This window comes from Osmerus eperlanus, chromosome 12, assembly GCF_963692335.1.
Source record: "Osmerus eperlanus chromosome 12, fOsmEpe2.1, whole genome shotgun sequence".
Classification (NCBI taxonomy): domain Eukaryota; kingdom Metazoa; phylum Chordata; class Actinopteri; order Osmeriformes; family Osmeridae; genus Osmerus; species Osmerus eperlanus.
In genome coordinates, this window is record NC_085029.1 from 318,739 (window position 1) to 866,830 (window position 548,092).

General features: G+C 41.6%; 8 protein-coding genes, 3 long non-coding RNA genes and 1 pseudogene across 17 annotated transcripts; 6 read left to right on the forward strand and 6 right to left on the reverse strand.

Annotated features, from left to right (window-relative positions):
- Positions 1-8,066: 8,066 nt before the first annotated feature.
- On the reverse strand, positions 8,067-8,798 carry LOC134031897 (uncharacterized). Its single transcript, XR_009931961.1, has 3 exons — positions 8,501-8,798; positions 8,305-8,407; positions 8,067-8,117 (listed from the first exon to the last, which is right to left on the reverse strand). It is a non-coding gene; the product is annotated as an uncharacterized LOC134031897 (long non-coding RNA).
- A 3,946-nt stretch (positions 8,799-12,744) lies between these two features.
- Positions 12,745-13,428, reverse strand: LOC134030911 (uncharacterized). Its single transcript, XR_009931772.1, has 3 exons — positions 13,328-13,428; positions 13,062-13,163; positions 12,745-12,971 (listed from the first exon to the last, which is right to left on the reverse strand). It is a non-coding gene; the product is annotated as an uncharacterized LOC134030911 (long non-coding RNA).
- Positions 13,429-45,687: 32,259 nt separating this feature from the next.
- plcd3b (phospholipase C, delta 3b) lies at positions 45,688-126,328 on the forward strand. The gene is made up of 15 exons (XM_062475128.1): positions 45,688-45,948; positions 56,989-57,156; positions 76,418-76,646; positions 77,331-77,460; positions 84,353-84,578; positions 84,730-84,931; positions 87,604-87,748; positions 92,237-92,389; positions 93,296-93,442; positions 93,634-93,781; positions 95,752-95,868; positions 104,065-104,243; positions 104,877-105,012; positions 122,976-123,125; positions 123,269-126,328. Exons 1-15 carry the CDS (start codon positions 45,882-45,884, stop codon positions 123,421-123,423), a joined length of 2,352 nt encoding a protein of 783 aa, XP_062331112.1. The 5' UTR covers positions 45,688-45,881; the 3' UTR covers positions 123,424-126,328.
- Positions 106,095-169,705, reverse strand: LOC134031502 (sperm axonemal maintenance protein CFAP97D1-like). 4 transcript variants are annotated; one of them, XM_062475152.1, is made up of 6 exons: positions 169,248-169,705; positions 168,706-168,776; positions 168,479-168,600; positions 160,384-160,507; positions 160,202-160,270; positions 106,095-106,421 (listed from the first exon to the last, which is right to left on the reverse strand). In XM_062475152.1, the coding sequence occupies exons 1-6, from the start codon at positions 169,366-169,368 to the stop codon at positions 106,413-106,415; spliced, it is 516 nt and encodes a 171-aa protein (XP_062331136.1). In that variant the 5' UTR covers positions 169,369-169,705; the 3' UTR covers positions 106,095-106,412. The 4 variants fall into 4 exon arrangements, with proteins under 4 accessions (XP_062331136.1, XP_062331135.1, XP_062331133.1 ...); XM_062475151.1 differs by lacking the exon at positions 106,095-106,421 and adding an exon at positions 152,982-153,521; XM_062475149.1 differs by lacking the exon at positions 106,095-106,421 and adding an exon at positions 157,567-159,240.
- LOC134031495 (glycylpeptide N-tetradecanoyltransferase 1-like) lies at positions 134,549-151,442 on the forward strand. Of its 3 annotated transcripts, XM_062475139.1 has the most exons (12): positions 134,549-134,601; positions 134,724-134,832; positions 136,229-136,373; positions 136,542-136,660; positions 144,028-144,119; positions 144,220-144,336; positions 147,912-148,082; positions 148,230-148,338; positions 148,742-148,912; positions 150,675-150,842; positions 150,996-151,133; positions 151,273-151,442. In XM_062475139.1, exons 1-12 carry the CDS (start codon positions 134,573-134,575, stop codon positions 151,291-151,293), a joined length of 1,389 nt encoding a protein of 462 aa, XP_062331123.1. In that variant the 5' UTR covers positions 134,549-134,572; the 3' UTR covers positions 151,294-151,442. The 3 variants fall into 3 exon arrangements, with proteins under 3 accessions (XP_062331123.1, XP_062331122.1, XP_062331124.1); XM_062475138.1 differs by lacking the exon at positions 151,273-151,442 and having other exon boundaries at positions 150,996-151,178; XM_062475140.1 differs by lacking the exons at positions 148,742-148,912; positions 151,273-151,442 and having other exon boundaries at positions 150,996-151,178.
- Positions 155,476-156,641, forward strand: LOC134031505 (uncharacterized). Its single transcript, XR_009931924.1, has 2 exons — positions 155,476-156,022; positions 156,278-156,641. It is a non-coding gene; the product is annotated as an uncharacterized LOC134031505 (long non-coding RNA).
- Positions 169,706-191,308: 21,603 nt separating the features above from the next.
- Positions 191,309-339,233, forward strand: svild (supervillin d). The gene is made up of 29 exons (XM_062475125.1): positions 191,309-191,694; positions 240,781-241,304; positions 243,362-243,396; positions 244,361-244,422; positions 250,895-251,007; positions 260,652-260,778; positions 262,001-262,392; positions 262,561-262,702; positions 281,035-281,182; positions 281,476-281,559; positions 281,679-281,765; positions 291,118-291,301; positions 292,821-292,993; positions 293,463-293,618; positions 294,264-294,400; positions 294,555-294,702; positions 295,308-295,453; positions 295,559-295,734; positions 297,231-297,363; positions 297,548-297,848; positions 298,099-298,253; positions 305,902-306,004; positions 314,051-314,258; positions 314,373-314,506; positions 314,820-314,975; positions 320,974-321,117; positions 324,110-324,216; positions 326,699-326,857; positions 338,824-339,233. The coding sequence occupies exons 2-29, from the start codon at positions 240,931-240,933 to the stop codon at positions 338,908-338,910; spliced, it is 4,371 nt and encodes a 1,456-aa protein (XP_062331109.1). The 5' UTR covers positions 191,309-191,694; positions 240,781-240,930; the 3' UTR covers positions 338,911-339,233.
- LOC134031520 (uncharacterized) lies at positions 229,273-232,568 on the reverse strand. The gene is made up of 4 exons (XM_062475194.1): positions 231,504-232,568; positions 231,223-231,378; positions 230,636-230,728; positions 229,273-230,527 (listed from the first exon to the last, which is right to left on the reverse strand). Exons 1-4 carry the CDS (start codon positions 231,603-231,605, stop codon positions 230,231-230,233), a joined length of 648 nt encoding a protein of 215 aa, XP_062331178.1. The 5' UTR covers positions 231,606-232,568; the 3' UTR covers positions 229,273-230,230.
- A 51,541-nt stretch (positions 339,234-390,774) lies between the features above and the next one.
- On the forward strand, positions 390,775-391,918 carry LOC134031609 (uncharacterized). The gene is made up of 3 exons (XM_062475316.1): positions 390,775-390,873; positions 390,950-391,656; positions 391,740-391,918. The coding sequence occupies exons 2-3, from the start codon at positions 391,191-391,193 to the stop codon at positions 391,916-391,918; spliced, it is 645 nt and encodes a 214-aa protein (XP_062331300.1). The 5' UTR covers positions 390,775-390,873; positions 390,950-391,190.
- A 2,079-nt stretch (positions 391,919-393,997) lies between these two features.
- Positions 393,998-420,965, reverse strand: LOC134031492 (G protein-activated inward rectifier potassium channel 1-like). Its single transcript, XM_062475135.1, has 3 exons — positions 420,115-420,965; positions 394,907-395,123; positions 393,998-394,708 (listed from the first exon to the last, which is right to left on the reverse strand). Exons 1-3 carry the CDS (start codon positions 420,772-420,774, stop codon positions 394,080-394,082), a joined length of 1,506 nt encoding a protein of 501 aa, XP_062331119.1. The 5' UTR covers positions 420,775-420,965; the 3' UTR covers positions 393,998-394,079.
- Positions 420,966-423,350: 2,385 nt separating this feature from the next.
- Positions 423,351-457,276, forward strand: znf281b (zinc finger protein 281b). Of its 2 annotated transcripts, none has more exons than XM_062475126.1 (7): positions 423,351-423,559; positions 429,940-430,397; positions 430,648-430,755; positions 431,478-431,600; positions 431,793-431,886; positions 445,100-445,218; positions 453,437-457,276. In XM_062475126.1, exons 2-7 carry the CDS (start codon positions 429,996-429,998, stop codon positions 455,081-455,083), a joined length of 2,493 nt encoding a protein of 830 aa, XP_062331110.1. In that variant the 5' UTR covers positions 423,351-423,559; positions 429,940-429,995; the 3' UTR covers positions 455,084-457,276. The 2 variants fall into 2 exon arrangements, with proteins under 2 accessions (XP_062331110.1, XP_062331111.1); XM_062475127.1 differs by having other exon boundaries at positions 423,352-423,559; positions 431,478-431,601; positions 431,803-431,886.
- Positions 457,277-481,667: 24,391 nt separating this feature from the next.
- Positions 481,668-492,175, reverse strand: LOC134031615 (uncharacterized; annotated as a pseudogene).
- Positions 492,176-548,092: the final 55,917 nt, after the last annotated feature.

Below are 548,092 nucleotides of genomic sequence, written 5' to 3' on the forward strand. Positions count from 1 at the left end.
GAAGGGTGGAGAAGGTAGAAAAAAGTTTGTGGGGGTTTGAAGCAGAGTTAATTTTGTTCAGAAAGTAGAGGGTTTTAGCACCAGTTATGTGAGAAGAGAAGGATTTGAGGAGGGAGTGATACTTATCAAGGTCCAGACCGCCTTTGGACTTGCGCCATCTCCTCTCAGCTGCCCGAAGGGTGGACCGTTCTTCACGAATAACATCCGTAAGCCACGGGCAGGAGGGAGAAGATCGTGCAGGCCTGGTTGACAGGGGACAGAGAGAGTCAAATTATGCAGTTAAAGTGGTTAACAAGGTGTCGGTGGCAGTGTTAGTGGGGTGGGATGAGAACTCGTCAATGGGGGGGAGGGAGGATGTTACAATAGAGGAGAAATGGGAGGGGGATAGGGAGCGGAGGTTGCGCCGGAAAGTTACAAGGGGAGGGGAGGTAGAAGGAGTTGGAGGGAGAGAGATAGAGAATTTGATAAAGTAGTGATCAGAAATATGCAGTGGGGTTACAGAGGTTAAGTCAGTGATACAGTTACGTGTCAGGATGAGGTCTAGCTGTTTGCCTGCCTTGTGGGTCGCCGGTGTGCTCAGCAGCGTCAGGTCGAAGGAGGTCAGGAGAGACAAGAAGTCGACGGCCTGCGTTCCTTGGAGATGGATGCTACTGCTATTACTATCCCAACTATAATTTCAGCTGTTAAAACGATAATATTCTTGTTACGACTAGCTAGCCTACTTCTTCTTCTGTTTAACAGTTCAGCTTTCAGTTTCTCCCGCATTGTAGGCTATTTTAGCTCTTAGCTTTGTTAGATGATGCAGTTCAGCTTCCACACTGCCTCTTTTGTGTGACTCGCACATTTTTTAAATTCATTTCAGCTTGCGGGTATTTTCTCATTTCTCACTTTTATACTTTTTAAAATATTAAGGTTGTTGTGCAAATTATTCTCCCTTTAAAAGTAATGGTAAATCCTTTCAAATCATTGTTGGAATGCTGCTCCAGCCCCTTTCAAAAATACCTTTCGGTTGCTTTGAAGCTTCAGCTTATAACTTTCTACTAAATTGTCACTATTTTCAGCTTTTTTAGCATGGTCAGCTATCCCCATTCAGGTTTTCAGCATTCTCACTGCTGTTTCGCAGGAACAGCCTTTTCTAGTTATTTATTATATTTCAGTCTGGTCAAATCAAAGGGGATGCACTGCACCCAGGGTCGAGACATCGACCAGCCTGACCCCCGCACCCAGGGTCAAGACATCGACCAGCCTGACCCCCGCACCCAGGGTCGAGACGTCGACCAGCCTGACCCCCGCACCCAGGGTCAAGACGTCTGCCAGCCTGACCCCCCCCCCCCCCCCACCCAGGGTCGAGACATCGACCAGCCTGAGCCCCGCACCCAGGGTCGAGACATCGACCAGCCTGACCCCCGCACCAACACAACAAAAGAAAGGTAGATTGACTGTACATTACATACTGTATAATCATATAGAGGGCAGTGACAGAGCATACCTGTATCTCTACATTTGCTTCATAGTTTCTGAGTAGACACTCACACACTAAATTCTAAAGCAAGCATTCATTTTCAGTGATAATTATTACCAACAACGTGTCTACTTTACAAAATATTTGAACATATGTCTTTATATTTTCAAAGTGCATGTATCACACAAGCCTGAAGGTTTTCCCCATCAGGAGTGTGATCAGGGAGAGAGTCAGAAAGGTTGTATAGGCAAAAGAAAGACAAGGATATGAGGATTAGAAAAGCTGTATACAAAACTAGAAAGTGCATTTCCTGCAGAAAATGCGTTGGAATGCTGAAAGATGAATTATTTGTTTTTAAATTGCTGAAAATAGGCTACAGAATTAGAAAATACCCGCAAGCTGAAATGAATTTCAAAAATGTGTGAGTCACACAAAAGAGGCAGTGTGGAAGCTAAACTGCATCAAATAACAAAGCTAAGTGCTTAAATACAATGCGGGAGAATAAGTTTGAACGTTGTGAAGCAATCGAAGAAATAGTAGAATTTCAAGAGGCAGTGTGGAAGCTGAACTGCATCATCTAACAAAGCTAAGAGCTTAAATAGCCTACAATGCGGGAGAAGCTGAAAGCTGAACTGTTAAACTGTAGAAGTAGTATATTCGTTTTAGTAGCTGAAATTATAGTGCTCTTAGTCTTTTAATGAGACAAGTTGACTGAATAGCTCTGTCTTGTGACTCCACTAATCAGCTAATACCAATCACCTGTGTGAGAGACTGAGTGGTCTGTCGTTGCCACGGTGATGGTGCAGCTATGATTGCTAACGCGCTGAGGGCAGAGAATAAGAGAAATGTAGCTAGAATCCACACCTCAAACATGATAACCTAGACGCAAAACTGTACGTCCAATCCAAAATCTAAGGATATTTTCCGAGACCCAAGACTCTGCCGAAACCAGAGATATTCTTTATATGTCTGTGCAGTCAGAAATACGACTCTACCTGCAGTTTCGAAAACGTGTTCCTTTTGCTTTCCTGGTGCGTGTTTGTTTGGTTGCCACGGTGATGGCGCAGCTGTGACGGCTAACGAGCTAGGCAGAGAGAAAAACGAACATTTACCTAGCATCCACACCTCAAACAAGTTGACCTAGACGCTAAACTATACGTCCAATCCAAAAAATAAGGATATTTTCCGAGACCAAAGACTCTGCCGAAACCAGAGATGTCCTTTATATTTCTGTGCGGTAAGAAATACGACTCTACCGGCAGTTTCAAAATCTTGTTCTTTTTGCTTTCTCTGACGATTTTGTCACCAGATTTGCATTGGTCTCTATGGGGCGAGAGTTGGACTTTGTCTCGCTTTCGTGGGGCTCTGAACAAATGTGTACGTCTGTTGGATTCAACAGACAACTGTCTACGACCAGCACAAAATTAGCTATCTATTGATCCAAAAACGAAGCATGAAGAGCGAAAATTGTGGCAATGCTGGCAAACTAGAAATATTTTTTCAACGACATCCGAAGCTGCCCTCCACTCTAAGCGTTTCAGTCTGCACTCTAGGGTTTCACGTAAACACCCATGTAAATCTCAGAAACGGCTTGAAAAAGTCATGAAACATAATCAGTGATATTGAAAAAAGTTGAATAGATATCAAAAAGCTGAATTATTTAAAAATAGTTTTGGGTTTTGTCAACATTTTAAAGTTTAAATGGTGGCTCTAGCTGAAAGATTGAGGAAGAAGAAGGATTTGGAAGTTGAAGAAGTTTAAATAAGTTTGAGAGGATTTGAAAGAAAACTCAATTGGAAACCCATGTTAAAAATATTATGAATATTGATTTATATTAATTCAAGCATAAGAGGTACAAAGCTGAAAAGTCATAGCACCCATGGCCTGATATCAAATCAAATTTATTTGTATAGCCCTTTTTACACGCAAGCATGTCACAGAGGGCTTCACATATGCCCATAGAACTGGCTTCACAAATGCCCATAGAACTGCCCCTCAACCAACCTAAACCCTCAAGGAAGACAAGGAAAAACTCCCCAAAAACTCAACAGGAGAAAAAAAAATGGAAGAAACCTTGGGAGGAGCAATTCAGAGAGGGATCCCCTCCTCCAGAGACGGTTGGTGGGAGAGAGGAGCAGAACACAGGCTAAACATAGTCATACAGTGTCGATGGGTTTTTAAAACACCAAAATCCATTATTCAACTTTATAGATGTAGGACAGGACCGGGAGACTCGCGACCAGGTCCAGCGTTGGCTGACCGACGACCAGGCAGGTGCTGACAACTCAAACCCCCCACACCACAAGGGATGTGTGTGGGGGGGGACAGAGAGAGGAGAGCAGGGATTAGAGAATGCCAGGAGCAGCTAACAGTTACAGTCATAATAGAATGAGATCCCCACCGGTCAAGTGTGGACTGGTGCAGCAATTTAACAGAGCAAAAAAGGGGAATTTGATGCAACCCCACACACCAAGACAGCGACAGCCCCCCTCATTTGGAACATGAAATCTGTTCCAGGGGAAGAGAACTCTAAAATAAGTTATACTTAAAGAATAAGGATGGAAACAAACCGTCCCCCGTTGCCTCCAACTAGTAACATACTTACCTTTAACAGTCGTAGAATTGACTAAACAATAACGTTTTTAACCTAATTTTAAACGTCGAAACAGTATCAGACTCCCTAATTGAGAAGGGTAGTTTATTCCAGAGAAGAGGCGCTCTATATGAGAACGCCCTACCTCCAGCTGTTTTTTTCTTAATTTTGGGAACCACCAGATAGCCGGCATCTTGAGATCTAAGTGTCCTTGCGGGGCAATAGGGTGCAAGGAGACCGGAGAGGTACAGTGGTGCCAATCCATGCAGAGATTTGTAGGTTAGTAGTAGAACTTTGAAGTCAGCTCTGGCTTGGATAGGGAGCCAGTGTAGAGAGACAAGAGTAGATGTTATGTGATCAAACTTTCTTGTTCTGGTCAATAGTCTAGCAGCAGAATTTTGCACCCGCTGTAAATTTTTTAGGTGGGTAATTGGGAGGCCAGAGAACAACACATTGCAATAGTCCAATCGGGACGTAACAAATGCACGTATTAGTTTTTCGGCATCATCCTTTGAGAGAAATTTTCGTATTTTGGCAATATTACGTAGATGGAAAAATGCAGTTCTAGTAATTTGCTTAATATGGTACTCAAACGAAAGGTCTGGGTCCATTGTGACTCCTAAATTTTTTACTAGCTGGCTTTGAGAGACTTTGACGGCGTCTAGGTCTAAGGTCAGATTGGAAAAATTATTTCTATATTTTTAGGACCGAAAATTTGAAACTGCTGAATTTTTTGATAGCTGAACGGTTTTAATAGCTGAAGATTTGAAGGCGCTGAAAGGTGTCTTGGAAGAAATAGAAGAAGAAGAGGCTTGAACTAGAAAGGCATTTCCTGCTGAAAATGCGTTGGAATGCTGAAAGATGAAATAATTTTTCTTAAATTGCAGAAAATACAGAAATGAGAAAATACCCGCAAGCTGAAATGAATGTCAAGACATGTGTGAGTCACACAAAAGAGGCAGTGTGGAAACTGAACTGCATCATCTAACAACGCTAAGAGCTGAAATACAATGCGGGAGAAGCTGAAAGCTGAACTGTTAAACAGAAGAAGAAGTAGGCCTAGGCTAGCTAGTCATAAAAATAATATTATAGTCTTATCAGCTGAAATTATAGTTGGGATAGTAATAGCAGTAGCAGATGTGTGCATTGAGTGCGTTTACTCGGCTTTCTTAGTAGGATTCAATGTGTTGATGGAATGAAACATACAGCAGTAGGGCCGATACAGGAAGACACGGCGACACTTTGTTGCAGAAGGATGATGGTGCAAGTTTTGTCCGTGGAGCATACAACGATTAATAAAAAAGAATCACGTAGACCTTCTGAGCAGTGAACGGGACTGCACCCGTCTACATCAAGTCTCTCCTGCAGCCTTACACCCCCACCCGTCACCTACGGTCTTCTTCAGACAACCGCCTGGTGGTCCCACCGCTCAAGACCGCCCGGTCCCAACACAAGCTCTTCTCCTGTCTGGTCCCCCAGTGGTGGAATCAACTCCCCACCTCCATCAGAGACACTGACTGTCTCTCCACCTTCAAGAAAAGGCTCAAGACGCACTTGTTCCGGAAGTACAACGGTACTTAGGAATGGTTCGCTTGACCCGATGTTAGTTTCCTCAAGGATCACAATGACTCTTGCTTAGAGACTTGTTGCTCTTGTGGTTAGTGGTAACTGACTTAAATTTTTGTACTCGCTGTGATATATTGTTTTTATTATTGTTGCTTGCTTTTTCCACAGGTACACTTGCACTTATAGCAGTTCATGTTGTTTAATTGTAACTTGTTTAACTACATGCTCTTATGGTTCTTCCCTTTGGCACTTATTTTTGGTTGTTCACAATGTGTGCTTCATGTTTTGGCTACTCGCAATGTTTTGTGGCTATCTCGTTGTTATGATCAGTGACCTATGCACTTTGTAAAGCTGTCTCTTGGAAGTCGCTTTGGATAAAAGCGTCTTCTAAATGAATACATGTAAATGTAGACACGTTTATTGAGTAATCGCATAACTAATTACACATGTACACGGAGTAATCGTATTATTGGCATAAACCGACAATTGCTAGTAATCGGGTTTCTCATGGTCAAGTAAACCTACCAATCACCTCTGTGAGAGACTGAGTGGCGCGTGTCTGTCGTTACGGTGATGGTGCAGCTATGATTGCTAACGCGCTGTGGGCAGAGAATAAGAGAAAGGTAGCTAGAATCCACACCTCAAACAAGATAAGCTAGACGCAAAACTGTACGTCCAATCCAAAATCTAAGGATATTTTCCGAGACCAAAGACTCTGCCGAAACCAGAGATATTCTTTATATGTCTGTGCAGTCAGAAATACGACTCTACCTGCAGTTTCGAAAAACGTGTCCCTTTTGTTTTCCTGGTGCGTGTTTGTTTGGTTGTCACGGTGATGGCGCAGCTGTGACGGCTAACGAGCTAGGCAGAGAGAAAAACGAACATTTACCTAGCATCCACACCTCAAACAAGTTGACCTAGACGCAAAACTATACGTCCAATCCAAAAAATAAGGATATTTTCCGAGACCCAAGACTCTGCCGAAACCAGAGATGTCCTTTATATTTCTGTGCTGAATTGTTGGCATGCTGAAGCAGCATGCCAACAATAAGTTGAATAAAGATTCAAAGAACAATACTTGGAATGCTGAAGCAACATTCCAACAATAAAGATTCAAAGAACAATACTTGGAATGCTGAAGCAGCATTCCAACAATAAAGAGAAACAGGAAAACAATAGTGAGAATGCTTAACAGCATTCTCACAATAACTAGAAAAAGCTGTTCCTGCGAAACAGCAGTGAGAATGCTGAAAACCTGAATGGGGATAGCTGACCATGCTAAAAAAGCTGAAAATAGTGACAATTTAGTAGAAAGTTATAAGCTGAAGCTTCAAAGCGCCCGAAAGGTATTTTTGAAAGGGGCAGGAGCTGGACGAAGGCATAAAACTACAGAAAAGAGAAGAACAATGCAAAAAGAGAAATAATTCAGAAGAATTTGAAAATTTAGTAGAAAGTCATTTGCTCAGGTTTCAAAAGGTCTGAAATGTATTTTAGAGAGGACCTGGAGCTAACTGATTAAAATGCTGCTGCAAAAAAAGTTGAACTATTGTGGGTAGTAAATAAGATCATGCTACATCTAACCAGCGGATCATCTTGCAAGTGTGTCAAATAATGCGTGAATAATGCATGCATCGTGATTGTCTTCCATCTGTAGCCGAAGCTAAGCTAGAGAGAGGATGCAATGGGAGACTTTCTACAGTAAGCCATATCTACTGCTTCAAATTGAAAACGGAGACCATCTTTTGATTAAAGACAAGTTCCTTAACCTCTGTTGTCAATATCGCCAATAAAAAGTAAATACTCTTCAGTTACGAAGCATTTGTTTGTAGCTAGGTAACGAATATTATGTCTGGAAAAACGTAGTGTGACCTGTGACCTGGTTTCGCCGTATGATGACAGTCGTAGTGTCACTAGAATGGCCATAACAAAAGATCATATTTCAAATCTGTCTCCCAGCTAACACAGTTACGTTGCCTTTACGTTGCCGCAACGTCACTCGATGACCAAACATACGTTGCCGCTCATCTGTGGGACGCCAGAACGTAACCGCAACGTAATCTTGTGACGTTGCCAGTCCGTAACCGCGACGTCGTGGCAACGTTATTTTCCGACGTTGCCAGTCTGTAACCGCGACCTCCTAGCAACGTCATTTTCCGACGTTGCCAGTCCGTAACCGCGACCTCCTAGCAACGTAATTTTGTGACGTTGCCAGTCCGTAACTGCAACGTTAACTAAGTAACCTATATTTCTCAATTCTACTGCTTATATTGGGGCGGTTCATATGCAGACCTCATTTGCCCAAAAATGCTACTTGTTCTTGTATAATAGGCTACATGGTAGCCAACTTTAGGAGGACTATGTTTGTGTGATATGTAGCCTAACTCCAGCTAATCATAAACAAGGCAGCATTTCCATGTAACATTGTCATTTTATTTCAAACAAAACTGTGAATTAAAATCTTCTGCCAGTCCCCGCTACAGGTCCTGTCTGTTGGCCCTGACAATGAAGCACAAAATAAGTTAGTGTTCTATCAACATAATTGCACGTGTAAAAAGGCGCTATACAAGTCATTAAAAAAATCACATCTAAAATAATATACATCAAAAAAATATGTGATTCTAGATTTTTGTCACATAGCCATGTGAAAGGTTGGATATGGAAGCTGCAATCATGATTCATTCACCTGGCTTGTTTTGAATGGGCTGCCGGGGTGTGTTTGAGTGTCTCCTCTATGAGGAGCTCCACAGCTTTCTCTCCCAGTCCCGTCTTCCACTTCATCACAGCGTCTGGAATTAGAAGTCATGAACTTATTGTCAGCACCAATGTGAACGTTGAACGCTGCGTGTAAGCCATAGTTCATGGCATCTCCAAACACTTACCACTCTCTTTCGCAACTCCAGCACCTTAAGGCGCTCCTCAAGGTCTTGGAGTTCAGCCTGTGTTTGGGCCACCTGTAGGTCCATCACCGGCACCTCTTCAGTGTGTCTGCCCTGTAGTCGCCTGAATAGGAGAGCCTCTCGCTGGTTCTCCTCCAATGTCTCCATCTTCCGGAGCATAACCTGTAATGTGTCTGTCATTAAAGACAAGTAAAACAAGTTTACAAGAGTTAGCATGATTGGCATACACTGTGGTTCTTCTAGATTAGCTGTAACATTGATGTAAATAACAAATGTTACCTTGAATGGTTGTATACAAAGCATATATTTTTTTGAGTGTCTTATATTTGCACTTGCCTGGCTACCAGCTGTTTTCCTGGGCCCCCAATTGGTTCACCTCCACCAGACCAGAGTTGACATCTAGGGGTATGGAATCTGGTGATGCAAAAGTTTTAAGTCATGCTTTTGCTTCAAAACATAGCCTTTAGGTTGCCATGGCTCATACAATTATTGTCACTGTTTTAAACGGTCATTCATTACTTTACCATCATTTCCCAGGGACACAGTGCTAGGCCATGTGACGGTGGTAGGATAATCTGTACAGAAATGAAAATTGAATGTAGTTTATGTACATAGTTATAGCATATTGATATTAAAGGAGTAGCATTGCACATATGTGATCGCAGGGCCCCACATCGTAGCGTCGCACATGTGTGATTCTGAACATTCCAACCGACTGGTTTCCGATAGACAAAAACTATATGACAAACGCTATAGTATGGCTTCAAAATTTACAATTAGTAGGCTAACAAGTAACACTAGCAGGTAGTAGCATTGCTACGAGTATTATGCTAGGTTGCTAGGTAACGGAAGCTAATTAAAGCTACCTAGCTGCCGTTTTGGAAAAATAACTGGTGGAAGCGTCGGAAATATTTAGAACTCACGCATCTTAAGGTTAAAACGAATAAACTTATCCAAAAACAGATGTCATGTACAAATTGGAAAAATTAGTGACATGATACTTTTATAGACGCCATTGCTGTGCATGCCATGACCGACTGTGATTAAAACGTGATCAGCCACGCTAGCTCCACAGTCTTTGAAAATTCCGGGCTAAATAAACTATTTTGGGACAAGGTTTTTTAACAGTTCTGAACGTTTATTTTCACTGATTCTTTTGTGGGTGATTTGTGAGACGCTAAACTTTGATAACACGTAGGCCTATGCATTTTCAGTATTTCAACATAACTTTCTGGAGGGGTTTAACCTCTACTGTACTGTAGCTAGCGAAATCCTAACGTAAACAATGTGAATCTGATAGGACATAAACAGGCTAAATGGCCTAAATTTCAAACATATACGTATTAACATGCCCCATCCAATTTCTGAAAATATGTTTATATATTTAAACTATTTCTGTAAAGAAACTCACCTTTGAAGTAGCTAATTTCCAGTTGAAATCCAATGCGTACAAGACGGTGTTGAACCCCTGCAAAATCTCTTCTAAAACCCCAGTTTCAGCGATGCGTTGAAATAGGCATGCGCAAAGTTGTTGCTCAGGGGCAGACTGAGGGGCAGGTTTGCTAAGGAAGAATTGTAATATTCTGTGATGACTTGTCTTTGGAAATTAAACTCTTAAGAGTCGCTTACCTTTTGGTCACATTTAACAATTTTGTATCACAAACATTATTGGAGCACAAATTTGCATTGTGTGTCATACAGCTTTGGTGTGCTATATATACAAAGAATGTTTGCTTAATCATGTTAAACATCACACATTGATTGCTTTTGTACATGTTTATAGTAAAGAATGAAAGACTAAATTATATTCCAAATTCAGTCTTTTATTTATTAAAGCTATGTTTCTGCATATGAGAAAATTGATGACCAATGACATGCTGGGGCTGAGCTGCACATGAATTACATGCATTGTCAACATTTAATATTGTGTGTGATTGAAATTCATGTAGACTATGGCTACATTGCAAAAGTGTCAGAACTGAGAGCAGTCCAGTGTGATCTCTCCATCTCTGGATAAACCACTATATTGCACTCGAGATCCGTTGTCCTGCGACCAAAGAGCGACTTAACCGCAACTTAACCCATGGTACCAAAATTAATGTATCCAGCCGACCAAGGTACAACGTCACGGCAACGTTGTCCACAGGACCAAAAAATAACGTAACCAGCCGACCAAGGTACGACGTCGCGGCAACGTTGTCCACGGGTCTAAAAACAAGGTAACCAGCCGACCAAGGTACAACGTCGCGGCAACGTTGTCCATGGGACCAAAAAATAACGTAACCAGCCGACCAAGGTACAGCGTCGCGGCAACGTTGCCCACGGGTCTAAAAATAACGTAACCAGCCGACCAAGGTACAACATCGCGGCAATGTTGTCCAGGGGACCAAAAAATAGTGACCAAGGTACGACGTCGTGGCAACGTTGTCCATGGGACCAACTGGCAACATTCCCTTTATAACGTTGCTACGACGTTGCCAGAAGGTAACGTCGCGGGTTACCAACTGAGCACTTACTGGCAACGTTGCCGCAACGTCATGTGTTAGTTGGGCTGCTGTTATGATATATATTTATCAACTCTAACATGGCCTGTATCTTGTATCGAAAGTGCTCGAAAATTAGCTTGTCTAATGTATGGTGGACTGAGAACATATTTGTTAGTCAAAGCAGAGCGAGCGGATGTCGTGGGAGAATTCCTACTGTGTTAGATTTACTGCTTCAAATTGAAAACGGAGAAGATATTTAGAGTAAAGACAATTTACTTAACATCTGTGTTCAATATCGTCAATTAAAAGTAAAAACTTTCCAGTTACGAAGCGTTTGTTCGTAGGATTAACGCCAGCTGCAAACACTTACCCCAGCCCCGGTTTGGCTGTTCGGTCAGCTATGACAGTCTTGAGCCTCGATTTTTGCCGATTTCTGTGAAACTTGCTCAAATAAAAACGATCTAGCTAGATTATGTACACTTTAACGCAAATGTATACGTCCAATCCAAAAAATAAGGATATTTTCCGAGACCCAAACTCTGCCGAAACCATAGATATCCTTTATATGAGTGTGCGGTCAGAAATACGACTCTTGGCAGTTTCGAAAACGTGTACCCAATTCTGCTTTCATGGTGCGTGTCTGTTTGGTTGCCACGGTGATGGCGCAGCTGTGATCGCTAACGAGCTGGGCAGAGGGAATAACAAACATTTACCTAGCAGCCACACCTCAAACAAATTAACCTAGACGCAAAATTATACGTCCAATCCAAATAATAAGGATATTTTCCGAGACCCAAGACTCTGCCGAAACCAGAGATGTCCTTTATATGTCTGTGTGGTCAGAAATACGACTTTACTGGCAGTTTAAAAAACGTCTACTTTCGAATTTCTCTGACGAATTTTACCCACCTCTCCATTGAAGTTAGTGAGAGAATTTGAAAGGCTGCTCTCGCTTCAAGGCTCATAGCTGAAAATCTGTAAATGTGAGCTCTTTAGTAGTTACATTGGCTGAAAGAGGACAATTTTTCCTACATTTTAACTTGTTTCTGTAAGTTAAACTATATGAACGTTAGAGGAATTTGTTTGACAATTTAGTTGAATATCAGAAAAAGAGCAGGCAGCAGAGTGTGCCACTCTGCTTGCTGCTCATTCATAAAAATCAAGAAGGAGCAAACATTTTAATGTATTTCAAACTGTCATAATTCAAAATTGGCTGAATATTTGAAAAAGCTGAATCATTTGGGAATAGCTGAATGTCTTGTGAACATTTTAAAGGTTGAATGGTGTCTCTAGCTGAAAGTATGCTGAAGTAGTTACGTTTGAAAGAGGAGGAAGCTTTTTAATGATTTGAAAGGATTTACCATTACTTTTAATGGGAGAATAATTTGCACAAAAACCTTAATGTCTTAAAAAGTATAAAAGTGAGACATACCAAAAGTCATAGGCAACATCTGCTGAAGGAGCTGAACGTTTTGATACAAAAATTTTAGGAATCGGTGAAAGTATGCAGGACTAGTTAAAGGCCAAAAAACGGCGGAAGAACTAAGAAGTTGGAAAAACAATAGTGAGAATGCTGAACAGCATTCTCACACACAATAAGTTGAATATAGATTCAAAGAACAATACTTGGAATGCTTAACAGCATTCTCACAAATAAAATTACAGCAATTCACAACAAGAGAATACAAAAAACATACATAAAATGGCTGATATGCTTTTCTCTTTTACACTTACTCTTCCAGCACGCTGTGTGCGATGTTCAAGCAATTTTGTGAAGGCCTGCCTGGACAAGCCTGGAGAGATCCCCTTCAGCTCCTGGAATGAACTTAGGAGGTCAAGAGAGTATAGGGTCTGTGAAAGTGTTGTAGCTGGCCAATAACCACTTTTGATCAGGTCCCTGACTTCTGGGGTCCACTTTTGCATGCAGACATTGCACAAATACACAGGTTTGTGCAACTCATAATGTCCTGATGAAAAATTAGTAAATGTCAACAATCTATACTTTGTGTACATACACTAACTAAATAATGTTAAATGAGGGGAATTTCTTGCTTTACCATTCATGGTAATCAGGATTACTGCTTTTCCAGCCAACACAGTGACGTTGGCGACCTCACAGGATCACAATTTAGGAGCACGCACTGTGGGTAAAATGCAAGCTGCAAAAAAATATGTTATAAACACGTATATTCAACTAATCATGCAGACGGAACACAGAAACATACTGTACCAGGACAAGTGAAGTTCACGTTTGCTCTTCAACTCATAATTAAAAATAACCCATTCAAAATCTTAGTATTATAACAGGGTAAAAGAAGCGTACCTTGCTCTTGGGTGGTGTACTGCCCAGCTTCACCAATAGCTAGATAGGTGGATGGAGGAATGGCTCTGAAGAATCCATCTACCACACTGTCTCTGTTGTGGCTATGTAGCCTATTTCACCTACCTCTTAAAAAAAATACGGCAAGTTATTTTATGAACTTGTTTTTTATCGCTTAAAAATCGAAAACATTTCCCCATTGTGTTGCTCCATTGAAATGAATTGGTTAATTAAAACGTGCCGAGGTCACGGAATATTCTCTCCATTGAAATGCACTGGTTGAAGAAACGTGGCATAGTCACGAAAAAAGTGCCAATTACGTGAACGTATCACGAAATATTAGATTATTTTTCGTGACTGTTTCACGAAATTATGATACTGGGTTGCATTACAGTAGGGCTGCCCGGCCCAGCTATCGGTAGCCTATCTGAGAAAACGTTTTGGAAAAGACGGGCTATGGACCCAACCAACCGTATTTGGAAGGGGAGAACTCCCTCACATGGTACAACCCATGCAGAGGCTGCAGTGTCAGAATGCGGAACGTGTGTAGCCTACTTTAAGAGAGGACAGACTAAAGTGACAAATGTCAACAATAAAAAAATCCTCGACTGACCCAAAAGTGAAGCGGCCCACCAGGAATTTTCGCGATTACGCACCCCGGCCCTGCTGTAGACACTACGCGAATGAAGGCTACTATCAGGGGTTGTCTCGAGGCAATAGCCATATTTGCCACAAAATCACAGCCCCTTATGACACCACATATTGCTAATTAATATTTAGAATTTTGTAACCAACATAGTTTTACATATATAACAAGCTGTGGTTGAGCTGATAGGAGAGGTGGGAGGGGCCCATGATGCCTTCGTGCCCAGGGGCCCAGAATTTTTAAATCCGGCCCTGCCCCTCAGCACCTGCATTAAAAATTCTCTGGCGCTGCCCCTGCCTGTGAGCATCCTCATATGGAACCTGGAGTGGAACTGCAACCAGTTCAGAAGCCGTAAGTTTCCAGAGAGTGGCAGTTCTCCCCTTATTAGACATTCTCTGATGTTATGCTTCTGCAAACAGAATTTACGGAGCCTGCCTACTCCTATGGAAGGTCTAGTGGGCAAATATTAACCCTTGTGTTATCTTCGGGTCATTCTGACCCATCAGTCATTGTGACCCACCATCGTATTGCGACAAATTTACCTCATACAAAAACAAAGTGAAGCATTTTCTTTTAACTGTCGGGCTGTCTCAGACCCCCCACATTGGAATGGTTAAAAGAAAATTATTTGTTTTTGTATTGGGTAAAATTGGGTAAACACAACGATGGTTCGTTATGAACCTTTGGGTCATGTGACCCGAAGGCAGCACGAGGGTTAAGACACATGTGTAGACCACACAAAATTACCGCCAACTTTGCATGCTATCTCGCCGTATTTTTTGCCTTGAATTGAACCGTGTCCCGTGACACGTTGTCATTTATAAACGTAAATGTCCTCTAAATTTTTAAGACGTGTACAGTAAACCACACAAAATTAACGCGTGGTTTGGCTCAATCAGCGTCTGGTTTCCAAAATTAAAGTCTTGCTTGAATCTCGGATGCGAAATTATGACAACAATTGTAACAACTAGTAAAGTAGCTCTAGCCTAAGGATGCTTGTGCTAATGCTAGCTACTATCAAATACAATGTTGGTTAGTGTTACGTACGCGACCCCAGAGGATGGGGACCGACAGCCCGCTGCTCAATGAAAACCAGTGGACAGTGAAAAGGGCATGGAGTCGTGGGTGCGAGCAAGGACACAGAGGCTAAATGTAAAGTGTAATCAAAGGGCTTTATTTACCCTGTGGTCAATGCTGGACGGAACCAAATCAAAGAACTCAAAAGAAGACGCTCCTGACCGCCTACCCACACTAAGCTAGCGCACGATCAAGGCGCCCTGTCCAAAACACAGAGGGCGTTAGCCAAGATCTTGCCTAACGATAGTTGTCCTACGGGAGGTGTACACCTCGCACTCTACAGGTAAAAGAGAACAGGGGTAGTTACACAAAAACACAGGACTGTCCTGACACATGTTCGACCCACCAAAACCAAGAGAGAGCCCGAACCGAATACTGATGGCTTTATATATCGTCCAAACCAGCCACAGCTGGTAGCGCGCTGATGAGGGGGTGGAGCCTAGATGAGCACCAGACCAGAGACCCGGGCTGGAAACGAGGCGTCCTCGCCGACCCGAATGGTTCTTTCTGTTGGGCAAACTCGGGTAGAACACAAACATACCAACATAAAACAGTAACAGGCCTTCAGACAACCGGGGGACGTAACAGTTAGCTAGCTAGTTATTACAGTTTTTCTCAATTGTTTACACACAAATACTGGCACTTGAGACACAATTACCACAACATGTAACTCATGCACCAACCCCCTGAACCAATTCTGCTAAACTACAAGCACAATTCCTGCTTTACACTCAAATTGCAGTTCTAAAACACACTTTTTTCAAAACACTACACACAATTCTCTGCATTTGGCACAATTTTCATGAAGAAAATCTTTTGTTTTCACAAGGAACACACTGCCATTCAAATATGCACACTGACTCATCACATGGGCAAACACCTGTCACACAGTTTTACAATTAGAAATCAGAGCTTTAGCATAAAAGGGCAACAGATGACCTCTTCTGTTTTGGAGCAATGGATGCCAACATTGAAAACAGAGGCAGAGCCAGAGGAGTGAGAGTAAGAGGAGGAGGCCGGGGAGGACGAGGATGAGGAAGGCCAAGGACAGTAATCTCTGATGAGATCCGAGACACTTTGGTTGACCATGTGGTCAACCATGGTCTAACAATGAGGGAGGCTGGGCAAAGAGTACAGCCAAATTTGAGCAGGTACACTCTAGCATCCATCATCCGGATTTACCGAAATGAGAATAGGTAAGAATTCTACTCTCACTACGAAATTGCAGTAGGCCTACTGCATATCAATACTGTACTCAATGAATACAGTAGTACAGTATTGCCTGTGGACTGTTCTGTAGGACTGTAAAAATAAAGTATGTTTCAAGTATTTGGAAAATGTATTCCTACTTTGTATTCCTACACAATATTTACAGTATTTTACTATTTGTTTGGCAGAACTTAAAGATTACCAACACAAGGTGGTCAGGAACTTCTTCTGTCTCCTGAACAGGAAACTGAAATCATGAACATGGTCCTAGAAAATAACGCCATAACATTACGGCAAATACAAAGAAAAATAATAACTAGAGAGGGTACAATTTCTGGGGAAATTGTAGGGTGTGCTTGCTTGCATCGGTTGCACAGGGGTCCGTATTTCTGTATATTTTATATAAAAATGCATACTTATTATTTATAAAGATTACATAGATTTAAAAGCATATATTTGTTGCTGCTCATTTACAACTCAAAATACGAGTGAAGTGTAGAATGAAATAGATGTCTTCTCATTTCCCCTGCAAGAGGCAGCCTCATAGCTGAATCAAAACGAATAAATTTGGCAGAGCGGTGTAAAAATTGACCTAATCTCTATGATTTAAACGTCCTTTTAAGTTTTCCCTTCTCGTGATATTTTCAGGCATTTAGCCTACTCATTGCATTCATTCATTAATAAAGAACCCCCTTTGAAGATTATTCTACAACGTTACCGGCAGTAGAAGATGGAATCGCGATTCAAACAGTACCATCTGCTAACTGAAAATATGCCCCCAAAAACGTAAATAAGCTTGACATTTATTTAGTGGAAAATCGCTCATTGATAAAAAGCTCACTGGTAGCGATCATTGTCAGTAACAACGCAAAATGCGATATAGCCCTGTGTGGAGAAGCTGCCCCGGTAAATTCTACTACGGTACAGTACTAGACTACTGCTGTGTTCGTCTTGGTACTGTAGCGATTGCGTTGGTTGAATTGGATGTAACGTTCCGTTGTACGGTTTAGGCTGAAATTAATTATTTTCATTAACAGATTGACAACGTTTAGGCTGTGGCAATGAAGTTCAGGTTAGTAGTTAGATAGACTTTTGATTTAAGTAAGGGGAGTGCCGAACATGTTCTGTCGTTGTTTGACTTCCTAAACAGCTGTGTAAGTTAGATGTTTTTGTCGTGTGTCTCGCGTAAGCTACAGCGTTGCAGTGAGCTACACTGGTTTGAAACCACAGGTAATGGTAATTTCACCAACAAATCGTTTACTAATGTCAGAATAAATCCTACAACGAAAATGTATATGTGAGGAATGTTTATTTTAACGATTGAAAACAGATAACGCTACATCATAGACCACTGTAGTATGTGTTGCCCGGGCAACACAGGCTAATGTCATGATGCTAATACTTCAGTGAAATAGTAGACTACTGTTTCCGAAAGTAGATGTACTTCCTTAATAATATCAGCTTATACTGTACATTACACATCACAATTGTGTGTCATATCACAAAGTAAAATGGGTAAATAGTTATCACCCTGGCCTCTTTGTTTGTGGCGTTTCTGCAGCTGCCTTGCAGTAAAGCTATAGTTAGCCTAGCTATCCCCCAAGTTAACAGATGCGAAACGAATGTTCTGCCAAAGGTAGTCACGCGTGTTTTCGTGACGTTAGTGACGTAGTGACGTTAGTAACGTCAGTGACTGTGGCTAGCAAATTAGCCACCGTTAGCTTCACTTTTCGCCACAAAAACTTAACTTCAGCCTAAACCATGCAACGGAACGTAAATTCCAATAGAAGCAACTCAATCGCTACCAAGACGAAACTTTTGACACCTACGTTGTCTATGTAGGCCAAATATTGACTGAGTTTTAGGGGGGCAAAAAGAAATAAAAATAATAATAATATATATGTGAGAGAAGAAAGGTTGTGCTCTCGCCAAAGGCTTGAGCACACCCAATAATGTAACTGTATACAGTATACAGTAAATAATTTTGTTGTTTTGTATGTAGACCACTGTATGTGCAATTTTGTGTTGGTTGGGATGTACACTGTGTACATTGTTTTTGTGGGAAAAATAAAATATATTTGTTACCGTGTATTTGTGTGTTCTGAGTATAAAAACAATATTCTCACACTTATGTATGTACTGTCTGTGGTACAGTAAGTGTAACACTGAACAAAAAGGCTAAATCACTATGATGAATGAAGAAGTGTTTTCCATTCATCATAGTGTTTTACATTGAGTACATCAGTGTTCAAATGATTCTTATGTCTATTCATATGATTGTTTGTGTGTGTCATTTGAAAACAAAATACAATTTTGAGATTAAATAACCTTTTTTTTTAGTGTAAAGTTTAATTTTGCAGGAGAAGTGAGGGGTTTTGCCCATTGTGTGTGTGTTTTTTGATTTGTGTGAGAGTATGAGGTATGCTTTCAGAAAATGTGTGTAACCAATCGAGAAAAACTGTAGTATGAAGTTGGTGGTCACAATTGAAATACTGTATGATATAAAAAGGTGGGGAAGGGTTTACAGCCACATCTGTTTGTTTAATTTGACTTAAGCTCAAGCTGTGTGAGGTTTGTATGCTTTAGCCGTAGCCTATTTAGTTGGTTACAGACATCATTTTTGACCAGGGGTGCAAATACATAAATAAATGTTGTAATATCAGGCTGGCTGGCTTGGAGCTTTGTGAACTTCCCTTGCACTGCGATTGCGTTGGCTCAGTATTGTGCGCAATTCGGTTTCACTGCCAACATTCCTAAATGTAAGAGGCAATTCGCAAACTCAGTTGGTGGCAATATACAAATATTGTTTCAATTACATATGGTTGTACATAATAAAAATGAAACAGCGTTTCCCCAAGACCATGATGCCAAATTTTAAGGTGCCAGCGCAAACGTATATGTAGCCTACAGTGACAGGTGTGGAAGAAATTGGGATTTCCTGTGTGCTTACATTATTCACTAATCAATAGAACTAGTCATTGGATGCTAGTTAATACGTTCTCATGTAAGCTTGCTATTAATAAGAGTATATTGTGTCTATGTGTCAGGTTAATAGATGTTCGGGGTCAGGAGAAATTACTGGCTAAACGTTCCTTGTCATGACTACAAGGAGAGCTCCAACTATGAACTCTCTAGTCTGAGAGTTGTCATGTGTTGGGAGCAGTGAATCTCTTTCTCTGAGACTGTTGTAACGTCATTCCTGCCTGACTGTCACAATCTACATTCTTGTGCCCTATAAAAGATGGTCCTCCGGCTTTCAGAGCTGTGAGAGACCTGGTTGAGACCTAAGCTTGGTGTTGTGTTGTCATTTATGGTCAGAAGACTGGTTTTCTCTCCCAATCTGCAGATTGATAATACTTATTAAAATCCAGAACTCAACTGAACTTAGTCACTCCGTTTATGAAAAGACGGACTAAACACTTTCTTCATCACAGGACAGTATGTACAGTGACAGGACAATATGTACAGTAATTGGAGGTAGCAGTTATGAAGTGATTGGTTCTTGTGCCAATATATTGTGATGCCGACTTGTTGAGCAGTCATCTTCCTTGTACAGACCTAGAAAAGTGAAATGCATAGGACAGTTACGAGGTCTCAGTTACGAGGTAGTGAAACAAACAGTTTTACGTGCTTATGAGCTGGTTCCTGAAGCGTACAGGCAGCGCTACAATGGCCACAAAAAACACCAACCTTTACAACCAGAACATTTATTGAATTTGCACGGGACAAGGAGTCTCTATTTGATAAATGGTGCCTTGCTAGTAAGGCCAACACCCTAGCAGACTTTAGGGAACTAATCCTTCTGGAGGACTTTAAAAAACATTTACCAGACCGCATTGTGGTTCCTTTAAATGAACAGAAAGTGGCGTCCATAGCGCAAGCAGCCATCTTGGCAGACAAGTACGCCTTAACACATAAAACCGTGTTTTCTGGATTTCGTTCTAAGGGCAGGCCTGCAGTAGCCTGGTCCTAACCAGACCCGTACATTTCATTTGTACAGAGGGTCTGGGATCGCTCCATTGACAATAGTTAACTTCCTTGAAGGCGGGTACTCTGTTGAAGTTTAAAACTATTGGATCTGCCTAGAGCCACTCTGATCTGCCACAACCAAACTTTTCCCGAACCCCGTGGGGAGGAGGGCCACAACATCATGACCACCAACAAAACTTAGCAAAGATTGCTCTTGCTCCGGCTTTAACTTTTGGATATTCGACAGCGTTGCCACAAAGGACCGAATGAATGGCTTCGCTCGCATCTTTCTCCGCTGCCATTACTGAACTACAACTCAAACTAGCACACAACATCAACGTCATCGTTCTCAGCCACTCCCTCTGTTCGCTGACAAAAAATTGATTTGAGAAAACCGACTTATGTGCCGAATTCCCAGAACTAGTACAGAAGCTAAATCAAAATTGAGCGGAAGTACGTAGGAGGGCAGAGCCAGGCTTGCAGCATCACCACACAGCAATCGTCCTCTACCCGGGGAAACAACTCGTAAGGTAGACAACAGGGAATATTTTTACTGTCACCGTGTAGGGCATTTCATTGCTGACTGACCTACACTTAAAACCAAACCAAAGTCACCTCCCCGAAGACCTAAGGACCTGGGGTTGGTACAATCGGTGAATCTATTGACTGAACCCGCCTTAGTTCCGGATCCAACCTATAAGCCATTTGTGTCTGTTGGGTGGGTGTCTTTGACAGATGACAAATCGAGCAGGAGGCCTGTGGACATTTTGAGGGACACAGGGACTGCTCAGTCACTGATTCTCGCAAGCGTGCTGCCTTGGTCTGACAGCACAGCCGCAGGTTCACAGGTGCTACTGCGAGGGATAGAGAAACAAAACCCGTACCGTTACATTGGGTACGGTTGGAGTCTAACCTTGTAGCTGGGTGTTTTCGTGTCGGGTTTGTAGACAACTTACCTGTTGAGGGTGTATCCCTGCTTCTTGGCAACAACATTGCAGGAGGTACTGTTACACCTGTGTTTTCCGGGGTTGAAGAAGGACGTGGTAAGTTATTGTAGCACGTGTCATATGTGTCAAATAGTTGGGAAACCTAATAAGACTATTCCCCGCACTCCACTCAGTCCGATACCGGTGGTGGGGGAGCAGTTTGATAGGGTAATCGTTGACTGTGTGGGTCCGTTACCAGGGATGTAGTGGAGGCTAAACGCACGTAAATGCCGTTTATGCACCTCCCAAAATTCGGAAATAGCGTTTATCCACCTACAAAGTGCGTTTATCCACCTCGAAATTCGTAAATCCACCTCTAAATAGCGTTTATGCGCGCTTACGCACCTCTAAGTTTCCTGCGCCTTGTATTCTGCCGTTGGAAGAATCCCCCAAAAATGTTGTGTCATTTTAAAACGCCAAAGCATAAATGTCATATTGTTGAACATATAAACTCTGTAGTCTGAATCATTTCATCTGCGCTGTATATGGTCTGTGACCTTCCAATCAATGAGTTGCGGCTACGGCAGCAACACCAATCAGGATCCACGAAGTATGTAAACACATACACGTTGTGGATTAGCCTGCCTACCTGTTCGGAATGGATAAATTATCCATGGATATCAAGCGATTTTTTAAAAGACCATCGAGTGCTCCCACTCCCACAGATGCCCGCAAAAGGACTGAAGTACAGAGTAAGATAAATTCACGTTTGTAAACGTTGTTTCGGTTCGCACAACATCGCATTAAGACAGACCTAAAACCATACCAAGAAATGTGTGTGACTGTGCAGCGGATGCGTAACCGGGAACAGGGTGGCCAGGCAAGGGCACAGCCTCAGAGCAGGGTGGCCATCAACCACATATCGAGACTCAAGTTCACATTTTTTTATCTACCCTTTTTGTTGTAGGTATATATAACTACGTGTTATATCTCAATAAACTAAGCATTTTCTATTAACATTTTCCTGCTGTGTGTAGTTGTTAGTAAATGGTCACATCCTTAATCTAAATTGAGCATCCCGCATATGGGATTTCCCTATTGCAAATTATAATTTATTCTAATGTATTCATAATAATTTTCAACAGTCTAGAAATTAGTCTACAGTTTCTTCGATGGATTCCGTAAATTCTACCAGTCATACATGTCAGAAACATTCCAACTGCAAACTTGAAATGACAGATGTATTATCTGTAGGCCTACTCATACATTTAGAACCATTTATTCAGTCATTTTACCATTATTTATAGATTCCTAGAGTAATAACAAACAATATAACTGATAACCTTTACTGTATGACGTACTTATTAAATCTTACTGATGTTCAGAGGACATACCTTGATGAGCAGACACTGCATCAGGCACTGTTGGGGGCTCATTGCTGCCTGTGTCAGAGTCATTTCTTTGTTCTTCAGAAAGTTCACATTATTCAATAATATTATGTTCACCTCACGTCAGCCCTATGTAGAATTCCAAAGATTTTTTCTTTTGTATTGTATGTGGAAGTAGGCCAGACATTATTAAAATAATCTGGTATATATTTGAAATTTTTTGACACAATTTTGAAAAAGTTATTAAGATTTGTGAGGATTAAGCTATTTTCAGATAGTGATTTTCTATCATTTTGTTTGAAACTTAATTGAAAAAGTAAAGGCTGAGGAAGTACACCAAACATTGTTAGAATACTCTGGTGTCCGTTTGAGGTTTTATATTCATAAAAATATTATAAGTCATCATTTTTCAAAATATGTTATGTATGAGTAGTTTTTACCCGGTCCCTAACGCGACGCTGCAAAGTAAAGTCTTCCGAATGTGAGACAAATGTCGAAATATGAAACTAACTTCACCTCGGTCATCTTTTGACTGAAGTAATCCAGGATTATGATTTCCATTTAATATAGTAAACTTGTCAGAATAACAATACAATGCATTGCGTTACTTTTGTTAACTACTCTACAAACCAATCATCATGTGAAACACAGACAAATGGCATGGGTATTTAACATCTTATAAATAAAATGTCTCACATATCGTGAATGCTTGCTAGCTAGCATGCTATTTAGCAAAGCAAGCTACAGACTGTAGAGACTTTACATCAGGCTATTTTTCGAATACGAACTGTATTCCATACACCGAAAGTAAGCGGGCTGCATGGTGTTAAATAACATCATACAAATTTCTAGCTCATGTTTAGCTTCTGAATGTTTCCTTACGAATATCTCCCAGCACACATGGAAAAATCGACGTTAGTATCATCAGTCTTCTCTCATGCTTCTCCTGTGTGGTTGTTGAACATGCCGCTCAGCCTGAACTCCCGCCCCTCATATTTGAGATGTTTTTTCATTGGCCAGTATTCATGCATATGGACAAGACTGTCAGCCAATAGCCGATCGCATGGTAGAGGTGGCATCAGTGGTGGCCAATCACTTTTCAGTGGTGGCCAGCGCCACCCCTGGCCACTCCCTGGACACGCCCCTGGTAACCGGCTGCATGATGCGTGTGAATTAGCTCATAAGTCTCTCTTATCAGCTCAGGCAAAAATGAAACATTGGTATGACAACTGCTAAAAGCCGTGAGTTCAAAAAAGGTGACCAGGTGTTGGTTTTGTTGCCGGTACAGGGCTTGTCCCTGTCTGCCCGCTATTCGGGTCCCCATCTGGTAGAAAAGAAAGTGACACAAATTATGTTGTGAAGACTCCAGAGCAGAGGCGCTCATCTCGGCTGTGCCATGTCAATATGTTAAAGCGCTACAAGGTGCGTGAGTCTTCTCTTGGCTCAGACATCCAAGTTTACCCCGGTTGTGTCCAGTGTGGCCGCCCTGGTGCAGCGCTCTGACGCGGCCCTAGAAAACAACCAAGAGGATGGGTTGGGGTTGAGGGTTACGCACGCGCAATGCGAAAGGTTGTGTAACTCGAAGTTGTTGGAGTCGTTGCCGTCCATAATGCCACATTTATCTTCTGGTAAACAAGAAAACCTTGTTACGTTGATTCGTGAGTTTCCTAGTATCTTCCAGGATGTTCCAAGTTGTACCACCGTTCTGGAGCATGACGTGGATGTTGGAGGCGCTGCACCGGTTCAATAACATCTGTATCAGGTAAACGCCCATAAGCGAGAGCTAATGAAAAGGGACGCAAGGTATTTACTAGAGAATGAAATGGCGAAACCCAGTAATAGCCCCTGGAGTTCCCTGTGCATATTGGTGCCTAAACCTGATGGTTCGGCTAGGTTGTGCACAGACTACTGGCGGGTCAACACGGTCACCGTGCCCGACTCATTCCCTATTCGTCACGCATAGACGACTGTGTTGACATGATTGGGTCTTCCAAGTATGTGCGCAAGCTGGACATGCTAAAGGGATATTGGCAAGTTCCTTTGACGGAATGTGCATCAAATATTTCGGCATTCATGACACCCGATCAGTTTCTACAATATACAGCAGGGGTGGCTAACCAGTCCAGCATAAAGAGCCCAACAAAAAAAAAACGCACCATAGCAAAGAGCCACACATGCACGCCTGCACTACAACAGCGGCTTACAGATCTAATGACAGTCATAATACAAAGCATAACAGTTTTTATACGACCGCACAGGGCCTTGCGCCACCGGGGGCCTCGCGCCTGCATGGTTTGCAATCCAAGTTTGCAATTGCAATTTTTTTTTTACTTTCAATATTTTTGTATTCCTCTTCTTGACTCGATGTGCTCTAAAATGAAATACCCATTTGTCAAAAAATCTCATGTATTTTTTCGTTCATTATTTACGTTACACCACAGGGCGTTAGTGCACGCCCTGTGAGAGTGCGAGGAGGAAGGAGACGGCCGGGAGAAACAAACGTCACCTACAGGAGAGCAAGACCGATTTTGCAAACATGAGTCGGCGCTGAGAAAAGGAATAAAACTAAAAAGAAGCAAGAATTTCACAAGTCGATTTGAGGATCGCTGGATAAATTTGTCAGCACGTCTTGCAGAAATGGTGTGGCTCCGCGCACGCGCAGGATAATAGCTGTCGGAATTATGGACAGTCCCCGTGCGGGTTGAAAGTGATTCTTGCGCGTGCATCACGTGTATGTCAATAAGCAGGGCCTCGCATGTTAAGTTCGCTCAGGGCCACCCCTGCGACAGCTCTGTGCGGTTTGTTTAAGTCTTAAACAATGATGTGATACGCGACACAAAATGCGAAAGGGTCCATATATATATATGCCACAGTATATATTTTTTGTATTCCTTTTATTCCCCCAGCCGCTCAGTAAGAGCCTCACAGGAGCAGGGCAAAGAGCTTGCGAGCCCTGGCTCGCAGGTTCGCCACCCCTGGTATACAGTGATGGCTTTTGGTATGCGCAATGTGCCCGCTACCTTCCAGCGGTTGGTGAATAAGGTGCTGGCTGGTGTAGAAAACTGCACAGCTTACCTAGACGACTTGGTCATTCACTCCTCCAGCTGGACAGAACACATGAGGTGTTGTTTGAGCGGTTGCAGGCTGCATCGTTAACTTTAAACCTAGCCCAGTGTGAATTCGGGAAGGCTATGGTAACCTATCGAAAGGAGGTAGAACGGGGTCAGGTGCGCCCCATAAGAAAAAAAGATAGAGGCCATCACGACCTACCTGGTGCCCACTACCCGCCGACAGCTTAGTCTTTTCCTAGGCATGATGGGATACTAAAGGACGTTTTATAGGATTTTTTCTACCGTGTCGGCTCCTCTTACTGCTTTTATCAGCCCGACCATAATCCTCTGGTTTTCTTAAACCGCATGTACAATCAAAACCGCTGCCTTATGCGGTGGGCTTTGATTGTACAGAGCTACAACCTCAGTATCCACCATATTAAGGGTTCTAAGAACATGGTGTGGGGCCGTTGGTTTGATGTTGCTGGTGAAAACAAATCCTTGAGGTTTTGTTTTTCTTGGTAGGGGTGTGTTACGTCCCCCATTATCAGTGTCTGTTTCTTTTATGCCTTGGTCTGTGTTAGTGTTCTCTGTGTTGTGTTCCTCTGTGTGAGTGTGTGTTCTGTTCAGTGTGTCTATTCCCACAGGTGGTGCTGGTTCGCTCCTAATTGGCACTCATCAATGCCTCCTCCCCTTCCGTGATTCTGTTCACCTGGTTCCAATCAACAATCATCCCATTGTTTCTGTGTGCTTGCTCACACACATTTATGGGTTCTTGGGCTATGGGGTGTCGGGTCCCCCTCCTACGGGAGGTAGATTGTAACAGTCGCAGCCCTGGAGATCTTTTATGTGAAATACGTCAAGGACGTCAATCCGCAGCGGATTATGCACTGGCGTTCCGGACCCTAGCCGCTGGCAGAAGATGGAGCGATGCAGCCTTGCTTAACATATATCCAAGGGGACTTCATAGAGAGCTCCAGGCCGAGCTGGCATGCAGAGGCGATCAAACGGATTTTGGACAGTATATCAGGATGTCCATTGCTATTGACAATCTTCTAGCAGACAAGAGAAGGACTGGTGCAGTAATGACGACTGTTTTGGCTTCTAGATCTACTCCTTCTACGCCAGTGAGCCTATGCAGCTAGGTCGCTCTCCCCTCTCTCCCGCAGAGAGATCACGCCGCAGGCAGCTGGATCTCTGTCTGTACTGTGGATAACCTGAGCATCAATTGAGGAACTGTCCCTTGAGACCTCCACGACCGGGTAACTCTTGTCCTGCCACTTCGGCCCAGGTAGGCGTGTTTCATCGGTGTTACGGTCGTCGGAGGCGGTACTGGACCAGCCTTGCCTGTCTCGCTCATCCCACAACTCCTCCAACTCCAGCGAGCTTATCAGGAGTTTAGCCAGAGCCGGTTTCAGGGTACCTTTCGGCACCTCTAACTCTTGCTCTGCCATCAACTGTAACGTGAGCTTTCGTAAGCTGTCGGAGATCTCAGCGGAAGGGCAACGCCATCCTCCCCACTAGATCATCTCCCTCCCCGTCATTCAACATGATAGTACTGTAAACACAAAAACCGGGAGAAAACAACATTCAACTAGGACAGAGAACTGCGCCACAAAAAAGGCTTCTCCCAAAACAACGCAAACGCGGAAACAAACTCCACCTGTACCACCTGGGCGGAAATTTGTACCGGGGAATAAGGAGACCACTAAGCTCCGCCGGCACCAGCAAACCTGCGCCAACCACGTTACACTGTAACTTACGCACAATAGCCAGGCAGCAACAAGACCAATTCGCACAGTCACAGATTGTCAACACAAAACTGGATACCTTACCACCTCCAATTCGAAGTGCACAGCAACTGCCGTCAAAAATACTCAAACTCAATCACCTTACCGGCTACTAACACTCGTCTAACATGACTAGCTCCTAACTTCACAACCTAGTTCCGCTACCCAGCAACAAGCTCGACAAAACAAACGGAGCTCTAGCTACACTGCGGTACTAGTCTGGTCTAAACAGTCATATTAAATACCCTACCTGTTAGCTAATATGATTACACAAACAGTTTGATATTCCGATCTCGGACGAGCTCCCCAATTGTCGACGACCGTGGTCTAGGGAGACATTAGTAGACTGTCACCGATGCTAGGGCTAACAGCGGCGGACCCCGTCAGGTGAAAACTGGGAAGGAGAAGCAGGAACACTCACCCCAGCTAGGTAGACTCCCACCCCGGTCTCTGGGACAGGTCAAGCCGCCGTTCCATTTGGCGAACAGCTCGTTCGTGGTTGGTATATTCGATCAGTTTGATATTTGCATTAAGCACGGCGTCACACAAAAGAAAAGGTGGACAGGCTGCAGTGGAGAAACAACGCAGAGGGGAAACAGAAACCTAGGAGACAACCGGTCGGCATTGATGGTTACGTCCACTGACAACAAACTCTGAGGTTCCCCCCCCCCCATCTTTCCGCCATAAAGGAGTTCAAAAAGGCTAAACCCCTCCCCATGATTACCTGGGCCCCAATCAGGACACAGGGCGTAGTCCCACTCCCCTTTCCAATCACCACCATGTGCAAGGCCGCCACGCCACTAAAGTGTTATAAATAAAAGTTACTCCCGAGGAAGGAATATGAACCTCCCTCTAACCCCCGGAGAATCAGAATCAGAATTTGGTTTATTCGCCATGTATGTTATACAAACACTGAATTTACTGTGACAGGGAGGTGCAAACACTAAACATATACAAACTAACACCCTGCCACCAGGCGTGCACGTAACAATCGGTTAAATATCACCAAAAAAAAAACAGTTCTACCTACCTGCATGTTTAACTGTTATGGAGGTCACAATACAATTAGCTGACACCGTATCAGATTCAAGACCCTGGTACAGACCTTCCGAGCAGTGAACAGGACTGCACCCGACTACATCAAGTCTCTCCTGCAGCCTTACACCCCCACCCGTCACCTACGGTCTTCTTCAGACAACCGCCTGGTGGTCCCACCGCTCAAGACCGCCCGGTCCTAACACAAGCTCTTCTCCTGTCTGGCCCCCCAGTGGTGGAATCAAATCCCCACCTCCATCAGAGACACTGACTGTCTCTCCACCTTCAAGAAAAGGCTCAAGACGCACTTGTTCCGGGAGTACAACGGTACCTAGGAATGGTTCGCTTGACCCGATGTTAGTTTCCTCAAGGATCACAATGACTCTTGCTTAGAGACTTGTTGCTCTTGTGGTTAGTGGTAACTGATTTTTAAAAAATTACTCGCTGTGATATATTGTTTTTATTATTGTTGCTTGTTTTTGAACAGGTACACATCAAATCAAATGTATTTGTATAGCCCTTTTAACACGCAAGCATGTGAAGGATTCATAAATCTATGTGTCTATTCCAATATGTAATGATGGTATTCAATGACACAAATCTGTGTTCTAGAAAGAGTGGTCTGGAGTCGCAGAGGTCCGATAATATCAGCTTTAATGCAGCAGTTGGAAATCAACAAGTACAGAGCTCTGGGGTTGTCTACGTTTCCCTACCAGCAACAGAGTTTGGGCTGGTTCACGAAGTCCAACTGGCTATCTGTCCCTCCCCAGCATATATTTATACAGTGCAATTGAAACACAAGTATCAAAAAAGGGTTGAGCTTGTTCTCTCGTGCATCAGGGAGTTGTTCTTGCCTACGCGTCCCACCTGCTCGGGTGCCGTCTCCACCCGGTTTCAAGGTTGTTTCTGAAAAGGAAGAGATAGAGACACAAAGAACAGCCTGCTTCCCACACCCAGTGTGAGACCCAATGTTTAAGCCTGAGCACACTTCTAAGTTCATAACTTTAATAAGCACAATGCATAACTTTAATAAGCACAATATATTCTTTAATCCCTCTTTTGATCTCTGAAAACACCAGAGATCAATCAACATAGCCCGGACCAACCACCGCCTCCTCGTCCTGGTCAGCCAGCCCCAGCAATGGCATTTGGAACCCCTTCGTCGGGTTCTCCTCAGCCGAGACAATGATCCTGTTACACAGGGACCTGATACATGGGATACAGCAACAATCATGTTGATATTGATATAGCACACTCTTAAGTAAAATAGCGGAAACCTTCTTAGTCCAGTACAATTCTAGTGTGGTCAAGCAGTATCACTCTTGACCTAGTCGTAACCCTCTTTTCCGGACTCTCACATTCGTAGCAATAGCAAAAGGTTCACTGGCCCTTCTCCACCAACTCCTGCAACGTACGACTGGATTCTAGAGCAGCAAAACACATGCTCCAGTGGTACCACGTACTTCCTTTCCCCAGCACCCTTAGGGCGTGCAAGGTTCTCTCGATGACCTTGAATGGTCCTGTCCATAAATGTACAACAGGCTTCCCCGAACATCGGATGATGTATTGGGGCAGGTGGGGCAGGGTCTTCAAGGGGAAGGGGGGGGGGGGGGGCAGACCACTCCTAGGTCTGATGAGGCATAGGGGAAGATGGGGCAGGGTCTCCAAGGGGAAGGGGTAGATCATCCAATGAGAAGGGGGGGGACAGGGTCTCCAGGGGAATGGATATTTAAAGTGGATATTTTTAAAGTTCAAATAAATCCCTCCTTTCACACCCTTTTAGGGTGTGACAACAAACACAAATTTAAAAATATCCCATTACTGATTACACAATGTTGGCATACAAATAAACAATAATGATGAGACTATGCAGCGTTATGGCCAAGTGGTGAGGACACACTGGCCACAGTGGGAAAACCCTAATGATGTTATAGGGGAAAACCCACCGTCACTCCACAGAGTGGACATTCGACATCCATGTATCCACGGCAGACCTGGACATACTCACAGGCCCCCTTCACCACATACATACAACTTTAGCCAAGCTTTTAGAATTGTAATAAAATAAACTAAATTCGAAACAAATAGAAAAACCAGAAATTAGACAGGATATTTTAAAGTTTTCATAAGATCCCTCCTTTCATTGATAACTTTAATCAATACCCAATCTCCTCGTTTGACTCCTCCACTCTTTGGTTTACTGCTTCACCTGGAACAGAATTTAGCAGAAGACATCTCTTTTCTCGTGAGCATTAGGTTGAAGTTGTGGAATTATGATCTTCCATAATTCAATTCAAATGTTGTTAATGCATCTGGTACAGGACTGGGACATATTTCAATTCACTGTAAACATATCTATAATTACCAGGCAGTATTGACCCTTCAGTTTTCTTATTGTTGAGCAAACACATGTAACAGCATCTAATAAGACAATACATCATCATTTGATATTCAACTCCTATTAGTCATGCTTAGAAATGACAATCTGTTTCTTTGTTCCCTTCTTTAGAAAATCAACTGTTAGTCTAATTTCTTTCACTCCAAAAAACCTTTCTGTCTTTTAAAACAGTTAAGTTTAAGACCAATATTGTTTTAGATTCTCTATTTTACCAAATCACAGCTTTTTTTATCAAAGATATGATAAAAGCAATTTTCATTATGCCAAACCAGAATCTGTATGCTTCTTAAATGAAATATAGACCAAATAATGTTCTTAATGTAGCTATTAACCAAACATTTTTCCCAAATATATTTTCTATAAAGGTCAGATAGGTATAACTTCATAACTCGTTTTGCTGCAGTTCAAAACGAGCCAATTAGCTCAAACCATCATAACCACAATTTATCAGACTTGATGAGTCTTCCCAAATTATTTCAGAACTGAATGTTATAATAACCCTCTTCATAATACAACATTATCACAGCCTAACTGTTTATCCCAAACAGTATGCCAGGCTCTGATAAAACTCTCAAATAAAACTTAAAACCAAATTACAATTAAACTCCAAATAAAAGTACATTTAGTTATTTTCTCTTTCTCATTTTTAACCATATTATATCTAATACCTTTATCAAAACTCTTAAAAACCCTAGATTTTACTATTTTGACTTAAAATGTTATCCCATATACCTTCAAAGCATATTCATAGTTTCCTCTTCAAAACATTCTTGTTTTATTTCATAACCTTCCATGATCCTCTCTAAACCAATCCTTTATGTAACTTTCCAATTGCTTCCTCATAATTTTTCACATACATTTCCTCAAACCATTCTTTGACCAACACAGCTGTTTAGCGTTTACCGTCTATTCACTTAATTTTGCTCTAACTCTTCCAATTGTATTAGAACCAATTTATAAACCAGGGGTATACCCTCTGGGATCACCTTTGTAAGATCTCAACGTAACTGGACTCTTTTAGCCCCCACCTTTCTCCATCTCTCCTCGGGATTTCTGTAACTTCTTGGTCAAAGAAAAAAACCACACCACACTCCTCTCTATTTTTATTCAACACAAAACAAGTTCAGGGACTCTAACCCTTTTTAGGAATTTAGAGGACACTTAACCTCAGGGACTCTAACCCTTTACACAAAACAAGTTCAGGGACTCTAACCCTTGGAGTGGATTTAACCCTCTCCTTTTTTATAAACACAAAACACGTAGGCCTACAGGGACTCACCCTTTTTGAAGAGGACTCTAACCTCTCCTTGACAAAGACAAACCACGTGTTAGGACTCTCACCCTTTTGAAGAGGACTCTAACCTCTCCTTGACAAAGACAAAACACGTGTAGGGACTTCCACCCTTTTGGAGAGGACTCTAACCTCTCCTTGACAAAGACAAACATGTAGGGACTCTCACCCTTTTGAAGAGGACTCTAACCTCTCCTTGACAAAGACAAGCCACGTGTTAGGACTCTCACCCTTTTGAAGAGGACTCTAACCTCCCCTTGACAAAGACAAACGTGTAGGGACTTCCACCCTTTTGGAGAGGACTCTAACCTCCCCTTGACAAAGACAAAACACAAAAACGGTTGATTTCCTACCACTGTTGGTTTGACTAGGTACGATGAAACATAGTAATCGTCTAAATTTGGTTCTCAGTTCCGAATAGCAGTACACTGAATTAACAGGTGTCTGCTTACCTTTTTTTTATGTTGAGGCGCCTCTGACGATTACGTCTGCCTCCTCGTACCGGTGTATGGGTCTTTCTCCCGATCTGTCGGTCGGGCCGGAACCCTCTGGACTCCCTCTTTTCAGCGTCGGGGTCACCATTTGAAGGATTTAAATATTGTGTGTCTATTCCAATATGTAATGATAGTATTCAATGACACAAATCTGTGTTCTAGAAAGAGTGGTCTGGAGTCACAGAGGTCCCATAATATCAGCTTTAATGCAGCAGTTGGAAATCAACAAGTACAGAGCTCTGGGGTTGTCTAAGTTTCCCTACCCGCAACAGAGTTTGGGCTGGTTCACGAAGTCCAACTGGCTATCTTTCCCTGCCCCAGCATATAATATACAGTGTAATTAAAACACAAAGATGAAAAAAGGGTTGGGCTTGTTCTCTCGTGCATCAGGGAGTTGTTCTTGCCTACGCGTCCCACCTGCTCGGGTGCCATCTTCACCCAGTTTCAAGGTTGTTTCTGAAAATGAAGAGATAGAGACACAAAGAACAGCCTGCTTCCCACACTCAGTGTGAGACCCAATGTTTAAGCCTGAGCACACTTCTAAGTTCATGAGACATAACTTTAATAAGCACAATACATAACTTTACTAAGCACAATATATTCTTTACATGTCACAGAGGGCTTCACATACGCCCATAGAACTGCCCCTCAACCAACCTAAACCCTCAAGGAAGACAAGGAAAAACTCTCAACAGGAGAAAAAATGGAAGAAACCTTGGGAGGAGCAATTCAGAGAGGGATCCCCTCCTCCAGAGACGGTTGGTGAGAGAGAGGAGCAGAACACAGGCTAAACATAGTCATACAGTGTCGATGGGTTTTGAAACACCAAAATCCATTGTTCAACACTTGCACTTATAGCGGTTCATGTTGTTTAATTGTAACTTGTTTAACTACTTGCTCTTATGGTTCTTCCCTTTGGCACTTATTTTAGTTGTTCACAATATGTGCTTCATGTTTTGGCTACTCGCAATGTTTTTGGGGCTATCTTTTTGTTATTATCAGTGACCTATGCACTTTGTAAAGCTCTCTCTTGGAAGTCGCTTTGGATAAAAGCGTCTGCTAAATGAATAAATGTAAATGTAAATTAGAGGGGTTGACCTCTCTGCAAATTGGGGTCGTTCACACAGAATTTATTCAGTTTCTCGTACTGTCTTCTCCTCAAGAACCATTAGTGTTGGGACATCCCTGGTTGGTTTGTCACGATCCAGTTATCTCCTGGCGTGAAGGAGAACTCCTGTCTTGGAGTGAAGGATGTAATAACCACTGTCTCACTGTACCCTGCAAGGCCACTTCAGTGGAGGAAGCTGACACCATCACCTCTGTGACGATTCCCTCGGACGATGACCAGTATCACCAGGTTTTCAGCAAGGAAAAAGGCTCCAGTTTACCTCCACACCGACCCTGAGACTGCAATTGAACTTCTTCCTGAAGCTCCACTCCCCAAAGGTCGTGTATATCCTCTTTCAGTACCCGAAACCAAGGCTATGAATACATACATTGATGAGTCTCAAGCACAAAAATACATTCTCCCATCTACTTCCCCTGTCGCATCTCGTTTTTTCTTTGTAAAAAAGAAAGACAGTGTCTTACGTCCAGTGTGCGAATTACGGGGGGGTTTGGGGGGGTCTGACCCCCCCAATTAAGGCTCGGACCCCCCCAAAAGAGGTAAAAACCACAGGTCGGGGGGGTCGATACATTTATATATCGTTCTTACCTGTAATTGGGTGTGCTTTGCCTTCGGCAAGGGCACAACCTTTGTTCTCTCACATATATATTATTATTATTATTATTCTTTTTGCCCCCCTAAAACTCAGTCAATATTTAGCCTACATAGACAAAGTAGGTGTCAAAAGTTTCGTCTTGGTAGCGATTGAGTTGCTTCTATTGGAATTTACGTTCCGTTGCATGGTTTAGGCTGAAGTTAGGTTTTTGTGGCGAAAAGTGAAGCTAACGGTGGCTAATTTGCTAGCCACAGTCACTGACGTTACTAACGTCACTACGTCACTAACGTCACGAAAACACGCGTGACTACCTTTGGCAGAACATTCGTTTCGCATCTGTTAACTTGGGGGATAGCTAGGCTAACTATAGCTTTACTGCAAGGCAGCTGCAGAAACGCCACAAGCAAAGAGGCCAGGGTGATAACTATTTACTAATTTTACTTTGTGATATGACACACAATTGTCATGTGTAATGTACAGTATAAGCTGATATTATTAAGGAAGTACATCTACTTTCGGAAACAGTAGTCTACTATTTCACTGAAGTATTAGCATCATGACATTAGCCTGTGTTGCCCGGGCAACACATACTACAGTGGTCTATGATGTAGCGTTATCTGTTTTCAATCGTTAAAATAAACATTCCTCACATATACATTTTCGTTGTAGGGTTTATTCTGACATTAGTAAACGATTTGTTGGTGAAATTACCATTACCTGTGGTTTCAAACCAGTGTAGCTCACTGCAACGCTGTAGCTTACGTGAGACACACTACAAAAACATCTACACTACACAGCTGTTTAGGAAGACAAACGGCGACAGAACATGTTCGGCACTCCCCTTACTTAAATCAAAAGTCTATCTAACTACTAACCTGAACTTCATTGCCACAGCCTAAACGTTGTCAATCTGTTCATGAAAATAATTAATTTCAGATTAAACCGTACAACGGAACGTTAAATCCAATTCAACCAACGCAATCGCTACCAAGACGAACACAGCAGTAGTCTAGTACTGTACCGTAGTAGTACAATTTACCGGGGCAGCTTCTCCACACGGCTATATCGCATTTTGCGTTGTTACTGACAATGATCGCTACCAGTGAGCTTTTTATGAATGAGCGATTTTCCACTAAATAAATGTCAAGCTTATTTACGTTTTGGGGGGCATATTTTCCGTTAGCAGATGGTACTGTTTGAATCGCGATTCCATCTTCTACTGCCGGGCAACGTCGTAGAATAATCTTCAAAGGGGGTTCTTTATTAATGAATGAATGCAATGAGTAGGCTAAATGCCTGAAAATATCATGAGAAGGGAAAAACTTAAAATGACGTTTAAGTCATAGAGATTAGGTCAATTTTTACACCGGTCTGCCCAATTTATTCGTTTTGTTTCAACGATGAGGCTGCCTCTTGCAGGGGAAATGAGAAGACATCTATTTCATTCTACACTTCACTCGTATTTTCAGTTGTAAATGAGCAGCAAAAAAAAAATGCTTTTAAATCTATGTCATCTTTATAAATAATAAGTATGCATTTTTATATAAAATATACAGAAATATCAGTTGTAAAAATGTCATTCAAAAACGGACCCCTGTGCAACCGACGCAAGCAAGCACACCCTACAATTTCCCCAGAAATTGTACCCTCTCTAGTTGTAAATATCACAATATAGTTACCATATTCATTCAATAACAGGTTGGCGATACACAGAAATGTTGACTTTATGGCAGGGAATATCACACACTATTACACTGACTGCCATTGTCAGTTCACTCAATAAACACATCGCGCGAGTGACCAGGCAGTGTGCAATACAGAAGCTTGTTGAATCACCTCAGTGTAGCAGTGCGTTCTGCGTTGTGAGAAAGTGCAAGAAAGGCAAGTTTGCTATCTCATACCCCAAAAATCTGTCACAAATGTGTTTGTAATGACAATTAGCTGTAGAATATTCACAAGAATTTTAATGATAGAAACATGGTTAACCACCAATTTAAAAGATAGCTATCGCTAGCTCTATATCAAGCAAGATAGCTTCATTTGTCTGTCTCATTGCTTGTCAGAATCTGGAGAGATTTCCAACAACCTTATTTTGTGATGAACAGTCAGATATATTCCTCTGGTAGTTTCGTAAAGATCAACTTTTTTATTTCAGAAAGAAATGACTACAAACAATAGTGTTTGTAGTTTTAGTAGTGCGTTCGTGTGTGCCATTGTCGTGCCGTTTACTTGGTTGGGGCGGCGGCAGGGGTGAACTTCGTCCCGGAGGGGGGGGGACTGAGTTGACCCCCCCCCCGATTGTCATTGTCAAGGAAATGTGAGGGCTTTTTGAACCTTCCGTGTATGTATACCAATGCTGCCGTGCTGCATAAACCACCAAGCCATCTTGACTTTTGAAAGATATTCTGTCTCAGACTCTATTTTTGATAATCCTTTTGGAAGACGTCTAGTTCTTAAACACTAACTATTATTGGTGTTTTATATGCAATTTTAGTTCCATCGCTGCACCTTTGTCTGCTCTCACCAGCCTGAAGAACCTTAAGATACAATGGACCGCAGCATCCCAATCTGCTTTGCGTTTACTTGGCACCCATTTTGAGCCAACTTAACCCTTAGTTACCCTTTGTTGCCAAAGTGGATGCGTCAGCAGATGGAGCTGTCTTGTCCCAGCGGTAAGGAGACCCCTCTAAACTACATCCTTGTGCCTTTTATTCCAGACTGTTGCCCCCTGCTGAACGAAACTATGACATGGGAGATTGTGAGTTACTGGCAATCAAACAGGCACTGGAGGAATGGAGACACTGGCTGGAGGGGGCTCGGCACCCATTTCTCGTTCTGACAGACCACCGTAACTTAGAATACATCAAGTCAGCTAAGACACTCAACTCTCGCCAGGCCCACTGGTCTTTGTTCTTTAATCGTTTAAATTTTTCTATCTCCTATATACCATGAAAAAAGAATGTCAAAGCTGATTCTTTGTCCCGCCAGTTGGAGCACCCAGCTTGTGTTCCTTCCTTGGGTCCCATTTTACCGTCCTCCTGTCGCGTTGGACCCGTCCAGTGGGAGATCCAGATCCAGGAGGCTCTACTTCGCGATCCTGCACCTGCTGAAACGCCACCTGGAAGAACTTATGTACCGGTTCCTATCCGCCCGCAGTTAATTCAGTGGTGCCATACCTCTCTGGGGACAGGTCATCCAGGGATTTCAAGAACCATTAAACTTGTGGCCCAGCGGTAGTGGCTCTCCCTGGTAGAGGACGTAAGGGATTACGTGTTGTCCTGCCCTGTCTGTGCCCAATCCAAGAGCCCTCGGGAGCTACCTGCCGGCAAGTTGTTGCCTCTACCCACACCACACAGGCCATGGTCACACATCCCTGTGGATTTCATCACAGACCTTCCTGATTTCAACAGGTTTACCACCACCCTAGTAGTGGTAGACAGGTTTTCCCTGCCTACTGCCATGGAATTGACTTTCTACACATTTATCGCTAGTTTGGTATACCGGAAGACATCTTCTCTGACGAGGACCCCAGTTCATCTCCAGAGTATGGAGGGCTTATTGTGATGGGCTTATTGGGGTGTCCATCAGTCTCTCGTCGGGGTACCATCCTCAATCTAATGGGCAGATGGAGCGGCTCAACCAGGACGTCGGGAAATACCTCCTTCAACAATGTTCCCAACAACCACATGACTGGAACCGTTACCTACCATATGCAATATGCTCAAAACTCACTCATTCACTCATCGTTATGTCTCACTCCTTTCCAATGTGTCCTGGATTATCAGCCCCCGCTGTTTCCGTGGGACATAGAACCTGGGACTGTACCCACCATCGACAATTGGTTCCGGCGCAGTGCTCAAGTGTGGGAATCTGCTCGCCAGCACCTCCGCCTGGCCTCTCTTGTTCAGAAGCACAAGGCTGACCGGCGCCTTCGTCCTACGCCACTCTATCACCCTGGGCAACGAGTATGGCTGTTGACCCGGGACATTCGACTACGTCTGCCTTGTTGGAAGCTCTGCCCAAGGTATATTGGGCCCTTCAAAGTGTCTCATCGGATCAACCCGGTCACATACCGTCTTCAGCTGCCCCGCCAGTACCGACTTCTCTCTTCATTCCATGTGTCTTTGCTCAAGCCTGTCCATTACAGCCCGCTGCATCCTCCCATCACTGCGGCTCAGGCTCTCAATGTCGGGGGTGAACTAGCTTACTCCATCAAGGGGATTCTGGACTCCCGCCGAGTGGGACGTCCTTGATCCGTAGCTCATTCAGGCCTTCCATCGGGACTGTTCTGATCGCCCTGATCCCAGGCCTCGTGGTTGTCCTCCTGTGCGGCGCCCTCGTACGTCGGGAGCCGCCCGTGGAGAGGGGGGTTCTGTTAGGTCTTCCCTCAATCATCCTCCAGCTCAATCAAGCCCTCTACCTGCAGTTCCTTTTCAAACACACACACAACCCGCCTCATGAACACAACTCTACTCTTAGATCACAGTCACCTGAGTACTAGCACCTTTTACCTATTTGCACTCCCTATTTAGTACTCCCATTTGCCCTTAGTGCTTTGTGAGGTATTGTTTTTTTGTAGCATTCATTACCAAGCCGTTTAGATTTACTCTTTGTTCCCTGTCTTTAGATTTTCGTGTATGACTCCTGGACCATTGTTTATCTGACTACCGTTTGTGTCTTATCCTGTTCTGCTCTTTGTATTTGCCACCCCCCATTGTGATTGTCCAAACTAAGTACCTTTGTCCCCTCTCCTTCATGCGCCGGTACCTGCTATACCGCCCCCGGGCGACACCTGATGAGCCCCTGTTTACCAGGGACGCAGCCGGCAAGGCCACAACCAGATTGTGGCTCACGTAACACCACCGAGTTCTGTGCGAGCGCTGTGACCTGTCCCCGGAGCTGTATACGGCACATTCCTTCCAGATCGGGGCGGCCACCTCTGCTTCTGGTGTCCACGTCTGCGCTGGACGTTGTAGAAGTGCAGTACTCATGAGCGTTTGTGAACAGAGACTGTGTCGGGCAATGTTTGCAGCTGGTACACAATAGAGGCTTGCATTGGATAACGCTCAGCGACTGTCTCTACTCTAGGCATAGAGCTCAAGCTGAGCAAGCGCTCAAGCCGAGCGGGTCTGAGACATGTGGTCCGCATGTATCCTGTGGCTGGGTGACTTTGTACATTGCTAATGCTATTATGTCTCTTTGGATCTCCATGTAGCCGTGGTGGTCCGCAGACGTGATCTGATGCGCTAAGCTAGCCATCAGAATCCACAGTGTCTATGTAACGGATTAAGATTTAGTTTTACATTAAACAGACACCCCCTTCTATTTTTTTTAAGTTTTCATTGTAGCGTGTTCATACACAGCCATGTCTGTAGATGGCACCAGGGCTCTCAAGTGTCACGTATTGAGCGTGACAGTCACTCATTTCGGTCTTTTGTCACGCACTCCCGCCACACATTGTATTTCTCACGCTGAAAAACTATTTATAATATATGTAATATGCCGCAGCGCCCAACCAAAATTCCTCTGGCCGCGCCGCTCTCCCTATGGAACCGGCAGGAATCAAGCGCTTCCCCCCTGGAGTTCTTAGTCGAGCCTGCCACTTATCAGCCAATCAAAAAAAAAGAAAATAGCACTATTGTATCTGAGTAAGATTTAACACAACAACCAATGAAAAAAAAGCATATCCTGGAATTGTTCATGTGATTCTGCTACAACATCTTCCGAAAGTTTCGTTCACCCACAGAGGAAACCACTGGAGCTCGAGCACTTTGAGCACAGAGTAAGTAATGATCTCCTGTTTTAATGTTACAACAAATTCACAACTTGTTTGACACAAACAATGACAACTTGACTGCTGTTAGAAAATGTTTCCCAGATAATTAACATCAGTTTTTCATGAGTGTCTGTAACTTAACCAACAGTTTTACTGCCTGTTCACTGACAACACCTGCTCAGAACAAGTAATCTCATCCTAGTCATATTTTCATTATCACACGATGACTGACGTATTGTCACATTATAAACATCTCTCTCCAAATAGGCTTAATAATTGTATTAGCACTAAATAAATGTAAGTGTATTGCATAGTCGATGTTATAGGTCATTATATCCTGGCCATGGATGCATTAATCATAGCATCTGTCTTTCAAAGATGTCAGGTAAAAAGCAATTAAGCATCCTCTCATTTGCCCTCAGAGGAAAGCCCCCTAAAAAGGCTAGGTTAGAGGATGCTGGCCCAGAGAAGTTGGCGGAAAGGGAAGGCCCACATAACATGACTTGCTCATTATTACGATGAAAGGAAAACATTTGAGTAATAGAGGCCCCAGTCACGGCCACAGCCATGCCCCCGTTTTGGTGCCCTATTGTCTTCACCTGTGTCTCGTTCAGTGGTTTCAGTCTTGTTAGTTTCATTGTGTCCACTTGTGTCTTGTTTGGTTCTGTGTGTTTAGGTTTCTGTTTTGTGTCCAGTCTTTGTCTTGTCATTACCCCTGTCGGTGTGAGTACCCTGTCTGTTCCTGTTTTGAGTAATAATCCCTTTGTGTTGACGCCATGTTTGCCGACTCTCCTGCATTTGGGTCCTACCTCCTCCCCACCTCTTGCCGTGACAGTACCTCTCGCCCTGACAGCCCCTGGTTCTTTTTTTCAAAGGTGACTGTCTTGAACCAATTTGGGAGGCTATCAAAGATCACAGCCTTGGTTTTAGTGCTTCCACATTCTAATGCTGATGCCAAGAGGGTATCTTCGATGGTCGGTTTGAACAAAACCTCAACACGAAACAGCTTGTCTCTGGATGGGACATTGTCCTCAATCATGACCCTGAAAATGGCTGGGCTTGAGCCGAACTGTTTCAAATGGGAGCCAACACCACATATGATAAAGGAGTCCAAAAAGGCAACAAACACTTAGAATAAACAACACAATATTTTCTTCTGCAAGTCAGAGCAATTATTCATAACAACAACAAAAACACGAATAATATTATTATTAAACACCCCCATTCCTGCGACCCGTACAATCCGCCCCCCCTTTGACCCGCTGATGGGGGGGGGGGGGATGTCACTCTTGCCTGTCTTCAAAACTTGAGAACCCTGTGGCGCTTTAGCGCATATGTGAATCGCACGGGAGACCATAGCTTCCTCCGAGCCTGTTACACAGTATTAAACTGGCGTGGGCCTGAGCAAGACGCTAACTCTTGTGTGTCTCTGTGTTTTCACAGGTACAATAAAATAATATTATAAATTAGTTTATGGGTATTCAAATATGAATATTATGTAAATGAGATCTTCAATAGTGTGTTGGTAGCGTTGTAAGTTGTGTAGATGTTTAAGAAACGGATTGTCTAACATTGTTGAGGATCGCCATTGACTAGCTAATAGTATGCTAGCTAACCCGTTCCAATGCAAATTGTAAACTAAGTTTAACCGTAAGTACAGTACTGAAATGTTGGTAACTTGCTGTATTGAAAAGTACCAAATGTTAAACGGATCAACAGTATTCTGAGTTATAATTAGCAGATGCTTTTCTGCACTGTTTTGTTTGAGGTTGTGTCTGCCCTGCGTTTTTATGTATTTTACCTAGTGGTTGTAAAGACACTAGTGGTTGTTAAGTCCTTGGTTCATTTGTGGAAATGCATTGATGATAAATTATTTTGGATATTTATATGTTTTACTTTTGGATGAATGATGAATGTGTATTGATATGCATGTATAGGTATCTACATGTAAATATAAAGATGCAGTATATCATGTGGCATGTCTTGTACTATACTATACTATTACATATTCAAGTGTATTTTATTGTTTGCATTTTCTCAAGATAATGTGTATAATGTGATGTATTGGTTTTATATCGCATTGCAAGATTAGGTTACGCAGTATTAAACTGGCGTGGGCCTGAGCAAGAAGCTAACTCTTGTGTGTCTCCGTGTTTTCACAGCCTTCACTGTTTAATCACAGATACACAGTGCTGTCCAGCCTGTGTGTCATTTCCTGCCGGTCCAGATATCCCCTAGGTCTGGAGCCGGTAACATCTACATGGGGATATCCGTTAAGATGCCCTGGACTCCCAGGGAACAGCGGAAGCTCCACATTTCTTACATCCTCATGTTGTTACATGTCCCATGTCTGCGCACACAGGCACCTTTGCGTACATCCTTTGGGTTGTCGACGGGCGATACAGGGCGGGTCTCTAGAAGTAGCATAAATCTGCCCTGTATAGATGAGAAGCGCATGCATGCGCATGCACTATAGCAATCTTTCTGGAGGTATCTCAGGAGATACCCTGGATATAGGCCAGGGAACAGCATGCTGCTGACACACACACCTTGTTTCCTTCCCACTAGATAACATATCCCCGTGTTCCAGCATAGCGTCTTTATGCTGCCTTTGTGTACATCCTGGGCGCAATGACGATGGGCCGCTAGAGTGTCAGCTCTGCTCTAGAGGTAGCATCTGCCCGCCGTTGGATGAGAAGGGTACCGGAGAGATGATCGATGTTTGGGGCTGGTTGCGGGCGCACGTCTCGTCGAGCACTGGGTCTGGACGGGACGTGCGCGTGGGACGGTTCCGTAGACTGCGCATCAGATGGTATGAAACTTGACGGATGTGCACACATAGCCTTAGTCATCATTAATGATAGCATGGCCTGGGCATCCAGAAAAAAAACTAGTTTTTTGTCACTAGTACATAGTGGGATGTCATGTGGTCCTCCTGTGGCTCAGGAGGAGCGACACACGGAGCGCTGGTATTTTGGGATTTAACTCGTTGCTCTCTGCCTCATGTCATGCATGCTGCAGTGAAGGCAGGGAGCGCTTCCCCATGTACATCCATTCTGCCAATGTTAAACCTATTCTCATGTATATGAATAAATGGTGAACTCAATCACGTGAGTGTCTTGACTGAAATGAGCAAAGCAAGTTCAGGCATGGCACTCGGGCATCGCGCGTCATATCACCCATCGCTGTGTTCTTAGCTCATAGGCTTAGCTAGATAGGCGGCGCTATAAAGTTGCACACATGCACACACACGCGTCCTCTATTACCTTAGTGTCCTGCGCTGCTGCCACCCACCACCGTCCCCTTCTCCCCCATGTGGTCTGTCTGTACTCCCCGTGGGGGATTTAACTCGTTGCTCCCTGCCCCACGTTATGCATGCTGTAGTGAAGGCAGGGAGCGCTTCCCCATGTACATCCATTCTGCCAATGTTAAACCTATTCTCATGTATATGAATAAATGGTGAAATCAATCACGTGAGTGTCTTGACTGAAATGGAAATAAAATCCATAGAGCTAAACCTCTGTCAGTTTGTGTGGCCTAGCCTACAGAGCACTAACTGTTATTTTGCTCATTTGACTCTGTCTACGTGGAGTCCTTAGCTTGTGTAACCGGTGTGAATCGGTGAAACTCACTCCTCAGGTATGTAAGAGGCCACCCACGTCAACGAAGAGCTAGCTTTTCTTTGGCGTAGTTGGTAGCGGTTGCGCTTGGCAGTCCATAGGTGCCAGTCTCGACTTCCGATGGCAGCGAACGACGGCCCTGGCGGAGCAAGACCACGTCTCTTACACCCCCGTTACACTTGAGACAATCTTTTGAAGAGTTATTTTGTTGCCTGCCTGTGCTTAAGGCTATTGGACTGTTTGATTTTAAAGATCCTGTTAAGTGGACCTGGAAACGTGTTTTAAGTTCGCCACATCACAGAATAATGTGTTATTAACTACCCATCCAAATTCGAATGAACAAATAACACCGACAAGTATGTTAAATTAGGCTTTGAAATCGTGAAAAAATCAGCAGTCTTCTCTCCTTGAGACTGGGGGGGCGTGTCGCCTGAAGGCGCTGAAGCTACGCCCCTCGCTGCCTAGTGCCTACCTCCGACCCAGATAATGGACGCTATGTCAAGCCGAACAAAACCGTATAGAATTAGTATTTATTTGTTCAATGAGTGAAACATACAGATGCATATAAATGAAATGTTCCCCTGAGCTGTAACAGTAAAAATGGACACCAGAGACAGCAGACAGTGAGCTCTCCAACTAGGCTACCATTTCACCAAAATACCATCATTCTACACCGAGTAGCCTAATATCAATTTAGCGGTTTGCACTAACTCATAGCAGAGATACCTCTGGAAAAGTTATCTAGTATAATTATAACAAGCACACAGAACTGAGTGATGAACTTCTGGCGGCGGTGGATGGTCCAGGTGCGACCGGAGGATGAACGGCCGGAGGGGCGATGCTCGGTACGGCTCCGCTTCAAGAGAAGCCGTGTGTTGGTGAACCCCGTCTGTCTCTGGTCCATGTTAAAACTGTCCGCTGTGAAATGGTCAGTGCAGAGGCGGCTGTTGGAGTTTATCCGAAGCTTTCCATGAGCGTGTCTCTTCACAAAATCTATCCACCTATTTTTCCTTTCATTAGCAATAGTGAACTTAAATGGCGTTGCAGCGCAGCTGTAGTTCTTGCATCCAGGGAAGATGCAGTTGCGGGTGGTGGGAGACATCCTGAAGCTAGCTAGCTAGCTGATGTAGGCTACAATAACAGTACAGTAGGAGGAGCCATTCAGTGATCTGACGTAGATAGGGCATTTTTTGGCTCCGCCCATTAAAACCTGATCTGAAAACGGAAGAGAAACTGTTCTTCGGTTTAACTCCACATTTCAGTGTGACAAAGTTTTAGCGCTTTGCACATGCTTTCAGGAACTCATTTCACACGTATATAATGTACTTAGAAGCAAAACATGGAATTTACTTTACAGGATCTTTAAAGAACACTAAACCACTCATCCGAGCAATAGCTTAATCAAACTGTGAAAAGGTTTTACCCGTTAGGCTAAGTCGATGTGAACTCTGTCCCGTCTCCAGTCAGCTGTCTGACATTCCGCACAAAAGATGAGTCGCGTGGACGTGGTGACAAATACTGTCGCTGGATCTTACTAGGCCCTATAACTCAGTAACACCATTCTCCACTGCCAATCATCCAGAATTATTAAACATTACACAACATTGACAGGAGATGGCGTTGTACCCACTAATGCAGGAATTTAATTTATAGGTTACCGTCACATTAACACTGAATCAACTAACAGACATCTCATTCACCGTCTGCATTACGGATCTGGGTATCACTGCACTAGTAGCCTATGCTTAATTTAAGTTGAAAGGTCATTACATGGGACATGGCTGAATTAGTTAAAGTATATATATATATTAAAATATATAGATTTTTAAACGGTCACTGCCATTGTGTTTAAAGGCTATTATTTGATGATGAGTTGCCATAAATGTTGCATGGCTATGGAGCATACCGCATCTCAAGATAATCTGTTTATGTATGATACGTTAGTGTGCGCTCGCCCATACTCACGACGTCATCAAATCTCTGTCTCGCCTTTTCTCCAAGGGAACATGATCATGTGTCGCTTCAGACTGAATCTTGAAGATATGCAACACACTTCCCACATTTTCTAGCAAACACTTCATCTTAAAACCTCTGCGCTTGCTGTTGTAACACAGCGGTCATACAGGAAAAAAAGGATATAAAAAGAGCGAGCGCACTTCCTATTATCATGTTGGGTAGCGGTAAGAAAGCTGGGACGTCAGAATCAAAGACACACGACCCTCTGAAGGATTTGGGTAAGCGTTTGTTGTTTACCTTTTACTTGTATTATTAATGTACACTATTCTGTTAAAATGTACGATTAGTGGACTAAATGGCATATAGGCGGTAATAATAACGTAAAATATCCCACTGCATCTGTGCTGCAAGGATTTACTGTAGCCTATAAAGCCCATGCTTAAAGGCTAGGCTACCGCCGTAGACACATTAGGCAGGCTACGGCTTTTGCTGCATAAGCCACCAATTAACCCTTGTGTTATCTTCGGGTCGTTCTGACCCATCAGTCATTGTGACCCACCGTCGTATTGCAACAACTTTACCGCATACAAAAACAAAGTGAAGCATTTTCTTTTAACCGTTGGGCTGTCTCAGACCCCCCACAATGCGAAGGTTAAAAGAAAATTATTTTTATTTGTTTTTGTATTGGGTAAAATTGGGTAAACACAACGATGGTTCGTTATGAACCTTTGGGTCATGTGACCCGAAGGCAGCACGAGGGTTAAAGATGTGGGCTAGTTGTATGCGTAATATGGTAGGTTTGATTATACATTATGTATTCATTTATTATACATCTCCCAACTTTTTTATTAAGCAAATTATATTAAACGGCCGCATCCTCTGTTATAAAAAAATATAGCTAATTATAGAAAAAGGCTGTCCCACCGACATTTGAAAACAAACTCATATATATTCTCCTACAATTTTATATAGCATAGGCACATAGCTCAAGTGTAATTTCAATGTATTTGTATCAGTATGTTCATAGACAATTCCTAAGCTTTTTGAGACAGTTTCAGACCTTGTAAGACCTCATAGCTTACACCAGGCATTGCATTATTTTCTTACTTGGACACATTCTCGAATAAAGACTAAAATGGCAAAAAAGTTATCACAACATTTTATTGTCATTTATGGTAATTACTGAGATTTAAAAACTATATGATTCAATTATTATATTTCCATGCTCCAACCTTTCCCGTTAATGTTGTGTATGTGCCTTTACTCCAGACTGCTTTGACAGCCCATAGACCAAGTCAAAGCCCTATACACAGTGAACCTACAGTTTTGGTTGTTGATACTGGCCTAGCCAACTTTTCTGCAAATATAAATGAAAGGTAATGTTTGGTGTCTAGTGTAGCTAGTTTGGAGGCTTCCCACACCCCTATAAGCACAGTTGCTTACTCTGGCATTTTAAACAGCTCAAGGTCAACACTGGTTTCACCATTTCCAACGCACACAGAAAACACCTCAGAAGATACTTTCTTTTTTAATTGAACATATAGACCTATTCAATTTGGTCCTCGCAATGTGACTGGAAATGTACAGTGTATAATATGACTTCAATATGCTGTTGAAGATCTCCTTGTGTCTTGAGCATGGTCCTGCTGCATTCTGGTGTTACTGATTCAACTTCCAAACCCACGGTGGATAATCCTATTACCACTGCTATTAACACTAGTTCACTGTAACAGTCTTAACAGTCTCAGATGCCAAACCATAACTTACCTTCTAGAGTCTTTATGAAGCTTACAAAGTAGATTGAACTTCCTGTGTATTTATGTCATATGTTTTGAGTCTATGTTATTCGAAAATCAGTATTCCCCATGTTACAACAGCTCTATTAAAACATGCAAGATAAGGAAGAATGATGAATAGTTTAGAACTCTGATGAATAAATACATCTAAAACCACGACAGCAATTAGCTGTCATTACCTCAACATCTTATTACCAAGACAGCATGACACATAATCACAAGACCTTATTGACATTTTTTAAATTCATTTTTGTATCACCACCCTTCTAATGCACAACATGGGTCTAAAATGACCCATATTCATTTCCTATAATATTTAATGTATGGCTGAGTATATCTTTTGAAATCAATTCATTTAATAATTTTAGTAATTCATTACAAATTAATTAGTATTTCTTAAATATCTTGTTTTTGATTGCCGCAAATACTTACTTTTCATACTTTATAAACAACTGTTTTTGTGTTACTACCTTAAGTTTACAAACATGCAGGGCTTGACATTAACATTTGTGCTCACCAGCCACTGTGGCTATTGGTTTTCCAAAGTTACTAGCCACTCAGCAATTTCATTAGCCACAATTTTCTTTGTCTCCTCTTCATTTTCAGTTTTCTCTTTTGTGTTTTCTCTCTTGCGTGTGTCTGCCCTCCAGGTTTTCCTACACCTGTTATGTGCCGCCACATCCTTGCCTTGCAATGAGTTTATTATTTTAGACAGGGTCCTCAAGTTTGATCAAAAGCTTGGAGTGAGATTTAATGTAGGCCTATGTTTTTGGGAGTCAGGTGGCTGAGTGGTTAGGGAACCGGGCTAGTAATCAGAAGGTTTCCGGTACGATTCCCGGCCGTGCAAAATGATGTTGTGTCCTTGGGCAAAGCACTTCACCCTACTTGCCTTGGGGGAACCCGGCTGCAGCCGGCTGTCGGCGCCGCCGGCACTGCATGAAGTTGAACGCACCTTATGTTGCTTACCTAGTAACAAACGTACGGTGACCGAGACTGTTCCATGTGTTCGCACATCTATGTTGCCTAGTAACGAACGCACGGTGACCGAGACTGTTTAACACCCTAACCCTAACTTCACTCTGTGTGCCTGCGCCTAGTCCATTAATGTATACAACGTTAGCAGGACAACTTGGTTGGCGTCGCCTTCTCAGCGTGAGAAATACAAGCAGGTTTTCCCTGTGTCAAAATGGGTCTTCGGTGCTCCAAAAAAAAAAACTGTGTTACCGTGTCATCTTATTAGCAGACATCTATGTATTTTTTATTTTTTTTACCATTTCATAAATAATGGAGGCTGTGCTGGAGGAAATCATTTTGCTTCCACTTTAGATTAAAATAGATAGGCTAATAGATTGACAATAGTCCAAGCCCCATGGTGCTATCATGTATGGTTCAAAGATTGTCAAGGTTTACCTCTTTACATATGCAAACTGTTTATCTAACTATCTAACCGCCAACTGATGATGTCAGGGTTATGCGGAGTGCGAACCGGAAACTAACCGGAAAACAGATGTAATCATTTCCGCTGCTGTGCTAACCAAACGGCAAACCCAGCTAGTTCACACAATCAATAACATTATTATCATTATGAGCATTTTGGGCGTTTAAATTATTTCACTTTGAAGACCATGTATTTATCCAAACCGTTTAAGTACCAGATGCGGGAAAATCCGAACAGTGAATTTTACTGCGTATCTCAGTGTGAAATGTCCGGATGACCTGATGTCGTACCGCCTGGCTAAATGCAGAATTCCCATATATCTTGTAAGCTGCCCTCCTCAACCTTTTTGGTGTAAAATTGACCGACATGTAAAATGATTTACTTTGTGACATGACGCGAACGAGACGTGGCTGCCGCCTACAGTAGCCTAACTGTACGTTCACACTGCAGCGTTTTTTAACGCTCTGCACCGCTCGCCTTCCCACAGTGCCCCATGCTCGGGGGCGTGTTAGACAAGTTAATACAGAGTTGTAGTTCTCTAAGGTCACTGTTGTAGTCATGGCCAAGCGTGCAAATTTGGATTCATGTACTCACAATATTGATCAAAATACCACTTTTACACAACATTTATGTATAAATACCGAATTTTTACTAGTGCAAGATTACAGTAGAATACATGTTACGCCACCGGTCACTCAACCAGTCGTTTGTAGGCTGGGCTAGCGAGCTAGAAGTGGCACAGAACAGTCACGTAATGTGACGAGACTGAATTTAAAAGTAGGCTATAAAAACACACTAGGAACACTGACGACATCGGCAACCATGCACCATGCATTATTAGTTTAATGTAATCTTTACATTCAGGCTCGTCACACTTTGTTCTGAACAGAACTGGGTGTGCAGACACATACGAAAAGTTTCTCCTCCATCTTGAAATTGTGAAACCTAGAAATGTTTATCATGACCAACGGTTGCTACGTTACAAGAAACAAGAAACCAATCCGATTGGCCAACGCTAGTGTTTTCACACTCCTCATTTACATAAAGTTGAGAAAATCCAACGTGCAACACTCCGCTCGCCTTCCCACAATGCCCTACGCGAGCGTCAACGCCTGGTTTCATTGAAAATGAATTGGAAGCCGATGCCCCGCGCCGCCCGCTCCGCTGCAGTGTGAACGCACTGTAACGCCTGGGACACACTGCCTTCGATCGGCTGCGATCTGCTGCGACGCGCCTGGAAGCGCCTCCTTTTTTCTTTCGGTGCCCATGTTATGAAATGGGACTGACCACACTGGCTGCGAAGCGCCATGATCGCCTGCGATCGTTTCGGCAGCTGGTCTAATTTTTTCGCGAGATGCTTGCGAAATCGGGTGCAGGATGATGAAATACACCATATTAGTTGATATATTTGAATAAAAAAACATGTTATTAAGATTTTACTCCATTAATTCTAGACTACGGTAAACATTTGTAAAGTTGTAGACTTTATAATTACACAATGTTGGTAACGAACGTACTTTACATGTGGTTACCCTGATGAAAACGAATGAAAATAAATGGATTGATCCGTTGAGCTAGCATGCCCGTAGTTGTTTTGTTTGTTTGAGAGAAACGAGTTGTCATGTGTTGCACACAACACACACGCGTGCAGACATAGCCTACCGAGAGAGAACCCCTAAGTCGATTTCTAAAATCAGCATAAAATGAATTCTCAAAGTTGAAAAGCACAGGGAGTTGTTGTATGACCCCCAGCAACAATTTTACAAGGACAACGTAGATGATCAATGCTGGGATATAGCCAATGCCATGTTTATGTACCATGTCAGCAAAGAGTAGCTGAAAGGCTTGGTGACCGGCGCGGAGAAATGCGCGTCTGGTGTGAACAGCTTTTGCTCAGTCGTAGCCGATCGTGGCGCTGCGCGGCCCGTCCAGGCGCTTCGCAGCCAGCTGTTCACACCAGACGCGCATTTCTCCGCGCCGGTCACCAAGCCTTTCAGCTACTCTGAGCTTTCCTTTACGCTGACATGGTACATAAACATGGCATTGGCTATATCCCAGCATTGATTCTTATCTACGTTGTCCTTGTAAAATTGTTGCTGACATACAACAACTCCCTGTGCTTTTCAACTTCGAGAATTCATTTGATGCTGATTTTAGAAATCGACTTGGGGGTTCTCTCTCAGTAGGCTATGTCTGCCTGTGTGTTGTGTGCAACGCGTGACAACTCGTTTCTCTCAAACAAACAAAACAACTACGGGCATGCTAGCTCAACGGATCAAACTGTTTATTTTCATTCGTTTTCATCAGGGTAACCACATGTAAAGGACGTTCGTTACCAACATTGTGTAATTATAAAGTCTAGAACTTTACAAATGTTCACCGTAGTCTACAATTAATGGAGTAAAATCTTAATAACATGTTTTTTTATTCAAATATATCAACTAATATGGTGTATTTCATCATCCTGCAGCCGATTTCGCAAGCGTCTCGCGAAAAAATTCGTCCAGCTGCCGAAACGGTCGCTGCAGATCGCTTCGCAGCCAGTGTGGTCGGTCCCATTTGATAACATGGGCGGCGAAAGAAAAAAGGAGGCGCTTCCAGGCGCGTCGCAGCAGATCGCAGCCGATCGCAGGCAGTGTGTCCCAGGCGTAACAGGCAAGCCGTTCTCACTCAAATATTGCTAAGAAGCAAGCTATTGTTCGCGCACATCACAGTTGCGTCTTGATCAGACAAGAAGAAGACACACTCGATCTTTCTATCAACGCGATTACTATTGATAAAAACAGAACGAGAGTTCGGCTGTACCTACTATTAAACATATTCGCGGACATGAACTGCACGAGTGATTAATTGCGATGACGGCTCCAATAGAAGTTATAGCGAGCACATAGAACTTTATATATATTTTCTAATCAATGTATTTATTCCCAGGTGTTTTGCATTTCCTTTTATTTTCTTCGTGCCTACACTATATATTATCATTCCAGGTTAAGAATAGCCTACCAATGGAGGCTGCGTTGGAAATCGTTAATCAAACTGTTGTCAGCATTTTGAGTGGAAATTTCATTTGCATTTGTGCACGTCGGACTGGCCCTTGCAGCGGAACAACAGTTTTCTGGCTGCTCTGTCCATTTGCGCACCTCACAGTTGCGTATTGATCAGACAAGACACGCTTATCAACTCGATTACTATTGATCAAAACAGAACAAGGGTTTGGCTGTAACCTACTTGAAACATACTATTGAGAACATATTCGCTGACATGCATTGCACGTGTGATGAACACAGCTTCACAGCTTCTTTTTTTTTTTTATCGCAGACTTTTTTATTGCCTTACAGTGCGTTCACACTGCAGCGACGCGATGCGAGCGGCAAAATGTTTTCCATTCATTTTCTATGGAGCCAGGCGAATCGCTTGCGTGATGCATTGTGGGTAGCGACGCGACCGAGTTGAGATTTTCTCAACTTTATGTAAATGAAGAGCGATTTTCGCTAGCGATGGCCAATCGTAGTGTTTTCTTGTTTCTCGTAACATAGCAACCATGGTAAACATTTCTAGCTTTCTAGGTTTCAAGGTGGAGGAGAAACTAATCGTTTGTGTGGCTGCTTACCCAGTCCTGTACGATACATAGCTGTATTGGTACAGATGTTAATTTTTTTTAAATGATGCATGGCGCAAGGTTGCCGAAGTTGTTGGTGCTTGTACTTTCAAATTCAGTCTAGTCACATTACGTAACTTCGTCCTGTGGTAACTAGCTAGCTAGCCTAGCTGGAACTCCCTACTGTATCGTATCGACAGATTAGCAGAGACTTTATTAGTAATATAATAAAACGTTTTTTACACATGTCAACGTGTATGTCTATTAAACAGTTTTGTATTTTGTATATAAGTTGTATTTTGATCGATGTTGCGAGTACGTAAACCCAAGTCTGCACACTTGGCCATGACAACTACAACAGTGACTTTAGAGAACTACATTCTACATTAATCTGTTTGAAACGCCCCCGAGCGTGGTGAACTGTGGGAAGGCGAGCGATGGCAAGCGATTCGCGTTGCTGCAGTGTGAACGCACTGTTAGGCGTTTGGGATTTGTCATAGGCGCTCGGGAAAACGGCTTGGGGGCGCGCCTAAATTTTCTCTATGCAAAAAAACCCTGACAAGGTGTGGTGTGTGAGCGTGTGAACTGGTTAAAATGCGTGTGTCTCACGGTCAATGCGCGTGAGGCTTGAGAACCCTGTTTTAGATGTGTTTTGAGAAGACTACAATACAAACTATATAGAGACAGATATATAGAATTCCACCTGCCAAAGTGGCTAGTAAGAGTGACTGCTTTACCCGCCACAGCCGAATTCTACCCACATTTGGCGGTTGGGCGGGTGTTAATGTCAAGCCCTGCACACATGGGTCAAAAATTACCCGTAATCACTATGGAATTTGGTAGAAACTTCAGATATTTGTAAATGTCTTTCACCTGCCACACATTTCACAACTCAACACTGCTGCTCAGGGGCAGGCGCGTCGCACCCGTGGGGGATGTGGGTGTTTTAACACCCACACTTTTCCCGGTGAGAGGGTTCAACACCCACACTTTTTCTGCAGTTTTGCCACAGTTTTGCACAAACGCCTTGCGTCGAACTGCCGCCGTAGCTACGTCGTAGGCTGTGTGTAGCGATTATATTGCCTGAGTGAACAGAACTGCGTCCATAGCAACGCTCTGTTTTTCATGGCAACGGTGTGTTATACTTCGCAGCGGTCTTAACAAACCGCATTCTACACTGGAATTCAACCAATAGTCCAGTACTTTTAAGAAATGTAATGCAAGTATCTTTAGTGTTTGCCGTACACGTGTTATCACCGTTAATGTGTTAAATCAATGTAAAGCTTAACTCTTTAATACTGGTACAAATTGCTATCGTAATTAGGTAGATACAACCTGAGCTAACGTTAGCTAACTGAACCTATCATTTAACATTAGGCTGTTAGCTAGCTAATATATTTTGTTTGTATATTTGTAGTTTGTAACAAAAATAATTTACTTTAATAATCCCCCTGGGATTATTAAAGTATTTCTGATTCTTTAGCAAGTCTACTGTTGTGTATTTTCACCAGAGTTTTGACTTATTTTTCATGTGTTCCGAGTGTGTTTTTATACTTTTCTAGTATCACTCATTTAAATGGGATGCTTTTTATATCTTGTATGTTATACATGTTGTACACCTCTGTCATTGTATCCATCGTTTCTATTGTTAATAAACAAATCACATCCATCCCCCACACTTTTGAAAAGCTTGCTACGCCCCTGCTCAGGGGGGCAACTACCCAGTGTCAGAGGGGTATGCAGCAGTGTAATGGTTGAACATACAATAGTAATCAGTAACCAACATTGTAAAAATGTAACAAATATATTAAGTGCAAAGTCCTGCAAACAGGAATTCAAAATAAAACATAGCAGCTGAAATTGAGAATAAACTAATAAAACGTTGGTTAAACAACAACTTGGTCACACATACAAATAATAACCAAACATTGTAAACATGTAGTGCAGTGTCACACCACTCATGACCTGTGATTACTCACTTAATCAGCAATGGCAAATTCTTTCTCATGAAGACAAGCATTTCTGCTCTCTCTGCTGTAAGTCTATTTCTCTTTTCATCCACAATGTTGGAAACTGCTAAACACTCTCGATTTCTACACTAGTGCAGGGGGCACAGAGGTATTTTGTGGCAGTGGCAGCAAGACAAGGTAATCAGTATTTGTTGAGTCCCCAGTACTGGTATGGGTTGTCTGAGGCAGCGATGGTTTTCTCTGCAAGATATCCATGCAGTTGGACTGCAGGACTCTAGCTGCTTGCTGCACTGGGATCTTCACACTCCTCCACGATTTGGTCAAACTCTTGCATAAAGCTGCTCTTAATTGGTGCTGCTGCTTCTTCCACCCGAGGGGCCTTTTCTTGTGGCTCTGCAGCCTCTGATGCTCCAGCTGTGCTGCTCCTCAAGTCTTCCTCTAGTTCCCCTGTCAGTGCATCTTTTGCACGCTTTGCAGATTGTGCACTTGTAAAGTATCTGAAACAGAAATAAAACATGGGTTAGGCTAAATATGAAAAACTTTATGACACAACTTGAGGCTGATTAAAGTAATATACAAATGTTCATTTGTATAAACTATATAAAGAACGTAGGCCTTATATAATTTATGTTCTACATGTTTAAAAAATGTACAGCATGGCATCTCATCAATTACAGTAGTAGTGTTACTGTGGAGAGTAAAACAATCTATAATATAGACCTAATGTAATTAGTTTAAAATCTTACCTGTCTTTATATCTCGGGTCCAGCAGGGTGGCAAGTGCATATAGGGGTTCATCTTCCACAATGTCGAAGCGTTTGTTGACAGCTTGAAGCAGGGTTTTTTTCATTGTTTTGATTCCAGTATCTGCATCGCCTTCTTTAGCCAGGATGCGTTTGAGGACGGTGACAGCTGGAATGACGTCGGCGGTGGAGGCAGTCGATGAGCTTACTTTCCTTGTTAGCTCTTCAAATGGTTCTATAACAATGCTCGTTTTTTCTAGCAAAGCCCACTGGTTAGCGGTCAGTGTACTGGGCAGGACATGGTCAGCAATGTAAGCACAGAGGACTCGCTTCTGTTCCAGAAGACTCTGTATCATGAAGTAGGTACTATATCATGAAGTAGGTACTATTCCACCTTGTTTTGACGTCTTGTTGCAGGCGTTTAGGTTGCATTTGTATCTGGATATCTTGCAGCCGTGAATATGCAAATGGAGAATCTTTAAAATGTCCCACAATGTGTCTACCGATTTCAATGGCATCGCTCATGCTCCGTTGTGACAGTAGTCCCTCGTTGACTACAAGCTGCAATATGTGAACAAAGCAGCCTAAGCTCCGCACCCCCATGTTATCCATGGCCTTTTTCATGTTACTTGTATGACAAGTTAGAGTATGACATGCACTTTATTCAAAGGAATGTGAAACTGGTCAAGCATCTCCTTCATTGCAGCCGAAATGGTATAGCTGGTGTGTGAACCATGGAAGTTCTTCGCTTGAAGCATAGCACTGTGCGGTGTACAGCTTGTGTCCAACCAGTGGACAGTTAAAAATAAAAGCGACATTGGACACACAGCAGAGCTCCATATATCTGTAGTGAAACTCATTGCCTTTACGTCTTTAATCTCTTTTGAGATGTGTTCGCACACTTTTTTGTACTGTTTTGGCAGTGCGGTCTCAGAAAAATACTTGCGCGATGGAAGAGAGTACCTTGGCTCTAAGTGTTCCAGTAGGCGACGGAAGCCCTCGTCTTCAACAACTGACATTGGTTGAGCATCTAAAACAATTAATTCAAAAACTTTCTGTGTTATTGCCAATGCTTTCAAGCTTGCCGTTGGAAACTTTTCGCGTTGTTGAAATGCATCTGCCAAAGTTAGTTGCTGGGCTGTATCGTCTCCTGCTCCTTTGGTTTTATTGAGCTGCAGGAATTCGGCATGCTCCTTAGCATGGTGCTTTTGGAGGTTTCGATTAAATTTGTAGTGTTGTACTTCGTAGTACTACCACCACCCCTCGAAACATTTTGTTTGCAAATGTGACATTGCAAACAGCCAACAAACTAGTTGGCGTAGCAAGTGTGAAATATTTCCACACAGCCGACCCTTTGGCTCGCTCCATGTTGCTAATGGTTAACTCAAGTCTTCCAGCATGCAACACACGTGCTGCTGACGAATGACGTAGGATGTGCTGGATCGGTTAATTTTTCCGATCCCCGATCCAGCTTTTTTGTCAAGATCGGGGCCGATATCCGATCTTAATATCGGATCGGTGCACCCCTAATTAATATGAGGCAAAAGTATAGAACAGCAACTTTTATTTCTGTCTGTTCCAATACATACACTAAACACCTCAGCCCATGTGGGACTTTATCCCTGAGGCACTGGGGTGCCCCGCTTATACACACATGATACTCTGAACATGAACAATGCATGCATATAACACATCCTCTATGCTCTCTATCTCTCCTGATCCACACTACTGGAGCTAAACGCCTTGTCTGTGTTCTTCCCTCTCTACCTCCAGGTGTTGAGAATGATGAAGATGTGAAGCGGATGCTGAAGGGTTCCAGCATGGTGAAGGTTCGATCACCTCGCTGGCAGAAAAGACGTACTCTCAAGCTCCTCGATGATGGGGTGACTATCTGGTGCCAGTCCAACAAGACCTCCAGCAGGGCCAAGGAACTACAGTCCTGTGAGTGTGCAGTGTCCTGTCACTCACCTACACACCCACAACCCCCCCCACACACACATATACACCCACATACACACAACCACAACCCCCCTCCCCCCACACACACACACACACACTCTCACACAACCACAACCACCCCCACACATATACACCTACACACACATACTCACCTACACCCCCACACACCCATAACCCCACACACAAATACATCTACACACACACACCAACCCACACATCTACACACACACACACCCACAACCACCCCCACACATATACACCTACACACACACATACTCACCTACACCCCCACACCCCCTAACCCCACACACACACATACATCTACACACACACACACACACACACACCTTCACACACCAACCAACACATCTACACCCACTCATCTACACACACACACCCAGGGGTGCTGCCAGGAATTTCGGGCCCCATGGCAAAAATTCAAAGTGCAAAATTGGACATATGACGTGTCGCGGTTGGCGCCCTCTGCTGGTAGTGCGGGAGGGTTAATTAATGGATTGCTTCTTGGAGTTCGCTAGTAATGGGGAGACTGGGGTGCTGCTGACTCATCTGTTGTTAAGTTTGTTAAAAGGGGCAGGGAGTCGGGACAATGATTTAATCTGAATATCTTGCTAAATGTTTCCCTGCACTGATTAAATGTTGAAATGTTGAAATGTAGGCTAACACTGTACCCAGCTAACAAAATGACGTCCCCAGGACGTCACTTGTTAGCTGGGTAGCTAGATAGCTTATATGGACATTTAACCAACAGGTTAATACCACTCACAGATTGGCTACCCACCTTTCTTGGTAAAAAACTGGGTTACTGATTGAAACCCTCTCTTTTGTCTATCCTCTCTTTCTTTTTTCTCTGATCTTTTCTGAAACCCTGATTTGTGTTTACGGCCCGACATTCTAGCGACTAGTGCATCTACTGACTGCAACTAAACACCGTCACCGATAAGTGCGCTAAGGCAGGATCAAACCATTTCATGCAGATACAGGGGGATGGTTGGTCAATATGGATGTTTACTTTTTGGTCAATAGTGATATTTAACCTTTATTGCCAAACACAAGTAAAAACAAAGAGATCATTCATTGTATTATTAGCTTGAGTTCAAATACATTATTTAATATGACATTACGTAGGCCTACTGTACATGCAAGTCTTAAATAACTATTTAGCTGGTCGGCTCCGTGACGCCGAGTAAATTGGGCTTGTGAGACTGCTCACCAAAAGAACCCCCCCCACTATAATACCCACCTATAAAGTAGCCTCAACTTTCCTAGACTTTCAGCTACATGCTGAGGGCTCGCGACCAAAAGACTAAATTGAGTAACGCGTTACTTTTTTGAACAAGGAACTAGTAACGGATTCATTCAATTAAATAAGGAACGCGTTAAGTTACTCGTTACTTAACAAAAGTAGTCTGACTACTGTAACGCGTAAAGGCCGAATTATACTTCTCCGACTCCGTTACGGACAGACGGACGGACGGAGTCGGACGGATTGATTGAATTTATAGTACTCCGAAGGCTGTGGGTGCTGAAAACAATTCACCGCCAGAAGAGTAGGTGGCGCAACGTTTTTTTGTAAGTCGTCATCGAGTGTTTATTTACCTAGGTTATCGAGAACTCGGAGCAAATGTACAAATTAGCCGTTTCATCAATAAAATACGCACATTTTCAGCAACAACACTGACCATTTCTCGTCACATTTTAATTCAGATGCTGATTTACATGTACTGTTTAGCTGAAATATGAATTGTAAAAACTTACAGCAATGGCGGTCTAAGGATTCTGTTTGTCCTGTTTATCACGGCAACCCCGCCCCTGACGCAAGCGGTTCTTAATACGGACCAATCACAGCCAAGGGGTATCCGTAAAATGATGGACGGACAGACGGATAGTCAGGAAAATCAGGAGGTGCACGTAGAGCTCTCCGAGGGGCTCGGAGAGGGAATTCCTCGTCGGAGAGGGCGTTCCCTGTGTCCGTCTCCGTAAAAACGGAGAAGTATAAATCGGCCTTAACACTGTAGAGCACACACACACAAGAAGTATCCAAAAGACAAATTCCTTCTCTGCCTATATCCAATTCCTCCCAGGGCTGGTAGGAGCAGTGGCCAGCCACGTCAGCAGCACCTGGGGGCCTAGTCCAAGTGCTCAACCATTGTCCTGACCAGGGACATGTGCAGGAGAGCAATCCGTTCTACATGTTTTAATTAGGGTTCTTTGCAGAGGACACAGAGCTTGGATAGTACATGCAAATCCCAAATCAAAAAGGCCCAAGAGATAGGCCCCGTCATTTCCCAGGTGGGTTAAGTGGGAATCAAACCCAAGACTGCACCACACGGCTCTCTTCAGTTCAGTACACATTAAACATAGGAAACCTTAAGTATACACAAGGTTTAAGAGTTTACATTTACAGTCATGGCCGAAATTGTTGGCACCCCAGACATTTTTTTTTAGTATTTCTCACAGAAAAGTATTGCAGTAACACATGGCTGGTCAAAATTATTGGCACTCTTAACTTAATATTTGGTTGCACACCCTTTGGAAAAAATAACTGAAATCAGTCGCTTCCTGGATGGATGGCTTTGTTGCCATCCATTTCTGGGTGCTTTTTGATGTATGTTTGGGGTCATTGTCCTGCTGGAAGACCCAAGATCTCGGACGCAAATCCAAATTGCTTTCTGACACTGGGCTGTACAGTGAAACCCAGAATCCTTTGGTAATCCTCAGATTTCATGATGCCTTGCACACATTCAAGGCACCCAGTGCCAGAGGCAGCAAAACAACCCAAAACATAATTGAACCTCCACCATATTTCACTGTAGGTACTGTGTCCTTTTCTTTGTAGGCCTCATTCCATTTTCGGTAAACAGTAAAATGATGTGCTTTACCAAAAAGCTCTATCTTAGTCTCATCTGTCCACAATACGTTCTCCCAGAAGGATTTTGGCTTACTCAGGTACATTTTGGTAAACTGTAGTCTTGCTTTTATGTGTCTCTGTGTCAGCAGTGGGGTCCTCCTGTGTCTCCTGCCCAAGCGTTTGATTTCATTTAAATGTCGACGGATAGTTCGCACTGACACTGATGCTCCCTGAGCCTGCAGGACAGCTTGAATTTCTTTGGAACTTGTTTGGGGCTGCTTATCCACCATCCGGACTATCCTGCATTGCAACCTTTCATAAATTTTTCTCTTACGTCCACGCCCAGAGAGATTAGCTACAGTGCCATGGGTTGCAAACTTCTTGATAATGTTACGCACTGTGGACAAAGGAAAACCTAGATCTCAGGAGATGGACTTGTAACCTTGAGATTGTTGATATTTTTGGTTCTCAAGTCCTCAGACAGTTCTCTTCTACTCTTTCTGTTGTCCATGCTTAGTGTGGCACACACAATGCAAAGCCTAGGTGAACTTCTCTCATTTTTATCTGCTTTCAGGTGTGATTTTTATATTGTCCACACCTGTTACTTGCCCCAGGTGAGTTTAAAGGAGCATCACATGCTTGAAACAATCTTATTTATCCACAATTTTGAAAGGGTGCCAAGAATTTTGACCAGCCCATTTTTTGAATTTTGTGTGACATTATGTCCAATTTGCTTTTTTTTACTCCCTTTTTTTGTTTTGTTCCAATACACACAAAGGGAATAAACACGTGTATAGCAAAACATGTGTTACTGCAATACTTTTCTGTGAGAAATACTTGATTTTCTGGAAACATTTCTGGGGTGCCAACAATTTCGGCCATGACTGTATGTAACTGTTAGATTGGTCGGTTGTTTCAAAACATTTTTGCACTTAAATAGTAAAGACTATCTTCGTAAGTGTGCCTTAATGTGAGGATAAATGTAATGTATTGCTGTATAGAGACAGGTTCTATAATTGAACTGTGGGGTGGATGTTTTCAGTGTTTCTTTATTGGCATCAACTCAAATTTCAACCATTACCACTTATTCTGTATGCACCCATTTATCCAGTCCAACAACTGATAAGAGTAGCCCAGGCCTTGAAATTAACTTTTTTACTTGTTGGCACTGGTGCTCCCAACTTTGAAAAGTTAGGAGCACCAGCAAAAATGTAGGAGCACCCATCTAAAATTAAGGAGCACCACAACTACAGTGTTTATGTTATAGATTTACAGGGTTTTCAAGTTCTATCTAAAGTTTGTCATGAGATGACCATACCTGTCAACGTTTGGGGGGGTTGTTGTTTATGATTGGCTGTATAACTTCAGACAATCTCAACTCGGCAGAAAAATTACCTCTGTATGCCTGCGCCTCGTCCATTACTTACAGGGCTCTCGTCGTGTGACGCGCACATTTCAGCCATTTGTCACGCTCTCACGCAACACCTTATATTTCTCACGTATTTCAACCATTTCTCATGCTGAGAAATAAGGGATAACTTCCCGCTATATGGCTATCTGTCCCTCCCCAGCATATATTTATACAGTGCAATTGAAACACAAGTATCAAAAAAGGGTTGAGCTTGTTCTCTCGTGCATCAGGGAGTGACACAAAGAACAGCCTGCTTCCCACACTCAGTGTAAGACCCAATGTTTAAGCCTGGGCACACTTCTAAGTTCATAACTTTAATAAGCACAATGCATAACTTTAATAAGCACAATATATTCTTTAGTATTCTTCTCCGCCTTTGAGAAAATGAAAGCTCAAATGCTCTGATCTGAAAAACTTTACCTCCCTAAAGGTTAACTCCCCTTTCTCTGCTTTGCCGGCACAGAGAATTTGGCCCACCAATGAGAAAATGAGACCGTGCGAGCGCGATAGTTTTTTCCTCAAGAGACATCATGGCTTGCAAACGACCGAAGCATGGCAGTTAGCCCCGCCTCTCTCCTCCTCATAGCATTTAAAGCTACAGACACTGAAATGGCACGTCCTTCAGAAAGCTCATTGTGGGAATGCTCGTAGTGGCTGTAATTCTGCACCAAGGCTTAATTTAGGGAAAGAGACTTCAGATACAGTATTAGGGAACCACTAAGGCCTATATAAAAGCATCCAAAAACAGCATGCCATGTCATCTTTTGGCAAGCAGTTTTCAAGTTATGTTTGCAAAAAACTAAAACATTTATATAGTCTAAAGCAGGTTAGTAGGCTACACCACCATGACTGTGTTGTACTGTATTCAATATTGAGCATACTGAAATTTTTTAAGTATCTGTCTATCTTATTTGCATTGAGCACTCTTTGCACCTACTTGAGTTTACTGTCTTCTAACATCTATATGTTATTTGTCCAAACATAGATTTGTTTGGAGATAATCACTTGTAGATCTAGTATGGTACATTTGGTGTTCATATATTCAATGCTGAATGAGTAGATTTAACCCCAGCACGGATTAAACTGATGAAACGGTCAAAATAAATCAAATCTTTTTACAAGCAATGTCACAGGGGGCTTCACATATACCCATAGAACTACCGTATTTTACAGAAAATAAGCCGCGGCTTGTACTCCGATTTTACAGTTTTATTGTGCTTGTGCGGCTTATATTTCGAAGCGGTTTATAGTCCGGTTTTAGAACAAAAAAGTGGCTTCTCTCAAGATCTGACCGTGCAGCTAATTTTATGCTCAACACTTGAAGGGGGGCTTATTACTTGAAAGAGTAATTGGGTGTGCTCAAGCCTTCGGCAAGAGCACAACCTTTGTTCTCTCACATATATATTTATTGGGTGTGCTTTGCCTTCGGCAAGGGCACAACCTTTGTTCTCTCACATATATATTTATTTATTGTTTATTTTCGTCCCCCTAAGCCTCAGTCAATATTTGGACTACATAGACAACCTAGGTGTCAAAAGTTTCGTCTTGGTAGCGATTGAGTTGCTTGTATTTTTATTTACACTCCGTTGCACAGTTTAGGAGGTTACAAAGTTTTTGTGGCAAAAAGTGTCTTCTGTCAACTAAGGGTACCAGTGCTAGCCTATGTCACTACGTCAGCACACGTTAGCAACGATGCATGGATACAACGTGATAGAGACGTTCTAGCACGCAAATTGGAGCTTTTTATGAGTGAAAAATGCCAACCACCAAAATTACCAACCATTGGGTTTTGTTGAGTAAGCAATTTTGAGTGGAACTGCCATCTCTGATTTTTTATTTAGGTCGTGAAAGTCTTTGTAATTTGAGCGAGTGGGCGTCGCCCGTGAGACTGCCTAGGCGGCAGCCATGCAAGCGTCATAGTAGTTTAGTATTTTCGTAATTTTATAGTTCGGTCAATTCTACACCAAAAAACAGAAGGAGGGCAATGTTATGACGATATGACTATTGTGAAGACAGCCAGGTGGTGAGATTTTAATGTAGGTTGCTGTAAAAACTTTGGTTTGCTATGTGAGAGCCCCGTCAGCCTCCGTTGACGATTGCATCAACTGTTGTTGATCTCTGATGAGTATTTTCTTAATTTCGTACCAGGGTCAATTCTACATCAAAAATCAGAAGGAGGGCAGTGTTTTAAAGATATGGCGATTGCGAAGATAGCCAGCGGGTCAGCATATTTTTGTGATTTGTGTAAAACTTGGAATTTGAGTGACACCGCAGCTTGTTTTGACATTAGCCTCAGTCAGACTTGGCTCTCCCACTGGCAGTGTGTCGTACTGTTCAAAGCCACAAATCAAATCAAATTTATTTGTATAGCCCTTTTTACACGCAAGCATGTCACAGAGGGCTTCACATATGCCCATAGAACTGCCCCTCAACCAACCTAAACCCTCAAGGAAGACAAGGAAAAACTCCCAAAAAACTCAACAGGAGAAAAAAAATGGAAGAAACCTTGGGAGGAGCAATTCAGAGAGGGATCCCCTCCTCCAGAGACGGTTGGTGAGAGAGAGGAGCAGAACACAGGCTAAACATAGTCATACAGTGTCGATGGGTTTTTAAAACACCAAAATCCATTGTTCAACTTTATAGATGTAGGACAGGACCGGGAGACTCGCGACCAGGTCCAGCGTTGGCTGACCGACGACCAGGCAGGTGCTGACAACTCAAACCCCCCACACCACAAGGGATGTGTGTGGGGGGGGGGGACAGAGAGAGGAGAGCAGGGATTAGAGAATGCCAGGAGCAGCTAACAGTTACAGTCATAATAGAATGAGATCCCCACCGGTCAAGTGTGGACTGGTGCAGCAATTTAACAGAGCAAAAAAGGGGAATTTGATGCAACCCCACACACCAAGACAGCGACAGCTAAACTTTATGTCAAAAGAAACGTTCTCATTTCCGGTGCTTTCAAACAATCAGTGAAATGTGGAGCAACAGCAGCTAGCTTGCCTCTAGCGAACTTATTTTGAATTAGCCATTTCCCCCTACATTAATGTCAAACTTATTTACGTTTTGGGGGGCATATTTTCAGTTAGCAGACGGTTTTGTTTGAATCCCGATTCCACACTGCCAGTGACAACGTTGTTACAGTAGCTTGTTTCAAAGGTGGTTCGCAGCTGTTTCAAAGGGTGTTCTTAATGAAATATGCAATATGCAATATGAGTAGGCTAAATGCTTGAAAATATCACTAGAAGGGAAAAACTTAGAGGACGGACCCACCTGCAACCGACGCAAGCAAGCACACCCTACAATTTCCCCAGAAATTGTACCCTCTCTAGTTGGGTGTGCTTTGCCTTCGGCAAGGGCACAACCTTTGTTCTCTCACATATATCTTATTATTGGGTGTGCTTTGCCTTCGGCAAGGGCACAACCTTTGTTCTCTCACATATATATTTATTATTTATTTTTGCCCCCCTAAATCTTCGTCAATATTTGGCCTACATAGACAACCTAGGTGTCAAAGGTTTCGTCTTGGTAGCGATTGAGTTGCTTGTATTGGAATTTACGTTCCGTTGCATGGTTTAGGCTCAAGTTAAGTTTTTGTGGCGAAAAGTGAAGCTAACGGTGGCTAATTTGCTAGCCACTGACGTTACTAACGTCACTACGTCACGAAAACACGCGTGACTACCTGTAGCAGAACATTCGTTTCGCATCTGTTAACTTGGGGGATAGCTAGGCTAACTATAGCTTTACTGCAAGGCAGATAATTACTAGCCACAGTCACTGACGTTACTAACGTCACGAAAACACGCGTGACTATCTTTGGCAGAACATTCGTTTCGCATCTGTTAACTTGGGGGATAGCTAGGCTAACTATAGCTTTACTGCAAGGCAGCTGCAGAAACGCCACAAGCAAAGAGGCCAGGGTGATAACTATTTACTCATTTTACTTTGTGATATGACACACAATTGTGATGTGTAATGTACAATATAAGCTGATATTATTAAGGAAGTACATCTACTTTCGGAAACAGTAGTCTACTATTTCACTGAAGTATTAGCATCATGACATTAGCCTCTGTTGCCCGGGCAACACATACTACAGTGGTCTATGATGCATCTGTTTTCAATCTTTAAAATAAACATTCCTCACAAATACATTTTCGTTGTAGGATTTATTATGACATTAGATTACAAGTAAACGATTTGTGGGTGAAATTATCATTACCTGTGGTTTCAATCCAGTGTATCACTGCAACGCTGTAGCCTACGCGAGACACTACAAAAACATCTACACAGCTGTTTAGGAAGTCAAACGGCGACAGAACAATAGCACTCCCCTTACTTAAATCAAAAGTCTATCTAACTACTAACCTTAACTTCATTGCCACAGCCTAAACTGTGTCAGTCTGTTCATGAAAATAATTAATTTCAGCCTAAACCGTACAACGGAACGTTAAATCCAATTCAACCAACGCAATCGCTACCAAGACGAACACAGCAGTAGTCTAGTACTGTACCGTAGTAGTACAATTTACCGAGGCAGCTCTCCACACAGGGCTATATCGCACTTGGCGTTGTTACTGACAATGATCGCTACCAGTGAGCTTTTTATGAATGAGCGATTTTCCACTGAATAAATGTCAAGCTTATTTACGTTTTGGGGGGCATGTTTTCAGTTAGCAGATGGTACTGTTTGAATCGCGATTCCATCTTCTACCTGCCGGTAACGTCGTAGAATAATCTTCAAAGGGGGTTCTTTGTTAATGACTGAATGCAACGAGTAGGCTAAATGCTTGAAAATATCACGAGAAGGGAAAAACTTAAAAGGACGTTTAAGTCATAGAGATTAGGTACATTTTTACACCGGTCTGCCAAATTTATTTGTTTTGATTCAACGATGAGGCTGCCTCTTGCAGGGGAAATGAGAAGACATCTATTTCATTCTACACTTCACTCGTATATTCAGTTGTAAATGAGCAGCAAAAAAAATATGCTTTTAAATCTATGTAATCTTTATAAATAATAAGTATGCATTTTTATATAACATATACAGAAATATCAGTTGTAAAAATGTCATTCAAAAACTGACCCCTGTGCAACCGACGCAAGCAAGCACACCCTACAATTTCCCCAGAAATTGTAGAAATTGTACCCTCTCTAGTTATTATTATTTTCCCACCCCTAAGAATCAGTCAATATTTGGACTACATAAAAAACGGCGGTGTCAAAATGTTCGTCTTGGTCTCGATTGCGTTGCTTCTATTGGGATTTACGTTCCGTTGCTCGGTTTAGGCTGAACTGAAGTTTTTGTGGCAAAAAGTGCCTTGTCAACAAAGGGTATCAGTGCTAGCCTACGTCACAGCGTCAGCACACGTTAGCAACGACGCATGGATACAACGTGCATAGATGTTGCACAATACAGCGAGTATCGTGCCGTGGTGTACTAACAACATCATACATGTACATAGAAGCAAATAAAGACTTGCATGTACAGTAATTAATGTAACATTAAATAATGTATTAAACTCAAGCTTGTGTGGTGCGTCGCTGGCTTCAGTGCCACAGCCTAAACTTAATGTCAAAAGAAACGTTCTCATTTCCGGCGCTTTCAAACAATCCCCTCACAGTTTACAGTAAACTAGCTTGCTCGTAGCAAACCTCTTTTGAAATAGCCAATTCTCCCTAAATAGATGTCAAGCTTATTTACGTTTTTGGGGGCATATTTTCAGTAGGCGGATGGTACTGTTTGAATCGCGATTCCATCTGAAATACTGCTGGTGACAGCGTTGTTACAGTCGTTTGTTTCAAAGTTTTTTTTTTATGAATTACCCAATATGAGTAGGCTAAATGCTTGAAAAATTTCACTAGAAGAGAAAAACTTAAAGGGACGGACCCACCTGCAACCGACGCAAGCAAGCACACCCTACAATTTCCCCAGAAATTGTACCCTCTCTAGTTATTTACTGTTTTCTCAGTTACACTGTCAGGGCTTGGAAATACAGTGACTTGCTCAAGTAGGCAAATGGATAGTAGAACATAACATTTCATAATAATTTCAGTTAATCAAACAGCTGCAAACCCAGTGAAATGTTATAGGCTAGCTAGCAAAATAACGCTAGCATCGCTAACAACATTACTAATTGTTGGAATGCTGCTTCAGCATTCCAAGTATTGTTGAATCTTGAATCTTTATTCAACTTCTTCTATTTCTTCCAAGACACCTTTCAGCGCCTTCAAATCTTCAGCTATTAAAACCGTTCAGCTATCAAAAAATTCAGCTGTTTCAGGCCATGGGTGCTATGACTTTTCAGCTTTGTACCTCTTATGCTTGAATTAATATAAATCAATATTCATAATATTTTTAACATGGGTTTCCAATGGAGTTTTCTTTCAAATCCTTCTTTAAACTTCTTCAACTTCCAAATCCTTATTCTTCCTCAATCTTTCAGCTAGAGCCACTAGCCAGACCATTTTGTGCTGGTCGTAGACAGTTGTCTGTTGAATCCAACAGACGTACACATTTGTTCAGAGCCCCACGAAAGCGAGACAGAGTCCAACTCTCGCCCCATAGAGAGCAATGCAAATCTGGTGACAAAATCGTCAGAGAAAGCAAAAAGAACAAGATTTTGAAACTGCCGGTAGAGTCGTATTTCTGACCGCACAGAAATATAAAGGACATCTCTGGTTTCGGCAGAGTCTTGGGTCTCGGAAAATATCCTTATTTTTTGGATTGGACGTATAGTTTTGCGTCTAGGTTAACTTGTTTGAGGTGTGGATTCTAGCTACATTTCTGTTATTCTCTCCCCTCAGTGCGTTAGCAATCACAGCTGCACCATCACTGTGGCAACGACAGACACGCACCACTCAGTCTCACGCAGGTGATTGGTATTAGCTGATTAGTGGAGTCACAAGACAGAGTTTGATAGTATTTCAACCTAATACCATGTACAAGAGGTGACTCTGCAGGTGCTGCTAATATCTCCTTTACTACTATTGCTAATGGAACTGTTTTATTCTACTACGCCACTGAGTGCGTTTACTTGACCATGAGAAACCCGATTACTAGCAATTGTCGGTTTATGCCATACGATTACTCCGTTTACATGTGTAATTAGTTATGCGATTACTCAATAAGCGCATCTACATGATTCTTTTTATTAATCGTTGTATGCTCCACAGACAAAACTTGCACCATCATCCTTCTGCAACAAAGTGTCGCCGTGTCTTCCTGTATCAGCCATACTGCTGTATGTTTCATTCAATCAACACATTGAATCCTACTATGAAAGCCGAGTAAACGCACTCAATGCACACATCTGCTATTACTATCCCAACTATAATTTCAGCTGTTGACTATAATATTCTTTTTATGACTAGCTAGCCTAGGCCTACTTCTTCTTCTGTTTAACAGTTCAGCTTTCAGCTTCTCCCGCATTGTATTTCAGCTCTTAGCGTTGTTAGATGATGCAGTTCAGTTTACACACTGCCTCTTTTGTGTGACTCACACATTTTTGACATTCATTTCAGCTTGCGGGTATTTTCTAATTTCTGTATTTTCTGCAATTTAAGAAAAATAATTTCATCTTTCAGCATTCCAACGCATTTTCAGCAGGAAATGCCTTTCTAGTTCAACTTCTTATTCTTCTTATTCTATTTCTTCCGTGGCACGTTTCAGCGCCTTCAAATCTTCAGCTATTAAAACCGTTCAGCTATCAAAAAATTCAGCAGTTTCAGGCCATTCCTGCTATGACTTTTCAGCTTTGTACCTCTTATGCTTGAATTAATATAAATCAATATTCATAATATTTTTAACATGTTTTTCTAATGGAGTTTACTTTCAAATCCTCTCAAACTTCTTAAAACTTCTTCAACTTCCAAATCCTTCTTTTTCCTCAATCTTTCAGCTAGAGCCACCATTTAAACTTTAAAATGTTGACAAAACCCTAAACTATTTTTAAATAATTCTGCTTTTTTATATCTATTCAACTTTTTTCAATATCACTGATTGTTTCATGACTTTTTCAAGCCGTTTCTGAGATTTACCTGGGTGTGTACGTGAAAGCCTAGAGTGCAGACTGAAACGCTTAGAGTGGAGGCCTGAGCTTCGGATGTCGTTGAAAAAATATTTCTAGTTTGCCAGCATTGCCACAATTTTCGCTCTTCATGCTTCATTTTTGGATCAATAGATAGCTAATTTTGTGCTGGTCGTAGACAGTTGTCTGTTGAATCCAACAGACGTACACATTTGTTCAGAGCCCCACGAAGGCGAGACAAAGTCCAACTCTCGCCCCATAGAGACCAATGCAAATCTGGTGACAAAATCGTCAGAGAAAGCAAAAAGAACAAGATTTTGAAACTGCCGGTAGAGTCGTATTTCTGACCGGACACACATAAAGGACATCTCTGGTTTCGACAGAGTCTTGGGTCTCGGAAAATATCCTTATTTTTTGGATTGGACGTATAGTGTTGCGTCTAGGTTAACTTGTTTGAGGTGTGGATTCTAGCTATATTTCTGTTATTCTCTGCCCTCGACAGACACGCACCACTCAGTCTCACGCAGGTGATTGGTATTAGCTGATTAGTGGAGTCACAAGACATAGTTTGATAGTATTTCAACCTAATACAATACGATTACTCTGTTTACATGTGTAATTAGGTATGCGATTACTCAATAAGCGCGTCTACATGATTCTTTTTATTAATCGTTGTATGCTCCACGGACAGAACTTGCACCATCATCCTTCTGCAACAAAGTGTCGCCGTGTCTTCCTGTATCAAATCAAATCAAACGTATTTGTATAGCCCTTTTTACACGCAAGCATGTCACAGAGGGCTTCACATATGCCCATAGAACTGCCCCTCAACCAACCTAAACCCTCAAGGAAGACAAGGAAAAACTCCCAAAAACTCTCAACAGGAGAAAAAAATGGAAGAAACCTTGGGAGGAGCAATTCAGAGAGGGATCCCCTCCTCCAGAGACGGTTGGTGAGAGAGAGGAGCAGAACACAGGCTAAACATAGTCATACAGTGTCGATGGGTTTTTAAAACACCAAAATCCATTGTTCAACTTTATAGATATAGGACAGGACCGGGAGACTCGCGACCAGGTCCAGCATTGGCTGACCGACGACCAGGCAGGTGCTGACAACTCAAACCCCCCACCCCACAAGGGATGTGTGTGGGGGGGGACAGAGAGAGGAGAGCAGGGATTAGAGAATGCCAGGAGCAGCTAACAGTTACAGTCATAATAGAATGAGATCCCCACCGGTCAAGTGTGGACTGGTGCAGCAATTTAACAGAGCAAAAAAGGGGAATTTGATGCAACCCCACACACCAAGACAGCGACAGCCCCCCTCATTTGGAACATGAAATCTGTTCCAGGGGAAGAGAACTCTAAAATAAGTTATACTTATAGAATAAGGATGGAAACAACCCGTCCCCCGTTGCCTCCAACTAGTAACATACTTACCTTTAACAGTCGTAGAATTGACTAAACAGTAACGTTTTTAACCTAATTTTAAATGTCGAAACAGTATCAGACTCCTTAATTGAGACGGGTAATTTGTTCCAGAGAAGAGGTGCTCTATATGAGAACGCCCTACCTCCAGCTGTTTTTTTCTTAATTTTGGGAACCACCAGATAGCCGGCATCTTGAGATCTAAGTGTCCTTGCGGGGCAATAGGGTGCAAGGAGACCGGAGAGGTACAGTGGTGCCAATCCATGCAGAGATTTGTAGGTTAGTAGTAGAACTTTGAAGTCAGCTCTGGCTTGGATAGGGAGCCAGTGTAGAGAGACAAGAGTAGATGTTATGTGATCAAACTTTCTTGTTCTGGTCAATAGTCTAGCAGCAGCATTTTGCACCCGCTGTAAAAGAAATTTACAAAAAAATAGGCCCTACTGCTGTATGTTTTATTCAATCAACACATTGAATCCTACTAAGAAAGCCGAGTAAACACACTCAATGATAGGCTACATCTGCTAGCTATTACTATCCCAACTATAATTTCAGCTGTTAAGCCTATAATATTCTTTTTATGACTAGCTAGCCTAGGCCTACTTCTTCTTCTGTTTAACAGTTCAGCTTTAAGCTTCTCCCGCATTGTATTTCAGCTCTTAGCATTGTTAGATGATGCAGTTCAGTTTCCACACTGCCTCTTTTGTGTGACTCACACATTTTTTAAATTAATTTCAGCTTGCGGGTATTTTCTGCAATTTAAAAAAAATAATTTAATCTTTCAGCATTCCAACGCATTTTCTGCAGGAAATGCCTCTCTAGTTCAACTTTGGTAGTCTAACCGAGCTCTTTGTAAGTTCATTTTAGATATAATTGTATATGATAGTGTGGACAATAAGACACGAATGCGGTCTCTTTTCATAACTTGTATTTTACCACTGCTTTTCTTGACATTGCCATTCAAACAGCCCTCACTGATTTCACGTAATGCTTTCAGCATCAAGCCTACGGCAACTCCCGAGGGACAAATCACCCTTGTCCGTTGTCACCATAGATACATATAAACACTAGATGTCTCGTCCGCGTTGCCGGACAACAGAGTCGAACGTCCACACATGGCGGCCATCTTGCTACAGTCAACTCGCTCACCCATAACATTGTGTTGAATCTACATGTACTTTTTAAATGACCATAACTTGCTCAATTTTCAACCGATTTTGAAACGGTTTGGTTTGTTATCAACGTCAGATATGTCGGTATGCCACTGCATACATGCAGTGGCATACATGTGACAATGTTATGGGTGAGCGAGTTGACTGTAGCAAGATGGCCGCCATGTGCGGACGTTCTAGACTCCGCCGAAAGACATCTAGTGTTTATATATATCTATGGTTGTCACATAGAAAGGTCTGCTACAGTAGGCTATCGTCAGGATTTGCAAGCTAGCTAAACTTATAATATATCTAAAAAAGTTTTTTGACATAACAATGGATTCTGCCACTAAATGAGTGACTTGGATTTATTTCTGGACATACTATCCACAAACGAAGTGTGTTACACAATGCTGTAAGATCGCCTTGGTACCCAGAATGCCCTGCGGCAAGCTGAAAAGCTACTAAGTTAAGGGCATTAGCTTAGTTAAATAAGCATTGTTTGGAGTTCTATTGTTGTGTTCATTCTGTTTTGATATGTGTAATGCTATGGTCTATAGTTGAGATAATTTGAGTGTTCACCTTGATTTGGAATGTTGTCTAGTTAGATCGCTATCCAAGCTGTCCGTAGCCATAGCAAGTTCGTGCAAGTGATAATTTGACAGCATTGGTCCACGCAACGGTAACATTGTTTGCTGATAAAGTGCGGCTTGTATTCCTGTGCTGCTTATTCACCTTATTCCGGAAGACACGATGGGCGTGGCGATCCGCGTATTCTTATTTCCGGATTAGATACTTTCCGCTTTATAACGGTACTAAAAGAGAATCTCCTAAACAGGCTCTGGTACTAATTTAAGGCTAATAGAGATGCCCAGCGTCAACTGCAGTTCGTGGCTGCCATAACAGCTGGAGAAAACTTCAGCGTCCCTGGCTGAAGGCGCTGAATTTAAAAGACCCACCGAAGTTTCCTTTTGTCTGCTCGTATCACTTGCAACATCAAGTGTGTAATAAGAGATAAACTAGCTCGGTTATATTTTAGTATGTTTTAGTATTCTCGATGTATAATATTAGTAGATACAAGATTATAACCAAATGTATGGGCATGGCTGTGAGCAAAACAACTGCTGCAGTGCATCTAAATGTAATGTAAAGCTTTTGAAACAACGCAGCATTAAAATTATTTAATAGTCTTTCTAATTCATTTTGACGTAACGTTTCCATTTTAACCGGCACATCTTTTTGTTCCAACTAAATGTGGTTTCTATCTTACTTGTCCAATACAAAGGTCCAATCAGGAGCTTTAATAACTGTAATCACCATGACAACTCACTCACTGAAAGTTGGTTGCAACCTCTGTGGGTCAGGTTGTGTGTGTCATTCGCAAACAACGCAGGCTAATCGATTTGCTAACAGTACTTGTTTCTTCCTTAGCGAAAAACATGGCATGCTCTAAACCCGGCGAAAAGTTGATTCCAAAAATACCTAATTTTAGACAAGTATGCATTTGTGCTGCCGGTGGGGCGCACAAAACCGATGTGTTTAATGAGACGGTTGCCCTTGTCAATATTGGTAGCTAATGTGAAACGTCACTATCATGGCCGTGGGAACTAGGAGTGCTGTAGCACCCCCTGACAGCACGAGAATTTCCAATGATATGACTTGAAAATTCACCACCGCGGCACAGCCCAGCCCCGCAGTAGCGGACTGGCCATCGGGAGCACCGGGAGAAGAATAACAATGGGAAACCAGGCTAAGAAACGTAAGGGTGGGGCAGAAAAATTAAGAGACAAAAAGACATCACCTTCACTAGACAAGGTTTTACCAATTGAAAAACGGCTATGTTCATTTTACATAAAGCTCAAAAAATTATTTTGTGCTCAAATAAAGGCAAAAAAAAAGATCTTGCGTGCTACGTGCGCTCGCATTAAGTATCCTAGCGTTCTCACGAACTAGCATCACATCAAACAGAATGTGCATGACCTATTTTTACTCCCAGTCCATCCCTACCACCCCGCAACATTAAGAACCCCCCCCCCAGCAGCACCCCCCTGATAAAATATCCTATGTTCCCACGGCTATGGTCACTATGACACAAAGCATGGACACTTTGAACAAAATTACCCCCAGAACTCTGAGGTAAGGGCCAGAAAAATAAACCATAATTGTTCCGGACCCTGGACTGAATGGAAATTTGGTTAGTGGACCTTTTGGGTTTCTAATTGAGTACCCCTGCCCTATATCATGTAAGTTTTAACACATTGCATAAAGCTTGTACCAAAGACCCTCTATGAAAAAGTTGTTACTATTTATTATTACAGCATAATTTGTGTAATTTGTCACACAGAGACCTGATGTAAAAACTAGAGCCTCAAGTATATAAACAAGAAGCTAATGTTCTACTGCTAACAATGTTAGCTGGTCGGTTTTGCGGGGGAATCTCAAATACATGTACTGACTGTAAAATTAATCAAACGACTGAATTCTAGAGGACCTAAGCTTTCAAACAAAGTATAGCAAATGCATATGCCCTGCAGTGAAATCGTTAGAACATCTTGTGGCTAATGTAACTTATCGCAGCACAGCAGAGCGCAGGGCAGCGATCTGACCGGCAAACAAATTATATAAACACTTAAAAGTCGTTTTCAAGCCATCCAGTGAAAGGGTGTATTGCTGACTTGTTGTAGCACACGAACATAGCACATCTGGCACAAATTGACCTAATTATTTAATATTTTAGCAGCGGGACTTCTCGGCAGTTCTCTATTGAATTGAATGATATCCCCGGTAAACAGGAAGTGCCAATACAACGGAAGTGCAAAAAGATGAAAAAAGTGGGCGGGGCGGAATAAGGTCAATACTCTGATATACAAACACAAAGTGCTCATTCTGGGGGGGTGCGGCTTGTACACGATGCGGCTTATTTACCGTAAAATACGGTAGTTCTAAACCAACATGCATCTGTGGTTTGGTTTGTCCTATATCGTTAGGACTACAATCATTGGTTCAGACAAGACAATCACGTATTAGATTTGAGCATTTATTGTTACATGACATTGACATGTAGATTTGACTTTGGCGGAGTGGATGATCTAAGGGAAGCACTCCCTGCCTCCTCGATGCAACACATACATACACAACAAATGGAACAATGGGAGCAATAGAGGTATAATCCCCCTGTTGGAGAGAACATACAGACAGCATGGGGGAGAAGGGGATGGTGGAGGGCGGCAGCAGTACTGATCATACAACAACCGGGGTGAGTGTGTGCGTATCCGTCTTTTAAAGATGCTGTAGGAGCCATTATTGTGCACTTATGGGGTTAATGGGGCTTGTTTCATTTGGGTGTGGTTTGTGGTGGCTGGGTTATATAGGGCCACAGGCACCATTTGACGGGAGGCCAGGGTGACGGGAGGTCATACTGTTTTTACCGCTTTTATATTTAATAAATGGGAACACCCCAAACGAACGCAATTCCGTCTGGACATGCGTTCTGGTTCTGTACACAGTGCGTCATGAACTGGATCCCCCGCACCCAGAAGCGACTACAGAACTGGATGGTCGCTACAGACGCCTTATCGGACATGGCCCAATGAATATGCGCTGCTAACATGGGTGTAGTAGTGGGCGGAGGAAAGGAAGGTGGAGTAAGACGCCTTACGTCCCCGATAAATGGATGATACGCGCTGCCCGATTGCCCTGCCTGAACTAGCTGCGCTTATTTTTGTGCAGTCCCTTACTTAAGTGAACTGTTGTAGCTGCAGTATGGTTTTGTAAATAAACAGGTAGAGGCGATGAAAAACAACACGGTTTGAGTTATGTGGTATCATGTACAGTATGCAGAACGATAGGCTTGTGTATGAAATAATGTACAGTGATCTGAGACATGTTCTTGGTTCTAAAGGAGCTGTGTTCTTGTGTTCCTCTTTCAGTCTTCTGATTTTCTTGATGTAGTTCTTAGAACTTACTCAGAAATATTTAATTATTAATTTGGTGAGTATAGTTTGAGAGGCATGTATAAATTGGCAGCAGTACAGAACATGCAACTGTGTCTATATCATGTACACTTAAGATAAGTGAGATAAGTAATGGAGGCCTGTGATAAAATACCCTTCAAGAATTACTGGAAGCATCTGTGTATGTGTGCGTGTCCATCTATGAGAGATGTATGTTTATTGCATAATAGAATACAATATTACCATAAAAGTACTGAGAGTTATTTTCAGAGCTTTCACTGATAACACAGCTTCTTCACTGTCCACCATGTCCACTGTTCTTTCCAATGTTCTGTCCAGTGTTTTGTTCAGTATTCTGTCCACTGTTCTGTCTAGTGTCTCTCCTGCTCATGTCCCCCTGTTCTTCAGTCTCAGTAACAGATGTGGAGTGTGTGCGTGAGGGCTGCCAGTCGGAGACCTTACGACGTGCAGCAGACTCGGTCCCAGAGGGCCAGTGTCTGACAGTGGTCTTCAAGGGCGGCAGGAAGAGCCTAGATTTGCGTTGCCAGAGCGATGAAGAAGCAAGGCAGTGGGTCCGTGGCATTCGCACCCTCCAGGAACGTGCAGAAAACATGACCCAGAAGGAAAAGCTTGACCAATATCTTTAAAAGTGTGGAAAAATCAAAATGTGGAAAAATATTTTAAATTATGTTTTACTCTTAGAGTGATAAGGTTAAGCAACTAACTTAGGCTGGCTCAACTTGTATAGCATTCTGTCCCTCATCTTGTGCAGGAATGAGTTTGATAACTTGTCATTTGAAGCATTTAAATCACACAATCTGGTAAGTTGTATAATAGTGATTTGTCCTTACAGTCGAATAACATTATGCGGTATTTGGCTGATTGCATCAACATTTTCCTTGTGAGGGTTTGCCATTACTCACTAGTTCAAGAAAAGACATGCCTGATGATCCTATAGTTTAGAGCTGGATTTGATTAATCTGACTTCGCTCTATTGTTGTTCTATCTGTGGTCCATTGTGAACGTTCAATATTATTTTGTGACATGGCTGCTGTGAAATGTTGTGTTTATTGATAACACACATTTAAAGGATCTCTGAGGTTATTTCTTGAAAGGACAAATTGTGTGATTAGGCATTTTAGTTTGTCATGAGTGCTTGTGTAGTGGTGTGAACTGAACTGACAGATGAGACCAAAGACCAAATAAATAGGCATCTTTACCCTGGTAGGTCCGATCTACCTAGCACCCCACTTTAATAACTTAGGCTGTACAGTAACACTCATACATTGTGTCGCGTTATTGTCCTTGACTGTGTTGTCACTTGGATTCATGGTTACCTGAGACGGGCCGACCAGAACCACGATGGGAAGATGAGCTACGAGGAGGTTCAGACCTTGCTGCAGATGATCAACATTGACCTCAGTGAACAGTATGCATCCACCCTGTTCAAGGTTGGTACAAAGGGATTAGTATTGTTTTTATGGGCCCCCTTTACCATCCAGGGGCCCGTTCTCCGTACGTCGCTTATTACATCCGAGATCAAATGACATATCCAAGATTACATCATCTTGCTTATCATGATCTGGCTAATTCGGTTCTTCGAACACCCATGTTATTTATAATTAGTATAGCTGGATTGAGTTATGCGTTGGTCTGAAAGGGGGTATGTATCGATAGTAGAAACCTTGATCAGCAACGCTGCTATTGGCTGCTCACATAAGTCTATGGCTGCTCACCATGGCCAAAAAGGGCTGGCAAAAAGTAGCAGACCAAATTAAATGTATAGTAGTGACCACGTTAGATGTTTTATCACTTATTACAGTAAGCTAGGCCTATGTTTTTTTTATTTTCATACTTTGTTTATCATCTTTAATGTCATATAATGTGGTTTCAACACATTTATGATGTAAATGACACCCTCACAAAAAAAGATAGGCTAGGCCTATCTCTCAAAAAGTATAGGCTAGTAGCATATCGCGCCGTGCTTAAGGATAGGCTATCTATCACGCAATGAGCAATTAATTTGGTTTCATGTTAAATTCTGCAAATTATTCTTGCACCGTCCGCAACAGGTTGTTGTCGTAAAAACGGACAAGACATGTCTGTGACGGAGTTCCTGTATCACCTCTGCTTATATAGTATATATTATAATGTTTAGGAGCCCCTCAAACGCCTTAGATTATAAGTAACTTAGCGAGAATAGGGGCCCTTGCAAAGTTACACTGCAGTTTCTTAGCTGAAAGAAGCTATTGACTGCAAGCATTGAAGTTATAAGAATCCAGCTCTTCTTATGAAAAGTAACAGTAATTTAACTCATGGTTACAATGGTTAACCACCACAACAATGACCCACGCAACAAAACACTATATTCTAAGCAGACACATTTAAAAAACGAAATTCATGAAGTTACATTTGTATTTCGAACAAACGGCAAACTTATCAGCAAATTTTAACACCATTTACCGCCTTGCATCATGGGAATAGACCAGCCAATGATCCACGCTATCTTCATTTTTTCACGTCGTTATTTCGTTCTTCAGTCAGTTTGACAGTATAACCTTCAAATGCATAATGCAACCCTTCTGTCTGCTTCTTTCTCAAGTAGCTTTTTCTTTTTTTCCATTAATACTCCAATTGATAATTATTAGTATAAGATTATAGGGCTTCAGAATGTTTTGGCAGTAATTAAGGTTACAGCTTCAGTACCAAAAAAGATTCAATGTGCAATGCATAATAGATTTTCATAGACATGAATAATTAGAATGAGATGGATCTAAAAAATGTAACCTGTAATGTACTTTAAAATTATTTTGACTGTTTTTGCTGTATAATAATAGGAAACGTACATCCTACTCCAGAAGAAATGTATACCATATTCAGTTTCTAAGCATACTTCTTAAAAGTATATCAAAAGTTAACTATTTTCAAAGCATTCTTGAAAGTACATCAAAAGTGAACTATTCTCTAAGTATACTTCTTACAAAAGTGAACTATTTTTAAAGCATACTTAAAAGTATATCAAAAGTGAACTATTTTCTAAGTATACTCCTTAAAAGTATATCAAAAGTGAACTAAAAGTGTACTATCCATATTTTAGTATACTTTTATATACTTCTTTTTTGTAAGGGAAGTCTCACTTGGGTAAACGTAAACTTAGACTTAAGCCTCAAGCCGTTCCACTAATGTTCCGTTCCACTAACAGGCAACGCTAATTCAAGCTAGACCTCAATAAGCTTAGACTGTGCTGCCCAGATCTGGCAATCGTCGAAAAGAGGAGTTATGTCGCAAAAAGCAAAGCGTAAACCAGCCGAGTGGTGTTGTTTTAGCAGCGTAAATTGATTTTTTTTTGTTTTTTTGGAGTTGTCCCCAAAAAGGGCAAATTAGTTACCAAATCTACTTAACATATAGCCTATATATTTAGGCCTACTGATAATTAGCGTAATTTGATGAGCTGTCTGAAACCGTTCTGACAGTAGGCTAGCCTATGGCCGATATTGAGAATAATAGGAGATTGAGAATAATAGCCCAAAAAAGAACGTGGCAGCAATTGAAAATTGTAGGATAAAATTCAAAACACTGAAGAAGGCCATGGTTAATTGCACTTGATGTGGAGTAATAAGGTTTTTGTCTTCACATCTTGAACAAAATTAATAAATTACTTCAAAATAACTTTGCCACTTACGCATTTATTAACTGATAGGCTAAATGCTGAGCTTTAAGATAAAAGGGAAAGATAACCATGACTAAAATGGGGATTCACTGAAATAAGGGAGTCAGGTGGCTGAGCGGTGAGGGAGTCGGGCTAGTAATTTGAAGGTTGCAAGGCACATCACCCTACTTGCCTTGGGGGAAAGTCCCTGTACTTACTGTAAGTTGCTCTGAATAAGAGCGTCTGCTAAATGACAATGTAAATAACTAGTATTGCACAGATCCAGCACCGACTTCAGATCAGAAGGTGACCAAAACTGTAGTACACTTTGCTTGGCAGAACAGTCATTTAAAATGCTCAGCATGACTAAGAATATATCATTATTATATTACATGTGCATATTTAATCCAAATCCAATTATTACTATTTTGGCTGACAGTGTATGGACAGCTGCCCCATCAAATCAAATCAAATTTATTTGTATAGCCCTTTTTACACGCAAGCATGTCACAGAGGGCTTCACATTTGCCCATAGAACTGCCCCTCAACCAACCTAAACCCTCAAGGAAGACAAGGAAAAACTCCCAAAAAACTCTCAACAGGAGAAAAAAAATGGAAGAAACCTTGGGAGGAGGAATTCAGAGAGAGATCCCCTCCTCCAGAGACGGTTGGTGGGAGAGAGGAGCAGAACACAGGCTAAACATAGTCATACAGTGTCGATGGGTTTTTAAAACACCCAAATCCATTATTCAACTTTATAGATGTAGGACAGGACCGGGAGACTCGCGACCAGGTCCAGCGTTGGCTGACCGACGACCAGGCAGGTGCTGACAACTCAAACCCCCCACACCACAAGGGATGTGTGTGGGGGGCCCCATATTTCCAATTAACATAGTCTGCCTCCACAGATCCAGAGGGGGCTTGGACAGTGACAGACTGTGGCTGTGCCAAGGGTTGTCACAGCCTCACTTTGGGAAAGCATTCCCTAGTGGGAACATTAGGGGAGACTGTTGGGCACAGCATCTAATCGTCTTCTTTGGAAAGGGCAACATTTGGGACACTGTCATGTAGGGGCAGCATAAAGGGCACTTCATAACAGCACCCTTTTCCATTGGAAGTAAGGGCATGGGAACAGTCCAATTTAGACCATTGTAAGGGCAAATTATAGGGTACTGCATTACATTTTCTCTACTATAAAGGAACTCATGATGACATTTATTACATTTATAGAGGGCACACTGTCATTTATTGCATGGGGCATTCTGTGCACTCAAGCATATTTCACAATGTGAATGGCAGACAGTAGGGCACTTGGTCTAATTTTTGCCACTCTAGAGGGCATTTTAGAAACACTTTTTCAACCATGGGGGCACCAGACAGTCATCCCCTGAGTCTTCCAGTGGGCCTAGATACACCCATGGGGACAGTATATTGCACCTATAATATTGGGGAAGCCAGAAGGACAGGTAATATAGAGGCTTGTCAACATATAGGCTACTTTAAACAATGAAAATACTTTATGCAATTGAATAAAAAGTCTCCTTGATTCTTTGTGTTTCAAGATGACCTGAAAAACTGATGATAATATTCAGGTACTGCTTTGTAGCAAGGTATACCCTTCATATTTCCTGGCATAGTTGCCCATTCAAGAATGTCCCACATGAAAAGACACACAGAGATGCAGACAGACTGAACAGTGTCAAGGCTTGGCTACAGTGAGTTTGCTTCCTTGTGTGTGATTCCAGCAGACTACATAGTCTAGGCCTACCTACATAGACTGCAGTCTACTACCCTCCTTTCTACTATTATAGTCTACTACTCTCCTTTCTATTACTTTCTACAAAGGATGGTAGGCTGCTCTTATGTGTTCATCGCCATCCTTAAGAGTTGCTATTTCATATATATATATATATATTTATGTTTTGTTTTTTTTAAGAATTACATCACATTTAAATCTATCTAGATAAACTATGCTGGGCCTGCTGAACCTATACTTCTTCCACAGATACTGGTCAGGGAAGCATTACTTCTGTCTCTGAAGACCCTTGGGGCTGGTGGGATAAACACTCTTTGTATAATCAGAGCACCTTCATCCACCACAGAGTTGTCAAAGAACGGATACGCCATAATTGATTGTAACCGTCTAGACGCTCTGCTTAGTTTCTAAGGCCTTATGTCAATAACCAATGGCTTTTGAAAACAGTTAAAGTGACATTATTTCTTAACTTGTTTATTTAAATTAATATATTTTTTGGAGATGAAGTAAACATGTAAATCATTCATGTCTGCACTTCGTCTGAATTTACGTTTCCGAACACGAACTAAAGTGCTTTGCGCGCAGGAATTTACTCGACGGAACTGTCTTTTGAGATTCTGTTTCCGCCTGTTTGAAATTATTTGCAACACATTTTAGTTTAGCTTGACTTTTAGCGTGACACGGATCAGGCTAGTTCCGAAGTATAAGTTACCTTGGTTACGTAGCTAGAACTAAAATAAGCCACCTTAATGGAACGGAACTCTCGCTAAAGTAAGTGAGACTTGGCGAAATAAGTCTTGCTTTTCCTTAATCGACGTTGATGGAACACCCCTCAGAGGCCTGTTCCATAAAGGCCGCTCAAAAAAGTTGGACTGAAAGTCCCAAACCTGACTTGAATTAGTTTAATTAGTCAAGCGGGGCTAAAGCGGTTCCATAAAGGCCAATTTCAGCTCACGCACTGCTACTAATTCAAGTCAGATTTAAGTAATCAAGCTAATTGCGCGTGCACCCTATTATTAAACAGCCCGAGAGGTAAAACATGCATCATACAATCCACCACGGCAAAAGCAATGCACACGGCCACGTGACTTCTTCCAGAAAGAACGTTCCCTTTAAGCCGTGTACTATGACAGCTCTTATCCACCGCTTCATCAAAATAAAATGACACGCCATGATTGACGTGAACTATAGGCTATGTTGTTCGAGGTCCTTTTTTTAGACCTTTACTTCGTTGATTAAAAACAGACACCCTCTAAACACATCTTAATTTACTATTTTTACATTGTTTAATATAAATAGCCTACTATTAATCAATACATTATCCAGTAGCCTAACTTTTTAACATGGTTTTTGTGTCAGGAAAATGGAGGATAGATGTCCTATGGATTTAGTTTTGTTTTGCAATAGGCTACTGTTAACAATTATATAGCTATGATAATTATACTAATTTAGATTGAGATATTGGCCTACGCCTGATGCCTAAACATTTGAAATCACAAACTACCATAGCCATTTAACGGCTATGGTGTGTATCAAATCATTGTTCATCATTGTTTAATGCATTAGTCTAAATGTTGTAGCCTATGTAGGCTATTTAAGTTGATTTTCTATAAATGTATCCTACATATTGAACTGATGAGAATAAGAAAATGAGAATGTCTGTGGTAAATCATCGTTTTCCCGTTGGGTCAGTGTTACAGGAACGTCTGGTTAAGCAAGAACACGGTCTAAGCCTGACAATTAGCCTGACCCGGACCAGGCTAGTTTCGAAGCATAAGTTACCATAGTAACTGAGTTCGAACTACATTGAGCTAGCTTTATGGAACCGAATGAACTAGAAACTAGTCCGACTAACTGACATAAGTCTGGCTTATTCGGTAAACTTGCTTTATGGAACAGGCCTCAGGTGTTGGGTTCATTAACAAGTCTTGTTGTCATTGCCATCAGACACAACAATATTAGTTCAATTTGGACAAAGGCACAGTTGCTCATTATGACAAGTTCAGTTAGCTAGCAACTACAGTACTAACTAGTTTCCTCTTGAAGGATTCATATATCTATGTGTCTATTCCAATATGTAATGATAGTATTCAATGACACAAATCTGTGTTCTAGAAAGAGTGGTCTGGAGTCGCAGAGGTCCGATAATATCAGCTTTAATGCAGCAGTTGGAAATCAACTAAGTACAGAGCTCTGGAGTTCCCCAAGTTTCCCTACCCGCAACAGAGTTTGGGCTGGTTCACAAAGTCCAACTGGCTATCTGTCCCTCCCCAGCATATATTTATACAGTGCAATTGAAACACAAGTATCAAAAAAGGGTTCAGCTTGTTCTCTCGTGCGTCAGGGAGTTGTTCTTGCCTACGCGCGTCCCACCTGCTCGGGTGCCGTCTCCACCCGGTTTCAAGGTTGTTTCTGAAAATGAAGAGATAGAGACACAAAGAACAGCCTGCTTCCCACACCCAGTGTGAGACCCAATGTTTAAGCCTGAGCACACTTCTAAGTTCATAACTTTAATAAGCACAATGCATAACTTTAATAAGCACAATATATTCTTTACTCTTCATATTTCAAATCAGAACAGAATAAAAACCGAAATTAACACAGTATTTTGTAGCCTAATTGAGAATTTTTTAGGAAATCCCCCAAAATAAGTTAGGCTGTGTTACTTCAGTTTAGTCTGTCTTGGTACTCACCTCCAGGTCCGGGCATGACACTATCTTGACTAAATGTAGGTATCTATTTCATATTTCTTTGTTGTGCTGTTTGACCTATGTTGTGCTGTTTGACATATTTGTTAGACCGTTGTGATTTTAGAGCGGTCAGACAAAGGTTAAGTGAAGAAGCACCTTCCTGGATGTACCTACACCCAAACCCCAGACAGGACTTTACCAGGCTTCTTCCAGGTGAGACAGTGTCTCTTCCTCTTTTGCTTTCATAGAAGTGTGATCGCTCCCTGGACAACCGCCTGGACCACAATGAGATAGAAATGTTCTGCCGGGAGATGCTACGACGACCTGAACTAGATGCAGTGTTCCAGGGCTACTCATCTAACGGATGTGTTCTCTCTACCGTGGACCTGAGAGGATTCCTGAAGGACCAAGGAGAGGATGCCTCTGTAGCCCATGCTCAGAGTCTAATCCTCACCTATGAGCTCAACGAGTGGGGTACGCTAACTGTCAACTGCAGTGCTAATTGCTGCAAAGTGGTCCAGTATTATACTCTAAGATTTCTATTACAGTAACCATTTAAATCATTCAAAAGTAGACAGTTTTATTTTCTGCCTTTTGTAATGTTTTTGTATTTTGCCCAGTACAGCTCAAAAGAACCACTTCATGACACCTAATGGTTTCACCATGTACATGCTGTCCCACGAGAATGCTGTGTTTAACCCTGATCATGCAAGGATCTACCAGGATATGACCCGGACCTTGGCCCATTACTTCATTTCCTCCTCGCATAACACCTACCTCACTAAAGACCAGCTGACCGGGGACAGCAGCACAGAGCCTTATATCAGGTACACAACACATCATAACAACGACCTGTACACAGACAGGGTATGCATAAAAACCCACAGACATGAACACAACAGTGCATTAGTTTGTGTTAGGGGTGTAACAATATATCGTGGAACAATATATCGCAATACAAAAAATGTACAATATGTATCGTAGAGTTATGGCAATATTTTTACAATATGACGTCCATTTGATGCTATTGGTTGAGCTACCAGCACGCAAACTACTCAGCACCTGCGTCATGTGTGCATTCATTGCATTCACAGAAATCGCTTGAACTGAGTTAACTAAATTGTATGTACAATAAAGAAAATGATTTTAAATGTTTTGGAAATTGAAGGACTTTAATTGTTGTGTCTATTCCAATATGTAATGATAGTATTCAATGACACAAATCTGTGTTCTAGAAAGAGTGGTCTGGAGTCGCAGAGGTCCCATAATATCAGCTTTAATGCATCAGTTGGAAATCAACAAGTACAGAGCTCTGGGGTTGTCTACGTTTCCCTACCTGCAACAGAGTTTGGGCTGGTTCACGAAGTCCAACTGGCTATCTGTCCCTCCCCAGCATATATTTATACAGTGCAATTAAAACAGAAAGATGAAAAGAGGGTTGAGCTTGTTCTCTCGTGCATCAGGGAGTTGTTCTTGCCTACGCGTCCCACCTGCTCGGGTGCCGTCTCCACCCGGTTTCAAGGTTGTTTCTGAAAATTAAGAGATAGAGACACAAAGAACAGCCTGCTTCCCACATCCTGTGTGAGACACCATGTTTAAGCCTGAGCACACTTCTCAGATCATAAGACAGAACTTTAATAAGCACAATGCATAACTTTACTAAGCACAATATATTCTTTAAATTAAATCTGTTAATTGAATTTGTTTAATAAAAAATGCTGTTCAAAATATTGTGATACGTATTGTATCGTACACCCAGTATCGTAATACATATCGAATCGTGAGCTGAGTGTATCGTTACATCCCTAGTTGGGTGTGCTTTGCCTTCGGCAAGGGCACAACCTTTGTTCTCTCACATATATATTATTATTATTCTTTTTGCCCCCCTAAAACTCAGTCAATATTTGGCCTACATAGACAACCTAGGTGTCAAAAGTTTCGTCTTGGTAGCGATTGAGTTGCTTCTATTGGGATTTACGTTCCGTTGCACGGTTTAAGTAGAAATTAAGTTTTTGTGTCGAAAATTGAAGCTAACGGTGGCTAACTTGCTAGCCACAGTCAATGACGCTACTTACGTCACTAACGTCACGAAAACTTGCGTGACTACCTCTAGCAGAACATTAGTTTAGCAGCTCGTTAACTTCTGGGAGATAGCTAAGCTAACTGCTTTACTGCAAGGCAGCTGCAGAAACGCCACAAGCAAAGAGGCCAGGGTGATAACTATTTACTAATTTTACTTTGTGATATGACAATTGTGATGTGTAATGTACAATATAAGCTGATATTATTAAGGAAGTACATCTACTTTCGGAAACGGTAGTCTACTATTTCACTGAAGCATTAGCATCATGACATTAGCCTTTGTTGCCCGGGCAACACATACTACAGTGGTCTACATTTACATTTAGTCATTTAGCAGACGCTCTTATCCCGAGCGACTTCTATGATGCATCTGTTTTCAATCGTTAAAATAAACATTCCTCACAAATACATTTTCGTTGTAGGATTTATTATGACATTACATTACAAGTAAACGATTTGTGGGTGAAATTATCATTACCTGTGGTTTCAAACCAGTGTAGCTCACTGCAACGCTGTAGCCTACGCGAGACACACTACAAAAACATCTCCACAGCTGTTTAGGAAGTCAAACGGCGACAGAACATGTTCGGCACTCCCCTTACTTAAATCAAAAGTCTATCTAACTACTAACCTGAACTTCATTGCCACAGCCTAAACTTTGTCAATCTGTTCATGAAAATAATTAATTTCAGCCTAAACCGTACAACGGAACGTTAAATCGAATTCAACCAACGCAATCGCCAAGACGAACACAGCAGTAGTCTAGTACTGTACTGTAGTAGTACAATTTACCGGGGCAGCTTCTCCACACAGGGCTATATCGCATTTTGCGTTGTTACTGACAATGATCGCTACCAGTGAGCTTTTTATGAATGAGCGATTTTCCACTAAATAAATGTCAAGCTTATTTACGTTTTTGGGGGCATATTTTCAGTTAGCAGATGGTACTGTTTGAATCGCGATTCCATCTTCTACTGCCGGTAACGTCGTAGAATAATCTTCAAAGGGGGTTCTTTATTAATGAATGAATGCAATGAGTAGGCTAAATGCCTGAAAATATCACGAGAAGGGAAAAACTTAAAAGGACGTTTAGGTCATAGAGATTAGGTCAATTTTAACACCGGTCTGCCAAATTTATTCGTTTTGATTCAACGATGAGGCTGCCTCTTGCAGGGGAAATGAGAAGAAATCTATTTCATTCTACACTTCACTCGTATTTTCAATTGTAAATGAGCAGCAAAAATCTATGTAATCTTTATAAATAATAAGTATGCATTTTTATATAAAATAAACTGAAGTATCAGTTGTAAAAATGTCATTCAAAAACGGACCCCTGTGCAACCGACGCAAGCAAGCACACCCTACAATTTCCCCAGAAATTGTTCCCTCTCTAGTTTGTCTGTGTTCTTACTTTCAGGGCCCTGAACCATGGCTGTCGTTGTGTAGAGCTAGACTGTTGGGATGGTGATAAAGGAGAACCAGTTATCTTCCATGGTCACACACTAACCTCCAAAGTGTTGTTCACAGATGTCATTGAGACTATAGCAGAGTACGCCTTTAAGGTGAGCTATTCGCAATATTCAATACCAATGACACTCAATGGGCCTCATTCACCAAACGTTTTTAAGAACAAATTTGTTCTTAAACCCCACTTACGCAGTTTTCACGAAGATTCTGGCATTCACCAATGTTTTCTTATTTGGGATTTGTTCTTAGGTAAGAACAGAATTTACGCACACCCAAGAGCACTCTTACACACAATTGAGAGCTGACATGTTTGCGCAAAATAAGTAGGTATACAGTTTTCGTGCACTCTAATTTAAAATTGAATATTTCTCTCCTTTATCATTTTGCAACTAATATTTTTCATTATTTTACACATAATTATATGTTTGTTTGTTTGTTTTAATAAATACACACTACACTTACACTTCTGCTAATGTAATGTAATGTAAAGCACTTTGAATTGCCATTGTGTATGAATTGTGCTAGGCCTATATAAATAAACTAGCCTTGCTTTGCCTTCAATTCACATCAATTATGTTAACGGGGAACCTTGCCATCCAATAATAAGTGACTTATCACAGTATTTATAGGCCCAAAGTAAGCCTATTCCGCACACTAGGACTATGTCAGAAATATTAATCTATCAAGCATTGCACAGTCAGTCGGTGAACAAGTTTAACCCTTGTGTTATCTTCGGGTCATTCTGACCCATCAGTCATTGTGACCCACCGTCGTATTGCGACAGATTTACCGCATACAAAGACAAAGTGAAGCATTTTCTTTTAACAGCTAGGCTGTCTCAGACCCCCCACATTGCAAAGGTTAAAAGAAAATTATTTTAATTTGTTTTTGTATTGGGTAAAATTGGGTAAACACAACGATGGTTCGTTATGAACCTTTGGGTCATGTGACCCGAAGGCAGCACGAGGGTTAAGAAAGCTTTATTGCTTGCGGCCGGCCCACAAGGAGACAAAAACATCACACGCCATTGTGCTACAAAGTTTGTCTGCTAGCATGTTGTGCTAGCTACCTATTTAAACAGAACCGCTCTTGACAGTCATTGGTTAAAATAAAGGCATGCAAATGTCCCATGGCTCTTCTTCATTGGCTCCCTTGCATAGACCTGGCGCGCCTGTGTGCGTGCGTGTGTGCGCTCTCTGACCCCTCTAAGCTTGACCAACTCTTTTATGGCCTCTCCAGTAAGATAGTGATCAAGCCCAGGTCCCCTTGTTTACGTAAGCCTAGTGTTACCCAGAGTTCAGGGGCCTGTTCCATAAAGGCCGCTCAAATAAGTTGGACTTAAAGTCCCAAACCAGAATTGAATTAGCTTAACAAGTCAAGTGGGGCTAAAGCGGTTCCATAAAGGCCAATTTCAGCTCACACAGTCCTACTAATTCAAGTCAGATTTAAGTAGTCAAGCTAATTGCGCGTGCACCCTATTCTTAAGCAGCCAGAGAGGTAAAACATGGATCATACAATCCACCACGGCAAAAGCAATGCACACGGCCATGTGACTTCTTCCAGAAAGAACGTTCCCTTTAAGCCTTGTATTATGACAGTTCTCTCATCCACCGCTTCATCAAAATGAAACGACACGCCATGATTGACGTGAACGATAGGCTAAGTAGGTCGAGGTCCTTTTTTAGACCTTTAGTTACTTCGTTGATTAAAAAACAGACACCCTCTAAACACATGTAAATTTACTTTTTTGACATTGTTTTAAATAAATAGCCTACTATTAATCAATACATTACCCAGTAGCCTAACTTTTTAAAATGGTTGTGTCGGGAAAATGGAGGATATAGATGTAGCCTATGGATTTAGGTTTGTTTTGCAATTGTTTACTACTGTTAACAACTATACAGCTATGCTAATTATACTCAGATAATTTAGATTGAGATAGGCCTATGCCTGATGCCTAAACATTTGAAATCACAAACTAGGCAAGCCATAGGCTACGTTTAACGTGGCGTGTATCAAATCATTGTTCATCATCGTTTAATGCATTAGGCTAAATGTTGTAGCCTATGTAGGCTATTTAAGTTGATTTTCTATTAATGTTGAACATATCGAACTGATGAGAATAAGAAAATGAGAATATACGTGGTAAATCATCGTTTTCCCGTTGGGTCAGTGTTACAGGAAGGTATGGTTAAGCACCAAGTCACGCTAAGCCTGACAGTTAGCCTGCCCCAGACCAGACTAGTTTCGCAGCCTAAGTTGCCATAGTAACCGAGTTCAAACTACGTTGAGCTAGCTTTATGGAACCGAATGAACTAGAAATGAGTCAGACTAACTGACATAAGTCTGGCTTATTTGGTAAACTCGCTTTATGGAACAGGCCTCTGATTTGGGGGTAGGCCTCTGCACACAAGGAATACTGAACACAGAATCATTCTTATACAGGATAACAGTTACATCTTAAAATTTTTCCAACAGACTACACCACACAATGGCGTATTTATTGCTGCTAGAAAATGTTGCAGATCGTGCCCTGAGAAGGGAACACATCTTCCGTTACCATACCGATTTATTTGCAGAGAGTAGTACCTGTCGGGACGCTTTAGGCTACCAAGAGCAGTCCTCATGGATATTTGTAACAGTCATCTGTCTTCTATGTTTTCAAACTTCATCAGTTCTGCGTCCTTCTCCAGATACAGCGTTCTCTGCATGAGTAATTGCATTCCATGCATCGGTTTTATTTATTGCTATGTATCCACCGCTGACAAAACAAAAAATGATGTGTCGTTTGTCGCTAACTTGTTGCAGCAGTACCTCCACTTCAGAATTACTAAAGTTTGTATTTTTTGGGAGTCGAGGCCTCCACTGATTTACCCCGTCTTTTTGAAATTTCTCTGAGGGCCTCATGTACGTACATTTGCAAACGTAGTGTTATTAGCGCCATGGCCAACCCGCAGATTGCGCATGCTGTGATACTTCAGTTTACGTCGTATTTACAAAACCTGCAGGTCATCGGTTAATCAGCGCCTTTCTCCGCCCACTATACCGTACATTGCGAGCATTTAAACGCGCAATTGAATGGGCCTCCTTCTCTCTTTCTATCATGGATCAGCCACCAAAGTCAAAACAGCGATGACTGTTTAAATGATCCTGATGCCAATATTTGTAATGTAGCGAGGAGTTTAACAACTGCTGGAATGGAATATGAACGCTGAGTCGGAGATTCTATGTAATCTTTGATTTCTTCCAGTAACTGTAATATTGCATGGCTGCTTAATCTGTAATGCGTAATGATTTCGTGTTCACTCAACTAAAAAAGTGTGATCCTTGTAGCAAAAATCCTTTGGCCTATGTCTTCATCTTGCTCGGGTTATGGCTGCCATTTCACCAGGAGGCATATGCGCATCCCCGTTGTTTGACTGCTTTTAACAGGCGGAGAATTTTCACAGCAAAATATAGGTGCGCTTTCACAGGCAGTTTTTGTACATACCGCGGAATACATTATTAGGCGCACTTTACGCATCCCCTTCCATTGCTTTATGGGAAACTCCCACTTTCCCCTTGACCCTCCCGTGAATGCATATGCAAGACACGGAAAAGCGCAATTTGCTATTTTCGGTTCCCGCGACATGTCTGCGCTTTTACCTCAGTGCGGCATGTTTGTACATACTCGCAATGCTTTTACGCGCAAATTGCGAAACAAATACGCCTGAAGAGGGCGCAAAAGCGTTAGTACATGAGGCCCTGAGTGTGCACACGGCCCTGCCATCTCATGCTCTTTTATGGGAATTAACGGGGCGTTTACTAGGGGTGCAACAAGTCAACAAGCCCACGGTTCCGTACGGTTTTATGGGTCACGGTTTAGGGGGAAGAAAAAAACATTACCTCTGTTCTCTCTGTTATTTCGGTGTATTTTCTGTATATCCGGCATAGATGCCCCATCATGTTAGATGTATTACATTTAGCACAGGGCTGCCAACTTTTTTTTTTTTTCGGTTCGGTTTTGCACCCCTACTGTTTACCTATGCTAAATAGGAGCAACAAGATTTCAATTTACGACATATTGGGTATCTTCATTCTACGACATATTGGGATTCATCATTCTAAGACCAATTCTGCAGTTTAGGGACACATCATGAATCACACATACACTTTTCTTAGGAACTTGCTTAAGAACAAATGTAAGAAATTACTTAGGAAGATATTAGTGAATGAGGCCCAATGTTCTATGGTATTTTTCGTACAAGTGTCTGTGTGTATATCCTACAACAACTAGCATCTCCCAAAACATCACTGTTTGAGTCTTAATATACAGTTTATACAATTAGCAGCTTTTCGACTGTATTTAGAAAATGTTGTTAATCATTATGTAAATCAGTCAGGTGGCTGAGCAGTTAAGGAATCGGGCTAGTAATCAGAAGGTTGCCGGTTCGATTCCCGGTCATGCGAATGATGTTGTGTTCTTGGGCAAGGCACTTCACCTTACTTGCCTCGGGGGAATGTCCCTGTACTTACTGTAAGTCGCTCTGGCTAAGAGCGTCTGCTAAATAATTACTAAATGTAAATGACCCATTTGACTCCAGAGCTCTCCCTATCCTCTGATCCTTTCCCTGGAGAACCACTGCTCAGTGGAGCAGCAGACAGTGATGGCCCGACATCTGCGCTCCATCCTTGGAGACCGGCTGCTCACCAAGCCCCTCAACGAAGAGCAGCTCCAGACTTTACCCTCACCAGAGGTGAGTGAACTGCTGGGACAGTTCCTTTACTGTAGATGTGTTCATTGGTTTATGACAAGTTCTGTGGGTGGTTGCTGTGTTTGTAGATGTCTTTATTTTATTCACTCCTCTATTTCTTTTATGCCTCTCCCTCTCTTACTTTCTTTGTATCTGTATCTTTTTAAGCTTCCCTCTCTCTCACTTGAATTCTTAGACATGCTAAAAAAAAATATTCTTAGTCTCTCCTTACTCATCCATGACCAAGTAGACAATCTTGTCATATCCCTGCTCTCTGCACTTCTTGTGGAATTTGGGTTCACCAGAAGGTTTTCATGTCTTAAAATTCAGTTCAGACTCTTAAGATCCATTTTGCATTCTTCTTCTGGCACAGTTTCCTATAACTATTGTGAGGGTTCAGGTGGAATGCAGGGACCGTGGGCACCCTCTCCTGGGAGGTAGGCCTAAGGACACCTAAATTACCTGATTAAATAACCAGGTGAAATGCATGAACTTGATTGTGTTTTCTTTAAAAGGACCCGATTAGGTGAACACGGGGGACAAATGTGAAGGAGAATACTCATTCTAACGGGTTTCTTTGTTTTGTGTTATGATTTTGCTTTGACATAAAGTGTTTATTTTACCTTTTGATCTCCTAGTACAGCAGTGTGCCTACTAGGTTCTGGCTTCCCTGAAAACGAAATACAACCAAAGCGTTACCGTCAATTTACCATCTCAGCGTCTAATTTTTTCTGTCCTGCACCCTAATGGGATTTTAGGTGTCAGCTCCAGTATGACCAACCAGTGAACTGCCACACTATTTTAGACAATAGTGATTTTTAATTGCTGCTGAATAAACTTGCTTGGAAAATAAACACTTCCCCATATATATCATATTCCCCATGTATTATTTTATCACATTCTGTTTAGGCTCTTAAGGGAAAGATTCTAGTGAAAGGGAAGAAGAAAAGTGTGACGGAGCTGCAGAGTTCTTCCAGTTCCTCAGACGTCAGTTCCTCAGAAGAAGAGAGCTCCCGGGCAGACAGGAAACACAAGAGGAGCGCAGAGGAGAAGAAGGTGAGAAAGCTGCGAGGAAACTACTGAGTGGACTGGATGTGTTTAGTTTTTTGTGGTGGGAAGTGTGTTTCACAGTTTTCTCCTCAGTGTGGGACTGTTTGTCCCTGCAACAAAAGTGCCACATCTATATATCTATTAATGTCCATACTGTTTGATGTAGATCTGCTTTTTGTGTGTACGTTCCTCCCTAGCCACGTGTCTCAAAGCTGAGTGCAGAACTGTCAGAGCTGGTGGTATATACTCGCAGTGTTTCCTTTAAAGGTTTTGAGGTCAAGAAACTACCAACTGAGATGTCCTCCTTCTCAGAGAGTGAGGCCCTCAAACATATCAAAGACTCAGGTATTGTCTGTCTGTCTGTGTGTGAGAATGTCTGTTGGTCTTCTGTGGAGGAATAAATTGTTTTTGCATGTTAAGCAACACCTACTCAAAAAAGGTTACTGTTGTCTTATTTTAATAAATCACCTTGTCTCATTCAGCAAATACATGCCAGCAGGTAATGTGTCAGATGTGTTGTATATTTGAAAAAGTGTCTTAGTTTAATTTACTAGCGGTTTGTTGAGTCAGTGAAAGTTGAGGTAAAATTAAGATCTTTCCAGCGTACTAGATAGTCCTTATATGAGCACCGTACAGCCTCTATTCCCAATCATGCTCAACAATCCACACAAACCTCTTGCAAAAGTAAAGAGACAAATACCACAGGCATTAAAGGGTGGTTCTTTATTTAACTCCATTCAGTAAAAAATATTTCACTAGGTTAGGTAACAACTTTTTAGTTTTTTTGTTAATTGAATGTAATGTTATATGTATCTAATATAATATATTATCCTCACTCAATTCACTGTGATATTTACTTGAATTAATCTGAGTACATCTCTCTAATAATGCCAGGAATCTATGTGTACTAATTAGAATGGGTTTAGTTTCCCACAATAAGCTCAAGAACTGGGCACTCTGCAAAATTCATATTCTGTGAGTGTCCTCTTTATAATCCAACGGAGTTCAGTGCCGTGATTGACGTTGTTTGGCATTTCGACTTCAAATAATGAAACATAATGAATATTAAGGAAAATAAGGAAATTCTGTTTTGTTATTTAGGAGCGAATTCGCTTTTACAACCGATATTCAGCTGCTTTCAAAGGGGCTGGCTAGCTAACAGAACGACAATATAAAAATATGGATATACTTTCAGTATCGATCAGTCAATTTTGTTACATAAATGAATGTGTTTACAAATCTGCCTAAGTAGCCTTGCGATTAACAAAGGCATTTGCAATGAAAATAGGGAAAATCTGCTTCGTTATTTAGAATTCGTTATTTAGTCATTTTCTACATTTGACATTTTCCACATTTTATATTTAAAACTCCTATATGTTTACCGTATGCACCTTCCTGCCATAGAAAATTTATTTAGGCTTTTACAACCGAAAATCAGCTGCTTTCATAGGGGCTGGCTAGCTAACAGGACGACAATATAAAATGGTATACTATCAGTATAGATCAGTGAGTTTTGTTACCTAAATTAATGTGTTTACAGATGTCAAAACTGCCTACACATTGTAAATGTACAAGCGATGTATGGTGAATTAGGCCTACAATTATGACAACTGGCTCAACCATTGTGCACGTTATGACTTCTGTTATAAACTAAATGTTTAGATGTTTGTGGTGATAAGACAATTTAACATAGAACCAATATAGAACATTTTGATCAACATAACATAAGCAATTTATAACGTAGGAAACAGAAGACCAATGAAGGCTACATAGTCATTTGCATGAATGTTGGCTACCACAGCATTGGCAATTTGACTAGAATAGATACAGGTTGTACTTCAGAGATGACAGATAATTTAAATTGTGATCTGAGAAATATAGGTACCAAAACTACTGAGAAGAACTGTCATCACCAGCTGCATCACGGGCACTGCCCTATCTATCTACAATTACAGAAATCTGTCTTAGTCACCAACATCATCGTGGGCACTGTGCCCTATCTATAATTCCAGGAATCTGTGTGTGTATGCCACCAGTTTTATCATGGGCACTATGCACTATCTATAGTTCAAGGAATCTGTATTTGTGTGTTTCACTGACAATCACTGACTGCATCACGGGCCCTGTGCACTAGTATTATTAAATCAAGTTTCTTTTAAATTACTCAACACAGCTGCATGAACGCTTTTATGCCTGGTGTCTGGAAGCCCTTGATGAAATGGCGTTCAGCACAAATGTATGTGAGGTTATGCATAAGTCTTATGTGTTGTGTGTCTCAACATCCCTTAACCTCTCTGTTGCTCTCATTCCTACAGGGAAGTATTTTGTACGTCACAACAGTCATCAGCTGAGTCGGATCTACCCCTCAGGCCAGCGCCTCCAGTCTTCCAACTATGACCCACAAGAAATGTGGAATGGAGGTTGCCAGATTGGTAGGTACACAGTCACCTTGATCTGGAATTAGCAGAATTGTTAGTGTATAATATGTGACACGCTCTGGTGAAAAGGGGCCATTGTCGGCCAAGGATCATTTCTCAGTTTTTTACAGATTGTGAAAGTGCAGATTGTAAGATTTCAAATGATGTGTCAGACATTGAAATCAGAAAGTAGTTGAAGATTTGCATATCTGAATGTTAATAAACCTGGAATGCTCTAGTACAGAAATCCCCCTTTAAAGATTCTTGACCTTTTCACGCCTTCAGACAGTGTGATTGATTTGTGTTAATCATCAGAAGTGATGAGCGCCGGTCATTTCACCGCAGTGAAAAGAAAAATAATTATATCTTCACACTCGATCAAATTCCAGGATCCTGCTTTTCTTGACTTATCCTAGATATGTGTGTTTTATCACCCAGTATTATTTAGAAAATCACACCAGGAAAAGCTAGTTCAAAGCTATTTTCCTCCTGTTTATGTAAAATTGTTACCAGCTGCACATTCAGCCATTTCTTTCCTGTCTTTCAAAGCTGTGATTCGCTTTTCTATCAGCAGATGTCGCAAGGACTTACTTGCACAAATATGTTATTAAGATGGTTATATCGTAAATAAGATTTACAGATACAAATGTATAGTCTATGCAAAATGATTGTTTCAACAATTGTATTAAATTCACTACATAGCCATATAGACACGTACTCACAATTAGTTTGTTATGACATTAGCGGCAACAATAATTGTAGCCTATGTTTTGTAAATCGGATACACATAACAAATAAATTAATCTCTGAAATTTCAAGAGGTATAAATGAGTCAAGTGAGTTACAATAAATAAATAAATGTCTACAACATCTTAGAAAGCTAAAGGAAATGTGGGCCTATTCTTGAGGTGGTGAAAAAGCTGTGTAAGCATGGGAATGCTTGGAATGTTGACGGTGTCTTGACTTGAGTAGACTATACGTTGAAGGGAACTTGAGGGACAGATTGACCAAGGCCACTTCAGTTTCCAACCTTGCCTTGATTGCTTGCAAGAAGCTCCATCTACCGATCAATAGGGGACCATTGACCCCCTATTTGCGCTAAAAGTAGCCTCGGGAAAACCGGCTGCACAATGATGGAAATTGCATCACGTAACAGCAGCTTCAGGGGACTGTAGCAGGGTGTGGTTGTTTAAGAATAGATATACTTGATCTATAATCAAGTATTTAGTCATCGGGGCACCACCTCGATATTGGTTTACGGCAGTGGCGGATCTAGAACATTTTACATGGGGTGGCAAAGGCGTGGCAAGAGGTCTTGGCAGGGTGGCATGGGTAAACGGTACGTGGGAATCACTATATGTGAATGGCTTTAACAAAACAAACACAAAAAACTATGGTAGTTATTGTTTAATCATGCCCTTACACACTACAAGCGTTTTTAATTCACAACAGGAATAAGCCCAGTCAGGGCCGGAGTGGGACCCATTTTTCAGCAGTGTAATGGCCAAAACCAGCCCATCCCCACCAGGGGCCGAGCCATACGTTGAACATTCGGGGCTTAACCCAAACCTAGGACCTAGTCAAGGTTTTTATGTGAGGTGAAATCAGAACTTCACATTAATGCGAGCGCGCTAAGCGCAAGCGAGATTTTTTGCATTAATTTCAGTGCAACATTTTTTTGGGAGCTTTATGTAATATAAACATTACGTTGGACTCATATTGTTAAATCTTTTGCGGAAATTATAACCCAAATTTTTACCTGAACGATTTGAAAAAACATATTTTTCCCACTGTTGCAGGAACATAGATTTATGAAGTGACATATCTTATTTTTTTTTACCTGACTTTTTCAGTTCCTCCTGGCATCTTTTTCCAATCCATTTTATTATTTTCACATCAGCTTAATCTTGCTAACTCCCTCCACAACAATAAATTATGGTTTAGGGTTGTCTCCATGGCAACAACCTTGGTACACGCACTTGTTTGAGAAAGAGATCATGCGCGACAACTGAAAACTGCACTTTTTAATGCACAGTCTGATCATGCGCTTATTTAGATTAAAACCTAGTGTAGCCTATTAGCTTACTTATCATACACACACTAACTTAACAAACTTAACACATATGGTTTTATTCGGTGTGTGAAAAAACTAAGAGAAAGCAGGCAATCTGCTGGCCCAATTTATGAGCAGGCAGAGTGGCCCAACGTGAATTCTCCCGATTATTCCGATGGCCACTCCGGGCCTGAGCCCAGTGTTCAAACAAAACAAAACTGCATCTTTAAAAAAATAAAAGTATAAAAAGCAAAATGAAAATTCAAAGTACAATAATTTTGTCCTAGATGCAGTGGACTACAAGTATAAAACAGCAGACAATAGGCCTACTCAAGTAGCCTATTATAATAAAAAATGATAATTACAGTCCACAAAGGAAACATGATCACCCATCTTTTTTAGGAAACCTTAAGGTGACGGTCGCTCCAGTCCAGGCACCAAAGTTAGGGGGGCAACTGCCCCTCTAGGCCCCCCTGTAGATCCGCCCATGGTTTACCCATGGGCGGATCTTCGTAAACCCAAACCCATGCACAATGATTTATTGAAGTAAATGTAAATATAATGAACGGTCCTGGAAATGTTATTCTTTTAGTATTAGAGTTGGATAACAAATTGAACAATGGAAAGGTGAAAAGAGCGGGAAGAGGGGAAAATAATTTGACCTTGTCTAAGAACAGGAATGGTCTAGTGCAGGGGTACTCAATTAGAAATTCAAAAGGTTCACTCACCAAATTAACATTCAGTCCAGGGTGATGGTTTATTTTTCTGGCCCTTACCTCAGAGTTCTGGGGGTAATTTTGTTCGAAGTGTCTCTGCTTTGTGTCATAGTGACGTTTCACGTTAGCTCTACCACTTTTGACAAGGGCAACCGTCTCATTGTAGATTAAACACATCGGTTTTGTGCTCCCCACCGGGAACACAAATGCATAATTGCCAGTCCATTCTGTCTGAAATTTGAGATTTTCGGAATCAACTTTTCGCTTTTTGCTGGGTTTTGTCATGGCATGATTTTTGCTAAGGAAGAAACAGGTAGGCTACCGTTAGCAAATTGATTAGCATGCATTGTTGCGAATGACACACACAACCTGCGTGACCCACAGAGGTTGCGGCCAACGTTGAGTGAGTGAGTTGTCAAGGTGATTACTATTACAGCTCCTGATTAGATATTTGGATTGGACACAGAAGAAACCACATCTAGTAGGAAACAAAGCCATATAAAAAGTGAGTTGCGACACGCTTTGGTCTTGCCGACACGTGATCATGTGGTTCAAGTAGCTCGCTGTAGTTCCAAAAAAAACACTGCTGTCAACCTGTTTGAATGGTTTTCGAATAGGCTGGATAACGGAAGTCGCTTTCTCAGGCAAATGACGAATGAAACAAGAAATCCGAGATTGGTATCTTCTTGCTATCTTCAGCAGGCTCGTATCTACAAAAAGCAGTCCTCCCTGACGTTTTTGGTGTAGAATGGAGTGAAATGCCACATTGTGAACACACTCACTGCCAGTGAGTGACCCGAGTCTGACTGAGGCTAACGTCAAAACTGTGTAACAGGGGACCAAGACATGGCTGCCACCTAAGACTATGCGGGCGACGCATTCTCACTCAAATTTCAAGACTTTCGTGACCCAAATAAAAATTCCGATGAATCAAAATTTGGATGCGACAGATCAATGGGGAATCGCTTTCTCTCAAAGGCTGTCCTCCTCGACCTTTTCGGTGCAGAATTCACCAAGACGAAATGATCAACTTCACCGAAACACAGAGTAAAAAAGATAGCTACTTTAAAATAGGTTAAATATACATAATGAGTGGCACATAACGTTAAGTAACATGGCATTTTATTTTGTTTGAGGTTTAACTTGTCCAGTGGGACAAGTACATTTCTCTTCCACTTGCCCTACAAAAAAATCCAGTTGTCGCGGACAAGCCTTAATGTCGAGCCCTGAAATGGGACATTTTAAACACGTTTTTGTATTCATAAACCCACTTACAATTGACTATGTTAACAACATTTATATTTGTAGTACTTGATGCAAGTTGAATCTAATCTAGATAGCAATCACACCAGCAACTGCTCAATTTAAGACAATGGGCCTCATTCACCAAATGTTCTTAAGAACAAATTTGCTCTTAAACCCCACTTACGCATTTTTCACGAAAATTCTGGCATTCACCAATGTTTTCTTATTTGGGATTTGTTCTTAGGTAAGAACAGAATGTACGCACACCCAAGAGCACTCTTACGCACAATTGAGAGTTGACATGTTTGCGCAAAATAAGTAGTTATACTGTTTTCGTCCGTTCTAATTTAAAATGGAATATTTTGTCTCCTTTTATAATCTTGCAACTAATATTTTTTATTATTTTACACATAATTAAATTTTGTTTGTTTTAATAAATACACACTACACTTACACTTCTGCTCATTTGTAAAGCACTTTGAATTGCCATGGTTTATGAATTGTGCTAGGCCTATTTAAATTAACTAGCCTTGCTTTGCCTTCAATTCACATCAATTATGTTAACGGGGAACCTAGCCATCCAATAATAAGTGACTTATCACGGTATTTATAGGCCCAAAGTAGTCTTATTCCGCACACTAAGACAACATCACACAATGGCGTGTTTATTGTGGGGGGTTACAGGGGGGTCAGATGGCTGAGCGGTTAGGGAATCGGGCTAGTAATCAGAAGGTTTCCGGTTCGACTCCCGGACGTGCAACACAACGTTGTGTCCTTGGGCAAGGCACTTCACCCTACTTGCCTCGGGGGGAATGTCCCTGTACTTAATGTAAGTCGCTCTGGATAAGAGCGTCTGCTAAATGACTAAATGTAAATGCTGCAAAATTTTGCAGATCGTCCCCTGAGGAGGGAACGCATCTTCCGTGACCATACCGATTTATTTGCAGAGAGTGACGAGTACCTGTTGGGACGCTTTAGGCTACCAAGAGCAGTCCTCATGGATATTTTGTAACAGTCAACTGTCTTCTAGGCTATGTTTTGAAATATGTTTTTTTGCTTCAGAATTCAGTTAAACCATTTCATTTCACTTCATCAGTTCTGCGCACTTCTTCAGATACAGCGTTCACTGCATGAGTAATTGCATTCCATGCATCAGGTTTTATTTACTGCTTTGTATCCACAGCTGACGCTATTAAATATGATGTGTTGTTTGTCGCTAACTTCTTGCAGCTGTACCTCCACTTCAGAATTATTAAAGTTTTTCTGTCTTTTGTCGAGGCCTCCACCGTCTTTACCACGTCATTTTGACATTTCTCTGAGTGTGCACACGGCCCTGCCATATCATGCCCTTTTATGGGAATTAACAGGGCGTTTACCTATGCTAAGTAGGAGCAATGGGGCACGAGCTTTCAACTTACGAAATATTGGGATTCATCATTCTAAGAACACACCTGCGAACAATTCTGCTGTTTAAGAGCACGTCATGAATCACACGTAGATTTCTCTTAGGAACTTTCTTAAGAACAAATTTAAGAAATAACTTAGGAAGATATTGGTGAATGAGGCCCAATGAGTTTTGTAAATAGAACAGAATATACAAGGCAATCAATTGCATTCAATAAAACATTTTATTATACAATATGTCCAGTGAGAGGATCAAGTTTGTTTTTAGTGAGTGGACCTGTGAGTGGACCATGTACTAACTATGCTAATACGTGAAGATTACCTTTGTATGCCAACGAACACCAATAACTAGAACTAATTTGACAGACTATAAACCACCTGACTTCTGGTTATGATACGGGTCAATCCTGATAACCGGTGTATCTTCTGAAAACAAAAGTATTTATTTTCCCTGTTTTTAACATTCAATCAGGAAAGGGATATGTTAAACTGAAAACATATTGGCCAAGCTCATGCACTTAAATCCTAATAATTATGGACATTTGGTTCAGACATGGACAGTGACATTATTCCACCTTGTTAGGACATATGAATAACAATCACAAAGCTTAAAAAATGTAAAGGCATAACAGTATTTACTTTTTCTTGTCCATTATATGTCCCTTGTTCGTTTTGATTTGTTTATTGTCCAAAAATGATTACCAAATAATTTTGTATGAGTTCATTGTGTTCAGCTAACAGGGTGGAATGGAGCATAACAGGGTGGAATGTAACATAACATGGGTGAAATTACCACCAACAATAAACATAAAATCAACAACTCATTGGCCTAAATCACAAAACATTGACGCCCTTCTTTAACCTCATAACCTCAATACAACTTAATAAAGCAGTTTTAGTTAGTTTTTCTAACAATATTAACACCCTGACACCTAACGGGGGAACCTAACAGGGGGGAATTGTGTTAACTATGTTAGCCCTAGCTCTGTGAGTGATCATGATCTAGCTAGCATGAGACCCTACATGTGAACAGCATTTTATTTCTTATATAAACCATATTTGAAATTATAAAATTGTATTTATTTTCTTAAAGTAGCCTAACAGGGTGGAAATTTAAGGTTGTGATTTTTCAGTTGGCCAAGTTGAAATTATGTAATTTCATGAACTTTGTGTCATGGGAAGTGTAGGCTATTTTCTTAAGAGGGAAAAACTACAAACTAACAGGGTGGAACTTTTTTGGGGACAAACACAGTAAATCCCCCCAAAAATGGTTTACATTATTAAATCATCATCATTATATAAGTAGAAAGATTTTAACTTGATCTAAAACATAATGAGCAAATAATTTGAGTATTTTATTATTTAATGACTAATATTTATTGTAAAAGTTGATAATTTGTGCTGGGGACATGGCAAAACGAACATGTGTACAAAATCCCAAAGTGGTTAAAATACAAAAGAATTGTCTTAAAGACACTTTTTGGTTATTTATATGATAAGGAAGACCTAAACCTATAATCAAAGCCTTTTAGAATAACATTTTGTAACATTTTATAGCAATTATGAAGTAGGATTTCCTGGGGACATTAAAAGGCACCGGTTAACAGTATTGACCCATACACGTGCTCTCTAGCTAGCTTCAGTAAAAGTGTTGCTTACGTTAGATACTAGACCTACAGTCTAGCTCTAACTGCATTTAGAATCTAACAAGCTATAATCTTACGATAAACTTTATCTAAAGCTGGCTGTATAAAATACTACTAATAACAATTGATATGTGGTGGTAGAAATATGAAAAAATGCAGGATTTTCATCAATTTACCAGCTAACTTGCTTCGGAGACACTGAAAATGAATGGGGTTGAGCGGTGGAAAATACAATGTTTGGAACTATAGGTCGCATGTGACACGTTTTACTTCCGCATTCTTCGATAACCATGGGAGTGTCGCAACTCTCTTTTTATATGGCTCTGGTAGGAAAACAATATGGGCGTGAAATCATGCACCAATGAAAACTCGCTTGGATCATGACTAAATTAGAATGTTGATTTTGAAAAATTGTATTGTGTCTGTGTCCGGATCCGGACCGTGCCCACCTATTGAGTAGTCTACCCCCGGTCTAGTGGTAAACTAACGAGAGTTAGTTTTACATGTAGTCTAATGAAACACACACAATATAAATTACTTCATGCCAATGTCACAAGTAAGAAATATAGCTATTTGCATTTACTTTTGCCGGTGTGTTGTAGTTGTGGGTTGAAGCAGAGTCCATTTAAGTCTTGGCAGTAGTTAAACAAATCCATATAACCTTTCACAAAAGGTTCTTTTGTTAAAGGCTTCCTTTTAATCCACAGTGAGACTGAGTTTGGTTATCTCAATGTCGCAATTAGAATTGTGTTTGGTTACTTCAGCAGAATTGTCCAGAAAGTGTTGCAATCACTAATGTTGACTCTCAGGAGCTTGCCTTGCGAGATCCTTTTTGAATGCCTATCCGGTTTCTGGACTTGCGGTACAAATGGATGTTTTGAAGGTTATTTTATGTGTGCGTGCCGTTATAACCTAACCCCAATTAACATAAGAATTAGGAACCTGGACCTGGTCATTAAGCAATTTACTGACAAATATTCTTTATATTTTAGCGCACATTATTAGACTATTAAATACCACAATTCAATGTAAAAGAAACTAAAATACATAAGTAGGCCATCAGGTTTAATATTCATTATATATTTGTATGGACCTTTATTTTGAAGCTCAAAAAAGATATACTGTATGTATCCCTTTATTCTTCCAGTGGCATTAAACTTCCAGACTCCAGGTGAACAGATGGACTTGAACCAGGGGAGATTCACACCCAACGGCCTTTGTGGCTATGTCCTCAAACCGTCCTTCATGTGCCAGCCTGACTGTAACTTCAACCCATACAATACTGGGGGTGGGCCTGGCCACAACCCCATCCATCTCACCATACAGGTAAATGGGAATTATACATACACACACTTATAGTTTATTCATTCAGCAGTTGCTTTTCTCCACAGCAAAGAAGCAGAGGTACAGAAGTGCACAGGATATCAGTGGCTAATGTCAAAGTATGGTCCTACTTTTGCCAGTACAACAATAGCATCATCTCAACTACAACATTACATAACTCTGACTATAGGACAGTACAGCAATAACATCTCAAATGAAAACATGTTAAAACATTTGTAGGTAGAATCTGTGTTCACAAGTGCTGCAACAGGATCTCAAATACAACATGCAGGTCAGTCTACAAACAGTTTATCAGGTACCACAACAACAAACACAATCTAGGTAGAGAAAGTGATCTTTATCAAATTGTCTTTCTTTTGGTCTATTCAAAAGTCATTCTGGGATAGCTGTTTGACTGCAAATATTGAACGTTGATTACATGTAAATAAAGATTCTATCTGAACTTGATAGAAACAGAATTTTGAATATACATACAGATAGAATTTAGTAAATCAAAATCTTTGATTGCAGTCTTGTGTTGGTCGCCAGACATAATCATTGAGATTATTTGAGCATTACATGAAACAACATAATTGTTTAACAGTAACCCAAAATCCCTGTCCCACTCCCTTCAAGGTTATCTCGGCCCAGCAGCTTCCTAAACCAGAGTGGGACAAGCCCAGCTCGATAGTGGACCCTTGGGTGTGGGTGGAAACACATGGTGTCCCTATAGACAACAACAAGGAGAAGACCCATCGCATTGATAACAACGGTAAACACAGGCCAAATGTACGAAGGCGCATACGCATGAAAATGGGCGCAGAAACGTGTACGGGTGTTTCTTCACAGAATTTCAGATTTATGAAAGAACGTGGCGAGAGAATCTGCGTTCCTTCTGCGCACTTTAGAACCTATGGGTACGCTATGTTTTTAGCTGTTATACGGCGACACAGAGTGACAAAAAGACAGAGAGAAAGTGCGTGCATGCTTAACAAAAATGACAGTTTTACTTGATTTACTGGGAGTAAATTGTATAGGTTATCTACAAATTATGCCAATGATATCGCTTTAGCCTATTTAGCCAGAAAGAAATTGTGTGAATTTGGGCCACAAGTGAGTTATGCCAAATGTGATATATATTTGTCATATACTATCGGTGGTTTAATGCTTTAGTTCTTTTGGAGCATATTGCCAATGGGAGATTAAGGCAAGCGGGAGTTCAGGGATTGTGCTGATTTATTGGCCCACAATGATGACTGGTTGATAAATCATTTTACATATCTGAAAAGCCCTTCTTTTGGATCTCTGTACTGAGTGAGCGTGGTCCGGTGTTGGAATGCCCAACAAAAGTCAAGGAAAAGTCAAGCACATCAACTGTAAAAGTTCTCTGCAACTGGGATTTTCAGCGGGAGCTGGCAGACAGGTGAGGGAAAGACAATCCACCCTCGGTCATGTGATGCCTGAGGTGTGTGATGACATGATCCGCCTGTCCCCAAGGTACATTAGATTCCCTTTCACTGCGGTTAACGAGGCCGACATTAAAGTGTAATTTACAGCGAAAACAGTTTTCCCAAATGTAATCAATGCCATCGACTGCACACATTACAATAAGGGTATAATCAGAATCAGAATTTGTTTTTATTGCCATGTAAGTTTTGTAAGAATTTACAGTGGCAGGAAGGTGCATACAATAAACATATGTGGATCTTTACAACAACAACAAAAAGTAGAAAATGTTGAATGTATAAATACGATTTTTGGTCTAATACTAAGCTAAACAGTGTACTAAAGAGCTAAACAATGAGATATATTCTATTTTATAAGTACAAGATACAAAATGATATGAATCGGGCAGCATAGTGCAAAATTACTTGTGCAAAATAGGTGGTGGATGGACTTATAAATATAGATAAAGTGTTATATCAGTGCGAGTCCTTGGCCTTGTTGAAGAGGCCAGCAGCGGATGGGAAGAAACTGTTCTTATGGCGTGAGGTTTTGGTCCTGATGGACCGCAGCATTCTGCCGGAGGGGAGTGGCTGAAACAGAGTGTGTCCAGGGTGGGAGGAGTCGGACCCTGAGGTGAGCGAGGGAGATTGTGGCACAGGATCATAGCCTGCCAAGAGCTTGATTATAGCAAGGAAATTCCCACTGTTTGGCTGCCCCAATACCTCCCTATGGCCCCTGAAAGAAATGTTACAACAAGCCAGAGTCAGCATTACATTTACAATACACTCCAGCACCTGTCACCAAAAGAGTGCTGCATTACGAACATCCATCCCTCATCTATGGTGCCATTAAGTTTCCATTGCTCAAAGACAACACATGCTGTGACATGAGATTGAGAGGATTCATGCCGTTCTATTTTTTCTGCTAAATGCCTCCAGTCTCTAACCCCCTTCACCCACGTGTTGTTATAATGAGGTGAACTGCGATCCCCAAATAGCCAGCACGGTTCACAGTAAACACAATCCAATTTTGGTGAGTAGCAAAGCCAACCACAGGGCAGTTTGATACCGGCCGTTGTTGTGATGTGATAAAATGACTGAAAAGGGTTGAATTGATTGAATTGATTCCTAGCGCAGTGGTTCTCAATCCTGGTCCTCGGGCCCCCCTGCCCTGCATGTTTTAGATATGTCCCTGCTCCAACACACCTGATTCCTTAAATGGGTATTATTTGATACCCATTTGGTACTATTATCAAGCTCAACAGAAGCCTATTCATTTCAATCAGGTGTGTTGGAGCAGGGACACGTCTCAAACAGGGGTACTCAATTAGAAACCCAAAAGGTCCACTAACCAAATTTCCATTCAGTCCAGGGTCCGGAACAATTATGGTTTATTTTTCTGGCCCTTACCTCAGAGTTCTGGGGGTAATTTTGTTCAAAGTGTCCATGCTTTGTGTCATAGTGACCATAGCCGTGGGAACATAGGATATTTTATCAAGGGGGTGCTGCTGGGGAGGGGGGTGCTTAATGTTGCGGGGCGGTAGGGACGGACTGGGAGTAAAAATAGGGCATGCACATTCTATGTTTGATGTGATGCTAGTTCGTGAGAACGCTAGGATACTTAATGCGAGACAATTTGCCTTTATTTGAGCACAAAATAGTTTTTGGAGCTTTATGTAAAATGAACATAGCCGTTTTTCAATGGTAAAACCTTGTCTAGTGAAGGTAATGTATTTTTGTCTCTTAATTTTTCAGCCCCACCCTTACGTTTCTTAGCCTGGTTTTCCATTGTTATTCTTCTCCCGGTGCTCCCGATGGCCAGTCCGCTACTGCGGGGCTGGGCTGTGCCGCGGTGGTGAATTTTCAAGTCATATCATTGGAAATTCTCGTGCTGTCAGGGGGTGCTACAGCACTACTAGTTCCCACGGCCATGATAGTGATGTTTCACATTAGCTACCACTATTGACAAGGGCAACCGTCTCATTAAACACATCGGTTTTGTGCTCCCCACCGGCAGCACAAATGCATACTTGTCTGAAATTAGGTATTTTTGGAATCAAATTTTTGCCGGGTTTAGAGCACGCCATGTTTTTCACTAAGGAAGAAACAGGTACTGTTAGCAAATCGATTAGCCTGCGTTGTTGCGAATGACACACACGACCTGACCCACAGAGGTTGCGGCCAACTTTCAGTGAGTGAGATGTCATGGTGATTACAGTTATTAAAGCTCCTGATTGGACCTTTGTATTGGACAAGTAAGATAGAAACCACATTTAGTTGGAACAAAAAGATGTGCCGGTTAAAATGGAAACGTTCCGTCAAAAGGAATTAATTACATAATAATATGTCGGTTATAGGTCCGAGTCCAGATAAGGAACCGCCTGGGTCCGGACCCGGACAGCGGTCCGCCAATTAGTGACCCCTGGTCTAAAACATGCAGGGCAGGGGGCCCGAGGACCAGGATTGGGAATCACTGTCCTAGCGAAAGGACCTTTAGGTTTGCAAGAGCCAGTAGTAAGTATATATCTTTTTAATGAAGCGTCCAAGATATTTTCATCAAAACTCCCCCTGTCTGTGGGGTAACAAGACAGTCGTCCTGCTCTTGCTTTGGTCTGATCCTGTTCTGCACTGACTGGCATCTCCTCAACATGGTCCTCCTGATCACTGTCAACTCCTGCTTCGGTTTGACGATCACTGACCACAACTGACTCACTGCAATCCTCTCTGTCCAACTCATTAGGCCTGCAACAGGAAATTGCTCGTGAAATACTATAGTCTAAAAAAAATACTGTCACTTTAATGGTGAATGTTTGATTTTATTTTCGTAAGATATGCTATCTTAACGTTTAGCCTATCTAGATTTTCCGACTACATCCTGCGCAGTTTACAATGTCTAACCTGGCTGCTGCCTTAGCCTATAGGCCTATACATGCATTTTATGACGTTTAATAGCCATGTCTAAATGCATTCAATTAGGCTATACCAGACAGTAAACGTTGTGTTTATCCTACACTGGTGGCTGAGTTTCACACTCATTGCTGTTGGGCTTGGGGTCAGACGTAGCGTCCTCTTGAACACTCTTCACCTCAAATCCAAATGAAGATAATTTTGCCAGCTTTGTCACCCTTTCATCCTGCTCTTTGCGTTCGTGCTGCTTCCTGCAGCCACTTTTGTGTTTGAAGGGCATGGGGTAGCTTACTTATCGCTTACTCAACACGAAACGCAATGCACACAACACAACAGGATGGGAAACAATCGCAACATGTGTGGGTGGGATATAGAATCTTTGACAACAATATTACCCAGACATCCTTGCTATTTTTTTATGGCAAAATTACCTAATAAAAACGAGACTTGTTTCATTCAGCAAAAGGCAAATGAGGCAAAATGAATTATTTGCTGTTGTTAAGACTGACTATTGTTAAAATGTTTATTGGGCAGGTGATAGCTCATAATTATGAATAACTGACACCATAATTGAGAAATGTTTGCGAATTGATGGGACTGGATCATATGAATTTCTTTCGGTGTTTTGAGCGGAGCGAGGGGCCCGGTCAGTTCTTCAATGTGAAAGCAGATGGTTTGGCCGGTAAGATTGTCTCACTTCTACGATGAGATTGAGGACGGGCCCCCTTTCGCCACGGGCACTAGTGCAGCTGCACTAGTTACACCACTGGCTTTCAAACAGAAAGCTGTGCAGAAAGCACTCACCAGCAGCAACAGATCTGTAGCACGCAAACTTGGGGTTGATGAAAGGCAAATTTGCGAGTGGTGAAGTCAGCTACCTCGCTATATTGTAGGCCTACGTCATGTAATTGTCGCAATTACATTATAACAATGTATAATTTGTTTTCAACCAATGTCATAATTTAGAATTATATAATTGCATTCAGTATTATTAAGTGACTTTATTTGGTAAGAGTAAAATGCCTTTATTTTGAAGGCCTTTTGGGACGCTCATGAGTGAGATTCGACAAGCTAACAGCGAGCGAAGCACGGACAATTAAATTCTCCGATAAGTTTAAGGTTGTTATAGCGGATGTTAGCAATCGAAGGAAACCTCTATTCCCTTGTGTAGCCTACAGCATGCAGCCAACGAGGTATGTTGTTTTTTGTCTGTATTTTACTTTGGTGAACGTTATTTACATGCTGCGCATGTCATTGTATGTTCATATTAAGCTAATGTGGTCTTTATTTTCTCGTTACACTGTGGGTTTAGTTTTCACGGTGGATTTGGAGAAAAAGCTTCAAATAAACCTGTAGCAAGAAAGCCACTTATGTCTGCCAGTGCTTTGAGGGAATTAAAGTAGCCTACACTTGTGATTTACTTGTGTAATAAATACAGTTTTAATTCAACCAATTAAATAACCGTTTTCTGATTTTTTTGGTGCGGCGTTTAATCGAGGGCGGCGTTTATAACAATGTTCATTTTTGGTGCAGCGTTTATTCGAGGGCGGCGTTGATTTGAGGGCAGCGTTTAATCAAAGAAATACGGTATATAATTTTATTTTATCGTATTTTATATTATATTGTATAGCTCTGCCAGGCTTCACCGCGCAAACCGAAATTGAAAATTAGAAAAAACATGTGATAACTTTTGTGAGGCTTGGTCTGAATATAATAGGTGTGTTCGACTTCATGCAGCGCCATCGGCACCGACAGCCGGCTGACTTGAAGCAGCCAATGGCATTCACTGCTTCAAGTCAGCCAGGTGCAGCTGTCTGTCGGCGTCGCCGGCGCTGCATGAAGTCAAAAACACCTATTCTCTGCCAAATTTGGTGAAGATTGGACACACTTTGTAGGAGGAGTAGAGAAAACACTTTTTTTCATTCATTCAAAATGGCGGCCGTATCAATTCGGCTGGTATCACACGTTATCATGTGTTAGACACAGGATCTCCCAAGATATCACGAGACAAAGGAATCAATTAATAAAGGCAAACAAATCAACAGTTATTGGCCAAAACGCATTTTTGCTTCCTGCGGCCACTCCCAGTGGTCACATGACACAAAAAAAATTGACATCCTCAGAAGGGTTCCGAGTCGAGATACCAAGTTTGGTGTTGATGTGTCAAAGAGTTACTGAGATATGACCCAACTTCCTGTTTGGTTGCTTTGCTGCCGATTTTCTTGATTGGCTGTACCGGACAAACAGTTTTGAAAATCAAAAATCCTTTGATAATTTGAGTGAGGGTTTCTCTGATGATGATATGCGCTAGATTGGACAAGAATTGTAGGAGGAGTCATGCGCGCAGATGGCACTGGGGACAGATTCCTAGTGACCCCGATCCGTCCCCACCACTCTCCCTACGTAAGGCCACAAGCATCGGTTAATAACTGCACAGCTGATTAGGCAATGTTAGCGAAGTATTCGCGTGTGTAACGTTGTTAGCGTGTATTAGCGTGTGTAACGTTGTTAGCGTGTATTAGCAGGTAGAGACACTAGTAAGGTTGCTGATGGTGGTGCCCATATCATCTGCGGAGGCAGAGCGCAGTTTCAGTGCGTTATGCAGATTGAAAACATGGTTGCGATCAACCATGACACAAAAAAGGCTCAATGGAATTGCTGTGTGCCATATTCACCAAGACATAGCCTACTTGACAAACTGGACAAGATATTGCCCAGTAATATTTTCAGGGAAATGAAAGGAGGAGAGATGTTTTAGGGACCTATTGAGTCTGCTTCTAGAGGGTAAATTTGTGGAGTTCCGGTCGTCGTGAACATGGAGTAGACACGTTTACTTCACGCTCCCACCTACTTTATAAATGTAGTGAATTTAGCCCCTTTTTTCCTACCCTACGAATATTCATTTACAACTATTAACCCCTAATAATCGATCCTGTGAGAAGATGGCCACGAAAAACTGCAGAAGTACAAGAAAGGACGACACTACTGCCAAGGATAGCGTGGCTGCTGGCCGTTCTGATATGGACGCCATGTTAGAAGAACATAGGGCGGCCCTTTCGACTGAATTCAGATCCGCTTTCTCAACCCTCGAGTCAAAACTTGATATGATGCAATCCAAAGTAGATGGCCATGACAGCCATTTGCTATCCCTTGAGGCTAATGCCAATGCGGTCAGCGATAGCATTAGGGAATTGGAAACTAACTGCTCAGCCCTAGCCAACGACAATGCTAAGCTACAGGCAAAGGTGATGGATTTGGAGGGACGTAGCAGAAGGAATAACATACGCATCATTGGCCTACCAGTCAGTCGAGGGCTCACGTCTCACCAAATTTTTTGCTGGACTACTGGTGGAGGTGTTGGGTGAAAATGTCCTTCCTTCAACACCAGATTTAGACCGTGCTCATCGTGCCCTCACCGCTAGGCCAAAATCGTAGGATAAACCTCGATCAGTTGGAATTTGGTCACTCATGTCACTCATTTTGGTCGGAGTCTACATGGCGCCGGGTCCACAGGTTAAAGAGGCCCAACGCATGCTCGCCGACCAGATTCTGAGTGTGGAGCGAGCAAACCCGGATTCCCTTGTTATCGTACTCGGCGACTTTAACAAAGGTAATCTCAGCCACGAACTCCCTAAATACAGACAATTCATCAAATGCCCAACCAGAGAAGAGAACACTCTGGATCACTGCTACACTACAGTCAGTAGAGCCTACCACGCCGTCCCTCGTGCAGCACTGGGTCACTCTGACCATGCCATGGTCCATCTGATTCCTGCATACAGGCAGAAATTAAAGCTCTGTAAACCTGTTGTGAGGACATCGAAACAGTGGACCAGTGAGGCTATGGAGGATCTGCGGGCGTGCTTGGACTGTACTGACAGGAATATGTTCACGACTGCTACCAATAGTCTGGATGAACTCACAGAGGCTGGGACATCATACATCAGCTTCTGTGAGGACTGCTGTATTCCAACACGCACCAGGGTGAACTTCAACAACGACAAGCCCTGGTTCTCAGCAGAGCTCAGAAGGTTGAGGTCAGAGAAGGAGGAAGCATTTAGGAGTGGGGATAGAGACAGATTCAAGGAGTCGAAGAACAGGTTTAGCAAGGCGGTGATCTGGTAATCAGATTACCAACTACAAGCCCAGAGCCCCCCACTCCACTAACGACTCTCGCCTGGCCAACGACCTGAACGAGTTCTACTGTAGATTTGAATGACAATTGGACTGTCCTGTCCTGTCCCATCTACCCCCTCCCACCCAAGAGGCCTCCCCCCTCCCCCCCTCTACAGTGACGACTCTCTCCATTCAGGAGAGTGAAGTTAACAGACTTTTCAAAAGGCAGAACCCCCGCAAAGCAGCTGGGCTGGACTCTGTCTCTCCTGCCACCCTCAAGCACTGCGATGACCAGCTGTCTCCGGTGTTTACCAACATCTTTAACACCTCCCTAGAGACATGCCATGTGCCAGCCTGTCTCAAGTCCTCCACCATCATCCCTGTGCCCAAAAAGCCAAGGCCAACATGACATAATGACTACAGACCCGTCACCCTGACCTCTGTGGTTATGAAGTCTTTTGAGCGCCTTGTGCTGGCACACCTCAAATCCATCACCGACCCTTTCCTGGACCCACTGCAGTTTGCCTACAGAGCCAACAGGTCGGTGGATGACGCCGGTAACATGGCCCTCCACTTCACCCTACAGCACCTGGACTCCCCAGCATCCTACGCCAGGATCCTGTTTGTGGATTTCAGCTCTGCCTTCAACACCATCATCCCTGCCCTGCTTCAGGACAAGCTCTCCCAGCTGAACGTGCCCGACTCCACCTGCAGGTGGATCGCAGACTTCCTGTCTGACAGGAAGCAGTGCGTTAAGCTGGGAACACAAGTCTCTGACTCCTGGTCCATCAGCACCGGATCTCCTCAGGGCTGCGTCCTTTCCCCTCTGCTCTTCTCCCTGTACACCAACAGTTGCACCTCCAGTCATCCGTCTGTCAAACTTCTGAAGTTTGCGGACGACACCACCCTCATTGGGCTCATCTCTGACGGGGACGAGTCTGATTATAGGTGGGAAGCTGACAACCTGGTGACCTGGTGCAGCCAGAACAACTTAGAGCTCTATGCTCTTAAGACAGTGGAGATGGTTGTGGACTTCAGGAAGAATACAGCCCCACTCACCCCCATCACCCTGTGCGACTCCCCAGTCAACACTGTGGAGTCCTTCCGCTTACTGGGCACCATTCTCTCCCAGGACCTCAAGTGGGAACTGAACATCAGCTCCCTCACCAAGAAAGCACAACAGAGGATGTACTTCCTACGGCAGCTGAAGAAATTCAACCTGCCAAAGACAATGATGGTGCACTTCTACACAGCCATCATTGAGTCCATCCTCACCTCTTCCATCACCATCTGGTACGCTGCTGCCACTGCCAAGGACAAGAGCAGACTGCAGCGTATCATCCGCACTGCTGAGAAGGTGATCGGCTGCAATCTGCCTACCCTCGAGGACCTGCACACCTCGAGGACCCTGAGGCGAGCGAGGAAGATTGTGGCCGACCCCTCCCACCCTGGCCACTCCCTGTTCCAGCTACTCCCATCCGGCAGAAGGCTGCAGTCCATCAGGACCAAAACCTCACGCCATAAGAACAGTTTCTTTCCATCTGCTACTGGCCTCTTCAACAAGGCCAAGGACTCCCATTGACATTCATTCATTATTTAACCCAGTATCTGATTGCGCTATGTTGACCACTTATGCTGCTCATTCTTATTCTTTTTCTTATTTTTATATATATTTTATTTTATATTCAATTGTTTTATTCTAAGATTGTTTAGTTCTTAGGAATAGTTAAACTTCTGTACCTTTACTTAATTTAAGATTCGTATATGTTTAGTGTTTGCACCTCCCTGCCACAGTAAATTCCGTGTTTGTATAACATACATGGCGAATAAACAGAATTCTGATTCTGATTTGCTTCCACAAGTTCCAAGTTCGCGATCGGGTGATACGTGAAGCCCGCAAAATTAGAGGGTAAACTCCAGTATCGTGGCGATCCAATTCACATTTTTGAAGATTACAGTCCGGATGTTTTGAATCAGCGAGCTGAGTACCGAGATGTCATGAAGGCCCTCTACAACCTTGGCCTCGAACCTACTCTGCACTACCCAGCTAAGCTGTTCGTCACACAAGAAACAGCTATTCTCTCCCCAAGAGGCTCAAGAGCTTGTGTCTTCGTTTAGCCATCCACACCCGAACGAGTAGATGGATCATACTACGCTGACAAGGGGCAGCATGCAGAGATTTCAACAGCCATATCACCACAGTCTTTAGGCGACGAGATTCAACGTGAACTGTCAACCATACGACCTGTGAGTTTTTGACTAGACGTGAGTTGAAGAGGACAGCAGTTTTTTTAGTTTTTTTGATAGGTTGCTTGCTATGCTAACTGTCTATAAGCTTAACGTCATGTGCCTTTGGCTGCTTACATTTTCCTTTCTGATGTTATCGCTAGTGGTTCTTTAGAAGTGATTGTTATTATGGCGAACGATTTATTTTGTGGTTATAGCCATCGGCATATATGTTGTCACGTAAAAACCTAGGCTAACCCTCTTCTACCTACTATTTTTAGCCTACTGAGGCATTGCCTTCTAGCCTGGTCCTAACCAGACTCTCGTACATTGCATTTGTACAGAGAGTCTGGCCTCGCTCCATTGACAAGCGTTGACTTCCTTGTAGGCGGGTACTCTGTTGAAGTTTAAAACTATTGGATCTGCCCAGAGCCACTCTGATCTGCCATAACCAATCGCTAGCGTTCGCCTTAGCCAATTCCTTCACCACTACTGTAACAGAGTTAGCTGCCGTAGCTGGAAAATCTAACTTTTCCCGAACCCCGTGGGGAGGAGGGCCACAACATCATGGCCACCAACAAAACTCAGCAAAACTTGTTCTTGCTCCGGCTTTAGCTGTTGGATATTCGGCAGCGTTGCCACAACGGACCGAATGGCTTTGTTCACACCTTTCTCCGCCGCCATTACGGAACTACAACACAAACTAGCGCACGACATCAACGTCATCGTTCTCAGCCACTCCCTCTGTTCGCTGATTCGCCGGTAGAAAATCAACCTGAAAAATCTGACTTACGTACCTCATGGCCAGACCTATGTACAGAAGCAAAAATAACATTGAGCGGAAGTACGTAGGAGGGCAGAGCCAGGCTAATTGCCTTCGGCTTTGCCGTAACTTTGTCTGGAGGGGTAGCGTCTACATTGTGCTGTGTGTTAACAAGCTGTTTATTGTAACATTACTGTTTCGTTGTTACCATTATCAAATAGGAAGGGGCAGTCTTATAGCCTGGTGGGTTGCGAGTTCGAGACATGAGAACCCAAGAGATGCCGTGCAGCAGCGGGAGCTACCTCTGTTGTAGTCTCCAGGCTTTGGGGGGGAATAGGGTGGTGGATTGGTTATGGGTTTCATTTTCTTTGCCAGCTGATATATATATCTTTAGATGTTCTCTTGACAATGTATACTTACTTTGCATTACAAAGCTAGATGATAACACATGACGCTTCTACAACTCAAGTGCATGGAAGTGGCTATAAGTTTGTCAGTTGGAATGTGAGGGGTCTTGGTCATGTTATGAAACGTGCTAAAGTATTTGCATATCTGAAATCCTTGTCTGCTGATATAATGTTTCTGCAGGAAACACACATTAAACATACCGCCAAAGCTAAACTTAAGGTCAGTTGGGTAGACCAACAGTATGAAGTGAATTTCACTACTAAAGCTAGGGGGTTGGCAATCCTAACTAGAAAGAATGTCCCTTTCATCAAATCCTCTACAATTAATGATCCCAATGGTAGGTTTCTAGTAGTGACTGGAACCCTAAACTCTGTTCCAGTAACATTTGTCAACCTTTATGCACCTAATTTTGACAACCCAGACTTCTTTCAGAAGGTTTTTAATTTGATTCCAGACATTTCCAGTACTAATATTATACTAGGGGGCGACTTTAACTGCGTGCTAGACCCTCTTCTGGATAAACAGTTTTCCAAATCCCTTCAAAAATCAACTCCTGTGTTCGCCTAAACACTTTAGCTGACAACCTCAACCTAGTTGATATATGGAGGCTTAAACATCCAACAGTGATGGACAATTCCTTCTTCTCTCCGGTGCATAAGTCATACTCCCGTATTGATTATTTTTTACTGGACTCAAAACTGTTATCAACTGTCGAAACTGTAACAAACTGTAGGGGGTTAAATATTGTACAAACAACCAAAACGAATTCCCCTATAGTTTAAAGGAAGATTTAGCTAATACCTAGAACATTTACCACCAACTCTATAAAACACACAAAGGTACATACTGATTCACAATACCCAATACTCATCCACACAAACCAACATAAGAACTCATGGATGGACAAACCATATGCACTATGCATATGCAGCTAAAGGAACTGGAGCAGCAACAAATAAACTGTCCCCAACGAATCTTTGAACTACAACAAAGACTAAACACAGGGGTAATACAGTAGGAATGAAGCAATATCACAATTTGGACCTGAATTAAGTAAATGTAAAAGATAGTTGGAATTGCATGTAATCACGTTAAAAAGTTTAAGGTTTGTTTGTCTTGATAAAGGCTCAGCTTATGCTGCATGAAAAATGGGGGAGGCCTACCCTTTCCCAGATCCCAACATTTGGACTCAGTGTGACCACTTCTTAGACAAGCATGACAAAATCTAACTTTGTTGTTAGCATAAAACAAGCGTGTGGGTGGAATAGGCATATTTCTACCAAGATCCCAACATCGCATTTCGGTGTGTCCTTGTCTTTTACAGAAGTTACACTGTATATGAGGGGGCTGCTGGGGCTTGGGTTTTACCTCTGTCGCCATTTTTATGGCAGCAATGCGTGGCGGATCAGGAGCACGACGGTTCTTTGTAGAACGCGGTTAGGGAATTTGCGCACCAATTCCACTATCTGTGTCTGAACACTCAGTAGTAGAATGTGAGCCAGCATGGTTGGTCTCTTCACTGCTGTTGTTAGCGGTGTGTTGCCTTGTGGCACAAAAAGGGGTCACTGCTTTGTGGACAGAGTTGAGAAGACATTTGCCAATTAAATGTACACTAATCTTCAATGTTTGTTTCTTTTCTGCTTTCTTTTTATGGACTCCTACAGTTCGCCAATGTTCAATTATTTCAGCTAGCGTAAAATCAGTTTTAAGACCGTTCTTGTCTTTCTCGCTCAATTCAGATAACGTTTGGTTAACGCTAACTTCTTCCCACAGGTTAAGTAATTTGTTAACTTCAGTTTCCCATTCCATTTTTTGTTCTTTTCATGCAGGAGCTAATATCAGAAACTGGTAATAGGCTTCTACCAACAGAACCAGGCGGAACACAATTAATGTACATTTGTAAATGCTTACTCACCGCACCATGGTTTGAAACACCGGTATACCAAACTGTAACTGAATTGCTTGAAACATATCACGTAGTCGGGGTCACCAAAACTGTAGGGGGTTAAATATTGTCCAAACAACCAAAACAAATTCCCCTATGGTATAAAGGAAGATGGGAAACTGAACAGTGTATTAGCATGAACCAAATAATGCCAATACAAATATAATTCTAGTTATTTGACTATATGGGTTAAATCAGAGCAAGAATGGTCAACGTATGGTTAAATGAAATACGCATTTAATAACATTGCAAATGAGTGAAATCAATTACAAGGCAAACATGTTACAAAATGAAAGCTTTAAATCTTACCTACTCTACCATGATCATTGTAAATCAGAGAGAGAGAAAGAGGTGAGCAAGGAGTAGGACAGTAGGACAAGGGAAAACTGAGGCGAAGGTCTCAGGAGATGAAGAATCCACAGAACAATGCATTACAATTCCCTTTATACACAAGGACAACCAATCAGACCACATCTTGAATGGGGTGTGAGGGCCATCAAGTTGAGACCGTCCAGAAACCTCAGACTTTAGCATATGGGAGGTGGGGGCAGGTTTGACACCCAGCCTTACAATACCAACCTATTGTTATATCAGATAATGCGCCATTGTCCATGATACTTAAAATAGGGGTAGATAGAGCTGGACGCAGTCAGTGGCGCTTTGACCCCACACTTCTAGCAGATGAACAGTTTTCTAACCACCTTCAAGAACCTATTTCTCACTTTATCACTGAGAATGACACTGGTGATGTCAACGACTCTATCCTGTGGGAAACACTAAAGGCTGTCATCAGGGGCCATATCATAGCTTATGTCTCCAGTAAAAGGAAAAGTGAAGACGGTAGACTAAAAGCTATAGAACGGGACCTATCTCTTCAAGAAAATTCATATAAGAATAATCCCAATGATGCCACTCTTGAGATGATCACCAACTTAAAATACGAACATAATACTATACATTCGCAAAGAGTTGGCTCAAAACACAACAAAAATATTTTGAATTGGGTGACAAGCCCCACAGACTTCTTGCAAGACAGCTGCGACATTCACAGGCTACACGCGCCATTCACAAAATAAAAGACAAACAGGGTAACCTCACAACAGATCCAGTTGAGATAAACAAGGCCTTTGCATCGTTTTATGAGGACCAGGGGGGTATTCGTCGTAGCTCGCTAAGCGGTTTAGCGAGCTAATTTTCAGGCTAAGATAAAAAACGCCCCTCTTTTTGGTTCGTGGAAGCAACTTTCGATAAATCACCATAGTAACATATCAATTAGCACTAACCTGCTCCAGAGCAGGCTAACGTAAGTGTAGCTGGATAAGCTTGCCACACCCCCGTAAAATAACATGGCAGCTCCCTTTTTGAGAGACCCAGTTGACCAAGGAGCTATATTTTAGTTCGATTAGCTTTCCATACCAATAGAGTTCTTCGCGATTGCCAAGATCCTTTATTTCACACGGATGAGTTCTTGTTTGAGCAATATCGATTCAGCCGACAAGGACTCATTTATTTGCAAGATCTTCTCGGGCCGTACATTGCAAATATCACACGCTGCAGCAAGCTTTATACTTTATTATGAGCTTATGCTGCTGTATGTGAATATGTAACGCAATGTTTTAGGAAATGTCTTGTCTTATCTGTTGTGCCTGTGCTTTTTATATGTTTCAAGGTGGGAGAGTGGGAAACGTCATATCAATTCCTTTTAATGTCTTGACATGTGAAGAAATTGACAATAAAGCTACTTGAAACTTTAACTGTGCTTCAGACTCTGCATAGCCTTGAGGTTTTTTGCGTCAGGTATAGGCTACATTTTTATATAGTATAGGCAATGCAGAAAACATTGGCAAAGCCGCAGCATGCGTTGCTGTAAGAAAAGTGTACTTGGCGCTTAACCAGCTGATGAATCAATTCATCATATTCCCTGGCCATGTCCCAGTCAATGAAATCAAAGAGGGATTTACACATAGGCCTACATGCATATACACATATATAGTACATGATATAAGCGCAGTAGCCTACATATATCCTCATAAGTGTCTATGAATTCGTATCAATTAGATACTCTTTGGCATTGTTTTTATCTAGCCTACTTATTCTGAAAGAGTTGAGATCATTATTTTCGCTAGCAAGATCTCATTCGATTATTAATTTCCATTAAGCCTACTGCCAGCAGGCACATTTAAAGAAATGTGATCTGATTGATTGGGGTAATGAGGCACTTAAGATGAGCCTATACATTTCCCCAAAACATTCGCATTTAGCTTATCGGCAATTTTTTGCCAAGCTGCTTGTCTTGCTCTGGCAGCGGTGGCGGTGTTTGACTTAGCCATGTGCTTATTGTCTTCGTAGAGACTCATTATAATAGTTTGCTCGGATGGCGAGAATAGCCTATCACTGCTCTCTCTTTCGTCTTTTCCGCCATCATACCGTTAGAAAATCACGGTTTTGGTGATCGACCTTTCCTGCCTTTTGAAGTAGGACGTGCACGTGCAATTTCCCTGATAAGTTTAGTAGTGATGGGAAGTTCGGATCATTTTACTGATTCGGTTCTTTGAATCTCGTTTAGTAAAATGAACGAATCTTTTTTCAAGTCATTCGTTCATTTCAACGGGGGGGGGGGGGGGGCTATCCGTCCACTGCAAACACGTATCATATTCTCATGTAGGTTAGTGCATGACGTGCACCAGCAGATATTATTTTAAGTTTGTATGATTTGGTCATTTATTATCACACTAGCATTTAATTATCACGGCAAACAATTACACTGCACTAAAGTGTAAATGTAAAGTGAAAATAACAAAACCAGTCAGTATGATGACTGGAGCGAATATCATTCACGTCTTACTAAAACAGTGGCAACGCGAAAGGGAATGAGGAAACTGTTTCCTCTACTAAAAAATACAATGCGGGTCACGTGAAAAAAGGATCCAAAGACTCGTAGAAAGACCGAGTCGGGAAATGAACGAATCGTTCGTTTCCTCCAGCTACCACTACAGAGCCTATGCAGGTCACATGAAAAATGATCCAAAGACTCGTAGAAAGACCGAGTCGGGAAATGAACAAATCATTCATTTCCTCTAGCTACCACTACAGAGCCTATGCAGGTCACGTGAAAAATGATCCAAAGACTCGTAGAAAGACCGAGTCGGGAAATGAACGAATCATTTATATTTACTTGGACGAGCCTATGCAACAGTCCCGATGCGCGGCCACGAGAAAATGAACGAATCACTCTTTGAGAGGACTCGTTACTCCCGAGTCCTTGTAAGGATTCGTTCAAAATGAACTAATCGTTCACGAATGACACATCACTAAAGTTTAGCCTGATTGAAATTAACCACGTGATTTGGATGCGGATCAGCCGTTGACGAACCGATATTTGCTGTTCTCACTCATCTCGCTAATGTTAACGGGCTAAAGGGACAATTGATTAACTTAGCTTCAACCCTTACGACGAACGGGGCCCTGTACCAGTCTAAAGTCAAATCCATGGATCCACAGATAATGAGAATATGCTGGCTATTTTAGAGAATAGCCAGCTCCCTTCACTAGACGAAGCAGCTAAGGCAATGGATGCCGTTATAACGTTGGAGGAGATCCTAACAGCTATTTCTCAATTCCCTAACAACAAAGCCCCTGGCCCAGATGGGTTCACCATAGAATTTTTTAAGAGATACTCACCTAGTTTATTTTTTTAACATCAATTTAGTTTATTATTGGAAAAAATTTACAATGAAAAGTCATACTTGCAGAGGGAATTCCGAATATTTAATTTAAAGTGTACATTTCATTTCACATTTCATGCTATGTAGGCTATACTTATTTTTATTTATGTAAATCTGTGTTTATACTTCCGTTTTCATACACATTGTTATATTTGTAATCATTTACATCCTGCTGAGATCAGCAAATGTTTAAATAAAACATTAGCAGGGCATGAAGTTTTGGTGCATGATTGACATACTAATGTTTATTGCAGCTTCAGTATATATACATATATATTACACAAAATAACTAATTGAGTTGGAATCATTTGCTGACAGCTTGGCCCCCCCCAGTTCAAAAATTCCATCTGCACCCCTGGGAGGAGTAGCGGAAAAAAGTTTTTCCTTCAAATTCAAAATGGCGGAAAATCAATATAATCGGAAATAGAAGTCAGTGTGTGTTGAACTCATCTTGATATAGGGAATCCAACGGTACTTCATTTTTGAAAATCTGCCGTACGGTTCAAAAGTTACTCGTGTCCAACTTTGACCCGTTGGTGGCGCTAGGGTGCTCCAATGGGAGACATGAAACTTGGTTAAAATAAAGAGGGGACTGTCCTTAATGAGTGTGCCAAATTTCTAGGGGCTGCCATAGACTCCCATACACTCCAATGGCGGAAGAAGATGCGTAATAATAATAAGAAAAGGTAGAAACACTTAAGTGGCTCCGCAGCTTCGCTGTTTGGCCACCAATAATACTATTAATAAAAACAATTGGTGCCTTCGCAGCTTTGCTGCTTTGTCCGCAATAATAAGAAAAGGTAGAAACACAATACGTGGCTTTGCTGCTTGGCCCCCAAATATATCACATTTGGCAATACTCATTTGTGGCCCAAGTGCACAGATTCTCAAACCACATTTTCATAAATCTGAAACTCCCGTACACATGTTTCTGCACCCATTTTCATGCACACGCGCCTTTGTACATTTGGCCCCAGGTTTTTCTTCTGATCTATTAAAGAAAAATAAATATTCTGCATTAATAGCACATCTTTAATTTCTATATGGGTTGTTGTGAATCCCTTGAATAACAAAACAATAATTTTTCATCCCTGCAATTTTATTACACAAAGTTTGCTAAAGATACTTTTCATAGTGGTACAATATGGAAGGAACACAGTGCTGTTGAAAAGAAAAGAAAAAAAAATCTCTGTGTTGCAGGGTTTAACCCTCGGTGGGACTGTACTTTCAACTTCACTCTTCACGTGCCTGAACTCACATTGGTACGCTTTCTGGTAGAAGACCATGACTACACTTCCAGAAACGACTTCCTGGGGCAGTTTAGCCTGCCCTTTTCCAGCATGCGCACAGGTGTGTATGTACAATCTGTGGACATTGTAGTGGTCACATTTAATTTATTTCTTGTGTTATGCAATATGCAAACCTAGTTAACATATTTTGTTCATCAACCTTGTAGAGGAATGTTAAAGAGCTGTCCTTCCCTGCACTCCCAGGTTACCGACATGTTCCCCTGAGGAAGGTTGATGGCTCCAGCCTGTCCCCCAGCTCTCTCTTCATTCACATCAAGGTCACTCCCTGCCACAGCAGCCCCACCAAGAGCCCCACTGCTGAGAAGTCACCATCTAAATTACCAGCCAAAAATACTTAATGTGTACACCCTGATTGTGTCAGACTGTTGTGAGAAATTCCGAATTTTACTAATATGTGACACACTGGTGAAAAGGGGCCATTGTCAGCCAAGGTCATTTCTCAGTTTTTTATAGATTGTTAAAGTGCAAATTGTAAGACTTCGAATTATGTGTCAGACATTGAAATCAGAAAATAGTTGAAGATTTGCGTATCTGAATGTTAATAAACCTGGAATGTTCTAGTAGAGAAATCCCCCCCAAAAGCGCCGGTCATTTCACTGCATTGAAAAGAAAAAAATTATATCTTCACACTCGATCAAATTCCAGGGTCCTGCTTTCTTAACTTACACTAGATATGTTTTATCACCCAGTGGTTTTTTATTTTCAAAATCACATCAGGAATAGGTAGTTTAAAGCTATTTTCCTCCTGTTTCTTTTCAATTGCTGCTGGCAATTTTCAAGGCTGCGATTCGCTTTTCTATGTTGCAAGGACTCCCTTGCACAAATATGTAATTCAGACGGTTATAACCTAAATAAGATTTATATTTATAACTAAATATGTATAGACTATGCAAAAGGATTTTTTCAACAATTTTATTGAATTCTATGAAGTTCACTACATAGCCATTTGTGTGTAGACAGGTAAGTGCAATTCGTATGTTATGACATTGGCGGCAACAATAATTGTAATGGTAAAACGAAGTAGCCTATGTTTTGTTAATTGCATACACATAACAAACATTTACCTTGACCTGTACGATGGCCTCAGGCTCGACAGAACCTGACACTTTGCCAATTTTGACTTTAAAAAAGATGCTGCGCAGTGTCAAGTATTGTGCAAAACCTGCCTGGCTAACGTTGCTACCTCACCGGGCAACGCCACCAACCTAATTTGGTCTTAAAAAACAACACAAAGCCATGTAAGATGCATTGCTAAAATGCTGAACACCAGTGTGTCAAATAAGCCTAATAACCCCCGACAGGATCACTGATCAAAATGTTTCAAAGCCTAACTCCATATTCATGTATGAAATTACTCAAGCAATAACAGCGTTAATCACAAAATATATGATGCCCCTCGGTGATACACATACAGTAGGATCACTATGGCTGTCAGTGCCATTATGTTTCTGTTAAGCTACTGACTGGACCAGAAATGTTCAGACAGTGTTTCATTTTCTTTTAAGATTTAACCTTTAGATGCGTGAGTTCTAAATATTTCTGACGGTCCCCAGAGCGCAACCCACATGTTATTACGTTTAGCTTTGATTTACCAACATATTTTTGATGAGGTAGGCTACAGGCGGTATGTTTTCCTTAATTTTTCTGAACTTTGTGTGTTATGTTGCAGACCGGAGATCAGTAGTAGGCAATATAGCCTATCTATATTTATGAATAATAAATCATGTAATAATCGCATATTAAATCGCAATTGCAATATTAGTCAAAATAATCGCAATTTGCTTATTTTCCGAAATCGTTCAGCCCTAGTATAAATGAGTCAAGTGAGTTACAATAAATGAGTGAATGAGTATTCTACAACATATTAGAAAGCTAAAGGAAATGTAGGCCTATTATTGATGTGGTGAAAGAACTGTGTAAGCATTGGAATGCTTGGAATGTTGACGGTATCTTGACTTGAGTAGACTATACGTTGAAGGGAACTTGAGGGACAGATTGACCAAGGCCACTTCAGTTTCCGACCTTGCCTTGGTTGCGTGCAAGAAGCTATGATCTACCGATCATTAAGGGACCATTGACCCCCTATTTGCGCTAAAAGTAGCCTAGGGAAAACCGTCTGCACTGTGATACAAATCAAAGCTACATCATGCATGATGCGCCCAGACCTCAACTGGAAGCTTAAGTAAACAAGAACAAATTATGAGTATTTAGTGATCCTAAACATGTTGTTTATTATGTTGAGTGATTTACAACTGAACCGAACATTAAACTTTTGTAATATGCAAGAAAAGTGAAACCGTAAAAAAACAAAACGGAATGCTGACAACGGCACCTTTTTCACCAGAGCAAGTCACATATGGTTGCCTGATTCTTCATGATTTTTTTTCTCCTAAATTCTAGGAAAGTTACGTTCCAGGATTCATATATCCCATTAAAGTAGGGATAGTTTGATTCAAACAAATTTTGACACCTCAGAATAGATCTTAGAGAGCATGATTGTGGCTCATTTTAGCACTTACCTATGTACTGTATCTAGTGTTCTTTATGCAATAATTTGAAGTATTAATACTGTCCTTGTGTCAGACTGCTTGACTGATTTTCTTGAAGTCTTGAAACCAAACCATTCTCCTAAAAGTATCCTGGGTGAATGGGCCTGTTGCATGTGCACCTCATCTATCCCAGTATGCATTTCATGTTACCATGCATGTAAAAAGATGTCTGGTTTGTCAATATGAAGAATGCTTTTTGCTCGTAATACAAACTTTCAAAAGAAATTTTATCTGATGATATTACAATAGGACTAAGGACTATTTTAATGATACTCTGTTATACAAGTTACAGGTCAATCAACAATGATCAAACATCAGGTTCTTGAAAGATTGCTATCTGTTATTCACTGAGTGTAAACTATCCATATTTATATACATTTTTGAGTTGTTAAGGCTACATATGCACTACATTATGTTTAGGTAATGGCAGTAATAGTTACCAATAGAAACCAGGGTTCAAGCTTTTTTATTATATATAAACAGAATTATATAATTACTTAATATACACTACAATATGTCCTATGCTGTGCTGAAGTTAGTAAAGTTATGTGAGCCCAGGGTTTTTTGTCTATTTTTAAGATTGAAAATTAAGTTTATAATTTGATTAGAAGCTATATTTTTTGTTACAGTAAAAATGTTGGTGTTAGCTTACTTTTGTAAAATAACCTAGTACATACAAAGTTTTTGTACTGTGGTAGAATTGTCAGTTTTTTGTTGTTTTGTTTAATTTTGTCGGTAGACTAGTTTCATGTAACCTGACTTATCAGATGGTTTTTTTATGCAAATCCATTTTGAAATTTGTCATCGGAAACGGTTTGGAAAAAGGCAGGCACTTTCAAAAAATACTGTGAAGGTGATGCACCACCTCTCGGTCACCATTTATCACAGGCAAATCTCAACCATGCCCCGTGCTGCCAGTAGTTGGAGGGAGTCAGGTGGCTGAGTGGTGAGGGAATCGGGCTAGTAATCCGAAGGTTGCCAGTTCGATTCCCGGTCATGCCAACTGACGTTGTGTCCTTGGGCAAGGTACTTCACCCTACTTGCCTCGGGGGAATGTCCCTGTACTTACTGTAAGTCGCTCTGGATAAGAGCGTCTGCTAAATGACTAAATGTAAATGTAAATGTAGTTCTTCATAGTTTTAGTTTTCTTCACAGCAAAGCACTTCGGAGCCAAGAACCAGACTGAAAATCTCAATTGATCTCTTCTCAATCATTTTCATATTGTGAACCATATCTGAATGGAGACCTGTTGAAAAGGATGATGGTGGCTCATGGTGCACCTCAGCTATTTTAATCAATTTCAGATTCAAGAAACATGTCTCTGCTTCTGCTGAATATGACTTTACACTTGTACAGTTGGGTTCTTTCTAATTGAGAAAGAAGCCCCTGACACAATCTCCAGCATTATGGCTGGTGGATTTGGATAGCTGGTGGATATGGCCCTAAATCCTAAATCTTTCTACCATTTAATTCTGTTCAAATGTGTTTGAGGGCACTCCATTATTTGTACAATAACACAATTTTAGTCACATGGTGGAAAGCAAAAGACATTCAGTCAATCAGACCTCCTTGTGTGACAGCACAGACACGCTCGGAAGATCGAAACAAAGACAAATCTACCTTGTGCAACATATAGTATTGCGATGAACTATCTCAATACAGGAGACAGGATTACTTTGTAATGGTATATAGAGTATACACATTTAGAATAGATGCCACATTGTTTGATTGTAATACTGTCATTTTCACCAAATGCAGTATTTTCTGTTTTCATCTGTTTGGATTTTCTGTTTTCTAGCCCTAACCCATCCAAACAAGATTATTAAATAAACAATTATGATAATGCTCATTTAAATGGCCTTTTCAGTAATCCAAACTATAGACTTTAGTACTGATATGTTAAGATTAGTTAATTACTACTATATTTAAGAAATTGTGTTAGGGTTAGACCTTTTTTGTTTAATTTTTTCCCCAAACAAGTCCACCATCATTCAGATTTTCTTTCTCCAAAGTATATATTGTGGGGTTAGAGTTATTCTTCATTACATTTGAAGACAAAAATCCTGTATCTACAGTATATACGCCGGTACAGTTGTATCTGTTCCATGGGCTTCTATACTCCCTTCCTGACGTATTCCAGTTAACTTTTAAGGCATGTACTTCTAAACTTTTCAAGCATTTATGTCCAAATAATTTTTTACTAATTTTTTTTTTTATTAACACATGCCAGCATTGCATGTCAAGTTAACCTGGCTGTGCTGTTAACAAGATGTGTTACAGTTATGTTTGATCTATTTTACAGATGTATTCCTCGTGCCTAGGAATAGCAACTAACCACAGTGCAACAAAACATCTCAAACACGATGCAACTACAACTCTGAATGAAATTACGATATTAGTACAATACCACAAGCACAGCATTATATATTAAACAGTGCCTCTAAAAGGTACTGATTGAATTTATTCAAATGTTTTTTACCACTATGGATTAAGAGTCAGGATTTTTCCACCTAAAAATACAAAACTAGAGATGGTACAATTTCTGGGGAAATTGTAGGGTGTGCTTGCTTGCGTCGGTTGCAGATGGGTCCGTTTATTAACTGTAATTTTTACAACTGATATTTCTGTATATTTTATATAAAAATGCCTAGTTATTATTTATGAAGATTAAACGTCACCTTAAGTTTTTCCCTTCTAGTGATATTTTCAAGCATTTAGCCTACTCATTCATTAAGAACCCCCTTTGAAACAAGTTGAACCCCTTAAAACAAGCTATTCTAACCAGGCTCAACAATAACGTTGACTTGATATAGGGAATCCAACAGTACTTCATTTTTGAAAATCTGCCATACGGTTCAAACGGTACGCGTGTAAACACATATCCAACTTTGACCCATTGGTGGCGCTAGGGTAGCCTGGCTAGCCAGACTCTCGTACATTTCATTTGTACAGAGAGTCTGGCCTCGCTCTATTGACAAGCGTTGACTTCCTTGTAGGCGGGTACTTTGTTGAAGTCTAAAACTATTGGATCTGCCCAGAGCCACTCTGATCTGCCATAACCAATCGCTAGCGTTCGCCTTAGCCAATTCCTTCACCACTACTGTAACATAGCTGCCGTAGCTTGAAAATCAAACTTTTCCCGAACCCCGTGGGGAGGAGAGCCACAACATCATGGCCACCAACAAAACTCAGCAAAACTTGTTCTTGCTCCGGCTTTAGTTTATAGATATTCGGCAGTGTTGCCACAACGGACCGAATGGCTTCGCTCGCATCTTTCTCCGCCGCCATTACGGAACTACAACACAAACTGGCGCACGACATCAATGTCATCGGTCTTAGCCACTCCCTCTCTTCGCTGATTGGACGGTTGAAAATCAACCTGAAAAATCTGACTTGCGTACCGAATGGCCAGACCTAGTACAGAAGCAAAATCAAAATTGAGCGGAAGTACGTAGGAGGGCAGAGCCAGGCTAGCGCTAGGGTGCTCCAATGGGAGACATGAAACTTGGTGAAAATAAAGAGGGGACTGTCCTTAATGTGTGCCAAATTTCTAGGGGCTTCCATAGACTCCCATAGACTCCAATGGTGGAAGAAGATGCGTAATAAGAAAAGGTAGAAACACTTAAGTGTACGATCGGTGTACTGGCCCCGTACACTTAAAGATCCTGTAAAGTGGAATTGAAAACGAGTTCACCACACCACAGAATAATGTGTTATTAACTACCCATCCAAATTCGAATGGAAAAAACACAGACAAGTATGTTAAATTAGGCTTTGAAATCGTGAAAATCAGCAATCTTCTCTGCTTGAGACTGGGGGGGCGTGTCGCCTGAAGGAGCGGAAGCTCCGCCCCTTGCTGCCTACCTACGACCCAGATAATGGACGCTACGTCAAGCCGAAAAAAACCGTATAGAATTAGAATTTATTTGTTCAATGAGTGAAACATACAGATGCATAGAAATGAAATGTTCCCCTGAGCTGTAACAGTAAAAATTGACACCAGAGACAGCAGACAGTGAGCTCTCCAACTAGGCTACTTCTAGCACATTAGCTACCATTTCACCAAAATACCATAATTCTACACCGAGTAGCCTAATATCAAGTTAGCGGTTTGCACTAACTCATAACAGAGATACCTCTGGAAAGTTATCTAGTATAATTATAACAAGCACACAGAACTGAGTGATGAACTGCTGGCGGCGGTGGATGGTCCAGGTGCTACCGGAGGAGGAACGGCCGGGAGGGCGATGCTCGGTACGGCTCCGCGCTGCAAGAGAAGCCGTGCGTTGCAGCGCAGCTGAAGTTTTTGCATCCAGGGAAGATGCAGTTGCGGGTGGAGGGAGACATCCTGAAGCTGGCTAGCTAGCTGATGTAGGCTACAATAACAGTACAGCAGGAGGAGCCATTCAGTGATCTGACGTAGATGGGTCGAAATGACGTAGATGGGTAACTTTTTGGCCCCACCCATCAAAACCTGATCTGAAAACGGAAGAGAAACTGTTCTACGGTCTAACTCCACATTTCAGTGCGACAAAGTTTTAGCGCTTTGCACATGCTTTCAGGAACTCATTTCACACGTATATAATGTACTGAGAAGCAAACCATGAAATTTACTTTACAGGATCTTTAAATGTACGATCGGTGTACTGGCCCGGGGCCAGTAAAAAGTAACGTTGGGACAGTTAAACTAGCAACTCACTATCCCGATCGGGCCACTGCAAATTATTGATTGAAAAAAAAATTGCATTGTAAAAGTTTACATCCTTCATATGTTTTGCTATCTGCTAAATGCATAAATAACTTTGCGGCTCGTGGGGCGCACAGTTGGCAAATCAAAAGTTGAGTAGTGAGTGACGAGTGGTTGTCATATTGTAATTCTCTAATCTCGATACATTTTTTAACAACTGGCGTGAGACAATAAAGTGAAGATGGCAGCAAAGGAGAGCTACGAGCTCAAACGGAAGCAACTTTTTTATGGAACTAAGATGCACTGTCGTCTGTCGTATGTTCCCGTCTAAAGCAGACAGAAGTGGATCTTTTTACACAGGCACCGAAAACAATCCCTGACCAGCAATGCTAATAGCAGACAGCACCTGCTTTGCGTGACAGCTAAGCGGCTGGATGACAATCCATCTTCCGGGCCGTTGACAATGCTGGTCAGGAATTTAAATGCAGTTGCCCATCGTGTTATTGCACGACTTATAACAACGTCATATCACGTCATTAGGACGGACCAACCGTTCGCCTCGTTCCCCCGGGCTATTGAACTGCAGCAGAAGAATGGTGTCGACTTGGGTACTCAGTATCGTACTGATGAAATGCTATGGAAGCTTTTATATATTAGCATTGAGGGACCAGAGGTTTCACAGTTTCAGCCAGACAGAGTTGTGCAGAGATGGCTGTCAGCAGGGAGAGAGCAAGTCATGTTTGAGGTTAAAAAGTAAATTGTTTTGCTGACTATTACCTTTTTATTTTTTATTACTAGAAATGTGATTTCATTTCATTTTTATTTTATCCAGGATGTGTTTAATAAATGGTTGAACAAGTTTACAGAATAGCATAACTTATAAGTCTTTGGTTTTGTTGACTCGGTTGTCAGAAGAACGAAACATTGATCCGAAGACACGGTTGGGAGGTGAACGATTCGTTCATCTGCCGGGTACGAGTCTTTGGATCATTTGTCACGTGACCTGCATAGGCTCAGAAGAGGAAACGGAAAGGATTTGTTTACCTCGTTCACTTTTGCGTGACTATAGGTTTAGTAAGACGTGAATGATATTCGTCCACAAGTAATAATTACAGGTTTTGTTATTTAAACTTTTTTGTACTTTACTTACAGTTAAGTGCAGTGTAATTGTTTGCCGCGATAATTAAATTAAATGACCATTTCAAATCATACAAACTGTCTTCATGCATTATTTTAATGCAGGAATTTCTTTTAAAATAGTATCTGCTGGTTGACATGCACTAACTTATAGGCCTTTACTGAACAAGATTCAAAGAACCGAGTCAGTAAAATGATCCGAACTTCCCATCACTACCGTGCAACAGTGCAGGGGTGTCAAACATACGGCCCGCGGGCCGGATCCGGCACGCCAGGGTGTCCAGCTCGGCCATCAGATGTTTTTGCTAAGTTTGAAAATTACAGAAAGACATAAATTGCATTTCTATAAAAGTGACTGCTATTCCGAATCCAAATGTCTTTTAAGACTATGGAGGTTTATGAGTACAAACGTTTTTTATTTTTTTTAATCGATCCAGTAATTGCTTCAAAAATAGCGTAAATGCGCTATTCTTCCCTTGCTTTGTGATGCGTCACAAAGCAAGGGAATCAGCAGAGGAGAGCCCAGGCAGATACACAGTGGGCTGATGTCTGAGTTTTCGGTCTTTATGTTTCTAGTTTATTGTAGAAAGACCTTAAAATAGGGTTTATCATTAAAAAACCTTCACCAATGATTTAAACATCGAGAAATATTGTTGTTATGTATGTGTTATTATGTGATGATTTTACTGGTCTGGCCCACTTGAGATCAAAGTGGGCAGTATGTGGCCCCTTAAATGAGTTTGACACCCAGTACCGGTCCCAGCACATTTGGCATCCTAGGCAAGATTTATCAACAGCCCCCCCCCGCGGAAGTCCATTCATTTCAATAGAAAGCAATCCGCACCGCTGCGTCTAATCTACCGTACTCGGACAGATTTGGTTGCGATACGGCAAGTGTGCCGTATGAGTTGAAATTTTCCAACTTGCGCAGTGCTTTTCCGTACGGTATCAGAAACGGAAGTTGATGTACCACCGACGAAGTGCTAATATGTAGCTTTCAGCTATGTGTTTATGGGATCGCCAAAATAGATTTGACAGCTCATTAAATATTTGTAGTAGGCCTAGCCTACCAGATCAAAGTTTGGCTAAATATTCGAGCGGGACATATCCTAGATCCGATTGGTTAAGAAATATTAAGTTAATATTAAATTAACTCTACAAACCTGGCATCTTTGCTTGCATGGCTACGCTTTTCCACGCCGCATTTTTTACATTTAGTTCTCGGTAAACGTCCGAGGTAGTGTCATATAAACAAGGGTGGCTAGACACTAGCAAAACGAGGATCTCCTCCATCTTTGCAATACTGGTTATGAAGATGCGGAAGATTGATTGCGTTTTTTGCCCATATTGATTGCGATGTTTGCGTTAAATTACCGTACGGTAATTTTATGTCAGTGTTTGGTGTGACCGAGGCTTTACTAGCACATCTCTGCACGTCGTATCTATGCGTCATTGCTGACGTTGTGACGTTGTAACGTTAAACTAGCACTGAGGTCCCTTTGTGCACACAAGGCAGTCTTTGCCACAAAAACGTTGTAAGCTCCTAAAACCGTGCAACGGAACGTAAATCCCAATACAAGCAACGCAATCGCTAACAAGACAAACCTTTATATATATGAGAGAGAACAATGGTTGTGCTCGCCGAAGGCTTGAGCACACCCAATAATGCTTTGGCAAAGATTTGTCAGAATCCAGACTAGGATTAATTCATTTAACCATGCGTGAGAATTAAAACTAGGGATTATGACTTAAAACAAGGTTTAAATTATCATAAACAAGGCAACCCTGTTTAATGAACTTTCATTAACCATCAGATAATTTATAACAATACATATAGTAAAAACATTGTAGGTCCATAGCAATTTCTTTTTTTAGGAGGAATAATATGGGGGAAGAGGGGATGGGTGTAAGGGGTAAATAGATGTTGTAAAGAGGCAGTTGAAGGTTGTGTCAATAAAACTACATCAATGTTATCACCACTTACCCCTGAAAGCCCAAGCTTCTCCATACCAAGTTTCAGTTGAGTAATAACTTAAGAACGGCTAAACTCTACTGAAGTGTAACTACATGGTAGTTAATGTAACCTTAATGTCAAATGTTGCCGTAAACATCTTTGTAGGTGCAGTCTGTTTATGGATCTTTTTCTGCATGTTGTATGAGATCCTGTTTTGCAACAGACTTCACCCACAAAATTGTTTATGATGTTGCACTAGATATGATGCTGCTGTTAACTCTGTACTATTTAATATTTTGGGGATATTTTACTGTTCCACTGTGGTTGAGTTGTTGCACTGTGCCTGGTAAATACAGACCATTCCTAGACTCTAACCACCGAAATACTGTTAGAGCCACGCACTTCTGATCATTGATCTTCTGCTGTACTTTCTATATGCACTATTTGTATGCGCTATTTGTATGTCACTTTGCATACAGCATCAGCTTAATTAATCAAATGTAATGTACTGTATTATCCAGAACAATTGTGGGTCCCAGTGTAAAGTGTTATGAATATCAATCGGAGGAGAATTTGCAGATTGGGAGATTGGTGACTGAGTAAATGATTAGATAAGTAAAATTGAATATTTAACCTCTGTAATTGTATGCTTTCTTGTGTAAGAATCCAAACCTATAACTTTAGTGTGAATTACACTAACCCTTTGAATTAAGACTAAAAAGGACAAAAAGAAATATTATGACACCAACTAACAAATGCAAATATGTTATATTTAGCTATCACATCATTACAAAACGATGACACAGCCTGGTAAGCTTGCACAGCCTAATACTGTAATGTCAAATGGTTTGTGATAGGTAACTTCTGATTAAGATTATCATGTCATGAAGATTAGTGCATACTACAAATAAGTAAACAGTTAAAAACAATGTTTATGAAGGACCAAAAGCACACCAAAAAAACAGAACAGAAAAAAAAAAAACATAAAATGAATGGACCTCAGATCAGCATTTCCCCATTACAGAGCCAGTTGAAGTAAGTAGTAAGCATTGTTTTCCGTTATGAGTGGGGAGTGGTAGGTTCGGGTGTGTAGGTGCAAAGGCGGCTCCTCGCCTCCTTTCACTGCAAGATAAAGACCCCCACAAATAATCACAAGTGTCATGCAGAAGACAGTTGGAGTTTTTCTTTAGTAAGTCTCTGCTTACCATGGCTGACTCAAACATTCTGTATGTTTTCTCTATCCTTACTTGTTTATTTATACCAATATATTCTATAGAAATGTTTGTCATCTTGTTGATTGTTTTCACATAGTGAGAAGCGTGGCGAGGACAAGGACATCAAGACTTCTAGAAAAAAGAAACCGAAGAATGTTAAAGAGGACCCCTGGAGACCTGATGGAGACAGAGACCCTTTTGCTATGGTGTGTAGAAGGCCAGTTTACAGTGAGTCTGTAATCTACAGTCTGTGTGCTGTAAAAATCTGCTTAGATGCTTTGAGGATACATATATTTTAAGAATAATGGGCCTCATTCACCAAATGTTCTTAAGAACAAATCTGTTCTTAAACCCCACTTACGCAGTTTTAACGAAGTATCTGGCATTCACCAATGTTTTTTAATTTGGGATTTGTTCTTAGGTAAGAACAGAATTTACGCACACCCAAGAGCACTCTTACACACAATTGAGAGCTGACATGTTTGCGCAAAATAAGTAATTATATCGTTTTCGCCCGTTCTAATTTAAAATAGAATATTTCTCTCCTTTATAATTTTGCAACTAATAATTTTAATTACTTTACACATAATTAATTACTTAATTTTTGTTTTTTTTAATAAATAAACACTACACTTACACTTCTGCTCATTTGTAAAGCACTTTAAATTGCCATTGTGTATGCATTGTGCTAGGCCTATATAAATAAACTAGCCTTGCTTTGCCTTCAATTCACATCAATTATGTTAACGGGGAACCTTGCCATCCAATAATAAGTGACTTATCACGGTATTTATAGGCCCAAAGTAGGCCTATTCCGCACACTAGGACTACGCCACACAATGGTGTATTTTTTGCTGCTGCAAAATTTTACTGATCGTGCCCTGAGGAGGGAACACATCTTCCGTGACCATACCGATTTATTTGCAGAGTGACGAGTACCTGTTGGGATGCTTTAGGCTACCAAGAGCAGTCCTCATGGATATTTGTAACAGTCATCTGTCTTCTATTTTTTGAAATATGTTTTTTTTCCCTCAGATTTCAGATCAAACCATTTATTTTTCACTTCATAAGTTCTGCGCCCTTCTCCAGATACAGCGTTCACTGCATAAGTAATTGCATTCCATGCATCTGTTTTATTTATATCCACCGCTGACGCTAAATATGATGTGTCGTTTGTCGCTAACTTCTTGCAGCAGTACCTCCACTTCAGAATTACTAAAGTTTTTCTTTCTTTTGGAATCGAGGCTTCCACCATCTTTACGACGTCTTTTCGACATTTCTCTGAGTTTGCACACGGCCATGCCATCTCATGCCCTTTTATGGGAATTAACTGGGCGTTTACCTATGCTAAATAGGAGCAATGGGGCACGAGCTTTCAATTTACGACATATTGGGATTCATCATTCTAAGACCACACCTGCGAACAATTCTGATGTTTAGGAACACGTCATGAATAACACGTAGACTTTTCTTAGGAACTTTCTTAAGAACAAATTTAAGAAATAACTGTTCCTACAACACAACACTCCCTCAATGTATATGGAGCCTGTTCCAGTGGTTGTGTGGGTCATCAGCGTCTTGTCTCTCTCCCACCTCCTGCAGCTAGATGCTCTCCCAGAGGAGAAGCAACAGGAGATCCAGAGGGCCCTGCACCTCTTCTCCCTGGGTGGGGGACTCCCTAAGACACTGGAGGAGGCCAGCAAACACACATATCTATTCTGGGACACACAGCCTGTCCCAAAACTAAGTATGGAACAAACCTAATCCACAATACGTGTTTAGGGCTGTGGAGTGCTAAATAGGATGTTGAGACAGAGATAAAAGGGTGAAAACATCTCTCTCCTACTCTTTGTCTGCCTTCCTTTACTTTCATCACTCCTGCCGCTCACTTTTCTCGGTTGTTTTCTCTCCCCAGGCGAGGATGTGACCTCCCATGGTCCTATAGAGGAAGATAAGACTATCTTTCGTGAGGAGCCTTATTCTTTACCAAAGGGTTTCCTCTGGGATTCCCTGGCTCTGTCTCGCCCTGCAGTGGTAAGTGACACTGCTCTCCTCCTGGGTAGAATGTTTATTGGGTGTGCTTTGCCTTCGGCAAGGGCACAACCTTTGTCCTCTCACATATATATTTATTATTATTGTGAGAATGCTGTTAAGCATTCTCACTATTGTTTTCCTGTTTCTCTTTATTGTTGGAATGCTGCTTCAGAATTCCAAGTATTTTTCTTTGAATCTTTAATCAACTTATTTTTCTTCTATTTCTTCCGTGGCACCTTTCAGCGCCTTCAAATCTTCAGCTATTAAAACCGTTCAGCTATCAAACAATTCAGAAGTTTCAGGCCATGGGTGCTATGACTTTTCAGCTTTGTACCTCTTATGCTTGAATTAATATAAATCAATATTCATAATATTTTTTACATGGGTTTCCAATGGAGTTTTCTTTCAAATCCTCTCAAACTTCTTCAACTTCCAAATCCTTCTTCTTCCTCAATCTTTCAACTAGAGCCACCATTTAAACTTTAAAATGTTGACAAAACCCTAAACTATTTTTAAATAATTCAGCTTTTTGATATCTATTCAACTTTTTTCAATATCACTGATTATGTTTCATTACTTTTTCAAACCGTTTCTGAGATTTACATGGGTGTGTTCGTGAAAGCCTAGAGTGCAGACTGAAACGCTTAGAGTGGAGTGGAGCTTCGGATGTCGTTGAAAAAATATTTCTAGTTTGCCAGCATTGCCACAATTTTCGCTCTTCATGCTTCGTTTTTGGATCAATAGATAGCTAATTTTGTGCTGGTCGTAGACAGTTGTCTGTTGAATCCAACAGACGTACACATTTGTTCAGAGCCCCACGAAAGCGAGACAAAGTCCAACTCTCGCCCCATAGAGACCAATTCAAATCTGGTGACAAAATCGTGAGAGAAAGCAGAAGGAACACGTTTTTGAAACTGCAGGTAGAGTCGTATTTCTGACTGCACAGACATATAAAGAATATCTCTGGTTTCAGCAGTCTTGGGTCTCGGAAAATATCCTTATTTTTTGGATTGGACGTACAGTTTTGCGTCTAGGTTAACTTGTTTGAGGTGTGGATTCTAGCTACATTTCTGTTATTCTCTAACCTCAGTGCGTTAGCAATCATAGCTGCACCATCACCGTGGCAACGACAGACACGCACCACTCAGTCTCTCACACAGGTGATTGGTGCGTTTACTTGACCATGAGAAACCCGATTACTAGCAATTGTCGGTTTATGCCAATAATACGATTACTCCGTTTACATGTGTAATTGGGTGTGCTTTGCCTTCGGCAAGGGCACAACCTTTGTTCTCTCACATATATATTATTATTATTATTTCTTTTTGCCCCCCTAAAACTCAGTCAATATTTGGCCTACATAGGCAACATAGGTGTCAAAAGTTTCGTCTTGGTAGCGATTGAGTTGCTTCTATTGGAATTTACGTTCCGTTGCATGGTTTAGGCTCAAGTTAAGTTTTTGTGGCGAAAAGTGAAGCTAACGGTGGCTAATTTGCTAGCCACAGTCACTGACGTTACTAACGTCACTACGTCACTAACGTCACGAAAACACGCGTGACTACCTTTGGCAGAACATTCATTTCGCATCTGTTAACTTGGGGGATAGCTAGGCTAACTATAGCTTTACTCCGAAACGCCACAAGCAAAGAGGCCAGGGTGATAACTATTTACTCATTTTACTTTGTGATATGACACACAATTGTGATGTGTAATGTACAATATAAGCTGATATTATTAAGGAAGTACATCTACTTTCGGAAACAGTAGTCTACTATTTCACTGAAGTATTAGCATCATGACATTAGCCTGTGTTGCCCGGGCAACACATACTACAGTGGTCTATGATGTATCTGTTTTCAATCGTTAAAATAAACATTCCTCACATATACATTTTTGTTGTAGGATTTATTCTGACATTAGTAAACGATTTGTTGGTGAAATTACCATTACCTGTGGTTTCAAACCAGTGTAGCTCACTGCAACGCTGTAGCTACGCGAGACACACTACAAAAACATCTACAGTACACAGCTGTTTAGGAAGTCAAACGGCGACAGAACATGTTCGGCACTCCCCTTACTTAAATCAAAAGTCTATCTAACTACTAATCTGAACTTCATTGCCACAGCCTAAACGTTGTCAATCTGTTCATGAAAATAATTAATTTCAGCCTAAACCGTACAACGGAACGTTAAATCCAATTCAACCAACGCAATCGCTACCAAGACGAACACAGCAGTAGTCTACTGTACTGTACTGTAGTAGTACAATTTACCGGGGCAGCTTCTCCACACAGGGCTATATCGCATTTTGCGTTGTTACTGACAATGATCGCTACCAGTGAGCTTTTTATGAATGAGCGATTTTCCAATAAATAAATGTCAAGCTTATTTACGTTTTGGGGGGCATATTTTCAGTTAGCAGATGGTACTGTTTGAATCGCGATTCCATCTTCTACTGCCGGGTAACGTCGTAGAATAATCTTCAAAGGGGGTTCTTTATTAATGAATGAATGCAATGAGTACGCTAAATGCCTGAAAATATCATGAGAAGGGAAAAACTTAAAATGACGTTTAAGTCATAGAGATTAGGTCAATTTTTACACCGGTCTGCCAAATGTATTCGTTTTGATTCAACGATGAGGCTGCCTCTTGCAGGGGAAATGAGAAGACATCTATTTCATTCTACACTTCACTCGTATTTTCAGTTGTAAATGAGCAGCAAAAAAAAGCTTTTAAATCTATGTAATCTTTATAAATAATAAGTATGCATTTTTATATAAAATATACAGAAATATCAGTTGTAAAAATGTCATTCAAAAACGGACCCCTGTGCAACCGACGAAAGCAAGCACACCCTACAATTTCCCCAGAAATTGTACCCTCTCTAGTTAGTTATGCGATTACTCAATAAACGCGTCTACATGATTCTTTTTTATTAATCGTTGTATGCTCTGTAATGTTTCAATAAATCTCAGGCACGGTAAAATTGCTTTTATATACTTTAGTAAATATATGTCTCGGTTACAATAGTTTGCGTCTCATGCTAACACCGCCATATCTATTTTCCTCTCCCGCTGCTTCTGCAGTCTCAACACCACAAACCAAACTAAAACGCCCTCTTGTGGACGAAATAAAACAATGTCTCCTTACAAACTGAGACACATCACATGTGGAGATATTCTAACAATTCTAACATCACATGTTATAAATCATGAACATTACATGCTCCACGGACAAAACTTGCACCATCATCCTTCTGCAACAAAGTGTCGCCGTGTCTTCCTGTATCGGCCCTACTGCTATATGTTTCATTCCATCAACACATTGAATCCTACTAAGAAAGCCGAGTAAACGCACTCAATGGTAGGCTACATCTGCTACTGCTATTACTATCCCAACTATAATTTCAGCTGTTAAAACGATAATATTCTTGTTACGACTAGCTAGCCTACTTCTTCTGTTAACAGTTCAGCTTTCAGCTTCTCCCGCATTGTAGGCTATTTTAGCTCTTTGTTAGATGATGCAGTTCAGCTTCCACACTGCCTCTTTTGTGTGACTCACACATTTTTGAAATTCATTTCAGCTTTCAGCTTGCGGGTATTTTCTCATTTCTCACTTTTATACTTTTTAAAATATTAAGGTTTTTGTGCAAATTATTCTCCCTTTAAAAGTAATGGTAAATCCTTTCAAATCATTGTTGGAATGCTGCTCCAGCCCCTTTCAAAAATACCTTTCGGTTGCTTTGAAGCTTCAGCTTATAACTTTCTACTAAATGTTCACTATTTTCAGCTTTTTTAGCATGGTCAGCTATCCCCATTCAGGTTTTCAGCATTCTCACTGCTGTTTCGCAGGAACAGCCTTTTTTAGTTATTGTTTATTTTCGCGCCCCTAAAACTCAGTCAATATTTGGCCTACATAGACAACCTAGGTGCCAAAAGTTTCGTCTTGGTAGCGATTGAGTTGCTTCTATTGGGATTTACGTTCCGTTGCACGGTTTAAGTAGAAATTAAGTTTTTGTGGCGAAAAGTGAAGCTAACGGTGGCTAACTTGCTAGCCACAGTCAATGACGCTCCTTACGTCACTAACGTCACGAAAACTTGCGTGACTACCTCTAGCAGAACATTAGTTTAGCAGCTCGTTAACTTCTGGGAGATAGCTAAGCTAACTGCTTTACTGCAAGGCAGCTGCAGAAACGCCACAAGCAAAGAGGCCAGGGTGATAACTATTTACTAATTTTACTTTGTGATATGACACACAATTGTGATGTGTAATGTACAATATAAGCTGATATTATTAAGGAAGTACATCTACTTTCGGAAACAGTAGTCTACTATTTCACTGAAGTATTAGCATCATGACATTAGCCTCTGTTGTCCGGGCAACACATACTACAGTGGTCTATGATGCATTTGTTTTCAATCGTTAAAATAAACATTCCTCACAAATACATTTTCGTTGTAGGATTTATTATGACATTAGATTACAAGTAAACGATTTGTGGGTGAAATTATCATTACCTGTGGTTTCAAACCAGTGTAGCTCACTGCAACGCTGTAGCCTACGCGAGACACTACAAAAACATCTAACTACTGTACACAGCTGTCTTTTAAGGAGTGAGTTCTAAATATTACCGACGCTTCCACCAGAGTGAGTTATTTTTCCAAAACGGATAGCGTTTTTCATATAGTTTTTGTCTATCGGAAAATAGTCGGTTGGAATGTTCAGAATCACACGTGTGACGGTACTCTGTGGGGCCCGCTTTCGAACGATCACATATGTGTGACGCTACTCCTTAACGGGTTAAGAAGTCAAACGGCGACAGAACATGTTCGGCACTCCCCTTACTTAAATCAAAAGTCTATCTAACTACTAACCTGAACTTCATTGCCACAGCCTAAACTTTGTCAATCTGTTCATGAAAATAATTAATTTCAGCCTAAACCGTACAACGGAACGTTAAATCCAATCCAACCAACGCAATCGCTACCAAGACGAACACAGCAGTACAGTAGTGTACAGTACAGTACACTAGTACTGTACCGTAGTAGTACAATTTACCGGGGCAGCTTCTCCACACAGGGCTATATCGCATTTTGCGTTGTTACTGACAATGATCGCTACCAGTGAGCTTTTTATGAATGAGCGATTTTCCACTAAATAAATGTCAAGCTTATTTACGTTTCGGGGGGCATATTTTCAGTTAGCAGATGGTACTGTTTGAATCGCGATTCCATCTTCTACTTCCGGTAACGTCTTAGAATAATCTTCAAAGGGGGTTCTTTATTATGAATGAATGCAATGAGTAGGCTAAATGCCTGAAAATATCACGATAAGGGAAAAACTTAAAAGGACGTTTAAGTCATAGAGATTAGGTCAATTTACACAGGTCTGCCAAATGTATTCGTTGATTCAGCTATGAGGCTGCCTCTTGCAGGGGAAATGAGAAGACATCTATTTTATTCTACACTTCACTCGTATTTTGAGTTGTAAATGAGCAGCAAAAAAAAATCTTTAAAGTCTATGTAATCTTTATAAATAATAAGTAGGCATTTTTATATAAAATATACAGAAATATCAGTTGTAAAAATGTCGACATGAACGACGAGCTCTCCCTCACGGCCCACATTGCTGCGGTCTCCCGGTCGTGTAGATTCACCCTCTACAACATCCGGAAGATCAGGAGATACCTGTCTGAGCACTCCACCCAGCTGCTAGTCCAAGCACTTGTCCTCTCCAAGTTGGACTATTGCAACTCGCTGCTCGCTGGTCTCCCAGCATGTGCAACCCGCCCTCTTCAGAGGATTCAGAACGCAGCGGCCCGCCTGGTCTACAATCTACCCAGACGCTCCCATGTTACCCCGCTCCTCATCTCTCTCCACTGGCTACCTATCATGGCCCGTATCAGATTCAAGACCCTGGTATTGACCTTCCGAGCAGTGAACGGGACTGCACCCGTCTACATCAAGTCTCTCCTGCAGCCCTACACCCCCACCCGTCACCTACGGTCTTCTTCAGACAACCGCCTGGTGGTCCCACCGTTCAAGACCGCCCGGTCCCAACACAAGCTCTTCTCCTGTCTGGCCCCCCAGTGGTGGAATCAACTCCCCACTTCCATCAGAGACACCGACTGTCTCTCCACCTTCAAGAAAAGGCTCAAGACGCACTTGTTCCGGGAGTACAACGGTACTTAGGAATGGTTCGCTTGACCCGATGTTAGTTTCCTCAAGGATCACAATGACTCTTGCTTAGAGACTTGTTGCTCTTGTGGTTAGTGGTAACTGACTTAAATTTTTGTACTCGCTGTGATATATTGTTTTATTATTGTTGCTTGCTTTTTTTTCCACAGGTACACTTGCACTTATAGCAGCTCATGTTGTTTAATTGTAACTTGTTTAACTACATGCTCTTATGGTTCTTCCCTTTGGCACTTATTTTGGTTGTTCACAATGTGTGCTTCATGTTTTGGCTACTCGCAATGTTTTGTGGCTATCTCGTTGTTATGATCAGTGACCTATGCACTTTGTAAAGCTCTCTCTTGGAAGTCGCTTTGGATAAAAGCGTCTGCAAAATGAATAAATGTAAATGTAACAAAGGCATATGGGAAATAGGGAAATTCTGTTTCGTTATTTAAAAGCGAATTTGCTTTTACAACCGATATTCTGCTGCTTTCAAAAGTGCTGGCTAGCTAACAGAACGACAATATAAAGTGGATACACTTTCAGTGTAGATCAGTGAATTTTGTTACATAAATTAACATGTTTCCTGATGTCAAAACTGCCTAAATAGCCTACCACAATTGAACTAATGCGATTAACAAATGCCTTTGCAATGAAACAAAGCGCAGTAAGGGAAATTCTGTTTCGTCATTTAGAAGTAAGACAATTTAACAGAAGTAAGACAATTTAACAGGGAACCAATATAATGCATTTTGATCAACATAACATAAGCAATTGATAATGTAACAAGACAAAAGAAGACTACATTATCATTTGCATGAAGGTACTAACTAGAGCATTGGCAATTTGTTTAAAATAATGCAAAATTGCTTTTATGATGTGCATAAGTGACTAGAATAGATGAGGTTGAAGTACTTCAGAGATGACAGAGTATTTCAATTTCTTATCTGAGAAATAAAGGTACCAAAGCCACTGAGAAGAACTGTATCTGTATTTGTGTGTTTCACTGACATCTTAAGCACCAACTGCATCACGGGCACTGTGCACTAGTAAGATACATTATAATGTGTCATTCGTATGGAGTTGTTTTTACTGTTTGAGCAAAGCATCAATTAGACATTCTGCAAAAAATGTATGTATCTTTCACTCTGTCCATTTCTTTCTCTCTTCCCATTTAATTCTCTGTGAAAGATGAATGAGCTGTGCAAGTTCCTTAATTCAAACTATATGGAGAACGATGACAATACCCTCAGTTGTGACTTCTCTCCTGAATACCTTTCATGGTAAGTAGTCAAGTGTAGAATGTAACACTTTGTAGGTTTTAATGACTAAAGTTTTTGAGCAGATCTGACTCTTTCCCTTCCTTCACTGTCTGTGCCACAGGGCCCTGTGTCCTCCTGGCTGGCAGCCCCAATGGCACTGTGGAGTGAGAGGGAACACCAATCAGAAGCTAGTTGGCTTTGTTGCTGCGGTCCCTTCTAATATTAGGACGTATGATACGTAAGTTATGTGACACTTTTTATGAATAATTTGACAGTAAACACAGCTAATGGGATTGTTTGGTAATAGTGTATGAAATAACAGTAAACAGCAAATGTTTACTCCTCGACAGGTCTGCAAAAGTCTTTGTAAACCGAGATTTGTTAAAACGTTTGTTAACCGAGACCATAGGTCGAGGTTTACAAACAAATCGTTTTAACAAATCGAGGCGACAAAGCGTTTGCTGACCTGTCGAGGAGTAAACATTTGGTTTCTTATATACTACAACAATACGTGGGAAGATCCCAAATCAAACACGTCGAATCTGGAGCAGACGCCATGTTGTCAGAGCAATAGTGATGGGTCGTTCGCGAACGATCCGGCTCTAAGAGCCGGCTCTTGAAGGTGAATGTCGGGAGCTGGCTTGCATATCTGAAGAGCCGACTCTATTTTTAATAGATTAATACAGCCTATAAAAACTAAATGATTATGAAATAATGAATTTTAATTGTATTTAAAATAATTGACTAATTCAAAGAACAAAAAAATACTTGTAGGCTTAAAGGCGCACACGATCATCCTCACATTCTGTTCCTGTCAATCCTGCATGAGGGAGGGCCGAGCCAACTCACACACAGTCAGAGAGTAGTCAAAACTCGGAGGAGAGCCATGACAAATCAATGCATTTTTAAAGATATGTGGTTACGGTCGAGTATGATTTCATTTCATAATTTAATTCAAATTGTTTTCACACCTATCATAGTCAAATTCATAGTTAAAACATGTATTTTTTAAAGAGCCGTTCGGGAGCCAAAAGAGCCGTCTCTTTTTAGTGAGCTGAGCCATACGAGCCGGCTCACGAAAAAGAGCCGGAATGCCCTAGCCTGGCTGCCAGCCCAACTTCGTCCCGCCCACAAAAAAATGTTGTTGGGAAGTTGGGTCTGGAGGGTCTCGTATTGGGGACAACTACAGAAAACCAGAATCTGGGCGGACCAATGAAATTGCCAGGGCGGGCTTTATACGATGATGGACAGATGATCAACAGTAACGTAATCACCCACGTCACAAAAGAGCGCTTAACCCTTGTGCTGCCTTCGGGTCACATGACCCAAAGGTTCATAACGAACCATCGTTGTGTTTACCCAATTTTACCCAATACAAAAACAAATAAAAATCATTTTCTTTTAACCTTCGCAATGTGGAGGGTCTGAGACAGCCTGACGGTTAAAAGAAAATGCTTCACTTTGTTTTTGTATGCGGTAAAGTTGTCACAATACGACGGTGGGTAACAATGACTGATGGGTCAGAATGACCCGAAGAGAACACAAGGGTTAAGTTGAATTCGTTTTGAACAAACATGGCTACCGCTGGAGATCTGGGATGTTATGATTCTGCCATCGAGTCTGTTTTAGAAGACATCGACAGCGCATTAATTTTGAAAGAGGAACAGAGAAACGCAATCAAGGCATTTGTCGATGGAAAATATGTTTTTGCCGTCCTTCCTACGGGATTCGGTAAAAGTTAACATACTACGTTGCTCTGATTGGTTGTAGATCTATCCAATTGAGCGAAGAGGCATTTGTTTTCCAGGTTCGTTTGAAACACGCCCCATAGTCACAGCCCAACGGAGAGTTCTCAGACTCATATTCTGACTAGAATTATGAGTATGACAACGTCAGGCTAGGAATGCCCATCACTACAGAGCAATCAGCTGCACTTGCACTGGTGACGTCACTACATCTCCAAGGCAACATATCAACAACATCAATTCGTCTTCTGTCTGCTTCAGATACTTCTTTAAAACGGGAAGCGATTGCGGCGTTTGCGTATAGACAAGTTTACTCGCCAGGGGGCCGCCATAACTCCGCCATAACTCTACACAAATGCATTTCATTTCCGCCGGAAGTGGTTTGCAAAGCGTCTGCCGGTGTAAACACAGCGATGTTGATGCTAGCTTGGGATCACGGTTCTACTACTTTGACATACTTGTCGTTTGACATTTACTACTGGATAAGTTGCCAACGTCGTCGCCATACTTTTAAGTACATTTTAGAGTAGATTTATAGTTATAAAGCTTTTGCCAGTCCATCATTTTGTAGCTTTTAACATGGAGCAAAGGCAATGTCAGAAGATGACTTTAGTCGGTGATTCATTAGAACATTTGTTGTCTAGCTCTTCAATCCCTCAGCAAAATGTAGGCTAATTATTTGGCTAAAGGATGCCACACGTATCAGACAGAAGTTGTTCTATAAATTCGTAGCCCGACAATAAAAACATTTATAGTCGGTTGACTGATCGCGTTGTTGTACCCAGTCAAAGGAATAAACATACAGGAACATCATGAACATTCAATGGTCTTGCCAGTTATCCTGGCAAAACATGTAGCATAATGTTCTTTATTTATTGCCAGGACACGGTCCAAGTAGCCTAGGTATACATAACATTGAAAGCTAGCGTTAATTCGTTTGGAATTTCTAGGCTATTGATGTTACATGTTGATGTTCAGCCTATTCAATTTAACAACTTCAGAAGGACAAGACAGGCAGTACACTGTTATCCTTATTTAAGTGGCTTGTCACTGCCTGAAGTGCCTACTTATCTATCTATTCTTCCTATGAACCCGGTTATGACTGCTTTAAACAAGCGGTTGGCTACACACCTCATGCCGGGCTTTTACAGATGTGTGTATTGGCACTTTGAAAGGTTTGAATTATTATATCCACATATCAATGTATAATTATTAAATCCACTGCAACAATAGGACAAAGGAACACCAACAAAATGTGAATAGCCTACAAACAATAAGCGTACTACTGTAGTATAACTGTAACAGGCTAGAGGCGATTCTAGGTTTTAAAACTGGTGGTCGTAGCACTCTATCTAACCACTCGTTCAGGTGCTTTCTCGAGTGTTTGCAACCAACTACCGCACACGTCGTTCCCGAACCACTTTTCTTCATGTTGTAAATTGTATATCCTCTTTGTCACTGCGATATCAGTGCTTTGTCGGCACAACGGAGCTAGCTAGCAAAACAAACCCAGCCCGCCAGAACGGAAGTTAATTGCATCGAAGGGAGGAGTTTAGGAAGTAGAGCGGAAACGGCTCATAAACTTGTCTATATGGCGCAACCATATTTGGTTGTTTTAGTTTTTTTTTAGGCAATTTAGGTTACTTTGTTGCCGAGCAGATGCCACGTTGTTAAGGTCAATGGCTACATCTCCAAGGCAACCGCTTGTTGCTAGGTCCGTAAAAACGTTTATTTACCTCTGCGAACTTTCAGTAGGTAACTTCTCAAAAGTTAATAAATCCGTTTATATATATATATATAAACGGATTTATTAACTTTTGAGAACGTCTTCTGGACCAATAGGAACAGCGTATTGGTCCAATTATTACACTAGTATATAAGAAACCTTTTTGAAGCCTTGTACAGTCAAAGGTCCGACACTACAGAAATTTCTCAGAAAATATTAATTCTGATGTTGTAGTCCACCAGATCTGAAGGATATCATCATGGATGTTTACAGTGGTTGTAAAAACATCTGTCTCTCAAATTACATCCAAAGGTAGTCGTTAAGAATTTATGTATTTTCTAGGGAGAAGAAGATGGTGCAGGTGAACTTCCTCTGTGTTCATAAGAAATTGCGTGCCAAACGGATGTCCCCAGTTCTGATCAGAGAGATCACCAGGCGGGTCCACCAGCAGGGCATCTACCAGGCAGTTTACACAACCAGTGTGGTGCTGCCCAAGCCTGTAGTGACTTGCAGGTGAGGTATAAACATATGCACGACCACATATGCATATTTAAAACAGCTGGTTAAACTAGTAGGAACATTGACCACCTGCTTCATTAACCAACACCCACACACACTAAGTACAACATCTGTACTAGATTGTGTTTTTTACTCTGTTAGATACTGGCATCGCTCTCTTAACCCTCGAAAGCTGACGGATTTGGATCTCTCAAGTCAGGGAAGGAATATGACACTCCAGCGCTCCCTGAAGCTCCACCGCCTGCCTGAGGTTAGTGCATGGTGACACCTATAGGTTAGATATAGAAAAATATCCCAATCTTTGTATTTAACCCTCGTGCTGCCTTCGGGTCACATGACCCAAAGGTTCATAACGAACCATCGTTGTGTTTACCCAATTTTACCCAATACAAAAACAAATTAAAATAATTTTCTTTTAACCTTTGCAATGTGGGGGGTCTGAGACAGCCTAGCTGTTAAAAGAAAATGCTTCACTTTGTCTTTGTATGCGGTAAATCTGTCGCAATACGACGGTGGGTCACAATGACTGATGGGTCAGAATGACCCGAAGATAACACAAGGGTTAAGCAGGTTTTATTTTACACAATTCTTGACATCTATTGTATTAATTAATCTGTCTATATTATTGTTCTCTATTCATCATTTAATCTTAGGCTACAAAAACTTTAGGTTTGCGGCCTATGATGAGACATGACATAGCAGGGGTACACACCATGCTCCAGAAGCACCTCACCCAGCCCCACCTCGCCCCCATCTTGTCCCTGGAGGAAGTAGAGCACTGGCTTATGCCAAGGGAGACTGTGATTGACACATATGTGGTAGAGGTCAGAATTTGTATCCTTCTCTGTGCCACATTATTATAAGCAAGGTCATACTGTTCAACAGTAGGCTATTTCTCAGTAATGGGGCATGACTGCCTGGTGGAGGTGAGGAGAAACTGCAGTGGGGATGGAGAAATAAGGATGCTGCTGTCAGAGTACCTGATATAATGGGACAGGGGTCTGAAATGTTTTTACGTTGTTAGAAGAACCTGACATTAAACATTTGACATGCATTGCTGTAGAATGATACATCAATAATTGCAGCAATTATTATTTTTAGCAATTTGCTAGTAATAGTAAGTTATAGTAATCTATAATTACATTATACTGTACATATATTGGTTGTGAAACCCAGTCTCAATAGCCCCCTTTAGCTCTGCTTGTTTACACTGAACCAAAACACAGACGGAATAATGCCGCCATTGCATTCCAGCGTTCTGGAATCAAAGGCGTGACTTCAGCGTTGTTGCTATAGTGTGTATTCCCGCCATGCTGGCTCTCCCTTTCACACAGACATGATTGAGCTCTGTGACAACCCCTGCCTTAATGCCAGGGCAATAACGACCCCCCCGTTCTGTGTTCGTACTGTTTATAAAGAACTGCGAGGTGGCATAAAGGTGCAACATCGCTTTGAACAGGCTGTGTATATCAGAATCAGAATAAAGTTTATTGCCAAGTAGTTTACACAACAAGGAATTTACTTTGGTGGACAGGTGCATACAGTAAACAATCTTAAAAAGTGGTTCTTAAATATATACAAAAGTAAGAAATTTACAACAAAATACTAACAATACTGTACAATATAAAATAAAATATGAAGTAAAAGAGTGCAGTAAGGCTGTGTGCCAGAGGAGCGTTAATGTAACGCTCAGTAATTTATAAGTGAGTTAGTGTCAGTTGGGGGACCTGGGCCTTGTTGATGAGACCAGCTGCAGATGGAAAGAAACGGTTCTTGTGGCGTGAGGTTTTGGTCCTGTTGGACCGGAGCCTCCTACCGGAGGGGAGTGGCTGGAACATTGTGTGTCCAGGGTGGGAGGAGTTGGCAACAATCTTCCTTGCTCGCCGCAAGGTCCTAGAGGCGTGCAGGTCCTCGAGGGTAGGCAGATTGCAGCCGATCACCTTCTCAGCAGTGCGGATGATACGCTGCTTGGCAGTGGCAGCAGCGTACCAGATGGTGATGGAGGAGGTGAGGATGGACTCAATGCTGTGTAGACGTGCACCATCATTGTTTTTGGCAGGTTGAACTTCTTCAGTTGCCGCAGGAAGTACATCCTCTGTTGTGCTTTCTTGGTGCGACAGCTGATGTTCAGTTCCCACTTGAGGTCCTGGGAGAGGATAGTACCCAGGAAGCGGAAGGACTCCACAGTGTTGACTGGGGAGTCGCACAGGGTGATGGGGCTGAGTGGGGATGGGTTTTTCCAGAGTCCAGAACCATCTCCACTGTCTTTAGAGTGTTTAGCTCCAAGTTGTTCTGGCTGCACCAGGTCACCAGGTTGTCAGCTTCCCACCTGTAGTCAGACTCATCCCCACCAGAGATGAGCCCAATGAGGGTGGTGTCATCCGCAAACTTAAGGAGTTTGTTAAATTAAATAAATACAAATTAATACTGGCCAAGAATTACTACTGTTCATATTTGGTATTGCCTCGTATATGTAATTACAAAATAATACCTTTGAAACTAAGCAACTGATAATGATGTCAATGGTAATCATGATTATTTCTTTGTTGTTCATTGTTGTGACTATAAACTGTATTCTGCCTCCAGGGTTCTGATGGAGCACTGACAGACTTGGTGAGTTTCTACACAGTCACCTCCAAGGTGATGAACCATCCTGTGCACAGTTTCCTGAGGGTAGCCCACTGCTTTTACTGTGTCAGCACAAACACTGTCCTGCCTGAACTTATAGAGGACACACTGGTTCTGGCCAAAACTGTAAGTGTTTTTTCTGTTTACAAGGGTGTTTTGTTAAAGCATTTTGTGTGAATGTTGTATCAGTGCGTTTAGGTTTTAAACCCGTAAATTATAGAAATAAAATAATAAATGCAAATATGCTTAGCTATAATTACCTCTATCTTCTTCTTGAAGAAAGAGTTTGACCTCTTTACTACTTTAGACGTGATGGACAACAGCTCTTTCTTGGAGAAGCTCAAGTTTCACAGAGGAGACAGAAACCTCCATTATTACTTGTACAACTGGAAATGCCCTAGTACTTACCCACATAAGGTAACATACTATTACATTATCATGGTGTTTATAGTTTTCATTTAATTTTCAGTGCTGTATGATACAAACCACAATGTATAATATGTAGATTAAATACAGTTTGTCTGGTCTACTGTTAGTAATGTTTTTCTTTTAACAGATGGGTTTGGTGATAACCTGAGTCAAGCCTGATTGCTCAACGTGAAAGACGGTCCAATTAAAACTTAATTGACAAGAACTAACTCAAACTAAACAATTAAATCTGCACTGCAACTGAAAAAAATAGCAGACTGACATATCAAAGACAGCAAGATCATGTAAAATTCTACACATACAGTCAGGTCCATAAATATTTGGACATTGACACAATTTTCATCATTTTGGCTCTGTATACCACCACAATGGATTTGAAATGAAACAACCAAGATGTGCTTTAAGTGCAGACTTTCAGCTTTAATTTCAGGGTATTTACATCCAAATCAGGTGAACGGTGTAGGAATTACAACACATTTGATATGTGCCCCCCCCCCTTTTTTAAGGGACCAAAAGTAATTGGACAATTGGCTGCTCAGCTGTTCCATGGCCAGGTGTATGTTATTCCCTCATAAAGGGAGTTCGTTATTTCATTGACAAGGAGCAGATAAAAGGTCTAGAGTTCATTTCAAGTATGGTATTTGTGTTTGGAATCTGTTGCTGTCAACTCTCAATATGAAGTCCAAAGAGCTGTCACCATCAGTGAAGCAAGCCATCGTTAGGCTGAAAAATCAAAACAAACCAATCAGAGAGATAGCAAAAACATTAGGTGTGGCCAAATCAACTGTACATTCTTAAATTCTTAAAAAGAAAGAACGCACTGGTGAGCTCAGTAACACCAAAAGACCCGGAAGACCACGGAAAACAACTGTGGTGGATGACAGAAGAATTCTTTCCCTGGTGAAGAAAAACCCCTTCACAACAGTTGGCCAGATCAAGAACACTCTCCAGGAGGTAGGCGTATCTGTGTCAAAGTCAACAATTAAGAGAAGACTTCACCAGAGTAAATACAGAGGGTTCACCACAAGATGTAAACCATTGGTGAGTCTCAAAAACAGGAAGACCAGATTAGAGTTTGCCAAAAAACATCTAAAAGAGCCTGTACAGTTCTGGAACAACATCCTATGGACAGATGAGACCAAGATCAACTTGTACCAGAATGATGGGAAGAGAAGAGTATGGAGAAGGGAAGGAACTGCTCATGATCCAAAGCATACCACCTCATCAGTGAAGCATGGTGGAGGTAGTGTTATGGCGTGGGCATGTATGGCTGCCAATGGAACTGGTTCCCTTGTATTTATCGATGATGTGACTGCTGACAAAAGCAGTAGGATGAATTCTGAAGTGTTTCGGGCAATATTATCTGCTCAGATTCAACCAAATGCTTCAGAACTCATAGGACGGCGCTTCACAGTGCAGATGGACAATGACCCGAAGCATACTGCGAAAGCAACCAAAGAGTTTTTTTAAGGCAAAGAAGTGGAATGTTCTGCAATGGCCAAGTCAATCACCTGACCTAAATCCAATTGAGCATGCATTTCACTTGCTAAAGACAAAACTGAAGGGAAAATGCCCCAAGAACAAGCAGGAACTGAAGACGGTTGCAGTAGAGGCCTGGCAGAGCATCACCAGGGACGAAACCCAGCGTCTGGTGATGTCTATGGGTTCCAGACTTCAGGCTGTCATTGACTGCAAAGGATTTGCAACCAAGTATTAAAAGTGACAATTAGATTTATGATTATGTTAGTTTGTCCAATTATTTTTGGTCCCTTAAAAAGGGGGGGGCCACATATAAAATGTGTTGTAATTCCTACACCGTTCACCTGATTTGGATGTAAATACCCTGAAATTAAAGATGAAAGTCTGCACTTAACCCTTGTGTTATCTTCGGGTCATTCTGACCCATCAGTCATTGTGACCCACCGTCGTATTGCGACAGATTTACCTCCTACAAAAACAAAGTGAAGCATTTTCTTTTAACTGTCGGGCTGTCTCAGACCCCTCACATTGCAATGGTTAAAAGAAAATAATTTTTATTTGTTTTTGTATTGGGTAAAATTGGGTAAACACAACGGTGGTTCGTTATGAACCTTTGGGTCATGTGACCCGAAGGCAGCACAAGGGTTAAAGCACATCTTGATTGTTTCATTTCAAATCCATTGTGGTGGTATACAGAGCCAAAATGATGAAAATTGTGTCAATGTCCAAATATTTATGGACCTGACTGTACATGTCCTAAAAAATTATGGAACAGAAAAAATGAATAAAACATTCTTGAACAAAACGTATTTTACTGAATTTAAATCAGTGTCTGACAATTTGAAGTCAGTGTTTGGCAAAGTTTCACCGATCCAAGTGCTACACCAAGTTTAGTCCCTGGGGAGAAAAGACAATGTTACAAATTAAATGCTTAAATAATATAGTCAATGACACATTTCATCTGGTACAAGGCTGTTGCAGTTAGAACAATGGATTCACTGTTCTTGTGTTACTAGTCCTAATTCTCCTATAATGTATCTTTGATGGTCAAGTTCAGAATAACATGTTGCAAGGGTGAGAGTTGCTTAACCCTTGTGTTATCTTCGGGTCATTCTGACCCATCAGTCGTTGTGACCCACCGTCGTATTGCGACAACTTTACCGCATACAAAAACAAAGTAAAGCATTTTCTTTTAACCGTTGGGCTGTCTCAGAGCCCCCACATTGCAAAGGTAAAAAGAAAAAAATATTTTTATTTGTTTTTGTATTGGGTAAAATTGGGTAAACACAACGATGGTTCGTTATGAACCTTTGGGTCATGTGACCCGAAGGCAGCACAAGGGTTCATAATATTTTGTGTTTTTGCAAGATCGCTTTATATAAATGATTGGATGGCTGGGAGTTCAAGTTTCAAGTGTTTTCAGCAAAGTCACAGTTTCTGAGCAGTAAACATGAACATACAATTGGCTAAAATAATATTCCATAAAGCTCCTAAAAACCACACAATAACTGACATTTTTGTTTTGTTTTGAGTTGCTTTATGGTACATGCTTTGTCTCACATTGCATTTAAAAAGACAATGCCACTAAACCTAAACATCTGCAGTGGTCGGAAGAGAAATGACAACACTTGCTCTACAGTCATTGTTCCTTTTTATGGAAGTTTATTAGACTCTTTATTCAAATGGAAATGCATTTTTCAAATGGCAATTCAGTGTGCAAAGTGGCAATGCAATCCACAATTCAAATGGCAAAGCAGTTGTCAAATGACAATTCAATGTGCAAATGACAATGCAATTCGCAATTCAGTTTGTATTATTTAGAATACAATTTTATGAACGCTTATTGCATTGCAAATTGACAAGGTTTTTTCGACTCTTTATTCAAATGGCAATGCATTTTTCAAATGGCAATTCTATCAAGCTAAATCAGGGACAAATGTTTTGTTAATTAAAAAAAAAATAGAGTTGAAAAACTAAAGCATGAAATTGAAAATTTAAGTTTTCGTCTAAAACTTGAAAAATAAAACCATGTATTCAAACTAAAAATAAGTCTACCAATTTTTCTTTCAGTTTGAATACAATTTAGGTTAAATTCTGGAATAATTTTGAATACATTATTAATTAAAAATTTTCACTTTTAAATTAGTTTTCAGTTCCACATTTCATGTTTTCAGATTCAAAACGTATTTCTTTTACGGCTTCAAATCTTTTTTTATCAGTTTCAGATCTGTTGGTAATGGTAAAGGAAATGGTGTGCTGGCGCCAGCGTGTTGCCTTGCCCGAGAGGACGCCATGCTGACTGCCGAGTGAATACTGTGGTGCATACATTCAAAGTTGTACGTGAAAGTGGGGAGAAGTCATTGTTCCTGCTGATCTGCACAATCTGGCACAGTTTATTGCTCTTATAGTGTTACTTCCTATTAGAAGTCTTCGTTCATCTGACCAGGCTATGTTAGTGGTCCCTCGTGTACGGCTCAAGCGTAGAGGAGAGCGTGCCTTTTCTGTGGCAGGTCCTAGACTTTGGAACTCCCTGCCATTGGAGACTAGGATGGCACCCTCCATCTCTAGTTTTAAGTCCAGGCTAAAGACCCACCTATTTTCTCTAGCCTTTTTATGATTGCTCTGGGGTTTATGTCTGTTTATATTACTTTCTTTTTTAATAATTCCTATTTTAGCTCTTTGAACTCTATTTGATGGTGTATGTGTAATTGTCAAACGCTCTGTGAAGCACTTTGGCCAGCCGTGTGGCTGTTTGTAAATGTGCTATATAAATAAAGTTGAACTTGAACTTATTGGTACCACATGTTGTCCAAAACAGTTTTTTAAACTTTTGAAACGTTGTCACTGGCATCAGTTTGTTTCGTTAAAATGTATTTGCTGGATAGAAAGCATTCAGTCATAGTTCTCGCAGTAACACCATTTCCCGTATGGCCATGGCTCGTATCAGATTCAAGACCCTGGTACTGACCTTCCGAGCGGTGAACGGGACTGCACCCGACTACATCAAGTCTCTCCTCCAGCCTTACACCCCCACCTACGGTCTTCTTCTGACAACCGTTTGGTGGTCCCACTTCTCAAGAGCGCCTGGTCCCAACACAAGCTCTTCTCCTGTCTGGCCCCCCAATGGTGGAATCACCTCCCCACCTCCATCAGAGACACTGACTGTCTCCCCACTTTCAAGAAAAGGCTCAAGACGCACTTGTTCCGGGAGTATAACGGTACTTAGGAATGATTTGCTGGACCTGATGTTAGTTTCCTCCACAATGACTCTTATTGAGGGACTTGTTGCTCTTGTTGGTTAGTTGTAACTGATTTAACTTCTTGTACTCGCTGTGAATTATATTATTGTTGCTTGCTTTTTCTACAGGTACACTCTTGCACTTTTTGAGGTTCATGTTGTTTAACCCTTATGAACCTTTGGGTCATGTGACCCGAAGGCAGCACAACGAACCACCGTTGTGTTTACCCAATTTTACCCAATACAAAAACAAATAAAAATAATTTTCTTTTAACCTTTGCAATGTGGGGGGTCTGAGACAGCCCAACGGTTAAAAGAAAATGCTTCACTTTGTTTTTGTATGCGGTAAAGTTGTCGCAATACGACGGTGGGTCACAATGACTGATGGGTCAGAATGACCCAAAGATAACACAAGGTTTAATTGTAACTTGTTTAACTACATGCTCTTATGGTTCTTCTCATTGGCACTTATTTGCTTTTCACAATGTATGCTTCATGTTTTGGCTACCCGCAATGTTTTGGGGCTATCTCGTTGTTATGATCAGTGACCTATGCACTTTTGTAAATCTCTCTCTTGGAAGTTGCTTGGGATAAAAGCGTCTGCTAAATGAATTAATGTAAATGTAATTTCCTGAAGGCAACATGACTGAGAAGAGTCTTCTGCCTTCTTTGTTAGGCTGTCACTCATAATTCCACACCCCTCTGAGTTGAAGCTACGCCCCCTACGCAAAATCGGGGCCAAAAGTCTGAAATTGAAAAAAAAAAAAACTGATCTGAAACTGAAAAAAAAGATTTGAAGCCGTAAAAAAAATATGTTTTGAATCTGAAAACATGAAATGTGGAACTGAAAACAAATATAAAAGTGAAAAATGAAAATTAAGTCATTCAAAATAATTCCAGAATTTAATCTACATTTTATTCAAACTGAAAGAAAAATTGGTACACTTATTTTTAGTTTGAATACATGGTTTTATTTTTCAAGTTTCAGACCAACACTTAAATTTTCAATTTCAAGCTTTAGTTTTTATATTATACTATATTACTACTATATATTTTTTTTTTTCAAATTAACAAAACATTTGGCCCTGATTTAGCTCCATACAATTCAATGTGCAAAGTGGCAATGCAATCCGCAATTCAAATAGAAAGCAGTTGTTCCAGGAGTACAACGGTACTTAGGAATGGTTCGCTTGACCCGATGTTAGTTTCCTCAAGGATCACAATGACTCTTGCTCAGAGACTTGTTGCTCTTGTGGTTAGTGGTAACTGTTTTAAATCTTTTGTACTCGCTGTGATATATTGTTTTTATTATTGTTGCTTGTTTTTTCCACAGGTACACTTGCACGTATAGCGGTTCATGTTGTTTAACTGTAACTTGTTTAACTACATGCTCGTATGGTTCTTCCCTTTGGCACTTACTTTGGTTGTTCACAATGTGTGCTTCATGTTTTGGCTACTCGCAATGTTTTGTGGCTATCTTGTTGTTATGATCAGTGACCTATGCACTTTGTAAAGCTCTCTCTTGGAAGTCGCTTTGGATAAAAGCGTCTGCTAAATGAATACATGTAAATGTAGTTGTCAAATGGCAATTCAATATGCAAATTACAATGTAATCCGCAAATCAGTGTGTATTATTTTGAATAACATTTTGAATGAACGCTTATTACATTGCATATTTACATTTACATGTATTCATTTAGCAGACGCTCTTATCCAGAGCGACTTACAGTAAGTACAGGGACATTCCGCCGAGGCAAGCAGGGTGAAGTGCCTTGCCCAAGGACACAACGTCATTTGGCACAGCCGGGAATCGAACTGGCAACCTTCTGATTACTAGCCCGATTCCCTAACCGCTCAGCCACCTGATTCCCAATTCCCAATATGATATTGCATATCATATTGACAAGGTTTTTTCAACTCTTTATTCAAATGGAAATGCATTTTTCAAATGGCGATTCAATGTGGGGCAGCAAAACAGTGCCCCCAGTCAATTGCATTAACATATGTGTCACCACGCTCTTTTTGGTGCAAAATTCAAATGGAAATGCAATCTGTCAGTTGATCGTCAAGGCGGGTCTTCAGTTTGGACGTCACTTCCTCGTTCAGGGACTCATTCTATAGGCACTAATGCAGCCCCATACCATCAGAAATGCAGGCTTTTGAACTGAGCACTAATAAAAAGCTGGTTGGTGCTTCTCTTTAATCCGGAGGATGCAGCTTCCAAGGTTTTCAAAAATAATTTCAATTTGTCTGACCACAGAACAGTTTTCCCACTTTGCCTCAGTCCATTTTCAATGAGTTTTAGCCCAGAGAAGATGGCGGTGTTTCTGGATCATGTTTACATGTGCGTTCTTCTTTGCATGATAGAGCGTTAACCTGCATTTGTGGATGCACGGCAAACTGTGTTCACAGACAATGAGTTCTGTAGATGTTTCTGAGCCCATGCAATGATTTCCATTAGAGAATCATGCCTGTTTTTTTATGCAGTGCCCGCCTGAGTGCCTTAAGATCACAGGCATGAACATGTTATTTTCCCCCTTGTCCCTTACACAAAGAGATTTCTCCAGATTCTCAGATTAATTATATTATGTACTGTAGATGATGATATATTCAAAGTCTTCGCAATTTTACGTTGAGGAACTTTATTCTGAAATGGTTCCACAATGTGTAGATTTTCGCAGATTGGTGAACCTCTGCTCATCTTTACTTCTGAGAGACTGTCTCCCTAAGATACTCTTTTTATACCCAATCATGTTACTGACATGTTTGCAATTAACTTACTTAGTTGCAAAATGTTCCTCCGGCTGTTTATTTTTTTGTAACACTTTTTCCAGCCTTTTATTGTCCCCGTCCCAACTTTTTTTGATTGGTGTTGCGGCTATCATATTCCAAATTACCATATTTGTTCCTTAAAATTTTACATTTCCTAAGTTTAAACATTTGTTATGTTTTCAATTATCTATTGTGAAAGACATGCAATTATGAGATTTGCAAATCATTGCCTTCTGTTTTTATTTACATCTTACATAACGTCCCAACCTTTTGGGAATTGGGGTTGTACATCATAATAAATAAAGCCTGAAGGAAATTACGCATTTCGAAGCACCTTAAGTTTTACTCATTGCGCAGTAGAGACATAAGCGTTTTCAGACTTTTCAGCGTGAACGATTAACTTTTATAAAACCATAGTGTGGACAGACAGAATTTCAAAACAAAAACGCAGTTTTCAATTATGCGGATTAATGTAGACGTAGCATAAAACATGCAAGGCTGACACATTTAAAACATGCACTGTGAAGACACATGGCTGAATGAAAGTATCAGTCTGGTAATCACTACGCCCATCCCTAGGGAAAACTGCAAGCAATTGCCACCCATCTGAAGAATGTGCATTAACTCTTTAAAACATTTCTGGTGTTTTTCCTGAAAGGCAGTCTGAGTTACAGTAATCATCAGAATCAGAATTCGGTTTATTCGCCATGTATGTTACACAAACACGGAATTTAGTGTGCAGTGTTTCCGCTATGTTGATTTTTCCGTGGCGGCCCGCCACGGCTAAATTTCTGCCGCCACGGTATCAGAAATAGGGCTGTACAACATTTTAGGCCATCTATCAGCAGTGATTGTTTGAAAGCGTATCGGAGGATTGCACGGACACGCGCTTCACAGCGCAGTTGAGATTGCGTGTGTGCGTCCTTGAGAACTGTAGAGCTAAGTCGTATAACTTATGTTGTCAGTTAATTTAAGGCAGTTATTGTATTAGTCTATAGTTTTTGCTAATTTAAATTAAGTTAACTGGTGATTTTCTTTGTTTGTAGGCTCTTCCCTGCTAGCGAAATTGCACATGTCGATTCGATAGCGATTGCTGCCCTTGCTCAGGTTTGTATTTTAGGTGCATTATTATGCTGAAGTAGTTTTAATTAATAAATAGTGGGTATATTGTTATTATTAGCTACAGAATGCTTAGCCTATCAAGATCAAATGAAGCAGAGGGCGTACATGCTTCCGAGTGGCCCCTTAATCGATAGGCTAGGCTACTGACCATTTACAAGTTACGTCAATTATTAATTGGCAGCATTTATGCCATTTAGAACCTACTTTATGACTGTACGGTGTCATTAAGTAGCCTAACTTTATTTCTTTAGGGGAAATAGGACAAAAATATGTGAAATATTACTTTAGCTATTTGGGGGGGGGGTCGGACAGACCTGCCCCCACTGCAAAAAAAAATCCTAAAGGAAACACTGGTGTGGCAGGAAGGTGCAGACAATACACATATACGGATCTTAAGTTAAGTACAAAAGTACAATAGTCATCTAAGAGGAGCGGTGCTACTAACCCTGTGCTTCTTGGTTGGCATGGGAGGCTCTGGATACTTCATTAGCCGGTTCAAATAGCCTCTGGTAGCCTAAAGCCAACCATGTAATCAGTTCATTGGTAGTTTTCTTACTGTGATGCTCACACACACACAAACACACATACAATTAAGGATAAAAAAGAGAGTGAGGGAGAAGGTCTTACCTTGAAGTCATTTAACCATTTTCTGTGGTCGTAAACAGACTTGGTCATGTCGATTTTCTTCAGAATAGCCTGGTTTTCCAGAGAGACCTTCACCAGCTCACGGTTCCTCAGGTCTGCATTCACACTGAGCACATAATAGGAAGAAAATATAGTGCCATCATCATAATATTAATAACAATGCATTTTATGTCAACCCAGTGGACTTCAAGTTTACAAAAAAACAAGCAGTAAATACATTGAAATAGATACATAAAAACATACAATCATACATATTTAAGTGCAATATATTATGTGTCATCTGAAAGATTTTTTTTTTTTAACTGGCTTTAGAAATCTCTATTGACTGGGGTGCTGTTAGTTGTTCAGGTGGAGAGTTCCATAGTGAAGGGTGGCAGAGGTCTGGTCCCCCATCCACCCCAGGATTGATCTGGGGGTGGGCAGGGTTGTTCTGGGGGTGGGCAGCATTGATCTGGGGGTGGGCTGGTTTTTCTGGAAGCAACTTTCTGACAACATTTTTGATTCCTTTTGTACTTTGGAATGCGCCTTGGTCGACGCGCTTAAACCAGACTCAGAACTCCACTGTTTTCCTTTTGGTTTCACATTTATTTTCCTTTATCATTCAAACTTCAATTTGATACGTTTTCGTCTTTTCCACAAAATAATGAGTCTGAAAACTGATTGTCTAAAGGCTGTGACGATATGCCACGCTTCAAGATCGATTAACACAAATTGTCAGTTTACCATATGTCTAGTTCACTGTAAATATCACTGCATTAAAGCACAATTCATCAAGGTAAAAGGTTAACATAGAAATCATAATTTTGGCTCCAACATTCCGGACTCTATAACTTTATATAACTATTACAACAAATATAAACGGAGCCAATACACATGAAAGTATTGTTGTTCATAACAATGATAGCATAAAGCATACAGTATATCAATGTCCTTATTCCTCTTGTCCCTCTTTTTTTCCTTGTTAACTCGTGAGTATACAGTCCACGGTGTGTATTGGTGTGCTTGTGTGAAGTGAAAGGGGGCGTAGAGTTACAGTAAGTTTTGGGCCTCAACCAGCAGGACCAGCTTAGTGATGGTTCTTCGGAGCGTGCTAGTTTTTGTCCGCACTTGCACTTGCCGTATGAAACCTTTTGAATATGGCAAGACTTGAATGATTTGTCCCATGATCCACAAGCCTCTTGGAGCAGTGTCGTCGATGATGAGGACAATGTCTCCTGTGACATCATTTCAAAGTTTCATGGCCCATTTTTGTTGTACTTGAAGTTCGGGTAAGTACTCTTTTGTCCATCGCTTCCAAAACAAGTTGGCCAAGTATTGCACTTGGCACCATATTCTTTTTCCATAACAGTCACTTGGATTGAACACGCCAGGTGGTAGGGCTCGGACCTCAGTAGCAACAGATGGTTAGGTGTAAACGGCTCCAAATCCCCAGCGTCATTCGAAACTGTGGTGATAGGCCTGTCATTTATGATGGCTTCCACTTCACAGAAAAGCATGGTGAGCCCTTCTTCATCCAGTATTTGTTGGTGTACTAGGGCACCCAGAATGCGACGGATAGTTCTTATTTGTCTTTCCCAGATTCCTCCATGGTGTGATCCTGTTGGTGGGTTAAATATCCAATGTATTTCCTTGTTCAGAAGATTGTTTTGAATTTGAGTGTGGTTTAAACCTTGTATTGCTTCTTTTAGTTCACGCTCGGCTCTAACCAGATTGGTTCCGTTGTTGGATCTCATGACCTTGACAGTGCCTCTTCTTGCAATGAACCTCCTGATAGCGTTAATGCATGAGTGAGTGTTGAGACTGTGTGCGAGTTCCAGGTGAACTGCTCTGATGTTTAAACAGTAAAAAATCACACCATGTCGCTTAACTGTGCTTCTTTTCTGTTTCATCTGAAATGGGCCAAAAACGTCCACTCCCACATTTGTGAATGGTGGATCATCAGGGGTGACCCTTTGTCATATCTTGTCTCCATTTTATTTTGACCTGCATTTGTGCGAGCCTTCAGCAAGGTTTTGACGCGTAGAATCCATGCAACAGCTCTTTTGAGGTGATGCCACTGGGAGTAGCACCTGAACAACCTGTTGACTGGGTCAGTGCAATCTTCCTTGGTGGTAACACTTACTGCAAGTACTTTCACATCAGGATCACTGACTGTGAGGCACAAATCTGGAGTTTTAGGCCATTGAGGCTCAGGGAGACAGAGGAACTCTGGCCCTGACAACCAAACTTCATCTCTCATGAAGCGACTAGTGTTGAGGCCCCTTTATACACAATCGGCTGGATTTATGTAACCATTCACGTGCCTCCACTGGGAAGCCTCTGAAGCAGATCGATTACTGCGACACTGTTGGTGACAAAGGTCGTGAATCTTGATGTTTCCTTGTTTACATATATTTCAGAACTGATGTGCTGTCAGTCCAAAACACAGATGGTTCAAGTGAGAGTTCAATTTCTTCCTGCATCATCCGGTCTATCCATACAGCTACAGTGGCAGCTGTAAGTTCCATTCTTGGGATGGTCACAGGTTTGAGTGGAGCCACTCTGGCCTTACCCATGATGAAAGAACAACAAACTTTGTTGGTTTTGTTCACCATTCGCAGGTAGGAGACCGTATCGTAACCACTTTCGCTTGCATCTCCAAAGTGGTGAAGTCGTGCTGACACTGGTTGCCCAAAGTTATGCAGCTTGATGCATCTCTTAACCTTGTAGTCCCTTAACAGATGCAAGTCGTATAACCAGCTGGACCATTTTTCAAGGTATTCTTCGGGAATTCTTTCATCCCATCCGAGTCTCATTCCAGTTAGTGTTTGTAAGAGTTGCTTTGCAGGGAGGACGACAGGAGCCAGCATACCCAGTGGGTTGTAAATGGAGCTAACAGTAGACAAAATACTTCTCAGGATAAGTGGTGCACCATTGTACACCCAGAGCTCTTTGGATAGGCAGGATGTCCTGATCAAAATCCAGATCCTTGATTTCCTTTGATCTACTTTCTTCTGGTATTGAAAGGAGTAGGGTTCTGTTGTTGCTGACCCATTAGTTTAACGTAAAACCACCCTTACTGCACAGACCAATGAGTTCATGAGCGATTTCAAGTGCTTCCTCTTCATCCTAGACTGACTTAAGGCAGTTATCCACATATAAATTCCTTAGCCAGGAAGAGATTGCTTTGGTGCTAGCTCCATCCAAACTATCTCTTGCACACTGTTGCAGAGCAATGTTTGCACAGCTAAGTGAGGATGTTGCACCGAAAATGTGCACAACCATCCTCCTCTAGCTCACTGCTAAGATATCCGTCAGGCCACCATAAGAATCTGAGAAGATCCGTATCCTCTTCTGGCACCTTGACCTGATGGAACATGGCCTTTATTTTCTGCCATAAATGCAGTAGGTTTCTGTCGGAATCTTGTAAGCACGCCAATAAGACTATTTGTTAAGTCTGGGCATTGAAGAAGTCGAGCATTCAGAGATGTTCCTTGGTAATCTGCTCCACAGTCAAACGCTACCCTCAGTTTCATATTTTTAGGGTTGATCTGGGGGTGGGCAGGAGGAAACTGTTGCTTGACCTGAGGTGGTGGGAGGAGTTACTGGGTGAGGAGTTCTCTGAGGTTGGTGGGCGCTGTTCCATGGACGCAGATAAAGGTTAGCAGAAGGGTTTTGAATTTAATTTGGTAGGAGACGGAGTAGATTCAAAAAGGAGTGGAGGCAGTGTTTCCCCTACCATTATATTAGGGGGGCACCCCGCCCCTCCAACGGCCCCTCCCGCCCCCCCTGGAAGGTCAAGTAAAAAACGTTTTTTTATTTTTATTATATTGCGCCAGATCACAAAATAAGTCATTTAAGGTTACCTTTCCTATAAAACAGGTGTATAGCTTGCTCTTTTATTAAACAAACTAAATGGCCTTATGTTACGTATCTTATTTACACAACGGCATGTCATTTCTGTGTCCCCCCCCCCCCCCAAAGCTGTAAACCTAGGGGAAACACTGGGAGGGATACAAAGATGGGGTTATGTAGTGGTGCTTCCTCAATCTCATCATTCTGGCACTGCTGTTTTGACTGTACCGTTTTTTTAGGCTACAGTCAGGGATCCTGATGAGAAGTGGTCAAAGCATTAGGATGTAGATGTAAAATCTGCCTAAAAGCACCTTTACTTCTTGAGGAGACTCATGACATGTCTGCCAAAACGCTCACCAACTTCTACATGTGCACTATTAAGAGCATTCTCACTGGCTGCATCACTGCCTGGTATGGCAGCTGCTCCGCTGCTGATCGCAAAACCCTCCAGAGGGAGGTGAGGACAGAGGAGCGCATTATCGGCTGCCATCTCCCCTCTGTAGAAGGCATCTACTACACACTCGCTGTTTATCAATCCGAAGCTAAAAACTTGCGTTCTTGAGAAGAACGTTCTTGGCAAGCGTCCTTGCTAGAACAGTCTTGCAAGACCGCAAGGACGGAGAATGAATTGAGATGCGGGTTTTCTTGGCTATTGCGCAATACCCTGGACTTGCTAGCTAGGTTATCGAAAAGTCGGAGCAAATTTACAAATTAGCCATTCCATCAATAAAATAAACACATTTTCAGCGACTACACTGCCCATTTGTCGTTACATTTTAATTCAGATGCTGATTTTCACGTACCGTTTAGCTGAAATGTGAAAGTTATGAAGTTTGTCTCCTGACATCTTGCAATGACTTCTGGGAAATCATATGCGTTCTCGCTGGCCAAGTCACCATCCGATGCATCCTCGATAAAAGGGGCGGATCAAGAACATTTCCGGGTATTTTTGACGTTCTTGGTGACTTGTGCTCTTTGGATTGGAACCGTACTTGGGCAATGAAAGATGACGTCAAACGAGTTTGCAAGAACGGAGAAAAACGTGGATTGATAAACAGCCACTATGCGTTAGGAAAGCACAGAGAAAGACTACACCCACCTATGGACTGCCGTCTGATAGATGTTACCAGAGCGTGAGACTATCAGACTCACTAAGTTTCTTCCCCCACGCTATCAGGCTTCTTAACCAGCAACATTAACCTATTTAATGTACTTATCTATTGGCACTTATGTTTTAACACTGGATCAGTTTTCCAGAGATGGATTAAGCCTAGTCCTAAAGTGAAAGTAAAATGTAATGAATATCTCCATTGAAAACTTATTTAGTCTAGGACTAGGCTTAGTCCATGTAGGGGAAACTGGACCATTAGGTTCATAATATTTAATTCCCTGTTATAACTGTCTATATATACACTCACTGGCCACTTTATTAGGTACACCTTGCTAGTACCGGGTTGGACCCCCTTTTGCCTTCAGAACTGCCTTAATTCTACGTGGCATACTTTCAACAAGGTGTTGGAAACATTCCTCAGAGATTCTGGTCCATATTGACTTGATAGCATCACGCAGTTGCTGCAGATTTGTTGGCTGCACATCCTTGATGCAAATCTCCCGTTCCACCACATCCCAAAGGTGCTTGATTGGATTGAGATCTGGTGACTGTGGAGGCCAATGGAGCACAGTGAACTCATTGTCATGTTCAAGAAACCAGTTTGAGATGATTTGAGCTTTGTGACATGGTACATTATCCTGCTGGAAGTAGCCATCAGAAGATGCGTACACTGTGGTCATAAAGGGATAGACATGGTCAGCAACAATACTCAGGTAGGCTGTTGCGTTTAAACGATGCTCAATTGGTACTAAGAAGCCCCAAAGTGTGCCAAGAAAATATCCCCCACACCATAACACCACCACCACCAGCCAGAACCATTGATACAAGACAGGATGCTTTCATGTTGTTTACGTCAAATTCTGACCCTACCATTTGAATGTCGCAGCTGAAATCGAGACTCATCAGACCGTTTTTCCAATCTTCTATTGTCCCATTTTGTTGAGCCTGTGTGAATTGTAGCCTCAGTTTCCTGTTCTTAGCTGACAGGAGTGGCATCTGGTGTGGTCTTCTGCTGTTGTAGCCCATCTGCTTCAAGCTTCGACGTGTTGTGCTTTCCGAGATGGTATTCTGCATACCTTGGTTGTTACGAGTGGTTATTTGAGTTACTGTTGCCTTTCTATCATCTCGAACCAGTCTGACCATTCTCCTCTGACATCAACAAGGCATTTTCGTCCACACATCTGCCGCTCACTGGATATTTTCTCTTTTTTGGACCATTTTCTGTAAACCCTAGAGATGCTTGTGCGTGAAAATCTCATTAGATCAGCAGTTTCTGAAATACTCAGACCAGTCCATCTTGCACCAACAACCGTGCCATGTTCAAAGTCACTTAAATCCACTTTCTTCCCCATTCTGATGCTTGGTTTGAACTTCAGCAAGTTGTCTTGACCACGTATACATGCCTAAATGCATGAGTTAGTGGCATCTGATTTGCTGATTAGCTATTTGTGTTAACAAGCAATTGAACGGGTACACCTAATAAAGTGTCCGGTGAACTGCTTGTGTTTTTGCAATTATTATTGCCAGTTTTATTGTTGCTATTGTACTTTTGTAACTTTTTATTACTGGTACTACTTGTATTGCTGTTTCGGCTTTCTGCCAGTAGCTTTATTCAACAGTTTCATTTTGCTTTTTTGTATTTTGATGCCTTGCATTGTAGTTAGAATGTCATTATCCAAAATGACCTGTGTTATGAACGGTTTGAATGAGTTCTTTAGAATCTGACAGTGAAAGAGAAGGTCAGAAATTGGGACTGATTTTGAGATGGTAGAAGGAGGTTCTGCATAGGTGTTTGAAGCGGCCGCTGTATGTGAGGGAGGGCTCCAGTTTTATGACAAGGTTGGACACTGGCGAGGAGAGACCGACGACCTCTCTGTCAAAGGTGAGGTGAATTATGGGTGAGTGCAGGATTTATTTTGGGGGGGGGGGTACCAACAAGGAGAGCCTTGGGTTTGTGCTATTTAGCTGGAGGTAGTTGACCTTCCAGGCCGGCAACTGAGGGAGGGGGGGTTGGTTTGATGTACAGCTAAGTGTTGTCAGCATAACAGCGGAAGCAGACATCATTATAAATGTAAAATGTATATTAACATAAAATGCTAAATTAATAGATAATATAAGAAAATTAAAACATGTCATCGGAAGTACATGGGTTCTCTGTCTCACGCATGCAACTGACCACCTCTCATAATTAGTCAACAAAGTCCAAATGTATTTGTCTTATTTAACTTATTTAAAAAATGTTTTGACTTTACAGAACATGTCAATATCTGTGATCGGATGTTTGCACAGGCTATTACGAAGGTTAAAACTGCAGTCTGAGAGGGCAATGCAAAATATTGGTTTTCTGATCCGTGAGCCATTTTGGATTTTATTTTGATGTATACCTGTTCATTGTCTTGTTGAAGAGTCTAAATCTCAACCTTCTGGCAGAGGCCACCACGTTTTGAAGCAAACCCCTGAAACTTAGTGGAATTGTTTATGCCATCAATCTTAACAAGATCTGAACAACTACCAGCAAAACAATCCCAAAGCATCATTGATCTACCACCATATTTGCTGTTTCACATGCTTTTCCTTGTATGCAGTTCCCATTTTTTGGCAAATAAAAAGAGACTACATGATGCGCATCAAGAAAGTTAAATATTGCTCTCATCTGAATATTGAACACAGCGCTAAATACATTGTCAGGTTCCGACTATGCGAAAACCACACCATTGTCTTTACAGACAATTTGCATGGGTGGTCCTCTTGGCAAATTTTCAACTGTTCCAGCCTACTGAACATGTATAATTCTTTCCCTTATTACCCATGGTGATTAATTAAAAAAGAGACTGAAAGTAATTCATTATTCAATGGAAATGAAAACATTGATATTGACCCAAATTATAGTTTGCACCAAAAGAAAATGATTATTTTGCACAGCTAGTAATCTTTTAAAGCATGGTTAGCTATATTGGTCTACAATACTACATCATATATCACCTTGCTTGTGCATCGTTCGAGTTAAGGTTGTGGTGGTCATTAGAATTTTTTTTTAACTTTTTTTAGTTTAAATTCAGTGTAAATGTATCAGCTCACTGTTTTTTATAAGAATGTGTCTTCCTCTTCCTGCTAAAACATGCTGACACATACCTGTGTTTAGTTTGATAAGTGTTCCAGTTTTCCAGGCCTCCCTTGGTGCCCATAGTGCGGGCGATCCTGGACACCAGCAGACGGTTGTCCCTCTCCAGCTCCATCAGGCGCTCCTGCTCCATCTACATACACCACGTGGGATAAAGGGCCAGTAGAAGGTGTGTGTATGTGTGAGCATGTGTGTTTAATTGGAGGGTCAATCAAGTTAATTGGATGCATAACTTTACCTGAATTTTCTTCAGTTTTAGATGACAGTGCAAGTATGTCCTGGGAGCTTTGTTGTCCACCATTGGTTTAGCTTCAAATAAAGGTCAAGGCTTTGTTAAATATTAAATACTCTTACAGTATATTTTACATTGTATTCATTTAGCAGATGCTTTCATCCAAAGCGACAAACAAATAGTTAATACAAGACACAGACACAGTGGAAAGTAACCAATATCAGCTACCAAGCTACAGTGAAGCAATAATATATCTGTGCAAAGTAAAGCATTGCATATTACAGTGCAGCAAAAACCACTTCATGCCTGAAGTGCAACATTAAACTATGTAATGGTTGCAGTCTCTTATGAGAAAGTGGTAGCCTACTATAAGGCCTTGAACAGGATCTCAAACATGCTTTCAGTGCCCTTACATTTCATGGTCAAGTTAATCTCAACGAGTGGTAGTCCTACGTTTGCCTATTGTAGCCTATTAGTCACTGCATAGGTGCTAAATAGGCTAATTTAAATATTGGAATTTGCTTGGGCCCTTACATTGTCAAACTCACTTTTTCCCATCCTGTCAACATGGTATTTGTAGTGCTGACCGTCCCACATTTTTCTCATGTTATTGTACTGTCCCGTCGTCCCAACTATTGCGGGAAAAGCCAAATAATCAGCTTTGTTCATGGTTATCGGTAGGCTAATTCGCCTGAATGTGCAAACAAATTGTCAGCAAGAGATCTAATAACAAATGCATTTGTAAATTTCGTAGCGCATCGTGTTTTATCACGTTCCTATGACGACTCCTCCATTGTGACTCGATTGTTCATTTCCGCATTTATTTCGCTGTTGATTGATTTGGTCAGTTCAAAATCCCCCAAACGATTGCTAATGTCTCTGTGCTGTATCAAGACTGCAAACTTTTAGGCATTTCAACTCACAACGCCCCCAGGCTAAATACAGTATCTGTTGGGCAGTTTTCAAGTTACGCTGATGTTTTAGAAGATACTCTGTCTTTACCCCTACCCCTACCCCTTACAGTGCGTTCACACTGCAGCGTTTTTTAACGCTCTGCATCGCTTGCCTTCCCACAGTACACCACGCTCGGGGGCGTGTTAGACAAGTTAATACAGAGTTGTAGTTCTCTAAGGTCACTGTTGTAGTCATGGCCAAGCGTGCAGATTTGGGTTAATGTACTCACAATATCGATCAAAATACCACTTTTACACAACATTTATGTAAGTGCAAGATTTTACTAGTGCAAGATTACAGTAGAATACATGTTACGCCACCGGTCACTCAACCAGTCGTTTGTAGGCTGGGCTAGCAGTGGCACAGAACAGTCACGTAATGTGACGAGACTGAATTTAAAAGTAGGCTATAAATAGGCTCGTCACATTAGTAAATTTGTTCTGAACAGAACTGGGTGTGCAGACACATACGAAAAGTTTCTCCTCCATCTTGAAATTGTGAAACCTAGAAATGTTTATCATGACCAAAGGTTGCTACGTTACAAGAAACAAGAAAACAATCCGATTGGCCAACGCTAGCGTTTTCACGCTCCTCATTTACATAAAGTTGAGAAAATCCAACTTGCAACGCTCCGCTCCGCTCCGCTCGCCTTCCCACAATGCCCTACGCGAGCGTCAACGCCTGGTTTCATTGAAAATGAATTGGAAGCCGACGCCACGCGCCGCCCGCTCCGCTGCAGTGTGAACGCACTGTTAGGCTCAGGGCCGCGTTTGTGCAATGGGCAGGAGGGGCTGCTGCCCCGTGCCCCAGCCACTAGGGGGCCCCGGCACGGGAGATAATAATAATAAAAAATAAAATAATAATACATATTTTTGATGCATTTACCCACCCGTAGTGAAGTCCACGTTCTCTTAGCATCACGTGTCGTTGCCGGTATCAAAGCATGCAAGACAACAATGGCTTCGCATGAAGGTGATGTCAAACGAGTTTGACCTGCTTCGCCAAATTGACTTCAACGATTTGATTCGTGACTTTGCCTTCAAAAAAGTAGACGAGTGGACTTAAACTAGTCCCACGCCTATGTTCTTTTCAGTAGGCGGCCACAGCCTGATAATTAAATTGTTCAATCGAGTTGTTTGTATAAAGTGCAGGGCTCTCAAGTGTCACGCATTGAGCGTGACAGTCACTCATTTCGGTCTTTTGTCACGCCCTCCCGCCACACATTGTATTTCTCACGCAGAAAAAAAATATTTATAATATATTTAATATGCCGCAGCACCCAACCAAAATTCCTCTGGCCGCGCCACTCTCACTATGGAACCAGCAGGAATCAAGCGCGTCTCCCCTGGAGTTCTTAGTCGAGCCTGCCACTTATCAGCCAATCCAAAAAAAGAAAGGGTCTGTACAATAGCCAATCGGAAAATAGCACCATTGTATCTGGGTAAGATTTAATGCAACAACCAATGGAAAAAAAGCATATCCTGTAATTTTTCACGTGATTCTGCTACAACATCTTCCAAAAGTTTCGTTCACCTACAGAGCAAACCACTGGAGCTTGAGCATCACTTTGAGCACAGTCATGATCTCCTGTTTTAATGTTACAACAAATTCACAACTTGTTTGACACAAACAATGACAACTTGACTGCTGTTACAAAATGTTTCCCAGATAATTAGCATCAGTTTTTCATGTGTCTTAACCAACTGTTTTACAGCCTGTTCACTGACAACACCTGCTCAGAACAAGTAGTTCATAGATGTAGCCGGTGTGTATCGGTGAAACTCATTCCTCAGGTATGTAACAGGCCACCCGCGTCGAAGGTAAGCTAGCTTTTCGTTGGTAGCTTTAGTTGGTAATGGTGGCGCTTGGGATGTCAGAGGTGGCAGGTTCGAACCAAATGCGGCACGAACATATGCCCGATACCTTTGACGGAGCTTGCAATATTTTGTCTGATACATATAATAGGCCTAGTCATATTTTCGTTATCACACGATGACTGACATATTGTCACATTATAAACATCTCTTTCCAAATACGCGTAATAATTTTATTAGCACTAAATACATTTAAGTGTTTTGTATAGTCGATGTTATAGGTCACTTTTAAAATAATGTCATATTTTACAATTATATCCTGGCCATGGATGCATTAATCATTGCTGCCTTTCAAAGATGTTAGGTAAAAAGCAATTAATTAATTAATTTTGACCCCCTGGGGGGGGGTATGGGGGGGAATGTCACTCTTGCCTGTCTTCAAAACTTGAGAGCCCTGTATGTGTTCGCTGGGCTGTGTGTGTGCACGCTAGACTGCATGTTCCAATTTATTTGACATTGTGGCTGGCTAGGGGTGCGTGTTACAATGTATTACAATCAGTGGCGATTTCTTTAAGACTGTGAAGGACTGAAATTCGTTTGTGTCTATTCCAATATGTAAATATAGCTGCAAGAAGCAATGGCGGATTCCTCCTAACATTGCGAACCATTGAAAAATGTATATTCTTCACAAATTGTCACTGTATAGAAAAATCCATGCTGTAGACTTACCAATGGGATACAAAATCTGAAATGCATGACCATCAAGATCCACAAGGGCTTTTATTTCAAGCCATGGAGTGAAGGGAGGGGGCTTGGTGAGCCTACCCATTCCAGAAAGCCTTGTATCTTTGTGTATGAGGGCGTTGCCTGTAGCGTCAAATGGCCCAATATCACATAGGTGATATTGGGCCATTTGTGGTGTGGTAGTTACTCTTGGCCTATACTATCAATGTTTCAGGATTTTGAGAACTTTTTACCATTGCACACAAAATCAGAAATGCAATACCATCAAGATCCACATGGGCCTTTGCTAAAGACCAAGCAATGAGTGGGGGCTTGGTCAGCCCACACTCTCCTGAAATGTTGTGTGTGTGTCTCGCCAAGCTTGCACGTGTGTCAAGGGAAAGGCTGAGTGTGTGAGAATGTGGAGCGTGCGCGCGCTGAGGAGCAGGGGAGACATTTCATTGGAAATTTCCCTAGCAATTAGCCAAGCATTCATGTTTCAAATATTCACCAAAAATCTACTTTTCATCTTACAGTCAACTTTTTCTCAGATTTGTGTACTAAACATTCTTAAGAGTCTTCATATGAACTTTTGATTGAATCAGAGTGTCAGTTTCTGACCGGCGGATGTGTAAAGCATTATTTTAGCGTTAGCAATAAATTTGATTTGCTTTATATCATTTTTGGAGATATGAAGATTGCACATGGGAACATGTTGTAGTGTCTTCCACGTGACATACCAAGTTTGGTGTTGATATCTTAAAGATTTGCTGAGATTTGACCCAACTTCCTGTTTGGTTGCTTTGTTGCCAAATTTGATTGGCTGTACCAGACAAACGGTTGTGAAAATCAAAAATCTGTTGTATACCTGAGTGAGGGTTGCTCTGACGATGATGCGGGCCAATTCTGGGAAAGTTTGGACCAGAATTGAATGAGGAGTAGCAAAAAAACGTGTTTTCTTAATCTTTATTATACATAAAAATCCAATATGGCAGCCGTTATAGGTTCTTGAGGCTTTTTTGTTCCTCATGAGAAATAAGGCATATCTAATGAATTTCAGAATTTTGGGACAAATGGGATGCAACTGGCATCACTTTGAAAATGGGCAAATTGGGGTGTGGCTGTAGAGGTTTAAAAGGCTACCTCTGCCTAGACTGACATGCACCAACTCAGAGCATTGAGTTTCACATCCTCCTTATTGCACTCACTCTTATTCCCATAGCTATTGTGGTCTCAAACAAGCATAACTACATGTGGCCTACACATCAAACCACATTTTTAGTCAATTGGAGTCATGGTTCATACGAAGATATTTGTAAATTTTCTAAATGTTCACCGTACATGGTGGACTGTATGGGTCACCACTGTATAATTTCCCATGATAAATTAGGCATGTATAGTTTCGGACATTTTAGAATGATGAGGTGGAAATGCCATCACTTTGAAAATGGACAATTGGGGCGTGGCTGTAGCTCTTCCTATGGGTAATGGTGGGTCATTTGTGGTGTGGTAGTTACTCATGGCCTATACTATCAATGTTTCAGGATTTTGAGAACTTTTTCTAAAATGCATTACCATCAAGATCCACAAGGGCCTTCACTTCAAGCCAAGGAATGAGTGGGGGCTTGATCAGCCCACAATTGCCTGAAATGTTGTGTATGCGTCTCGCGAAGCTTGCGCGTGTGTCAAGGGAAAGGCTGAGTGTGTGAGGATGTGGAGCGCGCGCGCTGAGGAGCAGAGGGAGACATTACATTGGAAATTTCCTTAGCAATTAGCCAAGCATGCATGTTTCAAATATTCACCAAAAATCGACTTTTCATGTTATAGTCAACTTTTCCTCAGATTTGTGTACTAAACATTCTCAAGAGTCTTCATATGAACTTGTGATTGAATCAAAGTATCGGTTTTTGACCGTCGGATGTGTAAAGCATTATTTTAGCGTTAGCGATAAATTCAATTTGCTTTTTAATGCAGCAGTTGGAAATCAACAAGTACAGAGCTCTGGGGTTGTCTACGTTTCCCTACCCGCAACAGAGTTTGGGCTGGTTCACGAAGTCCAACTGGCTATCTTTCCCTTCCCAGCATATATTATACAGTGCAATTAAAACACAAAGATGAAAAGAGGGTTGAGCTTGTTCTCTCGTGCATCAGGGAGTTGTTCTTGCCTACGTGTCCCACCTGCTCGGGTGCCATCTCCACCCGGTTTCAAGGTTGTTTCTGAAATGGAGAGATTAAGACACAAAGAACAGCCTGCTTCCCACACCCTGTGTGAGACACCATGTTTAAGCCTGAGCACACTTCTAAGTTTCATAAGACATAACTTTAATAAGCACAATATATTCTTTAACTGCAAGGGACTCAGCGTCCCCTAAAATTTCAAAAAATTAATGGTCAAATATTTACTATTGTGTTAACATTTTAAATGCGTTAGAACATGTTCATATCGAAGACGAGTTCTTTCAGAATCAGCTACATATATTAGCAGGTCGACTGACTGATTTCCTTTGCATACATTCCCGTAGCGTCACAGTGCATTTCCCTGTTGAAGCTCAGCTTCCATGGACTTCAATGGGGCTGCTTTTAACAGTTTTTTTCAGTGCTTCGAAACTATACGGTCATTGGATGAATGCTGAGATTATGTCCCGCCTCGGACGCTCAGCGTCTCTGGCGGTGAATGGAGGAGTGGGCTGGCCTGGACGCTGGGCTTCCGCGTGATGATTGGAGGGTCTGTCGAAAGACTGCATCTCCTTTTGATTGACATTAATTTTGTACTACAAAAAGTCACCGAAGCTATTCAAGCTCAGTCCCATCGCGGATTTTGCAACTGTAGTTGAAAGACAAACTGCAGCAACCTATTTCTTGGTATTTGCTTGGCGAAATTTCTAACCAATTTTCATCATACATTTCATACAATTATACACCACGTTCCTTGTTTCAGTTTAACCTAATTTCCACATTTCCTCATTTTTAGGATGTCGGCCGAAAATGAGCTTCCCCTCTTTTGAAAGACCAGCAGCCCCCATTGATTACAATGTATCACACACTGATATTTTTTTGTCTGTCATAATTTAATTACCAATCCCTCTCTCTCTCTCTAATATATATTGATAAAAATCATAGTGATAATAATATATATATATATATAAAAAAATATTTTGTGGGGGGGGGGGGCTCGGGGAGGCTTCTGCCCTGGGCCCCAGATGACCTTAACCTGGCCCTGCTTGCTATGGAGACATCAATATACGTAACTGTAACCAAGTGGTGTCTCATTTCATAGGGCTAGTCCTACCCTCAGTTTCGAGACACAAGGGCTAGGGGTAAATAAGGGCTACGGGTAAGGGGTAGGGGTAAGACAGAGTATAGACCAATTATCACCCTACGTCACACGACTGTCAAGCATGCTCAACTGTGCATGTCGGATGCAAAAGATGAACTGTAAAAAACTGTAAAATTATGAACTTTGACATGACGTGAAGATGGCTGCCGCCTAAGACTATGCGGTCTACCGGGCGACATTCTCACTCAAATTTCAAGACTTTCCTAACCCAGATCAAAATTCTGATGTGACAGATCAATGGGGAATCGCTTTTTCTCATAAAGGCTGTCCTCGACCTTTTTGGTCTTTTTAAATCGAACTATTTGTATAATCCGTCTACTTCTCTAGCCATTATAAAGGCTATCCTTTCCTTGGACTAATATAGCCTATAAAAAGAATGAATCGGCTAGCTAGGCAACAAGCAACATTCAGCTACATCGTTAATGCGGAAGTAGATTGGTGGCTCGCAGTTTAAAAAAAATTAACACACACACACCAAAAAACAACAACATTAACATTTTACAGTAACAAAGTGGATTCCACAAAAAAGTTTGTGCATACAGATACAATAAACCCCTCACTTCACACTGTCCTTATGTCCTGAGTTTAGGAGTTTCACTGATAGAGGGTTGAAAAGTATTTTATACCTATCTTTTTCTAATCTTCCCCCCATTACTGTGCCCCTGAATACAGAACAGGGGAGGGGTCAGCAATAATTTTCCTAGCCTGTTTGACTATAGTCTCCTCAAAGAGCATTTGGAGGGAAGGGTGCTCCCTCAACCCTATCACTCAAATTCCCCCCCCCCCATCTCCCCGTTAAGTAGAAGAAGAAGCGGCATTCATTGGTCATGCAGTGTGACACATTGTAGGGTGGCATGGAGGCGTGGAGGGCAGGCCCCGAGTGGCCATCAGGAGAATCGGGAGAATTCCCGGTGGGCCGCTCTGCCCGCCCATAAATAGGGCCGGCAGATTGCCTGCTTTCGCTTTGTTTTTTCACACACCGTATAAAATTATATATGTTAAGTTACTGTGTGACTGATAAGTAAGCTTATAGGCTACACTAGGTTTTAATTTAAATAAGCGAATTATCAGACCGTGCCATTAAGTGCTGTTTTCAGTTGTCAGAGCATGCATGCATGCTCTCTTTCTCAAACACGAGCGTGTGTACCAAGGTTGTTGCCATGGAGACAACTCTAAACCATCATTTAATGTTGTGAAGGGAGTTAGCAAGATTAAGCTGATGCGAAAAGAATAAAATGGATGGGAAAAAGATGCCAGGAGAAACTGAAAAAGCCAGCTAAAAAAAGATCTGTCACTTCATAAATCTAGGTTCCTGAAAAACATGTTTTCTCAAAAGCCCCGAATCTTTCAGGTAAAAATTTGGGTTGTAATTTCTGGCAAATATAACAATGAGTCCAACATAATGTTTATATTACATGAAGCTCCAAAAGCTATTTTGCACTGAAATTAATGCAAAAAATCTACATGCGCTCGCATTCCTGTAAAGTTCCGATTTCAGCTCACATCAAAACCATGACTAGGTCCTAGGTTCGGGCTAAACCCCGAATGTTTACAACGTATGGCTTAGCCCCTGGTGGGGATGGACTGGTTTTGGCCATTACACTCTCTGGCTGAAAATGGGTCGCACTCCGGCCCTGGTGGTGGGACAGTTACTCCTTTTCCACCGACGCATTTTGGGTGCTGGTTTGAAGCCGGTGCTTAATCGCGAACCAGTTCTTTGTCTTTCGACAGACTGAGAACAGGAAAAGTGGTTAGTACGTGGTTCGTACGTGGTTCGCAAATAGCCCCACTTCGGAGCTGGTCTAGATTGTGAACCAAATAAGAACCACTTGGGACGGGGTTACCGTGACCAACTAGACGAATAGAATCCTTTGACCCCCATTGCTCTAAGTTTTTACAATTCATATTTCAGCTAAACGGTACTTGTAAATCAGCATTTGAATTAAAATGTAACGAGAAGTGGGCAGTGTAGTTGCTGAAAATGTGCTTATTTTATTGATGAAACTGCTCATTTGTAAATTTGCTCCGCCTATATTTAAAGGTGACATGACATGCTGTTTTTGGATGCTTTTATCTAGGCCTTAGTGGTCCCCTAATACTGTATCAGAAGTCTCTTTCCCGAAATTCAGCCTTGGTGCAGAATTACAGCCACTACTAGCAGTCCCACAAGGAGCTTTCCTCAGAACGCGCTGTTTTGATGTCTGTAGCTTTAAATGCTAATGAGGAGCGGAGGGGCGGCACCATGCGCTAATGTTTACAATGGATGTATCGCAATGGCTGTAGCCCTGTTGCTGTAAGATGCCTCGAATTTGCCCATTCTCATCTGATAACCCTGGTTTGCAGAGGTACACACTGTCATTTCAATGAGGGGAAAGGCGGATATCGCGCGCGCCATAACACCAACAGCAGAACGGTTATCCAAATAACAAAGAAGTGTACAACACTCACGTTACAGCATGTGTATTCACACACATACTTGATGCTATCTACCTTTCCATTAGCGACAGTAACTCAGCTGTTAGCTGCAGAGCTAATGTTACAGCCACATTCTAAGGGTAGCAAGCTAGGTAACCATATACAGTAAAGCTACAAAATGATATAGCGTTAGTTAACTTACTTGTCCGAGGTTAGTAGCTGGACGAAGGAGTGTTAGTACTGATCCAGAATTTAATTTCAGCAAGGCCAGTTTTGTATTAGCTCAAGTTGAGGAAACAGTCGTGGCTGAAGTGTTTGGCGCAGACATACAAAACAAATGCGCCTTCAACAGAAGTTGTGTAGGCGCATTTCCAGAGAAAATAAAATTAAGACACTGGGTCTTCAGAGGCTCAGATGAAGGAACTGTAAAAAGATTTTTGTTTTCCTTTGTACATCCAAACTGAGCAAATGTAATGCTTCGTTCGTTTGCAAGCCATGATGTCTCTCGAGGATAAAAACACTTGCACGGTCGTAGCTCAGTTTCTTATGGGCGGGCCAGATTCTCTGGGAGGGCAAAGCAGAGAGAGGGAAGGTAACCTTCCTCCTTGTGACGTCACAAGGAGGAGATTTTCAAACAGAGCAATTGAGCCTTCATTTTCTCAAAAGCGGAGAAGAACACCCAGGGCTTGGTTTACACCTATCGAAAATTCTAGCCACTTGGGGACCAAAGGCAGGCTAGGGGAACTCATATTAATGTTAAATAACCTCCTAAAGTGAAGTTTTCATGTCATGTCACCTTTAACACAAATGTAATACACAAGCACTATACAGCAAAAGTTAATAAAATGTTGCGCTGATAATGCCAGTGTTGTCATACTGCTGCGAGTCCAGGGTATTGCGCAATAGCCAAGAAAACACGCATCTCAACCTCGCGTTCTTCGGATTGATAAACAGCCTTTACAGTGCGTTCACACTGCAGCGGAGCGGGCGGCACGCGGCGTCGGCTTCCAATTCATTTTCAATGAAACCAGGCGTTGACGCTCGCGTAGGGCATTGTGGGAAGGCGAGCGGAGCGTTGCAAGTTGGATTTTCTCAACTTTATGTAAATGAGGAGCATGAAAACGCTAGAGTTGGCCAATCGGATTGGTTTCTTGTTTCTTGTAACGTAGCAACCGTTGGTCATGATAAACATTTCTAGGTTTCACAATTTCAAGATGGAGGAGAAACTTTTCGTATGTGTCTGCACACCCAGTTCTGTTCAGAACAAAGTTACTAATTTGACGAGCCTGAATTTAAAGATTACATTAAACTAATAATGCATGGTGCATGGTTGCCGATGTCGTCATTGTTCCTACTGTGTTTTTATAGCCTACTTTTAAATTCAGTCTCGTCACATTACGTGACTGTTCTGTGCCACCGCTAGCTCGCTAGCCCAGCCTACAAACGACTGGTTGAGTGACCGGTGGCGTAACATGTATTCTACTGTAATCTTGCACTAGTAAAATCTTGCACTTACATAAATGTTGTGTAAAAGTGGTATTTTGATCGATATTGTGAGTACATGAACCCAAATCTGCACGCTTGGCCATGACTACAACAGTGACCTTAGAGAACTACAACTCTGTATTAACTTGTCTAACACGCCCCCGAGCGTGGTGTACTGTGGGAAGGCAAGCGATGCAGAGCGTTAAAAAGCGTTATCTCAACCTTGTGTTCTTAGCGTTCTTCGGATTGATAAACAGCCTTAACGGTGTGTGTTCACTGCAGCGACGCGATGCGAGCGACAACATGTTTTCCATTCATTTTCAATGGAGCCAGGCGAATCAATGGCGTGGTGCATTGTGGGTAACGACGCGATTCGAGTTGAAATTTTCTCAACTTTATGCAAATGAGGAGCGATTTTCGCTAGCGATGGCCAATCGGATTATTTTCTCGTAACGTAGCAACCATGGTAAACATTTCTAGCTTTCAGTTTCAGAATGGAGGAGAAAGTAATCGTTTGTGTAGCTGCTTACCCAGTGCTGTACGACACATCTCTGTATTCGTATAGAGATGTTAATATAAAAAAAAGATGCTTGGCGCAAGGTTGCCTGGTGGGTATTTTGTACTTTCAAATTCAGTCTAGTCACATTACGTAACTTCGTTTTGTGGTAACTAGAGCTAGCTAGTTAGCCCGGCTGGGACTCCTAGTTGTATCGACAGATTAGCAGAGACTTCAAGTAATATAATACAACGTTTTTACACACGTCAACGTGTATGTCTATTAAACAGTTTTCAAATATTTTATTTCTAGCTGAGGTTTGCAAAAAAAAGTGGAAGAATTTGAAGGACAGCTTCAAAAGGGAGAAGAACAGGGAGAAAGAGTTGGGCAGGAGTGGAGCAGGCCTTTCAAATCACAAACCTTGGAAGTATGCTGCTGTGATGGGGTTCCTGGCTCCATTTATGGAGTACAGGGACTCCAGCAGCAACTTCCAGAGGCCTGCCACCACATCCCCAGTCAGCCAGGCCAGTGAGGATGAAGTAGAGCAGACAGCAGCCACACAACCAGACAGTAAGCCAGAAACCCCTGCCAGTGAGGCCAGAGCTTCCCCTGCTAGTCAGGCAGCAACCACTAGCCAGCCCCCAGCATCCTCTGGCCGAAAGAGGGTGCGCAAAGAGAGGCTGACCGAATTTGAAGAGAGGATGCTTGGTGCTATGGAGCAGGCACAGACACCTGCTCCTCTTCCACCACCTCAAGCAGAGGACGAGGATGAGCTTTTTTTTTAAAAGCTTTCTCCCTGCCCTGAAAAGACTGCCACCAGCTAAGCGGTCCGAATTAAAATTCAATATTCACCGCATGTTTTTTGAAGCAGAGATGCAGGCCACACAGTGACATGTAATAAAAAGAATATGTCACTGACAGAACTTTGTGTTCCTTTTATTGAATGGGCTGTTAGGTATTTACTATGAATTGTTGAAAATTAATAATGATAAGAAAAACAATGATTTAAGCTCATATTTTATGAAAAGAACATTCTGAAACTGTTTGCTTTTTTTGTGATTAATGTGGGTGGCTCTTAAAAGAGCCTTTGTTTCTTGATGACATGGGCTATACGACTGATTGCTGCCAGGGCACTGCACCTTCTGCATTGAAATATGCAGTGAATGCATCCCTCACGCGAATTGCTGCACGTGCAGCGTTGTTGCTGCCCACTCGTGGAACCTCCTGGAGACCTGCTAACCCCTTCTGGCCAGGACAGGCTGCTGGAGATCCCCTGGCACCTCTCCTGGACCTCCGGATGTAGTTGTGGAGGATGCAGGTGGCCTTCACACACGCCTCCGCTTTTGCCGGGTTGACACCAATGACACGACGATACATTCTCCACTGGGTGGAGAGTATGCCAAAGGAACACTCAACTGTCAACCTGGCACGGCTGAGGCGGTAATTGAACAGCCTCTTCTCCCTGGCGAGGTTTGTCCCAGGGAAGGGGTGCATGAGGTTGCTCCGCAGAGGAAAGGCCTCATCACCCACAAAGACATGTGGCAGTGGTCCACGTGGCTCTGCTCCAGGGAGGACACCGTTCTCTGGGAGGTCCAGGGTCCCATACTTCAGTGCCTCACCAAACGCAGAGTTCCCCAGGGTCCCGCCGTCACTGTTCCGTCCATAGTCACCGACATTGATGACCCGGAACATGCAGTCTGCGTCCACAACCGGAGGGCGGGCGCTGCTCATGTGGCGACCAGTAGCAGGTTTTGTGCGTCTGAGCGTCTTCTTGTTTTTGTGCTTATTGTATTAATTTGGGATTTTTAAACTCCTAAAACGTTAACTGTTTTAACTGTTTGATACGGATGATTGTTGTGCAAGGTCACTAATTATGGAGGTCCTTTTTATGTTGGCAATTATTCTCACTCTAAATTTCGCTTTGGGCCTCCACCATTCCCAAACAAACAGAATTCAGTTTTCTTGGGAGTTTCTCTTGGGGCTTCAATGGAACAGACAAACGCCGGATTACTTTAAAGACAAAATGTCATTCAGTGTATTGGAACCAGATGCGATGCCCCATGATAGGATGTATATACAAGGATACAAGCCTGGGAAAGTTAATATTAGGAAACGTGGAAGAAGAGGTGGTGTTCGGAGGCGGATTAGTAAACAACTACGGAATAATCGCATCCCTCTGCCTCTATGATACTATCTAATGCGCAGTCTCTAAGAAGTAAAATCGACGAGTTGCAAGCGAATGTCAATCATCTGTGGGAATTTCGAGAAGCCTGTATTATGGCGGTGACGGAAACTTGGCTCACACACGTGGAGACGGATTCTTCACTGGAAATTTATGGTTTCGGGACTCCTATTCGACTTGATCGTGACTGAGGTAACGGGGAAGGCTAAAGGAGGGGGCGTTTGTTTGTATATAAACTGCAGATGGTGTAGCAACTTTACGGTAAGAAAACGGGTCTGTCTAGCTGACATAGAGTTACTCTCTGTGTCGCTTAGGCCCGGCTACCTTCCGAGGGAATTCCCTCAATTGTTTGTTACGGTGGTCTATATACATCTTAAAGCAGACGCCAAAGCAGCAGCTGAATTAATATTTATAGTGACACAAGAACTTCAATCTATATCTCCAGATTCCCCCAATTTTATTATGGGAGATTTTAACCATTGTAAACTAAAGGGCACATTATCGGGGTTTTATCAGTATGTCTCATGCCCTACTCATCACAGTAAAACCCTTGACTTGTGTTATGGCTCTATCAAGGGAGGTTATAAATCTGTGGGTGGACCCCCGCTTGGATCTTCAGATCACAATGTAGTACACCTTTTTCCAACCTACAAGACTGTGCTTCAGCGTGAGCAGGTTGTGAAGCGAATGGATAAGGTTTGGACTGAGGAGAGTTCCCTTGCACTTCAGGGCTGTTTCGAGTGTACTGACTGGTCAGTGTTCCTGGACTCCTCTGATGACATAAATGAACTTACTGATGTGGTGTGTAGCTTGTTACATTCTGTATGGACTCTGTGATCCCTACCAAGGAAGTTAGAATATTCCCAAATAATAAACCCTGGGTTTCAAAAGACTTGAAGAGTCTTTTAAGTCAAAGGAGAGCAGCATTTAATAGAGGAGATATAGCCAAGATGAGAGAGTTCAGGAAAGAGGTAAGGGCTGAAATTAAGAAAGCAAAGTTTAACTACAGGGACAAAATAGAGACAGAATTCAAAAGTAATAATCTAAGAACTGCTTGGAATGGCACGAAAAAGATGACTGGATGTCATGTAAGGGGTAATAAGGCAGTCAGTCTGGAGGGTTTTAATTCTGATAGCCAATTGGCTGATGGTTTGAATGATTTTTATCTAAGGTTTGATAAACAAGATTTTAATGAACAGATAGACAAGATGAGGTGCAAGACTAAGTCGAGTCAAACATTGACCATTGATATTGACTTTGTTGCAAAACTGTTTAGGCACACCAACAGTAGGAAGAGCCCCGGCCCTGATAAGATCTGTGGCAAAGTACTAAAGACTTGTGCTGATCAGCTCTGCAATGTTTTTCAGGTTATTTTTATGAAATCTCTGGAGTTACAAAAGATTCCAGAAATCTGGAAACATTCAATTATTGTCCCTGTCGCTAAGTGTACAAAACCAAAGTCCTATGATTTTAGACTGGTAGCACTTACATCTTTACTTATGAAGGTTTTAGAGAAAGTGGTGGGATGGGCTGTAGCAGATCCAGGGTTCTCTGGATCCTCTGCAGTTTGCTTAGAGAGCTGGTAGGGGTGTTGAAGATGCCTCTCTGACGCTGCTGAACAGCTTGTATCATCACCTTGAGGGCCCACTAACTAATGCCAGACTTCTGTTCATTGATTTTTCTTCTGCTTTTAACACTATTCAACCACACTTTCTAGTAGAGAAACTTCTTTCTGATTTCAATCTTGATATGAATATTATTGGATGGATCTTAGACTTTATGACAGAAAGATCACAGTGTGTGAGAGTTAATGGCGTCCTTTCAGACAAGCTCCATTCATCCACTGGCTCACCCCAAGGTTGTGTACTCTCTCCTCTTCTTTATATTCCGTACACAAATAGTTGCCAGAGTAAGTTTGAGAATAGACACATCATAAAGTTTGCAGATGACACGGTCATAGTCAGCTTGCTGAAGGAAGGAGATATGGATCATGGGCTGGTTGTCAATTACTTTGTGTCATGGTGTAAGGAGTTTCACCTTGAACTGAATTTGTCAAAGACCAAAGATATGATTATCGACTTCAGGAGGTTGGTGCCCATTCCCCGATTCACAACTATTGAGGGGATTGAGATTGATTTGGTTGAGAATTATAAATATCTGGGTACTGTGTTTGATAACAGGCTGTGCTTTCAGAACAACACAGATGCCATTTCAAAAAAGGTACAGCAACGTCTCTATTTCTTGAGAAAAATGAACTCTTTTAAGGTGTGCACCAAAATGATGACGCTGTTTTATAGAACTTTTATTGAGTCAGTGCTGACATTTTGTGTGGTGGTATGGTTTGGGAATCTGAATCTAGCTAATAAGAATAGGCTTGATCGGCTGGTCAGAGTGGCCAGTAAAGTCATTGGGGTAAACCAAGTCCAGCTCTCTAAGCTTTATGTTCGGCAGGTCGCAAGGAAGACCCAGTCCATATTGGCTTGTACTGACCATCCCCTGAAGGGGGAGTTTGAGCTCTTGCCTTCAGGAAGAAGGTATAGAGCTCCCACCCACAGAACAAAACGATTTGGGGACTCTTGTTTGTTTTGCTATTGGGAGGCTAAATGTGCATAAATGAATGGCATGAAGTATTTATGGACGGAACTTATTCTGGGTTTTCAATATTAAGTGATCCTTGTACTGTATTGTAATGTATTGTGTGTTGTCTTGTGTGGTGTCAGGTATGCTGGTTATGTAGTATTTTATGATGGATTGAATGTGTTTTAATACCTGTCTACAAACAAATTTCCTCTAGTGGGATCAATAAAATTGACTTGACTTGGCAAGGAGAACAATGGAGAATGTCCCCTTGTAGTTGTGGTAAAGTGACCCTGAGTTGTGAGGGGCCTGGATGACTACATGCTTGCCATCAAAGGAACCCAAGCAGTTTGGGAAGTTCCACCTCTGAAGGAAGCCTTCAGCAATGTCCCTCCAGTCCTGGTTGGTCGGCACAGGCATGAACTCCTCCACCAGGCAGTCCCAAATGGCTTTAGACACAGCCCCAATAATACGTGCCACAGTGCATGAGCCCACACGATAGTTGAAGCTGATTGTCATGAACGAATCCCCCGTGGCAAGGTATCTACAAAGACAGAAAATAATGCATAGAAAATATACACTACAGTATATTTTTGTCTGAGAACACTGAAATATTAACTGTTTACTATAAATGCTATTAAAGCTTACCGTAGACAAATAGCGAGGCGGAACGAGGTGTTTAGCCTCTCTATCTGGGGTCCCACTCTGGTCAGCAGGTCATCGAACTCGGCCCGGTTCAGCCTGAAGTACCGCTGGAATAAGTTGTCGTCCAGTCGCAGCTCCTGAACCAGCCGGTGATAAGTTCCGTTGTTTGTCCGCAAACGGCGAATGGGACGAACCCAGAAGAGTCGGCGGCGTCTTCTCCGGCAGTACAGCAGGGCGATTAGAGCAATCCTCTGAACGTTATTCATGATGAATGATAGAGTATCGGACTATATTTACCAATGTATTCCCTCCAAAAATATATAAAAGAGCGGGAGGTAATGTAATTTGTTGGTTCTGAATACAGGGTGTGGTTGTCTATCAAAATACAGCTAGGCCTATGCATACAATTATTTACAATCTTACTGGAAAGAAATTATAACGGTATTGTGTGCAGTAGATAAAATCATGCTACATCTAGCCAGTGTATCTTATTTTTGCTTAACGTGTGTAAAAGTTGTATTTTGATCGATATTGCGAGTACGTAAACCCAAGTCTGCACACTTTGCCATGATGTTATACGAACTACAACAGTGACTCTAGAGAACTACAACTTTATATTCATCTATCTGACACGCCCCCGAGTGTGGTGCACTGTGGGAAGGCAAGCGATGGCAAGCGATTCGCGTCGCTGCAGTGGACACGCACTGTTTGACGGACTCTGCTTTGTGTTTGGTGCTGCCGCGCTAGCGTTGCTGGGAAAGATGAGACGTATACAGTGACGTAATGACGTGGCTCTGTGGTGGCTCTCTAGCCCGTGGAAAAGCAAACCGGTTCTTAGAAGCCTCGCAAATTGAACCAGCTCCAAACCGGCTCTAGCACCAGCTCCGAACTAGCTCCCGGTTCACTTTGGTGGAAAGGGGCTAAGTATGACCCGATGCCACCATAAATAATTTTAACATTGTAGTTTAAATAATGCCAATTATAATAATAATATTAATATTATTGAATGAAATGCAGTGTTCTATGATTTTTTTTTAGCAGTGGGGGCACCCCCCCCCCCCCCCCCCCCCGCCGAAACAAAGTTCTAACCCTATATTTCGTAACAGGTTAATGTAATAGTCTATTAGCTAATGTAATATTGCACATATTTTCGTCCTATTTCCCCTAAAGCAATAAGGTTAGGCTACTTAAAGACACCTTCCACTCATAAAGTATGTGCTGCCAATTAATAATTGATGTAACAACTTATTGTAAATGGTCAGTAGCCTAGCCTATCGATTAAGGTACTCGAAAGCATGTACACTGTCTGCTTCATTTGATCTTGATAGGCTAAGCATTCTTAGCGTCAGGGGCGGGGGTCAGGGGCCCCTGACCCCCTGGGGGTTATTTAACACAAGTTAAATAACACACAGTTAGTGAAACCTGACACTTAAGGAGCAAAACAACAGCCTAGATCTGCACATTTATAAGCACATTCTGAAGACTGATATATGCTTCTGCGTTTTTCGAAAAACGGACACATGGGAATGCCCTCCTCTACGGGGAGGAGAGCCCCGGAGAGCTCGACGTGCACCTCCTGAATTTTCTAACTATCCGTCGTAATTTCGGAGAGCTACGGAGAGCTACGGAGACCCCCTTGGCTGTGATTGGTCAGTATTAAGAACCGCTTGCGTCAGGGGCGGGGTTGCCGTGATAAACAGGACGAACAGAATCCTGTGACCACCATTGCTGTAAGTTTTTAGAATTCATATTTCAGCTAAACAGTACATGTAAATCAGCAGCTGAATTAAAATGTGACGAGAAATGGGCAGTGTAGGTGCTGAAAATGTGCGTATTTTATTGATGAAACGGCTAATTTGTAAATTTGCTCCGACTTCTCGATAACCTAGGTAAATAAATATACCAATCAGGTGTAAGCACTATAAAAAGGCAACAGGTCAGTGTTCCTGTCCTCGTAAAAAATGGAAGGCAATGTTGCAGGAAGAGGAAGAGTGAGGATGAGAGGGGGAGCACGTGGAGGAAGAGTTGGAGGTAGAGGTAGAGGTAAACCTGGGGGCCGTGGAAGAATAGGGCCAAATTTACAGTATCTAATGAAATTCGAACAACATTGGTTGACCATGTTGTGAACCATGGGGCAACATTGAGAGGCTGGACAAAGAGTTCAGCCCAACTTCAGCAGATATACTGTTGCAACAGTAATTTGGACTTTGGACAGTACAGTAAAATGTAGCCTACTATATGCACTACATCATTACTTTTTTTTTGTTCCCATTCCCTGCAGTCCATGATTGAAACAATGTTCTGTATTTAATATGGGGTCAGATGGCTGAGCGGTTAGGGAATCGGGCTATTAATGCAAAATGTGTGCAAAATTAGTGCAAAATGACGTTTTGTCCTTGGGCACTTCATCCTACTTGCCTCGGGGAGAATGTCCCTGTAAGGCCCTGATAAGAGCGTCTGCTAAATGATTAAATGTAAATTTACTGAATACTTTCATTCGTCTCCACAAATGCATTTGTTGTGTTTACAGTATGTATAGCCTACTATACAGTATTCAATTTGAAATATGTTCAGATTTTCTGCACAAAATGCAACCTTTACGTAGACAATGTGATGAAATACAGTAAATATTTTCATCAGTGTGCAGTACTGATCTTGTGTTGTTGTATTTGGTCAACATATTCATGTACTTTACCCACTCAACTGTAACAATATATCTGACAAAATCAGGCAGGTTACATCATTAGAAAAGAATAGTTACTGTAAACGTGTTTTAAATTGAAGATTGATTCAAACAGAGTCAAATTGTATGAACCATGTGTGTGGCATACGGTGACAGAATAGTTTTTTTCTAAATGATTGTATAGTTTGAACGAAGTGTTTCATTTAGCAAAAGATTGGAGGTGTTCTGCTACTTGTGTGTCTGGTTGTGTGAATCGTGTGCTGTGATTTGACAAAGTGAGTTGTTTTCAAAATTGTGCTTAACCCTTGTGTTATCTTCGGGTCGTTCTGACCCATCAGTCATTGTGACCCACCGTCGTATTGCGACAACTTTACCGCATACAAAAACAAAGTGAAGCATTTTCTTTTAACCGTTGGGCTGTCTCAGACCCCCCACATTGCGAAGGTTAAAAGAAAATTATTTTTATTTGTTTTTGTATTGGGTAAAATTGGGTAAACACAACGATGGTTCGTTATGAACCTTTGGGTCATGTGACCCGAAGGCAGCACGAGGGTTAAGAAATCTGAAAAACTGTAGGGGTTGTAGGACTGAGAGATGAAAGTGTGACCTTTGAACCCTAACACCATTTCATATAATACTCATCTAATAAAAGTAAGACCAGATTCTGAGGGGTGGATCTTCCTAAATATGTTTCAGTATATATTTTTTGAGTTCTTTATTGAGAGGGACAATGCACATTAATCAACATGAGCACAGAGTTGAACATGTAAATGTGCCAGATTTAGCCATACAGGCTAATTTTCATCTGCAGTCCCTAGCAGGTTAATGGCTTAAAACAATAGATAAGTTACGACAATAACAACAACATAAAACAAGAAACACATAGGCATAGACAAGTAAAATGACACAGCCACTATTCCAGGTCATGACAGGTGGCCAGTTAATGGCATGAGAAAAACATAAAAAGGAGCATATATAGTAGACACAGGTAAAAGTGGATAGACACACATTAGAACACAGAAGAAAATCATAGCATTAATGTATAACTTTGAGGCCTCTGTGGTTAAATTATTCCTAATGTGTCTGAAATTCACCAAATTAAATTTGATTCTGTTTACAACCTTTTTGACCTGTGTTTTAAATGTAAGTTGTGAATTGTCGTGAAAAATATTCTGTTTTCAACCAATATCCAAAGTTTGAAACAGCACTGAAACTCAACTAAGTTTGAAGCAAAGTGTTTATTAGAATTCAGAGTGACAGAGATTCCAACAAACGTGAGCAAGATCCCATGATGAGACAAAAATATTTCTCCGGACATTCATCTTATATATCAAAACCTTATCATATTCAGTAATTTTGCTATTGGTACAATAGTTTGTCACAGATGCATTATGCATTTCTCATACTATTGGTCTCTTACCCTCGGGGCTTCAGATTACTACTAAATTAACTTAAATATATTTATTCTATTTTTTAGGCCTGCTCTGACCTTGAAGGCCAGCTGCACTGGGCACAGGGTCGTAAAATGACCTCATGATAGCTGGACTTTGTAGTTTTCTAATGGAAAAAGCCTACACACATAGCCTTCTCTCGCACCCAGCCCCTAATTATCCAGATTTGCACTTTGGGCTATACATATTAGTGGCAATACTAATAAGTCAACAGCTTTGCATTTGTTTTTCAGTAATATAGCATATAAAATGGTAAATGGACTGCATTTATATAGCGCTTTTCTACCTTAACGGCACTCAAAGCGCTTTACAATGTTTGCCTCTCATTCACCCATTCATACTCTCACTCACACATACCGACGGCAGCGAGCTACCATGCAAGGCGCCGGCCTGCCAATCGGGAGCAACTTGGGGTTCAGAATCTTGCTCAAGGATACTTCGGCACATGACCTAGGAGGAGTCGGGGATCGAACTGCCAACCTTGCGATTAACAGACAACCCTCTCTACCCCCTGAGCCACAGCCGCCCCACATATAAAAGTAAAAAGGTGATTAAGAGGTCCATTTTCAATCATATAATCCATAATCATTCTCCATCTTCATAATTACAACAGTGTGATGTTTTTTCTGAAACAGAATCTATTATTATTCCCAGATATTTGAACTCTCGGACCACTGAAAGTCTTTTCCCTGCTACTGTAACATCTGGATCTGAATCTCTATTTGCAGATTTAGAAAAAAACATACATGTTGTTTTATCAGCATTAAGGTGGAGACACGAGTTTGCTAACCAATTGGAAATATTAATCATTGTAGCTGATAGCTCTTCTGCAGCTTGCATCTTGTTTGAAGCATGTAGATAATAACAGTGTCATCAGCATACATCTGACAGGTGACAGTAGGTGGACAGACCTCAGGTAGATAATTTATATATAAACTAAATAACAGGGGACCCAATATGGAACCTTGGGGTACACCCACATGAATATCAGTTATTTCGGAAATGTTATTATCTATACGAACACATTGTTTTCTGTCTGTAAGGTATGATTTGATCCATTTAATGACATCAGGGGAAAATGTTTACGGTACTTTGATAACTTCTTAATTAAAACTTCATGATTAACCAAATCCAAAGCTTTCTTTAAATCAAGAAAAACAGCTCTGACCACTCCACCCTTATCCAGTTTAGCCTTTAGATTTTCCAACAGAAAACCATTAGCCGTTTCCATAGAATGGTGTTTTCTAAATCCAAATTGCATAGGATGTAATGGGAAGGCGCTTGCATTTAAATACATGTTGTAATCTGTTCAGATATCCATTTTTCTGCAATTTTGGAAACTGCATGAAGAATGCTAATCAGTCGATAGTTGCTGATGACACTTTGATTAAAATATTGTAAAAAGATATGATCACCAATACAGATGATGTAGTGACCCCAGCACCACCATTCTGAAAGATGCTTATTTTGACAAATGTGAGACGAAAGGGGATATGGAAACAAATCAGTGACAATGTTTTGAAAAAAAAAAAAGAAAGCTTCTGCTGAGAAATTCAAGTACAACAAAATAGCTAATAGACTGAGAGAAATGAGCTGTGCATAATGATCTGGTCTTTAAAAATATATATATTTCCATATCCTTGTGGGATCATTTGTTCAATAAAACATTGTTCCAATGTGAAGAGACAACGACGCTGAAATTCGTCTTGTGGACGCCAGTATTTAATCATTGCATCGTGACCTTTATTTTGAAGGTTTATTTAGGGTTGCTCATTGTCGCTGCCTTCACCATATGGGGCGGGATCTATAGTTTTGAAAGGATAGTGAAGTATTCTGCCTTTTAGGTCAAAATCTTTTAGGGGGTGGTCTGGAAAGGAGTTCCCGATTTGAGGTCTCTCTAGCTAATACTAGTACAGAAAGCAAATATTAATTAGATAATCTCTACTTAAGGAACTTCACAACCGATCTAGCTAGCTAATATTGTAGAATATGTCCTGGATGTCAGAGTTACGATATTCGTCTTAATTTTGTCTCGCCGTTAAGGCAAAACAAAGACATTTGCATTACAGTTTGAAAAAAACATTATTATAAATCTCTCTTAAAATTTGTTTGTCGACTATTAAGTTTTTAATAGTTGCTTTTTTGTATGCGAAAAATATCTGACTGGTAACAGGTACAACCAACTGTATAAAGAGGAATATACTCGGACAATATTGACACTGCTGAAAATAAGGTAGGCTATGGTTTGTTATTAATTAAACTTGGATTTAACGATTTTAATTTCCTTTAGGACATTTGTCCACCTGTGTATGTTTAAAGCCTATTTTCATTAGCCAAGGCTTTTGGTAAGACATTTATTATAATCAATATTAAAGAATATAAGAATACTTATAAAGGGTTCTCTGTTGTAAAGAGTACTTTGTACGGTAGGCCTACGTGCTGGGCTGTGGTATTATGCGTTGTGCTCACTGCATTAGTTTAAGAGTACAGTAGATCCACATTGATAGCAGTCACTATGTGACACTACACCTAAATAATTGAAACATACTGAATATGATGACACATTCACCATGTTATATTATTAGTAGTATATGCCATAAATGATTTACTTCCTTTACCTTGTTATATGTGTTCAGTGATGGGCTCTCATATTAAGTGACAACCCATCCTGTTAAGCTGTAATGTATGTGAATGTGGCTGTCTTATTCATGCCTTGTGTGCTTCTGAATGGAAGGCATATTCTGTATGATGCCATGAAGACAACTTTTAGTCTTGTAATTTCTCTTGGGCTGTCTGAGTTTGTAGACTGCCCAGAAGCCTACGTGTTTTGAATGATAGACCATTGCTGGCCAAAGTTCTCCCTCAATTGAGTGAGCAAGACTGAAACGTTTCTGAAAATGGAGAGTGAGCAGTTGTGGATGTGTTATTGAAGGCACCTGTGAAAAGGAAAGAGTCGAAAGTGGTAGAATGTCTAGGGGAACAGAACAAGCACAATGGTGTAAAGGTTTGGGGACTTAATGAACAACCTAAGCCTGTAATTTTTCCACAGAAATTAGAGAAAGTATCTGTCGTTTTGTAATCAAAACATCTGCTTGCAAATGCATGCAAACAGCTTGAAGGTGTGTACACTTGTTTGTGAAAGTAGTGAATGTGGATATAGGCCAAAATGTTTTTTGTTGTGTACTTAGCTTCAGGACACCTTATGCCTGAGCTTGTTCTTTATATGTTATATAGTTTGTAATGGAATTTCAAGTATCATTGATGACTTGCAATAGAGAAGTCTGTCAAAATAAGCAACAAGTCCTCCTCATATCACACACCACCATCGGTTGGAGTTGTGCAAGAATGGTGAAGAATGTTGATGTCTGTCTCAGATGTCGCTCAGTCTCTCTCTCTCCCTCTCTTTCTCTCTCTCTCTCTCTCACACACACACACACACACACACACACACACACACACACACACACACACACACACACACAAACGCACACACACACACACACAAACTCATGAAGATAGTGCCCCAAAGCAAATATGCAGGCTTGTGGATAATAGCTCTGGCAGAAAAACAAGTCCTAGCAGGCAGTAACTTTGTTGCTCCTAAATGCCTTTTTCATGGTCAGAACAAAGTCATAGATGAATTCAAGAATGTATTAGAGCAGGGGTGTCAAACTCATTTTAGTTCAGGGGCCACATACTGCCCACTTTGATCTCAAGTGGGCCAGACCAGTAAAATCATAGTATAATAACGCATATGTAGGAGCCATTTCGGGTCATGTTTTAATGTTGTTTGGGACACTAGATGGCGCTCCACCTTAATTGGGCTTACACAATAAAGGTGTGAACATTCTTGCAGGTGTCAGGTGTTGCTTGACGGAGGGAGAGCGCATATAGCTTTTTGACCGCTTCATTTGTATAACAAAGGTCTGTTACATGTAAATTAGATGCGAGTTTGGATGTATGGACATGTTTATGGATTGGATTTTACCGTGAGTAATAAAGTTTGCCTAACCAAGAACGCAAGGTTGGAACGTTATTTTACATCTAACAAGCGCGTCAATTAAGTGCTCAGTCAACAACCCCTCTGGGCTTTAAGTGTAGACTTAGCCCATACACAAGTCAAAAAGCTTTCCGCTCAACGTTACCGATGCAGTAGATTAGGCTACAGTCGCGTTTGAACCGAGCCAAAAACGTTGCATGGAATCGTGGATTGTAGAGGAAGGAACATCACGGTTTGTTCAGCCAGCCGTGGACAGCGCGAGGACGGCGTTCGTATTGGAATCAACATTGCTTCACGTCTCTGCGAATCTAAAGGATATCATCAACACCAGCACAGAAATTAACACTTCGTTTCGAAAGACAACTGGAAATTCATTAGACGCATGACGCCCAACGCGAGGTATATGTAGCGCTACTAAATGAATGGCCATTCAAGTTTTGTGCACACACACTGTGGGGCTAAAAATCCAACGCATTGGTGATCCGATGCATTGGTGACAGTCGGGTTGGGGAGGATCACTAAACTTGACTATACTGTGTTGCGAACTTGTTGCTAACATTTGAACTGAAATGTATGAAATCTCGGACAAGCCCACTGGGCCAGCAGCTGATTCGAACAATGTTGCAAATGGCACTGATGCACAAGGGGACAAAGAAAAACGTATTGTAACATTGACTGCTAAAGCGTTTGTTGAAAAAATTGAACGATTGCAAAAGGATAGGAGGGCTAAGCTTAACAAAGCAAGCCGCTTAAAAGGAAAGATAAAAGAGTTTATACAAAAGGGAATGAAATCACAGGTCCAGCGTGCTTTTAATGAGCTGCTTAAAGTATGTGATGAAGCAAAGGGTGTTCATGATTCTGTGATGAGTATGTTGCCTGAGGTTGAACAAGAGAAACATGATGTGTGGTTTAAAGCTCAAATGTTGAACATAACTGAACGTATCACACAGGTGCAATTATGGGTCTCAAGTGTTGAACAAAATGTCCTCAATGATGGTGAACAAAATGTATCAAAGAATGATGATGGCATCAACCCGAGGACAGTATCTCAAATGTAGGCAGCCAACACTCAAGCAGGAAGAGTGCATGTAGCAGTGGATCAAGCACTACTTCCTCCGCAAGAGTTATAATGGAAGCAGACAAGGCAGCGCTGTTTGTCCGTATGGTGGCGTTAAAGGAAAAACATGCTTTGGAGGAGCAGGAACAGCAAATAAGGAGGAAAAAGGAACAACAGGAACTGGAAACCATGCTTGCTGAGTCTGCAGCTAAACTCGCTGTGCTACAGGCCTCTGATAGCTGGTCAAAGGTATCCAATGCAATGAATTCTTACCTGGAGAGGGAAACTAGAAACATGGAACCTGTAAACAGATTAGACCCATTGGCAAAGGAATTCAATCTTATACCCCCAAGCAGACCCCAGCGGACTCAGCAGTTGTCGTTGCCAGCAGCCAACAACCCATTAACAGCCACAAGGGTGCCTCAGAGTGCTAGCCAACACCTTGCAACTCGACCGAAGGAGTGGACTAATTCAAACAGCCATCATACACTGGAAAGGGAAACATTGATGTAGACTCTGGAACGTTCCCATCCCAACACTCAACCAACAGATCAAAGTCACTCTGGGGACCTTCTCATAGTAATGCAAAGGCAAAATGAAATAACATCAGCACTCGTCCAACAACAACGCCTATCATCATTGCCAGCAAGAGACATCCCCTTGTTCGATGGAGATCCACTGCAATATATTTCCTTCATGAGAGCATTTGAACAAGGAGTGGAGGAGAAGGCCAGCAAGGGTGACTGCCTCTACTACCTTGAACAGTTCACTAGGGGTCAGCCAAGGGAGCTGATCCGTAGCTGTCTTCACATGACACCTGAGTATGGCTATGCTAAAGCAAAGCAGCTGCTGTGAACATTTCGGCAGTAAATACAAGATTGCTGTGGCATATATAGAAAGGGCTCTGTCCTGGCCCATAATAAAGACAGAAGATGTAAGCGCATTGCAGGCTTACTCTCTTTTTCTACGCAGCTGTTGTAATGTAATGGAGGAATTACAGTACATGCAAGAGTTGGATATGCCAATTAATATGAAGGCAATCATGTCTAAACTGCCATTCAAGCTCAGAGAGAGATGGAGAACCATTGCATTTGACATATTGGAGAAAACCGAACACAGAGCCCTGTTCAAAGACCTGGTGAAATTCCTAGAAAGACATGTCAGAATAATATCAGACCCTCTGTATGGTGACATAAGTGACTCGGCATCCGGAATGATTGCATCTATGGTTGCTAATAGGCAGAGGCCCCATCAGGGAAATAGGATCAAGGGAAACAGCTTTGCCACAACCATTGCACCTATGGAATCAATGGAGAATAACGGAGAGTGGAGAGATGCATCGCAAGGACATGACTCTGCAGTGGTGCTAGGCTGTGCGTGTTGCACTCAAGGTCACTCATTGCAGCAGTGTCAACAGTTCACACAGATGAAACACAGGGACAAGCTGAGCTTCCTTAAGGAGAAAGATCTTTGCTTTGGCTGCCTGTGTGCTGGGCACAGGAGTCGGAACTGCGAGAGGCGGTTGACCTGTAGGTCCTGTGGAAAATGGCATCCTACTGTGCTTCACATCGACTGGAGAGAGACAGCCAATGCACCTACAGAACCCGCCAGGGAGTCAGGTGTCCAAGCGCTGACAGCATCCCCGAAAACTTGTGGTCAAACGGGGGCCGGAGGGGATCGCTGCCTGCTCCCCATCCTGCCAGTCCAAGTCAAGTCCATTAAGGGAGACCAAATCATTCAAACGTATGCCTTCTCAGATCCTGGAAGCTCCGCAACATTTTTCTCAGAGCAGCTCATGCGAAGACTCACCATTGCTGGAAGACAAACTCATCTTCTCCTACAAACCATGGGACAGGAAAGAGTGGTGCCAGCATACTCGGTCTCAGGCCTGGAGGTGTCCGGAATCAATGACAACCTTTTTTATAAACTTCCAGAAACACAGAAGAAAATGCTGGCAAACTCAGATAACCTATTGAACGAAGGAGATTTGGCAAAGTGGCCCTACCTGGCAAAGATTAAAATCCCCAGCATAATGGCGAATGTTGATCTGTTGATCGGAAGCAACGCACCCAAAATGTTGGAGCCCTGGGAGGTTGTCAACAGTAAAGGCGATGGCCCATACGCTTTGAGAACAGCCTTAGGCTGGGTTATTAATGGTCCTCTGCATGGAAACAACAGCAGTTCCGGAGCAGAGTGTCAGAGTACATCAGCCATGGTTAATAGGATTTCTGTGTGCAAGTTAGAAGAAATGTTGGACAATCAATACAATCATGACTTCAATGAGAGGGCTACAGAAGAGAAAGGGTTGTCAAGAGAAGACATCAAATTCATGGAAATTGTGAAAAGGTCTGCAACCCTTGAGCATAATCACTACTGCCTGAAATTGCCTTTTAGGAAGGAAGAATTGTGTCTGCCCAACAACTTCCCTGTGGCAAAACAAAGGGTTCTCTGCTTGAAAAGGAAGTTCCAGAAAAATGAGCTATTTTTCAAGGAGTACAGTTCATACATCAAGGAGATGATTGATAAAGGATACGCAGAGGAAGTACCTACCCAGCAGCTGAGTAGCAGCCACAGCAATGTGTGGTATATCCCCCACCACGGAGTATATCATCCAAGGAAGAAAACTCTACGAGTGGTGTTTGACTGCGCTGCGACATTTAAGGGAACCTCTCTGAACCGAGAGCTCTTGCAAGGTCCCAACCTCAACAGTACACTGCTGGGAGTTCTCCTGCGATTTAGGCAAGAACCAGTGGCAATCATGGGAGACGTGCAAGCGATGTTTCATCAAGTTCAAGTCCCGGAAAAGGATAGAGACCTCCTGCGGTTTCTGTGGTGGCCGGAGGGAGATCTGACCAAGCATGTGGCTGAGTTCCGTATGACTGTCCATTTGTTTGGTGCTGTATCCTCCCCGAGTTGTGCCATATATGCTCTGAGGAAAACAGCCGACGATAATCAGGCCGACTTTCCAACAGAGGTGATCCAAACAGTCAAAGAGAACTTTTATGTGGACGATTGCCTGAAGAGTATAGCATCTGAGGAGGAGGCCATCCTTATGGTTGAGCATCTGACTGCTCTCTGTCACAGAGGAGGGTTTGCCCTAACAAAATGGAGCAGCAACAACCGCACTGTATTGCAAACCCTGTCTGAGGAGCATAGAGCAAAAGATCTCAAGGAGCTAAACTTAGACATGGATAAACTTCCTGTCGAGAGAGCCCTGGGCTTGCAATGGTGCGCTGAAACGGATTCATTCAACTTCAAGATGGAAATCCATCAAGCATCTCCCACCAGACGTGGAATGTTGTCAGTGTCTAGTTCAGTGTATGATCCACTTGGATTTCTTGCACCTGTCCTCCTGCCGGCTAAGATCATGTTGCAGGAGCTTTGCCGGAGAAACTTTGGATGGGATGAGACTGTCCCATGTGACATCCTTCATCACTGGGCAAGGTGGATGGAGGAGCTGGATATGCTATCTGAGTTCAAAGTGGAAAGATGCATTAAACCTAAAGGCTTTGGAAACATCACACATGCCCAACTCCATCACTTCTCTGATGCTAGCGAGTCAGGATACGGGACGGTTACTTACCTCAGGATGCAAAACAACAGACATGATTTTCATGTGGGATTCCTGATAGGTAAAGCCAGAGTCACCCCGTTAAAGGCAATTACCATCCCTCGCCTTGAGCTCACGGCTGCTGTGCTTGCTGTCCGCATCGACCTGATGTTAAGGACAGAGCTGCGGATTACATTGCAAGAATCAGTCTTTTGGACGGATAGCACGTCCGTGCTCAAATATATAAAGAAGGAAGACAAGCGCTTCCATACTTTTGTGGCAAATAGGGTTTCAAGTATAAGAGAAGCAACTAAACCTTTGCAGTGGAGATATATCAGAACCAGGGAAAACCCAGCAGATGATGCATCCAGAGGAGTGAGGGTTGGAGACTTCATCAATAACAACAGGTGGATTGGCGGCCCGGGGTTTCTGTGTAAGCCAGAAGAGGACTGGCCAGCCAATACAGTGGATACTGGGATCGAAGCCAATGACTTGGAGGTCAAGAAGGAAGCCGTTGTAAATGCAGTTAATGAGGGACTTCCTTACTGGTACCAACCGTCTTGTTGCCTACTTCTCAGACTGGAGGAGGTTGAAGGTAGCCGCAGCCTGGTTCCTTAAGTTGAAAGGGATACTTCAGCGCAAGATTCACAGAAGGAAGGGGCCTGAGGCCACTGATGCACACAAACGGCGTGTGATTGTTTCAGGAGGAAAAGCTCTGTCGGCAGAGGATCTGCTGGAGGCTGAACTTGCTATAGTTCAGTACTGTCCACAGCAAAGATTCAGTGAAGAGATTACTATGTTGTCAACTGAGAACGGTGCCATAAGCAGACAGAGTGCTCTATACAAATTGGATCCACGTTTGGATGGCGGCCTCCTGAGAGTCGGAGGGCGGCTGACTAAAGGTGCCTTGCCAGAGGAAACTAAACACCCACTGATAATATCCAAAGACCAACATGTAGCTACTCTCATTCTGAAGCACATCCATCAACAGCTTGGCCATAGTGGTCGTAATCATGTGCTATCCACACTGAGGAGACGGTACTGGATCACAGGTGCAAGTTCGGCGGTGAGGAAAATCATCACCGAATGTGCTTTCTGTAGAAGACACAATGGTAAAATGATGGAGCAAAAAATGGCAGATTTGCCAAAAGAAAGGATTCTTCCCGATCACCCACCATTTACCAATGTGGGAGTCGACTACTTTGGACCGATAGAGGTGAAAAGAGGACGAGGTACAGTCAAGCGCTATGGCGTGATTTTCACCTGTTTGACCAGTAGAGCAGTCCACCTAGAAGTAGCCACCTCCTTGGATACAGATGCATGTATTAATGTCTTCCGACGATTCACCTGTAGAAGGGGTCAAGTGGTTCATATTCAATCTGATAATGGGACCAACTTTACAGGGACTGAAAGAGAATTAAGGGAAGCACTCTCATGTCTGAATCAAGCACAGATTGAAGGAACGTTGCAACAAAGGGGAGTCAAGTGGAGCTTCAATCCTCCAGCAGGGTCACATTTTGGCGGTGTCTGGGAGCGTGTCATTCGCATGGTGAGGAGAATCCTAAATGCAGTGCTTCGACAGCAAAGGCTAGATGATGATGGACTTCATACAGTCATGTGCGAGGCAGAGGCTATTCTAAACGACCGACCCATAACCAAACTTTCCGATGATCCAAATGATCTCGAACCTCTGACTCCCAACCATATCCTGCTTATGAAAGGAAAACCATCTGTACCACCCGGATTGTTTGAACAACATGACCTGTACGTCAGACGGAGGTGGAGACAAGTCCAATATATCTCTGACCTCTTTTGGAAAAGATGGATACGCGAATACCTACCTTTACTGCAGGAACGGCAGAAATGGAATCAAAGGAGGGAAAATCTTAAACCTGGAGATATTGTAATCATCATGGACCCTACTGCCCCACGTGGTTCTTGGCCACTTGGAAGAGTCTTGGAGGCTTTTCATGATAAAAGGGGGCTTGCCCGATCAGCACGTCTGCAGACAAAAACAAGCATCATTGAAAGGCCTGTGACAAAACTTTGTTTGATGTATGAGTCATAGGTTAGTCTTAACTTGTCATCATTTTATCTTGCTAATGTTTCAAACTTGTGGAGTATCAATAGGTGTGATTTCACTCTGCCCTTTTTCTTTATGGCTCCCATTGGTATGTGTTAGAATTGTGATGTCTTGGCCATCACAATTAGGGGCCGGTGTGTAGGAGCCATTTCGGGTCATGTTTTAATGTTGTTTGGGACACTAGATGGCGCTCCACCTTAATTGGGCTTACACAATAAAGGTGTGAACATTCTTGCATGTGTCAGGTGTTGCTTGACGGAGGGAGAGCGCATATAGCTTTTTGACCGCTTCATTTGTATAACAAAGGTCTGTTACATGTAAATTAGATGCGAGTTTGGATGTATGGACATGTTTATGGATTGGATTTTACCGTGAGTAATAAAGTTTGCCTAACCAAGAACGCAAGGTTGGAACGTTATTTTACATCTAACAAGCGCATCATTTAAGTGCTCAGTCAACAACCCCTCTGGGCTTTAAGTGTAGACTTAGCCCATACAGCATACATAACGACAATATTTGTCTATGTTTAAGTCATTGGTGAAGGATTTTTTTGAAGATAAACCCTATTTTAAGGTCTTTCTACAATAAACTAGAAACTTAAAGACCAAAAACTCAGACATCAGCCCACTGTTTATCTGCCTGGGCTCTCCTCTGCTGATTCCCTTGCTTTTGACACGTTTGACGTCAAACGTGTCACAAAGAAAGCAGCGAGCACTGCTGCCTGTGGCATTGAGCGCTTCTGCCTCCGGAGGAGACATTGCTTTTCGTGTTTTTGAAGCAATTACTGGATCGATTAAAACAATTTCAAAACGTTTGTACTCATAAACCTCCATATTTTTGAGACATTCGGATTCGGAATAGCAGTTACTTTTATAGAAATGCAATTTATGCATTTCTGTAATTATCAAACTTAGCAAAGACATCCGACGGGCCGAGCTGGACCCCCTGGCGGGCCGGATCCGGCCCTCGGGCCGTATGTATGACACCCCTGTATTAGAGGATCTCCTGTCGTTGGGCAATTCTGAGTAGTTGTTCTGAAAGTGTTTTCATTCAGGTGATCACATAGGGCCAAACTTGAGTGCTGTTGGGTGTCTATGCAAGTGTCATGGTACAATGGAGGAGAGAAGATTGGTAAAGGAATGGTGTATTGTTTGATGCATCCACCCAACTCAAAAACAAGTATTTTGTTGCCTGTGGTGTGTATAACGTTGTAATAATGTCTATTAATTGATCGATGATAAACACAGAGGCTAAATAAAGCCTTTCTGGTATTGTTTAACGGTAATAACTTTAGTTTCTGTGTGCTGGGTGACAAAACTTTTTTTTACTAGCAGTACTGTTACCCCTAATTGAACATTTTAGGGGCACAGGCAGAAGATTTGGGTCCGCACACCTTAAATCGACCTAAAACACAATTCACATTTCCCCCATTTTAAATGTATTACTGATAATGTGCTCTTTTAGTTCACAGTAGGGCTATGCGATATGACCAAAATCTCATATCCTGATATAGATTCTTTCATATCCCGTTAACGATACATATCACAATATGGAAGATTTTCTTTAAATTCAATGAATAAATAGTTTATATACATTGACCACATGCAGAGGCCAGTTTCTTATAAAAAAACATGTACTCAACAAATAAAAAGTACTTATTGGGTGTGCTCACACCTTCGGCGAGCACAACCATTGTTCTGTCACATATTTATTATTTTTTATAATAAATATGTTTTGTTATTTTGCATACTTCTTCTTCTTAATTTTCCTCCCCCCTTTTTTGCTCGCTAACTAGTTTCACACCGTTTAAGCTAGAAACACCGTTCAAACTTTATTTGATAAAGTCTGAACACTGTTCTAGTGTGCTATTACTTTTCTCACTGATAAGTTTTTTATATATTAAAGGGGTCATTGATTGCAGAACCGAATTTACCTTGTCACAGTTGAATAACGACAGTTCAGTGGATAAAATGGACATACAGTGAACCTCAAAGTCCATTGACACCTCTTTCCTATGCAAATATCACAATAAAAAAATGTAGCTGTAAAACGGTAGGTTTTGAAAAAGAGCTCTGGCAGATCCAAAAAAGGTGGAAAAGGTGAAAAAACTGGTCTCTGGTCTGTATCTTGGTCACGCCCCCAAATTTGCTGCATGCTGCTCTGTGTACTTCCACAGAATTACAAAGAAGAACGTTTTTCTAGCATATTGAAAATGGACTATGTTGGTAAATGCAGTGTTCCAGACTGTACAGGGAATGCTGACATTTTTTATAATCTTCCCAAGGAACCAGACACTCGACGGGCATGGCTTATGTTTTTCTATGAGAAAATCCCTGTGAAGTTCGACACTCATTTATTCATTTGCTTGAACCATTTCACCAAAGACAGTTTTGAATGAAAACCTTGGACAATTTAAAGAAGGATTTGCTAAGCCGCTGTTGCTGAAAAGAGGTGCTGTTCCAACCTTATGCTCATCACAAACGCAAGCTATAAGTATGATTTTGTCGCAAACAGTTAGTCTATTAGCAATGCTAACGTCTCCTGTATCTAGCATAGGTACAATGCTAAATACGTTTCTAAACACATCAACATACCTTACTAATGACTCTAGCTAGACAAGCTGTAGTCAGCATTAGAAGGGAAGCTTTCGAAAAAATAGCCAGAAAACAAATAGCAGTCTAGCCTATTGCTAACGCCTGTCTAGATTATCTATTTGAAAGAACTGAGATACAGGATATGTTAGCATTGCTAATAACTGTTACCGACAAAATCATACTACAGCTTGCGGTTGTGATGAACATAATGTCGGAAAGCACCTCTTTTCAGCAACAGCTTCACAGCAAATCCTGCTTTACATCGTCCCAGGTTTTCAAAACCGTCCTTGGTGAAATGGTTCGTGCAAATGTGTCGATTGTCGAACTGCACAGGGATCTTCTACGCTTCGGTATAGACAAACATCAGCCATGCCAGTCTAGTCAATCTTAGCTAGACTCTAGCTCATCTGCTTTTTATTAATGCTGATTTGCAAGGAATGCAAGAACAGCTAGATACCGAAAACACCTAGACTGTAGGCATGTAAACTAGTTTAGCTTGCTAACGCAAGAGCATATAGAATGTGTGATGATTTAGCCTAGTTTATTGGCAATGGTGCTAACGTTATTTCATGTTCCTGACTGTGTTTCATTTAAATAAATAACCCGCGTTGTCATGTAAATCTACAATTCAAGATGCATGTTTGTTCAGATCTATTTTTCAGCAAGATACAGTTAGGTCCATAAGTATTTGGACATTGACACCATTTTCATCATTTTGGCTCTGTATACCACCACAATGGATTTGAAATGAAACAATCAAGATGTGCTTTAAGTGCAGACTTTCAGATTTAATTTCAGGGTATTTACATCCAAATCAGGTGAACGGTGTAGGAATTACAACACATTTTATATGTGGCCCCCCCCTTTTTAAGGGACCAAAAATAATTGGACAAACTAACATAATCATAAATCTAATTGTCACTTTTAATACTTGGTTGCAAATCCTTTGCAGTCAATGACAGCCTGAAGTCTGGAACCCATAGACATCACCAGACGCTGGGTTTCGTCCCTGGTGATGCTCTGCCAGGCCTCTACTGCAACTGTCTTCAGTTCCTGCTTGTTCTTGGGGCATTTTCCCTTCAGTTTTGTCTTTAGCAAGTGAAATGCATGCTCAATCGGATTTAGGTCAGGTGATTGACTTGGCCATTGCAGAACATTCCACTTCTTTGCCTTAAAAAACTCTTTGGTTGCTTTCGCAGTATGCTTCGGGTCATTGTCCATCTGCACTGTGAAGCGCCGTCCTATGAGTTCTGAAGCATTTGGCTGAATCTGAGCAGATAATATTGCCCGAAACACTTCAGAATTCATCCTACTGCTTTTGTCAGCAGTCACATCATCGATAAATACAAGGGAACCAGTTCCATTGGCAGCCATACATGCCCACGCCATAACACTACCTCCACCATGCTTCACTGATGAGGTGGTATGCTTTGGATCATGAGCAGTTCCTTCCCTTCTCCATACTCTTCTCTTCCCATCATTCTGGTACAAGTTGATCTTGGTCTCATCTGTCCATAGGATGTTGTTCCAGAACTGTGCAGGCTCTTTTAGATGTTTTTTGGCAAACTCTAATCTGGTCTTCCTGTTTTTGAGACTCACCAATGGTTTACATCTTGTGGTGAACCCTCTGTATTTACTCTGGTGAAGTCTTATCTTAATTGTTGACTTTGACACAGAAACGCCTACCTCCTGGAGAGTGTTCTTGATCTGGCCAACTGTTGTGAAGGGGTTTTTCTTCACCAGGGAAATAATTCTTCTGTCATCCACCACAGTTGTTTTCCGTGGTCTTCCGGGTCTTTTGGTGTTGCTGAGCTCACCAGTGCGTTCTTTCTTTTTAACCCTTGTGCTGCCTTCGGGTCACATGACCCAAAGGTTCATAACGAACCATCGTTGTGTTTACTCAATTTTACCCAATACAAAAACAAATTAAAATAATTTTCTTTTAACCTTCGCAATGTGGGGGGTCTGAGACAGCCCACCGGTTAAAAGAAAATGCTTCACTTTGTTTTTAAATGCGGTAAAGTTGTCGCAATACAACGGTGGGTCACAATGACTGATGGGTCAGAATGACCCGAAGATAACACAAGGGTTAAGAATGTACCAAACGGTTGATTTGGCCACACCTAATGTTTTTGCTATCTCTCTGATAGGTTTGTTTTGATTTTTCAGCCTAACGATGGCTTGCTTCACTGATGGTGACAGCTCTTTGGACTTCATATTGAGAGTTGACAGCAACAGATTCCAAACACAAATACCATACTTGAAATGAACTCTAGACCTTTTATCTGCTCCTTGTCAATGAAATAACGAACTCCCTTTATGAGGGAATAACATACACCTGTCCATGGAACAGCTGAGCAGCCAATTGTCCAATTACTTTTGGTCCCTTAAAAAGGGGGGGGGGGCACATATGTATTGTAATTCCTACACCGTTCACCTGATTTGGATGTAAATACCCTGAAATTAAAGCTGAAAGTCTGCACTTAAAGCACATCTTGATTGTTTCATTTCAAATCCATTGTGGTGGTATACAGAGCCAAAATGATGAAAATTGTGTCAATGTCCAAATACTTATGGACCTAACTGTAGCTAGAGCTAACTGAAGCTGAGTTGAATCACGACAGTTTGTTTGCAAAGCTTAAGTAAGACTTTATTTATATAGCACATTTCATACAAGAATTGCAGCTCAAGGTGTTTTACATAAAATCAATAAAAACAATAATACAAGTGATAAACAATTCAAACAAAAATAAAAATCCCAATAAGATCTCTGTTCAAGAGAGAAACCAACTTTAAACATGCATCTTAAAAGTAACAATAATATAATTAATAAAAGTAGGAAAACCCTTTTGAGATAAAATTACTTAAATGCTTCGGTAAAAAGGTAGGTTTTAAGCTGTCTTTTAAAAATGTCTAGAGTGTTTGCTTCCCTAATATTTATGGGTAATTTGTTCCATAGTTTTGGGGCGTAATTGACAAAGGCCAAATCACCAATCTTCTTATGACTGCTTCTGGTGACCTCTAATAGGCCTGCATTTGATGATCGCAGTGTTCTAGCTGGTGTGTAGTTTATAAAGGAGTTAGCAATGTAGCTAGGTCCTTGTCCGTGTAGAGCTTTGTATGTGAGGAAAAGGACCTTAAAGTCAATTCTGAAGGTAACAGGGAGCCAGTGTAAAGTAGCTAGGACAGGACTAAAGTGTTCTCTCCTTTTAGTTTTGGTTAATAATCTAGCTGCAGAATTTTGAATGAGCTGTAGTCTTTCAGTGGTTTTCTTGGGAATACCAGTGAAAAGTGCGTTACAGTAGTCCAGCCGGCTGGATATAAAAGCATGAATTAACTTCTCTGCATCATTTTGGTTTATGAATGGTCGTACCTTTGCTATATTCCTCAGGTGAAAGAAAGCTGTTTTGGTCACTTTATTAATGTGAGAGTTGAAATTCAAATCTGAGTCCAGGATTACACCGAGACTCGTCACCTCTGGTTTAAGACAGGGGGTTAAACCTCCAAGATTCTTAATAAGCATCTCTCTTTTGGATTTGGGGCCACATAGTAGGACTTCGTATTTGTCTTCATTTAATTTAAGAAAGTTAGCGTTCATCCATTTGTTTATTGCCAACAGGCAGTTGGTAATGGAATTGATGGCCGTTGCATCGTTGGGTTCAGTGGATGTATATAGTTGTGTGTCATCCGCATAGCTATGGAAATCTATGTTATGTTCTCTGATTATGTCGCCGAGTGGTAACATATAAAGAGAAAAAAGTAATGGACCTAAGCAGCTTCCTTGAGCAACCCCGTAGCAGTTCTCATGTTTCTTGGACCTATGGTCACCTAAACTAACATAAAACTTCCTCCTGTGATATATGATTTCATCCAGTTCAATACACTATCCGTGAACCCAATAAGCTTTTCCAGTCTATTGATTAGGATGTCGTGATCAATTGTATCAAATGCTGCACTGAGATCTAACAGGATAAGGATAGAGACTTTATTTGCATCAGAGTTTAGTCTGAGGTCGCTAATTATTTTGGTGAGAGCAGTTTCAGTACTGTGATATTTCCTGAAACCTGACTGCGAGACTTCCAGGATGTTATTTTCTTCAAGAAAAGAATTTAATTGGACTAAAACTATCTTTTCCAGTACTTTACTAATAAATGGAAGGTTTGATATTGGTCTGTAATTTGCAAGTAGACTGTTATCCAATTTGGGTTTCTTTAATAGGGGCTTTACAACAGCTGTTTTGAAGGCATCTGGGAAAACGCCAGTTCTAAGGGATGTGTTTATAATCTCTAGCACCGGACCTGAGACACTATCAAACACTCGCTTAAAGAATGTTGTGGGTATAGGATCAATATCTGAGGTTGTGGAGTTAGATTCGCTGACAATTTTGGAAAGTTCACTAAGTGTGATACAGGTAAATGTGCTCATGGTTATGTTGCAGAATCTACTGATGTCAGTTTCGACCCCACTATTAATAATACTAGCTCTGATCAAAGTTATTTTGTTCTTGAAGAACAAAGCAAGCTCTTCACATTTAACTACTGAGGATGGAGGTGGAGCAGGGACAGTGTTTAGCAGCTGGTCAATGGTGGAGAAAAGAACTCTGGAATTTCTGGCATTTTCTGTAATAATGTTGGAGAAATATTCTCTCCTTGCTAGACGGATGGTTTTGTTATAGGTGGTTAGTGTATCTTTGTAGATATTGTAGTGGATAGTGATCTTTGTTTTCCTCCATTTTCTCTCTGCTGCACGGCATTTTCTTTTTGTTTCACTAAGTTTTATTTCTCAGCCATGGGGAGGTTTTGCTTGTGCACTTCTTTTTGGTTTTCAGTGGTGCAACAGAGTCTAACACAGATAATAGTGCATCATTGAGGTTCTCTACCATTTCATTCAGAGAGCAATCATGGTTAGTCGGCTCATATAGAGCAAATTGTTCAGAAAATTTCATCATAGCTGTATCGTCTAAATATCTTCTATGGACTAAGAATTAATTTGTTTTTTGTTAGGATAATTTCCACATTAAAAAGTATATAATGATGGTCTGAGAGGGGTAGATCAGTTATTGAAATATTATTGATATTTAGTCCAGTTGTTATCACTAGATCTAGTGTGTTTCCGTGTCGGTGTGTTGGGTCTGTTATGTGTTGAGTTAGATTGAAACTGTCAAGGAGATTTAAGAGCTCAATAGTTCTTGGGTCTGCTTTTTTATTTACTTGGATATTTAAGTCTCCGTTTAAAACTACTTTGTCATATCTAGTGACACATAGTGATAATAGTTCAGAGAATTCTTGTATGAATATTGGCGAGTGCTTGGGTGGCCGATATATAATAACAAAAAGTATTGATTCGGTTTTGAGCTCTATAGCAAGATATTCATATGATGTGAATTCACCTAGCTCAGTGATTTTGAACAACAGTTTAGAGGAGAAAATAGCTGCGACTCCTCCACCTTTTTTTGATGTCCTAGAAACTTGGTGAAAGCTGTAATCGGGCGGACACGCTTCTATCAAAGTTGCTGTTGCCGTGTCATTGTTTAGCCAGGTTTCTGTTAGACAGATGCAGTCTAAGTTGTTTTCTTTGACCAGATCATTAACTAGAAATGTTTTGTTATTTAGTGATCTAACATTTAGAAGGGCCAGTTTCATCTGTGGGGTATTAACAGATAAAACAGGGGTAGATAAATCTGTTGGAAGAATATGGATAGTTCTGTGACTTCTAACACTAGTTTCAGGTTTGTAACCATGCATTTTACCATGCCATTTTCTGTTTGTGATGATGACCGGTATGTCCAATGAAATAGCATGGTGGCTGTCCTAGCGTAGCTTTTCTTTGGGAAAGTCTCTGTCACTGAGCTGTTCCATCACAAGGGAATTCATCCGGGGGGTGCAGATCTGTGCAGGGCCCATGTCCTTGCAGGAGGCTGTTTGAATGTTCTGTTCTGTTCCATGGGAGGTTGCTTGGGATGTGTCAGTCAGCTTAGACACAACAGGGATAGGGAGAGAAGCTTGATTTGTGGTCAGGAGCACGTGATTGATATTTGCTGTTAGTAATCGAGATCCTCTACGGTTTGGGTGGAGTCCGTCAGCTTGAAAACGGTCTGCACAGTTCCAGAACACATTGAAGTTGTCGATAAATCTCAGTTTGTGTGTCAGACAGACAGATGCCAACCATGTGTTGAAAGATAGTAGTCGACTGAAGGCTTCTTTTCCTTTGCGAAAGCATGCAATCGGTCCACTGATGAATACATCTTGATATCTGTTGAGTGTGTTCAGTAGCTGGGTGAAATGTTTTTTAAGTATCTCAGTGCCAGTTTTCTTGTGTAGGATATCAAACGAGCCAGTGTGGATGATAATCTTAGGGTTGTTTGGTTTATTGTTGAGGATTGTTTGTACCTCTGACGACAGTTCCTCGACAGATGTGTTGCTAAGACAAATATTTTCTGTCTTTGCCAGTTTAACATGTGCTGTCATGGCATCTCCAATCAAGATAGTGGCCATATGTGGTGTTGTGTTTGCCTTGTCAGTAGCTGCGGGGCCAGTTCTTATCTTATTTGGGTTAGCAATGATAGGACCTTGTGCTAGGCCAAGGTTAGACACTGCGTTAGTGCTAGCAGTGTTAGCTCCTCTAAGTGTTGATGGGCTGTGGGTAGTCTTAGCATACCTTGGATCTTGATAATCCTGTGATATTGTTGTCTGATTAGGCTTGATAGGGGGTCAAACAGCGCCCCGAGTGGTCCGAGAGGGGCTTGGAGTGAAATGGGGGACTCCCGGTCGCAGCAGACGATGATGTGTTGGATTTGCATGTGTGTAGTAGCTACCGTCATGGTGTGTCGGCGATCTGGGCCCTTCATGTTTGTTAGCTGCGTGGCTAGCACTCCTGTGCCTCTTCGCCTTGGATTCCACACACAAGGGAGAGAAAGTTCCCAGTGGTTCGAAACTGTTTCTGAGTGTGACGTGAGGAGAGGTGATGCGGGAAGAGTTTCTGCCTCACTTTTTTTGCTGTTTATCCTTGGTGACAGTCCCATCTCTGATGAAGGTAGAAGCGGCGCTAGGCCTCTTTGGTTTAGCGCCGAGAGCAGGCCATGACTCATCCGGTCCAACGGCCGGTGGAGAGAAAGCTGATTCCAAAGGTGGCTCATTGGCAGGTAGCTTAGCCTCCGGGCTAGGTAGCATGGAATCTATAAAGTCTTCGGTCTCTGATATCTAAGAGGGTTCTGACTCTTAGCTCCAGTTCGACTATCCTCTGAGTAAGTTGTTTGCAGTCATTACAAGCTATAGTTCTACAGGGAACAAGCTTAAGTTTGCTTGCCTGTGGTCAGTCTTGGAGGGCAGCCCAAAATACTTCTGTTCTCCTTGGGCTTCAGTCCTCTTAGGTTGTTCCTTTTTGTAGTATTTGATTTTGAGTAATATCTTCAAAAACTATCCAAATGTAGTGCTAACGTTACCCACCTAGTACTAAGGCGATCCTGTTTGCTTCGACAACTGAAGTGGAAACAATTAACGTAATAATTTCAAATGATATCTAGTCAATCTGTTAAAAACAGTGTTAGATTTATTTGTATGTTTTTATTTCAAGTCTCCACCTTCGTTGTTTCAGTGAGTGTTGTGTCTTTGCTCCGCAGCTTCACTCGTTGTAAACCAACCAATCAGCGCGCAGCTCATCTATATATTCATGAGCATACCATAAAAGGAGGAAACCTAGCGTTTTTTCCTGGGAAAATTTCACTGGATGTATCAGGGGGCATAGAACAGCACCCGGGCCATTTTCACCCCAACCAATGTTACATACCCTATTCGGAGACCTTAAGGAACAGTGTAAAATACCCCAAAAACCCAGTCAATAACCCCTTTAAAGTTTAAAATGCAAAAAAAAAATATGGGTGTCAATGGTTCCGAATTGTCAAGTCAAATTCCATTGTGATGTCATAAAGTACTGACAGAACTGTTTCTCACCGAGTCAATTTTCACACTGTTTAACACTTTCCTGCCTAAATATGAATACTTTTTGACAAATCTTCTCCGTCTGCAATACTTTTTTAGAAAACATAATTTTTAACCACTTTCAATACAAGATAGAGGAAACGTTAGAGCGGGTGGAAAAAACATAATTTTGTGGATAATTCAGAACAGCAGACAGATTTAAGATATAATATTTTGTTTAAAAGTTATGACCATTGCAGTGATGAGTGGGAAAACGCAATTCCAAGCTAGCGCGATGGCTCTCCATAACTAAAAACGGTTCTACTTTTTTCCACAATCGACCAAATTGGCCAAACAAGGTATGTACACTTAGCCTAAAGTGTACATAATCTAGCTAGATCATTTTTCTTTTAGCAAGTTTCACAGAAATCTGCAAAAATCGAGGCTCAACACTGTCATAGCTGACCGTCACGAACAGCCAAACCGGGGTCACGAAAGTGTTTCCTGCAGCTGGCGTTAGTCCTACGAACAAATGCTTCGTAACTGAAAGGTTTTTACTTTTAATTGACGATATTGAACACAGATGTTAAGTAACTTGTCTTTACTCTAAATATCTTCTCCGTTTTCAATTTGAGGCAGTAAATCTAACACAGTAGGAAATCTCCCACGACATCCGGTGGCTCCGCTTTGACTAATAAATATGTTTTTTCAGTCCACCATACTACATAAGACAACCTAATTTTCGAGCACTTTCAATACAAGATACAGGCAATGTTATATATGAAATATAGCTTTTAACCATTTTAAATGTATGAAAATAAATAATTCAGAAATATACATAAATTTGTTATGGGGCAGCTTCTCCACACAGGGCTATATCGCATTTTGCGTTGTTACTGACAATGATCGCTACCAGTGAGCTTTTTATAATGAGCGATTTTCCCCTAAATAAATGTCAAGCCTATTTACGTTTTTGGGAGCATATTTTCAGTTAGTAGATGGTACTGTTTGAATCGCGATTCCATCTGTGATAGGCCTACTGCCGGTGACAACGTCGTTGTTAGAAGCTTCAAAGGGGGTTCTTTATTAATGAATGAATGCAATATGAGTAGGCTAAATGCCTGAAAATATCACAAGAAGGGAAAAACTTAAAAGGACGTTTAAGTCATAGAGATTATGACCATTTTTACACCGGTCTGCCAAATGTATTCGTTTTGTTTCAACTATGAGGCTATATAGCCGATCACCATTCCATCTTGCAGGGGAAATGAGAAGACAACTATTTCATTCTACACTTCACTCTTAGTATTTAGAGTTGTAAATGAGTAAATTATAATCTTTATAAATAATAAGTATGCATTTTTATATAAAATATACAGGAATATCAGTTGTAAACTGAAATGTAATCTGTGCGACCTCAAAATATATTTGGTGTAGCAGACTACTTGTACATAATTCACTGGACAGTTTCAAGTGGACACTGCACCTTTAAGGTCTGGGGTGTGTGTGCGTCCTTGAGAACTGTAAGTCGTATAACTTATGTTGTCAGTTCATTTAAGCCATTTATTGTATTAGTCTATAGTTCTTGCAAATTTAAATTAAGTTAACTGTTGGTTTTCGTTGTTTGTATTCTTCCCCTGCTAGCTAAATTGCACGTCTGTTGATTCGATAGCGATTGCTGCCCTTGCTCACGTTTGTATTTTAGGTGCATTATTATGCTGAAGTAGTTTTAATTAATAAATAGTGGGTTTATTGTTATTATTTGCTACAGAATGCTTATCCTATCAAGATCAAATGAAGCAGACAGTGTAAGCTACATGCTTCAGAGTGGCCTACCTTAATCGATAGGCTAGGCTACTGACCATTTACAATACATTTTTACGTCAATTATTAATTGGCAGCATTGATGCCATTTAGAGCATACTTTATGAGTGTAAGGTGTCTTTAAGTAGCCAAACTTTATTGCTTTAGGGGAAATAGGACGAAAATATGTGCAATATTACATTAGCTATTAGACTTTTACATTAACCTGCTCCGAAATATAGGGTTAGGGTTAGAAATTAGTTGTGCGAGTGCAAATAGCTGTGTTTGACATTAGCTGTGTTCATCTTCATGCAGTGCCGGCGGCCCCGCCTGCAGCTGACTTGAAGCAGTGAATGCTGGTTAGACTTTTTGTCCGACTTGAGACTGCGCCGAGGCTAGGTCATTGTGACGTATGCAATCAAAGTACCGTGAGATCGATTTGAGAACTACCGGCTGTAGGGGTGGAACGGTACAAGTATTCGTACCGAACTGTACGGTACGGGCGTCACGGTTCGGTGCATGAAATTACACAGTATAAAAATAAATAAAACTTGCGTGCAAATTAATTCATGTAATGCGGAACTACTGTTAGATACTCGTGTTCTTTCGGGACATCTAATCTGTAGCTCTGAAGCTCTGATTGGCGCCGCCGTGAGTCAGAGATAGGAGTAGCAGTTACGCATAATCAAATTTTTTAAAAAGCAGTGCTTTTACGACAAGCGAAAAACTCACTTGCGCACTTCGATCCTGTATTCTTCAACATGTACAGTAGGCTACCAGTCAAAAGTTTGGACACATTTTCCCATTTAAGTGCCTAGCCTCTTACTGACATCACTGCACATCACTGGTTGTGGGGTATGTGACTGGAAATACATCTAATATGCCAGGCCTCCAGACTGCGACCAAATGGTGGCATTTTGCGACCAGTTTTTGAGACAGTGCGAGCATTTTTTACAAGTACTTGCGCATGTGCGACCAATACATTTGGAATTTATTGGGTGTGCACAGTGTCAGCACACGTTAGCAACGATGCATAGATACCATGTTCTAGTAAGACAGCGATATCAGCGAGCCCTCAGCATTAGTACCGTAGCTAAAAGTCTTGGAATGTTTAGGCTATTTTTCGCTAGGTTCCTACGAACATGTCTTTATCTGCCAGACAAGTGGGTTCCCCTTCGTTCTTTTGGTGAGCTATCTCACGAGCCCTTCTTATCCGGCGTCATGGAGCCGAGCAGCTAAATACTTATTTAGCACTAGCGTTGTTAGCTACTGTATCCCTGCATGTGTTTGCGCTGTTGCTCAGCAAGTGTGGTGTAGGACAGGGGCTATTCTACGATCAGACCTTCAGGGGTGCTAAGCCCCCAATCAGAATGTGACATGAAAACAGTGCCTTGCAAAAGTGCTAAACCCCCTTGCTAATAAATCCCTAATTTCACTGGATAACAATTAATTCATTTATGTATTATTATTTTATTTTTTATTTTATTTTTATTGAAAAGTATAGATTTCAGACAGGTATTTATCCATTTATGTATTATTATGCAAAATATTGAATGAATCAAAAAACTGAATCAAAAAACCGAAGGCGGAATTCAAATTTAGAATATGTGTGCTACCCAAATAATGACTAAAAGTAAGTCTTTGAGAACAGGATTCTCAAGCCAGGTGGTGCATTACATTTACATTTATTCATTTAGCAGACGCTTTTATCCAAAGCGACTTCCAAGAGAGCATTAGACCAGGGGCTCATCTCCTGTTTCCAAAATGCATCCCAAACTGCTTGAGAAAGCTGTTCTACTATGATAATTGGTGATGAAAATAAATTATGTTCAATAAGATGTACTTCTGTTTATTAGATTAGTTAGCTTGGCTGATAGAGCTGTGCTGACGGGCTTGCCTCGGTTGCACTCAAACATAGTAGTTTGACGACGACTCTTCCCCTGCGCTACATCATTGCTTGGCCCGGCATCTTCCGCATTAGCTAAGGGATGCTTTGCGTTTAGGTTGTATTTGAGACTGGAAGAACTCCTACAGTAAACTAATTCTGCATAGCACAAGGTGCAAACAACCTTAGTCTTGTCGAGGTTTCCATTGGGAAGCTTCTTAAAAATAAATTTTCCCTGAAGCAAACCAGGCGGCTTCATAGCTGCATCCATGTTAGCACGTTACGTTTGATGTGATGCCCTTGCCGAAGGCAAAGCACACCCAATAATAATAAGAAAAGTAGAAATACTTAAGTGGCTCCGCAGCTTTGCTGCTTGGCCACCAATAATAATACTACTAACAAATACAATAGGTGCCCCCTAATAAGAAAAGGTAGAAACACTTAAGGTGGCTTCGCAGCTTCGCTGCTTGGCCACCAATTAATACATAAAACACTCAGAGACTGCAGGTAGGTCTGTTCTGATATCTTCAATTGATTTAGCTAGTGTTGCTGTTGTTGCTAAATTCGATACATTCGAGGGGGCGGAGATTCAGCTCCTTCAGGCGAGACGCCCCCCCAGTCTCAAGCAGAGAAGACTTCTGAATTTCTCACGATTTCAAAGCCTAATTTAACATACTTGTCCGTGTTTTTTTTTCATTCAAATTTGGATGGGTAGTTAACAACATTCTTCTGTGGTGTGATGAACTTAAAACTCATTTTCAATTCTACTTTACAGGATCTTTAAAGGTCTGTTTCAACCGCTATTGTCTCACTCCCTGACAGTGCATCATATCCTCTTTCATGAAGCTTGATTAATAGCGTGTCGTACTGTCCATAAACCTCTCTCTCTCAGTGATGGAGGGTCTGGCAGTGCAAATAGTAACTCAAATTGTACCTCTGTTGATGCATATATACAGCTAGCTTACATTTACATTTATTCATTTAGCAGACGCTTTTATCCAAAGCGACTTCCAAGAGAGAGCTTTACAAAGTGCATAGGTCACTGATCATAACAACAAGATAGCCACAAAAACATTGCGAGTAGCCAAAACATGAAGCACACATTGTGAACAACCAAAGTAAGTGCCAAAGGGAAGAACCATAAGAGCATGTAGTTAAACAAGTTACAATTAAACAACATGAACCGCTATACGTGCAAGTGTACCTGTGGAAAAAACAAGCAACAATAATAAAAAAAATATATCACAGCGAGTACAAAAATTTTAAATCAGTTACCACTAACCACAAGAGCAACAAGTCTCTAAGCAAGAGTCATTGTGATCCTTGAGGAGACTAACATCGGGTCAAGCGAACCATTCCTAAGTACTGTTGTACTCCCGGAAAACAAGTGCGTCTTGAGCCTTTTCTTGAAGGTGGAGAGACAGTCAGTGTCTCTGATGGAGGTGGGGAGTTGATTCCACCACTGGGGGGCCAGACAGGAGAAGAGCTTGTGTTGGGACCGGGCGGTCTTGAGCAGTGGGACCACCAGGCGGTTGTCTGAAGAAGACCGTAGGTGACGAGCTAGCTCCAGTATTTGTGAAGTTTGGAATAATAAAATGAATTTCAAAGAAAAATCAATCAAATGTTTAGAGTTTATAAACGTAACTTTAGAAAATGCCATGATCAAAAAACATAGAGGAAGTAAAAGAATCAAGTAATTACATTACATTTAGTCATTTAGCAGACGCTCTTATCCAGAGCGACTTACAGTAAGTACAGGGACATTCTCCCCGAGGCAAGTAGGGTGAAGTGCCTTGCCCAAGGACACAACGGCATTTGGCACGGACGGGAATCGAACCAAGTCCCTCTCGTGCTAACCACAGTAGGTCACAAGTCTCCAGATTTCTTCAAAGAATACATGTCCACACAAGAGAAGAGAAAAGACGCCTGGAAACAAAAATGTGAATAGGTCAAAATAGAAAGTGCAAAAGGTAACACTAACCCTAGCCCTTCAATGGGAAAACAAGGCTTGATGTAACAAATGGTGTGATTCACAAATGTCTTATTGGCTTAGATCCCTGCCACACTTCATCCTGATGCAAAGATAAGAACCATATTTCCAGTCAAAAACAAAGTAAAATGGGCAGAGTAAGATGGGCAGATTTTCTATGTACATGAAGCTTGGGTCTTCGTGAGGTCAAGAGGTCATACAGTGAGGCCCCTCACTGAGCGAATATAGACATGGAACGAACCCGGTCCAGACTCTTAGGAGACAGTAAGAAGTAAACATGCACAAATAGGGCTTATATGAGTTATGACGTCTTCACCTGTTTGCCTGTTCTACTGTATCAATGTACTGACCACTGAGACCCTTTAAGGAAGTAATTCTGTGCATTCTATGTTTGAACATGTCCAGCTAATTTATATAAGCATGTCTTGGGAAACCAGTCATTCCCTCATGCTAACCACTCTGTCGTGGATTGGTTTTGTGATCCGAGCTCGTCTAATAAACGAAGTGAACCCTTTTCCATTGTGGTGCATTCCTTGGCCCTGCCTTCTGACAGAAAAATCATCTAACATCCAGGGATAATCTTCAACACTGTACAATCAGTAATTTGCTATGTATTTGTGAAGTCTGAAGAGATTGGTTGCATTAAGAAATCTTGTCATCATTAAAAAGGGTTAGGGCTAGAATATTTTGGCAAGAGCCTGATCCAGCTCTTCCAGTGGGAAAACCTGGTCCCACATATGTAGATCTGCAAAAGCAGCATTCAAACAGCAAGGCCAGTAGGCTTGAAAACAAATCTAGTCTGTCCTAGATCCACAGTGAAAGTGTGTGTCGCATACATTCTAGATCCGCAGTGAAAGTGTGTGCATAGCTTTCCCGTTTCCTGCAGTGTATATAAGTGTTTGAGTGTGTGTATCTATGTGTGTGTAAGAGATCAGAGCTGGTCATGTGACCACCACCAAGAGGAGACACCGCTCAGTATGGGTCATCAGCTTGTAATTCAATAATGCTCTCTGACATCTAAATGTGCTCAAGAGTGGCTTATACCGTAACTTTTTAACCAATCACTGCCCAAAAAGCTATCAGGGCAGTGCCATAGCCATACTTTTCTATGTTTTAGCCCAAAAACTGGGAAGCCAGTGCTTCCTAATGTGAAGCCATTTGCCTGCTCTCACGCCTGCTTGAGTGCCCAGAGTGCTTGGAGAGTGCTATCATGGACATAAAGATACAAATATTTTTTTAAAGTGAATTTATCCACTGTTTTTCATGCAATAGAGAATAGCCTACATTCCAAAATATAATTCACTGGGTTTATCAAAATGGCTAACTTAACGAGAAATGATTAAATCAAACGAAAGGTTATAACGGGGGAATACACTATTGTGCAACCTACGCAAGCGAAATCGGCTTTTTGAAAGGGTTTTGGGGTAATCGTGGGGACAAGGCTACAATTTTCTTTTAGCGATGTCAGTTGTCAATTTACGCATTGTGTTGTGAAAAATAAATCTACAAAAGCTTTTTGGTTTGCAGTTACTTAAAGGTTAAAATAGTGCCACACAATTAATAAATCCTTAAAGGACATCAGAGGAATATTAGCCAACAAGTCTAAACCAATTAAATAAATCGATTCCTTTTTTTAACAGGTAAGGATTCGGCTCTCAGAACAATTCAGTTTGGTTTTCGGGTGAAAATCTGTCCTTTTGTCGGGTGTCGGTTCGGTCTCGGAATTTATGTTGACTGCGTGGTTCGGGTATGGTAAAAAAAAAAAAAAAACTTGCTCTACCACAAGGCCCAAGTCTGGGTGCTGAGGGTTGCAGATTTGGCAGAAATGGGCATACACACAGGTCACACACTTTTGAGAGACTGACGCACAAAATCCTCCCTAAGATACTTTCACACCTGCAGCCAGTAACCACCATTGGGCTTGTTGACATAAAACAACAGCCTATTGAAGCTGACTCACTATTTTACCATTGCAACTGACCTGACATGAGAGTTATTTACATTGTTACTAAACCAGTAAAGCTGCTAACCATGCTAAAAGTGTGTTGCTTCGTTGATTCAGGGGACACTATCAACTGACCCATTGAGTAAGAGTGAAATATTTTACATCAAACTGTGCTCTCTCTGGTTTTCTCTCCCTCTGTCTTTCCAGCATTCAGTTTGTCTTATTCAAATATTCATTACATGTGAATACACTAATAAAATACAATGTCGCACTCACACAGTTCTGTTGGCCTATGATCAGAAAGCCTGGAGAGGATGAGTACAGTACAGTAGTCTTTTATCTTGGTTAACCACCGGTTTTCTTTGTGTGCGTGTTTGTACGAAGAAAAACCTTTTATCATGCATTGATTTCTGTTCTGCAAACCATCTACTACTGCCCCTGCGACAAGGGATATTGGACAAAAAAAACCTACTCCAGAGCAGGCAGAGCGTGCTGGTCCAAGTGGAAGAACTTCCCTGTCTCTCGGTACCAACATTACCGCTGCTGTGGGTGAAGGCGAGCATGGTTTGAATGACAGCAATCCAATGCAGCCGGTTCTGCAAACGTACCCCATGCGCAATTTCAGGCAAGGTCCTCGGGCATTCAACCCAAGTTGGTATCGCTCCCGAACTTGGTTACTCAGTACTCAGCCAAGCTAGATGCATGTTTCTGCTTCCCCTGTCGACAATTTGGAGCCAGAAATGATAAAGACATCACCTTCACAAGACAAGGTTTTACCAATTGGAAAACGACAATGTCTATTTTACATAAAGCTAAAAAATGCCACTCAAATGAAGGCCAAAAAAGTTCGCTTGTGAGCTGCGCACGCTCGCATTAATGGTGGAAGTTCCTATCTATCATCACATCAAACCCAGAATACGTCCTAGGTTTGGGGTTAAATCCCGAATGTTTACAACATCTCGCTCTGCGCCTGATTAACACTCTGATCGATAAGCAGTCTAAAATATGGTAGCAATATAAAAAAGAATATGATCCCTTTCTGTAATTATGATACCCCCCAGAAATGCTCCCTGGCATCCGCCAGACACCATCTGGATAGATAGACTCTACTGGGGGGTTAGGAGCTTGAAAGGGGGATGGGTAATGCCAGGGGAGATTAACAGTTCCAGAATTAAACGTTGATGGACAATAAAAGCTTGTCCACTTAATTTTGGTTCTGATTTAAATCGGCACAGTATGGGTTGGGAAGAAAAATGAAAATAATTGAACAAAGGACTTCCTCTCATAGTGTAGCCCTTTGTGGCTAACAGTATAATTTATTTAATAAAGTTGTATTTATAGTCCCTGTATATGCAGCTATGTATCATGCCATACTGATGAGGTTGTTCACTCACATGGAAAACTAACTGGTGATGACCATTTGCAGTACTGATGACAATAATAGGCCTACTGCTTATGGTGCAGCCCTTTTTACCCCGTTTTACGACAATTTGATTGTTTTCTTTTCAATTAGGCTAATTGGGGATACACAGTCAAATTATTATGGCACGACTGATCAATTGACCAATCAGCAAATACAGGTTAATAAAATAATCTGTATACTATATGTCTTGCGTATCGTTTGAGACGCACTCATGAGACCCACACAGCACACTGAAAACAATACGTACACAAAATTTGGATCGGCATTTGATGACATTTTTGTATAAACACAGGCTCACATACCATTCAGTTTCATGCTTGTAATTCATAAGTCTTAAATGTTTTGTGGTGACTACGTTAAGATCCAGAGTGTGTAGACATTGGAAATCATCCAATATAACTGCCTTCTAGATTTATAAAGATGTTTTAGTGAAGATTAGCCTCACACTAGCTCCACCATTCCCTCTGGAAGCTCCTCCAGTAAAGCCTAGCTCCTGGTGTCACATCCTCTTCACGTTCTGTTCATATGACTGCCTGATGTGGCAACCAGTACTGCAGAGTGCTGGGGGAAAATACTGGATTCAAGAAATTGGGCAGGATTTATGGATTTCTGTAATTTATCATTGATAAGCCGTTAAGCTCATGCTGATATCACAGGTGTCATTACATAGTTTGCCAGTGTTTCTTCCTCACACCCGCTCAGATTCAACCTGTTGACTCATCATCACCTCGTCTGCATGCAGCTAAGCATCTTTAATGATGCAAGCACTGCCATAAAATGGCACATTTAATCCAAGTAGGTTCAAACAAGACAAAATATGTCAGTGCTGGTGACAGAATACAGACTAATGACTCATGTAGGCCAATATCCTCCCTTCCTCTAACATTATGAAACTTATCTCCCATCACGGACAGTATAAACTGCTTCTCTGTAACTAATACATTTTCAATTTTGCAATGTTTTTCATGTTGATTAACAAGCGTGCATCAGACAAAAAGGAGCCACATTTGCAGTGACACATTTTCAGGATCACACACCAGGGCTCTAGACTGCGACAATTTTTTGAGACCGTGCAAGTATTTTTTACTTGTGTGACCTGCAAATGTGACTTTTTTTTTTTTTCATGTTGAAAAACGGATATGCAGCCACACAAGCGATTAGTTTTTCCTCCATCTTGAAACTGAAAGCTAGAAATGTTTACCATGGTTGCTACGTTACAAGAAACAAGAAAGTCGCTCTGGATAAGAGCGTCTGCTAAATGACTAAATGTAAGAAAACACTACGATTGGCCATCGCTAGCGAAAATCGCTCCTCATTTGCATAAAGTTGAGAAAATCTCTACTAGAATCGCGTCGCTACCCACAATGCACCACGCAAGAGATCCGCCTGGCTCCATTGAAAATGAATGGAAAGCATGTTGTCGCGTCGCTGCACACGCACCGTAACAGTGCGTTCACACTGCAGTAACGCGAATCGCTTGCCATCGCTCGCCTTCCCACAGTGCACCACACTTCGGGGCGTGTCAGACAGATTAATGCAGAGTTGTAGTTCTCTAAAGACACTGTTGTAGTTCGTAAAACGTCATGGCAAAGTGTGCAGACTTGGGTTTACTTACTCGCAATATCGATCAAAATACAACGTGTAGCCTATACAACATTTTTCTTTTTTAAAGGGGTCATTGATCGCAAAACCGATTTTACCTTGTCATAGTTGAATAACGACAGTTCGTTGGGTAAATGGACATACAGTGAACCTCAAAGTCCATTGACACCTCTTTCCTATCTAAATCTCACAACTTGAAACTGCAGCTGTAAAACGATCGGTTTTGAAAAAGCTGTATTTGTGACGTCACAAATATAGCATCACCTTTGTCACGCCCCAAAATTTACATACAGACCAGCCCTCTGGTGTTCTGGCCCAGGATCTCAGACACTAGTCTAGCTGCGCGCTGCTCTGTGTACTTTCACGCGAACAACAAAGGAGAAAGTCTTAAAGTTTTTAAAGTATATTGAAAACGGACCATTGTAAATGCAGAGTTCCAAGCTGTACTGGGAATGCTGACACTTTTCATAATCTTTCCCACGAACCAGACACTCGACGGGCATGGCTGATGTTTTTTTATCCCTGTGAAGTTCAACACTCATTTATTCATTCGCTCAAACCATTTCACCAAAGACAGTTTTGAATGAAAACCTTGGACAATTTAAAGAAGGATTTGCTAAGATGCTGTTGCTGAAAAGAGGTGCTGTTCCAACCGTCTGCTCATCACAAACGCAAGCTGTAAGTATGATTTTGTCACTAACAGTTAGCCTTTTAGCAATGCTAACGTCTCCTGTATCTAGCATAGGTAGAATGCTAAATACATTTCAAAACACATCAATATACCTTACTTAGCAAATGACTAGACTAGCTGTAATAGGCATTAGAAGGGAAGCTTCCGAAAAAATAGCCAGAAAACAAATAGCAGTTTAGCCTATTGCTAACGCCTGTCTAAGTCTATTTGAAAGAACTGGAGAAAGGCAGGTGCTAGATACAGGATACGTTAGCATTGCTAATAATTGTTACCGACAAAATCATACTACAGCTTGCGGTTGTGATGAACATAAGGTCGGAATGCACCTCTTTTCAGCAACAGCTTCATAGCAAATCCTGCTTTACATTGTCCCAGGTTTTCAAAACCGTCCTTGGTGAAATGGTTTAGAGCAAATGTGTAATTGAGGGTCGAACTGCACAGGGATCTTCTACGCTACGGTATAGACAAACATCAGCCATGCCCGTCAAGTCAATGTTAGCTAGACTCTAGCTCATCTGCTTTTTATGAACGCTGATTTGCAAGGAATGCAAGAACAGCTAGATAGCGAAAACACCTAGACTGTAGGCATGTAAACTAGTTTAGCTTGCTAACGCAAAAGCATAAGTAGAATGTGTGATGATTTAGCCTAGTTTATTGGCAATGTGGCTAACGCGTTATTTCATGTTCCTGACTGTGTGTCATTCTAATTAATAAACTGTGTTGTCATGTAAATCTACAATTCACGATGCATGTTTGTCCAGATCTTTGTCAGTTTATTTTTTATAATTGTTTTCGGCAAGATATCTAGCTAACTGAAGCTGAGTTGAATCACAATATAGTTTGGTTGCTAAACTGTAACGTTACCCACCTAAGTCAATCCCGTTCGACAACGGAAGTGGAAACAACTAACGTTATCATTTCAAATGATATCTAGTCAATCTGTTGAAAGCAGTGTTGTTTGGACACAATAGATTTATTTGCACGTTTTTATTTCAAGTCTCCACCTTGGATTTTTCAGTGAGTGCTGTTGGCCGTGTTGCGTTTTTGCTCCGCAGCTTCACTCGTTGAAAACCAACCAATCAGCGCGCAGCCCCTCTATATATTCATGAGCATACCATAAAAGGAGAAAACCTAGCGTTTTTTCCCGGGACAATTTCACAGGAAGCACCAGGGGGCATAGAATAGCATCCAGGCCATTTTCAGCCCAACCAATGTTACATACCCTATTCGGAGACCTTAAGGAACAGTGTGAAATACCCCCAAAAAACAGTCAATGACCCCTTTAATAGACATACACGTTGACATGTGTAAAAACGTTTTATTATATTACTCGAAGTCTCTGCTAATCTGTTGATACAACTAGGGAGTCCCAGCCGGGCTAGCTAGCTAGTTACGAAATTACGTAATGTGACGAGACTGAATTTGAAGGTACAAAAACCCCACCAGGAGCACCGACAATGTCGGAAACCCTGCGTCAGGCCTCATTCTTTTTATTAATGTCTCTGTACAAATACAGAGATGTATCGTACAGGACTGGATATTCAGCCACACAGGCGATTAGTTTCTCCTCCATCTTGAAACTGAAAGCTAGACATTTTTACCATGGTTGCTACCAGAGAATGTCTAATATGGGGAGAACTGCCACTCTCGGGAATCTTCCGGGTTCTGAACTGGTTGCAGTTCCACATGAGGGCGCTAATGGTCGAGTGCAGAATTAATGGAAGTCTATGGAGCTATACATTTAGTCGTTTTGGCAGACGCTCTTATCCAGAGCGACTTACAGTAAGTACAGGGACATTCTCCCCGAGGCAAGTAAGGTGAAGTGCCTTGCCCAAGGACAAAACGTAATTTTTTTGCACGGCCGGGAATCAAACCAACAACCTTCTGATTAATAGTTCGACTCCCTAACCACTCAGCCACCTGACTCCCTATACCCCTCCCTATACCCCTCAAAATCCACTTTTCTCAGGATATAATTTTTTGTCTAGTAATTTGAATGTTGAATTCGAAAGGGGAGGCAAACAAAAAGTGCCTTTTGTTCTAAAAAGCCTTTTAAAATGTCAATGACGTCATACACATTGTACGGCCAGAGATACTGCATTACGGCAAGCTCTGGTAGTTGTTTCCCCTACCATTATATTAAGGGGGCGCCCTGCCCCCCCAACGGCCCCCCCCGCCCCCCCCCTGGAAGGTCAAGTAAATGTTTTTTTAAATTTTTTTTATATATTTTTTTTATATTTTTTTTTTATAGCGCCAGATCACAAAATAAGTCATTTAAGGTTACCATTCCTATAAAACAGGTCTATAGCTTGCTCTTTTATTAAACAAACTAAATGGCCTTCTGTTATTTATCTTATTTACACGACGGCATGACATTTCTGTCTCTACATGGTCAGGTGACCATGTCTCTACATGGTCGCCAACCCCCCCCCCCCAAAGCTGTAAACCTAGGGGAAACACTGGGTCACCTCCTTTTTTCTCTTGAGGCATCGACAACACAGCTGACAGGTTAGGCTCTCCCTGTCAATGCGCATGCTAGAACGAGTTTTGGTTTGCTAATGTTGTTGCTAATGTTGCTAATGCTCTGACATTAAGGTTCCACTTCGGATGCCATCAAGCGGGATCTCTGGTCGTAGTCAGTCCTTCACTAACCAATCAGCATTCATTAGCAGAATGCTAGCGTGTTATGGGCAACAATGACTCACCCTGTAAGAAATCGAAAGGACATAAGTACTCTTTCATTCAACTTTCGATTTATAATCCATGTTGAACATGTAAAAACTACAATCAAATCTGAGATTCTCAACGACAATCAGGTGAAAGAGACAAATTTAGCCGTTTAGCTCCATAGACTCCCATTCATTTTGCACTCGACTGCGATCACTCCCAGTGGAACTCTGGTGGAACTGCAACAAAATTCGGTACAATGGGGCTTAATAGGGAGTGGACAGGCTCTCTGTAGACGGGCTCTGTTGCTACGTAACGAGAAATAAGAACACTCCGATTGTAGCCTGGCTCTGCCCTCCTATGTACTTCCGCTCAATTTAATTTTTGCTTCTGTACATAGGTCTGGCCATGAGGTACGTAAGTCAGATTTTTCAGGTTAATTTTCTACCGGCGAATCAGCGAACAGAGGGAGTGGCTGAGAACGATGACGTTGATGTTGTGCGCTAGTTTGTGTTGTTGTTCCGTAATGGCGGCGGAGAAAGATGCGAGCAAAGCCATTCGGCCATCCGTTGTGGCAACGCTGCCGAATATCCAACAGCTAAAGCCGGAGCAAGAACAAGTTTTGCTGAGTTTTGTTGGTGGCCATGATGTTGTGGCCCTCCTCCCCATGGGGTTCGGGAACAGTTTGATTTTCAAGCTACGGCAGCTAGCTCTGTTACAGTAGTGGTGAAGGAATTTGCTAAGGCTAACGCTAGCGATTGGTTATGGCAGATCAGAGTGGCTCTGGGCAGATCCAATAGTTTTAAACTTCAACAGAGTACCCGCCTATAAGGAAGTCAACGCTTGTCAATGGAGAGAGGCCAGACTCTCTGTACAAATGCAATGTACGAGAGTCTGGTTAGGACCAGGCTACTCCGATTGGCCATCGCTAGCGAAAATCGCTCCTCATTTGCATAAAGTTGAGAAAATCTCAACTCGAATTGCGTCACCTGGCTCCACTGAAAATGAATGGAAAGCATGTTGCAAAAATCGAGGCTCAACACTGTCATAGCCGACCGTCACAAACAGCCAAACCGGGGTCACTAAAGGTTTACTGCAGCTGGTTTTACTACGAACAAAGGCTTCGTAACTGAAATGTTTTTACTTTTAGTTGACGATATTGAACACAGATGTTAAGAAACTTGTCTTTACTCTAAATATCTTCTCCGTTTTCAATTTGAAGCAGTAAATCTAACAGTAGGAATTCTCCCACGACATCCGCTCGCTCAGCTTTGACAAATGTTTTCTCAGTCCACCATACATTAGACGAGCTAATTTTCGAGCACTTTCAATACAAGATACAGGCCATGTTAGAGTTTATATATACATAATTGTGTGGGCAATGTAGAACAGCAGACAGATTTGAAATATGATCTTTTGTTTTTAAGTTATGGCCATTCTAGTCGTAGCTAGCGTTGTACGACTGTCATCATAGCTGCCATAGAACGGCGAAACCAGGTCACATAGCTAGCTAACGTTACGTCTATCGTTCGTTACCTACAAACAAATGCTTCGTAACAGTATTTACTTTATCGGCGATATTGACAACAGAGGTTAAGGAACTTGTCTGTAATCAAAATATCTCCGTTTTCAATTTGAAGCAGTAGATCTAGATTACTGTAGAAAATCTCCCATTGAATCCTCTCTCTAGCTTCGCTTCGGCCAAAGATGGACGACGATGATGACCATGCATGCATTATTCACGCCTACAGTACGGTGTTCTGTACAAATACCACTTTGACATACATGATCCGCTGGCTAGATGTAACATGATCTTATCTACTACCCACAATAGTTCAGCCTTTTTGCAGCAGTATTTTAATCAGAGTTAGAGTAGCTTTTGCAGTTGCACAACAAAGTCACGTAATGTGACGAGATTGAATTTAAAAGTATTAAAAAAACTCACCAGGGACAACGACAACATCGGCAAACCTGCACCATGGATTATTATATTTATGTCATCTTTAAATTCAGTGTCTGAACAGGACTGGGTGTGCAGACACACATGATTAGTTTCACCTCCATCTTGATACTGAAACTTAGAATTCTAGAAATGTTGACAATGACCAACGGTTGCTATGTTACAAGAAACAAGGAATCAATCCGATTGGCCAACGCTCTTCACTGTTCCAACTTTTTTCTGTTTCTACGTCTTTCAATTATTAATACTTTTCAGAATGGGTTTATTCGCCAAGAAACTTCACACAGACAAGGAATTTACTGTGGCAGGAAGGTGCACACATTAAACATATAAGAATCTTAAATAAGAAGTTTACAAGTCTAACTCATACTAAGGGGATACAAATGTAAAAGATTTAGAATGAAATAAAATGGCTATAGTACAAATAGGGTAATATAGTGCAATATGGCAAGGTGTCTTGTGCAGATAAAGTGATTAGTGGTCAAGTTAGTGTGAGTCCTTGGCCTTGTTGAAGAGGCCAGCAGCGGATGGGAAGAAACTGTTTGTGTGGCGTGAGGTTTTGGTCCTGATGGACCGCAGCCTTCTGCCGTAGGGGAGTGGCTGAAACAGTGTGTCCAGGCTGGGAGGAGTCAGCCACAATCTTCCTTGCTCGCTCAGGGTCCTCGAGGTGTGCAGGCCCTCGAGGTTAGGCAGATTGCAGCCGATCACCTTCTCAGCAGCGCGGATACGCTGCAGTCTGCTCTTGTCCTTGGCAGTGGCAAAATTGTACCAGATGGTGATAGAGGTGAGGATGGACTCAATGATGGCTGTGTAGAAGTGCACCATCATTGTCTTTGGCAGGTTGAATCTCTGTTGTGCTTTCTTGGTGAGAGAGCTGATTTTCAGTTCCCACTTGAGGTCCTGGGCGAGGATAGTGCCCAGGAAGCGGAAGGACTCCAGTGTTGACTGGGGAGTCACACAGGGTGATGGGGGTGACTGTCTTAACAGCATTGAGCTCTAACATAACGCTTTAACATTTATGAAATTAAATAAGATACCCTTTTCATCACTCTTTTTTCTTCTTTTTCAACCGTGAGAAAATATTGCAATGCATAACAATGACAGATATACTTTTAACACTGTCTCACCATTTTGGTTTCAAAGCAACACTTTTTTTCACCTTCATACTGCTGACATACTTTTGTCTGCTATGATATTGCAAATGTTATGCAATATACTCTTCATCACTATATTTGCTCATTTTTCTAACTTCAAACTTTTTTCTGTTTTTCATTCTTTCATACTTTTAACGCTTAAATGTATGAAAGTCAGTAAGATACTCTTTTCATCACTGTTTTTTCTCCATTCTCAACAGTAAGAAAATATTGCAATGCATAACAATGACAGATATACTTTTAACACTTTTTCTCACCATTTTGTTTTTAAAGCACATACCTCTTTTAAACATTTTGTAAAACCTTCTTCACTATTCAAGACATCAAAACAATTGTTTCAAATGCTTTCAGCAAACACACATTTTCTTCAGGAAATGTACCTTTCTAGTTTATTATTATTGTTTATTTTCGCACCCCTAAGGATTATGGAGTCAAATTAGGGTCAATAATAATTTGCAGTCGCAGAAAACGATTTGCAGTCGCAGAAAACAATTTGCAGTTTTCTGCTTCTGCAAATAGTTTTCTGCTCCTGCTAATCGTTTTCTGCGACTGCGAATCTTTTTTTCTGCGACTGCAAATTATTATTGACCCTAATTTGACTCCATAAAGGATCCCTCAATATTTGGACTACATAGACAACGTCGGTGTCAAAAGGTTCGTCTTGGTAGCGATTGCGTTGGTTGTATTTTTATTTACGTTCCCTTGGGTGGTTTAAGTTCAAATTACGTTTTTGTGGTGAAAAGTGAAGCTAACGGTGGCTAACTTGCTAGCCACAGTCACTGACGTTACTAACGTCACTACGTCAGTAACGTCACGAAAATACGCGTGACTACCTGTAGCAGAACATTCGTTTTGCATCTGTTAACTTTGGGGATAGCTAGGCTAACTATAGCTTTACTGCAAGGCAGCTGCAGAAACGCCACAAGCAAAGAGGCCAGGGTGATAACTATTTACTCATTTTACTTTGTGATGTGAAACACAATTGTGAAATATAATGTACAATATTAGCTGATATTATTACGGAAGTAGGCCCACATCTATTAATTCACAGGCCCACACCGAATTCTCCTGATTGAGGAACGTTTTTAACTCTTCTCTCAGTTCGTAGAGTCGTGCCAAAACCTTGCTGCGTGATAGCCATCGAACGTATGTAATAACGAGCTCTGATGTTCCGCTCCCATTTCCTCGCATAAAATCGAAAATAGATGGCTCTTCAGTGGGCGTGCCTTGATGAAATTAACTAGGCCTATATCTACACTGAAAAAAATCATGTTTAAGATTTACTCAAAAAAAATTAGGCAACAATTTGCAAACAATTTTTGTGTTTAAATTTAACACCATGTAATGTGTTTAAATTACACCACACAAACTAAGTAAAATGTACTCAGTGTTAGCAATTAATATTCACAAAGTATTAGCAATTATTATTCACCAAGTATATCAGGTAAGGCTTACTTAATTTTTCGTAGTAAATTTTACTTGATTGTTAAATACAAAAATACTTATAAATATCTATTAATTAAATAACAATTAACTCCCAGTTGTCAGTATTTTTTTTAAACTAAATTATATCAGTATATATGATGATTGATGATGATGGATACCTTATTAATCCCAAGGGAAATTTAGGTCATCCAGTAGCTGGATTGGTTATAAATTGTAAGATGCATAACATTTAACACCATCAACAATGTTTTAATCACTCACATTGAACAGTATGTATCTTGTCAACTTTTTTATTTCAGTTTTAGTGAAAAAGGCCTCACACAATCACAATCATAGAATGGGCTGTTACAGTTAAAGTCAGCAATGTGCCTATCACCAAAGACCTAAAACATTTCAGCCACAAATGAAACACTGGCATTTGCTACCAAAGACTAACATAGAAACAATAACCTGGGAATTGTTTACAATGCCTTAAAATCTGGTTAAAGCACAACGCTCAAAAGTCCACATGCCTTGATATGGTGTGGTAACTTAAAATAATAAAAGAAACTTGAAAATAAGTTGTGTGAAAAACAAGGAAGGACTTTTCACTGCAAGCCAAAATGAGCATGTATGAGTCTCTTGTTCAGTATTATTGTGAGGCCTTCAAACTGACAAAAGAAATAACGTGATTGATTAAATGAACCATAAGAAACAATTGTTGAAATTGTGGCAAAATATCTAGATTTCTTTTTAGAGAACGTTTTGGCACATTGCTGGAAATCAAACATATATACACAATTACCTTGCATCAAAACATCAGAAGTTTCAATTCTTACAAACACATTAATTCAATGACTGGCAATTTAGAAGACTTTTACAGACCACTGTACAAACAAAACATCTGGCCCTCAATGCCAATATTCCCCAAATGTTGTAAAAAAGTAAATACAAGTGTAAAAATAATACAAAGTAGAGAAACCACTACTGAAGTATTTCAGGTTACCAAAAAGCCTTCCAACATTCAAGCCAGCAACTTGGTTCTCAGTGACTGGACTTTTGAGGACAGCTTGATCCCATCAAGCTCAAGAAAAAGTTTTTGGAAGACCTCAAATGTATACTTAAGCTTTGCAGGGTATTCCAGATTCAGTGCATACAGCAGTCCCATCAACAGTGTGCAAGCTTTTGCTGTGTTGTCACATTTAGTCAGCACCTCGTTACCCTCAATAATGATGGAAACATCCACGGGATCCTCATCAGTGGCAGCATGTACAACAAGCACTTTCAAGATGTGATGAGTGTTTTCATGTCGGTCAGCCTCCTTTTGAAACATAACAAAAGAAACAACATTAATATAGGCTTGTGGTGAAAAACTTTAACCCTTATTCAACCAATCTTGATTAAACTCATTGCTCTTAAAAGGACAAACCTGGCAGTCTAAGAAAAGCTCAACACCACTCTCTCCAAGGTACTCTATGAGACTGCGGATGACTGCATCCCGTCTTCTCTCGATGGAGTCTCTCTGTTAAAAAAACAATCTGTTTGGTGTGATCACACATGGATATGCTGGATATGCTAGTAGACCTAGCAAGGGGGCTATTTATGTATATACCGGTAACCTGATAGTCTCTGTTGACAATCACCTTGCCAATTGAAAGGTGCATGATGAGACAAAGGTGGATGACATGAATTTGTACTTGCACCCCTAGTCTGGAGTAATAATGAGGAATATGTCCAACCAGACTAGATAACTACCTTTGCTAAATGTCTTTTGACCTTATATGTGGGTAAACATTTTAATGTAAAATCACCTCATGCAAATGCCAGTAAACACTTATTAATGAAAAATGTGGATTAAATGCCTCCATTGCTGAAACCCTGCTGCATTGAATTGAGAAGTTTAGCATGGGTGTTTAACATTTCTGAAGCACTTGTCAGGTCCACTATGTCAAATTCTTACAAGACTTGTTACACTAAGTGAAGAAACTATGAATTATGTGCCTACTCAACAATTACCTGATTGAGTGTATCCAGTATTGGCCGTATCTTTGTCCCTGGAACTCCTCCCTTCGCTCTCATGATGTTGAGCAGTCTCGGCGTGTAACTGTCAAGTTTCCTCATAAACGTTTGCAAGAGAGGAACGGCTGTGATTCTTTGGAATTCCTCCGCTATCTAAAGTTAAGTGACATGATAGGGGACCTGGTTAGAACATGAAAAACAACCTTCCAAATGATACCTGTCACAATTCTAATGCAAAATTATCTTTATAAAAAACAAAAATAATTGAACTTGCTTACCCGAGCCTCACCGAACAACGCGGGCCATCTCTCCATGAAATCTTGGATACAAGGGCTGAGATTGACAACTTCATGTCTTCGACTTGAAAAGGTTTTTGCCATTTTTTCTGTAATGATCTTTTCATTATGTTTCTTTTTTACTTCGCAAAGAAGGTCAAGTCTCTCCTTCTCCAGACTTTCTTGACTTTCCCCAAGTGGATGAGGAGGCAGATAATTCACCTCCGCTTTTTTGGGTCTCTTGACATTCTTGGCAGGGGCCCTGTCACTTAGTCGCTTCCGTTTTAAGGAGTTAACCTCAAGCTCAGGGCATGAGTTCACGGCTTCTCAACTTCGTGCGATAATTGTGCATCTTGTATTTGAGGCTCTGTTGCCAGCCATACAAGCCTGCAAATGAGCCAGGTTCCTTGAGGCATGGGTATTTCTCTACAAGAGCTTCTGCAACTGTGAGTATTTGAAGACTGGTGGGATAAGCTGTATAGTGGAATATTGCCTCTGCGAGAGCCTGCAGGATATTAGATTTCACACTTGGGTTTTGGAAGAGTGCACCGCCATCATGATAAGTTTGGTTTGCTGTTTGAAGAATTCTTTCCACATCATGGGAGAATTTTGGTATTGTAAAGCGAGCAGGCCAGGGGTCAGCACGGCACGCAGGTGATGAGGACAACAGAAAAGTGTCTATTGAGCTACCTGAACAACTCTCATCAGCAGAGTTTTGATCCAATGATCTTGAGGTAACAGACCAATCTGATGGAATTGGAGTCAAGCTCATGTCTGATTCATCAACATGAGACAAGTTTAGAATAAATGAATCGTCTACTTGGACTATTTTCAATGTGTCTTTGTCTTTTACCTCTGCAGTTGTGGTCAGAGTGAAGAACTGGTCATCAAAGTCTTTGTCTTGGTACAAAATATTAAAATTCCCTTCAAGTTCAAAATGTTCTTTGATGACTGAAACAAGGTCCTCAACCTTATCAGGGATACCAAAGGGTAAAGTCAACTTGCGGATGTTGTGAGCCTCTACTATTACACACAAATGGGTTGGTGTAGACATCCTGGTTGTCTTGAGCAAGCATCAGCTAGAAGGGAAGGAGGGAGGGAAGAGACAAGAGAGGAAAGAGATGATGGACAGGTTAGTAATAAGAAGTAGCTTTTTACTACAACTAAAAACATGAACAGAGTAATACACCAATTGCCTCAACTTAAAACATTAAAAACCCATCAGGACTGTGTAATACATAAAATGAAAGAATAAGTTCCATTTTTTATTAATGAAGTAGAAGTAGACTATATTACCTTTGAGGTGGCACAATAGCTACTAGTCTAAAACTGGGGGATACTGTTGCAAGCTCTGTACACCTGTGTGGCATAGCTTAAACATTAAATAAATAAAAAATATGCATACCTTAAGAATGCTGTCTCTGGTATTGGCAGTAATGATGTATTCTGTCTGTGGAAATATGTGGGAGAAATCATTAATGTTAGTACATTTGAATAATCCCAGTATATTTTACAAATATGTATACATCAAAAATCAAATGGTCTGCAAGTTTTGATCCAAGAAACCCAATTAAACTGTTTGAGATGCAAAGACATTGTAGAAAGGCCACAGTGGCACATGCAGAAAACAAAAGCGAACGCAGTAACTTGGTAATTATTTTGTATATTTGCCTTGTGATTAATTGAATTAATTTGCAATGTTATTAAATATCAATTTCATTGAAGCTTACTTTGACCATTCTTGCTCTGATTTAACTCAGTCAAATAACTCAAATTCTAGTATATTTGGTCAATATTAATACACTGTCCAGTTTACCCCTCTTCCATTAGATTAAGGGACATAGTTTAGCTTTATGGGTCAATATATATAAAAAATACAAAGACTTTATGGTAGAAAATATGCGGAAGTATATGCCATGTAGAAATAACTCAAAATATATATGAGAGAACAACGGTTGTGATCGCCGAAGGCTTGAGCACACCCAATAAAACGCAGACACCTGCAACTGGCATGCACTGTATGCATGGGAAACTGTATTTAGCTACACAGCTACATAACTGCAAAAAGTCCATAAAATTACCTCATCTTATTTTCCTAAACTCAGTATAATTATAGCATAAGTATGTGTCTAGCTAGCTACTTCAACCATTTCTAAATTAGATATTTTAAAAACATTTGCTTAATCTTGTCAAACAAGATTTTTCATCTAACTAGCTAGCTAGCCTCACGTTGCTAGTTAGCCCCAACAACCCCCAATTATTTAGCTAACTACTGTAGCAAACATTACGAACAACACCAAAATCTATATTCTTGACATTTTATACTTTTCAAATTTGTCACACAATGTTTCTAATAGGTTTGTGCAACATTAATGTCAGAGAACAAGTAGCGTTAGGGGTCTTTGAAAAGTTGAGCATTTCTGCCATTTCGAATGGCCAACGGAGGAAGCATTGCTATTTAAGTTAAATAAAATAATCAAACCCAAGTTATGTCAGATAATTCTACTCGAACATTATATTGACAACACAATTAAATTATAGTATAAGTCGATTATGGTAAACTCTTAAGGCCGATATATGCTTCTGCGTTTTTCGAAAAACGGACACATGGGAACGCCCTCGTCTCCGTGGAACGCTCTCTACGAGCTCTCCGTCAGCCCTCGGAGAGCCCCGGAGAGCTCGACGTGCACCTCCTGAATTTTCTAACTAATCGTCGTAATTTCGGAGAGCGACGGAGAGCTACGGAGACCCCCTTGGCTGTGATTGGTCAGTATTAGGAACCGCTTGCATCAGGGGCGGGGGCGGGGTTGCCGTGATAAACAGGACAAACAGAATCCTTTGACCGCCATTGCTGTAAGTTTTTACAATTCATATTTCAGCTAAACAGTACATGTAAATCAGCATCTGAATTAAAATGTGACGAGAAATGGGCAGTGTAGTTCCTGAAAATGTGCGTATTTTATTGATGAAACGGCTAATTTGTAAATTTGCTCCGACTTCTCGATAACCTAGGTAAATAAACACTCCACGACGACTTACAAAAAAACGTTGCGCCACCTACTCTTCTGGCGGTGAATTGTTTTCAGCACCCACAGCCTACGGAGAACCATAAACGAAGTCTATCCGTCCGTATCCGTGCGTATCCGTGCGCCCGCTCAGCCGTAAACGGAGACGCAGAAGCATATTTCGGCCTTTACTTCATGAATCCAGGGCGAACCAGAATGTTCTGTCCTCCTCGTAGATTTGCCGCCCGTGTCTCTGGCAGCTTAGACGAGCACGCGCCAAAACTAAACTTCCTGCTTTCCATGCGTTTCTGCTTAGTTACATTTTACTGTGAAATAACAATTAATTTTTACATAAGCTTATGAAGCATAATCGTTTATTCGTTTTAAATGTTAACTAAACCCAATATTATCAAGTACAAAGGAGAAACACATATACTCTGTTGTCACACAATATATTTCTTCTCCCGTTGTTTTGTCAGGCATTGATTTACAAAATAAAAAGGTTTCTCGAATGCTGTCGCCATCTACGAATCGAACATTTGCCAGAAGCTGAGCGTGCGTGCCCACTAATATCAGTCGACTCATCCAGCTACAAGGAAAATTTGTTGAACGGGGAGGACTGGGAGTAAAGGGTTAAAAGTCCCTGGACTTTTATCCAGACTGGCCCACCAGAACCAGCCCCCGTATACGCCACCACAGCTGCCATGCCAATGCATCCACATTCTGTGTTTGGGAGTCAGGTGGCTGAGCGGTTAGGGAGTCGGGCTAGTAATCTGAAGGTTAACGGTTCGATTCCCGGCTGTGCAAAATGACGTTGTGTCCTTGGGCAAGGCACTTCACCCTACTTGCCTCGGGGGGAATTTCCCTGTACTTACTGTAAGTCGCTCTGGATAAGAGCGTCTGATAAATGACTAAATGTAAATGTAATGTTTGATGTAATGCAAGTTAGGGAGTTTCACAGTTCATGCGAGCGCGCACGGCGCGTGATTTTTTTTGGCCTTTATTTGAGCGCAAAATTATTTTTGAGCTTTATGTAAAATAAACATAGCCGTTTTTCAATTGGTAAAACGTTGTCTCGTGAAGATGATGTCTTTTTGTCTCTTATTTTTCAGCCCCTTACGTTTATTAGCCTGGTTTTTGATCGTTATATAGTCTCTACTAGCTAGCTTTCGATCTCAGTGTCACTGTCGAGTGTAAGCGAAAACAAAGGGGGCGGGGTAATGGCTGCACAGACGTTCATTTGGAATAGACCAACCGGCCTTGGGGAAATGGGGGACGGCCAACTGTGTCGCTCAATCTTCTGCCGACATTTTATTAGTAGTTTAAAGAATTATAAGGCAAGCGGCCCTCCGGCCCAGACGTATCTCGGCCCACCGGGAATTCTCCCGGTGCTCACGATGGCCAGTCCGCTACTGGTTGAAGGACTTTTACACGGCACCCCTGCTCTCATCAGACGGCCAACCACGGCCTAGTACTGTACTGTAGTAGTACAATTTACCAGGGCAGCTTCTCCACACAGGGCTATATCGCATTTTGCGTTGTTACTGACAATGATCGCTACCAGTGAGCTTTTTATGAATGAGCGATTTTCCACTAAATAAATGTCAAGCTTATTTAAGTTTTTGGGGGCATATTTTCAGTTAGCAGATGGTACTGTTTGAATCGCGATTCCATCTTCTACTGCCGGAAACGTCGTAGAATAATCTTCAAAGGGGGTTCTTTATTAATAAATGAATGCAATATGAGTAGGCTAAATGCCTGAAAATATCACGAGAAGGGAAAAACTTAAAAGGACGTTTAAGTCATAGAGTTTCGGTAAATTTTTACACCGGTCTGCCAAATGTATTCGTTTTGATTCAGCTATGAGGCTGGCTCTTGCAGGGGAAATGAGAAGACATCTATTTCATTCTACACTTCACTCGTATTTTGAGTTGTAAATGAGCAGCAAAAAAAAGATGCTTTTAAATCTATGTAATCTTTATAAATAATAAGTATGCATTTTTATATAAAATATACAGAAATATCAGTTTTAAAAATGTCATTAAAAAACGGACCCCTGTGCAACCGACGCAAGCAAGCACACCATACAATTTCCCCAGAAATTGTACCCTCTCTAGTTGGGTGTGCTCAAGCCTTCGGCGAGAGCACAACCTTTGTTCTCTCACATATATATTTATTATTATTTATTTTTGCCCCCCTAAGCCTCAGTCAATATTTGGACTACATAGACAACCTAGGTGTCAAAAGTTTTGTCTTGGTAGCGATTGAGTTGCTTGTATTTTTATTTACACTCCGTTGCACAGTTTAGGAGGTTACAACGTTTTTGTGGCAAAAAGTGTATTTTGTCAACGAAGGGTACCAGTGCTAGCCTACGTCACTACGTCAGCACACGTTAGCAACGACGCATGGATACAACGTGATAGAGACGTTCTAGCACGCAAATTGGAGCTTGGATTATGAGTGAAAAATGCCAAACCCCAAAATTACCAACCATTGGGTTTTGTTGAGAAAGCAAATTCGAGTGGAACTGCCATCTCAGATTTTTTATTTAGGTCGTGAAAGTCTTTGTAATTTGAGCGAGTGCGGGTCGCCCGTGAGACTGCCTAGGCGGCAGCCATGCAAGCGTCATAGTAGTTTAGTATTTTCATAATTTTATAGTTCGGTCAATTCTACACCAAAAAACAGAAGGAGGGCAATGTTATGACGATATGACTATTGTGAAGACAGCCAGATGGTGATATGTTAATGTAGGTTGCTGTAAAAACTTTGATTGGTTTGCTACGTGAGAGCCCCGTCAGCCTCCGTTGACGATTGCGTCAGCTGTTGTCGATCTCTGATGAGTATTTTCTTAATTTCGTACCAGGGTCAATTCTACATCAAAAATCAGAAGGAGGTCAGTGTTTTAAAGATATGGCGATTGCGAAGATAGCCAGCGGGTCAGCATATTTTTGTGATTTGTGTAAAACTTGGAAATTGAGTGACACCGCAGATTGTTTTGACGTTAGCCTCAGTCAGACTCGGCTCGCCCACTGGCAGTGTGTAGTACTGTCTTCAATGCCACAGCTAAACTTTATGTCAAAAGAAATGTTCTAATTTCCGGCGCTTTCAAACAATCAGTGAAATGTGGAGCAACAGCAGCCAGCTTGCCTCTAGCGAACTTATTTTGAATTAGCCATTTCCCCCTACATTAATGTCAAACTTAATTACGTTTTGGGGGGCATATTTTCAGTTAGCAGACGGTACTGTTTGAATCGCGATTCCATACTGCCAGTGACAACGTTGTTACAGTAGCTTGTTTCAAAGGGGGTTCGCAGCTGTTTCAAAGGGGGTTCGCAGCTGTTTCAAATGGTGTTCTTAATGAAATATGCAATATGAGTAGGCTAAATGCTTGAAAATATCACTAGAAGGGAAAAACTTAGAGGACGGACCCACCTGCAACCGACGCAAGCAAGCACACCCTACAATTTCCCCAGAAATTGTACCCTCTCTAGTTATTATTATTACACATCTTCTTCTGCCATGGGAGTCTATGGCAGCCCCTAGAACCAATTGGTCAGAAGTTGTGAAATTTGGCACACTCTTTGGGACCAGTGCCCTCATCAATTTCACCAAGTTTCATGTCTCCCATTACAACCATCTAGCGCCACCAATGGGTCAAAGTTGAAGGTGTGTTTACACACGTTACTTTTGAACAATATGCCGCATTTTCTAAAATAAGGTACCGTTGGATTTCCTGGATCAAGACGAGTCCAACGCACTCTATGACGTCATACCCAGTTTGAATGTTAAGGAAAAGCGTTTTTTTGCTACTCCTACAATTCTTGTTGAATCTTTTTCAAAATTGCCACAGATGATCTTCAGACCAAGCCTCACAAAAGTTATCATATGGATTTTTGATTTTCGAAATAGTTACAGCCAATCAAATTGATGTGGCCGAATTGATGTGGCCGCCATTTTGATTGAATGAATATAACGTTTTTTTCGGTACCTCTCCTATAAAGTTTGTCCAATCTTCACCAAATTTGGCACAGATCATCTTCAGACCAAGCCTCACAAAAGACATCACATGGCGTTTCGATTTTTGCAACTGTTTGTTAGTTACAGCAAATTGAGCAACTGATCCGGAAAATGGGAAGTGAGGTCATATCTTAGCCAATCTTTGATGCATTGACTCCAAACTTGGTGTATGGACTCAGGGCCCTCTTATTAAGAGGTCTGAGACAGGTAGTGTCATTTGACCTCTAGGGGGCATTACAATAGGCAGGATTGTGTGTTGACCAATAACTGTTGATTTGTTTGTCTTATTTAAGTGATTCCTTTGTCTCGTGATATCTTAGTAGATCCCGTGTCTGACACATGTTAACTTGTGATACCAGCCGAAATTATGTGGCCGCCATTTTTAACGAATATAACGTTTTTTCGCTACCTCTCCTATAAAGTTGTCCAATCTTCACCAAATTTGGCACAGATCATCTTCAGACCAAGCCTCACAAAAGACATCACATGTTTTTTTTGATTTTCTAAACCTTTTGACTGGAACAGCCAATCAAAGTCGTCAACCAAGCCACCATAAAAGAAGTGAGTTCATATCTCAGCACCTCTTTACTGCATTGACACCAAATTTGGTATAAGGACTAGGGACCCTGTTCTAAAGAGGTCCAATAGGTCATGCCATTTCACCTCTAGGTGGCGCTGCAATAAGCCAAAATTTGGCACCAATCATCTTCAGATTAAACCTCACAAACATTTTCACAAGGTTTTTTATTTTCAAAACTGTTTTTCCGGTAAAGCTGATCAAAGTCGGCGATGAAGCCGCCAAAACAGGAAGTGAGATCATATTTCAGGAAATATTTGCTGAATTGACATCAAACTTGGTACAGGTGCTCGGGACCCTGTTCCAAAGAGGTCCACAAAAGGTTGTGTCATCTAACCGCTAGGGGGCGATCCCGTGTCTGACACATGTTAACTTGTGATACCAGCTGAATTGATGCGGCCGCCATTTTGAATGAATGAATAAAAGTTTTTTCCCTACTCCTACAAAATGTATCCAATATTCACCAAATTTGGCACAGATTATCTTCAGACCCCAATCACATTGACATGTCAAAATAGGACTGAATTACAGCTTTTTAAACTTGGGCCAAATCTGACCACCGCTTGCCACACGAAAAACTTCTTATATTTTTACCCAGTAACTGAACACAGTAATTTCCACCACTGAGAATAGCTCACTTGGATAAACTTGGTGTCCTGGTAAGGGCAACGTAAGATGTTCGAATCCAGCCAAAGCCAGCAAGCCTGTCATGTCACTGGTTATCTGTTTACACTATCAAACCTCACCTCACTCTATCAAAATGATTTTAGATTTTTGAAACCGTTTGTCCGGTACAGCCAATCGAAAACGGCAGCAGAGCCGCCAAACAGAAAGTTGTGTCGGATCTCAGCTAGTGCTGTCAGTTAAACGCGTTATTAATGCGTTAACGCAAACCCAAGTTTTGACATGCTGACTCATTTCATCCTACACATATTCCTGTTTACCCTTTCTACAGTTTGTTCCCTTCTCTTCACTCAGTGAACATTCTCTAGCACTTTTGTCTTTGTCCTTGTTTTCCCCAAATGTATCTCCATGTTGTTCCCTGTTCCCTTCCTGGGATTCATTGGACCCACCTCCTACTCCCCACTCCACTTTCCTCTAAGAACTATTGAATGTGTGATCCCAGATGTGACAAATTAACCTTTGGCCTACACTGTGGGTATCCCAGAGGATAGCCCCCTATTCCTCCCCCACTTATATAAACATACCTCCAGATTGCCATTACTCTCTCTAAAGCCTCTGGGGTGTCCAGGGGCCATAACATACTTGTGCTGTGAGACACTGCTTGGGGGGGGGGGGGGGGGAACTCCTTTTGTGTGGAGCATTTTTGGGTGTGCAGAAAACGCACAATTTGATTAGCTTTGTCAGCTGGTGCCAGTTAAGTGGGACTGTATTTGGGAAACCTCTCATTTTGAGCCAAGTGTCATTTTCTCCCTTGTAAGCCCCCTATGTTGTGTGTTGTAGTAAACACTATAATTATTTGTGGTGTTTTAAAAATGGGTGCCTGATCTCGTGCCTGATCTCACTCTCCATCATAGTCAGTTTCTCTATTAAAATAAAAACATTTTTCACTCAGTTTTAAAAGGGGTTTGGAAATTCCAGGAATCCTATTCTTTGTGTATAACTAAATGTATATTCACTCATATTTACTCATACTATTTTTGTTTTTGTTTTCTTACAGAAGAAAGTTCGCCATTGCAAAGTCCTCCAATCAAGGTTAAACCAACAACTAGATTTTCATAGGGAAAGCACAATTTCTTTGATTTAGTGGCAGTGGGTAAGTTCTTGAACCCTGGGATTTGTCGTGTAACTGAAAAGTAAGGGTATCAAAATGGACACCATTGACACCCTTCAGAGCTCCTCCCTGGAGAGCAAGGCTGAGCGAATAGCCCAGTACAAGGCAGAGAGGAGGAGGGAGCTGGCAGAGCGGTATGGCAGTACAAAGGAAGTCACCTCCAGATATGCTCGTTGGGACAAGAAACCTGGTGATTCTTCAGAGACTGTATCTTCAGTGAACAAGGCGAAGTTGGAGGATACTGGGTCTGCAGAGGTTTGTTTAAGGAAAGGTATCAGAAGCACAGGGGAAGAGGAGCAGGATGATACTGATTCGCTCAGAGATATAAGGGGCGATGAAGACACTCAAGTGGATGGAAGTGCAAAATGTAAATTAGAAACTTCTACCACCAAGCTCTCTTCCCATCACAGGTGAGTGACTTTTTCTGCATGCTTCTTCTCACCCCTGTCTTGTCAAGGGTTCAGTCAGTGTTGATTAATTTCCCTCAGAGATGAGGTTTGACAAGGGGACTGTCAAACCTCATCTCTGAGGAAAATTAATCAACAGCTCTGATATTTGGATGGCATGTTGTGCTGATAGGACGTAATATGCTTGTTCTGGTTTCATTTACAGTAATAACAAATACATTAATTAATAAACAGCATTGTAGGATGGGGAGAAACATGCACTGGTTTTCAGGAATGTTTTTTTCTCTGTAGATAAAGTTAAACATGTATTTGTCCTCTGTTAGAGTTATTTTCCCTGTAATAAATCCCACATATTCTGTTGAGTACGCACAGACCTGTTCAGTCATGAGACACACAGTCAGAGGGAACAGGTGGGAAGGGAGAGCCAACTGGAGAGAAGAGAAAAGGAGCGTTAGAAGCAATATTATTTGTCTGTGTTACAACATGCTGTAACCGTCTGCACTGAGTTAAATCTGATGGACTGTTCTGGCTCAACAAAACAAAACACATAACAAATCCCCGTGGTGACCCTCCATCACCCGTCCCTTCACAAATCAGACATATATAGTTCGATATCAGGTTGCATATAGTGAAATAAAATACAAATAAATAAATAAAAAAGTTAAGTACAAAATGATCAGAAATAGAACTTCCATGACACTTATAGTCACAATAAAAATAGTAATAATAATAATAATATTCTTAGAAAAAAGTACTTAGTTTTGTATATATTTCAGACCATGTTGCTATCGTCGTTTCACAGGCGCCATGCATTCTGTCAACAGACATTTCAGAAACTATTATGTCAAGAAATGTGTTCAGCCATTGTAATCGAGTCAGTGTATGTGGTGGTAGCCAGCGTTGAGCTAGGATCTTCTTAGCAGCAGTCAACCCAGATAATGCCTCCTTTTTTTTTTTTTTTTTTTTTTTTTTTTTTTGGACAAATATTCAACAGTGTGGCTGGCTTATCCACCCATGATCTTATTGCATCCATAGTATAAAAGACAAATTGTAAAACTCACTTGTACGAAGCAGGGTATTTGGACATGTTGCGACACAAGCATACAGTTCAGTCATGTATATCTATATATATCACTATGCTCACGTGCGGAGGTTAGGGTGATGTTCAAATCTAGAAAGGTTGACATGTCACACGAGTGACTCCTCAAAGCTTATCTCATAGCACACAGTGATCTTGTCAATCCTGTTGTGGTATGTTGTTTAGCCGAGTCCTAAACTAGTGCTATTAAAGGTTGGAGTGTTCAGGTGTTAAGTGGCAGGTTTGTGTTCCCAATTATTGTGTTGTCAAGGCCAGGCTGCTTTGCATACATTGTGTTGTCAAGGCCAGGCTGCTTTGCATACATATCTGCATCAGAACACCAAGCTTCCTTCCTTGTGTAAGCACAGGACATGGGGAACTCATATTTTATGTATGGAAAGGCTAGGTTTCTGCCTCATGTAATGGCATGTAAATGAACAAAAGTTTCCACAAATGAGAGATTTTCTTGTTGCACAACAAGCAACCAGCAGCTTCTGTGTTTAGTATGTCTTCACCTTCAGTTGTTGTTGGTTTACGTCAGTAAACCCTTTTCATCTTATCCTGTTCTTTACAGCAGTTTTTTTTCCAATCAATTCTTCTTGACTTGTTGCTATTAGAAACACCTTTTGTTCTTGTGATCAGTAATCTATCACTTTGCATCCTTATTTAATGCATATACTTATAGATTATTTGTTCTCTTTCAGTTACCATTGTATTCGTATGTCATTCTTATGTTATTACACTGTTATCATGATAAGACACATGATAAGACACATGCAGTGTGAGAGCACTTAAAATTCATGCAGAAAAAGTTTTAGGCTTATTTAACAACACAATAGCTGTCACTGGTTAATGAGTCTTAATCCATATGTTTGTGTCACTGCATCTGCATTGATGTTTATGAGTGTGGGTACTCACCTCAGTAAGTAACCTATTTTAACAGTGTAGCCTTACCTGCATCCTTTAATTCTTCCTTTTACAGTCTCTTGGATGCCACAGACAGAGACAAGCCAATGGGTAAGAAGCGTCCTCTTTACCTTTTCTAAAAGACTCTATTGTACCACAACACTTTCCTTTGAACCTCCTTTGGACTTCCATGTGTTCCTGTGTTAAAGGAATGGTCCAAAGAGCTGTACACTGATATACACAGCCCACACAGATAGTCTATCTCTTACAGTGAGATAGTTCTTTAGTGTAGGGCACTGGAGCATGGATTATAGCTCTTGAAAAGGGATTCTAATCTAATGCTTGTTCAGTTCAGAGTATGTCAAAAGGCAGGTATCTTTGCCTTACTGGTGCTCACATTCAATACACAAAGCAGAACAATTGTACAGGATGTAAGTTTATGTGTGTGTAGGTCTGCTTCTGTCTGTGTCTGTCTATTTTGTATGATAGTCATGCACATAAAATATGTGAGAATGTTTGTATTAAGAGCAAGCAAGATCAAATGATTAGTGTATGATTCATTGTCTGTTGGCTTCAGCTGGTCTAGATATTTTGCCAAAACTCTTTCACAGGCACAACTTCCCTAAACTCTCTACTGTTCCATTCACTGAAGCTAACATTTTACTTTCCTGAATGGAAAAGGCTGGTCAATTTCTTGGACAGACTATGTTTGCACTACACAAACATTTTCACGGACATTCTCACCATCATATAAGAGATATATTTAAGTCTTTCAAGTTGTATTGCTTAACTCCATGGTGCAGGTGTTAAGATACAGTACTTTCCCCAATAAATTCTGATTATTCAGCTGGTCTGGATCCAGTTGACAACCAGTCAGCATTTTGTCTGTCAGTGTGAGGTTCAATGTCATAAGAAGTGTCTGTTTCAGCAACAAGAAACATTTCAATCCAGTCCTCAAAGGAGGACAAATTAGTTACAACTAGAACATTGAAAAAACAACCATCAAGTCACTGATGTAATTTAGTATGTTATTTTTAGAGCAACCATTGCATTTCAATTATTATTATTTTTACAGTTGTTGGAAAAATTCAAGACCCAACCACGATAAACATAGCTGGCAAGATGTCTCTGTTTAAGGTAAGATATGATGTTTTGCATGGAAAGTTTATAATGTGTGCAGGTATGTGACTGCACACCTTTGTGTTTTTTTTGTTTTTAATTTCAGCAAGGCCAGTTTTGTATTAGCTCAAGTTGAGGAAACAGTCGTGGCTGAAGTGTTTGGCGCAGACATACAAAACAAATGCGCCTACAACAGAAGTTGTGTAGGCGCATTTCCAGAGAAAATAAAATTAAGACACTGGGTCTTCAGAGGTTCGGATGAAGGAACTGTAAAAACATTTTAGTTTTCCTTTGTACATCCAAACTGAGCAAATGTAATGCTTCGTTCGTTTGCAAGCCATGATGTCTCTCGAGGATAAAAACACTTGCACGGTCGTAGCTCAGTTTCTTATGGGCAGAGAGAGGGGAGGTAACCTTCCTCCTTGTGACGTCACAAGGAGGAGATTTTCAAACAGAGCAATTGAGCCTTCATTTTCTCAAAAGCGGAGAAGAACACCCAGGGCTTGGTTTACACCTATCGAATATTCTAGCCACTGGGGGACCAAAGACAGGCTAGGGGAACTCATATTAATGTAAAATAAACTCCTAAAGTGAAGTTTTCATGTCATGTCACCTTTAACTCTCTTAAAAAAAAAATATTTCCATCATGCATGCATTCTAAGATAAACAAGTTGATTTGATTTCCATTGTTGATTCTCTTACCAGCAGTGATACATTGGTTAATAGAAGTGGCTATTACTAATCAGTTTAGTATTTAGTAGTGCTGTCAAACGATTACAATATTTAATCGCGACTAATCGCATTAATGTCATAGTTAACTCACGATTAATCGCATTTAATCGCACATTTTTATCTGTTCTAAATGTCCCTTGATTTCTTTTTGTCCCATTATTTTTTCTCATTTTAATGTCCCTGTACTTACTGTAAGTCGCTCTGGATAAGAGCGTTTGCTAAATGATTAAATGTACATGTAAGATGCTAATCAAATTCAATCCCCATCACGCTTCCAAAACTCAACTCGAACCCATGCCTTAACAAGCCTGCTTTGCTGACAAAATATACGTTTTTAGTGATCAAGAAATATTCTTTATTAAATTGAGTGACTTCTTCAACACTAACCTTTTGTAATATAAAAAAAGTAAAGTGGTAAAAAAAAGAGGAAAATATTTGTTTGCGTCCAATCGCCATTTTTTCCGGGGCTGCGGCACCGAATGTAGCTCCGAATGTAATTTAAATATCTCTACATACTCAAGGTCCGATGTTAGGTTTCGGCTAAGCCCCAAATGTTACCAATTTCTGTCTACGCCCCTGATATGGTGTATTTTATAATACTGCAGCGGAATTCGGAACCGGCTTGCGCAAAAATTTGACGATTTAACGATCGCTGCATCACGCCGCCACCGGCTCGCGCTGCCATCAGCTGGCGCCGCCATCGGCCACGTGCAAATTTGGCTTCGCAGCCTGTGTGGCCGGTCCAATTTGATGACATGGGCGCCGAACGGAAAAAGGCTGCGCTTCGCAGCCAATCTGAGAAGCTGGAGCCAAGCTGGAGCATTACATGAATACTTTACATTAAGTTTACTGTTACTTAGGGGTGGAACGGTACACTGAAGTCACGGTTCGGTTCATACCGCGGTTCAGACATCACGGTTCTGTACGAGTTCGGTACAACGGAGGGAAAAGCAAAACAAACCAGGTTCCTCTACGAGTGAATACGGCGCATTGAAGATGACATAAATTCCGATTGCGTCAGTAATTTATTTGGCCCTATTTGTATGTGTATCTAATGGTTGGTTAAGCACTGTAGGGAGAAGTTGAGATATATATTTTTTTGGTCTCGTTCCAGTGATTGGCACACCTGGGTGATGGCGTCGGATATTGTTTGTCATTTAGCACACGCCAGATGCGTTATATGCTTATCATGTTAGATGTAATTCCAGTCACATACCCCACAACCAGTGATGTGCGGTGATGTCACAACCAGTGATGTGCGGTGATGTCAGTAAGAGGCTAGGCATTTACGTGTGAAAATGTGTCCAAACTTTTGACTGGTACTGTACATGTTGAAGAATACAGGATCGAAGTGCGCAAGTGAGTTTTTCACTTGTCGTCCGCAGTGAACGGACAGTAAAAGCACTGCTTATTCTACAATTTTTTTTGTATTTGATTATGCGTAACTGCTACATTCGTCATCGTAACGTCTAAACAATTGCAATAACACATATTGCATATATAAATCACAAGAATAAACAGTAAAAATACAAATACAAGTTTATTAAATAAAATTATTTAATAAAAATGTTTACGTTTGAATTTTGGCAGGGTAGGCAGTGCCTACCTTGCTTACCCAGACTGCACGTCACTGCCCATAACTGCTGAACCACGCCGACACACAGTGCTCGTTTTATCCACCACTCTCTCGCCTGTACTACTGTAACTGAGTGGGAAACCGAAGTTTTCCCAAACTTGCAATCTTAAAAAGGCCGGCGGGTCCTCTATCTCTCGTGGGTCGCCACCACTCGCCATACTCGTCCTTGGTGCTGCTAGCTATCTCAGACTCACGGCGGCACCAATCAGAGCTTCAGAGCTACAGATTAGATATCCCAAAAGAACACGAGTATCTATCAGTAGTTCCGCATGACATTAATTAATTTGCACGCAAGTTTTATTTATTTTTATACCGTGTAATTTCATGCACCGAACCGTGACGCCCGTACCGTACGGTTCGGTAAGAATACATGTATCGTTCCACCCCTACTGTTATTACATAGCAATTTACCTACAGTAAAAACTGTGTAGGTACATTGGAATGATTATATCATTAAATTATTTTAACTATTAGGTTACTATCAAGGTTCACTTTTGTTAAATGTGTACAGCTAAACCGTAACAAAGTGTAACTACAAAACAGTTTCACTAAATGTAACTAGTATGTGGTTACTCTGGGTATTGATATGTAGTCATCTATCATTTATATCAGACAAATAATTTCCTATTACAGTATGTGGCCTTTGCAGTTTACATTTACATTTATTCATTTAGCAGACACTTTTATCCAAAGCGACTTCCAAGAGAGAGCTTTACAAAAGTGCATAGGTCACTGATCATGACAACGAGATAGCCCCAAACATTGCGGGTAGCCAAAACATGAAGCTTATACTGTGAAAAACCAAATAAGTGCCAAAGGCAAGAACCATAAGTGCATATAGTTAAACAAGTTACAATTAAACAACATGAACCTCAAAAGTGCAAGAGTGTACCTGTAGAAAGCAAGCAACAATAATATATTTCACAGCGAGTACAAGAATTTTAAATCAGTTACAACTAACCAACAAGAGCAACAAGTCTCTCAATAAGAGTCCTTGTGATCCTGGAGGAAACTAACATCAGGTCCAGCAAATCATTCATAAGTACCATTGTACTCCCGGAACAAGTGCGTCTTGAGCCTTTTCTTGAAGGTGGGGAGACAGTCAGTGTCTCTGATGGAGGTGGGGAGTTGATTCCACCATTGGGGGGCCAGACAGGAGAAGAGCTTGTGTTGGGACCGGGCGCTCTTGAGCGGTGGGACCACCAGACGATTGTCAGAAGAAGACCGTAGGTGGCGGGTGGGGGTGTAAGGCTGGAGGAGAGACTTGATGTAGTCGGGTGCTTGAATCTGATACGGGCCGTGATGGGAAGCCAGAGGAGGGAGATGAGGAGCGGAGTAACATGGGAGCGTCTGGGTAGATTAAATATCAGGCGGGCTGCTGCATTCTGAATCCTCTGGAGAGGGCGGGTTGCGCATGCTGGGAGACCGGCGAGCAGCGAGTTGCAATAGTCCAACTTTGAGAGGACAAGTGCTTGGACTAGGAGCTGGGTGGAATGCTCAGACAGGTATCTCCTGATCTTCCGGATGTTGTAGAGGGTGAATCTACACGACCGTGAGACTGCAGCAATGTGGGCTGTGAGGGAGAGCTCGTCATCCATGGTAACCCCGAGGTTCCTGGCAGAGGATGAAGGGGTCTCCGTCGCATATCCCAGGGTGATTGAGAGATCGTGGGAGATGGATGGTTTGGCCGGGATGATGAGAAGTTCTGTTTTGGCGAGGTTCAGCTGGAGGTGGTGCTTGGTCATCCAGGCGGAGATGTCTGTGAGGCAGGCCTCGATCCTAGCTGAGATCCCCGGACCAGTCGGGGGGAACGACAGGTACAGCTGCGTGTCGTCAGCGTAGCAGTGGTAGGAGAGGCCAAGGGATGTGATGATTGGTCCAAGTGAGGTGGTGTACAGGGAGAAGAGGAGGGGTCCAAGGATGGAGCCCTGTGGGACACCAGTGGAGAGCTAGCGGGGGCCTGACACTTTGCCTCCCCAGGAGACCTGGTAGGATCTTCCCGACAGGTAGGTCGAGATCCACTGAAGTGCAGTGCCAGTGATGCCCATCTCAGAAAGTCGGGCGAGCAGGATCTGATGGTTAACCGTATCAAATGCTGCAGAAAGGTCCAGCAGAAAGATGACGGATGACCTTGAAGCCGCTCTGGCAGACTGGAGGGCAGTGGTGACTGACAGGAGGGCAGTTTCTGTGGAGTGGCCAGACTTGAAGCCCGATTGGTTGGGGTCAAGCAGGTTGTTCTGAGAGAGAAAGTTTGACAGTTGGTTAGATACAACGCATTCAATTGTTTTTGAAAAGAAGGGTAGCAGTGATACTGGTCTGTAGTTCTGGAAGACGGCTGGGTTAAGGGAGGGTTTTTTGAGTAGAGGGCTAACTCTGACCTGTTTGAAGGCAGAAGGGAAAGTGCCAGAAGTAAGAGAAGAGTTAAGGACATGGAGAATATAAGTTATGATGGAGGGAGAGATGGTTTGAAAGAGTGGGGAGGGGACTGCATCAAGGGGACAGGAGGTGGGGCGATGAGAGAGAATGAGGTCATAGATCTGTCAGTTATGGATTGTGCTCTGAGGTTTAGTCACAAAAGACTAAAAGCATTTTTTACCTTTGGGAAAACGATATAAGTAACTCCCCTAGAGCAGCGGTTACTGAAGGACTGAAATTATTTGTGTCTATTCCAATATGTAATGATGGTATTCAATGACACAGGTCTGTGTTCTACAAAGAGTGGTCTGGAGTCGCAGAGGTCCGATAATATCAGCTTTAATACAGCAGTTGGAAATCAACAAGTACAGAGCTCTGGGGTTGTCTACGTTTCCCTACCCGCAACAGAGTTTGGGTTGGTTCACGAAGTCCAACTGTCTATCTGTCCCTCCCCAGCATATATTTATACAGTGCAATTAAAACAGAAAGATGAAAAGAGGGTTGAGCTTGTTCTCTCGTGCATCAGGGAGTTGTTCTTGCCTACGCGTCCCACCTGCTCGGGTGCCGTCTCCACCCGGTTTCAAGGTTGTTTCTGAAAATGAAGAGATAGAGACACAAAGAACAGCCTGCTTCCCACACCCTGTGTGAGACACCATGTTTAAGCCTGAGCACACTTCTCAGATCATAAGACAGAACTTTAATAAGCACAATATACTCTTTATTACCAACCTTTTTTCCTTGGAGACCCCCCTACCTGTATCTAGAAATGCTGAGCCCCCCCACACACACACACACACACAAAAAAATACATAAAAAGGTGATTATTTCTAAATCTTTATTGGCAACAACTTACATTAATTATAGTTTTTATTTCATTTTCTATTTGGTTGACCCTGATTTATCTTGTGTATAATTAACTGTAGGCCTAAACTCACACATTGTTACCAAAATAATGATGTTTAATTAACAGCAAAATAAGTGATTCACAGCTCCTATATAGCTCTGTCCTACATCTCCCTCTGATTTATGGAAACAGGGTGGTTTGTTTCATACAAAAAATGCTATTTATGTGAACACTGGTTTTGACACAAATGTATGTGTTCTAAAAAATAACAAACAGTCGGTTACATATAACTATTTTTGAACAGCCAGCCTAAAGTCCTTGTGGACATCAAGCCTGTTACGGGATTTTGTTTTAATAATTTTATAATCAAGCCCACTGAAGCCTGTCTCGGACAGGTACGTAGGGGCTGAAAGGTAGAATAACCCTTGTAACTGTGTGTTAAGCCAGTCTGGATGCATCAGCATGTCCTTTGACGATCCAAAACTTTTTGTATCCGTTTTCGTATAAATATTTATTTGACACAGAATCGGCTTGGAGGTCAGCAAGCTCATCTTTACAGCAGCGGTATTCCACGCCCTCAAGACTAAAAATGTAATGGTTCATCACCCACGATTCCTTTGATAAGTAGTAATCAACATCGGCAAAACTAAAAACCATTATTATTATTTTGTGGCTTTGAAATTATAAGCATATGATAAAAAAAATGATAACATGTTATTTTTTATTTTATTTTTTTATATAGTAGAACATTTTACCCTGTAAACTCTGGTGCACCTTTGAGGGGTGTGGACCCCAGGTTGGGAACCGCTGCCCTAGAGGACTAGCTAATGTGGAAAATACCCACAATGTCCTTCTTTCCCCAGGGACAACATGAGAACAAGGAGGCTTCTCCTCAAACAGAGGACAGCAGTCACCACAGCAACAACATCCTAGCGCACACTCAGCCAATCACCATCGACGAGATGGTGGTGACCAGGTAGGAAGAGACTAATAGGACATGTTTGATATCTGATATATTTTATGTGTCTACCACACGGTATAATCTTTATTTAATAGATGACAAACTCTGTGGTACAGTTAAATCTATCCCTCCAAAAATGTCACTGCACATTTACTTTGAGTTATATGAATTTGTCCTTGTTTATTTATTCAACCATATTTCAGCATGCATAGTGGCTAGCAGCTGTTTAAGAACATGACAAGACACTCAAAACATGCTATATCTTCAAAGCAATCAGAGCGTTATACTACAACAAATGTGTAATCAATTATGTGTTTACTGTGACCATTGCATAGATATTCATATTTGAAAAAGACAGAATCCTAACCTTCTTTTATCTTCTTAAAATATTTCTCCACCTGTAGAGCTAGTACCAGTAGGCTCTTTTTACAAAACACTCAATAAAGGTTCAGTATTCTTATGTAAATGATCTATCAGTTGCTCAGTTTTACTTCATACTTAATATGGCTTCATTTTTTATAACAACATTTTAAACCATCTAAGCTTTAGCGAATTATTTAGGTTAATAAATGACCTATCGCGAAAACTACGACGCCAAAACGACTTTGACCAATCCTACCTTAGCTACCATTCACTAGCCTACTTGAAGAAGCTCCATCAAGGAGTCGGTCGTTAAGGTGCAAAATGCCATACGGAACATACAAATCCGATAGCAGTTACCCCAGGAGTTTAGAAGGGAGAGTCAATTTTCCCCTTTCCACAGCCCAAAATCCAAGAGTAAAACAGTGTGCTGTGCCCCATTCTCAGCTGAATATCTTAAAGATCAACAAACATACTTTTGTCTGTTTCAACGTAGCTATAGGCTACTTTCTAATCCTAGCTGTAAGTAACCCTGTACTAGTAGCTGACTAATATGTTGTCAATGTCATTCATGACATTGTCTAGTAGAACTAACGCTATATTAGATGTTACTATTTACTAGTAATATTAGGCCTAGGCTACTTCTAATATTATCTCAATAGTAGTACAATAGTAGTACAGTAGCTTTTACTCTTACCAACAAACTAAACTAACCGCTGTAAAGTTAAATTGCATTAAATGTGGGCCTGTGCTGGAAACTTTTTTTTTTTTTGCAATTAAAGTTTTTATTTATGAACATACACGGTACATATCTCATAAGGTACAGTGTGGAAGGAAGGTCAGAATACAAAGTTACATATTGGTTGCGTGTTCCTGGTTAAAAGAAAACAACATACAGAAAAGAAAAGCTACAAAGGTATACGAGCACCGATCATACACTACGGCATTAAAATAAAAATAAAAGGATAACAAAATGGATTGGAACATTTGTGCAAAGGCCGTTTATTTTTATTTATTTTTTATTTAATTTTTTTAAATATCCTTGCAGTCCGCTAGTTAGATGTCAGGTATTCCATAAAGTAATCCCAATTTCCCAGAACCACAGGCCCTCTGCCCCTAATTCTTGCCAACATAACCTCATATGATGCTGTTTCACTCATCAAAGCTTTCCATTCATTAAATGTTAGTAATGTGGAAGCTTTCCAATATCTCAGTATAATTCTGGCATCTGAGGCTATCCCAACCATCAAAACTGAATGGGAACTTTTTGTCAGTTGTGGAATTTCTGTTTTATCACCCAGAAGGCATAAACGTGGGGAAAATGGCAAAGATAGTCCTACCCATGTCTCTAAGAAATCCAATACTCCATGCCAAAATGGGTTGACCATAGAACATTCCCATATGAGATGTACAAATGTGCCCATCTCTTTTTTGCATTTCCAGCATGTGTTGGTACTTATTAGTCCTATTTTGAAAAGCCTGAATGGTGTCCAGTAGTACCGGTGTAGAATTTTATATTGAATGAATTTACCTCTAGTTTCCTTTATATATCTACCATTATCAGTCAAAATCTGTTTCCAAGTATCATTGTCAATCTGACAGTCAAGGTCCCTCTGCCAGATTATCCTCAAATCATCACATGTGCTGCTGGTTAAATACATTGAATTACTGTAGAATACTGATGCCTTATGGTTGAGTGGGTTTTGAAGGTAGTCAGTTACTGGGTTGCCTGTTTCATTTGGCCGGCACTTTTTTGTTAAGCAGTGTCTTATCTGCAGGTATTTCCAGAAATCCCCCTTATTTTGTAGATTATACTCTTGGGCTAATTCAGTGAATGACTTAAATACACCATCTTTATAGAGATTACTTATGACCGCTGCTTTGGGGGAGTTGTACATTATTTGTATCCATTTGCTGAAACCAGTGCCAAAACCAAACCCTGACAGGGCCGAGTGCAGAAAACCACACTCAACCCTGTCAAAGGCCTTCTCAGCATCCAATGAGATAGCAGCCACTGGTGCTGTGTTGGAAGAGTTCAGCCACATTAAATGTAAAAGCCTTCGTAAGTTATCAGTTGAAGATCTACCCTTTATAAAGCCCATTTGGTCTGTATGTATAATGTATGGTAAAACCGTTTCAAGCCGTGAGGCCAGTACTTTGGCCAGTATTTTACTATCTACATTAATGAGGCTAATTGGTCTGAAATTAGCAGGGTCTGTATGATCTCTACCTTTTTTAGGAATTAGTGATATAAGTGCTTCATTCAGGGAGTGAGTCAGTCTGAAAGGCCTCATCAAATACAAAAAAACAAAAACGAGTGTGCAACACACACATGCGTGACGCGCACTGCAGTTGACCACCTACAGGCATGCTACGATTGAACTAAAATTCCACTAGACTATAATCATTTTCTTTTCCGAACTGACATGTATTGTGCATCTCTCAAAACCAGCAAACTCATAGCCTAAACACAGGTCAAAACACAAACACATTATTTATCCATTTCAGACGGCTGAAAGTCCTCTCTGCCTTAACACTGCTTATCGGTATTGTCAAGTAAATGTTATAAAGAATGGCAAGGTTGGGGAAAGCACGGTCCATGTCGTTGTCAATGAGAAATGGTAGGATGCTGTGTGTGTTTAGTTCATGTTTTTCCATGCTCAGCTCACGGTACATAGTACGAAGTGTAACAAATTCATCAACCACATAATGGGCCTTAGACAGATATTCCGAATAGAACTCCGCAAGCGCTCTAACATTCCGAGCAGCATCAGGGTGACAAAAATGTTTCGGGTTCATCACAGAAAACTTCTCAGCCATTCTCCTGAAATCAGCAAAGTGATGCTCAAACTGTGAAAGTTTACTCAACGTCTATCCTACTGTACGTGTACTACGTCTCTACGTCATGTAAACCAATTGAAAATGTATATATATTTAGTAAAATTGTCTTTTAGTTAATCCTCATGCTTGATGGAGTAACAGGAATGAATGAGACACTAAAACCACTTGATGATCATGATAATCCTTGTTCATACAACTAGCCCAGGAACACTGCGCCACAATAATAATCTCACCTACAAAGAAGGAATCTGATAAGCTATATTTGCGAAGAGATTGCACACAACTATATGGAAAAACTATATTTAGTAAAATTGTCTACCATGGATACAATCAACGTTTTGTTGCCAAAGAGAAATTATGAAGAAAAAAAAAAAACATAGATTGCGGGGCCCCCGCGATCTATATTTTCCACATAAACATTATTTATGTTTTCATGCGTTTTGCAAAAGAAAATCTAACGTTTCTTAACGTTAGCCAACTCTGATATTTCTAGTCCGCTCAACTCAGAACCAACACCGGCTTTCCTTTGGTTGAGCTATTAGCCCGAAAGCTAACGTTATGCTAGCAAGATTAAAAGGCAATAACATTGTGTACGGTTGACAAACAGTACATATAATTTTACAGTATGTTTGACAAGAAGATTTGCTAGCTAACCAGCCATGTCACTGTCCCAAAATCAATATCAAGGTTTTCACGAACAAGTATCGGCCAATGCGGATGATGTGGTCCTGATGGCTTCATCGGGCCGTGACCTTCAGCTCTCACTGGAGAAGTTCGCAACCGAAATGAATACAAGCTCTCCCTTAGAGATAGGGTGAGAAACTCGGTCATCCGGGAGGGGCTCAGAGTAGAACCGCTGCCCTCCGCATCGAGAGGGGACAGTTGAGGTGGCTCGGGCATCTGATAAGGATGCCTCCTGGACGCCTCCCTGGTGAGGTGTTCTGGGCACGTCCCACTGGGAAGAGGCCCCGGGGAAGACCCAGGACACGCTGGAGGGACTATGTCTCTCGGTTGGCCTGGGAACGCCTCAGGGTCCCCCAGGAATAGTTGGTGGAAGTGGCCGGGGAGAGGGAAGTCTGGGCCTCCCTGCTTAGGTTGCTGCCCCCGCGACCCGACCCCCGGAAAAGCGGCAGATGATGGATGGATGGAAGTATCACCATGGATGCCCATACACTAGTACTAGGCTACAGTACGGCCGCAGCCTGTGGAGCGAGTTGAATAGCAAATGGATGTGAGATGACCGCATCAAAGTTGACATATTCTCCAAACAGTAATTATAATTTGACAGTATGTTTAACAACAAGACTAGCCAGCTATCGAGCCATGTCATTGTCCCCAAATAAAATCAAGACTTTTAAGAAGAAAATAGCCTAATCGACCATGTGTAGAGTTGCAGCTACTGTCGCGTTGGCCGCAGCCTGTCTGAAGTACTGTAGATTGACTAGCGAGGTGAATAGCGAATGGGATGTGAGACGAGCAGTTACGTGACACTGACACAGTACATTCAGAAAAGTAACATTTTTCAAATAGGTAAAAAAAAATATTATAGTCACTCATTGTTGTAAATACAAGTTAGCTTGTTAAAGTCTTTCAAAATTGTAAATGGAGGCTTTGACTGCGTCCCTGTTGTTATGGCCAATAAAAACTGTGCGAGTTGCAGCATATTGCTGCTGCCATCAACTGTGCCAGTGATAGAATTTGAAAACAAAAGCGTTTTGTTATGAACAGTATTAACGTTTGGACTGATAACGAGGACGTAGAGTGTAGCGATTGCGCCGAAGCTTAACTGTATTTCCAGTTTTTGACATATGATGATATGTGCACATTATTAAAGAAATATATTTGGTTACACTGTGTTCTGCAGTTATCTATAGGTAGGATATATGATGTTATCCTGTATTCCATGCAGTCAGGGCATCTCCTCCTCATGCACCCATAGTGGATGTGATGTTGAGACAGCGCTGAATTTTTAGTTAAGATTTGAGTTGGATTTTACAAGGTGTTTGTGGAACAATTATCACTCAGTACAAGCGCAAATAACACTGCTGGATTTAATCTTCATGATAATGATGATATGGAGTGAAAAAAACGTGTGTGATGAAAACAAAACATATAAATATTATGAGTAATCGTTCTTCCCACATTTACTTTCTGCAGTTTGACTACAGTACGGTCATCTGTGTCGCCAATTCCCACTGTCTCCAAAATGTGCGTAAGCGTGGGGGGCCGCACATTCTCCCGTCAAGTTTGTTTCTTATAAATCACAACCTTTGCGTGGGAAGTGGTGGGATTTTCAGCCCCGTTTTGTGCGTACGCCACGTTTATAAATGAGACCCCTGGTCAAGACGGGTGTATCCATTGAGCCAGTGTGCGAATTATACAATGACAATCGGGGGGGGTCAACTCAGTGCCCCCTCGCCCCCTCCGCCCGAACCAAGTAAACGGCAATGGCACACACACACGCACTACTAAAACTACAAACACTATTGTAGTAATTTCTTTATGAAATAAAAAAGTTGATCTTTACAATCTTTACCATGTTTCTATCATTTACCATGTTTCTATCATTAACATTCTTGTGAATATTATACAGCTAATTGCCATTACAAATACATTCGTGACAGATTTTTTGGGGGTATTAGATAACTTGCCTTTCTTGAACTTTCTCACAACGCGGAACGTACCTCTACGTAGCTACACTGAGGTGATTGAACCAGCACACTGCCTGGTCACTCGCGCTGTTTCTTGATTTGTATTGGGCACTTGTCACTCGCGCTGTGTTTATTGAGTGAATTTTGACCAGATGGCAGTCAGTGTAATACTGTGTGTGATATTCCCTGCCATAAAGTCAACATTTCTGTGTATCGCCAACCTGTTACTGAATGAATATGGTAAATATATTGTAATATTTACGATTACAGGTAAGAACGATATATAAATGTATCGACCCCCCTGACCTGTGGTTTTTACCTCTTTTAGGGGGGTCCGAACCTTAATCGGGGGGGTCAGACCCCCCCAAACCCCCCCGTAATTCGCACACTGCATTGAGCCAAAACAGACGTCACCAGACGACGACAAGTTTCTCGTGCTCACCAGAAAGTTTCTTGTGCGCACCAGAAAGTTTCTCGTGAGCACGAGAAAGTATCTTGTGCGCACCAGATTTTTTTTTTCATGTCCCTTTAGGGGCTCCGTAGGATACATACCAGTAAAGCTACAAAACTCCCTCTTGCTACTGATGTGTTTATTTAACACATCAACAAACAGCGTGGCTCCACAAAACACTTTTAACGACAGAGCGGCTTGCTTCTACCAGGTGTTGTAGTACACAAACTGGAGTGTAATTGTGTAATTGCTCTCCTTCTCTCTCACACACATGTAAAATTACCACGGTCATATTTACAAACCTAAATTAGAAATGCAACCAAGCTCAGAACCAATGTGCCTACAGAGCCATTCGCGAACAGCAATGTTCTCAACACCACTTAAGGCCACAACGAAGCGGAAAGACAACTTTTTAGGGATACAGATCCATTCTATGACAACAACCTTAATAGATAAGCATGGACACACTGACACTCGTCATTATCTATATCTATTGATCCAGCTCAAATATGACCAACGCACAGACCAGCACCTCAAAGGCAGGAGGATAAAACATGCTTTCACTCACCAAGGCTGAGAGCTCACTTGAAGAGAAAGGTGCTTTATTTTGTATGCTAACCATTAGCCACTTTTTTTCAAAAACCACTCCATGTTAAACCTGCGGTTACTCTTACCAGCAGTTTGAGCGATGACAATATTGTGGCTAATTCACCACCAAGTCGCTTTACTTCAACTTTCTCCTCCAAATTAAGGGTTTATCAGGTATATATAAGGGTATATAACTGGTGCTCGAGTATGAAATCCACTTTATTCATTTTCTCAACTTATCTGGAGTTTGTGAAGCTAACAAGCTAGCTAAGACAATCTACCCTCCTCACTCTTCTTGCCGACTAATGTTGGCGCTAGACAGACAGACAGCCAATCAGGTCTGAAATACAAAATGACGCTGTGGTGGGGCTACCGGCTGCCTGCCCCACTTGGCATCAAATTTGTGTGATCCACATTACATTACATTCTGAGCATGCATATTAATACTTTCCCACGTCCAATGTACATTGCATTGTGAGAGAGGGACTAGCCCCACCAGAGCCCAACCTTCACGATTAACCTATGGCCGACTACTGCGAACTCGAATCGGCAGAACGCAGTCTGAAGCAGCAAGGCAGGGACCAATGAACATGAAATAAAATAATAACACAAATGAATGATATGCAATTTAGGAAAATGCTATATTCACAGATAAGAAATCTTCGAGAAATAAAAAAGAACATAATTTTGTTGCAGTTCTTTCTGTTGACAACAGTGTTGTCAACCGAAAGAACTGCTGGTACTTCTATTCTATTTTTTTTTTTTAAATAACATAATTATTCATAAGTATGCAGTGGCATAACGACATCTCTGACGTTGATAACAAACCAAACCGTTTCAAAATCGTTTGAAAATTGAGCAAGTTATGGTCATTTAAAAAGTACATGTAGCATCAACACAATGTTATGGGTGAGCGAGTTGACTGTAGCAAGATGGCCGCCATGTGCGGACGTTCTATCTAGTCTTTAGTCTCTAGTCTAACCCCTGCAGCCAATCAGAATTATACCATGGTCTGGGTGAAGCACTGTAGGGAGGAGAAGTTGAAAATTGTTTTTGTCTCGTTCCAGTGATTGGCACACCTGGGTGATGGCGTCGGATATTTTTAGTCATTTAGCTAGCACACGCCAGATGCGTTATATGCGTTAGCATGTTGTATTTCCACTCACATACCCCACAACCAGTGACGTGCGGTGATGTCAGTAAGAGGCTAGGCACTTGAATGGGAAAATGTGTCCAAACTTTTGACTGGTACTGTACATGTTGAAGAATACAGGATCGAATTGCGCAAGTGAGTTTTTCGCTTGTCAACCGCAGTGAACAGACAGTAAAAGCACTGCTTATTTTGCAATTTTTTTTGTATTTGATTATGCGTAACTGCTAAATAAAATGATTTAATAAAAATGTTTACGTTTGAATTTTGGCAGGGTAGGCAGTGCCTCTACCTTGCCTACCCAGACTGCATGTCACTGCCCACAACTGCTGAACAACGCCGACACACAGTGCTTGTCTTATCCACCATTCTCTCGCCTGTACTACTGTAACTGAATGGGAAACCAAAGTTTTCCAAAACTTGCAATCTTAATAATGCCGGCGGGTCCTCTATCTCTCGTGGGTCGCCACCACTCTCCATACTCGTCCTTAGTGCTGCTAGCTAGCCTATCTCTGACTCACGGCGGCTCCAATCAGAGCTTCAGAGCTACAGATTAGATATTCCTAAAGTACACAAGTATCTAACAGTAGTTCCGCATGACATTAATTAATTTGCACGCAAGTTTTATTTATTTTTATACCGTGTAATTTCATGCACCGAACCGTGACGCCCGTACCGTACGGTTCGGTACGAATACATGTACCGTTCCAACCCTAATATATATATATATATGGTATGCTACATATTGTTATTTGGCAAGTGCATCTCAGGTGATGTTACAGAGTAATCCAAAAGTAATGTAACTAGTAGTGTAACTAGTTACTTTCAGCAGTGAGTAATCTAGTAAAGTAAAGCATTACTTTAAAAAAAAGTAACTAGTAATGTGTAATCTATAACTTTTTTTTGTAACTACCCCAACACTGATAACAACCAATTACGAATGGATTCTCTTTTATCACTTAAGCAGTTACCTGGACCCTCTACTAGTAGTACAGTAGTTGCTGTTGAATTATGTGTGCTTTTGCTTCAATTAATGTTATGTTCCCTTCCTTGTTGATTTGAATATTCTGAATATATTCATTGCATATTAAAATCCGTTTCCCCTCAATCTGGAGGTATTACTGCAAAAAGAATCACTTACACTGACCAGTACAGTATGCTACTTTGAGCAGTTTACAGTTGTACCCGCTACACAAAGAAGCAATGCTTGACAGGCTAACAACGGTAACTAAGGTGGGCGTGGCTTAGGCGAAAGGTCAATTGTATTTGTTGAGATGAGTAGGACCAATAATGCCAATGTACCTTTAGAAATGGCTAATAAACTTGAAAGAAAAGTAATGTAAACCAGCAGGAAGAGATTGACTTGTGTACTACTGTATATGCCCAGGGGATCTGGAGGATTTGGATAGATCTTTCAAAGCAAGGCTTTATTATGACCCAACAGTAGACAACTGCATACATACATTCACATTTCAGTTAAGCAATGAGTGTCAACATACTGTACATTCATGGAATTCAAACTGTCCCATAATAATGTTTAAGTTTCATTATGAGGTTGGTTGCAGACATGCATCTCTCCCACTCTCTGTCTAACTGTTTTTCTCCTTCACATATTTAGCCATTCAAAGACAGAACAACAGTCTGACCAACATTCAGGGATAGAGGGACAGGACTCCGGAGACAGGAGCATGTTTGAGGATCAGTGTGTCCACACACACCTGTTTACTATGGACGCGGAGGAGAAGGTGAGTGTGTGTATATTTTCATGAGGAAAAGTGCACAACCCTGTGTGCTATTTGAAATGTTAGTTATTACATTTATATTTTATACATTTAGCAGACACTTTATCCAGAGTGATACACAAATTGTGCATAAAGAATGTAAAGCAGAAAATTAAGGATCCAAAGTGCATTTTGGTGATAGGTCAAGGAACACAGTGAAAAATATAACATATCAACTAGTGTAGCACAGTAACAGTAACACAGTGAAATAATAACAACTAAAGTGCAACAAAAAGAACATCATAAACAATTTCCTTGGAGCTGTTAGGATACAGGACTACCAGAAGTGGACTCAGGGGGGTCGCCCCCTCTGGTGGCCCGATGCTAGTAAAAGTGCCCTCTTGGATGCCTCAATGGTAGACATGAACATGATCAAGGGTCCTGTAAGGTGGCCCAGTGTGCAAGAAAACATGATAAATTCCCTTTTAGGGTGCTCTACCAGTGGAGAAAACATGATGCAGTGCCCTCTGGTTGACATACCTGTGGAAAAAACGTGATGCAGAGCCCTTTGGGTACCCTACCAGTGGACAAAACATGCCCCTGTGCCCCACCATATGCAGCTGGTGCCCTTTTTATTTTTTTCGCTCCTGCCCATCAGATAGCCTGAGTCCGCCAATAAGTGCTACTAAAGGATCTCAAATGCAACATTCAGAAAAATTTGCAGGTATTAGGAGTGTACTATTAAGTTGCACTTTGAGTGCCCTTAAGCCAAGGAAAAAGTCCTAGTAGGTGGTGTGTCCCTGGTTATGAATAGGGATAGCTGATTGAAAGCAGCACGTTATGGAAAAGAATCATAGGAGATACTAGCTGGAAGTTGTTGACCTGGGACCACACACACAGGGTCAGGTGTAGTACAGACCACACACACAGGGTCAGGTGTAGTACAGACCACACACACAGGGTCCTGGGAGGGGTCCAGGGTCGCTCCGTCAGCAGGGGGGTGACCAGGGATCTTTATATCTGAAGGGACAATGCCAGAGGTTAATGTGGAGAGTTTGCATGTGAAGAGGTTAAGGTGGAGGGGCGTGAAGCCCTCTGTGACATTGCTTATAAAGCGAAGGGGCTATACAAATCATTTTTTATTTGTTAAGGAGGTGTTGATAATTGAGACAAGAAAACAGAGAGCATCAAAAGATTTAGAGGCAGGAGAATATAAAATGTCTCACACCTTTGCTCCCCTTCCCAGCCTGCTTTGCAGCAGCAAGACTCTGGAGTGCAGGGGATGAAGGGCATCCTGAAGAGAAGCTCCACCAGTGGAGAGTCTGACTACAGCCAAGGGCCCGCAGACACAAGGGTGGCCAGACAAACAAGCATCACCCTAAGTCACCCTGAGAGTGAGGAGGATGAGGAAGAGAAAGAGGATGAAGACGAGGAAGATGGAGGTGGGTTGAGTGCCTGTTGTCTGCAGAGGGGGAGTAGTATTAGTAGTGGCAGTTTGGGGGAGGAACTGCAGACCCCTTCTTCCGATGAGAGCCTGGAAGAGAGCCACTTGTTGGAGAGGACTCTCTCATTGTCTGAGGACGGAGAGGGACTGGATATTAACCTGGATGGGAGCGTTGGGTCTTCACTGAAAGAGAGGTGAGGGTTTAGACACACATACACATGCCTCTATGTTCACTTGAACTCTCACATGCACATTAATGCAACAGACTCTGTAGACATACACTACCTACTCACAGTTTGCAGAACATACACACATACATTCATCACTTGAGGATTTTTTGCAAACCCTAACACTTTTCTTAGACTGGCAGATTTTACCACCGAAGTTGGAGAGGAGGACTTCAGGAGCAAACTGAAGAAGACCAGAGCCACCGAACTGGTCCAAACCCCTCTGTCTGACCGCTTTAACCAGCTCCATGAGGCTGAAAATGCATGGAGGAAGAAGGTAAGGCCACTCTGAAGCTTAGCCCGACGTTGTGGTTCAACTAAAGGGACATGATATATCTGAATGGAAATTCCTCTCTATTATGTGCAGGGATTTTAGATTTTTTGGGGTTGGGAATAGGAGCAGTGCTATAACGCAGATAAAGCATTCTGGTTTAAACTATACATAATAAAAATTATAGAAATGTTACTGAAACAGTTCTGTGATATGATTTCATGAAATAGATGCCACTATAATCTGCAAGGTTATATGTAATCCTTTTATAAAGTTAAATACAATAAATGTATGACTAGACAAGATACGAGATCCGATCAGACACAAGATCCTCTTCTGTAGCAGGTGAAAGAAAAAATAATCAGTCTAGGCTGAAAGGGGTGGAGACCAGTTCATCATGTCTGAATCAGCTCGTTTTCATGTGCCCTTGCCAAGAGAAGAGAACATCTGGCATTCTCATATTAAATCCCCTTCTAGCCTACACGCCTCAGTTTCAGCATTTACAGACACTAAGCATTCTTTCAAATCCCCTTTCTTACAGTCCAGTTGACCTCTGATTATCAAATGTAGATTTCTATGGATCTGAATCTTGCAGCAAAATCTTTCATTTTGTTTGTTCACTCAGTGCTGTCTCAAATTCCAAGGCAGGATAAAAAAATTCCTTGGAGGTTCTCCATATTTATATGAGGTAATTCCTGGTGACTTTGTCTGAAATATGGTGCAATACAACTGAGCTGACTGTAGAAATCTCAAGGGGGATTTAAGAAAAAAAACTAGGCATGGTTTAGCTTTCATTTAAATAGTTTCCATCTATGTTTGAAATTTACTTGGGTCCAATTTTGGCAGAGAAGTTCAGAATGTATTTACAGGTTGTTTTATTGCCTTTTCGATGCTGAGTTCACTTTTTCAAGACTCTTCACACAGTTAGCAGAACAGCAGTCTGTTGGGACTAAACTGTGGCTAATTATCCATTGCTTTGAAAAAAAATGCATTCAGGGATCTCTCAAAAATCATAAAATCTGGGTGGGGTGGTGAGATGGAAAGATGGAGGAGCGGTGAGGTGGAGGGGCAGTGCATCAGTTCCTCTATGGAAAGCGTGTAGAAAGAGGGTGTCAAGAGACATTTTCCAAACCTTGGGATAGTTTACAACAAGGATTTTTATTCATATCACTTTTAATCTGCAGACAATTTATTGAAATGCAACCTACTTTTTGACTGGGGCACTGGTGCACCTTCACATCTCAGCTTCAAGGGGTAAAGCTACATTTGACTTCTTGACCACTGAAAAGACAGTCATAGAAAACATAAATATGATCTTCTGATCTAGCAAAGCAGGAAGTTAGTTTGAAATGGATTACAGACAACTTTCAACCAGACCCCCCCCCCCCCCCCCCCCTCGCCCCTTGGCTTGAGGCAACGACCCCGGTGAATGTAGGTGGTATTGCATTTCCGGTTAGGTACCCGGTCGTTTTTATTCTATTAACTCCAGTCAACATATCCAAAACTATCTCCCCCAATAATTTTTGTTCAAATCTCGAACCTGGCTCATACTAATAACTTTTTCATAGAATAATTTTTTCTGATTTTGAAACCAATCCAAAATGGGTAAACTAGCACTCCATTTATTTGCTTACGTCAAGAAAAGTTGCCTGGAAATGTGCTTGCGGATACGAACAGGGCACGAGTGGACATTAGCCGATCGCTGATCTACCTGAGCTGAATGAGCACAAGAAGAAAGGGCTTCATAATCTACAGTTGCCTGCCTTAGCTGTAACCAGTTTTACAAATGTTTGCACACATACATGACGGTTGTTTGTAGAGTTTATTTTAAAGCAGATTTAACCATTTTGTAATGAACGTTATTATGTTCATAGCATGACAAACGTAATTATAGCCTAATATATTAAGTGACATCATGGCATGTTAAGGCATGTTAATCGTGGCATAGATTGTTGACGTCTTCTGGAGAAAAGACGAAGATGAATATATCATGTCTGATAACCACAATATTGTTATGGTTATGTAACGTTATGTCAGTTAACACCACAATGATGGCATTAACAATAACTAAGCTAGTAATATAAAGCAACACTCATCATCATTATAATAGTAACATATTTATAGGCTTATTTAATTGGGTGTGCTTTGCCTTCGGCGAGGGCACAACCTTTGTTCTCTCACATATATATTAAACTTATTTCTTTTTGCCCCCCTAAGCCTCAGTCAATATTTGGACTACATAGACAACCTAGGTGTCAAAAGCTTTGTCTTAGTAGCGATTGAGTTGCTTGTATTTTTATTTACGTTCCGTTGCACGGTTTAAGTAGAAGAGTTTAAGTTTTTGTGGCAAAAAGTGAAGCTAACCAGAATCAGAATGGGGATTTATTCGCCATGAAAGTTTGCACAGACAAGGAATTAGCTTTGGCAGGAAGGTGCATACAATAAACATATAGGGACCTAAAATTTAAATATGTGGACTAACGGTGGCTAACTTGCTAGCCACAGTCACTGACGCTACTAACGTCACGAAAACTCGCGTGACTACCTCTACTAGTAGCAGAACATTAGTTTAGCAGCTCGTTAACTTCTGGGAGATAGCTAGGCTAACTGCTTTACTGCAAGGCAGCTGCAGAAACGCCACAAGCAAAGAGGCCTGGGTGATAACTATTTTCTCATTTTACCTTGTGACATGACACACAATTGTGATGTGTAATGTACAATATAAGCTGATATTATTAAGGAAGTACATCTACTTTCGGAAACAGTCGTCTACTATTTCACTGAAGCATTAGCATCATGACATTAGCCTCTGTTGCTCGGGCAACACATACTACAGCGGTCTATGATGCATCTGTTTTCAATCGTTAAAATAAACATTACTCACAATTACATTTTCGATGTAGGATTTATTATGACATTAGATTACAAGTAAACGATTTGTGGGTGAAATTATCATTAGGTGCGTTCGACATGGACTGCGGCTGCATGAAACAACCGGCAAGAGTAGCCGCTTGCAGTCGGGGAGGAGTTGAAAACGGCTCTGTGAAGTCCGAAATTCCAGCATTTCGTGGTTTGCTGCGTTGACGTCAGTCATGGCCGATCAAGTCATCGTCTTTCCGTTAGTGAAGAGGCGGACTAAAACCCTTTCTTTAACACATTTTTAATTCAATTAAACAGTTTGGTCCGGATTTGAGCGTTGGCGAAACTGAAGGTGTCAGAATAATTACAAAACACGCGTCAAAGTTGTCGTGTGTGAGTCTGTCCAATCATGGAATAGCTGTGTCGTCATTAGAACCAAGGCAGTTGCTCTTGAGAAAATGCGCTCGGCTACACAGCCGGCAGTTCTCGAATCGATCTCACGGTACTTTGATGGCTACGTCACAGTGACCTAGCCTCGGCGCCGTCTCAAGTCGGACAAAAAGTCTAACCAGAATTCACTGTTTCAAGTCAGCCGCCTACAGCCGGCTGCTGGCTGCATGACGTCAGTTCATGTCGAACGCACCTATTACCTGTGGTTTCAAACCAGTGTAGCTCACTGCAAAGCTGTAGCCTACGCGAGACACGTAGCTAACAAAAACATCTCCACAGCTGTTTACAGTAGGAAGTCAAATGGCGACAGAACATGTTCGGCACTACCCTTCCTTAAATCAAAAGTCTTTCAATAGGTGAAACTATCTGACTAGTGACTACTAACCTGAACTCCATTGCCACAGCCTAAACTTTGTCCATCTGTTCATGAAAATAATGAATTTCAGCCTAAACCGTACAACGGAACGTTAAATCGAATTCAACCAACGCAATCGCTACCAAGACGAACACAGTCTACAGTAGTACTGTACTGTAGTAGTACAATTTACCGGGGCAGCTTCTCCACACAGGGCTATATAGCATTTTGCGTTGTTACTGACAATGATCGCTACCACTGAGATTTTTATGAATGAGGGATTTTCCCCTAAATAAATGTCAAGCTTATTTACGTTTTTGGGGGCATATTTTCAGTTAGCAGATGGTACTATTTGAATCGTGATTCCATCTGAGATAGCTACTGCCGGTAACGTCGTTGTTAGAATAAGCTTCAAAGGGGGTTCTTTATTAATGAATGAATGCAAAATGAGTAGGCTAAATGCCTGAAAATATCACGAGAAGGGAAAAACTTAAAATGACGCTTAAGTCATAGAGATTAGGTCAATTTTTACACCGGTCTGCCAAATGTATTCGTTGTGATTCAACTATGAGGCTGCTGATCACCATTCCCTTTTGCAGGGGAAATGAGAAGACAACTATTTCATTCTACTCTTCACTCTTAGTATTTTGAGTTGTAAATGAGCAGAAAAAATAATGCTTTTAAATATATTTAATCTTTATAAATAATAAGTAGGCTATGCATTTTTTATATAAAATATACAGAAATATCAGTTGTAAAACGCAAGCATACAATTTCCCCAGAAATTGTACCCTCTAGTTTAGCTTGCTTTGCCGAGCTAGAACAATGACGGAGCTAGAGCTTCCTTCTAAGCTCTGCACATCAACTTTTTCTAACACCGTGAAAAGTTTACTTTAATAGACGGAAGTTAGTATTTTGCCAGCTTACAGCATCAGGTAGTTAATGATTGAAGCCATATTTAAAAATGACCCACAGAAAGAGAAGCAGCAGATCAAACGCCTCGGCTTGCAATGATAGCATTGCCCAAGTCCAGGAGTCGCGTAACACTGCTGAACAGGAGGCCAATGATTGATAATTGCCACAACTACTCGTGTCCAAGTGGCATTTTATCTTTGAAATCAGTGGCTGATGAGGATTTCCCCTCCCTGCCTGTTACCCGTTAAGTTTCCGCCATCCAAGAAAACCATGGTTGCACAGCGTGGTGTTGATTCTGACATTATTGCAACTCTCTCCAAGCTAATCAACACGAGGAGCGACGCCATAGAAAAAATGGTGAGCCTGAAAATCGAGGGATTACAAAAAACCATTGACTTTTCCTGTTCAGAAATTAAGGATGTGAAAAGCAAGGTTACACTCGTGGAAAAGAGTGTGGTTAAGGAGGAGGAGAAAATGGCGGTATGCCAAAGAAAAATCACGGACCTTGAAAGTTATTACAGAAGGTGGAATCTGCGTCTGTATGGAGTTCCCAAATCTGAGAATGAGAGTGTGCGATGGGAGACTATCAGAATTTGCCAAGCAGTTTTACCGGAGGAGAAGGCTAAATTAGCAGATGTAATTGACACTGTGCATCGACTTCGCGCTACGAAACCAAACGCTTCCAAGCCCAGGGGTATCATCCTCCACTTCACCTCACGATTCTACAGGCACGCCACCTGGAAAGCAGCCAAGAAGTCAACCTTCCTTCGTGACAACAACTTACGCTTTGCTGAGGACAGAGAAAAGAGAAATAAACTTTGGCCAGCTGTAGAAAAAGCTCGGAAAGAGGGGAAAGCGGCTTACTTCGTCGGAGGGCTTGCCTTTATCAATGGTTCCGGAATCATCCTACCTATAGAAGATCTGCTGCACTAACAGGTGTCTGATGTGCAGCGTTTGCTGCTGTTATAGTAGTCAGCCCTCTCTCGGGCTTCCTTAACATATTGCTGCTATTGTTTGTAATTAACATCAGGTCCAGCCAAGCATTCTTAAGTGCCGTTGTACTCCCGGAACAAGTGCGTCTTGAGCCTTTTCTTGAACGTGGGGAGACAGTCAGTGTCCCTGATGGAGGTGGGGAGTTGATTCCACCATTGGGGGGCCAGACAGAAGAAGAGCTTGTGTTGGGACCGGGCGCTCTGGAGCGGTGGGACCACCAGACGGTTGTCAGAAGAAGACCGTAGGTGGCGGGGGGGGTGTAAGGCTGGAGGAGAGACTTGATGTAGTCGGGTGCAGTCCCATTCACCACTCGGAAGGTCAGTACCAGAGTCTTGAATCTGATACGGGACGTGATGGGAAGCCAGTGGAGGGAGATGAGGAGCGGGGTAACATGGGAGCGTCTGGGTAGATTGAAGACCAGACGGGCCGCCGCGTTCTGAATCCTCTGGAGAGGGCGGGTTGCGCATGCTGGGAGTACGGCGAGCAGCGAGTTGCAGTAGTCCAACTTTGAGAGGACAAGTGCTTGGACTAGCAGCTGGGTGGAATGCTCAGATAGGTATCTCCTGATCTTCCGGATGTTGTAGAGGGTGAATCTACACGACCGGAAGACTGCAGCAACGTGGGCTGTGAGGGAGAGCTCGTCATCCATGGTCACCCCGAGGTTCCTGGCAGAGGATGAAGGGGTCACCGTTGCCGATTTGGCCGGGATGATGAGGAGTTCTGTTTTGGCGAGGTTCAGCTGGAGGTGGTGCTCGGTCATCCAGGCGGAGATGTCTGTGAGGCAGGCCTCGATCCTAGCTGATATCCCCGGATCAGTCGGGGGCAACGACAGGTACAGCTGCGTGTCGTCAGCATAGCAGTGGTAGGAGAAGCCATGGGAGGTGATGATTGGTCCAAGCGAGGTGGTGTAGAGGGAGAAGAGGAGCGGTCCAAGGACGGATCCCTGTGGGACACCAGTGGAGAGCTGGCGGGGGCCTGACACTTTGCCTCCCCAGGAGACGCGGTAGGATCTTCCCGACAGGTAGGATGAGATCCACTGAAGTGCAGTGCCAGTGATGCCCATCTCAGAAAGTCTGGCCAGCAGGATTTGATGGTTAACCGTATCAAACGCTGCAGAAAGGTCCAGCAGAATGATGACGGATGACCTCGAAGCCGCTCTGGCAGACTAGAGGGCAGTGGTGACTGACAGGAGGGCAGTTTCTGTGGAGTGGCCAGTCTTGAAGCCCGATTGGTTGGGGTCAAGCAGGTTGTTCTGAGAGAGGAAGTTTGACAGTTGGTTAGATACAGCGCGTTCAATTGTTTTAGAAAAGAAGGGTAGTAGTGATACTGGTAGTTCTGGAGGACAGCTGGGTTAAGGGAGGGTTTTTTGAGTAGAGGGCTAACTCTGGCCTGTTTGAAGGCAGAGGGGAAAGTGCCAGAAGTAAGAGAAGAGTTAAGGACATGGAGAAGAAAAGTTATGATGGAGGGAGAGATGGTTTGAAAGAGAGGGGAGGGGATAGGATCAAGGGGACAGGAGGTGGGGCGATGAGAGAGAATGAGGTCATAGATCTCTGCCTCGGACAGGGGAGGGAAAGCGTTTAGACGTTTAGTTGGGTCAGTCATGGAGGGTGAGAGGGTAGGAAAGGTGGGTTCAGGGAACCGACTGCTAATGTCAGCAACTTTTTTCTCAAAGAAAGAGGAGAAGTCGTCTGCTGTCAGGGTGGAGGGGGAGGGTGGGGGAGGTGGGTTAAGAAGGGTGGAGAAGGTAGAGAAATGTTTGTGAGGTTTTGAGGCAGAGTTAATTTTGTTCAGGATGTAGTGGGTTTTAGCATCAGTTATGCGGGCAGAGAAGGATTTGAGGAGGGAGTGATACTTATCGAGGTCCAGACCATCATTGGACTTGCGCCATCTCCTCTCAGCTGCCTGACGGATGGACCGTTCTTCACGAATCACATCCGTGAGCCACGGGCAGGAGGGAGAAGATCGCGCAGGCCTGGTTGACAGGGGACAGAGAATGTCGAGTGATGCAGTTAGTGTGGATAACAGGGTGTTGGAGGTAGTGTCAGTGGGGTGTAGGGATGCGTATTGATAAGATTTTAACGATTCCGACTCCTTATAAATTCCTGCTTATCGATTCGATTCCTTATCGATTCTCTTATCGATGTTCCCCTCTTCAGCCATAGGTCTGTGCGTCCTGCACCCCCACACACACACTCGTTCTAAACGAATTTCTCAAACTGGCTTTGACTGGCTCTGAAATGAGCTAATACCTACCACCTCTAGGCCTCTTCAGGCCTCTGTTTTCAAAACAAAATCGAGTCGGAGATAGAAACTTTCAGTTTCCTTGTGTTCAAGCTTCTATTACTCATCACCAGTAGGACTTACAGGGGTCCTAACAACAGGGGAAATAACTTCAGTGTCACCTTTCAAAAGAGACCATTTACATGCATGTACTCCAAATGGTTCAACAACAGCTTTCAATGTACTTTGGGTATGTTGTTAAGGCGTTTTCAGGCACATTTAACAGGACTATTAAAAGGTTAAACAATTAAAATGCTAAGTTTAATAATGGATTAAAAATCTATATGCTCAGTTTAATAATGCGACACGCGAACGTTTGCTGATAACACACGCCACCCCGATAACGTGAAATGATCAATAAGATCAATACTAATGGGAGACGAATGCCGGAGCTAAAATGTATGCTTCAAACGACGGGACAGAAGATAACTAGATCGACTACACACAATAAAGGCAAATTGCTTCACACAGTAACAAGTGGTTGTGATCACTTTTGAGCAGTTTAGCTCTACCTTAGATAGTTAGAGATGAAGCGCGAACGTTAGCTGCGCTGCTGCATGCATCGAACACATGACGTTCCAGTAACTTCTTTCCATGCTGTGTGTTCAAATGCTTCTTCATATTTGTAGTATTTCCTCCCTTCGACGAAATAGACTTTTTACACGCGTTACAAGTGGCGTTGTTGTCATTTTGTCGTGTGAAATACAACCAAACTTCAACGCTTCTTCCTAGTTGCCATGTTTGCTGCAGTCTGTCTATGCGCAAACTTTTATAGTTTATTCAGACAGACGTTCGCGTGTCCCATTATTAAACTGAGCATATCGATTTTTAATCCATTATTAAACTTAGCATTTTAACCTGTTTACGCTCCTGTTTCGCCCGCGAGACAAAAATGCTGCCTCCCCCTTCCTCAGTTACGACGCACTAAATTCTAAAAAATATATTTTTTAGACGCTACACATGTTATACATCGTTGGAAAGCTACGATTCTTGTGCTTCCATTGAAATAAACCAATTCAAGATCAAGTCGCAATAGCAAGCAAAGTCAACGTCTTTTTCCGGTGAACATTCCTTCAACAATGCCAAAGAAAAAAGTTGTACTCACCCTAAGTTGTTCAAATAGGTCCAGGTGTGCAAATCATGCCATCAAAACTTGATCTGCGTAAGTCCCAAGGGTTCAAAGTATCTAACCATGTAAAGTAATTCGTCCAAATACAATGTTTTACGTTCATGAATAGCCATTATCCTTTGTTTCATTATGCAAGTTAGCCGACGGAAGAAACAACTTGTTCACATAAAAGTGTTATTTTCTCCGATTTATCAACGGAGTATTTACAAAATGAAGGTCTCAAAATGTCCGTTGAACCCTCCCCTTTTGATTGACACCTTGTTCGACCCAATAGGAGCTTCCATGCCCCGTTGACAGCCCTCTAAAGCCAACTAGGTCTGTGCGTCCTGCCCCCCCCCCGCCCCCCCCCCCCCACACTCGTTCTAAACAAATTTCTCGAACTGGCTTCGACTGGCTCTGAAATTAGCTCGTTAGCCTTGTAGCTGACAGCTAGCTGAAAATGCCAATACCTCATTTGTATGCGTCTGTGGAGCCTTCAAAATAACAGTCGATTGCGCAATATGGTTGACAGAATCAGTGTTCTTTGTGCGCCAATCCTTGGAATCAGATAAAGCACTCCAATGTGTTCATGCTTCAGTTTTTTTGTTTCAGTATTACTAATTAGGGATTTAGCTATTATATATGATATTTCTAAGTACCAGAGATGGGCCAGAGATAACAATTATGAAAAATAATACCTTTTTATTTGACCTTGACCTTGGTTACAAAGGGTCATTTTGGAGTCTCCAAAAGACCCTTTTAGAAAATTCCTGGATGTACTCTTATAAAAACATGTGTCAAATATGAATATATTGTGGTATTATGTTTGACTTTTGATTTGAATTGGGTAAGGCTTCAACCTGTGGTCCAATTTAGTCTTCCAGATAATACCTACCACCTCTAGGCCTATTCAGGCCTCTGTTTTCAAAACAAAATCTAGGCGGAAATAGAAATTTTCACTTTCCTTGTGTTCAAGCTTCTATTACTCAACACTAGAAGGACTGACAGGGGTCCTGACAACAGGGGACATAACTTCAGAGTGTCAGCTTTCAAAAGAGATCATTTACATGCATGTACTCCAAATGGTTCAAGAACAGCTTCCAATTTACTTTGGGTATGCTGTTTAGGCGTTTTTAAGCACATTTAACAGGAGGCTTAAGAGGTTAATTGTTTAACGGCACAGAGAATCGTTAACAGAATCGCTAAGGAATTTTGCTAACGATTCCAAGGAATCGATTCACTGGGAACCGGTTCTGAACAAGAACCGTTTCTCGATACCCATCCCTAGTGGGGTGGCACATAAACTTGTCAATGGGAGGGAGGATGTTACAATGGAGGAGAAATGGGAGGGGGATAGGGAGTGGAGGTTGCGGCGGAAAGTTACGAGGGGAGGGGAGGTAGGAGGAGTTGGAGGGAGAGAGACAGAATTGGATGGAGTGATCAGAAATGTGTAGTGGGGTTACAGAGTGTTACGTACGCCTCTTGGAGGAGGGAACGCAACAGCCCGCTGCTAGTAAGCCCCCCCTAGTGGAGTCAGAGAACGGGTGTGGGGTCGTAGGTGTGAGGAAAGGACACAAAGACTGTGGTACCGTTCACGGGGCTATTTATTTGCCAAAACACGGTAATATGGGGGAAAGGGCTGGACGGAACCAAAGCAAAGAAAGTAAAAGAAATCACACCCCTAACTCACGCGCCAGTCGGCGCACTAAACAAAAATACAGGGGGTGGTCCGCCCAGATCTTACCTAGTGTGCATAGACAAGCCTAAGCACTCCCAAGGTGCCTTCCCCTTCCCCCTGGGAACAGAAAAGAATACAGGTTATGTCTGTCACACAGACTGATAACTGAAAATATGGTTGGCACAAAAGCAAAACGCGTAGCACAGTAACACAGTTCACACCGAGAGAAACACAATAACAGACTCTAACACAGAAGAACACAATATCAGACCACAGTCAGCTCTCCCCTCTGTCACTTGGCAGAGACACGGAGCTCTTATGCAGGGGTGGAGATTGAATCCAGCTGCAATCAATGAGGGGGGGGAGGAGCCAGAGCTCCACTCTGAGGGGGATCCTAAAAGGGAAACACAGACAACGCCAACAACATAGGACTGGGGAACGTAACACAGAGGTTAAGTCAGTGATACAGTTACGTGTCAGGATGAGGTCGAGCTGTTTTCCTGCCTTGTGGGTCGCTGGTGTGTTCAGGAGCTTCAGGTCAAAGGAAGTCAGAAGAGACTTGAAGTCGACGGCCTGCGTTCCTTCAAGGTGGATGTTGAAGTCCCCAAGGAGTATCAGCGGTGTTCCATCATCCGGGAGGACGCCGAGGAGCATGTCCAGCTCCTCCACAAAGTCGGCTAGCGGCCCTGGTGGGCGGTAGAGAACAACTAAAAATGCTTTGATAGGATCAGTTAGCATCACATAATGGTGTTCAAATGATTTGGCAGTAACAGAGAGTGGGGTGGATGTGTATTTAATATGTGGGGAAAGAAGCAAACCTGTCCCACCATCTCGCCCGGTTGAGCGGGGTGAGTGAGAGAACGAGGGGTTGAGAGAGCAGCTGGAGTTGCAGTGTTCTCTGGGCGGATCCATGTCTCTGTCAGGGCAAGGGCGTGAAGAGAAGCGTGGGATGCAAATGCCGGGATGAAGTCTGCTTTGTTCACAGCAGACTGGAAGCTCCAGAGCCCTATAGAAAGAGAGAGGGCAGGTGGAGAAGATCTGGATAGGTAGCTAAGATTAGAAGTGGACCGTATATACTTTGTGACATATCTACGTCTGCAAGTGGTGTAATAAACGGGAATGCTGAAGAAACACATGCTAGTTGAATATGTTCTAGGTAGAATAGAATACAAATAGGGTGATACTTATCAGAAGAGGTGATCCGGCCTCGTCGGCCATCCTCGGTTGACTGCCACAGGTAGACTCCCTGTCTTTGTTCGACCGAGTCTTCGTGCACCGAGGCTGCCAGACGAGGCTGCCTCTGCAGTGCTAGCCGCCTTAAATATGCTAAAGGCGCAGCTGACAATGGCCCTAATTATGTAAACAAAGCCAGGGTCTCACTCGGCGGCAAGTACCCTGAAACTCGGTCTCTAGCACGCTACTTATTGACCTATTTAGCTGCCTTACCCTCTGTCCTTGAGACAAAGTTTTAGCTCAACACAAATGAATGAAACAAACTCTGGTTACTTACAGTCAAGATGGCAGTCACGAAGTACACTCAGTAAGACACTATTCGCTCTCAGATGCAAAGTCTTGTTTATTGACATCAACAAACAAGGGACACATTCGCTAGGATGCTCTGCCGTGAGCCAACTCCCCCTAATACATGAATTCAGCAGTCATTTATACCCCACAGGACATCCCATAGTTCATACATTGAACCCTAGCCTGTGTGGGTTAGTTCCCTGTCATTGATCTAATCAGTGTATGTCAGTTTGCCTCGGTCCCAGAAGACTAGGGATGGGTATCGAGAACCGGTTCTTGTTTAGAGCCGGTTCCCAGTGAATCGATTCCTTGGAATCGTTAGCAAAATTCCTTAACGATTCTGTTAACGATTCTCTGTGCCGTTGCGCATGCGCAAACTTTTATAGTTTATTCAGACAGACTGCAGCAAACATGGCAACTAGGAAGAAGCGTTCTAAAGTTTGGTTGTATTTCACACAACAAAATGACAACAACGCCACTTGTAACGTGTGTAAAAAGTCTATTTCGTTGAAGGGAGGAAATACTACAAATATGAAGAAGCATTTGAACACACAGCAGTTCGATGCATGCAGCAGCGCAGCTAACGTTCGCGCTTCATCTCTAACTATCTAAGGTAGAGCTAAACTGCTCAAAAGTGATCACAACCACTTGTTACTGTGTGAAGCAATTTGCCTTTATTGTGTGTAGTCGATCTAGTTATCTTCTGTCCCGTCGTTTGAAGCATACATTTTAGCTCTGGCATTCGTCTCCCATTAGTATTGATCTTATTGATCATTTCACGTTATCGGGGCGGCGTGTGTTATCAGCAAACGTTCGCGTGTCCCATTATTAAACTGAGCATATAGATTTTTAATCCATTATTAAATTTAGCATTTTAATTGTTTAACCTTTTAATAGTCAGTGCCTGAAAACGCTTAAACAACATACCCAAAGTACATTGAAAGCTGTTGTTGAACCATTTGGAGTACATGCATGTAAATGGTCTCTTTTGAAAGGTGACACTGAAGTTATTTCCCCTGTTGTTAGGACCCCTGTAAAGGCCGATTTATACTTCTCCGTTTTTACGGAGACGGACACAGGGAACGCCCTCTCCGACGAGGAATTCCCTCTCCGTGCCCTCTCCGAGCCCCTCGGAGAGCTCTACGTGCACCTCCTGATTTTCCTGACTATCCGTCTGTCCGTTCGTCATTTTACGGATACCCCTTGGCTGTGATTGGTCCGTATTAAGAACCGCTTGCGTCAGGGGCGGGGTTGCCGTGATAAACAGGACGAACAGAATCCTTTGACCGCCATTGCTGTACGTTTTTACAATTCATATTTCAGCTAAACAGTACATGTAAATCAGCATCTGAATTCAAATGTGACGAGAAATGGGCAGTGTAGTTGCTGAAAATGTGCGTATTTTATTGATGAAACGTCTAATTTGTAAATTTGCTCCGACTTCTCGATAACGTAGGTAAATAAACACTCGACGACGACTTACAAAAAACCGTTGCGCCACCTACTCCTCTGGCGGTGAATTGTTTTCAGCACCCACAGCCTTCGGAGTACTATAAATTCAACCAATCCGTCTGACTCCGTCTGTCCGTAACGGAGTCGGGAGAAGTATAATTCGGCCTTAAGTCCTACTGGTGTTGAGTAATAGAAGCTTGAACACAAGGAAACTGAAAGTTTCTATCTCCGACTAGATTTTGTTTTGAAAACAGAGGCCTGAAGAGGCCTAGAGGTGGTAGGTATTACCTCATTTTAGAGCCAGTTTGAGAAATTCGTTTAGAACGAGTGTGTGTGTGGGGGGGTGCAGGACGCAGAGACCTAGTTGGCTGTAGAAGGGAGAATCGATAAGAGAATCGATAAGGAATCGAATCGATAAGCAGGAATTGATAAGGAGTCAGAATCGTTAAAATCTTATCAATACGCATCCCTAATCAGGACCAATACCACACGCCAAAAAAACAGTTTCTTCCCTTCCGCTGTTGGCCTCTTCAACAAGGCCAAGGGTTCACACTGACTTTTATGACTTAATGTCCTTAAAACACATTGCTTTTTGCACTGCATCACAAAATTGTATCTTGTACCATTTGTATTTTTTGTATTTTTTGTATTTTTATATTGTAAATTACGGCAACTTGTATTTAATTTTATATTCTATTGTATATTTTACTTTTATTCAAATTCCACTTAGTATTGCTAGTTATGTACCCTTAGTATAGTTAGTCCTCATATTTAAATTTAAGATTCTTATATGTTTAATGTATGCACCTTCCTGCCAAAGCAAATTCCTTGTCTGTGCAAACTTTCATGGCGAATAAAACCCTTTCTGATTCATTCTGATTCTGACAACTTTGACGTGTGTTGTATTTATTCTGACACCTTCAGTTACGCCAATGCTCAAATCCGGACCAAACAGTTTAATTGATTAAATATTTGTTGAAGAAAGGGTTTTAGTCCGCCTCTTCACTAACGGAAAGACGACGTTTAATTGAGTTGAGGCAATTGAGTTCATGACGACGTCAACGCAGCAAACCACGAGAAGCAGGAATGTCCGACTTTAAGGAGGTGTTTTTAACTCCTCCTCGACTGCAAGCGGCAACTCTCGCCGGTCGTTTCATGCAGCCGCAGTCGATGTCGAACGCACCTAATGACGGGTCTTAACCCTTGTGCTGTCTTCGGGTCACATGACCAAAAGGTTTCACAACGAACCATCGCTGTGCTTACCCAATTTTACCCAATACAAAAACAAATAAATAGCATTTTCTTTAAACCTTCGCAATGTGGGGGGTCTGAGACAGCCCGACGGTTAAAAGAAAATCCCTCACTTTGTTTTTGTATGCAGTAAAGTTGTCGCAATAAATCAAATCAACATTTATTTGTATAGCCCTTTTTACACGCAAGCATGTCACAGAGGGCTTCACATACGCCCATAGAACTGCCCCTCAACCAACCTAAACCCTCAGGGAAGACAAGGAAAAACTCCCAGAAAAACTCACTACAGGAGAAAAAATGGAAGAAACCTTGGGAGGAGCAATTCAGTGAGGGATCCCCTATTCCAGAGACGGTTGGTGAAAGAGAGGAGCAGAACACAGGCTTAACATAGTCACACAGCAGGAAAGTGTCAATGGGTTTTAAAACACCAAAATACATTGTTCGACTTGGTAAATACGACGGTGGGTCACAATGACTGATGGGTCAGAATGACCCGAAGATGACACAAGGGTTAAATGTCAACAAATGTTAATTGTTTGCTATTAATTGCATCATTATAAAGTAAAATATTGAAAACCCTGATAAAGTTAGAACAATCCTTCTTTTTCACAACATATGGTTTTCCAGGCTCATATTATGGGAAAACAGGAACTGTTTTCCCATAAACAGTTGGCATGACCCACGCATGCCACCGTCTCTTACCACAGATGTTTGCTATTAGCAATGCTGTATTTTGTTATTTTTTATTTCATGGAAAATAATCTGTATGGGAATTTTATATCGGTCAAACAACCAAAACTATGTCCCTTGGTCTGATAGAAGAAGGGTAACCTCGAGAGTTGACTAATATTAACTAAATATGCTGAATTAATTTAGGCAATTTTACTCTGGGCTAAATTATTGAAAGAGTGGTGAAACTAAAGTTAAATGAAGATGATATTTAAAAACACTGCAAATACATTTAATAATTTACAAGGGAAACCATGTTACATTTAGTCATTTAGCAGACGCTCTTATCCAGAGCGACTTACAGTAAGTTCAGGGACATTTCCCCGAGGCAAGTAGGGTGAAGTGCCTTGCCAAAGGACACGTCATTTGCACGGCCAGGAATCAAACCGGCAACCTTCTGATTAATAGCCCGATTCCCTAACCACTCAGCCGTCTGACTCCATTATTACAAAATGAACATTTTAAATCTAGCTACCTCTACCCTAAACCTAACCCACATCCTCTCTTATCAGCATATCTGATCATCAGGATAAACAGGAGGTCACACAAGAAATTCATCCAGCAAGTCTTCAACATATCTGGGGCAGGGTGGCTCCCAGCCTACAACTTCCTCATGTTCCTAAATAAACAATACAATAAAAAAATTGAGACAAGACGTAAAATAAAACAATCAGTGGCCCAACATGATCATGGGAATTAAAATGATTGTCTGACTCAAGAATCGAACATTGTTAAATGCATCAAAAAATCGGAATACACCTGAAAACGTATTTTGTATTCAACAAAAACTTGTATTGTATCCTGTTTCTTGCTCACAGTGTATGTGGCTTTTCCTGAATATTGGGCAGAACCTGCCCTTCTCTCCTCCTGCCTCCCATTCTTCTCTCTTACTTCGCTTCCTTCCCAGTTTCCTCCTTCTGCCTTCCCCTAGACCCTTTCCTTTATGTACAACACTGGCCTATCAACCCTTCCCGGTTTGTGTCAGGTGAGTGTTAGACTGAGTGTTTGCATGTTTGTTAGTGTCGGTGTGCACTGAACCGGCAAACTTCTATGCATGTTTCACAGCATGCCAGAATTCCTAGCCATAACAACCTCTGGCCTACTTACCTAAAAACTCCTATTTCCACCATAATAGTGGATGTGATTTTTTCCATGGTGGCTGATAGTCTTTCGTTATCTGTCCCAGTGAAGGGCATTGGATGGTCAATGGCTGCAGTCAGTGTTTTGCAATGTGCCGTGTAAGGAAGGCAAAGACTAATGGTTTCCTGTGAGGATTTGATTTCTTTTCTCTGGGGTCCAGTACGGCCAAGGTATTTCCCCTCACAGATTGATTCCAGAGCTGGGCTGCTGGGACTGGGTTGTGTGTGTGTTGGTGGTTGTTTGCACATGTGTGAGATTTTGTAGCAAAGTAACCAGTTGGCATGCCTTGGCAATATGATCATAAAGCAGTAGAATTAACCAGTTCTCTCTCCCTCTGTGGTTTGTGACTATGGTAACGTGGACACCTACAATGAACAGCTGGCCCAGATGTGGGTCTGCTGAAACTCCATTTCCGTATCCACTTCCACCTAGATGCAATTGCTATTACACCATGCAATTGCTTAAGCAATAGTTAATGTATTGCAGGCTATTCTGGTGTATTATTTATTAGCATTTTTACAATCAAATTTTAGTTCCATCATATTCATTCACATTTTCTATTTCTGAGCCATCACTCTTTCTTTGCTAATAACCACAAGCCATGAGGCCAGTAGTGCCACACACATCCTCGCCCACTTGTCCAGAATGCTGTAACAGATGATCTGTCTGAGAACTGAGATTTGTCAGTGGCTAGTAAAAAAACAAGCAAATATAAAATCAAATGTTGGATTAAAAGATGAAGAATTTATTCAAGCCTTCATCGGAAAACATACTGTTAACTTACGGTTAACTTTTCCACATGACACTGCAACATGATACGTTCAACGTTTCCTAAGCTTATCCATCAAATAATTTTGTCTCTTTTATAGAAACAACCTTATAGGACTTAATTATTATGTATTTTTATTATTGTGTTATCTCTAATACAAAAAAATGAATAAAACACATTTTCCTATTTTAATCCGTGAAGCTTCTGCTATCATTTTGTTAATGTGTGTCAGAGCTGTAAAATTGTCCATGGAAATTCCAAACTAATGTTAGCAAATTCAAGTCTTCTTCAATCTTGTCAATGCCATGAAATCAATCTATATGGATATGTAGCTGTGGAATATCATTCTTTCTGAGAACATGTCATCCAAGGTCCAGATGCAGGGGCTTAATACAACTTTTTTTTTTATTGGGGGGAGGGGGGTAGATTTCAACTTTTGTGGGACAGATACAGTGGAGAGAGACAGGAAATGTAAGGGAGAGAAAAATATATCCAGGAACATGCACCAGTGGGATTCAAACCCAGTTGCATAAATGATGGGAGACACAAATCACTGGAAAACCACAGTTTTAGAAAGGTAGCTTAAGTATATATGACAGGAGACACGTTTGTTATTTTCCTGTGGTTGTTAGGGACTTACTTTGATAGAGTTTTAGTTTTACACATTTTAACATCTGGAAACACGTTTCTTACAACAAATGTTGTTTTAGAATTTTACTTTGTGTGTTTGTAAGCTTTTTGCCGTGTATTGTGTATCTTCTGTCCTCTCACTTCAATTGCCCTTCTTTTACCAAAGGCCCTTCTTAATCTTGCCCCTCCCTCATCCTTTCTTTAGAAATCCAGTGCGGACATGGAGACCAAGATGACCCTGGCAGATAGGATGAAGATTCTACAGGAGAAAGAGGAGGCATGGAAGAGCAGGGGGAAGGGTGCTGCGAATGATTCCTCCCAGTTCACTGTGGCTGGACGCATGGCAAAGAGAGGTCATAAATATGCATTTATTTAAACTTTTACTTCAGCATAAGCTGTAGTAAGTAGATACATATGGTAGATAGGCATGCCATGTATAATCTACTAAATGCCATTAATAGAATACATGATTAATCATGTAATAAGGTATTCCACTGTCTTAAGAAGTTCTTTCAGTTGTCACTGTACTGTATATGTGGTGTACAGAAGTGCATTGCTCTGACCTACAGCAGTATCTTACACAGTATGTATTTGTGATGGTTGTGTGACACTAGTTTGACACTTGCATGACTGTGCATCTGATCAGGCCTTGTATCCGAGACATGCAAAGAAGAGTCTCCTTCGATCCACCTCAAGAAGTCCTCTGCTACACCTGTTAAACTGTATGAAGGTAACCATTCCTTCTTATCCTGAACCTATGTAATTAAAAAATTGATTGTGTGAGCTGCAAAGCTCACACAATCAAAATGTCTGAGCATAGCTTTTGAAATATATTTTCTCTTGCGGCAGAGATCTCCCATCGTAGTGATTTAAAGATGGAAGGAGACAAGAGGCTGGATAAGTTGGAGTCCTTCTTAGACAAGCTCCAAAAAAAAGGTAGGTGCTTCCTGCACCAGTTTTTCCAACATGATTGCATAACAGTTCTATTTGTGACTATTCCGTCAAATGGGCCCACCAAGTGGTTCAGTCAGGGGGTAGTATTAAGATAACTTAATCAACTGCGAAACAGCGGGATTTGTGAGATTATGATAAATGAGAATTCATCTTTAATCAGAATCAGAATGGGATTTATTCGCCATGAAAGTTTGCACAGACAAGGAATTTGCTTTGGCAGGAAGGTGCATACAATAAACATATAGGAACCAGGAAGTCAGTTGGCTGAGCGGTGAGGGAATCGGGCTAGTAATCCGAAGGTTTACTAGCCAGTTCGATTCCCGGTCATGCCAACTGACGTTGTGTCCTTGGGCAAGGCACTTCACCCTACTTGCCTCGGGGGAATGTCCCCGTACTTACTGTAAGTCGCTCTGGATAAGAGCGTCTGCTAAATGACTAAATGTAAATGTAAGGAACCAACATTTTTAAAATGTGGACTATCTATACTAAGGGTACATAAATTAGCAGTACTAAGTGGAACTAGAGAGGGTACAATTTCTGGGGAAATTGTAGGGTGTGCTTGCTTGCATCGGTTGCACAGGGGTCAATTTTTTAATGACATTTTTACAACTGATATTTCTGTATATTTTATATAAAAATGCATAGGGCCTACTTATTATTTATAAAGATTACATAGATTTAAAAGCATCTTTTTTTTGCTGCTCATTTACAACAGTTTCAAACAGTACCATCTGCTAACTGAAAATATGCCCCCAAAAACGTAAATAAGCTTGACATTTATTTAGTGGAAAATCGCTCATTCATAAAAATCTCACTGGTAGCGATCATTGTCAGTAACAACGCAAAATCCAGATTTCTGCCGCGCCCCCCCCCCCAAGCTCATTCTGACTTCATCCAAAATGGTTACATGTTGAAGCTATGAAAAAGTATGTTAGTGCTTTTTTTCAACCAATCTTTTTAAAAGATTCCCCAGTGATTGTCTGGTTGATAATGGGCAACGTAGGTTAGAGCTCCGCATCCACGGATACTGCAAACACGTATCATATTCTCATGTAGGTTAGTGCATGACATGTGCACCAGCAGATACTATTTTAAAAGAAATTCCTGCATTAAAATAATGTATCATGACAGTTTGTATGATTTGGTCATTTATTATCACACTAGCATTTAATTATCACGGCAAACAATTACACTGCACTAAACTGTAAGTGTAAATGTAAAGTGAAAATAACGAAACCAGTCAGTATGATGACTTGAGCGAATATCATTCACGTCTTACTAAAACAGCGGCCACGCGAAAGGGAATGAGGAAACTGTTTCCTCTACTAAAAAATACAATGCGGGTCACGTGAAAAAAGGATCCAAAGACTCGTAGAAAGACCAAGTCGGGAAATGAACGAATCGTTTGTTTCCTCCAGTACAGAGCCTATGCAGGTCACGTGAAAAATGATCCAAAGACTCGTAGAAAGACCGAGTCGGGAAATGAACGATTCGTTCCCTCTAGCGTTTCCTCTAGCTACCACTACAGAGCCTATGCAGGTCACGTGAAAAATGATCCAAAGACTTGTAGAAAGACCGAGTCGGGAAATGAACGAATCGTTCCCTCTAGCGTTTCCTCTAGATACCACTACAGAGCCTATGCAGGTCACGTGAAAAATGATCCGAAGACCGAGTCAGGGAAATGAACGAATCATTTCTGTTTACTTGGACGAGCCTATGCAACAGTCCCGATGCGCGGTCACGAGAAAATGAACGAATCACTCTTTGAGAGGACTCGTTACTCCCGAGTCTTTGTAAGGATTTGTTCAAAATGAACAAATCGTTCACGAACGACACATCACTAATGGTTTGAATGACAGCAATCCAATGCAGCCTGTTCTGCAAACGTACCCAGTGGCGGAACTAGAGTTCTATACATGGGGTGGCCAAGGGGTGGCCAAGGCTACTTCAGGGGGTCCATAGTCCAGAGTCTTGGGTCACTGTTTTCATTAATATAAACAGTATAATCTGGGTCTATAAGTGCTGGAACATCCAAAATATTTTTGGGAAAAAAAGCTCAAGCACCAGGGACTTATAATAGCATTTCTGTGTTACAGAAATAACACAGTGCATAGTTTATTTACAAAACAAAGTGAAATTACACACCCAAAAAAAAACACTGCAATTTGACTTGACAGGTAGCAGAAATCAAGCAGAAATGGACTTGAAAAATATAAATAACTTGGTGCCCAACCACATTACAAATTTACAGTATAATATTTATGTTCATATATATTATGTTAACTAATAGCAAAGAAAAGTTTTGGAATTGGCCTAAACAAGACCAAACTAGAGAGGGTACAATTTCTGGGGAAATTGTAGGGTGTGCTTGCTTGCGTCGGTTGCAGGTGGGTCCGTCCCCTTAAGAGTTTCCCTTCTAGTGATATTTTCAAGCATTTAGCCTACTCATATTGCATTTTCATTAAGAACACCCTTTGAAACAAGTGAACCCCCTTTGAAACAAGCTACTGTAACAACGTTGTCACTGGCAGTATTTCAGATGGAATCGCGATTCAAACAGTACCGTCTGCTAACTGAAAATATGCCCCCCAAAACGTAAATAAGTTTGACATTAATTTAGGGGGAAATGGCTAATTCAAAATAAGTTTGCTAGAGGCAAGCTAGCTGCTGTTGCTAGCCACAGTTCACTGATTGTTTGAAAGCGCCAGAAATTAGAATGTTTCTTTTGACATAGAGTTTAGCTGTGGCATTGAAGACAGTACTACACACTGCCAGTGGGCGAGCCGAGTCTGACTGAGGCTAACGTCAAAACAAGCGGCGGTGTCACTCAAATTCCAAGTTTTACACAAATCACAAAAATATGCTGACCCGCTGGCTGTCTTCCAAATCGCCATATCTTTAAAACACTGCCCTCCTTCTGATTTTTGATGTAGAATTGACCCTGGTACGAAATTAAGAAAATACTCATCAGAGATCGACAACAGCTGACGCAATCGTCAACGGAGGCTGACGTGGCTCTCACGTAGCAAACCAATCAAAGTTTTTACAGCAACCTACATTAAAATCTCACCATCTGGCTGTCTTCACAATAGTCATATCGTCATATCATTGCCCTCCTTCTGTTTTTTGGTGTAGAATTGACCGAACTATAAAATTACGAAAATACTAGACTACTATGACGCTTGCATGGCTGCCCCCTAGGCAGTCTCACGGGCGACCCGCACTCGCTCAAATTACAAAGACTTTCACGACCTAAATCAAAAATCAGAGATGGCAGTTCCACTCAAAATTGCTTTCTCAACACAGCCCAATGGTTGGTAATTTTGGGAGTTGGCACTTTTCACTCATAATCCAAGCTCCAACTTGCGTGCTAGAACGTCTCTATTACGTTGTATCCATGCGTCGTTGCTAACGTGTGCTGACGTAGTGACGTAGGCTAGCACTGAGTACCCTTCCTTGACAGAAGGCACTTTTTGGCACAAAAACCCAATTTCTACTTAAACCATGCAACGGAACGTAAATAAAAATACAAGCAACTCAATCTCTACCAAGACTAAACTTTTGACACCTAGGTTGTCTATGTAGTCCAAATATTGACTGAGGCTTAGGGGGGCAAAAATAAATAATAATAAATATATATGTGAGAGAACAAAGGTTGTGCCCTTGCCGAAGGCAAAGCACACCCAACTAGAGAGGGTACAATTTCTGGGGAAATTGTAGGGTGTGCTTGCTTGCGTCGGTTGCAGGTGGGTCCGTCCTCTAAGTTTTTCCCTTCTAGTGATATTTTCAAGCATTTAGCCTACTCATATTGCATATTTCATTAAGAACACCCTTTGAAACAGCTGCGAACCCCCTTTGAAACAGCTGCGAACCCCCTTTGAAACAAGCTACTGTAACAACGTTGTCACTGGCAGTATGGAATCGCGATTCAAACAGTACTGTACCGTCTGCTTACTGAAAATGTGCCCCCCAAAACGTAAATAAGTTTGACATTAATGTAGGGGGAAATGGCTAATTCAAAATAAGCTTGCTAGAGGCAAGCTAGCTGCTGTTGCTCCACAGTTCACTGATTGTTTGAAAGCGCCGGAAATGAGAAAGTTTCTTTTGACATAAAGTTTAGCTGTGGCATTGAAGACAGTACTACACACTGCCAGTGGGCGAGCCGAGTCTGACTGAGGCTAACGTCAAAATAAGCCGCGGTGTCACTCAAATTCCAAGTTTGACACAAATCACAAAAATATGCTGACCCGCTGGCTATCTTCGCAATCGCCATATCTTTAAAACACTGCCCTCCTTCTGATTTTTTATGTAGAATTGACCCTGGTACGAAATTAAGAAAATACTCATCAGTGATCGACAACAGCTGACGCAATCGTCAACGGAGGCTGACGATTGCCATCTTGCCATCTAACTAGACAACATTCCAAATCAGGGTGAACACTCAAATTATCTAAAGACCATAGCATTACACATTTCAAAACAGAACGAACACAACTATAGAACTCCAAACAATGCTTATTGTTAACGCCCTTAACTTTGTAGCTTTTCAGCTTGCCGCAGGGCATTCTGGGTACCAAGAGCAATGCACGAGTATAGGCGATCTACAGCATTGTGTAACACACTTCGGTTGTGGATAGTATGTCCAGAAATAAAGCCAAGTCACTCATTTAGTGGCAGAATCCATTGTTATGTCTACAAAATTATTTTAGATATAGTATAAGTTTAGCTAACTTGCAAATCCTGAGGATAGCCTACTGTAGCAGACCTTTCTATGTGACAACGGACAAGGCTGTTTTGTCCCTCGGGAGTTGCCGTAGGCTTGATGCTGAAAGCATTTGTGAAATCAGTGAGGGCTGTTCGAATAGCGATGTCAAGAAGAGCAGTGGTAAAATACAAGTTATGAAAAGAGACAGCGTCCGTGTCTTATTGTCCACACGATCATACAATTAGATCTAAAACGAACTTACAAAGATCTCGGTTACTAGGGCTGCAACTAACGATTATTTTAATAATCGATTAATCTGTCAATTCTTTTTTCTATTAATCGATGAATCGGATATAATTTAAAAAAAAGCATTAATTTCCAACCCTTTATTCAAAAACAGAACGGAGAGTGCAAATTCACAGTGCAAAAAATCTTCAGAATGTGCACAAAGAGGCACACAATTTTGAAAAAGTTATTAATATTAGCGTGGATTTAATGCTATTTTCCAAGATGAGCAATTTTTTTGAGTTTTGTTTAAAATTTAATTGAAAATTGAAAGGTTGTGGAAGTAGGCCAGACTTTATTAGAATAATCTGGTGTATATTTAAGATTTTTTGACACAATTTTGAAAAAAGTTAAGATTTGCGAGGATTAAGCTATTTTCAAAGATTAATGATTTTCTATCATTTTATTTGAAACTTCATTGAAAAAGTAAAGGCTGTGGAAGTATACCAGACATTGTTAAGATACTCTGGTGTCTGTTTGAGGTTTTATATTCCTAAAAATATTATAAAAGTCCCATACCATTTTGACCGGTTTTCACCCGGTCCCTAACGCGATGCTGCAAAGTAGCGTCTTCCGAATGTGAGACGAATGTCGAATATGAAACTAACTTCACCTCGGTCAATTAACACACTGTTTCAATGTATTTAGTGTGAAATGCTCCCACACCTTGGATGACTTGGGTCGTACTGATTTCTCTGCCTCCGCCATGTGTTTCAGAACAACGTTACTCAACAACGTCTCTCCGATGGCCTTTCCTCTACCTCCGCTCCGCGCTCAACGAAACTTTTTTTTTATACTCAAACATCTCCGCTACATATTGAGTGGCGTAATAATCGCACGACACAACGAATCGATAATGAAATTTGTTGCCAACGCTTTTAATAATCGATTTTAATCGATTCGTTGTTGCAGCCCTATCGGTTACACTACCAAAGTTGAATTAGTAATGTTGTTAGCGATGCTAGTGTTATTTTGCTAGAGCTAGCTAGCCTATAACATTTCACTGGGTCTTGCAGCTGTTTGATTAACTGAAATTATTATGAAATGTTATGTTCTACTAGCCATTTTTCCTACTTTAGCAAGTCACTGTATTTCCAAGCCCTGATAGTGTAACTGAGACAACACAGTAGCCTAAATAATTCCTCTTTCAAGTAATAAGCCCCCGTTCAAGTGTTGAGCATTAAATTAGCTGCACGGTCTGAGATTTTGAGACGATGCCACTTTTTTTTCTAAAACCGGATTATAAACTGCTTCGAAATCTAAGCCGCACAAGCACAAGAAAACTGTAAAATCGGAGTACAAGCCTACTGACTGTCTCAGTTTGTCTGTTATTGGAGTCAAAGTTCTAACATTAACTTACACAGCTACTGTAGGCTAATCAACATTCGTAAAATTCAGGAAACCTAAACCCAATGCAAACCTTAAAACTTACTTCAAATATTATGCCTTTTTCAATCGCGAAAAGAGCTTGTGGAGCTGTGGAAATATTCTCTATTCTGCTGTCTTTTCTTCTTATTCTTCTGTATCTCGCAACAAACGTCTCTTCGATTTGAATAATGCACCGCAACTCAGCAAAATAAATGCTTCTTTCAACAAGAGGTCAAATGAGATGTCAATCAGCATCAGATTTCCAGTAGCAAATTCAATTTTGGGGTAGCACCCGGGGTGGCCAATCAGATGTCAGGGGTGTCCAGTGCCACCCCGGACACCCCTGTGGCTCCGCTACTGAACGTACCCCATGCGCATTTTCAGCCAAGGTCCTAGACATCGCTCTCAAACTTGTTTAGAGAACTCAGCCAAGCTACATGCATGTTTCTGCTTCCCCTGTCGACAATTTGGAGCCTGAAATGATAAAGACATCACCTTCATAGACAAGGTTTTTACCAATTGGAAAACGGCTGCGGTTTATTTTACATAGAGCTCAAAAAACTATTTTGCGCTCAAATGAATACCCAACAAGTTCGCCACAGTGGCAATGAAGTTCAGGTTAGTAGTCAGATAGTTTCACCTATTGAAAGACTTTTGATTTAAGTAAGGGGAGTGCCGAACATGTTCTGTCGCCGTTTGACTTCCTAAACAGCTGTGTAACTTAGTTGTTTTTGTAGTGTGTCTCGCGTAGGCTACAGCGTTGCAGTGAGCAACACTGGTTTGAAACCACAGGTAATGATAATTTCACCAACAAATCGTTTACTTGTAATGTAATGTCATAATAAATCCTACAACGAAAATGTATTTGTGAGGAATGTTTATTTTAACGATTGAAAACAGATGCATCATAGACCACTGTAGTATGTGTTGCCCAGGCAACAGAGGCTAATGTCATGGTAATGCTTCAGTGAAATAGTAGACTACCGTTTCCGAAAGTAGATGTGGGCCTACTTCCTTAACAATATCAGCTAATATTGTACATTACATTTCACAATTGTGTTTCACATCACAAAGTAAAATGAGTAAATAGTTATCACCCTGGCCTCTTTGCTTGTGGCGTTTCTGCAGCTGCTTTGCAGTAAAGCTATAGTTAGCCTAGCTATGCCCAAAGTTAACAGATGCGAAACTAATCTTCTGCTACAGGTAGTCACGCGTGTTTTCGTGACGTAGTGACGTTAGTAACGTCAGTGACTGTGGCTAGCAAATTAGCCACCGTTAGCTTCACTTTTCACCACAAAAACTTAACCCTTGTGTAGAAAATCACTAATCTTTGAAAATAGCTTAATCCTCGCAAATCTTAACTTTTTTCAAAATGGTGTCAAAAAATCTTAAATATACACCAGATTATTCTAATAAAGTCTGGCCTACTTCCACAACCTTTACATTTTCATTATTTTTTTTTACAAAACTCAAATAAATTGCTCATCTTGGAAAATAGCATTAAATCCACGCTAATATTAATAACTTTTTCAAAATTGTGTGCCTGTTTGTGCACATTCTGAAGATTTTTTGCACTGTGAATTTGCACTGTCAGTTCTGTTTTTGAATAAAGGGTTGGAAATTAATGCTTTTTTGTTTTTTTATCCGATTCATCAATTAATTGAAAAAAGAATTGACAGATTAATCGATTATTAACCCTTGTGTTATCTTCGGGTCATTCTGACCCATCAGTCATTGTGACCCACCATCGTATTGCAACAACTTTACCGCATACAAAAACAAAGTGAAGCATTTTCTTTTGACCGTTGGGCTGTCGCAGACCCCCACATTGCGAAGGTTAAAAGAAAATTATTTTTATTTGTTTTTGTATTGGGTAAAATTGGGTAAACACAACGATGGTTCGTTATGAACCTTTGGGTCATGTGACCCGAAGGCAGCACAAGGGTTAACTTGAGCCTAAACCATGCAACGGAACGTAAATAAAAATACAAGCAACTCAATCACTACCAAGACGAAACTTTTGACACCTAGGTTAGTCCAAATATTGACGAAGATTTAGGGGAAAATAAATAATAATAATATATATGTGAGAGAACAAAGGTTGTGCCCTTGCCGAAGGCAAAGCACACCCAATTAGAATTAAATAAAATATACAAATATATCTTGCCAAGCTTTAAGTTTTTTGTTTATACCGAACCACAGTGGATCGGATCAATTGATGTCTTGTGAAGAACTACTGGCAGCTAAGGGGATGGTTGAAGTTAGCCCATGATAGACAGTGATAGACAGATAGTTCATCCAGTCAAGTATTTTTTGAAAGTGCTTGCCTTTTCCAAAGTTTCCAATGATGACTTCCCAGATGGTTCAGTGTAAGAAACCATCTGGCGACATCAGGTTGGTAGTAAGCATGATTTTATTGAGTGTACAGACTGGTATTCTATGGCCATACAGTTCTGCTTTGCAACCGCTGTCTGCCCTAGAAACTCAACTGGTGGCTCTGTCTCCACATCAGTGACAGAGCCCAGGGTGGGGGCTGGGAGGATGGAGGCTTGGACGGTGAAGGGTGGGGGCTGGGAGGGTGGAAGCTTGGACGATTGGGGCTGGGAGGGTGGAGGCTGGAATGGTGGGGGCTGGGAGGGTCATGGGAACAACAAAAGTGCCCTGCTAAAATAGATGAGGATGACTGGATGATGCAGTATGACAGTGGGGTTGTCAATTAATACCCCCACAGTCTCTCTCCTGAACATCTTCAACCTTTTCTATTGCTTTATGGTTTTAAGGTCAGGGATGTTTTTTACTGCCTGTGACTTCAGAACTTCATTCTTTTTAGTTGTACATCAATGATCTGCTCTTTAAGTCACTGGTCCAAACATAGGCACTGGTCTGTTGATATGGTTTATAATAGGGGATTCCAGGGATCCTTCAATCCCTCAAATCTAGTTCCACAGCTTCTGGTTCTCTACAACGTTCCCCCAGGTGTGGGACACAGCCACATATCCACCATTGAAGTGATGGCCGAGACAGAGAAAGAGGTTATGACCTTGGATGATGAGGAGACCTTTGGTCGCTTCTACAAATCTGTGTCACCTTCTGCACTCAACTCTTGCATCGTCATGGTAACTGATGAGGACCTTGGTGACATTCAAGCCAACACACCAAAGTATGTTACATTTATTTGTTTGTAAAAAATGTTGGGGGAGTCAATTACTTGCTTACAAATGCATGTTAATTTTACCAATACTTTTGCATTTTGTCACATTTATCTTTTTCCCATTTTAATGTTTTGAATGTGTTTTGATATAATTATGCAATAGTTTCAGGTGGGTCTACTATCAAAAACACCTGGGGGTCAAACATACGAAGGCGTGTACGCATACAATTGCCTCTGAAACATGCAGACAGCTGTTTCTAAACAGAGTTTTAGAGTGTGAGAATTGGTGTACCTTTGGAAACCATAAACAGTGGGATAAGACGACTCTGGGAAAGGCAAAGAGAGATAAATAGTAACAGTTTACTTAGTGTACAACAGTTATATGTTAATGTATTGATGAAGCAATTTAAGATGAATATCTCACTCTATTTCAGTTTTGACTATGAAAGAAGTTGTGTTACTTTTGGCCAAAAGTGGAGGCCTAATATACAACCCATGAATTGAAATTGCACTCATTATCGAAGGGAAAGGTTCCCACTCTGATGATCTCACTCACTCCTGTGATGCTTCCAGTGGTGGACTGAACTCCCAGGTCAACTACACTTCTGAGTCACTGCTGCCCTTCTGTGAAAGTTAGAACCCAGCAGCTGGCTTTTTTGTCCTCCATTTGAAGTCGCACCTTTTTTTAATATATATTATCAATGTTGTAGATCTCAGCACCCACAATATTTACTGCTGCCATCATGTCTCTCCCATTAAGCCGCTTGGCCTTGGTTATGACATCTTTAAGGCCACCAAACAAGACACTCCTCTGACTCTTACATTAATGAATACCTCTCATTTCACATTCTGTGTGATTTTTCTTTTTTATGTTTTTTGGTTGCCTTAGCAACTTTTCTTCATAGGAATCACTCATTGTTCAGAACATTTTCATCAAGACCTTTTTTGGAAAACCAGACTAATTATTGGGGTTTCAACAACCATGCCAGTTAAAATATGGGAGTTGACGGGGTGTAGACTAGGATTTGGTTGACATGCGACTAACTAAATAAAAAAAAAAACTCAAATGTTCTCCATATGCATTCTTTTACGGATTAAGTTACACAGTTTTATTCATACAGAGAACACTATTCAAAGCTATTTAAAGTGGACCTATAGCCTGTGTCAGTTTGTGTGATTGCAAAGAAAAAAAATTAGACTGACAAAGTTATGATTTTTGATACATTTATGATTCATCCTAAAGGTATCAAAAATCATTTTTTTATTAGGATTTGGACGTTGCTGAATTTTTTCTTCAAAATTCATACTTATTTTTAGCATCCAACCTCCAAAGTACCTCTCCTCTATGTACCTCTCTGCTATTTTATGTGTTGCAATCAACCATACAAGTGGCCTGGCTTGTGGATCACTGTTTAAACAAGCGTTGCGTAGTTGTGGACATGGCTGGAATGACCACTTGTCTTATAGCAGGGATCTTTACTGTCCTGAAGCTATTTCATCATCAATCCCCGACTCTGCCTGTATGCAGGTTGACATCGGCAGTAACAGAACACAAGCGTGCTGTGCGTCCCGCCAGGAAGAACCAGGGCTCCAGGAACCCTCTGCGTGCTCTGGCGGCTCGCAATGACATCCGACAAGTGTACAGGGAACAGAGACTCAACGTTGCTACCGTGGAAACCAAGAGGATCCAAGTAGAGAAAAGTAAGACTTCTGACAAGCTTTCACTTGCGTTGCATTGGAAACTTATAAACCCAATAAGTTTACACAAGAGAAATGGGTAGTAAAATAGAATGAGATAAGCATGTCAGACTCAGGAAAATCATGTCCTTGTCTCTCATTTTTGATTGAATACGAAAGTGGGAAACTAGTTACATTTATGTGATGACATAAAATTTGACAAACACATTTCCTAAATTAACACTGAACCATAACTCTGATACCTTACTTAATTACATGACAACAATGCTACAGTTTATTACAGTAGTTTCTCAGATCAAAACTTGTCTTTATTAAATTAAACCTGACTGAATGCTCTTTTAATATGAAAGAATCAGGTTTAATCTCTATCCAATACATTTGTATTATGACTATACAATAGAGTTAGTTTAATTAAGTTAATTATACAGTAATTATATAATCTAACCACCCTCTTTTGACTCCTGTCCCAAAGTGGCAAAGCACTCCAATCTAGCAGATGCTGCTCTGGCAGGGCTGGCCAGCAAGGAGAATTTCCGCAAGGTCAACCTTCGTAGCGTCAAATCTACCGAGGTGGTGACCAACAACAGCACTTTGCCCTTCAACAAACTCATGCTCATCTGCATTAAAGGTCAGGGCATTCAAATTCCTGTGAAAACACACTCCAAAGAGTAAAAAAAAAAGATTGGCACCACACCAAAAGAGCTAAATGAACACATCCACACCAAATGAACTAACCAGCTGAGTTTCAACTGAGATGAGGAATGAAACTAATTTTCATATGAAATCTGGTATTGAAGAACCTTGTAAGGCAGCCTCTGTGTGTCTTTCGGCCTCGTAGACAGTAACTGGTGTCTGTTCCATTTGTGTTTACACATAGTAACGTGTCTGTTCCGTTTGTGTTTACACATAGTAACTGGTGTCTGTTCCGTTTGTGTTTACACATAGTAACGGGTGTCTGTTCCGTTTGTGTTTACACATAGTAACTGGTGTCTGTTCCGTTTGTGTTTAGTCATTTCATTTATTCATTTAGCAGACGCTCTTATCCAGAGCGACTTACAGTAAGTACAGGGACATTCTCCCCGAGGCAAGTAGAGTGAAGTGCCTTGCCCAAAGACACAACGTCATTTGGCACGGCCAGGAATCGAACCAACAACCTTCTGATAATATCCTGACTCCCTAACCGCTCAGCCATCTGACCCCGTTTACACATAGTAACTGGTGTCTGTTCTGTTTGTGTTTACACATAGTAATTTGTGTCTGTTCTGCTCATCAGGTCGGAGACATGTACAAGTGCGTCTGGTTGAGCCTACAGCTCGTTCTCTGAACAGTGGAGACTGTTTTCTCCTTGTGACGCCCAAGCACTGCTTCTTATGGAGTGGAGAGTTTGCGAACGTCATTGAGAAAGCCAAGGTATAGCACATGGAATATTACCATGTTTCCTTGGATAACGATACTGTATTGCACTGTATATTACAATGGTACATGGTCTAACATTTAATACACACTGGATCAGCGTTACACAATGTGAAATTGTCATACATTGTTGTAACTCTTGTATCCACAGGCATCAGAGATGGCCTCATTTGTCCAGGCCAAGAGGGACCTGGGCTGTAAGGCCCCCCATGTCACTGTGCTGGAGGAAGGCATCAACTCTGACAACAAATGTGCCAGAGAGTTCTGGAGCTTATTGGGGGGGAAGACTACATACAGAGGTACACACAAAAAACAAAATTTCAAGAAGACAAATGTAAATGAAATAGAGATGACATACACACAATAACACGTACTACTAACATAATGTATGGAGACCTGGAATCAGCCTCACGGCATAGGGACAGCCCAATCTTTCCAGCACATTGCCCGTCCATCATCACGTGATATTTAAACCAAATACATGACAACTCCTGCTGGTGGAGATCTGCTGTTTAGTATGTACACTCCAAAGCAAAACTTCTATCTTACACACACTGACAGTGTACAGCAATTATGCCCCTTTTATCCAAGCTAGACCATACTACAGTAGCACAACATCCCATCCCTTTAAGATGTCTTACGTAACAGTGTTCCAGAATGTCCAGGCAGTCAGATATCCACTGGATACGCATACGATACAGATTGTAGTTGATGCAGTAACTTTCCTCCTTTAGAACATCTGTATAGATACATACACCGTAAATATGATCACTCAAGCATGACATGTTTTCACAGAGTGGAAGTTAAGTGGCTGGAGTAGTTTTACATGCACACAGACTACATTCATAGGATCATGTACTATATGATCATGTGCAGTACTGGTTATCTGACTGTTCCTCACCAGGTGCTGGGGAGCCAGAGGAAGATGAGCTGTATGAAAGTGGTGTCCTTGACTCCACTGGGGTTTACAAACTACAGGAGGACAAACTGGTTCCACATGAAGAGGCCTGGGCCTCTGTTCCCAGTGTTTCCCTGCTCAACTCTAAAGAGGTGTGGAAAAGAGAGAGAGAGAGAAGCACCGTGCAACTTAAGAATAACATTCTGGCAATTTTGTTTGTATTTGACTCTGTCTCTCTCTACCTCATTTCTGTACAGGTGTTGGTGTTTGACTTTGGAAGCGAGGTGTATGTGTGGCATGGGAAAGACGTCTCCCTAGGGGACAGGAAGGTGGCTGTCAAATTAGCCAAGCAGCTGTACAGCGGTTCCTATGACTACAGCAGCTGCAGGGTCAATCCCCTGGATGCCTCCTCAGACAACACATGTGCCCCTCAGTGAGTCTCTCGTAGAACCTCCTCTTTTCACTACACTGTCCGAACATTGGAAATGTGCCATATACATTTTCTCTTTTGTGTGTCATTTATATTACATTTCTCATTTATATGACACACACATATAATTCTAGTATATGTGTATCTCAGGCAGGGTTAACTCTAGTATATTTACATTTATGCATTTAGCAGACGCTTTTATCCAAAGCGACTTCCAAGAGAGTTTTACAAAAGTGCATAGATCACTGATCATAACAACGAGATAGCCCCAAACATTGCGGGTAGCCAAACATGAAGCATACATTGTGAAAACCAAATAAGTCCCAAATGGAAGAACAATAAGAGCATGTAGTTAGACAAGTTACAATTAAACAGCAAGAACCTCAAAAGTACAAGAGTGTACCTGTGGAAAAAGCAAGCAACAATAATAAATTTCACGGCGAGTACAATAATTTTAAGACAGTTACAACAAACCAACAAGAGCAACAATACTCTCAATAAGAGTCATTGTGATCCTGAAGGTAACTAACATCAGGTCCAGCCAATCATTTCTAAGTGCCGTTGTACTCCCGGAACAAGTGCGTCTTGAGCCTTTTCTTGAAGGTGGGGAGACAGTCAGTGTCCCTGATGGAGGTGGGGAGTTGATTCCACCATTGGGGGGCCAGACAGGAGAAGAGCTTGTGTTGGGACCGGGCGCTCTACAGTATATATATGTATCTCAGGCAGGGTTAACTCAAGTATATGTGTATCTCAGGCAGGGTTAACTCTAGTATATATATGTGTCTCAGGCAGCGTTCACTTTAGTATATATATGTATCTCAGGCAGGGTTAACTCTAGTATATATATGTGTCTCAGGCAGCGTTCACTTTAGTATATATATGTATCTCAGGCAGGGTTAACTCAAGTATATGTATATGTGTATCTCAGGCAGGGTTAACTCTAGTATATGTGTATCTCAGGCAGGGTTAACTCTAGTGTATATATATATGTATCTCAGGCAGAGTTAAGTCTAGTATATATTTTGAATATATCTGATAAATGACTAAATGTATATGTGTGTATCTCAGGCAGGGTTAAGTCTAGTATATGTGTATCTCAGGCAGGGTTAACTTTAGTAAATATATGTATGTCAGGCAGGGTTAACTCTAGCATATATATATGTGTCACAGGTAGGGTTAACTCTAGTATATATATATGTATCTCAGGCAGGTTTAACTGTAGTATATATATGTGTCTCAAGCAGGGTTAACCCTACTATATATATATGTATGTCAGGCAGGGTTAACACTAGTATATATATGTATGTCAGGCTGGGTTAACTCTAGTATATACATGTATGTCAGGCAGGGTTAACTCTAGTATATATTTGTGTCTCAGGCAGGGTTAACTTTATATATGTATGTCAGGCAGGGTTAACTCTAGTATATATTTGTGTCTCAGGCAGGGTTAACTTTATATATGTATGTCAGGCAGGGTTAACTTTATATATGTATGTCAGGCAGGGTGAGGGCCGTCCATCCTGGGCTCTGCTGGGCAGATTCTCAGAGCACAACGAGACGGCTCTGTTCAGAGAGAAGTTCTCAGACTGGGCAGACAGGAAGAAGGAGGAGGCAGCCATGGAGGAGGTTAAGGTACTGGAACTGAACACCTGTTCAGTTGAATAACCTGAACTTATATAGAGTTGAATAACATTCATTTAGATACAGTTGAACACCCTAAACTTCAGCCTGAGTACTTACAGCAGTCTTGGTTTATTATTAGTTTATAGAATTCACATCCATCTCCTTTTCTTCCTCTAATCGCCCGCTCTCTCAGAGTCCAGTCCATTCCACCCCTCGCACAACACTGGAGTTAGAACTGAAACCCTGCGATGTGAAGGCCCTGCTGGGGGGGGTGGCAGGCCCCTTGACCATGTCGTTGGAGGGTGTCGACGTGCAGCGAGGGTATGGGCTGATAACAACAGAGGAAGGGCGCCAGGCAGAACTAGCCACCGTGGTGGTGGATGCATGGCACATTCGGGAGTTTGAGGAGGAGGAACTTGCACAAGAGAGTCTGGGACAGCTGCATGAGGGTGACACCTATGTCATCCGCTGGAAGTACTCTGTCACAACCATGGGTGTGTTGCAAAGAACTCTATTTTAGACCTTGTTTGTGTACTCTGGAAATGTTCTCTTCCTTCTACCTTTCTTTGATAAATCTCCACAGTCACTGACTGGATTGATAGAAAAATTAACATTTATAATAAAAATCTAATGTATTGTATGTCACACTGAGAACCAGGTGGCTTGCTTACACTTCAGCAGATATGTCACATTTGTTGAAGTGGTATTGATCTTGGTATGTTGTGTTGTATTCTTGTGTTGTAGTGGGGAAGAGGCAGAGGCCTGGGGAGCTGAGTAGTGGGGGTGCAGGGAGGGAGCGCAGCTCCTGCTTCTTCTGGCAGGGACGCCACTCCAGTGTCAGCAGCAAGGGAACCTCAGCTCTGATGACTGTAGAGCTGGGCAGCCACCGGGGGGCACAGGTGAGCTGGCATCACAGCTTCAACATCTTGTAGCTTGGCTACAGTATAGCAAGGCCGTAATCATAATACATATTGGGGGGAACACATCCCCCCCAATATTCAAATCTGGTCAAAATGTCCCCCCCAATATATTGATATAAAAATATAAATGTGCTACGCTACAACAGGCAACCACGCATGCTGTCCGAAATTATCATTTTAAAAAAATCGCCCCCCCCCCCCAATGTTGACTCCATGGCTACGGCCTTGCAGTATAATTATGTTAATAGACATAAGAACACATTTGAGACAATCCAGCATGAACATGAATAGAAGATATTTAATTGCACAGATCATTTGCAATTTGAAATCACATAGTTACAACATTGTTTCATTGTAGTTGAAAATATGACTCTGTAATGTATCATTTAAATGTAGAGCATTTATTAAATTATTTTAAATGATATAGGCAGGGTTAACTCTAGTATATATACTGTATTTTTCGGAAAATAAACCGCATTTTCTATAAGCCGCACCCCACCAGAAAGGGAGCTTCGTGTTTGTAAATCGGAGTACAGGCCGCACGGGAATATAAGACGCACTTTAAACGGGAGCTACGATACCGTAGCACCAGTTAACGTTGAGCGGAACAATGCTCACGACTGTTTATTTCCCCGAAGCACTTTTTGTTGAACAGCTTGGATAGCCACCTAGCTCAGGAGTCAGGTGGCTGAGCGGTTAGGGACTCGGGCTAGTAATCAGAAGGTTGCTTGTTCGATTCCTGGCCGTGCAAGATGACGTTGTGTCCTTGGGCAAGGCATTTCACCCTACTTGCCTCGGGGGAATGTCCCTGTACTTACTGTAAGTCGCTCTGGATAAGAGCGTCTACTAAATGACTAAATGTAAATGTAGCTAGACAACATTCCCAATCAGGGTCAACACTCAAATGATCTAAACTACAGACCATAGCATTACACATATCAAAACTGAACGAACACAACAATAGAACTCCAAACAATGCTTATACCATGGTCTGGGTGAATACTCGATTCTGATTGGCTGCAGGGGTGTCCATTATCAGGTGATAACGGACACCTACTACGTAATTGCAGCAAAACTGTCTTTTCACCGTTCTAAATTATTGCGCTGGCTACATTGTACAGGCTCATGATACTAAGTGTCTGAAATAAGTAACCATAAAAACAGGGACGCAGTAAAAGCCTCCATTTACAATTAAGACTTTAACAAGCTAACTTGTATTTACAACAATGAGTGACTTGAATATTTATTTTAACCTATTTGAAAATTTTTACTTTTCTGAATCTACTATGTCAGTGTCACGTAACCGCTCATCTCACCAGTGGCGGAACTAGAGTTTTATACATGGGGTGGCCAAGGGGTGACCAAGGCTACTTCAGGGGGTCCATAGTCCAGAGTCTTGGGTCACTGTTTTCATTAATATATACAGTATAATATGGGTCTAAGTGCTGGAACATCCAAAATATTTTTTGGAAAAAAAGCTCAAGCACCAGGGACTTATAATAGCATTTCTGTGTTACAGAAATAACACAGTGCATAGTTTATTTACAAAACAAAGTGAAATTACACACCCAAAAAAAACCACTGCAATTTGACTTGACAGGTAGCAGAAATCAAGCAGAAATGGACTTGAAAAATATAAATAACTTGGTGCCCAACCACATTACAAATTTACAGTATAATATTTATGTTCATAAATATTATGTTAACTACTAGCAAAGAAAAGTTTTGGAATTGGCCTAAACAAGACCAAACTAGAGAGGGTACAATTTCTGGGGAAATTGTAGGGTGTGCTTGCTTGCGTCAGTTGCAGGTGGGTCCGTCCCCTTAAGATTTTCCCTTCTAGTGATATTTTCAAGCATTTAGCCTACTAATATTGCATTTTCATTAATAACACCCTTTGAAACAAGCGAACCCCCTTTGAAACAAGCTACTGTAACAACGTTGTCACTGGCAGTATTTCAGATGGAATCGCGATTCAAACAGTACCGTCTGCTAACTGAAAATATGCCCCCCAAAACGTAAATAAGTTTGACATTAATGTAGGGGGAAATGGCTAATTCAAAATAAGCTTGCTAGAGGCAAGCTAGCTGCTGTTGCTCCACAGTTCACTGATTGTTTGAAAGCGCCGGAAATGAGAAAGTTTCTTTTGACATAAAGTTTAGCTGTGGCATTGAAGACAGTACTACACACTGCCAGTGGGCGAGCTGAGTCTGACTGAGGCTAACGTCAAAACAAGCCGCGGTGTCACTCAAATTCCAAGTTTGACACAAATCACAAAAATATGCTGACCCGCTGGCTATCTTCGCAACCGCCATATCTTTAAAACACTGCCCTCCTTCTGATTTTTGATGTAGAATTGACCCTGATACGAAATTAAGAAAATACTCATCAGAGATCGACAACAGCTGATGCAATCGTCAACGGAGGCTGACGATTGCCATCTTGCCATCTAACTAGACAACATTCCCAATCAGGGTGAACACTCAAATTATCTAAACTACAGACCATAGCATTACACATTTCAAAACAGAACGAACACAACTATAGAACTCCAAACAATGCTTATTGTTAACGCCCTTAACTTTGTAGCTTTTCAGCTTGCCGCAGGGCATTCTGGGTACCAAGAGCAATGCACGAGTATAGGCGATCTACAGCATTGTGTAACACACTTCGGTTGTGGATAGTATGTCCAGAAATAAAGCCAAGTCACTCATTTAGTGGCAGAATCCATTGTTTTGTCTACAAAATTATTTTAGATATAGTATAAGTTTAGCTAACTTGCAAATCCTGAGGATAGCCTACTGTAGCAGACCTTTCTATGTGACAACGGACAAGGCTGTTTTGTCCCTCGGGAGTTGCCGTAGGCTTGATGCTGAAAGCATTTGTGAAATCAGTGAGGGCTGTTCGAATAGCGATGTCAAGAAGAGCAGTGGTAAAATACAAGTTATGAAAAGAGACAGCGTCCGTGTCTTATTGTCCACACGATCATACAATTAGATCTAAAACGAACTTACAAAGATCTCGGTTACTAGGGCTGCAACTAACGATTATTTTAATAATCGATTAATCTGTCAATTCTTTTTTCTATTAATCGATGAATCGGATATAATTTAAAAAAAAGCATTAATTTCCAACCCTTTATTCAAAAACAGAACGGAGAGTGCAAATTCACAGTGCAAAAAATCTTCAGAATGTGCACAAAGAGGCACACAATTTTGAAAAAGTTATTAATATTAGCGTGGATTTAATGCTATTTTCCAAGATGAGCAATTTTTTTGAGTTTTGTTTAAAATTTAATTGAAAATTGAAAGGTTGTGGAAGTAGGCCAGACTTTATTAGAATAATCTGGTGTATATTTAAGATTTTTTGACACAATTTTGAAAAAAGTTAAGATTTGCGAGGATTAAGCTATTTTCAAAGATTAATGATTTTCTATCATTTTATTTGAAACTTCATTGAAAAAGTAAAGGCTGTGGAAGTATACCAGACATTGTTAAGATACTCTGGTGTCTGTTTGAGGTTTTATATTCCTAAAAATATTATAAAAGTCCCATACCATTTTGACCGGTTTTCACCCGGTCCCTAACACGATGCTGCAAAGTAGCGTCTTCCGAATGTGAGACGAATGTCGAATATGAAACTAACTTCACCTCGGTCAATTAACACACTGTTTCAATGTATTTAGTGTGAAATGCTCCCACACCTTGGATGACTTGGGTCGTACTGATTTCTCTGCCTCCGCCATGTGTTTCAGAACAACGTTACTCAACAACGTCTCTCCGATGGCCTTTCCTCTACCTCCGCTCCGCGCTCAACTAAACTTTTTTTTTATACTCAAACATCTCCGCTACATATTGAGTGGCGTAATAATCACACAACACAACGAATCGATAATGAAATTTGTTGCCAACGCTTTTAATAATCGATTTTAATCGATTTAATCGATTCGTTGTTGCAGCCCTATCGGTTACACTACCAAAGTTGAATTAGTAATGTTGTTAGCGATGCTAGTGTTATTTTGCTAGAGCTAGCTAGCCTATAACATTTCACTGGGTCTTGCAGCTGTTTGATTAACTGAAATTATTATGAAATGTTATGTTCTACTAGCCATTTTTCCTACTTTAGCAAGTCACTGTATTTCCAAGCCCTGATAGTGTAACTGAGACAACACAGTAGCCTAAATAATTCCTCTTTCAAGTAATAAGCCCCCGTTCAAGTGTTGAGCATTAAATTAGCTGCACGGCCTGAGATTTTGAGACGAAGCCACTTTTTTGTTCTAAAACCGGATTATAAACTGCTTCGAAATCTAAGCCGCACAAGCACAAGAAAACTGTAAAATCGGAGTACAAGCCTACTGACTGTCTCAGTGTGTCTGTTATTGGAGTCAAAGTTCTAACATTAACTTACACAGCTACTGTAGGCTAATCAACATTCGTAAAAAAAATTCAGGAAACCTAAACCCAATGCAAACCTTAAAACTTACTTCAAATATTATGCCTTTTTCAATTGCGAAAAGAGCTTTCCAGTAGCAAATTCAATTTTGGGGTGGCCAATCAGATGTCAGGGGTGTCCAGTGCCACCCCAGACACCCCTGTGGCTCCGCTACTGCATCTCACATCCCATTCGCTATTCACCTCGCTAGTCAATCTACTTCAGACAGGCTGCGGCCAACACGACAGTAGCCACAACTCGACACATGGCCGATTATTTTCTTCTTAAAAATCTTGATTTTATTTGGGGACAATGACATGGCTCGATAGCTGGCTAGTCTTGTTGTTAAACATACTGTCAAATTATAATTACTGTTTGTTGAATATGTCAACTTTGATGCGGTCATCTCACATCCATTTTCTATTCAACTCGCTCCACAGGCTGCGGCCGTAGGCTACTGTACATTTATTCATTTAGCAGACGCTTTTATCCAAAGCGACTTCCAAGTAGCCTACGGCCGCAGCCTGTGGAGCGAGTTGAATAGAAAATGGATGTGAGATGACCGCATCAAAAGCCTACTGTAGCCTAGTACTAGTATATGGCTGATACTTTGTTTGTGAAAATCTTATATATATATATAAATATATATATTGATTTTGGGACAGTGACATGGCTGGTTAGGTAGCAAATCTTCTTGTCAAACATACACTGTAAAATATTTCACTGTAACTTTACAGTAAATTACTGGCTACTAGTTGCATTACTTTCACAGTAATTTTACAGTAATTTATTATAAATATTTCGCAGTAATGTATTGGACATGTTTCACAATAATGAACTGTAAACATTTCACAGTAAAATGCAATGCAACTACAGCGGTATATTGTAACTTCACAGTTGTCATGCCATTGGATTACTGTGATATAGCAGTATGTAGCTGTGGAATTACATCGTCTTGCTGTATATAAATTACAGTGATTGTCTGTATTTCTATGTTTTTTACTGTAAAAGTAATGCAACTAGTAGCCAGTAATTTACTGTACATTTACAATTTAAATAACACAGCAAAATACTGCAAATTTGACTTGTTAACTGTGATTTTACCACACAAACGTGCTTTGGATTTGCTAAATTAAAAGTCAAAGCAAGAACAAAGACAAAACTCATTTTAACTTTTTAATAATGATAACAAGTATTAAATTCACTATTAAATTCAACAATTTAACTTTTGGACTTCCCATGTACTGTTTTATATTGTTTACCATCAACCTGGAATTGGCTTCCATTGTAGGGGGTGTAGCATGGGCCATCATAATTCTGACCATGATTCGTCATTAGGCTCATTAACGATCACTGCAAAATATCTGCAGTTCCTGTGCAGAGACAGGAGAACCTAGCAGAACAACCATCTCTGCAGCTATCCATCGCAGCCATAGCCCACCTGAGAGGTCACGACAGTTAGCCAGACTTGTTAGATTTACATTTACATTTAGTCATTTAGCAGACGCTCTTATCCAGAGCGACTTACAGTAAGTACAGGGACATTCCCCCCGAGGCAAGTAGGGTGAAGTGCCTTTCCCAAGGACACAACGTCATTTTACACGGCTGGGAATCGAACTGGCAACCTTCAGATTACTAGCCCGATTCCCTAACCGCTCAGCCACCTGACTCCCAGACTCCTAGATCAGAGAGGTATATTAACATCGCATCGTTTGAGTATCGTAAGAGTCGAGACTTCAGAACCCCGGGTTCTGGACTGGATGGAGTGCTACAGAGATGGCGTTCTGCTAGGTTCTCCTGTCTGCACCGGAACTGCAGCTCTTTTGCATTGATGGTCTCCTATGTATGCACAGGGACACTGAAACTATGTAGCGAGCGTCTCTTTTTAGTACAGGTTTACTGTGCAACACTAGTTCACTCCAATGTTAATACTTAGCTATAAAAATAGCATTCGCGCTGACCCACAGCAGAGTTAGCTAATAGCTAATTTCACTGACGCTAGCCACAAATTAGCCACCCTAGCTGAAGCATCGACCATGTGAGACTTAGCTAGCCATCAAACTAGACGAAAATGTTTGCAATCATGACGGATTTACTGGATTTGATTATTCAAATCAGTGAAGTACGGTATTAACTGCACAAGTAAAACATAAGTACGCACAGAGATTACTAGCAGCTGAATTGGATGACTGCAGATAGTTTACCGTTACAGAGCAAAAGTCACGATCCTGGCAGGCAGCGCCGAGTTGAAATGGTGGAAAAGAGAAACGGTTGGGAAAGCGCGAAAACTGACGTCATTTCCACCTCAAAACTATTTCACTTCCTGAAAATTGCATGTAAACCAATCTCATACGAGTTTTGAATCTTGCTTGTTACACAGCTAGCCATATTTAAAACATTATAGTATATTTTAATTGATTATGTTTAATATATTTAAGAATTAATAAACTTATGCTCATTCTAATGAATTTTTATGAATACATTTTGAGAAAATGACTTTAAATAAAATCAAATAGATGTAATAAACTATGCCATTTCTGAGTGTACCTTCGAGCTCTTCTATCGTGTGCTGTATCCACCTGTCTCTTCTTGATCCCACAATGCAGTGCAGTTCAAGTGAAATTCAAGTTTTACAGTAATGTACTGGGTTATCTCAAAGTATGATTTGAAAAGAGTATTTTACTGTGAAATAACCCAACAAAATGCTGTGAAATCCCGGTATTGTTTCTTTCACAGTAACTTACTGTGTGTACATTGATTTCACAGTAAATTCTACATTACAACATGATATTGGGATTATTGCAGTTAAAGCCTGTAAAGTTATAATACGATGATTTATTGTGAAATATTGCAGTTAAATATTGTTAAATCCTGGTAACATTTTACAGTGTACTGTAAAATGCTATTTACTGTTTGTCAACCGTATACAATGTTATTGCCTTTGAATGTTGCTAGCATAACGTTAGCTCGGATCGGATCGGGTGATTTGCAGGAAAATTGTGGTAGGCCCCCCAAAATACCAAATCTCACTCCAAGGTTTTTGCAAAAGTTGGCAGCCCTGCATAGTATACGCAGAGCCTGTTTAACTAGTACCTGGTTTAAGGACCATGGTATCCCTGTGCTTGATTGGCCAGCAAACTCGCTAATTGCATGCTTTCTCTTGTTGATCCTCCCTGCTGGTGGCTGTGGTGTGCAGGTGTTGGTGGTTCAGGGGAAGGAGCCTCCATGCTTCTTGCAGCTCTTCCAGGGAGGTCTGGTCATCCACAAGGGGAGCAGGGAAGACAAGACTAACAACATAGGTATTGTAATTTCACTTTTGATTTTATGTTTTTTTGACAAATGCATATCCTGTTCTGTTTGTACTGTGGTGTACTGTACTTCTTCGAAACTGAACCCTTATGCAAATGGATTGTAAGGCCAACACCTAGTGAAATACACACACTAAATATTGCAAAATACCACAGTGCTCTGGTGCGCCTTCAAACTTCAGACTTAAGGGGCAGTGAAGCTGCATTCATTTTCTGATTGGAACGTCAGTGGGACTAGTACAGTGCAATTTGGCGGCTAATGTTAGCCCAGTGCCCATTGTTGGCGGCAAAGGCATTGTTGGGCATGTTTATTTCTCACAAACCGCTCCTCCAAACAACTGGACACTGTGGTTCTCAAGATAATCAAGATACAGCCACACAGACAGAGACTCCTGGTTCTGTAGTCTAGTCAGCTGTAAAACTAAATTCTGTGGTTTTGGTCAGCTCCAACCATTCCTATTCCTAAATAATGTATTGCCTTTTAACACATTCACAAATAACTGTAATAAATTAACTTTTTATTGTGTGTGAGATGCATATTAAATTATGTTGTAGAAAGGCAATAAACAAGTTTGCCAAAGATTACGGTCAACTTCCTAATGTGGTAATTTCTAATATCTCAAAAATACATTTGTCTTAATTATCAGTTTAATAGCAGGGCAGTAATGTATACAAAGTAGGGTCACACTTTATTTAAAGATGATTAATCGCGCTCAATGATGCCACAACAGTCCACAGTAGCATTGTAAACATGAAAGCAGATGACAAAGCATTTTTTGGTCCAGTGAATGTCATATTTACGTACAAAAAACCAGATGGAACTGCTGACATGAATTTTGGTACCCTCAGGGTTCTTCAAGCCTGAAATATCCCCTCAATGCTAAGCATGTAGCAGCGAGCGTGGAGGTCAGAGCTAGCATAGCCCCGCAGGCTGTGTAAATTCAACTGTGGTAGATTAACCAACTTTTCCATTTTTGTTTTTTTCTGAGAAATGTTTTTTAATTCCTCGATTAAAATGCATTTCTTTTAAGACACTCACATTTATCTTCCATTTATTGCAATGGAAATACAGTGCATCCGGGAAGTAATCACATCGCTTCACTTTTTCCACATTATGTTACAGCCTTATTCCAAAATTGATTCAATAAATTTTTGGTTCAAGTCTGGGCTCGGCTGGGCCACTCAAGGACATTCACAGAGTTGTCCCAAAGCCACTCCTTTGTTATCTTGGCTGTGTGCTTAGGGTCGTTGTCCTGTTGGAAGATGAACCTTCGCCCCAGTCTGAGTTCCAGAGTGCTCTGGTCCAGGTTTTCATCAAGATGTCTCTGTACATTGCTGCATTCATCTTTCCCTCGATCCTGACTCCCAGCTCCTGCCATTGAAAAACATCCCCACAGCATGATGCTGCCACCACCATGCTTCACTGTAGGGATGGTATTGGCCAGGTGATGAGCGGTGCATGGTTTCCTCCAGACATGACGCTTGGCATTCAGAGTGACCATCGGGTTCTTGGTCACCCCCTTAACTAAGGCCCTTCTCGCCCGATCACTCAACTCAATTCTAGAAAGAGTCCTGGTGGTTCCAAACTTCTATTTACAGATGATGGAGGCCACTGTGCTTATTGGGACCTTCAATGCTGCAGACATTTTTCTGTACCCTTCTCCACATCGGTGCCTCGATACAAACCTATCTCAGACTCTAGAGACAATTCCTTGGACTTTGTGGCTTGGTTTGTGCTCTGACATGCACTGTCAACTGTGGGACCTTATATAGACAGGTGTGTGCCTTTCCAAATCATGTCCAATCAACTTAATTTACCACAGATGGACTAGAATCAAGTTGTAAAAACATCTCAAGGATGATCAGTGGAAACAGGATGCACCTGAGCTTAATTTTGAGTGTCATGGCAAGGGCTGAGCATACAATATAAGATCCGCCAGTGGACATAAATTATTTCAAACCTAAAGTAGACTGTTTAACAAGCAAGTCAAAAGGCTTTGGAGAGCATTAACCACATCTTGTAGTAAAATAATATAGTTTGGAGGATTTGGGGATGGTGGAGGGTGGCATCAATTGCACAATATGCAGGTACATAGCAACATATAGCCTATGTGTGAGCATGTGTGTCAGGATCAGTGAATGCCTGCAGAGTTCAAGTTCTCTGAAAGGGAAGGCCTGGACCTTCAATTAGCACACCTGCAGTTGATTACAGTTTACCTCCGCTGATGACGGGACGCGCAGCCTGATTGCCATGCCAGAACTAGCTCCGCCAGTCATATTTTTGATTGTTATGGCCATTGCTGCACATGAACAGTGAAGAGTGATTTTCTGAATGTATGGGAAATTAAATAGACCATTCAAGTTTATAATGTCTAAGTATTCATTGATTCTCTCATATACCAAAATCCATTTGATTAAGCAATATAGTACTTGTGCGAGTGGGGTAGGTAAGGGATATTCCCACGGGTGTTGTTGCCTGCTCCACTCGGCCTTTTATAAAACAATTTTATAGTCAACCAATTAACATTTAAACACAAAGTTATTGATTAAAAATATATATATTTCGCCATTGTTTCTCCGCAACAAAAAAAAATTGTTCCATTGTCAACGTCTTGGTTGCCACGTAACCAACATTCCAGATGAGTGTTCCTTTCCTATTTGTAGACATTTATTTGTACATTTCCTTGGATGGTGCACCCATTTAGATATGGATTATCTCTGCTCTGATCATTTGTGTGACATAGGCCTATGCGCGGGGTGTCGGGTGTCCTTTGCATCTTTGCCATGGTCTCCAAAAATATGGCTCCAGCGCTTCTTGCTGTCCAGCGAGGGTCGCCAGTAACTAGCGAGGGAGCTCTCCGATCTATGTAACATAAACGAAGAGAGACCGCAAGAGAAAATGTTAGCATCACAGCGCTTAAAAAAAAACACAACACTACGAAAATATTTCATTGGGCCATTGGGCTGCTCTTACCTATGGCCACTCACTGCCATGATCTCCCTGCTCGGACAGCTTTTGTATGGCTGTGGCACGCAGGCTGTGGTTGGTATATCTCACCGATGTCCCTTCAGGTGTCTATTGCCTTCACTCCCTCTGCGGCCGAAGTTTGACTGGATGTCGAACCAAACCTTGTTTAACAGGCTTCTGGGGTTGGACGGATGGAGTGCATCAGAGCCCTTAAGGATGGCCTGGTCCGCTGATGAAATCGGTGGGTGGTGTCCTGACTTGTCCCTTCCAGCCTTTCGCATTTGTTTGAGGACACCCTTGAAGACGTTGTTGGCAGCTGTAAATTCTGTTTCCTGCATCATATTCCACATTCAGCCGAGGGGGGGCTCATTAATGTAACAATTAAGCCCTGCCCGAAGTCCAGCGTAGCTGCTGATGCTGTACAGCTCTCCTTTGGTTGTTCTAATGGTTGCATACAGTTCCTGCAGAATTGCGCCGAATTCAGATTTTGCAATGGTTTTTAGATCGATCTGGATCATCCGTTCACTTAGCCATGTTTTAAAACAGTTAACGGCCCACAACGTTTGCTTCATCGTATTAGCTTCGTGTCGGCTCCTTTCAATTGAGTCCAGATCATCTGCGCTGATGAAGACGCACCTGGACACAGATGCGCTCTCCTCCTGCTTGAATGTATTAGGCCTATCTTTTTTCTCATCATCCGATGATTCATAGATTAAATCAAACATTATTTTGGGAAAATCTCCATATTTGTTTTCCGATAGGCGTACTACTCACATTTTGGAATTATAAGAACTTTGAATTAACGGTTATCGCTTAGTTGTATCAACGCGCTGTAGAATGTTTCATCGCAGAGTGATTTATTATTAGCTGTGAAAAGTCAGAGTTGGGATGTCCTGCGGTATTCCATCTCATGGAACGTCTCTCGTCCAATCAGAAACAGCTAAATAATTCGATAGAACCCAATTGTTTTATAAATTGAAATAATGTTTAAATGCTTTTCACAACAAATTTAGATATATGCTATTCATTTAGATGAATTAATCACAAAGCATGTAAATAATAAAACATTAAAAATGCTTGACAGCCCTAATATAAAGTAATTGTATTGTTAAATCAGCCAATGTTGAGTGTGTTTGCCATTTCTTTGTATATGCACTAGCCTGGCATTGCCAAACCCATTATAAAATGCGTATATTAACAATTATTTACGAATAATGCAACTAATGGTCACTAAAGGTAGTTGTAAAGCATTTACTAATTGTTAGTTGTAAGACTTTTGCGTGACCTAATGTAAAGTGAGAGCTATCAATGCCTAAGACTGTGTCAGATTGACATGACAACACTGCAGTAAGCTCAACAGCCCTTACTCAAACATCCATACAGCTCAGGGAGGTCTGTTTCACAGGTGTGAAGAGGATGAAAGGCAGAGGCCATCAAATCTGTAGAAGAAGGGAGTTTGTGCTGGATTATGAATATCATTTTATAGGATATAAACAGTATAAAATACTGTCAGAATATATAATTTAAGATTAAATATGATTTACTCAACCACATTGTTGCCAATATATACCATATATTGATATGTGGTTCTACTTCAGAATGGGAGAGGAAGAATGGCTGGAGAATGAAAGAGAAATAAGATGGAATTTGGGATATTGAGTGTAGGCCTTTAGGGCATAGAAATGTAAAACTTGTTTTAAAGCTTGTGGAGAAAATATCTCAAAGACATCTTGTCCACTTCATTGCTCATCATGTGGTGCCTGGTCATCAGTCATTAGTGACGAGTGTCATGCTAAACGCGTACATCGTACAACCACCCCACATTGACCATGCAGGTGGTATGTAGGCCCACATTGGAGCCCATACCCAGCACATTGAGATGGCCTGGAGAACACACAAGGAGCAGATCTGGAGGCATCAGGGTAGCCAGACCCAGAGTTTGCTGTCTGATCACCTTACTGTGATTGAGTGGAATGAATGGCTTGCAGTCACGATGCATTTGGCAGAATAATGTATAGCATTTCAAAGGACAATCAGCGTTATATGTTTATGCACACCTAACACAGTGAATAGAAACTTCATCGTTAGAGAGTTGACTGAGAGGTTATATATGTGTGTTTACATACTCTTTTTACTCTTTTTTTAAATCTGTGTTTCTAAACAACTCTCAGAGGGCCTCATTAGCTTACATGTTTTTAGATGACACAACATACATTTTTACTGAAATAATATGACACATTATACTTTTTAAATTTGTGTCAGGAATATTTTTCTATCAAGCATTGCACAGTCGGTGAACAAGTTTAAGAAAGCTTTATTGCTTGCGGCCGGCCCACAAGGAGACGGACACAGGGAACTCCCTCTCCGACGAGGAACTCCCTCTTCGTGCCCTCTCCGAGCCCCTCGGAGAGCTCTATGTGCACCTTGTGTTTTCAGCACCCACAGCCTTCGGAGTACTATAAATTCAACCAATCCGTCCCCCTTGCTGGAAGGCGCGCTTCTCTCAAGTACCTACGACCCAGATAAGGGACACTACGTCAAGCCGAACAAAACAGTATAGAATTAGAATTTATTTGTTCAATGAGTGAAACATACAGATGCATATAAATGAAGCTGTAACACAGGAGTAAAAATGGACACCAGAGTAGGGCTGTCCCCGACTAAGATTTTCTTTGGTCGACCAAGATTCGACTAAACACTTCTGAAAATCGACTAATCAAAAAAAAAATCTATAAATGTCACAATTTTTTTCATCAAACCCTTTTGTGTGATGTTTTACCTCACTGTTTTAAGAGATAATATGAAATAAATGCATACGTAAGAAGGGAGATTGACAACTAGACAAACATAAATGTACAAACATTTTCCCGATCTGACTCAATGTAGCTGCTGGATTCAGCCGCTATAAAATAAGCTAATTACTAATAATAAGTCTCGTGTCACCAGTCCTGTTGTTACCGAATGCCGATATAATACAAAATGCCTGATTGGTTATTATGTATTATCTCTTCAAATGTACTACAAATTAAAAATATTGTTTGTTTAACATGCAAATCATCCGAGCGCACTGATCACTGCCTGAAAACGTGCAGCATGCGAACTTACGTAGAAACAAAGTGGGGAAAGGTGCAACAGAGAAAGATTTTGTTGATTTGGATGTGATTCTTATAATAGGCATATTCATTTTTCAACCTACAAGCTACATCATATTCGACGTCGAACTATGAAAAATAAACCGTTGTTGGCAGAGTTTGCATTCAAAGTTTTTCGAGTCACCCGGTACTTTGTAAATGTACTTTAATGAAATGCTGCCATACCACAGATTTCTTTGCCATTTTGACTAATAACACCGACAAAGTAGGCTATGGCAGAGTTTGTAGTTCGGCAACCAATTGTGCTCGTGCCGTGTGCAAAAAAAAACAAAACAAAGTGCAGATTAACGAAAGGGAAAACAGTAACACCTTTTCTTTTAAATTATACATTTTTAGATTTGCTTTATTTGTCTTAAATAATATAATCTACAATTTCTGTAGAACATTTCTTTAATTCAGCAATGGTGACACAAGCGGGAATCAGATCTCACACTGCCATACGGCAGCTCGATTAAAAAAATCTTAGTCAACCAAGAGCATATCGACCAGAAAATCGACTAATCGACTAATCGACCAGAGACAGCAGACAGTGAGCTCTCCAACTACTTCTAGAACATCAGCTACCATTTCACCAAAATACCATCATTCTACACCGAGTAGCCTAATATCAAGTTAGCGATTTGCACTAACTCATAGCAGAAATACCTCTGGAAAAGTTATCTAGTATAATTATAACAAGCACACAGAACTGAGTGACGAACTGCTGGCTGCGGTGGATGGTCCAGGTGCGACCGGAGGAGGAACGGCCGGGAGGGGGATGCTCGGTACGGCTCCGCGCTGCAAGAGAAGCAGTGTGTCCGTAAACCCTCTGTCTCTGGTCCATGTTAAAACTATTCGGTTGTTGGAAATCTCTCCAGATTCTGACAAATGAAGCTATCTTGCTTGATATAGAGCTAGCGATAGCTATATTTTAAGTTGGTGGTTAACCATGTTTCTATCATTAACATTCTTGTGAATATTCTACAGCTAATTGCCATTACAAATACATTCGTGACATATTTTTAGATAGCAAACTTGCCTTTCTTGCACTTTCTCACGACGCAGAACGCACCGCTACACTGAGGTGATTCAACAAAGCTTCTGTATTGCCCACTGCCTGGTCACTCGCGCGCGGTGTTTCTTGAGTTTTATTGGGCACTGGTCACTTGTGCTGTGTTTATTGAGTGCATTTTTACTATGGCAGTCAGTGTAATAGTGTGTGATATTCCCTGCCATAAAGTCAAAATTTCTGTGTATCGCCAAACTGTTATTGAATGAATATGGTAACTATATTGTGATATTTACGATTACAGGTAAGAACGATATATAAATGTATCGACCCCCCCGACCTGTGGTTTTTACCTCTTTTGGGGGGGTCCGAGCCTTAATCGGGGGGTCAAACCCCCCCGTAATTCGCACACTGGGTGGAGGGAGACATACTGAAGCTAGCTAGCTAGCTGATGTAGGCTACAATAACAGTACAGCAGGAGGAGCCATTTAGTGATCTGACGTAGAACTTAAAACGCATTTTCAATTCCACTTTACAGGATCTTCAAGTATTAGTGTATATGAAATGTATTACATAAAACATACAGTAAATACAAGTATGTGTAACAATTATGTTAATGTTCTAAAAGTTATGTTCATACTTAAGTCATAATTTAAGTAAGCCTTCTAAATGATCTCATTTACCAGTAACATCTTCTTTACCACTGGTTTGTAACTATTACAATTCTTAATTTAGGTATGGGTAACAAGTCATCTGTACAGTATGACAATAGCTTATTTTACTTGTATTGAGTGTACTGATATCAAGATTTAATGCAATGTATGTTTTCTAAAGGATGAAATAACTATTATACATATTAGAATATTATTATATAACACTATATCATATCATACTTTATGCAAAAATGCCCTTTAACCGTGCCTCCTCAGCTGCCTGGCGAGTGTTCAGTGTGCGTGGCGAGATGGTGGCAGAGGCCTGTCTGGTGGAGGTGGCCTGCTGCTGCTCCAGCCTGCGTTCCAGGGGCAGCCTAGTGCTGCTCAATGCCCAGGAGGACCAGCTGTACCTGTGGCACGGCTGCAAGGCCCACACCCGAGCCAGAGAGGTGGGCCTCAAGGCTGTGGACAGACTGACTAAGGGGTAGGCATTTATGTGGATGGATATGTTCATATAAGAGTAGAGATAGGCCTTGTTAGTTATATTGTAACATAACTATGTTTATATTCTGTATGGGTTTGTGTTTGTGTTGAACAGGTGTTCCCATGAACTTGGACTCAGCAGCAACAGCAATGTAAAGGTTGAGGAGATATTGGAAGGAGAAGAACCTGCAGAGTTTTGGAAAGCCTTGGGCCAGCAGGACAGGAAGGCCTATGACTGCATGCTGCAAGGTGCCCACCACACACACAAATGCAAACTCAACAAGAGAAACAGTTCATATGGTTGTTTTTGATCTAACCGTAACACAAGAAAGTATGCACGGTAATACTGTAAGGTAGGTTGTGAAGTACAGGAACAATATATTAAAATGAATTCAGGCAGCTCTAACTGCAGTGTCATTAAGCTCTCTGCTTGTGAGATGTGAACACTTGGGAAAATGACTACCATTATAAATTGTCACTATCACAACCATAAATATATAATTAAAGGTTATTGTTCAAAATATATGACTCTGCTTACTCAGAGTTTGTGTATGCGTTGCAGATCCTGGCAAGTACAACTACACACCACGGCTGTTCTGTCTAAGTGCCAGCTCAGGAGTATTTGAGGGGGAAGAGCAGCTCAGCTCTGTCCGTGTGACCGAGTCCGTCATGGCTTTTCCCTTTCTTCAGGAGAACCTCTACTCTGCACAGCAACCTGGTAAACCATTCTCTACTCTTAACATCAGCCTGATAAACAAAACTCTCCTCTGTACAGCAACCTGGTAAACATACTCAGAAGGTTCCATATACTATGTCAAGTGTGCACTCTTAGCCCACATCCTACCAACATATTTAACATACAAAGACTACTTACTAGGGTCCTTGGGGACCCCAAGAATAAAGTACTGTAACAAACAACCATCATAGCAAAATGTTAACTTATTTCTTCTTAAAACATTATTAGTTAAATAATTAATTTTATCTGAGGAAATTATTATTTGAGGAAAGGTGCAATTAATTTGCACATTGTGTAAAGCGAAAATATACACTTTTCTTAAAGCCAGACACCACAGGTTAATAGGGTAAAAATTAAAAGATATCACCATTAAACTTCCCCAGTTGATTACTTATATTAAGACAATGGTTTTTTGCATTACAAGTTTTCTGAATATTTCACTGAAATCTGATTATTGGTTAAAGCTAGGTAAAAACTTGTTGTGTCCTTTTGTTGATACTTTGAATATAAAGTTTTTTACAGAGGATATTTTTTATATCTCTTTTTATCACTTCAGAAATCAGAAAATACTGTCAACACTCATAAAAAACGATTTTCGCCACTTTTTTGAATAAAATTCCCGATAAATCAGGCTATGAAATATTTATAAACAAACCCCTCTGTAAAATCCTAGACAAAGTAAATTGGAATATAAATAGAAAGTTTGATGTATATGAGTACTACAGAAGAGGAGATTTCACGCTCAGAGCATGAGAAAAAACTCATTTTGAGAAAACGGGCTTTGAAAAATATGTGTTGTAAAATTGTATACAAATGTATTTGAAAGCACTATTTACAGACAAAGTATCTCATCAAGACCTTAGCACCAACAACAGACAACATTCCAAACACATTAAAACTGAAAACTGAACCAGCATTGGCCTTTAACTGGACAGAATTGTAGTAAAATACACCCACACAGACACACACTGCTACTAGAACTTCCACCCTGGTTTGGTGGTTGTCCATCCTGCTTAAATGTGCCTAGTTAGCCTAACCATTTGTGTTTGCAGCCTAGTTCTCCATGCCTGCTCCATATGTAACCCCCTCATCCACTTCCTGCTTGTGACTTTTCAGTTTTCTTTATGTGCTCAGACTCTTGCGCCTATGTTTCATGCTGACTGTAACAGTTTCAGCTTTTGCAATTCTGAACCGATCAGTTTCCCTCATTGCATCCACAGTAACAACAGTGCTCTGAAGCCACAACCTCTCCATCACAGTTAGCATGGCAGAGGCACCTTCATTAAAAGTAGAGATGGCCATACTGGATGCTGCCTCAACCCTGCTTTTCCTTACAAAGACTGAGTGCCTCCATGCTGCATTCGCTGCAACCGGCTGTCACTAGACATGCAGTGGTATACTGGAATAAGCTGCTTCCCTACCTCTCGTGTTAAAATGTTTCCAGCATGGGGGTTATGGCTACCAGGTGTTTCCCCATTCTCCTCTGCCTTCCTGTACCAACACCAGGAGGTATTGCACCTGGTGTGCAAGGGGTTGTCATCAGTGGGCATACAGTAGATGAGACTTGCCCATATTGCTGCCTTCATCCCATCTATTGAACCCCTGGTTGTTCAGAATTGCCCCCCTGTAATAATTTTGTAACGTTTTACATTTACTTGCGGTCAGCTTTCCCACACCCTTTCCTCCTAACTTAGCCTGTGCACTCCATTTTCTCAGTGCTTTTCCCATTCGCTTGTGAGCATGATTGATGCACTGAGAGGTGAAGCCTCTTTTCTGCCAGGTGCCGTCAAAAGACACGCTGATGTTTATTACTGCGTCTGCATCCTACCTCAGCAACTCTGCCACTTCTGGGTCAACATCTGCGTAAGCCTGCCTGATCTGCTCCCTGGTCTTGTGAAGTGACTCTGGCCCTCTCTCAATTTCTGCCACTAAAATGAAATGTATCACAAACTGTTCACCTGGTTAAGTTTTGTTGATACAGTACACGTCTTTTTACTTTGTGGCATGACACACAATAAGAATAACTTCTCTCCCTAACATCCTTTGTAAGCTGCCTCCATGTCCTATCCAAATCACATACTTATTGTGTGTTATGTTTCTGCCACAAAAGGAAAAATAAATGTGTACTGGTAGGCTACATTATTTAAATATATCTTTGTTCACTTTAACATTGAAAGGAAAAGTCTGTCCTATAAATGTTAAACTGACCACATAATATAAAATACTGAATGAAATATTACTTTCTTATTTTGTAACCAGATTGATTGAGGCTACAGTGGAGCCAGCAGTAATATAGGGGAGGGGGGAGAAGAAACACAACAATGCCACACTTCATTAGTTTTTGAAGTTTTCAATAGTGCCACCAATTTTACAGCTAGAGTGAGAGAGATGCATTTATTGCTCCCCCATAGCTTAAAGTTTTATTTATCTAAACCCTGTTTCCTTACCTGTCACTCTCTTGTCATGTCTCTGATAGGTTTTCAGATGAAGTGCAGGAATCCCTAACACTTTACCTATTTTCTTCAGAGGCTGCAGCATACCCCATCCCTAACTCATGCGCTATGAGCACCATTCGCACATTCACATCAAACGCGACGTCGTTCCTGGTTCCATCTTGAAGACGTGTAGATGTGTACACACTTTTGTGGTACCTCTCTCTTTCACAAAGACTGCACTCAAGTAGCAAACTGCTACAGAACCCATGATTCTGCGGATCTATATTAATTTTAAGGCCTGTCCCTGCACAATTAGGAAAGATTAACCCACTGACCAATTAATTCAGTCTAGGGCTGCAACTAACGATTATTTTAACCCTTGTGCTGCCTTCGGGTCACATGACCCAAAGGTTCATAATGAACCATCATTGTTTTTACCCAATTTTACCCAATACAAAAACAAATAAAAATAATTTTCTTTTAACCTTTGCAATGTGGGGGGTCTGAGACAGCCCAACGGTTAAAAGAAAATGCTTCACTTTGTTTTTGTATGCGGTAAAGTTGTCGCAATACGACGGTGGGTCACAATGACTGATGGGTCAGAATGACCCGAAGATAACACAAGGGTTAATAATCGATTAATCTGTCGATTCTTTTTTCAATTAATTGATGAATCGGATAAAAAAAACAAAAAAGCATTAATTTCCAACCCTTTATTCAAAAACAGAACTGACAGTGCAAATTCACAGTGCAAAAAATCTTCAGAATGTGCACAAACAGGCACACAATTTTGAAAAAGTTATTAATATTAGCGTGGATTTAATGCTATTTTCCAAGATGAGCAATATATTTGAGTTTTGTTAAAAAATTTAATGAAAATGTAAAGGTTGTGAAAGTAGGCCAGACTTTATTAGAATAATCTGGTGTATATTTAAGATTTTTTGACACCATTTTGAAATGAGTTAAGATTTGCGAGGATTAAGCTATTTTCAAAGATTAGTGATTTTCTATCATTTTATTTAAAACTTCATTAAAAACGTAAAGGCTGTGGAAGTATACCAGACATTGTTAAGATACAGAATGACCCGAAGATAACACAAGGGTTAAAATAAATATTGAAGTCACTTATTGTTGTAATTACTTGTTAGCTTGTTAAAGTCTTTCAAAATTGTAAACGGAGGCTTTGACAGCGTCCCTGTTGTTCTGGTAACTTTTTTCTGACACTTTGTACAGGCTCATAATAAAAATAACGTACGCTTTGGGGACTGTCGGAAATATTTAGAACTCACGTGTCAAAGGTAAATATTAGTTAATTCCCGGGCAATAGAAAACATACATTACAGGGCTCGACATTAAGGCTTGTCCGCTTTTCCGGGACAATTTGATTTTTTTGTAGGGCAAGTGGAAGAGAAATGTACTTGCCCCACTGGACAAGTTAAAACTCAAACAAAATAAAATGCTATGTTACTTCACGTTATGTGCCAATAATTACGTCTATTTTACCAATTTTATTTGACTGAATTCAGCATTAGCAAAACACAAAAAAAGTGGCTTCATCCAGAGATCTCTACAGACCGTACAGCTAATTTAATGCTCAACACTTGAGCGAGGGCTTATTACTTGAAAGAGGAATTATTTACTGTGTCGTCTCAGTTACACTATCAGGGCTTTGAAATACTGTGACATGTTAAAGTAGGAAAATGGCAACACAAATAATTGTGAGGTGTGCTTGCGACCGTTGCAGATGGGTCAGTTTCATTACTTACATTTTACAACTAATATTTCTGTATATTTTTTATAATTATATGCCTACATATTGGCCTATTTATGAAGATTGCATAGATTAAAAATCATACATTTGTTGCTGCTCATTTACACTTGAAAATACTAAAAGCGAAGTGTAGAATGAAACATGATTCTCTTCTAATTCACATTAGTGCATAAGGTAATGGTGATAGGCGGTAATGCTGATTCTAATAACGTTGTCATTGGCAGTATCTTCACTGGAATCATGATTCTAGTACCACCTGCAAACTGATAATATGCCCCCAAAAAAGGCTATAGCCTAAGCTTGAAATGTATTTCTGGAAAACTATATATATAATATATATATAAATATAACACATTTACTGGAAGCAATCATTGTCAGTAACAACAACAGCAAAATGCGACCATTTGGTTGCAGTCTACATCCTTTACTGGAGAAGCCAGCTGTGCTCCGTTTGCTCCTATTTTCAGTCACCAGTCGAAAAATAGGGTGTTGATATCACAGCGTGGAAACATAGCCTGCTACATGTTATCACCCTGGCCTTTGCCTGTGGTGTTTTTGCAGCTGTCTTGCCGTGTAGGTAGCTAGCCTAGCTAAACTAATGTTCTACTATAGGTAATCGCGCATTGGATTTGTGATGTTAGTGACTGTGGCTAGCTACTTAGTGTCAGAAATATTAACCTACCAAGCATTTCACAGTCAGTTGGTGAATAAGTTAAGAAAGCTTTATTACTTGCGGCCGCAAGGAGACAAAACATCACACGACATGGTGCTACAAAGTTTGTCCGCTAGCATGTTGTGCTAGCTACCTATTTAAACAGAACCGCTCTTGACAGTCATTGGTTAAAACAAAGGCATGCAAATGTCCCATGGATCTTCTTTCATTGGCTCCCTTGCATAGACCTTGCGCGCGCGTGTGAGTGCGCTCTCTGACCCCTCTAAGCTTGACCATATGATTAACATATTTCATGGCCTCTCCAGTAAGATAGTGGTCAGCCCAGGTCCCCTTGTTTACGTAAGCCTAGTCAGTGTTTCCCCTAGGTTTACAGCTTTGGGAGGGGGGCAGGGCAGACGGGGGGACGGACGGACCATGAGACAGAAATGACTTGCCGTCGTGTAAATAACATAAATAACATAAGGCCATTTAGTTTGTTTAATCAAAGAGCAAGCTATAGACCTGTTTTATAGGAAAGGTAACCTTAAATGACTTATTTTGTGATCTAGCGCTATATATATATATATTTTTTTTAATTAAAAAAATTACTTGACCTTCCAGGGGGGGCGGGGGGTGCCGTTGGGGGGGCGGGGAGCCTCCCTAATATAATGGTAGGGGAAACACTGCTAGTGTTACCCAGAGTTCAGATTTGGGGGTAGGCCTCTCTTTGCTCACAAAGCTAAACACAGTATCATTTTATACTGAATAAAAGGTTACATCTTCAATTTTTCGGACAGTTAGCCACCGTTAGCTTCACTTTTCTCCACAATAACTTAAAATAAACCTAAACCATGCAACGGAACGTAAAATCCAATACAAGCAACGCTTTCGGAACCAATTTAGATATCGACATTGTGAATGTAGTGCAAAAATTGAAGGACAAGTTAGGGTGGGTAAATAATAATAAATAATAAATATATATGATAGAGAATATAGGTTGTGCCTTGCCGTTTGGCAAGCATACCCAATAACAATATATATGTGATATAACAATAATGTGTCTTGCTGAGAGTGAGCACATCTAAATATTTTACTTTCTCTTGTCTGCCCCTCTCTGTGTAGCCATCTTCCTTTTGGACAACCACATGGAAGTGTACATGTGGCAGGGTCAGCAACCTGACGACACGGCATGTACTGGCTCCGCAAAGATCCGCTGGGACAACCAGAGGAAGTGTGCCATGGAGACTGTACTGCAGTACTGCAAAGGTTAGGACTCATCAGAGGGAGGACAACTAAAAGGAGTGATATGCTGGAGTAGACAGCAGTTTGTCAGCCCAAAAACATGGACCTTACTTTTAGAAGATTGCTGAAAGGGATGACATAGTGGATTTGTTTGAAAAGATGTGTATATTAGAGTAATAAACAGAGAACTTGGTTAATCATTTTTTTATGTTTTGGTTTTGTATCTCATGAATAGAATATGCAGGACAAGGTGGTGGTTCCCATCTTCAAAAAGGGGCACCAGAGGGTGTGCTCCGATTATCAGGTTATAACACTGCTCAGCCTCCCTGATGAAGTTCATTCCAGTGTGCTGGAAAGGAGGGTCTAACTGATTGTCGAACTGTGGATTCAGGAGGAACAATGCAGATTCCGTCCTGGCCGTGGAACAGTGGACCAACTCTTTACCCTTGCAGTTGCCTTGAGTTGTTTAGGCCATCTAGTCTACATGTGTTTTGTGGTTTCGGAGAAGGCTTACGACCGTGTCCCCCGGGGAACCCTGTGGGAGGAACAGCGGGAGTATGGGTTACCGGGGCCTGTACTACAAGCTATCCGATCCCTGTATAACCAAAGTGAGAGCTGTGTCAGCATTCTCGGCCCAAAGTTGAACATGTTTCCAGTGGGTGTTGGACTCCGCCAGGGTTGCCCTGGGGCAGAGTGCAGCCAAGTGTGAAGCAGCCGGAATGATGGTCAGCACCTGCAAGTCTGAGGCCATGGTTGGAAAAAGGTGGACTGCTTCCTCTGGGTTTGGAGTGAGCTGTTGGCCCCAGCAAAGGAGTTGAAGTATCTTGGGATCTTGTTTCTAGTGTACTAGTGACGGGAGAAAGGCGTTAAACTGACAGGTGGATCGGTGAGGCGTCTGCAGTGATGCAGGCTTTGTACCATAGCTTTCGATTTACCAGTTGATTTACGTTCCAACCCTCACCTATGGTCATGAGCTTTGGGTAGTGACCGAAAGAACGAGATTTTGGATACAAGCGGTCGAAATGAGGTTCCTCCGTAGGGTGACTGAGCTCAGCCTTAGAGACAGGGGGAGGAGCTCAGACAGCCTTAGAGATAGGGGGAGGAGCTCAGACAGCCTTAGAGACAGGGGGAGGAGCTCAGACAGCCTTAGAGACAGGGGGAGGAGCTCAGACTGCGTTAGAGACAGGGGGAGGAGCTCAGACAGCATTAGAGACAGGGGGAGGAGCTCAGACTGCCTTAGAGACAGGGGGAGGAACTTAGACAGCCTGAGAGACAGGGGGAGGAGCTCAGACTGCGTTAGAGACAGGGGGAGGAGCTCAGACAGCCTTAGAGACAGGGGGAGGAGCTCAGACAGCCTTAGAGACAGGGGGAGGAGCTCAGACAGCCTTAGAGACAGGGGGAGGAGCTCAGACAGCATTAGAGACAGGGGGAGGAGCTCAGACAGCCTTAGAGACAGGGGGAGGAGCTCAGACAGCCTTAGAGACAGGGGGAGGAGCTCAGACAGCATTAGAGACAGGGGGAGGAGCTTAGACAGCCTTAGAGACAGGGGGAGGAGCTCAGACAGCCTTAGAGACAGGGGGAGGAGCTCAGACAGCATTAGAGACAGGGGGAGGAGCTCAGACAGCATTAGAGACAGGGGGAGGAGCTTAGACAGCCTTAGAGACAGGGGGAGGAGCTCAGACAGCATTAGAGACAGGGGGAGGAGCTCAGACAGCCTTAGAGACAGGGGGAGGAGCTCAGACAGCATTAGAGACAGGGGGAGGAGCTCAGACAGCCTTAGAGACAGGGGGAGGAGCTCAGACAGCCTTAGAGACAGGGGGAGGAGCTCAGACTGCGTTAGAGACAGGGGGAGGAGCTCAGACAGCCTTAGAGACAGGGGGAGGAGCTCAGACTGCGTTAGAGACAGGGGAGGAGCTCAGACAGCCTTAGAGACAGGGGGAGGAGCTCAGACAGCATTAGAGACAGGGGGAGGAACTTAGACAGCCTGAGAGACAGGGGGAGGAGCTCAGACTGCGTTAGAGACAGGGGGAGGAGCTCAGACAGCCTTAGAGACAGGGGGAGGAGCTCAGACAGCGTTAAAGACAGGGGAGGAGCTCAGACAGCCTGAGAGACATGGGGAGGAGCTCAGACTGCGTTAGAGACAGGGGGAGGAGCTCAGACAGCGTTAGAGACAGCGGGAGGAGCTCAGACTGCGTTTGAGACAGGGGGAGGAGCTCAGACAACCTGAGAGACAGGGGGAGGAGCTCAGACAACCTGAGAGACAGGGGGAGGAGCTCAGACAGCCTTAGAGACAGGGGGAGGAGCTCAGACAGCCTTAGAGACAGGGGGAGGAGCTCAGACTGCGTTAAAGACAGGGGAGGAGCTCAGACAGCCTGAGAGACATGGGGAGGAGCTCAGACTGCGTTAGAGACAGGGGGAGGAGCTCAGACAGCGTTAGAGACAGCGGGAGGAGCTCAGACTGCGTTTGAGACAGGGGGAGGAGCTCAGACTGCATTAGAGACAGGGGGAGGAGCTCAGACAGCCTGAGAGACAGGGGGAGGAGCATAGACAGCCTTAGAGACAGGGGGAGGAGAAGGAGCTTGGAGTAGAGCCGCTGCTCCTTTGCGTCAAAAGGAGCCAGTTGAGGTGGTTCGAGCATCTGACCAGGATGCCTCCTGGGCGCCTTCCTTTGGAGGCTTTCTTGGTACATCCAACTGGGAGGACCTCGGGGTAGACCCAGACCTAGCTGGAGGGATGATATTTCTCATCTGGCCTGGAAACACCTCCCCAGGATGAGCTGGAAAGTGTTGCTGGGGAGAGGGACATCTGGAACACCCTGCTTAGCCGGGTGAAAATTGATGGAAGGATGTATTTATTATATAGATATTCATGCAATTAGAGATGAGAATAACTATGTATGTCTTTTCTCATAGTTTAAAAAACGGGAACTTTAACTTAGTGGCTTAATTACTGTGGGTGTTATCTTATCTTGCTGGTGACAAGTGTGTACTGTCTTGTATTTTATGTGGTGCTCCAGAAAAGAACAAACGGCGCCCTCCTCAGGCGTATGCCATCTTAGCAGGCTCTGAGCCACTTACCTTCACCAACATCTTCCCCTACTGGGAGCGGGACATCACCGCCCAGGTAAGAGACCTGTGCTAAAATCTCATTCCAAAAAATACACAGACACACAACCCACCTGCTGTAAAGTCAAATGTGTTTTGCGTAAACCCCTTAAGTGTTAAATCAGAAGATCCTGTATATTATAGGAGGAACATTCAGAATAAATATGTTAGTATTCGCTTGCAATATTACTATTATTTACACCTGGACTAAATACTGTAGATAAATGTTCCCAAAACCGGTACCTCAAATCACGCAGACGCTCTGGATAAGAGTGTCTGCGTGATGACTGTCTAAATGACAAAAAAATTACTAAATGTAAATCTGATTGGTTCATAGTTGTGATATATTAACCATATACCACAGCTATGACATCAAAATTTCAGACTCTGCCACGTCTGAGGAAAAAAAATGCAAGCCTAACAAACTACGATTGTACTGTGCAAAAGTCTTAGGCACTATAAAAGGTTAAGTAAAAATGCTTTAAGAAATAATGAAATAAAAAAAAATTACAAAAAGTTTTGCAAAATTGCACTTTTATACTGCTGCACAAAGAAAAAGATTTGTGCAGCAGTATAAATTAACTTTGATTAAACTTTGCATTCAAATCTGATATACTTAAACGAAAAAATGAAGCAACATTAAATTTTGATTTACTATAATTCTAATTTATTTTTACTACAAATAGGTACGCTACAAAACTTTCTGCATCACTATTAGTATCCTCATCTGCCTCTTCACCGACGAAACACCAGAGTTGTCGCCTACTAATTAATAAACTGCTTTGCGCAATTCCTGTGTTGTTCTTAATTACGAATTTAATAATAATAATAAAAGCTGCCCTCGTGTACACACCGCCCTCATCGAAACATCAAGAAAAGCTGTAGCATTTAATTGAAGAAATACAGTATAACACATTATTTGTGTAAAGAATCTTGGGTGCCCAAGACTTATGCACAGTACTGTATATAAATAGCCAAATAATAAAATATATAAAATATGCCAAACTGCCACTATATAAAAGTTATAGATGACTAAATGACTAAATGTATAGATCACATCAGGCCCTAATCTATGGTTATTGGGCCTTATTCACCAAATTTTCTTAAGAACAAATTTGCTCTTAAACCCCACTTAAGCATTTTTCACGAAGATTCTGGCATTCAACAATGTTTTCTTATTTGGGATTTGTTCTTAAGTAAGAACAGAATGTACGCACACCCAAGAGCACTCTTACGCACAATTGAGAGCTGACATGTTTGCGCAAAATAAGTAGTTATACCGTTTTCGTCCATTCTCATTTAAAATGGAATATTTTGTCTCCTTTATAATCTTGCAACTAATATTTTTTATTATTTTACACAATAAAATTTAGTTTGTTTTAATAAATACACACTACACTTACACTTCTGCTCATTTGTAAAGCACTTTGAATTGAATTGTATGAATTGTGCTAGGCCTATTTAAATGACCTAGCCTTGCTTTGCCTTCAATTCACATCAATTATGTTAACGGGGAACCTTGCCATCCAATAATAAGTGACTTATCACGGTATTTATAGGCCCAAAGTAGTCTTATTCCGCACACTAAGACAACATCACACAATGGCTTGTTTATTGCTGCTGCAAAATTTAGCAGATCGTCCCCTGAGGAGGGAACGCATCTTCCGTGACCATACCGATTTATTTGCAGAGAGTGACGAGTACCTGTTGGGACGCTTTAGGCTACCAAGAGCAGTCCTCATGGATATTTCGTAACAGTCAACTGTCTTCTAGGCTATGTTTTGAAATATGTTTTTTTGCTTCAGAATTCAGATTAAAGTTAAACCATTTCACTTCATCTGTTCTGAGCACTTCTCCAGATACAGCGTTCACTGCATGAGTAATTGCATTCCATGCATTGGTTTTATTTACTGCTTTGAATCCACAGCTGACGCTATTAAATATGATGTGTTGTTTGTCGCTAACTTCTTGCAGCTGTACCTCCACTTCAGAATTATTTAGTTTTCATTTTATTAATTATTAAGTTTTTCTGTCTTTCGTCGAGGCCTCCACCGTCTTTACTACGTCGTTTTGACATTTCTCTGAGTGTGCACACGGCCCTGCCATATCATGCCCTTTTATGGGAATTAACGGGGCGTTTACCTATGCTAAATAGGAGCAACGGGGCATGAGCTTTCAACTTACGAAATATTGGGATTCATCATTCTAAGAACACACCTGCGAACAATTCTGCTGTTTAAGAACATGTCATGAATCACACGTAGATTTCTCTTAGGAACTTTCTTAAGAAAAATTTCAGAAATAACTTAGGAAGATATTGGTGAATGAGGCCCATTGTATCGGCTTTGCATGGGGCCAGACAATGCCCATTAGCTGTGATATAACCATATACCACAGCCTGCCATGAGTTATTGCGTAAATATATATATATGTGTGTGTTCATGTGTGTGTGTGTGTGTGTTCATGTTTGTGTGTATGTGGACCTGCCTGTGTCGGTTCAGGGGGAAACTGCAACAAGGAACAAGGTGACCCTGGTGCAAGATGTGCTGTCGAGGCTAAATAAGGATGAGTATTCCGTAGAAGAGCTAACCTCCAAGCCCTTGCCTGAGGGAGTGGACCCCCTGCACCTGGAGATCTACCTCTCAGACCAGGACTTCAAGGTAAACAAACACTTAAAAACTCACCAAACAGCAAAATCTACGCCTACACCAAAACTTCTAGACACATCTCTTCTGCTCTTGATGATTTTTTGCAAAAGGGTTATTCTCTATAATTTTGAGGGGATGTGGAATGTAGGCAAAAAATATGAATAATAAGAATACATTTAGTTTTATACTTTGTATTGCATTAATTAAATGTTTTAATTCTAAAGAAAATGCATTGTATGTTCAATATTCAAGTACAATTTTACTTCATTGTTTCTGGTTTGAGTAACCTCTCAATCATTTTATTTCTGTGTACATGTTTCTCATCTTCGTTGCCATAAAGACCAAACCAGAATGATGCTGCCATTTTTACCAGTTATTTTGAATTTAGGACAGTGTCAATGCCATCCTAATTTAGGATTCCTAACTTGGGAAATTCCTAAATTAGGATGGTTCTGTAATAGCTAAATTCCTATCCTAAAATAATATAGGATTTTTTCCTAAATGCGGTTAGGAAGCATGTTTCTATACTACCAAAATCCTAATTGTCATCCTAAACTGAGATAAGATTTCAGATTTAGGAAGTTTCTGTCAAGAGGCTCCAGGGATTAATAAAGTGTTATCTTAACTTAAAGGTCCCATGGCATGACAATTTCACTTTATGAGATATTTTAACATTAATATGAGTTCCCCTAGCCTGCCTATGGTCCCCCAGTGGCTACATTTACATTTAGTCATTTAGCAGACGCTCTTATTCAGAGCGACTTACAGTAAGTACAGGGACATTCTCCCCGAGGCAAGTAGGGTGAAGTGCCTTGCCCAAGGACACAACATCATTTGGCACGGCCGGGAATCGAACCAACAACCTTCTGATTAATAGCCCGACTCCCTAACCGCTCAGCCATCTGACCCCCCAGATGGCTGAAATATCGCTAGGTGTAAACCAAGCCCTGGGTATCCTGCTTAGGGTTGGGTACCAAAACCCTGTTCCACTATGGAACCGGATCCTACGCAACCGGTAGGAATCGGAACGGATTAGAACACAAATTTCGGTTCCTCATTTCGGTTCCACTTAATGTGTCGACTGAAATATTTTCCCTCTGTCGCTCTGAAACAGACGTAAAAATATCAAACTTTCTCTGTAGTCTACCGTTAGCTAGCTACCGTAAATGTAGGCTACTTTTAAAATGTCACATTTTTGCACTGGGCTCACCAAAACGTACGTAAAAGCATAAACCATTCACTGCATGTGATCGCTAGTAAACATATTACACTTGCTCTGCTAGTCTATCGTTAGCTCACCTCCATCAGAGACACTGACTGTCTCCCCACCTTCAAGAAAGGGCTCAAGACGCACTTGTTCTTGGAGTACAACGGTACTTAGGAATGATTTGCTGGACCTGATGTTAGTTTCCTCCAGGATCACAATGACTCTTTTTGAGAGACTTGTTTCTCTTGTTGGTTAGTTGTAACTGATTTAAAATTCTTGTACTCGCTGTGAAATATATTGTTGCTTGCTTTCTACAGGTACACTCTTGCACTTTTGAGGTTCATGTTGTTTAATTGTAACTTGTTTAACTACATGCTCTTATGGTTTTTGCCTTTGGCACTTATTTGGTTTTTCACAATGTATGCTTCATGTTTTGGCTACCCGCAATGTTTGGGGCTATCTCGTTGTTATGATCAGTGACCTATGCACTTTTGTAAAGCTGTCTCTTGGAAGTCGCTTTGGATAAAAGCGTCTGCTAAATGAATAAATGTAATGTAAATGTAGCTAGCTAGCTTTTAGTGCATTTGAAATGCCTAAAGCAAAGCGGTCGAAAGTGTGGCTGTATTTCACAGCCAAGGTATCCAACATCGCAAAATGCAACAAATGTTTCAAAACGATTACGTGCAAAGGGGGAAACACGTCGAATTTATTGAACCATGCGGCGACACACGGATACTTCTTAAAGCAAAGGGATGTACCGTGTTCGACAGCTTGCGGACATCTGTCCCTGGTCCCGGGACAGGCTCCCCAATTCGTCTGCCCTTTAAAACTCTTACCTCAAGTTTTATTGTCAGGTGCACAGAACAACACAAAGTTAGACTGGGCACTGAAATTCTTGGGACAAGACAACGCAAGCAACCTAGAATAACATAACATATAAGTACTAAGAACACAGATTACATCTCTGATAAGATAAAATAAAATTGAATAAAATACAAATAAAATAATAGTAATAAACATCCTAATATACAAAAAGAATGCAATATACAATAATACACATTATACACTAAAACACATAATGACCTATACTAACCTTATAGACCTATACTGACCTAAGACAAGACCTATACTAACCTAAGACAACCCTACCTGTGTGTACAGGCCTCTTCGACACCATCTGAGAGAGTTTTCTCCTGTGCAGGACCTGCCATAAGTTAGGAGAGGTGTTGTATCTTGCCAGAGAAGGCAAATATGGTCATTTTTTTTAAAACTGCTGAAGTTTGAAGCTGGTTTAGTTAGCATAACAACTCAACATTTATTTTGTTGTTATTTGTTAATAGGGTAACTGTTGTTTATTGTTAAATTATTGTAGTTGTGTGTTAGGTGACTTAGGTTTACTTATTATATATTTAAGTAAGCTACTTTAAAAGTTAATATATTGTTAAATTTAAATATTTTGTAATTTAAAAAACTATAAAAGAGCCTTTCTTTGATGTCATTTTTCAGTTTTTAAAGAATCGCAATCGTTTCGGAATCGCAATCGTATTAAAAGTACCGGTTCGGTATCGGAATCGTGAAAATCCAAACGATAGCCAACCCTAATCCTGCTCCGACTTTGAGAAAATGAAAGCTCAGATGGGCCGATCTGGAATTTACCACAAAGGTTACCTCCCCTTTCTCTGCTTTGCCTGCAAAGAGAATTTGGCCCGCTACTGACAAAATGAGCTATGACCGTGCGAGCGCGATATTGGTTTTTCCTCGAGAGACATCATGGCTTGCAAATGACGGAAGCATGGCAGTTAGCCCCGCCTCTCTCCTCCTTATAGCATTTAAATCTACAGACACAGAAATGGCACGTCCTAAGGAAAGATCTGGGGAAGGGTACAGAAAGATTTCTTCAGCATTGAAGGTCCCAATGAGCACAATGGCCTCCATCATCCTCAAATAAGTTTGGAACCACCAGGACTCTTCCTAGAGTTGCCGCCCAGCCAACGATTGGGGGAGAAGGGCCTTAGTCAGGGAGGTGACCAAGAACCTGATGGTTACTCTGACTGAGCTCCAGCGTTGCTCTGTGAAGAGAGAAGAACCTTCCAGAAGGACGACCATCTCTGCAGAACTCCACCAAACAAACCTGTATGGTATAGTGGCCAGACGGAAGCCACTCCTCAGTAAAAGGCACATGACAGCCCGCCTGGAGTTTGCCAAAAGGCACCTGAAGGACTCTCAGACCATGAGAAACAAAATTCTCTGGTCTGATGAAACAAAGATTGAACTCTTTGGCCTGAATGCCAATCGTCATGTCTGGAGGAAACCATGCACCGCTTGTCACCTGGCCAATACCATCCCTACAGTGAAGCATGGTGGTGGCAGCATCATGCTGTGGGGATTTTTTTCAGCGGCATTAACTGGGAGACCAGTCAGGATTGAGAGAAAGATGAATGCAGCAATATACAGAGACATCCTTGATTAAAACCTGCTCCAGAGCACTATGGACCTCAGACTGGTGTGAAGGTTCATCTTCCAACAGGACAACGACCATAAGCCCACAGCCCAGATAACAAAGGAGTGGCTTCGGGACAACTCTGTGAATTTCCTTGAGTGGCATAGCCAGAGCTCAGACTTGAACCCAATTAAACATCACTGGAGAGATCCCCATCCAACCTGATGGAGATTGAAAGGTCCTGCAAAGAATAATGGGAGAAACTGCCAAAAATAGGTGTGCCAAGCTTGTAGCATCATACTCAAAAAGACTTGAGACTGTAATTGCTGCCAAAAGTGCTTGAACAAAGTATTGAGCGAAGGCTGTGAATTCTTATTGGGTGTGCTTTGCCTTCGGCAAGGGCACAACCTTTGTTCTCTCACATATATATTATTATTGGGTGTGCTCAAGCCTTCGGCGAGAGCACAACCTTTGTTCTCTCACATATATATTTATTATTATTTATTTTTGCCCCCCTAAGGATCAGTCAATATTTGGACTACATAGACAACCTAGGTGTCAAAAGTTTCGTCTTGGTAGCGATTGAGTTGCTTGTATTTTTATTTACACTCCGTTGCACAGTTTAGGAGGTTACAACGTTTTTGTGGCAAAAAGTGTCTTCTGTCAACGAAGGGTACCAGTGCTAGCCTACGTCACTACGTCAGCACACGTTAGCAACGACGCATGGATACAACGTGATAGAGACGTTCTAGCACGCAAATTGGAGCTTGGATTATGAGTGAAAAATGCCAACCACCAAAATTACCAACCATTGGGTTTTGTTGAGAAAGCAATTTTGAGTAGAACTGCCATCTCAGATTTTTTATTTAGGTCGTGAAAGTCTTTGTAATTTGAGCGAGTGCGCGTCGCCCGTGAGACTGCATAGGCGGCAGCCATGCAAGCGTCTAGTTTAGTATTTTCGTAATTTTATAGTTCGGTCAATTCTACACCAAAAAACAGAAGGAGGGCAATGTTATGACGATATGACTATTGTGAAGACAGCCAGATGGTGAGATGTTAATGTAGGTTGCTAGGTTAGGTTTGCTACGTGAGAGCCCCGTCAGCCTCCGTTGACGATTGCGTCAGCTGTTGTCGATCTCTGAGTATTTTCTTAATTTCGTACCAGGGTCAATTCTACATCAAAAATCAGAAGGAGGGCAGTGTTTTAAAGATATGGCGATTGCGAAGATAGCCAGCGGGTCAGCATATTTTTGTGATTTGTGTAAAACCTGGAATTTGCGTGAACACCGCGGCTTGTTTTGACATTAGCCTCAGTCAGACTCGGCTTGCCCACTGGCAGTGTGTCGTACTGTCTTCAAAGCCACAGCTAAACTTTATGTCAAAAGAAACGTTCTCATTTCAAACTTTCAAGCAAACTTATTTGGAATTTACCCCTACATTAATGTCAAACTTATTTACGTTTTGGGGGGCATATTTTCAGTTAGCAGATGGTATTGTTTGAATCGCGATTCCACACTGCCAGTGACAACGTTGTTACAGTAGCTTGTTTCAAAGGGGGTTCGCAGCTGTTTCAAAGGGTGTTCTTAATGAAATATGCAATATGAGTAGGCTAAATGCTTGAAAATATCACTAGATGGGAAAAACTTATGGGAACGGACCCACCTGCAACCAACGCAAGCGAGCACACCCTACAATTTTCCCAGAAATTGTACCCTCTCTAGTTATTTCTTTTTGCCCCTCTAAATCTTCGTCAATATTTGGCCTACATAGACAACCTAGGTGTCAAAAGTTCCGTCTTGGTAGCGATTGAGTTGCTTGTATTTTTATTTACGTTCCGTTGCATGGTTTAGGCTCAAGTTAAGTTTTTGTGGCGAAAAGTGAAGCTAACGGTGGCTAATTTGCTAGCCACAGTCACTGACGTTACTAACGTCACTACGTCACAAACGTCACGAAAACACGCGTGACTACCTGTAGCAGAACATTCGTTTCGCATCTGTTAACTTGGGGGATAGCTAGGCTAACTATAGCTTTACTGCAAGGCAGCTGCAGAAACGCCACAAGCAAAGAGACCAGGGTGATAACTATTTACTCATTTTACTTTGTGATGTGAAACACAATTGTGAAATGTAATGTACAATATTAGCTGATATTATTAAGGAAGTAGGCCCACATCTACTTTCGGAAACGGTACTAGTAGTCTACTATTTCACTGAAGCATTAGCATGACATTAGCCTCTGTTGCCCGGGCAACACATACTACAGTGGTCTATGATGCATCTGTTTTCAATCTTTAAAATAAACATTACTCACAAATACATTTTCGTTGTAGGATTTATTATGACATTACATTACAAGTAAACGATTTGTTGGTGAAATTATCATTACCTGTGGTTTCAAACCAGTGTTGCTCACTGCAACGCTGTAGCCTACGCGACACACTACAAAAACATCTACACAACTGTTTAGGAAGTCAAATGGCGACAGAACATGTTCGGCACTCCCCTTACTTAAATCAAAAGTCTTTCAATAGGTGAAACTATCTGACTACTAATCTGAACTTCATTGCCACAGTCTAAACTTTGTCAATCTGTTCATGAAAATAATTAATTTCAGCCTAAACCCTACAACGGAACGTTAAATCCAATTCAACCAACGCAATCGCTACCAAGACGAACACAGCAGTAGTCTAGTACTGTACTGTAGGCTAGTAGTAGAATTTACCGGGGCAGCTTCTCCACACAGGGCTATATCGCATTTTGCGTTGTTACTGACAATGATCGCTACCAGTGAGCTTTTTATGAATGAGCGATTTTCCACTAAATAAATGTCAAGCTTATTTACGTTTTGGGGGGCATATTTTCAGTTAGTTCAGTTGAGTAGGCTAAATGCCTCAAAATATCACGAGAAGGGAAAAACTTAAAAGGACGTTTAAGTCATAGAGATTAGGTCAATTTTTACACCGGTCTGCCAAATGTATTCGTTTTGATTCAGCTATGAGGCTGCCTCTTGCAGGGGAAATTAGAAGAAATCTATTTCATTCTACACTTCACTTGTATTTTGAATTGTAAATGAGCAGCAAATAAAAGATGCTTTTAAATCTATGTAATCTTTATAAATAATAAGTATGCATTTTTATATAAAATATACAGAAATATCAGTTGTAAAAATGTCATTAAAAAACCCTGTGCAACCGACGCAAGCAAGCACACCCTACAATTTCCCCAGAAATTGTACCCTCTCTAGTTTACATTTAGTTATTTAGCAGACGCTCTTATCCAGAGCGACTTACAGTAAGTACAGGGTATTCCCCCCAAAGCAAGTAGGGTGAAGTGCCTTGCCCAAGGACACAACTTCATTTAGCACGGTTGGGAATTGAACTGGCAACCTTCTGATTAATAGCCCGATTCTCTAACCGCTCAGCCATCTGACCCCTTATGTACATGTTGTAGGGGGTTACATATTGGCAACCAAAATGAATTCCCCTATGGTTTAAAGGAAGATGGGAAACTGAATAGTGTATTAGCATGAACCAAATAATGCCAATACAAATAGAATTAAGGTTATTTGACTCTATGGGTTAAATCAGAGCAAGAATGGTCAAAGTACGGTTAAATGAAATACGCATTTAATAACATTGCAAATGAATGAAATCAACTGGAAAGGCATTTCCTGCAGAAAATGCGTTGGAATGCTGAAAGATTAAATTCTTTTTTTTAAATTGCAGAAAATACAGAAATGAGAAAATACCCGCAAGCTGAAATGAATTTCAAAAATGTGTGAGTCACACAAAAGAGGCAGTGTGGAAACTGAACTGCATCATCTAACAATGCTAAGAGCTGAAATACAATGCAGGAGAAGCTTAAAGATGAACTGTTAAACAGAAGTAGGCCTAGGCTAGCTAGTCATAAAAAGAATATTATAGTCTTAACAGCTGAAATTATAGTTGGGATAGTAATAGCAGTAGCAGATGTAGCCTATCATTGAGTGCGTTTACTCGGCTTTCTTAGTAGGATTCAATGTGTTGATTGAATGAAACATACAGCAGTAGGGCCGATACAGGAAGACACGGCGACACTTTGTTGCAGAAGGATGATGGTGCAAGTTTTGTCCGTGGAGCATACAACGATTAATAAAAATAATCATGTAGACGCGTTTATTGAGTAATCGCATAACTAATTACACATGTAAACGGAGTAATCGTATTATTGGCATAAACCGACAATTGCTAGTAATCGGGTTTTTCATGGTCAAGTAAACACACACAGTGGCGTAAATATTAGAATAAAACAGTTCCATTACCAATAGTAGTAAAAGAGATATTAGCAGCACTTTGCAGAGTCACCTCTTGTAAATTGTATAAGGTTGAAATACTATCAAACTCTGTCTTGTGACTCCACTAATCAGCTAATACCAATCACCTGTGTGAGAGACTGAGTGGTGCGTGTCTGTCGTTGCCACGGTGATGGTGCAGCTATGATTGCTAACGCGCTGAGGGCAGAGAATAACAGAAATGTAGCTAGAATCCACACCTCAAACAAGTTAACCTAGACGCAAAACTATACGTCCAATCAAAAAAATAAGGATATTTTCCGAGACCCAAGACTCTGCCGAAACCAGAGATGTCCTTTATATTTCTGTGCGGTCAGAAATACGACTCAAAAATCTTGTTCTTTTTGCTTTCTCTGACGATTTTGTCACCAGATTTGCATTGGTCTCTATGGGGCAAGAGTTGGACTTTGTCTCGCTTTCGTGGGGCTCTGAACAAATGTGTACGTCTGTTGGATTCAACAGACAACTGTCTACGACCAGCACAAAATTTGCTATCTATTGATCCAAAAATGAAGCATGAAGAGCGAAAATTGTGGCAATGCTGGCAAACTAGAAATATTTTTTCAACGACATCCGAAGCTCCCCTCTACTCTAAGCGTTTCAGTCTGCACTCTCGGCTTTCACGTACACACCCATGTAAATCTCAGAAACGGTTTGAAAAAGTGATGAAACATAATCAGTGATATTGAAAAGAGTTGAATAGATATCAAAAAGCTGAATTATTTAAAAATAGTTTAGGGTTTTGTCAACATTTTAAAGTTTAAATGGTGGCTCTAGCTGAAAGATTGAGGAAGAAGAAGGATTTGGAAGTTGAAGAAGTTTAAAGAAGTTTGAGAGGATTTGAAAAGAAAACTCCATTGGAAAACCATGTTAAAAATATTATGAATATGGATTTATATTAATTCAAGCATAAGAGGTACAAAGCTGAAAAGTCATAGCAGGAATGGCCTGAAACTGTTGAATTTCTTGATAGCTGAATGGTTTTAATAGCTGAAGATTTGAAGGCGCTGAAACGTGCCACGGAAGAAATAGAATAAGAAGAATATGAAGAAGTTGAATAAAGATTCAAAGAACAATACTTGGAATGCTGAAGCAGCATTCCAACAATTGCAAGGCAAACATGTTACAAAATGAAGGCTTTAAATCTTACCTACTCTACCATGATCATTGTAAATCAGAGAAAGAGAAAGAGGTGAGCAAGGAGTAGAACAGTAGGACAAGCCAGAACTGAGGAAAAGGTCTCAGGAGATGAAGAATCCACAGAACAATGTATTACAATTCCCTTTATACACAAGGACAACCAATCAGACCAAATCTTGAAGGTTGTTGGTTCGATTCTCGTCCTTGGGCAAGGCACTTCACCCTACTTGCCTTGGGGAGAATGTCCCTGTACTTACTGTAAGTCGCTCTGGATAAGAGTGTCTGCTAAATGACTAAATGTAAATGTAAGTTATTTCTTAAATTTTCCTAAAGTTCCTAAGAGAAATCTACGTGTGATTCATGACATGTTCTTAAACAGCAGAATTGTTTGCAGGTGTGGTCTTAGAATGATGAATCCCAATATGTCGTAAGTTGAAAGCTCGTGCCCCGTTGCTCCTATTTAGCATAGGTAAACGCCCCGTTAATTCCCATAAAAGGGCATGCGATGGCAGGGCCGTGTGCACACTCAGAGAAATTTCAAAAAGACGTGGTAAAAACGGTGGAGGCCTCGACAAAAGACAGAAAAACTTTAGTAATTCTGAAGTGGAGGTACAGCTGCAAGAAGTTAGCGGCAAACGACACATCATATTTAGTAGCGTCAGCGATGGATACAAAGCAGTAAACAAAACCGATGCATGGAATGCAATTACTCATGCAGTGAACGCTGTATCTGGAGAAGGGCGCAGAACTGATGAAGTGAAAAATAAATGGTTAAACTTTAATCTGAATTCTTAAGCAAAAAAACATCAGTTGACTGTTACAAATATCCATGAGGACTGCTCTTTGTAGCCTAAAGCGTTCCAACAGGTAGCCTACTCGTCGCTCTCTGCAAATAAATCGGTATGGTCAAGGAAGATGTGTTCCCTCCTCAGGGAACGATCTGCAAAATTTTGCTGCAGCAATAAATACGCAATTGTGTGGTGAAGTCCTAGTGTGCGGAATAAGCCTACTTTGGGCCTATAAATACAGTGATAAGTCACTTATTGGATGGCAACGTTCCCTGTTAACATAATTGATTTGAATTGAAGGCAAAGCAAGGCTAGTTTACAGTTTTTTTACAATCGCTATGACAATCTTTTCAATACATCTAACAAGTTTCCTTAACTCTTAATGCACCAACACACCTACCACACACAATTGGCAAAACTGTTAATTTCATGCTAAAAATCACACATGGTATAAACTAAACTCAAACACTCATTTCCATAACACAAAAATGCACCATGTTTACCAAAACACTAACACACATTCTCTTTCAACAGGAACATTTAATCAATCATAGCACATAAAAAAACACTAACATCAGATGAAATTACAGACACTGCATTATATTATACAGTATATGTGTCAGGTCTCACAGTATATGGATCATAGATTGTGTTTTTCAATGCAGTTTCTTTTGAAGCTTCTTTAAATTTTTGTTTTGTTGGGTTTAGTAAATGCATGCATTTTGTTTCTTTTGTTGCAGAAATTCAGAACAAAAAATGAATGACCCATCTCAGAGTAGCTTTATAGAATGTACGGTTACTGTATTGAAAAAAAGAAGACAGAAAAATAATTGCTGCAATAAAGGCTTCAGTTGCAACAGGACATTACTGCAAGAAATATGCAATATAACTGCCATTTACTATATTTCATCAGTTACCCTAGCTCTGGCCCTTCTCTGAGCACCACCACACATTCTAACTCCTCTCCCTTGCCCCACTCCTCTCCCTTGTCCTGGTACTTGTCTTCCTCTCCCTCGTGCAGGCATTACATATTCTTTCTTTCTTCGTGTTTCTCTGTATTTGCAGTATTTGCATAACTTCAACCAGCTGTTTCTCAGTAGCAATGGAATAAAATACAGGGGATATGTTTGTGTTTCAATTTACAATATGAACAGCTGTTCACTTTGGCTTTAGCCAATAAGTTAGGTTTTGAACATGATGTTATCTGTTCCAACATACAGTGTGAAAGCATTGGTAAAATGGGCAGTAAAAATCGATTGTTTTGGTCTTGGTTGAGCTTGTGTGTAAAAGAAGTTCAAGCATTTAAGATTTGTGTTTATTCTATGCATTTTGTGTCAAAGCAACAATAAATGTGTTAATTGTATAGCCAACACACAGATGTTGTGCTAACTGTGTCAAGAGTTTAGGAAACTTGTTAAAAGTATTGAAAACATTGTCATAGCGATTGTAAAATACTGTACTAGCACAATTCATACACAATGGAAATTCCAAGTGCTTTACAAATGAGCAGAAGTGTATGTGTAGTGTGTATTTATAAAAACAAAGAAAATGTGAAAATTATTAGTTGGAAAATTATAAAGGAGAGAAATATTTCATTTTAAATTAGAACGGACAAAAAAGGTATAACTACTTATTTTGCGCAAACATGTCAACTCTCAATTGTGCGTAAGAGTGCTTTTGGGTGTGTGTAAATTCTGTTCTTACCTAAGAAAAAATCTCAAATAAGAAAACATTGGTGAATGCCAGAATCTTCTTGAAAACTGCGTAAGTGCGGTTTGAGAACAAATTTGTTCGTAAGAACATTTGGTGAATGAGGCCCAATGTTATATTTTTGTTCTTAATTATTGCAAATCTATTACAAATATTACACAAACTTTTTTTCACTTTGTGCTGATGGGGTATTGTGTGTAGAACTTTGAGGGATTAATTTTTTTAATCAATTTTGGAATAAGGAATAAACATAACAAAATGTGTGAAAAGCGCTGTGAATACTTTCCGGATGCACCGTAGATATAAAAAGTTTACAAAATGATAATAGGATGGTTCTGACAGAATTCTAATTAATTTATTGCAGGACCTTTTGGAAATGAGTCGTGTCGAATTCTCTGCCCTGCCAAACTGGAAACAGAAGAACCTGAAGAAGAGCAAGGGTCTGTTCTAAAAGTTAGTTAAGACAACCTTTTTATATTTAGTACTTTTTGTATTAACTCCATTTGATCTAACTTTTTTGTTTTTTTTAAAGAGCAATAATATGATTAAGCATTAAAGCTCACTGGTTCTTTCATTAAAAGTGTATATTCAAAGATGGACATTTTGTAGATTTATGCATTTATTTTAACATAAATGCATAATAGCCTATTCAGTATGGACAGTTTTACTTGTATTGGCCAGATATAGCTCAAACTATGTAACCACTGAATTATAAATATGTATTATACAGTATGTATTATATGATGAATGTGATCAAATAAAAGGAAGACATTTCATGTGGTGTGTTTTGTGAAAAGCCTAGAAGGAAATGTGAATTCTCACTGTAGGTTTGTTTGATATTTTCTTAAAAATAGTGTTTCAACCTGGGATGTAAACAATTAGAGAGTTTACCTGGCCAAGAACTACTGTCAGAGACTGTCAAACTGATCTATCTGCATAATTCTATTGAGTGGATGTTTAGTTTTTTTTACCACAAAAGTTAATTAACAGTCAGTTATTGTGTACAAATGTAAGGGATGATGCTAGGCTTCAGAATCATGTTAGTGTACACAAAAATGAATTTGCTTTGCTGGGTAGGTGCATAAAATAAACATATACAAGTGCCGTAGCCATCCATGGCCCGCTGGCGGAATTCACGTTTTTAGAAGATGCCTGGATGTACCCTTAAAGAATGTGTAAAATATTAGAACTTATTGTGGTATTATACTCAACTTTTGACTTGGATTAGGTAAGGCTTCATGCTGTGGTTCCGTTGTGTCTTCCAGCTAATACATCCCACCTGAAGGCATCTTCAGGCATCTGTATGCAAAACTAAATTAAGGCGGAAATAAAAACTTTATATTTAATTGTGTTCAAGCTTCTATTACTCCACAACCATGCATGCCCTCCAAATTGTTCAAGAACAGCTTTAAATTGACTTTGGGTATGCTTATGCGTTTTAGGCGAATTTGACAGGATTGTTAAGAGGTTGGCTGCAGTCTTTAAATATAAAATTTAGAAAATGTACAACAAACTAACGATGCTAACGAAGTCAACGAACAATAAATACTATTCTGTGGGATAGGCTAATGTCTGCAATGGTAAAATGAAAAATTATATTTAAGTCGTATGTCGTATTTTTTTCAGTACTTATCCACCTACTCTGGGTGGATGTCAAAGGCAGAATCACACTAACAAGCGTTTTAAAAAGTTGTTTATAAAAAACAATCCTAGCTCTTTCTCTTGCATTCACACAGTGTGTGTCGTTTTCCCCCAGGTTTATCTCTAGAGCTCTCTGTCACATACGTTATCTCTCAAACTCACTATTTCTTCTTTTTTATCTTGCCATCTATCTGCTGCATCGCTGCAAATTGACCTTTGGTATGAATAAATTACATGCTGATACTACTATAGCCATTACTGGCTTTAGTGCCTGGACAAACTGTTCTGCATTTGACATTTCAGACTCTGTGAAGGTGCAGATCTTTTATTTCTGACTTGACTAACTGGGGAGTGAAGTTGTGATAGCACACTGTTGCTAAAAATAACCTTAAACCAGCAGTATTCCATCTGTGTCTGCTATGAGCTTGTGCTTCAATATCTCCAGCAATTCATAGATGCAGTCCAGTAGCGCTCCTTCTGAAAGAAATCCTGTCACAAGCCTGACTCGTCTGCGTAGTCTGCCACAACTGCTGCTTAAAGACTGAGAAAAACATCTAGCTGAGCAGCGAAGATCACGTTAGACTCATCTGACTAGAGCAGGGTCTTTGTCAGAAATTCTCTCTTCTTTGTCAACATTTGTCATATGTCTATAATGCCTTACTTTTGCCAAAAGAGTTTTCAAACTGCAATGGTAATTTTACAGTTCTGTAATTGGGTGTGCTTGCCCTTGAAAATGCACAACCTATATTCTCTCTCATATATATTTATTCATGTATTTATTTCGCACCCTAACTAGTCCTTCAATTTTTGAATTTCATTGACACTATTTTGACGACCTGCTTACATCTTTTAAAAGTGACCAATGTCCGATATCTGCATTTACACTAGCTTAAGAGGTCCTATTATCGTCCAGCTAGTTCTGGACGCTCGTCAGGAATCTAACAAAAATGTTTGGTTTGAGAGCGTGTTTAGTCTAGAAGAGGTTTTAATTTGGTATTAATACAATATGGGGTGTATTCATATCGGTGAGTTAGGCAACTTATTTTCTTGCTGCAGCAAATATTCTTAAAGAAATGGAAGAAACTGTCTTGGCTGATAATGGGTTCTGGAACGTTGGAGAGTTTGAATCGTGATCAGTGAATAGTAGGGCTGTCCCCGACTAAGATTTTCTTTGGTCGACCAAGACTCGACTACACACTTCTGAAAATCGACTAATCAAAATTTGAAACGTTTTTTTTTTTCTATAAATGTCACAATGTTTTTCATCAAACACTTTTGTGTGATGTTTTACCTCACTGTTTTAAGAGATAATATGAAAGAAATACATACGTAAGAAGGGAGATTGACTAGACAAACATAAATGTACAAACATTTTCCCGATCTGACTCAATGTAGCTGCTGGATTCAGCCGCTATAAAATAAGCTAATTACTAATAATAAGTCTTGTGTCACCAATCCTGTTGTTACCGAATGCCGATATAATACAAATTGCCTGATTGGTTATTTATTATGTATTATCTCTTCAAATGTACTACAAATTAAAAATATTGTTTATTTAACATGCAAATCATCCGAGCGCAGCTGATCACTGCCTGAAAACGTGCAGCATGCGAACTTACGTAGAAACAGAGTAGGGAAAGGTGCAACAAAGAAAGATTTTGTTGTCTTGGCCGGAGAAGATAATGTCATTCGATTTGGATGTGATTCTTATAATAGGCATATTAATTTTTCAACCCAGCGCGTTAACATGAGCGAAGTAGGCCTAGGCAAACTTACGTTTTTCAGGTGGTAGGCTACATCATATTCGACGTTGAACTATGAAAAATAAACCGTTGTTGGCAGAGTTTGCATTCAACGTTTGAGTCACCCGGTACTTTGTAAATGTACTTTAATGAAATGCTGCCATACCACAGATTTCTTTGCCATTTTGACTAATAACACCGACAAAGTAGGCTATGGCAGAGTTTGTAGTACGGCAACCAATTGTGCTCGTGATGTGTGCAAAAAAAACAAAACAAAGCGCAGATTAACGAAAGGGAAAACAGTAACACCTTTTCTTTTAAATTATATATTTTTAGATTTGCTTTATTTGTCTTAAATAATCTTAATCGACCAAGAGCATATCGACCAGAAAATCAACAAGTCGACTGAGTGGGGACAGCCCTAGTGAATAGTGTTGAAAAATCTCACCAAAAGTTGCTATTGGCTCTCTAAAGTCGCTAGATGATGTGATGATGCATTTTCAATAACGTACGACTCGCTTTGACAGGGGAATATCCGATTTATCCCCTTACATGGCTTAAATGCACATATCCGATTCATATCCGATTTATTTCCACATATGAATGAGGCCTGGAACTGGTATATCAGAATCCATGCACTTTTTTCCTGCTTACACTTGCATGGGTCATAGCCGATCTGTGCCACTTGGGAGGAAGAAATTGCAATTGGATCACATAGATCTAAGTAGGCCATGTAGTTTAAATGCGGCCAAAATGTGTGTCTTGTTCCCCAAAAGCATCTGCTGTAAGGTACCATTTTACGGTTTAGGCAGGATTTACATTTTTTGGGGGAAAAGTGAAAAGTAATGGTGGTTAACTAGTTAGCCACAGTCACTAACGTCACAACGTCACAAACCTGCGCGTCATTACCTACAGTTGAACATCAGAACATCAACACTAAAACTGCAAATAGACAGTTGCAGAAATGCCACTGTACAGGCCAGGGTGTTAACATTATGTAGCTAGCTATGTTTCCAGGCTGTGATATCAAAAGCCTGTATTTTCACCCTTCGTACTGGTTAGCTCTAGCCTGGCTCTGCCCTCCTACGTACTTCCGCTCGATTTTGATTTTGCTTCTGTACTGCGTCTGGGCATGAGGTACGTAAGTCAGATGTCTCAGGTTAACTTTCTACCAGTCCAATCAGCGAACAGAGGGAGTGGCTGAGAACGATGACGTTGATGTTGTGCGCTAGTTTGTGTTGTAGTTCCGTAATGGCGGCGGAGAAAGATGCGAGCGAAGCCATTCAGTCCATTGTGGCAACGCTGCCGAATATCCATAAACTAAAGCCGGAGCAAGAACAAGTTTTGCTGAGTTTTGTTGGTGGCCATGATGTTGTGGCCCTCCTCCCCACGTGGTTCGGGAAAAGTTTGATTTTCCAGCTACGGCAGCTAGCTCCGTTACAGTAGTGGTGAAGGCGTTGGCTAAGGCGAACACTAGCAATTGGTTATGGCAGATCCAGAGTGGCTCTGGGCAGATCCAATAGTTTTGAACTTCAACAGAGTACCCGCCTACAAGGGAGTCAACGCTTGTCAATGGAGCGATCCCAGACTCTCTGTACAAATGAAATGTACGAGAGTCTGGTTAGGACCAGGCTAGGTTAGCTCTAGCAATCCCACAGAGCAGTGGGCTAGTTAGTTCAGCTGTACAAGTTACTTACCACTCTAAGGGTCTAAGGTCTGAAGCTAGGAGCAAAACGGAGCACAGCCACCTTCTCTCCAGCCCAGGTGAGCGAAATGGTACATTATGGCTGCTAGGATGTGCTCCTCTGTAGCTGAAAATCTGGTTCATCCAAGTGTAGGATGTACCAGCTGGTAGCAAACTACAGTATAGCTACCCACCAGATAGCTAATACTTTGTCAGTTTGGTTTTCCCTGTATTTGCACTGTTGAGCTAATATTGTGGTGAGACTGAGAGATTATTAAAGCAATAAACCACGAGAGGGGTATCAAATGATGATCATAAGTACTGTAGAGCAATTGATGCCATCCAATATCCGAAAGATTGGAGTGGATAAGCGAAAGGCAGTTTTCCCTACTGTCGTGGAAATTTGGAATACAGTTATAATGTGTGTGTTTCATATATGAGGAATGTGTTTTAATGGAAGTCTAAAGTTGGTTAAGAAGAATCAACTCCATTTGGTAGAGATGCCATTTGCAGTTTATGACACCTGGGGAGGATGAGACAGCTGGTCTGGAGACAATGTGGATTCAACTGTATTGTTATTGTGATCTGAGGGAGCAGTTTAACTGATCAAGCTGCTCTGACCCTTCCTGTTGCATTGGGTGGGGTTAATTAACCTTTTCATGTTCCTGTTAAATTTGCCTGAAAACGCCTAAACAGCATACCCAAAGTAAATTGGAAGCTGTTCTTGAACCATTTGGAGTACATGCATGTAAATGATCTCTTTTGAAAGCTGACACTCTGAAGTTATGTCCCCTGTTGTCAGGACCCCTGTCAGTCCTTCTAGTGTTGAGTAATAGAAGCTTGAACACAAGGAAAGTGAAAATTTCTATTTCCGCCTAGATTTTGTTTTGAAAACAGAGGCCTGAATAGGCCTAGAGGTGGTAGGTATTATCTGGAAGACTAAATTGGACCACAGGTTGAAGCCTTACCCAATTCAAATCAAAAGTCAAACATAATACCACAATATATTCATATTTGACACATGTTTTTATAAGAGTACATCCAGGAATTTTCTAAAAGGGTCTTTTGGAGACTCCAAAATGACCCTTTGTAACCAAGGTCAAGGTCAAATAAAAAGGTATTATTTTTCATAATTGTTATCTCTGGCCCATCTCTGGTACTTAGAAATATCATATATAATAGCTAAATCCCTAATTAGTAATACTGAAACACAAAAACTGAAGCATGAACACATTGGAGTGCTTTATCTGATTCCAAGGATTGGCGCACAAAGAACACTGATTCTGTCAACCATATTGCGCAATCGACTGTTATTTTGAAGGCTCCACAGACGCATACAAATGAGGTATTGGCATTTTCAGCTAGCTGTCAGCTACAAGGCTAACGAGCTAATTTCAGAGCCAGTCGAAGCCAGTTCGAGAAATTTGTTTAGAACCAGTGTGGGGGGGGGGGGGGGGGCGGGGGGCAGGACGCACAGACCTAGTTGGCTTTAGAGGGCTGTCAACGGGGCATGGAAGCTCCTATTGGGTCGAACAAGGTGTCAATCAAAAGGGGAGGGTTCAACGGACATTTTGAGACCTTCATTTTGTAAATACTCCGTTGATAAATCGGAGAAAATAACACTTTTATGTGAACAAGTTGTTTCTTCCGTCGGCTAACTTGCATAATGAAACAAAGGATAATGGCTATTCATGAACGTAAAACATTGTATTTGGACGAATTACTTTACATGGTTAGATACTTTGAACCCTTGGGACTTACGCAGATCAAGTTTTGATGGCATGATTTGCACACCTGGACCTATTTGAACAACTTAGGGTGAGTACAACTTTTTTCTTTGGCATTGTTGAAGGAATGTTCACCGGAAAAAGACGTTGACTTTGCTTGCTATTGCGACTTGATCTTGAATTGGTTTATTTCAATGGAAGCACAAGAATCGTAGCTTTCCAACGATGTATAACATGTGTAGCGTCTAAAAAATATATTTTTTAGAATTTAGTGCGTCGTAACTGAGGAAGGGGGAGGCAGCATTTTTGTCTCGCGGGCGAAACAGGAGCGTAAACAGGTTAAATACTTGTTTGAAGTTGCCCACACAAAGGACAGTTGACCATTTGACTGGTGAACTCCTGTGGTTTTACTATCTACTGGTTTGGGGAGAGATGCCACATCAAAGAACTGTGGGACACTTGGTATGAAGTCAAACTGTCACTGAGCAGTGCTGACCAATCACAGAGTTTGATACATAGATGGATTGACCATCAGAGGAACCATTTGATCTAAAGTTTATATAAGGCAGGGTTTTAGGGTTGTTCTTTATCACTCTGGCGAACGACCTGTGGCTAGCACCTCCTTCGTTATGACTGATCAGCAAAGCTTTGTTTAATATTACGTAATTGTATAATCTAAATAAATTGTGTTAAAACCACATCTCTTGACTACTCAGATCTACACAGTACCATTAGAATTATTCCTTTACATTTGGTGGCCGAGTACGGGGATCCTCGATTGGTCTACGGCATTCGGCAGGCGGCTCCCCTCGGCGAATTGATCTTCCGGCAAAAAGCCGCCTTTCCTTCCGCCATGCGTGAGACAGCAGGGCCAGGGGGAGCGCCCGTTGAACGTTTTGTGGCTGACGCGGGATCTTCAAAGGAACCGGTGAAATATTCTTTTGGTCACTGTGTGATATTGAATTGTCTAAATGTGTGTGTTTTTTTTAGGCTATTGTCAATAATTCGGTTAAGTAAGTAATTGGGCAGAGGTAAAACTGTCCTGTACGTGTAAAGTCGTACGAATTAATAAGGTAAGGTTGTTGAACCTATCTTGTACGTGTAAAGTCGTACGAATTAATAAGGTAAGGTTGTTGAACCTATCTTTTACGTGAAAGTCGTAAAAAAATGTCTGCAGAAGTGTGTCGACGGACACACATAGAGGTAGTGTTGTTGACGAACAAACACATAGAGGGAGATAAATTCACATGTTATATCGTGTTATGTGTCTTTTGGAGACCCTATAAGATTAGAATATGTTGGGTTAGTGATAGTTTGAGAAATTGTATTGGCATTGGTGCAGTTCTAATTTATTAACGGCCTAAACTTGATTCTAAGTCCCGAGAGAAAAGTATACTAGTGAGGTAATCAGCCGTGTGAGTGAGAGTGTTTACAAAGGGTTTGAGTCCCTGAAGGTGGAGAATTAAAAAAAAAAAAATTTAGGATGTATCCTGAGGGATTTTCAAAACAAAGGTTTGAGTTTTTTACACGCGTGTTCATTTTTTGTTTTAATTGCAAGTTATGTTTTTTGAAGTTAAAAGAAGTATGAGTAACTAATGGTGTCTACTATTCAAGCTATATACAAATTACAAAAATCAAAATTTTAATTAATTTTCGGTTTGAATATTTGTAATTTGTGATTGTGCAGTTATTTTCATTGAAAGTTGAGAAGTCGGAATTTAATTGTTTTTAGAAAAGAAAAGGGGTAATTGTGTCTTTATTTTCCGTCGTTGGTTATTGTTTATGGATTGTAATTCTAAAAATGAATGGTCTGGAGGCAGAATTGACCTGTCCAAACATCGATTACATGAAACAAAAGTATGGTAACGATAGTTTATTGCAAATGCAAATATGGATTGATAAATGTGGATTTTCGAGTGTGGAGTCGTTTTGTTTTAAGGACCTTATTGTATTGCGAAATAGGTTCGTGGAGAGAAATAGATACACGATTTTTTTAAGTGGAGAAAATAATAGATTTTAGCCTGATTGGAGAGCTTTTTCTGATTGGATGGAGATAGGTCAGATATCTTCTGACATCTGCCATCTTTATAGATTTGCTTTGGATTCCCGCAAAGATTGAAGCTTGTGCTTTGACTTGCAATTGCCATTGTGTTTCAAAGAAGGAGAGGTTAAAGTCCTCTCCGGTACAAAGGGTTTGAGTCCCTGTTGTGTTTGGAATAAATGGTGTTGTGGGCTATGGTCAAAGCTGATGCAGAGCGTGTTGACATGCTGTTGAAAAACATGTAGGCCAACACGAATTGCTAGGTCAATCCAAAATGTGTGCTTTAATTGTGGGAATTTGAGCAAAATGTACGTGAATGTCCGGAGATGTGTCATCACTGTTGAAAGTTTTCTGGAAATTGTGAGCGAACTCTCGCAAATCAGAGGGGTTCGTGACAGGAAGTTGAGTTCCGAACTGGTGGCGTACAATGTTTATCGGTTATGACACTGTTGGTAGAGGAGAGACGATTGACTTGTTATATTGTTTTACAACTTTGTGTTAACCGTTATATATTTGATGTTAGACTTTACATCGGTCTGATTACCGCCAGAAGGCATTTGTTTTTGAAGACGGAGACATTCTGTTTTAAAAATGCTAATGTTAATTCTTTGACTGAATTCTCCACTTGAAAAGAGGCGCATGCGCTTGAGCCTAGCGGAAGTTGATTCTTTCATTGAAGCTCATTCTGCGTGCAGTTGCCCACACCCGCCAATGAGTGCAAAAAAACAAAAAACACTCATTTTAGAAAGAATTTGACGTTGAATTGAGAAATATATTGGTTGGAAAACAGATGTGTGTTTCTGTTTCTTTGTCAAACTTAAGAAAATATTGTGAGTTGCCATACTCTTGATTTGGAAATTATGTACAGACCAATTTTCTATATTATGAGCTTGATTCGTTATTGAATAATGCGCTGGAAATTTAGTTTTTGGGTAGGATAATTGGTAAAAGGCCAGTTTTGGCAACAAAAGCGGTATTCATTTTAAGAATTACAATCCCGGGGTTATTGAAACTTTTATAGAAAGTTATGTGTTCAAACGGAAATGTTATGTTGTTTAAGGAATATTTTTGTTTATCTGGAAATGTTCGATGGTTTTTATTTTTTATTTTGTGGGAGTTCACAGATGTTACTGTTGTTTAAAGAAATATGTAAATGGTTATGAAGAAGTGATTAGAAAGATTGAGCCAGTCCGAGGGACTGAAGTGTATACAAGGGGAACTAGTTCGAGAGACTGAATTGCGATTGTTGTTAAGGGCAAAGGTGCTACATATGTGTGTTTATTGCTGCTGAGATGATTTGTTGAAATGTGTTGGGTTTGGTGGTATTCATATTTACCTATTTAAATGGACTTGAAGTTGAAGCTTTGTCCAACCAGAATGCTAATACATGGGTAAACTGTCATTCTCTGACGAGTGATATTAGGTGCATATGTAGATTTCGGAGCCTAATTTTTATGTTATGTTGGAATTAAAATAGTACTAATGGTTGATAGAATTGTAAAGGTTGTAATTGTAAAGAAAATCCAGGCAGTGGCTAATGGCTAATGGTGAAAACGTGGAGGAAGTGCATTTTGCTTTGTCCTGAGACAAAGGAGAGTCCAGGAAGTTGAATTTGCAACTATGGCAACGACATTGGCTAACAAACTAACAGACCGACAGGCGGGTACAGGCTAGTAAAGGAATTGCAGCTTGATATTTGAGATCCAGGATGAGTAACCGCATGACACATGCGCAGATGGAAATTGAGAAATTGACTAAGACGAAAATTTAGAGAAATAGATACATTTGGAGCGAATTTTACATATTAATTTGGTTATTTTGGAAATACGTTGGGTGATGAGTATTTTGAGACATTTGCTAACAAGGTTTTGTTTGTTTGAGGACATTTTAAATGAGTCCCGTTACGTTGAGTTTTACAAAGGTGATCCCAGAGGGTGTAATTCTGCATAATTATGTGAGTATTAATGGTGAAAGATGTGTCCGTTTAGATGAATTCGAAGTTTGGTGGTTTACGAATGTATGATTAACATTTGTTCTAATTCCTAGCCAAACAGGGAGGTAGAAGCCTTTCAGACCAGAACTTGTATTTACGAGCGGAAAATCTGTGGTGTGTGATGGTATCCATAAAAATGCAGAAATTGGACCCTGGTTCATAAATTAGTTCTAATTGGATTGGAAAAGTTATACTTTAGCAAACTTAAGTGAATAGATGGTAAACGCCAACCATCTGTGTTGTTTAAAAGAGAGAGAAAATAGTTTTTGCTTTGTTCCAGAGCGCGCTGATAGATATTTATTTGAGTTGATTCATTGAGTACTAACAAAGAGTAATTGAGATAGCTGGTAAATATAGGAATATTCAAAGGTGTATACATTACATGCTTTGATAAAACTTTTGAGGAGTTAAAGAATAAGGTTTTGTTTTACGGGTTTGTTAAATTGTGAATTTAAAGGTTTAAAAAGAAAAAGGGAGAGTTTATATTTTCTTTTGTCTTAGGGGCATTGTTTGATTGATGTGATTGCGAGTCGTAGCGTAATTCTAGCATGAATTACCAATTCTAAGAGCAGTTTTAAGTGTGCGAACATGGATTTAATGAAACAAGAGAACGTTTTGTGGATGTGAAGAGATGATTGGTTTAAACACTTTGATGTTCTGAAAAGGGAACTATGCATATGCTTTGAAGAGGTATATGGGAAGACGTTTTAAATCAAAATAGTAAAATCTAGAGGTTTTTTAAGAGTTTTGATAAAGGTATTAGATGCAATGTGGTTGTGAAATAAGAGAAAATGATTACAATGTACTTTTGTTTGGAGTTTGACTGTAATTTGATTTTAAGTTTTTCTTTGAGAGTTTTATCAGGGTATGGTACAATGTTTTGGGATAATTTGGGTAATTGTATAATCTAAATAAATTGTGTTAAAACCACATCTCTTGACTACTCAGATCTACACAGTGCCACTAGAATTCTTCCTTTACACCTACTTACAGCGCAGATAGCCAGTCACATGACATGACCCCAAAGTCTTCAGGCAGGGACGTTGTTCCTGACACAATGATCACTTCCAGTAAACTTGTTATATTCAGAAATACATTTCAACCTTATTTATGTTTTTGGGGGAATATTTTCAGTTTGTAAGTGTTACGGGGAGTGGGGGGGGGGGGTTAGGGCCTAGTGATGTTATGCTCGAAGCCGTGCTCACAAAGCGGTATCGACCTTTTGAAGCAATGGGTACCGATACAAATGTGTCTAGTATGGCTTCAAATGGGAAAAAAACCTGTGATCTCTCGGCGAAGCTTCGGACGACTAGTGTAAAATTGAAGCCGCACATTTAGTCAGGAGTACAATTTCAGTATCCCTCCCTGAGTCACCACCTTACCGCAGTGGAGGGGTTTGCGTGTCCTAATGATCCTGGAAGCTATGTTGTCGGGGGCTTTATGCCCCTGGTAGGGTCACCCAGGGCAAACAGGTTCCAGGTGAAAGACCAGACAAAACGTGGCTCAAAAAACCTACCATGAAGAAACACAACAATGGTTACCAGTTGCCCTTGCCCGGACGCGGGTCACCGGGGTCCCCCCATGGAGCCAGGCCTGGGGATGGGGCCCGATAGCGAGTGCCTGGTGGCCGGGCCTTTTCCCATGGGGCCCGGCCGGGCTCAGCCCGAAGAAGCAACGTGGGACCCCCTTCCAATGGGCTCACCACTTACAGGAGGGGTCATGGGGGTCGGGTGCAGTGTGAAACAGGAGACGGCCGAAGGCGGGGGCCTTGGCGGTCCGATCCTCGGCTGCAGAAGCTAGCTCTAGGGACGTGGAACGTCACCTCGCTGGCGGGAAAGGAGCCTGAGCTGGTGCGCGAGGTAGAAAGGTTCCGGCTAAATATTGTCGGCCTCGACGCATAGCATCGGCTCTGGAACCAGTCTCCTTGAGAGGGGCTGGACTCTCTTCCACTCTGGAGTTGCCCTTGGTGAGAGGCGTCGAGCTGGGGTGGGAAAACTTGTTTCCCCTCGATTCGGTGCCTGTATGTTGGGGTTCACCCCAGTGGACGAGAGGGTAGCCTCCCTCTCGACGGGTAGCCTCCTTCTCGACGGGTCCTCACTGTTGTTTGTGCTTACGCACCAAACGGCAGCTCAGAGTACCCACCCTCTTTTGGAGTCTGTGGGGGGGGGGGGGTGCTGGAAAGCGCTCCTCCCGGAGATGGGAGGAGCGCCCCTCGTCCTCCTGGGGGACTTCAATGCTCATGTGGGCAATGACAGTGAGACCTGGAGGGGCGTGATTGGGAGGAACGGCCCCCCCAATCTGAACCCGAGCGGTGTTTTGTTGTTGGACTTCTGTGCTAGACACGGCTTGTCCATAACGAACACCATGTTCAAGCATAAGGGTGTCCATATGTGCACTTGGCACCAGGACACCCGAGGTCTCAGTTCGATGATCGACTTTGTAGTCGTGTCATCGGACCTGAGGCCGAATGTCTTGGACACTCGGGTGAGGAGAGGGGCGGAGCTGTCAACTGATCACCACCTGGTGGTGAGGCTACGATGGTGGGGGAGGACGCCGTTCAGGCCTGGCAGGCCCAAACGTAATGTGAGGGTCTGCTGGGAACGGCTGCAAAATCCCCTGTCAGAAGGAGCTTCAACTCCCACCTCCGGGAGAGCTTCGATCATGACTGTTGAGTCCGAATGGGCCATGTTCCGGGCTTCCATTGTTGAGGCGGCTGACCGGAGCTGCGGCCGCAAGGTGGTCGGTGCATGTCGCGGCGGTAACCATCGACCCCGGTGGTGGACGCCGGAGGTGAGGGATGCCATCAAGCAGAAGAAGGAGGCCTGTCGGACTTTATTGGCTGGTAGGACTCCAGAGGCAGCTGATGTGTACCGGCAGGCCAAGCGGAATGCAGCTTCGAAAAGGTTCTGGACCACCATCCGGCGACTCAGGAGGGGGAAGCAGTGCACTCTCAACACTGTATATGGTGGGGATGGTGCGCTGCTGACCTCGACGGGGGACGTCCTGGATCGGTGGACGGAATATTTAGGAATTAATACCTTAATACCACCAACACGCTTTCCAACGTGGAGGCAGAGTCTGGGGACATTGGGGGGGCCCTTCTATCTCTGGGGCTGAGGTCGCCGAGGTGGTTAAAAAGCTCCGCGGTGGCAGGGCCCCTGGGGTGGATGAGGTCTGCCCGGAGTTCCTTAAGGCTCTGGATGTTGTAGGGCTGTCTTGGTTGACACGACTCTGCAACATCGTGTGGACATCGGGGACAGTGCCTCTGGACTGGCAGACCGGGGGGTGGTGGTTCCCCTCTTTAAAAAGGGGGACCAGAGGGTGTGCTCCAACTTTAGGGGGATCACACTCCTCGGCCTCCCTGGGAAAGTCTATTCAGGGTTTCTGGAGAGGAGGGTCCGTCGGATTGTCGAACTTCGGATTCAGGAGGAGCAATGTGGTTTTCGTCCTGGCCGTGGAACTGTGGACCAGCTCTACACCCTCGGCAGGGTCCTGGAGGGTGCATGGGAGTTCGCCCAACCAGTATACACATGTTTTGTGGATTTGGAAAAGGCGTTCGACCGTGTGCCTCGGGGGCTCATGTGGGGGGTGCTCCGGGAGTACGGGGTACCGGATTCCCTGATCGGGGCTGTCCGGTCCCTGTACGACCGGTGCCAGAGTTTGGTCCGCATTGCCGGCAATAAGTCGAACTTGTTCCTGGTGAGGGTTGGACTCCGCCAGGGCTGCCCTTTGTCACCGATTCTATCCATAACTTATATGGACAGAATTTCTAGGCGCAGCCAGGGCGTTGAGGGAGTCCGGTTTGGTGACATCAGGATCGGGTCGCTGCTTTTTCGGATGATGTGGTCCTGATGGCTTCATCGGGCCGTGACCTTCAGCTCTCACTGGAGCGGTTCGCAACTGAATGCGAAGCGGCTGGGATGGGAATCAGCACCTCCAAATCTGAGGCCATGGTTATTGACCGGAAAAGGGTGGAGTGCAATCTTCGGGTCGGGGAGGAGATCTTGACCCAAGCGGAGGAGTTCAAGTATCTCGGGATCTTGTTCACGAGTGAGGGAAGAATGGAGCGCGAGATCGACAGGCGGATCGGTGCGGCGTCCGCAGTGATGCAGGCTCTGCATCGGTCCGTCGTGGTGAAGAAGGAGCTGAGTCAAAAGGCGAAGCTCTCTATTTACCAGTCGATCTACGTTCCTACCCTCACCTATGGTCACGAACTGTGGGTAGTGACCAAAAGAACGAGATCGCGAATACAAGTGGCCGAAATGAGTTTTCTCCGCAGGGTATCCGGGCTCTCCCTTAGAGATAGGGTGAGAAGCTCGGTCGGTCATCCGGGAGGGGCTCAGAGTAGAACCGCTGCTCCTCCGCGTCGACAGGAGCCAGTTGAGGTGGCTTGGGCATCTGATAAGGATGCCTCCTGGACGCCTCCCTGGTGAGGTGTTCTGGGCACGTCCCACTGGGAAGATGCCCTGGGGAAGACCCAGAACACGCTGAAGGGACCATGTCTCTCAGCTGGCCTGGGAACGCTTCGGGGTCCCCCAGGAAGAGCTGGTGGAAGTGGCCGGGGAGAGGGAAGTCTGGGCCTCCCTGCTTAGGTTGCTGCTCCCGCGACCCGACCCCCAGACAAGCGGCAGATGACGACGACAATTTCAATATGAGTGCGGCTGCAACTCCCTTTCTCATTGGCTATCAATTGTGTGCGTGTGTAGTACTTTAACTGTCTCAAATACAAATGTTCTACATTGTGTATAAATCTGAAGCAGCATGCCGAAACGTTACACTTTAGCTTTCAAACAGAAAGCTGTGTAGAAAGCACTCACCAGCAGCAACAGGTCTGTAGCACGCGAACTTGGGGTTGATGAAAGGCGAATTCTTGAGTGGCAAATTACATTTTATATTATAGGGTACACTCGTGATTTACTTGTGTAATAAATACTGTGTTTTAATTTAACCAATTAAATAACCGTTTTTTTTTTTTGGTGAAGCATTTAATTGAGGGCGGTGTTTAATCAAGAAATACGGTATATATACACCGTATATCACCTCCAAACCAATTGTTTAAACTAATATCAAACATTCAGTACATTTTCATGAGTGTACTTACATTTTATAACTGATATTTCTGAATATTTTAAATAAGTATGCATGCTTATTATTTATGAAGATTGCATCGATTAAAAAGCATAAATTTTTTGCTCCTCATTTACACTTCAAAATACTAAGAGTGAAGTGTAGAATGAAACAGGGTTCTCTTCTCATTTCCTTTGCAAGAGGTAATGGTGATAGGCTTTCTGACAGCCTGAAGTTGAAACTGCATCAAAACAAAGAAATAAGTAGAGATGTTACGCTCGAAGCCGTGCTCATGAAGCGGTATCGACCTTTCGAAGCAATGGGTACCGATACAAAAGTGTCGAGCGTGGCTTCAAATTGGCAAAAAACACGTGATCACCCGTCGAAGCTTCGGACGTCACACGAGCAGCTGACTGTCAGTCTAATAGGTTTGAGACAAACTGCGTTTTATTCAAATGCTTAAGACATCAGAAATCACTAATATTCATAGGTTATAGAGAGGATACATATTTACGGACGCTATATAATACATTCATTGACAGAGCCAGAGATACAGATATATTGCCAGAGCTAGATAGACAGAGCTAGATACAGAGATGTGAGAGAGTAGGTGTACAGAAGCACATACATCTTTCTCTAGTTTTGCCAGCCTTCAAATGTGGCCATCCCTTTCACGGTTTCAAAAGCATGTTCCAAAACCTTAGCCGCTATTCTACATTATCAAGTCATAATTTATTTATTTGGCATATACTTCCACTAAAACAAGATCAGAGGTTTAGGTCTCACTATCTTAGAGTGAGGGGCAGCGCTCTTACCACGAGGCCATACTCAACCTAACAAAAAATGTGAATAATGCTATCAGAACCTAAAAATAAATGTTATGAATGTAAAGTACCAAAGACGTTACATTGTTTATAATACAACAAGATATATGATAACATATTTTTGACACTTGCACGTCGAAACATTTGTCACATAACCTTTATTTATCAAATGAGTGACAATTGTGAGACTTAACGTCTCAAGGACTTGAAGTCACTCGATTCCTTCAATCTCTCGATACAATCGCCATACCATGAATTGACCAGCAGATGTCCCTATGGAGAAGATGTATCAAACGCTTCGAAAAAGCGATACTTTTTTTCAAATAGCTTGTTGCTTCGGAAAGCTTTGTTTCCTCCATGGTCTATGACGGTTACATTATGCCAAAATGTAACTGCAATACAAAGTTAAGCAAGGAAGTATATAAAAGTGCATGTAATCAGGTAGCATGACAAATATCAAGTTAACTCTGCCTCAAACCCTCACAAACTTTTCTCTACCTTCTCCACCCTCCTTAACCCCCCTCCCCCGCCCCCCCCTCCTCCCTGTCAGCAGATTACTTCTCCTCCTTCTTTGAGAAGAAAGTTGTTGATTGTTGAAAGTTGTTGTTGTGAGTTGTTGAAAGATAGGTTCCCTGAACCTATCTTTCCTACTCACCCTATAACGTGCTGTATCTAACCAACTGTCAAACTTTCTCTCTCAGAACAACCTACTAGACATTTCTTTTTTTTTTGTCATTTAGCAGACGCTCTTATCCAGAGCGACTTACAGTAAGTACAGGGACATTCCCCCGAGGCAAGTAGGGTGAAGTGCCGGCAACCTTCTGATTACTAGCCCGATTCCCTAACTGCTAAGCCACCTGAGACCTAGACCCCACCAATCAGGCTTCAAGACTGGCTGCTCCACAGAAACTGCCCTCCTGTCAGTCACTACTGCCCTCCAGTCTGCCAGAGCTGCTTCAAGGTCATCCGTCATCATCCTGCTGGACCTATCTGCAGCATTTGATAAGGTCAACCATCAGATTCTGCTCACTCGACTTTCTGAGATGGGCATCTCTGGCACTGCACTTAAGTGGATCACATCCTACCTGTCGGGAAGGTCCGACCAGTTCTCCTGGGGAGGCAAAGTGTCAGCCCCCCGCCAGCTCTACACTGGTGTCCCACAGGGCTCTGTCCTTCGACCCCTCCTCTTCTCCCTGTACACCACCTCACTTGGACCAATCATCACCTCCCATGGCTTCTCCTACCACTGCTACGCTGACGACACACAGCTGTACCTGTCGTTCCCCCCGACTGATCCGGGGATTTCAGCCAGAATCGAGGCCTGCCTCACAGACATCTCCGCCTAGATGACCAAGCACCACCTCCAGCTGAATCTCGCCAAAACAGAACTTCTCATCATCCCGGCCAAACCCTCCATCTCCCACGATTTCTCAATCACCCTGGGATCTGCGACGGTGACCCCCTCATCCTCTGCCAGGACTCAAGTTGGACTACTGCAACTCGCTTCTCGCCTGGTCTTCAACCTACCCAGACACTCTCATGTTACCCCGCTCCTCATCTCCCTTCACTGGCTACCCATCACGGCCCGTATCAGCTTCAAGACCCTGGTACTGACCTTCCGAGCAGTGAACGGGACTGCACATGCCTACATCCAGTCTCTCCTCCAGCCTTACACCCCCATCCACCACCTTCGGTATTCTTCTGACAACTGTCTGGTGGTCCCACCTCTCAAGAGCGCTTGCTTCCAACCCAAGCTCTTCTCCTGTCTGGCCCCCCAATGGTGGAATCATCTCCCCACCTCCATCAGAGACACTGACTGTCTCCCCACCTTCAAGAAAAGGCTAGAGACGCACTTGTTCCGGGAGTACAACGGTACTTAAGAAAGATTTGTTGGATCCGATGTTAGGTTATTTTCTCCAGGAACACAATGACACTTATTGAGTGACTTGTTGGTACGTTTTTAACTGATTTAACTGCTTGTTTTCGCTGTAAATTATATTATTGTTGCTTGCTTTCCTACAGGTACACTCTCGCACTTTTGAGGTTCATGTTGTTTAATTTGTAATTTGTTTAACTACATGCTCTTATGATTCTTCCTATTGGCACTTACTTTCTTTTCACAATGTATACTTCATGTTTTGGCTATCCGCAATGTTTTTGGGGCTCGTTGTTTAGGATCATTGACCTATGCACTTTTGTAAAGCTCTCTCTTGGAAGTCGCTTTTGATAAAAGCGTCTGCTAAATGAATACATGTAAATGTAAGGTGTTAGGAGCATGTATTTTTAAGGAGTTATATATATATAAGTTTTCCAGGTTGCATGTGTCTTATTGTAAGTTATTCCTCTTAATAACTACAATACTGTCTGCTGAGATTGACACTGCAGCACCCACTGGCAAAAACAATGTTATATAATTAACATTTTAATTTGTGTAGTTTCCCTGCCAAAGCAACTTTTTGAAAGATGGATTTTCAAACACTCAAGCCTTCCATTTTACAAATCTTTATTGTTTGTTTCATCACTGATAGTTTTACAATGCCATACCTATGGAGCTTAACCCTTGTGCTGCCTTCGGGTCACATGACCCAAAGGTTCCTTAACGAACCATCGTTGTGTTTACCCAATTTTACCCAATACAAAAACAAATAAAAAATATAGCTGCAAGCAGCGATGCGGGTTCCTCCGCAAAATGGCAAAATATTATAAACATGTACACTGTAGAAGATCGAGACTTGGACAACAAGAGAGCAAAACTACTTCATGTTTGGCCAACAATAATAGGCTGAACGGGGATTTGAACTCATGAGCATAAGGTTACTAGTCAGTCTCTCTAGCCGCTCTGCTACACACCAACTGCTGAGATTTTATGATTAGTAAGGGATGATTATTAACTTTTTATAGGATACTGAAACTCTTCTTGAGTTGATCTCCTTCCAGACTCTTAGTCAATGCACAACAAACAATAGTCATGTGGGCAACTGGGCTAGGGCAGCACTCATTCAGCTCCTTGCGAGAATAGCCTGTGACAGTACAGCAGCCGACTCTCTGGTCCCATTAAACTACACAACATGCACAATCAGGGTGACCAACAAGATTATATTAACTAACAAACAATAACATTACAAACATCTAACTGAACGAACACAACAACTGAAATCCCTTGCACGACTGTTGTAACCAACTATTTTCCACAAGTCTTTGCGTTTTTTGATATGCCGCACTGCATGCTGGGTACCCAAGGGTGCTGACGCTGATTATCTAGCTGTGCTCCGACTGCGTGATATGAGTATTAGTTTTTGGTCAGCTTTGGGACAAAGGTTAAGAAACGGTTGACATTTCAAGGTGAAATTGCACATGGTATTTCAGAATGATGTCTGCCTGTTTAACTAAACAAGTAATCAAAATTATGACAGGCCAAAAGACTGTGCCTCGAAACGAACCTGTGGCCTTATGCTTTGCAGTACAACGCTTCAACCCATTGAGCTACCTGCAAGGCTGAGAAATTCTGATCAGTTTCTGTCCCCCGAAAAAAAGATGTATATCCTGTAGCATGGCTTGTTCGATTCGGCCAAAGCTTAAACAGCTGTAATTCAATGATATTTTGACATATCAAGGTGAAATTGCGCATGGTACTTTAGAACGATGTCATCCTGTTTAACTAAACATGTATTCAAATTAAGATAGACTCAGTGTTGCTGGATTTGAACCTACGACCTTGTACTTTGCAGGTCACCGTTCCAGCTCGTTGAGCTATTCTCAGTGTTGAGTATTGGCATGTTCAGTTACTCTACAAAAAAAAGCTGTTTCTCCAATGGCGAGCATTGTCAGATTTGGTCCAAGTTCAAACAGCTGTAATTCAGTCATATTTTGACATATCAAGGTGAAATTGTTTATGGTACTTCATGGGCGTGTCACCTTAAAGCCTATTAGGTTTGAAAACCCATCATTCAAAATGAACTTTGATTTAGTGACACAAACATATTGAGGTAATGTGGAAATTTACATAAATACACCCCTTTCAGCTATTTAGTATTTTATTCAATTGCTATAAGTAACGTTTTTAAATACGTCAATGATACATATCTGTACAAAATTTCAAGTTAAATAGACCTTTGGTTCAAGAGAAGAGGAATTTTGAAGTTTTTCCCAAATTATCACTCTACAGGAAAATCGATCAGGCGGACCTTATGGGTCCTTGAGGCTTTTTTGTTCGCCATGAGAAATAAGGCATGCACACCAAGTTTCAGAAGAATTTGAGCAATGGGGTGGAAATGCTATCACTTTGAAAATCGGACATTTGGCCGTCGCCTGTGGCGCCCCCTATGATCTGATGTGGGCCAGTCTGTGTTTGGGCCGTAGTTGTGGCATGTTGTATCAATATGCCAAATTTCAAAACTTTTTACCAATGTGTTCATGAGATAAATTACTAGAATAATAATAATAATAAATATAGCTGCAGGCAGCAATGGCGGGTTCCTCCTCAGCATTGCAAACCATTACAAAATTGACATGACACAGACATGTATTTCATACATGTACACAACATTTCAATACAATTGGATCAATGGCTGATTTGAAGTCATTTTTTGAAATTCTTCACAAATTGTCACTGTAGAGAAATATCCATGCTGCCGACATTATGGGTTCTTGAGACTTCTTTGTTCCCCATTGGCAATAAGGCATGCGTACCAACTTTTAGACATTTTGGACTGACAGGGTTAAAATGCCACCCTTTTGAAAGTGACAACTTTGAAGCGTGTTCTGTCAGGCCACCTGTGCTCTGGTCAGGCCCATCATGCAGAGATCCATTCTTTAAAAGCTTTGATTACAACAATAACTTTATGAAAGTCAGAATACACTTTAGTAAAGGACGTGTGTAGTTTATGTACTACTACTGCTTGCTCTGCCCACACACTTTCCCCATCCATGCTGTTTCCCTCTTTGCCAGTGCAGGTGGTGCGGTGGCCGCATGAGGTTTAGGTGTAGTCCAAAAGTTGCCTCCCACAATCAAAACATATTAACCGCAACATTGTTTTCAAACTTTCTCAAAGATGGCTTGAAAACCACAGATATTGACTCTCTTCTTGAGTAGATCTCTTTCCAGAATCTCAGTCAATCCAGAATCAAGATTAGCCTCATAGGCAATTGGTCTGGTCTAGGGCACAGCCCACGTTCAGCTCCTTGCAAGTATAGCCTGTGATAGTAAAATGGCCGACTCTCTGTTCCCATTAAACTACACAGCATGCACACTCAAGGTGACCAACAAGATTATATTAACTAACAAACAATGGCCGGGTTTCCCAGATTCGTTAAGAAGCTCTTAACGCTAAGAGCTTCTTAAGAGCGTTCTAAGAACGCTCTAGAACGCTCTTAGAACGCTCCTAAGAAGCTCTTAGCGTTAAGAGCTTCTTAACGAATCTGGGAAACCCGGCCAATAACATTACAAACATCTAACTGAACGAACACAACAACTGAAATCCCTTGCGTAGCTGTTGTTTTTTTAACATGCCGCACTGCATGCTGGGTACCCAAGAGCGCTGACGCTGATTATCTAGCTGTGCTCCGACTGCGTGATATGACGAGATGCTAGTGGTGCGCTGAGGTCTCAGAGTCTCCTGCCCGAGTTCAAGTTCTGCCCGATTAGCAAGCTATTTTTACTAATGTTTTGTTAGCAATTGAATGGTAATGCAAGCTAGCTAAAAACAATGTTAGTTAGCTTGGCTAAACTGGTTTTCATAGCAACAGAAATCAACAAATCAGATCAGTCGAACTTTATTCAGAAATGGGGGGATGGCGGGAACATTAAAGGTGTAGGTACAGTAAAAGTGAAATGGAACGCGTCTTTCTGCCTTGAAGCTGCGTGCGCATCAACAAGACCCCATCTATATGTAAAGATAACATCCAAGCTAACAATTTCGCCAAATCTGACTGCAGCATTGTATACCATATGTACCGTGTTATGGTTGTTTGAGTTAAACAACTTGCTAAATGAATTAAATGTCAAATCCAACTATAAATGTATAAAAGAGAGTTCCAATCAAATCTGAATTTGTTTTAAACCTAGAGGTTTAAAAGGTTACCTTTGCCTAAACTGACATGCACCAACTCAGTTTCAACAGCCATTTACACATTTAGTCTCTATTTGTTACTCTATTCTTAAGGCATGTTTAACTTAATGTCTGCACCTCTCTGTCACCAACTGTCTCTGCAGTGGGGGCTTCACAGGGTGTCTACAGGTATAAACAAGTTAAATGTAAGACCTTTTAATACCACTTCCAAATGAAATTAAAGACCAAACTTACGATGGAAATACAAATCAAAAGTGGAAATATACAGTCATCTTTCCAAGTAAACACTGATGTCTGTTCAATATGAACAGTATGGTAAAATGACAATAATCGGTTGAGTTTAAGAACATTGACTAAATGTGTGTAATGCGGAAGGATAACACAAAAATGTAATTGCTGTCCTAAATTATACTTATTATTACACTAGGGTGGAAATGGTGGAGCAGAAACTAACAATTCCATGAATCCCATGGAAACAAAGGCAAATGTGTGAGATGTACTGATGTGGAGCACAAATGCTCCAAGAAGCAGTACTTCTCTTGAGTGGTTTTTATTCAGATGAATAATCATTGGATTCAGGTCAAAAGTCTATCACTTGAACTAGTTTCATCACTTAAGACACAAAGTCAGCAGCTTGGCATACTGGCACATGGAAAGGATTAAACATTTAGACTTTCATCAAAGTAATGCTGGCTTGTCCTTTTTCATCAATGTCCTCAAAAAAGCAGGCTGCAGAGCTACTGTGTCTGTGGGGTGACTGTCTCTGGAGGGCTGGCAGGCAGGGGCAAGCAGGGCCTGCAGGCAGGCAGGCAGGCAGGCCAGCTGGATCAAGCTGTTCTGGGGTCAGGGCTGAAGAGAAGCTGTCCAGCTAGAGAGGGGTAGTCCAGCAAGGGGTCTGTGTGGATCTCACCATCCTCGAGTCTGTTGCATCCTCTGTTGAACTCTGTTGAGCAGGCCTCTGCATGACCCTCCAGACCTGTCAAAGTGAAGAAAGGGTCCATGTCAGTTGTGAAAAATGAAGCTTTTCCCATCTACACTTGATACAGACTTCAGTTTTGACTGTGAAATGCAGTGTCATTACTTGAACTTGAATCCAAATGTGTTGACGTCATGGAGACCCATGCAGTCACTCAAAACACAGGTTCGATTCCAGGCTCTGGCAAGAGTATTTACCTCTAAACTGGTCAATATATACACATCTGACAAAAGACCAGCTCGACCTTTGCTTGTAAACAGTGATTCTGACTGTAAGAGACCTTTAAATAGCCTGACTTACCGAAATTGGCAAAACTAGCCTGGCTAACGTAGGTCGCTTTCTCAGGGCATATGACGAATGAAACAGGCTCGCCTTGAAAAAGTCTCCCTGCCGCATAGGCTTATTACAAAGACTTTCACGCCAAAAATCACCATTATGAGCCGACAGGTCTGTGGGGAATTGCTTTTTCTCCTAAAGGCTGCTCTCCTCGACCTTTTTGATGAACAATTCGCCGAGATGCAAAATGACTCACTAATTAAAAACACAGGAAAAAAGCTAGAGCTACAGTAGCTACTTTTCGAGTTTGGTTTTCCGTCACTTCAGAATCACGATCTATAAGGTCTAAAAGTGCTAAACCTTCACCATAATTCAAGAGTAGTGTACTTTCACAAACCCAATCATTAATTCTAGCTTAAAATGTGTAAAACCAGGACTTACCGAAAGTGGCTGCCTCCAACACGGCTTTCACGGGAGACGACTTTCACGGGACACGGGAAACAACAATGGCCGCCGAAAAATAATTTGTATTCGTAACAGCGAGCTGCGATTGGAAGCGAAATGAAACAGGGGCTAAAAAACGAGGGTGGGGGCTTGGTCAGCACACATTTTCAAGAAAGCATGCGTGTGTCAAGGGGCTCTGGCCCCTTGTGTGTGAGAGAATGTGGAGCACGCGCGCACAGGAGCAAAGGGAGAGAGGATTTGGGGAAACAGCCCTAGAAATTAGCCAAGCATGCATGTTTCAAATATTCACTAAAAATCGAGTTTTCATGTTACAGTCAACTTTTTCTCAGATTTGTGTACTCAACATTCTCAAGAGTCTTCATATGAACTAGTGATTGAATCAGAGTATCAGTTTTTGGCCGGCGGATGTGTAAAGCATTATTTTAGCATTAGCAATAAATTCAATTTGCTTTATATCAATCATTTTTAGAGGTATGAAGTTGCCTTTGCACATGGTAACATGTTGTAGTGTCTTCCACGTGACATACCAAGTTTGGTGTTGATATCTCAAAGATTTGCTGAGATTTGACCAAACGTCCTGTTTGGTTGCTTTGTTGCAGATTTTGATTGGCTCTACCGGACAAACGGTTTTGAAAATCAGAAATCCCTACGATAACTTTTGTGAGGCTCAGTCTGGATATCATCTATGGCAATTTTGAAGAAAATTCGACCAAAAATGTAGGAGGAGTAGGGAAAAAACGCGTTTCCTTAATCTTTATTGTACAGACAAATCCAATATGGTGGCCGTTATAGCTTCTTGAGGCTTTTTTATTCCTCATGAGAAATAAGGCATATGTAATGAATTTCAGAATTTTGGGACTTATGGCCTGCAAATGGCATCAATTTGAAAATTGACATATTGGGGCGTGGCCTGTAGCGCCACCTATTGTCTCACATGGCCCATGTTTGGTATGGTAGTTACTAATGGTCTGCAGTTTCAACATGCCAAATTTCACAACTTTTTACGGTACTGGTCTAGGGGCTGCCATTGACTCCCATGGGTAAAAAATAATAATACCACCAATAACAATAGGGTTCTCCTACCGGAGGAACCCTAAATATAGCTGCAAGCAGTGATGCGGGTTCCTCCGCAAAATATTATTAACATGTACACTGCAGAAGATCGAGAGTTGGACAACAAGGGAGCAAAACTACTTCATGTTTGGCCAACAACCGGGCTGAATGGGGATTTGAACTCATGAGCATAAGGTTACAAGTCAGTCTCTCTATCCTCTCTGCTACACACCAACTGTTGAGATTGTAAGAATAGAAAGGGCAGAGTATTAGCTTTGGTCAGCTTTTGGACAAAGGTTAAGAAACGGTTGACATTTCAAGGTGAAATTGCATGAAATTGTGCATCGTATTTCAGAATGATGTCATCTTGTTGAACTAAACAGATAATCAAAATTATGACAGGCCAAAAGACTATGGCTGGATTCCAACCTACAACCTTATACTTTACAGGTCACCATCCCAGCCCTATTCTCAGTGTTGAATATTGTCATGTTCAGTTACTGTATAAAAAAGTAAGCTGTTTCTCCTGTGGTAAGTGTTGTTAGATTCAGCCTAAGTTGAAACTGCTTGTACATTTCCTATAAAAACGGGATGACTGGGTTGCTGCTGTAAAGAATAACTTTCTCATTTTTTTTTTAAACATGTTGTTTGGAGTGCCATAACTTGTCATGGAAGGGAATTTTAAATCATGCCTAGCATCAGTGGGAATGTGTCCTGGCTTAGGATACTGAAATGAATTTGTGCAACAGGCAAGGGATCCACCTGAACAATCAATTGACTTCATTGGAGAAAACCATTAGAGTTATCTCTACCATGCGTAGACTACAAGTAGCTAGCTACTGTGGTGAACCTGGCTTGTTTTGCAGTGGTTTACACAGTCTCGCTAAACAGATGATCAGAGTGTTGTGATGGGCTCAAATAAACACGCATTGCTATGTTTTTACAACCGGAGGATTGAACGGAAGACTAGAAACCGTTTTGCCAGAATAAAAAATTAAAAACTATGCTTCTGACTGGTTTTGAACCTACAACCATTTGCTTACCAGCCAATTGAGCCATTCCCAGACATGGATTACACAAAACTGGATAATAAAAAAAGCTGTTTCTCCAATGGCGAGCATTGTCAGATTTGGTCGAAGTTCAAACATCTGTAATTCAGTCATATTTCGACATATCAAAGTGAAACTTTGCATGGTACTTCAGGGGCATCTCACCTTAAAGCCTATTAAGTTTGAACCATCCTTCAAAAATACATTTGATTTAGTGACACAAACATATTGAGGCAATGTGTACATTTACATAAATACACCCATTTCAGCCATTTTGTACTTGATTCAATTGCCTTAAGTAACGTTTTTAAATACGTCAATGATACATATCTGTACCAAATTTCAAGTCAATTTCACCTTTGGTTCAAGAGAAGAGGAATTTTGAAGGTTTTCCCAAATTTTCACAGTACAGGAAAATCCATCATGGCGGACCTTATGGGTCCTTGAGGCTTTTTTGTTCCTCATGAAAAATGAGGCATGCACACCAAGTTTCAGAAGAATTGGAGCAATGGGGTGGAAATGCCATCACTTTGAAAATCGGACTTTTGGGCGTGGCCTGTGGCGCCCCATATGGTCCGATGTGGCCCATATTTGGTGTGGGGGTACCCACTTGGATGTAGTATCAATGTGCCAAATTAGAAAATTTATGACAAGGGACTTTTTGAGATATTGGGGCGCAAGGAGAAGAAAAATAATAATAAGAATACCAACAAATATAGCTGCAAGTAGCGATGCGGGTTCCTCCGCAAAATATTATAAACATGTACACTGCAAAAGATCGAGAGTTGGACAACAAGGGAGCAAAACTACTTCATGTTTGGCCAACAACAGGCTGAATGGGGATTTGAACTCATGAGCATAAGGTTACAAGTCAGTCTCTCTATCCTCTCTGCTACATACCAACTGTTGAGATTGTATGAATAGAAAGGGCAGAGTATTAGCTTTGGTCAGCTTTTGGACAAAGGTTAAGAAACGGTTGACATTTCAAGGTGAAATTGCATGAAATTGTGCATCGTATTTCAGAATGATGTCATCCTGTTTAACTAAACAGATAATCAAAATTATGACAGGCCAAAAGATAATGGCTGGATTCCAACCAACTACCTTATACTTTACAGGTCACCATCCCAGCCCTATTCTCAGTGTTGAATATTGTCATGTTCAGTTACTGTATAAAAAGTAAGCTGTTTCTCCTGTGGTAAGTGTTGTTAGATTCAGCCTAAGTTAAAACTGCTTGTACATTTCCTATAAAAACGGGACAACGGGATGACTGGGTTGCTGCTGTAAAGAATAACTTTCTCATCGTTTTTTTAAACAGGTTGTTTGGAGTGCCATAACTTGTCATGGAAGGGAATTTTAAATCATGCCTAGCATCAGTGGGAATGTGTCCTGGCTTAGGTTACTGAAATGAATTTGTGCAACAGGCAAGGGATCCACCTGAACAATCAATTGACTTCATTAGAGAAAACCATTAGAGTTATCTCTACCATGCGTAGACTACAAGTAGCTAGCTACTGTGGTGAACCTGGCTTGTTTTGCAGTGGTTTACACAGTCTCGCTAAACAGATGATCAGAGTGTTGTGATGGGCTCAAATAAACACGCATTGCTATGTTTTACAACCAGAGGATTTATCGGGAGACTAGAAACCGTTTGGTCAGAATAAAAACTTAAAAACTATGCCTCTGACTGGTATTGAACCTTGATTACCAGCACAACATCTCAGCCAATTGAGCCATTCCCAGGCATGGAATACACAAAGTTCAATAACTGGATAATTAAAAAAAGCTGTTTCTCCAATGGCGAGCATTGTCAGATTTGGTCCAAGTTCAAACTGCTGTAATTCAGTCATATTTTGACATATCAAGGTGAAACTTTGCATGGTACTTCAGAGGCATGTCACCTTAAAGCTTATTATGTTTGAACCATCCTTCAAAAATACATTTGATTTAGTGACACAAACATATTGAGGCAATGTGTACATTTACATAAATACACCCATTTCAGCCATTTTGTACTTGATTCAATTGCCGTAAGTAACGTTTTTAAATACGTCAATGATACATATCTGTACCAAATTTCAAGTCAATTTCACCTTTGGTTCAAGAGAAGAGGAATTTTGAAGGTTTTCCCAAATTATCACAGTACAGGAAAATCCATCATGGCGGACCTTATGGGTCCTTGAGGCTTTTTTGTTCCTCATGAAAAATGAGGCATGCACACCAAGTTTCAGAAGAATTGGAGCAATGGGGTGGAAATGCCATCACTTTGAAAATCGGACATTTGGGCGTGGCCTGTGGCGCCCCCTATGGTCCGATGTGGCCCATATTTGGTGTGGGGGTACCCACTTGGATGTAGTATCAATGTGCCAAATTAGAAAATTTATGACCAGGGACTTTTTGAGATATTGGGGCGCAAGGAGAAGAAAAATAATAATAAGAATACCAACAATAACAATAGGTTACCTCCTACCGGAGGAACCTAATAATACCAACAAACACAATAGGGTCCTCCTGACGGAGGAACCCTAATAATTTTCTTTTAACCTTTGCAATGTGGGGGTCTGCGACAGCCCAACGGTTAAAAGAAAATGCTTCACTTTGTTTTTGTATGCATTTACATTTTACATTTATTCATTTAGCAGACGCTTTTATCCAAAGCGACTTCCAAGAGAGAGCTTTACAAAGTGCATAGGTCACTGATCATAACAACAAGATAGCCACAAAACATTGCGAGTAGCCAAAACATGAAGCACACATTGTGAACAACCAAAGTAAGTGCCAAAGGGAAGAACCATAAGAGCATGTAGTTAAACAAGTTACAATTAAACAACATGAACCGCTATACATGCAAGTGTACCTGTGGAAAAAACAAGCAACAATAATAAAAACAATATATCACAGCGAGTACAACATTTTTTAATCAGTTACCACTAACCACAAGAGCAACAAGTCTCTGAGCAAGAGTCATTGTGATCCTTGAGGAAACTAACATCGGGTCAAGCGAACCATTCCTAAGTACCGTTGTACTCCCAGAACAAGTGCGTATTGAGCCTTTTACAAGTGCGTCTTGAGCCCGTCTTGAGCCCGTATGCGGTAAAGTTGTCGCAATACGACGGTGGGTCACAATGACTGATGGGTCAGAATGACCCGAAGATAACACAAGGGTTAAATGAAACATCCTACCCACTAACCTAACTGTCCCAACTCACCCACATGTGGTTGACCCAGTCTAGAAAACGACAAAAAAAGATGTACAGTAAAGCATGTATGAAAAGGGTGTCTGCAAACCATCAAGCTCACGCTTGAATTGAGTAAAATAAAGTATGAATGGCACAAAGAATCACTGTGCAGTGTGAAAACTGTTACTTTACAAAAATGAACAAAATATGTATAAAACAATTACTTCACTGCATACATCAAAGTAGATAGTAAAGAATATATTGTGCTTATTAAAGTTATGCATTGTGCTTATTAAAGTTATGAACTTAGAAGTGTGCTCAGGCTTAAACATTGGGTCTCACACTTGGTGTGGGAAGCAGGCTGTTCTTTGTGTCTCTATCTCTTCCTTTTCAGAAACAACCTTGAAACCGGGTGGAGACGGCACCCGAGCAGGTGGGACGCGTAGGCAAGAACAACTCCCTGATGCACGAGAGAACAAGCTCAACCCTTTTTTGATACTTGTGTTTCAATTGCACTGTATAAATATATGCTGGGGAGGGACAGATAGCCAGTTGGACTTCGTGAACCAGCCCAAACTCTGTTGCGGGTAGGGAAACGTAGACAACCCCAGAGCTCTGTACTTGTTGATTTCCAACTGCTGCATTAAAGCTGATATTATCGGACCTCTTCGACTCCAGACCACTCTTTCTAGAACACAGATTTGTGTCATTGAATACCATCATTACATATTGGAATAGACACATAGATTTTGAATCCTTCAATAGATAATTTGAACATATTTGAGCATAATATACTGTATTTGCACCATTTGTTGTTGAATACTGTATATTTGAGTTGATTAACACAACTTCAAAGTAAGCAATTGCACATTTTCCACTTTATTATGTTATATTCTGCATATTGCCCATAATAAAATTGGTGGCACACCAGGGGTGAAAGTAGTTTTTACTTCTTGGTGGTACTATGATACAGGTTTAATGCGCGCGGTGTAATGCGCGCGCCGAAAATTTCACTTAGCAAGCCTCTTTGGAATTTATTTTAAGTGTTTAAAACACTTAATAAATTCCAAAGAGGCTTGAAGTAGCTGTCCTCATCTGCTTGACGATGACGACGAGCCATGCCTTGGGTTGAATGAGCAGCTCTCCTTCCTTTGCCAAGCCAAGTCTTCACATAAGGAAGGGCATCCCACTCCTTACATGGAGGACCCACTGTGTTTATGAAGAGGAGGTTTGCTGCATTTTTTGTTGTTAGTTTGTTTCTGTAATCTGTTATAATGGTGTTCATTGTGCTGAACCCCCTCTCACAGTCTGCATTACTTGCCGACAGTGTGTCCACAGCAATGAGCAATTTCCTCAACCTGTTGGGAACGCTTCTTCCTCCACTTGCCTTGAATTCAATGAACCCAAGGTGTGCCTCCTTTTCGTTCAGTTGAAAAGCATTGAACAGATCCCTTACCTCTTCTTCGCCATACCGAGGGTTGTCATGGTCCCAGTTGTCAGGATTAAGAACCTCCATTTTACCGATGAGGCTATTGTAGGCCTCTTTTCTAGTGACTTTGACACTGGCATGTGCCCTGTTTGCTGTGGTGGTGAAGAGTCTGTCTTTCATACTCTCTGCTACTGCTTTGATGAACTTCACAGAGTCAATGATGGGGGACTTGCCAACACCTAACTTTTCTCCCTTGAATTCCATAATTTCTTCTGCCTTGCTTGCTTCAACAACATGTTGGCCTGAGTGTGTACTTTGGCTCTCGATACGTTTCACATACAGTGACATGATGTCATGGGCCTTCTGAAGTGTGGTCTTCCTGCCCTGAAGAATTTCTGACAAGTTCTTCAGTTGAATGAGAACATCTAACATCAGTGCAAGACTTGTCAGGAAATTAACAGAGCACAATTTTGTAAGCAGCCCCTTGAATTTGGCCCTCTCTCTGCCATCCCTGGAAGTGTCCTCTGATGCCTCCCGGAAATGTTGTGCCAAGGCTGGATAAGACTGCCATACAGCTGTGACTGCCCTACATGAAGAAGCGACCGAGCGGACACTGAACACTCTCCCAATCCTGTTGAGGGTGATGTGCAGGTTGTGAGCACATTCACTCAGCTGTCGCACATTTTTTGGTGACTGGCTATATAAAGAATACAGGGTGTCAAGGAATGCCTGAAAGTCTTTTGTTCCCCCTGTTGAGTCCAGTGCCTGGTCCACAGCAAGCTCCAGTCTGTGATTAAGGCAGTGCCACAGCATGATGCCTGGGAAGTCATCCTGGAGCAGCTTCCCCACACCTGACTTCACACCTAACATTACATTGGCCCCATCACTGCAAAACCCTATGAAGACTTCCTGCAGCAACTCAGTAGTGAAGCTATTCTTGAACAGGCAAGTCATTATCTTGTCTTTGATATTGGCAGCAGACAGACTATCCAGCTCAATCAGGTCCAAAGGAAAGGCAACGGGGTCCATGTTTCCATCAACACTGGTCTTCAAAAACACAATTAGTGTTGATTTGTGTCCAGAACCGGTTGACTCATCTGCTAGTATTGTGATCTTGCATCTATTTTCTATTATCTTTTTCAGAAGTGCAGTTTTCATTTGTGAAGACACATGATCAATTATATCAACAGACAGTCTTACTGTGCAAAACACGGCCTAGATCAGAAGCATTGGCTTGCTGCAGGTCAATTAGGCTCTCGAAGTCTGTGAAAGGTTTGCTTTCTTTGGCCACATAATAAGCCGTCCTAAATACTCTTGCAGTGGTCTCATATGTAGCCTCCTCACTGGCGACATTCATGCTCAAAAGTATGTTTTTTTTTGCAGTTAGTTGAATTTTAATCGCTTCATTATGTGCTGCAGACTGTCTATGTTCAAAAATCTTTTTTCGCAGTGATGAAAGTTGAACATCCCTTGATGTACCAAATGGGGCTATCTTTCCTTTAGCCCACTGATTAGCAATATTGACACCACTGGATGCCATGACACCGAGATCTTTCACTTCTTGGCATGGGGTACAGCCAAGCATTCCTGATTTAGCATACAACCATTCATTTTTTTCCTTGAACTGCTTGTACTGTTCTTTTTTCCATACTGAGGGGTAAGCAGTAGGCCTAACATCATCATTATCACATGGTCCTGCTGTACTTGTTCCTGAAGACCCTTCAGTTATTTCATTCTCCTGACTTTGTGACTCCTGGGTTTGAACTTCCTCTGAATCGTCTTCTGAATCATCTTCATCTTGAATTACCATTCTGCTAACTTTACCTGGGTTTTCTGTTTCATTGCTATGGACTTTTCTTTTAAACATATCATACATTTTTCTCTGCATTTTCTTTGTTCCACTTGTCATCTATCCTCTCTTGAATCGCTTTCGAAGCATTGTGCGTCCGTCTGCTAAAACATGTTGGCGCAATTACTGTAGGCTACTGTGCGCGCTATTCGGTTGTTAAGTCTGACGTCACACGTGACATTTAGCCTCTTCTGGGTCCAAGCGCTCCGCTCGTCCAGATCTAATAACAATGGCGGAACCTGTTAATTTATTTACGATCACATCCTACTTTAGTGATGCACCCTTGCTCACACAGTTTGTTGTTGCATTTTATTCTTAACCAGTCGTTGTCTTGGGGCCCCAAGCCAGCTCGGCGCCCCAAGCAATTGCTTGTTTTGCTTGCCTTGTCGTGACAGGCCTCTGCGTGTGTCGTAATTTAAAAGAAATTTCTTACCGGTACGGCGTACCGACCAGTACCGGCTTACTTTCACCCCTGTGGCACACACACACAAATTCCTGGAATTATAGATAGGGCAGTGTCTGCGATGATGTCGGTGACACAGATTTTTGGAATTATAGATAGTGCAGTGCCCATGATGCAGCTGGTGATGACATTCCTTCTCAGTGGTTTTGGTACCTATATTTCTCAGATCACAATTTAAAACCTCCACATCTAGTCAAATTGCCAATGCTGTGGTAGCTACATTCATGCAAATGATTATGTAGCCTTCATTTGTCTGCTGTTTCCTACGTTATAAATAGCTTATGTTATGTTGATAAAAATATACTATATCAGTTCTCTGTTAAATTGTCTTACCAGCGCAAACATGTAAACATTTAGTTAATAACAGAAGTCATTACATGCACAATGGTTGAGCCAGTTGTCATAATTGTAGGCCTAATTCACCATACAGCGCTTGTACATTTGCAATATTCAGGCAGTTTTTACATCAGTAAACACATTAATTCATGTAACAATTCACTGATCTATATATCTGAAGTATCCACTTGTTGTTTTGTTCTTTGGCCGGCCCCTTTGAAAGCAGCTGATTATCGGTTGTGGCCTAAACGCGAATTCGCTTCTAAATAACGAAACAGAATTTCCCTTTCTATGCTTAGTTTCATTAAATTACGATGCCTTTGTTAATTGCATTAGTTCATCGCGGTAGCCTACTCGGTCCGTGTACCTTGTGTGTCTTCTACGAAAGAACCTGCTGCTATGTCGTCAAGATTGTAGGCCTACAGATCACAGGAGAAAAAAGCTAGTTGTTGCTGCCCTCTGGTAATAACACCCCCAATAGTTGCACATCTCTCCCCCTCTCTCTCTTTTTCACTTGTGCCAGTATGCATAATACTGCCAATCAAACAAACGAGTAAATGGCTTGTTAGGGTTAGGGTTGGTTATTCCGTTATTCCAAAATATTACAAAACAACGGAATCCAAGCATTTCAGCATCATCCGGTTCTGACGTCCGAAATGGACAAAACGATATTACGAGCCTATTTTTCATTTTTTGCAGATACCAGCATGAAGGATATGGAATAGGCCTAATTAAAACAACGATTAATGGCTCGTTATACCATTTGTGTTATATGGTTATTTCAATATTCCCCAAAAAACGAAACAACCAAAAACAAGCCGTTATACTTAAATGTGTGTTCGACTTACTAAAGTGACAAAACTATATTACGGCCCTATTTTGCATTTGTCAACACCGGTTGACAAAGGTTTTATACCAACAGAAGAATATTGCAGGGGATTTTGGCAAATTTTTTTGGGCCGCTACCCACACGGTTAGCTGTGTTGCTCATTCCACAAATGCACGATTCTTACAAGTTGTACCTCGTTGTAAAGGTGACTAATCAGGCTTTCCAACAATATAAAATACAATACCAATTGGTATTATTGAAGGGGAGGAATAATCGACCAGAATAACGTTTCGGAACTTTTTTTGAGGAGTTTAGAAAAACCAATGGCCACAAGGTACACGGACCCTACTCCACTCCGTAGGATTGCAAAAAGGACACCTGCAAAATATTAACTTTAGAGAGTGCCCGGTTCTTGAGTCGACATTTTCTTAGGAAACTCGCTGCAGACCAGAGGACCAACCAGAGTGACGCGTAGAGAGCAGGCCAAGCTGCAGCAACTTTTTTTTCATAATTTTTTTAAGCAATAAGGTACGAGAGGCAGTACTATAAAGTACGATACAGTACTGCCTCTCGTACCTTATTGCTTTTATAATAAGGGTCACCTGCGACATTATAGTAAGCTGCCTTTCAGCACAAAATAGTTATAGCCAACAAACGTTGTTTATCGCATTTCAGTAGCCGAGAGAAAATAGTGCCGCACGTGTGGCTGTTGCTATGCAACGGACAAACAGCATTGTGAACATCAGGTTTGTTAGCCTAGCTAGATCTCGCACCATCTCATTCATTCACATTGCTCATTTTATAAAAGTTGCCTTTAAAATAACAACAATGACAATGGGACACTTTCAATAAAATAATATTTAATTTAAAAATTAGGCCTAAACATTCTAAATCAATCATAAATGTTTCGTAGGCACTGGGTATATGCTATGCTGTAAACGAGTGACTTGGGACTCGATAGACTAACATTAGGCTGTTGTTAAGGTTTGCTTATGTTGATTTGGATATCTCAATTAACTGTGCATCCGTGGACCTGAATGATACTCTTCGGCTAACCACTCATCAAAAGTTATTCCCCCCAAAAGATCAAAGTTTACACGAAACATGTTTGCTAACTGTCAAGCTTGAAATGACAACTAACATATTATTTTAGTGAGGAAATAATAACAGGAGTCAGATGGCTGAGCAGTTAGGGAATCGAGCTATTAATCAGAAGGTTGCTGGTTCGATTCCTGGCCTTGTCAAATGACGTTGTGTCCTTGGGAAGGCACTTAACCCTACTTGCCTCGGGGAATGTCCCTGTACTTAGTCGCTCTGGATAAGAACTTCTGCTAAAAGTGACTAAATGTAAACTACAAATAACTACTGTTAGGGAAATCAGTTTGTTTTGTTACGCGTTTCTGGATTTTCAAAATATTTTTTTATATTGGCCGATATGTGAATATCGGATTTTTAAATCACATTTTTAAATCAGGGCCCCATTATCGTCCACTCTCGAGATGAGAACGTTTTTACCGTTAATTTTCAGAAGACGGTTTGCTGCAGCAAAAAAAGTAAGTAACTCTCCAATATCGATACATCTTATATTGTCTCTATACCAAATTACAGCCCCCTACGTGAACATATTCATATTTAAATACACCGTTAAACACATATGTAGCTAGCCAGCTAGTTTTAAGACCGTGTCAAATTTGCGATAGAGCTAGAAAACGACGGTCAAAAGATAGTCTAGTTAGCCTTGGGGCGGCTGTGGCTCAGGGGGTAGAGAGGGTTGTCTGTCAATCGCAAGGTTGGCGGTTCGATCCCCGACTCCTCCCAGGCCATGTGCCGAAGTATCCTTGAGCAAGACTCTGAACCCCAAGTTGCTCCCAATGGGCAGGCCGGCGCCTTGCATGGTAGCTCGCTGCCGTCGGTATGTGTGATTGAGAGTATGAATGGGTGAATGAGAGGCAAACATTGTAAAGCGCTTTGAGTGCCGCTAAGGTAGAAAAGCGCTATATAAATGCAGTCCATTTACCATTTACCTAGCGGGTAGTAAAGAATATATTGTGCTTATTAAAGTTATGCATTGTGCTTATTAAAGTTATGAACTTAGAAGTGTGCTCAGGCTTAAACATTGGGTCTCACACTGGGTGTGGGAAGCAGGCTGTTCTTTGTGTCTCTATCTCTTCATTTTCAGAAACAACCTTGAAACCGGGTGGAGACAGCACCCGAGCAGGTGGGACGCGTAGGCAAGAACAACTCCCTGATGCACGAGAGAACAAGCTCAACCCTTTTTTAATAATTGTGTTTCAATTGCACTGTATAAATATATGCTGGGGAGGGACAGATAGCCAGTTGGACTTCGTGAACCAGCCCAAAACTCTGTTGCGGGTAGGGAAACGTAGACAACCCCAGAGCTCTGTACTTGTTGATTTCCAACTGCTGCATTAAAGCTGATATTATCGGACCTCTTCGACTCCAGACCACTCTTTCTAGAACACAGATTTGTGTCATTGAATACCATCATTACATATTGGAATAGACACAAAGACTTTGAATCCTTCAGTAGTTAATCAAACCGTCAGTTGTCAACCTCGAGCTAATTTTATATTATATCATTTACTGAGTATCTGACAACTGCCCACTTCAATAATAGATCCAGATTATCAATTTTCTTACCTATTTTGTAGACTATCTTGCTCTAGTGAATATGATGCCATGACAACATTTGGATTGGCGTTTTTCTTGCAGCTGTCTGCGACTGAAAGTTTTAAAGGGGAGATTGACTGGGATTTTGGGGTATTTCACACTGTTCCTTAAGGTCTCCGAATAGGGTATGCAACATTGGTTGGGCTAAAAATGGCCCGGGTGCTGTTCTATGCCCCCTTACAGTGCGTTCACACTGCAGCGTTTTTTAAAGCTCAGCACCGCTTGCCTTCCCACAGTACACCACGCTCGGGGGCGTGTTAGACAAGTTAATACAGAGTTGTAGTTCTCTAAGGTCACTGTTGTAGTCATGGCCAAGCGTGCAGATTTGGGTTAATGTACTCACAATATCGATCAAAATACCACTTTTACACAACATTTATGTAAGTGCAAGATTTTACTAGTGCAAGATTACAGTAGAATACATGTTACGCCACCGGTCACTCAACCAGTCGTTTGTAGGCTGGGCTAGCGAGCTAGCAGTGGCACAGAACAGTCACGTAATGTGACGACTACATTTAAAAGTAGGCTATAAAAACACACTAGGAACAATGACGACATCGGCAACCATGCACCATGCATTATTAGTTTAATGTAATCTTTAAATTCAGGCTCGTCACATTAGTAACTTTGTTCTGAACAGAACTGGGTGTGCAGACACATACGAAAAGTTTCTCCTCCATCTTGAAATTGTCAAACCTAGAAATGTTTACCATGACGAACAGTTGCTACGTTACAAGAAACAAGAAACCAATCCGATTGGCCAACGCTAGCGTTTTCACGCTCCTCATTTACATAAAGTTGAGAAAATCCAACTTGCAACGCTCCGCTCCGCTCCGCTCGCCTTCCCACAATGCCCTACGCGAGCGTCAACGCCTGGTTTCATTGAAAATGAATTGGAAGCCGACGCCGCGCGCCGCCCGCTCCGCTGCAGTGTGAACGCACTGTTATACATCCAGTTACCTTTTCCCGGGAAAAAACGCTAGGTTTTCTCCTTTTATGGTATGCTCATGAATATATAGATGAGCTGCGCGCTGATTGGTTGGTCTACAACGAGTGAAGCTGCCTGCGGAGCAAAGACGCAACATGGCCAACACTCACTGAAACATCGAAAGTGGAGACTTGAAATAAAAACGTACAAATAAATCTATTTTGTCTAAACAACACTGTTTTCAACAGATTGACTAGATATCATTTGAAATGATTACGTTAGTTGTTTCCACTTCTGTTGTCGAAGCAAACAGGATCGACTTAGGTGGGTACCGTTAGCACTACAGCTTAGCAAACAAACTATCGTGATTCAACTCAGCTTCAGTTAGCTCTAGCTATCTTGCTGAAAAATAGATCTGGACAAACATCTTGAATTGTAGTTTTACATGACAACACAGGTTATTTATTTGAATGAAACACAGTCAGGAACATGAAATAACGTTAGCCCCATTGCCAATAAACTAGGCTAAATCATCACACATTCAACCTATGCTCTTGCGTTAGCAAGCTAAACTAGAGAGGGTACAATTTCTGGGGAAATTGTAGGGTGTGCTTGCTTGCGTCGGTTGCACAGGGTTCCGTTTTTGAATTATTACAACTGATATTTCTGTATATTTTATATAAAAATTCATACTTATTATTTATAAAGATTACATAGATTTAAAAGCATCTTTTTTTTGCTGCTCCTTTACAACTCAAAATACGAGTGAAGTGTAGAATGAAATAGATGTCTTCTCATTTCCCCTGCAAGAGGCAGCCTCATAGCTGAATCAAAACGAATAAATTTGGCAGACCGGTGTAAAAATTGACAATCTCTATGATTTAAACGTCTTTTTAAGTTTTTCACTTCTCGTGATATTTTCAGGCATTTAGCCTACTCATATTGCATTCATTCATTAATAAAGAACCCCCTTTGAAGATTATTCTACAACGTTACCGGCAGTAGAAGATGGAATCGCGATTCAAACAGTACCATCTGCTAACTGAAAATATACCCCCAAAAACGTAAATAAGCTTGACATTTATTTAGTGGAAAATCGCTCATTCATAAAAAGCTCACTGGTAGCGATCATTGTCGGTAACAACGCAAAATGCGATATAGCCCTGTGTGGAGAAGCTGCCCCGGTAAATTCTACTACTACAGTACAGTACTAGACTACTGCTGTGTTCGTCTTGGTAGCGATTGCGTTGGTTGAATTGGATTTAACGGATTTAGGCTGAAATGAATTATTTTCATGAACAGATTGACAAAGTTTAGGCTGTGGCAATGGAGTTCGGGTTAGTAGTTACTAGTCAGATAGTTTCACCTATTGAAAGACTTTTGATTTAAGTAAGGGTAGTGCCGAACATGTTCTGTCGCCGTTTGACTTAAACAGCTGTGGAGATGTTTTTGTTAGCTACTACCAGACTGCATCTTGCGTAGGCTACAGCGTTGCAGTGAGCTTCACTGGTTTGAAACCACAGCACAGGTAATGATAATTTCACCCACAAATCGTTTACTTGTAATCTAATGTCATTATAAATCCTACAACGAAAATGTATTTGTCAGGAATGTTTATTTTAACGATTGAAAACAGATGCATCATAGACCTGTAGTATGTGTTGCCCGGGCAACACAGGCTAATGTCATGCTAATGCTTGTCAATGCTAATGCTTCAGTGAAATAGTAGACTACTGTTTCCGAAAGTAGATGTACTTCCTTAATAATATCAGCTTATATACATTACACATCACAATTGTGTGTCATATCACAAAGTAAAATTAGCAAATAGTTATCACCCAGGCCTCTTTGCTTGTGGCGTTTCTGCAGCTGCCTTGCAGTAAAGCAGTTAGCTTAGCTATCTCCCTGAAGTTTGATGAAGAAAGTGTTTTGTCCGTCTCTTCATAAACGGAGTGACTAAGTTCTTACATTTCACAAGTTTCATACCATTTAAAAACCTTAACAATCAAACAATACAGTATCTGTAACTACTCAGCACAGCATACATGATTATAGGATTTGAAGAAATATTAGGTAGTACCCAATCACAGGTGAAAAGGTACAAAGTCATTGAAGTGAATAGCTTTTTGCTTAGTTTATCAATAGTTCTAGAAACATAGGCATATTTCTCTGCTGGACATACCCACTGGTCATGCTCTCGTGAGCTCAACACATCAGGGTATAGGTCAAACACTGTTCATTAAATTCAGAGTATTTCATTAATTATTGTTAACTGATCTGTGGTCAAGGACAGATCTATTCACATTGCATACAGCATTGTATATCAGTTGGAAAATAGAAAGAGGCAAATGGCCATCTTTATTACATTGGCAAAATAGTCACTTGGTACTTGAGATTACATATCAGACATTTCAGTCATTCCCAGGGCAATAAAGTTATCATCAGTCTGTGGCTTGATTTGGGCTACCATAATCTTACTGGCAGCCTTACGAAAACCTACTGCACAGCACTGTACACAGCAGGCAGTACACATCTTCCAAGCGCAAACCACAATCAGCACAACAACGATTAACATGCCCAATCCAGTGATTCCTATTTGAATGATAGTCAAAAAAGAAACCCCGAACAGAGGAGGTCAGTCAGCACAATTCCTAGCTTCAGGTTCCCCCAAAGCTGACATTATGTTTTAATGTAAGCAGCCATACTTGTGATATTAGCAGATTCATCGTGGATAAAAGTACAACAGTCATGACCTATCACAGCACAGCTACCTCCCTGAGCTGACAACAGATAATCCAGTGCCATACGGTTCTGGAGCACTACCTGCCTCATGGCCTTCATCTCAGACGCAACTGCAGTTAAGGCGTCGGCTGTCTCATTACCAATGGACTCCAACCCTACTGCTAAGCTCCTAATATCTCTAAAGGCAGTGATAACACCATACACAGGGAGAATGGCAACTGAAAACGTGAAAAGTGACTGAGTACTATTGAATCCACGTGATGTGATCCCAGCTTCTTAGCATCTGCATTAATAATACTTCTCTTGTGGCGGTGCCACCAATGTTTGGGAAAGGGGTGCAGGGGCAACCCATCTACAGGTCTGAGGGCTCCTACAATAAACCCAAGGTAACACGTTCCTGACCAGACGGCCGGCAGGAAATAATAAGCACTCTTAACACATACCCACATGGTGCCATTGTTAGCTGCACGACGAGACCAAAATGGTGATGCCCTTATACTTACAGGTCCATCTGCAACAGGCAAATCATGCAACAGGCTGTTAGCATACATACCACAGTGTGGTTACATGTATTTTTACCAAATACCTTCCCATAATTATTTAAACATTTAATCAACCATATACTACATCTTCTGTAGTATGCTAAAAGTGTAGGAATAGCATAGTCAGCAACATCAGGAATTTATGTCACCCGCCCAAATGGTATACAGGACAAGTAACATTGAACTCAGATACAATTGAACTTACAAATCATCCAGTAGAGTGTGAGCATACATAGAAACCGTATCCTTGCATGTATTTTTTCACTCTCACTGTACCACTATGCCATACACAAAACAATGCAGGTGGGGCATATTCAAGAGATGACTGACTTGTTCGACAGAACAGTCACATTTGTTATATCCAACCCTACACAAGGCCACTTCTTGACCTTACACATATCAGCCATTGACAGAGGGACAGATATCCCTGGATAACCTCCAGAATGCTTGGGACTCTAACCACAAACCCTGCAAGGTCTGTCCCCTCTAATGCTGCGTCCAGTCATTTTTTTTTTTTTTTTTTTTTTTTTTTTTTCGTCCACGGAAAGGTGTTGTTGCACAGATTGTTCTTCATGTGTGCTTTATGATGAATCTCAATGTTCAGTTCAGTTCATCAGTATAATTGGGAGCGTGCAATAGTGACTCTCGGTGTGGCTCATGTATGCGATGTCTGTGGACTCGTGCGTCCAGTATCAGTAAATGTCTGTCAGGTGTGTGCGTCAGTATGTCTGGATCTCATCTCTCATCGTAGCTCCGGCAGCGGCCTCGGTTTCCTTGAAACAACCGAAGGCCTCCACCACAGTATCCTCTCGTCCCCATTCTGGGTGCTGTCATCTGCTTCATGTAGAGGCCGGAGGAAGACTGAAAGTGTCTTCCCCTCTCCAGGCTCCTCTCTCTGGTTTCCCGTCTGGGTGCTGTCATCTGCTTCATGAATCACACATGGGGGAGAGAGGCACGGTAGCAACAGCAGCCCCTCTCTGGCTTTCTCCTCATGTGACTCACCTTTCGACGTCTTCAACACCTCCGGGTGGGTGCTCTTTGGGACCTCCTTCTCAGCACCCCTGGATTGGAGTGCTGGATGGCGGGATCCTGGTTTTGGCTCAAATCGGTCAGCTGGACTGGAGCCTGCTCCCGGATCAGCCGCTGCAAACGGGTCTCCACCCCCCTTGGTGTACTCCTGGAGGAGTAACCCAGTGGGGATGAGACAAATGACAAGTTGGAGCAGGCACCATTTGGAGGTGCACCTGCTCCTCCACCGGCCCCTGGCTCTCCGTTGGGACCCTCCACCTTTACAGCTGTGTGAGTCACCAAGAGAAAACCAGGTATGGACCGGTCCATCTTGGTGAGAGGGCAGTCCTCCGTTTGTGCACTTTCACATAGTCTCCCGGTTGATAGGGATGACATGGCTCCCCAGCGGGCAGCTTTCACCTGTGAATGCACAACCCTGGTTGCTCTAGTTAGGGCAAAACAAAAGTTTAACATTGTATCATCCATCTGGTGGATATCCATCTGTTTCAATGATAGTGGGGGAGAGACAGGCAATTTCATTGGTCTCCCTAAAACTATCTTGTGTGGGGAAAGTCCATTCCTCCTCTGGGCTCATGGCCATATGAGCTAGTGGGAGTGCATCAGGCCATTTTAGGCCAGTCTCTTCACATATCTTGGCTAGTTTGTTTTTCAAAGTTCCATTTTGCCTCTCCACTGCCCCTGCAGACTGTGGGTGGTAGGGACAGTGAAAATGCTGGTTGATCTGGAGCGCTTTACAAAGTTCCTGAACAATTTGACCCGTGAAATGTGAACCTCTATCACTGGACAGTCTTGTGAGGATCCCATATCTACAGATCACATCTCTAATAATAAGAATCTTGGCTATCGTGGTAGCATCAACTTTCCGACATGGGTAGGCTTCTACCCATTTCGAGAACATGTCAACAATTACAAGTACATACTCAAAATTACAACACTTGTTCATCTGAATAAAATCAATTTGTAAATGCATAAAAGGACCACTTGGTGGCGGGTGGGCTGCGTCTCTTCTCTTTGGTCCCTTTCCGGGATTATGCTGCTGGCAGGTATGACACTGAGCACAATGTTGCTCAGCCTTTGTGGAAAAACCAGGTGCAAACCAATCAGTATTTACTATTGAGACCATACCCCCCTTGCTCGTATGGGCACAGTCGTGCGCCATGCGAGCTAACCAAGGGAACAATGCACGTGGCGCCACCACGCGGCCGTCGGGGTGGCTCCACACTGCCGAAGTTGGATCTTTCACACGGCCATGGATAACCAACCATCCCTCTCAGTGTTATCAGCAGCGGCTCAAAGGTCCGCCACAACATGAAGAGAGGGAGTGCGTGTTTCCGGTTGCTGAGACACAAACAAATAGAGACCTGGGACACATCAGAGGAGTTGGCCGCAGCCTTTGCTGCTAAATCAGCTCTAGCATTTCCTCTTGAAACATCATCTGTATTGTTAGTATGAGCCTCACACTTAGTAACAATAGCTAGCTTTCTCTGTAGTAGTATTGCAGACAACAAATTATCAATCATCTTTCCATTCTTGATTGCTCCACCTGAGGAGTTAATGAAACCTCTTTCTCGCCATATGGCACCAAAATCGTGAGTAACTCCAAATCCATACCTCGAGTCAGTGTGAATATTTACGACCTTGCCTTCTGACAAACAACATGCCCTTGTCAAAGCAAAACTCTGCCTGCTGTGCAGTGCATTGTGGAGACAGTTTACCAGATTTGAATGTCTCACTGTCCGTGCAGACCGCATATCCGGAGTTTAGAGAGCCATCCCATTCTCGGGACAAAGATCCATCTACGTACAACACAAGTTCAGCATTATCCATAGGTTTGTCAAACATATCAGGTCTGGGTGTTAGCACTTTATCGACAACCATCTCACAGTCATGTGGTTCACCATCATCAGGGTTGGGCAACAATGAAGCTGGATTCAATGGGGAGCATCTATGGATTGTAATGTTACTTTTAGTCAACAATTACAGTTCATACTTTGTAGCTCTAGTGGCTGACAGGTGTTGAGTTTTGGTGCGTAACAGAAAAGCACTTACTGCATGAGGAACCATCACTGCCAAGGGCGACCCCAGCACTATATCTGAAGTTGCTTACACACATGTTGCCGCAGCACAGACTGCTCGTAAGCACGGGGGGAAACCTGCTGCCACAGTATCTAAAGAAGAACTCACATAGGCAATAGGCCTCTTAAGATTACCATACTGCTGGGTCAGTACACCCTGGTGTAGTCTGGCAGACCGAGAGCTGGCGCCTGGGCCCAGGCCTGCTTGAGAGATACAAATGATTTATCAGCTTCAGTTTTCCACAACAAATGAGTATCAGTCTCCTTCCTTAACCCTTGTGTTATCTTCGGGTCATTCTGACCCATCAGTCATTGTGACCCACCGTCGTATTGCGACAACTTTACTGCATACAAAAACAAAGTGAAGCATTTTCTTTTAACCGTCGGGCTGTCTCAGACCCTCCACATTGCGAAGGTTAAAATAAAATTATTTTTATTTGTTTTTTGTTTGGTAAAATTGGGTAAACACAACGATGGTTCGTTATGAACCTTTGGGTCATGTGACCCGAAGGCAGCACAAGGGTTAAGTCAAGGATAGGTCTAGCCAACACAGCATAATCAAGGATCTACTAACGACAATACCCGGCTGAACTTAGAAAAAGACTTGAGTTGTTTTGGTGTTCTAGGCTTCGGTATCCATCGGATGGCCTCCACTCTATCAGGCGTCAATAGATGCTCTGTACCTTTGAGTGTATGGCCCAGATACTTGACCTCCTAAGACCATAACTGCAGTTTTGCCTTTGAGGCCCTGTGGCCCTTCTCAGCCAGTGCCTGTAGCACAGCAATAGTGTCCTGTTGGCAGGAGGCAAGATTCTTAGAACATATCAAAAAGGTCATCAATATACTGCACCAGAGTAGAGCCGGCTGCTAAGGTGACATCCTGGAGGTCCTCTCGTAATGCTTGACTAAACAACGTAGGTGATTCGGTGTACCCCTGTGGTAGAACTGAAATGTATAGTGGACCTGGCGAAACGTGAATGCAAACAGATACTGGCTCTCTTCTGCAATGGTAACAGAAAAGAAAGCAAACAATAGTCATTCACAGAGCTAGAAAGTAACAGGGTTACTTGCTAAGTATCGTAACAGGGTTAGGCACAACAGGATGTATAACACAGGCATTACCTGCTTATAAACCCATAATAAACTTCCAAGTATTTTATTAGCATTAAAGGATCAAATTGACCTAAAGTCTACCTATGACTCCTTGTTTCAACAAAGCATTAATAACTGGGACAATACCTTTCCCTACTTCTCTATTACTAGCATACTGAGGTACGGTTCTCAAGAGTCGTACTACAATCAATGATAACAACTGGGGTAGCATTCTTAATGTGCCCAATATGATAAGCGTGTGTGGACCACAGTAGCTCAGGCCCAGCTTCTAGCAAGGCCATATCTGCGGTCGCTAAAATCTCTGCATTCCACTGATGGGGGATGTGTATGGGATTGCTAGGCCAAGTGTTCTTTATCCTAAGGAATAGATAAGAAAAAGTCAGTAGTGCATTTCATTTCGGTTCAGTTTGCACAACAAATTCCTTTCAAACAGATTTACTTGACACCCCATAGTTGAAAGAAATACATCTTCATTCAAAGATCCATCTATCCACCCATAACAGCTAACTGACAGTTGTGTCCACAGGAACCCCAGAAACTACCACTACCATCTCATTGATTTCGGGTACTGTCTACAGTTGCACTGGCTGACCTAGTAGCTCTGTGACTTACTTGAAAAAGAGAAGCTCTCTGCCTCCCCTATTCTTGATTATTCTTATTTTGATTGTGGCTGTTTACTGTCTGAGTGTCCTTGAGCAGGCCACAGCAAGCTCTTCGTTCTGAAGAAAACGGGAGGGGTTGAGTGCAGTAGTATGGAGTATGTGACTGAAGGGTACTGACTATTTTCTGTATACTGTGCCTGGACCATCACCTGCCCTGTGGCATATCTGTCTACAGAGTATGCACATATCCCTGTCTATCTCTAACTCCCCTTGCTGCCTGCTCCTGGCTCTCCTTTTTCCTTTAAACATATTATTTTCTCTCCGTAAGACATTCATTTGCAATGTCATTAATTTCTCAACTTTCTTTCCTGCATTCTCCTGCATCAATGTACAATTATGTTTGACAAAATCCATAATTATAGCAAGTTTTGTTCTCCCAATGTAGAACCTGTTTCTTAACTTCTACCTGGAGTTCAGGAAGCAATCCACATATGAACACGTGACAACATGGAATGGGGATGCAGCTGCTGTGAAACCAGAAATGTTTTTTTTTTTTTCAAAAATCCTAGTAAATCTTTCCAGATAATCTGTAGGATCCTCATCTTTTCTCTGTTTGCAATCATACACTTTGCTCCAGTCAAGCAACACCCCTTCGGTATTACTGCCATTAAACACCATCAGGAATCTATTTCTCAACACACCGGGCTGGAGTGCAACCTCTTACCCTTGATTCAAATCAATAAAAGTATGTATGACATTGATAACTATTTGCAAATCTCTTAGAAATGTTGCTGAGTCCTCTCATGTCAGGAAATCCCTTTCCTATCTCCCTCAGCTCAGTCACTGACCATGGGCTATAAGGTACATAGGCTGTCATACATCAGGACGTGGATATGCACACATAGGGTTCATTGATACCTGGGGGTTCAACTGATAGTTACAGGCCTTTCATGGTTGGGGCTCTCTCTGCTTGATTGACCTGAACCCTTTCCACAACCTCATAAGCAGTAGTGCTTCTTCTGTTCTTAGGCCTTCCTGACTAACCTCACCAATCATATTTTCTGTGGTATGAACCTCAACCTTCTCTTGTAGGTTCTGTGCTGGTTGCACCTGACCCGCTGCTTCCCATAACAATGAATTTTCCATGTCTCTGGCTCTCCTCTGCATAGCCGCAGCTATAGCAACAACATCATCTTCATCGTCGGTAAATAGGCTACAAATCTTAGGTAGTAGTTTCCCTTGAGCGCTACCTTCAGCCTGTTTCACAACTACTGACTCCTCACAATTTGTTTTGGCACCGTTAGCATGTGCAAGCAATGTCTCGAGTTCCCTCACTTTATGACTTTGTTCAGTCTGATCACGTTCTAACGTGACTCCCCGACCTTCTCTCTATCAAACTGCTCTAGTTCAATTCTAGCAGCCTCTTGTTTGTCTCGCTCGAAACGTTCTAGCTCACTTTTCTGTGCATCTTGTCTCTGTTTCTCAAGACGCTCCAGCTCACTCCTAGCTTCTCTTATCAGAATCAGTTTTAGCTTGATCTGATTGTATTTTCTCAAGATAGACAATGCCACGTCGTCTCGTAGCTTCAGTTAACCATATCATAAACATTGGCCAGCTGACAAATTGTTTACACGTCCGACTTGTTTCCTTGTCTTTCAAAACCGCTTTTAGACTCTCCAATATTTTTACGTCAAACGTTCCCTCCAACGGAAAACAATGTGTCGGGTCATGATTTGTCCACGCATGCCATTTTGTCAATGCTTGACACTGCTTGAATTCCATGTAGCTCAAACATATATCTGGCTGGACTGTTCGCAGGTAACAACGTCTCTATCGTTCTCGTAGTGGAAGCTGAACTACCCATACTGAATTACGACGTAGGCTATCTGTAACAAATCTCCTAACGGTATGAAACCAACTCTATTGATTTACTGCAGCAAGAAATCACACAGCACTTTAGAACAGTCACAAAACCACATAGCAATGTAAAACGGTCACATAGCACATAGAAGAATAAAAGAACTACAATATAACTCGCTAGTGAACTACAAATATGGCCTTTTCAAGCCAAACTATCCTCGCCTTCCGGGCGCTCAATCATGGGACGCGCATACAAAAAAAAACCTCAACTTGGGAACGCGCCTACAATAATTTCCACAACTCCGTTACGTCATGAGTAACAAAATAACCACAATTCGTGCTTAAGAGAGACGAGCTGATCAATAAACTGCCAGTCTATCTTTCCCTCAGTATTTGATTGTGTCCCTCGCTGATAATTAAATGCCAAGCTTGTCAGTTAAAAGCCTAACTGCCCCTTTACATTGTCAAAGTATCCCTAACTTGTTTAAAACCACTTTACCCTTAAAAGTTGGTCTCTCGCATAAAGCCTGTGACCCTGATACATTATGACTGCCCACCTACTGTGCTTGGTCTTAAGAAAAGCCCAAAACAAAACTTAATACAGTTACAATTCAAACCAAAATAAAAGTCCCACTAAGATCTCTGTTCAAAAGAGAAAAGCCCAACACAAAACTTAATACAGTTACAATTCAACTTAATACAATTCAAACCAACATAAGATGTCTGTTCAACTAAAGTTTTCAGCTGTAAACGTGCATTTTAAAAGAAACACATACCTTTCCTTGTTTGGTTCACCCCTGGTCTGCATCTGTAAAACCATACTCTATGTTATCAGATCCTTTTCCCCAGATCAAGAGTATGGGACGTATTCTCTTAACAGATCCTTTGCCTCAGATCAAGAACACAGATTGTTTTACATACTTTTTCAATACTTCACACGACCAGAGTTCTTGTACGCTATCAGAGTTTGCCAACTCTGACCAAGACAAAGTAAAAATAGCAAGTCAATTAATGACCCAAATTTACTAAACCAAAACTCTAATATTATCTTCCTCCTGTTGAGGCCTAGCAGACTCTGGTCTGCTAAGACCAGGCTCCCAACTGAACGTCACAATAAAAGGTTCTTAAATTGTTTACGTTACCAGCATCGCAGAGGGACAGCAGGCGCACCAAGCATAAAGCAGTCCGTGAATGGGGTTTTGGAAAAGGATCCCCTTACCATTTAGTTTTGTGCACCACGGGTTCTGCTTTATACTGGTGCTGCCGTGGGTCTCTCCTGGATCTGGTTCTGCAATCCTGCTGCTCGACAACGCCAATTGATGAAGAAAGTGTTTTGTCCGTCTCTTCATAAACGGAGTGACTAAGTTCAGTTGAGTTCTGGATTTTAATAAGTATTATCAATCTGCAGATTGGGAGAGAAAACCAGACCTCTGACAATAAATGACCACACAACACCAGGCTTAGGTCTCAATCATGTCTCTCTCAGCTCTGAAAGCCGGAGGACCATCTTTTATAGGGCACAGGAATGTAAACATAGATAGTGACAGTCAGGCTGTAATGACGTTACAACAGTCTCAGAGGAAGAGATTCACAGCTCCCAACACATGACCACTCAGACTAGAGAGATCATAGTTGGCGCTCTCCTTGTAGTCATGACCAAGGACGTTTACCCAGTACTTTCTCCTGATCACGAACATCTATTAACCCTGACACATAGACACCATCTACTCTTATTAATAGCAAGCTTACATGAGAACATACTAACTAGTATCCAATGACTAGTTATATTGATTAGTGAATAATGTAAGCACACAGGAAATCCCAATTTCTTCCACAAGTTAACGAGCTGCTAAACTAATGTTCTGCTAGGTAGTCACGCGAGTTTTTGTGACGTTAGTGACGTAAGTAGCGTCATTGACTGTGGCTAGCAAGTTAGCCACCGTTAGCTTCACTTTTTGCCACAAAAACTTAAGTTCAGCCTAAACCGTGCAACGGAACGTAAATCCCAATAGAAGCAACACAATCGAGACCAAGACGAACATTTTGACACCGCCGTTTTCTATGTAGTCCAAATATTGACTGATCCTTAGGGGTGGGAAAATAAGAAGATATATGTGAGAGAACAAAGGTTGTGCCCTTGCCGAAGGCAAAGCACACCCAACTAGTTTACATGCCTACAGTCTAGGTGTTTTCGCTATCTAGCTGTTCTTGCATACCTTGCAAATCACTGTTAATAAAAAGCAGATGAGCTAGAGTCTATAGTTAACATTGACTAGACGGGCATGGCTGATGTTTGTCTATACCGTAGCGTAGAAGATCTCTGTGCAGTTCGACCCTGGACACATTTGCGCGAACCATTTCAACAAGGACGGTTTTGAAAACCTGGGACAATGTAAAGCAGGATTTGCTATGAAGCTGTTGCTGAAAAGAGTTGCGTTCCGACCTTATCTTCATCACAACCGCAAGCTGTAGTATGATTTTGTCGGGTAACGGTTATTAGCAATGCTAACGTATCCTGTATCTAGCACCTGCCTTTCTCCAGTTCTTTCGAATAGATAATCTAGACAAGCGTTAGCAATAGGCTAGACTGCTATTCGTTTTCTGGCTATTCGTTTTCGGAAGCTTCCCTTCCAATGCCGACTACAGTCATTTGCTAAGTAAGGTATGTTGATGTGTTTAGAAACGTATTTAGCATTCTACCTATGCTAGATAGAGGAGACGTTAGCATTGCAGGCTAACTGTTAGCGACAAAATCATACTTACAGCTTGCGTTTGTGATGAGCATACGGTTGGAACAGCATCTCTTTTCAGCAACAGCGGCTTAGCAAATCCTTCTTTAAATTGTCCTAGGTTTTCAAAACTGTCGTTGGTGAAATGGTTCGAGCAAATGAAGAACCAAGGGTCGAACTTCACAGGGATCTTCTCGTAGACAAACATCAGCCATGCCCGTCGAGAGTTTGGTTCCGTGGGAAGACTATGACTGTCAGCATTCCCTGTACAGTCTGGAACACTGCATTTACGACCGTGGTCCATTTTCAATATGCTTAGAAAAAGTTTCTTCTTTCAAATCCCGTGGAAGTAGGCTACAGAGCAGCGCGCTGATAAACTAGTGTCTGCGATCTACGTGAGCTCCAGTAATGTTCCTGGGCCAGAACACCGGTGGGCTGGTCTGAAGGTAAATGTTGGGGCGTGACAAAGAGCCAAAAAAGGAGTAGCCCCGTTGGGACGTCCAAGCGGGGAATGTCTTTGAAAGCTATCGTTTCACAGCAGCAGTTACAAATTGTGAGATTTATATAGGAAAGAGGCGTCAATGGACTTTGAGTTTCACTGTATGTCTATTTTACACACCAAACTGTAATTTTTCAACTATGACAAGGTAAAATCGGTTTTGCAGTCAATCGCCCCTTTAACAAGGCTAGGTTACAATGTATCCGATACATTCAGTCACAAGGATTTCAACCAGTTTACAGCTGGTGTGTTCTGATTACAGGCATTACTATTGGATTTGGTTTTAAAAGATGAGAATATCAATAAAATAACAACTGATACATGCCATTTTCTGTCAAGCACATGACAATGTTGGTTAAGAGTGTGGTATAGGCTACAAACGTATTATTTAAATTGTGTTTTGTGTAATATATATTAAAGAGGTAGCCTAGACAATATAGACCTAGTAATAATAAGTATTAATTAATTAATAATTAATTAGAAAGCAAGCATTTTGTTTCAGACATCTATTATTGAAGCTTATCATAGATATTCATATGACTGTTAGGAACTCTAGATAACAGAAATAACACAGTAGTTTCTTATTTTATGGTAGTAACAGACATACATTTTTTTTTTAGATGAGCCAGATTAGGAAAAGGAAGCTGTGGAGGGAGGAAGACATGCAAAAGTCTATGAGAGCAGTGGAGGAGGAGGGAGTATCAGTGAGGCAGGCAGCCAAGATCAACAATGTGCCACGGATGATGCTGGCGGATAGGGTGCTGGGCCGGGTAACCCATGGCCACAAGTCTGGGCAAGGGCTCCTGTTATCTGACCAGGATGAACAAGCCCTTGTCAAGTACTGCCTCTACAGCGCAGGCCATGGGTTACCACTCACCAAGGCCCAACTCCTGGCATTTGCCACCGCCATTAGGTATGTTCAATATTACATATGCACCCCCCAAAATGCTTATTGTAAAACAAATTCATATATTTATATTCTGTTAAAGGAGGAAGAGAGACCCTACCACCACCAAGCTCCTCTGCAGGAGATGGTGGCGGAACTTCCGCCAGCGTCACCGTGGCATTCTCACCATGAGGGCGCCGGACAACATCGACTGAGGTCGAGCCTCGTGTGCCAGGGAGAAAAATGTGGGGCAGTTCTACGAACTACTAGGAAAGACACTGGAAGAGAACGGGCTGAGGGAGAAACCCCGACAGATATATAACTGTTACGAGTCGGGGTTTCAGATGGACAAGAGCAGGGACAGGGTGCTGGTCAAGAAGGGGTGCAAGCACCCCTACAAACAGGCACCCGGCACCAGGGACCACATCACGGTGCTGGCGTGCCTGAACGCTGCTGGAGGCGACATCCCCCCCTTTGTTATCTATGGGAATGGTTTCCCAGGGGGGGCCTACACCACAGGAGCACCCCGAGGGACCTTATTTGGCAAGAGTCCCTCGGGGTACATAGACTCAGAACTGTTCCGGCGTTGGTTCCAGGACCACTTCATAAAACATGCCGTGAGGGAGCGCCCCCTGCTCCTCATCTTCGATGGACACAAGAGCCACCTGGACCTGGAGGTGATCAACACAGCCAGAAGGGAAGGTGTCGTGCTCCTGTGCCTGCCACCACATCTCTCCCATGTCCTGCAACCGCTCGACGTGGGATTATTTCCCCCCCTAAAGGCAGATTTTGCTGCCTCTATAATAACTTGTTTCTACTAAATAAGGCCAATTTTTCTTTAGCCCTAGGCGGTCCGTATGAGCGGTGCAGAGACCTGAGATTTGTGGTTGCAGGTTTCAGGAAGTGCGGCATCTTCCCCTTCAACCCCGCCACAGTGGACACCACCCGCCTCCTCCCACTGACATCACCTCCAGGTCCCACCAGAGCCCCGGAGGACGCCGCTGGACCATCTGAGGCCACCACATCTACCCTTGCAGCCACGCCAGGAATCTGGAATCAGCGGGTAATATAAAAAAGATCAGCGGGTAATATATTATTGTAATGTAAACATTTTGTTTACACTGTTTTGCACAGTCTAGATCTTTTTCTTAGAATAAAAACAAAACTTATTTCACGTCTTGAAACTTATAGGATCTCTAAATGTTCCGACTGTAGCCAGTACACCTCCAACCCATCCTCCCTCCACAGCTGCCTCGACACATTTTGATCATCACTCGCCTGGTAAAAAGTCAAGGTTTTTGCCTGTTCCCACACTGTACTCCTCTAGGAGCATTGTCTGGGGGTTGCCTTTTTCTCTCCTCCCCATGTTATGCTGTAACTTTCTAGTTGGCGCCGAAAATGGCTGCCTAGGTAGGCTCTCCTGCCAAAGTAAATTCCTTGTTTGTGCAAACTTTCATGGCGAATAAACACCAATTCTGATTCTGATAACTGCCAAAATGAGGATATATAGATTTTTTGTCATATCCTTATTGGATTTTATAACCGGAATCTTATAATATACGTGTGTATCTATATATTAAAGTACAATGCTGTGACTTGTGGCCCCTTACGCTAAATGTAAACAGGCGTACAACATTTATTAACATAAAAAGACAATCTAAGAATGAAGGTGGTCCTCCTCCCCCACGGATGTCCCAGGACAGGAGGAGTTAGTGGTACCACAGCTCTCAGGGCCGAGGCTGTAGACCAGGGGTGGGGAACATCCAGCCCGCCGGCCGTATGCGAAATAATTTGGTCCGTCCCGCCATGGCACTGCAGGAACCATATTATTAGTTGCATTATTCGTTGGCAGCAGCACTATTTTAATATGTGGAAGAGGACCGTGGAGGCGCGCAGCGTTGCGTACCAAGGTACCAAAAAAATTCGCTTGCGCGCTCTGCGGGCTCGCACTAAGTGTTTGACCAAATATAGCAGGCACATTTTTAAGTTGATAATTCTGTACGGCCCCCGAATGATTTTATAAATATCCAAATGGCCCTTGGCAGAAAAAAGGTTCCCCACCCCTGCTGTAGACAGTTAGTGTTGAGCAGGCCCAACCACTTGAGCGGTCTACTGTTGCTTTGTACTGTTCCTGCTGACTTTGGCCTTTGTCTGCTAGCAAAACAAGTTGTTTCTGCTTTCTGGGTTTGCCTGGAGGTCTCTTCTCTTTCAAATACATTTGCTGCCTGTGGAGAAACTAGCATGCTCAGGGTGCTCTTGGGACATTAATTAATATTTATTGTCATCATATTGTAGTATGAATTATTCAGGGAAATCAATTACATACATGTAATCAGACGCCTTTAAATACAATGATTGGTCGTTTCCCATATTGATCGACTAGAATTTTTACGAAATAAATTGTGTCTCTAACCCTCATCATACTTTTGGTGGTGAGGGTAGAAGCAGTAATTCCTCTGCTAGCAACAGGAGCTGTGATGTACTGTAGCAGCACCCAGCCTCTAGCCTCCCGCTTTGTGCCTGCCAACTTTCTCTGTCTCTTTATCTGAGGTCATTGAACCTGGATTTGAATTGCTCAGGTGCTGTTGAGGCCTTGGAAGAGGCACTGACTGCTGCCGCTACGGTATGTCCTGTCACACGGTTCAAGACGTAGCAGTCCGTGGGGCATGATGAGCATCTCCATAGATCATATTCCTCTGAATGTCTACCTCCTGGAGGAGGATTTCCATCTCAGCCTTGAGTGAATTTATTGAATTTTTCTCCATAGTTACACTGATTCGTTTTCACATAATCCCTGGTTGTACTGTCAGGAACCTGATGTCACAGGGACATGCCTAACCATTCAGTTATTCTATTATTACACCCATAAAAATGACATTGTCCCACCAACCTCCAGGTAAATTGCACCAGCAAGATATCAAATGTATTATATTTTACAAGTATCCTTTGCAACACGACAGTAGCTTTTAGACAGTACTCAGTAGTCTTTTTTTTTTTGGGGGGGGGGGGGGGGGGGAGTACAAAAGGAAAATATTGTATAATAGGTATTAGAATGGCTTATTAGCATTATTCTTGTATTTAAGGCAGTGAACCACTTCAAAGCAGAATACTTATGAATCAAAATAGCTAAAATAGGAAAGGTTTTCACAGTACTGTCCATTTACCACAGTCATAACAGATTATCATCTCTTACAGAGTTTGTATCAAACCACCTGCTAGTTGTAGTCGATCATTCAATGGTCTGCATTCATCCTGCGCAATTTAGCAGGCAAATTATTCTCCAGCCTAGCCCCAGCCAAAGACATCTGAACTTGGGTTGGAGCAGGGGTAGGGATGGGGCTCAAGACATGCTTCTCCATCTCACCTACTGAACGGACGATTGGCTCCTTAGGCCCACCCTCCAAGGTCACTAGGTGTTCCTCCATCCCTCCCTGCCACCCAGATGCAATAATGAAGCTGGACGCTTCTGATTTGGAGGCCTTCTCCCCTGGCTGGGTCTTGCCAGCCGCCAGGCTCCAGTGGACACGCTCCTCTTTACCTGAGCTCCTACCTGGGAGCCTCCATGCTTGGTCCTCACCGGGGTCCACTGACAGCAGTCTCTCTATACGACCACGGCGGCCCCCATTCCCCAGGGTGGGGGAGATAGGCGAGGGCACGGAGAAGGTGGAGTTGGGCCAAGTAAGGGAGGCCTGCTCCTCATGCTCCTTCATGCTGTAGGGGGGAGTGGTGACTTCAAACGTGTTGTGGAACTGGGAGTAGTCAACTCTAAAAAAACCTTCCTCCAAGGACATGACAGGCAGGAAACGGTGGCCCCACAAAACCTCATCCTCTGTGTAAGACGTCCGGGCCTGGCATGTCATACCTGGAACCATGGAGTGGTGCACAGACATGGGTTACATAAGACACAGTGTGTCGGAGAGAGAGAAAAAAGGTAAATAAAAAAGCAGACAAATGACTGAATTTTACAAGCCTAAACCACTTCTGGAAATTTAAATAATGGACAGGTTGTGAATTAACAAACATTAAATCATCATTAAAAATGAATTTAATGAACTCTTACCAGTGGTTTCCACAATGCCCTCTAGAATAACAACTATCTCAAACTGCTCATTACTGAGTGAGCGCTGAGAAAGATCAAAGAAAGGGCTCTTGGTGTTGATTTCATGACAGATAGTCAGAGGAGACACCAGAAAAAGCTGGTCAGACCCTGTCCCAAACCCAACATCCAGCTCACACTGGTCCAGGGGCAGGAACTCTCCCTCCGGGGTGTGGCGAGACTAAGGACACACAATCAAGCAACATGTAAGATGCTATTGTATGTTTTGCATGAGACTTATACTTATTTGTTTATGCTTATACCTTATAATAAGGTAGCATAAACAAATCTCATCTACAAAAGGGGAACGTGGTTTTTGGATGAGGTGTATACCAATTATTTTTGTTTTAATTAATGTTGAATAGAACAAATGTAAACAAATGTAACCAATTCCCTGATGTTTGTGATTCCATTGAACAAAATTCTGAATGTTGATGTCTTGAGAAGGAGTATTTTCTGAAAGCCAATGAGAAAACATTTACATTTAGTCATTTAGCAGACGCTCTTACAGCAAGTACAGGGACATTCCCCCGAGGCAAGTAGGGTGACGTGTCTTGCCCAAGGACACAACGTCATTTGCAGTGATGCCGGTAACGCGTTACTTACGGCATCACTGCAAATTACGTTGTGTACTGTACTTACCAAGTAACGCGTTACTCTAATCTGACCACTTTTTTCAGTAACGAGTAATCTAACACGTTACTATTTCCAAACCAGTAATCAGATTAAAGTTACTTGTCCAAGTCACTGTGCGTTACTATTTTGTCATTAATAGTAAAATATATATTTGATTTCTTCTTGCGTCTCTGGGAGTGAAGCCATGTAGCCTATGCGACAATTAAATCACATTTTCAGCATGAGGGTCACGTTATATGTATATACATAGACCTACCACTCCCTCCCAGTGACGCTGAGTCGACACTTTCCTCAAGCCCCTTTGCTCCGGTGCCATCTCGATTTGATTATATGTGACAAATAATAAAGACAAATAACCCAGCTAACACATGACGTTGCGGCAACGTTGCCAGTAAGTGCTCAGTTGGTAACCCGCGACACCTTCTGGCAACGTCGTAGCAACGTTATAAAGGGAATGTTGCCAGTTGGTCCCCTGGACAACGTTGCCGCGACGTTGTACCTTGGTCGGCAGGTTACGTTATTTTTAGACCTGTGGGCAACGTTGCCGCGACGTCGTACCTTGGTCGGCTGGTTACGTTATTTTTTGGTCCCCTGGACAACGTTTCCGCGACGTTGTACCTTGGTCGGCTGGTTACGTTATTTTTAGACCCGTGGGCAACGTTGCCGCGACGTTGTACCATGGTCGGCTGGTTACCTTATTTTTAGACCCGTGGACAACGTTGCCGCGACGTCGTACCTTGGTCGGCTGGTTACGTTATTTTTTGGTCCCGTGGACAACGTTGCCGAGACGTTGTACCTTGGTCGGCTGGATACATTAATTTTGGTACCATGGGTTAAGTTGCGGCTAAGTCGCTCTTTGGTCGCAGGACAACGGATCTCGAGTGCATATAGTGGTTTATCCAGAGATGGAGAGATCACACTGGACTGCTCTCAGTTCTGACACTTTTGCAATGTACCCATAGTCTACATGAATTTCAATCACACACAATATTAAATGTTGCACCCAGCACGTATAAATGTAGACAATGCATGTAATTCATGTGCAGCTCAGCCCCAGCATGTCATTGGTCATCAATTTTCACATATGCAGAAACATAGCTTTAATAAATAAAAGACTGAATCTGGAATATAATTTAGTCTTTCATTCTTTACTATAAACATGTACAAAAGCAATCAATGTGTGATGTGTAACATGATTAAGTAAACATTCTTTGTATAGCACACCAAAGCTGTATGACACACAATGCAAATTTGTGCTCCAATAATTTTTGTGATACAAAATTGTTAAATGTGACCAAAAGGTAAGCGACTCTTAAGAGTTTCATTTCCAAAGACAAGTCATCACAGAATATTACAATTCTTCCTTAGCAAACCTGCCCCTCAGTCTGCCCCTGAGCAACAACTTTGCGCATGGCCATTTCAACGCATCGCTCAAACTGGGGTTTCCGAAGAGATTTTGCAGGGGTTCAACACCGTCTTGTACGCATTGGATTTCAACTGGAAATTAGCTACTTCAAAGGTGAGTTTCTTTACAGAAATAAATAAACATATTTTAAGAAATTTGATGGGGCATGCTAATACGTATATGTTTGAAATGTAGGCCATTTATCCTGTTTATGTGCTATCAGATTCACATTGTTTACGTTAGGATTTCGATAGTTACAGTACAGTAGAGGTTAAACCCTCCAGAAAGTTATGTTGAAATACTGAAAATGCATAGGCCTACATGTTATCAAAGTTTAGCGTCTCACAAATCACCCACAAAAGAATCAGTGAAAATAAACGTTCAGAACTGTTAAAAAACCTTGTCCCAAAATAGTTTATTTAGCCCGGAATTTTCAAAGACTGTGGAGCTAGCGTGGCTGATCACGTTTTAATCACAGAAATGGCGTCTATAAAAGTATCAGTTCACAAATTTTTCCAATTTGTACATTACATCTTTTTTTGGATAAGTTTATTCGTTTTAACCTTTTAGATGCGTGAGTTTTAAATATTTCCGACGCTTCCACCAGTTATTTTTCCAAAACGGCAGCTAGGTTGCTTTAATTAGCTTCCGTTACCTAGCAACCTAGCATAATACTCGTAGCAATGCTACTACCTGCGTGTGTTACTTGTTAGCCTACTAATTGTAAATTTTGAAGTGATACTATAGCGTTTGTCATATAGTTTTTGTCTATCGGAAAACAGTCGGTTGGAATGTTCAGAATCACACGTGCGACGCTACGATGTGGGGCCCTGCTTTCGAACGATCACATATGTGCAATGCTACTCCTTTTAATATCAATATGCTATAACTATGTACATAAACTACATTCCATTTTCATTTCTGTACAGATTATCCTACCACCGTCACACGGCCTAGCACTGTGTACCTGGGAAATGATGGTAAAGTAATGAATGACCGTTTAAAACAGTGACAATAATTGTATGAGCCATGGCAACCTAAAGGCTATGTTTTGAAGCAAAAGCATGACTTAAAACTTTTGCATCACCAGATTCCATACCCCTAGATGTCAACTCTGGTCTGGTGGAGGTGAACCAATTGGGGGCCCAGGAAAACAGCTGGCAGCCAGGCTTTGTATACAACCATTCAAGGTAACATTTGTTATTTACATCAATGTTACAGCTAATCTAGAAGAACCACAGTGTATGCCAATCATGCTAACTCTTGTAAACTTGTTTTACTTGTCTTTAATGACAGACACATTACAGGTTATGCTCCGGAAGATGGAGACATTGGAGGAGTAATCGTATTATTGGCATAAACCGACAATTGCTAGTAATCGGGTTTCTCATGGTCAAGTAAACGCACTCAGTGGCGTAAATAATAGAATAAAACAGTTCCATTAGCAATAGTAGTAAAAGAGATATTAGCAGGACTTTGCAGAGTCACCTCTTGTAAATTGTATTAGGTTGAAATACTATCAAACTCTGTCTTGTGACTCCACTAATCAGCTAATACCAATCACCTGTGTGAGAGACTGAGTGGTGCGTGTCTGTCGTTGCCACGGTGATGGTGCAGCTATGATTGCTAATGTGCTAAGGACAGAGAATAACAGAAATGTAGCTAGAATCCACACCTCAAACAAGTTAACCTAGACGCAAAACTATACGTCCAATCCAACAAATAAGGATATTTTCTGAGACCCAAGACTCTGCCGAAACCAGAGATGTCCTTTATATGTCTGTGCGGTCAGAAATACGACTCTACCGGCAGTTTCAAAATCTTGTTCTTTTTGCTTTCTCTGACGATTTTGTCACCAGATTTGCATTGGTCTCTATGGGGCGAGAGTTGGACTTTGTCTCGCTTTCGTGGGGCTCTGAACAAATGTGTACATCTGTTGGATTCAACAGACAACTGTCTACGACCAGCACAAAATCAGCTATCTATTGATCCAAAAATGAAGCATGAAGAGCGAAAATTGTGGCAATGCTGGCAAACTAGAAATATTTTTTCAACGACATCCGAAGCTCAGGCCTCCACTCTAAGCGTTTCAGTCTGCACTTTGGGCTTTCACGTACACACCCATGTAAATCTCAGAAACGGCTTGAAAAGGTCATGAAACATAATCAGTGATATTGAAAAAAGTTGAATAGATATCAAAAAGCTGAATTATTTAAAAATAGTTTAGGGTTTTGTCAACATTTTAAAGTTTAAATGGTGGCTCTGGCTGAAAGATTGAGGAAGGAGGATTTGGAAGTTGAAGAAGTTTAAAGAATTGAGAGGATTTGAAAGAAAACTCCATTGGAAACCCATGTTAAAAATATTATGAATATTGATTTATATTAATTCAAGCATAAGAGGTACAAAGCTGAAAAGTCATAGCAGGAATGGCCTGAAACTGCTGAATTTTTTGATAGCTGAACGGTTTTAATAGCTGAAGATTTGAAGGCGCTGAAACGTGCCACGGAAGAAATAGAATAAGAAGAATATGAAGAAGTAGCCTGACGTTGTCATACTCATAATTCTAGTCAGAATATGAGTCTGAGAACTCTCCGTTGGGCTGTGACTATGGGGCGGGTTTCAAACGAACCTGGAAAACAAATGCCTCTTCGCTCAATTGGATAGATCTACAACCAATCAGAGCAACGTAGTATGTGACGTATGTTAAGCGCCGCATAGTTGTTGTCAACAGAACTAAACTGCAAGCAGACTTGAAGAAGTATGCTTGAAGAATGAATACAAACTATTTTTGCCGGTGTTGTAAAAATAATTTAAGGGTACGGGGAGTACTTGCGAAAGCTCTCGCGAAATGCCGTCTGCCCTTTTGCACCCTGACCCCTGATAGAAATAAAAGCGCACATTAAAATGTTTGAATTGTTAGTTATTTAGCTACAATGAGACTAACGTTATGATTGTACTAAGTCTGAGTTAGCGAACGTACATTGACACCTATGGTACTATGTTTACAACATTTGATTCACATTCACTCAGACTATCTCTTACCATTTGTAAGTTAGATTAACTTCATCCACGACGATACCCATTACGTTGGCTTGAAAAACATCGGAGCCTAGCATGTCCCTCCACTTCTTGTTCAGCAGCCAGGATTCCGGGCTTCCGAAAAGGAGCTGGCAACGACCACTGGTAATATCCACCTCGTCGTGCACGCCGAGTTGCATCGCCGTGATTCCCAATTCGGTCGCCTCTTTCACTTGGTCCTCCATGAGAGCAACCAAAGGAGAAACCACAATGGCCACTGGGTTTTCATTGTGTCCCATCTTCTTCGCGACCATCGGGGCCAGCTGATAAATTAAACTTTTACCGAATAGCGTAGGAAGACAAATGCCTTGATTGCGTTTCTCTGTTCCTCTTTCAAAATTAATGCGCTGTCGATGTCTTCTAAAACAGACTCGATGGCAGAATCATAACATCCCAGATCTCCAGCGGTAGCCATGTTTGTTCAAAACGAATTCAACTTAAGCGCTCTTTTGTGACGTGAGTGATTACGTTACTGTTGATCATCTGTCCATCATCGTATAAAGCCCGCTCTGGCAATTTCATTGGTCCGCCCAGATTCTGGTTTTCTGTAGTTGTCCCCAATACGAGACCCTCCAGACCCAACTTCCCGACCAAATTTTTTTGTGGGCGGGACAAAGTTGGGCTGGCAGCCAGGCTAATGAAGAAGTTGAATAAAGATTCAAAGAATAATACTTGGAATGCTGAAGCAGCATTCCAACAATAATAATAATAAAGAGAAACAGGAAAATAATAGTGAGAATGTTTAACAGCAATCTCACAATAACTAGAGAGGGTACAATTTCTGGGGAAATTGTAGGGTGTGCTTGCTTGCGTCGGTTGCAGGTGTGTCCGTCCCCTTAAGAGTTTCCCTTCTAGTGATATTTTCAAGCATTTAGCCTACTCATATTGCATATTTCATTAAGAACACCCTTTGAAACAAGCTACTGTAACAACGTTGTCACTGGCAGTATGGAATCGCGATTCAAACAGTACCGTCTGCTAACTGAAGATATGCCCCCCAAAACGTAAATAAGTTTGACATTAATGTAGGGGGAAATGGCTAATTCAAAATAAGTTTGCTAGAGGCAAGCTAGCTGCTGTTGCTCCACATTTCACTGATTGTTTGAAAGCGTCGGAAATGAGAATGTTTCTTTTGACGTAAAGTTTAGCTGTGGCATTGAAGACAGTACTACACACTGCCAGTGGACTCACGACTCTCGAGCCGAGTCTGACTGAGGCTAACGTCAAAACCAGCCGCGGTGTCACTCTAATTCCAAGTTTGACACAAATCACAAAAATATGATGACCCGCTGGCTATCTTCGCAATCTCCATATCTTTAAAACACTGCCCTCCTTCTGATTTTTGATGTAGAATTTACCCTGGTACGAAATTAAGAAAATACTCATCAGAGATCGACAACAGCTGATGCAATCGTCAACGGAGGCTGACGGGGCTCTCACGTAGCAAACCAATCAAAGTTTTTACAGCAACCTACATTAAAATCTCACCATCTGGCTGTCTTCACAATAGTCATATCGTCATAACATTGCCCTCCTTCTGTTTTTTGGTGTAGAATTGACCGAACTATAAAATTACTAAAATACTAAACTACTATGACGCTTGCATGGCTGCCGCCTAGGCAGTCTCACGGGCGACCCGCACTCGCTCAAATTACAAAGACTTTCACGACCTACATAAAAAATCCGAGATGGCAGTTCCACTCGAAATTGCTTTCTCAACAAAACCCAATGGTTGGTACTTTTGGGGGTTGGCATTTTTCACTCAGAATCCAAGCTCCAATTTGCGTGCTATAGCGTCTCTATCACGTTGTATCCATGCGTCGTTGCTAACGTGTGCTGACGTAGTGACGTAGGTTAGCACTGGTACCCTTCGTTGACAGAAGACACTTTTTGCCACAAAAACGTTGTAACCTCCTAAACTGTGCAAAGGAGTGTAAATAAAAATACAAGCAACTTGTAGGGCTGTTTTGGCAGCCCCTTTGTCACTGGTCACCCAGACACTCGTCTGGGACAGTCGTTGATTTGCATGAATGCTAAAATGACAATCACACCTTAATGACACACCTCTCAACAGTTGAAGACGAAGGTGGACTGAGGAAGACTCTGAAATTATCATTAAAAGTTGTTTTCTTGTAAATATAGTTCTAAACAGCTTTTAATGTCATGTTTGATATGATTTTGTTTCTTATTTTACGTATTACATTTTAGTCATAATTTTAATACTGTAACATGTACATGTACAGGGTTTACAGAGTTTGGGCTTGCAGCAGACCAACATGTGTTTAACATGTTCCCTTGTCTTGCAAGGGCACCACTTGGTCTACTGCAGCCTTGATTAATGATCCAATTTGAATTTGTACGCGTTAGACAACTTTTCAGTCATATGACCGGTGTCCCCATTTTAGTCAGGTTTGGGTGTATATAGGAAGAAGTTTTTACCACTAACTTTGAGTTCTGTTTACGATACAGCTCTGGTGCGTTAGGCGCCTAGTCTTCATTGTGAATACCTTTGTTAACCATTGCTCTGAAGGTATGTTTTGTATTTGATGATATTTCATTATCATTGTATTGATTATCTTACTATTTAGATACTATTATTGTGCATTTGAAGTTACTTGTTCTCCTTGAAACGTATCTATCACGCTACAGCGGTGAAAACTTTGATCTAGTCTGGTTGATGCGGCTAATACTGATTATAAACATAGACTTTAGAAGTAGGTTTTAACTTAAGGCCTCTGAGTCACTTACGGTGGATCTCCACACTCCGAAGGAATTTACCGGAGCCTCTGAGTGATTGGTTTACATACTAGGTCTACTATGGTTAAAATACATATTATAGTAATGATAAACGACTGATTAGTGAACACGCATACTTTAGGGTCGATGCTCTGATCAAGCAGACGATTTTTACCTACGCCAGAGTTTCATGTCATTAACTGTTTAGCGCTCAAGGTTACAGGTAACGCACTTGTGCACATTTCTAAAATTGGAGTCAGATATTAACGAGTCAATTATCTCCCTGAACATCTAACCAGAATTGAATTGGGTTTCCCAAGCCGGGGACAAACACCAAGCGTCTCCGGCCTTACGATATCCTCTTTAACCTACAAACTCAATCGCTACCAAGACGAAACTTTTGACACCTAGGTTGTCTATGTAGGCCAAATATTGACTGGGTTTTAGGGGGGCAAAAATAAATAATAATAAAAATAATAAATATATATGTGAGAGAACAAAGGTTGTGCTCTCGCCGAAGGCTTGAGCACACCCAATAAATATATATGTGAGAGAACAAAGGTTGTGCTCTCGCCGAAGGCTTGAGCACACCCAATAATATATATGTGAGAGAACAAAGGTTGTGCCCTTGCCGAAGGCAAAGCACACCCAATTACATTTGGCCACCAAAGGGATCCGGAGCAGTCAGTCGCAATCTTGTAGTTTTAACTGGGTTGGTTAGTTTGGGCTCTAAGTGCAATGTCAACTATGTGGAGATTTTTGCCATATCTGTTAATGAAATAAAGTTTGCTGTAGATATTAGAAAGTTAAGCAAGGAAGTATGTAAAATTGCGTGTAATCAAGGGGTCTTAGGTCTGAAGTGTACATCTTTACATTCAAAGTGTGAACTAGTTCTACTCAGGTGAAACCACTATCATTCTGATTGCATTTTAAGAGCAGATTGATTGCTGTGAAAGATTGGACTATTTGCATATATTGAATGTTTTCGCCCATAAATGCTATTAAAATCTATGAAATGTGTATTATTGTTTTCCCCAAAAGAATCCACAAATACTAAACCAGCAAACTTTGCAAAACACAAAATTTGTCACTGCCAATACTTTTGGCCATGACTGTATGTCAAATTGGACAACAAACGTTGTAATTGTTGTTAATTGGTAATTAAAATGCTGTGGGAACTGAGTGTACTGTTACGTTTCTGTCTTGTCCAGTCCTGGTTTTGTGTGTGTCTGTCCAGTCTGTGTTCCAGGTCACATACCCCAATACTCCGGTCCACATATTCCAGTTCACCTCCAAACCAGACACACCTGTTACCCATTTATCATTACCTGCACAGTTCATCTACCCTGGCTTCCCACAGACTCGTTGCCAGTTCGACGCTACTTTGACGGTAGTTGGTCGTTGCCTTGCTTTCAAAATTACTAATCCGCCTCTGCCCCTGTGTACTACAGACATCAACGACTACCTAATTCCATAATCTGTAATCTACGGCTCCCTCCTCACTCCCTCCTGTCTGGCACCCACGGACCTTACCATCATCACCCTCTGTGTCTGAAATAAACCTGCTTAACATCACATCAGCATCTGAGTCCTGCACTTGGGTTAACCTGTCACTCCCCTGGCAGCCGGGTTCATAACATGTACTGACTCAGGCATCAACTCTCTGAAAATACCAACAGGGATATAGAGATGTGGGTTGGAACTCATGACACTGGGTTACATTTCCTATCCACTCAATTAGGTAGGAATGTAACAATTATTTGTGATAACAACCTCTACCATACTTCTAGTCTCCTCATGCTCTGCTAATGATTGCCTTAGACTGGGCTGCCAGTAATACCACAGATGGTGAGCAGATTGACATTGATATTCATAGTGGTGTCAAGGACACAGGGGTGTGACATTTCACAAGAAGGAGACTGTGTTGGATCAGTTTTCCACTCTCTACGCATATTGGTTTGATACAAGCACCAAGGCAGCCATGCTGCTTTAATTGGAAAAGGTAAAGTAATTTGTATTTGGATATGGTGGTTATGGTTATGTATATTTAGAAGGTTAGGAAAGTGGACTGGATAAAAAAATTGTCCAGTAAAATAAGAAGGAGGAAAATGACAGTTTTGGAGACAGAGCCTAAGTGATATGTGAAAGATGGGAGTTTGAATGATTGATAAAGCAGGATTGGTTGTAAGAAAAATGTGGACCATTAAGCAAAACAAATTGATAAATGAGACATATCCTTATTTCTAAGTATTCAACAATGTCCCTCTATGGCCCAAATTAAAGCCTAGTACAGACCGACATATTTACCTCAACAGCTCCAAAACCTCAAATCTCTGGGTCGGTTTTTCATTTTCCAACTGACAGTAGTCCAGTAGTAGTAGTAATAGTAGATAAGCTAAAAAGCAAAGTTTTTTTCTTTTTAAACATCAATGTGAAAATGGGACTAATTAAAACTAATTACATTTTACTTTGGCTATTTTTAGTCAGTCAGTCATATTTATTTATGAAGCACATTTAAAAGTAACAGCTGTTAGCCAAAGTGCTGTACAATACCAAATAATTAAAACACACTCATTAAGACATAAAACACAATCACAGACAATGCACACACATTTTACCATTGCACCTACAGTGAGGGAATTTTTTTTGTGATGCCCTGCTGATTTTGTACGTTTGCCCACTGACATGAAATGATCAGTCTATCATTTTAATGGTAGGTTTATTTGAACAGTGAGTAGTGAGAGACAGAATAACAACAACAAAAGCATTTCAAAATTGTTACATAAATTGATTTGCATTTTAAGTAGTGAAATAAGTGTTTGACCCACTGAAAAATATGACTTTGTACTTGGTGGCAAAACCCTTGTTGGCAATCACAGAGGTCAGACGTTTCTTGTAGTTGGCCACCAGGTTTGCACACATCTCAGGAGGAATTTTGTCCCACAGATCTTCTCAGTCATTAAGGTTTCGATGCTGTTGTTTGGCAACTCGAACCTTCTGCTCTCTCCACAGATTTTCTATATACCCTTTGATGCGGTGAAGTTGTCCTGTCCCCTGAACAGAAAAACACCCCAAAGCATAATGTTTCCACCTCCGTGTTTGACGGTGGTGATGGTGTTCTTGGGATCATAGGCATTATTCCTCCTCCTCCAAACACAGTGAGTTGAGTTGATGCCAAAGAGCTTGATTTTGGTCTCATCTGTCCACAACACTTTCACCCAGTTCTCCTCTGAATCATTCAGATGTTCATTGACAAACTTCAGACGGGCCTGTACATGTGCTTTCTTGAGTAGGGGGACCTTGCGGGCGCTGCAGGATTTCAGTATTTCATGGCGTAGTGTGTTACCGATTGTTTTCTTGGTGACCATGGTCGCTAGCCTGGTCCTAACCAGACTCTCGTACATTTCATTTGTACAGAGAGTCTGGCCTCGCTCCATTGACAAGAGACTTTCTTGTAGGCGGGTACTCGCAGAACAGAGTGTACGAGCCACTCTGTTCTGCCATAACCAATCGCTAGCGTTCGCCAATTCCTTCACCACTACTGTAACAGAGCTAGCTGCCGTAGCTGAAAAATCAAACTGTTCCAGAACCCCGTGTGGAGGAGGGCCACAACATCATGGCCACCAACAAAACTCAGCAAAACTTGTTCTTGCTCTGGCTTTAGCTTATGGATATTCGGCAGCGTTGCCACAACGGACCGAATGGCTTAGCTCGCATCTTTCTCCGCCGCCATTACGGAACTACAACACAAACTAGCGCACAACATCAACGTCATTGTTCTCAGCCACTTCCTCTGTTCGCTGATTGGCCGGTAGAAAATTAACCTTAGACATCTGACTTACTTACCTCATGGCCAGACCTAGTACAGAAGCAAAATCTAAATTGAGCAGAGGAGGAGGGCAGAGCCAGGCTACATGGTCGCAGCTGCCTTGAGTTAATTTACAAGATCCTCCCGTGTAGTTTGGGCTGATTCCTTACCGTTCTCATGATCATTGCAACTCCACAAGGTGAGATCTTGCATGGAGCCCCAGACCGAGGGAGATTGACAGTTATTTTGTGTTTCTTCCATTTGCGAATAATCGCACCAACTGTTTTCACCTTTTCACCAAGCTGCTTGGAGATGGTGTTGTAGCCCATTTCAGCCTTGTGTAGTCCTACAATCTTGTCCCTGACATCCTTGCATAGCTTTTTGGTCTTGGCCATGGTGGATAGTTTAGAATCTGATTGATTGATTGCATCTGTGGACAGGTGTCTTTTATACAGGTAACAAACTGAGACTCCCTTTAAAGGGGTCATTGATTGCGAAACCAATTTTACCTTGTCATAGTTGAATAACGACAGTTCGGTGGGTAAAATGGACATACAGTGAACCTCAAAGTCCATTGACACCTCTTTCCTATCTAAATCTCACAACTTGAAACTGCAGCTGTAAAACGATCGGTTTTGAAAACGCTGTATTTGTGACGTCACAAATAAGGCATCACCTTTGTCACGCCCCAACATTTATACAGACCAGCCCTCTGGTGTTCTGGCCCAGGATCTCAGACACTAGTTTAGCTACACGCTGCTCTGTGTACTTCCACGCGAACAACAAAGGAGAAAGTTTGAAAGTTTTTGAAGTATATTGAAAATGGACCAAAAATGCAGTGTTCCAGGCTGTACTGGTAATGCTGACACTTTTCATAATCTTCCCAAGGAACCAGACACTCGACGGGCATGGCTGATGTTTTTCTATGAGAAGATCCCTGTGAAGTTCGACATTCATTTATTCATTTGCTCGAACCATTTCACCAAAGACAGTTTTGAATGAAAACCTTGGACAATTTAACCCTCGTGCTGCCTTCGGGTCACATGACCCAAAGGTTCATAACGAACCATCGTTGTGTTTACCCAATTTTACCCAATACAAAAACAAATAAAAATAATTTTCTTTTAACCTTCGCAATGTGGGGGGTCTGAGACAGCCCAACGGTTAAAAGAAAATGCTTCACTTTGTTTTTGTATGCGGTAAAGTTGTCGCAATACGACGGTGGGTCACAATGACTGATGGGTCAGAACGACCCGAAGATAACACAAGGGTTAAAGAAGGATTTGCTAAGCTGCTGTTGCTGAAAAGAGGTACTGTTCCAACCGTATGCTCATCACAAACGCAAGCTGTAAGTATGATTTTGTCGCTAACAGTTAGCCTATTAGTAATGCTAACGTCTCCTGTATCTAGCATAGGTAGAATGCTAAATATGTTTCTAAACACACCAACATACCTTACTTAGCAAATGACTCTAGCTACCCTTACAAAAAAGTCTATTAAAGTATACTATAAGTGTACTAAAAATGGATAGTTAACTTTTGATATACTTTTAAGAAGTATACTTAGAAAATAGTTAACTTTTGATATACTTTTAAGTATGCTTTGAAAATAGTTCACTTTTGATATACTTATAAGAAGTATACTTAGACACAAAAAATGTGTTGATTGAATCTTTTTTGTTACTGAATCTGTAACCTTAATTACGGCCAAAACATTTTGAAGCCCTATACTCTTATACGATACTAATAATTATCAATTGGAGTATTAATGGAAAAAACTACTTGAGAAAGAATCAGACAGAAGGGTTGCATTATGCATTTGAAAGTTATACTGTCAAACTGACTGAAGAACTAAATAACAACGTGAAAAAATGAAGATAGCATGGCTCATTGGCTGGTAAATTCCCATGATGCAAGGCGGTAAATAGTGTTAAAATTAGCTGATAAATTTGCCGTTTGTTCGAAATACAGATGTAACTGAATAAATGAATTTCGTTTTTTTTTGTGTCTGCTTAGAATGTAGTGTTTTGTTGCGTGGTAATTGTCATTGTTGTGCTGGTTTACCATTGTAACCATGAGTTAAATGACTGTTACGTTTTTTTAAGAAGAGCTGGATTAAAGCAACATTAGACCATACGCAGGAATTAGCTTCTTTCAGCTAATAATAAGTGTCACTTGGCAAGGGGCCCCCGTTCTCGTCAAGTGATGCAAGATCGGTGGCGTTGGAGGGGCCCCTAAACATATAAATATTATAGTAAATCATAGTAAATGGACATTTATTAAGTTTGCTTCTTGAAGTACTTACATTAATTAAAAGTGCACTTGAAAGTATTCCAAAGTATATTTTGAAGTACTTTAGGAAGTATACTTCATGAACTGAAAGTGCACTACACAGGTTACAGTGTATTTAAAGGTATACTTTTAAGTACTTTAGGAAGTATACTTCATGAACTGAAAGTGCACTACACAGGTTACTTTAGAATATTCAAAGGTATACTTTGAAGTACTTTAGGAAGTATACTTCATAAACTAAAAGTGCACTACACAGGCTCGCTCCGTGGGGCCGAAAATCAAGCTGTTCCACTTAAGAGAACTTCCGTTGTGAAAACTGGATGCGGCGTTTTTGGTTTGCGTGCTTTCGTTTTTGCAACGCGTTTATGTACTGCAGCGTTTTGGATTTGCGTGCTTTCGTTTTTGCAACGCGTTTATGTATTTGCAGCACGTTTATGTATTTGGTTGTGTTGTGTGTATTTGCAGCGCGTTTGCTGAATGCTGCGCATGTGTTAATTAATGAAGATGTTTTCTTAATTTGCAGCGCGTTTGCACATGTCGGCCACCGTAAGGGAAGCTTCCGAAAAAATAGCCAGAAAACGAATAGCAGTCTAGTCTATTGCTAACGCCTGTCTACATTATCAGAATCAGAATGTGATTTATTCGCCATGAAAGTTTGCACAGACAAGGAATTTGCTTTGGCAGGAAGGTGCATACAATAAACATATACCTAAAATTTAAATATGTGGACTATCTATACTAAGGGTACATAAACTAGCAGTACTAAGTGGGATTAGAATAGAATTAAATATACAATAAAATAAAATATAAGTTGCCGTAAATTACAATATAAAAATACAAAAATACAAATATTACAAAAAATACAAATGTACAAGATACCATTTTGTAATGCAGTGCAAAAAGCAGTGTGTTTTAAGCAAGAAGTCATTAGAGTCAGTGTGGTCCCTTGGCCTTGTTGAAGAGTAAAGAATATATTGTGCTTATTAAAGTTATGCATTGTGCTTATTAAAGTTATGAACTTAGAAGTGTGCCCAGGCTTAAACATTGGGTCTCACACTGAGTGTGGGAAGCAGGCTGTTCTTTGTGTCTCTATCTCTTCATTTTCAGAAACAACCTTGAAACCGGGTGGAGACGGCACCCGAGCAGGTGGGACGCGTAGGCAAGAACAACTCCCTGATGCACGAGAGAACAAGCTCAACCCTTTTTTGATACTTGTGTTTCAATTGCACTGTATAAATATATGCTGGGGAGGGACAGATAGCCAGTTGGACTTCGTAAACCAGCCCAAACTCTGTTGCAGGTAGGGAAACTTAGACAACTCCAGAGCTCTGTACTTGTTGATTTCCAACTGCTGCATTAAAGCTGATATTATCGGACCTCTGCGACTCCAGACCACTCTTTCTAGAACACAGATTTGTGTCATTGGATACCATCATTACATATTGGAATAGACACAAAGACTTTAAATCCTTCAACTGGTGACCCCGACGCTGAAAAGAGGGAGTCCAGAGGGTTCCGGCCCGACCGACGGATCGGGGGAGAGACCCATACACCGGTGCGAGGAGACAGACGTAATCGTCAGAGGCCTCAACATAAAAAAAGGTAAGCAGACACCTGTTAATTCAAAGTACTGCTATTCGGAACTGAGAACCAAATTTAGACGATTAATATGTTTCATCGTACCTAGTCAAACCAACAGTGGTGGGAAATCAACCGTTTTTGTGTTTTGTCCTTGTCCAAGGGGAGGTTAGAGTCCTCTCCAGGGGTTAGAGTCCCTGAACTCGTTGTCTTTGTCCAAGGGGAGGTTAGAGTCCTCTCCAAGGGTTAGAGTCCCTGAACTTGTTGTCTTTGTCTAGAGGGAGGTTAGAGTCCTCTCCAAGGGTTAGAGTCCCTAAACTCGTTGTCTTTGTCTAGAGGGAGGTTAGAGTCCTCTCCAAGGGTTAGAGTCCCTGAACTTGTTGTCTTTGTCTAGAGGGAGGTTAGAGTCCTCTCCAAGGGTTAGAGTCCCTGAACACTGTCTATTTGTGTGGAGTCATATTAAGTTGAATAAAAATAGAGAGGAGTGTGGTGTGTTTTTTCCTTTGACCAAGAAGTTACAGAAATCCCGAGGAGAGTTGGAGAAAGGTGGGGGCTAAAAGAGTCCCGTTACGTTGAGATCTTACAAAGGTGATCCCAGAGGGTATACCCCTGGTTTATAAATTGGTTCTAATACAATTGGAAGAGTTATACTAGAGCAAAATTAAGCGAATAGACGGTAAACGCTAAACAGCTGTGTTGGTCAAAGAATGGTTTGAGGAAATGTATGTGAAAAATTATGAGGAAGCAATTGGAAAGTTACATAAAGGATTGGTTTAGAGAGGATCATGGAAGGTTATGAAATAAAACAAGAACGTTTTGTGGATGTGAAGAGATGATTGGTTTAAACACTGATGTTTTGAAGAGGAAACTATGAATATACTTTGAAGGTATATGGGATAACATTTTAAGTCAAAATAGTAAAATCTAGGGTTTTTAAGAGTTTTGATAAAGGTATTAGATATAATTTGGTTAAAAATGAGAAAGAGAAAATAACTAAATGTACTTTTATTTGGAGTTTAATTGTAATTTGGTTTTAAGTTTTATTTTAGAGTTTTATCAGAGCCTGGCATACTGTTTGGGATAAACAGTTAGGCTGTGATAATGTTGTATTATGAAGAGGGTTATTATAACATTCAGTTCTGAAATAATTTGGGAAGACTCATCAAGTCTGATAAATTGTGGTTATGATGGTTTGAGCTAATTGGCTCGTTTTGAACTGCAGCAAAACGAGTTATGAAGTTCTACCTATCTGACCTTTATAGAAAATATAGTTGGGAAAAATGTTTGGTTAATAGCTACATTAAGAACATTATTTGGTTTATATTTCATTTAAGAAGCATATGGATTCTGGTTTGGCATAATGAAAATTGCTTTGATCATATCTTTGATAAAAAGAGGTGTGATTTGGTAAAATAGAGAATCTAAAACAATATTGGTCTTAAACTTAACTGTTTTAAAAGACAGAAAAGGTTTTTTGGAGTGAAAGAAATTAGACTACCAGTTGATTTTCTAAAGAAGGGAACAAAGAAACAGATTGTCATTTCTAGGCATGACTAATAGGAGTTGAATATCAAATGATGATGTATTGTCTTATTAGATGCTGTTACATGTGTTTGCTCAACAATAAGAAAACAGAAGGGTCAATACTGCCTGGTAATTATAGATATGTTTACAGTGGATTGAAATCATTCCCAGACCTGTACCAGATGCATTAACAACATTTGAATTGAATTATAGAAGATAATAATTACACAACTTAAACCTAATGCTCACGAGAAAAGAGATGTCTTTTGCTAAATTCTGTTCCAGGTGAAGCAGTAAACCAAAGAGTGGAGGAGTCAAACGAGGAGATTGGGTATTGATTAAAGTTATTAATGAAAGGAGGGATCTTATGAAAACTTTAAAATATCCTGTCTTATTTCTGGTTTTTCTATTTGTTTCGAATTTAGTTTATTTTATTACAATTCTAAAAGCTTGGCTAAAGTTGTATGTATGTGGTGAAGGGGGCCTGTGAGCATGTCCAGGTCTGCCGTGGATACATGGATGTCGAATGTCCACTCTGGAGTGACGGTGGGTTTTCCCCTATAACATCATTAGGGTTTTCCCACTGTGTCCAGTGTGTCCACACCACTTGGCCATAACGCTGCATAGTCTCATCATTATTGTTGATTTGTATGTCAACATTGTGTAATCGGTAATGGGATATTTTTTAAATTTGGGTTTATTGTCACACCCTATAAGGGTGTGAAAGGAGGGATTTATTTGAACTTTAAAAATATCCACTTTAAATCCTCAAATGGGTTCTTGATTTCAATATCTGTGTTTAATCATTGGTGTTCGACTGTTCGCATCTCATTTGACTCAGTTACTGCTTGATCATGGGAGATAAGGTGATGCTGGGACTGTAACTCTTTTCTGCTTCAGGACGAGTCAGACCGGCGGGTCTGACTACCTAACCCCTGTTCTAAGGCCCCATTCCCCTGGAGACCCTGCCCCATCTGCCCCTATGCCTCATCAGACCTATGAGTGGTCTGCCCCCCCCCTTCCCCTTGAAGACCCTGTCCCACCTGCCCCAATACATCATCAGATGTTCGGGGAAGCCTGTTGTACATTTATGGACAGGACCATTCAAGGTCATCGAGAGAACCTCGCACGCCCTAAGGGTGCTGGGGAAAGGAAGTACGTGGTACCACTGGAGCATGTGTTGTGCTGCTCCAGAATCCAGTCGTACGTTGCAGGAGTTGGTGGAGAAGGGCCAGGAGGGCCAGTGAACCTTTTGCTATTGCTACGAATGTGAGAGTCCGGAAAAGAGGGTTACGACTAGGTCAAGAGTGATACTGCTTGACCACACTAGAATTGTACTGGACTAAGAAGGTTTACGCTATTTTACTTAAGAGTGTGCTATATCAATATCAACATGATTGTTGCTGTATCCCGTGTATCAGGTCCCTGTGAAACCGAATCATTGTCTCGGCTGTGGAGAACCCAAAGACGGGGTTCCAAATGCCGTTGCTGGGGCTGGCTGACCAGGATGAGGAGACGGTAGTTGGTCCGGGCTATGTTGATTGATCTCTGGTGTTTTCAGAGATCAAAAGAGGGATTAAAGAATATATTGTGCTTATTAAAGTTATGCATTGTGCTTATTAAAGTTATGAACTTAGAAGTGTGCCCAGGCTTAAACATTGGGTCTCACACTGAGTGTGGGAAGCAGGCTGTTCTTTGTGTCTCTATCTCTTCATTTTCAGAAACAACCTTAAAACCGGGTGGAGACGGCACCCGAGCAGGTGGGACGCGTAGGCAAGAACAACTCCCTGATGCACGAGAGAACAAGCTCAACCCTTTTTTGATACTTGTGTTTCAATTGCACTGTATAAATATATGCTGGGGAGGGACAGATAGCCAGTTGGACTTCGTGAACCAGCCCAAACTCTGTTGCGGGTAGGGAAACTTAGACAACTCCAGAGCTCTGTACTTGTTGATTTCCAACTGCTGCATTAAAGCTGATATTATCGGACCTCTGCGACTCCAGACCACTCTTTCTAGAACACAGATTTGTGTCATTGGATACCATCATTACATATTGGAATAGACACAAAGACTTTAAATCCTTCAAGAGGCCAACAGCGGAAGGGAAGAAACTTTTGTGGCGTGAGGTATTGGTCCTGATGGACCGCAGCCTTCTGCCGGAGGGGAGTGACTGAAACAGGGAGTGTCCAGGGTGGGAGGAGTCGGCCACAATCTTCCTCGCTCGCCTCAGGGTCCTCGAGGTGTGCAGGTCCTCGAGGGTAGGCAGATTGCAGCCAATCACCTTCTCAGCAGTGCGGATGATACGCTGCAGTCTGCTCTTGTCCTTGGCAGTGGCAGCAGCGTACCAGACGGTGATGGAGGAGGTGAGGATGGACTCAATGATGGCTGAGTAGAAGTGCACCATCATTGTCTTTGGCAGGTTGAACTTCTTCAGCTGCCGAAGGAAGTACATCCTCTGTTGTGCTTTCTTGATGAGGGAGCTGATGTTCAGTTCCCACTTGAGGTCCTGGGAGAGGATAGTGCCCAGGAAGCGGAAGGACTCCACAGTGTTGACTGGGGAGTCACACAGGGTGATGGGGGTGAGTGGGGCTGTGTTCCTCCTGAAGTCCACAACCATCTCCACTGTCTTAAGAGCATTGAGCTCTAAGTTGTTCTGGCTGCACCAGGTCACCAGGTTGGCCGCTTCCCACCTATAATCAGACTCGTCTCCACCAGAGATGAGCCCAATAAGGGTGGTGTTGTCCGCAAACTTCAGGAGTTTGACGGACGGGTGACTGGAGGTGCAACTGTTGGTGTACAGGGAGAAGAGCAGAGGAGAAAGGACGCAGCCCTGAGGTGATCCGGTGTTGATGGACCGGGAGTCAGAGACTTGTGTTCCCAGCTTAACGCACTGCTTCCTGTCAGACAGGAAGTCTGTGATCCACCTGCAGGTGGAATCAGGCACGTTCAGCTGGGAGAGCTTGTCCTGAAGCAGGGCGGGGATGATGGTATTGAAGGCAGAGCTGAAGTCCACAAACAGGATCCTGGCATAGGATGCTGGGGAGTCCAGGTGCTGTAGGGTGAAGTGGAGGGCCATGTTAACTGCATCGTCCACAGACCTGTTGGCTCTGTAGGCAAACTGCAGGGGGTCCAGTAGAGGGTCAGTGATGGATTTAAGGTGTGCCAGCACCAGGCGCTCGAAAGACTTCATTACCACAGAGGTCAGGGCGACGGGTCTGTAGTCATTATGTCCTGTTGGCCTTGGCTTTTTGGGCACAGGGATGATGGTGGAGGACTTGAGACAGGCTGGCACATGGCATGTCTCAAGGGAGGTGTTAAAGATGTAGGTAAACACCGGAGACAGCTGGTCAGCGCAGTGCTTGAGGGTGGCTGGAGAGACAGAGTCCGGCCCAGCTGCTTTGCGGGGATTCTGCCTCTTGAAAAGTCTGTTAACTTCACCCTCCTGAATGGAGAGAGTCGTCACTGTAGAGGGGGGGAGGTGGGAGGCCTCCTGGGTGGGAAGGGGTAGTTCAGGACTGTCCAATTGTCTTTCAAATCTGCAGTAGAACTCATTCAGGTCGTTGGCCAGGCGGGAGTCGTTAGTGGAGTGGGGGGCTCTGGGCTTGTAGTTGGTAATCTGCCTAAGCCCTCTCCAGACAGATGCAGAGTCGTTTGCAGAGAATTGGTGTTTTAGTCTCTCTGAGTACAGTCGTTTAGCCTCCCTCACCGCCTTGCTAAACCTGTTCTTCGACTCCTTGAAACTTTCTTTGTCCCCACTCCTAAACGCAGCCTCTTTCTCTGACCTCAACCTTCTGAGTTTAGCTGTAAACCAGGGTTTGTCGTTGTTGTAGCTTACCCTGGTGCGTGTTGGTATACAGCAGTCCTCACAGAAGCTGATGTATGATGTCACAGCCTCTGTGAGCTCATCCAGACTATTGGTAGCAGTCGTGAACATGTCCCAGTCAGTGCAGTCCAAGCACGCCCGCAGATCCTCCATAGCTTCACTGGTCCACTGTTTTGATGTCCTCACAGCAGGCTTACAGCGCTTTAGCTTCTGCCTGTATGCAGGAATCAGGTGGACCATGGCGTGGTCAGAGTGACCCAGTGCTGCTCGGGGGACCGCATGGTATGCTTTGCTGATTGTAGAGTAGCAGTGATCCAAGGTGTTTCCTTCTCTGGTAGGGCATTTGATGAATTGATGTCTATATTTTGGGAGTTCTTGAGTGAGATTGCCTTTGTTAAAGTCGCCTAGCACAATAACCAAGGAATCCGGATTTTCATGCTCCACACTCAGTATCTGGCTGGCGAGCACACGTTGAGCCTTGTTGACGCTAGCCTGCGGAGAAATGTAGACGCCAACCAGAATGAATGATGCAAACTCTCGTGGCGAGTAAAAAGATCTACAGTTAATAAAAAAAAATTCCAGATCAGGAGAACAGTGCTGCAGAATCACTTTCAAATTATCCATTTGAAAGAACTGGAGAAAGGCAGGTGCTAGATACAGGATACGTTAGCATTGCTAATAACCATTTACCAACAAAATCATACTACATCATCATCATGTTGAAATGAACGAATGACTCAAAAAGATTTGTTCCTTTTAATGAATGAGATTCAAAGAACCGAGTCCGTAAAAGGATCCGAACTTTCCATCACTACGGGTTATTTATTCGAATGAAACACAGTCAGGAACACGAAATAACGTTAGCCCCATTGCCAATAAACTAGGCTAGATCATCACACATTCTACCTATGCTCTTGCGTTAGCAAGCTAAACTAGTTTACATGCCTACAGTCTAAGTGTTTTCGCTATCTAGCTGTTCTTGCATTCCTTGCAAATCAGTGTTAATAAAAAGCAGATGAACTAGAGTCTAGCTAACATTGACTAGACGGGCATGCTGATGTTTATCTATACCGTAGCGTAGAAGATCCCTGTGCAGTTCGACCCTCGACACATTTGTGCGAACCATTTCACCAAGGACGGCTTTGAAAACCTGGGACAATGTAAAGCAGGATTTGCTATGAAGCTGTTGCTGAAAAGAGGTGCGTTCCGACCTTATGTTCATCATAACCGCAAGCTGTAGTATGATTTTGACCTAGCCTCTGCGCCGTCTCAAGTCGGACAAAAAGTCTAACCAGAATTCACTGTTTCAATTCACTGCGGCCGGCTGACTTCGTTCATTTCCCGACTGGGTCTTTGTACGAGTCTTTGGATCCTTTTCACGTGACCTGCATTGGTTTAGTAGAGGAAACAGTTACCTCTCCCGATGCGCGGCCACGAGAAAATGAACGAATCTCTCTTTGAGAGGACGGTTTACTCCCGAGTCCTTGTAAGGATTCGTTCAAAATGAACGAATCATTCACGAACGACACATCACTAATAACCCGTGGTCATGTAAATCTACAATTCAAGATGCATGTTTGTCCAGATCTATTATTCAGCAAGATAGCTAGAGTTAGATGAAGCTGAGTTGAATCACGACAGTTTGTTTGCTAAGCTGTAGTGCTAACTAGGGATGCACGATAATATCTGCACGACATAGCTGAAGTTTTTTTTTTTTTACAGTTTTAAGGCCCAGCTGAAGTTTTTGAAGGTCTCATTAATTTTCATTAACTTTACTGTACATTTTAAGTTTACGGAGTTACAGCTGCATTTCTGTGCATTTGTGTCAAGAATGTGTCATTGTCAACAACACAGCTTTAAGGAAACTGTAGTTGTTCAAGTTCAATGAGGTACTGTTCAAGTATGAGAATTGTGACGTGAAAATATAAATAAATCTGCCATATTTGAAATCATTTCAATAGTTTTCATGAGTGAATGTCTATTTCTAAAATGATACAAATCAAGTTTTTAATGCCCCTTATCTACAGCAAGTACCCTATCATAATAACAGATTAATTCTAGTACAGGAGAGACTTTTCAATAATTAAAAAGCAGAAGTGTATATATCGGCATCGGCAATCGGCCAAAGTTCAATATCGTGCATCCCTAGTGCTAACGTTACCCACCTAAGGCGATCCTGTTTGCTTCAACAACAGAAGTGGAAACAACTAACGTAATCATTTGAAATGATATCTAGTCAACCTGTTGAAAACAGTGTTGTGTAGACACAATAGATTTATTTGTACGTTTTTATTTCAAGTCTCCACCTTCGTTGTTTCAGTTTATTTTTTATTTAACCAGGCAGAATCATTTAAAAACAAATTCTTATTTACAAAGATGGCCTGGCAAAAAGCAAAAGCTTTTTGAGGGAGAGGGGAAGGGGGCTATGGAATAAAAATCTGGTTAAAAGCATAACGGCACACAACCCCAGCAGTACAACATACAGAAGAAAAACAAGCAGGGCATTTGTACATAGGGAATCAGAGAGGATAAAAAATGTAAAAGCACAAGAACACAAAGCAAGACAGACTATTTACACCAGACAACAACCACAATCAAGACATAGACTGACTGGCAGGAATGAACAGAGGATACAGGCAGGTGAGAAACAGACAAGGCAACATTGGTGCAACAGTAGGACTAAACTAGACAGTGAGTGCTGTGGCCGTGTTGCGTCTTTGCTCCGCAGCTTCACTCATTGTAAACCAACCAATCAGCGCGCAGCTCATCTATATATTCATGAGCATACCATAAAAGGAGAAAACCTAGCGTTTTTTCCTGGGAAAATTTCACTGGATGTATCAGGGGGCATAGAACAGCACTTGGGCCATTTTCAGCCCAACCAATGTTACATACCCTATTCGGAGACCTTAAGGAACAGTGTGAAATACCCCTCAAAAAACAGTCAATCACCCCTTTAAGAGTGTACTCCTAATCTCAGCTCATTACCTGTGTAAAAGACACCAGTGAGGGGGCATGAGTAACTGACAGTGTGCCTGGCCATCTTTCGTGGATTTCTCTCTGCATTGCGTCTGCCCTGCTGAGAAGCGCTTCTGTGAACAGTAATTTAACTGGTTTTCTTTGTTAATATCCTTGGTACTTATACTTACACACCTAATCTATTTGTGCAATCTATTTTTTTTTATGGGTGTTTTTATTTTCCATGCATACATGCCTACATAGTCTCAGTGTTTTAATATACTGTTTATCATAATGTGGTATATCCATATACCTTGTGACAACTTGCATTATTTGGCAAAGAACAAATTTGGAGCAAGGTGTAAATACAATCCAATGACCTGCTTATCAGTTTGGCCACAAACAATATATGTGCTTTTTGTTCACCTAACTCACTCAAATCTTCAATGTATCCACAAAGGATTATGTTTCACATGAAACACATACTCTACTATTTCAATGAATGTATTTAATGGCTGCAGAAATATCTGTAATTTTGTATTATTGTATGTATAGGAAACCATTACGACCATACAGAACTTTTTCCCAGGTGTGGGTTGCCGTGTTGCAGTATATATTTTGTAAAGTGTAAGTTTGTAATTGTATTTAGAAGTATCCTAATCTCTGGAGTCAGCTCTGGCAACTTGCATGACGGTGACTATGAAGATATTTATTAGACTGTCCAAACGCTCCAAACATCCATGTAATCTGTGGAAGATTCTGTCATTTAATGCACTCAAATGTGGATGTTCTCTTTGTGTTGGTGTTACAGAACTTTCAGCAGGTTCTGCAATCTAACAAATGAAATTTGGAGAGCATAGACTTATATATTTGATTTGATCCCCTAAAGAATAACTCCCAAAGAAATTATGCCTTACTGTTGACTTCTCAATAGGTTGCAATTCAGTGAGATCAATGACAGTTTAACTTCAAATCAATAAGTGTGGTTTCCTGACAGTTTCCTGAGGATATATGGCCCACTGAACACCACAGTGCTGACTGAGGGATAAAGGGGTTACCTTAGTGATGACCTCCACTGCATCTTTTGTCTGACTCAACAAACCATTGACAAAATTGAAAAAATGTTTTGTGGAATTCTTCAGCCAGCATTTTACTGATTTCCATTAGGAACCAAATCCAAACCCATACACTAGGCTTTGAGACAATGGATGGGATTTGCCAACAATTTCATTTCATCAACAAGTTTTCATATCATTGTTATTATTTTGTTAATTGTTTTCGCTTTGCTTGTGAGATTATATGTGGATATCTCACAACTGTCTAAACATTTACCTTAATGAGTTTGCACCTTATCTGGGCTGATACCATGTGGCTGTTCCGTAGATTTCCCACTCGAAACATGAGGCACAATTTCCCGTCCCTTTGCGAAATGACTGCATCTTGGCTAAACATGAGCGTCTCCGCGCGCTTCTTTGGCTGGGACATCTTAATAAACATGCAGCCAATGAGAAACGCATCCACGATGGAACCGAGTAGCGACTGAAAAAGAAAAAGAATAATGCCCTCTGGACACTTTTCAGTGATGTAGCGGTAGCCATATCCGATTGTTGCCTCGGTTTCAATAAAGAACAGAAAAGCAGAAGGAAAGTTGTAGACATTAGCGACGCACGGGGTGTAGGATGAGTCGTGGCCGTGGTTTAGGTCACCGCGGATATAGGCAATTATCCACCACATAGATGCCATAACAAGCCATGCGATAGTGTAGGTTAAGATAAATATGAGTAAGTTCCATCGCCACTTTAGGTCCACTAGTGTGGTGAAAATGTCGGAGATATATCGGCTAGTTTCCCCACCAAGGTTACCATGCTGGACGTTGCACCGCCCGTTCTTGTCTACAAATCGTTGCCGTTTTTTCCTCACGGGCGCTGAGAAAGTCATGTTGGTGTTCACTACCTGGTAATCATCGCCAAATTTCCTTCGTATCATAGACATTTCTACAGAATAATTGCACCAAACCAAATTGACTTCACCTAAGGCTTCAAAAATAGTTTTGCGCACTCCGTGATGTATCCGTTTCCAATTAGTTTTATTTTGTAGTGTCCCATCAAAAGCAATATTTGTTGCCTGTTAAAACGGCTCTCTGAAGACGGAAAACCTGTCCTATCCACATGAGTTTAAGACAAAAGGCCATCTTTTTCGATTCCCCATGCAAATGGTGTGCATAGAGCAAGAACTATGGATTTCTGCCTGAACAAGCATAATGTTCAGATAAAAGACGTGAGGGAAACTGCGACACTCAATGGCCAGCGATGTTGCTCAGAAGGGGGGCAGAAATAAGGTTTCTAATTAAAACACCTAACTGTTTTGTTCAACAATATTATCTCACTCTTCAAGTACTTCAAGTGAAAAAATTGAATAGAATTAATACGTTAAAATACACTGGTTTTAAACAAGCATTAATAGATCTGAAGTGAACAATATATACAATTCATTCATGTTAATGTGTATTCCAGTGACCAGCGATTTTGTGTTTTAGTTCCCTCTAGTGAAAACACTGTCAAAGTACAGCTGAACACTGACAAAAGTATTTTTTATATTCAACAGTATATATGTTAGATAGACAGCTCAACAAACGAGGCATACTTTAGCCAGACTCATGAAACAGCATGTGATCAAACATAAGATCCTTTATTCATTTGTTCCATATCCATATGTTAACTACAAAAAGTTGAATTTAGAATTTTCGAGTTTTTGAACTACAACGTTTCTTTACGCTGTAAACCAAGGTTAGGCCTTCTTAATCTCTATGTAAAATAACAGCCACTCCTTTGACTTAATTCAAGACTGAAACATTATTTCACATCAGGAATTTTGCCATTTTCATGTCTTCATGTTACAGGTGTGCTGATGTGGGGCGACGTGTCACAGGTGTGCTGATGTGGGGGGATGTGTCACAGGTGTGCTGATGTGGGGGGATGTGTCACAGGTGTGCTGATGTGGGGGGATGTGTCAGGAACCTGATTTAGAGGTGGTCCAGTCATACAAACACCTGAGAGTCCACCTGGACAACAGGCTGGAAGGAACTAGCTAAATAGAGGCTACTTCCTGAACAGGCTGAGATCCTTCGATGTTTGACTTTGTTGCTGATGTTTTATCAGTCTGAGGTAGCAAATGCTCTCTTCTATGCTTGTCCTGGGCAGTGATGTCATGGCAGAAGACCCTAGTGAGTTTGATAAGTTGGGAGTCAGCCTGGACTCCTTATTCATTTGAAATAACCATTTGCCTTTTGTTAAAGACATGTTTACTGTTATTCCAGTAACTGTGAAATGTCTCCTCTGGGATCAATAGACATATATTTAACCATTAAATTGTTATTTTACCCCTGGGTGCCAACCTAAAGTATATTTTACATTGTTAACCTGTTTGTTTGTTTTTACTGGAAGTTGTGTCTTGTCCTATTACCTGGACTGCTGTAAAGCCACAATTTATAAAGTACCTACCTGTCTGTCTGTTCTCTTAAACAAATCTATTTTACTCTATTCATTCAGAACCACAATGTGATGAGTTGGTTAGACAACCATAATACACTGGCTCACGCAACGGATGATATGCAGTTGTAATAACGTGTGTGGGGTGACTGGGGTCAAATTGAATGACTCTTTTTAACAGATTCAAATGTCATGACTTGAAAATTCAGTTGTTTACTTGAATTATTAATTTGACGGATAGCTGTTTCTCAGTGTACAGGAGTGATTCCCGCTCCGCTCACCAAGAAGATACTCTGCCACACACAATGGCTGGGCAGGTTTATATAGATAAGCAAATATTTTACCTGGTTTGTTCATATACAATGCCACATCCATCACAAAAATACACCAAGACAGGGTTTGGAGCAGCAAATTATTATTTATTACAACAAAGCTCATCCAGACACAATGTGTTCCAGTAAGAAAGATTTGTTTAGTGGTCAGGTCATTTAAACCAATTACTAATTTCATGTTATGTTTCATGTTATGTACCCTTAGTATAGATAGTCCACATATTTAAATTTTAGGTATATGTTTATTGTATGCACCTTCCTGCCAAAGCAAATTCCTTGTCTGTGCAAACTTTCATGGCGAATAAATCCCATTCTGATTCTGATGTATCTCACATATAGTTCACAATGGACATGGATCTTTTCGCAAATGCAAATACAAACAAATAATTGAAATTGTTGATGGACACTTTACTAATTAGCTGGCATTATCCAAATTAACCTAACTACGTGATATAGCCTAGGTTACACGCTTAGAGATTATGTTAAATATTACTGGTGTTGTGATCTCTTGAGTTGTGTGTAAATAAAAAAGCAAGACCCAAATATTTTTATCAGGTGCCCCATGGTCTTTGAACCTCTTTTTTTTATCCAGCACCTCTCAATAATCTTTTCATTGTGTGTTCCACATTTCCTTTGGTGTGGCTGTTCATGTGCATTATTGATGAGTATTGTTATTGCAATTGTTACAAACACTGGTTACAAGCTACCAAACAGTCTGTATCACAGCCCAGTACCTACAGGCCAACGGACTGAACTCGATCACGGCATACAAGACTGTGGAAAACTCGTCTGTCTCCTCTCACGACCCGTCCACTATTAGACCCATAATTCCCCGCGCGAGACCAAGATGGAAGAAAGCAGCGGTCGCAAGAGAACAATGTTTTGGCATTAAAACCTCCAAGGAGCGAAAAGGGGAACACGATATAAACGTTTAACGCCAACCGCGGTCATGTGCATGTAAGTATAATGTTAAAAATAGCTACATGTTTGATTAATTGTTTAAATATGTCGAGATATCCCCTGTAGAAATTACAAGAAATTTGAATCAGCAGGCGAGGGAAGCCAGCATCATTGTTGTCTTGCGTCCACAATGCGAGGATCGAGCAGGCTACTGAGCTAGCTAGCTGCTATCTGTAACGTTAGCTAAGTTATAGCCAAGGTGGAGTCCTGTGTGAGAGTGCGTGCAATAAATACATGGCACATGTATCTAAAATGTGTTAAACCTTTTGGGGAGGTTTTGATGCATGATTAACGTTGGCTAGAAATTATAAACATTGTTATTGAGATTAATCTAGCTCTAGCTAAAGGATAGCATCTCACCTTTAATAAATAGAGTGCGCTAGTAGTAGTGCGTAGCTAACTTGTTAGCCAGCTAACGTTAGTCTCATTTTAAGAAATGGAGTAAGTCATTCGTCGTCTGTATTATACGATTCTGTTAGTTTCGCGTAAAATTGGGTACATTAATTAGTTTAGTTATGCCTTTTTATGAAATAGTTTTTCAGCAAATTGGCTGACTTGCTCATGCTAGCACGTTATGCCTGTGCCCCAAATGCTTGTATTTTCAAGATAGCCCTGTCTTGCTAATAATACGTTGAGCATCAAATTACCTGAGCCACAATAGTGCTAGATTGAATAGCACTGAATAGTGCTAGATTGATTGCGAATGTCGAGCTAGCTTGCCAGCTGGTAGTGGCGATAGTCAATACATGCACGACATTAGCTAGCTGCACCGTTGCACGTCTGTGTTGGGTAATTTAAAGAGCATGCCCAATTACTTAGTGCTAGTCTACGTTGTTTCTTTTTATACCCTGCTTGTTAGCATAAGATAGCTAGCACATGCTGAGTACTTTAACGCTGAACGATAAACGCGTATGTTGTACTTTTCTCACTGTAACTCTAGTCAAATTTTGCTTGTGTTGACCAGAGGAAACATGCAGGAGGTAGCTAACTACTCAAGATTGCAAAAAAGGCCACCCCCATAAACAGATGTGAAACCCTTGTGTGAATGGTTGGGTATTGATTTAGGTTGTTAAGCGATTCATATCAGTTCAGTCGTAGTAGTCTAACGTTAGCCTAGTAATGTAAAGCTAGAGCTAGCTCTATGTTAAACTAGAAACATGAATAGAGAGCAATCGTCCAAAACTGGTTTATTAAAAAACTAAAAACGTATTGTAACGTTTTGTATATTTTCAAAACGTGGTGCTGGTTAATTTTTAAAGAACCATTTCATTATGCAGATTAGTGTTTGCTTACATCATGACAAGTTGCATGTGATACAAAATGTCGTATCTTGCACGTGATTTGTAACGTAAACGGTATAGTTTGTGATGATGTTGTTTTCCAATGAGTGTTAAAAGATATCCAATTCGTATTGCGCAGCCATAACCAACTTTCTAGTTATGCCTATTTTCAGGATCTAGAAAAAACAGTTACTATGATTAATTGCTATGACCGCACTAACCTGCAGCCTAATCCTGTTTTATTAATAGTTTAAATATTGGGCACTTAGTGTTAATTTTTTTTTTATGAATAGGAGCTGTATTGTGGAAGTATATAATTATTTTTAGATATAGTTTCATAAAACATGTATTTAGATAATTAAAAAAACGTGTACAGTTTATTTGGTAAGAACTACAGCAGGACTTCATAGGAAAGTAGCAGATCCATAAGCATCTACAACATTTTGGAAAATGTGGCCCTCAAATAATCCAGAATAGGCTAATGCTAATGGAAACTTGGTTACCAATAATATTTGGAGATTGGGTAGTTAATGATTATTAAGGCTTCAAGAAAAGCTGACCTAAGGCTGTATGCCCACCTGAAAGGTCAGTTTTTGTTTTTTTGCCACAAACACAGTTCAGACTCGCCTGTAGCTTTTAGTTTAAGATTTATAATCAAGTGAAAGTAGAGTTACAAAATTCAGTGAATTTGCAGCGGATAAACTGCTTTAGAACTTTGGGGAATTAGTGGGAAATTATGGAAAACTGTGGATGCATTGCAGTTGCCTGCACTGGCTGTTATATGCTGACATAATTATCTATAGGCTAGTTTGATTAAATGGGTATTTTTTTAATTTTCTCATATTAACTGGCCTACATAGAACATTGACATTCTTATAATTCTTCTTTCTTATTCCGAAATGTATTTAGAGAACAGAAAACGTCAACCTGTAAATACATTGACTGACTTGTTGAAAGCAAGTCATATTGCTCTAAATAGTAACATGATGAATGGGCTAGTTGTTTATTCAATCTAGCAGTCTGATCCTTTAAGTAAAGCGGGCTACACTGCAAAATAACCCTACACTGTAAATTCTTTGAACCTTTCTTACTAGAGTTTTTCAGGGTGAAGAAGCTTCCAGTATGTGTGACAGTGTTTCCCATTCATTGGCTAGACCGTGGTGGCCCACCATAGTCTAATTTCTCCCTTGACATAGTTTCATAAGGTCTCAAAATGAATCAAAAATGTTGGTACACTTTCTCATTTTATGTCCAACGTTGTGTTTTGCACCATTGCTTTTGCAAAGCATCTCTCACTCCCAGTCAATCACCCCCTCTGTCCCCCCACGGTACACAGGCACGCTCTTTCAGTCACTCACACGTGCCTGTGTTCAAGACAACAAGTCATTTCCCGGACACATTGTATGACTGCTAACAAAGTTAGTTCAGTCTTTCGCTCGAGGTCAGTCTCCTCACTTACATCTAGATAGCTAACATCAGCTAATTATACATGTTAAAATCGTAATTACAAGCGGCTCTGACGACGTAACTATTTCTATTGATTCTATTTGTGGTGGTAGGCAGGGGTGTAGCCAGACGTTGTGAACATTAGGGGCTTAGCCCAAACCTTGGTCCTAGTATTGGTTTGATGTGAGTGTAGATAGGGACTTCACAAAGAGCGCGCAAGCAAAAAAGAAAACATTATATTTGTGCTCAAAATGATTGTTTCCACTATGTCATGACATAAGAATTGTGCTTACCAGTCTTCACACAAACGCCCATGTAGTGAAGCTAATGCACTTCATAGAATTAATTTGAATAATCGTTTTAGGTAACTAGTCGAGCCCGACCGATAAAGGATTTTTACGGCCGATACCAATACAAATATCTGGTGATTTAAAAATCTGATGTTCCGGTATATCGGCCAATATATATAAAAAAAAACAACAACAAAAAGAATCCAGAAATGCGTAACGGAACATAACGATTTCCCTAACACTCTGCCCGACTCTGGCTGGATCATTTACATTTAGTCATTTAGCAGACGCTCTTATCCAGAGCGACTTACAGTAAGTACAGGGACATTCCCCCAAGGCAAGTAGGGTGAAGTGCCTTGCCCAAGGACACAACGTCAGTTGGCATGACCGGGAATCGAACTGGCAACCTTCGGATTACTAGCCCGATTCCCTCACCTTTTATCCTATTGGTTGAGTTATCAACACGCAACCTCTTGCACCTGCGTCCCACATGCACACAGCATTGAGCATCAGCTGGTTGTAGGGGTTTGCGCCCGCGTATTCCGTTTTCCAGAAGTACATTTCAAGCTTATTTATGTTTTTTGGGGGAATGTTTTATGTTTGCAGAGGGTAATGTTTGAATCGTGATTCCAGCTAAGATGCTGCCAGTGACATCTTTGGTAGATATAGGTTAGGACCCTTTTACACAGGATTGCCCAATTTCCTCGTTTTGATGCAACTGTTTCAACTCTGTGAGGCTGCAACATAGCCTATCACCATTCCATATTGCACTAAGGGAATGGTGTTTCATTCTACACTTCACTCTTTTAATCTTAATAGTAAGTGTAAATGAGCAGCAACCAATGCATGCTTTTTAATCTATGCCATCTTCATAAATATTAAGTATCAATAGGGGTGTAACGATAGTCAGCTCACGATTCTATTTGTATCTTGATATGTTGAACCCGAAAACATTTACAGAAATTTAACAACTTCAAGAATGTGCGATATTTCTGGATTTTATTTAAACTTCTGTATGTTAAGTAACTATGTTTCGTGTGTTAATTTTTGTGTCACTGAACAACAAAACTGATGTTTTACAAAAAATTAGTAAACAGAGCTTCTTAAAGCAGTAAAAAATAATTTAAAAAACCCAGTTCTGTTCAAGTAAGAAACTCAACATAAACGGCTTTAAAATTTGGGTTTGTTTGTTTTGGTTACTTACTGGTTGTTACTTTGTCGTTGTGGTACCATTTTAAATGAAACAAAATGACTGTAAAACTAAAATACTGCCAGACGTCGGACGGGGCATCTTCTATTTCAGTTTAAGTTTACTCATTTGCCCTGCTAGGCTATTGCCCAGTTCAAGCTATGAATGCTCAATGCTGTGTGCACGTGGGACGCAGGTGCAAGAGGTTGCGTGTTGATAACTCAACCAATAGGATAAAATTGATGTCATATCAACAACAAAAAATTGCCATGACTTTATGATACATATTATTACATTTTTGCACCGCGATGCATTGTACCACAATATATTGTTACACCCCTAGCAATAAGTGTCAAATTTCACCCCAAAACAGACCGATCTGCAACCGATGCAAGCACACCGCGCAAGCACACCCCACACTTCCCCAGTAATTGTACCCGCTCTAGTTTTTTATTTCAATTTCTTTGCTGGGGTCAAATTACCCCTGCTTGGCGCTTCATGTTTTTGGGAAACACTTTTTTCATATTTGTTGACAAACTTCTCATCCTGATGGCAATCAGTAAATCAAATGATCTGACAGTAAAATAATATAAATTATAGGGATGAGCAAGTACACCATTATCTGTGTTTGTAATATATATATATTTTACACACACACACACACATACACATCTGTTCAACCAACTTAATGATCTGTATCCATACTCGGAATGGGCGTGGCTTAATCCGGAAGTGGACGGGGCAAAACAGAAGTTTTTCATTTGAGTCTGAAACTGATATGAGAGAATGCAATTATTGGACTTGCTACTTGCCTGGGCCCCGTTCGTCATAAGGGTTGAAGCTAAGTTAATCAATTGTCCCTTTAGCCCGTTAACATGTGTGAGAACAGCAAATATCGGTTCGTCAACAGCTGATCCGCATCCAAATCATGTGGTTAATTTCAATCAGGCTAAACTTATCAGGGAAATTGCACGTGCACGTCCTACTTCAAAAGGCAGGAAAGGTCGATCACCAAAACCGTGATTTTCTAACGGTATTATGGCGGAAAAGACGAAAGAGAGAGCGGTGATAGGCTATTCTCGCCATCCGAGCAAACTATTATAATGAGTCTCTACGAAGACAATAAGCATATTATCATGGCTAAGTCAAACCGCTGCCAGAGCAAGACAAGCAGCTTTGCAAAAAATTGCCGATAAGCTAAATGCGAAAGTTTTGGGGAAATGTATAGGCTCATCTTAAGTGCCTCATTACCCCAATCAATCAGATCACATTTCTTTAAATGTGCCTGCTGGCTTGCTGCAGCGTGTGATATTTGCAATGTACGGCCCGAGAAGGTCTTGCAAATAAATGAGTCCTTGTCGGCTGAATCGATATCGCTCAAACAAGAACTCAGCCGTGTGAAATAAAGGATCTTGGCAATCACAAAGAACTCTATTGGTATGGAAAGCTAATTGAACTAAAATATAGCTCCTTGGTCAACTGGGTCTCTCAAAAAGGGAGCTGCCATGTTATTTTCCGGGGGTATGGCAAGCTTATCCAGCTACACTTACATTAGCCTGCTCTGGAGCAGGTTAGTGCTAATTGATATGTTACTATGGTGATTTATCAAAAGTTGCTTCCACGAACCAAAAAGAGGGGCGTTTTTTTATCTTGGCCTGAAAATTAGCTTGCTAAACCGCTTAGCGAGCTACGACGAATACCCCCCTGTTGTCCTCCTGCAGTAGTCAGGCAGTGTTCATGTGTTTTGGGGGAGTGGCTTTGAAGGGAGGCGGTGGGATATTTTGGTTGAATACTTTCAAACTCAAGCTAAAATTGCTATTTTTGCTAAATGTAACTACCCTGCCCTTTAACTCCTTGAATTATCTGGGTGTCTGTCTTTCAGGTGCTTTAATTAAACAAAAACATATTTAATTAGTAAGTGTGATGTTTCCTCTTTTAGTCTGTAAATTTCAATAGCACCTTTTTGGTTTGGGTTTTGGTGATACACGATGTTCGCCTTGTCATCTGCCTCAAACCCAAGTTGTTCCATGGCTCTTTCCACTTTTCTTGTCAACAAGTTTAGTGGAGAATAGCATGGAAGAGAACTTGTAATAAAACTGTATTCATTAAAGGCATTTGTCAGTTTATCGTTCTCGTCACTAATCATACTATGTTCTCTTGCTTCTCTTTCAGGATATTCCCTTACAGCCCTATTTAGATCATCTGACAGCCCTTAAAAAAACATCATCATGAGTATCATCCAAGACAAACTAGGTAACGAGTTTATGCGTAGTGGAGGCATGGACCCCAACTTTTCCCCAGGCATGCTCATGTTTAGCCACCTGCCGCCTGTCACCAGCTTCACCCGCCTGGCTTCCCAAACAGTCATGAGTGACCTACCCCAGGAGATGATCCTTAAGAAAGAACGTGACTCGCCTCCTGACCATGGGGCATCGGGGGTCTACCTTCACAGCATGGGCATAAAGCAGGAAAGGATGAGCGATTTAGACTACCGCCTGCCGCTTTACGCTGGAGGAGGAGGAAGCACAGGGAAGGGCAGTGATATGCTGGAGATGTCGTTTGGCAGCAGCCACCAGAACATGCTTCACCATGACCTTAGTATCAGTAATGTGAGGACCATGGGAGAGCCGGTGAGGGGAATCTTCTGAGTTTTTTGTTTGTTTTTTCTACAACAGATGCCAACCCCATAACATTGTCCTACTATAGTTTAATGTTGTGAACTATTAATACCATAATTTGTCATAAAAATACAGTGCCTCTGAAGTCTACGTCCCCTTAAAAGTTTTCACCTTTTGCAACTTCACAACAGCAGAATGCATTAATTACACATAGATATTGTAAGCTGCAATACAAGTACTTTTAGTTTGATTTGTCCTCCAGATGTCTGGAAGAGTAGAGAAGGAGCCAAAAGAGACCTCAGGAAGAAGGCGCAAGAGCAGTGATGGACAAGGAGGAAAAGGAAGAAGGAAACGTGGAGATGCTGCCAAGGTAGAATCCATATTAGTACATTTCATACTTTGTGTCTTCCGGATGCCCCTCTGCAAAAAACAAAAATTACTTCTTTTTTTTTTTTTCCTATTTAAAAAACAAACAAACCCTTTTTAAATGTTTTAATTCTACTTTACAAATGTAATAATAGTTGAAATTCTGTTGAACAAACACTGCAGATTGCAAATGTTATGTCCTTTTCAGAAATGGTTATTTCCACACTGCTGTCATGATCCCCATTTGCTGGTTTGTGCTGTGATAATGACTAGATTAAACAAGCGTGACATTTGACCACAGTGCACAGAGGCGGGGCATTTTTCTGCTCATCTATCTTTCTATTTTGGCCAAAAATCGAAAATGCCATTTTCGTCCCACATTTACTGTATGGATTACAAACATGTCGAAAGGCATGCAGAGTTGTAAACATTATTTGGAACTTTAATACAATTGGACATGGGCTCAAAAAGGTTATGTTCTAGAAGCATAAACACAACAACGATCGATAACACAACAAATAAAATAACACTATCTGAGTTTTTCTGGGAGTTTTTGCTTGTCTTCCTCTAGGGTTTAGGTTGGTTGACAGGCAGTTCTATGGCAATATGTGAAGCCCTCTGTGACATGCTTGCATGTAAAAACGGCTATACAAATACATTTTGATTTGATTTGATCTGAATGAACCAAATCATTGTCTTCTGTCGGAGACAATCTCATCTCTACAGGCCATGCTGCTGGATGCAGATGGATCCAGTCTGTCTCCCAACTCCAAACCACACATATGTGAGCACTGCAACGCTGCTTTCCGCAGCTCCTACCACCTGCGCCGACATGTTCTCATTCACACAGGTGAGAGGCTCTCAGTGCTTTAGGACAAAGAAAATATCTGTCATGATTCATAAATATTTGGTAGGAGACGTAACACATTTTGGGAATTCATAATTTTATTTACTTAATGTTTATTTTAAGAAAAAGCAATTTCAAAGCATTTTGTTGGTCTACACTGATCATTAACATGGAGAGTGTGTGATTGTATTTTTGATCGCACAGGTGAAAGGCCTTTCAGGTGCAGTCAGTGTAATATGAGCTTTATTCAGAAGTACCTCCTGCAGCGACACGAGAAGATTCACAGTGGTGAGTTCCAGTGTTTCCGATGGTTTAAAATTCTCTGTATAGTAAGATAATTGCTGCATTTAAATGTAATGCATGCATTACATACAATACATTTAAATTCTGGTTAAGCCTGTAGTCCTCTCTACACCACAGTACAAATCTAAATGTTTTAGTTCAAAATGAGTGTAAACAAGCAATAAACAAAAAGGGAAACGTAATCTAATTGGTAAGGGGATGTCCTAGAGCAGTGGTTCTCAAACCTGTCCTCAAGTACCACCTGTCCTGCATGTTTTAGATGTTTCCCTGCTCCAACACACCTGATTAAAATAAATGGGTCATTATCTAGCTCTGTGGAAGCCTGGTAACGAACATGCATTTGAATCAGGTGTGTTGGAGCAGGGAAACATCTAAAACATGCAGGACAGGTGGTACTTGAGGACAGGTTTGAGAACCACTGTCCAAGAGAATGGGTTTCCAAACAGAGTACTGCCATAAATGGATATGGGTGCTGCAGTTGATTTCAATATTTTAAAATACTTTGGTCTCCATTGAATACCTGTTCACCACATTCAAATTAAACAAACAATTAAACCTTTTACGTTAAAATAACATTTGTGGTACCTGGCAGTGATATAACAATAAGATATAGATGGAGAGATTTGTAAATGAAGGAAAAGCTGAGATGTCTCAGCCCAAAACATTTGCATTCAAATTCGTCTGAATAATTTGTGCAAATTAATTTGGTCTTCAATTACTATATTCGAAGCCAGCTACAGTATCTGCGAGTTGTTGCACACCAGGTCCGTCATATTTGTACTCCAACAATGCATAATTCTAGCTGTTTTGATGTTTGCACATTTCGGACACTAAGGAAATGGACCAACCAATAAGATATCAAGTTTTGGAGATGTGATCGATGGTTCTTCATTCGACCCTTATCTAATATTTGTTTATACTGGCTGGAACCTGTTATCTATCATGTAAAGATAATTGAACAAATGATTATTTTGGGGACAGTTGCATAAACGTAGTTTAAGGCCGAATCCCAATTCTGTGTCTTACCCCTGCCCCTTACTTTTGCGCATTCATGTGAGAGTAAGGGCTGTCCCAATACTCGTTTAGATCGAGGGGTAGGGCCAAGGGGTAGGGGTACATACCCCTTAAAAAGTATTTTCGGGAAATTACTTGAAACCAAGGGGTATGTGAATACTGCGCAACCGGCAACAATGGCGGCCAGATCACCCAGAGAGTCTGATAAATGTAATTATGGCTTAAATAATTAATAAAAAGATTACGACAGTCTTGTTTTGTGCTCTACACAGTCCTGTACATATATATTTGCAACCATGTTCTTAATTGAAACGTTTTTAAAAAATCGCTAGTTTGCTACGCTAAAGTTACACTTGCGATTTGCACAACAGTCCCACATTTCTCTGACTAGCCTTGAATGGATTCCATGCATGTCTACAGTTTTAATTAAACTCCATTAGCTGTGAATTTCGTATATCAGTGCATAACACTACTTGCTTAGGAGACATCGATACGTGCTAGATGACGTAACCGTAACCAAGTGGCGTCTCATTTCATAGGGGTATCTAACCCTTAACACTCAGTTTCGAGGGACAAGGGCTAGGGGTAAACTAAGGGGTAGGGGTAAGACAGAGAATTGGGATTCGGCCTTAGACTAGTCTAAACTAGGGCAACTCCAGAGGAAGCAAACATTCATTGGAGTAAACTGCTTTTGTTGGCAAGTGTAAGCAAGTGTTAATGATGTCTGAAAATATTAACGCCAGTGGGGTTGAAAAGGGGGCCTCTTCTGTCGTTTGGAAATGGTTTGGTTTCAAGTTATCCGACATCGACCAACAAACAGTAGCCTACTCTGTAAGTTGTCGTCGAATTGTGCTAGCCAAATGTGGAAACACTAGAAATCTTTTTCACCACCTGAAAGCCATGCATGTGCGCGAATATTAACAATCTACCAGAATGCGTTTAACAAATCCAATGCCAGGTTGGTTAGAATTGTGAAATGTTCATTGTAGGCCAATATAATCGAGTATTCAGCCATGTAATAATTGTTTATAGCTAACTCACTACAAATATTTAAGAGTTTTCTTGCTATCCCTTAAACGTAGGCTACTGTTGAACGCTAAAGTCACTCTTGTGTGGCAAAGCACTGCAAAAGTTGGAAAATTCTCATGCGACACACCGGAGTTGTCCAATCCAAATCCGTCCGAGTGCGGTAGATTAGCCGCTGCTGTGCGGATTGCATTGTCATGACATTTTAAGAATAACTAAAATATCGTGATATATACCGTTACCGTCAGTGCTTACGAATTATACCGTGATAAACATTTTAGGCCATACCACCCAGCCCTAGTCTTAAAGGTCTTTGCACACTGGACGTGTTTAGTTTCGTGCCCCTAATTCGCTAATTAATAATAATTTTCTAACCTGTATCTAGTCAATGCAAGCTTTTACACTAGACGTTATTTTCTTTGAGCGATTTTGCTGCATTTATTTTTTCAAACCAAGGTCAATTTTTTTGAGGTTTTGCTTCGACATGGACACGTGACCAATCGAAACGCATATTGTTGATCACGTCACAGTCAAACTATCACACTGTTTCTCAGCACCCAGTTATATATGATACAAAAGAAAAGAACTACAAGGACAACGAGTTTAAAGACAACGTATGAGAGGAATAGCACAGGAGCTTCAGTGTGACAATGGTGTGTGTATATCAAGCTTCAAATGTAAAACGTATTTGTTTAAACTTCCAACTATGCTAGCTAATGTTACAGCTAGCTAATGTTATAGCTAGCTAACTATAACAATATTTTCTTCATTACAAAAGATTGCTTTGGAAAATTCCTTCAGATTCTGTTTGTTTTCTGTCTCAGATTATATTTATTAAAAGAAGCACCAGCTCATCATCGCTTGATGTTGAGTCCATAGTTGTTTTTTCCTGTGGCACAAATCATTTTAGAGCCGTAATAATTTATTAGCAAAATCTCGTCGCGCTTGATGTGCATAATAAGGCACGTCGTACGTTTTCAGAAATATTCATCCGAATTATTCGCAATTTCGTGCCGTTTATTTGTGTTGCGTCCAGTGTGCAAAGACCTTAAACAATCTTAAATTGTCAGGTTAGACTCGCTAAATGAGTCAGATGCCCAGAACACCTCACCAGGGAGGCGTCCAGGAGGCATCCTTATCAGATGCCCGAGCCACCTCAACTGGCCCCTCTAGACGCGGCGGAGCAGCGGTTCTACTCTGAGCCCCTCCCGGATGACCGAGCTTCTCACCCTATCTCTAAGGGAGAGCCCGGACACCCTGCCGTGAGAAAACTCACGGCCACTTGTATTCCCGATCTCGTTCTTTTGGTCACTACCCACAGTTCGTGACCATAGGTGAGGGTAGGAACGTAGATCGACTGGTAGATCGACTGCTAAAAAATTGTCACGCTCCATCCTTCTTTAACTCGTGAACAAGACCCCGAGATACTTGAACTCCTCCGCTTGGGACAAGATCTCCTCCCCGACCCGGAGATTGCACTCCACCCTTTTCCTGTTGATAACCATGGCCTCAGATTTGGAGGTTCTGATTCCCATCCCAGCCGCTTCGCATTCGGTTGCGAACCGCTCCAGTGAGAGCTGAAGGTCACGGCCCGATGAAGCCAACAGGACCACATCATCTGCAAAAAGCAGCGACCCGATCCTGAGGTCACCAAACCGGACCCCCTCAATGCCCTGGCTGCGCCTAGAAATTCTGTCCATATAAGTTATGAACAGAATCGGTGACAAAGGGCAGCCGTGGCGGAGTCCAACCCGCCCCCGGAAATAAGTTTGACTTACTACCGGCAATGCGGACCAAACTCTGGCACCGGTCGTACAGGGACCGAACAGCCCCGATCAGGGAGTCCGGTACCCCGTACTCCCGGAGCACCCCCCACACGAGCCCCCGAGGGACACGGTCGAACGACCTTTTCCAAATCCACAAAACATGTGTAGACTGGTTGGGCGAACTCCCATGCACCCTCCAGAACCCTGCCGAGGGTATAGAGCTGGTCCACAGTTCCACGACCAGGACGAAAACCACATTGCTACTCCTGAATCCGAGGATCGACAATCCGACGGACCCTCCTCTCCAGAACCCCGGAATAGACTTTCCCAGGGAGGCTGAGGAGTGTGATCCCCCTAAAGTTGGAGCACACCCTCCGGTCCCCCTTTTTAAAGAGGGGAACCACCACCCCGGTCTGCCAGTCCAGAGGCACTGTCCCCGATGTCCACGCGATGTTGCAGAGTCGTGTCAACCAAGACAGCCCTACAACATCCAGAGCCTTAAGGAACTCCGGGCGGACCTCATCCACCCCAGGGGCCCTGCCACCGCGGAGCTTTTCAACCACCATGGCCTCGCCGAACTCCTCCCACGCCCGGGTTTTTGCCTCCGCGACCGCCAAAGCCACATTCCGCTTGGCCTGCCGGTACACATCAGTTGCCTCTGGAGTCCTACCAGCCAACGTAGTCAGATAGGCCTCCTTCTTCAGCTTGACGGCTTCCCTCACCTCCGGCGTCCACCACCGGGTCCGAGGGTTACCGCCGTGACATGCACCAACCGCCTCGCATCCGCAGCTCCGGTCAGCCGCCTCAACAATGGAGGCCCGGAACATGGCCCATTCGTACTCAATGTCCCCGGCCTCCCTCGAGACATGATCGAAGCTCTCCCGGAGGTGGGAGTTGAAGCTCCTTCTGACAGGGGATTCTGCCAGCCGTTCCCAGCAGACCCTCACATTACGTTTGGGCCTGCCAGGCCTGACCGGCGTCTTCCCCCACCATCGTAGCCAACTCACCACCAGGTGGTGATCAGTTGACAGCTCCTCCCCCGAGTGTCTAAGACATTCGGACTCAGATCCGACGACATGACTACAAAGTCTATCATCGAACTGAGACCTCGGGTGTCCTGGTGCCAAGTGCACATATGGACACCCTTATGCTTGAACATGGTGTTCGTTATGGACAAGCCGTGTCTAGCACAGAAGTCCAACAACAAAACACCGCTCGGGTTCAGATTGGGGGGGCCGTTCCTCCCAATCACGCCCCTCCAGGTCTCACTGTCATTGCCCACATGAGCATTGAAGTCCCCCAGGAGGACGAGGGCATCTCCGGGAGGAGCACTTTCCAGCACCCCTCCCAGAGACTCCAAAAATGGTGGGTACTCTGCGCTGCCGTTTGGTGCGTAAGCACAAACAGTGAGGACCCGTCCCCCCACCCAAAGGTGGAGGGAGGCTACCCTCTCGTCCACCGGGGTGAACCCCAACGTACAGGCGCCGAACCGAGGGGAAACAAGTATTCCCACCCCAGCTCGACGCCTCTCACCGAGGGCAACTCCAGAGTGGAAGAGAGTCCAGCCCCTCTCAAGGAGACTGGTTCCGGAGCCGATGCTGTGTGTTGAGGCGAGGCCGACTATATCTAGCCGGAACTTCTCTACCTCGCGCACCAACTCCAGCTCTTTTCCTGCCAGCGAGGTGACCTTCCACGTCCCTAGAGCTAGCTTCTGCAGCCGAGGATCGGACCGCCAAGGCCCCCCGCCTTCGGCCGCCGCCCGTCTCTCACTGCACCCGACCCCCATGACCCCTCCTGCGGATGGTGAGCCCACTGGAAGGGGGTCCCACGTTGTCTCTTCGGGGTGTGCCCGACCGGGCCCCATGGGAAAAGGCCCGGCCACCAAGCGCTCGCCATCAAGCCCCACCCCCGGGCCTGGCTCCAGGGGGGGGGGCCCCGGTGACCCGTTTCCGGGCAGGGGCAACTGAGAACCATTGTTTGTTTTCTTCATGGTAGGTTTTGAGCCACGCTTTGTCTGGTCCTTCGCCTGGAACCTGTTTGCCTTGGGTGACCCTACCAGGGGCATAAAGCCCCCAACAACATAGCTTCCAGGATCACTAGGACACGCAAACCCCTCCACCGCGGTAAGGTGGTGACTCAGGGAGGGGACTATTTGCACTATTTATTAATAAGACAACTTTTTCAATATTGTATTCCTCCAACAGATATAGGTTTTCAGCAGGTTTAAATGCATCTATCTTTCGCCATTAAGTGTCGCTTCTTTGTCCTCCTTTTTTGTTGTTGCCCATGTGTCTTATTTTGCCCATAATACAAAGCGCAACAGGCTATCTAAGTCAGTCTTATGTCACTCATAGTGAAGCTTTATGCAACAGGTAAATTGGAAGTGTTTGGCAAGTTGGACTTAGTTACATTTAAGTCTAAGACTATGTCTATTTTTATGCAACTGGTCCTTGGTTGGACTGAAAGGCTGGAAAGCCCTAATTGACACCACCAGCAAATACATTGAATCCTTCAAGCAATTAAAGCTTGATAAATGACTTTTTTGTTGTTTACATTTACATTTATGCATTTAGCAGACGGTTTTATCCAAAGCGACTTCCAAGAGAGAGCTTTACAAAAGAGCATAGGTCACTGATCATAACAACGAGATAGCCCCAAACATTGCGAGCAGCCAAAACGTGAAGCATACATTGTGGAAAAACCAAATAAGTGCCAAAGGGAAGAACCATAAGAGCATGCAGTTAAACAAGTTACAATTGAACAACATGAAACTCCCCACGAGTGTACCTGTAGAAAAAAAAAAATCAACAGGTAAAATATTTCACAGCGGGTACAAGAATTTGAAACCGTTACAACTAACCAACAAGAGCAACAAGTCTCTCAATACGAGTCATTGTGATCCTGGAGGAAACTAACATCAGGTCCAGCCAAGCATTCCTAAGTGCCGTTGTACTCCCGGAACAAGTGCGTCTTGAGCCTTTTCTTGAAGGTGGGGAGACAGTCAGTGTCCCTGATGGAAGTGCGGAGTTGATTCCACCATTGGGGGGTCGGACAGGAGAAGAGCTTGTGTTGGGACCGGGCACTCTTGAGCGGTGGGACCACCAGACGGTTGTCAGAAGAAGACCGTAGGTGGCGAGGGGGGGGGGGGGGGGTGTAAGGCTGGAGGAGAGACTTGACGTAGTCGGGTGCAGTCCCGTTCACCACTTGGAAGGTCAGTACCAGAGTCTTGAATCTGATACGGGCCGTGATGGGAAGCCAGTGGAGGGAGATGAGGAGCGGGGTAACATGGGAGCGTCTGGGTAGATTGACGACCAGACGGGCCGCCGCGTTCTGAATCCTCTGGAGAGGGCGGGTTGCGCATGCTGGGAGACCCGCGAGTTGCAGTAGTCCAACTTTGAGAGGACAAGTGCTTGGACTAGCAACTGGGTGGAATGCTCAGACAGGTATCTCCTGATCTTCCGGATGTTGTAGAGGGTGAATCTACACGACCGGGAGACCGCAGCAATGTGGGCTGTGAGGGAGAGCTCGTCATCCATGGTCACCGGCAGAGGATGAAGGGGTCACCGTCACCGATCCCAGGGTGATTGAGAGATCGTGGGAGATGGAGGGTTTGGCCTGGATGATGAGGAGTTCTGTTTTGGCGAGGTTCAGCTGGAGGTGGTGCTCGGTCATCCAGGCGGAGATGTCTGTGAGGCAGGCCTTGATCCTAGCTGAGATCCCCAGATCAGTCGGGGGGAACGACAGGTACAGCTGCGTGTCGTCAGCATAGCAGTGGTAGGAGAAGCCATGGGAGGTGATGATTGGTCCAAGCGAGGTGGTGTAGAGGGAGAAGAGGAGGGGTCCAAGGACGGAGCCCTGTGGGACACCAGTGGAGAGCTGGTGGGGGCCTGATACTGCCTCCTCAGGAGACCTGGTAGGATCTTCCCGACAGGTAGGATGAGATCCACTGAAGAACAGTCCCAGTGATGCCCATCTCAGAAAGTCTGGCCAGCAGGATTTGATGGTTAACCGTATCAAACGCTGCAGAAAGGTCCAGCAGAATGATGACGGATGACCTCGAAGCCGCTCTGGCAGACTGGAGGGCAGTTTATGTGGAGTGGCCAGTCTTGAAGCCTGATTGGTTGGGGTCAAGCAGGTTGTTCGGAGAGAGGAAGTTTGACAGTTGGTTAGATACAGCGCGTTCAATTGTTTTAGAAAAGAAGGGTAGTAGTGATACTGGTCTGTAGTTCTGGAGGACGGCTGGGTTTAGGGAGGGTTTTTTGAGTAAAGGGCTAACTCTGGCCTGTTTGAAGACAGAGGGGAAAGTGCCGGAAGTAAGAGAAGAGTTAAGGACATGGAGAAGAAAAGTTATGATGGAGGGAGAGATGGTTTGAAAGAGAGGGGAGGGGAATGGATCAAGGGGACAGGAGGTGGGGCAATGAGAGAGAATGAGGTCAGAGATCTCTGCTTCGGACAGGGGAGAGAGAGTTTAGACATTTAGTTGGGTCAGTCAGAGAGGGTGAGTGGTTAGGAAAGGTGGGTTCAGGGAACCGACTGCTAATGTCAGCAACTTTTTTCTCAAAGAAGGAGGAGAAGTCATCTGCTGTCAGGGTGGAGGGGGAGGGTGGGGGAGGTGGGTTAAGAAGGGTGGAGAAGGTAGAGAAAAGTTTGTGAGGGTTGGAAGCAGAGTTAATTTTGTTCAGGAAGTAGTGGGTTTTAGCATCAGTTATGCGGGCAGAGAAGGATTTGAGGGGGGAGTGATATTTATCAAGGTCCAGACCGTCTTTGGACTTGCGCCATCTCCTCTCAGCTGCCCGAAAGATGGACCGTTCTTCGCGAATCACATCCGTGAGCCAAGGGCAGGAGGGAGAAGATCGCGCAGGCCTGGTTGACAGGGGACAGAGAGTGTCGAGTGATGCAGTTAGTGTGGATAACAGGGTGATGGTGGCAGTGTCAGTGGGGTGGCACATAAACTCGTCAATGGGAGGGAGGGAGGATGTTACAATGGAGGAGAAATGGGAGGGGGATAGGGAGCGGAGGTTGCGGCGGAAAGTTACGAGGGGAGGGGAGGTAGGAAGAGTTGGAGGGAGAGAGACAGAGAATTGGATGAAGGAGTGATCAGAAATGTGTAGTGGGGTTACAGAGGTTAAGTCAGTGATACAGTTACGTGTCAGGATGAGGTCGAGCTGTTTTCCTGCCTGGTGGGTCACGGGTGTGTTCAGCAGCTTCAGGTCGAAGGAAGTCAGAAGAGACTTGAAGTCGACGGCCTGCATTCCTTCGAGGTGGATGTTGAAGTCCCCAAGGAGTATCAGCGGTGTTCCATCATCCGGGAGGACGCTGAGGAGCATGTCCAGCTCCTTCACAAAGTCGGATAGCGGCCCTGGTGGGCGGTAGAGGACAACTAAAAATGCTTTGATAGGATCAGTTAGCATCACATAATGGTGTTCAAATGATTTGGCAGTAACAGAGAGTGGGGTGTATGTGTATTTAATATGTGGGGAAAGAAGCAAACCTGTCCCATCACCTCGCCCGGTTGAGCGGGGTGAGTGAGAGAACGAGTGGTTGACAGAGAGAGCAGCTGGAGTTGCAGTGTTTGGTATTTATCTAAGCTCAGGTGGCAAGTTTCTTGCCCTAATCCCCATATCCAGTGACAGCTGGTGGTGATATTGGGTGGGTGGGCTAATCAATATACAAATCAATAGTTCACATTGCAGAAACAGCATAATGAGATCTGAAATAGTTATGAGTTACAGCAACAACACTACCGTATATTTAGAAAATAAAGCCGCGGTTTATACCCCGATTTAAAAATGTTCTTGTGGTGGTGCTGTTTATATTTTGAAGCGGCTTATAGCGCGTTTTTAGAACAAAACAACAGAATCACTTTTTTCGTGAATGCTATTTAACCTGTTAAGGAGTAGCGTGGCACGTGATTGTTCGAATGCTGGTCTCAAAGCGTAACGTCGCATATATGCGATTTCAAACATTCCAACAGAATATTTTCCGATGGACAAAAACGATGCCACTAACAAGTAACACTAGCATTGGTAGTAGCATTGCTACGAGTATAATGCTAGCTAACTTAGCCTGGAAGCTAACTAAAGCTAGCTAGCTACCGTTTCTGAAAAATAACTTCAGCTTTGGAGACCGTCAGAAATATTTATAACTCACGCATCTAAAGGTAAATATTGGTTAATTCCCAGGCAATAGAAAATATACATTACGCACTTACTTACTTTCGTTTTCGAAGTGTGTTACACAACAGCATGCTGTAAGATCGCCTATACTCGTGTTTTGCTTGGTATCATTGTTCCCGTATCAAGTGCGGCATATATTGTGAATAGCCTGATGCCTAAACCCTCTGATTTTTTCTCTCACACACATATAATTTGAAAATCTTTCACTGTACACATACAAATATTCTTCTAAAAACATAATTATGCACGAACAGTTATTCCCCTACCATTGTTTTGGCCCCTCCAAAGAGACCTCCCGCCCCGCCAAAAGAATGACAAAATATATATAATTAGGCTATATATTCCAAAAAGAGAGAAAGCTGTTTTCAAACAAGGCAAATCGCTTCCTGCTCGTTGCCTAAAAAGTTCAATTAATTTGCGACTAATGTTCGCAACGTTGCCTTTTATTTACACCTGATTGTCTGTCGATGAGTACACTATATCCATTGGTAGCGACTACATTTGCGTGAATTCGCCTTTTTACTCCTGTGAATAGCATTTACTTCCTTGCATATACTGTGCTAGGTGTTATGCTAGCTAGTTTAGTTTTGACTGGAAACGTACTGACGTATGTCTTAATAAACGCATAGAATAGGGTTCGCTTCTCTTGCAAGGTTAGGGTTAGTAAATCTGTGCGATTTTGTTTTCCAATTCATATGGCTGGAGCTTCTCACTCAGGACCTTTTCAAATCCTGCTTCAGTTCTGTCCACTGTTCTGTTTATACTTCTGCAGGTCTGCTTTCTTAATGTTGTGTGGGTGTGCAGAGACGTGCTCAGCACTTATAGAAGTGCAGCCTTGTTGTGTAGATAGCCATGAAAATGTTTTGCACTCAGTCGATGTTGTACAAAATGGTGCTTTGATCACTTGGAGCATAGGTAAAACCTCACAGAAGAGGTAAGCAAAACAATACCTACCTAGCTGTATCGAGGAATACGCAAAGAAAAAATGCTGGTGTGATACTCTTCAGAGATCTAGTACAATACCGTATTTCTTCGAATAAACACCGCAACCAAAAATGAACGTTGTGTAATAAAGGCCGCCCTCGAATAAACGCGGCACCAAAAAAATCTAAAAACGGTTATTTAACCTGATTTCTGACCAATATATCAACAAAGCCAGAGGAAAAAGTTGTACTTACCTACCATTACTTCGGAATGGTCCAGGTATGCAAACAACCGATCAAAACCTCATCTGCTGACATTCCCAAAGATGTAAAGTATCTAACCATGTTGAGTAGTTGTCCAAACAATGAATTATATCCACACACAGCCACGATCTTGTTGCTTCATTCTTCCTTCGCCAATTGTATCGCTCCTAGGAGGAGATGTGGTTCGAGTACTTACAAGTGGATGGTCTTAAAATGTCCGCTACACTCTGCACTTTCGATTGACACCTTGTTTGACCCAATAGGAGCTTCCATGCCCCGTTGACAGCCCTCTAAAGCCAACTAGGTCTGTGCGTCCTGAAATTAGCTTGTTAGCCTTGTAGCTGAGGGCTAGCTGTAAATGCTAATACCCCATATGCTATGTATCTGTGGAGCCTTCAAAATAAAAGTCTTGCGCAATATGGTTGACAGAATCAGTGTTATTTGTGTGCCAATCCTGGGAATCAGATAAAGCACTTCAATGTGTTCATGCTTCAGTTTTTGTGTTTCAGTAATACTAATGAGGGATTTAGCTATTATATGATAGTTCCACTATCATATATTCCACTAAGTACCACCTTTCATTAGAGATGAAATAATAACTTCCTATTTCATTGTGTTCAAGCTTCTATTAGTCAAAACTAGGGCTGCAGCGATTAGTTGACATTATCGACAACATCGACAATAAAAAGTTGTCGACAAATATTTCTGTTGTCGACAAATCGGTTGATCTCATAGGACCTATCTTAAGTGCCTGCAATAACGTGATTTGACCAATGTGGAGCTGTAGCGCTAGACTAATGCAGCCTTCCCGTATGCTATCCAATAGAAGAAAACAGCGCTAAAATGTCAGCGTGCAAACGGAGCAGAACAGGTCGTGTCTCAAAAGATACTGTCATCTGTAATGCGTGCAAGGTGAGACTTGCTTTCCATGGGAGCACAACGTGCATGCTGGAACATTTAAAAAGGAAACATCCCGGCACGAGGGGATGGAAACGGTGAGGAGTGAGTGTGCTGCAGCTGGAACTAAGCAAGATGGCCAGTTAGCGACACCAGTTGATAAAAATGCATTACAGACATAAAGCTAGGAATGTAAACAAATCTCTTAAATTAAGCAGCAGCATTAAGAACTTCATTTGTAAGACAACAGGATTATGTTCAATGAAAAACAGTGAGTAATTGGACAAAAAGAGATTGGCATGTTCAGTTGGCTCAAAGTGCAATAAAAATATTTTTTTCTAAAGTGATTTCCTGGTTTCATTTATTAGTTAGAATAAGTATAACTCAATGTTTTAACAAATTGCAAAAGCTGAATAATCATTCAGTCTACTGATTAATCAGTGAAAAAATAGATGATTAGTTGACTAATCGTTTGTTGCAGCACCAGTCAAATATTCCAGTAGCACTTACAGGGATTCTGACAACGGGACAGAAAGTGTCACCTTTCAACCGTACTCGTACATAAATTGTTCAAGAACAGCTTTCAATTTACTTTGGGTATGCCTTGTTTAGGCGTTTTAGGCAAATTTGACAAGATTCTTGAGGTTAAAATGTAGTGAAGTTAAGATAAGATCTGCTTACTAGTAATAAATTAAGATGACAAGCAGTGTGCTGTTATTCTCAAAGGCAGTAGCAGCAACCCTCCAAGACCCAAATTAAGTTTCAGTTCCAGTTCAAGTTATTATAACCTGTCTGGTTTTAATCTGAGTTTAAAAGCAAAACATTCGACAATGTAAAATACGTTGTTGAATGCGTTGTCTTGTCCCAAGAATTTCAGTGCCCAGTCTGACCCTGTGTTGTTCTGTGCACCTGACATTAAAAACTTGAAACAAACCCAAAATATTGGCAATTGAAAATCGGCCTTGAAAAACCCCACAGCATAACTCTTAAAGGAAAATCACTTGACAGCCCCCACGCACCACCAAACCAATGTATTTAGATCTGTGCTTTCTAAACTTAAATATATGGAAAAAGTATTCAAATTGTGTAAATAATTAAAGCTTTACATTGTAAATTATTTAACTTCCTGTAGGAGAGAAACCGTTCAGCTGTGACCAGTGCAACATGTGCTTCATTCAGAAGTACCACATGGAAAGACACAAGAGGACCCACAGCGGGGAGAAGCCATATCGATGTGACACTTGCCAACAGGTGAGTTGTAAATGTAACAGACTGTCATTCCAATGTTTATTCCTTTTTTTCTTACTTGGTTGTAAAGTAATTATTTTAATTGTTATTAATGTACTCAGGGCTAAATCATCCCAGTCCTGTGTCAGTCTAAAACAAACAAAATGTACGGCAAACATGCAGAACGCATGCTTGAAAGTTGACACAACTACTTGTGAAAACATATTTAAGGATACTTCAGAATCTGTTTTTATTGCCATGCAAGTTTTCACAAACACACAATTTACTGTTGCAGGAAGGTGCATGCAATAAACATATACGGAACAATAACTAAAGAGCTAAACGGGTACTCTAAGATATAAAATAGATATACATATAAATTGTTACAAAAGATATCAAATAAAATAGGGCCGCAAAATAGGCAGCATACTGCAAAATGTGCAAAGTAGGTGGTGGATGGACTTAATAAATAATAGATAGTGTTATGTCATTGTGAGTCTTTGGTCTTGTTGAAGAGGTCAGCAGCAGATGGGAAGAAACTGTTCTTACAGTACTTGACTCAAGACCAAATCTGCCGATTCACCACTTGATTAGGAAGGGGGGATGGGTTTGTACTTTATAAAGACAAACACAGCCTTCATATGAAACATTACAGCTAGTAATTACAACCCCCTCGCTATACATATATATAGGGAGTCAGGTGGCTGAGAGGTTAGGAAGTCGGGCTAGTAATCTGAAGGTTACCGGTTCGATTCCTGGCTGTGCAGAATGACGTTGTGTCCTTGGGCAAGGCACTTTACCCTACTTGCCTCGGGGAGAATGTCCCTGTACTTTACTGTAAGTCGCTCTTGATAAGAGCGTCTGCTAAATGTAAATGTATATAAAGTAGCATAGGGAAAAACCAGTGGCACCATGATGCAAATCACATCACACATGATGCGCCCAGAGCTCAACTGGAAGCTTAGGTAAACTAACAATTTATGAGTATTACTGATCCTAAACATTTTGTAGATGTCAGATGGCTGAGCGGTTAGGGAATCGGGCTATTAATCAGAAGGTTGCAGGTTCGATTCCCGGTCATGCAAACTGACGTTGTGTCCTTGGGCAAGGCACTTCACCCTACTTGCCTCGGGGTAATGTCCCTATACTTACTGTAAGTCGCTCTGGATAAGAGCGTCTGCCAAATGACTAAATGTAAATGTAATGTAAATGTATGGATTCTTCAACACTTAAACTTTTGTAGCATGCAAGAAAATGAAAAAAGAAAAGACAAACGGGCAAAATAACGTTTTCGTCTCCTAGCGGACAATACGGAATGCCGACCACATCACAAATGTAAAAACCTCACACTGAAAGGAACTGTATAGTTAGACCAGAGTTGCAAAAGTACAGGAATTTTCTGACGGTTTCAATGTCACGTAGACTTGGCATAATTAATCATTTGTAATAGTTTGATGAAACATGCCTTTTATATAAACCCTACACAAATGACATACTGAACCAAACCAATAGTCTTGTATGACAAGAAAACTGAAGTTAAATTATACATTAACTCAGGGTTTTTCCTGGATCAAAATGGGTCTTCGATGCTCAAAAAAAAAAAAGAAACTGTTACCGTGTCACCTTATTAGCAGACATTTATGTATTTTTTTTAAATGTTTTACCATTTCATAAATAATGGAGGCTATGCTGGAGGAAATCATTTTGCTTCCACATTAGATTAAAATAGATAGGCTAATAGATTGACAATAGTCCAAACCCCATGGTGCTATCATGTATGGTTCAAAGATTATCAAGGTTTACCTCTTTACATATGCAAACTGTTTATCTAACTATCTAGCCGCCAACTGATGAAGTCAGGATTCCGCAGGTTGATAATTGGGTGCTTGCTTAGAAGCAAGCTATTGTTTGCGCACATCCCAGTCTTGATCAGACAAGAAGACACTCGATCTTTCTATCAACGCGATTACTATTGATCAAAACAGAACGAGGGTTCGGCTGTACCTACTATTAAACATATTCACGGACATGCACTGCACGAGTGATTAATTGCGATGACGGCTCTAAAAGAAGTTATAGCGAGCACATGTAACTTTATATATATTTTCTAATCAATGTATTTATTCCCAGGTGTTTTGCAATTTCCTTTTATTGGGTGTGCTCAAGCCTTCGGCGAGAGCACAACCTTTGTTCTCTCACATATATATTTATTATTATTTATTGTTTATTTTCGCCCCCCTAAAACTCAGTCAATATTTGGCCTACATAGACAACGTAGGTGTCAAAAGTTTCGTCTTGGTAGCGATTGAGTTGCTTGTATTGGAATTTACGTTCCGTTGCATGGTTTAGGCTGAAGTAAAGTTTTTGTGGCGAAAAGTGAAGCTAACGGTGGCTAATTTGCTAGCCACAGTCACTGACGTTACTAACGTCACTAACGTCACGAAAACACGCGTGACTACCTTTGGCAGAACATTCGTTTCGCATCTGTTAACTTGGGGGATAGCTAGGCTAACTATAGCTTTACTGCAAGGCAGCTGCAGAAACGCCACAAGCAAAGAGGCCAGGGTGATAACTATTTACTCATTTTACTTTGTGATATGACACACAATTGTGATGTGTAATGTACAATATAAACTGATATTATTAAGGAAGTACATCTACTTTCGGAAACAGTAGTCTACTATTTCACTGAAGTATTAGCATCATGACATTAGCCTGTGTTGCCCGGGCAACACATACTACAGTGGTCTATGATGTAGCGTTATCTGTTTTCAATTGTTAAAATAAACATTTATTATGACATTAGATTACAAGTAAACGATTTGTGAGTGAAATTATCATTACCTGTGGTTTCAATCCAGTGTATCACTGCAACGCTGTAGCCTATGCGAGACACTACAAAAACATCTACACAGCTGTAGGAAGTCAAACGGCGACAGAACATGTTCGGCACTCCCCTTACTTAAATCAAAAGTCTATCTAACTACTAACCTGAACTTCATTGCCACAGCCTAAACTTCAATCTGTCAATCTGTTCATGAAAATAATTAATTTCAGCCTAAACCGTACAACGGAACGTTAAATCCAATTCAACCAACGCAATCGCTACCGAGACAAACACAGCAGTAGTCTAGTACTGTACCGTAGTAGTACAATTTACCGGGGCAGCTTCTCCACACAGGGCTATATCGCATTTTGCGTTGTTACTGACAATGATCGCTACCAGTGAGCTTTTTATGAATGAGCGATTTTCCACTAAATAAATGTCAAGCTTATTTACGTTTTTGGGGGCATATTTTCAGTTAGCAGATGGTACTGTTTGAATCGCGATTCCATCTTCTACTGCCAGTAACGTCGTAGAATAATCTTCAAAGGGGGTTCTTTATTCATGAATGAATGCAATATGAGTAGGCTAAATGCCTGAAAATATCACGAGAAGGGAAAACGTTTAAGTCTTAGAGATTAGGTCAATTTGTACACCGGTCTGCCAAATTTATTCGTTTTGATTCAACGATGAGGCTGCCTCTTGCAGGGGAAATGAGAAGACATCTATTTCATTCTACACTTCACTCGTATTTTCAGTTGTAAATGAGCAGCAAAAAAAAATGCTTTTAAATCTATGTAATCTTTATAAATAATAAGTATGCATTTTTATATAAAATACAGATATCAGTTGTAAAAATGTCATTAAAAAACGGACCCCTGTCCAACCGACGCAAGCAAGCACAACCTACAATTTCCCCAGAAATTGTACCCTCTCTAGTTTTCTTCGTGCCTACACTATATATATTGTCATTCCAGGTTAAGAATAGCCTACCAATGGAGGCTGCGTTGTAAATCGTTAATCAAACTTTTGTCAGCATTTTGAGTGCAAATTTCATTTGCATTTGTACAGGTGTATTCGTGCACGTCGGGCTGGCCCTCGCAACGGAACGACAGTTTATTTTATTTTAACTGGGTGGTGCATTTATGCCGCTGATGTAGTCAATATCCATAGGTTTTTCATTTATTTTGTTTTTTTTTATATTAAATACAAGCGCTTGACTGCAAAATGCTTCTCTCAACAAATATTGATATATGCAATTAAACTACATTTACATTTAGTCATTTAGCAGACGCTCTTATCCAGAGCGACTTACAGTAAGTACAGGGATACTCCCCCGAGGCAAGTAGGGTGAAGTGCCTTGCCCAAGGAAACAACGTCATTATGCATGGCCAGGAATCGAACCGGAAACCTTTTGATTAATAGCCCGATTCCCTAACCTCTCAGCCATCTGACTCCCATGTCTAGATGACTAGATAAATTACTCACAAAGCATATTATTCTAGATTGTTTTTTTTTTCAATAGATAAATCTTTTTAGCTTGTATGTGCACACACTGGAAATCTAAAATAGAGAACCATTTATAAACACATATCTTTTTAGACATTTTGATTATCTTCCTTGCTCTAAGTTTAAAGGAATATTAGATGTGTGTATACCACTGTTCTACTGACCTTTTACAAAATAACCAAGGTGCTACTTCAAAAAAAGCTTAATAATAATGTTAGGGAAACAGTTATCAAATTTGGAGAACAGCAACTATTGTTGCCCGAGGAACATTACTACCAAAAATGTATGGTTACAGCTGTTAAAAATGTGTAAGAAGTGTAGAAGCCCTTGCTGTGAATGACTTCAGCACATCTGCGGCCACAGGACATCACTACTTTCTCACACTGCTCTGATCTTGGTCACTCTTCTTCCAATCATTTCCACAGTTCAGTAAATGTAGTGGGTTTCTTGGCCAGTTTTGTCACCAAGGATTTTCCTGAGCTTTTCAATTGGGTTTAGATCAGGACTCTGGGCTAGCCCTTTAATTATTTCAATGTTCTTAGCTTCCCCATTGAGACTGTGCGCATTACCCTGTCCTCCCATGCATTGGTATTACGTGGACGAGCAGCCTTTGAGGATTTCAATTCATTTGTGTAATAGTAAAGCTGCAATATTCTCAGTCACTGATTTGAAACGACCAACTTTTCTTGCAATGGCTGAAAGGGTCATCCTTTTGACCTTCATCTGGACAACCTGCTGTTGGAGGGTTTCAGTCACATTAAAGCGGCTCGCCATCTCACAAAGTCAGTAAAAACGGTTAAACTAAGAGGAAAGCTGCTAGGGTTTGTCAGATAATTAAGGAAATTAGCACCAGGTTCCAGATTAACAATAATAACATGTTAATCCACATTAACGCGTTATCGCATTAATTAAATAATGCCAACAATTATTTTATCTCGCATTACATTTTTTACATTTACATTTAGTCATTTTAGCAGATGCTGTTATCCAGAGTGACTTACAGTAAGTACAGGGACATTACCCAGAGGAAAATAGGGTGAAGTGACATGCCATAGGACAAAACGTCATTTGACGCCAGGAATCGAACTGACAACCTTCAGATTACTAGCCTGATTCCCTAACCGCTCAGCCACCTGACTCCTTTCGCATTAATGCAGTTTTTTTTTTTAATTATTATTATTACTTTGAAAGTCTCACTGGCTCTGAATACACACAGGCCTACAGACAAGCCATGGGTCACAGGAGTGGTGGGATGTTGATAAGTACTGGCTTGGGCTGGGAATCATCACGCTTCTCAACCAATGAGAGCATTTGGGGTGCTGCAGCATGCACATGAACCAGAACAGAACTTGCGGGACAGAAAAATAAAGGAAGGTACCAAAGTCTTACATGGACATTTCTATTGTAAATATCTTCCAGATGGCAGAGTTGATAGAACCAAAGTTATTTGTAACCACTGGAAGGTTGAACTGGAGTATCACTTAAATGCAATACACACTGTTGATGCTAGCAAGTCATCCACCCAAACAAACAGTCGAGGGAGGCTTCGGCAGACTGTTGGATGCAACGTGTGGAAGTATAGATAAACAAAAGCACGACAACCTAACAAATGCCATAGCGAAGTGGATAGCTACAAACAGTAGGCCGACTAGTATTGTGGAAGATGTCGGTCTGAGGAATGTTATTACTCAACCGTTGAGATTTACAGGAAATATTTTATACAGCGTATAGGAAATACTGCTGTTAAAAAGCATTTTATTTGTTTAAAAGTTTTGCAAACCAAATGTTATGGTACTTGTTTCATATAGCAGTACTTTTAAAATAAAACTGCGCAATACACTACTTTTGAATTCATTATTGAATTTTGCACATAACAATGCGATTAATCGCGATAAAAATGTATTGTTGCCCAGCACTAATATATATATATATATATATAACTAATTTTTGTAATATAATCCGAGTGAGAAATACTCAATTCATATTCTAATTTAAGAACGCACATGCTCTCTGACTAAATGCTTCTAGTTTTCAGTTGCGTGTACTACAGTACTGTGCAAAAAGTCTTAGGCATTTAAAAGTAAAGCAAAAATGCTTTAAGAAATAACAAAATGAAAAGACAAAACATTGCCCTTCTATACTAGCCTGGCTCTACCCTCCTAGATACTTCCGCTCAATTTTCATTTTGCTTCTGTACTGCGTCTACGCTTTTGGTATATTAGTCAGATGTCTCTGGTAAACTTTTTATCGGTCCAATCAGCGAACAGAGGGAGTGTCTGAGAACAATGACGTTGATGTTGTGCGCTAGTTTGAGTTGTAGTTCTGTAATGGTGGCGGAGAAAGATGCGAGGGAACCCATTCGGTCCCTTGTGGCAACGCTGCCGAATATCCAGAAGTTAAAGCCGGAGCAAGAACAATCTTTGATCCCTACGGGGTTCGTTTGATTTTCCAGCTAGCTCCGTTAGTGGTGGAGTTGGCTAAAGGCCGATATATGCTTCTGCGTTTTTCGAGAAACGGACACATGGGAACGCCCTCGTCTCCGTTGAACGCCCTCTACGAGCCCCAGAGAGCTCGACGTGCACCTCCTGAATTTTCTAACTATTCGTAGTAATTTCGGAGAGTGACGGAGAGCTACGGAGACCCCCTTGGCTGTGATTGGTCAGTATTAAGAACCGCTTGCGGCGGGGGCGGGGTTGCCGTGATAAACAGGACGAACAGAATCCTTTGACCGCCATTGCTGTAAGTTTTTACAATTCATATTTCAGCTAAATAGTACATGTAAATCAGCATCTGAATTAAAATGTGACGAGAAATGGGCAGTGTAGTTGCTGAAAATGTGCGTATTTTATTGATGAAACGGCTAATTAGTAAATTTGCTCCGACTTCTCGATAACCTAGGTAAATAAACACTCGACGACGACTTACAAAAAAACGTTGCGCCACCTACTCTTCTGGCGGTGAATTGTTTTCAGCACCCACAGCCTACGGAGAACCATAAACGAAGTCTATCCGTCCGTATCCGTGCGCCCGCCCATCCGTAAACGGAGACACAGAAGCATATTTCGGCCTTAAGGCGAACGCTAGCGATTGGTTATGGCAGATCCAATAGTTCCAACAGAGTACCTGCCTTCAAGGAAGTTAACGCTTGTCAATGGAGCGAGCCCAGACTCTCTGTACATATGAAATGTACGAGAGTCTGGTTAGGACCAGGCTACATCTATACTGCTGCATGGATACAAAATACCTTTTTTTTTTTTTTTTTAAGACAAGATTCATGTAAAAAATCGTGTGTGCATAAGACTTTTGCACAATACTGTATATGTAAAAGTTTGTGATGGCAGTGGAAGAATTCAACATAATTCCCAGTGGCATTGCTGCCTTGACTGTGCTACAAGCACTGAAATTATCTTATTTTTTTGGTTATTTAATTAAAGTTTACTGTTTACAATAAATATGACATGAACACAATGCTTTGAGTTTAATTACCGTAAATGAATGTGGAAATAAATTGTTTTTAAGCAAAACATTACAAGCGTGGCAATTTACATTTAGTCATTTAGCAGACGCTCTTATCCAGAGCGACTTACAGTAAGTACAGGGACATTCCCCCGAGGCAAGTAGGGTGAAGTGCCTTACCCAAGGACACAACGTCATTTTGCGCGGCCGGGAATCAAACTGGCAACCTTCAGATTACTAGCCTGATTTCCTAACCGCTCAGCCACCTGACTCCCTGAATGAAATGAAATGCATAATTTGGATTTACCATTGTTCCTGTGTATTCATGGAAATGATGGTAATTCATTTTTTGTTGTTATACCGCCTCTTTTGTTCAATAGGTTTTGCTTTTTGTATTTTGTTTTGAATCGCTTTAACCTTTCATCCCTCTTCTCATCTACCCATTTTCTGCAGTTTTTTTCAAGAACAGACCGGTTACTGAAGCACAAGCGGACTTGTGAAGAAGCCATAAAGAAAGGTTTGGGTCCAATCAGGATGGAGCTGGGCGAAGGGGAATTGGGTCAGGGGAGCTACTCACTCACTCAGGGAAATGCACCCGCTACTTCAGGACGAAAGAGGAGCAAGTCCAAAAACACAGAAGGAGGAGGTGAACGCAAGAGGAAGAAGGCAGCTGCCTCAGCTGCAGCTGCCTCTTCCTCTGCAGAGATGAACTGCAGCCTGGGGCTGTCAGACTATGGCATGGACCACCCCTCAGGTTCCGGCCCTGGGCCCAACATGCATGGTCGCAGCCCCAAATTAGTCTTCAAGAAGGTGGGCCGCAAGGGCATAGACAAGACCCTCTTGTCCATGGAGGATGAAGCAGGGCCCTCCGCCTCACATCATGGGCAGAAGCTGCTGTCTCAGAAAGCCGTCTCCATTGACCATGTTGGCAGCTCAGTCCTCCTAGATGGCATGGGGCTCCTCCATGCCTCTGGCGGCGCCAAACAAGGCCCCATCACCAGCAGCAACTACGATGATGCCATGCAATTTGTAAAGAAGCGTCGCTACCTCCATGCAGCCAATAATGACTACGGAGCCAACTCTCTCCATATGCCACCCAGCAGCAGTGTCATCCAGGGTTCCCTTGAGCCTGAGCCTACTCTAACCATGCTGGACACTTCGCCTCTGGACATAAAGCACGACAAGTCAGGCATCCCTGACGAGGTGCTCCAGAGCCTTCTCGACCACTACACCCAAAAGTCTGATGGGGCACATCATCACGACGTAACGTTTGACCTGTCTGACCACCCGCACCATGTGGACCTTCAGCCTGCTGCTCCCGTCACCCCTGAGCTGGAAGATGACTCGCCCAACGATGGTGACAAGGCAGTGGTGATGAGTGAGTACTCCAAGTTCCTGCTTCAGGCCCTGGAGCGCACCAGTCACAGCGGGCCCTTCCCCACCCTGGGCCCCAGTGGGCCCTTCCCCACCCTGCTTTCAAGCAGCTCCAGCCCTACGGGGCCCCTGTTCTCAGATAAGCATGTCTACACTATTGAGTGTGGCTACCCACCTACTGTCTCCTCCCCGCTGCCCACATCCTCTTCATCATCCTCCTCCAAGTCACACTATGGGATGCTGGTAGGCTCTCCCTCCCAGCCGGGTTACCACCTCAGCAGCTTGGATCCCACCAGCCATCAGCAGCTCACCCCGTCTCAGGAGCTGACAGAGCAGCTGGAGAAGCAGCCTTCCCCAGGGTACTCCCTCCCCAGCCAGGAGCTGACAGTTGCTAGAACCCACAAGGAGCAGCAGACCAAGGGCAGTGGAAGCAATGGAGGCAATAACGGTTCCAGCTACACGCCAGCTCCCCCAGATCTGGACACGCCCAAGGAAACTGACCTGCGGGCAACCTACCAGATTGAGAACTTTGCCCAGGCCTTTGGCTCCCAGTTCAAGTCGGGTCGCCATACCCCTTTGAGTTATAGTTCAGACTCTGGGGCGGAGGTTGATCACCGAATACGGACTCCCGTGTCAGAATTCTCAGGGTTTACCAGTTTGTTAGCTGATGTCAGTGAGCCAGTCAGTACAGGATCAAAAACCCCAACAAGCCAAAGTTTCAGGTAAAAGTTTGACGAGGTGAACATTTGGGGTGTTATTTTGTTGTTTTCCATGTCCACATAACTCCCATAATTTTGTTATTTTTGTCAATTTGTTTTAAACACTGCCATTACATGATGATACGAAACTCTACCAGGTAAGGTCTTCAAGACCTCAAATGCAATTTGTTTAATATTCTCTTTTTTAATCTGTATTTAGTCTCATTTTAAGTGTAGTTGAGTATGACCGTAAAAATAGATTTAAATGTAACTTAAAATTAGGGATAGTGTTAAACTTTCTAGATTTTAGTTTCTTTCTGTGAACTTGTTTTACCAATCATCAAACTGTTGTAAAATAATGAATGATGTTGATAATTTCTGTAATAAAGTTTGTGGCAGGGAAATGCCCAGAATTCAAATGGCAAAAAGTATATATTGTCTGTTACAATAATAATTACTCAGGAAATTGGCAAAATTGTGTAATAAGGGGACTTTGTACTATGAGATGCAATTAGCACACTTTTTCGTGTACTTTGAGACTAGAAGCTTTGTTGTTGTTTTTACTCCTCAAAGAACAAAGACGTGTTAGAGATATTCCCTGTTCAGTAATGTTGGCAATGCTTTTTCTCAACGTGTAGCTGTGTAGAGATTACGGTACTCCTGTGTAAATTTTACAATGTACACACTTGTGATTTTTGGGAAACTTGGATATTTATACACAACTATTGATGCATATAGGTCAGGCTTGAACCAAAAGAATGGGGATAAACCTGATTATCATTTGGTTTATATACAATGTCCCGTTACATGAACCCTTAGTATGCCCACAGCTTACAGAGGGTATATCTCATCATAGCTGCAGATTAGCAAATAAAATGGACTTCCTCCTTGTAGGCTACTAGTTTGTCGTCCCCCCACATTCAATATTTACTCCACTCCTAGTTCTCTTTTTGTCAATGGAATAAAACAAGCACTTTTTCCACAAATACAAGCAAAAATAGTTCAATTATGAATGCACCAACAGTGATTTTTATGAGGAGCAAACTGTGAACAAGAATTTGATAGGGTAATATTGGCCAATACTGTATCAGTTGTCTTAAACATGGGATCGATAGATATGATACTGGAAATTTTGAATTGTATTATTATTTTTTAATTCAAACTGTTTTTTTTCTGTGTGTGTGTGGGGGGGTGTATGTTTTTTTGGGGGGGCGTTGAATGCCACTTTTTTGATTCTGTAAACAAACCAACTTGTAATTTATTATTTTGTTACTACAGCAGACACCAGATATGTTATGTATTTACTGGACCTTTAATTATTTTGGGCCCACAGAATCAGGAATGATACAGAAAATATATTCCTTGATACAGACTTGAAGTTAAGTCTATGTGCAGAAATGCAGTTCCTGATAAACTCCCAGGAAAAAAACTATGGCCTTCTTTGTCTTCCCCAGCTAAAGCTATTCTATCCCAGCAGCGAGGGTAGATAGTTAAGTTCATTACCAGTGTGCCCTCCAATTCTCCTGTCTGTGACTACAGCCAAAATACCTTGGATCTGCTCAGATCACAGAGACTGACTGACTGACTGACCACTTCACCCTAAACACACACGATGCTTTTGAGAGAGAGGGGGAGAGAGAGAGAGAGATGGAGGGAGGGAAACAAGATCGGATTTACCTAAATATACCTCATATCACTTTGAAGCGTAAAGAAGCAGGGACACACGTTTCATTTATGTAGTGGTAATATTTGTAGTATAGGTTAAACATATTGTATAATCATGTAACACTGCTTGTGTTTACAATTATAGAGAGCAATTGACTAATTGAAATGCAAATGTATTGTCTTATTCATTATCTGTAAAGCATTCACACCAAGCAGTGTTGCATTCTAGATGCCTCATAGAACTTTTGTTTCTCATGTTATATCCCTTATTTTTGTTACTTGCCATAATGTGTTTTGATATGATCTGTAGAAGGATATTGTTTACAACAATGTACAAAAAAACACTAATGTGTGTTAAATTGTGTTTCTTCTGATATGCATGATATGAAGATTTTGTATGGCTTTTTTCTGATTGTTACTGCAACACCAAATTTTGTAACAGATGCCTCCCCACCGTGATTTGTTTTTGACCCTTGTGATAAGATGTCCAGGGCTGTACCTGTTATTGAATTTAGAAACCAATTAGAGAAGCCAATAAAACATTTGTTACAAAATACCTTGCAGACTTGTGTGTAATTGTCTGTCAGGTCCAGGTCCCTGTGTTTTATAGTCAAGACAATTTATGCAAAACAATATACTTAAGCAGGTTAGTCATGCTGTATAATGTTTTCCAATCCTCTGGTTTAGGATAAAGGTTTTGAATATCAAGGATTCTATGATGTAACTAAAATGTTCATGATGTGTTTTTAGCTTCTCTCAGTTTAGTTTCAACTCTATTCTGTCTACATTTACATTTAGTCATTTAGCAGACGCTCTTATCCAGAGCGACTTACAGTAAGTACAGGGACATTCCCCCGAGGCAAGTAGGGTGAAGTGCCTTGCCCAAGGACACACATCATTTTGCACAGCCGGGAATCGAACTGGCAACCTTCTGATTACTAGCCCGATTCCCTAACCGCTCAGCCACCTGACCCCTGACTCCTGTCTGCTTCATATATCCAGTCACATACACCACAACTCGTCTGTAGGAGAAGAATGCCTTCTCCCCTGTTGGAAACATTAAACAGTTTGGCTCTTGCTCAAAAGCTTGATCGCAATAGTTGCAGAAGAAGATGACCCGATGACTGCAGTTATCCATTTCTCTAAAATACTGAGATTTTTTTAAAGGTCACATGACATGAAAACTTCACTTTAGGAGGTTATTTAACATTAATATGAGTTCCCCTAGCCTGCCTTTGGTCCCCCAGTGACTAGAAATTTCAATAGGTGTAAACCAAGCCCTTGGTATTCTTCTCCGCCTTTGAGAAAAGGAAAGCTGAAACGCTCTGTTTGAAAATCCTCTCCTTGTGATGTCACAAGGAGGAAGGTTACCTCCCATCTCTCTGCTTTGCCCGCCCAGAGAATCTGGCTAGTGATGGGAAGTTCGGATCCTTTTACGGACTCGGTTCTTTGAATATCGTTCATTAAAAGGAACAAATCTTTTTTCGAGTCATTCGTTCATTTCAACTGGGGGGGGGGGTGGTTGCTCAACATTTTATAGCCAATTCCCTGGCAAACACATACATCATATTCTCATGTAGGTTAGTGCATGTAAACCAGCAGATACTATTTTAAAAGAAATTCCTGCATTAAAATAATGTATCATGACAGTTTGTATGATTTGAAATGGTCATTTATTATCACACTAACATTTACCAATTATCACGGCAAACAATTACGCACCACTGAACTGTAAGTAAAGTACAAAAAAGTTAAAATAACGAAACCTGTAATTATTACTTTCTACGATTATCATTCACGTCTTACTAAACCTAGTCACGCGAAAGTGAACGAGGTAAACAAATCAATTTCTGTTTCCTCTTCTGAGCTTATGCAGGTCGCGTGAAAAATTATCCAAAGATCCGTATCCGAACACCCAGTCAAAATGAACAAATCATTTCTGTTTGATCTAGCTACCAGTACTGAGCCTATGCAGGTCACGTGAAAAAGGATCCAAAGACTTGTACCCGGCAGATGAACGAATCGTTCACCTCCCGGCCGTGTCTTCGGATCAATGTTTCGTTCCTCTATGGAAGCAAATCGTGACCAAAATTTTAATTTAAATGCATTTGCAGAAATGATTTTTCATTTTAAGAATGTGGCTGCATTATTGGACTCATAAATAAAATTAGTAATCAATCATTCTATTTGCATTTGCATTTTCTTCAAGACTGCACATTTTATGCCATAATCAAAAAGAAAACAGAGCGGACATTACTGCTGGAACCACAACTCTTTGTAGCCAGTCAAAGGCAAGTGCAGCCGCCCCCTGGTCGGGCCACCCCCTGGAACTGGCTGCTCCAAATATACCTTGGATACCAGTCTGATGTTGCAACTGTTGTGTCAAGACAACCTTGCACAAAAATCTGATATGGGGACATGTATCTGGCAGTCCTCAGTAGGTGGTGATTCCATTGATTGCAAAACAATCCAAGGTCACGTTTTATACGAGGCAGGTAAACGAAGTGAAGAGCCCAAAGATGCCTTTCGTTGTTGGCAATAATGATTCCTTCATTTTCTCTATAGATATGTAAACAAGGAGCGGTAGACATCTGTTTCAAGTCTTATTGTCAGGTACACAGAACACCACAAAGTCAGACTGGGCACTGACATTTTTGGGACAAGTCAATGCAAAGCAACCTGGCATAACATAATAAGTACTTAGATTACATCTATGATAAGCTAAAAATAAAATGATAATAACAAATTATAAACCTCCTAAATATACAAAATAGAATACAATATATTAGACCTCTAATACAGATAATGACCTATACTAACCTTAGACCTATACTAACCTAAGACAAGTGGGGTACAGTTAGTGCAATATTGCTGATAGTGCAACCAGTAGCTGAAAGTGACAGTGTGTAAAGTGACTAGTGAGAAACGCATCAATGTAAAGTGGTTAGTGGTGGCCTGCCGATGATAAACTCAGCAGACCTGACCACACTACGTAGGACCTTGCGTTTTTTTTGTCACGCCTCTCCAGACATCGCCCCACAGTCTTTCAATGCGTTGATTATGAGTGCTCATCCCTCTTAAAGCACTCCCTCGGGCTGGTCCTCGGAAGACATCCATGAAGAGACAAATGGCGTTGTTTTCCCCTCCATAGTCACATCTGACTCTGGATGGGACACCAAACTGGGCGACTGCTTCCGAAAACAGGTCCGAAAACAGGTCCATTACAATGTCAGACGTTAAAAACGGCCGTGTACAGATATCAAAACGTGTACAGACGTTAAAATATATCGTCTGTACACGAACGAGAATTCAGACGTTTTGGCACAGTTGGCGTTCCATAAAAATGTAACGTCTGTACACGTTTGGACCATCTATGCTTCTATGCTTCCATTGGTTGGGACCAACACAGCCACCCCCCATTTTGACCTAGTGTCTGCGCTAGGCTGTACGTAGTCCTACTGTGATCATGTGGGCTCTTACATAGCTATCATTTAGTATTTGGGACAGTCCATTTGTGGGGGGAAGAACAACTTGTGCGGTTTATCCTGTATCACACTCCAGTCCAGTAGGTGGCGATGATGCACCTATACCTTGTTTACTAACCGCCATTAAAAGAACTAAAGAAGAAGACGAACACTGTCTGCTCAGACTTTTGCAGAATGTACCCGACTTTTGTCTTCAGATGACCAGGATTCTATACAGACTGTTCTAACCAGGTAAGCTATCAATTAGCAACGTTTTATATTGTAAACGGCAACTTATATTTTATTTTATTGTATATTTTACTTTAATTCTAATTCCACTTATTATAGCTAGTTATGTACCCTTAGTATAGTTAGTCCTCATGTTTAAATTTAAGATTACATGTTTAATATGCACCTTCCTACCAAAGCAAATTCCTTGTCTGTGCAAACTTTCATGGCGAATAAAACCCATTCTGATTTTGATTCTGATTTAGCCAAGTCACTTGTTTTGTATAGCTGTTTGGCTAGTCCTGTCCTCCAGAGGCCTGTTCCATAAAGCGAGTTTACCGAATAAGCCAGACTTATGTCAGTTAGTCGGACTCATTTCTAGTTCATTCGGTTCCATAAAGCTAGCTCAACGTAGTTCTAACTCGGTTACTATGGCAACTTAGGCTGCGAAACTAGTCTGGTCCGGGGCAGGCTAGGGTGCTTTCACACCTGACATGTTTGGTCCGTTTCAATCAGACCATGGTCCATTTTCTCTGAAAGTCCGGTTCGTTTTGAGAGGTGAGAACACGCATTCGAACTCCGGTGCCGACGAAACAACCAAAACATGGTCCCCCTAAAAAGACGGGACTCGGTCCGGTTCGAAGTGAACCATTGTTCGGTTCGCTTTAGGTCTGAACGTAATCAGACTGAATATTGACCTATTCCAGGAAACAAACCAAAATGTAATGCATTGTGGGTTGAAAAAGGAATTGACACTTGGAGACAGCTGTGCCACTCATTAGCAGCAAAATTAGTTGAGGGAAAACGTGGGGGAATGATAAAGTGAAGGCTCTTCGGCAAATATGGGCTGATGATCATATTGCAGAGACTTGTGGAGACACATAACAGTAGCGATGTATTTAAATTATTTGGTGATATACTGAAATAAAGGGTCAGCATTGCACAGTGGACCAATGTTGGTTGAAAGTTAGACAGCTAAAAGTGCGTGATGTTCTATGGAAAAGTGGTAGCTCGTCGGACGAAAAATCTTTTTTCCCATGCATGGTTTGATAACCTGGATATAATCCTGAGTAAAAGACCAACGAGCAACCCAAAAAACATGTCGTGGTGGAACACCAAATCATAACAATTGAAGATAGTATTGACATCGCAATACGCTGCTGTTGTCGTGACAACCCAGCTAGCAGGGAGGAATCGGGCCGATTCCGGCAGAATGTCGGGACAATCGGCTGAGAATCGGACTCGGCAGACGGCATTGGCCCGAGTCTGGCCCGATTTCGGCGGTATGAGTTATGGCTAAGATGCGGGTATTGAGCTCGGGCCGATTCCGGTGAGAGTTATCTGGTCCGACTGTTATGCAAATAAGAGGGTATGCGTTATCATGCACATGTGCTGCAGTGGTAAATTTGTCAAAACTTTTTGAGACGTGTTGCTGCCATCACATTCAAAACTACCTTATTTACTTAAAATGATACATTTCATCAGTTTAAACATTCTATGTTCTGTAAATAACATATAGGTTTATCAAATTTGCTAATCATTGTATTCTGTTTACTTTATTTTACACAACGTTCCAACTTTTTTGGAAATGTGGTTGTATGCCATTTATTTCCAACTCTGCCCCAGCATGTCATAGTCATCAATGTTCTTCACTTGCCACTTCTTCACTTAGTGGAAGGTTAACAGATGAAATCTGTACCGGTAGTCCAATAGATATTGGCAGATACTTGATTGTATTTTACTATTATATGTAAAACATTTTGGATGCCAGAATTTTTTTTTTTGTAATATGGGAACCAGACCTTACCCAAATGTTTTTAAAGTTTGTGAATAGTGTTTACAAATACTACAACAATATTTGTGTGAAATTGGTGTTTAACTATTATAAATACAAATGTGTCTTTACAAAGGTGCATGAGTGTGTCTAAAGTCATTCATGTCATATTGAAGGGATCTACACTGCAAACCTTTGATTAGCCTATACATAAGTCACCAACAAGCATGGGAAAGTAAAACATGTCTTTCAAATAATCATAAAACACATGGGTACATGTTTTCACCTACCACATCTTACACAATCTAGTGAGCTAATTGTGGGGTTAATAAATATGCTAATTCATTCTCAATGTACACAGCATGTTTCACATTGGACTATCTCTGCGGAGAAGAAGGAAACCGAAGTTGTGCCTTCATCATGGGTCCAGGATGGCATGAGCTACTGGCCGCCTTATTCCTCCACAGAACGCTGCACAAGGGCAGTGAAACGTCAAGAAACACCTGACGAAACATGGGGTCTGTTTGATGTGAACATCAGGTACACAAGAGGTGAGTTAAACTTATATTTCCAGTCAACTACCGGTACTTATAAGTGACATCAACCTACTTAGACAATATGCATCTGCATTCTAAACACAGCACGTTATTAAAATATTCTCTAACAGACACATATGAAGAGGCTCGCCATAAGCTTCCTATGGCTGTGGTTCAATCTGATCTGCAGACAGAAGAGGAGGAGGATGACCGTCCTGCATACATGAAGAGAAAAGGAAGGTATATCAACTAACAACTCAATTTGATAAGAAAAACTTTTCAGTGGATAGGCTAAATATCAACATGAATGTACTTCACTGGTCTTCCTTACAAGTTCAATAACCTTATATTTTGAACATCAGGGGCAGAAATACGCAAATATTCAGTGACACTGAAAGTGAGGATGTGCCAAGTTTCCACGGAAGGACCGGTCAGTCACCTCTAAAGGTTTGCCACCTGCACCTGTCATTAGACCTCCAGAGGACAGAAGAGAGACTCCTGGGACCTCCAATACACAAACAAGGACTGAGCCAAACATTCAACAGCAGCAGCTATGCGATCGTAAGTGTTACTTGTGGCTCCCACCAGAGGTCTGAAACTGGTGGTGCTAAAATTGTATTCCACTGACCCACTGGCACATAATTCAGGGATCTTAAATTTTATCAAAAGTTTGGCTTTAGATTACCACTGGGTGGTCTTTAGATTACCGCTGGTGATGTTTTCTGATTGGCAGTTAACTCTGTTTGACTCGAGACAACTATTACCTTAGCAGACATCTTCCCTCGGTATGTATTCTGCCCTTGCGGTGCGCTTCTATGCAGAGCTAGACAGGTAGCTAACACTCAAGATCTCAAGTAATCACAAGGCTTGACTTTAGATGTTTACTGAAGGTTATTTTTATTATAGGATATTTTTGTAAAACTGAAAATACAAACAGGAATGGAAGCATACATTAGTACACAAACACAATGAGACATGCTATCAAAGGAACATGAAGAAACAGCTTACTGCGAATGTATGTAAAACAGAAGCACTCTCTCACATTCGATAATATGGAGGAGTCAGGTGGCTGAGCGGTTAGGGAATCGGGCTAGTAATCTGAAGGTTGCCAGTTCACCCTGTTTGCCTCGAGGGGAATGTCCCTGTACTTACTGTAAGTAGCTCTGGATAAGAGCGTCTGCTAAATGACTAAATGTAAATAATAAGCCTATACAGAGAGCTAGCTACGAAATGCTAACCTAGCTGCTTGGAGCGTGTCCTGACAAACACGTTATCGACAGAAATAATGTTCCAAAACACATTTCCTGCAAATATAATATAACGTTTACACCAATTATCCATACTGTACATGTACTTACAGAATAGTGTCCAAGGCAAAAACGTAACAAGACAATAACTACAACAACGTGAGTTCAGCTGCGCGTCTTGCTTTCAACTGGAAAAGTTTTTCCTTTTCCCCGCGTGTGCATGCTAGGTACCAAAGAAATCCCATAGGGGGCGATATACACAATGTACCTCAATGCAAAACAACCTAAACTAGAGAGGGTACAATTTCTGGGGAAATTGTAGGGTGTGCTTGCTTGCGTCGGTTGCACAGGGGTCCGTTTTTGGATGACATTTTTACAACTGATATTTCTGTATATTTTATATAAAAATGCATACTTGTTATTTATAAAGATTACATAGATTTAAAATATTTTTTTTGCTGCTCATTTACAACTGAAAATACGAGTGAAGTGTAGAATGAAATAATGTCTTCTCATTTCCCCTGCAAGAGGCAGCCTCATCGTTGAATCAAAACGAATAAATTTGGCAGACCGGTGTAAAAATTGACCTAATCTCTATGATTTAAACGTCCTTTTAAGTTTTTCCCTTCTCGTGATATTTTAAGGCATTTAGCCTACTCATATTGCATTCATTCATGAATAAAGAACCCCCTTTGAAGATTATTCTACGACGTACCATCTGCTAACGGAAAATATGCCCCCCAAAACGTAAATAAGCTTGACATTTATTTAGTGGAAAATCGCTCATTCATAAAAAGCTCACTGGTAGCGATCATTGTCAGTAACAACGCAAAATGCGATATAGCCCTGTGTGGAGAAGCTGCCCCGGTAAATTGTACTACTACGGCACAGTACTAGACTACTGCTGTGTTCGTCTTGGTAGCGATTGCGTTGGTTGAATTGGATTTAACGTTCCGTTGTACGGTTTAAACTGAAATTAATTATTTTCATGAACAGATTGACAATGTTTAGGCTGTGGCAATGAAGTTCAGGTTAGTAGTTAGATAAGACTTTTGATTTAAGTAAGGGGAGTGCCGAACATGTTCTGTCGCCGTTTGACTTCCTACAGCTGTGTAGATGTTTTTGTAGTGTCTCGCGTAGGCTACAGCGTTGCAGTGAGCAACACTGGTTTGAAACCACAGGTTATGGTAATTTCACCAACAAATCGTTTACTAATGTCAGAATAAATCCTACAACGAAAATGTATATGTGGGGAATGTTTATTTTAACGATTGAAAACAGATAACGCTACATCATAGACCACTGTAGTATGTGTTGCCCGGGCAACACAGGCTAATGTCATGATGCTAATACTTCAGTGAAATAGTAGACTACTGTTTCCGAAAGTAGATGTACTTCCTTAATAATATCAGCTTATATTGTACATTACACATCACAATTGTGTGTCATATCACAAAGTAAAATTAGTAAATAGTTATCACCTGGCCTCTTTGCTTGTGGCGTTTCTGCAGCTGCCTTGCAGTAAAGCTATAGTTAGCCTAGCTATATCCCAGAAGTTAACGAGCTGCTAAACTAATATTCTGCTAGAGGTAGTCACGCGAGTTTTCGTGACGTTAGTGACGTAAGTAGCGTCATTGACTGTGGTTAGCAAGTTAGCCACCGTTAGCTTCACTTTTCGACACAAAAACGTAATTTCTACTTAAACCGTGCAACGGAACTTAAATCCCAATACAAGCAACTCAATCGGTACCAGGACGAAACACCTAGGTTGTCTATGTAGGCCAAATATTGACTGAGTTTTAGGGGGGCAAAAAGAATAATAATAATATATATGTGAGAGAACAAAGGTTGTGCCCTTGCCGAAGGCAAAGCACACCCAACTATTCAGTGTCATTCATTTTACAAAAATGATGCACCTCGACTGGGGAACAGGGATGAATGCAACCATAGCCTATAATGACTCCAAGCGCAGAGCATGCAAGGAGATTGTAAATAATTGATGAAAGGTCATATACACATTTATTAAAGATTTGTTTTGGCATGGAAAAAGTATTATGCTGAAACTTTACAACCACCAAAGTGTGAGTGAAAAAAGAAATTTGTGCGCTATGCCCCCATGTATGGTCAGAGGGGATTCAAACATTCAATAGCCTACCAAATAGGCAAAGGAATGCACCAGATATCTGGCCAAAGGTGCTGCTCAGGCAATGCAACTAGCGGCATGGAGATTAAATCTGTTCACATTTGTTACATACTGTATTTGTTCTTACAGCCGATATGGCCCAGTTTCCCAGACATGGATTAAGCCTAGTCATTTTTCTCTTACTTTTGGACTAGGACTACAGGTTTAATCCATGTCTGGGAAACTGGGCCATTAATAATGTGCACTCCTTGCTCAGGTTTAATTAATGGCACTCTGTTCCTTGCTCCACTAATTTACAACTCCGTTCAAACATGCTCTGACTAATGCTGGGTACACACCACAAGATAAATCGGGCTGATTTTGGGCCGATTTCCCCCTTCCGACAATCCTAGGTTATGTCCCGATTATCTACAGATTATTTTATCAGATTTTCCCTTGATGTGAGTGACCGAACTTGCTCGGAAGAACATCGGAGCCGCTCCGAAATCATGATGTGTGGGGGGAACCCCGAGGACAAACACCACACACTATAGGATAAAAAAGGTTAAATCTAGTATTTTTTTGTCCTCATGTTTGTGGTCTCTCACATTTTAAAAATCTTTAAAGATTTAAAAAATATTTTTGTGTGTACCCAGCATAACACGGGTCTCTATCCTATAGACCTGCTCCAACACACCTGATTCAAATGAATGGGTCGTTATCAAGCTCTGCAGAAGCCTGCTTATAACCATTCATTTGAATCAGGTGTGTTGGAGCAGGGAAACATCTCAAACATGCAGGACAGCGATGCCCTGAGGACCAGGGTTGGGAACCACTACCACTACTGATAGGTTCCCATCCCTATCCAGGGGGAAAAAAAATAGACCCTGTACATTTTCATTTACTCTCAATTACATTAACCCTTGTGTTCTCCTCGGGTCGTTCTGACCCATCAGTCATTGTGACCCACCGTCGTATTCCGACAACTTTACCGCATACAAAAACAAAGTGAAGCATTTTCTTTTAACCGTCGGGCTGTCTCAGACCCCCCACATTGCGAAGGTTAAAAGAAAAGTATTTTTATTTGGTTTTGTATTGGGTAAAATTGGGTAAACACAATGATGGTTCGTTATGAACCTTTGGGTCATGTGACCCGAAGGCAGCACGAGGGTTAAAAGTATTTTGTACATTCCCTGTGCTGTGTTGGATATTACTTGTATATTGCCATGGGTATTACGTGTTTTATTTCTTGAATAAGGCTACTCTGTGTACTGTCCAGCTGTCTTCAACACTGTGTATTGCTAACCTGTTTTATTGTAATGTTATTTTTCTTGCTGTTGCGCCACAATTGATCCTTGGGTATACCCAAAGCCTGTTTAACTCTTGTGCTGCCTTCGGGTCACATGACCCAAAGGTTCATAACGAACCATCGTTGTGTTTACCCAATTTTACTCAATACAAAAACAAATACAAATATTTTTATTTTAACCTTCGCAATGTGGGGGGTCTGAGACAGCCCAACGGTTAAAAGAAAATGTTTCACTTTGTTTTTGTATGCGGTAAAGTTGTCGCAATACGATGGTGGGTCACAATGACTGATGGGTCAGAATGACCCGAAGATAACACAAGGGTTAAAGGTTAAATTCCATGTTTTGCTTCTAAGTACATTATATACGTGTGAAATGAGTTCCTGAAAGCATGTGCAAAGCGCTAAAACTTTGTCGCACTTAAATGTGGAGTTAGACCGAAGAACAGTTTCACTTCCGTTTTCAGATCAGGTTTTAATGGGCGGAGCCAAAAAATGCCCTATCTATGTCATTTCGCCCCATCTACGTCAGATCACTGAATGGCTCCTCCTGCTGTACTGTTATTGTAGCTTACATCAGCTAGCTAGCTAGCTTCAGGATGTCTCCCACCACCTGCAACTGCATCTTCCCTGGATGCAAGAACTCCAGCTGCGCTGCAACGCCATTTAAGTTCCCTGTTGATAATGAAAGGAAAAATAGCTGGATAGATTTTGTGAAGAGCCACGCTCATGGAAAGCTTCGGATAAACTCCAACAGCCGCCTTTGCGCCACTGACCATTTCACGGCGGACCAGAGACAGACGGGGTTCACCAACACACGGCTTCTCTTGCAGCGCGGAGCCGTACTGAGCATCGCCCCCCCGGCCGCACCTGGACCATCCACCGCCGCCAGCAGTTCATCACTCAGTTCTGTGTGGTTGTTATAATCATACTAGATAACTTTTCCAGAGGTATCTCTGCTATAATTAATGCAAACCGCTAACTTGATATTAGGCTACTCGGTGTAGAATGATGGTATTTTGGTGAAATGGTAGCTAATGTGCTAGAAGTAGTTGGAGAGCTCACTGTCTGCTGTCTCTGCTGTAAATGTTTACTCCTGTGTTACAGCTCTGGGGAATATTTCATTTATATGCATCTGTATGTTTCACTCATTGAACAAATACATTCTAATTCTATACTGTTTTGTTCGGCTTGACGTAGCGTCCATTATCTGGGTCGTAGGTAGCTTACTTGAGAGGCGGCGCCTTCCAGCGAGAGGTCCGAGCTTCAGCTCCTTCAGGCGACACGCCCCCCCCAGTCTCGAACAGAGAAGACTGCTGATTTTCTTACGATTTCAAAGCCTAATTTAACATACTTGTCTGTGTTTTTTTCATTCGAATTTGGATGGGCAGTCAATAACACATTATTCTGTGGTGTGGTGAACTTGAAACTCGTTTTTAATTCCACTTTACAGGATCTTTAAGGAGAGCCTGCCCACTCCCTATTAAGCCCCATTGTACGGAATTTTGTTGCAGTTCCACCAGAGTTCCACTGGGAGTGATCGCGGTCGAGTGCAAAATGAATGGGAGTCTATGGAGCTAAACGGCTAAATTTGTCTCTTTCACCTGATCTTCGTTCATAAATATCAGATTTGATTGTAGTTTTTGCATGTTCAACATGGATTATAGGTCAACATTTGAATGAACGAGTACTTATGTCCTTTCTATTTCTTACAGGGTGAGTCGTTGTTGCCCATAACACGCTAGCATTCTGCTAATGAATGCTGATTGGTTAGTGAAGGACTGACTACGACCAGAGATCCCGCTTGATGGCATCCGAAGTGGAATCAGAATGTCAGAGCATTAGCAACATTAGCAACAACATTAGCAAGCCAAAACTCTTTCTAGCATGTGTATTGACAGGGAGAGCCTAACCTGTCAGCTGTGTTGTCGATGCCTCGAGAGAAAAAAGGAAGTGACCACAGCTTGCCGTAATGCGATATCTCTGGCCGTACAATGTATATGACGTCATTGACATTTTAAAAGGCTTTGTACAACAAAAGGCGACTTTAAAAAAATCTAAAACCCAGCAGTGTGTATTTGTTTTTGCCTCCCCTTTCGAATTCAACATTCAAATTACTAGACAAAGAATTATATCCTGAGAAAAGTGGATTTTGAGGGGTATAGCTCCATAGACCTCCATTCATTCTGCACTCGACCGTTAGCGCCCTCATATGGAACTAGTGTGGAACTGCAAAACCCGGAAGTTTCCCGAGAGTGGGAGTTCTCCCCATATTAGACATTCTCTGGTATACCCATCAAATTTACCAGAGGCTCTGCCCTTACTATTTGTGCTCTCACACTGCCATCTAGTGGGCACTTTAGCGAACTTAAATGTATACCTTTTTCGAAATGTGAATATGATATAGTATACAAACGTAAGTTATTTTTTCAGTAGCTTACAATAACCTACAGTTGTTGATAATGTCACTGCAAATTTATATTAGCCTATTTCTTAACCTTAATTCAATCAAGATCTGTTGAGTGTGGACAGGTTTTCTCTCTTGCAATGATCGTTATCTGGTTTCTACGGTAGCCGACATGTGCAACCGCGCTGCAAATTAAGAAAACACATGCAAATAGACAAAACACAAGCAAATTAAGAAAACATCTTCATTAATTTGACAACACATGCGCAGCATTCAGCAAATGCGCTGCAAATACACACAACACAACCAAATACATAAACACCCTGCAAATACATAAACGCGTTGCAAAAACGAAAGCATGCAAACCAAAAATGCTGCAGTACATAAACGCATTGCAAAAACAAAAGCACGCAAACCAAAAACGCTGCATCCAATTTTCACAACGGAAGTTATCCAGGCTTCTAGGGGGAGCGCTAAGTGGAACAGCTTGATTTTCGTCCCCACGGCCTGGAGAACTTCCGTTGTGAAAACTGGATACAACGTTTTTGGTTTGCGTGCTTTCGTTTTTGCATATTATATATTATATATTTGGTTGTGTTGTGTGTATTTGCAGCGCGTTTGCTGAATGCTGCGCATATGTTGTCAAATTAATGAAGATGTTTTGTTAATTTGCTTGTGTTTTGTCTATTTGCATGTGTTTTCTTAATTTGCAGCGCGTTTGCACATGTCGGCCACCGTAGGTTTCCCCTCAGAAACAAATAAGTGGCAGCACCCAATTTTAAACGTTAAAATGTCACGTCTGTACACGAACGACAATTCAGACGTTTTGGCACAGTTGACCTTCGATAGTCATGGCCGATCAAGGGCTGTTTGCTTACTTTACTTTATTTATAATTAAACATAGTATTTCCGTTAGTGAAGAGACGGACTAAAACCCTTTCTTCAACAAATTTTTTATTCAATTAAACAGTTTGGTCCGGATTTGAGCATTGGCGAAACTGAAGGTGTCAGAATAATTACAAAACACGCGTCAAAGTTGTCGGCCAATCATGAAATAGCTGTCGTCATTAGAACCCGTGCAGTTGCCCTTGAGAAAATGCGCTCGGCTACACAGCCGGCAGTTCTCAAATCGATCTCACGGTACTTTGATGGCTACGTCACAGTGACCTAGCCTCGGCGCCGTCTCAAGTCGGACAAAAAGTCTAACCAGAATTCACTGTTTCAAATCAGCCGCCTGCAGCCTGCAGCCGGCTGCGGCGCTGCATGAAGTCAGTCCATGTCGAACGCGCCTATTGATCCGAAGACACGGTCGGGAGGTGAACGATTCGTTCATCTGCCGGGTACAAGTCTTTGGATCCTTTTTCACGTGACCTGCATAGGCTCAGTACTGGTAGCTAGAGGAAACAGAAATGATTCGTTCATTTCCTGACTGGGTCTTTGTACGAGTCTTTGGATCCTTTTTCACATGACCTGCATTAGTTTAGTAGAGGAAACAGTTACCTCTCCCGATGTGCGGCCACGAGAAAATGAACGAATCTCTCTTTGAGAGGACTCGTTACTCCCGAGTCCTTGTAAGGAACGAATCGTTCACGAACGACACATCACTAAATCTGGCCCGCCCATAAGAAACTAAAGAATATATTGTGCTTATTAAAGTTATGCATTGTGCTTATTAAAGTTATGAACTTAGAAGTGTGCTCAGGCTTAAACATTGGGTCTCACACTGGGTGTGGGAAGCAGGCTGTTCTTTGTGTCTCTATCTCTTCATTTTCAGAAACAACCTTGAAACCGGGTGGAGACGGCACCCGAGCATGTGGGACGCGTAGGCAAGAACAACTCCCTGATGCACGAGAGAACAAGCTCAACCCTTTTTTGATACTTGTGTTTCAATTGCACTGTATAAATATATGCTGGGGAGGGACAGATAGCCAGTTGGACTTCGTGAACCAGCCCAAACTCTGTTGCGGGTAGGGAAACGTAGACAACCCCAGAGCTCTGTACTTGTTGATTTCCAACTGCTGCATTAAAGCTGATATTATGGGACCTCTGCGACTCCAGACCACTCTTTCTAGAACACAGATTTGTGTCATTGAATACTATCATTACATATTGGAATAGACACATAGATTTATGAATCCTTCAAAACTGAGGACCGTGAAAGTGTTTTTATCCTCGAGAGACATCATGGCTTGCAAACGAATGAAGTATTACATTTGCTCAGTTTGGATGTACAAAAGAAAACAAAAGTATTTTTACAGTTCCTTCATCCGAGCCTCTGAAGACCCAGTGTCTTAATTGTATTTTCTCTGGAAATGCGCCGACACAACTTCCCAAAGTTTTGTATGTCTGCGCCACCGAGGTGAAATCAGTTTCATATTCGAGATTCAACAGACATTCATATTCGTACCTCCCTTCAGGCTCCGCGTCATATTTAGGGACCGGGGTAAAGTCTGAATGTTTCTTCAATATCTTTGTCAAAATCCACCATACAAACTTCAAACTTGTTGCACATTCTTCTACTACTGACTGACCAATTTGTACAACCTTTGGTTTGGTGATAATGTTGATTATTGATTAACCTATATTGCCAATAAATCAACAAAAACACCAATATTTCAGTATTTCCTCAATATCTTTGTCAAAAACGAACATAGAAACTTCAGACCTGTTTCACATTCTTCTACTCCTAGCTGACCAAGTTGTCCAAGCTTTGGTTTGGTGATAAAGTTGATTATTGATTAACCCATAGCCGATAAATCAATAAAAACACCAATATTTCAGTATTTCCTCAATAACTTTGTCAAAAATGAACATAGAAACTTAAGACCAGTTTCACATTATTCTACTCCTAGCTGACCAACTTGTCCAAGCTTTGGTTTGGTGATAAAGTTGATTATTGATTAACCCATAGCCAATAAATCAACAAAAACACCAATATTTCAGTATTTCCTCAATATCTTTGTCAAAAATGAACATATAAACTTCAGACCTGTTTCACATTCTTCTACTCCTAGCTGACCAAGTTGTCCAAGCTTTGGTTTGGTGATAAAGTTGATTATTGATTAACACATAGCCAATAAATCAATAAAAACACCAATGTTTCAGTATTTCCTCAATATCTTTGTCAAAAATGAACATAGAAACTTCAGACCTGTTTCACATTCTTCTACTCCTAGCTGACCAAGTTGTCCAACCTTTCGTTTATACAAGAAATTGCCACTGTTATAGTGAAATATTTCATAATTTGAAGAATACTGTTTCCCCCCAAAATATCTTACTGCTATTTCTTTGTGACACATATTGGCCACTAGAGGTAAGTGCAGTTTTTGACAGTATTCAAATAATTGGAGGGAAACAGTCACAATAGAATCATTGTGCATGGTGGAGGTCAGTTGCTCTGACAATTAGCTCTTGATTTAAATTAGATTCCAATCGTTTTTGTACAATACAATGGGCAGGGTGAAGATAAAGAAAGATATCTTAAAGAAATCTGGAGGTTTGGAGGTAGTAATTAATAAGTTTCATGCTCTGAATTTCCCAAATGTAAATACACAATGGAAATCTGAAATATGGTCTAACCTGTCAAGAAGTGTATTTTTGAAAAATGAATAATGTTTTAGAAGATGGCTGTATACTCTTTGGCATGAAAATAGATGGCAAGTTAAGTCATCTGTAAATCAATTATGTGCTGGATGTGCTGTAGTCATGGACAATGATGTCCATGGCTTTGCGAAAGACCATATGGAGACACAGTCTGAGCCGGTTGATATGGGAGAAACCGTGGCGAACAATATGGTCATTAAAAAGAGAAAGTTGATGGCTATGTCCAAAGAGGAATCTGTTGACAATAAAAATGAAAACAAGTGTAGAAATGGAGCCCATTGAGGAGGCAGTTTTCCAGGAAAATGAAGTGGAGAGTGTAGTGGTGTCAAAGGACAAGGTTATTGTCAAGGACAACCATGAGTTTGCAGAGGATATAACAATGGATTCTGGAAAGGCAAAAGATAAAATGAGTGGAGAGAAGAATGTCAATAGTGAAAAAACATGTAGAAAGCTTAACCAAGTGCCAAAGAAATTTTCCATTGAAATAGACAAAAAAAAATGGGACGATATAAAACCTTTACCTGGCAACCATCTGCTGCGAAGGCCATGGACAGATATTATCTATAAACGCTTCAGGAATAAAAATCCATGCTGTACTTTGATATTTAAGTATCAGCACATTAAATTAAAGCACAGTCGAAAAAAGTGTTCCCCATATCTGAAGATCAAAGCTGTCTGCTACTTTAAGGAATGTAGAGCAATCTACATGTTCACATTACACAAGAAACCCCCAAAAAGTGAGACTGTAAATGTCCTGGTGAGTCGCAGAGGCAAAATAATTCATAATACGACATCTTTAAAAGCACGTCCTGCCACGTACTTGAAGAGGGGCAAAATAGCCAAAGTACTCTATAAAGGAGTAAGTAACATATACTATACTAAAATGAGCAAAACTCCACTGAATGAGTTGATGGCAGGCAATATGAGCCAAACCCTGACCAAAGATGTACTGAAAGCTATTGGCTCTGAACTCCGACGCGGCAAACGTCTGCATGACGACGTAATCTTGGAACTCATTCTGACTCAAAGGTTCATGCGGGAATCGGATAGTGGATACTCCTTTTGTCCCGGCTACATACAGCTTTTGCAGGTAGATCCATTTACAGTGCACTTTTACACTAAAATGGGATTAAGCATTGTGATTTACCATCTACGCCACTGCAAACCTGTCACTTTGATCTTGGATGTGTGATCTGAGGTGGAATTGTGAGCAAGATTCCAAATCAGAACTAGAGAGGGTACAATTTCTGGGGAAATTGTAGGGTGTGCTTGCTTGCGTCGGTTGCACAGGGGTCCGTTTTTGAATGACATTTTTACGACTGATATTTCTGTATATTTTATATAAAAATGCATACTTATTATTTATAAAGATTACATAGATTTAAAAGCATTTTGTTTTGCTGCTCATTTACAACTGAAAATACGAGTGAAGTGTAGAATGAAATAGATGTCTTCTCATTTCCCCTGCAAGAGGCAGCCTCATCGTTGAACAAAACGAATAAATTTGGCAGTCCGGTGTAAAAATTGACCTAATCTCTATGACTTAAACGTCCTTTTAAGTTTTTCCCTTCTCTTGATATTTTCATGCATTTAGCCTACTCATTGCATTCATTCATTAATAAAGAACCCCCTTTGAAGATTATTCTACGACGTTACCGGCAGTAGAAGATGGAATCACGATTCAAACAGTACCATCTGCTAACTGAAAATATGCCCCCAAAAACGTAAATAAGCTTGACATTTATTTAGTGGAAAATCGCTCATTCATAAAAAGCTCGCTGGTAGCGATCATTGTCAGTAACAATGCAAAATGCGATATAGCCCTGTGTGGAGAAGCTGCCCCGGTAAATTGTACTACTACGGTACAGTACTAGACTACTGCTGTGTTCGTCTTGGTAGCGATTGCGTTGGTTGAATTGGATTTAACGTTCCGTTGTACGGTTTAGGCTGAAATTAATTATTTTCATGAACAGATTGACAACGTTTAGGCTGTGGCAATGAAGTTCAGGTTAGTAGTTAGATAGACTTTTGATTTAAGTAAGGGGAGTGCCGAACATTTTCTGTCGCCGTTTGACTTCCTAAACAGCTGTGTACTGTAGATGTTTTTGTAGTGTGTCTCGCGTAAGCTACAGCGTTGCAGTGAGCTACACTGGTTTGAAACCACAGGTAATGGTAATTTCACCAACAAATCGTTTACTAATGTCAGAATAAATCCTACAACGAAAATGTATATGTGAGGAATGTTTATTTTAACGATTGAAAACAGATACATCATAGACCACTGTAGTATGTGTTGCCCGGGAAACACAGGCTAATGTCATGATGCTAATACTTCAGTGAAATAGTAGACTACTGTTTCCGAAAGTAGATGTACTTCCTTAATAATATCAGCTTATATTGTACATTACATATCACAATTGTGTGTCATATCACAAAGTAAAATGAGTAAATAGTTATCACCATGGCCTCTTTGCTTGTGGCGTTTCTGCAGCTGCCTTGCAGTAAAGCTATAGTTAGCCTAGCTATAAATTTTCATTTTTTATATGAATATAAAGATGGGAAGACAGATGATCACCAGCTTCCCAACCTTGCCATTACAAATTACAATAGACACATAAAAAAAGGCGATGGCACTGAAAAGAAAAGAGTTTTCTGAAAAACTTTTGGAAAAATCAGGTAATTTACAAATAAGAATCTATTATTAAGGTGCATTAAATTATCTGACCTCTGAAATAATATTAGTGATAACACTATATATAATATTTGCTTTCTTACAGTTTTCCAGAGAGAACATAATTGTTCTTTGTGTGGGTATCATTCGCTCACAGGAACTGGCCCTGTGACTGAATGGGTTAGTATTTATTAGTATTTAGACAACTTCTTAATTGAAATGGTGAACTTTGACATTCTTAAAGCTCCTACGATGATTAAACATTGTAATTCAAACAATAATTAGTAAGAGGTTATAGAGTTATGTTTCCATTATAGGTCATGTCACCGTCTTGCTTTTATTTTAAATATGCAGATATCATGTTCAGTATGCATGAGGTGGTTTCATTGTGATTGTCTTGGTATGACAAAAAGGGACTTCACTGATGCTAAACAATCTCCAGAGTGGAAATGCTGTCTCTGCAATTGAAAAGGTGACAAGTGTAAGTTGTATGTTGTACTAAATATAACAATTCTGGTAGGAACTAGGAACCCAAAAGCAGATTGGAGACAGTTGGTTAGTCTCAAAAGATTCATTAGATAACAATAAGGAAAGAATGAGATGGGACAGGGGTGGCTGGTAGTGGTGGGGCTCTGTCTCCGATCTGGGATTGAAGCTTGCTAGTGATTGGCTGATCGAAGTTAACTGGCTGAGGCAAGCTTTAATTTCATGGGTTGTAAGTTCCATAGTAATTTATCTGCCTGTCAAAGGTGGGCATGTGGGGTGGAAGAGAAAGGTAAGGACGACAGGCAAGCAAACAGGCAGGTTACAGAACATATAAATATGACTTAACTATCTGGGACGGCACTGGATGTCAGGTCTTTTCTAAAGTAAGGCGGCTGAAGATTACCTGATACTGATCAGGTGTGTGATTGCAGAGGAGAGGCAGTATGTGCTGGGGCCTGCTCAGAGGGCCTATAACTCGACTAGATGGGAGACAGGAGAAAGAGAAAGAAAGCAAGAGAAGAGAAGATTCTAGAACAGAATTTAGTTGGCATGTTCACTAAATAAATGTTTTTGTTCGTTATGTTTGCTATTCCATATTGGATCTGTTACAGTCTTGAAGGTCACTTTGTTGAAATGTTTGCTAAATAAAGAAAAAAAATAGAACATTAACAAAGTTTCTATATCCATTTTTGACAACTTCATCACCAAACCAAAGGTAGGATAACTTGGTTTTCTAGTAGTAGATGTTCAGTTTTGACAAAGATATTGAGGAAATACTGAAATATTGGTGTTTTTGTTGATTTGTTAATCAATAATCAACTTTATCACTTGTAAGGTGGATTTTGACAAAGATATTGAAGAAACATCCGGACTGTCAACTCTTTTACCCCGGTCCCTAAATATGACGCGGAGCCTGAACTGAGGTACGAATATGAATGTCTGTTGAATCTCGAATATGAAACTGATTTCACCTCGGTGTCTGACCCAAACATTTCAGCCACGACTGTTTCCTCAACTTGAGCCAATACAAAGCTGGCCTTGTTGAAATTAAATTCTTAATCAGTACTAACTCTCCTTGGTCCAGCTACAAACCTCGGACAAGTAAGTTAACTAACGCTATATCATTTTGTTGCTTTACTGTATATGGTTACCTAGCTTGTGTAACCGGTATAATTTCTACGTTGTGTAATAAATGTGACTCGTGGACAACCGTTGCTGAGACGTGATATTTATTGGGTGTGCTTTGCCTTCGGCAAGGGCACAACCTTTGTTCTCTCACATATATATTTATTATTTATTGGGTGTGCTTTGCCTTCGGCAAGAGCACAACCTTTGTTCTCTCACATATATATTATTATTATTTTTGTTATTTCTTTTTGCCCCCCTAAAACTCAGTCAATATTTAGCCTACATAGACAACCTAGGTGTCAACAGTTTCGTCTTGGTAGCGATTGAGTTGCTTCTATTGGGATTTACGTTCCGTTGCATGGTTTAGGCTCAAGTTAAGTTTTTGTGGCGAAAAGTGAAGCTAACGGTGGCTAATTTGCTAGCCACAGTCACTGACGTTACTAACGTCACGAAAACACGCGTGACTACCTGTAGCAGAACATTCGTTTCGCATCTGTTAACTTGGGGATAGCTAGGCTAACTATAGCTTTACTGCAAGGCAGCTGCAGAAACGCCACAAGCAAAGAGGCCAGGGTGATAACTATTTACATTTACATTTAGTCATTTAGCAGACGCTCTTATCCAGAGCGACTTACAGTAAGTACAGGGACATTCCCCCGAGGCAAGTAGGGTGAAGTGCCTTGCCCAAGGACACAACGTCAGTTGGCATGACCGGGAATCGAACTGGCAACCTTCGGATTACTAGCCCGATTCCCTCACCGCTCAGCCACCTGACTCCCTATTTACTCATTGTGATGTGAAACACAATTGTAAAATGTAATGTACAATATTAGCTGATATTATTAAGGAAGTAGGCACACATCTACTTTCGGAAACGGTAGTCTACTATTTCACTGAGGCATTAGCATGACATTAGCCTCTGTTACCCGGGCAACACATACTACAGTGGTCTATGATGCATCTGTTTTCAATCATTAAAATAAACGTTCCTCACAAATACATTTTCGTTGTAGGATTTATTATGACATTACATTACAAGTAAACGATTTGTTGGTGAAATTATCATTACCTGTGGTTTCAAACCAGTGTTGCTCACTGCAACGCTGTAGCCTATGCGAGACACACTACAAAACCATCTACACAGCTGTTTAGGAAGTCAAACGGCGACAGAACATGTTTGGCACTCCCCTTACTTAAATCAAAAGTCTTTCAATAGGTGAAACTATCTGACTACTAACCTGAACTTCATTGCCACAGCCTAAACTTTGTCAATCTGTTCATGAAAATAATTAATTTCAGCCTAAACCGTACAACGGAACGTTAAATCGAATTCAACCAACGCAACCGCTACCAAGACGAACACAGCAGTAGTCTAGTACTGTACTGTAGTAGTAGAATTTACCGGGGCAGCTTCTCCACACAGGGCTATATCGCATTTTGCGTCGTTACTGACAATGATCGCTACCAGTGAGCTTTTTATGAATGGGCGATTTTCCACTAAATAAATGTCAAGCTTATTTACGTTTTTGGGGGCATATTTTCAGTTAGCAGATGGTACTGTTTGAATCGCGATTCTATCTTCTGCCGGTAACGTCGTAGATTAATCTTCAAAGGGGGTTCTTTATTCATGAATGAATGCAATATGAGTAGGCTAAAAGCCTGAAAATATCACGAGAAGGGAAAACTTAAAAGGACGTTTAAGTCATAGAGATTAGGTCCATTTTTACACCGGTCTGCGTTTTGATTCAGCTATGAGGCTGCCTCTTGCAGGGGAAATGAGAAGACATCATATTTCATTCTACACTTCACTCGTATTTTGAGTTGTAAATGAGCAGCAAAAAAATATGCTTTTAAATCTATGTAATCTTTATAAATAATAAGTAGGCCCTATGCATTTTTATATAAAATATACAGACCCCTGTGCAACCGACGCAAGCAAGCACACCCTACAATTTCCCCAGAAATTGTACCCTCTCTAGTTCCATTTGTCACACTCTTGGACACTTTGTCCAAGAGCATGCCGGGGAGAGAGAGAAGCGGAACCAGTACGTCAGCCCCCCCCCTGGATTTTCATTTACCTTCCCCCCTCCCAAAAGCAACTGTAACCCAGGGTTACAGGGCACAAATTAATGAAATGTAAAATAAAATTATTTATAAAGAGTAACAAATAAATAACTATTATATTCACGAAAGTAATATACAAGAGCTATTATTTATTTGTTGATTAAGAAAAGTGATGCTGGTGTGGTTGGGTCCCAGTTTCATACTGTGGCTCTGTGTACAGAGATTATTTTATGTTGTGATGAAGTATTGCTGTGGGTGAATTTATTTTTTGGGCTTAAAGGCGGGAAAGTTGGGGCTCTCGCGCGAAAAAGGGGAAGACTACTGAACTAGAAGAGAGGAGAGATATACAGCTAGACTAGAGATTGCAGTTATTGAAAGGAAATAAAGAAAAAAAACTAAAATATTGATTTACGTAGTTAGTTCCTGTATGTGTGAAGATATAGAGAGTAGTTGAAGTGTGATTGAGAAAAAGAAGATCTGTTATTTTGTTTCGTTTTTTTCGCTTCTGTACATTGGTTTAGTTGCGGTTGGCTAGGCTAACTGTAACCGAAGAGAAGAGAGGTCCCGTCTGCTACACTACGGTTGGGTGGAGAACTGTAGAGTTACCGTGGCCGTATTCTCTTCTTTTTTTTCAATTGTTTTTGGGAACATCTAACTAAACCATCGATCTGAGTGAACCATCGTTCTGAGTGAATCATCGTCTGCGGCGTACTCTTTCCCGGAGTACAGTACTGGAGTGGAGTGCAACTCCATCATCAACAGTGCTAGCAAATCGAGGTCCTAGTGATCGCTGTGAGAGACTGAACAGAAAGAGAACAACTTGCTACGACTGGTAGGACAAGGACCTGATTTTATTTGATTGATTTATATATTATTTTCTACCCTGGAGCGATTTGCCAGACACTTGGACCTGGACTGATCACTTTTGTTTTGAAAGACTGTTGTACTTTAAATCGCTTGTAGGTGCGCGTGAGTTCACGCTGCCTCACTGTTTTGTACATGCTGTAGCATTCATTGATGAGGTTAGATTGATTAGATTTCTACATTTGGTTGTTCCATTACTTGATTTGTGTATTGATATATTTGTTGTTTTTTATACTTGTACTTTAAATCAAATCAATAATCCCCTCATTTAAATTAGAGTAAAACAGTATCCAAAAAGTAAAGCCCGTTTTCCAGAATAAGAGTCCCAAAATCAAATTAGTATAATATAGTGATAACCCCATAGGTATTTTAAAAGCAGAAAAAAAACCAAACTAATAAGAATAAATAGATAAAACGTAAGGGAATCAAGAACAATTACTTGACACTTTCTTTGATTTGGGGAATTACTATTTTCTTATTTTTTGTGTTCTTGTCATTAAGTCAATTGCCATTGTTGTTTGTTTATGTGTGTTTTTTACATATACATTTACAAAATAAAACAGAGGTAATAGAGAAACAAAATATCAAAAATAATAACAACAACAATTCTATTACCTCTGAAATATAGCCAATGTGTTCTGTGTGTTTCATTCTGTAGTGCAAACAGTACCCTCTTTCCAAAGAACCACATATTCTGATACATCTCCCATTGATCAAATTATTATTCTCTGTAGCGGTGTTAAAGTTAGACACTCGTTACACAACCCTCCTTTCTTACAAGTTTGCTAGAGTATTCAGTTGATGTCACATTTGCAACTGCAAAGACTTGTGCAATTCCACTGTGCTTTTTTGCATGAGCACCTTGCCGTACAATCCTTTGTACAACTGCATTTGATCAGTTCACAAAAGTGCTCCACACAGGAAGCCAGGCCTGGCTGTCTCCATCCAGTGTCCATCCCCATCCTTCAGGGCTGGGTATTGGCTGCTGGGTTTTTTCAGATGTTGACCAGATCCCAGACTGGTAAGTGACTCGTTTCACGTGTTGTATCAGTGCTCCTTGGGTTGGTGGAATATGTTCCATTGCTTTGGTCTTCTGGCAGAACAACTCTCTTCTTGCATCATTGACCGATTCCAAGTCAGTTCCATTGTCTTGTCATAAAGGACAACAGTGTAGCGCTCCAGACATTGAAAGTGTTGGGCATCTATGGTCACAGGAGTGTGCGGATTTGCTGCTATGTAGTTGAAGGCCTGGGTGACCTCTGGGTAGGAGTTCCAAGCAATCCATGCTGACTTCTTCCCCTTCCCGCAGAATGCTGAGGTTGTGTCACAGCCTGTGTAGCAGTGGAAGACTGGAAGAGCGGTTGACTTGTCTTTGCCCAGAGCGTGGCTGATGGTGTTTATATGCAGATAGGTAGTTCTTGCCAGTGCCAAAAGCATCCAGATGTTTGCAGCTGGATACTGGGTGAGCAGGGCATGGAACTACCCAATGAGGATAACGACAACATCTGTATCCACGGTGCGCACCAAGCAGGTAGAAGAGCCATGCTCCAGGGCATCAAGCAGGTGGATCAGTATCCTGGTGTCGGCCTCTTCATGGTTGCATGGCAGCATGGAGTGGCTGGTGTCTGTCACTAGCACACAGTGGACTCAATCTTCCCTGAGAGAAAGGTGAAGAGTTCCTCCTTGTTCTTAGGGTCACGCAGGAAATCTGGCCAATTCCCCAGCAGCTTGTTCTGACTAGACACCTTCCGTCGTATCCCTTTGCCTCGCTTCTCCCTGGTTGACTCTTTTATACTGCTGGAGAGGTAAGTATCCCGACAACTTCAACTCTTTCAGAGGTCCCCAAGTGTTTCATGATGTGGGGATAGCAGATCTGACTTCTTTCCCAGCCGTAGTTTCCCTCAGTCGGATAGAGAAGGAGGGTATGGATGATTTCATTCACATTGTCCAGGAAGGATTTGTATGGCTCAGAATTCTTTTCAAATCAATCTGCATTTAAAGGGCATTGGAGTGGTTCATGAGCAGACTTTTGGCATACAATACACAATGTCCAATCCATCATGTGCACCAGACTTCAGTCGAAGGCAGCCGCTGCAACATACAAAAATTATATAATACTAGAGAGGGTACAATTTCTGGGGAAATTGTAGGGTGTGCTTGCTTGCGTCGGTTGCACAGGGGTCCATTTTTGAATGACATTTTTACAACTGATATTTCTGTATATTTTATATAAAAATGCATACTTATTATTTATAAAGATGACATAGATTTAAAAGCATTTTTTTTTTGCTGCTCATTTACAACTGAAAATACGAGTGAAGTGTAGAATGAAATAGATGTCTTCTCATTTCCCCTGCAAGAGGCAGCCTCATCGTTGAAACAAAACGAATAAATTGGGCAGACCGGTGTAAAAATTGACCTAATCTCTATGACTTAAACGTCATTTTAAGTTTTTCCCTTCTCATGATATTTTCAGGCATTTAGCCTACTCATTGCATTCATTCATTAATAAAGAACCCCCTTTGAAGATTATTCTACGACGTTGCCCGGCAGTAGAAGATGGAATCGCGATTCAAACAGTACCATCTGCTAACGGAAAATATGCCCCCCAAAACGTAAATAAGCTTGACATTTATTTAGTGGAAAATCGCTCATTCATAAAAAGCTCACTGGTAGCGATCATTGTCAGTAACAACGCAAAATGCGATATAGCCCTGTGTGGAGAAGCTGCCCCGGTAAATTGTACTACTACGGCACAGTACTAGACTACTGCTGTGTTCGTCTTGGTAGCGATTGCGTTGGTTGAATTGGATTTAACGTTCCGTTGTACGGTTTAAACTGAAATTAATTATTTTCATGAACAGATTGAGAACGTTTAGGCTGTGGCAATGAAGTTCAGGTTAGTAGTTAGATAGACTTTTGATTTAAGTAAGGGGAGTGCCGAACATGTTCTGTCGCCGTTTGACTTCCTACAGCTGTGTAGATGTTTTTGTAGTGTCTCGCGTAGGCTACAGCGTTGCAGTGAGCAACACTGGTTTGAAACCACAGGTAATGGTAATTTCACCAACAAATCGTTTACTAATGTCAGAATAATCCTGGATCCAGAATCCAGAATCCTACAACGAAAATGTATAAGTGAGGAATGTTTATTTTAACGATTGAAAACAGATAACGCTACATCATAGACCACTGTAGTATGTGTTGCCCGGGCAACACAGGCTAATGTCATGATGCTAATACTTCAGTGAAATAGTAGACTACTGTTTCCGAAAGTAGATGTACTTCCTTAATAATATCAGTTTATATTGTACATTACACATGACAATTGTGTGTCATATCACAAAGTAAAATTAGTAAATAGTTATCACCTGGCCTCTTTGCTTGTGGCGTTTCTGCAGCTGCCTTGCAGTAAAGCTATAGTTAGCCTAGCTATCTCCCAGAAGTTAACGAGCTGCTAAACTAATATTCTGCTAGAGGTAGTCACGCGAGTTTTCGTGACGTTAGTGACGTAAGTAGCGTCATTGACTGTGGTTAGCAAGTTAGCCACCGTTAGCTTCACTTTTCGACACAAAAACGTAATTTCTACTTAAACCGTGCAACGGAACGTAAATCCCAATACAAGCAACTCAATCGGTACCAGGACGAAACGTTTGACACCTAGGTTGTCTATGTAGGCCAAATATTGACTGAGTTTTAGGGGGGCAAAAAGAATAATAATAATATATATGTGAGAGAACAAAGGTTGTGCCCTTGCCGAAGGCAAAGCACACCCAATTAGCCTATAGTTTGCGTATGTACTTTGACTGGTTATTATTGGCTTCTGACATGACAAATTATTTAATTAACCAATAATAATAATTATTATTAATACTATCAAGTTCTGCACACAGTCCAATTTCTCACCTGATCATATCTTCAAGTATGGCCCTGTCTTGTCAGACAGGCTGTTCTGGCGTAGCATATCTGGTGGCGACGGCAGGCAGGACCATGTCAGGCGCGCGCTTTGTGGTTTTAAAATTCTCTAATCTAACGTTAACGTCAACTCTGCAGAAGTTGCAAGTGAAGACAGGTGGAGCAAACAAAGTGTGAGCTATAGTTAGAGAGGTGTTCACTCACTGTATTTCTGACAAAAATAATTGGGAAATTAATAGGAAATGACAATATGGCCATTGTAACTAAGATAATTGTCTACTAATTTGCCTAATTGTGTAAATATCATGCAAAAAATGTATCTACTGTTGTCAAAACATCACTTACTGATATTCCTAACATCTTTACGGCATTCATTGACCCAGAAAATGTAAATTTTGACACCAAGATTGACCTTCTAAGTGACTTGACATTTATAGGTTTTACATGCAAACAGCTTGGAAATCCAAGATGGCCACCATCCACCATCTTGATTAAGTGGAACCCCCTCTAAATTGAAATGTATGGTGATGGAGAGCATGTGGAAAAAAATGTGGTGCTTTTGTCCGTCGTGTCCCCATTATTTTGCTAAGCCACCTGACTATCAATACTGAAGGATTTAAATTATTTGTGTCTATTCCAATATGTAATGATGGTATTCAATGACACAAGTCTGTTTTCTAGAACGAGTGGTCTGGAGTCGCAGAGGTCCAATAATATCAGCTTTAATGCAGCAGTTGGAAATCACAAGTACAGAGCTCTGGGGTTGTCTACGTTTCCCTACCCACAACAGAGTTTGGGCTGGTTCACGAAGTCCAACTGGCTATCTTTCCCTCCCCAGCATATATTTATACAGTGCAATTAAAACACAAAGATGAAAAGAGGGTTGAGCTTGTTCTCTCGTGCATCAGGGAGTTGTTCTTGCCTACGCATCCCACCTGCTCGGGTGCCATCTCCACCCGGTTTCAGAGTTGTTTCTGAAATGGAGAGATTAAGACACACAGAACAGCCTGCTTCCCACACTGTGTGAGACACCATGTTTAAGCCTGAGCACACTTCTAAGTTTCATAAAACATAACTTTAATAAGCACAATACATAACTTTAAGACATGCATCCTTCATAAAGTCGTACGAACATTGTTCCTGTTGTTATATTCACTCGTGCACAGTGCCTGTGATGCATTCGGAGATTAAGATGCCACAAAAATTAATAACTGGGATTATAGATAGTGCCGTGCCCGTGATGCAGCTGGTGATTACAGTTCTAGAATTGTACTGTAATGTATTATACATTCTTTAATCCCTCTTTTGATCTCTGAAAACACCAGAGATCAATTAACATAGCCCGGACCAACCACCGCCTCCTCGTCTTGGTCAGCCAGCCCCAGCAACGGCATTTGGAACCCCTTCGTCGGGTTCTCCACAGCCGAAACAATGATCCGGTTGCACAGGGACCTGATACATGGGATACAGCAACACCCACACAGAGCAAACATGCACAACATACCAAATATGGAGAGAAAGACAGAGACAATCAGAGTCTTCCAGCGGCCAAAAGTGTTATTTAGCCAATCGTTGAGGGGATTCTCAATTCCCGAATTGTCGTGCATTTCTTTGGATAATGTACCCTAGTCACCGATCCATCCGGGGCAGTATTATTGGGGATAAATGTACAACAGGCTTCCCCAAACATCGCGCAGACCCCCCCTTTCTCAGCTAATAGCATGTCTTGTGCCAAACGGTTTTGCAGAGAGTTGCTCTGCCAGTCCTTCTACTGCATCCCTAGTCAGATTTGCCAGTCACAAGACGTTGTAGTTGACATAATTAATACGGTCTACATTTTTGTTGGGGGTGATGGGGAACAGAGCACTCAGCACAGGTACGTTTTCGAAACCTGCGGCGATTTGGTCAGCTAATTTAAATTCGTTGGGAACCCCCCGGGGAATTCCAATAGAGTCTATGTAGGTAAGGCCATCCTGGGCTAGATCAAAATTGGTGTTCCTACGCTGCCTATGGGGCCCCGCCCGTTTACGTGCAGCGGAGGACTGAGCTATTAGCCAGAAAGCTAAGTTATGCTAGCAAGATTCATAGACAAGAACATTGTGTACGGTTGACAAACCGTAAATATAATTTGACAATATGTTTGACAAGAAGACTAGCTAGCTAACAAGCCATGTCATTGTCCCCAAATCAATATCAAGGTTTTCACGAACAAGGTATCGGCCATATACTAGCTAGTAGCCTACTAGGCTACAGTACGGCCGCAGCATGTGTAGCGGGTTGAATAGCAAATGGATGTGAGATGATCGCATCAAAGTTGACATATTCTGCAAACAGTCATTATAATTTGACAGTATGTTTAACAACAAGACTAGCCAGCAATCTAGCCATGTCATTGTCCCCAAATCAAATCAAGATTTTTATGTGTTGGCCGCAGTCTGAAGTAGAGCTAGGTTGACTAGCGAGGTGAATCGAATGGGATGTGAGATGAGCGGTTACGTGACACTGACTGACACAGTAAATTCAGAAAAGTAACATTTTCCAAATAGGTTAAAAGAAATATTGAAGTCACTCATTGTTATAATTACATGTTAGCTTGGTAAAGTTTCTCAAAATTGTAAACGGAGGTTTTGACTGCGTGACTGCGTCCCTGATGTTATTGTTACTTATTTCAGACACTTTGTACAGGCTCATACCAAGGAAAGATGTTCTTTGCTCATACAATGTAGCCAGCTCAATAATTTAGAACGGTGAACAGTTTTGCTGGAACTACTTGGCTGATTGGCTGCAGCCAATCAGAATCGAGTATTTACCCAGACCATGGTATAATAACTTGGTATAAAAATGTTTTGTCATTGGGGAACATATAGTCATTGAATCGTTAATTCAGGAGATTCGTTCAAAAATGCTGATTCATCCATGAAACAAGTGAAGTATTTAAGTAGTTGAATCATGCATTCAAACCAAGTTTTTTTTTTGTAATTCAGATTAATTAAACATTTTAAATAGATTTCAGCAATTAACAAATTATGTTGTTTTGTTTAGTTGTTTGTTCAGAATCGTGATCTCTATTTTATTCTCAATTTATCCAGAATCGTGCAGCTCTAAATACATATAGCTTGTGTATGTATCAGGTGTCAGGGAGTCAGGTGGCTGAGCGGTTAAGGAATCAGGCTAGTAATCTAAAGGTTGCCAGTTCGATTCCGGCCGTGTCAAATGACGGTGTGTCCTTGGGCAAGGCACTTCACCCTACTTTGCCTCGGGGGAATGTCCCTGTACTTACTGTAAGTCGCTCTGGATAAGAGCGTCTGCTAAATGTAATGTATCATTTTGTTCTATTTAAAGTCATGTATAGTTGGTAGGGCCCGAAAATGACCCAAGCCCAGGGGCCCCCACCGCCCTTAGTCTTCCATTTTTGTTAGTTAATTGCATTTTCTCCAATTGTCTGTTAATATGGCTTGGTTATTGCTCACCTGGTTTGATTTGAATCCTTGGGCCTATACGGCCTCTTGGGCATATGTTGTTATATGCACTTACAAAATAGAATATATTGACTCCTTCAGTATGTTGTTGTAATTTCTTTATTTGTTATCGTGATTACTCATATCCTCCGGCCCCTGACTTTGCTTCAGTTTCAAGAACCGGCCCCAGCTCCAAACTAATTGAAGAGCCCTGATCTAACCCCTGGTTTGTCTGTTTGTGGTAAGAGGGGTACCGGTTCACTGTATAAGGTGAGGCGCCCCACTGAACAAGCCACACAGTCAGCCATGTGGTTTTCTTTCGCCGTTGCTGTCAACCACCCCAGCCACAGGTTCTGCCCCACTCCTCTGGTAGCCAACATGATAACGTCCGAGGTACTAAGTTGGGAGTAGTCGACGGAGTGGATACCCGTCATTTGATGTATTAAAATTGGTTTAGTAGTGGAGTTGTTCGGTCGCGTAACGGGATAGAGTATATTAATTTTAATCATGCCCATGGTGTCCCCCCCAGGTTGTTCTACCCCTAAGATTAAGTACACAGTGTCCTTCCCCTTACTCGTGCCCCCTAAGCCGTATGGGCCTTTAGGGAGATGTTTAAGAGTTAACTGCACTGGGTTGGACTCTGTCGTGCCCCCTCCCGCCAAGCGACTGAATGTGACGTTTTCCCAATATTTGTCCGCATCCGGGGTCCAGTGGGGACCCGTATATTTGACCACAAAAGCCCACGCCGGGCACCACTGCTCATAGATGAGTCGCCCCTGGGCGCAACGGGTATGGACATATGGTTGTGAGCATAGGTAAAGGTCATATCCCCTCCATAAACTGTTCTGACCGTTGCACTTGATGACTCGACAGAGGTCAAAGGTGAACGTGGTGGCACTCCCCCTGGTGTAGTTCAATTCGATGCCCTGATAGGCGGTTATGCATACCTCCGGTGGATTGTTCTGTCTTGCCTGTCTCTCCAACTGTTGTGGTAAATACAAAAAATAATACACTTGCAAGCCTATGACTAAGCTAAGCAATCCCAGCCAGGCTAACCCTGTAACACACTTCATGTTGATATTGATAAAACACACTCTTAAGTAAAATAGCGAAAACTGTCTTAGTCCAGTACAATTTTAGTGTGGTCAAGCAGTATCACTCGACCTAGTCGTAACCCTCTTTTCCGGACTCTCACATTCGTAGCAATAGCAAACGGTTCACTGGCCCTCTTGGCCCTTCTCCACCAACTCCTGCAACGTACGACTGGGTTCTGGAGCAGCAGAACACATGCTCCAGTGGTACCACGTACTCCCTTTCCCCAGAACCCTTAGGGCGTGCGAGGTTCTCTCGATGACCTTGAATGGTCCTGTCCACCGAGGTTCTGTCCACTTTCTCTTAATGGCTTTCACCCACACCCAGTCAGCAGTGAAGGCCTTGACTGGATCCTGTGCTGTCCCCCGTTTTTCCTGTACCTGTTTCGAGAAGGATGATACCAGAGCAGACAGCTGATCATAGTATGGTAGATGCGCCAACTCACCCTTCGCCTCCAGTAGGTCCAGCCCAGCTCCCGGTCCCGGAAACTGTCGCCCCGTCAGAAGTTCATATGGGGTGAATCCTGTAGAGGTGTTCACTGAACTGATGTCTGTTAGGGCAATAGGGAGAGCATCTACCCAATTCATGTTAGTTGTTGCACAGATTTTGGCCAACTTGCATTTCAGATTTCGATTCATGCGTTCAACCTTTCCCTGTGACTGGGGGTGATACACTGTCCCAAACGCGTGCAGACTTAGTTCTACCAATTGGAGATGTTTGATTTTGAAGTGTGACCCATTGTCTGATCTGATGTGTTTAGGGAACCCATTGAACGGAATATAAGTGTTAGTCAAAAATTTACATACAGATTTTGCGTCCTCATGTTTTGTGGGGACAGCCTCAGGCCATCCTGTGTACCCATCCACCGCTACGAGAAGGTAGCGATGACCACGTACAGTGTTTATCATGTCGGTGTAATCAATGACTATTTCCTGACCTGGGGTTTTTGGTAGTTTTTTGGTATTTCCTGACCTGTGGTTTCAGAGTTGGTCTTACATTATACTCCTGACACACCCGACATTCAGCCACATAGTTAGCCACCATGGCTGGTAGATGAGGGTCCCACCAATGTGTAAGACGCACCATCATCTCTTTATATCCTGCGTGTTCTAACCCATGAGTCTGTTTAAATATGCCCTGTCGCATACCTGCCGGCAGAGCTGGGAGCCCGTCCGGGCCCCTGCATAGAAGGGTCTGACCTTCCACCGCCCCTGTCACTGGACAGGGGGCTTTTTGTGCTCCTCTTTGTCTCCACACCTCTTTTTCCTGTGGGGAGGTGGCCTCTCGTCGTGTCCTTTACATTTCATTACTGCGACCTTAGCTGGTTTTAGGACGGCTTTGGCCAATTGTCTCATTTGTTTTTCATGTTTAATGGGTGTACCCGTGGTTGTCAAGAACCCTGCCCGCAGCCACTGACTCAGTTCCACATGGAGTGCGCCCACTACATATGCTGAGTCAGAGAAGATATTTACAGTTTTGCCCTCGGCTCCTTCGAGAGCCTTAATCATGGCTGTCAGTTCAGCCAGCTGTGCTGACTCCTTTCCTACCACTCGTCCTGATTCGACTTCTTCAAACCCTTCACTTGTCTGTCTGACTACTGCCCATGCAGCTTTTAACCCTTGTCTGTAACAACACCCGTGAACAGTACCTCTTCTGCTTCTGCCAATGGTGTTGCACCTAGAACCGGTCAGACCTTGATCTCTTTTTGCACCCTGTGTTCACATACATGACTGTCACCTTCTCCCCCTGTCATTCCCTCTGCCATATTGATCCCTTCATGTGTGTATGTTACATTTGGTGCCCCTAATACATTGTCGATCCTGATGCGCCTGTTTGTTGTTAATGTGAACATGAACATACCGTGATTGGGTGGCCCATAACTATGTGAGACAATTTTTGAAGTAGTTTTGCTACTCCTGCCGCATGTTTTGTGCATAATGGCTGTCGTTTCTCTGTGTTGTCGAACATTACGCTGAGGTATAGCAGTACTCTCCTGCCACCCTCTTTTTTCTGAAACAACACCCCATTCGCCGATAGGGTGGTTTCAGAAACATCCAAATAAAAAGGCAATGTGTAGTTCGGGAGCGCCAGTTCAGCCGCGCGGACGAGATCCTATTTCAATTTGATAAAAGCTTCCTCGGCCGGAATGTCCCATGCCAGGACGTTGTTTAGGTTGCGCATGCCTTGTGCGTTAATGATGGTGCGTAAGGGAGCTGTGCTGTCCACGTACCCGGGGACATACTGTCGACTAAAACCTGTCAACCCCAAAAACGACCGCATTTCCTTGACTGTGCGAGGCTTGTCATGCTGAAGAAACGCAGAACGATGCGCAGCGGACACTCCTGATCCTTCCCCCGATATAACACGTCCCAAGAAAGTGACGGAGCGACAGCAGCACTGGAGTTTGGACTTCGAGACTTTGAACCCGCAATTGAACAAATGATGCAGAACAGTCTGAGTGGTGTTCAGGCAGCTGAGGGGCGTGGTGGCCGCCAATAATAAATCTTCCACATACTGAAGTAAAACCACCCCGTCCGGTAGTGGCACATCCTGCAAAAGTTTGCGTAGCTCCTGATTGAACACGCCCGGCGATAAAACGAAACCCTGGGGGAGAACAGTGTACTCGTATTTACGGCCTTGAAATGTAAATGCGAAAATGTGGCGAAGATGCTCCGCCAGGGGGAGACAGAAGAACGCATTGGCCAAATCAATACATGAAAACCACTGATGTTGAGGGCCAACCGCAGCCATACAGGTGTAGGGGTTTGGAACAGAGACTGTTGAGGTGGTAACAATTCTATTGGTGCGTTATAGGTCATGAGCCATCCTGTATTTGTCGGTGCCTGGTTTGGGGACGGGGAGAATGGGTGTATTCCACCGAGAGGTAGATGGAACCAAAACCCCTACTTTTAACAGACCGGCTATTGTGTCAGCCACGCCTGCCTCGGCCTCTGGTTTGTGTCGGTATTGGTGATGGTCAATATAGTATGGAAAGGGGCAGTCAAACGTGAATGTAATAGGTGTTACTGAGTGACAGTGACCAACGTCTGTTGCCCCTGTGGACCACAGGGCCGTTGGCAAGGTAGCTAACATGGCGGCGGTGTCCTCGTGATGTTTTTTCCCTACCGTGTGAGCGAGACAGCTGGCGGTGTTGTATGATAATATCATCTGAGGCTGCAACGGAGATTCAATACATACTACCGGTTTTAGACCATTGTACTGCCGGAATTTGGGTGTCCTGCCAATCCGGAAGTGACACGCCGTGTTTAACCATTGGTCCTAATTCTTTAGCCTGATGGTTAGCTTGCAATGCCAATGAGAGATGTGGAACCGATTCGTCAGACATTTTGTACCACGCGGCCGTTTCCGGTGGTGGAGTGACGTCCGCTGCCACTCCCTTGTTGCCTACATAGATATGTTGGAATGTGACTGCTGCGGTGGTGTCTAATAAAGATTCGAAAAATGCTTGTTTGTATGTCTCATCCCCGACCCTATCATAGAACAGAGTGACATGCCAGGGGTCATTTAGTGCAGTGTTTCCCAACCTTTTTTGAGCCGCAGCACATTTTTTACATTTAGTCTGGGGCACACCACCAACCAAAATGACACAAAATGACACTAACACAGTACATATTAGATTAGATGACCTTTATTATAATACATATAGTTAATAATATAGTTTTTTAATGTATTTATACTTAGTGGGAAACCTGGGGCTGTTTCGATGAACACAAAATGGATATCCTGGCAGTAATGGTAGAAAGACACACACAAAGCTCTTCCTCAACATCTTTCAGTCTCTCTCTGTTTTTAGTTTTTATCGCAGTCAAGCTTGAGAAGCTCAGCTCACACGGATATGTGGTTGAAAACGGGAGCAATGTCAAAATAGCTTTGTTGGCTAGAATGGGGAACTCCTTGGCAACAGATAACCAAACACTGTCCAAAGGTAGATAAGCAAAGTTTAGCTTTAAACCACAATCTTGTTTCAGTTCAATGAGTTCCTCTTGCTCCTCGACTATTTTCCGATAGACAAAAACTATATAACAAACGCTATAGTATGGCTTCCAAATTTACAATCAGGAGGCTAATTAGCAGGTAGTAGCATTGGTACGAGTATTATGCTAGGTTGCTAGGTAACGGAAGCTAACTAAAGCTAGATAGCTTCCGTTTTGGAAAAATAACTCACTCTGGTGGAAGCGTCGGTAATATTTAGAACTCACGCGAACCAAAGCACTCACAAAGTGTATAGTAGGCAAAAGCCAAAGCATGAAGAACTGTTTTTTGGGGAAATATTTGTTTTCTGTTTTTTAATAAATGCGTTTTTTTTTAATCTGCCACACTTTATTACAGGTTAATTAGGTGATATTAGATAATTTCCCTGGCACACCTGACGATCTCTCACGGCACACTAGTGTGCCGCGGCACACTGGTTGGGAAACACTGATTTAGTGTATGATAAGCTTCAATCAAATCAATCCAAGGGCACCACTCCCAGTAAGTGGATAGTAGGCCACCACGGTCAACCGTCCCCGCGGACAGAGTACCCCAATAGATGTCAGCGGGCATTTCCTCGCAGCGGGAGGTAAGTAACATCTGAGAGGCCAACATCAACCCATCAACGGAGCAATTGATTGTGTGTCCATTCGGAAATGTCACTCTGACCCCCTCCAGGGAACAGAGTATCGAAGCCCCCACCAAAGTCAGAATATCTCGACCCAGGAGATTGACTGGACATGCCGGTGACTGGACAAAAGAGTGCAACAATGATTGATTAGCCACCTTGACAGGTAGTGGCTTAGTGAGAGGCAGGTGTTGAGGAGTCCCAGAAAAACCCATAAGTTCCACTGTCACGGTTGAGACCAAGTTCCTGGGCACTGGCTTGGACAATGTGGAATATTGTGCGCCAGTGTCCACTAAAAATGACAGAGAGTCTCCACCCACAGTTACGGAGAGCAGGGGATCTGCCAACCCCTGCTCGTTATGGCTCTTCGGGCCCCCTCATGCATCAGGATAGTCCTCACCCGGGATCCCGTGGTCATCTGGAAACCTGACCGGGTACTGACCCTGTGGTGGACCCCCTCTACCGCCTCTGCCTCTACCCCCTCTACAGCAGGGGCCCCTGCTGTAGAGGTGTAACTTGGGTGGGACTGAGACAAAGCACCAACCGCTGCTGCAATTGTCTGTGGATGCCCCGAAGGATATAAATTATTTGCCGGGAGCATGGGAGGGCATGTAAGGCTGGGTGTCAAACCTGCCCCCACCTCTCATATGCTAAAGTCTGGAGTTTCTGGACGGTCTTAACTTGATGGCCCTCACACCCCATTCAAGATGTGGTCTGATTGGTTGTCCTTGTGTATAAAGGGAATTGTAATGCATTGTTCTGTGGATTCTTCATCTCCTGAGACTTTCTCCTCAGTTCTCCCTTGTCCTACTGTCCTACTCCTTGCTCACCTCTTGCTTTCTCTCTGATTTACAATGATCATGGTAGAGTAGGTAAGATTTAAAGCTTTCATATTGTAACAAGTTTGCCTTGTAATTGATTTCATTCATTTGCAATGTTATTAAATGCGTATTTCATTTAACCATACTTTGACCATTCTTGCTCTGATTTAACCCATAGAGTCAAATACCTGGAATTCTATTTGTATTGGCATTATTTGGTTCATGCTAATACACTGTTCAGTTTCCCATCTTCCTTTAAACCATAGGGGAATTCGTTTTGGTTGTTTGGCCAAAATGTAACCCCCTACAGGCATGTCACTACCGCCGGATGCTGCTGAACCATCTGTCTACTGTCTGAGCGTTTGTTTTTCGACGCCTGGCCCGCCGCTTTACGTGCCTCCTCCAGTTGGAGTTTGAGGAGCTGGACCTCTATGTCCTTACCCGCCCCCTTATCTTCGTCCGCTATCGCTTTAGATTGTTTTAGGTGATGTACCAGGTTGTTTTCCCACGCGGCAAGACGGGCTCCTGCCATGTCCGGGTTGTCAATCATACGCGCTTTAACCTTGTCTGGGCAACCTGTCAGAACCACCGCTCGATAGACCTGTGTGTGTGTTGGGTCCCTATCTGGATGTATGCCAGTGGCTTGGGTCCACTCTTCCTCGCAGTCGGACAGGAATTTAAACAGACTGATATCTGGGTCGAATTTGAATGAGATGGTGTGCAGTGCGGTGACCGGTTGGGGCCATTTGAGATCCATAGCATCCCCCACACAGGCTGACACCTGATTGAATGGGGTTTGGTCTGCGGTGTTAGTTATATCAGCGGCACGTTCAATATGTTCCAAATCCCACCCCGTAGTCTGTCTGCCCATGAGCTGTCTCCAATCTCCCACCGCGAGCGTCATCCCCTGAGTTAATTGGGCTAGTTTGCACATCCACTTCCGCCCCCCTTCCTCTGTTGGAGGCATTGCCTCAGGTATGTTTGATGTGTCCTGAAATGCCCATGGTTTGTAGCGCATGCCTCCGCCTGGTGCTGCCATTAGGGGAAATTGCCTCCCAGAATATTGCACCCCCGATCTCGTATGCCTCGTCATGTCGCCGGGGGTATGTTCGGCGGGTATGGGTTTTAGGTCAGCTAAGGTAATCGAGCCTGTCATTGTAGCGCTGTAAGTAGTCGGTTTCGTGTTCACATCCCCCTCCCTCTCCTGGTTCTCTCCTTCCATCCCCGCCCTCTTGAAAAACTTGTCTTGAACCCTTCCCTCTGAATAAGTTTTTTCCATTGCCATCAGGTCCTCCCTAATTTGTATTTCCTCCCTACGTCTACGGGCACTGGTCTCAGCTAATTCAGCTAAATTTGAAAATGAGCCGTCGATGTCGTGGTTTCTGCGAGCGCGTTTACAGAAGGCATCCTCCGCAGGGCTGTGATGCGAGGGGCCAGCACGGTCCGGTAACACTGTCCTACGGCCAGTGAGTGGTGAGTTGGAACATACACTTGGTGCCCCCAAACTTTCGGTTCCCGCATCTGCCACTTCCTCCATATCTAACTGACCGCTGTGGACTCTATACACAGGCATTTAATGCCAGTACAGAGGGGCGGTGGCTTTTTTTGGAAGTGGAGGGTACAGTCTAGGGGAGTACGGAGCCGGTGGTAAATCTATGGGGACTATTTTAACCTTGTCTTCCTTCTCGGTTTCGCGACCTACTCGGCACGTACTTGTTTATGTTTATCCTTCGCTGTGCCACTTATTATTTGAGAGACCGCTATGTCATATTGGAAACAAAGGGTTTGACGTGTATCTGACATTTCCTCGAATTTCTGTATACCCTTGGTCAAAGAAAAAATCACGAGATTGATATCAGTGAGTGATTCACAATTTGAATACTTGTTAGACTTTGCACTGAAGGCAATTATGGTCCTTGGAGGACTTTTTTTAAGAACGACAGATCTGTTTAAAATACCGTTCAACACAATCCGACTCCACAAATATTAATTATTCGTCGGATCTGAGGCCGAATGTCTTGGACACTCGGGTGAGGAGAGGGGCGGAGCTGTCAACTGATCACCACCTGGTGGTGAGTTGGCTACGATGGTGGGGGAAGACGCCGGTCAGGCCTGGCAGGCCCAAACGTAATGTGAGGGTCTGCTGGGAACGGCTGGCAGAATCCCCTGTCAGAAGGAGCTTCAACTCCCACCTCCGGGAGAGCTTCGATCATGTCTCGGGGGAGGCCGGGGACATTGAGTCCGAATGGGCCATGTTCCGGGCCTCCATTGTTGAGGCGGCTGACCGGAGCTGCGGACGCAAGGCGGTCGGTGCATGTCGCGGCGGCAACCCTCGGACCCGGTGGTGGACGCCGGAGGTGAGGGAAGCCGTCAAGCTGAAGAAGGAGGCCTATCGGACTTTGTTGGCTGGTAGGACTCCAGAGGCAGCTGATGTGTACCGGCAGGCCAAGCGGAATGCGGCTTTAGCGGTTGTGGAGGCAAAAACCCGGGCGTGGGAAGAGTTCGGCAAGGCCATGGAGAATGACTTCCGAACGGCTTCGAAAAGGTTCTGGACCACCATCCGGCGACTCAGGAGGGGGAAGCAGTGCACTGTCAACGCTGTATATGGTGGGGATGGTGCGCTGCTGACCTCGATGGGGGACGTCCTGGATCGGTGGAAGGAATACTTTGAAGACCTCCTTAATCCCACCAACACGCGTTCCGACGTGGAGGCAGAGTCTGGGGACATTGGGGGGGCCCCTTCTATCTCTGGGGCTGAGGTTGCCGAGGTGGTTGAAAAGCTCCGCGGTGGCAAGGCCCCTGGGGTGGATGAGGTCCGCCCGGAGTTCCTTAAGGCTCTGGATGTTGTAGGTCTGTCTTGGTTGACACGACTCTGCAACATCGCGTGGACATCGGGGACAGTGCCTCTGGACTGGCAGACCGGGGTGGTGGTTCCCCTCTTTAAAAAGGGGGACCGGAGGGTGTGCTCCAACTTTAGGGGGATCACACTCCTCAGCCTCCCTGGGAAAGTCTATTCAGGGGTGCTGGAGAGGAGGGTCCGTCGGATTGTCAAACCTCGGATTCAGGAGGAGCAATGTGGTTTTCGTCCTGGCCGTGGAACTGTGGACCAGCTCTATACCCTCGGCAGGGTTCTGGAGGGTGCATGGGAGTTCGCCCAACCAGTCTACACATGTTTTGTGGATTTGTAAAAGGCGTTCGACCGTGTCCCTCGGGGGCTCATGTGGGGGGTGCTCCGGGAGTACGGGGTACCGGACTCCCTGATCGGGGCTGTTCGGTCCCTGTACGACCGGTGCCAGAGTTTGGTCCGCATTGCCGGTAGTAAGTCGAACTTGTTCCCGGTGAGGGTTGGACTCCGCCAGGGCTGCCCTTTGTCACCGATTCTGTTCATAACTTATATGGACAGAATTTCTAGGCGCAGCCAGGGCGTTGAGGGGGTCCGGTTTGGTGACCTCAGGATCGGGTCGCTGCTTTTTGCGGATGATGTGGTCCTGTTGGCTTCATCGGGCTGTGACCTCCAGCTCTCACTGGAGTGGTTCGCAACCGAATGCGAAGCGGCTGGGATGGGAATCAGCACCTCCAAATCTGAGGCCATGGTTATCGACCGGAAAAAGGTGGAGTGCAATCTCCGGGTCGGGGAGGAGATCTTGTCCCAAGTGGAGGAGTTCAAGTATCTCGGGGTCTTGTTCACGAGTGAGGGAAGGATGGAGCGCGAGATCGACAGGCGGATCGGTGCGGCGTCTGCAGTGATGCGGGCTCTGCATCGGTCCGTCGTGGTGAAGAAGGAGTCGAAAGGCGAAGCTCTCTATTTACCAGTCGATCTACGTTCCTACCCTCACCTATGGTCACGAACTGTGGGTAGTGACCGAAAGAACGAGATTGCGAATACAAGCGGCCGAAATGAGTTTTCTCCGCAGGGTGTCCGGGCTCTCCCTTAGAGATAGGGTGAGAAGCTCGGTCATCCGGGAGGGGCTCAGAGTAGAACCGCTGCTCCTCCGCGTCGAGAGGGGCCAGTTGAGGTGGCTCGGGCATCTGATAAGGATGCCTCCTGGACGCCTCCCTGGTGAGGTGTTCTGGGCACGTCCCACTGGGAAGAGGCCCCGGGGAAGACCCAGGACACGCTGGAGGGACTATGTCTCTCGGCTGGCCTGGGAACGCCTCGGGGTCCCCCAGGAAGACCTGGTGGAAGTGGCCGGGGAGAGGAAAGTCTGGGCCTCCCTGCTTAGGTTGCTGCCCCCGCGACCCAACCCCCGGACAAGCGGAAGATGATGGATGGAATGTATTATACATTCTTTAATACATATCACGATACTGGGTGTACAATACAATACGTATCACGATATTTTGAACATTTTAAATTATACCGAAATTCACTAATTGGGTGTGCTTTGCCTTCGGCAAGGGCACAACATTTGTTCTCTCACATATATATTATTGGGTGTGCTCAAGCCTTCGGCGAGAGCACAACCTTTGTTCTCTCACATATATATTTATTTATTTATTATTGTTTATTTTCGCCCCCCTAAGGATCAGTCAATATTTGGACTACATACACAACGGCGGTGTCAAAAGGTTCGTCTTGGTAGCGATTGCGTTGGTTGTATTTTTATTTACGTTCCGTTGCATGGTTTAAGTAGAAATTGAGTTTTTGTGGTGAAAAGTGAAGCTAACGGTGGCTAATTTGCTAGCCACAGTCACTGACGTTACTAACGTCACTACGTCACTAACGTCACGAAAACACACGTGACTACCTGTAGCAGAACATTCGTTTCACGTCTGTTAACATGGGGGATAGCTTGGCTAACTATAGCTTTACTGCAAGGCAGCTGCAGGAACGCCACAAGCAAAGAGGCCAGGGTGATAACTATTTACTCATTTTACTTTGTGATGTGAAACACAATTATGAAATGTAATGTACAATATTAGCTGATATTATTAAGGAAGGGGCCCACATCTACTTTTGGAAACGGTAGTCTACTATTTCACTGAAGCATTAGCATCATGACATTAGCCTCTGTTGCCCGGGCAACACATACTACAGTGGTCTATGATGCATCTGTTTTCAATCTTTAAAATAAACATTCCTCACAAATACATTTTCGTTGTAGGATTTATTATGACATTACATTACAAGTAAACGATTTGTGGGTGAAATTATCATTACCTGTGGTTTCAAACCAGTGTAGCTCACTGCAACGCTGTAGCCTACGCGAGACACTACAAAAACATCTACACAACATGTTCGGCACTCCCCTTACTTAAATCAAAAGTCTAACTACTAACCTGAACTTCATTGCCACAGCCTAAACTTTGTCAATCTGTTCATGAAAATAATTAATTTCAGCCTAAACCGTACAACGGAACGTTAAATCCAATTCAACCAACACAATCGCTACCAAGACAAACACAGCAGTAGTCTAGTACTGTACTGTAGTAGTAGAATTTACCGGGGCAGCTTCTCCACACAGGGCTATATCGCATTTTGCGTTGTTACTGACAATGATCGCTACCAGTGAGCTTTTTATGAATGAGCGATTTTCCACTAAATAAATGTCAAGCTTATTTACGTTTTTGGGGGCATATTTTCAGTTAGCAGATGGTACTGTTTGAATCGCGATTCCATCTTCTACTGCCGGTAACGTCGTAGAATAATCTTCAAAGGGGGTTCTTTATTAATGAATGAATGCAATATGAGTAGGCTAAATGCCTGAAAATATCACGAGAAGGGAAAACTTAAAAGGACATTTAAGTCATAGAGATTAGGTCCATTTTTACACCGGTCTGCCAAATTTATTCGTTTTGATTCAGCTATGAGGCTACCTCTTGCAGGGGAAATGAGAAGACATCATATTTAATTCTACACTTCACTCGTATTTTCAGTTGTAAATGAGCAGCACCAAAAAAATGCTTTTAAATCTATGTAATGTTTATAAATAATAAGTATGCATTTTAATATAAAATATACAGATATATCAGTTGTAAAAATGTCATTCAAAAACGGACCCCTGTGCAACCGACGCAAGCAAGCACACCCTACAATTTCCCCAGAAATTGTACCCTCTCTAGTTATTCTTATTATTCTTTTTGCCCCCCTAAAACTCAGTCAATATTTGGCCTACATAGACAACGTAGGTGTCAAAAGTTTCGTCTTGGTAGCGATTGAGTTGCTTCTATTGGAATTTACGTTCCGTTGCATGGTTTGGGCTTAAGTTAAGTTTTTGTGGCGAAAAGTGAAGCTAACGGTGGCTAATTTGCTAGCCACAGTCACTGACGTTACTAACGTCACTACGTCACTAACGTCACGAAAACACGCGTGACTACCCTTTGCAGAACATTCGTTTCGCATCTGTTAACTTGGGGGATAGCTAGGCTAACTATAGCTTTACTGCAAGGCAGCTGCAGAAACGCCACAAGCAAAGAGGCCAGGGTGATAACTATTTACTCATTTTACTTTGTGATATGACACACAATTGTGATGTGTAATGTACAATATAAGCTGATATTATTAAGGAAGTACATCTACTTTCGGAAACAGTAGTCTACTATTTCACTGAAGTATTAGCATCATGACATTAGCCTGTGTTGCCCTGGCAACACATACTACAGTGGTCTATGATGTATCTGTTTTCAATCGTTAAAATAAACATTCCTCACATATACATTTTCGTTGTAGGATTTATTCTGACATTAGTAAACGATTTGTTGGTGAAATTACCATTACCTGTGGTTTCAAACCAGTGTAGCTCACTGCAACGTTGTAGCTTACGCGAGACACACTACAAAAACATCTACAGTACACAGCTGTTTAGGAAGTCAAACGGCGACAGAAAATGTTCGGCACTCCCCTTACTTAAATCAAAAGTCTATCTAACTACTAACCTGAACTTCATTGCCACAGCCTAAACGTTGTCAATCTGTTCATGAAAATAATTAATTTCAGCCTAAACCGTACAACGGAACGTTATATCCAATTCAACCAACGCAATCGCTACCAAGACGAACACAGCAGTAGTCTAGTACTGTACCGTAGTAGAATTTACCGGGGCAGCTTCTCCACACAGGGCTATATCGCATTTTGCGTTGTTACTGACAATGATCGCTACCAGTGAGATTTTTATCAATGAGCGATTTTCCACTAAATAAATGTCAAGCTTATTTACGTTTTTGGGGGCATATTTTCAGTTAGCAGATGGTACTGTTTGAATCGCGATTCCATCTTCTACTGCCGGTAACGTCGTAGAATAATCTTCAAAGGGGGTTCTTTATTAATGAATGAATGCAATATGAGTAGGCTAAATGCCTGAAAATATCACGAGAAGGGAAAACTTAAAAGGACATTTAAGTCATAGAGATTAGGTCCATTTTTACACCGGTCTGCCAAATTTATTCGTTTTGATTCAGCTATGAGGCTACCTCTTGCAGGGGAAATGAGAAGACATCATATTTAATTCTACACTTCACTCGTATTTTCAGTTGTAAATGAGCAGCACCAAAAAAATGCTTTTAAATCTATGTAATGTTTATAAATAATAAGTATGCATTTTAATATAAAATATACAGATATATCAGTTGTAAAAATGTCATTCAAAAACGGACCCCTGTGCAACCGACGCAAGCAAGCACACCCTACAATTTCCCCAGAAATTGTACCCTCTCTAGTTATTCTTATTATTCTTTTTGCCCCCCTAAAACTCAGTCAATATTTGGCCTACATAGACAACGTAGGTGTCAAAAGTTTCGTCTTGGTAGCGATTGAGTTGCTTCTATTGGAATTTACGTTCCGTTGCATGGTTTGGGCTTAAGTTAAGTTTTTGTGGCGAAAAGTGAAGCTAACGGTGGCTAATTTGCTAGCCACAGTCACTGACGTTACTAACGTCACTACGTCACTAACGTCACGAAAACACGCGTGACTACCCTTTGCAGAACATTCGTTTCGCATCTGTTAACTTGGGGGATAGCTAGGCTAACTATAGCTTTACTGCAAGGCAGCTGCAGAAACGCCACAAGCAAAGAGGCCAGGGTGATAACTATTTACTCATTTTACTTTGTGATATGACACACAATTGTGATGTGTAATGTACAATATAAGCTGATATTATTAAGGAAGTACATCTACTTTCGGAAACAGTAGTCTACTATTTCACTGAAGTATTAGCATCATGACATTAGCCTGTGTTGCCCTGGCAACACATACTACAGTGGTCTATGATGTATCTGTTTTCAATCGTTAAAATAAACATTCCTCACATATACATTTTCGTTGTAGGATTTATTCTGACATTAGTAAACGATTTGTTGGTGAAATTACCATTACCTGTGGTTTCAAACCAGTGTAGCTCACTGCAACGTTGTAGCTTACGCGAGACACACTACAAAAACATCTACAGTACACAGCTGTTTAGGAAGTCAAACGGCGACAGAAAATGTTCGGCACTCCCCTTACTTAAATCAAAAGTCTATCTAACTACTAACCTGAACTTCATTGCCACAGCCTAAACGTTGTCAATCTGTTCATGAAAATAATTAATTTCAGCCTAAACCGTACAACGGAACGTTATATCCAATTCAACCAACGCAATCGCTACCAAGACGAACACAGCAGTAGTCTAGTACTGTACCGTAGTAGAATTTACCGGGGCAGCTTCTCCACACAGGGCTATATCGCATTTTGCGTTGTTACTGACAATGATCGCTACCAGTGAGATTTTTATCAATGAGCGATTTTCCACTAAATAAATGTCAAGCTTATTTACGTTTTTGGGGGCATATTTTCAGTTAGCAGATGGTACTGTTTGAATCGCGATTCCATCTTCTACTGCCGGTAACGTCGTAGAATAATCTTCAAAGGGGGTTCTTTATTAATGAATGAATGCAATGAGTAGGCTAAATGCCTGAAAATATCACGAGAAGGGAAAACTTAAAAGGACGTTTAAATCATAGAGATTAGGTCAATTTTTACACCGCTCTGCCAAATTTATTCGTTTTGATTCAGCTATGAGGCTGCCTCTTGCAGGGGAAATGAGAAGACATCTATTTCATTCTACACTTCACTCGTATTTTCAGTTGTAAATGAGCAGCAACAAATATATGCTTTTAAATCTATGTAATCTTTATAAATAATAAGTATGCATTTTTATATAAAATATACAGAAATACGGACCCCTGTGCAACCGATGCAAGCAAGCACACCCTACAATTTCCCCAGAAATTGTACCCTCTCTAGTTTTCTTTGTTGTACATACAATTTAGTTAACTCTCTTCAAGCGATTTCTGTGAATGCAATGAATGCACGCATGACGCAGGTGCAGAGTAGGTCGCGTGCTGGTAGCTCAACCAATAGGATCAAACGGACGTCGTATTGTAAAAATATTGCCATAACCCTACGATACATATTGTTAAAAAATTGTATTGCGATATATTGTTCCACAATATATTGTTACACCCCTATCAATGTCCATTCAGAAGCCTGATGGCCCTTGGAAATAAACTGTTGTCCAGTCTGCGTGTACAAGACCGAATGCTTCGGTAACGCCAGTACCGACGTGGTAAAAAGACTGAAGGACGAGTGGTAACAGTCTCTTAGAATCCTGCCAGCTTTCATGAGGCATCACTAGTGTGAAGAGACAATAAAGACAGACATGTTGACATTACACAGATAAGTATTTTATTTAACACACTGAATAAAACAGTACGGTAACACTTTATAATAAGTCAACGCTTTTTGGCATTTACAAAGTGTTAACTAATAGTTAGTTAATCCTTTATAAAACATTTTGAAACATTAACAATACATTATTAAATAGTTAATAAGCTTATTATTAAACACTATGTTGATCATTAAAAAACACTTTTAAAAATTATGCATTTTATTCATAATACCATTTATAAGGTGTTTGATAACTGCATTATCATACTTTATACACAGCTTGTTAATATAGTTGCAAACCAGTAGTTTAAAAGGTGTTAATGGTACATGAGCTGGTATAGAAAGCATTAGCAAATGGTGAACAAACCATTTACATTACCTTTATAAAGCATGAGTAAATAACTAATAACATATTTACTTATGTCTTTAATTAATGTATGCCAAGTCGAATACAGGATGTACACTATGCTTTGCAGATATCTTAACAACTATTTTATAAAGACTTACTAATGATGCAACTTCTGATTAGTAATGCAAGTTATAAAGCATTTACTAACTGTTAGTTAAGGCTTTTGCATGACCTAATCTAAAGTGTGAACTATTTATGCCTTATTAAGCATTTATAGAAAGACTATAGGCCTATAGATGTTGTGTTTTTGTTTTTTAGAAGAAATAGCTGTTAATTTATTTACCTGGGTAATAAAATAGTATTTTATTTCCATTAAGAAGCAATACAGTAGAATTGGTATAAAAGTTGGTTACCCGAAGCTGTATTTTATTTTCCAAAAATGGCTGTAATAAACTTCAAATGTTTAGCTACTCCTCGACAGGTCTGCAAACGCCTTTGAAAGCAGAGATTTGTTAAAACGTTTGTTAACCGAGATCATAGGTCGAGGTTTACAAACAAATCGTTTTAACACATTTTGGCGACAAAGCGGTTGCTGACCTGTCGAAGAGTAAACATTTGGTTTCTTATATACTACAACAATACGTGGGAAGATCCCAAATCAAACACGGCGAATCTGGAGCAGACGCCATCTTGTCAGAGCAATCAGCTGCACTTGTACTGGTGACGTCACTACATCTCCAAGGCAACATATCAACAACTCTTTTGAGAACGTCTTCTGAACCAATAAGAACAGCATATTGGTTCAATTGCAACAACAGTACGAGCGTTCTGATTGGCTAATGGGTAGTCATGCCAGCCGCGTATATCTATGCGCGTATTGACCTCATCTGCGGTCTGATACGTATTCTTATTGCCCTCCGCTGATGTCATCTTCAAAATGAGCGAGATCGAGGAGTTTTACTATCCAGATGACAATGAAGACATCAACAGCGACAAGGAAATTCTTAACTTTCTAAAAGAGCAGAAAAATGTGAACACAGAGAGATAAACGACAAGCGCTAGGCAGATTGCTAGGTTTGGTTGCTCAGATTTCAGATTGGTTGCTAGGTGCTAACACCTGAAACACACCGTGAGAAGACGAGTAGAGCTGAACAAAACTACATGTTTTAAATGAAAAGAGCTAAAAATGCCATATAATAAACAACTTACTAACCTCGACCGTTCAGTCATGCCGGGAAATATCAAACTGAGGTTTTAACGTATCGACCGCTGTCACTCTCGGCTAGTAGAGCTAAGTAGTTAGTAAGACACATGCCTGTCATTACTTCAATAAAATAGTAATTTTGTGTTTCACATTGTGTTGTGTCTGTTTCCTTTTGAGAAACATATGTTCAGCCTTTGTGAATGTGAGGTTCGAGAATGGACAAGAATACCTTAATAAATAACTTATAAATGTTTAATAAGGCAGAGATAGTTCACACTTTAGATTAGGTCACGCAAAAGCCTTAACTAACAGTTAGTAAATGCTTTATAACTTGCATTACTAATCACAAGTTGCATCATTAGTAAGTGTTTATAAAATAGTTGTTACGATACCTTTGTGAATGTGAGGTTTGAGAATGGACAAGAATACCTTAATAAATAACACAAAAGCCTTAACTAACAGTTAGTAAATGCTTTATAACTTGCATTACTAATCACAAGTTGCATCATTAGTAAGTGTTTATAAAATAGTTGTTAAGACATCTGCTAAGTAGTAGTGTACATCATGTATTCGACTTGGCGTACATTAATTAAAGACATAAGTTAATATGTTGTTAGTTATTTACTCATGCTTTGTAAAGGTAATGTAAATGGTTTGTTGACCATTTGCTAATGCTTTCTATACCAGCTCATGTACCATTAACAGATTATAAACTACTGGTTTGCAACTATATTAACAAGCTGTCTATAGAGTATGGTAATGCAGTTATCAAACACCTTATGAATTGTATTATGAATCAAATCCATAATGTTTAACAGTGTTTATTAATGATTAACATAGCATTTAATAATAAGCTTATTAACTATTTAATAAGGTATTGTTAATGTTTCAAAATGTTTTATAAAGGGTTAACTACCTATTAGTTAACACTTTGTAAATGCCAAAAACCGTTGACTTATTATTATAAAATGTTACCAACAGTACAAATGTATGTCTATTTGGATGTTATGCCAAGCTTCAGCCGAGAGAAAAGCAACATTCTTGTGGGTTGCCAGATTATTATGTCTTTACTTCTTGCTCAGTCATTTACTTAATTTCATGCCTGTCATAGTTTGTTTCATCATGTCACTTACAGTTAGAGACAAATAGTTTCCCCAACTGAACTCACAACTTGGGTCATAGCTGTGTGGAAGAAATTGGGATTTCCTGTGTGCTTACATTATTCACTAATCAATAGAACTAGTCATTGGATACTAGTTAGTACGTTCTCATGTAAGCTTGCTATTAATAAGAGTATATTGTGTCTATGTGTCAGGGTTAATAGATGTTCGGGGTCAGGAGAAAGTACTGGCTAAACGTTCCTTGTCATGACTACAAGGAGAGCTCCAACTATGAACTCTCTAGTCTGAGAGTTGTCATGTGTTGGGAGCAGTGAATCTCTTTCTCTGAGACTGTTGAAACGTCATTACTGCCTGACTGTCACAATCTATGTTTACATTCTTGTGCCCTATAAAAGATGGTCCTCCGGCTTTCAGAGCGGGGAGAAACATGATTGAGACCTAAGCCTGGTGTTGTGTTGTCATTTATTGTCAGAGGTCTGGTTTTCTCTCCCAATCTGCAGATTGATAAATATGTATTAAAATCCAGAACTCAACTGAACTTAGTCACTCCGTTTATGAAGAGACGGACAAAACACTTCATAAGTTGCAAAGTAACACTAGGTAAAGCAGGTCTCTCAAGCCTCACGTATTCACTGTAAGACTCACGCATTTCAACCATTTCTCATGCTCTCATGCAACACCTTGTATTTCTCACGCTGAGAAGTAAGAGTTAACTTGTACTATATAGATACTATATAGATACTGTATATTGACAGGTTGTAATTTCACACCAAACATTTTTAATAAACTTGAGAGCCCTGGTAATGAAAGAGGAGTTGTGACATAATATTGTTAATATTATGGTAAAAAAATATATACAGTTTTCCATCCATCCATCCATCATCTTCCGCTTGTCCGGGGGTCGGGTCGCGGGGGCAGCAACCTAAGCAGGGAGGCCCAGACTTCCCTCTCCCCGGCCACTTCCACCAACTATTCCTGGGGGACCCTGAGGCGTTCCCAGGCCAGCCGAGAGACATAGTCCCTCCAGCGTGTCCTGGGTCTTCCCCGGGGCCTCTTCCCAGTGGGATATACAGTTTTGATATGTGTAAAGCTATTTTACACCAATTGTATAGGTGAATAGGAAACACTTTGATATCTTATTATTATTTTACAAATGAAAGCTGTATGCAGTGGCTTTTTGTCAGTGTCTTTTTATCTGACTTGGTCTTCCATGTATTACATGCCTGGGGCATTTTTTTGTAAATGATAGAATGGCATTTACATCTTAAATTCCAAGACACCTGAATCACCTGAGAGACACCCTCTGATAAGATAGTCCCAGAAACAGAACAAATGGTCTAGAACAGTTTGGATCATTACACAGTATGTAGTGTGAATACTTGTTTGAAATTTTACCTGTTTGAAGCTATAATATTATTCAGCAAACAATATGTTTGTAATAATATTCAATAGTCACACAACTGTTAGTTTAAACTCATGAAATCTGTCTGAAATTAGGTTTTGTCTAAAATTAGATAATTGAAAAGGAAAAACTCAAGATAACACTAAAACCAAACCTACAGGGCTGGGTCAAGTGAACAACGTGTTCAGGTTATAACAGTAATAATCATTAAAATACCTCCAACTGGGGGTGTGGTTGCATTGGTAAATGTTAGCAGATACTTTGGACTTTACCATGGCCACAGAACAGGAACATTACTTTCTTCCTTTATGACATTCTCCCCTGCCTTTTGTTTCATACACAAAAATATTAATGCCATTTTCTTTGAGTTACAGTTCATACAGTTCTGTTGGAAGAACAATAAAATAATCCACACAATAAAACAATGTTAGATGGACATGAATCATCCTGTGGAAATGTCAACAAAAACATGATTTGAAATAAACGTGACTGTGTAAAATAAGCAATATGACTTATTTCTTTATTTTATTGTATAATGTGCAATGGCAGAAAAAAAATATTTGCCATTTGGATTCCCATTAGCTTTCCCCTTAGTAGCTGCTCATCTTCCTGGAATCAACCTTAACCCCATCCACACAATCAATTTCAGTTTTAAAAAACAGTTCACATTCTCTAAACTGTAGGTGCAATTGTCGCAACTGTTTTATGGGACATCACAATTCTATTGCATGTCTGCATAAGGTAGTAACTAACCCCAAACCTTTAATTAATGCTTCAAAACCTAGTTATTGTGTCAGTAACTTGGCCAATACCACCAAAATGAAAGTTATTTTGTTTTCATGTGAGCCTTACTGGCCAAAATGTTTAGATGCTTTTTCACCATGGCAGTCAACCCTGGTAAAATGTTTACAAATTTCATTTTTGTTCTACTTTTTTGTTCACACTGACTGCGTATTGTACAATACAAGAATTTCAGTTTTGTATACCTGAATGATATTGTGTAATTGTGTATCACAGTGAGCTTTTTAGATACCGATTTCAACAGGTACCAGTTTACTGGGAAAAGTGAATACTCTACAATATTGTAGTACACAGAAAAATTTATTTTGTATGTTTACATTACATTTGTTTTTATAACAATGTGTTACATGTAAACAGAAAATTCACATTTGCATGTTAATTTTTACAAATGTCTGATGTTAAGTCCTACGGAGCCCCTAAAGGGACATGTAAAAAAAAAAAATGGTGAGCATGAGAAAGTTTCTGGTGCGCACGAGAAAGTATCTTCTCAGACACTGTTACTTGTAGGCGAGGTGGAGGCTCGAAAACCACATTATTTGGTGGTCGGTGGATCACCAATAAAAACTGTGCGAGTTGCAACATATTGATGCTGCCATCAACTGTGCCAGTGATACCCCGAGTCGAGATACAATTTGAAAACAAAAGCATTCTGTTATGAACAGTATTCAAGTTTGGACTGATAACGAGGACGTAGAGTGTAGCGATTGCACCGGAGCTTATAACTGTATTTCCAGTTTCTGACATATGATGATATATGCACATTATTAAAGAAATACATTTAGTTATACCCTGTGTTCTGCAGTTATCTATAGGTAGGATCTATGATGTTATCCTGTATTCCATGCAGTCAGGGCATCTCCTCCTCCTGCACCCATAGTGGATGTCATGTTGAGACAGCCACGTTTATAAATGAGACCCCTGGTCAAGACTGGTGTATCCCTTGCGCCAAAACACAACTTCAAAATTCGTTTTTAATGTCTTTCCAGGTAATATAGTGGTGACGACTTGCAAGCAAACTTTTAATGTCCTCATAAGTCATTTCCATGCATGAAAACAGCAGATCTAATGCAAAGAAAGTATCTTGTGCGCACCACAAACTTTCTCGTGCTCACCAGAAAGTTTCTCGTGCGCACGAGAAAGTATCTTGTGCGAACGAGAAAGTTTCTCGTGCGCACCAGATTTTTTTTTCCATGTCCCTTTAGGGGCTCCGTAAAAGTCATATATTTTGACCAGAAAATTGCCATAAAATGGCATACATACAATGGTTGATTGATAACATTGTGATTCCTATTTCATTACAATGTCACCTGGCAGGTAACAAACATTCCATGTCATTGATATTTATGAAATATGTAGGTCTGACAAATGTTGATAACTGTTGTAGTTAAATGTAGTTATTGTGTACAATTATACTTACTCTTTTGCACTTGTGCCAAAATACGTACAATTTGTTTACAGTTTTTATCAGTCACTTTGGTGCATTCCTCAGATACTAACTGAAATTCTCAAAACTATTTTTTCAAATTCCACATCATCTAGTCATCCACGTAACTGTCATTACCATGAAGTTGATCGTTTTGGTTGGAAGAAAAGAAGAAACATTTGTGTTAACAATTCAGTCATGACTTGCACTACTCTTTATTTTAATCAGGGACATTCCTATGAAATAATCTTAGATATGCTGTTAACGTTTCACAACATTAAAATAAGTAGCCTATGCGCATGCTAAAAACACAGTTGAAGGAAGCAGGACTTTTCAGAAGAAAAAACGAATAGTCCACAACAGAAGAACGAAATGCCACAATGACAGAGTTACGGGGACCAGGATAATTGTTTGGTTATCGATTTTTATGTTTAACGCAATATATAGCCTACTTTTGCATAAGTAGCCTACTATTTGCTACATACTTCGATAGCCAAACAAATGTCCTGGTGCACGTAACTCTGTCAGGCTATTGCATTTTGTACTTCTGTCGATCAATTTCTTGTTAGTTAGCCTACTGCATCCATTCAGCGACGAAGTGTTGTACCTACCCTTTCCGTTTTGAGTTAATGTAATGTGTTTTTGAGTTAATGTAATGTTGTTTCCCATTTGGGGGAGCGTGTCTTTGTATTGCGGGGAGGTGAGCAAGTCATCCTATTTGGGGGGAGTGGGCGGGCCACGACCGTGCACTCTTGGGACGGGTGGGAAGGAGCGCCGCACAGGGAGCAGGGCAGGGCGGGCAGCGAAAACCCAACAATAGAGCTCATTGTCCAGGAAACCCCACTAGGCGGCCTTGTTGAACTGCTGGAGCCGCCCCACGGCCTCAGAGGCAAACCAGACGTGGTGTGGGGGTGAGACAAGAGGCAGGAACCCGACAGGCGCAGCCCAGTGCCTGGCAGCGGGAGAGGCGAGGCGGAGTCCCCGAAGCAGAGGTGGAAGATCCAAGCCTCCGGATCCGACCAGGAAAACCAGATCCCCCAAGCCCGGAGGAGGCGCTGCAGGCCGGCAACGGTCCAGTCGGACTGCAACACTGGTAGAAGGTCCGAGGAGTGGGACCGCGGAGCGGGCAGGGCTTGGCGGAGCAGGAGAGCGGCGCGAAGCGGCCGCCCGCGACCACCACAGCCGAGGCCGGCAGGTCCAGAACGTCCAAAGAGCCAGCAGGGGATCCGCGGGAGCCGGGAGACGATGAGTCGAGATGGAATTGGAAGCGGGAGCGTACGCGGCAGCGCGACAAGGGGTAACACGCTAGCACGAGGACCAGAAGAGACTTTATACACAACTCATAATTGAAAACGGGTTCGGTCGCATTCTTCCGTGCTTTTGCTGGGCGGATGCGTATTAGATTGGAGTGAGGGAGGAGTCTTGGTGTGCTATCTTCCTCCCGAACTTTAGTTAATCTAACTCCATTTATGTCAGGTTTGGTCCTCCATAAACAGCTCCACAGCATTTTCTATTACTGAAAGTGATTTACAGGACTTTAATATGAACTCTCTACGTAAACTGTACAATAGTCCACAAAAGTAGTCTTTTGGAATGACAGAGGTAAAAGTAACACTTCGCATAATATAGATTCATGTTTGGTGTATTGAATCACCATTACATAAAGTCAGCTGGATCATTCTTTATTACACAGGTGATACTTATGCCAACACTTCTGCTTTACTTAACTAGGTCATGTAGTCCAAGTATCATGATATATTGTGATTGTGTAAATGTGATATTGATATCTAGTATGTGATCATTAGCAAGAAATTAAGCTAATTTAAGACAAGTGGGGGCTTAGTGATGTTTGGAGAAATTCCCAGTATGTATGACAAAACATTGACTCAAGTCCTTAAATACATAACGTAATAACATTCATGTGGCAACACACACAACACATATACATGGATGGAAGATACAAGAAGGAATGGTCCCGCCCTCTACAAGGTGTGGTCTGTGGGTAAAACTGGTCTTCGTGGACACAAGCTTGAATAGTAAAGGCAATTTACTGAAGCCCTCGGGAGAACATTTTAGCTTCAAGATGTTTGTCTGGAAACATTTCGTTTTCTGCAGTTTTGTATGGATTCTTCTTGAAAATGCTGTCTCACAAAGTAAGTGCAATGGCTTCAACCAAACTGCAAATTGCAAAATTCACTTGAAACTGAGTTATGTCACATGACAGAAACCCCGAGATATGCAGATAATAATCAAGTTAACGTCCAAATAAAGATATCTTTATGTTATTATGACACTATTTGTATAATGTTTATACTACATTATTTAAACATTCATACCTTAAATGTACTCCTCACATCGAAGTGATGGTTCTCATGATGTCTGCACAAGGGAGTAATGGAAAATCTTCTTTAACCATTGGTCCTCGACTTGCTCACACATGGCTCTCCTCTAAGCAACAGGCTTTTTTGACAAACAACCTAGTTTTCTATTTAAAACCTACAGTTTCAAATAGTTATTTAATGCTATTACTTCCTTTAAGTTAATTACATTTTGACAGTGCAATATCATGGGGGCACACGGCATAGTCTATTAATTAAAGTGCTAAAATAATAACCATCTAGGTAAACAATAGTCTACTGGAACAACAGAGGTAACAGTAGCACTTCAGAGACAAACTCTTTAATTTGGGAGTGGAATGGAATAGAATGACAATCAAGCTTGAGTCCAATGTTTCAAGGGGTGCTGTAATTCTCATGGAACTTTGATCATGGGACAAAATAATACATCAAAATATTTTCTTTATTTAGTTGTAGCACAATGCAAATAAATGATGGCTGTGGGTTTAGGTGTGTGTCTGCTTATATCTGTTCCACCATCTGCTAGTGTAGGTCTCTGCTCCTACTGATTAATCAGTGTTCTACATTGATTGCATGTGAAACTAAAGTTCATACCGTCAGTGGGAGGGCTGCTGAGAAGTAAAGGGGCCTGTGTTGGAAGGTTATGGGAGTTAACCCATCTGTTGGAAAGATAAGATGTGCCAAAGTCCGAATGCTACATCACATCAGTCACATACCTGCTGTATAGATTGCAAGATATTGTCAATTATGCTTCTATTGATTTGATACCCTTTATAACTGCACAATAAACTGTATGTTGATTCAGTGACACACACTTGCTAGGGAGCTTCAATACAAGTCTTTTATTGTCAGATGCACAGAAAACCACAAGGTCAGACTGGGCACTGAAATTCTTAGGACAACGCAAAGGAACCTGACATCAATTACACCTATGATAAGCAAAAATATAATAAACCTCCTAGATATATACAAAAAAATATACAATAAAGTATACTAAACCTCTAATACACATAATAACCTAACCTTACAAACCCTTTACTAACCTAAAGACAAGTGGGGTAACAATTAGTGCAATATTGCTGATAGTGCAACCAGTAGTTGAAAGTGACAGTGTGTAAAGCGGCAAGAGTGTATCAGTGTCCATTCAGAAGCCTGATGGCCCTTGGAAAGAAACTACATGTGCGAGGCCGAATACTTCGGTATTGCCTGCCAGAAGGCAACGGGGTAAAAAGACTGGAGGTGGTATGGATGGGTGGTAACAGTCTCTTAGAATCAAGCCCGCTTTCCTGAAGCATTGTGTGCGGTAGGTGTCCTGTAGGGCTGGGAGCTTCCTGCCTATGATGAACTCAGCAGACATGACCACACTACGTAGGGCCTTGCGGTCCCTGTCTGTGCAGCTCCCATACCACACTGTCAGTATGCTCTCTTTTGTACATCTGTAGAAGTTAGTGAGGATGACTTAGTCTGAAGCTACTAGCTTCTTACTTGTAATTGAACCTATGAACCTTCTAATTGAACTTCTTTCCACAAATATTACATAAAAATGTCTTAGTCTATTGTTTATGTACCCAAAAGGCTGTTACATAAATGATTTAAAATTGTCGGGGGCATCATCTATGCTCATTTTGTCAGACTGACAACGTCATGCTGGCTGCAGCTGGATACTATGTGCCAGTAGCGAACCGTGACTCTTAACCCTTGTGTTATCTTCGGGTCGTTCTGACCCATCAGTCATTGTGACCCACCGTCGTATTGCGACAACTTTACCGCATACAAAAACAAAGTGAAGCATTTTCTTTTAACCGTTGGGCTGTCTCAGACCCCCCACATTGCGAAGGTTAAAAGAAAATTATTTTTATTTGTTTTTGTATTGGGTAAAATTGGGTAAACACAACGATGGTTCGTTATGAAAATGTGGGTCATGTGACCCGAAGGCAGCACGAGGGTTAAACCTTGGCCCTCTGACCCCAATTACTCCTCTGGAAAAAACACGATACAGCGCGTACACAGCAGTATGTCATATACTGCGCACACAGCATTTGGCCTACATAAATTGTGTTGGTCATCACGCACTATTTGAGCCAGCCCTTGCGGCACTATTTACGGTAATGGTGCATAATGACGTTGCGTTGGTACATTTAGCCTACAGATTGACCGGTCATTCTGCACAACACTATAACATATAGGCTAGGCTAGGGCTACAAAACATTGCCAGCGGCAGCCAAAATAAAATTAGTTGGCACTGCAACCAACAAATTTTAAAATAACATAGCCTACCTTTGATGATCTTTACTTGAAAACGAAGTCCATCCTCCTGTCCTTTTGGATGAATTGGTTGATGGCTGGGTCATGCAACTGATCCTTTGCTTTTAATTTAATCAGTAATTTCTTGTCGATGGAAATTAAGGCCTAGTCTGACAGTCGGGCCTGCCCAGACATGTTCTTCGAGTAGGTTTTTATGCGCTTCAGCGCTGAGAATAACCTCTCCACTGAGGCAGTGGACACAGGGATTGTCAGGATGAGGCACGTGAGAGTCTCCACTGAGGCAGTGGACACAGGGATTGTCAGGATGAGGCACGTGAGAGTGTACACTGAGGCAGTGGACACAGGGATTGTCAGGATGAGGCACGTGAGAGTGTACACTGAGGCAGTGGACACAGGGATTGTCAGGATGAGGCACGTGAGAGTCTCCACTGAGGCAGTGGACACAGGGATTGTCAGGATGAGGCACGTGAGAGTGTACACTGAGGCAGTGGACACAGGGATTGTCAGGATGAGGCACGTGAGAGTCTCCACTGAGGCAGTGGACACAGGGATTGTCAGGATGAGGCACGTGAGAGTGTACACTGAGGCAGTGGACACAGGGATTGTCAGGATGAGGCACGTGAGAGTGTACACTGAGGCAGTGGACACAGGGATTGTCAGGATGAGGCACGTGAGAGTCTCCACTGAGGCAGTGGACACAGGGATTGTCAGGATGAGGCACGTGAGAGTCTCCACTGAGGCAGTGGACACAGGGATTGTCAGGATGAGGCACGTGAGAGTCTCCACTGAGGCAGTGGACACAGGGATTGTCAGGATGAGGCACGTGAGAGTCTCCACTGAGGCAGTGGACACAGGGATTGTCAGGATGAGGCACGTGAGAGTCTCCACTGAGGCAGTGGACACAGGGATTGTCAGGATGAGGCACGTGAGAGTCTCCACTGAGGCAGTGGACACAGGGATTGTCAGGATGAGGCACGTGAGAGTCTCCACTGAGGCAGTGGACACAGGGATTGTCAGGATGAGGCACGTGAGAGTCTCCACTGAGGCAGTGGACACAGGGATTGTCAGGATGAGGCACGTGAGAGTCTCCACTGAGGCAGTGGACACAGGGATTGTCAGGATGAGGCACGTGAGAGTCTCCACTGAGGCAGTGGACACAGGGATTGTCAGGATGAGGCACGTGAGAGTCTCCACTGAGGCAGTGGACACAGGGATTGTCAGGATGAGGCACGTGAGAGTCTCCACTGAGGCAGTGGACACAGGGATTGTCAGGATGAGGCACGTGAGAGTCTCCACTGAGGCAGTGGACACAGGGATTGTCAGGATGAGGCACGTGAGAGTCTCCACTGAGGCAGTGGACACAGGGATTGTCAGGATGAGGCACGTGAGAGTCTCCACTGAGGCAGTGGACACAGGGATTGTCAGGATGAGGCACGTGAGAGTCTCCACTGAGGCAGTGGACACAGGGATTGTCAGGATGAGGCACGTGAGAGTCTCCACTGAGGCAGTGGACACAGGGATTGTCAGGATGAGGCACGTGAGAGTCTCCACTGAGGCAGTGGACACAGGGATTGTCAGGATGAGGCACGTGAGAGTGTACACTTGTGCCATGCTTTCTTTCAGTTCTTTTTTGATCAGAAACTGATGAATGTCAGCTGGGCTCTTACCCGCAAAGTCAGACATGCTGTTCATGATGGTGAGTTCGGTGCAGAGTCGGGCTGGTCAAAATATGCACCATAGCTATCCATCAAATTTAATAAGGCATCATTGGGAAAACGGGCACTGTAATGCCCGAACTGTTGTGGATCCAGGTGGGCCAGGAACACAAGCTTTTTGTGGTCACTAAAGTGGTTGGCAATCTAGGTTACGCCTGGGACACACTGCCTGCGATTAGCTGCGATCTGCTGCGAAGCACCGCCTTTTTCCTTTCGGTGCCCATATTATCAAATGGGACCGGCCACACTGGCTGCGAAGTGCCGCGATTGCCTGCGATCTGCAGCAATCGTTTCGGCAGCCGGTCGAATTTTTTCGTGAGATGCTTGTGAAATCGGCTTCAGGATCATAAAATACACCATTTTAGTTGATATATTTGAATTAAAAACCATGTTATTAAGATTTTACTACATTAATTGTAGACTACGGTGAACATTTGTAAGATTTTAGACTTTATAATCATTTTTTAAATATTACTTTGGAGGCCTACGTACTTTACCAATATAAAACCTAACTACACAATGTTGGTAACGAACGGCCGTTCCATGTGGTTACCCTGTGTTACGCCCCCTCAGGTGGTTTGGGAGAGGAGGAGCACGCAACTGCCCAAGGCTACACAGTGGTGAAGGGAACAGGAGGGTAGCGCTTATAATTGATTGCCACAACCAAAATGCCGTACACACAGGTTTCAATAAGTACACAGATGCACATACATAAACTCAAACAATAGGGAGGACAACAGGCAAAGGGTTAGGAGTAGGGCAGTGCCAGCGGTCTGTCAAATCAAAGAAATAATACAAAAAGACCCTGAGCTTCCTTACCCCTCTACTCCTGCCTGACACAACCTATTCTACAACTTACCTCACTGCTACAATACACAGGGTGACAGCCGCTAGCTTCTAACCTAGTGCATTTAACAATGAGTTACCTACGGGTGTATGTAAACCCCAGGGTGTCTTACCTAGCCCTACTCCACAGACATCTAGGATACGGACCAGGGTTACAAACACAGCAGGTTCACAAACAACAAAGCTTTGTAGTTCTCTTAACGAAACAAATCTGTGTACTCGCTCCAACAAACTCTTTACCAACCTCCCCCCACACAACACAAACTGACACATATATAGAGTGGTGAGTTCTCCTGATTGGTCAACGAGGAGCTTTGTTGGACACGACCACATCATCATCCAGAATGCACCACACCTGAGAGGTATCAGATAGGCGAAAAAGAGAGAGAGAGAGACTGCAACACCCTGATAAAAACGAATGAAAATAAACTGATTGATCTGTTGAGCCAGCATGTCTGAGTTGTTTTGTTTGTTTGAGAGAAACGAGTTGTCACGCGTTGCACACAACACACACCCGTGCAGACATAGCCTACCGAGAGAGAACCCCCAAGTCGATTTTGAAAATCAGCAAGAAATTGAAGGAGATGGACGACATCAAATTAATTCGAAATTCGAAGTTGAAAATCACAGGGAGTTGTATGACCCCCAGCACCAATTTTACAAGGACAACGTAGATAAGGATGAATGCTGCTGCGGGGATATAGCCAATGCCATGTTTATGTACCATGTCAGCGTACATGTGAAAAAGGAAACCTCAGAGTAGCTGAAAGGCTTTGTGACCGGCGTGGAGAAATGTGCGCCTGGTGTCAACAGCTTTGAGCCAGTCGTAGCCGATCGTGGCGCTTCGCGGCGCTTTGCAGCCAGTGTGCCCAAGGCGTTAGGAGGCTGTCAATTACACTGCGGTAGAGCTCCCTGTACCGTGCACAAACGTCTCTGTGACCCCCATGGCCGCGCGGAGGGCCAACCAAAGCCTGGGTTTCTTCATAGACCCTGTCAAACTTGTCTTTCTCATTTTAACATTTTCTTTGTAGCTCATCCACTCTGGCCAGGCAGGATTGAATATCGAGACCCTTTTTTTTGGAGAATTCCAAAGACAACATCTGAGTACAAGAAGATAGCGTGGAAGGTTTTCAACCAAAAACAGAAATCGAAGCTGGCAAGGAGTGTGATGTATCCATCGGTGCGATGGATAGTGACATCATCAAACTGTGTGGTGGTCTATGATGTGCTCAAACACCTAAGAGAGATACATGGCTTTTATCTTATGTAAACAATTTAGATTTCCAATTAACACTGATTTTATTTACCTTTTCTTACAGCTAATATTAATACTATCATTAGTTCTTTAGCCTACATGTTTTTATCAGAATCAGAATTCGGTTTATTTGCCATGTATGTTATACAAACACGGAATTTACTGTGGCAGGGAGGTGCAAAACACTAAACATATATGAATCTTAAATTAAGTAAAAGTGAGATTTTTAACTATGTTTAACTATTTCTAAGAACTAAACAATCTAAGAATACAACAATGAGTCTATTCAATTTCTCAATTGAAATGTGTATTATTATCATTATTATCCATTATTATCATTGTCATTATTAATACTATGCTAGGCTATCCTACCTCTCTCAGTTCCCTGGTCTTCTCTGCCACTGTGCACACCAAACGCGAATTGAAGCACCAGCGAGTAGGGGCTACTCGTGGAAGCCTACGCTGGCAAATGACATCTAACAACTTGGTGCGCTTTGTTGAGCGGGAGAAAAAGGAAGCCAACCCGGAGAGGTGTAAAAAGAAGACCTTGCACTCTTATCTTGGAGGCTCCCTGTGCCATGACAAGATTGAGAACATGGGCATAACAGTGAATGAAGAGGGCCTGTGGAATGATTTCAAACCAGATGCCATAACGGCCACTCCATCATAGCACTGAGCGACCACTTTGTCAACACAGCCACAACACTGCAAGAACTCCAGCAGCAGTGTAGCTATGGCCTCTGCTCGCTTGTCCTCTGTCACATCTTCATACTTTAAAAAAACGCTCTTTCACCCCATCTTCAGTGACATAGCGAAGCACATATGACATCTGAGCCACGTTGCTAATGTCTGTTGTTTCATCCAACATGACAGCCACAAAAGTTACCTTCCTTACCTCCTCCTTCATGCTATCTGATATGCATTAGGGTTATGGATTAGCAACGGCGCTGATCAGGTCATTCTGAATCTTTGATGAAGTACCACTGAACACCGTTGATGTGGAGAGTGCGCAGGTCGCTGTTATACATACTTTCAGATGACTTGACGCGTTCAGATGGCGATGGGCTGACTTGGATAAACTTCCTAAATCTGAAAATCCATCTTTGGCCCAGGACCCACTCTCTGCGCCAAACAGCAAACAATACAACATTTACATTTAGTCATTTAGCAGACGCTCTTATCCAGAGCGACTTACAGTAAGTACAGGGACAGGCAAGTAGGGTGAAGTGCCTTGCACGTCATTTGACACAGCCAGGAATCGAACCGGTAACCTTTAGATTACCAGCCACCTGACTCCCAGTAGGGAGTAAAGCAGTAAAGCTTTTGCTCCTTGGTTGATCTTGTCATCCACGGGTACCTCGGGGTATAATTGCTGGAATTTAAATGCCTCTCAAAAGCTTTAGTTTTCTGCACAAAACTAAGTTCTGGAGTAGGTCTTCCTTTGCTGATTAACCCCAACTTATCATTAAAAGGTAACCTAGAAAATGGCACATGTAACTAGGGCTGTCCCCACTCAGTCGACTAGTTGATTTTCTGGTCGATATGCTCTTGGTCGACTAAGATTTTTTTAGTCGAGCTGCCGTATGGCAGTGTGAGATCTGATTCCCGCTTGTGTCACCATTGCTGAATTAAAGAAATGTTATACATAAATTGTATATTATATTATTTAACACAAGTAAAGCAACTCAAAATAGATATAATTTTAAAGAAGAAGGTGTTACGGTTTTCCCTTTCGTTAATCTGCGCTTTGTTTTTTTTGCACACGGCACGAGAACAATTGGCTGCCGAACTACAAATAGCCTAGCCTGCCATAGCCTACTTTGTCAGTGTTATTAGTCCAAATGGCAAAGAAATCTGTGGTATGGCAGCATTTCATTAAAGTACATTTACAAAGTCGGGTGACTCGAAAAACTTTGAATGCAAACTCTGCCAACAACGGTTTATTTTTCATAGTTCGACATCGAATATGATGTAGCCTACCACCTGAAAAACGTAAGTTGGCCTAGGCCTACTTCGCTAATTCTAACACACTGGGTTGAAAAATTAATATGCCTATTATAAGAATCACATCCAAATCGAATGACATTATCTTCTCCGGCCAAGACAACAAAATCTCTCTCTGTTGCACCGTTCCCCACTCGGCTTCTACGTAAGTTCGCATGCTGCACGTTTTCAGGCAGTGATCAGCGTGCTCTGGTGATTTGCATGTTAAACAAACAATATTTTTAATTTGTAGTACATTGTAAGAGATACTAAATACCATCGGCATTCGGTTACAACAGGACTGGTGATACAAGTATTATTATTAGTAGGATATTAGCGGCTGAATCTGCAATGTCCAGCAGCCATTGAGTCAGATCGGGAAAATGTTTGAAAGTTTTTTTTTTGTGAAAAAAAAAAAGCGTTTCAAATTTCGATTAGTCGATTTTCAGACATTTTAGTCGAGTCTTGGTCGACCAATGAAAATCTTAGTCGGGGACAGCCCTAGGAAAAATATGATTTGCTTGTAGCCAAGCAATTCTTCCACCTTTTGTGGATCCATCTTCGCTTTCTTTCTTGCTTTCTTTGGTCTTTTGCAAAATATATTTCTAATGACCAAGTGTCGCATTAGCTGCCACATATTCCTTTTATACCGAATTTACATGACGTTTTTGCTTAATTGTCAATTGTGCAGCGTAGTTTCTGTAATAAAGCGATCTTTTATTATTATTATTAAAGTCTGAAGACATGACTAATAGCCTAAAAAAACACATTTTTCTCATTGATTGGTGGCTCTGTAGGTTAAGCCACCATCTCCCATTACTTTATTGTCTTGCTCGACAGGGATCGAATCTAGGTCGTTGCGATTTTTCTATAAATATATTTTCTTAAATGTATTCCTTCATACGTGGTTGTGATGTAGTGCTCACTTATACAGTGATGATCGCGTGGCTTAAAGGTCTCCAACAGTGCTTCCCATTGTTTGTGGGTAGAACTTTAGTAGTATTCCACTCATCCTGTGGCTCAGTGTTCACAATGTTTGTTTTATCTTTTCACAGTACGATCATTACTGTAGATAGTCACAAAACGTACTAACCAGTTGTTTCAGCTCACATAGACCAAAAGGTGTCTTGGACACAGACGCAATGTGACGTCATGAGTAATAGCCTAAATGACTTCAGATTCTCTTATATTTGATGGCTCTATAGGTTAAGCCATCAACCTGCAATCCGTTACCGTTTTGCTCAACAGGGATCAAATCCAGGTCGTTGCAATCTTTCTATAAATATATTTTCAGAAATGTGTTTCTTTATACGTCGTTGGGATGTAGTGCTCACTTATACAGTCATGATCGCCGCAATGGATATGAAATGTAGCTTGAAGAACTCCAGCAATATGTTTGTGAATGTGTGACGAATCTGGTGACTGAGACAGACAACCACTGCAGATGTGAAGCGAACACAGCGCACGCACGCGTAGGGAAACCAGTAGGTTTGAAAACCAGTTGGGGTGTAACACCGGCACTTTTACTGAAACGTTGATTAATGTAGGTGGGGGGCAGATGGCTGAGCGGTTAGGGAGTTGGGCTATTAATCAGAAGGTTGTTGGTTTGATTCCTGGGCAGTGCCAAATGACGTTGTGTTCTTGGGCAAGGCACTTCACCCTACTTGCCTCGGGGAGAATGTCCCTGTACTTACTGTAAGTCGCTCTGGATAAGAGCGTCTGCTAAATGACTAAATGTAAATGTGCACTGTCCCTGTAAAAATAAACTAAACTACATCATGATTTAGTTTATCTTTCAAGTAACTAGCCAATGTCTCTGAATTTACATTAGGGGAGAATTTTGTTGCAAAAACACTCACCAACTTAGTCTTTACAACCAGTATGTTTCCTCCCGCACTGGTTCCAACAATGCCACTTCTCTTCTCCTTCCTAGGAGCATTCGGTTTGGCCTTGGGCTGAGCAATATCTCCAGTTAACTGTTGTCGGCGGCCCTGCTTCACTACCCTGCACCATGTTGTGGTAGCTGTCTCTCCGCTTCTGTTTGCACAGACATAGCCTGTTTCATGGTTGATACATCCATGCTTAGACGTTCGATTTTCCCTAGCAGGCAAGAAACATCTATGCAGTTAAATGTCACAGGTGGAAGATCATCCAAATGATGAGACGCAAACCGAGGGATTTTGTCACCAGCCTCATTAAGCACTTTCAGACAACTCTTAACTTTGTTAGCGTCTTTTTGTTGCTCTTTGTGTGGGTTTTTTCTCTTTTTTCTCTCTCTCAGGGGGAACTTCTTTTTGGTCATTCGTAGGCACTACCTTGAGGTTCTCCCGCACATATGCGCTTTGACTTCTTTTTTGACTCATATCTACTGATGCATCCATTCACCCACTCATGCACGACTTCGAACATTCCTCTTTCATACCCCTATTTGTTTAATTGATACTGGTACGAATAAACACTATTTCTGAAATTGAATCATCTTGTGTCTTGTCCCTCATTATGTGACTTGAACGAGTCTACCGTTACATTTTTGTGAAATACAGCGTTGATTGGTATTCGGGCAGAGCTCAAACAAAACTTTCTTGGAGCTCTCAATCGACTCAATAAATTGTATCTTTTTTTTCAGTGTCTTTGTTTGGAAACCTATCTTAAATGTGTTTTTATTATTTGAGTCAGATTGTTAAATGCTCTGTTCTAGAAGGCTGATTGGGGAGTCAAAGTTTAGCCCAATGGATCTGTACACCAGACAGTTACAGTGGATGAATGCCAAAATTTTAACTCCTACCTTTTGTTGTTTTTTTTTGCCATTGGCGAGGCCTTGTTGGCTTGGAAGACAGGTACCCCTTTTCCACCAAGGCAGTTTGAGTGCTGGTTCTGAGCCGGTGCCTAATCTTGAACCATTTTTTTGCATTTCGACAGCCGGCTCTGAACAGTGGCGGAAGAGTTTTATACATGGGGTGGCCAAGGCTACTTCAGGGGGTCCATAGTCCAGAGTCTTGGGTCACTGTTTTCATACAGTATAATCTGGGTCTATAAGTGCTGGAACATCAAAAATGTATTTTTTGGAAAAAAAGCTTGAGCACCAGAGACTTATAATAGCATTTCTATGTTACAGAAATAAAACAGTGCATAGTTTATTTACAAAACAGCAGTGTGTAACACACTTCGGTTGTGGATAGTATGTCCAGAAATAAAGCCAAGTCACTCATTTAGTGGCAGAATCCATTGTTATGTCTACAAAATTATTGGGTGTGCTCAAGCGTTCGGCGAGAGCACAACCTTTGTTCTCTCACATATATATTTATTATTATTTATTGTTTATTTTCGCCCCCCTAAAACTCAGTCAATATTTGGCCTACATAGACAACGTAGGTGTCAAAAGTTTCGTCTTGGTAGCGATTGAGTTGCTTGTATTGGAATTTACGTTCCGTTGCATGGTTTAGGCTGAAGTTAAGTTTTTGTGGCGAAAAGTGAAGCTAACGGTTGCTAATTTGCTAGCCACAGTCACTGACGTTACTAACGTCACGAAAACACGCGTGACTACCTTTGGCAGAACATTCGTTTCGCATCTGTTAACTTGGGGGATAGCTAGGCTAACTATAGCTTTACTGCAAGGCAGCTGCAGAAACGCCACAAGCAAAGAGGCCAGGGTGATAACTATTTACTCATTTTACTTTGTGATATGACACACAATTGTGATGTGTAATGTACAGTATAAGCTGATATTATTAAGGAAGTACATCTACTTTCGGAAACAGTAGTCTACTATTTCACTGAAGTATTAGCATCATGACATTAGCCTGTGTTGCCCGGGCAACACATACTACAGTGGTCTATGATGTAGCGTTATCTGTTTTCAATTGTTAAAATAAACATTCCTCACATATACATTTTCGTTGTAGGATGTATTATGACATTAGATTACAAGTAAACGATTTGTGAGTGAAATTATCATTACCTGTGGTTTCAATCCAGTGTATCACTGCAACGCTGTAGCCTACGCGAGACACTACAAAAACATCTACACAGCTGTAGGAAGTCAAACGGCGACAGAACATGTTCGGCACTCCCCTTACTTAAATCAAAAGTCTATCTAACTACTAACCTGAACTTCATTGCCACAGCCTAAACTTTGTCAATCTGTTCATGAAAATAATTAATTTCAGCCTAAACCGTACAACGGAACGTTAAATCCAATTCAACCAACGCAATCGCTACCGAGACGAACACAGCAGTAGTCTAGTACTGTACCGTAGTAGTACAATTTACCGGGGCAGCTTCTCCACACAGGGCTATATCGCATTTTGCGTTGTTACTGACAATGATCGCTACCAGTGAGCTTTTTATGAATGAGCGATTTTCCACTAAATAAATGTCAAGCTTATTTACGTTTTTGGGGGCATATTTTCAGTTAGCAGATGGTACTGTTTGAATCGCGATTCCATCTTCTACTGCCGGTAACGTCGTAGCATAATCTTCAAAGGGGGTTCTTTATTCATGAATGAATGCAATATGAGTAGGCTAAATGCCTGAAAATATCACGAGAAGGGAAAACTTAAAAGGACGTTTAAGTCTTAGAGATTAGGTCAATTTGTACACCGGTCTGCCAAATTTATTCGTTTTGATTCAACAATGAGGCTGCCTCTTGCAGGGGAAATGAGAAGACATCTATTTCATTCTACACTTCGCTCGTATTTTCAGTTGTAAATGAGCAGCAAAAAAAAATGCTTTTAAATCTATGTAATCTTTATAAATAATAAGTATGCATTTTTATATAAAATACAGAAATATCAGTTGTAAAAATGTCATTAAAAAACGGACCCCTGTCCAACCGACGCAAGCAAGCACACCCTACAATTTCCCCAGAAATTGTACCCTCTCTAGTTTTATATATAGTTTAAGTTTAGCTAGCTTGCAAATCCTGAGGATAGCCTACTGTAGCAGACCTTTCTATGTGACAACGGACAAGGGTGTTTTGTCCCTCGGGAGTTGCCGTAGGCTTGATGCTGATGTGAAATCATTGAGGGCTGTTCGAATAGCGATGTCAAGAAGAGCAGTGGTAAAATACAAGTGACGAAAAGAGACCGCGTCCGTGTCTTATTGTCCACACGATCATATACAATTAGATCTAAAACAAGCTTACAAAGAGCTTACACTACCAAAGTTGAATTAGTAATGTTGTTAGCGATGCTAGCGATATTTTGCTAGAGCTAGCTAGCCTATAACATTTCACTGGGTCTTGTAGCTGTTGATTTACTTACATTTAGTCATTTTAGCAGACGCTCTTATCCAGAGCGACTTACAGTAAGTACAGGGACATTCCCCCGAGGCAAGTAGGGTGAAGTGCCTTGCCCAAGGACACAACGTCAGTTTGCATGACCAGGAATCGAACTGGCAACCTTCGGATTACTAGCCCGATTCCCTCACCGCTCTGCCACCTGACTCCCTACTTAAATTATTATGAAATGTTATGTTCTACTAGCCATTTGCCTACTTTAGCAAGTCACTGTATTTCCAAGCCCTGATAATGTAACTGAGACGACTGTATTTCCAAGCCCTGATAGTGTAACTGAGACGACACAGTAGCCTAAATAATTCCTCTTTCAAGTAATAAGCCCCCGTTCAAGTGATGACATTGAGCATTAAATTAGCTGCACGGTCTGTAGCCTACTGTAGAGATCTTGAGACGAAGCCACTTTTTTTGTTCTAAAACTGGATTATAAACTGCTTCGAAATATAAGCCGCACAAGAAACTGTAACAGGGTTTCTGCAGGTTTCAGTAAGTCAAATTTAAGACCTTTTTAAGACTTTAAGACCATAAAGATCGAAATTTAAGACCTACACGATGCATTACTAAAATTCAAATCAAAGAAATTCTGAAAAAATCATTTTATTTAAATTAATTCAGTCATTGAAAAAGCATTAATTTTACACATAGGTTAATCACATTAGTAACCTTCCCCAACCAACAACGTGCCAAAAAGTTCGAATGAAAAAGTACTAATAAAGTACTTTGAAAAAGTAACTTAGTTACGTTACAGATTACTTGATTTTAAAAGTAACTTAGTTACTTTACAAGTTACTTGATTTTAAAAGTAACTAAGTTAGATTACAAGTTACTTTATTAGTTACATTCAGCAGCTGCCGACAACACCCCCGCCGCCTCAACATAAAAATAGGTGCGTTCAACTTCGTGCAGCGCCGGCGTCGCCTGCAGCCCGGCTGACTTGAAGCAGCCAATGGCATTCTCAACTTCAAGTCAGCCGGCTGCAGGCGCCGCCGGTGCTGCATGAGGTCGAACACACCTATTGACAACCGGCTCTATAAATTTGACTGTGCAGTGCTGCGACTCCAAATGTTTCTTCAAATTTGACGTCGTGTTTTTGTAGCTTGATAGCACTTTGTCACCACCAGCACAGAGTGTACAACGAACCTTGATATTTCCATCTTTAGCTGACAAATACTCAAAATAGTGATTGTATTTCCAACTCGAAAATGCGCATCTCTCTCCTGCTAGCTACATTGTTGTTTGTGTCGCTGAGTGGTAGGTCTATGAATATACACGTGACGTGACCCTCGTGCTGAAAACGTGACTTAATTGTCACATAGGCTTAACTCCCAGAGACGCAAGAAGAAATCAAATATATATTTTACTATTAATGACAAAATAGTAAAGCACAGTGACTTGGACAAGTAACTTGAATCTGATTATTGGTTTGTAAATAGTAACGCGTTAGATTACTCGTTACTGAAAAAAGTGGTCAGATTAGAGTAACGCAGGGCTGGACTTGCCATCTGGCATACCGGGCATTTGCCCGGTGGGCCGACGCATTTTTGGGACGAATCGGCAATATAATTTATATGCTCTTTTTTCCTTTTTTGGGTCGGGCCGGCCCAAAAAGAACTGACAACGGCCCATTGGTAAAAATGGTATTGGTCGGGCCGGCCTATAGAGAACTGACAGCGGCCCATAGGTAAATTTTCTTTATTGGCACTGGCCTTACCCAATCAAATCCAGGAACCCCCTTCCCCTGAATCATAATATCGCCTCCCGCAGGCCTTGAGACACGAGCTGTTGGCTAATGCGTATGCTGGTTTAGCATCGTTAATGTTTAGCATCTAAAATTGAGAAACAACCACCAAAGCGCAAGGGAGGCGTAGAAAAGTTAAGGGAGAAAAAGATAACAAATCTACAGGTGAATGCCACAAAATATGCAAAAATTTCAAACATGTTTGGGGGGGGGCTTTAGCTGCTTCAACATCAGCATTACCTGTAGAGGAAGGAGGAGAGGTGGCTGTCTCAGAGAGGCCGAAACATAGGCTACTGACAGAGTCAGGGAAGAAGCCGAGGAGCAGGAGAGTGACCATGACAGGGCCATGGGAGCGAGTGAGGAAAAGATGGAAGAAAGAGTAGTTGATGACGTGGTAAGGAGTAGGCAAATGAACAGGTACTCAGGAAGGGAGGGAGGCTGTGTGTGTGTGTGTTTGTATTGTATTTAGCACTTTGTCCAAAGCCACAAAATATTTACATTTAGTAATTTAGCAGACGCTCTTATCCAGAGCGACTTACAGTAAATACAGGGACATTCTCCCCGAGGCAAGTAGGGTGAAGTGCCTTGCCCAAGGACACACATCATTTGGCAAGGCCTGGAATCGAACCAACAACCTTCTGATTAATAGCCCGACTCCCTAACCGCTCAGCCATCTGACTCCCTCCATAATAACAATACAATATCAAATATCAATGTATATATTTTTTTATACCATATACAAATCATAACTCTAACAATTAATCAATTATTTAAGTGTAAGATCAACAGATAAGTCTTGAGACCCTTCTTGAAGGATCCAAAACTATCACATGAACGCAGAACACTAGGCAACTCATATTATAGAATGCACGCATATTTTAAGGACTGTCTGCAGGGAATGTGTCTGACCAGTCACGGTGGGTGTGGGCCACCTGGGCCAAAAATGCCAGGGACAATTTTTTGTCCCAGTCCAGCCCTGGAGTAACGCGTTACCGCGTTACCGGCATCACTGCTTGTAACCAACAGCGGAAATCGCTGTGATCTAGCCATGTCTCGTTGAAAGTACTTTCCCATTTTCCACACGTAGCCGAACTTGAACAAACTGTGAGAAAATGCTGACGTATTTTGCGGCAGGTATTGCATTTATCACAGGATTTGTAGTTTTATCACCGCATACGTACCAACACCAAGATCCCACAGAAAGAACTACAACACACCGAACCAACGTTCTGAGGACAGCGTTCTGCTGGTTTTGTAGCAACGACTCTAGAGCTCCGCTCTGTAGGCTACGACATTTTTTTTTGTTGCTACTTTATAAAAACGCTGCGGTCAGCGTTTCTGGAAATGTGGTAAAACTTTTTTTAGACTTGACTAGATAAAATTTAAGACCTCGGATGAAAATCTAGCCGTTTTTAAGACTTTTTAAGGCCTTAAATTCTAAGTTCAGAATTTAAGACTTTTTAAGACCCCGCGGAAACCCTGTGTAAAATCGGAGTACAAGCCGCGGCTCAGGCCACGTTTACACATAGCCGGGTATTTACAGAAACAAATATTTCTGCCCCTCCGTTTTCAAAAATAACGTCGTACACACAACATTGTTTTCGAAAATGTTTGTTTACATTAACCCGCATAAATACGCCCCGAGCGATATAACTATGCCAAACCTGTAGGCGGCAGTGTTACGAGAAGGATAAAGCCATGCAAACCAATCAGAATTCTCAAAAACAACAACAACTACGAATAACACGATCGACTTCCTTTTCCTTTCAATAGTAAATATGGCGCGAGGTTCATTTGTTTGGATGATTCACAAATAAACGCAATGCACAAATGTATTTCGTGATTCACAAATGTAACGCGATTCACAAATAAATGACCCCATTACATTACTACAAGCATAGGACGCTCACATGACCTGATGATTTTGTCGCATACTGTGACGTTTGAGAACCTAAAACTCTGTTTAACCTAGTGCACACGCCAACACAAAAACTGATTTCTCAGAAATCTCCACTTTGGCCGGAGTTTTTAGAAATGATCGTTTTCCGTGATAAAACCCCTGTTTTCGTGTAAATGAAAGGCCAAACCGCATGAAAATATGCGTTTTTCCTCCGTGTAAACGGGGCTTTATTTTCAGAAAATTACGTAGCCTACTGACTGTCTCAGTTTGTCTGTTATTGGAGTCGAAGTTCTAACATTAACTTACACAGCTAGGCCATTCAACATTCGTAAAAAATGTTCAGGAAACCTAAACCCAATGCAAACCTTAAAACTTACTTCAAATATTATGCCTTTTTCAATCGCAAAAAGAGCTTGTGGAGCTGTGGAAATGTTCTCTATTCTGCTGTCTGTTCTTCTTATTTTTCTGTATCTCGCAACTCTCTTCGATTTGAATAATGCAACGCAGCAAAATAAATGCTTCTTTCAACAAGAGGTGAAATGAGATGTCAATCAGCATCAAATTTCCAGTAGCGAATTAAATTTTGGGGTGGCACATCAGATGTCAGGGGTGTCCAGTCCAGACACCCCTCTGGCTCCGCTACTGGCTCTGAACCAAGAAAACTGTTTCCAACGTTGCCTTGAATCGTTTCTGGTCGGGAAGTAAGAACCGTTTACGTCAGAGGTGGGGTTACTGTGACCAAAAAGACCAACGCTGAGGAGAAAACTCCTGTATTATCCAGTTAGAATTTTCAAAATACTTCTGTTGTTGTGTCACAGAATGTAGTTGTAAGATTTGTTATCAAGGCGACCAATTGGCTGTTTAAACTTTAAATCTGTGGTTGAATTAATAAGATAGAGCCCAATTGAAAATTTGCTCCTACGTTTTTTGCCGATGTGAGGTAATGTAGATGACCGGGCTGCAGTTCTTAATGAGAACACCTGGTTCAAGCCTGTGGAAGTGGAAGCACAGGCTGTTGGTCCAATTGTGCTCATGAAAACCTGAAATGGAGTATGAAACATCATTGTTGCAGTGAATTTGAATGAAGCTGTGAATGAAGCTGCAGAAACGCCACAAGCAAAGAGGCCAGGGTGATAACTATTTACTAATTTTACTTTGTGATGTGAAACACTATTGTGAAATGTAATGTACAATATTAGCTGATATTATTAAGGAAGTAGGCCCACATCTACTTTCGGAAACGGTAGTCTACTATTTCACTGAAGCATTAGCATGACATTAGCCTCTGTTGCCCGGGCAAAACATACTACAGTGGTCTATGATGCATCTGTTTTCAATCGTTAAAATAAACATTCCTCACAAATACATTTTCATTGTAGGATTTATTATGACATTACATTACAAGTAAACGATTTGTGGGTGAAATTATCATTACCTGTGGTTTCAAACCGGTGTTGCTCAGTGCAACGCTGTAGCCCACGCGAGACACTACAAAAACATCTACACAGCTGTAGGAAGTCAAACGGCGACAGAACATGTTCGGCACTCCCCTTACTTAGCGTTAAACCAAAAGTCTATCTAACTACTAACCTGAACTTCATTGCCACAGCCTAAACTTTGTAAATCTGTTCATGAAAATAATTAATTTCAGCCTAAACCGTACAACGGAACGTTAAATCCAATTCAACCAACGCAATCGCTACCAAGACGAACACAGCAGTAGTCTACTGTACTGTAGTAGTACAATTTACCGGGGCAGCTTCTCCACACAGGGCTATATCGCACTTTGCGTTGTTACTGACAATGATCGCTACCAGTGAGCTTTTTATGAAAGCGATTTTCCACTAAATAAATGTCAAGCTTATTTACGTTTTTGGGGGCATATTTTCAGTTAGCAGATGGTACTGTTTGAATCGCGATTCCATCTTCTACGGCCGGGTAACGTCGTAGAATAATCTTCAAAGGGGGTTCTTTATTCGTGAATGAATGCAATATGAGTAGGCTAAATGCCTGAAAATATCACAAGAAGGGAAAAACTTAAAATGACGTTTAAATCATAGAGATTAGGTCAATTTTTACACCGGTCTGCCAAATGTATTCGTTTTGATTCAACTATGAGGCTGCCTCTTGCAGGGGAAATGAGAAGACATCTATTTCATTCTACACTTCACTCGTATTTTGAGTTGTAAATGAGCAGCAAAAAAAATATGCTTTTAAATCTATGTAATCTTTATAAATAATAAGTATGCATTTTTATATAAAATATACAGAAATATCAGTTGTAAAAATGTCATAAAAAACTGACCCACCTGTGCAACCGAAGCAAGCAAGCACACCCTACAATTTCACCAGAAATTGTACCCTCTCTAGTTATTATTATTATACATCTGCCATGGGAGTCTATGGCAGCCCCTAGAACCACATGGTCAGAAGTTGTGAAATTTGGCACACTCTTTGGGACCTGTCCCCTCATCACTTTCACCAAGTTTCATGTCTCCCATTCCAACCCTCTAGCGCCACCAATGGGTCAAAGTTGAAGGTGTGTTTACACACGTTACCTTTGCACCACATGCCGCATTTTCCAAAATGAGGTATCATTGGATTCCCTGGATCAAGACAAGTTCAACGCACTCTATGACGTCATACCCAGTCATATAGATTCTCCGCCATTTTGAATGTTAAGGAGAAACGTTTTTTCGCTACTCCTCCTACAATTCTTGTTGAATCTTCTTCAAAATTGCCACAGATGATCGTCAGACCAAGCCTCACAAACGTTATCCCCTGGAGCTTTGATTTTCGCAACCGTTTGTTAGTTACAGCCAATCAAATTCAGCAACTGATCTGGAAAAAGGGAAGTGAGGTCATATCTTAGTGAATCTTTGATGCATTGACTCCAAACTTGGTGTATGGATTCATGACCCTGTTAATAAGAGGTCCGAAAAAGGTAGGGTCATTTGAGCTCTAGGGGGCGCTACAATAGGCAAACCTGTGTTTTGACCAATAATTGTTGATTTGTTTGTCGTATTTAAGTGATTCCTATGTCTCGTGATATCTTAGGAGATCCCGTGTCTGACGCATGTTAACGCATGATACCAGACGAATTGATGAGGCCGCCATTTTCAATGAATGAATTAAACTTTTTTCCCTACTCCTACACAATGTATCCAATATTCACCAGATTTGGCACAGATTATCTTCAGACCACAATCACCTTGACATGTCAAAATAGGACTGAATTACAGCTGTTGGGGCAACAACTTGGGCCAAATCTGACCACGCGTGCCACAGGAGAAACAGCTTACTTTTTGTATACAGTAACTGTACACAGCAATTCCCAGCGCTGAAAATGGCTCACTAGGATAAGTTGGTGTCCTGGCAACGTCAGAGGTTCGAATCCAGCCAAAGCCGACTAGCTTGTCATGTCGATGACATTCTCAAACGATTCTCTGTTTAGCGACTCTGTAAGCCACTGCAAAGGAAGCCAGGTACACCGCAGTCGCTAGCTACCTGTAGTCAAGCTACAAGCTATAGTCAATGCAATCCTCACACAAACTATCAAAATGATTTTATATTTTCTAAACCGTTTGTCCGGTACAGCCAAACAGAAAGTTGTGTCGTATCTCAGCAAATCTTTGATGGATTCACGCCAAACTTGCTGCGTGTACTTGGAACACTCTTCTGAGGATGTCGAAAGTTTCTTCTGGGTCATCTGACCTGCTTGGCCACCCCATTGCTGCTTGCAGCTATATTTTTGTATTGCATTTTTATTCTGGGATAGCCAAGGCAGGCCATGTGAACAATATGCCAAAGAAGATCTTTATTTCTTGTGTAGTATTCAGAGACACTCCTCTAGTTTGTAGCTCTCTTTGATTTTTGAATGCTGCCAAATCTTCAAGCACTTTGTTGTCAATGTAGTGGGAAAAGTACTGAATTGGACACCAGTCTGCACGGGTTGTAGGGTCATCTTGACAGTCAGGAAGCCCAGGTGTGAATCTATTATGATGAAGAAGAAAAAAACACCAATAAATCAAAGGTAATAAACAAGAATAATACTTAAACCTCACGCAAATCATATGAGATTAAATGCAGTCAGGTGGTAATGCATCATTATAAAATTACAATATTGATCATACTCATGGAAACAAACTTTGACTTGAGACATTTTTGATTTATTTCATGGCATCACTGTAGAAATCTTAAGGATAACAGATTAATATAACCTTAACCCTGGTACTAAATAAAACCTACGTGCTACTACTGGCCCAAAGAGGGCAACGTCTTTTCTGATCCTCCCTGTCTGTATTATCTGAGCCTCCTGCATCATCTTCCTCTTCTTCAACATCTTCTTCTATCCCAGGTTCAAACTCATCCTCATCTCTCTCATCATCTGACAGCGCCAAATCTGAATTTCCCTCAACCGTCCGGCAAAGAATCCTGTCTGCTTCAGTTATTTTTCCTACAAAAATTTTACATGACATCACTATAATTGACATTCATGAAAGGGCTGTTATTGCAAACAAAAAATAACTGCTTTCAAAACGAAAAATATAGTGTTCCAAAAGTTAATAAACAAGAAAATATACAAATATAGTAAAAACTAGTTTCCACTAAATGTTTGTAGACGTGTTTTAGGACCATCCAATTAAAGTGAAAAATTGGGTGTAGTAGAATGCCTATAACCTATCAACAGAAAACATATTAACCATTTGTACATAAAGAGGAAAGTTTTGCAAAACTGATCACTAACACTGGTTAACTACATTTACATTTAGTCATTTAGCAGACGCTCTTATCCAGAGCGACTTACAGTAAGTACAGGGACATTCCCCCGAGGCAAGTAGGGTGAAGTGCCTTGCCCAAGGACACAACGTCATTTGGCACTTTCTGATTACCAGCCCGATTCCCTAACTGCTCAGCCACCTAACTCCCAAGTCAACTAAGTCAATACCAGGCTATAAAATACAATAAAACAAAAATGATAGGCAGCAAATGAGAGGAAAAAAAGCTATTTTATTTGTACAACTTTTGATCAGGTGGTCAATACCTGACCACAAATAAAACAAAAATACAATCACCACACTGGCAACGTTTCTTTTTTGTACAGTTACAGTAACAATTTACAGAAGAACAGAACATACTGCCCAATACTGAGGCTAACATCAACTGTTAGAAACACTACATCACCCCCTAAGCTTGTTCATGAACACCCAGTAACGCTACCCCTGCAGCTGTCTCACTACCCCAGTAACGCTACCCCTGGAGCTTCCTCACTACCCTAGTAACGCTACCCCTGGAGCTGCCTCACTACCCCAGTAATCACTGACTGATCATTGACAATCTCCCTCTGCTTTCTCACATCTCTACAGACACTACAGCAACCACCAACCCTCCAGTAACAACAGACCCGACAATAACAACAACAGAGGCACCAGGTTTGTTGTCGCTTCATGGTTTATTACCAGATGTTACTTAACTTAAAGGAGACATGACATGCTGTTTTTGGATGCTTTTATATATGCCTTAGTGGTCCCCATATACTGTATCAGAAGTCTCTTTCCCGAAATTCAGCCTTGGTGCAGAATTACAGCCACTACTAGCAGTCCCACAAGGAGCATTCCTCAGAACGCGCTGTTTTGGTGTCTGTAGCTTTAAATGCTAATGAGGAGCGGAGGGGCGGCACCATGCGCTAATGTTTACAATGGATGTATCGCAATGGCTGTAGCCCCGTTGCTGTAAGATGCCTCGAATTTGCCCATTCTCATCTGATAACCCTGGTTTGCAGAGGTACACACTCAGTCATTTCAATGAGGGGAAAGGCGGATATCGCGCGCGCCATAACACCAACAGCAGAACGGTTATCCAAATAACAAAGAAGTGTACAACAGCAACAGTTACAGCATGTGTATTCACACACATACTTGATGCTATCTACCTTTCCATTAGCGACAGTAACTCAGCTGTTAGCTGCAGAGCTAATGTTACAGCCACATTCTAAGGGTAGCAAGCTAGGTAACCATATACAGTAAAGCTACAAAATGATATAGCGTTAGTTAACTTACTTGTCCGAGGTTAGTAGCTGGACGAAGGAGAGTTAGTACTGATCCAGAATTTAATTTCAGCAAGGCCAGTTTTGTATTAGCTCAAGTTGAGGAAACAGTTGTGGCTGAAGTGTTTGGCGCAGACATACAAAACAAATGCGCCTACAACAGAAGTTGTGTAGGCGCATTTCCAGAGAAAATAAAATTAAGATACTGGGTCTTCAGAGGCTCGGATGAAGGAACTGTAAAATATTTTTGTTTTCCTTTGTACATCCAAACTGAGCAAATGTAATGCTTCGTTCGTTTGCAAGCCATGATGTCTCTCGAGGATAAAAACACTTGCACGGTCGTAGCTCAGTTTCTTATGGGCGGGCCAGATTCTCTGGGCGGGCAAAGCAGAGAGAGGGGAGGTAACCTTCCTCCTTGTGACGTAACAAAGAGGAGATTTTCAAACTGAGCAATTGAGCTTTCATTTTCTGAAAGGCGGAGAAGAACACCCAGGGCTTGGTTTACACCGATCGAAAATTCTAGCCACTGGGGGACCAAAGGCAGGCTAGGGGAACTCATATTAATGTTAAACTAGAGAGGGTACAATTTCTGGGGAAATTGTAGGGTGTGCTTGCTTGCGTCGGTTGGACAGGGGTCCGTTTTTTAATGACATTTTTACAACTGATATTTCTGTATTTTATATAAAAATGCATACTTATTATTTATAAAGATTACATAGATTTAAAAGCATTTTTTTTTGCTGCTCATTTACAACTGAAAATACGAGCGAAGTGTAGAATGAAATAGATGTCTTCTCATTTCCCCTGCAAGAGGCAGCCTCATCGTTGAATCAAAACGAATAAATTTGGCAGACCGGTGTACAAATTGACCTAATCTCTAAGACTTAAACGTCCTTTTAAGTTTTCCCTTCTCGTGATATTTTCAGGCATTTAGCCTACTCATATTGCATTCATTCATGAATAAAGAACCCCCTTTGAAGATTATTCTACGACGTTACCGGCAGTAGAAGATGGAATCGCGATTCAAACAGTACCATCTGCTAACTGAAAATATGCCCCCAAAAACGTAAATAAGCTTGACATTTATTTAGTGGAAAATCGCTCATTCATAAAAAGCTCACTGGTAGCGATCATTGTCAGTAACAACGCAAAATGCGATATAGCCCTGTGTGGAGAAGCTGCCCCGGTAAATTGTACTACTACGGTACAATACTAGACTACTGCTGTGTTCGTCTCGGTAGCGATTGCGTTGGTTGAATTGGATTTAACGTTTCGTTGTACGGTTTAGGCTGAAATTAATTATTTTCATGAACAGATTGACAAAGTTTAGGCTGTGGCAATGAAGTTCAGGTTAGTAGTTAGATAGACTTTTGATTTAAGTAAGGGGAGTGCCGAACATGTTCTGTCGCCGTTTGACTTCCTACAGCTGTGTAGATGTTTTTGTAGTGTCTCGCGTAGGCTACAGCGTTGCAGTGATACACTGGATTGAAACCACAGGTAATGATAATTTCACTCACAAATCGTTTACTTGTAATCTAATGTCATAATAAATCCTACAACGAAAATGTATATGTGAGGAATGTTTATTTTACCGATTGAAAACAGATAACGCTACATCATAGACCACTGTAGTATGTGTTGCCCGGGCAACACAGGCTAATGTCATGATGCTAATACTTCAGTGAAATAGTAGACTACTGTTTCCGAAAGTAGATGTACTTCCTTAATAATATCAGCTTATACTGTACATTACACATCACAATTGTGTGTCATATCACAAAGTAAAATGAGTAAATAGTTATCACCCTGGCCTCTTTGCTTGTGGCGTTTCTGCAGCTGCCTTGCAGTAAAGCTATAGTTAGCCTAGCTATCCCCCAAGTTAACAGATGCGAAACGAATGTTCTGCCAAAGGTAGTCACGCGTGTTTTCGTGACGTTAGTGACGTAGTGACGTTAGTAACGTCAGTGACTGTGGCTAGCAAATTAGCCACCGTTAGCTTCACTTTTCGCCACAAAAACTTAACTTCAGCCTAAACCATGCAACGGAACGTAAATTCCAATACAAGCAACTCAATCGCTACCAAGACGAAACTTTTGACACCTACGTTGTCTGTGTAGGCCAAATATTGACTGAGTTTTAGGGGGGCGAAAATAAACAATAAATAATAATAAATATATATGTGAGAGAACAAAGGTTGTGCTCTCGCCGAAGGCTTGAGCACACCCAATAACCTCCTAAAGTGAAGTTTTCATGTCATGTCACCTTTAAGGCTTCTCACTTTAAGAGGAGATGCAATGTTTAATGAATGTAGTTACAAATGTTGGTCTAAATGTGGAAGTAGAAGCTTAGATTGTGAATGTGACTGTCTCAACCATCTGACACATGATTAGGCCGATGTCATAATTCCCTGTGTGGTCCCTGGCCTTGTCACTGTTGCTTTTTGGACCTTGAACTGGCCAGGAAATAATGATGGTTTAGCGCTGTTCATGCCTCGGTTTTAGGCATAACTTAAATTGGCAAAATACTAGGGCGCCCTGAGTTCTTTTCACTAATATCTGCAAAATATACAGTGGTGTGAAAATGTTTTTGCCCCCTTCCAGATTTCTTATTTTTTTTGCATGTTTGTCACACTTAAATGTTTCAGATCATCAAACAAATTTAAATATAAGACAAAGATAACACAAGTAAACACAAAATGCAAACCTGCCTCGCCCTGTGTGAAAAAGTGATTGCCCCCTACAACCTAATAACTGGTTGGGCCACCCTTAGCAGCAACAACTGCAATCAAGCGTTTGTGATAACTTGCAATGAGTCTTTTACAGCGCTGTGGAGGAATGTTGGCCCACTCATCTTTGCGGAATTGTTGTAATTCAGCCACATTGGAGGGTTTTTGAGCATGAACTGCCTTTTTAAGGTCATGCCACAGCATCTCAATAGGATTCAGGTCAGGACTTTGACAAGGCCACTCCAAAGTCTTCATTTTGTTTTTCTTCAGCCATTCAGAGGTGGCCTTGCTGGTGTGTTTTGGATTATTGTCCTGCTGCAGAACCCAAGTTCGCTTCAGCTTGAGGTCACAAACAGATTAACCATTTGTACATAAAGAGGAAAGTTTTGCAAAACTGATCACTAACACTGGTTAACTACATTTACATTTAGTCATTTAGCAGACGCTCTTATCCAGAGCGACTTACAGTAAGTACAGGGACATTCCCCCGAGGCAAGTAGGGTGAAGTGCCTTGCCCAAGGACACAACGTCATTTGGCACTTTCTGATTACCAGCCCGATTCCCTAACTGCTCAGCCACCTAACTCCCAAGTCAACTAAGTCAATACCAGGCTATAAAATACAATAAAACAAAAATGATAGGCAGCAAATGAGAGGAAAAAAAGCTATTTTATTTTTACAACTTTTGATCAGGTGGTCAATACCTGACCACAAATAAAACAAAAATACAATCACCACACTGGCAACATTTCTTTTTTGTACAGTTACAGTAACAATTTACAGAAGAACAGAACATACTGCCCAATACTGAGGCTAACATCAACTGTTAGAAACACTACATCACCCCCTAAGCTTGTTCATGAACACCCAGTAACGCTACCCCTGCAGCTGTCTCACTACCCCAGTAACGCTACCCCTGGAGCTTCCTCACTACCCTAGTAACGCTACCCCTGGAGCTGCCTCACTACCCCAGTAATCACTGACTGATCATTGACAATCTCCCTCTGCTTTCTCACATCTCTACAGACACTACAGCAACCACCAACCCTCCAGTAACAACAGACCCGACAATAACAACAACAGAGGCACCAGGTTTGTTGTCGCTTCATGGTTTATTACCAGATGTTACTTAACTTAAAGGAGACATGACATGCTGTTTTTGGATGCTTTTATATATGCCTTAGTGGTCCCCATATACTGTATCAGAAGTCTCTTTCCCGAAATTCAGCCTTGGTGCAGAATTACAGCCACTACTAGCAGTCCCACAAGGAGCATTCCTCAGAACGCGCTGTTTTGGTGTCTGTAGCTTTAAATGCTAATGAGGAGCGGAGGGGCGGCACCATGCGCTAATGTTTACAATGGATGTATCGCAATGGCTGTAGCCCCGTTGCTGTAAGATGCCTCGAATTTGCCCATTCTCATCTGATAACCCTGGTTTGCAGAGGTACACACTCAGTCATTTCAATGAGGGGAAAGGCGGATATCGCGCGCGCCATAACACCAACAGCAGAACGGTTATCCAAATAACAAAGAAGTGTACAACAGCAACAGTTACAGCATGTGTATTCACACACATACTTGATGCTATCTACCTTTCCATTAGCGACAGTAACTCAGCTGTTAGCTGCAGAGCTAATGTTACAGCCACATTCTAAGGGTAGCAAGCTAGGTAACCATATACAGTAAAGCTACAAAATGATATAGCGTTAGTTAACTTACTTGTCCGAGGTTAGTAGCTGGACGAAGGAGAGTTAGTACTGATCCAGAATTTAATTTCAGCAAGGCCAGTTTTGTATTAGCTCAAGTTGAGGAAACAGTTGTGGCTGAAGTGTTTGGCGCAGACATACAAAACAAATGCGCCTACAACAGAAGTTGTGTAGGCGCATTTCCAGAGAAAATAAAATTAAGATACTGGGTCTTCAGAGGCTCGGATGAAGGAACTGTAAAATATTTTTGTTTTCCTTTGTACATCCAAACTGAGCAAATGTAATGCTTCGTTCGTTTGCAAGCCATGATGTCTCTCGAGGATAAAAACACTTGCACGGTCGTAGCTCAGTTTCTTATGGGCGGGCCAGATTCTCTGGGCGGGCAAAGCAGAGAGAGGGGAGGTAACCTTCCTCCTTGTGACGTAACAAAGAGGAGATTTTCAAACTGAGCAATTGAGCTTTCATTTTCTGAAAGGCGGAGAAGAACACCCAGGGCTTGGTTTACACCGATCGAAAATTCTAGCCACTGGGGGACCAAAGGCAGGCTAGGGGAACTCATATTAATGTTAAACTAGAGAGGGTACAATTTCTGGGGAAATTGTAGGGTGTGCTTGCTTGCGTCGGTTGGACAGGGGTCCGTTTTTTAATGACATTTTTACAACTGATATTTCTGTATTTTATATAAAAATGCATACTTATTATTTATAAAGATTACATAGATTTAAAAGCATTTTTTTTTGCTGCTCATTTACAACTGAAAATACGAGCGAAGTGTAGAATGAAATAGATGTCTTCTCATTTCCCCTGCAAGAGGCAGCCTCATCGTTGAATCAAAACGAATAAATTTGGCAGACCGGTGTACAAATTGACCTAATCTCTAAGACTTAAACGTCCTTTTAAGTTTTCCCTTCTCGTGATATTTTCAGGCATTTAGCCTACTCATATTGCATTCATTCATGAATAAAGAACCCCCTTTGAAGATTATTCTACGACGTTACCGGCAGTAGAAGATGGAATCGCGATTCAAACAGTACCATCTGCTAACTGAAAATATGCCCCCAAAAACGTAAATAAGCTTGACATTTATTTAGTGGAAAATCGCTCATTCATAAAAAGCTCACTGGTAGCGATCATTGTCAGTAACAACGCAAAATGCGATATAGCCCTGTGTGGAGAAGCTGCCCCGGTAAATTGTACTACTACGGTACAATACTAGACTACTGCTGTGTTCGTCTCGGTAGCGATTGCGTTGGTTGAATTGGATTTAACGTTCCGTTGTACGGTTTAGGCTGAAATTAATTATTTTCATGAACAGATTGACAAAGTTTAGGCTGTGGCAATGAAGTTCAGGTTAGTAGTTAGATAGACTTTTGATTTAAGTAAGGGGAGTGCCGAACATGTTCTGTCGCCGTTTGACTTCCTACAGCTGTGTAGATGTTTTTGTAGTGTCTCGCGTAGGCTACAGCGTTGCAGTGATACACTGGAATTAAACCACTGGTAATGATAATTTCACTCACAAATTGTTTACTTGTAATCTAATGTCATAATAAATCCTACAACGAAAATGTATATGTGAGGAATGTTTATTTTACCGATTGAAAACAGATAACGCTACATCATAGACCACTGTAGTATGTGTTGCCCGGGCAACACAGGCTAATGTCATGATGCTAATACTTCAGTGAAATAGTAGACTACTGTTTCCGAAAGTAGATGTACTTCCTTAATAATATCAGCTTATACTGTACATTACACATCACAATTGTGTGTCATATCACAAAGTAAAATGAGTAAATAGTTATCACCCTGGCCTCTTTGCTTGTGGCGTTTCTGCAGCTGCCTTGCAGTAAAGCTATAGTTAGCCTAGCTATCCCCCAAGTTAACAGATGCGAAACGAATGTTCTGCCAAAGGTAGTCACGCGTGTTTTCGTGACGTTAGTGACGTAGTGACGTTAGTAACGTCAGTGACTGTGGCTAGCAAATTAGCCACCGTTAGCTTCACTTTTCGCCACAAAAACTTAACTTCAGCCTAAACCATGCAACGGAACGTAAATTCCAATACAAGCAACTCAATCGCTACCAAGACGAAACTTTTGACACCTACGTTGTCTGTGTAGGCCAAATATTGACTGAGTTTTAGGGGGGCGAAAATAAACAATAAATAATAATAAATATATATGTGAGAGAACAAAGGTTGTGCTCTCGCCGAAGGCTTCAGCACACCCAATAACCTCCTAAAGTGAAGTTTTCATGTCATGTCACCTTTAAGGCTTCTCACTTTAAGAGGAGATGCAATGTTTAATGAATGTAGTTACAAATGTTGGTCTAAATGTGGAAGTAGAAGCTTAGATTGTGAATGTGACTGTCTCAACCATCTGACACATGATTAGGCCGATGTCATAATTCCCTGTGTGGTCCCTGGCCTTGTCACTGTTGCTTTTTGGACCTTGAACTGGCCAGGAAATAATGATGGTTTAGCGCTGTTCATGCCTCGGTTTTAGGCATAACTTAAATTGGCAAAATACTAGGGCGCCCTGAGTTCTTTTCACTAATATCTGCAAAATATACAGTGGTGTGAAAATGTTTTTGCCCCCTTCCAGATTTCTTATTTTTTTTGCATGTTTGTCACACTTAAATGTTTCAGATCATCAAACAAATTTAAATATAAGACAAAGATAACACAAGTAAACACAAAATGCAAACCTGCCTCGCCCTGTGTGAAAAAGTGATTGCCCCCTACAACCTAATAACTGGTTGGGCCACCCTTAGCAGCAACAACTGCAATCAAGCGTTTGTGATAACTTGCAATGAGTCTTTTACAGCGCTGTGGAGGAATGTTGGCCCACTCATCTTTGCGGAATTGTTGTAATTCAGCCACATTGGAGGGTTTTTGAGCATGAACTGCCTTTTTAAGGTCATGCCACAGCATCTCAATAGGATTCAGGTCAGGACTTTGACAAGGCCACTCCAAAGTCTTCATTTTGTTTTTCTTCAGCCATTCAGAGGTGGCCTTGCTGGTGTGTTTTGGATTATTGTCCTGCTGCAGAACCCAAGTTCGCTTCAGCTTGAGGTCACAAACAGATTAACCATTTGTACATAAAGAGGAAAGTTTTGCAAAACTGATCACTAACACTGGTTAACTACATTTACATTTAGTCATTTAGCAGACGCTCTTATCCAGAGCGACTTACAGTAAGTACAGGGACATTCCCCCGAGGCAAGTAGGGTGAAGTGCCTTGCCCAAGGACACAACGTCATTTGGCACTTTCTGATTACCAGCCCGATTCCCTAACTGCTCAGCCACCTAACTCCCAAGTCAACTAAGTCAATACCAGGCTATAAAATACAATAAAACAAAAATGATAGGCAGCAAATGAGAGGAAAAAAAGCTATTTTATTTTTACAACTTTTGATCAGGTGGTCAATACCTGACCACAAATAAAACAAAAATACAATCACCACACTGGCAACATTTCTTTTTTGTACAGTTACAGTAACAATTTACAGAAGAACAGAACATACTGCCCAATACTGAGGCTAACATCAACTGTTAGAAACACTACATCACCCCCTAAGCTTGTTCATGAACACCCAGTAACGCTACCCCTGCAGCTGTCTCACTACCCCAGTAACGCTACCCCTGGAGCTTCCTCACTACCCTAGTAACGCTACCCCTGGAGCTGCCTCACTACCCCAGTAATCACTGACTGATCATTGACAATCTCCCTCTGCTTTCTCACATCTCTACAGACACTACAGCAACCACCAACCCTCCAGTAACAACAGACCCGACAATAACAACAACAGAGGCACCAGGTTTGTTGTCGCTTCATGGTTTATTACCAGATGTTACTTAACTTAAAGGAGACATGACATGCTGTTTTTGGATGCTTTTATATAGGCCTTAGTGGTCCCCATATACTGTATCAGAAGTCTCTTTCCCGAAATTCAGCCTTGGTGCTGAATTACAGCCACTACTAGCAGTCCCACAAGGAGCATTCCTCAGAACGCGCTGTTTTGGTGTCTGTAGCTTTAAATGCTAATGAGGAGCGGAGGGGCGGCACCATGCGCTAATGTTTACAATGGATGTATCGCAATGGCTGTATCCCCGTTGCTGTAAGATGCCTCGAATTTGCCCATTCTCATCTGATAACCCTGGTTTGCAGAGGTACACACTCAGTCATTTCAATGAGGGGAAAGGCGGATATCGCGCGCGCCATAACACCAACAGCAGAACGGTTATCCAAATAACAAAGAAGTGTACAACAGCAACAGTTACAGCATGTGTATTCACACACATACTTGATGCTATCTACCTTTCCATTAGCGACAGTAACTCAGCTGTTAGCTGCAGAGCTAATGTTACAGCCACATTCTAAGGGTAGCAAGCTAGGTAACCATATACAGTAAAGCTACAAAATGATATAGCGTTAGTTAACTTACTTGTCCGAGGTTAGTAGCTGGACGAAGGAGAGTTAGTACTGATCCAGAATTTAATTTCAGCAAGGCCAGTTTTGTATTAGCTCAAGTTGAGGAAACAGTTGTGGCTGAAGTGTTTGGCGCAGACATACAAAACAAATGCGCCTACAACAGAAGTTGTGTAGGCGCATTTCCAGAGAAAATAAAATTAAGATACTGGGTCTTCAGAGGCTCGGATGAAGGAACTGTAAAATATTTTTGTTTTCCTTTGTACATCCAAACTGAGCAAATGTAATGCTTCGTTCGTTTGCAAGCCATGATGTCTCTCGAGGATAAAAACACTTGCACGGTCGTAGCTCAGTTTCTTATGGGCGGGCCAGATTCTCTGGGCGGGCAAAGCAGAGAGAGGGGAGGTAACCTTCCTCCTTGTGACGTAACAAAGAGGAGATTTTCAAACTGAGCAATTGAGCTTTCATTTTCTGAAAGGCGGAGAAGAACACCCAGGGCTTGGTTTACACCGATCGAAAATTCTAGCCACTGGGGGACCAAAGGCAGGCTAGGGGAACTCATATTAATGTTAAACTAGAGAGGGTACAATTTCTGGGGAAATTGTAGGGTGTGCTTGCTTGCGTCGGTTGGACAGGGGTCCGTTTTTTAATGACATTTTTACAACTGATATTTCTGTATTTTATATAAAAATGCATACTTATTATTTATAAAGATTACATAGATTTAAAAGCATTTTTTTTTGCTGCTCATTTACAACTGAAAATACGAGCGAAGTGTAGAATGAAATAGATGTCTTCTCATTTCCCCTGCAAGAGGCAGCCTCATCGTTGAATCAAAACGAATAAATTTGGCAGACCGGTGTACAAATTGACCTAATCTCTAAGACTTAAACGTCCTTTTAAGTTTTCCCTTCTCGTGATATTTTCAGGCATTTAGCCTACTCATATTGCATTCATTCATGAATAAAGAACCCCCTTTGAAGATTATTCTACGACGTTACCGGCAGTAGAAGATGGAATCGCGATTCAAACAGTACCATCTGCTAACTGAAAATATGCCCCCAAAAACGTAAATAAGCTTGACATTTATTTAGTGGAAAATCGCTCATTCATAAAAAGCTCACTGGTAGCGATCATTGTCAGTAACAACGCAAAATGCGATATAGCCCTGTGTGGAGAAGCTGCCCCGGTAAATTGTACTACTACGGTACAATACTAGACTACTGCTGTGTTCGTCTCGGTAGCGATTGCGTTGGTTGAATTGGATTTAACGTTCCGTTGTACGGTTTAGGCTGAAATTAATTATTTTCATGAACAGATTGACAAAGTTTAGGCTGTGGCAATGAAGTTCAGGTTAGTAGTTAGATAGACTTTTGATTTAAGTAAGGGGAGTGCCGAACATGTTCTGTCGCCGTTTGACTTCCTACAGCTGTGTAGATGTTTTTGTAGTGTCTCGCGTAGGCTACAGCGTTGCAGTGATACACTGGATTGAAACCACAGGTAATGATAATTTCACTCACAAATCGTTTACTTGTAATCTAATGTCATAATAAATCCTACAACGAAAATGTATATGTGAGGAATGTTTATTTTACCGATTGAAAACAGATAACGCTACATCATAGACCACTGTAGTATGTGTTGCCCGGGCAACACAGGCTAATGTCATGATGCTAATACTTCAGTGAAATAGTAGACTACTGTTTCCGAAAGTAGATGTACTTCCTTAATAATATCAGCTTATACTGTACATTACACATCACAATTGTGTGTCATATCACAAAGTAAAATGAGTAAATAGTTATCACCCTGGCCTCTTTGCTTGTGGCGTTTCTGCAGCTGCCTTGCAGTAAAGCTATAGTTAGCCTAGCTATCCCCCAAGTTAACAGATGCGAAACGAATGTTCTGCCAAAGGTAGTCACGCGTGTTTTCGTGACGTTAGTGACGTAGTGACGTTAGTAACGTCAGTGACTGTGGCTAGCAAATTAGCCACCGTTAGCTTCACTTTTCGCCACAAAAACTTAACTTCAGCCTAAACCATGCAACGGAACGTAAATTCCAATACAAGCAACTCAATCGCTACCAAGACGAAACTTTTGACACCTACGTTGTCTGTGTAGGCCAAATATTGACTGAGTTTTAGGGGGGCGAAAATAAACAATAAATAATAATAAATATATATGTGAGAGAACAAAGGTTGTGCTCTCGCCGAAGGCTTCAGCACACCCAATAACCTCCTAAAGTGAAGTTTTCATGTCATGTCACCTTTAAGGCTTCTCACTTTAAGAGGAGATGCAATGTTTAATGAATGTAGTTACAAATGTTGGTCTAAATGTGGAAGTAGAAGCTTAGATTGTGAATGTGACTGTCTCAACCATCTGACACATGATTAGGCCGATGTCATAATTCCCTGTGTGGTCCCTGGCCTTGTCACTGTTGCTTTTTGGACCTTGAACTGGCCAGGAAATAATGATGGTTTAGCGCTGTTCATGCCTCGGTTTTAGGCATAACTTAAATTGGCAAAATACTAGGGCGCCCTGAGTTCTTTTCACTAATATCTGCAAAATATACAGTGGTGTGAAAATGTTTTTGCCCCCTTCCAGATTTCTTATTTTTTTTGCATGTTTGTCACACTTAAATGTTTCAGATCATCAAACAAATTTAAATATAAGACAAAGATAACACAAGTAAACACAAAATGCAAACCTGCCTCGCCCTGTGTGAAAAAGTGATTGCCCCCTACAACCTAATAACTGGTTGGGCCACCCTTAGCAGCAACAACTGCAATCAAGCGTTTGTGATAACTTGCAATGAGTCTTTTACAGCGCTGTGGAGGAATGTTGGCCCACTCATCTTTGCGGAATTGTTGTAATTCAGCCACATTGGAGGGTTTTTGAGCATGAACTGCCTTTTTAAGGTCATGCCACAGCATCTCAATAGGATTCAGGTCAGGACTTTGACAAGGCCACTCCAAAGTCTTCATTTTGTTTTTCTTCAGCCATTCAGAGGTGGCCTTGCTGGTGTGTTTTGGATTATTGTCCTGCTGCAGAACCCAAGTTCGCTTCAGCTTGAGGTCACAAACAGATTAACCATTTGTACATAAAGAGGAAAGTTTTGCAAAACTGATCACTAACACTGGTTAACTACATTTACATTTAGTCATTTAGCAGACGCTCTTATCCAGAGCGACTTACAGTAAGTACAGGGACATTCCCCCGAGGCAAGTAGGGTGAAGTGCCTTGCCCAAGGACACAACGTCATTTGGCACTTTCTGATTACCAGCCCGATTCCCTAACTGCTCAGCCACCTAACTCCCAAGTCAACTAAGTCAATACCAGGCTATAAAATACAATAAAACAAAAATGATAGG

Coding starts and splice junctions, on each gene's coding strand:
- plcd3b (XM_062475128.1), top strand. CDS start 45,882: ATGTTGGGTAGCGGTAAGAAAGCTGGGACGTCAGAATCAAAGACACAC. Junction 77,461..84,352: donor ATGCATCCACCCTGTTCAAG/GTTGGTACAAAG, acceptor TTGCTTTCATAG/AAGTGTGATCGCTCCCTGGA. Junction 84,579..84,729: donor CTATGAGCTCAACGAGTGGG/GTACGCTAACTG, acceptor TGCCCAGTACAG/CTCAAAAGAACCACTTCATG.
- LOC134031495 (XM_062475138.1), top strand. CDS start 134,573: ATGCAGAAGACAGTTGGAGTTTTTCTTTA. Junction 136,374..136,541: donor ACAGCCTGTCCCAAAACTAA/GTATGGAACAAA, acceptor TTCTCTCCCCAG/GCGAGGATGTGACCTCCCAT. Junction 150,843..150,995: donor CACTGGTTCTGGCCAAAACT/GTAAGTGTTTTT, acceptor TTCTTCTTGAAG/AAAGAGTTTGACCTCTTTAC.
- LOC134031502 (XM_062475149.1), bottom strand. CDS start 169,368: ATGAACAAAGCTGATTATTTGGCTTTTCCCGCAATAGTTGGGACGACG. Junction 168,777..169,247: donor TGTTGACAGGATGGGAAAAA/GTGAGTTTGACA, acceptor CTTTATTTGAAG/CTAAACCAATGGTGGACAAC. Junction 159,241..160,201: donor TGCCAACCAAGAAGCACAGG/GTTAGTAGCACC, acceptor CACATTCTTCAG/ATGGGTGGCAATTGCTTGCA.
- LOC134031520 (XM_062475194.1), bottom strand. CDS start 231,605: ATGGCAAAAACCTTTTCAAGTCGAAGACATGAAGTTGTCAATCTCAGC. Junction 230,729..231,222: donor TACTGGATACACTCAATCAG/GTAATTGTTGAG, acceptor TTTTTTTAACAG/AGAGACTCCATCGAGAGAAG. Junction 230,528..230,635: donor AGCTTTTCTTAGACTGCCAG/GTTTGTCCTTTT, acceptor ATGTTTCAAAAG/GAGGCTGACCGACATGAAAA.
- svild (XM_062475125.1), top strand. CDS start 240,931: ATGGACACCATTGACACCCTTCAGAGCTCCTCCCTGGAGAGCAAGGCT. Junction 281,766..291,117: donor AGACAAGCTCCAAAAAAAAG/GTAGGTGCTTCC, acceptor ACGTTCCCCCAG/GTGTGGGACACAGCCACATA. Junction 294,401..294,554: donor ACGTCATTGAGAAAGCCAAG/GTATAGCACATG, acceptor TTGTATCCACAG/GCATCAGAGATGGCCTCATT.
- LOC134031609 (XM_062475316.1), top strand. CDS start 391,191: ATGGACAAGAGCAGGGACAGGGTGCTGGTCAAGAAGGGGTGCAAGCAC. Junction 391,657..391,739: donor TGCTGCCTCTATAATAACTT/GTTTCTACTAAA, acceptor TTGTGGTTGCAG/GTTTCAGGAAGTGCGGCATC.
- LOC134031492 (XM_062475135.1), bottom strand. CDS start 420,774: ATGTCTATGATACGAAGGAAATTTGGCGATGATTACCAGGTAGTGAAC. Junction 395,124..420,114: donor TAAGGTGCAAACTCATTAAG/GTAAATGTTTAG, acceptor GTGTGTCCTTAG/TCTCGCCACACCCCGGAGGG. Junction 394,709..394,906: donor GGGCATTGTGGAAACCACTG/GTAAGAGTTCAT, acceptor CCATGGTTCCAG/GTATGACATGCCAGGCCCGG.
- znf281b (XM_062475126.1), top strand. CDS start 429,996: ATGAGTATCATCCAAGACAAACTAGGTAACGAGTTTATGCGTAGTGGA. Junction 430,398..430,647: donor TGAGGACCATGGGAGAGCCG/GTGAGGGGAATC, acceptor TTTGTCCTCCAG/ATGTCTGGAAGAGTAGAGAA. Junction 431,601..431,792: donor GACATGTTCTCATTCACACA/GGTGAGAGGCTC, acceptor GATTGTATTTTT/GATCGCACAGGTGAAAGGCC.